This window comes from Hesperophylax consimilis, chromosome 2 (genome assembly GCF_061612785.1).
Source record: "Hesperophylax consimilis isolate HC1 chromosome 2, BYU_Hcon_1.0, whole genome shotgun sequence".
In the NCBI taxonomy this organism is placed as follows: Eukaryota; Metazoa; Arthropoda; class Insecta; order Trichoptera; family Limnephilidae; genus Hesperophylax; species Hesperophylax consimilis.
The window spans coordinates 46,782,121-47,358,836 of record NC_142837.1 but is presented as its reverse complement, the minus strand read 5'-3'; the positions used below and the strand labels follow the sequence as shown (position 1 = coordinate 47,358,836).

Here is a 576,716-nt window from a genome sequence, read left to right as displayed (position 1 = left end):
TTACACAGCAGAACTTGTTTAAAAATAAACTGTTTTTATAAACCCAATAATAATATTATTGTATATATAAAAAATAAAAAAATAAAATGGAGTTCTACAAATTAAACTTAATAACAATAAATCATTTTACTTGTTTTACCACGATTTAACACAAAAATCAGGTTTTTCTTCATTTTATCATGTTTTACCACAATTTTACACAAAAATAACCCTTTTCTACAAATTTTGAGGTTATTTAACGTTTTTACACATTTTTCATGGGTTTTCAATATTTTTCTGTGTTTTTCGACGATTAACGATGTTTTAGACCTTTTTCTTGCTTTACAACAATTTAACACAAAATAAGGTTCTTCTACATTTTAGCATGTTAAAACACAATTTTACACTAAAATAACGTTTTTCTAATAATTTGAGGTTATTTTACGTTTTTACACATTTTGCAAGTTTTTTAATATTTTTCAGTGTTTTTCGACGATTTACGATGTTTTTTACCATTTTTCTTGTTTTTCCACACTTAAACACAAAAATAACGTTTTCTACCATTTTTGAGGTTATTTTACGTTTTTACACATTTTGAATGGTTTTTCAATATTTTGCAGTGTTTTTCTCCGATTTACGATGTTTTAGACCATTTTTCTTGTTTTACCACAATTAAACACAAAATAAGGTTTTTTTACATTTTAGCATGTTTAACCACAATTTTACACTAAAATAACGTTTTTCTAATAATGTGAGGTTATTTTACGTTTTTACACATTTTGCAAGTTTTTAAATATTTTTCAGTGTTTTTCGACGATTTACGATGTTTTATACCATTTTTCTTGTTTTTCCACACTAAAACACAAAAATAACGTTTTCTACCATTTTTGAGGTTATTTTACGTTTTTACACATTTTTAATGGTTTTTCAATATTTTGCAGTGTTTTTCTCCGATTTACGATGTTTTAGACCATTTTTCTTGTTTTACCACAATTTAACACAAAAATAAGGTTTTTCTACATTTTATCATGTTTAACCACAATTTTACATAAAAATAACGTTTTTCCACAATTTTTTAGGTTTTTTTACGTGTTCGTACGTTTTGTATGGTTTTTCAATATTTCGGTGAGTTTTTCGACGAATTACGATGTTTCACACCATTTTTCTCGTTTTACCACAATTTAACAGAAAAATTAGGTTTTTCTACATTTTATCATGTTTAACCACAATTTTACACAAAAATAACGTTTTTCTAATAATTAGAGGTTATTTTACGTTTTTACACATTTTGCAAGTTTTTAAATATTTTTCAGTGTTTTTCGACGATTTACGATGTTTTGGACCATTTTTCTTGTTTTACCAAAATTTTTCTACAAAAATAAGGTTTTTCTACATATTATCATGTTTTACAACAATTTTACACAAAAATATCGTTTTTCTAATATTTTTTAGGATATTTTACGTTTTTACACATTTCGCAAGGTTTTTCAATATTTTTCAGTGTTTTTCGACGATTTACGATGTGATAGACCATTTTTCTACTTTTACCACAATCAAACCCAAAAATAACGTTTTTCTACAATTTTTGAGGTTTTTTTACGTTTTTATACATTTTGCATGGTTTTTCAATATTTTTCAGTGTTTTCCGACGATTTAGGATGTTTGAGACCATTTTTCTCTTTTATCAACAATTTAACACAAAAATTAGGTTTTTCTACATTTTATCATGTTTTACAACAATTTTACACAAAAATAACGTTTTTCAACAATTTTTTAGGTTTTTTTACGTGTTCGTACGTTTTGTATGGTTTTTCAATATTTCGGTGAGTTTTTCGACGAATTACGATGTTTTAGACCATATTTCTCGTTTTACCACAATTTAACACAGAAATAAGGTTTTTCTACAATTTTGAGGATTTTTTACGTTTTTACACATTTTGCATGGTTTTTCAATATATTTCTGTGTTTTTCGACGATTTACGATGTTTTAGACCATTTTTCTTGTTTTAACACAATTTAGAACAAAAATAAGGTTTTTCTACATTTAATCATGTTTTACCACAATTTTACACAAAAATAACGTTTTTCTAATAATTTGAGGTTATTTTACGTTTTTACACATTTTGCAAGTTTTTAAATATTTTTCAGTGTTTTTCGACGAATTACGATGTTTTAGACCATTTTTCTCGTTTTACCACAATTTAACACAGAAATAAGGTTTTTCTACAATTTTGAGGATTTTTTACGTTTTTACACATTTTGCATGGTTTTTCAATATATTTCTGTGTTTTTCGACGATTTACGATGTTTTAGACCATTTTTTTGTTTTACAACGATTAAACACAAAAAACGTTTTTCTACAATTTTTAAGGTTTTTTTAAGTTTTTACACATTTTGCATGGTTTTTCAATATATTTCATTGGTTTCCGACGATTTACGATGTTTGAGACCATTTTTCTTGTTTTACCACAATTTTATACAAAAATAACGTTTTTCCACAATTTTTTAGGTTTTTTTACGTGTTCACTCGTTTCGTATGGTCTTTCAATATTTCGGTGTGTTTTTCGACGAATTACGATGTTTTAGACCATTTTTTCTCGTTTTACCACAATTTTTTACAAAAATAACCTTTTTTTTTATTTTTGAGGTTTTTTTACGTTCTTACACAATTTGCATGGTTTTTCAATATTTTTCAGTGTTTTCCGACGATTAAGGATGTTTGACACCATTTTTCATGTTTTACAACAATTTACACAAAAATAACCTTTTTAAACAATTTCTTAAGTTTTTTAAGTTTTTACACATTTTGAATGGTTTTTCAATATTTTGCAGTGTTTTTCTCCGATTTACGATGTTTTAGACCATTTTTCTTGTTTTACCACAATTTAATACAAAAATAAGGTTTTTCTACATATAATCATGTTTTACCACAATTTTACACAAAAATATCGTTTTTCTAATAGTTTTTAGGATATTTTACGTTTTAACACATTTCGCAAGGTTTTTAAATATTTTTCAGTGTTTTTCTCCGATTTACGATGTTTTAGACCATTTTTCTTGTTTTACCACAATTAAACACAAAAATGAGGTTTTTCTACATTTTATCATGATTTACCACAATTTTACACAAAAATAACGTTTTTCCACAATTTTTTAGGTTTTTTTACGTGTTCGTACGTTTTGTATGGTTTTTCAATATTTCGGTGAGTTTTCGACGAATTACGATGTTTTAGACCATTTTTCTCGTTTTACCACAATTAAACACAGAAATAAGATTTTTCTACAATTTTGAGGATTTTTTACGGTTTTACACATTTTGCATGGTTTTTCAATATATTTCTGTGTTTTTCGACGATTTACGATGTTTTAGACCATTTTTCTTGTTTTAACACAATTTAAAACAAAAATAAGGTTTTTCTACATTTAATCATGTGTTACCACAATTTTACACAAAAATAACGTTTTTCTAATAATTTGAGGTTATTTTACGTTTTTACACATTTTGCAAGTTTTTAAATATTTTTCAGTGTTTTTCGACGAATTACGATGTTTTAGACCATTTTTCTCGTTTTACCACAATTTAACACAGAAATAAGGTTTTTCTACAATTTTGAAGATATTTTACGTTTTTACACATTTTGCATGGTTTTTCAATATATTTCTGTGTTTTTCGACGATTTACGATGTTTTAGACTATTTTTCTTGTTTTACCACAATTTAACACAAAAATAAGGTTTTTCTACAATTTATCATGTTTCACCACAATTTTAAACAAAAATTACGTTTTTCTAATAATTTTTAGGTTATTTTATGTTTTTAAACATTTCGCAAGGTTCTTAAATATTTTTCAGTGTATTCCGACGATTTAGGATGTTTAAGACCATTTTTCTTGTTTTACAACAATTGAAAACAAAAATTAGGTTTTTCTACATTTTTTCATGTTTCATCACTAATTTACACAAAAATAACCTTTTTCAACAATTTCTTAAGTTTTTTACGTTTTTACACATTTTGAATGGTTTTTCAATATTTTGCAGGGTTTTTCTCCGATTAATGATGATTTAGACCATTTTTCTTGTTTTAACACAATTTAAAACAAAAATAAGGTTTTTCTACATTTAATCATGTTTTACCACAATTTTACACAAAAATAACGTTTTTCTAATAATTTGAGGTTATTTTACGTTTTTACAAATTTTGCAAGTTTTTAAATATTTTTCAGTGTTTTTCGACGATTTACGATGTTTTATACCATTTTTCTTGTTTTTCCACACTAAAACACAAACATAACGTTTTCTACCATTTTTGAGGTTATTTTACGTTTTTACACATTTTGCATGGTTTTTCAATATATTTCTGTGTTTTTCGACGATTTACGATGTTTTAGACCATTTTTCTTGTTTTACCACAATTTAACACAAAAATAAGATTTTTCTACATTTTATCATGATTTACCACAATTTTACACAAAAATAACGTTTTTCCACAATTTTTTAGGTTTCTACGTGTTCGTACGTTTTGTATTGTTTTTCAATATTTCCGTGAGTTTTTCGACGAATTACGATGTTTTAGACCATTTTTCTCGTTTCACCACAATTTAACACAGAAATAAGTTTTTTCTACAATTTTGAGGATTTTTTACGTTTTTACACATTTTGCATGGTTTTACCACAATTTAACACAAAAATTAGGTTTTCCTAAATTTTGTCATGTTTTACCACAATTTTACACAAAAATAACGTTTTTCAAATATTTTTTAGGTTATTTTACGTTTTAAAACATTTCGCAAGGTTTTTAAATATTTTTCAGTTTTTTTCGACGATTTACGATGATTAAGTCTATTTTTCTTGTTTTACAACAATTTAACACAAAAATTAGGTTTTTCAACAGTTTTTCATTTTTTATCACTATTTTACACAAAAATAACCTTTTTCTACAATTTTTGAAGTTTTTTACGTTTTTAAACATTTTGAATGGTTTTTTTAATATTTTGCAGTGTTTTTCTCCGATTTACGATGTTTCAGACCATTTTTCTTGTTTGACCACAATTTTACACAAAAATAACGTTATTCTAATAATTTGAGGTTATTTTACGTTTTTACACATTTTGCAAGTTTTTATATATTTTTCAGTGTTTTTCGACTTTTTACGATGTTTTATACCATTTTTCTTGTTTTTCCACACTTAAACACAAAAATAACGTTTTCTACCATTTTTGAGGTTATTTTACGTTTTTACACATTTTGAATGGTTTTTCAATATTTTGCAGTGTTTTTCTCCGATTAATGATGATTTAGACCATTTTTCTTGTTTTACCACAATTTAACGCAAAAATAACGTTTTTCTACATTTAAGCATTTTTAACCACAATTTTACACACAAATAACGTTTTTCTAATTATTTGAGGTTATTTTACGTTTTCTCACATTTTGCAAGTTTTTAAATATTTTTCAGTGTTTTTCGACGATTTACGATGTTTTGGACCATTTTTCTTGTTTTACCACAATTTAATACAAAAAAAAGGTTTTTCTACCACAATTTTACACAAAAAAATCGTTTTTCTAATATTTTTTAGGATATTTTACGTTTTTACACATTTCGCAAGGTTTTTAAATATTTTTTAGTGTTTTTCTCCGATTTACGATGTTTTAGACCATTTTTCTTGTTTTACCACAATTTAACACAAAAATGAGGTTTTTCTAGTTTTTATCATGTTTAACCACAATTTTACACAAAAATAACGTTTTTCTAATAATTTGAGGTTATTTTACGTTTTTACACATTTTGCAAGTTTTTAAATATTTTTCAGTGTTTTTCGACGAATTACTATGTTTTAGACCATTTTTCTCGTTTTACCACAATTTAACACAGAAATAAGGTTTTTCAACAATTTTGAGGATATTTTACGTTTTTACACATTTTGCAAGTTTTTAAATATTTTTCAGTGTTTTTCGACGATTTACGATGTTTTGGACCATTTTTCTTGTTTTACCACAATTTAATACAAAAATACGGTTTTTCTACATATTATCATGTTTTACCACAATTTTACACAAAAAAATCGTTTTCCTTATATTTTTTAGGATATTTTACGTTTTTACACATTTCGCAAGGTTTTTAAATATTTTTCAGTGTTTTTCTCCGATTTATGATGTTTTATACCATTTTTCTTGTTTTTCCACACTTAAACACAAAAATAACGTTTTCTACCATTTTTGAGGTTATTTTACGTTTTTACACATTTTGAATGTTTTTTCAATATTTTGCAGTGTTTTTCTCCGATTAATGATGATTTAGACCATTTTTCTTGTTTTACCACAATTTAACGCAAAAATAACGTTTTTCTACCTTTATGCATTTTTAACCACAATTTTACACACAAATAACGTTTTTCTAATTATTTGAGGTTATTTTACGTTTTTACACATTTTGCAAGTTTTTAAATATTTTTCAGTGTTTTTCGACGATTTACGATGTTTTGGACCATTTTTCTTGTTTTGCCACAATTTTTCTACAAAAATAAGGTTTTTCTACATATTATCATGTTTTACCACAATTTTACACAAAAATATCGTTTTTACAAAAATTATCGCTTTACAAAATTGTGAATAATCGTGTTCATAGTAACTTAGTCAATCAAATCACTTTTTACGCCAGGCCCAAATATACTTGAAATATGAACATATTTTGGACCGAAATTTTTGCCAATAACACTGGATATTTTAATCCTATGTCTAGAATGTCTCGATCATACAATGATCTTGCTAAAATACACACTGTCATAGATATTTTTGCAAATAATATAACGTGTTTCAAGAAATATCTCCACGATTTCTGTACTTAAAAAAAAAAAAGAAAAATAAACAAATAAAAAACTTGTTTAGTGGTTTAGAATTTTTTTTTTAATATGTACTCTTTAAATTTTTCTACTTATCATGTGCTTCAATCTTTGTTATTAAGTTTTATGTTTTGTATAATAAATACTGTTATTGTTTTACATGTTTGCTTATGTGAATGTGCAAATGTGATGCTGCAGACACATTAGTCTAGGGATATTTATAATTGTACTTTTTTATTTTGTTAACTATAATTAATGCTTTTATAAATATCCTGTTTGTGTCTCGAATAAATAAATAAAAAAAAAAAAAAGCGCTTATCCGAAAAATTTCAAGTACCTTCATTTTAAGATTTTTACATTTAAACATTAAACAGTTAAAATCATAAAAGAAAAAGACAAATGACCAATTTTTAACTGAAGGTTTTCGAAAGTTTGGTTGAACTCGACATAAATATATTTTCCAAGCCCAAAATTAAAAACTTCATTTTCGTAAAATGTTTGTACTTACCAAGGAAGAGCTTTTCTCAGACGAATACCGAAAGAAACCCAAATATCCAAACACCGTGAAAAAATATATTAAAGAAAAATTGAAAAAAAAAACTTTTCCCACATTTCTGTATAAAGTATATTATTTATCTACTTTAACTACTTACACTTATACTACCAAACATAATGTGACTATTTTTTACTTTCTCACTTTTAATGTACTTCTATCACACGTAACACCTATCATATTATCAATCTCTTAATAGTATAAAATAAAGACGCTTTTCGTGTATGTCCGTTTGTGCGCTTAGTTCTCCTCAACTACGCAACAGATGTTAAGAGAAAGCTACAAGCCAAAAATGTGTATATTCTTGGTGTACCTTATATTGTAGGTAATAGGCATTAAAATCGCTTGACAAACAGAGTCTAAAAACGTTCGATTTCAAGAACAAAAGTAGTTTTTAGTTATTTTGTAAATAATTTTACGAGAAAGCAAAAAATTTAATCAAGGGAAACTGTCACAGATAATCTTAGCTGTAATAATGTTTTTTTAAAAGTCGTTACTTTGAGCGTTAATACATTTCTAATGAAAAAAAACAAATTTTGTAGTTTACATTTATATTTTTTATTAAGTATTTTTATTTATAAGTATTCTACTCAAGCGAAACGATAGGATGTCTGTTTGTGCGAGTAGTTCTCCTCAACTACGCAACAGATGTTCATAGGGTTTTTACTATCTCCAAATAGTATAAAATAAAGTAGATTTTCGTCTGTCTACGTAATACGGTTTCATGCATTATTTACACTTTACTATCGTTTACAAGACATAACAATGCAACCCCGTACTTAGATATAGAATTTTAACGAACCAACCTATATACTACCTATATAAATATGCAAAATATTGAATCGAAGCGATTATCCCTAAAAACGAAAATAAATTGAGAGTAGAAAATTATATTATCTTTAGGATGCTTTACGGTCAAATAAACTAAACTATTGGGCGATTGGTTATACTACCTTCATCGTTCACGGGTGGGACTCGATATTTGCAGAAAAATTCACAAGACGCAATGACTTATATCAGACATCACGGTAAACCTGATCTCTTTATAACTGCAACATGTAACACAAACTAGAGAGAAATCAAGGAAAATAAAATCATCAATTTACTTCCACAAGACAGATACAATAAATAGTGAATAGAGTATTCCATTTAAATATACAGAAACTCATATACCTCATAAACAAGGCTCATATATTGGTTCCACTACGATCCCACATGAACATTACAGAAAGGCAGAAAAGTCTATTACAACATTTCCATCTGCTGGTATGGTTAGTAAATTAAATTAGACCGAATCAAATTGACAGCGTTATTTCAGCGGACTTACAGAATAAAGAAGAAAACCCGACCCTCTACGAAATTGTTAAAAAACACATGTCCACGGCCCTCGCGGAACCTTAAATTCTTATTCTCCATGTACTTGGGAAGGAAAATGTACTAATAAATATGTGAAATCATTCCAGAGCCAAACATGTACCGGCAGCGACGAATATTTTAAATAATAATAATAATCTTCCCATTTGATCTCTGGTGAGTTGACGTGTTGTTCTTGTATTGTTTTGTATTTATTTTGCTTATATAATGCACTTTCATAATGTTGATTGACTAGATGATCATTTGTGGAAAAGTGAGTGGAAGGGTTAAGTTTTTCCTTTGGGGAAGATTTAACCCGGACAACTAAATCGGTAAATTTATTTCACATAAAAATCATACAATAAAACATACGGAAACTTTGACTAGCCAACTAGGAATAGATCCTGTTTTAGGCCAGTCAAATCAACAAGCTTAGTTCATATTATAATTTAGTACTTAATATAAAACAAAACCGGTAAAGTAAATAACAGCCAGATAGTAGTAATAAAAAGACAGATCACCACAGGAGTTGTAAGGTAGAAAAAATAGGAAGGGTAGTTTATAAGTTTATAATATAGTTGGATGATTAGAAAATAATCGATAGCATTGATAAATAAAGTACAGATTAATACAGAATTGACAATTGTGTTCAGAGGTGATAAATATGTGTTTTTGTATTGGATGTACTTTAAAAAATTATGTATCAGTGTTTTGACAATAATGTACATATATATTTTTTATAATTTTTATAATGAGATTATCTATTGATCAACATATCTTCACTTTTTACCCTCCCTAAATCAAGGAGCCAGTCGTTGACCAATTTGCGCAAAACATTTGTACTTTTCGTTTTCCAAGCATTAGGAATGATATTAAATAATTTAGGTCCTAAGTACGAGAATATCCGTTGCCCAAGGGACGTCGTGGTTTTTATTGGGACTATTGGATTATTCCTTTAAAGTCGGGTGTCGTGAAGGTGGTCGATGGAAGGGAAGTGCTGACGTTGTTTTTGTGCAAGTAATATAATCTTTCTAATATACAGTTGTCTAACATCGACATTTTTTATTTCCGTGAATAATGCATCACTGGGGTACCTGAATGGTTTTTTGAGGATGACTCTTAGTAGTAATTTCTGTGCTTTAACCAGGGAGTCTAATATTGTTTTGGCACAGCCACCCCAACCTAGGGATGCATATTCGAGTAAAGAATTACACATGGAATAGTATATTGATTTCATATCTTTTACAGAGAGAATATTTCTGATGGTCATAAAGAGGTGGGTAAGTTTTCTGACTTTTGAGGCAGTTGAGTTAATGTGTTCTTCCCATCTCAGATATTTGTCAATGGTGATTCCTAAATATTTTAAACTATCTACGGATTCTAGGTTTTTGCAAGTACAAGTATTCGGTTCATTACAAATGTGAATAGTAATATTCAGTATTTCCTTGGGTTGTCCCGCTTGAGTTGCACTAAAACGTATAAATTTTGTCTTTTCCGTGTTGAGATTAAGGAGATTATTATTTAGCCAATGTTTAACATTGTTTATCACAATTTTGGCTTTTCTATGCGTTTTGAACCAGTTTTTCGCCTCAAATATTAAGACCGTATCGTCAAAAAAAGTAATGATATGATCGGCAAGGTTATTGTTACAAAGATCACTGATATAAATACTAAACAATATCGGTCCTAAAGTACTTCCCTGTGGAACACCAAATTCGATATTGGCTGGATCGCTTAAAGTGCCACTAATATAAACTCTTTGGCTTCAATTTTCTAGATAGTTTCCTAACCATTTAAGTAACTGCCCCTGAATACCGATTCGTTGAAGTTTTTTCAAAAGGATTTTGTGCGAGATGGTATCGAAAGCTTTAGCCAGATCCAGAAAGAGCGCGATGCTTTTAATTCCTCGATCGATGTTATTAGAAATTACTTTAGTAAGATTGCCAATGTCATTTTCGGTACCTAAACCTGGTCGGAAGCCAAATTGTCTTTCAGAAAGAATGTTATTATCTTCAAGGTAAAAGCTAAGACGGTTTTTGACAATTTTCTCGATAATTTTTGAGACCGAATTTACCAGAAATATCGGCCGGTAATTTTGAATCGCAGATTTATCTCCATTTTTATGAAGTAATACAACAATTGAATGTTTTAGATGGTTAGGGAATATTCCTGATTTGAGACTTATATTTGAGATAAAAGCTATCGGAGTTGCTATGAATGACTTAATTACTTTTAGCAGATTTGTCGATACTTTGTCTGGTCCACAAGCGTTGGATGGCTTTAGGTCGTCAATTATTTCCAAGACTTCGTTCGTCGATGTTTGTATATTGTCTAATTTATGGTTGAGGTTAGAGGTGACCAACTTGGCAAGATCGGTTTCAGTTTTATTTCATTTATCGAGGGCATTTTTGGCAAGTGTGGTTCCCACCGACGTGAAGTAGTTATTAGCAAAATTCGCCATATTTTTAGGATTAGAGGAGTTTGTGTTACCGATATCTAATGATTTAATTTCGGAAGACCTGTTGATTTTTTTTTTTAAAATATTACGAAATGCTTCCCACATACGTTTTGGAGAATAAGAATTTTCGTAAACGAACGTTTTATAAAATTTTTCTTTAGTATTTTAAATAATCGTTTTGCATAAGTTCCTGTATTTCTTATAGTGAGTTTGAACTAAAATATTATCTGGAAACTTTTGCGCCCTTTTGTGGGATGATTTTTTTTGTGAATCGATTTTACAAGGCCGGGAGATATCCAGGGCGTAAGTTTTAACTGGCTGTTCGGTATGAGTTTGTTACTTGTATGTTTAGATATATATGTATGAAGGATGGAGATGAATTCGTTCATCGCAAAGTCAGTATCAGTTTGATCAAATATTTTTTGCCAGTATTCTAATTGCAAGTCCTCAATTAAATTCTTGTAGTTTGTTCGAGGGACGTACTTAATTTTTGCAGTTGTGGGCGGTTTATCTTTCTTATCAGAGGGCTGTTGTGTAGTGGTCGGAAATTGAAGTGTGGATAACAAAAGAGTCAGTGAAGTTAATATTTTTTACGTTGATGTGATCCAAACAGGATTTGTTCGTACCCTGTTCACGAGTAGGTGTATTGATTGTTGCTATGAATCCATTTTCTGTGAGCATGGATAGGTAGTTGTCGAATTGTGGGTGAAATGGAGATAAAATGTTAATATTAAGGTCGCCTATAATGATTTGACGTTCAAATTTATCGGAACTACTGATAACAGTTTGGAGTGAATTCAAAAAAGAATCTTTGTTCAGGAAAGAAGGTGATCTATTGATAGCAAAAATACATAAGTTATAATTAAGAACAATTCTCAAGCAGTTACCTTGCGATACTAAAATTTCTTCGACTTGTTCTTGAATACCATCTTTGATGTAAACAACGACCCCACTAGATTTATTTATATTATTAATTGAGTGATATTCCGTGTTAGTTTGTATTATTTTAGATATGTAAGTTTTGTTGATCCAACACTCTGATAAAATTAAAAAATTAAAAGTATGATTGAATTGATCTAGAAATAACAGAAAATCATCAATGTTTGACATACTTCTGATATTCTGGTGAATAATCTTAAAACTATAAGACTTCCAACTGTAATTATTTAATAAAATAAAATACTTTTTTGTTTTAAAACCACGATATTTATTAATTTAAGAACCGACCGGTTTCGCTTTACTTAAGCATCATCAGGGTACAAATTAATACTAATTTAATTTATTTAATGTATTAATTTGTACCCTGATGATGCAAGTAAAGTGAAACCGGTCGGTTCTTAAATTAATAAATATCGTGGTTTTAAAACAAAAAACTATTTTATTTTATCAAATATGTCAAACCACAAAGTGATTGCTTTCTACAATAATATGTAATTATTTAATTTGCTGAGATCGACAATCAAATTTGAGTTGCAAGTTATATCTGTGTCATTGTAGATATCAGGAGGTAATTGAATCATAATTATTCAGGTGAAATGCTAAGCACAGAAAATTTCACTACTATACGATTTTGATACATTTCCAGAAACAGTATAACATACATAATATAATAGTATTTATGAAAACAAGCATGTGATAATAATCGAAGTATTCCCAGGTAAGTGAACATGGAAGTATTAGTGAATAAGTACATAGTAGAATCTGAAACATAATAATAATATAATGAATAGCGGAAAGTAGCATACCTCGTGAGTATATTAGGTTCTTATGACTGGGTGAGGATAATCACTGGATATAAATATGGCAATAATAATAATTAAACCTTCATCTTATATTTGTTGTTGGTATTATGTGTATTGTGTTTGAGATAGTCATAGGAAAGAGAGCTTGTTTTTATCTGATATTTCACCTGCACCACTCTCTTTCCGCAAATATATCTGTCCTTCTTTGATCCATGCAAATTGATATCGTTTCTCTCTTGCAACTTGACGAGTTTTATACCAAATTTGCTTCGCCCAAAAAGGTAATTGCTCAGAAATATAGATTGGCAACCGGGGGCCGGCGAGACCGATGTTTAACGTGTTGAGTTTTTCTTCGGTATTTTGTTTGTTCTTGTTGAATGATTTCACATCAGCTAGTAGTTGGTTCCTTGCCAGGTTTGATTTTAATTTAAGAATAATTGTCCTTGGTTGCTTCTGGCTGTTTTTTTTTTGTAGACGTTATATAAAGCATCGATTTCCTTAGTTTCAATGGGAGATCCTGTTGTTTTGAAGATGTTGAATACCACGTCTTTTAGTGATTCGTCCTTAATGTCAGGGATGCCTCTTATTTCTACATTACTCGACTTTAACGCCCGTTCTTGAAACTCGATACTATTCTCCAGTAGAACGATTCTGGCTTCCAGTGCAGAATTCTTCGCTGTAAGCTCATCATTACGGTGTTCGACGTCACGGATTCTGGCCATAAAGTCTTCATATTGCGCGTTCATAAATTGAATGCTTTCCAGTATCTTGTTGTTTTGGTCCATGATGTCGTTCTGTTTTTTTCCAGGTTGTTTGTTTTGGTCATGACTAAGACCTGAATATCTTCGAGATTAGCGGGAGATGATGATGATGATGGAAATCCTTGATCCTTAGTGGCCGTTAATTTTTTGGGCGGATCCAAAGGTGCGTTATCGCTGGCGGCGGCCGTTCGTGTGTCCTTCTTACACTGCTTACACTTCTGTTGCTCTCGACGTTCTTGATTGAGTCGACGGTAGGTGCTTTCCGTTATTCCTCAGCAGGCTAGATGGTATGTGCCTTTACACACCGAACACACAAATATCGACTCGTCTGATAGAAAAACTTCAAGGCATACGCGGCAGTGCATTGTGATTGATTTTTAATAACTACCGATACGATGATGTTTTGATAAATTTAGTATATTTTCTGAATTAAACTAAGTGCGACAGTAAAACACCTTGATATTATTTGAATATGTTAAACTTTGATGCCACGACAGGAAGCAATATAGTTTCTTACTGAATTTTGCGATTTAACCTACAAAAAATAAACCTTTAAACGGAGTAAAATTAATATTAACTAGTCACACGGATATTGTCTATTGTCTGAAATATCGTCGACGATCACAAGACGAAGAAAGATAATCTCCAACTGTGCGAAACCATGAGATTGACAACCGGTGGGCCGTTCCCTATTATAAAAATTTTCAATGCTCACATCAACGTTGAGTTGTGCAGTTCAATAAAAGTAATCCAATATGTTACTAAAAAGGGTACCGATCAAGCTACATCTAGCATACAATCACCAAATGAAGTGGAAAATTATCAATTTGGTCGTTACATCTGCAGGCAATGGAAGAATTAGATTTAACAGTGAAAACCTTTGAGTTTTGGTAAATGACCTTCAAGAATTAATCGACAATGTTTATCCCGAAGTAAATGTCATAAATTCTAAGACGGTACCTTGGTTCAAGGAAAGAGCAATTCTGTCACCAACTAACGAAGAAGTAGAGAAGGTAAATAAATTGATTCTGTAAAATCTGTTTGTGCTGTCTCTTGAAAAAAAACACCTGTTAAGGCGTCTTAAAGATTGCAAGAGTAACATTTGGCTGTCATCAGTTGTTTTGTTTTGCTCTATCTAAAATAATTTTTTTACCATTTTTTTTTGTTTTCTGGCAAAAAAAATTGTAGTGTGTTTTGCCTTGAGGTTTCTTCTCCCTTTTGATCTTCCAGGAGTCACTTTTCGCTGCTGATTTCCAGATATTTATAAACCTTTTTACTTCTGTCATTTTTCATACTATTATTGTAGTTGTTTACTGTTGTGAATAATGGAGGAAGATTTCCCTCTTGGACCCCCTACAAAACCCCCAAATCCCTCTCCGGACCTCCCAGACGGGGAAAATGTAGAAATTTCTGACAGTGATTCTGTCATTTTGACTTCTACCAAAAAAAGGAAATTTACTCCTTCTTCCCCAATAAAACTTGACTCGCCTTCGACTTCACAGTCCCTACCAGCACTTTCTCAACTTCCTCCAACAAACTTTTATTCTCCTTATTCCCGTGGCCCATTCAAAGTATACGCCCAAAAAACTGAGCAAGGAAAAACCATCGACCCTCTTGAATTTGGAAAATTCCTATCAAATAGCAAGAATCTTTCAATCAAGCCTGGAGGTGTAAAAGCCGAGGGTCGCTTCCGAATCTCCGTCGAATTCCTCTCAGGGTCAGCTGCCAACAGTTCCATCAAAAATTTCTTCATTTCATCTAATTCAAAGTTCAAGGCATATATCCCTACTTTCAATGTCACTCGCATGGGCCTGGTCAGACGTATCTCGACCGATCTGTCAATCGAAGAAATTCTGTCTTCACTTTCAACCCCCCAACACATTGGCAATCCCATAAAAGCCAGGAGGCTAAATTACAAGGACTCCTCTGAGGGTATAATTTCCTGGAAGCCCTCCCAATCGGTCGTTATCACCTTTGAAGGTCAATCTCTTCCCTCCCATATATATTTATTCTTCAACTCATTAGCAGTTGAAATGTATACTTATCCCACCACTCAATGTTTCAATTGCTGCCGTTTTGGTCATACCAAACCTGCATGCAGATCTCAACCCAGATGTTTTAAATGTGGAGAAAACCACGCAGCTGACCAATGTCTTTCTTCCTCCTCACCTAAATGTTTTAACTGCTCAGGCTCACATACAGCTATCAACACATCTTTCCCAGAACAATCTCGCCAAAAAAATATTAAAATTTTTATGGCCTCTCAGAACTTGTCTTTTCTGCAGGCTTCTAAACTATTCCCGCCTGTCAAAAAATCATTTGCTGAGGCTTTACCCAGCAACTCATCATCCAATCCTCTTCCCTCCACTACAACAACTTCTTCTCGTTCAACTAAATTCACATACAAAAACGCTATCTTTAAACCGGCTCCTGGATACGATCAGCAACAACACAACTCTCTGCTCTTAAATCCCAATGGTTCACCTCTTTCAAATGCCACAAATGGGTGTGCAAATAATTATAATCCGTCCTCAATGAACTCTCTTTCTGACTTTCTGAAAAACTCTCCCAAGACAATTCTTCATTTATCCAAACTCTTATTATGCTTCTAATTAACCTTATTTCTTCTCAAACTAATTTACCGTCCAACGTTGCTACTATTATTTCCACATTAAAATCATTTTTTCAAAATGACTTTTCAGGATGTCAGAATACTTCCGTGGAATAGCCGAAGTGCTATTTCTAACAAATCTTGTAGCAGTGCTTATTCTGGGCGGCGAGTTCTTACCCGATTAGAATAATCATTGGTTAATTTTCTCCGGTTGGCACTACTGTTTCGAGTTCATGGTGCGGAGCGTACTTCGTTGGGGTCAGTTGCTGGCTGGACTCGGGAGACTGCGGTGTGTTTCGTGCGACACTGGAACATGAGGGACTATATTGCAAGTCACGAAAGGTCTTTTTCTCTTTTAACTTTTATTTTAAATATGTAACTTATCATTCCAATAAGGACAATTTAACTTCTTGCATAGTTAATTTATACTATGCTGGCGCCCACTCAGACATTCTTTACAAGATACTTAAAGTTTTAAATTGATAATGTTACCTGCTCTTTGGTCATATTTTTATCAAGATATCGTTTTTATTACTTGCATTCTTGACACGCCCGGAGATAAGATGTTTTTAGAGTCTCATGTTTATTTTTATTGATCAAATGTTTAATAATTTATATTTAAATAAATTAGCTTCTGTTGATAATTATAACCTTCTATTATTTAACTTCCTTCTCATTTCTCAATCGCTACCTACATACTTTGTTGTCAGTGCGCGTGGTTGAGATGACTAGATTATTGTATTTGGTAATTACCAATTAATGTCACAATCTTTAGATCCATCATTAATTTATAAAAATAATCTTTTCATCACCCATCCATTGGCAGAAATGTTACATAATAGCAGCCCTTGTGGAAAAACCTAATTTTGACTAAATAATAATGCAGTATTTTTTTCTTTCTTTGTTTTAATCTTGTATTGAGATGTTTGATTTTTTTTTAATGTATTTTCTTGTATAATCCCTTTGAAAAGACCTTTCGTGTTGCATGTTAGATGTTCGGGTGTTGTACGATTTTACATCGTTTCACCGAGTTTTTATTAATTATCATTTTACGCAGTTTTGTAATCCAGCCCAACTCATGACGTTTTCGTCTTATAATTATCGTGTTCGTTAGTACGCTGACGTCACACTTATTTTATGTTATTTTTTTGTGTTTTGCGGCGATTGTTGTTGTTGTATGCTTGCATGTTCTAATGATTTTTTCTACCTACCCTGTTAGTTAGGTATGACGGATTCGACCATTTTAACAAGAAGTCGTGCGTTAATCAAAATGTCTAAACCAGAGGATGGCACTACTTCGGCAAATTTGGCGCTCGCGTCTAACACGGTTCCGGTGTACAAATGGAACTTATCTTTCGACAGAACTGGGAACGTACATAATTTCATTGAACGGGTCAACGATTTGTCTCTATCTCGGAACGTAAGTACAGCTTCTCTTTTTTCGTCTGCGGTGGAACTTTTTACAGGTCATGCTCTAGACTGGTTTAGAGTCAACCGTTCTTCATTTAATTCATGGACGAATATTGTTAATGCTCTAAAGGAAGAATTTGAGTTACTGGACCATGAAAGACGTTTAGTTGCTCAGATCAGAGCCACGTACCAGCATCAAAAAGAGAACCTGGGTTCATTCATTACTCGTGTTTTGATTTTAAACAATCAATTGTCGTCAAAATTACCAGATGACGAAATTCTTGAAATATTGCAATGTAACATGTTACCGAGATACATTAAAAAATTATCGCTCTCTGACATCTCGGACATTAATTATCTTAAGAGATTGGGAAAAATGATTGAACTAGCAGACAGTCGGTCTGATTCCAGACCTTCCCCGCCAAATGCAAATACTGTTAATTATAATAATGTTTCTCATTCCTCCTCAAATAATGCATTTAGCAGAGGGAACAACAGTATGTCTCAGAATAATCCCAATTTCAGGAATCATCGTCAATTCAAACTCAATCTTTTGAGTTCAATAAACGTAGCCCGTCAAATATGAGTTCTAGGGAGGTGAGATGTTTCCGCTGTGGCCGTCCTGGTGTGAAGGCGCCTTCATGCAACTGCCGGCAGGCAAAACACTAGATGTCCTGGGGGTCCTGTCTGCGAGCGGCAAGTCGACACCGTTCGCTGACATCACCGCTAGGCATCGGGTTGCTGTGCTGTCGGAAACCAGAGCTTTCTTCGAGAACCTTTGGACTTCGAAGGTGTTGAGTGCGGCTAAAAGGGATGGCCGTCCACACATCATTTTCCAGGTTCTGGGTTCCAACTTGGCCTTCTTGACTCTGGTTCGCATATCTCAATTATTGGTAATAATTTTCATTGTCAATTTTTAAAACAAGGGTTAAATCTTTCTGATCTTAACAAAAAAATTTCACTCACTTCTGCTACGGGTCATACTGTGGAGTGCGTGCACAAAATTGCGGTTCCGGTAGTTCTTGGTAACGTTAAGAAAAAATTTTATTTTGTAGTTATGCCAGATATAAAATCTAACATCATCCTCGGTTGCGACTTTTGGAAAGTCTTTAACATTTGTCCCAAGTTAACTAAATTAATGACTATTGACTCTGACAAAATTTGCGTGTCTGAGGCCTGATTTAACTCTCATATGGACAATTTCCTATTAAATTCACCCGCCACCGATATATTTTCCGTCAAAGATGATTATAATAACTTCAAATCAATGCTCATAACTGCAATAAATAAATCAAATCCTCCCCCTAAAACGTAATCTCTCAAAAAACTCCCTTCAACTCCCTGGTGGGATGAGAAATGTTCCAAAGAAGTAAGAATTCGGAAAGCTAAATCTCTCTCCTATCGTTACAATATGACTATGAAGAACTATCTTATATACAAAAACGCTGAATCCAATGCCAAAAAGGTATTGAGGTCAAAAAAAAAATTCGGGTGGTACAACTTCTGCAGTTCAGTATCTCCGGACACTCCAATTTCGGAAGTTTGGTCTATGATCCGAAGATTTCGATCCTCCTTCAGTTCACCATCTCCTCGAGCGTCTCATTCTAAATAGATAGATGAATTCTTGGACAAAATTGCCCCCCCTTTTGTACCTAACTTAGATGAAATAACGCCCATCTATAATACTCCTATGTCTAATCATTGGTTAGACTCTCTGTTCACCTTAATTGAGCTAAAAAATTGTTTATCAACAGTCAAGGACTCATCTCCAGGCAGAGATGGTATACCTTACAGCATAATCAAAAATAGTAATGATAACGTTCTAAACCACTTCTTAAGCATCTTAAATAAAATCTTCCAGACTGGTATAATGCCTGATGACTGGAGTTGTCAAATAATCATACCTATTTTAAAAACAAACAAATCACCAAATTCTGGATCCAACTACAGGCCAATCGCTCTTTCATCTACCCTCAGTAAACTTTATGAAAAATTAATTAAGAACTGATTAGAAATTTTTGTTGAGAGTAAACAGCTTCTCTCTCCATCTCAATTTGGATTTAGGAAAAAAAATCCACTCAAGATAATCATCAGTATTGATATTAATTTATCAATTTCTAAAAAGGAAGTTTGTGTTGCCGTCTTTATAGATATAGAAGGCGCCTTTGACAATGTTTCCATCCCAATCCTGAAAAAAAAACTTCTAAGCCTTGGCCTTCCCCCCATGTTTGTCCAATCTATTATTAATCTATTTCTAGATAGAAAAATTTTCATTGAACTTTCAGATACTTCTCCTCAAAGTAGGTCTATTTGGAAGGGTTTACCACAAGGCGATGTATTGTCCCCCTTACTGTATAATATATACACAAATGATTTGCATGTAACTATTCCCCCACAAGTAAAAGTTATTGAGTTCGCAGATGACATAGCTTTCTTCTTATCATCCAAAATCATCCTTCTTGCCGTCAAATATCTTAACGAAGCCATGAATGCTCTTTGCACATGGCTCACGTTAAATAGTCTTGAACTTTCAATTAAAAAGAGTGTGTCATATTCTCAAACCGCCATAAAACCCCCCCCGTTCAAATTTTATTTAAAAATTCTCTATGTAGGCCAGACAGAGCGTACTATCTCCAAAAGGATTTCAGAACACTTCAGAGCTTGTAAACTCGGCTACCCTGACAAATCGGCAATTGCCGAACATTTGATTGACACCGGGCATTACTTTGAATTTGTCCCTGAAATCCTGGGGAGACCCAAAACTTAGAGCACGGCTGATTACAGAGGCCATTGAAATTCATAAAAATCCCGTAAACATTAATAGAGACGATGGAGCTAAGCTCAATAGTTCTTGGTATCCGGTAATTGACGGCTACGCCAGAGCTAAACGAAGAAAATCATTTTAACCCCTCCGACTTTTCGCGAACTTGAAGCTAAGATGTCTTTATCGAAATGTCAATTTCACGAAAACGTTGTGTTATTACCGCCTCACAATCAAAGCTCTATAAATGAAACATTACTGAACGGAGCCGAATAGTAAAAACTGTTTTAGAAAGGTTACAAAATAGGCTTTCAAATTGTTGTATGATAAATAAATATTAACATTTTTAAATATTTAAATTTAGAATGGAAACATGAAAAAATTGTAAAAATGACTCACCTGTAATGTTTTATGTAAAAACGATACAAAAATCACGGATAATGTAAAAAAAAAACACTTATTTCATCGTACAAATGTACAATAAACAATTCTGTCACTTCACTTTTTGACCATTTCATACAAAATATATTTTTAAAAAAACAATTAAACTTGCGAGGCGGGTCGGCACGTCAAACGGCTTTCTTGGCGTCGTTTTACGATTTGGCGGGTAAAATTTGCTTCCACTGAGTAGGTCTTTTAACGGGTTTCTATGGATAACTTTGAATAGAGATGTGAAGCTTCATTCAATACGAATATTTTACTTTTTGTTTTAGGGATGTCACTAGAAGAATAACGGAGTTATGACGATTTTTGTGGAAACACACGCGTTGACGTGTAAACACGCTTATTGTACTTGACTGCTATCGTTATTTTATCGTGTATATCTGCTTACGTTGCTGACCGGTTAAATAAAAAATGATACGTTAATGTTAGCTCAGAGGGTTGGAGCTGGCAACACGGTAGCACAACCTCATACATAAGCTCACATTTTAACACAACCTCAAATAACACATCTGCCCTGATGATGGACACTGCAATGCTGTCCGAAACGTTGGCTAAAGAAGGAGTTAGCGCAACACGGCATAACACCCCAAAAACAAATAACAAAAATACTTTTGGCCGTGAAAATCTTAAATCATATATAACTAAGCTTTGTTTTTTCTGAAAACATATCTCCCACGTACGTTTTTGATTTCGTAATTTGTGTTTTCTAATAAAAAAATTTTCCAAGGGTATTTTCCTCCCCATTTTAAATTAAGTAATTTCTTTAAAATGTTGTGAACTAGACCAGCGCGGACCAAACGGCCGTTCACCGCCCTGTCGCGGTGGAGACTGACAAAATTTTGGCTTGCGCCGAGTGAATTAAAATGCACCAACGCAAATCGAAATCAATTACTATTATATACTTTAAAATATATATTTTTGGTCATAAATTATTTCTAATGTTTCAGTAATGTCTTAGTAAATAATTTTTGTAAAAAAATCTGACTTTTACCAATTTGTAATACATAGTCAAATTTTGGGATTTTCGTCACAAAACGCGTGCTTGGATTTATTTATTAGTAATTTTATTTGAAGTAAAAACCAAATTCTTATACATACGATCCGTAGATAATGTTTCTATTGTTCATACTGTATAATTATATGATTTGAAATATTTGTTGTATAATACGAATTCACCTTTGAAAATGTAACAAATCTGCGTATTGAACAACGGTAACCCTTTATTATGATAAAAAATAACATTATTTTTCAAAATTTAACTTCTTGCTTTAGTAGATAAAATAACGATATTTCGAAATCAAGTGTTTTTTTGTAAAAAAGTGTCCATACGTCTAAAATTGGTATAAAAAATGACAAATTTCAGGTCGTGTTTTGCCTTAACATTGTATTTTTTTTATTTTTTTTTTTATATTAACTCCACACAGAAGGCCCTGAAGAAAATAACTTCCCTCAGGGCCTATGTTATCTTTGGGGATGCTGTGTGGAGGGTCTTTTTGTGGAGAGGAAGGAGTGAACATGGGTCTTGAAGATTCCCATGTTGTAGGAGGGAGGAAACACAGAGGCCGGCAGTTCGTTCCACAGCCGAGCTGTTGAACTCAAGAACGAATCGTAGAAGCGACCCGTTCTCATGTGACAAATGTCAACCGTGTACAAATGTTGGGCGCACGTTTGGCGTGTATCCCGACTACGCACCGGTGCGGAAGGGATCAATGACGCTAGCTCCTCAGAGCATCTTCCATTGTAATACCGATAGAATAAGAACAACATACCTACCCGACGCCTGTGCTCTAAAGATTGCAGTCCGTTTGTTAAGATTGGGGAATCTATCAAACGGACCGCCCGTTTTTGCACAGAGTCAAGGGTTTTTTTCAGGTATTTAGGGGCTCCGGACCAGAGATGGCTGCCAAATTCGACAGTAGGGCGCACTTGTGATTTGTACAGGGTCAGCAGTTGTGTACTATTAAAGTATCTGCGGGCCCTGTACAGTACGCCCAGCTTCTGAGAGGCCAGCTTTACTCTGGCTTCGATGGAACCCCCATACCTGAGCTGGTCACTTATAGTTATAGTTAAACCAAGCATATCAATGGAAGGCCTGTTCGGAAGATTGCTTCCGTTGAAGGAGACTAGATTATCATTAAGATCCCTTTTAGACGTAATCAGACAGGATTGGGTCTTTGAAACATTAAATTCGACGAGATTATTTTTACCCCAGGAGGAAATACTCTCGAGATAACCGTCCATTCTCTGTTTTAAAGCCCTCCGAGCCGTTGGAGTTTGTGGGCCCTTTGGGGGCTTGTCAAACAAAAAGCTATCATAAACTGTACTGTCATCCGCCTAACAATGAATCGGTGCACATGTCAAAAGGTCATTGATGTGCAACAAAAACAATGCCCCAAAGCAGTTCGACGAAAAAACGTGGCTTACCGAGCCTACAACACATCTCGAACGCCCGAAAGCAGATCAGCATACAACAAATCGGCAAAGGAATGCAAGAGAATCATTAATAGGTCAAAATTCAAACACGACCTGCAGATCAGCAAAAATCTGGCTGCCTGCCCACATGGCAGCCGAGTATTCGGGTCACTTGCGGGCTCAATAGGTTCTTAATTTTTGCAAACCCAGTTTGCCACCTTTTACCAGACCTGACGGCTCACTGGCAAACACCGCCACGAAAAGGCTAACGGCTCTTAAGGAAAATGTTTGCGGAAAACTCGACCCTCGATGACGGAGGTGCTGTTCCGCCGTCGGTTCCTCACTGCGGCTTCTATATGAAAAAACTGAGGATCCGGCATCGGGATGTACTCCACGTCATACGGGGGCTCGATGTTAACAAAGCTAGAGGATCTGATGGAATACCTGCCCTGGTATTGCAGAGGTGTGCTGCGGAAATAGTTCCAGTTTTGACAAAGCTCTTCAAAATGTCCCTGAAGTGTGGCACTGTGCCCTCTGGTTGGAAAAAAGCGGTCATTCACCCTATTCCCAAGAAAGGTGACCGTTTCAACCCGGCCAACTACCGCCCCATAGCGATCACATCAGTTCTGTCCAAAGTGATTGAACGTGTGATCAACGACAAACTGCTCACATACCTCGAGAAGAACAAAATTATCAACGACCGTCTGTAAGGATTCCGGCGGAACCACTCGTGCGGTGATCTTCTCGCGTATGTGACGCGTATTTGGGGGCGGTGCCTGGAACGTCACGGTGAGACCCAAACGATCGCACTAGACATATCCAAGGCCTTTGACCGGGTCTGGCACCGAGGACTTGTCAACAAATTGCCTTCTTACGGATTTCCCGCATCCTTGTGTACGTGGATTGCTGACTTTTTAAGGGATAGGTCGATTCAGGCGGTTACTGACAGTTTCACCTCTGCCTCGCACTTCATAAATGCTGGCGTCCCACAGGGATCGGTTCTGTCTTCGACTTTGTTTTTGTTGCACATCAATGACCTCTTGACATGTGCACCGATTTTTTGCCACGCGGATGACAGTAACGTTCATGATAGCTTTTTGTTTGATAAGCACCCAAAGGGCACACAAACTCCAACGGCTCTGACGGCTTTGAAGCAGAGAATGGACGGTTATCTCGAGAGTATTTCCTCCTGGGGTAAAAATAATCTCGTCGAATTTAATGTTTCAAAGACCCAATCCTGTCTGATTACGTCTAAAAGGAATCCAAATGATAATTTAGTCTCCATCAACGGAAGCAATCTTCCGAACAGGCCTTCCATTGATATGCTTGGTGTAACTATAAATGACCAGTTCAGGTACGGGGGCTCCATCGAAGCCAGAGTAAAGTTGGCCTCTCAGAAGCTGAGCGTACTGTACAGGGCCCGCAGATACTTTATTAGTACACAACTGCTGACCCTGTACAAATCGCAAGTGCGCCCTACTGTCGAATTTGGCAGTCATCTCTGGTCCGAAGCCCCTAAATACCTGAAAAAACCCTTGAATCTGTGCAAAAACGGGCGGTCCGTTTGATAGATTCCCCAATCTTAACAAACGGACTGCAATTTTTAGATCACAGGCGTCAGGTAGGTATGTTGTCCTTGTTCTATCGGTATTACAATGGAAGATGCTCTGAGGAACTAGCGTCATTGATTCCTTCGGCACCGGTGCGTAGTCGGGATACATGCCAAACGCGCGCCCAACATTTGTACACGGTTGACATTTGTCACATGAGAACGGGTCGCTTCTACGATTCGTTCTTAAGTTCAACAGCTCGGCTGTGGAACGAACTTCCGGTTTCTGTGTTTTCTCCCTCCTACAACATGGGACTCTTCAAGACCCATGTTCACTCCTTCATCTCCACAAATGACCCGCCACACAGCATCCCCAAAGATGACATAGGCTCTGAGGGAAATTATTTTCTTCAGGGCTTCCTGTGTGGAGTAAATATAAAAAAAAACAATTTCATAAAAAAGGACTCTAGACCTCCAATGTCTCCGCATACGTGGTTAGATGGCGGTATGCAAGCGCCAAACATAATGCAAGAGGGGAATAATAGTTGTTAAATGACGGAAATCTTTACAAAATATATAACGATGAGCTGGTGGAACAGGTTACTGAAAAATGATTATGTATATGTTCGGCCGGCACTGGGTCTCCTAAATAAACAAAAATTTGACAAATGAAAATATACGTATGTAAATGGTCTGAATCTGGGGAGACAGTAAATAGAGAAGCTGCATCCCTCAGTGCTAGGCGGTCCCCGGGGCACGGATCGTAAATCCAATCGAAGTTGACTGGTCTTTTTACCGCGTCCTTAATTTGGGTACTTGGTGGTGTTTTGAAGACAGTAAGCGGAAAAGGGGGACAACTCAAGACCCCAAGGAGAAAATTGTCGAGTTTCAGAGGCAGAATGGAAGTTCGTTGGGCTTCGTTCCCTCTTTCTTCAGTTCCGCCGGTGACATAGGGGATGGCGACGGTAAGGAGAGTCAGCCCCTCCTGTCTGTACGTCACCTGAACGTATGTGGGGACAGGTCTGGACCAACCCCTTTTTGGGATTAGGACGTTACATTACAGACACGGAGTTCAATTCTGGCCTAAAAAGGTTAAACAGAAAATTTATTGTGATGAAATAATTCAAGACCTATAATAAATAAAAAAAAATAAAATGTGCATGATCGTTAAAAAAGAAAAGAAATGTCTGTAGTCACAGGAGCCATCAATACGAGAGGTAGAGCTAGAGGAAAAAAAAAACAAAAAGGAAAGAAGAAACAAAAAAAGGAATAAGGAGCTGAAAAACATACTTTTTTATTGAATAAATAGTTAGTTCATATCAACAAACAAGTCCTGCTAAGCCAATTGAGTTAGTTTGTCAACAGGTGCTTAAAGTTTAGTTACATATACATTTTTATAAGTTATAATTTACATCTTATATAAAATTTTGGCACTCTGAAACAGCAACGGTGTATTTTGTCTCTGTTTAAAAATATTAGGGACGAGTAGTAATTTTACAATTGCGTTTTGTACAACTTGGACTTGTTTCAGATTGGTTATAGTAGTATTTCCCCATATGGTTAATCCATATCTTATAATAGATTCTGCCAGTGACATATAAATTATTTTAAGTGTTTCAATTGATAGGAAAAAATTTAATGTGTCACATTCTGCCAGCAATTGATCTGAGTCTTTTACAGGTTTTTTGATATGTTTGTTCCATTTGAAAAAGCAATCTACTGTTACACTAAGTTAGACATATTCCGTAACTAATTCTAAACTTTCACATTCACAATTAGTCGGGATATTTTTATGGATGCAAATAAAATTATGAGAAATAATATTAGGATTAAATTGAAATCTGGCATTAGGTGATCTTATATGCATAACTTTGGTTTTTTTAGCATTTATTAATAGTCCTGCATCATGTGACCATTAACAAAGTTGATTAAAGTCAATTTGCATGAGTTCAAATGCAATTTTTAGATCTTCATGTGATATGACCAATGCCGTATCATCTGCGAATACAAAATGTTTAACAAAAGAGAAAAGTTTTTTCATTATAGTTACATAAATTATATATAGTGTGGGTCCCAATATGGAACCTTGTGGAACTCTTGCAGATACATTCTTTGTCTTACTAAAATTATTATTTATTTTGGCATATATTTTTCTATTTCTAAGATAATCTTTAAATAAATTTTACACATTTCCTCTTATTCCAATTTTTTCTAAGGTTTTTAGCAGTTTTTTAGAGTTAATTGTGTCAAAAGCTTGAGAGTTATCGATAAATAACACAATAACATGTAATTTATTATTTAATTGAATATTTATTTAATTGGAAAAATCTTGCAGTAATTTTTCAGTACTTTTTTTTCTTTGAAAGCCATATTAATTTGGATCTATGATAGCGAATTTTTCAATGTAATTATTTAATTTATTTTTTAAAAATTTTTCAAGAATTTTTTCTAACGCAGGTAGTATACTAATAGGCCTATAATTTCCCAGTTCAATGTGTTTTCCACTTTTAAATATTAGTTAATTAATTCTACATTTAAATTCTTGTGTAATTTTCGCTTTTTTTATTATCGTATTGATTAAATGGATTATTGGCCCAAGAGTTTTTATATATATTTTTAAATTAAACATTCTTATATTGTCAATACCTGTTAGTTCATCACGTGCATCTTTCATGATCTCGCAGTGCCACAGAATATGCTCGGCTGTCTGGTTTAAGTTACCACAGGCGCAACTGGGATGGGGGGCTAGTGAGAGGGCGTGAAGTCTCCCCCTGAATTCCCCAGGTCCAGAAAGCAGCTGCGTAACGTAGTGACCCCGCGTGAGAAAAGCCCCTTCTATTTTGGCTTTAACTTACTGGAAGAAGGAGTGAGTCCCTCTCCCAGTTCTCGAACTATCCCACCTAATCTGCCACTTATTGACAGTTCTCTCATTCTCCTAAGCAGCCCGAGGAGAGTCCCCACGTCACCCAGAGTGACTCCTAGGTGTGTGGCTGGGCGTCCTCTGGTGAGTCTTTGCTTGGTGAGCACTTTCCTGATTTTCTGATCGATAGGCAAGATGCCGTCCAAATCTGGCAAAGCGTCCAAAGCAACTATTCTATACGCGCTGGAAAGAGCCAGCAAGGGGGTTCGCTGACCCCGTTTGAGAGATGAGAGTATAAGTGCGTTCTCCAGTTTGTGTTTCCACACAGAGGCCGCATATGAAACTTAAAACTTTTTGGAACTATAAACTGTCAGAGCTAAAGAATAATCGGATAGTACATGCGTTACTCGGACTCTCGTGATGCCAAATTAGTGCATTGAGCCCGGGGCGGGTTGCTAGTTAGTTATAAATAACTACAGTAAAATACTGTGCACTCTTCTTTCAAACATAAGCTAAGGCTTTTATGGAAGAGTAGTATTCAAATCTCTTAATATGTAAAAACCTAATGTAAATACGATTTTATATGTAATTACTTTATTTCTTTGATTAAAAAAGAAATTAAGAAAATAATTATTTATATCACAATAATTTAATACAATCATTGCCTTCATATCATTTCAATAAAATAAAAAACATGTATACCTTTTTAAAATTAACTTACTTTGTGTAGCTATAAATGGCTCGGTGATGGCGGGTTGTCCTCGAGCTATTCGGTGTCGGGTTGGTACTCCGTGAATGGAATAATCGAGCTCCCCGCTCTCAGATCACGCAGCCATATGGATGCCTTAATCTCAGATTGTCACAGCAAAGCTCTCAAGCGATGTATGGCTTTCTTTTAAATCGAATGCCGAATTCGGATTTAGTATAAAAGCAAGTTATTTGGAAAAAACAGTTTTCGGGAGATCAATGCGTCGCGCGTTGGATAAAACCAAATGCTTTTCACTCTAATTATGAATTTATTCCCAGTAGGTCTAAGTAGGTACCTTTAAAATAATTATATTTACTAGCTAATAATGATAGATGGGGTTTTAACCCGCAAACTGCCAAAGAACTTCGTCACCGAGATCATTACACAATATTACTAAAAAAAATAATTCCAAATAAGCATAATCTGAAAGTATTATTGTCCTAGCGTCTGGACGATGTAGGCCCTCTGATTGGTCAAATTGAAATTGTCTGTTTCGGGTAAATTCCGCTAACTTGAAAATTAAGACACGATTTTATACTAAAATAGGATCGCCTCATAATAATTCGAGATTTCTTCAAAAGCATCGTTTCTGTTCATATAATTTTTGAATAATATCGAAGAAAATATGTTTTACCATGATTTATTGGATTAATTATATTACAAAAAAAATTATCCACAGTTATGTGACTATGTTTGACGTTTATAAAAAATCACAAGTTCTTTTAATATGGCCGATACGCTCGGCTATAGATGGCCGACAGAGCGCACCTCTGGCGGTATAAAAACGAACCAAATGACTGGCGCGAATATTTAAATATGCAGCTCACAATACTTGACTACTTACCATTAACAAGCGTTTAATAAGAAGATTTCTTCTGAAAGCTTATCACTTTGTAATGGCATTTTTCATTATTATTTATATTTTTTTGCTTATTAATTATATCTGATTTTATATTGACATGTTTTCTAATTTTAAAAATTTAAAAATTATTTATTTGCGATGCTTTATATCCTGAGGGAAGTATTTTAAGATCTGAATTTTTATCGAAAGTGTGATCATTATTCAAAAGATGATTTGCAAACTCAGATTCACTATTTCTATTTAGAGCCCTGCGATATTCTTTAGTTCTGACTTCAAAGTTTCTATTGGTTCTACCTTTGTAAAAGAAATTACAATCATCCCAATTGAGTTTTTAAACTCCTGATTTTTTTGTTTGAATTTTGCTATCTTTATTATTAAGAATATATTTCTTCATTGTTATTAGTGTAAAACGCCGGTTGAATAGTACCAGAATTGTTTTTATATATAGTCTTAGAAGTATCGTTATCCACAAACAGAATTTTACGCCATTGTTTATTTCTATCTTTAGAAATACCGTTAAAGAGAATATTTTTAATTTTTTTATTCAGTATTTCAACTATCAATTTATTAGAATAACCGTTATTAAATGCTATTTGTCTTATGAATATATTTTTTATGGTTATATGCTATTTGTTTTTTTCAGGTCTTAAAATACTTCACTATAAATAATTTTCAAATCTTAGAAATTGGGAAACATGTTAATATAAAAGTAGATTTAACTAACAAGATTTTTTTATAAACTCTCTTTTAAATATTTTCCCACCTAACTGGTCTTTCTCGTCTAACGATATTGTAATTCCTAATTATTATAAACCCAGTCTACTCTTACCCCTCTCCCCTCCTTCCACTTCTTCTTTCTCAATTGCAATCTATATTTAATTTTTACTTCGGTGTATACACAATAAAATGTAAACATTATATTTATTTATTTATTAGACAATTTGCATAACGCCGCTTTTGTGAGACATCACCTCAGGGGCGCTATATTGTAATAATCTACCTTTATATATAGATTTTTACTCTCCTGATGAAGGTGTTTATATAATCTAACTTTAAACTTTGTTAGATACAGTTACAGTTTTAGGTAAGGAATTACCACCATTTGGAGTAAAATTAACACCTTTTTATTAAACCGACTGCTAATCTCATCGCACAATTACCCTCCTTTTATTCATAAACACGGGTACAATTAATCAATATGTAATAATCTATTATTTAAGTCAACTTTGTTATAACTATCTTTAATTTTGACAAAATAAACGATATTGATTCAACTTATAGACATTGACGGTTGTAACACATATTTAAGCACTGCAAGTCTCCTATGAGCTAATTGTAGTTATCTGCCATGCCGATCACTCAGATAATTTGTTAATAAAATACGTTTGGGTATTCCATACTATTTGGTTTGATTTAGGTTGCTTTAAGTATTTATACAATGGACAGTAGTAGAGGTGTTATTGAAAAGAGGACGAGTTACAACAGACACGCCTTTTCATACGTCTCGGTCATGTTGTATCACTCAGATATGCCTGTCTCTTTCATACCGACAGACATACGTTCACCACATCCCTCCACACTTAAATCAGCAGACAGTAACACAACATGATTATCTTAATAATAATTATAAAACATACATACACATATTTAATTATTATTTTACAAACATTTTCTTTTTTTATTTATAATCATGTTGATTCGGGAGTTGACTGCTGCTTATTATGATTTCTCTGTCCTTGGTCGAAGGCGCTCCTTCCAGTTCCCCGATGTTGAAGCCATGGATTCACTGGAGCTGGAAAGAAAAAGAGGGTCACCCGTTAGATTGTCATCCGAAACAAAGTCGGAGACATCGTACTCATCAAACGATAGCTTCCTCGTCTCAGACTCAAATTAAAATACTAGGGTTTTTTTCCCATGATACTCACAGTTTTGACAACTGATCAAAATGTCTTGTCCAATACATGAGTTTATCATTCAATTTAACCTCAATTAAATATAGTTTATTTCCCAAACGTTTATGTACTTTCCCTGGTACCCACTTATCATTGTTTTGGTTTCTAAAATCCCTGACCATAACTTTCTGATTAATCTTAAAATTCGTAGATACTTTGTTATTCCTTTTATAATAGAATTTCTGATTTTCCTGACATTTTGACATTCTCATTCTGGTATCTTTATCAATCACATTTTCCTTTACCTTCCCCCCTCTAGGTATAAAATTATTCAAATTTAACCTTTACCTTCTACCAAACATTAGAACTGCTGGCTCTAAACCTGTTGTACAGTGTGGTGCATTCCTATAATCTATGAGAAAACATTCTAACTTCTCATTATAACCTGACTGAAATTTTTTTTCTAACATATTTTCCTTAAAAAATTTTTACACGTTTTTACTGCATTCTCTGCCAACCCATTAGATTGAGGATGATTTATAGGTGTTGTTAAATGTTTTATGCCATTTAACTCGCGAAACTCTGCTGACATGAATGCTGCTCCATTATCAGAAACTAAGGTTTGTACACTACCGAAATAACTGAATAATCTCTTTAAGATTTTAATGGTATTTTCTGAGTTAGGTGAATTTACTTCCATGCAATCCAACCATTTTGAGGTTGAATCTATGATTACCAAAAAATATTTATTTCCGATAGGCCCTACGTAATCTATATGGACCCTACTCCAAATTTCTTCCGTTATCGGCCATGGAGTTAAATCACTCTTAGGTTGTGATGATTGAATTTCCGCACAACTTCCACACTCTCTAACTAAAAGTTCAATTTGACTGTCTATTACCGGCCACCAAAAATATCCTCTAGCTAGCCCTTTCATCTTGGCAATCCCTAGATGAGATCTATGCAATAAGATTAATATCTTATCACTTAAACTTATTGGAATTACTAACCTATGGTTCCAGAAAATACAATCATCAATTATTGATAAATCGTTCCTTTTTATCCAATTAATCCATTTGCAATCATCCTTATTGACTTTATTTGGCCACCCTGTTCTAAGATAATTTTTTATCTCTAATAATAATTTATCCGTATTAGATTCTGCTTTAACTTTCTCAACATCTATTGGCATCTCGCTATTATTTTTGAATAAACACAAAATTCTTGAATCGAAGTTGTTATTCTCCTCAACGGGATCTCCGTTGAGGAGACGTAGGCGTACCTGTAACGCGTGATAAGTAATCCGAACAATTTAATGTTGATTTTACGTATTGAACTTTATGATTGAAAGATGAGAGAATTACACCATAACGTTGTAATTTATTACAAGTTAAAACAGTAATTCCTTTTTTCACCAAAAAATCTACATAAAGGTTCATTATCTATTTCTAGAATAAATTCCCTTCCGTAAATGTACTCGAAAACTTCTTAAAAGCAAACACAATTGCACAAGCCTTGAGGTCTAAAAATGAATATTTCTTTTTCGCTTCTGTCAGTTTACAAGAAACAAAAGAAATAGGTCTTTGTAAATTATTTTCATACACATGTAACAATTTTGCACCCAAACCTTTCGTTGAGGCGTCCGTAACTACCTTCAAAGTAACATTTGGATCGTTATGTGCTAACTCTCGATTATCACATAAAATTTATTTTATTTTATTAAAAACTTTTACGCAATCTTGATTAAAATCAAAATTCTTTTTTTTTTCAATAATTTGTGCAAGGATCTAATAACATAGACATATTTGGCACAAAAGATCGGTAAAAATTTATCGTTCCTAAAAAACTGCGTAGCTCTGATGAATTTTTTCGTTGCGCGACTTTACTAATTGCGTTCGTTTTATCTTCCATAGGTTTAATCCCTTCCTTCGAGATTTCAAACCCTAAGAAACATACCGATGAAGCGTTAAAAATGCATTTTTGAATATTTACGCAAAAACCGCAACCTTTTAACCTATTAAGAACTGCATTTAAATTAGCATTATGTTCCTCTATAGTTTCTCCCGTAACCATAATATCATCCAGGAAAACCGCTGTTTTCTTTAAACCTTGTAGACATGAAGCTATAGTTCTACAGAATATTGCCGGTGCACTGTTTATCCCAAACACTAGTCTAGTGAATTTAAATAACCCCAAATGTGTAAAAATTGTAGTATATTCCATACTTTCTTCGTCTAGTTCCAACTGTAAATAAACTTGACGTAAATCAATTTTTGAAAATATTATTCCGCCCGAAATTTGTGATAGTAAAACTTCTATCTTCGGCATGGGATATTTGTCAACAATCAACTGTGGATTCACAGTACATTTATAATCCCCGCAAATTCTAATGCTTCCGTCGTTTTTAACTACGGGCACGATAGAAGATGCAAACTTGCTATAACTAATCGGAACTAAAATTCCCTCTTCAATTCCGTTTCAACTTTCGCTTTTAAAGCGAAAGGAATACTTCTCGGATTGCAAAATTTTGGTTCTGCATTTTATTTCAATTTTAAATGAACTTTAAATTTATTGAATCTCCCTAGTTTACTTGAAAATACCTCCGGATATTTACGCACTAACGTATCGACACTATTATTGTTTACGTCGTGAATATTATGCGTGAATATTTCACTTTTCAACTTTGAAGAAACCGTCTCGAAACCCGTAAAACCAATGTGAAATTCTTTTACGACGTCTCTACCCAGCACAGTGGTTGAACCATCCTTTACAACACAAAATTCCATTACTTTAGTTATACCATTGAAATTAATTGACAAAATTAAACATCCAAGTAACTGTAACTTACAATTATTGTAACCCTTCAGGGTTAAATCCTTCGGCTTTAATTGTACATCTTTAAAGTGTTCCCAATAATCTTTATCCTATAGGATCGATATTCCTGCACCCGTGTCAAATAATCCTTTTATGATTATACCGTTATTAACTTTTAACGACAAATAAATGGGATCGGTATTTCTTGTTAACCTTGAATTTATTTTACTTGAATTCACAAACACAGATGAAACTTCCTCACGTTTTTTTTCGCGAAAATTTTTACTAAAATGTCTCTTGTTTTTTGCAATTAAAACACGTCACGTTTTTTAATCTACAATTACTGGAATCATGATTATTTAAATTACAATATCTGCGCTTCAACTGTTGTATACGTTCTACTGATTTCTTTCTGGGAATCGTAACATTTTTGTCTTTCGCCCGCGCCGGTGAAGTCGAATAATTCCTACCTGCACTACTATTAAAATTTTGTTTACTTCTAGAAATAAGCCAGACACTCTCAGATTTAATACACGTAATATTTTTATGAAATAAATCCATTCCCGATGCGCACTCTAATGTACTTTTAAAAGTCAGCTTCTGTGCATCTAAAAACATTTTTTCTTTAATACGACCTTCTAATAAACCAGTCACAAAAATTTCTTTTAAGTTTTCTTCCAGTCTGCTTTCAAATTTGCAGAATCTTGTTAGACAACGTAACCTAGCTATATAATCATTTATAGATTCCCCAACTTTTTGTTTCGCCGCAAAAAAATTTCCACGTTCCTTAAACACATTCTTTGAAACACCAATGTGGTTTCCTAATAACAAAAATATATTTTCAACCGATAATTTTGTTATTTTTTTTGGAAAACATAAATCCATCAGTAGATTAATCTTGTCTGTGTGTAGGTGGGATATAAAAACTGCTCTCTTTTTTTCCTCGGATTTAAATTTCTCATCATTGACGAGGATGAACTGCTCGAACTGTAGCACGAACGTCTCCAGCCCGTCTCTAAGGTGACAAAATCTGGGTAAACCCACTCCCTCTATTTCCACACAGATTACAAATAATCAGAAAAAACAACAAACATCACTCAACTCACGAATCTGATGATTGATGCTGCCGCCGATCACCGCCCTTCTGCGTCCAACCGTTTTCTGGCTCCGTCCGGATTCCTGGTCGTCCTTCTTGTCCGGTCACCGCCTTCCCGTGTCGGCTCCCGGTACAAGCTGCCTGGATCCGTTTATCCTCCGGTTTCTCGGCTGCTGTTTCCTTGAGCTCAGCGCCTTGAATCTTTTTGCCAGTTCCTTGCCTTGATGCTCCTTCAATGTCCGCTACTGTCCCCAAAATTTTTTTCTTGCGACAATAATCCCTTCCACGGTGCTAGGTGGGATTATAACCAACTATGGTTCTTTCAGCTGCGCATGCTGTGGTTCTTCCTCCAGGAAGAATTTAACGGCTGTTCAGCTTCCTTTTTCGGCTGCTCCAACTGTAGTTCTTCCTCCAGGAAGAATTTAATGGCTGTTCAGCTTACTTTTTCGGCTGCCAACTGTAGTTTTTCCTCCAGGAAGAATTTAATGGCTGTTCAGCTTCCTTTTTTGGCTGCGCCAACTGTAGTGATCTGCCGTGCCGATCACTCAGATAATTTAATAATTTGTTAATAAAATACGTTTGGGTATTCCATACTATTTGGTTAAATTAAGGTTGCTTTAAGTATTTATACAATGGACAGTAGTAGAGATGTTATTGAAAAGAGGACGAGTTACAATCAGACACGCCTTTTTATACGTCTCGGTCATGCTGTCTCACTCAGATATGCCTGTCTCTTTCATACCAACAGACATACGTTCACCACACTAATTATATTTGGTACGATAACAGTTTATATCAGTTGTAGACATGTAGTCAATAATAGTGTTTCATTTGAAATAATCCATCACAAATACGTAAAATTTCATTTATTCAAACAACTGTCATTCTTATTATGCGTAAATTTAGCATGTTATTATTAATTAACTCCTTCCTGTTCCGTGTTTCAACAATATATATACTCACCCTCTCTCTGTGAATGTCCTAATATCTATCTATTAAATGTAACTGTTTTTAAATGGGCGAAGCCCAACGAAGAGCCGCCCGCGGGGCCTAGCAGAAAAAAACCCGCGGAGCGGGTTTTTAACTGCTAGTTTAAATATAAATGTGTCTTAATATTGATTCGGGCACAGAACTAATAAAATTTGCACCCGTGCTGCACAGCAAAGTAACTTGATGAGAGTGTACTTATTGGCTCACATATTCCAATCATAAATACAAAATCATAAGATTATTTTACTTTTCTCAGAAAATAATAGCATAGGTTACTCTTTACAAGCCATTTTGAAAGTCGTTTCTCATTTTATTTTTGAAATAGAACAGCATCAATATAAATCAATATAACATGCAAATCAAATAAAACAAACACAACAAAATGCCATCATACTTACCGCTCGAAAACATAAAAACCTAAAAACCTTCCATAACAAACTAATGTTTAAAAACTGTTATAGATCTGCTTTCATCAAATTTGTAGAAATCAACATTTGAAAGCATTTCCTGTTGTTGTTGTTGTTGGCTTAAATATTAGCTCACTAATTTTGTACAAAGATATTTATATGTTATTTAATTAAATAAACTGGAATAGAAATAAAATATGTTACATATATATTTTTACTCAAAATAAACTATAAAAATGTTTAGACATTTAACAACTTTTTTTATTTTATTATTTTTATTGCAGAAACAAACAGTAAATAATTACATAGAGGACAATAGTTACAAAGTTATACAAGTTAATACAATAATTAGTACCAATGACATGTCGCTGACATATGTGGTATATTGTACATTTTACTTTAAGTTAGCATGTTAGGGATGGAGATAGGTGTGTGTAAGTGTGCATGTGTGTGTGTGGATGTATGTGTTATGTGTGCAAATTCAGTGTGCAAATTTTTTTTTTCTTAAATAGAAGGAGAGAATCAAAAAATATATCGGTACTTGTGCTTGTTTGAATTGAGTTGAATGTTTGAAAAATGAGGGAATTGGCTGCATCGTTTGTTCGTTTTATTACTAATTGTGTGGAAAAGCTTGGCGTGGTGAGTTCTTTTAGATGGGATGTTAAATTTTATTTGGGAAAGATGTTCTGGGGAGTCTATTTCCTCGTGTATTATTTTATGTAGAAATGTCATGTCAGCTACCGTTTGCCTGGATTTCAGGGATTGGAGAGTGCAGATATAATTTTTGTTGTATTTATAACGGAGGTACTTAATAATTTTTTTTATGAGCTCTATATTATTAACATAATAAATGTATTTGGGATTCCAGACAGGCGATTCATGTTCCAGTGTACTTCTGACTAGTGAGGAATATAGCATAACTAGCGTACGTGGATTTTTAAATAATTTACCAGACGCGGTATGAAACCTAACATTTTGTAAGATCTAGCAGTTATTGAAGAAATGTGCATATTAATTATAAGTTTACTGTCTACGTAGACTCCAAGGTCCTTGCATTCGTTTTTTGAGATCACGAGTTCATCGCAGAGTGAATAGAGTAATTCAATTATAAGCTTGTTTCTAGTGAAGAACGTGGTGTTGCATTTAGAAGTATTGAGGTCCAAATAATTAGCTGTGCAATATTATATGGTATGTGATTTATCAAAACCAAATAAAAAAATATTGCAACAGCATGGTTTTGGCAGAGCGACAGCGGGAGATATGATCAAATTTTCACTTGTTTCTGAGATAAACTGATTTCATGCTACATCGTAGCAAGTTTTATAGCGAAAAACACAAGGCTTGTTAAGAGAATTTTGAAAAAACAAAAAAGTGGTTCCCGCAATAGAAAACCAACCGTCGATATGAAGGCGTTCTTATTTTATGCAAATCACAAATATCGAATATATCGTCTTTCACAAGACGTATACGTACATAAAACACTACAATGGTCAAAAATCCCTTTATTTTCATGGTGGTTTAAATAATTTTCTGACGATTCAAATGAAAAACCTAAACAATATTTTTTAATGTGTCATGCTTTTCCAATTTTTTTTTTGTTTCGCTGTAAGAACAATAAAAAACTTCTCAATTACAAAACATATTATAAAAGTGCACTTATGAAATTCCGGGTGTGATAAAAAAATAATTGCTTTTGCAATATGGAAAACCTTCTGCATATTTTAATATCATTCCATTGGAATATTGGAGAGTTTGCCCGTATCGGGGAGTGGCTGGCGGAGATGGCGGGGGATGGGATATCCGTTCCCGGTCCAGCACTCCTTGAATATTAATATTCGGAAGAACTCTGACGGGACGTGACGGAATAAAAAAGCGCATTGTAACAAATCGAGTAGGAATATACCTAAAGAAATCACACCGAGGTGCAAGGCCGCCGGCTGCTTGTTATGTTTTGTCGAATAGGTGTTCCTATAGATAAAGCAAGGTTTTTTTTATAATTCTTGTGAGCATGTTTAAATTTAAAAAAAGTAATGTTAATTTATTTTATCATTCATGACGCAATATTATTTTGATATTTTTTATTTTATTTTTTTATTTATTAACCAATATACATATAATACATAATATATACTATATAATATTAGTGGTAACAATACCTCCCTAATTGAGAAATTCTCCGTGTTTAGGGAGGGAGCACTATCAAATTGACAGTACTATACATACTTATCAGTTGTTACAATTTGGATGCATGAAGCACTTCTTTTTTTATACATAATGAAAATATAAGTGGCAATTTTTTTTTTTTTTTTTGTACATAATGAAATTTTTTTTTATACATAATGAAAAATATAAGATGGCATTTGTTTTGTACATAATGGAAATATAGGTTGGCACATCGTAACACATACTTAGAAATTATATAATAGTAAAATGTTTTTTGAGTTTTTGTTTAAAAATTTCATAATTCCTCTCGGATTGTATTTCTATAGGGAGTTCGTTAAAGCATTTTATTGCTGAGTAGGTGTAATGATGTTGGGCTGTTGTAGTATTAAGTTCAGGGATGATTATCTGTCCTAAGGTTCTCGGTCTGGTGCTGAATGACTTTATTGTTAGTTTGTCTTAATGGATTTGTAGTAATGCGTTTTTTTGATAAATTTTATTTATTGGTAATACTTTGAATTCATCGAATAATTTTTGAGTTGAATAGTCTAATTGTTTCTTTAGAATTATTTTGATGAGTCTTCTATGTACTATTTCAAGTGGGGTAAAGTTGGTTTTATACGCTCCTCCCCATCCTGTTATTCCGTATTGCAGAACTGATTGGGCTAATGCATAGTAAACCTTTAGTAGCAAAGATTTATGTAATATATTTCTTAGTTTGAGGAATACGTAATAAAGTTTACGTATTCTATTTACAGTTTGCGCAATTTGTTCTGTCTATTTAATATTTTGGTCTATAATTATGCCTCAATATTTAATATTACTTTTTTTTGAGATTTTTGAGCATTTAGGTGAATTACAGTTGTCAGTATAATTATTACAAGAGTTATGGATAGTTATATTGGAATTTATTGTTGGGTGCATTTTGTCTGATAATGTGAAAGTCATGAAATAAGTTTTGTCAGAGTTTAAGGAGAGGTAGTTGTCATCCAACCATTGTTTTAAGTTGTTTATTTCTATATTCGCAGTTTGATAGGCTTCTTCCCAAGTTTTTTTTTTCTATGATTAAAACTGTGTCGTCGGCGAAAGATACGATTTTTCCATTTTTTGGTACTGTAAGCATTTCATTCACATAAATGATAAACAATATTGGGCCTAGAACTGTCCCTTGAGGAATTCCAAATTCGGAATAGGTGGGTTCACTCAATATATTGGTTGGTGTTGGTGTCTTTTATGAAGATAACTTTTAAACCATTCTTTAACTGTTCCTTGAATTCCAATATTTTCTAATTTTTTTATTAGCTTCTTGTGGCTTATACTGTCAAAGGCTTTTCTTAGATCGATAAATATACTTAAACATTTATTTCCCGAGTCAAGAGCATTATATATTATAGAGGTTATTTTTGCGATTGCATCTTGCGTACCTAAATTTTCTCTGAAGCCGAATTGGTTATCATTAATAATTTTATTTGAAGTGATATGTTTAGTTAATTGTGACTTTACGACTTTTTCAAATATTTTTGCTACGTTAGATACAATAGATATGGGACGGTAGTTCGAGACGTCAGATGTAATTCCTGATTTGAAGATCGGGGTTATTATTGTATTTTTATATATTTTTGGGTAGATTCCTTGCTATATGCTGTTATTAATGATATGTGCAATTGGTTTTGATATTAATTGTCTCATTTGTTTTAATACATTTACTGTGATATTATCAAAACCAGGGCTCGCGGACACTCGTAGGTTCATTATAATTTTTTCTATTTCTATTTGGGTGCATTTTTCAAATTTTTCGAAAATATTTTGGCAAGTTTGTGTGGATGCATTGGTAGTATTTTTAGGTTGGAACGAGTCGATTTTTTTGGCTAGTTTCTCTCCGACTTTAGCGAAGTAGTTGTTGAAAATATTTGCAATTTTAGTTGGTTCTTTTATTGAGTCTATTGTTTCGTTGTCATAAGTTATTTTATTTATTTGTTTATTTTTATTACCGTTGCCGATAATGTTGTTAATTGTAGCCCAGACTTTTTTGTTATCTTTACCACTATCTTCAATTTTTACCTTGAAGTAATTTTCTTTTGTTTTTTTAATTAAATTTGTAAGATTGTTTCTGTATTTTTTATATAATTCTAATAAAGTTAAGTCATTAGGTTGTTTTCGGGTTTGATAAAATAGTTTTTCTTTTTTTCCTAATTGAGGTAACTATTCCATGGGTGATCCAGGGCTTAATTTTTCTATGTTTTGATTTAGGTTTAACGTTTTTATGTATAGTTTCATTTATTATGTGTTCGCGAAGTGTTTTTTCGAATATAATTGAAGATTTTTCGGCATCTTCGGTGTTTAATGTTTCTTCCCATTTTTCCAATTTCAATTTTTGTTCAAGAAGTTGTATGCTTAAGGTTTTTATGTTATACTGTTTTAATGCAGTTTTGGAAAAGGACATATTTTTTTTAAATGAAGAATTAAAAAACACGTGTAGTGATCGGTAATGTTTGTTTTCCAAATGACAGGTGTTAATTGTGTAGTTGTGTCAGCCTTAGTCCAGATATGATCAATTTATGATGGGTTTTGTCGGGGCACAACTTATTAACATTATATAGTCAAATGTGGTAAGGCTGTCGGTTTCGACAATATTGCTGCTGAATATTTTAAAGGAGATAGCAGTATAATTCTCACATGGTTATTCAATCTTGTAAACCAATGTTTAAAGGAGGCTTACACACCTTTATATTGGAGAAGGACTGTAATCATGCCGTTATTTTTATTTTATTTGGTACAATATTTTTTACATTTTAAGTTTTCCAGTAATGTAGGCCTCACTAGGTGGCTTGCCCGTGATGAGGCCTCAATTAGTTATACAAAGGTAAAGGGCTAACATCATAGGGCTTTTAGCCTGTTAAGCTCAGTTGAAAAGCTGTATGGTAGAATTTCTATTGAAAAGGTAAGAAATGAAACAAAGGATAAAATATGAGATGTGCAAGGTGCTTTAATGAGTAGAAGGGGGGTACATGGACCAGATCTTCTCATTGTTTATGCTTATTGAAATTTTTTTTGAAAAAAAACAGAAACTCAACTGTGCCTTTGTAGTTCTAAAAAAAGCATACGATCGAATCGACAGGAAAAGGCATGTGTCAGGGTGGACAGTGGTTTTACGGGATGGTTTGATATCACAAACGGTGTTAAACAAGGCTGCGTAATGTCACCATAGTTATTCAATGGATGATTGTATGCAAGAAATGAAAGGGGTGAGATTGGGCCCAAATTTTAGTAATTTATAAGTATATTGCCTGTTGTATGCTGATGATGCAAGGCTGATTGTTATCAGTTTGGAAGATCTACAATTTTTCGTGTCTCGACTGAAATACGTATAAAGAATGATGAGTTAATGATGAATGTAAGTCAGTCTAAAATCATGGTATTTGAAAGAGAACTCTTTTTCTTCAACACTGTTATGGAAACAGTGTGCAATGTAGTTGTGAATGAGGAATACTTGGAGCAGGTGGATGAGTTTGTGTTTTTATGAAGTATGTTTACAAGAGATGGGAAGGCTAACTGAGATATTGAAAGAAGGGTAAATGCAAGTAACTCCATTAATGGAGGACTGAACGCAGTTGGTGTCAGTCAACAATAGATTCCTGGTATGTGTGGTAAAACCATGTGTGATCTAGTGAGAAATGTGGAGATTCGCAAAGAATGCAATGCTCATTTAAGCGTAATTAGTAAGATTAAGAAAGGAATGCTCAGATGGTTTGGACATATAGAGTCAATAAACGAAAAAAGGAGTGTAAGGAGAATATTTGACGAAAATGTAAATGATATCAGTAGTCGGGGACACCCGAGGAAGATATGGAACCATCTAGTGAATCAGATACATAAGTCGGGATATTTCAAGAGAATACGTATTCATGCAGCTGCGCTTTTCCTGATATACATGATGCTACAATATAAGACTTTTTATGAACACGTGTTCTGACATCCCCATAACATATTCGTGTTTTACCAGATTTTTAACAAATTAGCAATATTTTATACCAGTAAGTTTTTTCCGCATATTAACCTGTTAACCCTAATTGTGACAAAAGTCCACCAACCTTAATATATAAAATATACAACACCTCTGAATAATATTAATAATAATAATATTAATCAATACCGCAGTTTATTCATTATTGAATCAACTACGCCGATACTATTGCGTTAGGTACTTAATTATTATGTCGATTCGACGAAGGTTATTGTTCAAGGGTTAAGGTAAACTACACCCATAGTTCGTTCAAACAGAAGCTGGAAGTAGATTAAATAATATATTATGTAACATACAGTATTTATGTACTGCATAGTGCAACGTATAAAACAAGGCATAATTGATCATGGCTGCATGTATTTCCCAGAAGATCTCTAACGGGGGAGTGTATAGTAGGCAATCAATTTACCTATTCATATTTATAGTCAATGCGCAAAATCGATTTTTTTTCTGCGATGATATATTGATCCACATCTCGCTAATAGCAGTTGTGCTATATAGATAGAGAGTAACAGTAGACTATTTCAATGTCTATGGTCGCAACGTTGAACACATTGAATATTAAGCCAAGCGCAAACGTCACGGCAACAGTCCGGAGACCATTTCAATAAATTTCTGGCTAATGCGAATAATAAGTAACGAATTAATCTTAAACAGCTAACAATATTATTCAAGAATGTTTGTTATAGCAGTAATCGATATATTTTATATTTACGCCGTAGATTCGTTTTGAATAAAGAATACTGTTTAATACGACCTACAAGAATCAGATTGCTGGTCACTGGTTACTGGTCTGAACTGACTGATGCTGCTGGCCTGGTATTATAATAGTAAGAGCACGAGTGAGACTGTACCATACCATACTAAGTCGTCGTCTCAATCTAAACTACGCAAATCTAACTAGTGATTGTACTCCTTACAGTGTTGAATGGCAATTTCAAATAAAACAGATAAGGTACCTGTAATTAACATGTACAATAAACGTGAACGTATGTCTCTGTTATGACTCGTTAATGTTCTGATGTGGAGGAAGTCATTAAAGGCCTGTAAGACCTGGTTTGAGAGCTTCCTTCCTTTCATAACTGTCAAGATATATTCAAATTTATATACATAATTATACTTTTATCATACTTTATATCCAGAGTCTTTATATTTTTACTCACAATTGAAGGACTTCTCCGGTTCCTCACTATCATGGACATCTGGGGGAAAACCACAAGTGCACAGCCATGTATAATACACGATTTATAGAAAATAAAGTTCTGAAAATCCCACTAATATGTAATAAGTACGGAGGCTGAACGCCGAAATACTGTGCACCGTAACATCTCTGTGTGTACTAGTGATTTTTAATAAAATAAAACTTTTTATTTAAGGAAAATGAGAAATCTTGAACTAAAATTGAAAAGATGTGGATAATACAAGATAAATCCATCCATCTATAAATATATATTATTATTATTATTTTATTTAAGTTTTAATCCAGCAGGACTGGGAGGATAGTGCAATCCCAGTCTGCCATATTACATGAAATAAAACAAGGAAACAATAAAATTAAGGTAAAAAAACAAATTATGAAAATGGAAATATGATAAAACAAAGAGAAATAAAAAAATAATATTAGGCAGGTACCTAAATATAAAATTAAAATATAAATCAAAAATAAAATAGGTAATACAATGAGATTAAATTTAATTAAACCGTCCATCAGGGAGGTCGCCGCATCATCTGCATCCATCGCTCATTGAGTGGGGAACTGAGCCATTCGGATGCAGCCACAACGATGATGTTGGTTGACTTCCGAGTCCTACCCCAGAAGCTGGCTAGTCGGTGGCGAAGTAAGGCGGCGAATGAGTGCACCCTCCCTTCAGTAAACATTGTGGAGGCACTGCAGAACCTCGGTAGTTGCATGAGTTGTCTGTATGCATTATTGTAGCACACCCTCAGTTTGTCCCATTGCGCTGCTGGGTATTGTGTCCACAGCTCAGATGTGTACAGTGCAGTGCAGAATGCCTTGAAAAGTAATTTTCTGACATCATCGCTACAGTGGTAGAACCGCCTTGAGAGCATTCCGGCCCGTATATTGATTGCTCTTATATATATATATTTATAAAAATTAATATTTATATATATATTAATTTTTTGGAATAACTTTATTGAGTAAAACTTCAAATTGTAATATTTAATTATTGAAGACAATATTAGCGATTTCCCCGGTCCCCGGCAAGGCAAGGGTCCTAGGTTTGAGTCCTAGATGTGACCGTATCCTTTTCTGGTTTTTCTGTTTCAGATTTTCGTTTAAAAATTGCTAATATTGTCTTCAATATTTAAATATATTTATTTAACCACATACGTCTAAAAGTCCATAACTTTTCACTCCGCAGACTATTGATTCCGCTAATGAGGTGTAGATACATTAAAAATAATGTTTTTCACTTTTCTATGAATGAAATATGTATTATGTATAAAAATGCTCCGTATCATTTATTAATTAAGAAAAAATGTGAAGGTAGAACCTGTTGAAAACAAACCACTTCGTAGCTTTGCTGGACCGCCTTTGAAAAAAACTATATTTTCTTATAATATATGTATTATTAATGTTTAATTTATAATCTTTCCCTTGTTTATTCCATTTTCCTAAACGTCTTACATTCGAAAAAAGCCCGAAAATATCGATCTAGTTTATTCCATGTGATTGATATTACTGTCGTCGTTGCATGTCGTTGCATTTTGGCGCCCCCCTTGTAGTAATTGTCTTAAAGCGATAATTAATAATAAACGGTAAGCGTGAAATTAATCGTCCCCAATCTTTATACTTTAGATTGACATTGTGTATTATCGAGAGTGATCGAAGAGCCGGTGAGTCGATTCATGCTCTGATACAAAAACCGTTCGTTTTGTGAACCATTACTAGATGTGCATCTATAGACTATAGTGCTCAGATAGACTGTGGACTGAAGCCACAACATTCACAAAGTAATAACCTCTTTTCCATTATTATATTTCCTTGTAATTAACACGATTATAGTGCCAGTCAATTCGGTGCTCTACAATAATTTAATTGAATTAATCAACTAAAAAATTAAAAATGTACATGTAACGAAGGAAACGCTGAACATTACAGTAGCTATATAAGTATTCACTCTGAAATGAAGTATTGACTGCTTCAAAACATTTCTTGTCCATTTTGTTTTGTTTGATAAAACCAAGTCTTGCCAAGCGTAGGAGTTGTCGCTTGATAAATGCGCCATCAAGAAGCTGGGGAGATGTCACTAGCGTCACAGAATCTGGCGCCACAATTGGGCGGTGTTCGATGTAAACATTCCCCGCTCAGTAGGCTTCAGGGCAGGAGGGCAATCAGGGGCGCAAACATTACACCAAGTTGAGTAAACTCAGCAGAAGGGTCAAAGGCCATGGATTGGATTACACAATAGGCGAGACACAGCCAGTGGGGGAATGCTTTGGGCTGCACAACGGTTGTCACTTTAAATGGGAAAACTCATTTATTCATGTTTCAACAAACTCACTATACACATCACAAGAGTGTCCGTAGCGTGGTTTATTTATGTTGGTTTTATTTTTTGTTTTTGTTTGTTTGCTTTTTTTTTAAATACTACTTAATTTGGTTGCACGCCGAGCCGGGCTCTTACATTTTTTTTATTTACATCTAGAGTATATTCTGAGATTAATTACATTCTTCACACTTGACTTCAAACAAGAGGAAAGCCACTGTTTACTTTAGATTACTAAAAACAATCGCATCCCCTTTCCACCCCTTAATTTTTTCGTCCCGGAAAGAAAAATAATCACATAAGATTCGAAGGAGGTCACTAGGGTCCCCCAATTTATTTGCCTTATTTTGCGTTATGTTAATGACATAATCTTAGGTAATTTGTTTTAGTAATAATTAGAGGGGAATATATTCTTCGTGTTTCAGTAGTCATTATCTAAATAATTTCATAAATAAAGTTAATATTCTAATAAATTTAGACAATTTTGCGCTTTTTCCAAAGAAAACAGGTAAAACGGGCATAACTCCACAAACTCCAACGGCTCGGAGGGCTTTGAAGCAGAGAATGGACGGTTATCTCGAGAGTATTTCCTCCTGGGGTAAAAATAATCTCGTCGAATTTAATGTTTCAAAGACCCAATCCTGTCTGATTACGTCTAAAAGGGATCCAAATGATAATCTAGTCTCCTTCAACGGAAGCAATCTTCCAAACAGGCCTTCCATTGATATGCTTGGTGTAACTATAAGTGACCAGCTCAGGTACGGGGGCTCCATCGAAGCCAGAGTAAAGTTGGCCTCTCAGAAGCTGGGCGTACTGTACAGGGCCCGCAGATACTTTAATAGTACACAACTGCTCACCCTGTACAAATCGCAAGTGCGCCCTACTGTCGAATTTGGCAGCTATCTCTGGTCTGGAGCCCCAAAATACCTGAAAAAAACCCTTGACTCTGTGCAGAAACGGGCGGTCCGTTTGATAGATTCCCCAATCTTAACAAACGGACTGCAATCTTTAGAGCACAGGCGTCAGGTAGGTATGCTGTCCTTGTTCTATCGGTATTACAATGGAAGATGCTCTGAGGAACTAGCGTCATTGATCCCTTCGGCACCGGTGCGTAGTCGGGATACACGCCAAACGCGCGCCCAACATTTGTACACAGTTGACACCTGTCACATGAGAACGGGTCGCTTCTACGATTCGTTCTTAAGTTCAACAGCTCGGCTGTGGAACGAACTGCCGGCCTCTGTGTTTCCTCCCTCCTACAACATGGGACTCTTCAAGACCCATGTTCACTCCTTCCTCTCCACAAAAAGACCCTCCACACAGCATCCCCAAAGATGACATAGGCCCTGAGGGAAATTATTTTCTTCAGGGCCTCCTGTGTGGAGTAAATATAAAAAAAAAATAAAAAAAATAACTCCTCTATACTGAATCTCGTCTGGCATTTGGCGATTACAGCGTAGCTTGTTTGTTGCACAGGGTGGTCTGTAAATGATGGATATATTTTTAAAGTTTTAAAAATATACTACTTCTAAACTAGGTATTATTCCGAATTTTATGGAATAATTAGATGTTAATGAAGGTTATCATTAATAATTTATGATTTTATATATCATATTTACATTTAGGGTCAAATCTTAGTGTTTGCCTTACCATAAATGATGGCTTAGTTTACTTGCGTTCGTATATTACGTATGTAAATTGAATAAACAAAATGAATATATACACTTCTTCAAATTTTGCAAATTCACTTTGTGGCACCATTTTATTAATAAAATAATTAAAACACTTTGTTTTTACCATGATAATCTTTATTTTTTTATAAAGTCAACATGTTTCGAGAACGATGTTCTCTTCATCAGGACAATTAACGTACTAAAAAATTTTTAGTGCATTAATTGTCCTGATGAAGAGAACATCGTTCTCGAAACATGTTGACTTTATATAAAAAATAAAGATTATCGTGGTAAAAACAAAGTGTTTTAATTATTTTATTAAAAATATACATATAAATAGTTAAAAGATTTTCATTTTCAGTACAAAACTTATATTTTTAACGGTGAACGGTTTTGTACTGCAGATGACATCAAACGCGTCCATCAGCGGAGGTCCGAAATATTAAACGGATTTTTGGAAAATAGTGAAAAAACAGGATAAATTTTAAAACTTAAACGTGGAATAAATTATTTTTTACTGTCACATAAATTCCTATTTTTTATTTTTATTTATGTGAATACACCACATCCCAACCCCAGAGTCCCAACTATTCCTAATCATCTGGAGCCAGTGAAACTAGGGCATTCCCAACTGGGGTATGTTGTGAGATGAAATTGCCTATCGACCTACTTAGAGCTGTCCTGCTACCTGCTACTCGATTCTCTCACTCTCCTTATCACGTACCCCAATTGAGATAGAATTGTTTTCTGATACCTATCTGCGCCTCTCGACCTATCTGTCTCCTGGTCACGGCCGCCAAATGAAATGGTTTTACACTCTAGCTACTGTGAAAATTAACGCTTGGTGGGTTTAAAGCTCCTAATTTTTTTTCGAAATGTAATGAGGTTCTAACTTCTATTGTCTAAACTTCCACGAGTCCTTATGATTTTTCACATAGTAAATAAGACCTTCGTGGCTTTATCGTACAATAATCTTTCATCTAACGTTGTGTAGTTTTTTGATTTAAGATATGGAAAGGTTAATGTAATTCGTTGGTGTGGTAATCCCTATCCTTTGAAAGTAGAGTGAATGAAGAATTCAGCTAATGAAAGACTCAAAACATTTAAACCAAATATGATTTAAGATTTTAACGGCCAAAAGTATTTTTTTTATTTGTTTTTGGGATGTTATGCCGTGTTGCGCTAACTCCTTCTTTAGCCAACGTTTCGGAAACCAAATCTAAATTCAACTAATCTTTCTATTCTGTTTTAATTCCGATCCTAGACATGAATTCTAACTATTTCCTCTGTCGTAGTGATGAATGGTGTGTACATACCTATTATAAACACAAAAATAGAGAAATATTAAATTTGACATACATTAAAGTATTAGTAATGGTAACAATTGTCAATCGAAGTCCTCTCTGTCCGCAACCGTGGTGACAGTGCGAAACAACTTTACATATTGCCCTGAACAATTACGCATAACGAATTCACTGTCATTGTAAACCACAACCACAGACAATTTATGTTTTTGAATTTTTGAATTTGTGAAGAGGTTTTTTTTTGTCATAGACAAATAAGTTAAATTGTTTTTAACTCAATAAGGGGTATTTCTGAACAACTGTAAGAAACCTACCTACAAACTAAGAAATAAATCAACCAAAATGTCTAAAACTCGCAAGGTTTGCAGTGCAAAGAAAGATACATCTTCACCTTTAGCAACCACGTCTAGCCCTATTGATTCACCGTCGGCGCATCAGTCAATGATTAACATTGACACTGACTCATTAATCAATTTTTTTGAGTCGAAACTTGAAATCATGCGCAATGAAAACAAGAAAGCAATTGACGCTGTTCAGTTAAAATTAGATGCGCTGTCTAACGAGTGGAAGGATCAATACACAAAAATTCTGGGATGTGTGAGCGTTCTCCAAGAAGAAAACTCAAACCTCCGGCAAGAAGTCCAGTCACTCCGAGATGCACAAGATGAGATGGAGCAGCGTAGCAGAATATGCAATGTAGACATCCATGGGATTCCCGAAGCAAAGGGCGAAAATTTGATGACATTAATAGAAAAAATAGGATCCAACATTAACGTCCCGCTTCCAAGTAGCTGTGTGGTTTCTGCGCATCGCGTCGCTCGCGGCCACTCCTCGCCCTCCAACCGTCCACGCAATATAGTCGTCCAGCTCTCCACAAAGCGACTTCGTGATGATGTCATCGCTGCAGCAAGGACTCGCCGCGGCCTTACCACGGAACAATTAGGATTTGGTGCTCCCACCACCAATTTTTATATAAATGAGCACCTTACATTGAAAAATAAAATCCTATTTGCCAAAACACGAGCCGCCGGAAAAGCTAACGGCTTTAAATACATATGGGTGCGGAACGGCAGTATTCTGGCGAAGAGGAACGATCTCTCTCGGGTTTTCACCATTCGCCGTGAAGGAGACCTTCAAAAGATAATCACACATGAAAACATGTGACTACAAACATGTTACTGCTGTCTTCGGTATTCGCTTTCTCACAGTATTCTGTATCCTGTAATTTGTTTCTTTCAAAGCTACTTTATATTTTTGTTTACCGCGCAATATCCCTATAACTTTAAACCAATACCATGTTTCTCACATATTCATTCACATTCTAAAATGTCAACATATTTCACATTCCTTGATCTAATAAGTAGTCTATGTTTTTTATGTAATTTCGAAGCCTCATATGCCCTGCATAATGTATCACTCGTGCGATTGTGGAATATGTCAAACGGCACTCCTACTCTGGTAAAATGATCTCATCATCATCTATATCCGTTTATTACCAGAACTGTGGTGGTATTAGGACCAAAACCCAGGAGCTACTAATTAATGTATTATCGAATAACTACGACGTTATAGTTCTAGTCGAAACATGGCTTGTAGCAAGTATAAATACGGCTGAATTCATAGATTCGCGTTACACGGTGTTCCGACGTGATAGGGACCGTACACTCACTGGTAAAATGGACGGAGGCGGTGTGTTGGTAGCAGTGCGCAAGGAGTTTGCATCTTCCCGGCTCGATGACTGGGAAAATGGTCAAATCGAACAAATCTTCATTTCTATTCCGGTAAGGTCTTTCAATCTCATCATATGTGCAGTATACATACCTCCTGCCTCACAACCTACGGTCTATGATACGTTCTCCGAAAACCTGGAATCTGTATATTCATCACAACCAAATAATACTTTTTGTGTACTAGGAGATATGAATCTACCAACTCTGACTTGGTCATTTTCCGAAGACAGCAGTCAAGGTCTCGCCTCCTCAAATACGGCTGCATCGAAAACTTTGCTTCAAGCAATGTCATTGATGGACTTACTCCAATATAACTGTATACCAAACCATAATGAAAAATACTTAGACCTCGTATTCTACAGTCGCGAAACAAATGTTAAACGTAGCAACAACCCTCTCCTCTCAGAGGATAGACACCACCCAGCCCTTGAATTTGATATATCCTTCGTAATTCAACCAAAAATCAAAAACAAAATACAGCGTAGGCGCAATTTCAGGAAAGCTAATTATGCTCAGATTAATGAGAACATTAATTGTATTGATTGGTTATCTGAAATCGCAAATTTACCAGCCGAAAAAGCAGTAGATCGATTCTATTTAAAAATAAACAGTGTAATTGATAAGCTTATTCCAGTATTGGCACGACGAAATGACAAATTCCCCATATGGTTTACTCCAGAACTTATTAGGTTATCAAGGAAAAAAGATAAAGTCTGGCTCAAATGGAAGACATATAAAGGTTTTTCTGACTATCGTGAATTTTCCTTCTTACGTGCTACATACAAAAAATTGACTTATGAAACCCGAAGGTTATTTTTTGACAGCATCGAAAGTTCATTGCAAAATAATATCAAAAGCTTTTGGTCATACATATCCTCATTAAAATCGTCTGATGGATACCCTGCTGCAATGTCCTTCGAAGGGCGCAAATCTAACGATGCCCAGGAAATTTGTGATATGTTCTCTGAATTCTTTAAGTCAACATTTGAACCTTCCTCTATCAATGACTCAATTATTAACATTGACCAACTTGAGGAAGTTCAGGACTCTGGACTTGCGCACATTCACACAGTTAAACTAACGGAAAAGGAAGTGCAATCGAGTTTAAAATCGATAGACATAAACAAGGGTGCGGGTCACGATGGAATACCGGCGTTTTTCCTTAGATCTGCTGCGTCGTCACTGTGTGTGCCGCTTACCATAAGATTAAATAAATGCCTGAGTGATGGGGTTTTCCCTGATAGGTGGAAGTTGGCCTATATTATACCGGTCCACAAGGGTGACTCGCGTCAAAGAGTGGAAAACTATAGGCCAATATCCATTCTCTCGGCGATCCCTAAACTATTGGAAAGACTTGTCCATGACAATATATATCCACAGCTTGCTGCCAAAATTACTGAACAACAACACGGGTTTGTAAAAGGCAAATCTACCACGAGTAATTTACTTATTTACTCAAATTTCTTATTTACTAGCATGGATCGAGGCCACCAGGTAGATGCAATATATTGCGATTTCAAAAAAGCTTTCGACAAGGTTGACCACCTTATTCTTATTAAAAAAATTATGTACAACGGAATTAGAGGAAATTTATTACGTTGGTTTATCTCATATTTAACAAAAAGACAACAAGCCGTATCATTACGAGGACAGACTTCTACATGGGAACCAGTTACTTCTGGCGTGCCACAGGGGTCAATCCTGGGTCCGCTGTTGTTTATTCTTTTTATTAACACTGTTTCTAAATGTTTCATGCATTGTTTATATCTTTTGTACGCTGACGACATAAAAATATTTGCCATTGTTCGAAATTTAAACGATTGTCTTCTCATACAAAGCGACTTAGTAAGGTTCGAAACGTTTTGCAATGAAAACAAAATTTACCTAAGTTACAATAAATGTAAACAAATAAGTTTTACTAAAAATCACAACGCTATCAAACACAATTATTGTATTGGTAATTATTTACTCGAGCGCGTTTACTGTATAAGAGATCTAGGCGTCCTTTTTGATTCCAAACTCCACTTCGATGCGCACATAGATAATATTGTGAATAAAGCTTACAGCATGCTAGGATTTGTCATCAGAAACAGCCGTGAATTTCGAAAACCTGAAACATATCTTCTTCTTTACCACACTCTGGTCCGTTCTCAACTTGAATACTGCACCTCCATATGGAATCCATTTTACGATATCTATAAAGAAAATATTGAAAATATTCAAAAGAAATTTCTGCGATGCCTCAATTACAGAATGAGCGCACCCAAACGTGGGTACATAAATATGCTCTCGAGTTATAACGTCTCCACTCTATCTAACCGGCGAACATACCTTGATCTCATGACTCTGTATAAAATCTGTAACAACGTTATTGACTGTCCCGACTTACTGAAATTGATAAACTTCAAAGTACCACCCAGAGTAACAAGGCTTAACGACTTATTCCACATTAGCAGGACGCGTACAAATGCTGGTGTCAGGGATCCAATCAGAAGAATGTGCGAATCACTTAATCAGAATCAAAACCTCAAGGACTCTGACTTATTTTTTGATACACGCACTACTTTTAGTAGAAAAATGAAGACTGTTTCCTACAAAGTTCAAAGTAAACAACTTAGACATACTTCGTTTAAATATATTTATATATTTTTTACTTTCTGTTTAACATTGTTTATCTATTTATATATATTTTTTTTTTTTTTGTTTTACCCTCTAAATTTTTTCAAAAATAATTTGTAAATTCTTAAAAGGATATTGCGCATTTCTTTCATATCTCTATTTGTAAAATAATATTCTTATGTATATATTTTTCCCCTATTTATAAGTGAAAATATTTGTAAATGTTTTCTGCTGTTTAAGTTAATTCGTGAGAAATAGTTTGGATGCAGGTGAATTCTCTAGTTGATGTTTCGTATATATTTTTGTCAATTGATATCTGTATCTGTTTTTTCTCCTTAATAAAAAAATAAAAAAAATAAAAAAAAACCTCCATCTAGCATAAAAATGTATAAAATTAGTATTAAACACTGAATTGTATTGATCGGTATACGAACTCGGAATAAACTTTTCTCTGCAAAATCTGGCTCTTCCGACACCAAACACAGCAAAATGATCAGGGATCGGACAATGCCTTCATACACTTATGTGGCGCGGAAAACGAGACCGGCTTCAACCTCTTCTTGTGTGACCCCGTGCTTCAAGTTATCCTCCTTTGTCGTCATGTATGTCAGTAAAACTTCCTCCTGAGTTCTGAGACCCCCAGATTCCTTCACCTCCGGTAATCACTTTTACTGAAGCGAACCGGTTTCGTCTTCAAGCAATCATATACTCACGGTTATTGTGACGTGTGGTTTCCTAGGCCAGACAACACCTCCAAGCAGACACTGTAAAATGGTTGCTATAATCGAGGGTTTTACATTGCCCATTTGAACAGTACATAAGAAGATATATATATATAAACATACGTGTTTTTTATAATCTGCAATTCATTACTTTAGATAAAACATCCCAGACCAGGGAGTGCCGAGATATGGAGCTGACGCCAGCCATAGTCGGTTTACACCGTTAAGATACATTCTTATATAAATATTAAGATATACAATACACATAATAGACATACGTTTGGTTTTTTTTGATAGTTTTACTATAGAAAGCTATCATCTCATGGTTGATTGATACTGGGAACATAAATATGCAGTTGTTGGGTACATACTTCATTGATTTTTGAAATTTGGTTTCACAAAATTGTGTTGAAAAACCTGCCCTAATTGGACCCGATGTTTTATTTACTATCGAGTTCATAACAGCTGGATTGCTATTTGTTTATTTAAAGGAACCTTGACCTAGTAAGGTTTTATGAATTCCTTGGGGATAATTTATCTGTTATCAGTGAGACGTAATATCTAGTATCAGTTAATAGTTTAAAAAGGTAAATCGTTCGCCATTGTTTTGATTTTCATAGTACATATAGGTAAATAAGGTTTATCTAATTTCGAAAAGGTTATTTAGAAGTAGGTATTTGCTTTTGACAGACTGTGTGGTAATAGGTATTTGGTCGCGGTAGACCACTGTTAGAGTAAGTATTAGAAGTATTGCTAGGTACTTGAAGGTTTCAACTGATTTTGGTATAGGTACTCGAAGTAGGAATTTGTGTTTGACACAGGTTGTGGTAATAGGTATTTGGTCGCGGTAGACCATTGTGAGAGTAGGTATTTGAAGTATTGCTAGGTATTTGAAGGTTTCATCTAATTTTGGTATTTGTATTTGAAGTGGGTATTTGTATTTGACACTGGTTGTGGTAATAGGTATTCGTGATAGATACATCTTTATATGTGAAAAGGTAGAAAGTTATATCATGTAATAGGTATCATATGTACCTAATTTGGGATAGATCTAGTTTGCTGAAATTTTCGCAACCAGAGACTGGACCGGTTTCATAACCTGTTATATAAAATATTATAAGATTTTCGTTTGTTAAACTCTCCCTCCTTGGCTTCCTGGAACGCTGTCTCTTATGATTTCTGAAATTTAATATTTTGATTATTAACTTACCGGCTTTTATTCTTGTGCAAATATTCCAATCGGGTTAAACAAACAAAATTTGCAATCAAAGCTCCAAATTCTACCTACATGCCGATTATAAGGTAGTCTAACTAAATTTATTCGTGACTACATTTTTTTCGATTTGACCGCGGCTATAAGGTATTGATTTAATCTTTTGCAATTATTCCAGCTTACGTTAGGACTGAAATTATTATTATTATTTTTCCGGAAAATATCGCAAACAAAGATAATGTATTTAATATATTTAGACAAAATAGATTTTATTGTCCGGGTTAAATCTTCCCCATAGGAAAAACTAAACCCTTCCACTCACTTTTTCAAAAATGATCATATAGTTCTAGTCAATCAACACTATTGTAAGTTCATTATATAAGCAAAATAAATACAAAACAATACAAAAACAACACGTCAACTCACCAGAGATCAAATGGGAAAATAATTCACATACTCCAGATATTTTCATATCAGAGGGTTCGGCTCGGTAGAACTTCTAACAGGGCCTATAAATCCTACTGATCTCTCAACATAAATATTTGAAAAATCTTTTGTTATTCTAAATGTATTCAAAATGAGCAACTTTTGCATCTTTATATATAAATTTTTTGATAGATCTAATATGCCTCAATTTTTAATGAGAGAGCTAGGTATAATGCCAGTAGCCGAAATAACGAATGGTAATATTTTTATAGTCTGAGAATGCCAAAATCTTTTTATTTCATTTTCTAAATCTGTGTATTTTCATATTTTTTCATTAACAGATTTTTGAATATTACAGGAACTTGGAATAGCGACATCAATGATAAAAGTTATTTTTTTAATTTTGTCATGTAAAACTATATCGGGTCTATTATGACTAATCGTTCGGTCTGTTAGTATAGTCTTATCATAATATATTTTATAAAATTCGTTTTCTAAAAATAAATTTGGTTCGTATTCATAATATGGTACTTTATTACGGCAGTCAATCAAGTTATGTTTAATTTCCAAATTTTGTTGAATTATTTTTAAAACTTGATTGTGCCTAAATGTGTACTCGGACGGTGCTAATATAGAACATCCCGATATAATATGTTGTGTAGTTTCCGAAAAAGCCAAACATTTTCTACATAAATCATCAATTTGATTTGTATCTTTGAATATATGCTTTCTATAATTTTTAGTTTAAATGAATCTATCCTGAATGGCAAGCATAAATCCTTCTATTTCTGCGCTCAACTCTCCAATACTCAACCATTGTTTTGACGAAAATTTGTCAAAATACGTTTGGTTGAGATAATTGAAGTGTTTTGCGTGTAAAATTTTATTTGACCAGGAATCTAATAATTCCTGGTTGGGATTTATCAAAATGTTGGCATTCTCGTCGTATAAATTTAAAAGTTGTAATATTTCTATCTGCATGGCAAATTATTTTGTGCATTTCTGAGCTATGAGCTTTCCTATGGAAAAAAAGTTCATAGCATTTCTACCTGATTATGTTTCAAAGAAGTTATTTTGACTATACCTCCTAAATTTCTCGGTAAATTAACTCGTTCTATAGCTGAATTTGGATGACGGCAATTAAAATTTGTTAGCGTAGTTCTAATTAATCTTTCTAAGTTATCGGAATCTGTAAGACCATTTAATTATGCCAAATGAGTACGTTAATAGAGGTATTGCCTAAGTATTTATTGCTGTTACTAAATTTTTAGCAGATAGATTGCATTTTAAAATTTTCCTGATCCTTGTTTGAAATTTAATCCTTATATCATTTTTAATACTAGTATGGTCTAATCTATTTGATTGTGGGTATCCTATGTGATGAACTTGCCCTGGGATAATTTTTTTTATTATTGATTTATTATGGTGAGAAAGAATTTTTCAGTTGATTTCACGAAATAGGGATTTACCAGATGTTGGATAGCTATTTTAAAAACAAGTGCTTAAACTTATGATGGTAGAGAAAAAAACTTGGAACATGCCCTGCGTTTAGCAGAGACCTCCGGGATGGTGTTTGGAATTTCAGATTTAGTTCAGTGCAGTAATAGCGAATTTGGCAGGTTGGGGCGGATAGAAAAAAAACCCTAACAAGATCAATAAGAAACAATTCAACTCCGTTAAGCAATGCTACTAAGTGACCTTCTAAGTAGGAAATTCGCCGTTAAATCTAGTTACGTAATTTTTCTAAGGATTTAAACGAATTATAATTGTGACTGGCGAGGTAAATCACATTTTGACAGGACGAGTTTGGAAGTTGCTTAATTAAATTGAAATCCTGCAAGAAGATTTAAAAATAAAACTATTACATCATAATTATTTACTACATCCTAGACCGTGTTGATAATTGTAAGCCGAGCTAAAATGCTGGTGGGCCGACACGCCACTGGACTGAGGGGAGTCGGGTTTCATTCATTTGCAAAGAATTTGACAGGTTATTTAAGAAGCAACAATTTATTGGTTTTGAAACGATGGAAATTAATGTGACGGATTCTAGTGCTTATAATCTATGTGCTCGTTTAAGAGCGATTCTGTCTTTAAAGTTTCAGATTTCGAAGAAAATAGATTGGATATCGCCATGTGGAGAAAGGCGGAGTTGATTTGGGGGTGGGGGAGCGCAAGGGTTGGAAGATAGTCTAGATTTGGTAGCGAGAGAGAAAGTTTGGGGGAGTCTAGATTTGAAAGCGCGGGGAGACGGTCAAGGGAGTGAGTTTTGTAAACGTTGGGAAGACGGTCAAATAGAGTCAAGCAGAATAGAGTCAAGGGGGTCGGAGATTCAAAGTTTTGAAGACGGTTAAGGATAATCAGGATCGGTCAGCGTTTTAAGATAGTCAAGGCGATTAATAGCTAGGAGACGCGTCAGCAAAGAATTTATGATTTTATGACACGAACGCGGCTAAAGTCATTTAGTGTAGAAAGTGTGGTTTTTTAACAGCATGGGTAATTTAACTGCATGTGACTGTGTTTGTTTCTTATAATTATTGGGATTGCACTAAGATGATAAATTGGTAAGTCTCATTATAAACTAATTAATAACCATTATTTCCCTTACGCAAACCGAATAATTCAATTGTATTTTGAAGTAAGAGTATTTAACTTGTATACTATAGGTAATTATGTTAAAATCTTCAACATAAGAATTTTAAAGTCCGGACCCTTTTACAAAAAGGGGTCATAAATCACATATTGTGAAGAAGCCGACCGGGTCTTAGCCATTACAAAAAGGACGAAGAGCGGTTACTCTAAAAACGCTTTAGATTATTCAATAATAGGCATAATTTATGAGTTAGACTATTTTTCGCTACTAAACATGATTTAAAATAACTCTCCAGTAGTTATATTTAGCGTCGAAATTTATAAAATATAAACCATTGTATTTATGCGATGTTTTTATAATCCAGCGAACGGTTATTAGTCGAAACAATCAGATACCTATAAGTGGAATAGTAACGGATAGAAAGGTTGATTATATGCTTCAATACCTGTTATTTAACAATAAGTTATCGTATTCTCCTTGGACATCCAATATATTCGGTATTATCAAAGTTATTCGCGGAATTAACACAGCGGATTGAAGGTAGGAACACATCTGTCTAGCTTCTCTTTTCTATCAAGTGAGATTTTCATTCACATAAGTTTGGTTTGGGACGAAGTGTACGAATTTTCCGTAGGCTTTCCTATCTTATCAAAGCGACAAAAGCAAAGGAATCGAAATTGGTAATTGGTTTGCCTAATAGGGACTTTTTTGTGTTAGCAAAGTCGATAACCCTGGATACCAGAAGAGCGTCTATTTCAGTAGGGCAGCGCCGGCTTTTCCCGTGCTCTTGGTGTGGTTGAGTTATTCCCGTAAAAGCATCGGTTTCTGTCGAAGGTGTTGGAGAACCAACCTAAGATGGTTACCCTGGATAGACCCCTGTTCTGAGTATTTTCAGCTGGTGAGAGGACGCTTTCACGGAGTTCCAATCGGAGGGAACGAAGATTGTCAATGGGCTTTCCTACTTGAGTTAGCTTGGTAGACGAAGGAACAAAGCGGATAATGGCTATGCTATCCTATTCTGACGTATAGGGGAGATTTTCTCGTTGACAAAACGAAGGGATCGTGACGAATATGAAATTTTTTCGACGATATTCCAACAGCCTTCCTGTCAAATTCAATAAATATTTTCCCCACTATAGGAGGAGAAATCATCCAGAATTAGGTTGATAATTGACTCTGACTGAAACCGTTTGAGATGACGGAGATCGGATGATTTCAGATTCACGCCCTGATGATTCTAGTATCCCTGATTCTTAGCGCCGGAAGTCGAGGATATCATTTTCTACCATTTTTTGATATTTGAAGCGGGCGGAAGGTAACAAACGATAGAGCGAGTGACCATGACTTGAAAGCGGAGTAAGATCTCCCGTCCCGGAAACATTCGTTGTGTCGGATGGATGCCTTCATCCAAACCAAATATTGATATGACTATGTTGAGTGTGGACAAAAGACTTGAAGTATGTTCTGTATTGCACATATGATAAACATGTGTCATTACCTCTACTGGAACGAGAAGCTGTATAGGCTGGAGCCAGGAGCTATTTGGAGTAACGTGACTGCAGAGGCAAAGGCAAACAAACTGAAGCTGGATCTAACTTATTTTTACAAGCGCAAACCAGAGGGGTGTTTACGGGACTACCGAACTCCTGACGTTGCTGATGCAAACCACTTCAGTATATGTTTATGTTTGAGGTTAGTAAAGTGGACTCCTAACTTTCGGCATGCTGGCGGAGCTTAACTCATCATCGATTTGGGGGAGGTTGACGCGGCCTAAACCTCGCGCCACCCACGTAACCCCAAATGGTTCCTGACATCAGGCTGTCATGCCACCGGACTGGAGCAGCTCCTTGTACCTAACGGTATAAGATGAATCTTCATCAATCATCATCATCATCAACATCATCATTTACCAACAAGGACCCACATATCAGAATTCAAAGGAATCCTACCCTCATCACCCTCCGGCAGGAGGCAAAACATGTCATTATTTCATCTGTCGCTGAGCGATATTCAATTAATTTCTGGAGGTGTTGGGATTGGATCATCAATTTGGCTGCTTTCGAGCTGGTCACGTTGATGGATGGGATTTGGAAGGAGACAAATCCGTTCCTAAAAATACCTACTCGTAGAAATAACTCACAAAACTAACAACCCATAGCCAAATCATTAACCTAGAATCTTGTGCATCTTGAATTGAATTGTCTCTAGAGAATTTCATGTACCTACTTGTATTTAATTGTCCCATTATATTAGCACATCAACGACTGCAGTAACCGGAAACGTTCTGGCGAGCAAACAAGGTAAGAAAAGGTAGTTAAACTCAGGGTAGTCGGTCATTGTCTTATTTTAAAACCATACAGAATGTAACACGCCTCATCTAAAAAGAACCAAAGTTACCACAACCAATTAAAAGGATCCTTCAATGAATTAATCACTGTCGAAACAAAAAATTGACACAACGTGACATATTAATTCGTTAAGATTAAAAGGTTGATGTACCGCGAGAAGTTGCAAATCAGACGGGAGAAATCATTACCTTTCACGAAGTGAAAAGGTTGAATCAGCGATTCGTTTTGCTCGGGAGAGGGGTAGTTACCGACATTTATACCTCTGTAGCAAAACTTTAAAAACATTACACCTAAATACTTATAAACCTCATCCCTTTTCACACTAGTAATTTGGAAATTTCTAAATATACTCTCGTCCCCATCTACAATTTTGCCTTTCTCTATATGGATCGTTCTACATTTATCTAAACCAAAAGTCATTTTGATATCATCTGAAAAGTTTTTAACTACCTCGATCATTTTCTCTAAATTTTGTTCATAATTCGAAAATAATTCTATATCATCCACAAATAATAAATGCGAAATTGTACTACTTTTCCTTGTATTACCCTTAACTTCTATTCCAAACTCGCTTTTAATTAACATTTTAGATAGAGGATTCAATGCTAAGCAAAACCAAAGAGGACTCAATGAGTCTCCTTAAAAAAATTCTCTTTTAATTGAAATGCCCGGAATTACTTTTTTCTTACCTTTTAAATTGATAAGTAAATTGGTATTCCAAAAGGACATAATAATTTCCAAAAAGCTAATAATAATGGGGTTAATTTTATATATATTTAATACTTTGATCAGCCACGAGTGCGGGACACTATCGAAAGCCTTTTGGTAGTCTATATAGCAAGTATGTAAATTACGTTTTCGAGTTTGAATTTGTTTTAGATTTACAGAATCAATACCTAATTGTTCTTTACATCCCATATGTTTTCTGCGACAACCTTTTTGCTGTTCAGATAAAATATTTTTTTCATCTAAATGAGTATATATTAAATCTGTCAAGCAAGAGGTTAAAATTTTGTATATTGTCGGTAAACATGTAATGGGTCTGTACTGAGAGGGATTATTAATATTTTCACTTTTGGGCAACATATAAGTAACGCCCTTAGTTAGATAATTTGGAAAATTTTGTGATTGACTGACAAATTTTGAAAGATTTTTTGCCAAAAGAGGATGTAAAGTAGTTAGACGTTTGTACCAAAAATTATGTATCCAATCGCAACCCGTGGCTTTCCAATTATGAGTATTTTTTATAATTTTGATTAACAATTCAACCGATATATTAGAATAACTCATTTGTTCAATGCCTGAAAAATTGAGTTCTTCATTTTCTATCCAGGGACTTCACTCGTTATGTTTTATATCTTTACTCCAAATTTTAGTCCAAAAATCGCGCATATCTGATTTAGGTGGCAACGGAATATTATTATTCGAAATAATATTTTGTTTATCGTCAAGTTTGGAATAAAATATTTTTTAATTTTTCTGGAATAATCTGTTATTATTTTTTTATTATACGTATAATTATATCTTTTTAATCTACTAGCTTTTACGCCTAATTTTTGTTTTAATAAATCCAATAAATCATAGATTATATTTTCATTACTATGATTATCTATGTTATAACCAAATTTTCTCCCAATTTCATTTATGTACATGTCTCAAAATTTTCCTACTTCTATTCCCATTTTTATATTCTATTACTCTAGCTATGTTACTTCTTAAAAATACTACATCATTTTCTAACCTGATCTGCCATTCTGGTTTACTATAACTATATGATCTATCATCAGAGGATGATAATTTGATTCCTAGCTTATTACAAACAGTAACAGCACTAGCTTATACTATTGTATGAAGATCTAAAAAACTAATTTCGTCAAATATGATTTTTGGTAAAATTATGTTATTTAATTCAAAAATTAATTAAGATAATTTCTTTGACGTATGCAATTTTGGTCTAACTGTTGGCTCTACATCTACATATCTGTTTATATTATTATGAAGTGAGTTAGCTAATTCTACTACATTATCATCAACAAAGTTTAAATTTGCAATGTTGATTTCCCTAAGATTATAAATAACGTCTAAGTTATTTGAATCTACTGTAATATCATTGGACATTTCGACTAGAATATTATCCAAACTATCTACATTCAATGCATCTGATATGACATTACTTGTGTTAATTTGTTCTAAATTATTTACCATTTGCAATGTATCTGCTACTTCTCTTTTAATCTGTTCTAATGTGACTACAGGAATTAAATTATTTTTGAAAATTGCTCGCTTTTGGTCTGCTAATCTTTGTTCGTTTACTTGGGCATTCGGATAATTTTGTGAGAAAAGTGAATGTAATTTTTTCCTATATAACAACATATCTGTTTCTAGTTTGGTTACATAAAAATATGAACGAACAATGAACATATTGACATCGTTCGTCCATTTCATACGCTGCCTAGGAATACCTGTTTTTGTTTTTTGGGGTCTTAGACTATCCATGTTCATCTGTACAGATGACAAAATAATCCCCTTTTCATCTATGTTAGTTGCAAATGACATTGTTGTCATTTTGAAAAACAACTAGGAGATGATTGTATCGTTACTGCTACATTCCAGTAACCAAATCAACAAATAATTGTCAATATGACCAAATTAAATATTCTAATCAAACTACCCTTCGACATAGCAAATCTATAATTTCCAATTCAACTACCTTTCAACATTACAAATCTATGATATATTATGTTCCAGAAAAAAACATTTACATAAAAATATACCTTTAAAATTTTTTTTTTCAAATGAATTTCAAATATTGTTGTTTACCTTGGTTACTGGGGTTCTAAAATATATATATTTTTTAAATCCTATTTATTTACCTAAATATCCTATGGCTTACTGGCAGTTTATTTATTGCGATATCTGATAAACTCTTCTTTACCTTATCAGGCACAAGAGCTCCTCTTTTCTGATAAGGTATACATGACCATATATGAACCTTAATATTATATTTTGCAAAATATGTATGTATTAATGTAACCCATATGATATATATTAAAATAATAAAAAAAAAATAAAAAAATTTATATGTTTTGGGATCAAAGCTTATTCTTGTCTATATGATATTACAAAAAATAATCAGAGTAATAATAAAGCAATGATTGTTTATTATTACTCTCTTGTCGTTTTATTATTACTGCCTTTTTATTTTGAAACAAAGGAGAATAATTATTGTTATGTTTCCGAATCATTATTTTAAGACAAAGAGGTAGTATTTATTTTCATTATTATTTTTAAACTTTAAGGTATCTGCTGAGTTATTTATTTTAACTATTGCCGATCGGGGGCCGAGTTGACATAGCGTTTGGATTCCACCCAGACATAGTGTGTTCAATTCTTCGGCTGGCTAAGTCCTCCATCACAACACAAGCAACATTTTCCGCTTACTGTGGTGGTAGTAGGAGATTTTTAAATATTTTCAGGTTATTCGTAGCCCGGGAATGTTTGTCTTTCTTTTAAAAAAATAAAATAAATAAACAATGAGACAATATTAATTTCATTATTTTCATTTGTTAAAATACCTATCTATTTTTCGAACTATTATTTTAAACAAAGATATGAGTATTTATTATTACTATTTTAAATAAAATTGATACTAAAATATAATCTATTCTGAAGTGCTTATTCACAATCACGTTCAGTTTAGATTTCCGATAAAACACTTAAATTGAATTTAAATCATTTTATTTTACAAGCAATAATTGTTCGCCTGAAACACTCATCCACATTGAAAAATTTCCTGATAAAAGATACATGACGAAAAAAATGTAGACAATTTGTCTCGACGCCATCTAGTGAGAGAGTTAGCACTAATATAATAATAATAATATTTGACAAGTTCAAGTATTTCACCTAAAAATGTAGACAATTTGTCTCGACGCCATCTAGTGAGAGAGTTAGCACTTACAATGCCTTTCTCATATAAAATAAAGTTGGTTGTTTTCAGGTGAAAAATGTAACAAGCAGTAATTGTTGAATGAAACACTAGTATATATTGAATAATTTCGCGGGTAAGAGATAAGCCGCCATAGCTCAGTGGTCAGAGCTGTCGACCGGAAATCGAAGGGACACGGGTTCGAGTCCCGTTGGCGTCATGTATCTTTTATCAGGAGATTTTTCAATGTGGATGAGTGTTTCAGGCGAACAATTATTGCTTGTAAAATAATTGTTACCCTTTGTGCTATGCATAAAAAATCTTGTCTTAAAAACATTAGTTTACCAAAAAATAATAATGAATTTAAATCCTTTTTTACTTTTGGATGAAACAATTATGTTAAAATTTAAATAATTCACCATTTACTAACACTTTTCACTTTGCTGTAACCATTGAAATTAAACTCTATTTTATTTACACTGACTAACTAAATTAAAACTGACTTATTAAAATTAGACTGATGAAATTTTCTAAGAGATTTAGACAACACTGAATTTAATACTTACAATTTAAAATTAAACAGTAACTTTGTAAACAAAATGTTTACAAAGTTACTGTTTAATTTTAAATTATAATGTCACATCACAAAGTAACCGCTTCATATGAAGAAAGAAAAAAAAAATTAATACTTACAGTTTCTTATTTATTTATGTGCTGTACTACTGTTGACGCCAGCAAGCAAACGTGTTGATGAGCTTGTAGTAACTTGCTATTTTGTTAGTTAGCAAAAATCACTCGTTCAGGCAAGATGTTGTTAGATTTACGCACTTCTAAAAAGAGTATATTTTTAATAGGAGTCGTAAAACACCAAATATCGGGTTCTAAACTGCTATCTAATGGACAAGTTCTTGATGTTTTGTTCTACAATATCCGGAAAGTGAATTTGACTGTCAATATATACCAAATATAGCCATAGTTGGTATTAAAAGCTGTGTTTGAAGTAAAAATCAGTAAAGTGACTAAAGCCCTGACATACAACTCTTCAAAAAGTTTCGAGATAACTGTAAAAATGTTGATCCCGATAAAATTCAGTGCTACAGAGAAAATCTCATATTGCACCTAACCGCTTCTGAAATCGATGATTTGCTTGATTTTTACCGTACTGCACTGACAACAAAAATACTTGAAGATTACTATTGATAGTTTTAAGAGCTCTGTGTGATAGTTTTAGGATGAGATACAGCGAGATAATTTAAGATTCAGCCTCCAGGTGCTCGATGGATGGCAAAGGCGCTTTATTCCTTGAAAATATCATTAATTTGTGCGCAATTTAAAATTACCGGTAAGGATAAGGCGGCACTTTTAGACGTTTGCCTGTTCATAGTAACATCCTATGTCAAGCCATGGTCACAATGTATTATAGTAGTTAAAGCACCTTACCAGGACTTGTGCTTTTCGACATCGATGAAGGTTTAAGAAAAAATTGATGAAAACATCTCAATGGCAGCTTTATTTCTGTTCAGTAAGCAGTTATGGTATTTGACCGATGAAGGATCTATTTTATCGCTGTTTGACGACGCTGTGGATCAAACAACTAAAATAAAAATGCTCGAAATATCAAAAAAAATAATTTATCAACCCATGACAAACGTTACATCCCATCAAAGGAAGATCTTGATGGTAAATTGTATGGTAAGTTTATTCAGTAGTTTAAATTATGTTTTGTATTGAGGTTTTTGTTCATATCATAATTTAATGACTTTTGTTTCAGAGAAAAATATTAACGACTTCATTTCAGTCAAGAGCAAGTATTTGTTTGATCGTCTGAAAACAGATGCCAGTTTTCTTAACGAATTCCCTACGATGTGGTCAAATAATGCTTTGTATCAAGAAGTCAGAAAGAAGGTGTCGCCGCTGAGGGTTGTAATGTTTTAGCCTTTTCACCATTTTCTTTTATTTTTATTTGTTTAAAACAATATAAAATTTTCTTCTCTCTTGGCTATGACCGATATTTAATTTTTTCTCTAAGGCTTTGCATATGTGTTCGCAGGGATGGAAAATTCCTCCCCTACAACACATAAGCCTCCATGAAAATTGGACCCTTTTCTTTGATATCTACAGAAAGCTACTTAAAGCTCTCTTGTACTCTATATCTTCATAGACATATGTACTCAACTAATTAATACGTTATTACGAACTTGAACGCAAATATTTCCGTATTTATATTGTAATTAAATTCCATCAAACGTTGTGTAATTTTTTTGATTTATGATATAGGATTTTAATTACCTTCATTTTTGTGGTAACCCTCTTGGTTCTGATCGAGGTGTTGAGTTAAACAATTTTATTGGTCTTTCCATTGCAAACCTAGACTTAAATGAATTCTCTGGATGAGCTAACTTTCCTATTGTAATTATTCTGATTCCCTGCACCCTAACAAAGTCGTAGTTAAACGCTGATAAAAGATATTATACATGTTTATTTGGACAAGTAATTAAATATAACTCAAATGGTTAATTGTTAGTAAATTTGATTTTGGTAAACTCTTGGGTCTGTGTGGCGCCACTCCTTTATGATTCTGCTGCTATAAGGTACATGTAAAGATTGATTAGTAGGTTAATGTAATTAGTTAATTGCATATTTGACGAACTCGGAATAGCCCATTTGCTGGCATAATTTGGCTCCAAATCCTCCTGCAAGTAAACGAGATGATCTTGAGTCAACGAGAAATTCGCACAATCCTTTGACACGGCTCTTTGATTGATACCTAAGTTATCGCGTCCCAAAAAGCCTTCCACGTCATCATGTACTGCATTCAAGTTTCCCCTCGAGTCCCGATACCCCCAAATTCCGACCCCTCCTTGGACTACAATTTACTTAGGGCGAACCGGTTTCGTCCTATATACAATCATATACTCACGGTTGGTGTGGACTTACGGGTCGTGAATCCTCATTCCACGTTTAAGAGAAAATGCGAGAGTAGTCTATAAGACCTAAAATGCAAGCTGTATGCAGGTCCGCATTCTCCAGTAAACAGTACATACGAATAAATATATGTATACATACAGTTTGGGAAAGGTTTATAACTCACAATACGAGGCTATCTACCTCGCATCCCGAGCTCGGATCTCGCGCCAAGAACTCTGCGAAGCTCTAGGTCTGGTAACCGAATATATACGTACTAATAAGGTGATACTAATAAATACTAGTAGAATAAGGTCATATTTGATAGTTTGTTTTGGAGAGCTATCGAACTCCAGGCTTTTGTTTGTTTGGTTTTGACGTTTTTATTTAAGAGAATCGCCATCTCTATTGGATTTGGTTAATGGTCTTGTTATAGGAGCGACCACTGCCTCCTATTGATGAACTGTATTTGTTTTAAATTTTACCTCCAGGGTTCAACATTAATTTTTGTTCATCCTATCCCGTGATTTTCCAATTGTTTCAAGTGGTTGATTGCCACATTAGAGAGTACTCGACCCTCAAATATCTCAGGCAACTGATGGGGTTTTGTATGAGCACCCAATCAATAAAATTCAAATGTTTCGTATAATTATTCGATATAAATCTGGCTAACCCGTGATTTTTCAATTGTCGATTGTGAATGATAAGTATTTGTAAGCACGCAGCTTCCAGCTGTTTCAGGTAACTAATAAAACTGTGCGATTATCTAATCAATGGTATTCAAATGTTTCATGTAATTTTTTGATATAAATCTGGCTAACCCGTGATTTTTCAATTGTCGTTTGTGATTGATAGGTATTTGGGAACACGCATCTTCCAGCTGTTTCAGGTAATTAATAAAATCCTATATGACTAACTAATTATGGCCAAGGTCGTTTCCAAACTATGCGGTTGACCCAATTCTCCAGTGATCCTTTGTTTTGTAAACAAATTATATAAACATCTCCTGACACACTAACCTAAATGTGAGATTTGTTTATTTTAAAATTCCTTAGAAGTCATTTGTGCCTCTTTACTTTTATTGTGTACTATTAATTAAAATATTTTTAAATCCTTTATTGAAGTTAAACTATTTTCCATTTTCCGAATTTAGTAAATTTACTAGAAGTTAGGTGAAAATAATATAAATATATAAATATGTACACATATCTCGATTGTCAAAATTCGTTAAATAAGATTACATATATTAATAAATAAATATAAGGTATATGATTCTACATGGTCTTGAATATTAATAAATACATATTTTCTTTTTCAATAATATAGATATGTCCTCGGGTAGGTATTAAAAATCGCTACCATTTCGATGTTTCGATTAATAAATAAAATACATATATATAATTACATTACTCATATATATATTCTTTATATACAATATTTTATTTTATATTTATAAATATATATACTAATATACAATATACATATATTAATATGTAATTCTTTGTTTTGTTGTTTTAATTTAATATTCAATTGATATACTTCCACTTCACAGCCCTTCTGTGTCTCCTGGGACCTGAAAATTATTTATAAAAGGAAAACTCACCCACGTCAAGGTATTTCCGGTCGGGTAGTACACAACAACCTTGATGAAGAAATCCTACCTAATTAATTGTATTTTTCAACTAATTTCAAAATAAATCTTCTCGACTATTTATTCCTATTTAATATTTTATTCTCGCTTGAATCGTATAAATTAGCTGATATTTAATTTTTCTTCCGAACGAAATCCTAATCCAGAAAACCCGTTGATTTAATAACACCTTTCTAGTTTAGGCTTTTGAATGATAGTTGTTTCAAATTCTTTTTCGAAATGATAGACTGATGATTAAAATTCCGGTTAAAACGACAAACACTTTTAACACTGTCGCTATACGCACGATGGATTTTAATTGAACAATTTATTAATTCTAAATTTCTTTTTATATAAATTGATAAGAAAATTTATTCCAAATTGTGCACACTTTTAATTTACTCGACTATTAATAAATTAAATTTTTTTCTAACTGTTAATTTTAGAACAAAGATTTAAACGTTTATTATTATCGAATCCTTTTTTTTGTTTTTGTGTTTCTTTTAACCTAAGATGAAGTATTTATTACTATTATTAATTTTTTTTAACCAAATTGACGTTAAATTATAATCTATTTTTAAATATCAATACGCGATCACGTTCACTTTAGATTAACGATAACAAACTCTTAAATTTAATTTGAATGTTTTCACTTTGAATGAAATAATTATTTTTAAATTTTTAATTAATTCACAATTCACTTTTTGCACTTCACTTAACACTTTTAAGCACTGAGTTTAAATTATATTTATTTTCACTGTTTAACCAAATTAAACTGATTTAACAAAACTTCACTGGTGGGGTTTTCAGAATTTAGAAACTGAATTTAAGACTTTTTACAAAACTTTCTAAGTCCATGGACTTGTTCAGAATTTAACACTTAGATTATTTCACTAGAATTTTACCAATAGACGTAGTACTGCCATGTAACAACTTTTCAAACCCTCGGCGCGACTGTCTCCTGACTGATGTGTTCCATCTTTTATACCCCTCTCAGGTTCCAAAAGACGTATCTGAATTTCTCTTGATGCTTAATTCTATCTCCTATCAACTCGTAAATCCAAACACCCCTTCCATCAATATCGATTGTGCTTCCATAAGATGTTCTGCTTTCCGGCTCAAGGCGGTGTTCAGTTTCCATCTCACAATTCTAAATCGATAGGGTCCGAATCAGGTAAGTCTGCGTTAATCGCCCAAGCTCCCTTTGTCCTCTGTTCAAACAAAAATGTAGTTAAAATCTCATGATTTTGCGTTCCTTTTTTTTCTCAATCCGCGATAGGTCCGTCCTCAATAACATATATACAGATCTCAATTTTATGCATCTCGTGCGAAAATTGTTTAAATCCATGTCGAAATCTTTACTACGCATTTTTGAATTTCGATTTGTTTAAATTCTACTTAATTTTATTGTCCCTTATATGGGCTTTTCCATTTTCACCAGTACTTTCTCTCTTAATGCCGCAGATTTGAATTTTTCCTTATCTTCTTGGATTTTCTTTTATCCGCGACGTTTTCTTGCACAATTTCTTCTTGATTCTTATGTCATTTCTCATAACTCTTATAATTACTCATTTTCCAAGTCGTATTTATTAATTTCACGGATAAATTCGAATTGTATCGCTTTTCTCCACTTGGATTATTCTTTATCTCCGTTCTTTACCCTTCCTTTTATCTTTTCTCCACTTTTCCCGATGTGTGTGGTCTCCAGGAAAATTTCATACTTCATCTATTATTAATTAATATATAGTTTTCCACACTTCCATGGGAGATATACCTAATTAGACTCTGGGATATCTGTCACTTTTATTGCCTGATCCAATCTCCGCCCCATCCTCCATCCCTCACTTACAAGATTTCACATAAATTATATGTCTGGACACCTGTTTACGTTTAAAATTTTGGTACTAGACTCGTAAATTTAATTTAATTTCAAACCTATTAATTTTAATCTCTTTTGTCTAATCTAAATACTTCCATAAGGTCCACGTTAAAGTTAATCGCTTTTCTAATCGTTTATTACCTTAACGTAAATAAAAATCATGTTCGGATTTTGATTGTTTATCCTTCAAAATATACATGAGACCGCCAACCTTTTATCTTGTTTCGATCCCTCCGTAATATTGGGTAACTCTAATATATATCTAACCTAATAATCATGAAAATGTCTACTTTTCCTGAATCTAATCTATCGATATATGTTTAGTTTTACTGTCTTCTTCTGATACTCGATTTTCACGTCCCTAGGACCTTCGTAGCAGTCCAAAATATCTGTATTAACCTTCCATTCGATCGCCGCACTTTTCTAAAATGTGTATTTTTTTTGCGAGATTTTCATTCAAGATTGATTTACCAATATGTCCGTTTCATCTTAAATTGATAACGATTAATTTCCATTGTTTCCAACACTCAATCCTCTCTTTAGTACGATTTTTATCGAACATGACACCCTCCTTCTATCATAAATAATTGCACTACAGTTGAAATTCCGCCAGTAACTTTCCTTCGCTTTTCCGTCCTTTTTTTATACTATCACGTTTATAATTTTTTTCATTGCATTTTTGTGTGTGCGCTTTACAACTCGTAAAACTTCCAAGCACCCGATTTCAATGGTTCGATACCCCATAAACGTCTCAGTTATTGTAAACATTCCCAGGAGTTTGTCACCTTGAAAGTCGATGTTGACCCTAAAGTGCGTTCACCTCTAATTTCTGTGGGAAAGAAGAAGCCATTAATTATCTTTTTTCATTGCCCGATCCAAAGTTTATTCCTTTGTCCGTCGTAGACACACCTCCCTCCGCTCACTGATTGGTTACTCAAAATTTTATAGCTCTCTGTTCAGATCTATTGGTTGACAAAATTCAATATTTATTTATAGGCCTAGGAAAAGGGGAAGTACCAGTCGTCCTAGACGATTTTACGACCTCTCTGCTTAAGTCCCGGAACCTTGATTTAATTTCAACTATTACAGGAGTCTACTGCAAGCAAGCTGGATCAATTCTTTCTCCGCCAGATGTCGTTAGCATGTCCGTTTTCATAAATAATTTGCATATTTTCTTGCAGCTATGGTTTATCTGTTTTTTCTTTCACTGTGATTTAAAGCCTTTCATCACAGGGTAGTGAATGATACAGCTGAAAGAACTGTCAAGTTAATGCAAGATTTACATGGCCTAATTTGACGGTCGAAGAGGAACACAAATAATTTTTGTTACGATGCGTTCAGGAACACCGGAAGATTTATCCTGACTGTAAAAAACAAACTATGAAGAAAAAATTTAATCAATGAACCATTTTTTAATATAAAATACTACATAATTGAACATTTGTGCATTTTTAAATTTTATTTATCCGACAAAAATGAAAGTTGAAAATCCTTCCATATTAACTCTGTACCATATGTTTGGCATCAAGTCGGCACGGGTTGCCGGTGTTTAATCAAAATAATATTTATCATATGAGGTATTGGGATCAAATCGAATAAAATAAGAGGTTATGCATATTTAAATTCATGAAAAAAATTCTCTTTATGTCGTGAGACACCCTAATATACACTGCAATGTATCTACTGCCGTAGGTATAACAAAAGTCGATGTACTTATATTTGCAGGCGTCTTGAGTGGAAATCCACTGTGAAAATATTTTTAACAATGATGCACTGCCTCCGAAGGAGCACGGAGTGAGAATATATGGCAGAATAATAAAATACTACCTTTTTCTTGTTAATCAACCGATAATTTTAATTTAATTGACCGATGGTCAACTGTTTGGTGGGGGGGAGGGGGGGTCGACTGGCCGGGAGATCAACTGTACGCGGGCCATCTGTTGCGGTATCAACTGTCATGGAACCATTTTTTGGTGCAGTTAAGTGGTTTCGGTTTCAGTCTGTATTTGATGTGAGTATATGTTCTATTTCTGATCTCCCATTTTATAATAGTGACGTGAGTTAGTTGAATGAAAGTAGATACCTACATTGGTATATACTTTCGGTAGCAACTAATTTCGAAGTTATATGGAAAGGGCTTAATGCTGGTCGCTTAAACTTTTTCGATACTAAAATGTTCTCTTGCCGGTCTTAGATGACGGCCTGCCTGAAATACTTCCGGTGTATGTCACAAATTTTATGAACAAAATTAAAATTATATCTTTCTCTGTTTCTCACATTAAAAACATATAGACCAGACAAAGATATTTATTTTATTTATATATTATTTAATTTGAAGCCGCATTCTCTGGAGTTGGAAAACATAACAAAATACCTACAAAAACCAAAATTATAAACTGTTATCATATAAATCCTATCGTAAATTTTTGTCTTTTAAGATATTTATGAATTACAACATGCTTGTATTTTTCACAATTTGATTTTATTTTTCTTATTGTTTTAAAAATGTTTGTTTTCCTATTATGAATTAAAATAATATTTTTGAGGTGTATTCATTATAGATTTGGGAACTCTCTAAAACTTAAAAAAAACAACATTTATTTAATGTAGCTTATTCAGATGTAATTATGACTATATTTAATGAAGAAGTATTATTGATAGGATAAATAAATATAAGAGAGGATATAAAATTAATTAAGTACAATACAAAATTGCGTAAAACAACAACAACTAAAACTCTATTATTCTCAATAGGATTAATTATTCTCTTTTTATTTTTTTATTCTTCTATTAATTGTGAGATTCCCATAAATCTACTTTATGTGGTATTTCCATAATATTCATTGTTTTGAATTTGACTATCTGCACAACTTAACTTTCAGATCTAACAAATATTTTTAATAGAAAATTCTTTATAAAAATAAAACAAAAATTATCTATGGTTTTAAACGTTAAACGTCCTTATACAAACACATTGTTTAGATAAAGTGGATTTAGGATGTTCTCGGCTTACTAGGTTTCGTAGGTAGGTTTCGAGTAGTAGAAAAGCTTTGATCGCGTTTTAGTCCCTCCCCCCCGATTCTTACCTCGCCCGGAGCCAACTCGAGATTGCTTTGGATCAAAAGCCTCAACCCATGCTTATATACGCCAATCCCTTAACTCCTAGAAAAACAACATAATTTTTTGTAGGCCTGGTTAAAATCGTAAGAGGAAAAAAAGCCTTAGGTTTACTAGTTTTTTCGTAAAAAATCAGTTAGAATAAAGTGTGTTTGCTCTGCTATATTACTTTACTTAGCGATACTTTGTTTAGTGCCTAACACTGAGTAACCTCTAATCAATTTTACTTTCGCGTATGAGAAGGGCGTTGGAAGGCTCCCACCACTTTTTCAGCGACGCGGATGGTATAAGGTAACTGATTGTTTACCTCCTTCGTCGTATACGTTAAGAATATATTTTTTTAACAAAAGAAGAAACAAAAAACAGTTTATTACAAATCACTATTACGCGTGATAGCTATTTCGCCCTCTGAAGGCATTATCAAACTGTTTGATAATGCCTTTAGAGGGCAGATCTGAGAATCGAAATATCATTGAAGAATGAAGTCTGATGGGTACAACCTTCAAAATAAGTTAAAATAAAATTTTGTTCCAGAATTGCAATATTTTAAACCAAAATTTCAAAAAACAAATACCCGCTTTCAAATACACTTCAGGATTTTATATTAGTTAAACGCATTGGTAATTTTTTTGTTATTTGTTTTTGGGGTGTTATGCCGTGTTGCGCTAACTCTTTCTTTAGCCAACGTTTTGGACAGCATTGCAGTATCCATCATCAGAGCAGATGTGTTATAATTATTAGGTGCGAATAATATTTCGGCCGGCGACTGGTTTTGTCGATATTTTCATTTCGTTTTAGAAAATAGGGTTATCGAACCGTTTCATGTTAGATTCAGTCTTTTTGCCGCCTGGTAACAGATTGATATATATTTTAACTGGTAAATGTTATGATTTGGAAAAAGATTAAATTAAAATTAAATGCCATAAAATAACTGTTCATGTTCGATACAAGAATTGTTAATCGAGAAAAGGGTTTACGATTTCTTTAAAATTCAAGTAGAAAGTTTAACAGAATTTTAAGTTAAAGTACCTACAGAAATTAGCGTAGTGAATATGGAGAAAAGAAATCCATTTCAATTTATTGGCCAGAGATAAAATAAATTTATGAATTTTTTCGTTAACGTTTTCAAGTGATATTTGACACATTAAAGCGAATTTATGTCTTTTTCGTGGATGAAAGAGACAAAATCCAAGATCAGCCCCAAATAAATGAAAATACATACACAAAAGAAGGAGCGTACTAGGAAAAAATTGTCAATAAAAATACATATAATCAGGAAAAATCGTAAGGAAACCGAAAGTTGGAGACATAAAATCGCAGAATAGTGGTTGGTTCACATAGAAAAAGGGGGGGGGGGAGTGAGTTGACAGAGGCGAATTGAAGATAATCAAATCTAGGCTCGCGAAAGCGTTAAAAACAAAACCTACCACATCATAAGCAACTGTAGATGGTAGAGAATACTACTGTCTAGGCCTAAACCAATCTACGGCTTTGTTTACTGTAGGGCAATATATGAAAGGGGGTGTTTTGGCGGAATCGGACGATTAGACGTAGGTTGCGACGAAATTGAAATAATAATCGACATTAGCGGTAATGCTTGCAGACCCCCAGGTCTACGTTAAATTGTGACCTCAGCCAAGGGTGATTGCAGAGAGCATTTCTTGGGTTGAATTGGCTATTACAAGGAGACATAAATCTATCAGGGTAGCTAACGACAGTCATTAAAGCAATTTTGCGGATACAATAACATTGCAAAGTAAAAAGTCCGAAATTCATACTTCAAAAAACAGCGTCGACTAAAACTTTAAAATTGAAAGCGCCCTACAGGGATCGGAACTTGCTTTTCCAGTCCGCGCCTAGATTATTTTTGAAGGAGTTAAACAAATATGGGGTGTGAATCTTTTGAAATAACCAGAATGGCCTAATCAGCATGATACTACTGTGATCTAAATATAAAAGGACATACGAGTTGATAAAGGTTAGAATGGAAAAATTTAAACATGATTAATGTAAAAATACAGCTATAAATAGTTCGAATTTAGAAAAAATCGGGACATTTTTTTGGCAGTTAAGTTAAATTAAGTTAAATTAAACAATTAAATTCAGACTTGGAAGATTTGGACCCAGTGTTCGATACTTGAAGATAAAATCACAATTCAAAGTAGTAAAAGTGTTCAATTTGATTTAAAGAGTTTTAAACCGTGTTTTGGAGTTTTCGCGGAGTTTTGATTAGAACGTGCAATCGCGGCGCATGCTGTTACTTTTGTTTATAGAGGACAGTTCTCGGAGTTTTGATTAGAATGGTGTAATTACGGCGCGTGTTGCTAAGCGGAAGTATTATTAAGAGTATTAATTCTCCTTCGGAATTTCAAACTCTCGGGTCATGTCAGCTCGGGTTTTAACAATATTCATTACCTTCACTCTGAATATCTTTTCATCAGTTTTAAAGAGAACAGATTTAATAAATAATAATCAAATAACTTCTTCCACACAAATTGGTCATGTAATGAGGTTAAAGTATTGTAAAATAAATTAACATCTGCAGACCCCGCTTTTCCAAACATCTGTATAGTAATAAACGCGTTAAAAATGGTGTTAATGATTTTTATTAAGTCACGGATTATAAATAATTTTATAATTAAAATATACCTAAAAGTCTTTCTCAAACAGAATAAAACGCAAGTGTTAAGAATTTTTTTCAGATTTTTGATGAAGTCACGGATTATAAATAAATTTATAGTTAAAAATAATATCCCTCAAGTCGTCTTGAAACATAATAAAAACACAACTGTTAGATTTCAATAATTGCTAGGTTAGAGAGAGATGTTGATTTTACAATTATGGAGTTAACTCCATAGGCAATTCTAATATAGATTAGTAGAAAGTGGAAAATATGAGGTACATACATCATGGAGGGTAGAGTAGGAAACACAACCACATTAGAAAAATCAGACTATAGATATCTCGGATTCAGATACAAATTTTTGGCGGGTAGGAGCTAAGTAAGTGTTTTCATTTCCGATTGCGATGTTCCAGTTTAACCAAGAACGAGCGATGCTGACATCTGTCAAATAACAGTTACCACTTATCCATTTTACTACATACAAAACCAACATGGACTTGTCAAATCAATTCACAGAAGGAACCAACTAAACAAAAAGGTGAAAAAGAGCCCAGAGAATATTATATTACAAACTCGCTACAAAAAAAAACAAGAATAACATCGTACATAAACACGCTGTTAAATTCGGTCCTGTTTTAAAATTAAATAAGTAAACAATCTAAACGCGTTTAACCTAAAACAGTGCTCTTATACACACGGAATTGCACTAGCAGTGCAGTTGAAAAGTTTTAAGCCGTTTTAAAACGTCAGTATTAACTTAAATCTGATTTTTATAAGCCCAAGTTGCTGTCATATTAATTGATTATCACTATCGCTCTGTCCGAACTCTGTCTGTGTGTGTCGTGTGTGTGTACGTGACAGCTGATTCCACGAACTCCGCCTACACAGCGCAGGGCCGCTAAACCTTTTTCAAACCACACATCTTGAAGAAGTAACATGGACACCTGTAATACATATTTCTTTATCACAGCGGCAAACAATATTATTAACTCTTTACATACCACTATTATGGATCCTACCAACAAGTTCACTAAAGAACAGATGGGAAAATTATCACATAAACTTTCGGAGCTTCTGGGCAATATAAGCCTTGTTGCTGCTAAAACGGGCTTTTTAGAAGGTGAACTGAAGACATACCAACGAATCACAGAGAATCAGCAGCTCAAGCCTCTGTCCCAATCCCTGCCAAACGGGGCACAAGTAGCCCAGATGTGCGAAGCAGCCGACGAGTTGGAAGAAAAAAAGGTGAGAGCCAAAAATTTAATAATCACAAGTGTACCCGAAAGTGTCACGGCGAATCAATTGGACCAAATTAAACAGGACAAAGTGGAAGTATTAAAAATTTTCAACAGAATCGATAACACGCTTGCTGAAAATTCTGTCAACGTTTTCCGCATTGGCGTAGTAAAACCCAATAAAATAAGACCAATGGAAGTCATCCTTAATGATTCGTCGACGGTTTTAAACATATTGCGTAAAAAAATATAACTCTGACACACACCGAGTGTAAAATTTACTCCGATCAAATTCCTCTACAAAAGCAATACCTAATGATCTTAGACAAACCCTGGCAAACCGTACCCTGGAAGGCGAAGTTGGACTTACTATAAAAATTATTCACAATAAGCCAGCAATTGTTAAAAATGTCTCAAAAAACCAAAATCCGCCAATGGATATGGCCTAAATATTTACTACCAAAATGTAAGAGGACTGAAAACTAAACTAAATGATTTAAGAATTAAACTACCAACCCTAGAATATGATGTTTACTGCTTCACTAAGACATGGTTGATCCCAGATATTAAAAATGGCGAGTTAGGAATTCACTCCCATAACAACTATCAAATGGACCGCGATACTAATACTAGAACACTTACACAACTATTTGTTTTAGTGACAAACAAAAGTGATAAAATTATAGTTGGTTGTGCGTACATTCCACCCTCATCTGATGACCAGCTTTATACTAGTTTCTGTCAAGAAGTAGAAATATTGCGAAGAAAATACCCAGACGCTAAATTTATTCTTACAGGTGACTTTAATCAACCCACTGTTCAATGGGATATTGACAACAATAATTCTTGCACAAATTCCACGTCCAATAATGGTTCTTGTGAACTTATAGAAATGTCGTGTTTCCTAAATCTTAGACCAGTGAACTTTATATATAACTGTAATAATAATCTATTAGACTTATTTTTTAGCAATTTCAACAATATAAGTGCACAACATGCAAATGATAATGTTTCAACAATTGATAAATACCACCCACCACTTTTTGTTAAGCATATATCTACACAAATTTGAAATTTAGAGTCTTATAAAGAGAAATTAAATTTTTATAAAGCTGATTATCCCAAGATAAACGAGTTTCTCGCCAAATCTGACTGGAATTTCATTAGTAAATGTAATTATATTAATAATATAATAGAATCCTTTTACTGCATAATTAAAAAATCAATTGAACTTTACGTCCCTATTACAAAATATAGGACATCTAATTACCCCAAATGGTTTAACAAAGAGCTAATTTGTACTATCCAGGCAAAAAAACTTGCACATAAAATATTCAAAATATCTCGAGCTCCAAATGACTATCTACTTTTTTCTAAATTACGCAACAGGGTGAAAAACATGTCGATCTCGTGCTACAGAGGATACCTGGAAAATATTGAGCAATCGTTACAAAATAAACCTCAAAATTTATTCAAATTCGCAAATAATCTTAGTAGGTAGTAATGAATGATTTTTCAACTGTTTCATGTAATTGATTGCCACATAAGAGAGTACACGACTCCAGGCTGTTTCAGGCAACTGATGGGGGTCTGTACGAGCACCCAATCAATAATATTCGAATGTTTCGTATAATACTTCGATATAATTCTTGCTAACCCGTGATTTTTCAATTGTTGTTTGTGAATGTTAGGTATTTGAGGGTACGCAACCCTCAGCTGTTTCAGGTAACTAAAAGAAACCTATGCGACCACTCAATCAATGATATTCAAATGTTTCATGTAATATTTCGATATAAATCTTACTAACCCGTGATATTTCAATTGTTGTTTGTGAATGATAGGTATATGAGAATAGCCAAATCGCTGCACATTGCGCAATATTATCCTGATAATTATCTAATTTATAACCCTGATAAATATCTAGTTACGGCCAAGGTCGTTTTCAAACTATGTAGTTGACCCATTTCTCCGGTGAACGATTTATTTATAAACAAATAATGTAAACACCTCCTTTGAAACACTAACCTAGATGTGAGATTGTTTATTCAAGAAATGACTCCCTCTTCTCATAATTCATTTATTTTACCTTTTATTGTGCATAGTTAATTAAAACCTCACAACTTTGGTATTTAAATCAATATTTTTAATTCCTTTTTAAAGTTAAACTATTTATTCCACTATCCGAATTTAGTAAAATTATTAGAGGTTAAGTGAAGAATAAATATAAATATATAAATACAAATATCTTGATTGCCCAAAATATGTTAAGTAATAGTACATACATTAATAAAACAATATATAAATATATGATTCTACATGGAATTTAACATTAATAAATATATATTTTCTTTTCCAATGATGTAGATATGTCCATGGGTAGGTATTTAAATCGTTACCTTTCCAATGTTTCGATTAATAGATAAATATATATATACATATACATGTAGGTATATATATTACTCATATATATATTCTTTATATACATTATATTACTTTATATTTATATAGATAAATACATAATACACATACATTAATGTGTAATTCCCTTTTGTTGTTTTTTTAATATACAATTGATATACCTCCACTTCACAGCACTTTTCTGCCTCCTGGGACCTGAAAATTATTTATAAAAGGAAAACTTACCCCACCAAGGTTTTTCCGGTTGGGATCTACACAACAACCTTGCCAAAGAATCCCTACCTAATTAACTGTATTTTTCAACTAATTTCAAAATAAATCTTTTCGACTATTTATTTCTATTTAATATTTTATTCTTGCTTGATCCATATAAATTAGCTGATATTTAATATTTTGTGAGAAGGATGTGCCGGAAAATTATAAATTACTTAGGTCGAACTATTTTTGTTATTTTCACTTTTTTTATTTTTTTATATAAATTTATAAGAAAATTTATTCCGAATTGCACAAACTTTTAATTATCTCGATTCTTAATAAATTAAATATCTGTTAAAACTTTCTCCCAAATTGCACAGTTTTCACCAATATTTTAAACTATCCACAATTAGTTTTTTCCGAACTATCTAAATTGTGTTTCTTTTTAAACTAAGATGTAAGTATTTATTATTAATATTTTTAAACAAAATCGAAACTTAATTATAATCTATTTTTAAATATTAATTCGCGATCACGTTCACTTTAGATTTCCGATAAAACTCTCAAATTGAATTTGAATGAAATAATTATTTTAAAATTTAGATAATCCACTATTCACTGTTTATCACTTTTCATTTAACTCTCTTAAGCACTGAGTTTAGACTCTATTATTTCACTGTTTAATTAAATTAAACTGACTAAATAAAACTTCACTGATGGGATTTTCAAAGGAATTTAGAAACTGAATTTAAGAATTTTAACTTTTCACAAAACTCTCTAAGTCCAGGGACTTGTTCAAAATTTAACACTTAGAGATATTCCACTGTTAATTTTACCGGTCGCGTAGTACTGCCACGTAAATCCAACTTTTCAAATCCACGGCTCGACTGTCCGAAAACTGATGTGCACCGTATTTTATACTCATCTCAGGTTCCAAAAGACGTATCTGAATTTCTTTTGATAATTAATTCTATCTTCTATCAACTCGTAACCATTTGACATTTCCTTATTATTTTCGTATGTACCGACATATGACCTTTTGTAACATTTCAGTCATCTGACTATAGGCGTCGACTATTTTTCGTTCCTTGTCCTCAACTCCATAGGGTCCAAATCGAGTAAGTCCGTGTTAAATGCCCAGTTCCCCTTTGTTCTACGGTTCATACAAAATGTACTTAAAATATCATTATTTTGTGTTCCTTTTTTTCTCAATTTGCGATAGGTTCGTCCTCAAATATATATATAAATATCTCAATTTTATACATCTTTGGGGATCAGGTGGTGAGGCACGAAATGAAAGAAAGTTGTGAAGGTCACATGTGTTTATTGGTGAGTCAGGTAGCCGTGACGAGAGTGGACGTAGGACAGATGTATTCTCCGGACGCTGCGGTGATGTGCTGGTCAAGCGCGGGTCAGTGAGTCGACGCCGGGCGCTGGTGACCGGGACTCTATGAAGGTCAGGCACTGGCGAAGAACGTAGGTCTTCAGGCACTCCAGTGCTGACGAGACGGCCGAAGGTGCGACGGACCTTGTAGGCGGTTGAACGGGAACGGTGTGACCAGTGAGGATGCTGCGTGTCCTCGTGGTGGTCATGGTGGCGTGGAAAAAGCGCTGGTCAGAGACGCTGGAACCAGGGCGCTTGTAATCCGAGCAGCGCTTGCCAGGAACGGCGATCTGGACAAAGCGCTAAGATGATGTCCCGATAGAGTCCATGATGGTTCGGGCGAAGCCGGGTATATGTCCTTTGCGCTAGTAATAGTAGCGCGGGATATCACTCGTTGATCCTTGTAGACTGACGGCGGAATGATGACTGACTGACTCGCTGCGTCGGGCATATTTATACTACACGGCCGACGGCGGCAGTAGGTAGGTGGATGGCAACTAAATCCTAGGCACTCGCACAGACTGTATGTTTCAGGAACCTTCAATAGCGCGGCAATTATGCATAGGCGGCAGACTCGTTCCTTCTGGCGAGTTCTCGTATGTGTAAGACGGCTCGTGACGTATTGTCACCTGGTAGACAAGTAGGTGTTTGAAGTACGTAGGTTGTTCTGTTTACGTTGCGGTTTGGACTGCAGGTACATAATTCGGGAGTAGGTACTAAGTAGGTCAAGCGGTTTATTATGAATTATTTAATTTAGATTTTTCTCGACGCTAAACATCTTGTGCCAAAAATGATTAAATCCATGTCGAAATTTTTACTATGCAGTTTTGAATTTCAATTTGTCTAAATTCTACTTAATTTTATTGTCACCTATATGAGCCTTTCCATTTTCACCCGTACCTTCTCTCTTTATGTTGCAGATTTGAGTTTTCCCTTTTTTTTAAATTTTCTTTTATTCGCGACGTTTTTCTCCAAAAATTTCTTCTTTATTCTTATGTTATTTCTCATAACTCTATAATTAATTATATTCCAAGCCGTATTTATTAATATCATAGATAATTTAGAATTGTATCGCTTTTCTCCACTTGGATCATCCCTTATCCCCGTTTTTTACCCTTTCCTTATCTTCTCCACACTTTTCCTGATGTGTGTTGTCTCTAGAAAAATTTCATCCTTCATCTTTTATTAATTAATAAATCATTTTCCACACTTCTATGGGAGATATACCTAATTTGACTCTGGGATACCCGTCACTTTTATTGTCTGGCCTAAACTCCTCCCCACTTTCCATCCCTTTCATACCAAAATTTACATAAACCATACGTCTGGACATTTGTTTAGATTCAAATTTTTGGTACTTCGCTTGTAAATTTCATTTTATTTTAGAGCAATTAATTTTTATGTCTTTTGCTTTAACTAAACATTTCATAAGCCCTATATTAAATTTAATCGCTTTCCTAATTGCTTATTACTCTAACGTAAACAAAACCCATGTTCGAATTTTGATTGTTTATATCCTAAAATACACATGAGAACGCCAAACTTTTATCTCGTCTCATTTCTTTTATAGTCTTGTGTAACTCTAAGATCTATCTACCCTGATAATAATTTAAAACGCCTACTTTTCTGAATTTAATCTATCGCTATATGTTTAGTATTATTGCCTTCTTTTGGTACTCTATTATCATGTTCTTAGGACCTTTTTAGTAGCTCAAAATCTCTGAATTGTTCCTTCGTTCAGTCGCTGCACTATTTCTAAAATGTCTATTTTTTTGCAAAATTTTCATTCCCAATCGTTTTCCTAATACTTCCGCTTCATCTAGAATTGATAACGATTAGCTCCCATTGTTTCCAACACTTTCACCTCTCTTTAGTACGATTTTCATCGAACTTGACACCCTCCCGCTCTCATAAGTAATTGCACGACGGTTGAAAATCCTGCCAGCAACTTTTCTTCGCTTTTCCGCCCTTTTTTATAGGTATCACGTTTATAATTTTTCCATTGCATTTTCGCGTGTGTTTTTAAACATGTAAAATTTTCCAAGGCGCTCGATTTCAATGGTTCACTATCCCACGAATGCGTCAGTTATTCTAAACATTTCCTAGGGTTTGTCACCTTGAACGTCGATGTTTACATTACAGTGCCTTCACCTCTAATTTCTGTGGGAATGAAGAAGTCAGTAATTTTCTCTTTAAATGTCGGGTCCAAAGTTAATTTCTTTGTCTTTCGTAGACACACGCCTTTCCGTTCACTGATTGGTTACTCAAAATTTTATAGCTTTTTGTTTAGATCTAATTGGTTGACAAAATTTACGGTTTGTTTTTAAGCCTAAACAAGGAAATCTCCCTGATTCGATTTTACGACCTCTCTGCTTTCGTCCTAGAACCTCGATATAAGTCCAACTCTTACAGATGTCTACCGCAAACATAACTGGATCAAATTTAATTCAACAGATGTCGCTATAATGTCCGTTTTTTAGACTTAATTTATCCGTAAGGTAGAAGCTACGGTTTATCTGTTTTCACTGTTGATTGAAGCCATTCATCACATGTTGATAGTGACGCTGTAAAATCGTATCTCACAAATACGGGAAAATTGGAAAGATTTTTTTCTCACGCTACCGTGTGATAGCGGACTAACGTACTAAGGACTAAGTATTGAAAACTATTCTCTCTGGCCGGGCAATGTAGAGTAAGGAGCGTGAGAGAGGAATGAAAAATTGAGACGCCGCGGCGCCGCCTTGTAATGAACGGGAGCATTATCCGCTGTTGGGGCGTCTAGGATGAAGGTACCTCGGGATGTCTGTGAAATCCATGCGGAGGGGGCGTTGACTCAGTAACACGCGAGAATAAATCTGCAGCGCTATTACATTATTCAATGATGTCGACCTGGAAGCTGGTGTAGGCCAACTGGTACGAACCCTTGGCGGAATTACAAGAGCTTCTTTGAGGTGACAGCGCGTGGTAGATGAGTTTCATTAGACGAAACCTAAATGACACATTTTCCGTGTTAGCATGATGATATAGGATGTAATTACTTTTCCAATCTATAGCCAGTAAAGTAGAATTTCCGGAGGTGAGGACGTTGGAACAATTTTGGGAATGGTATGAAGATTTAATTCATTTTTTCTCGGGCTTGCAGGATTCATGTAGGGCAGGGTGCTTTTACGAAATGGGCCGCCAGCTATAGGGAATAGCCTGGACACGTCGGGAACAGTGTTTGATTTCTGATAACCATTCACCGTTATTGTATTGGTTAGTGGAGGAGTCAGCATAGTTTGAAAAAGATTTCATACGTATAGTTTACCCCTTCTCCTTCCTCCTCCCCCCACCACTCATTCCTTCCCTATAATAAGACTTAGTGTTAAGTAACAAAACTAACATAAATCAAAATAGGTGGAGGCAACCCCGGAGCTGAGATGACAGGGAATTCCCCGAAACCCGACACCCCATGCATGTCGGTACAATACTATACTAATTTGTGCAATAACGAAAATATTTCATGTTCTTGGATTTATTTAAGTTCGGAAAGATTAAAACTTACAAGTGACGTCTACTGTATTAGAGTAAGACTTACTAGATAGGGGACGCGAGTAGGTTAGACGCACGGTTTTATGAGAAAAGTTTTAACAATTTCAATGGTAAAGAGATCACTCACTCTTATTAAACGGAACTGGATTACAACAAACATATGCATAAATGGCTCATTCATATAGAGGAAGTCCTCTTCATTAAAATTTTAAAACCAAAAAAATTATTACACAACGCTGAAAAAGGAGCATTATTGCGAAAATCAATCTTAAGATCTAATTACTGTATACTCAAAACAGGGATCGAGAGGCTTAGTTAGGGTTTCTTTTTTAAGGTATGACACCTAAACGGCGCCACTACTAGCTTAAGAAAATCAAGGGACAAGACCAAGAGGCTACTGTACTTTTAAATCACGAAGAATTTATTTAAGCAAAATCGGCGGATCATCACAGATGATGCCGCGTTACCACGATAATTAGGATTATAAGTGTCTTCTTAATTATTGAAAAAAACATTAAAACTTGCGAACATAGATAAAACGAAATAAAAAAAAACAAAATAGATATTCCTATACTAACGAGCATAATACGACAGTGGAATAAAGAGAAAAAAATTGAGGTTATTAACCCAAGTTCGAAAAAAAGGGAAACTGAAAGATAAAACATCCATTAGTATCGAGATCTATGACATAGTAGACTAGGTCGGAAATTTTGGATGAAATCTCATAACTAGGACATAGCAAAGCCGATGGATAGGTACCACTTGAAAAAAAACAGGTTTGTTATCCCAGTACCCGTTAGAAATAATAATAATAATACTGATAATAATATATCATTTGTATCGCGCAGTTTAGTGTCATTTCACTTCAAGTGCGCATAACTATTGTTATTTTTATAAATGCAAAACAACGAAAAAAATCGTGAAATACTTGAATAAATAGTTGAGTTATAAGTGAGTCTTAAAAATAGTTTCATTAAATAAATAAAAGGGAAATTTTATGGTGTAATCCAACCTCCGATATGACATAGTGATGTATGTACTTCTTAATTGACGATCGTGTCGACTAGGTGTGATTTAAACCAGTTATTTAAAGTAAACCGAAATAATTCCTTTTATTATGAGAGTTATTACTATAAAAATGGACAAAGAAGTAAATACACGGGAAAAGGCAGATCAACAAAAAAAGTTGGACAAATCTGATACGGTAGGGGACAGTGAGCTAGATTTAAGAAAAATCATTAAATAATCGCCCACATCCGGTCGGTTAGTCGCGCCAAAAAAAAAAATCAAATTTATGAATCTTAAGTGTACGGAATAAGGTCGCTCATCTAAAATAAAATAACCATAAAAAAATAGAAAGAGAAAAAATTATCCTACGAAATTAAAATAATTACAGATAATCTCAGACCGTGACTAACCTCTACGAAAAATTGGTGGGTTGGTATTATTTTATATTAAAAGGAAACTAGTCATGGTGATTTAATGTTAAGTTAAATTGTACGTTATTTAAATTGTAGGCGCCAGTTTAATACGATAGAATAATAAAAAATTATAATTACAGTAAACAAATTTTAAATGGCAAATATCAAAGAATCAGTGAAAATGTAAACCTCACATATTCGCGTCGATCGCCAACCGTAGAGCTCTTTCCTAAGTACGTCCCAATGCGAACACCTCCACCAGAATACTGATCGTACTGCCGTGTCATTCTGACCAGCCAACCTTGGAACAGCTGTTCATAAGGCATCTCGTCCTCTCCAAATATTAAAAATAACGGAGTACTTGATTTATATCCGTTACAAAGTATAACTTAATATTAATAAATTGATAAAGTCGTATCCTGGGCATTAATAAATAATAACATTTATCTTTTACCTCACTAATACGCCTCGTGCGAAACTGTCCGACTGAATTAAGGGAAACTTTCACTTTCGGGGAAAGTGTTGACGTGCGTGAATAATGACGTAATTTTATCATGACAAATATATATGGAATAGAAAACTAAATTATCTGAAAATGACGGTAAAGCTGCCATTTTTAAGAGTGGTAAATAAAGGAAAAATTGATTTATCAACAGCGATCAATGTGGAGGTTCAAAAATAAGGCCAAATTTTGCTTGACATCATGCGAAGAATTAGTATGGACCTCGCGTATTATATTTTTGACGTATTTCCTAATGTCGCTGCCGCGCGCCGTCAAGCTGAAACCTAATTATCTGCCCGAGCTAAAAGGGAAGCGACTTCTAGTCTTCCGTAAGTCAATAACATTGCGTTGGGGCTTGTAGGATGCATTAAGGTGTCCCATCAAGAGTGCCGGATTTAAATTTCTTGCTATCACAAAGTTGGCAGTTTGTGTCGCATGTCGCTCTGCGAAACTCAACATTAATATGGAGAAAAAAATTGTTAAGACGAAGCTTAATGGTAAATCACAATTTTGATTAATCTTTATAACGAATTGCTGTACATTATGAATTCCAAAAATATGCTTTATTGAAGGTTTTCCTATCGTTTATTCACTACACAAATAAAAAATAAACTACTCAATAAAAAGTATAAATGTCAACTACTAAAAGAAATATTTTTTCAATAGAAATGTATGAACGCTTTAAGGAAACAACTAAAAAAAGTATTATAGCTTAGATTATCTGTGACAGTTTCCATTAATCAACTTTTTTGTTTTATAATAAAATTATTTACAAAATAAATAAAAACCACTTTTGTGCTTGAAGTCGAACGTTTGTAGACTCCGTTTATCGAGTGATTTTAATGCCTATTACCTACATTCGTGACACTATATGGCATACCAAGATTATACACATTTTTGTCTTGTAGCTTCCTCTTAAACAATTCGTTATTTTCTTCTTTCGGAAAAAAATATTTATTTTTCGGAATTTTCTTTTTCTGGTCGTGTAGTTTCAAGAAATGCGGATCAGAATGGGTCAACAAGATCATTCTTTTTGACAACATTCGACTTCTCACTGTGGGGTTTGATGAAGTCACATTTGTATGCCAATAAGCCACACAAGTGACCTTGAGGCAGAGATCCACCGTGTTATTTTATTTTATTTCAATCTGCGCAAGAGTCCCAACTGCTCCCAAACGTCTGGAGCCAGGGAGACTATGGCATTCCCAATGGGAGTATGTTCTGAAGATATTGCGGAGACGAAAGAGATGAGGAGAGAAAGGTGGGGAGTACCTGTATATTCAGATTAGGTCACCAAACTCGGCTAAAGCCATTTCAAGCAACACTTCGATTCTGAATGGTGGTCTTACACCAGAGCGATACTGAGTATATCTTCCACTGTAAAACGTGCCGCAAGTATACTATATACTTTTTCGACTAAATATATTGTGGAATGGCACAATTTAATTGCGTACGTCGGAATTTGAATCCGCAACCTTGGGCTTGCTAGTCGAGGGCCTTTCCCGTCGACAAACGGAAGCCATCATCGGAGGCCATATTATCGCCACAATCGAACCACAACTATTACTAATAACCACAACTATGCCGCGATGTTGTCTTGAATTTTATCAAAACAGCAAGAATATGCAAGGATGGTTGTGGTCCGAATTTTATTTTATATGAAAATAATTAATAAATAATATGTTCAGTTCAACAACTTAATCCGGCGCTCTTATTGGGACACCTTATGTAGTATGCAGACATTACATACGTTTTGGCAACATCACACGCGTAGCGATACGAAGGATCCAAAATATTAATATCTTTTCAAAATTTTATTGGCTGATTGTCCTGGATGTTTTGTGAATGTACCTGCAGCTCGTTTGTCTCATTTCCACTCTTTGTTTTCTTTTTGTCTATTCCAATTAAAATAGCTTTAATGCAAATAGTAAGTGCACTGACCCATGGGACATTATTTGTTTATTTTTATTTTTTTTAATATTAAATGTTCTTTAAAGTTATATCTCGTAAAACTTCAATTAAGCGGTTTGTCAACCTGATGCATATATTCAATTACAATGTAAAAACTATTTTAAACGATAACAACGATAACATGAATACTATTTTTTTTTAACAAGTTTAGTGCCAAAATTATCAAAATTTATAAAATCAAATAACAATAATAATAAGAAATTAATATTACAACAAAGTAACATATGAATTTAACTATAAACATATATCATGAAGTATATATATATATATATATATATATATACTTCATGATTTTATGTATACTTCATAATTTGAATTACTTTAAGAATATATATATTAGTTGCGCGTTAGGTTTTAAAATTGAATAGCCTTAAATGTGTACCCTTCACCCCCCTTTGCCCCTTGTCCCCTTTCCGTGATCCGGGCCAGAGACAAGGAGTATTGTTATCAGTTGTTATCGTTGCATCTTACCCGCGAACATTTTTGTGTTATATTGAAACCCGCATATGTTGAACTCGGCCGTGACTATTTTGGAGCACACATCGTCCAGTGAAACGTTTTTACCCGCCGAAGTGAATTTCACTGTGTTTTTTGTTTTGTGTTAAGTGTTAATGTTAATTGTATGCAAACTGATAAGAGAACAGAACCAGCGGCTTAAGGAGAACGAGACCAGGGTAAGTCTTTGGCCTTTCCTACTCATTTTCCTCTTGCAAACACTAAGGCAATTCAATTCGTTTTTTTGTTTGTCTTAGTCTATACCGCATCCGCACCGCACCGCAACCCCCCGCACAATTGCGTACGAAAGATTTCCGCACAACCATATATATATTTTTTTTTTTAAGTAATTTTAAAATAAGTAAGATAGTGTTTTTTTGTGTAGTTCAGTTTAGTAGATTCGGTTTTAGTCTGTGTTTGATATCAGTATATTTTCTATTTTAGATCTCCCTTTATTAAGTATCCAGCTGTTTATTTGAGATTTAAATGTTATAATGTTGAAGCTTTTGAGTGATAGTGGAATTTTATTGTAGAGTTTAATACTATGATATAAGAAGCTTTTTTGCCCAAAAGTTGTATTAGTAGTTATTTGTTGGATAAGTTTTTGACCATGAGATCTAGTGTTTCTATTGTAAGTGTTTGTTGTTATATCTTGGGTTTTGTACTTATGAATGTAATTGAGTATAGTTTAAGAATATAGTTGTTTAATTGACATGATGTTAAGATTGGTGAAAATTTCGTCAGTGCTAGTTCTTACAGGAACTTTCAGTAGAATTTTCACTATGGCTTTTTGAGTTTTAATTAGTGCATTTAGTGTTTTTTTATTTGCACTGCCCCATCCGATAATACCATATTCTAACAGTGATTGGCAGAGAGCCATGTAGATTTTGATTAAGTCTTTTTTAATGAGCAAATTTCTGATAGTTTTAAAAAAATAACTTAGTTTTTGAATTTTATTATCTAAATAGCTAATGTGATTGGTCTGTTTTAAATTTTAAACAGATACGTTATATGGTCAACGTTTTCTAATGAAGGACAATTAAAATGCTCATTTAAGTGATGCGGGCTATGAATTTTCAAGTTAAGGTTTTCTTTAGAGTTTTTTGTATTTTTTATTTTGAAAATTTGAATTTGCTTTTCTTAGCATTTAATGTAAGTGAATGGTAGTCTAGCCATATTTTATACTGTTTAGTGTGTCTTCTGCTTTCTTAAATGTTTCTGTCAAATTATTCACATTTATAAAGAGAATAGTATCATCCGCAAAACTGATGATTTTTCCGTCACATTCTATGTGGCATAGGTCATTAATGTAAATTAGGAACAGAATCGGACCCAGAATACTTCCTTGAGGCACCCCGAATTTGACATCAATACACTCACTGGTTATTGATTTATTTTTTTACGCCCTAATGGGCTTTTACAAAAGTAGTTAACAAGTAATACAGTTGTGTTACATAGCTTAAACGAAGAAAAACCACTTTAAACAAAAATTAAAAAAAAATGATACGTTAATGTTAGCTCAGAGGGTTGGAGCTGGCAACACGGTATCACAACCTCATACTTAAGCTCACATTTTAACACAACCTCAAATAACACATCTGCCCTGATGATGGACACTGCAATGCCGTCTGAACGTTGGCTAAAGGAGTTAGCGCAACATGGCATAACATCCCAAAAACAAATAACAAAAATTATGATGTTTGATTAATTTATGGTAAATTCAAATTAATTGTGTGGATTACGGAAAGCTAAATATGTATTAAGTAACATATAAATATAAAAACAAAAGTGTATTCACTACGGAGTTGTAAATTCATACATCTCAGTAAAATGATTAAAAAGATTTCGTTTTATAACTAATACGGAATCCTTAAACATGTCTACAATATTCCCAAATTTATTGCCAAAATAATAATAATGTTTATTTCAGCTGGACAGAGCGGTGTGTGCAATGCTCTGCCTGCCATAAAAGTTTACATAATACATAAAAATAAAATGAATAAAGACATAAATGAAAATAAAAATAATAAATAAAAAATCAATAAATTGATGTGCACATTAGGACTTTATGGTGGCTTGAGTGAAATTTTCCATCTCCGGTGTAGAGGCGCTCCCTGCCACTGGGCAACGGCCTGGACAAGAGTGTTGTCTGATCTCTGGTAGCGCTGACTCGTCCCGGCTATTCTGTGGCGCATCAAAGCAGCGAACCCATGCACCCTTCCTTCGGTGAACATCTGTGAGGCGCTGCATCGCCAGGGGAGGCCAAATAGGGCTCTGTATGCGTGGTTGTACTGTACTCGGAGTGTGTTCATGACGCCTTGTGTGTATGTCGTCCATAGCTCGCTAGTGTAGAAGCTCATACAATATGTTTGGAAAAGTTGCTTCTTCACCGGAGGACTGCATTTGTTGAATCTCCTGGCAAGCATGTTAGCTCGCACACTCAGTACTCTTCTTTGACGTTCTATGTCTTTTTTATCATTTAGGTCATCGGTGATGACATGCCCCAAATATTTGATTGATGTAGTCTATTTATAGGTGTATGAGCTTCATAGTTGGTTTTAAAATTGTCGCAAAAAAATGTAGCACTTTGCCTCGTATTTCTAGTCGGTAGGTAAAATTTTATTTTGGCGAGAATTTCAGGGTTGTTAATGGAATTATTAATAATTTTATTTAAAAGTAAAAGATCGGAGATGATCCGCCTATATGATAGTGTTATTAAATTTAGTTGTTTCATCAAAAGAACAAATTTAATAGTTTGAATTGGAATATTCAGTTTAAAGTTAATAAATCTTACAAATTTGTGCTGTACCCTTTCAATATTGTCAGAATGCGTTTTATACAATGGGGACCAAATAGGCGAATTATACTTTACCTGGCTTCTTACTAAAGAAGTGTACAATGTTTTCAAACATTCAAATAACTTGAAATCACTCGCCGTTCTGCATATGAAACCAAGCATTTTTATAGCTCTCTTTGTTATATCATTTACATGCAGAGTGAATGTTAACTTTTCATCAAATATAACACCTAAGTCCCTGATCTGAGCGACTGATATCAATAGTAAATTATAAAGAGTATTCATAAGTAACATGACTTTGGATTTTACGAAAACGAATAACTTAGGCACTTTTGAATATTAAGATATAATGAGTTGATCACACACCAATGATACAATTTATCCAAATTAGATTGTAAAATATGGCAATCCTCTATACTACGTATGATTTTAAATATTTTAAAATCATCAGCGAAGAGCAGAACTTGTACATCTTTAAATACACTAACAATTCCATTTATAAATAATAAAAACAGAATTGGTCCGAGGGGAGATCCTTTAGTAACTCCACTTGTGGCTTCGAAGATGTAAGATTCTACAGAATTTATTTTAACACAAAGCTTTCTTTTACTAAGATAACTGTTGATCCAGATCAATAAGGTTCCTTAAATGCCCAAAAGACGTAGTTTGTGCACAAGAATATGTCTCCTAACCTTATCAAAAGCTTTGGAAAAATCAGTGTTTATCGAATCCACCTGATGTTTGAGAACAATTGAATCAGTTATTTAATTTTGATAAATGATTATGTTACTTAAAGTGTTTTTTACCTGTGATAAAGCCGTGCTGATTGGGTACGATAATATTTTTGATTTGTTTTATAATGACATCTAGGACTAACGATTCAAAGAGTTTGGGAATAGCGGACAATATACATATTGGTCTGTAGTTTGATACATCGCTTTTATCATCCTTTTTGTGAATAGGCATTAAAAAGCTTTTTTTCCACTGATCCGGAAAACACCCCGATGACAAATACTTATTAAATAATATGAATAAAGGTGAAGTCAAACTGTCAATACAAGATTTTAAATATATTGGAGGAAAACCATCCGGTCCAGCAGATTTATTGGAATCTAATGCTTTATACCCTTTTCTATTGCAGTTATTTCAATGAAGCAATGGCTTAGCTTATTCAAGTGATATATCGTTAGGGATCTCACTATCAGAAATATCCAAATCATAAACACTTTTAAATGAATCTGCAAAAAGATCGACTATGCCTTCGGTACTGTTAGCACATTTGTTATATAGATACATAGAACTTGGTAAACTACAATAATTCTTTCGCTGAACATTAGAAACATTCCACAATATTTTTGTGTTATGATGAACCTCTTTTTCCATAAGACTAATATATTCACTGTAGCATTTACTGGATAATTCTTTGCATTGCCTTCTTAAGTAAGTAAGACTAGTATAGTCGTAAACGTTTCTAGATTGCTTATACAATTTGTGCATTTGTTTTTTTACTGTGGATTATTACTTTTAATTCTTTCGAAAACCATATAGGATAAAGTGAAGCCTTAAAATTAATTTTAGGAACATAAAGTTCTTTTGAAGTGTTTAAAAATGAATAAAATTGTTCTACTTGCTCAGTTATATTGTTACCAGCCTCCAAAGATGACCAATCCACATGGTCTAGATAATCAACAATATTTGGGTAGTCAGCTTTAGTAAAATTGCATGTTGAAGTGTTTAAATTCTGCAAATTTCTAGACTCATTTGTAATAATAATATCTAACGCGGGTGATGTTGATCAAGAAGTAATAACAGTTCATCCGATTTTTCCACTATTGTCTTTGGGTCACTTGAAAATACAAGGTCAAGCATTCGATTATTAGAGTTATGCACTTTATTTAACTGTGTTAGTCCTAGGAAGAAAGAAATGTCCAGCATTCCCTTTGATTTGGCACACTGTACTTCTGTTTTCGCAACCATTTCGTTGTTAATATCGAAGAACCAGTCAATTTTCGGTATATTGTAATCGCCAGCAATTATAAATTTGGCTTTGGGATATTTATATTTCAGTATTTCTACATCCTCGTTGTGGTTCTTGTATATCTGTAGGTCTGACGTTGGTGGAATATAGGTACAAGCGATTATAATTTTACTGGTTGAAATGTTTAGCATTACAAACATCTGTTCAACGTTTTTGTACTTGAGTGCTAACTTACTGGATGATATTTTTTTGGATATGCACACCATTACATCACCTCCTTTTGATTTATTGCTTGTAGTGTAGTTACGATCAAGACGATAAATGTTGTATTGATTTAGGCCTAATTCCGATGAAATGATATCCTTACTTAGCCAAGTTTCAGTTATTAATAAAATATCGTGTGGAATGGTGGGAGAGATTGTTTTGAGATGATGTAGTTTGGTTCTCATCCCACAAACGTTTTGGTAGTACCCAAACAATTTTAGGTGATCTTTAAGTTTTTTGGTATATTTGTAACTATTTTTGGAACAGAGTTAATATATTTTATTGTAATATTAGTTTCCCCATCAGCTTTCCTTGTTTAAAACTCTTTCCATACATCGGATATTTATTTTTTTTGCAGCTCCATTAGATTTTGTTTCATTTTGGCACCATTTGTCAGCTTATATTTATTGAGATATAATTCCCTAGCTTGGTGTGAATCTTGGAGTTCCACTTTAATGAGCCTGATTTTATCCGTTTTTCTTACGCCATGTCTGTAAATTTTAGAGATATTTATGTGTAATGTACCGTCGATACTTTTCAATGTAGAACATACTTTGTTGTTGTCATCAGATATCCTGAATAAGAATTAAAGTGTAGTGATTAGTGATAGTGGATTGATGTATGATTGTGGAGTATTTTTGTTTTTGTTTTTGTCATTATGTGGTCAATGCAGGTTTGCGAGGGGATTGATTTATTCATTTTGTGATCCGCTCTTGTTGGTTCCCTTATTGCGACAGTCATTCTATGGGAGAGGAGGAGTAATTGGTATTCCTGTGTTTGTGGATGTTGCCTTCCAGTATCCAGTATGTTAATGTTGATGTCCCCTATGATGAACAAGTTCCTGATGTTTCATTCTTGAGGTAGTATGGAGTCTAGTGATTCAAGAAATGGTGACAAATTTGTAGATGAAGGCGATTTGTAGATAACGAAGATGCATGTATCTTGATCGAGTTTTACTTTCAAACAATTTGCGTCTTGTAGTTCGATTTCTTCTATTTTGCATTCCATCTTATTTTTACAATATACAATTACTCCTTCGTTTTGATGTTTGTGAAGTTAAGTATTGAAGACTTTATAGTTGTTGATGTTTTTATGGACATATGTTGAGGAATTTATCCAACATTCTGTAAGGATTAATAAATCAGGTTCTAAATATAATTCATTTATCAGCACAGTGAAATCTTCGAAGTTTTTGTTAATACTTCGAATGTTTTGATGAATAATCTTCAGGATCGGTAACTCGTACTGGAATATAGTGTTTAACCTGCAGGTATTTGTGGTGATTATTGGTTCATGTATCAGTTTTTCAAGTGTATCCATTGTGGAAGAGGCCATTATAAAGATATAGAGTAGATGAAGTATCTATATGTTTTTGTTTTTGTTTTGTTTAAATTTTTTATTTTTTAGTTTTTTTTTTATTTAAAGAAAGCAAGACAAAAATACATATTACAGTAAATAATAAAATAAAAATACAGAAAAAAATAGAAAAGTTCCAATAAACTACTTTTCAGTAGTTTGTCGATGGCAACTTTTCACATAAAAATATTTAAAAAAGATAAAAACTTATTTTACTTAATGACAACAGTGATAACAATAAAAATAACAATTTGTTTTAAAAATATAAAAACATATACACAACAGTGATAGTATCTACCTATAGTTTGTATTAGACTCTAATACAAACTATTTCTTTCAGCGAGCCAATTTTTCAACATAATATTTGTTTTTACATTTGTACATTTTTTTATTTCAGCAGGTAACATATTTAAGCACCTAGGTATCATGTAGTTCAGTGTTCTTTGTCCATATTTGTTTAAATGCTTAGGTACAATTAGTCCTTCATTTAACGTAAAACGAGTATTATAAGTGTGGTCCAGTCTATTTATGTATATAGGGCTATTCATATGCTGAAATATAATTTTATACCACAGAATTGATCTTACTGAGAAAATTTTAAGATTCTGATAAAGGTATGGAACATTATGCCTTTGTTCGTATAAACTTTTATATCATTTTACTAGGTATATCCTTAAGATGTTTAATTTCGACAACCTTTGAATCTTTAGTTTTTCTTATAAGTATTTTTCCCGATTTCACCAAGACATATTTATATTCTTTTATTAGGGCTCTTTGTTTGGTGTTCCAAAGTAAATTTTTGTTAAAATGTGTTAATGCCGGATTAAGATAGACGTATTGGTCTCCTTTCCCGTTGAATTTTTTTATCAGGTTAGTATGTTTCGCTGCTAACATGATGTGTACTTTTTTTTTGTCTGCAAAATTAATTGTTATTTATTTTGGTTATTTGGTTTGGTAGTTGTAATTTTAAATGAATCCTCAGGTGATATGGTAACTCTTGTGAGCTCAGCGATCTGCGTTACAGTATGGGCTGGGGTATGTTTTCTTGTAATTTAAGGCCACTTATTTCGATACTGTTTAACAGGGCTGATTGTTCAATATCTACCAGGTGAGTCTCCATCGTAGCCAATCTTTTCTCCTTTTCTGCTTTTTCTTCCTTACGTTTGTTTATTTGTATTGGTAAATCCATGATTTGTGACAGTTTAAGAATTATGTCATAATGTTTATCGTTAATAAAGATATTGAACGTTTTTATTTCTTGAAGCTCAGTTTCTATTTACAAACATTATTATTTTCATTTCTTCGAATTTTGAGTTGATGAATTCGAATATTGGGTCATCTTTGGTATTTTTGTTAGACCTTGTTTTCATGTTTTTATTTTTTTTTCATATAATCAATAATATTGTAATTGGGTTTATAAAAACAGTTTATTCTTAAACAAGTTCTGCTGTGTAATTATTATTACGCGTGAAAGCTGTTTCGCCCTCTGAAGGCATTATCAAACTGTGGGTAGCTCACTTACAGACGATACATTTATATTATTTGTAGTCAGGTATTTTAATTTAAATTACTGATTTTTTAATTGATTTCTGAGTAAAATTTTTGTTAGTATTTTTATGTTTATGTTGGACAAACTGGCCGGTCCTTTAACATTAGGTTCAAAAAATAGATCTTTTAAAAATAATAATAAAATACTTTCACAATTTGCCAAACGTCTCCTAGATGAAAATCACTCACTTAATGATAATAATAAACCAACTCCGTTACACGTAAAAAATAAAGGCCGTAAACTGAATCTTTTAGAGCAGTTAGAAATTAACAAAACCTCTAATAATACAAAAGCTATTCTAATTACTGAACAAACAAATATAATTCGTTCACCCCTACTAGATATCTTCAAACCTAGTGCAAATATGAGTGCACTATGGAGTACTTAATTATGCTATTAAAATGACCCTACGAGTCATCGTTTGGGAATAACTAACATAAAGACATTCAGTCAAATTTAAACATAATCATAATTGGAGAAACTTTACTGTGGTAATAACCATTAATAATTTCTAACATTTTACTCGGAAATCAATTAAGAAATCAGTAATTGAAATTAAAATACCTATCTACAAATAATATAAATGTATCGTCTGGAAGTGGGCTACCCACAGTTTGATAATGCCTTCAGAGGGCGAAACAGCTGTCACGCGTAATAATAATTACACAACAGAACTTGCTTAAAAATAAACTGTTTTTATAAACCCAATAACAATATTATTAATTGTATAAAAAATAAATAAATTAAAATGGAGTTCTACAAATTAAACTTAATAACAATAATTTAAAAAATAAAATAAAAAATTAATGTTTTTAGTTGGTTTGGACAAAGGGTTAATAAATGATCCAATGTGCACTAAAAATTTTTATTTCTCTTATTTATAAAAAAAATATATATTATTTTGATGTTTATAAACACTGTCACCATCTATTGGGCAATAGTTGAATTAAAAATATTTTCTTTCACAAGTTTGCAAGCATTGCCATCTATTGATTCGTAGGCGTAACTCAGTATATTTTATAATTTTAATGCATGTAGGTATTTACTGATATCTATTGACTAGTAGAGTAAATACGTCATATTATGTAGGTAGTGCATCCAAATAATTTGTTAAAATATCAGTTTTTAGATTTTTTAAGTGAGTTTCTCTTAAGAATGCGGTTCAGTACATACATAAAATTAGTTCCAGAATTTCCGCTGCACTATGATGCACAGATACACAAGTTATATAATGTTTAAATAAACTTTTTGTGCTTTATTCCACTATTTTATACGGAGTAAAAATTATATTTGACGTCTGTCATTGACTTTGTTGTAATTGTTGAAATAAATAGTGTTATTAGACCAGTTTTAGTGCCAATGTCAACATTCTTAAAACTTTTTATTTAAAGTTCTGTGTGCAGTGACTCTTACGTCTCGCAGTAACCAGAGTTTCTTTTTAACAAGTATAGTGCCAAATTTCACTGAATAACGCTTCCAAAATGAATACGAATGAAACAATTTCTTTTTTAAATAAAGCCAAGGAAGAGATAACTGATATCCATAGTGCCATTATAGATCCCTCTTTAAAAATCACTATGCAGTACCTAGGAGTAAAAGTAGGAGTTCTTGGGGGATAAATTGTGACATTTGAAACGATTATAGAAAAGAAGGTATTACCCCAAGAAACAACACCAATTTGTGAATTGCTCGCTGAGATAGAAGAACGCACGATCCGCACTAAGAACGTAATTTTACCTTATGTCCCCGAGTCTAGTTCTAACTCTTGAGATGCATTTATTTTAATTTTATTTTTTCTTCCAAGATATTGGAGGATATTTGAGGCTCCCTTCACTTTCCCACCCCGGTATAAGTAACAAATGGTTACTCCTTCAGGGTTCACAACAGGACTCTAATTTTTAATATTGATAAAAGACTCTAGGTATGTAAGGATTCTAGACCTCAAATGTCACTGCATGAGAGGTTAGTTAGAACTATGCAGGATGCTCAGGATAATATTAGTATTAATGAAGTATATGGGACATTGTTAGTTTTTACACATCAGATAAACGCAAAACAAGTATGTACAAGTGGAATCAGATTTTCCGAGTCAGCAGTTCTTCACAGGTGCAATTAGACTTCGGGTGGTCCACAGATGAGGTTTGACAACCGCTCACGCTCACGGCGACCGTCTGGTTTTGCACCAAAGAAAGAGATAAGCTGATATATAGGCTGTGAGCAGCCGAAGACCCTAAAGAAAAAATCCAGCGTCAGATGGGAGAGGAGCGCAAGAAAATTGATCTAGCTCTTGCAGACCTCACGACAACCAAGAACACCTGGTAAGGGGGAGGCGCGACTTGTGTTCCATACACCATGTCCAGAGGATAAAGAAGAAGCCAGTTTTTCTGCAGGGACGACGGTCTGTGATCCACGCCCTCGAAGGACTGGGACAAAACATTACATAAAAAGTTCAGTTTCAACAATCTAAAACTGCATCGACCGTAATTGCTTGTAATCTGTAAGAATCAACATGAAAAACTACGAAATGGTAAACAGATAAATGAAACAAAAAATTGAAAGGCAAAAAGGAAATAAAAACGAAAAGAAATAAATAGCAAGCCATTTCCCTGTTCCGGCCGCTTAGTCGCAGTCAGAGCATAGGAATGGCTTGGCTAACAAGTAAAAATGGTTATATAAAAACAGGTAAAAATATTAACAATATATACAAAGTTCATGGAAATAAGGTCAAATCGTTGTCCGAAGAGAACAGGATCAGTATACATGGTACATAACTTTTAAATGTGATTTTATTCTATTCTCCGACTCTCAAATCGGGCCATTGTTCAACCCAAGTCCTTACAAATTTTCTCAGACATTCGAAATTTTCTCTATTCGATACGAGATCTACATTAGAAATCGGTCTCGTTATAACATTCAAACCATTTAGCATTTCTTCTCTGGCATCCGTCATCCGCCCTCAGCTGACTGATCGGTATCCCCACACGTACAGTTTGGATAAGGGGACAGGGTGAGGCTGTGAAGTCTCTCCCTGAATTCACCGTGTCCAGACAGGAGTTGGGTGATGTAGTGATCTGATGATTATATGCGCCCCTTCCATTCTGAATTTAACCGACGGGAAGAGAGAGTAGGTCCATCTTCCCTCAATTCACTCAATGTTCTTTCTCGCATCTCTCTTAGAAGTCCTTGAATAGACACAGCTCCACCAGGAGTGAGTACCACTCCTTGGTGAGTAGCAGGTCTGCCTTTGGTAAGCTTATTTTTCGTGATCTCTCCCATAAATTCAAGATCGATTGGCAGAATGTCAGCCAATATTGTCAAAGCGTCCGAGGCTACAGTGCGGTAGGCTCCCGATAGTGCCAGTAGAGGGATTCGCTGGCCCTTTTTATCTGGATCAGTACGTTATCCAGGCGGTGCTCCCAAACAGATGCGGCATATGTTATTTGAGAAACATAAACCCCTCTGTACAGAATACGCAGTGCCGGAGATCGCAATGACCACTCCGCAGTTGAAAGTCTTCACAATTTCATAAAAAGAGCCTGGGCCCTACTGGATACATTTTTCACATGTGCCAGAAAAGAGAACGATCGATCTAATGTGACGCCAAGATATTTAGTATTTTCTGCAAATTTGATATTTGAGTTGCCCATTCTTATAGAAGGGTTCCTTCCTCTGTCGAAAAAACCCTTCATGAGCAAACCCACGTTTTTATGGGAAGCGAAGTTCAGTTTGTTATTCTTTCCCCATTCTAAAATCATTTACAAAGCTTTTTCAGCCTTAGATTCCACTTCTCTTCTACTGTTCCCCGAGACCAAGTACAATTTATCATCAGCATAGTCTACCGAGATACATTTCTCAGGCAAGGGTAGCCTTGAGAAATCGTAGAAAAGGATGTTCCAGAGTTCCGGTGCGAGGACCGAACCCTGCGGACAACCCTTGTCGACGTGCTCAATAATGATTCCGCCATACGTGATATTGATGAATCTGTTGGATAGGTACTCCACCAGAATGTTAAAGAGTCTCTTCTGACAATTTCGCGCTTTTAGTTAAGACAGTATAGTCGGCCACCACGCATGATCGAAGGCACCAGGCTTCATACATCATCACGTAAAGCAGAATATTTAAGGCGATGCCTTACATAGTAATGCAAAATCATGTGTTTTTGGTTTGAAAATTTGGTCGCCTAGAAATCTTTTGGGTGCCGGTTCCAAACCGTGTCTTCGACCAATGAAAATGCTCCTTTACGGCCGATGGTGATGATAGTGGTGCAAATTTGAACAATCTGCCTCCCGCACCCGGTGCTCGGTGATTGTTGGGCACTGGGTGTACTTTCGTCTCTGCTCGCTTCTGGTGTTGGCAGTTTTCCTGAGCAGGGTCGGCTGGTCTTGATATGGTCTTGAGGTAACACCAGAAGGTTTGGAGCCGAAGACTCGGCGAGGTGAGGCAGTTGGTGGGCAGGAGTCACTTGTTGATAGTAAAACGCTTGTTTTGGTCGTAAAGATGAACTGATATAATATTTTTTTGTGTTGCCGCTTATATGCAATAAGCTAGACTCGCAGCCGACATCGGACTGTCAGTCAAAAAGTGGTGGAGATTCTATCCGCACCAGAAATGCGTTTATATGCCCCCGCAAAATGTCGCATATTCATTTTGCCGGTGGTATAGCCGAAGGCAGACGTTTAAATTTGCGATTTTGTAAACGGAGACAAAATGAACAGTGGCGGGGAGTGAGAATTTCGTTTCGATTTTGTTTTTACAAAAAAATACATGCGAGCAAGTGAAGTTTTGTTAGTGTTAAATAAATAATTAGCACATCGTACAATCAATCGATCCAATTTACATAAATATTATCGGTTATGGTTCTGCGTACCATAACCAATAATATTTATATTACGATAATTAAAATTTGGTGAAGGTTATTATTGAACACACAACAATAATGCCACTTGAAAACACTCGCTCGAAATCAAAAAAAAATATCATTACATCACCGAGTCCCTTGCCAATGGAGATTAATTAGACTATTTGATTATATAGACAGCAAATTTTCTGATTTTAAAAAATAAATGTTCAAAAAAATTGAACAAGAGACGGCAAAATCTAAAAAAGCTACCGATTTCATTGCGCACAAATATTATGAAATACTAGCCAAATCAAACGACCTGGCGGGTATAAAAACAGAAGTGGAAAAAATTAAAAAAGACCTCAAAAATAAACCATATTGATATTTATATAACCCGATAGAAACGGTAAAGGATATTGCCGATAAGCTAGGCATTGAAATCATTAATGAAGTCTTTTCAGACATTTATCGCGTTTCTGACCGTCGCGACGCGTCGCACAGTGGTCCCTCGGTAGGTCATAGCCATAAAATATTGATGACCTTATTATAAGGTGTTTATTATACGTAAGTCTTGCCTAATTACCAAACTAACTGCAAGTATAAATACAATCCCGGTTTGCCAAAGATTTCATTAGTATTTCGGCTTCGAAAGTGATCTGATTGCTGGAAGTGCTAAATTACTATTATCAGAGTCCTTTTTAGTCATCGTGTTTACCGTTGCTAATTTGCTGTAATTTTTTATTTGTGAGTGTTGTTTTACAATGAAATTTTAAGTTGAAGATATGTTAAATTATTTTTATATTTTTTTAATTTTTAAATAGATAGGCTTTTGAATTGTACGCCTGTTACGCGCGTATAAATTTCTTGGTTATATTTAAATTTGTATTTGTGTTTCCATAAACTTTTAACTACTTTACCAAACGATTCCACTAGTGTTATTTAATAAAAAATGTTTTTTAGAATAAACAGTTTATGAGATACTTTTTTACCGCACATTCATGCTCTGTTCTTAATTATGGGTCATCTGCGACGTTTGTAAACCGTCTTAAAAGTTACAGTCTACGAAAAAACATACGTATGGTTGGTAATCGGTTTATGTACGCGTCATCCAAGCGCCGCGCGCCGCTTTACGACGTTCTACGTAAAAATCATATGTACATATAGTTTTGAACTGATGTGATCGCTATGGGGCGGTAGTTGGCCGGGTTGGAGCGGTCACCTTTCTTGAGAATAGGATGAATGACCGCTTTTTTCCAACCAAAGGGCACAGTGCCACACTTCAGGGACATTTTAAAGAGCTTTGTCAAAACTGGAACTATTTCCGCAGTACACCTCTGCAATACCAGGGCAGGTATTCTATCAAGTCCACTAGATTTGTTAACATCGAGCCTCCGTATAACGTGGAGTACATCTCGATGCCGGATCCTCAGTTTTTTCATATAGAAGCCGCAGTGAGGAACCGACGGCGGAACAGCACCTCCGTCATCGAGGGTCGAGTTTTCCGCAAACATTTTCCCTAATAAGTTAGCCTTTTCGGTGGCGGTGTTTGCTAGTAAGCTGTCAGGTCTGGTAAGAGGTGGCAAACTGGGATTGCGAAAATTCCGACTTATTGAGCCCGCAAGAGACCAGAATGCTCTGCTGCCATGCGGGCAGGCAGCCAGCTTTTTGCTGATCTGCAAATCAATGATTCTCTTGCATTCTTTTGCCGATTTGTTGTATGCTGATCTGCTTTCGGGCGTTCGAGATGCGTTGTAGGCTCGGTAAGCCGCGTTTTTTCGTCGAACTGCTTTGGAGCATTGTCAACTGAACCACGGCTTTGAGCTCACACCAGTTTCTTTAGTAGTCGATTGTATGAAGCCATCCATCGCCGATTTGATGACTTCACCAATCTTTTGGGCACATCTTGAAGGGTCCGAAGTCCAAAAACAAACAGCTGACCACGGAAAAGCGTTGAAATGGGCCAGCATACCGAACCAATCTGCTGACCTGTAGTGCCACACTTTTCTCCTCAGCCTCTCATTGGTTGGTCTGATGCTAACGGGGATTGATGTCGTCACTAGGCAGTGGTCAGATGATCCCAGAGGCGCTGTGACGTCAATCTTATAACCGCGTGGCACAGTAGTTAAGAATAGGTCTAACAGATTGGAACGGTGAGTCTGGACATCAGGAACCCTTGTAGGCTCCTGAACCAGTTGCTCTAATCCGTAGCAAATGGCAAAGGATTCCGCCTGTCGGCCAGCCAAGTTCGTTGGGCCTGAGAACTTCAACCATGGTTCGTTATGAACATTGAAGTCCCTCAGAAAAATAAACTCGGCCGAACGGTAGCGGGGCAAGAGATCATCAATAGTATCTCTCAAATGTTTGAAGAGCTCGGAAGTGTCTGATTCGCTATGGTTCGGTGAGCGGTATAGACATGCGTAGAATCTTGCCGTACTGGCAAGATTGATGCGCACCCACATTACGTCGAATCTGGAGTTTTCCAGACTCAATAGTCGCACACAGTTGACGTCAGCTCGACTATAGAGGCAGACTCCTCCTTTGAGTCGGAACTTGCTTGCAAGGGTAAAGCCCAGGCAGTCCAGATATGAGGAGTCTGGCGGCTCGGCTATCTGAGTTTCGGATAGGAAAAGAAGGTTGGGACGTTGGGACAAAAGATGGTGATGAACATTGTATTTATATTTCAGGTGTCTAATTATTGCTTATAATATTTGTTAGCAATATTAAGTATTTTAATATTTCTACAGCCATCTTAATGTGATTTTTTTGAAAATATCATACAAATATTATTATTATAAGATATCGTGCATATTATTGTCCAGTTTCTGTGTACGCATAACGAAAGACACGATACAAACAGCGCGGGCGAGTCTAAATACACATACATTATAAAATACTGTGAGACGCGTAAAACACACGTATAAAACGCAATAATACTGTGGTGTTGAGTGATATGTGATCTTATCCAATATGTTAGAACGTACGTTTTTTCTGCGATGCGCACTGAGACCCACAAGCCAATATCTTCGTCAACTTTATACGATATTAATGACAGCATTCAACGTACAAAAACCGTCTTTAATGCTCATATGTATAATGTACAGAATCGTATACTCTATTACTTATCAATTTGATTGTATGCGCGTGCTGCTTTGACAGTTTGCTGTGAGCTTGAATACTGAAGTCGAATTCTTATTGATTATTATTAATCTACGATTTACTTGTTAATCATAATTTGAATAAATATAAATTAATACTTAAAATTAGATGGATACTTTGCCAACGTAGTCTAAATGATAATCGTAAATTGTGTGATTTTATAATTGAAATCATTAATGCGAAAAAGTTTTGTGTCTCGGCCATTTGCAGAAAAAAAACCTATTCTGGATTTATGGAGCTTAAAAGATTTATGGAGATTTAGACGGTACCTAATTGTATCTTGTTTGTGGGCTAGCGTCTAGATGTGCATATTTAATATCAAGTACGCAGTAAATGCTAGTTTAAGCATTTGATGTCCAGCATCACTTCTACAAAAATTCACCGACCGCTCCTGGCGCATACTGACCGAAATTGGTGGCTCGCAGATTTTTTAAACCGCCCAACCCCCAGGGTGAAGGATAGTGTACTTTTGTATTAAGATAAAGATCGCGGACTTTGTTCAAAATCTGATTGATTTGATAAATATTGATCGGCCGCGTAGTGAAAATGAAAAAGGCAGCAATACACATTGGCAGCTCTGTCAGAGGAGTGTTTGAAATCGAAATATAATCAAATTGGCTAAATTATGAAACAATTTAAAGGTGACCGAGTCAATGACATCGCAAATTTCATCTGAAGAAACGTGAAGTTAGCAACTAAACGTAAATGTGAAAATGACCGTACTTTTGAGGAATGGAAAAAAGTGGTGACAGTCTTAAAAAATCTTGTTTTAGTTTCCACTTAGCGACTGTCCCAGTCCTTTACTCTAGTTCGCCTTAATATTGATCTACGATTACAGATTTTTTTTTTATACCCCAAGCTGCGCAAATGCCCGTATCGTGAGGGTAACACAATACAAATAAGAACATTCAACATTTACAATAATACAATCATATACACATGTTTAGTAAAACTAATGAAGATAATATAAAAACAAAAACAAAATTAATAATTCAATAACTGATTTTTTTGCATAACAATGAGGTTGTCTCATATTTTTTAATTTTGATAAAAAAATAATTGCATTTTAATAGTTAATAACGACAGAAAAATTGGTTTGTCGACATCTCCGAAAATGACGATGTTATAAGCTTTCTACGCACTTGGGCAAAACGTGTGCAATGGTGTCTCGTGACATCACACGAGACACGATTCAGTAGGTACATTTATTCATAGTTTGAATGACTGTGCTGCCGCAGTACTGCCGCGCACGTACTGTGATTTCACACGTTTTTCTGCAGGCCGCAAATATAAAAAATTTGACGACTTATATCTTGGCTACTATTCGTATTTAAAAAAAATACAGTTCTGTCCTGAGCGTGCTATAATAATATGATGTATTTTATTAAAAAAATGTGAAATTTCATTGGACGGACGATCGATAAAGCCCTATGTCAATACGATATTGACTAAATTCGTGATCTATGGTCAGTAACCAATATTCCATAGTACGGTCAACGATTGATAAGAAATCCCGAAAAAAAGCCCGCTAAATCTTATGCAAAATTACATTTTTATTAATGAACATTTAATTTTTTTTATTAATGATAGTGAAAATATTTAACTTCACAAAAATTACTGGCTTATTATTTGAAAAAAAAATGTTTACGAGTTCATTCGAGCCAATGACTTTTCGGGCGTATTATGACCGTTCGTGCTTAAAAACGAAATTTTTTCAACAAGTTGCGAATAAAGACCTAATTAACTCGCTTTGTAGTGACAAAAGGTAAATACGGACTGCCGATGCATATTTAGGTTGGTATTTAAATACAACATTCCAAATTTATTCATTAGATATAGACGGTTGATTTGATTTAGTGTCCCGGCCTTGTGATCTAGGAGGTTTTGGCTAGAGCCCCAGGAGATCACACTAAACACTGCCTCGATTAACGTAAGTATGACTGTTATCTAGTGCCAGCGCCAGCTCACCGTCCACTAATTGATTGATCGACATTATCCAAAACCTCATAGGTTTTGCATCAACCCGCCCATCTCCCTGCTTTATGCTTCCTGCTTCTTGCTTCCTACTCACTGCTTCCTGCTCCCTGCTCCTTACTTCCTGTTGCCTGCCGCTCGCTCCCTGAGTTATTAATGCCATCACTATTGACAGCGTTGGTCTACGAGGGAAATAAATGCGTGGAACTGACAGCCGAGATGGCGGCTGAACTTTTGATAAGGTCCTGGAGAAATCATATGAGTAACGAGTATCTCTTTCATCGCAATCAACGCTTCTAATGACTTGTCATAAACTTCCTACGGATTTTATCGTGACGAAAATGTACAAGTTCATCTCAAACACTCTACACGTATAATATTATAATATTTATTTCTATTTGTATGATACGACCAACCTGATTTCTCTTCCGAAAATCGCCAGTAGTCTAAACTGATTCAATATTAATTTTTGTCGAATACAGTTTAAGGTGAAGCTATAAGTGAAATCACTATTTAGATTAATCTTTACTACAAATCGGTATAGGTTATCAATACCAAAAATATACTATGGATACATTGAAGCTTGTTCTATTGTTTGGCTTAATCAGAATTAAAATTAAATTGTCAATTAAGTCATGAAAATATAAGAGTAAACTACTAAATCGATTTCTTTTTCAAGAGTTTACTTTAAACTCGAATGAGAAACAACTTTTAAAAAATACTGTTATATGGCTATGTTTTTTGCTACCACTTGACTTGATTAACTTTTTTCCGCTTTATGAAATTATTCACTAAAAATTAAAATCCACTTTGGCTCTTACGTAATAATTTTTTGAGTGAAAAATTGTACTGAATTCTAGCATTTCGTTAGAAGACCGCGGAGGGCGGCAACGAACAGACGTCAGATCTAAGCCGGTTTTTTTAACGATTTTTTCCGGGTTTAAATGACTTTCGCCAGCAGCATTTTTGGTTCTCAAACCGTGAGGGTGTATTTTTCGTGACCAAAATATTATGCCGTCTCAATACATCTTTTTAAAATTCACTTTCGTTTTCTTGAAAGAATGTATAGAATTTTTATGTTATTATTATTATTTTTTATTTTTATTTTTTTGTTGTATAAATAGTTAATACATATCAACAAACAAGTCCTGCTAAGCCAATTGAATTGGCTTGTCAATAGGTGCTTAAAGTTTGAAGTGGAAATTGACCCACAACCTGACATCCAATCGAGCTGAAACTCGGCAGATAGACTCGTTTTCAAAAATAATGCATTTTGGTGGCACATAAGTGGACATATACGTATTTATCTGAAATTGGATGACATTACAACAGTTAATATATGCAATAAATGTCGGTCTTACCAAATTGGAATTTGGCTCAGTTGTTAGCGTGGTTGACTCCGGTCAGTGTTTACTCCTTGGTAAAACAGTTATTTTGTAATTAGGAATCTTGGAAGTGGAAATTAACTCACTACCCGACACCCAATTGAGCTGAAACTCGGCAGATAGACTCGTTGTCGATGATAATACATTTAAGTGGCAATACACACACATGGATAAATACGCATTTTTTGAAGGTGTAATCCTCAGTAAAACCATTTTTATTAATAAAAACAGATGTATAATTTTTTTTTGTTTTCACAGTTTGATCTTTTAAATCTAAAAAGACTGCTTGGTAATCGATGGTTTTATTCCTTATTTACCTGAATTAATGATTTTTGTCTCATGAAAAAAATGCTTTCCATTTATATTTATACTTAAAATTCGTATTTATAGCTCTATAATTCCTCGATAATTTCTAATACTGAAATTTTTTGTTTAATTTTTTTTTAAATTGCATTTGTAAAATGGTTTTATAATGATTCTAGTGGGCTGATGCAGACGTTATTCTGCCACAGACCGCCTTTATGAAGGGAATTTAAATTTTGGGTTCTTATGTAGTTTTGGATAAGAAATCTGAAATATTAAGTTGTCGTTGAAAAATTATATTTAGATCTCGACAACAGCGGCACATATCGGGTCTAAAACAATTCTATATTTCAAGCTGAAACCAACCATACACTTTCATTGAAATCGGTTGGGCGGTTTCGGAGATTAGCGTGTACGAACACAGTAACACGTTATGTTTATATACTAAGATTATGTAAGGTCTTCTTCTGTAGCACATCTTTTTATAAAAAAATACAATGAAAATAGAATATAATAGAAAAATATATTTATCATAGGTATGACCGGTCAGTGGCTTATTTGGCATTGAGGCTGGGTCCCACTCCGGCGTCGTGAGTTCAATTTGTCGCCTGGGTAAGTCCCTCACCGTGACACAAGCAACATTTTCCGCTTACTGTGATGGTAGTAGGAGATTTTCAAATATTGTCAGGTTATTTGCAATTCGGGAATGTTTGTCTATTTTTAAAAGAATTATAGCTAAACTTTGGGCGGGAAGGGTAGTTTAACCTCTTACGCCGGTCCTATTTAAATGGAGAGATAATAATATACATTGCTGTCCGATGATTTTATACTTATATTTTATAACAATCTCTTTGTAAGGGTTCCAACTTTCAACTATATGTGTATGTATTTAATGAATTTGAACCAACTCTTCAACTTCTTGTCTTTAGTGTGTTGGAATATTATATCAAAAGGAAACTGTGTGTAAACCCGTAGAACGGGTACGACGTCATCCCACTTGTTGCACCGGAGATGCGGAAGTTTTTTTTTGTTTTGTAATAAATGAAAAAAAAAACTAAATACACACATTTGTTAAAAATAAAACATCACTAAATTACTAAAAATTGACTTGCACATATTACGTTTTAATAAGGCTCCTGTTATTATTAATATTATAAATGCATAAAAAATATCAAATAAAAATAATTAAATGCAGCTTTTAAATAAAAAAAAATATAGTGTGTGGCAAGCCTACGCACGACGGAAGTGAAACTTTTAGTATTCTTCTCTCTCTCTTTTCATTTCATATTATTATTATTCAGAATGCTGTACATTATAGTTTTAAAAAGCATAAATTTATTTAAAGGCGTGTTGTTTACAAATGAACGTTTAACTAGATTCCTAATATTGACATATTTAAAAGTAGCATGTGATAAACAAAAAATTAAAAATTATAAAAATATGGGATTCGAACCCGGGTCCTGCATAACGAGTGTCGAACGCTCTGCCTCTAGACCGCGAGGAGAGGTATCTTGCGCGACGAGAACCGCGTATACAACGTGTACTCCTCAATTGACTTGTCCTGCGCAAATTTTCGTTTTCAAACACGGCAAATGAATAATTTCACATAAAATTTCGTTAACGCTTTATATAGGGTCAAATCGAAGATATATCGGTAGTGTGAAGTCATATCTGTCGTTTTTCAAAATATTTTCGTATATTTGTCCGTTTTGGAAAAGATCTATCGTGTTTTAACAGTCTCATACCCGTATGGAGTCTGAATTTAAAAAAAATTCTGAACTTTGAAAAACTCACTAACGGCTGGGTTTTTACTTTAAAAATTTGTCACGCACGTCTGCGAGGGTAATTAGTCGCGTTATCAGCCTTGATTAGTAATTTTGATGATTCAAAATAAAAATAATTAATCAAAATACCGAGCGACTATACCGGCTCGATTTGTAAGCTATATTTCGACCAAAATATCATATAGGTACCGACCGTTACTTCTAGCCAATTACTCGAGTGAACACCTGCCGGTCTAGAGTCTCACTAAATGGATTTAGACATTTCGGGAGACTCTCGGTTAAAATTAACAAATTTATGTATTTTTTTTACTACAAGTCGCAGCACGAGAGCATTTTATCACTTATCCTCGTATTAGAAAAATCACAAAAAGAAAAAAAAATAGTTAAAGCGGGGATCGAACCTCGGTTCTTCACGAAGACAGTCGGGCGCTCTGCCTCTAGACCGCGAAGCTGAGTTTGGAGAGTGACCTAAACTAGGTATAGAATATTAGCTAGGCTCCTATAGCGAAATGATCACGGTTTTTCGTGACGGTCATGAGTCGGTTTTACTCCGGTCCTCGAAAATGCATAACGCGCGTAAAGGAGTTTCACTTCAAAAAAGAACTGTGTAATTATATTAATCAGTAATCTCTAAAGTTGGAAAATTGTTAATTATTATTTTTTTTGGTAAACTAATATTTAAAACAAGATTTTTTTATGCATAGCACAAAGGTAACAATTATTTTATAAGCAATAATTATTAGCCTGAAACACTCATTCACATTGAAAAATTTCCTGATAAAAGATACATACTTTCTCATATAAAATAAAATTGGTTGTTTTCAGGTGAAAAAATGTAATAAGCACTAATTGTTGAATGAAAAACTCGTATATATTGAATTATTTTACGGATAAGAGATAAGCCGCCATAGCTCAGTGGTCAGAGCTGTCGACCGGCAATCGAAAGGACACGGGTTCTTGTCCCGTTGGCGTCATGTATCTTTTATCGGGAAATTTTTCAATGTGGATGAGTGTTTCAGGCTAATAATTATTGCTTATAAAATAATGGAAAATTGTTAGCTGTTTACAAAAGTTGTTGAGTTGTCAAAAAAATTCCGGCAGTATGCGTCCACCAATAATCAATAATTAGTCGCCTGAAAAAAAGAAGTTTGGTTTTTACAGGTGAAAAAAAAAAAAGTAAGCAGTAATTGTTGATTGAGGTACTAGTACACATTGAATTATTTGGCGGGTTGGAAATAAGCCGACATAGCTCAGTGGTTCAGAGCACCTGACCGGACATCAGAAGGTACGGGTTCAATTCCCGTTGGCAGCATTTATTTTTACTCGTTAGATATTTTCAATTTGTATTGATATTTCAGGCGTCTAATTATTACTATCTATTATTTGTTCCATTTTCGTAGTTATATTTTCAACGTGTTTTTAATATGCACTCACTTTTATATTTCTAAGCTGTGCCCGGAAGAGCTAAAAATGTTCTTCAAATGTGCGATCTAAGGGTTGAAAGTTAACCAAGAACTCTTCTGTATTCAAAATATGTTTAAAGAACGTTTCGCCATCAGATTATTGAATATAACAAGGTGGATGAAGCAGCGCCGACTCATCTGTCGGTATAATTATGTTTTTTAGGTTATGGGGTAAAAAATATACAAAAATGATATCTCATGAAAACTTTTTAACCACGTTTTAAAAATTGATTGTTAATTCTTTAATAGAGTCTTAGTCATGCTAAAAAATATAAAATGCTTAAATATAGTATTGTACAAACAAATGTGTTTTATTTATATAACCCGAGGGCGCATATAATATTTTTATACATAAATGCATTGACTCTACTACCTGTAATTGCTATAAATTGGAATGCTTAGACAGTATAAAATACCTTGGTGTTATATTAGACAAATATCTAAGATGGGACGGACACATAGATCTAGTTGCCACAAAGGTTAGAAAGCTTACGTACATGTTTATGACAATCAGAAATATCTTACGTAAATAAGAATTGAAACTCATCTATGATGCTATGTGTGGGTCACTTCTAAACTATGCATCCTTAGGTTGGGGTGGATGTGCAAAAACTCTTTTGGACAAATTAGCAAAAGCTCAAAAATCACTACTAAGGGTAATTCCCATAAAACCATTAAGATATCATACCGATGCACTATTTGAAGAATTCCGAATTCTGGATGTTAGACAACTATACATGAGAAAATTAATCTTAAACACCCATCAAAAACGCCACCTCTACCCATCTATTAACCACTCTCACGACACCCGCCACTCAAGGAGAAATCTAATTGTACCACTCACAACTAAAACATCTCTCGCTCAAAGACACTTCTCATTCTTAGGTCCAAAACTATACAACTTCGTGCCTGATGCTTGGAAAAAGGAAAACACAGTTATTCTTTATAGATTAACCACTAATTGGTTTCATCAATTAGGTAGAAAGGAGAGTGAACTTTTACTACAGAAAAAATGAAATCAAACACAAACCAAAAACAACAACAAAAACTCCAATAAAACATTAAAAGATACCTTTGTGTTATAATCTTTATCATTATGTGTATATATGTACCTACCTATTACTTTTAAATTAGAATGCTACCAAAGCAGCAGTTAATCTAATGTTTAATGTAATATTTTATTTTATGGTATTTCTTCTCTTTGTTATACATATTTATACAAACATGTACATTAGTAGGCTTAGGCACCAGTTAAAAGTACAAATACCTATTATTTCATAATTATTTTAATACTAAACTTATCAAACAACTTATCAAAATGTTAATACTCATCCTAATTTGACTGTCCTAAAACGGGAATCCTCCTAGTTGGGCATTCAAAACATTTCTTAAATAATGTATATAAATGTATAATCTTTTACTAAATAAATAAATAATTAAATAAAAAATAAATAAAATTTAAATGGAATACGTTAAATATGATAGAGAAAAATATATTGTGGTTGGCCTCAAATATCAAGCCACTGAATAATAACCATGGAAACGGTCTGGCGTTGCCGCTATCTTGGCATCCATTTTTATGCTATTGTTTGGATAGAATTTTTTATTGGTATGCCAAGTATTTTATTTATTCATATTAAAACACCAAAGTGTGAAAAATTAAATTCTTACACAAAAACATTTCTAAATGTTACCAGATTTTTTCTTTTTTTGTGCTGATAAATAATAGTCAGGTGTGCAAGTTATTTAGTTAGGTAGGCACTGAAAAGTAATGTCCTAGGATCATTTGACGGCCGGCATAGTCCAGTGGTAACGCATTGGACTGCCATTCCGAAGGTCGCGGGTTCGAACCCGGCGTGCGCAAATAAATTTTATTTTATTGATTTGTGTTATTTCACAATTAATTAATTAAAATAATATATAGTATATTTGCGGCACGTTCCAGAGTGGAAGATACTACCAGTATCGCCCTGGTGTAAGACCACCATTCAGAATTGAAACGTTGCTCCAAATGGCTTTAGCCGTGTTTAGTGACTAAATCTGAATAGCCAGGTACTTCCCCACCTTCCTCTTTCCCTTCCCCACATACCTTCAGCCTCACAACATCCCCCTATTGGGGATGCCATAGTCTCACTGGCTCCAGACGGGAGCAGTTGGGACTCTTGTGAGGTATTCACTATAAAAAATTAAAAAATAAAAAAATTGGAAAATCTACAACCGTAAAATGGTTTTCATAAAAATAAACAAAATCATGTAATTGAAATGTAATAGTAGGTACGTTATGATATAGTGATTATTATTTATCAACAACAATAAACTTGCTCGACGACCAATATAATCCTTATTTAAAGAGCAGGGATTTAACTTAAATTAGTCGGTTTCCAATTTCCGAACAAATTACCAATTCTATTATAACTTACATATAAGTCGTATATTGCAAGTGCTATGCTCACTGTTATTGTGAAATAAAAATGGAAAAAATAAGGGGCCTTCAGAAATAATGGGTTTTAAAAATTAGAAAGTGAACTATTCGCTTGTGCATTAAGTGGATTGCTTTAATTTCGCAGTTCGCGTCTGTACGCCTATGAATCAGAATAAGCAGGATGTTGTCAATGAGTTTTTCCGCATTACTTTTGTCTCATAAATAATGTGCTTTTTTAACGAAGGGATGGTTTCCTGCCATATTAATTAAGGAAGGGGTCGTGATATTATTCAAATCGCCTGGAGGCGTTTCCAACCAAATATTAAACAATGTAAAAAATAGATAGGAGGTGGAAGTGAAGATCACTTGAGAATAATAAGTTTAGCATCAAAGTTATAAAATTTCATAGGCTAAAAGGTTATATATAGGCGGTAGAATATTAAAATATATTATTAATTATGTATAGAAGTAGAGTTATTTTTTTTTATTTATTTTTTTATTATTTAATAAATGTTTACAAGTTACATATGTTATAAATGATTTAAATAATTGGTGTACTTTTTTCATATCACTTTACAGTTTTGTGTTCACGGCATGTATGATCATGGCATCCAAAATGATTAACTTTATCATAAATTAAATTGCTTGCGGTTTTAGTGCAAAATACATCATTATCTGCAAATATATGTCTAGTTAAATTTTTTTTTTATCATTTATTCAAATTTGATCTAAAAAATTTCGGACTTGATGTACTCCAAAAAAAGTTCAAATCAATAAAAGTTATTCCACAAAGTCTACTCCAAATGTGCGCGAGTTTCCGGTCAACGTTATTGTTGAACCCTGAATACTAATATCCCTTGACTGCGATACGCGATTAATAGAGGAGTCGTAGTACTGATATTTCAATAACAGAGAGCTTTATAAAAGAGGAGTAGTTCAGTGGCTAGGAAGGTCCAAGGTTACACACGGGAAGGCAGGAAAGGATGGAAGCTATTTAGATTGTAGGCTGTAGGGTCGCAGGGCGAAGGAGATACTAGCGGCGCACCTGGACATGCCTTCCGGAGAGATATTACCCCCATTACTTATCCCCATTGTTTTTATCGGCCGAAGGACGAAACCTCCCCTACATTTTTATAACGCAGAACAAGGTCCTCCCTTCGAGCTATTTCTGCGCCCAACACTAGGCACCGGAATATTATATTATTATTATTATTTCACCGATATTTATCTCCCGGACACGTATTTATATGTTGAATCTAAAACAAGTTTCGAAATTAATACTTCAAGTCAACGAAAATAATTATTCATATTGTTATATTTTCGCAAAGGGTTGGTTCTGTATGGCATAATATTAATTGGTTTCACCTTTGTTAAATTAACAATAACAAAAAATAAGATACACAAGAATCAGTTTTTACTATTTAATGAAGGTATTTAGTATTGAAACAAGAATTATTACATAGTTACTAAAATACGTCGGCACAGTAAAATTGTCGGTAAAATACGTAAAGTACAGTTTTGAACATAAAGTAATACGTTGGCAGAGTCAGCGCGTGTTTATAATAACCACACCAATAAAATACTACAATGGAGCCCTCATCTTTCTTTATCTATAAGTAAATGTTCACACACATGTTTCCCTATTTATACGTATTTTTAGAAAATGACACTCGAAAAATAATTTTATTGCGAAATTTATTTTTACATGAAACATTTCAAATTATCTTATAAACGTGCGCCGACTCTAGTTATTATACGTTTTTATTTTAATTTTAATAAAATCTCCTTTTATAACTTATTTTTCTCACGTACAAAAACTTTATTAAAATATTGAGACATGAATCGCTATATAAATCAGATAATCAAAATGCACTATTCTTTTGAATTTATTTGGATCAACTAAGCGATAAATTGCGAGTGTTCTTGATAAGAGTTTCACGTTTGGTTCATCCGAGGGAATGATACTTCAGGTTCTACTGCTTTAAGAAACTTCACAATGTATTTTGAATGCACGTTATTACACCTGTCAATATGGCCGATGATAATATGAGGTGTTGCATGGCCGCCAGCCGCATCAAGTTATTCTGCGGTATAGCAATACTATTTGTAAGTGCACTGCTCATGAAATGTGCAACCATTTTATCAATACACCCGTTGTTCTAATATTTACAGATTATCACCGAATTAAACATTTTATAATTACTTAAATATTGATTTATTTTATCTATAAATATCCAGAATTGTTGGATATCGTTAATACGCACAAATTAGTTTTAAAACACTTCGTATCAGTTAGTTAAAATGAAGAGCATTTGTTTCAGTCGACGGAGAAAAACGTAATTCACTTGGCGACCATTTTTTGATTATGAATATTGTGAAATATAACATGAAATTTCAGTTTTTTTTAACTTTATGTAATGCAAACTAAGAACCAAATAACCTAAAATGTTTTTTTTTTATAATTTTTATTTTAATACCGCACGAGAGTCCCATCTGCTCTCGACCGTCTAGTGAGAATGTGGCTTCCCTAATTGGGCTATGTTGTGAGGTTGGAGGTAGTGAGGATGTAAATGAGGTGGGGAAGAGAAAAGTGAGAAAGTATCTGGCGAATTGGATTTGGTCACCAAATCTAGCCAAAGAAACCGATATTATAATATATCAAATTATGAACGGAAAAGCTGTTAATATGCTCCATTTTCCATTTCAGGAGACTGAAATCAGTTACTCGTTGTATTTAGCCTGCTACAAAGTGTTTTTTTTTTCAATATTTTGTGCGTATTTACGAAGTCCAGCGATTTGGATTTGGAAGTATTTACTGTTTTATCTAACTAGACACGCAATAATACCACACGTGTTGCACTTGTATAAAACTCCACAAACATCGTGTGAATATGTTCACTGTCATTCATATTCACTCGCGTATCCTATTTTATATATAATTTCGAACTGCAAACACTGAATACAAATTATTGTATGTTTTGATCATCTATAATTTCAATGTGGCCACTTGATGTCCGAATCAGAGCCTCTCGCCCAGGTTATGCAGTGAGGGCAGACAGAGATGCAGGAGACAGATAAGCAGCAGGAGAGGTCACCTGCCCCTGGCTAGGGCGGGCAACAGCAGAGCGAGGAGAGCAGTAGCGCGCGGGCCCGGCCCGGCTGCACCGTATTGCATAGCGTCCGCGTGCTCCCCTGCAATTATACACACCAACTAAATCATACAAAACATCAACATCGTTCTAGATAATGATAGCTCGAGCTAAAGGATGACTCTAGTGTAGATACCTTGTTAAAAAACGTAAACACTTAACTTCAGCACCGGTTCTATTCACTGAAGAATATATTCCTTACTAGGAAAGATGCTTGTTATGTCAATGTTGGTGTTATCAGTTGTTCTTGAAATAGGATGACTTATGAATTTCAACTGAATACATACACATTGTAGTCGTCAGAAGAGAGGTAGGAATTAGGAAGGTGGACAAAGATAATTTGGTAGGTTGGAATCAAAAATAGAAAAGGTATAAGGTATATAACAATGCTAGGTACCAACAACACCAAGCTCATATATTTTCATTGTCACAAACTGATTGCCATTATTTCAAAATAATTGCTACGGAGCTTAAAATGTTTAAGGAGCAAATCTTTTTTTTACATAAGTATCACACAAGAATCTCAGCATCTAGGAAATAGGATAGAGGAATCTTTGAAGTTTGTCCATCATCTTCCAAAGATGATGGACAAACTTCAATTTGGGTGGCGGGTTTGGGTTCCGCCCCGGGAACCATTTATTGGAAAACTAACACGCCATAGGTAAGTGATTCGCTACGTTTAGTAATTTATAAGGGATGCTCGGGGTCACTGGGTGAGGTGTGTTCAGGGTGCGCCTGCCCACCAGCTGCGTGACGTGCCAGATCGGAAGAGGCTGCTTTGGGGAGACCCTCTGACATCTCCGACTGGTGTTTGCGCCGCAGTGGGAGGGATATGTTCATATGTCCGTAACTCCTTCCTTAAAAATACCCTCCACACAGCATCCCGAAAGATGAAATAGGCCCTTAGAGAAATTATTTTCCTCAGGGCCTCCTGTGTGGGGTTGATGAATGGTGAACCATTGAATTACTTCTCATTACCTTTAATATTTAATTAATGTAATTGTTATTGTGTTATGTTTGATTTTGGTGTTATTAATTTGTGAAAAAATTCTGTACTTTTTATGTTATCAGGCCAGGACAATTAGCGCCAAAAAGGGGGTCGCGATCGTAATTATTCCGATAGTGGCTTGGCCTATTTTAGTGATCTTTCCATTGGGAATGTATGGCGACCGATATGCTGAAATAGGCCATCTACTATAGGTATTTATAGCTAGGTCTGATACAGGCATGACGATTGTTGTCAACGTAAATGTCCTTACAACAATAATTACTAAAGAAAAATAAAATCTAGGAATGCAGAGTTTAAAACACTTTACCTCTGTTTCAATTTCTTTTATGAAATTTTATTTTCTACAAAATAAGTATCAATAAATTTTTCACAAAATTTTACTGGAAACGAGGTATTTACAAAAAACCAAACCTAGTCGCGCAAAACACTTGTTTTTTTATTTAAATAGACGCACCTTTACGACTTTCTACCTAGGTACCAATAAGTATAGTCACGTGAATGTTTGTGGGTGTTATATTTTACTGTTGATTGTGCTTGTGAAGGAATATAGTGATTGGATTTGAAGATTGGGAATATAGTTTGATTCGGGTTTTTCACCCACATCGCTGGTAGTACTGGGCGAGAGATTACCGAGGACTTACCGTTCAGGACGTGTACTGAGACAGTGGTGATGGCTGCCTCGTCAAGGCTGCAGGAGTAGTTCCCGGAGTCGTGCTTATTGGCATTGGCGATGAACAGTTTGCTTGTGGCTCCTGTCGGCATCATGTCAGTTTTTACACTAAAAAAATAATTTATGTAAAATTACCAGCTCGTTATTAATTCCATGTATTTAGCATTAAGTTAATAATAATAGTTTTAAACTATGTAAACTACTTAATCCTATGTAAACTGCTTAAGTCTACTACAGTCAAGAAATTCGAAAAAGAGTCGCCGCAAGTTGCAAACTGGTCGGCAGGCATCGGACGTGCAAAACAAGCACAGCACCTCGTGTTGTGGGTCTCACAAAACCTTGTTTCGTCCATGCGCAGTCAACCGTGTTGATTCAGAAATCCTAAAAGATTAATTAAAGAAAGCCTAAATTGTTTAAATGCACATAAAATACCACAGAGATATATTCACAAGAAGAAGGTACTTGTTGCGCATATGTCCATTTTTATAATAATAATAATGATTTGTTCCTGAACGTGTGCAAGGGTAGTACGATGCAACATGCAATACATTGGATAAATCAGAGTAACAAAATATAATAACACATTATAAAAACAGAAAAGAAGTGCAAAAATATTATTAAGACATTGTGCATAGTAGTTTATGGAGATATTTGATGGTCTCCCGTCTTCAAGAGGCTACCGTCCAGGGAGCCATAGAAATTTTGACGGTATTATTTGATTGGCGTAGCCTGCGACATAAGCTTCCCACGCAGCGGCGGAGAAGTGCTCCGAAAGCATGCAATCGTCCCTCCCAGAACATTTTTGTAGCGCTGCAGTATCTCGGTTGGGGAAAATTTGGCAATATGCATTATTAGAGGTGACTTCAAGCTTACATAATACATATGCCATTGGGGTGCAGTATAATCTACCCACAGCTCTGACTTATATAGCGATGTGCATTATGCATTGAACAGTATTTATTTATTTATTTCTTGGATAATTTGTAAAGCGCCGCTTTTATGAGACATCACTTCAGGGGCGTTCTACAGTTGATGCAGGTATTACAAAAAATACAATAATATTACAAAAAGAAAGTGAAGTTAAGTTAAGTAAAATGAAGTACAGAAACAGATGAAAAGAAGATAGAAGATGGAGACTCTGCAGCAAGAATCCTAGGTGCTGAAGAAACTGGACCAGCTGCTGCAGCGAGAGGGTCCACCGCGTTCACCAACAGTCATCCGTCCAGGTATGTGTCTGCTGCTAATAAAGCGCTGACATAATATCCTTACATAGACACCCGACCTTGGCAGCACCGCAACGTCACAACGTTCGGCGAATCCATCATTCTTCTCCATATAATCGGGACGGTCGGGATAATAAATAACCTTGGGCGTAGCAAAACACTTGCTCTAGGGCCTAGCTGCGTAAAATTCCGTTGAAAACATCTGGTGCACAGTTGCCGACCCTCGTTCCAGGTTCGTTCATCGCGAGTAAATGACGAATATTTTTGAAAATATTCGATTATTCACTTTTATCCACACTGCACTCTAATCAAATTACTATAAAGTTCTAATAACTGGTTGTTAAGTTTATTTAAAATGTTGATTTATTGATTTTAAAAATAATATCAAAGGGATGTTGCCACATTTCCCTTGAAAATACAAAAAAAACACAGAACGGTTAGAGGACGCGTTGGAAGACGCGTCCGGTTGCCGTGAAGGCTACAGCAACACGTGTAGGCTTGTGGGCTAGTAGGTATTATATTGACGTATATGCTGAAAAACCCTTTGACAGCGTACCTGCTCAATATCACTCTTATTTGTGTCTCCATATTCTCGATGTCCTTCAGATTGTCTGCGATATCTAATAAATATCATATATTCAAATTATTTTATGCAACGACCAACATCCATTTAGAATTGTGATTTTCATAAAAGTTATTAAAACTCGACGACAAAAGAACTTCCACCAATGGTGTACCTGATCCCTCCTCTGGTGGTGTCATAGTTGAGTGTGCGGAGGCCGTGCCTCCACTGCACGTACCCGTTGGGCTGCGGCACGCGACTGATCTGGCAGACCAGCTCAATGGTGGAACCTCTCTTGTAGAACTTGTCCAGGATCAGCACGCCGCGGTTGTCCACTATCTCCACGCGGGGCACTGGGGAGGATGAAATATTGATTTGTTAAATTTTCTGATGAATTTTTACATATTCATTTGATAAATTACACATTATTATTGTTTAAACACATGCCAAAAATATCAAATAATTTTTTTTCGGGTACAAAAATGTTTAAAAAGTTATTTAGTTTCATAGTTGAAAATTGTTGAGTTACCCCAATTGACGGTACTAAATTAACAGTCAATATCAATCAAATTTACCAAAGTGGTCATTGTTTAAATGAATAATAAACTTAAAGGCAGAGTTCTTCCGTCATACTTAAATCGTTTTTGTGTGAACTATTTATTCTATTGCACGGCATATCATGTATCTTGCATATCTGCAAATATTTTATGATATTTTGGAAGTAGATTTTTACAGCAACATTTTTAAAATTTAACTGCTAATATTTATTATAATAATATATCAATATGTCTATTAAGGTTGTACGTGGCAACTGTGCGCACGTGTGTATTACGGTTGGACGGTGTTCGAAGGTTTCAGTAAGTGCTTTTTTTTTTTTTTTATAGTGAATACCTCACAAGAGTCCCAACTGCTCCCGTCTGGAGCCAGTGAGACTATGGCATCCCCAATTGGGGGGTGTTGTGAGGCTGAAGGTAAGTGGGGAAGAGAAAGAGGAAGGTGGGGAAGTACCTGGCTATTCAGATCTAGTCACTAAACACGGCTAAAGCCATTTGGAGCAACGTTTCAATTCTGAATGGTGGTCTTACACCAGGGCGATACTGGTAGTATCTTCCACTCTGGAACGTGCCGCAAATATACTATATATTATTTTAATTAATTAATTGTGAAATAACACAAATTAATCAAATAAAATTTATTTGCGCACGCCGGGTTCGAACCCGCGACCTTCGGAATGGCAGTCCAATGCGTTACCACTGTACTATGCCGGCCGTCAAAGTGCTAATATAACATAGCGAATACTTTTTGGGCTGTCCTGGTACTGCAGTGCCACTGATACGTTTGTAGAAGGGCGTACTCCCGGATTCCGAGCACTAATGAAAAAACGGATCACCAGCTTTCGAACGCGACTAGCCACGAGCGAAAACGGTCTTGTGATGGCAGCACCGCACTTCTGACAGGGACCTATTTACAAGCGATGGAGCTAATTCCGGATGTCATAGATTTAAAAAAATATGTATTTTTAATATATTTAAAAAAAAAACTTTATAATATTTCTATTTTTGAGACCGATAATTCGTGGTGGAATTCCATTATAATATATTAAAATGAAACAAATAAAAAAATTTATTCCACTTAATTTTTTTTTGACCGTAACCGGTTTCAGCTCGTCAAAGCCATCTTCAGACTGGTACACAAAATTCTTAGTCTACGGTTTATATACACAACATATGGGGGAGGGGGGAGAGGGGTAGTTTATAGGGTTTTTAATCAATTTTATTTGTTACTAAGTCGTTTTAGCTTGTGGAATTTCTAAATATTTGGTAATTCCCGTAAGCTAATTACTTTGGGTTTGTAGCTCATTTCAATATTTATTAGGGAAAAACCTCACAGGTAATATGCATTATTAATGACCTAATTTTATTGTCAAATCATTATTTATGATGGGATTATTTTTGCTTTTTGAAATGATACATGTTTAAATTTGGGAAATTATTATAAGAATTAAGAAAGTAGGGACTTAGCAACTGATACTAATAGCTTATTAATTACAAAGTTACTTAAATCAGCTTTTTATAATGTAAACTCTCGTAAACTCTCTAGGTAGAATTTTTATTAACAACAAAGATAAGAGAGAAAAACTCGAGAATTCGGGCGTTTACCAAGTGAACTGCGCTAACTGCCCAGCATATTACGTTGGTCAAACAGGGAGATCTTTCAAAACCCGAATTAAAGAACATTTTACAAATTGGGTAAATACTAAAGGCGAATTGTCAAATGTAGCATCACATTTATTAGAAAACAAACACTCGTTTGATGAAGACAGAGATGTTAAAGTCCTCCATACTTGCAATAAAGGCCACAAGCTTAGATTAGAATCTTTAGAAATTACTCGCTTAATTAACAAAATAGACCCTAACTTTGTAATGAATAAACAATTAGAATCATTTGCCAAGTCTCCGCTCTTGTATCTATTGTAATTTTCATAATAATTTCGACATTAAAATATGTAGTTAGGTTAGACCATCCCTACTTCAATGTAAACATGTACCCCTTCAATAAGTAACTTTGTAATTAATAAGATATTAGTATCAGTTGCTAAGTCCCTACTTTCTTAATTCTTATAATAATTTCTCAAATGTAAACATGTATCATTTCAAAAAGAAAATATAATCCCATCATAAATAATGATTTGACAATAAAATTAGGTCATTAATAATGCATATTACCTGTGAGGTTTTTCCCTAATAAATATTGAAATGAGCTACAAACCCAAGGTAATTAGCTTACTGGAATTACCAAATATTTAGAAATTCCACAATCTTAAAAGACTTAGTAACAAATAAAATTAATTAAAAACCCTATAAACTACCCTTCTCCCCCCTCCCCCATATGTTGTGTATATAAACCGTAGACTAAGAATTTTGTGTACCAGTCTGAAGATGGCTTTGACGAGCTGAAACCGGTTACGGTCAAAACAAAATTAAGTGGAATAAAGTTTTTTATTTGTTTTATTATAATTTAAAAAAACTTTAGTTTCATTATGTTTTTTGTATTATTATTTTTTTTCGTTTACTGTTTATGTATTATCTTACAATATTTTTTATATTTAATTTATACATTCTATGTATATATGGAGCTCGTGGGGTTGCACCACCCTCCACGAGATCTGGAATACACAAGAAAAAAAGTAATGCTATGGTAACAAATCCTTTAATTTAAGTAAAAATAATTACAAACGCGGTAATAAAATTAGTAACATAAAAACTTACAAATAATTATTATGTGCACTATGCCATTGTTTATGTCCCATTTCTGTGAAAATCTTGTCAACTCTCCGTGTTCTTCTGTGACTATTGCACATAAAAACAAAAATTATGCGACCACATTGTAACAACAAAAAAGCATCCGCCTCTCTTGCACCGGATTTTATTTGTATATATACAGGGTGCGGCAGAGAGGACGGACGGTTTTAAGAAAATCATAAAATAGTTAATTTTTACTCAAAAACAAATTAATTGATGGAATCAGGTTTGCGAGGAAATAGCATTTGAGAAAGTCAAGTGTGGAAAATCACATCAGGCATGCGGTGGCCGAAATCGTTGATGCAGTGCTGGAGGCGTTCTTGGAAGTTTGCGTAGACTCTCTCCAACATCGCTCTATATCATAGGGGCGAAAGCGGAGATCCATATGCAAAATTCGCCTTACCGAACGATCACTGAGGCGAAGTGCAGCAGCATGTTTCCGGGCAGATCGAGTCGGACTGCGAATAAAGGCTTGTCGAACGCGTTCAACATTTTCAGGAGTTTGAACTGTCAGCGGAGCTTCTTTTGGTCTTTTGTTGATCATTTCACCACGCCTGCGAAGTGATTCAACCCAACGAAGAATGGTGTTTCGAGAGGGAACAGTTTTATTTTGATAAATGTTGAAGTGGCGACGAAACTCACCCTGTACGACGGTGACTGACTCATTATTTCAGACGAAACAATCATAGGCAAAAACGCGGTGCTTCACCGTCCACGGCTCCATGACGACAACTGGTAAAACAATGCTAGGAACTAACGAGTCAAGCGGCACCCCCCCACCTCTCTCGTAGACGGGGGGGGGGAGATTACTACCCATCTCAAAAACGTCCGTCCTCTCTGCCACACCCTGTATAAATATGAAAAGGATATAAGGTTTTATCTGCCTTGACAAAAATACGTCTAGAGTGATTACAAATAAAGTAACATATAAGTGGAAGGTGTAGCAAAGTTTTAGATTGTTTATAAAAAAAAATTGGTCAGTAAGAAGATTTAAACTTACCAATGACCGTGAGGTAGACATAGTATACCAGCGGCGGATGACTCGACACCTGACACTCGTACACCCCCTCGTCCCGCTCGTTGGAGTAGCGCACTAGCAGGCGCCAATCGTTGGGCGGCAGGTAGTCCAGCGAGTACCTGAGTATCAACATAACATCATCATAAACTACACGTGGATATCGTATTGTGTAAGAAATAATGGTCAGTAGTTGCAGACGTTAGCCGTTGAACGGCAGGGAGACCAGCGAGTAACTGAAAACCATCAACACACATAACGTAAATGATATCCCTAGTTAACATAACATACAAGGTATAATATACCATCAATACTCTTGGAAATATTCGGCGAACCCGAAATAAATCACGTGTAATAAAATAATTTCTCGACAAAAGTTTAAAGCTAGTGTGCACCTGCAACAGCCACCGTTAACGTCCTGGACAGCTGGACCGGATTCATCCCTATCGAAACATTACAATAGTGTGGTGTCTCCGATTGCCGGACCGTGTAATAACAGGAACATTCCGCCGCTGACGTTCTGGGACTACCGACTGCTGGCCACCTAAGGTTGGACAATTATTGCTGGCTATGACTGCTGGCCACCACTGCTGGCCACCTAAGGCTGGCTAATTACTGCTGGCTACCGACTGCTAGCCATCGCTGCTGGACACCTACTTCTGACCATTTGCTGTAGACGTCGCCTATAGTATCTGCTGTATTGTATTGCGCGCTGATCCAATCAACAGATGCACAGTGTACTCTAATTTGAATCATTTCTGAAAGCATTTTTTTTGGGCAGATGACACTGCGCCTTGGACAGAAACTGTCCACAAACCGATTGCCTCTGGTTCCTATTTGTGTATTAAAACACAGTAGTATTGAAATATGTACATACTCTACTTCTTGTGAATTGGGTTAGCAATAAAAAGTAGGAAGTACCTATAAGCTATGTTTTTTTATAATTTTTGTATATTTGTACAATAAACTTAATAAGAATGTGAATAATTTAAATTGTCTTTAATTTAATGATGATTTGGATGTATTCTATTACGGGTGTTTTACATTTTTCTCGTACAGGGCCACATGTCTCGTACATTACAGAAATAGCATCGCGCGGTATCAAGGCGGTCAGATATAGCCGAAACGGTGACATAAGCGAAACACATTACGCTCTTAGCCTCAAATCACGTAGGTATTAGAGCAGTGCAGATATATAACTTACGCCGTGCATTACGTGCGTGCTTGACGGCCCTGATGATCAAAGTGAATTTTGTATCACTTTGATCATGTGTCATCCAATGCGTGGAGTGTATTTGTTTATGAATACTTATTTACAATGTTAGTGCTACGACATTCACACACTGGCACTGGTGCGCGGTGAATTTAAACGATTTCGCTATATTTTCAACGACGTATTGCTTGTTCTTTACTCTCGAGATGATTTCGGGAATGCTGACGTAGCAGTTTTATTTAATCAATTATTTTACAAATACGATTTGGTAGAGATATTTAATAAAAGTAGATACCCCCATTAATTAATTTTCACCACCTGTATTACACGTTAGGTATATTTTAAAGGTGAAATGCACTGCTAGAAATTTTAGTCCTGGGCAATCTCTGGTAATTAGTGGAAAATGATCACACGCTAACCTGCTTAATTAATCATAAAAATTCTGTGTCATGGAAAATAACGTATTCACGAATATAAAAAAAAAAATTTTTTGCGGCAGTTACATACACTTCATGTGATCTAAAATTTCATGACGGAGCTATTTTTGTGTTAATTTTTTCATAAATGGTCATGCAAAAATCTGTGTTTAAAAAGTAAATTGCTTAGGCTGTTGACTGACCGCCCCGAAGGAAATGGTAGGGCGGGGCATGGCAGGGAGGTGAACGGGAGGTAGGGCGGGAGATGGGTGCGAGAGATGCGAGCAGGAGGCGGTGCTCGCCTGTTTATTATTTAACAAATCAATCACCCACCACCTGAGCCCAGAAAATGACAACTTAAATCATCAAGTTAATCATTATTTCAGGTGCGTATTTGTAATTTTTTGTTATGAAATATTGATATGTATTACCCATTCTTTCTCATTCCTTATTTATTTTTTTTTTTATTTTTTTTATTTAGTTACTATATTACATTTTTTTAAACATTTTTATAAGAATTATATATATTTATATGATTAATTGATATAGATTTTTATAGTCCTCCTCACTAGGAGATCCTGTGCTGAGGGGGACTAGGTTTTGAATAATTTTTCAGCGACTTCTATGGTTCGACTTCATGTTTTGGGTAAGGGTTTCCAGAAACTTCTACGACGATGTTTTAAATATGCTAGTAAGTTCTTTTTCCGGTAATTCCTTAAGCCAAGATTTAATGTTCTTAATGCAGTTGTTTTTTGTTTTGATTTGTTTGATACTAAGTGGGAGTTTGTTATATACCTTTACTGCTAAAAATTCAGAGCTTCTTTGTCCAAAGGTAGAGTTACACTTTGGTATAGTTAGTATCTCTGTTTGTTTGGCTCTGGTATTATGAGTATGTGAGGTGTTTTCCTGAGAATTATTTTTGAGGTGTTGTACCAAAATGTTTTTGGCATAGATTTTCTGTATGCTTGGAACGTCAAATTGTTTAAAAATTTCTGTTGTTGATGTCCTTATGGGAACCTTTAGTATGGTCTTTATGATGCAATTCTGAGTTACCTTCAGCTGTTTTATATGTTTTGATACTGCTGAGCCCCATCCTATTATTCCATATTCCAATTTGGAGTGGCATAAAGCATAGTAAACTCTCTTTAAATCCGTAGCTGACAAAATGTTCCGTAATTTTTTGAAGAAGTAGATGAGTTTAGTTAACTTTTTTGAAGTACGATCAATGTGTGAATCCCAGTGTAGTTTATCGTCAATTTCAATACCAAGATATTTTATGCTTTTGGTTTGAGTTATAATCGAGCAGGAACATTGAGGAAATTTTTTTTGACATTCATGTAGTTTGAGTATATGCTCATTCATTGGTTGTCCTCTTTTGTTTTTGGAGAAAATTAAATATTTGGTTTTATTCACATTTAATGTAAGGGAGTTTGCTTTAAGCCAGTTTTGAAGAACAGTTAGGCCATGTTCAGCCTCCTTATATGTGCTTGTCCAATCTTGTTCATGGAATAAAATTACAGTGTCATCTGCAAAGCTCATTATGTTTCCTTTGATGGGAAGATTCATAAGGTCATTTATGTAAATTAGAAATAGTATAGGTCCTAATACGCTTCCCTGGGGGACACCGTACTTAATTGGTAGAGTTTTGCTCCTTCTTTTACCAATTTGTACAAATTGTTCTCTTCCCGTTAAGTAACTTCTAAGTAGGTTTAGGGTTGTTTCGGTTATTCCATTTTTTTTTAGTTTTAAATACAGTATTTCGTGGTCAATGGTATCGAAAGCTTTTTGAAGATCAATGAAAACTGCTAGGCATTTTTTGCCTTCATCCAATTTTCTAATAATTGTATTTGTTACATTAGCTATAGCGTCACCAGTACCCAGGTTTTCCCTAAAACCATACTGCGTAGATGATAATATTTTATTAGAATCCAAAAATGTAAGCATTTGTTTTTTTATAACTTTTTCTAATATTTTTGATAGTGTAGTTAAAATACTAATTGGTCGATAGTTTGATACATCATTTTTGGGACCGTTTTTATATATTGGAATGATCGTAGCAATTTTAAGACAAGCAGGAAAAATACCATTTGATATTGACAGATTTATAAGATACGTCAGTGGGTGGATTAACTCATTTTGTAGATATTTAATTGATTTGCTTGATATCAGTTCATTTCCCGATGAAGTATTTATATTTAGGGAGGCTATAATATTTCTTATTTCATCACTTGTTATCTTGACAATATTGAGGCTGTTTTCTTGATTTACATCGTCAATCCTCACTGTATTTTCGATAGTACTAATTGAATTTTGTTTAATTTTATTTGCTAAGTTTGAGCCTATATTGCAAAAATAGTTGTTTATAAAGTCAAGAAGTTTGTCCGGGTGTTCTGTAAAAGATGTGGGAATCTCATCAATGTTTAATTCCTTAATGCTATTGTCATTATGTGAGGCTTTAGCATTAGTTATTTCATTTATGATCTGCCAGAGTTTACGTGAATCATTATGACATTCATCAATCTTGTTTTTATAGAATGTTTCTTTAGCATAACGTATTACATTTTTACATGTATTACGATATCTTTTGTAGAATCGAAGTGTTAGGATATCATAAGGGTTGTTTTTGACTTTTTTGTGCAGTTCATCTCTTTTTCTGATTGAGTTTATAATATTCTGACTAATCCAAGGTTTAATGTGTAAATTTTTATGAGATAACTTTTTTTCTATGGTTTTGGTGTTTGATAGGATAATGTTCTGTAAAACTTCTATAAAATAACTCCAAGCAGTATCAGTATCATCTTTTTCCAGAAGGCTTGTCCAGTCATTCACTGTTAACTCGCATTTGACGTTTTCCCAATTTGTTTCAGATTTCGTTAGGAGTGATTTCTTTTTTTGGTTTACATATGTATTTTTTTTTGTAATTGATAGAATTATTGTATAATGGTCTGTCAGTGTGGTAGTACAAATAATGGCTTGAGTTTTTCTATTAGTTTTACAAAAGATATGATCAATGCAAGTTTTGCTTTCATTATATACACGTGTTGGTTCATCAATTAGGCTTTTAAATCCATGGTATGCTAGTGTTTGCATATAATCAAATTTTTTTGGATGGCCATTTTCAAGAATATCAATATTTATATCACCGATGATAAATACATCTTTAGTTCTTTTTAGTAGACTTAGTTGATTAGATAAGGAGTTGAGGAATGGTTCTAGATTTTGTGTAGAAGGAGATCTATAAATTGCGAGTATTGTTGTGTCATTACCGATTGATATACTTAGACAGTTTGCATTATTGATACAGATCTCTCTGACATCAGCTTCTATATCTTCTTTAATATATACGATGACACCATCATTTTTTGTGTTGTTCATTATTGTAGAGTAAGGGACATAATTCCCAATTTGTAGGGGGTAGTATTTATCAGTTAGCCAACATTCAGTAAGAATAATAATATCCCATTTTAAATTTAAGCTTTTCATCAATATTTGTAGTTCATCAAAGTTTTTATTGATACTTCTAATATTCTGGTGCATTATGTTAAAATTATTGTTTATGGATGATATGTTTGGTATGTTTGTTGTTAGTGCGTTATTCATTTTCTCAATTTAAATTATTAAGTGGATTAAGTAATGTTGTTCATATTATTCACTAAATTATTTTCACCATATCATCAAGGTGCTTAATGTAGATAATTTTATCATCTTGTTTTTTGCGTATCATAACTTTACCCTGTTTGTACCATACATATTGGTAATTTTTTTCTTTTGATAATTGTTTTGTTTTCCATAGGATTTCTTTATGATACGGGCTTAATTCTTCCCCGATGAAGATTCGAGATGTCGCCAGATCCTTGATTTCATTATAATTTATTTCCTTTTTCTTATCAAGGAGGGAATCTCTTTTTCTTTTATCGGAAAAGGTCACAAGAAGTTTAGGAGGGGCTTCATTTCGTCTGTCTGAGACTCTCGTGACGTCAGTTATATCAGTGTGTAAGAGGTGGATTCCTGCTGCGGCAGCAACTTTTTTAACAATTTCCACAGGTTGTTCGCGGTTTTGTTGTGGAATTCCTGCTATTTCCAAACTATTAGATTTTGATAACGTTTCCAAATCAGAAAGTCGGATTTCAAGTTTTTTAATAATCATATTTTTTTCCATTTGGTCTTTTTTTATATTTTCAAAATCTGTTTGAATCGCTCGATTTAAATTATTTGAGACCTCAATTTTTTTTAACATCTCATCGTATTGAGCACTGATAAAATCAATACTTTTTGTAGTTTCTGTAGTTTGTAAATCAATTTTTGTAAATATATCTTTTTTCAGGGTTTCAAATTTTTTATCAATGTATTCAATAATCTTATCCATGTTCAATTTATCTTCCGAAATTATTGGGGTTTTGCTACGTGTGCTAGACATCACTATTTTAGTAAGTTCACAAATGCCCCTCTTTAATTATGCTTGATGAAAAATTGATGGTGGCAATCACTATTTAATATTTGTTTTATTGCATAGACAAAGTCACTCAACTTGACATTTAATATTTTTTTACTTTAATTAGTTTTTGCGCAAAAATCACTCACACTTTGAAATCTTAACTAAAACTTTTGATCCCACAAAACGTAGAAGGTTTAAACTTTAATTTAAATCTATTTATTGTGGCTTTAAACAACTCCTATTAATTTTTCGGCTAGTTTATAAGGGACGCGGAAATTTCAGATCTTAGCACTACAGTTAACCATAGACAGGTTATTTATTACCTGAACCTTAAAATAAACAGTGTTATTAATATCACAAGCAAACCACCGCATCACCACTTACCGGTGGTTTATAGCTCACAAATTATTATGTTAAAAATTTTCTATTAAACAAAATACCACCAAATTGTTCAATTGGTCAAGGCTTGCCATTTTTACTTTATTTTTTTATGTCAAAAAAAGCGACACCACAATAATAACTTATAAGTTTTTTTAAATTTTTTTAAATACAATTTACGAAAAATTAAAAACTCATCGGAAAGCGATTTTAAAAACTTTAGCTGTGTTCGCTATTTTCGTTCAAAGGTTATTTTATTTATTATTTTATTTTCAATCCTTCTGGTGTTTTTTTCTTCAAAAGTCGTAAAAAATTTTGAATTTATTAATTTAAAAAAGGAATCAGTTTTTCCTGCTTTCAAAAACTCCTGAAACTCTTTATTTATGATTCATTCAAAAACAGCGAATATATATTTTTTAACATAAATATATATATTTTTAAAATGTCTTTATCGTAATGATACAATATATACATAAAAATTATTTTTATATGATAACATTGGAGTTCCAGATTGTTTAATAATTAAAAAGCGAAAAATAGTAGGTATTTAACGCTTTAATATAAAGTTTTCAGAAAGAGCGAGAAGGTAAAAAAAACAATAATTGATATTTATTTTATTTTACTCCCAGAGGGCCTTTACATATATAAATAAAGGCAGTACAACTTGACATGATAAAGAAATATACATACATACATACACGAATTAAAAATAAAAGCAACAAAAATTTAAAGTACGATGGAAAATAATAACAATAAAGTTACGGTAAAAATAAAACATACAAGATATAAAATTACACCAACAAAAATTTAAAAGTACCGTGATCAGAGAATTACAACATTATTGTTTCGGTATTGGTTTCGCATAGTACAAAACCGCTGTATCGGGGAATTAGCTAGTTGCAGGAGTTCGGAACTGTCCGATTTAGATTTTAATATTTTATAAAAGTTAATTTTTAATGATGATTTTTTTATAACTAAATAATACTACTGATTATAATGCTTTTTAATACTTCTACGAATCATACATTTAATTACTAAGATATAGGGAGAGATATGTTTAGTAAATTTGCACCGATGTAGTTTGAGAAATTTAAAAACTTAAAAGAACTTCCTTAGTGAAAACTTGTATTATGGATAAATCATTTGATTATTTCATGTATATATTATATCAGTGACATATTCCATACATCTATGTGCGAATAAATATTTCCCAAGTTTTGAATTCTGTGTAGTGGTATATTGAACTGCGCCCTGGACGTAGTAATACCACAATAAAATGGTAGTACTGGCCTTGTGTTTCTGGCTGGCACATTCAAATTTATGACCGCCAATAATTCAGGGCTTTCAATTGTATTATGCAAGATTTTAAATAGAAATACTAGATCGAAAACAGTTTTTCTGTCACTCAAAATTAAAAGATTAGATAACCGTAGTAGATAAGTGGAGTTTATTTGTTATTTCGTTATTTTTAGTTTAAAATTTAAGAAACCTTAGGATTTTTTTTGTACTCTTTCTATTGTTTTAAAATGCATGTTAGGTTAAGTTGGGAGTCCATACAGTTTTTTTTATTTTTTATTTTTAAATTTTATTTAAGTAATTTGTACATTAAAGTTTACAAATGACTAATTAATTTTTACATATTAATATTCTATGTTTTTTCTTGTTTTATGTGGCTTCTACACAACATCTTGAATTTTTCAATTGTGGCAGTCTTTAGGTTTTCCGGCAGCGCGTTATAGTATTTCATCCCTTTAAAGAATAAACTGTTCTGTGTATTTGCTTTGTCCTTTTTTGGTAGCCTGATTTCATTGCACGTCCTAGTTTTATGTTTGTGTATGTCATGTTGTATACAATTTTATTTGAAAAATATTTCGGTAGCAGGTTGTTTACTATTTTGTGTACAAATATCATCGTGTTCAGGGTCAACATCTGTTTCACCGTTAGCCAATTTAGTTCGTTTAACATTTTATTTACTTTTGAATATCTATTTCGTCTGAGTATTGTTCTCATTGTCCTATTTTGGAGAATTTGAAATTTATTTTGTTCTCGGTCGTTACACAGAAAAAGGATAGTTGAGCAGTAATTAAAATGTGGAGCAATAATGGAGTTATAAATGGTGATTTCAGTTTTTTCGGACAGTTTTTGGCGAATTCTTCCCAAAAAAGATATCTTTTTTCCAATTTTCTTTTGGGTATATTCAGCATGTTTGTTAAAGTTGAGTTTGGAATCTATTATAACTCCTAAGTATTTTATATCGGTAATATTTTAATAATAATTTCACCATCAATTTTGATTTTGCTTTCACTGGATGTCTTCCTATAACCAATTACCATACATTTTGTTTTATTTTGTATTTAATTTAAGCTTATTTATTTTTAGCCATCTTGATACATTATCTAGTTCATTATTTAAAATATTTATTAGTTCTTCATAGTTTTCTCCAATTATATATATAAGTGTATCATCGGAAAATAGTCGTACTTTGCATTTTGAAAATATTTTCACCATGTCATTAATATAGAGTATGAATAGCAGAGGTTCAAGGGCTGATCCCTGTGGTACTCCTAATTTATTTTCCATTGGTTTTGAAAATTGATTATTAATTTTTGTTACCTGTATTCGGTCTTTCAAATACTCTTTTATTAATTTAGTGGCTACAGTTGAGAAACCAATTTCTTTAAGCTTTCTTATCAATATTTCTCGATCTATAGTTTCGAATGCCCTTTAAAAATCCAAGAATATTGCTAAGATAAATTTATTATTGTTAACTCCTTCTTTCCACTCTTCAACAATTACATTTAACGCTGTTTCACAAGAATTATTACATCTGAATCCCGATTGTTCTTGGTATAAAATATTGTGTTCATCTAAGTATTGCGATATTTGTTCTTTTATTATCACTTCAAGTATCTGTTCATATTTCGGTAAGGTGTTTATTGGTCGAAATTCTTCACATTTTCTGGTATTTTTAACCGTTGGGACCGGTATAATGGTAGATAGTTTCCATGACTGTGGAAATTTTGCCTCTTCAAATGTCTGATTAATAATATTTAATAGAGTATATCCAATTACTGGAAAAACATCTTTTATTAAACTAATAGTTAATCCATCTGAACTATTTTTTGATTTAATTTTGTTTAAAATGATAAATAAATATTCTGCAGTTATTTTTCTGAACACCAATAATTCTTTGTTTGAGTTGTTATTATCATTTGTGGGGTTGAAAATAATGTTAGGTATTAAGTTGTTGATTTGAGTGATGCTTTCTATGAAATATTTATTAAAGCTATTCGCTATGTTTTCTTCGTTTATATCTTCTGGGAAGTTTACTATTTTTATGTCGCTTTTGTTATCTCCATGAACTAATTCTTAAATGCTTTTCCAAATGTTTTTGGGATCCCCTTCTTCCGAGTTTATTTTATTTTTTATGTACTCATTGTGCGTTCTTTTTATGTCTTTTGAGTATTTATTTCTCAATTTTTTGTAGTTTTTCCAATTCATAGTACTATTATTAAGGCGTGCTCTCTTGTAAAATGTATCTCTATCGTGCTGCATTGTGCGTAGTTCTTTTGTGAACCATTTATTATTGTTTCCTTTACGTATCTTCTGTTCTGGAACTACTTCTATAATGGATTTTTTAATGTTTAATATCATCTGGTCAGCTTTTTTGTTATACTCCATTTGATTTATTTCATTCCAATCAATAGTCTCTAAGGTCTGAATGAAGAGTTCCTTATTTTATCTTCTGTAATTTTTAAATGTTATTACTTGTGTTTCTTTATTGAAGTTGTAGTTTTCTCTGTCATTTATTAGAATTTGAATCATATTATGGTCAGTAATTTTAGGTTTATCTAATACATTAACACAAAGGTTAAATTTATTTGAGATTACCAGATCAATCAATGTTTTAGAGGTATTAGTAATTCGTGTGAAATCTTTAACTAATTGTTTCATACCTGCAGTTTGAATAATAGATTTCAGTTTTTTTGTGTATATCTCTGCATTTGCTTTAACATTTATAATGAAATCTCCGACTATAATATTAATATTTTCATCTTGCAAATTTTCCATGCTCCATCTTTGAAAATATGTTAAGAAGTCGCATTTACTTGTGTTTGGTGATCTATAAATAACAGTATATACACTTTTCTTGATTCCTGATTTAATGCTGATGGCTAAAATCCAACAATGTTTTTCATGTTGCTGAATTGATATCACTTCATATGGAACTTTATTACTTAAGAGAATCATCACTCCTCCTGTATGTCTGCTATGCGAGTCACAACGGATGGTATTATAATGATCAAATATAATTTCACTATCTTGGATATCTACAGTCACATGTGTTTCACTCATCATAAGCAGTTTCTTCTCTTCTAAAAGTTTTTTGACCTTTTCGTAATGTGCTATCACGCTTTGTATGTTGAAGTATATAATTTCAACTTTCTCGTAACTGTTTATAAAAAAGAAATTCTGCTCATTTTTGCTTCTAGTTTTCTTTTATAAATTGGGCATTCCTTACTCATGGCTGAGTGACTATAATTTAGTTTCAGTCCTAATCTTTGACTTGTCATTATACAATTGATGCACTGAATATCCTCATCCGTGCAATCTTTTACGTCATGATTTTTTGCGCATTTTGGACAAGATTTTAGGTTTCTGCAATCTATAGCCTTGTGGTTGAACCCATTACATTTAAAACATCTCATGATATTTAAATTGTCAAAGACCCTGCATCTGTTCCATCCAATATTTATTTTCTCTGCATTTAACATTCTGTCGTAAGTCTTTCCGTCGACGTCAGCATATATAGTAAAAGTTGTTTGATTTCTTCGGTTTTTTTATTTCTTTCGTATATGTCACCTTTAGTTTTGAGCTTTGTTCACAGATGGACTCATTTTGAGTTTTTATTTTTCTCTCTAGTTCTTCAAAACTGTATTTTTCAGATAAACCAATAATTTTGACGGATGGGTTTTTTGTTTGAGGAATCTTTACCTCATATTTATCTCCCAGTTTGGCTATCACCTCATCATGAACCTTGTTAATATCTGTGGCATTTTTAAATTCTACTATAACCCCTCCATCCCTAAAATTTCTCATGCCGGTAACTCCAAAATTTGCTGGGTCAATATTGACTTTTATTTCACTCTTTGTTTCATTATTTTCCTGATCCTTCTTTTTCGGTTTTATGATAACAACTGGTTCGTGTTTTTTTTACCTTTTCTGCATAGGTTTCAGGTAAGATTATTTTTCTAATATCATGTTAAATGTTTTCTAAATTACTGATATATTTTCTGTCACTGATGATTATATTTTCTTGAATCTGATAATTTAGTCTTGTAATGAAAGATTTTCTGTTTTAATTGCATCTTCTAACTTCGTTATTATGAGTTCTATAGTATTTTTTGTTTTTTGATCCTTGACTGTTTGAATTTTGGAAACTTCATTTTTAAGTTCATCTAGATAGTTCGCTACCGTCATCGTAGTGTTTTTGTTTGCACAGTTTTGTAGAATTAAATCGGACGTATTGTGCACATTTCTCACTAGATGGCGTTATACGTTGAAAGTTAGCGAGTCGATCGTCTTTAATAAAAAATAAAAATAATTGCTTTCACCGAGGAGCAAACCCCGCTACTTGAGAACTGGGACCGCTACCGGAACGGGAGACGCTATCGACGTTATTCCCCAGGCTACGGCCCACTTATCAGAGAGCGTGATAATGTTCGTATATTAAGTGCTACCAGCTTTTAAACTGACAGGTATGGTATTCTGTTAGTTATTTTGCGACAATAACTAGCATTGATCACTGCACAGATTTTAAAATCACTTAAAAAGAGTATTTCGAGGGCGTTTTAGATTGATTAAAGTAGTAGAAAGTACACTAGTCTTTTACATTTTTATATTAATCGATATCTTTGTGATTATTTCGATTTATAAACTATGAATTTAAAAAGATTTTAGTGGAGCAATTTTTTTGGCGTGCACACACTTGGCGGTTTTGTGTATAATGTGTTGGATTATATTCAACCTGACTCCTCACTAGTGGTGTGTAAAGAAGTTATAATGTTTTAATTTTAGTAAAATCTTTAGCCACTCTTAGTACAAAACCTAACATTTTTAAACCCTTCTTTGAAATATTTTTAATTTGTGGGATGAAGCTAAGTTTGGTGTGGAAAGTAACACCTAAGTCATTACTTTCGGAAACAGATTTGATAATGATGTTTTTGTTTGAGTAATTGAAATAAATCGGATTTTTATTTATTTTTTTAATCTTACAGTAATGAATTTATTAACATTAAGGTATTGCTTGAAATGAAATTGAAAAAAAATTATATCTATTTATATTCGCCTGGTTTTAAAGCTATCGTATTGCAAGACAACAGATTGTTAGAATAAAATCCTCCTTGTCGGAAAAATTAATGCAACGAGTCGAGTTCAACAGGGTTCACACCTTGGCCCAATCTTATTTATCTTGTTTATAAGTGATCTTAAATTTTTTTCATTATGTATCTATCTTACTGTTATATAGCTGATGACCTCAAAATTTATAGAACTATTCAAAATATTTACCATTGCAATATTCTTCAAGATAATATTAAATTATTAATTTGGTGTAATGACAATAAACTTTACTTAAATATCTCAAAATGTCAAATAGTTAGATTTTCTGGAATAAATAATCCAGTGATTTTTGATAACAACATTGATAACTTGAGATATTAACACAGATAAAGACTTGGGCATCACTTTTCAATCAAATCGTTTGTTTGCTAACCACATAACAGAAATCTCTAATAAGGGCTTAAAATATTGGCATTTACTTATAACTAGGCTAACCAGAAATTTTAACAATATAAGTGTATTGAATTGTTATATTTTGCCTATGTAAGAAGTCAACTTGAGTACAATTCTCCTGTCTGGAACCCAAATTATAATATACATGTACAAACTGTTGAAGGAATACAAAACAGATTCTTACGTTTTATAAATTTTAAAATGGGTATTCCAGCAATGATGTTGAACTACAACACTCTGTTAAATTTAACAATATGCTCAAATTGTCAGAAAGAAGAATTTTCACTGACTAATTTCTATATAAAATTCTAAATTATTTAGTTGATAGCCCGGTATTGCTAGAATTGACAAGCTTCCGGATTCAACAACGTAATAATAGAAGTCAGGATTTATTTTAGTGCAGAAATTCTGGGACTAACTACCATAAGTATTCCTCTTTGCCCAGAATACTTATGGAGGGAAACAATTAAACCAAGTCATTGGACATCTTCAATTTATCTTTAAACAAATATAAAAATATTGTTAATGACGTAATTCAGTTATGTACAATAAATAATGTATGTTTCTTAATATTCATATTTAAAAGCCCCGAAAAATGTGTTAATTAACAATAAATAATGTTCGGTAAATTGATAAATTACAAGCCACTTTGAAACACAAATCAATGCACACATACGGCAATCACCTCTTGCAATAATTGTTTTTAACTGCGGTTTCGGCTAATGTAATAATAAGTCTTTACTGATCTCGAAACGTTTCGATTTGTAAAGTCAAATATTATGTTCGTTGTTTTCTCACGTGTTGATAAATCAGAAGTCGATCGACGACTCAGCTGCATTAGCGGCGTTCACGTACAAATCAAACACGGATCTAATGATATATGTCTGAACTCTGCTCTGTAGTTGGCGGAAACTGAACGAGTTAATTAATTAGTTTTTTTGAAATTTTTTTCTAATCTTACATTAAACGAATAATTGGTTAAGCCATTTCACTCCAATATATTTGTAATTATACACTTCCAACATGTTGCTGGTGGTGTTGCAGCACGGGAAAGTTGTAGAGATGGTTATTTTTTTTAATTTAAAAATATATTTCTTTTATGTCAAAACATAAATATGTTTAACTAAAAAAAAACTAATTTCAATAAAAATGTTTTCTTTTTAACGTAACTACCCAATTCAATAGAGAAAAAACGTTTTTCGTGTTTGATTTGGGTAGTAGTGCCATTACAATATAATATATTTGGCAAAGAAAAGAAAGAAAGTTTTTATTTATAAAGTAAGAAATAAAAAAAAATTGTATAAAGCATGATAACAAAAGTATGGATAATGAAAATAGACTAAAATAGTTGTTACTAAATTAGATACACAGAAAATGTAAATAAATATAAGAATATATCTATTTATATTGAACATTAATTTAAGAAAAAAAACAATATTATTACATTTCGATTAATAAGTAGGCAGTAGGCGGTATAAGTACATGGAGTTATTTTATTCATTTGGAGTAAACAGAACTGATAATATTGCAAGCGAAGGTATATAATACATTGTAAAGTGTCAGCTACACTACTCGCTTTGACGCTTCGACGAAGTCCTCGACGAAGTTAGCCGAAGTTCGAAGTGCGTGCCCACACACTCGTGCAACTTCGCGAGTAACGCTTCGAGTCCTTTGACTCGGGCGCATTTACCGACAACAATCGGAAGTCGGGCGAAGCGAAGCGAAGTTGCCCGAAGCGAAGTAAAGTTTGTGCCCACACTATCGTATTCGGTCAACTTCGATCAACTTCGCGAGTAGTGTAGCTGGGCTTTAACAATAATCTGTTGGTGGCTCGAATACTGATATAATATTTTTAGAGGATATGGTAAAAGAAGAAACCTATTTTTTTTTTGTTAATTAATTTTATGAATTTTTATTTTTCGGAATAACTTTATTGAGTAAAACCTCAAAGTGTAATATTTAAATATTGAAGACAATATTAGTGATTTCTAAACGAAAATCTGAAACAGAAAAATCAGAAAAGGAAACGGTCACATCTGGGACACAGATGTGACCGTTTCCTTTTCTGATTTTTCTGTTTCAGATTTTCGTTTAGAAATCACTAATATTGTCTTCAATATTTAATTTTATGAAATTAAATAGTTAATTATATACTGAGTATGTATCATTAATATTTGAATTTGATCAATTACTACTTATATTTACCTGTAATCAGAAGATATGTAAAAAATCAAATTAAAACTTGTAATTATTATTTGGTTGATCGAAAAGTTGTATTATTTGTAATTTAAAGGCTTTATATTTATATTTTTCAGATTTATTTTATTTGGGAGTGCATTAAAAAAATTTATACCTTGATAAGTATAATGGTGTTGAGAAGCGCTGATTTTAAATTTAGGGATTTCTATGTTGCCACGTGATCTTGATCGGTTACTTATTTTTGGAAATGTTATTGTAGGGATGAAATGATCTTTATGAGTTTGTAACAATGAGTTCTTTTTTAATATATTATTTAGACTGAGAACCCTAAAAGAGTTAAATAACTGTGTTGTTGGAAATATAGATGATTTACGTAGGATGACTTTAAGAATCAACCTCTGTGCCTTTTCTACAGGTAAGAGGTTAGTTTTGAAAGTCCCCCCCCCACCCAATTATATTATATTGGAGAGTAGATTGGGCAAGAGAGAAATAAATAGTTTTAATCATATTATATGAAAGGATGTTTCTCAATCTAATGAATAAGTAAATAAGTTTTCTTACTCTGGTTGCCGTATTTTGGACTTGTTCGTTCCATTTTAAGTGTTTATCTACTATGATACGCAGATAATTTTTACTATTTTTGCATGCTATTGGTAAACAATTTACATTGCCGCATTTTTTTTTTTATTTTCACACTGTAATGAATGGATTTTAATGGTAATTTGTTTTCGAAATTTTTTTCCTGCAAAGAGAATGAGATGAAATATGCTTTCTCGGTATTTATTGAGAGACAATTTAGGTCGAACCATGTTTTGAGTATGTTTATATTGATATTGGCTATCCTTTCCTCAAATGATTTTCCTTTTGTGATAACTACAGTGTCGTCTGCGTAAGATATGATATCTCCAACAATGGGAAGAGTGAACATTTGATTTACATATATAATAAAAAGGATTGGACCGATGACAGTTCCTTGCGGTATGCCAAAAGATGAAATTTTGGGTTCACAAAGGTTATTATTGATTTTGACATACAAATCTCTCTTTTAGGTAACTTTGGAACCATGATAGCACTATTCCGTCCAATCCAATTTGTTTTAGTTTCTCAGCGAGTTTTGAGTCTGATATGCTATTAAATGCTTTGCGGAGATCAATGAAGATTCCGAGACACTTTTCTCCATTATCTAATTTTTGCATTATTGTTGATGTCAATTTAGCAATCGCATCCTGTAAGCTGAGATTGTCCCTAAATCCAAACTGGTTTGGGATCATTATCTTCTTATCTTTTAAGTAGTTGTTGAGTTGTTTTTTAACAATTTTTTCATTGATTTTTGCTATATTTGATGTGAGTGCTATGGGACGATAATTAAAAGTCACCAGATTTAAAAACAGGGGTCACAATAGTCTTCTTATAGTTGTTCAGGAATATGCCCTTCTTCAGACTTACATTTATTATATGAGCAATTGTTATGTTGTCGTAGCCAGGGCCTGCTGATCCTCGAAAACTTATTATAGCATTTTCAACTTCTTTATCAGTTACTGAAGCAAATGTGTGGAAACCTTCTTCAAAAGTTGGATTTAGCTCTGGTTGTTGAGTTAGTTTTTTGTCTAGGATAATATTACTAGCAAGATTAGCGCCTAAATTAACAAAATAATCGTTAAAGATATCACCACAAAGTTTCGGGTTTTTTTTCTGTGTCAGTGTTGATTCCTTGATGAGTAACTTCTATTGGTAATTTTTATTTTGTGCTTTTGTTGGTTATTGTTTTGATAATTTTCCAGAATTCTTTGCTCTCTTGACCAGCATTTTTAATGTATCACGAAAATCCTTTTTTTAGTCAGTCTAATTAAAAGGGTAAGTTTGTTTTGGTATTTCTTGTAGAAAGTAGCGATTTTTTCGTTGTTAGGGAATTTTTTAGACTGGTGATAATATTTTCCCTTATTTCTGATTGAAATCATTAATCCATGGGTTATCCATGGCTTTATTAATCTGTGTTTAGATTTTGTTTTAGAGACAAGTATTTGTGTAGAAAGGTTTATGTGATTTAGGAAAACAGTTTCGAAATTCTCCCCACAAGTATTTGGATTTTTCGATTCAATTATTGATGCCCAGGTTTCCATCTTAAGATTTTTTCTAAAGTTTTCATATTTAAATTTTTTTTTGTTTTTTTTGTCAGTTTTGTTGGGGTTGGTACTTGTTTTGTCTATGTTGTTAACGAATATACAGGTGTAGTGGTCAGATATGCTGGATTTCCATAATATCGACATGTTTTTTTTCAGTGTTATTTAAGTTGCACCGTAGTCCGTTGATATTTCATGTTGCATTTTATTTATTTATTTATGTATTTATTTATTTATTTATTTATTAATTAATTAATTAATTAATTAATTTATTTATTTATTTATTTATTTATTTATTTATTTATTTATTTATTTATTTATTTATTTATTTATTTATTTATTTATTTATTTATTTATTTATTTATTTATTTATTTATTTATTTATTTATTTATTTGTTTATTTATTTATTTATTTATCGTTTCTTTACATTGTATCTTTTATTTAAGTTAGAATTTTTAACCTCCCTAGGACAAGCCTGTGTTGAGGTTAATAATTTTTACAAAATATTAAAAAAATAGTTCAAAGATTATAAGAGATTTAAAATAGTACAAATATTAAAAAAAAAATTATAGCATTATTTATATATGATGTATAGTCTAGCGAAGTCATTACATTTATAAAATCATCTTTCGTTTTGCTTTGTGTCCTGTGTCCGATATTAATGTTAATGTCACCAACAATAATATTAAAGGTACTTTTTTGACTCAGTAACAATTTTTCGGTTTCTATAATGAAATTTGTGGGATTCGATCCGTGCGACCGGTAGATGGCAATAATATGATACATAATTTCGTCCACTTTTACACTCATTTTTAAACAGTTTGCTAATTGCATTTTAATTTCTGTGACAGTGACATTGTTATATTTATTTAGAATGAACACCGCGATACCACTGGTTTTGTTAATATAGGTAGTTGACGAAAAGTATATGGAATTCGGAATACTGTACAGTGTACAGTGTGTCAGCGTTATTTATATTTAAGTGCGCTTCTGTTAAAACAATGAGATCCGGTAATGTTTCAAAAAGGTTAAGTGTTACTACAAACTCATCTAGGTTTTTTTTAAACTTCGGATGTTTTGGTGTAGAACAATGAAAGCACTTGGGAGCAGATCTCTACAATGTTGTGAATCTTTGCAAATGTGCTGTGAAACATCTGTTAATTTGTCAATTTCCTCGCCTAAAAAATCATCCATCACTTATTCATAATCGATTCTTTGTTGTGCTATGAAAAACATTCGTTTTCGGTAAGTACATTTTTCGCTATTAGCACTGTGTTTAGTTTTGTTTTTTGTTCCGAATAAATTGTTGTTTTTGTCGCAGTTGTAGCATTTGACTATATCTTTGGTTTTTTCGCATTCACTAAACTTTTGGTTTTTTGCACATAGTACGCATCTTGGCTAATTAATTTTGTTCAGGCATTTTAGTGATGTATGTCCGAAACCAAGGCAGTGGTAACATTGCATAAAGTGATTGCAATCTTCTATGTGCGCTCGGACAAAACCAATATTGACCCTTTGTTTATCAAGTAATATCTTTCGGATTTGGCCTCTTGTTTCTATTGTTACATTGCGCAGTTGGTCACTTTTCTTATTTTTTAATATTTTAGTTACTTTAATTGAATCATTTGGGGCATCACTTAGTTCATTGTTTTGCAACAAAAGGTCGTTAAGAAAATTATCTTCACTATACTCCCCTCCCACACCTTTAATGACCATGCACGGTGTCTTCTTTTTTAATTCTGTAGCAGATATTTCGTTTTTATTTTTATTTATTTCCGTTTTTAGTTTGTATGCGTCTTTTTTTTCGAGCAAGTCATAATTATTTTATTGTCTGATGTTTTTTGATCCCATTTATACCGATTCCTAGGTTATGTGCTTTGATTGTTTTAGTAATAATTTTCTTTATGTCCTCAGATGTTTCTTTGCCTTCTGCAGTAATCATAACGGCATATTTGGGTTCTTCGATTTGTACCGTTCGTTCTTTTAGTACCATTGCGTACGATATTGGTTCATTATTTTTTTCGAGTTTGGTGATAACTTTTTTTTGAAGATCTATTATTTTTTCCTGGGAAATTGTTTCTCTCTTGTTTCCAGACTTCTTATAAGAGGTTTATGGTTAATTCGAGGTTATTTCGCATTTTCGAATCATTTACGGTAGTTTTATTTTTTAGGTCACTTTTTATGTTTTCGATTAATTTTAGCACGTCCATAATGTATTAGAACTTGAGCAGCCGTGCACAAAATGCTATGTATTCAATGTCAAGCTGTAATGTTTAATAACACGATATTATTTTGTTTGAACCCAAGGGGCTAACTGATAAATATCTTTGAGGTGGCCGAAATCGAGCGTTTTGTATTATTCACGGCGATATGATATCAACTGACTTGTTTCCAGTGTGTTTATTTGTGCTGAATAGGTCATGAATGAAGTTTTTAATTTGACAAGTTTCCAGTAAAATTCTGCTTCTTTTTTCTGTCAATAAATAATAGTACTTTCGTGGTAACTTACTCCGGCCGTCTGTTTACAAAAGATTTCTATGGAACTGTCAACGATGTTCACTTTTGTTTGAGCCATTGGGCTGGCCGTTATTGCGAGGTGCGAGATATAGTTTTAACTGCAGTATAATTAATTCATTACTTTTGTGGTTATTAACGTAGTATTTACTACATACAAATTATGATTTTACATGTTATTAGTGTCAATGTTTACATCAAGGTCTATAAAGTTCTATTTTATTAGAGTTTCTTATTCAATTGGTATTGTGCTGACTCTTATTTTTCTTCAACGTAAATACAGGGTGCCCCAGTAAATATTTACTATTCAAAATTTTCCCGATTGCGTAGCTTATATTGTTTTCGAGTATTTTTAGTATCAACTAATAATGTAACAAAATGGCGATCTCAAATACTAATATTGCCACAAAAAAACAAATGCCACAAAGTAAAAATGCCACAGAGAAAAACTAGAACGTAGTCCCTTACAGTCTGCATGCAAGAATGGGAGGAGACCACCGATGGTTTCTAGCGATAGTACTCGTTCCACCAAACATGACATGGATGCATGCATGTTGGTGACTAGTTTTTTTCAGGATGTAAGTTTTCCTTGTACTCCTATGTGAAGTAAGAGAGCGCCAAAGATGCTGTGAATGTTGACGGCTTGATGCGAGCGCGAATGGACTGCGTATTCGTAAAGCGCGGCGCGCGTCAGGAGCCGGCCGAAACGGCCGCCAATTCAGTAAGCGGTGAGCGCTCATACTTGGTACTCACTTGTAAGACGTAAAGGCGTTAATGCGTTTGAGAACAAACCAGCAATTCGCGAGCAGGTAGATACACCGTACATACTATGTTTCACGAGTAGGTTTTAAGGCAGTGCGGGTTGCATAAATGAACGTTCCCGAACCTTTTAGTAGCTGCAGCTACAAGGCGAAGGTCATTTTACATTACTATATCACCACCTTAAAAAATACTAATTTTGGTTGTCTTGTAATTCTGGCATCCTCCGTAACTCAGGTTCATTGAACTCAAATTTCCTTTCAAATTAATTTAATTTGCTTAAAAATATTCCCGACAAGCTTATAAATACCAATCAATATGGTATTATTATTAGTTGGATATTTGAAAGGGGCGCGAATTCTTTAAAGAATTTCTAAAGACTTCCTAAAAATTTTTCAAAAAATTAATTAAAACATATATATATTTTATCTTCACCTTTATATTATTAACACTTTTATTATTTTAAATTTTTTCACATTTTATATTTGGTATGACTACCATAACACGGGCATTAACCTAGTATGGTAGTTGAAAACTGTAATGTTTAAAAAATATAAAAAAAGAGAGAAAAAAATTATATTGTAGCTATCGCTTTTAACAGAGAATTATTTTATTAATTTCAAAATAGGAACTGATTTGTCAAGAATTCAGAAAACTCGAGATTTCCACGGGTCTGCGCTGGTGTACCTACCGTTATTTAAAATGACACAAATGTCAAAGAATAATTATAACTAATTATGGAATATTAATAATTATATGGAATTCTTCATTACAGGATTTTTCTAAAATCGACTGAAAGCCGAAAAATAAATCTCTTGGTTAGGATTAAAGACAATAGTTATTAAGAACGGATCTCACGCATGGTAAATGATTATTATTTATAATCTCCAAAAGTACTTAAAATTCCACTGCCTTGGAAAAATACCTCGGGCTTAAGATAATGGCAGCGCGTGACGGACATACTAATCTGCAGCAAAAGACCAAATTAAACGAAGCCAATTTCATGGCGCCTATCTTCTTATCGCTTCCACCACCCACACAACTCACACCACCCAGACTTAACCTAACTGACACTATCACACATTGTAATGTAGAAATGGTGAAATGTAATGTAGGTACATTCCAATGTTTACAAAAACGGTAGAGCAGAGATCTCATCTCAAGATTGTGGGATTAATTTCCTGTCAAGTAAGTTGGGAGATCGTGAATAATAAGAGTGAATTCTTAGTGGAAAATATATTGAAACCATCAAAAGTTACAACAAAGGAGTACAGATAATAACTATATAACCATAGGAATAAAAATAGGCACATACCAGATGGACTCCTGAATCAAACTAAACTAACTTTACGTGGTCGAGAAACGAAAGACTAACAACGGATGGCGAACGAAAACTTGTATTCGGTAGCGGGAACGGACCCGGGACGAAGGCCAGGACATCCTTCTCTTAGTGGAAGCGGGAGGACGCATCTCCTTCAATGGACGCCTGCAGGGTCATCAGGCCTGCAGCACGTGGTAGTCAACCAGACTCTTCTACGGAGCCAGGACAGCAATCCGTTCTCTTAGGGGAAGCGGGATGACGCAACTCCTTCAATGGACGCCTGCAGGGTCATCAGGCCTGCAGCACGTGGTAGTCAACCAGTCTCTTCTACGGAGCCAGGACAGCAATCCGTTCTCTTAGGGGAAGCGGGAAGACGCAACTCCTTCAATGGACGCCTGCAGGGTCATCAGGCCTGCAGCACGTGGTAGCCGACCAGGCTCGTCTTACAGACTTCGGGAACAGCAATCCGTTCCTTCGCGACGCGGGGAAACTCAGCCATCAACTACTAGCCATAGCTAGGACCGATCCATTTACGGTTTCAGTTCCGAAACACGAGTATACAAATATGACCAACGGCCAACACTGGATGAAAAGCGGGATTCCATAATCCCCACTCGAAATAATAATCAACACGAACTATTCGTGAAAGGATAAACACCCCGCGCCCTTTTTGAAAGAAAATAATAACTTCTATTCACATGATTAACTCAGATTAAAACCCCTTAAAAGGCGAGTGACTGGATCCACCGACCCACCGGCCAAGAAGGCCGGGGAGGAAGTGACCATAAACAAAACTGTACTTCCTTCCTTCAAAATATTGCAAAGTTCGAGAAAAAACACCATAGACAAAATAACCCCAATTAAGCAAGAACTAAACTTGTCACAAAATATTTATGTGACAATTCCCCCCTTCCCACAAAATGTTTGCCCTCAAACATGAACAACTAAGACCACTAATAAACTAAACTATGAGTCCATCAGGTATCTAGAAAAATGAAAACATAAACAATAATTAGTAGTTAAAATAACAACTTAGAATTAAGTTTCTTAAAAAATAAATTTCTTAAAAATAAATTTCTTAATAATAAAGAAAAAAACAAGATCACTTTTCCTTGCACAGGAAATAAAGTCCAATTAGGCTTCACTTTAGGGTGGTTAAACAGTCCTCACTTACACTGAATTTACGCTATAATTAAATAGCAAAATGAGAAACCTATCTAACTAAGTCCATCCGGTTTAACAGTCTTATGACAAAAATCTTATGACAACATTCTTATGACAAAACTTAAAATTAAACAATACTTAAAATTAAGCAATCATAGATGATGAAAATATCTTTATAGATATACATTTTTTTTACAATTCAGAACAATGGAGTTCAAAGTAGGCAAAATTGGTACACAAGAAAATACTTTTCTGTGTTATTAGTAGTATAGAATCAGTTTACAAACTGTCTATTAGACGTGACCAGAGTAGGAGTTTGTATTGGATTATTTATCCATCTTTTTTTTTTATCGTTCGTTATTGAACCAGGATTTACAATTCCGAAGAAATACCAATAAGTTACAGAGTCGTCAAACAAGAATAATATTCAAATTATCCATTTTGCGAAAGTCAAATCAGGTCAGGATTTATAAAACAATAAATACCTGCCAATCAAGGTGGACAGAATAGGGTTTACATAACACAATACCTATCTATTTATCAATCAGTTCATGACCAAAGTCAAATGGTACTAAAAAGCAAAACAGAAACTAGTAAGTTAAGCTCATACCTTAGTATATACAAAAATCCATATAACAATCTGCAGCAAACACTCAACAGAGTGACATTGTTTGTAAAAGAAAAGAGACCAAGGCAATAACCAAGCTGGCATTCCTTAAAAGAACACTCCAAGTGTAGACAAAACGTCAGCATTTCTTGTACAAACAAAAAAAAATTGTGTGATCAACTATGGCTTTCAGTGAGTTGACACTATTCGAGGGGTGATCAATCCAAAATTTAATGAATGACACTAGTAATACTTAATTTATTGTCTAATACTGGTATTAACAGTAAGACACTAATGTTTATCACATTAAGACTTAAAAACTAAACAGAAACACATTTTCCTGTATTAGAGGCAAAGTGATAATTCCAAAAGAATTAATTAATAGTTAAGCACGCCAAAGCAGTACTTACTTTGTTAGAGACAAAACAACTTTCTTATGAACTAAGACTTATTTAAAGAACTTTTAGGAAAGCTATACCATACTTAAAGTTTATGAAATACAAACTATCAATAATAGAACTAACAGAACTTTTGTGCATCAGAAAGTAGCTCAAGTCTCTGAAACACAAAATTCCAAGATATACATTCTCAAGTTCCCTGGAGGTTCAATGGGCCGATAAAAGGGCCTCCAGTGGACTAAAGAAAGAAAGGCATAAACTTAAACATAAAAGCATTACAACATAATCCGTTATACAGACGGAACCAAGTAATAAATCAATGTGTGTGCATGTATGTAACTAAGTGTATTATAACCAATATAATCAAATATTTGAAACTACCAAAATCCCGAAACTAGTGTATGTTATTAATAACAAGAAAAAATATAGTAACGAAGAAAGAAAGACTTAACTAACAAAATTTGGGCGCCAGTGACCACAAGGATCACGTTCCAGTTTACCGAGGGTAAATAAACGGTTTATCGTCGATAAACTAGATTTTAGTGTCCGTACTGAGCACAAGAAATGGAGGTACCAAACTCCAAATCATGAGAACAGAACAGTCACAAAAGAAACAAATGCTATAATGTGAAGGGTTGGTAGGCCTACACACTAAAACATTAGCTTCCTTAAAGGAAAAAAAAAACAAAAACTAATCTACCCGAACAATATCTTTTACGTGAAAATTGCCTACAATTTTACCTTGCATATCTGCCAAGGTGTATACTAAATCTGAAACTTTATTTTTTATAACATTACGCACGAATCTTGGTGCCAACTTATGAGAAAAGTAATCCGGACCACTGGATTGAACAAAATTCTTCCTCCAAACGACATCACCTATATCGTAAACCACGGATTTACGGCGTAAATTATAATGTGGGCATTCCTTTTAAATGCCTGTACTAATGCATTTGAAACTTGTTCATAAATAGGAACTAAGTCTTCCAACTTCTTTGCAAAATCGGCTCTAGACTGATCTAAAGGTATGTCCGTGAGACTAGAAGAAACATTAAATTTGTGAAAATTACCGTCAATAATTTGTTCCCTGCCGTGCATGAGGAAAAAAGGCGTGAAGCCTGTAGCAAAATTAACAAAATTATTCAAGGCTGACTGTATCTGAGGCAGAAATCTAGACCAATTACGATGGTCAGACTCGGTCAAGATAGACAAAGCAGTCCCGACAGTTTGGTTATACCGCTCGACTACATTGTTTTGCGGGGTGTAATACGCGTTATAAAAAGGCATAGGAACATTATAATCGGACAACAATTGTTTAAACTCTTTTGAAATAAATTGTTTACCATTATCACACACAAAGGTTTGAGGAACACCGTGAACCAGAAAAATGAATTGTTCAACATTTTTTACAATGCTTTTAGCAGTAGCATTTCTTAGCGGAAAAATCCAAGTGTATTTCGAAAAGACGTCAACAACCGATAAAATATACATAAATCCCGCGTAACTACGTGGAAGAGGACCAACAAGATCGATAGACAACATTTGCATCGGTCTGTTGACTATTTTAGGATTCGTAGAAATACCCGCCGGCGCTGATGTATTTATTTTATGTGCTTTGCACGTTTTACACTTATTAACAATTTTTTTGACATCATTGTACAAACCCGGCCAAAAATAACGTAGTTGTACTTTCTTATATGTTCTGAATACACCTGGGTGGCAAGAATTAATAGACTCGTGTTCTTTACTTAAAATTGCGTTACGGTCCTCAAAAGGCACAACCAGCTTCCAAGCTGTATCCTCCTGCAAATCGAAACGAGATTTAGAATGTCTAAATAAACAATTATCTTTAATTTGGAAATTATTGAATCGTTGTGGATTATTCATACAATTGGAAAACAAATTATTATACCAACTATCAGAAATTGTAGGCGTAGAATCTAAGGCAGCAACAGTAAAATCATCTTTACGAGAAAGAACATCTGGGACAGTATTCAATTTACCTTTTCTGTGCACCACATCAAAAGAATACTGAGAAAGACGCGTAGACCATCGAGCTAGTCTACCAGTTGGATTGGACAACGAAACCAACCACTGCAAACTGGAGTGATCCGTTACCACTGTGAAATGAACTCCTTCTACGTAAGGCCTGAAATGATTCACCGAATCTAACACCGCAAGGAGTTCGCGCTCCGTAACGCCATAGTTTCTCTCGTGAACATTTAAACACCTAGAGAAAAAAGAAACAGGATGTTCTTCACCGTCGAACACCTGGGTAAGCACGCCGCCGATACCAACGTTGCTCGCGTCGCAATGTATAGTAAAGGGCAAAGAAAAATCTGGGCAGCTAATAACGGGAGCAGAAGTAAGCTTTTTTTAATTCTTTAAACGCGTTTTCTGCTTCTGGAGACCATGAAAAATTACTTATTCCCATTCTAGAACCAGTGAGTTTAGTCAACGGGGCCGCAATAGTAGAAAAATCTTTAGTAAAACGCCTGTAATAACCGCACAGGCCTATAAAAGCTTTAATTTGTTTAGAATTTTTAGGGGTAGGGTAAGTTCGAATACATTCTAATTTAACGGGGTCTGTACGAAGACCTTTCGCGTCTACGATATAACCTAGATATTTCAACTCTTCTTTACAAAACTCATATTTTTTGAGGTTAACTGTTAGGCCCGCATCTCTTAAACGTTCATAAATTTTATTCAAAATATTCAAATGTGATTCAAAATCCTCTGAAATAATAATCAAATCATCGAGATAGCAAAATACGTTCTCGTCGAATTCAGGACCAAAAAGGGCATCCACAAGACGCTGCAATTCGCTGGGAGCATTCTTAAGACCAAATGGCATCCTCACAAATTCAAATAAACCGTGGCCTGGTACAACGAAAGCCGTTTTAGGACAGGATTCCTTATCCAAGGGAATCTGCCAAAACAATTTGGACAAATCTATTGATGAAATAAAACGAGCACCCCTAAGTTTATCTAAAATACGTGAAATATACGGAAGAGGATAGGAATCAGCCAGAGTAACGCTGTTCAAGCGCCTTGAATCCAAACAAAATCTGACAGAACCATCCTTCTTAGGAACAATCAAAACTGGGTTTGACCAAGCCGAACGAGAACGGCGGACAACACCTAAATCCAACATTTCTTTTAATTGAGCTTCTAGTTGCTTCTGACGAGTTTGAGACAATGGATAGTAACGCTGTTTAATAGGATCCCCTGTTGTCTTTATTTTATGACGTACCAAATGGGTTTTTCCTTAACCTCGTTCTTCGAAAGAAATCGACTTGAACTTAAATATAACCGAATTTAACTTTAGATTGTCTTGAGGGGACAGCAAGGTGATGTTAATTTACGAACCTCACTGACAACATTCCCAAAATCAACATTGCTGTCAACTTTTGGAAACAACTGAGGGGCCACGTCGAATTGCTTCCAAAAGTCAACTCCCAAAACAATTGAAGAGGACAGAGACGGAATTATAAAAAAAATAATATATTTTTTAATATTATTATAAAATACTAGTACTCGCATGGTACCAATTATATCCTGACGTTTGCCATCCGCGGTGGTAACGTAGGAATCTAATTTCTTTAACTTAAATCCTAGACTTATGAAAAAATTATAAACAGAACCCCCGAAACAACTGACAGATGCTCCACTGTCCAAAAGTCCTGAAAAAACCAAATTCTTAATTTTAATATTAACATGTGGTCTAACATCTTGTCCACAATCAGATAACGGCAAACATGCGTCCATGTTGCGCGTGGAAAACTTAAACTTAGATTTATTACTAGAAACTGCCGACGACCCTTTAACACCCCTGTACATAGAATGCAAAAGATCGTCGGCTAGTTTTTTGAATTATACTTATTTGCGTCATTATGCTTAAAAGAATCCCTTTCCCATTTTTGACAAAATTGTTTCGTATGTCCCTGTTTTTTACAATAGAAACAATTAAAAGTTTTCTTACTATTAGAAGAAGAACTTGATGAAGACGCGCGAGGAGAAAAGGAAGCCTGATTATACTTAACACGTGGAGAAAACGACCCTTGAGCTTGAGGCGGATACGACGGTTGAGAATACGGAACCCGATTAGAATACGACGATTTAGGAAACGAAACTCGCGGAGAAGGATTAAAGTGTGGAGCGGGTTTTTCTACCGAAAGTTTATCAAATTTACTGCACACACTTACTAGGGCTGAAAGACTCTTATCCGAGAAATAAGCAACGGCCAAGGCGTATTTAGGTAGGAGACTGTCACAGACTAAGTCTACCAATTGTTCTTCCGAGAGCGGAACATCCAACCTCAAGTTTGCTAATTGAACATCTTCAACATATTCCACCACAGCTTGATTAAACTTTTGCTTCATAGCGAACAAGGCTTTTAAAGCTTCCGTTTGGTTGGTACAAACGTCAAAACGGGAAATGAGGAGCTTTTTCAAAGTTGACCAAGACAGAGAGTCGTCAAAAGTAGTCCTAAACCAGGAAAGAGCTCTTCCCTCTAGGAGGTCAGAGAAAGCGGTAACAACCGAGGACAACTCCACCTTCCGGCTTCTAGATAGTTCTTCAATTCGTAAAATGTCTGACGTCCGAAGACCCAGAAAATTTTAAACCCCAAGAATGGACAGAAGAAGAAGTTGAAGGAATAGCCGACTGATAATAATTATTAATTATAGTTTTAGTATTTTCTGAAGAAACTGTATTATCATCCCCCACATCTATATTAGAACCACCCCCAACTTTCAGACTTTTATTAAAGGAGCGAGCCTGTTCGCGCATACTGGATAGAGTAGCTTCCGGAACGATGTTACGATCCGATAACAATTTAATCATTTCCTCCTTCGTCACCCCATTAATATCCGAAATCGCCATCTTTGTTAAACTGTAAAAAATGATAAGTATAAATTAAATAATTATTCTTTAATAAGAATAATAACTTAAATGTAATAATGAGATATAAATAATAATTTATTTATAACACATCAATTACCAAACCCCCTGTACAAGTCAACTCGACAAGTATAAATTGTATACATTAACACGAGACACAACAGTACCGTCAACGTATCCTCCTAATATTTCAGTGCTCACCAGGCGATGATATACGAGTACGATAATATACCAGTACGCCAAGTACAATTACGAATCAAGGACATTTACTTTAATGTACTTTAATCAAAACAATTATCCAAATTGTTATAATAATTGAAAAAGAAGAAGAAGATGCTCTTTAATAGAAATAACACGTCGTTAATTTCGATTAAATATTCTGCAAAACAGTTGTCAATGTTTGTAAACAATGTAGTAATTACTAGAACCGAATGTCAGATGACATTAACAACAACAACTTAATTAAGAATGACAGATGTACGTAGTACATAATATTATGTTTTTTTTTTATTTTATTTTTTATATTTACTCCACACAGGAGGCCCTGAAGAAAATAATTTCCCTCGGGGCCTATGTCATCTTTGGGGATGCTGTGTGGAGGGTCTTTTTTTGGAGAGGAAGGAGTGAACATGGGTCTTGAAGAGTCCCATGTTGTAGGAGGGAGGAAACACAGAGGCCGGCAGTTCGTTCCACAGCCGAGCTGTTGAACTTAAGAACGAATCGTAGAAGCGACCTGTTCTCATGTGACAAGTGTCAACTGTGTACAAATGTTGGGCGCGCGTTTGGCGTGTATCCCGACTACGCACCGGTGCCGAAGGGATCAATGACGCTAGTTCCTCAGAGCATCTTCCATTGTAATACCGATAGAACAAGGACAGCATACCTACCTGACGCCTGTGCTCTACATTGATATTACTTTCAATAATTATGATTTATTTACGAACGACTTGTAACAAAGTATTTCGAAAGTATCAAAAGGAGATTTAAATTGTGTTTACGTTGGAATTTGTTTTTTCCTAGGAACGTAAACAAAACTACATATTATGATAATACAGAATATACCGAACTATATTTTTTAGCAAATAATAATGAAAAGTTTCTACTAATCATTATTCGATTCCTTTTTTTAAAATATAAATATATTATTTGTATTGCGTATAAACAAAGATGTTTAATCAAGTTGTTATTAAACAGTATGAAACGTAAGAAACAAGGTTTGACGTTTAACCTTCAAAATTTTGACAACTAATCTTGTTCATAGATCAACAAAAAAAATCATAGACAATCGATATTATATTTTAAGAAAAAATAATAATTAATTTACTCAAACATTCGAAAACTTCTAACTTCAACAGTAATAGATTGTCTATGCTCAAACAATGAAAAGTTCTTTGCAATACAATGACATTCGAAAATGCAAACAACATAATTATTATAGGTTATGTATGAGAATACATGAACATAACATTGATTAACATTAATATTAAAGGTCAACAGTAGACATTATGATGTAAATGTATGTAGGATATAAATGTAAGTATCCAAATGTTAAGTGCACACACATTGATTCAACTCTAATATTATCAACTAGTATTAATGAAAACCCAACCTGACATGACAGAAAAAAGGATACTGCACCGAAAATGAAATATTTTAAACGTTGGGCGCCAAATGTAATGTAGAAATGGTGAAATGTAATGTAGGTACATTCCAATGTTTACAAAAACGGTAGAGCAGAGATCTCATCTCAAGATTGTGGGATTAATTTCCTGTCAAGTAAGTTGGGAGATCGTGAATAATAAGAGTGAATTCTTAGTGGAAAATATATTGAAACCATCAAAAGTTACAACAAAGGAGTACAGATAATAACTATATAACCATAGGAATAAAAATAGGCACATACCAGATGGACTCCTGAATCAAACTAAACTAACTTTACGTGGTCGAGAAACGAAAGACTAACAACGGATGGCGAACGAAAACTTGTATTCGGTAGCGGGGAACGGACCCGGGACGAAGGCCAGGACATCCTTCTCTTAGTGGAAGCGGGAGGACGCATCTCCTTCAATGGACGCCTGCAGGGTCATCAGGCCTGCAGCACGTGGTAGTCAACCAGACTCTTCTACGGAGCCAGGACAGCAATCCGTTCTCTTAGGGGAAGCGGGAGGACGCAACTCCTTCAATGGACGCCTGCAGGGTCATCAGGCCTGCAGCACGTGGTAGTCAACCAGTCTCTTCTACGGAGCCAGGACAGCAATCCGTTCTCTTAGGGGAAGCGGGAAGACGCAACTCCTTCAATGGACGCCTGCAGGGTCATCAGGCCTGCAGCACGTGGTAGCCGACCAGGCTCGTCTTACAGACTTCGGGAACAGCAATCCGTTCCTTCGCGACGCGGGGAAACTCAGCCATCAACTACTAGCCATAGCTAGGACCGATCCATTTACGGTTTCAGTTCCGAAACACGAGTATACAAATATGACCAACGGCCAACACTGGATGAAAAGCGGGATTCCATAATCCCCACTCGAAATAATAATCAACACGAACTATTCGTGAAAGGATAAACACCCCGCGCCCTTTTTGAAAGAAAATAATAACTTCTATTCACATGATTAACTCAGATTAAAACCCCTTAAAAGGCGAGTGACTGGATCCACCGACCCACCGGCCAAGAAGGCCGGGGAGGAAGTGACCATAAACAAAACTGTACTTCCTTCCTTCAAAATATTGCCAAAGTTCGAGAAAAAACACCATAGACAAAATAACCCCAATTAAGCAAGAACTAAACTTGTCACAAAATATTTATGTGACAACATCACACATAATATTCCCGAAACGCTCATTTTTCTGGAAAATTTTTAAGGCGCTGCTTTCAAAATATTGATAGGTTACTTATTGCTTTTTTAGTTTACATATTAGTGGAGACCTCGGTATGGTCGAATTAGCTCAGTGGTCAGAGGACTTCCCCGGCAAGAAAGATGTTCAATTCCTTATCTATGACTGAATCTTTTTTCTGTCTTTTCTGTTTCACATTTAAAAAAATGTAAATGGGGAAGCCACAATCAAAAATGTGTACAAATAATGTTATTCACCAACATCAGATTAATAACAAAAAAAAACTTTTACCAGGAATTTTTCATGTTTATTATAAAACTACTATATTTTTTATCATAACCGACAACATTTACAGAAATTAAATTATTTGTCTTTATGATGAAAGTTATTAGTTCAAATTAATTAATTATTATTATGCTTATTACACAGTGTTTAAGTAACAGAAAAAGATAAACATCGCCGTAATAGCACATCCGACTTTTTTCTTTGGAGTCTATCTGATGTCGGATGGTCGGATATGCACATCCAACATTGTTTTTCTTAGGTCTTACATCCGACAGATTTTGAATTCCAAATAATATAGTCGCATGATCATATACGACAACAATGTTATATAATAACAACCGACAACTTTGTTCGTAAAAAATGTGGGATGTTATTTTTCTCGAAAACTACAAGAATGTTGTAATAAGCTGTCATAATACATTTTTACAATTAAATAAATAGGAGTTAATACAAAATATCAAATCAACAATATATTTATTTCCTCAAAAACGGTAAAAATGTAGAATCAAAACAGCTCTACCGCAAAACTACAAAATTGTAAAATCTTCATTGTTCTTCGGGATCGTCGGTTTAATCTTAGCCATAATATTGTATTTTTTATATGTGTTTATTACAGATGAAAAAATAAATTCTTTAGTAGCTTACGCTTTTTTTTAATATTAATTTACGGAATTATTTTAATTCTACTCAAGGAATACGATGGGAAATCTTCAATTCATTTATAGTATATTTTTTGTTTTCATTCTGTAAACCGATTGGCAGTTTGTAAATATTAATCCAAAATAGTGGTTATTGCCTGTAATGATCAAATGTAAAAATTCAAGGATTTTTCATTCCATAAATACTAAAAAACAAAACAATGAATACATTTAAATAGTTAAAAATTGGGTATGATCCTTTTTGAATAAAAACTGGTTTTCTTGATACCACTTTACATTTATTTCAAACTATTGAAACAGGTACAATATTTTATAAAGAAACTGTGCGAATAACACTGCTACGATCGCTCTGACTTATGAGCTTGTTTATTATCGAGTTATTGTTGAGAAAAGAACGAAAAAACACATAATGCGAGCCTTTTTAAAGACTTCAAAAAACCACCACATGTAAATAAAACATTTGTCATTGTGATGTCTAGCAGTAAAAATGAAACCTGCTATACCGACCAAATTGACACTATTTTCTAAGCAAGGACTCACACCATTTTGGTTAAACGTAGTAACTTCAAATTTCTAGACTACAGATGTCGGTAGCCTGCAAAATTGAACATATTGCCAGGGGGCGGGATTCAAAAATTACACTAAATTTTTGAATGATAATCTATTTAAAAATAAACTATAAACCAAACAGAATAAACTAAAAATTCTTAATCTAAATATACCACAAAAATACTAACAAAATAATTCAAAATAGCAGAAATTAACAAAATAAAACCCCCTTTTTTTTATGCCCTGCTGGTAAACTTATAAATTTAACTGTATAAATGCTGTTGAATTACTCTATTAATAAACTAAAGATAACTAGAAAATTATTAATCCTATTAAATAACCAAAAAAAATTCAAAAATGACTAAATTACACACGTCTGCATACTAATTTTTACATATTTAAATAGTTCAATAACATAAATAATATAGTTTACACTGAACACAACACAATTATTGTTCCTTTTTTTTTCTTCTTTCTTCTCAGGTCTTCTGCTTGATCCATCCAAGGTGGAGTCGAGAAGATAAGCATCATAGTGTAATGTACATAATCAATCCTTGGTAAGGTCCGGGACGTCAATTACAGGTTTAGTGTCTGAATCCAGGGGCATCAGACATATCTTTGTGATGGGCCTCACAAAGACTCCTTGAGGTGTTTTTAGTGTAACAACTCGTACTACTCCATCCGCTCCAGGGTGTGTATGCAGAATTCGGGCCATTTTCCATAAAAGTGGAGGTAAATGATCTTCCTTTAAAATCACCAGATCGTCTTTTTGCAGTGCCCGTTGAGTGCTGGTCTGCCATTTAGTTCTCTTTTGTAGTTCCATCAGGTAATCTTGCTTCCATCTAGACCAAAAAGATTGAATTAGCGAACTGATCCTCTGATATTGAGTTAGTCTGTTGTCCGGTATCGCCCGGACGTCTCTCTCAGGAATGATACAGGATTCAGTGCCTATAAGGAAATGGTTTGGGGTAAGAGGTTGGTAATCATGGATGTCGTCGGATAAGGAAGTTAATGGACGGGAGTTCAAACAGGCCTCAATCTGACAAATTAAGGTATATAAGAGTTCAAATGTTAATGAAGAATTGTTAGTGATTCTATATAAATGGAATTTTGCTGATTTTACTGCTGCTTCCCACAAACCTCCCTGATTAGGGGCTCGAGGGGTTATGAACTTCCACTCAATACCTCTGTTCACTAAATAATTTTGAATATTGTCGTTGTTTTCCCTCAAGCTGGTGTACAGCTCTTTGAGTCTGCTGCTAGCTCCTTTAAAATTACTAGCATTGTCGGAAAAGATCTTTTCAGGTTGTCCCCTACGGGATATAAACCTTTTTAAGCTGTTCAAAAAAGCATTGCTAGATAAATCCGAAACTAATTCCAAGTGAACGGCCTTGGTTGAGAAGCAAATAAAGATACATAAATACGATTTTGCGAGGGAAGCCTTCCTCAGCGTCCCACTTTTAATTAGAATTGGTCCGGCGTAATCTATTCCGGTGATAGCGAAAGGACGACTCGGCGTAATTCTTTCGGGTGGCAAATTTCCCATGATTTGATGACCGGTTCGGGGACGACATCTAAAACATACAACACATTTATGTAATATCTTTTTAATAGTATTTTTACCAAAGATGGGCCAAAATTTTAATCGTATTTTAGCTAACAAAGCTTGAGGTCCTGCGTGTAGGTTTACATAATGGTAGTGACGTATTATCAATTCAGTTAGCTTATGTTTAGCCGGCAAGATAACTGGGTGTTTTTGTTGGTAAGATAAATGTGTAGCCAAATTCAACCTACCGCCTACATATATTAGACCATCATGTAAGAAGGGATTAAGAGATTTTAAATTACTTTTCTTGTTGACGATGCCATGGTTTTTTAATTCTTTCAATTCCTTTTGAAAGGCGTGTATTTGAGCTGATCTCAATAGACATTTCAAGCTTGATTCCAATTCAGCCACACTTAAATTGTCTGAAATTTTACCCTTAACACTTCTGCAGTTATTGACAAATCGCAATACATACGCAGTAACTCTTTTCAATTTAATAAATGATGAGAATTTTTCAAATATCTCCCATTCTTGAATATCTGTGGATAATAGAATATTTTTGCCTTTGAGTTCAGGAGGGTTTGAACACGAAATATTTGATATAGGCCAAGCGTTGACTCCCTCGGTCAACCAACTTGGTCCATTCCACCATATTGCAGAATTTATCAATTTATCTGTAGTGGTTCTTCTTGAAAGTATATCTGCTGCATTGTCGGCTGATGATACATGTCTCCATAGATCTGGATCACTAAGTTCTTGTATTTCGGCTACTCGGTTTGCAACGAAAGTAGCCCATCTCGTAGGTTGACCTTTCAGCCAGCACAACGTTATCATGGAGTCACACCAATAATGTGTGTCGATCTCCACTATATTTAACGCTTGTTTTACGTTTTTAATTAATTTAGCCAGTAGCACAGCACTACAAAGCTCCAACTTGGGCAGGGAAATACACTTCAATGGCGCCACTCTTGATTTGGACGTTATTAAATGTGAATGCCGCTTACCGACATGGTCCACCGACACCATGTAAACGCAGGCTCCGTACGCTTTCTCAGATGAGTCGCAAAAACCGTGTAGTTGTAGATATGTAGATTGCCTGCAAATAATTTTTCTTGGTATTTTCAACACATTTAGTTGAATTAATTCTTGAAGGTAGGACCTCCAGGGTGCTAATATTTCATTAGGCAATGGATCATCCCACGCTGCTTTAGACTGCCATAACTTCTGCATTATCAATTTGGCTACAACTATAATCGGTCCTAGAAGACCTAATGGATCGAAGGTTGATGCGATGCAAGATAATATCTGTCTTTTACTCTCGGTTCGACTTGATGGTTTCATTATTACATAAGAAAAATAATCAGATTCATTATTCCATATTAATCCTAATATTTTCTCAGTCTTTGGATTGTCAGTAATAATTTTTTCAGAATTGCCTGATTCGGCAATCTTAGCTTGGCCCGACTCGGCTGACAACTCCAAGACATTGGACCTCCATTTCCTCAAGGTCATCCCCGCAGACAAAAAGATGTTGATTAATTGCTCTTTTAACTCTCTACAGGATTCCATGTCATCTCCTCCGGTTAACAAGTCATCCATATAGAAGTCATTTTCTATGACCTGACTAGCTCTAGGAAAATTTATATTGTTATCCATACCAATTTGCCGTAGACTTCTAGTGGCTAAGAAAGAGGAAGGCCCCAGACCATATGTGACTGTCTTCAGACGGTAATGCTTGAGCACCTCCTGCGGCGACTCGCGCCACACTATCTTCTGCAGGTCACGGTCCGCTTCACACACATTAATCTGGCGGTACATCTTCTCGATGTCAGCCGTCAGTACTACTTGATGTTTCCTGAAATGCAATAGTTGGGTGCATAAGTCCTTTTGTATAACAGGTCCTGTCATCAAGGCGTCATTGAGAGAAATTCCATTTGAAGTTTTGGCGGAGCCGTCAAAAACGACCCTCACTTTAGTAGTAGTGCTTGATTCTTTTATTACAGCGTGATGAGGTAAAAAATAGGATTCACGATCCCCCTTTGACTGGTCACACACCTCCATATGACCTAATTCCTCATATTCACGCATGAATTGTATATATTGTGTCTTCAATTCGGGATTTGACACAAATTTTCTTTCTATATTTTTAAATCTTTTTTCAGCAGTGAGCAATGAGCTTCCCAGCTGATCAATGCATGCTCGACGCGGTAAACTTACTACGTATCTACCGTCGTCTTGTCTAGTATGAGTACTAGCAAAACTGGCTTCACAAGCCTTTTCTTCATGATTTAGAATCTTAGTGGGATTAATCTCCTCCAATTTCCAAAATTTTTCTATTTGGTGACTTATTTTATTTATAGATAAATTACAACAATCTGATACAGGCCTTTGCTTTGGGTACATGTGGATTGGTCCTGATATGATCCATCCCAGTTGCGTACGTTGAAGTGTTGGTCCCGATTCGAGTTTCAATCTATCGTTGGTTAGGATTTCCCAAAAGCTCTCCGCGCCCAACAGGATGTCGATGGGTGCAGCTATATTGAAGTTCGGGTCAGCTAGCTCCAATCCTCGTGGTAACTTGAAGTCTTTTTTCGCCATTGTCACTTGTGGTAAATTTGTTGTAATCTCCTGTAAAATCAGACATGATATTTCACTTTTATAATCAGTATGAAGCGAATTCATCTCCACTGAAATTCTCTTTTTTATGTGAGTGATGTTATTATGGATCCCAGAAACGGGTTTGTTTATCAATTCACATGGTAAATTTAATTTATTAGCAAATTCTGCTCTCATAAAATTTGACTGGGCCCCTGAATCAATCAGAATGCGGGCTTTAAAAATTTTATTGTTACTACCCACAACTCCTATGTTGGCAGTTGACAATAATATTATTTTTTCTGCTTTATCCGATGCAGAAAAATTCGATACTGAAACCTCGTTATCAGCATCCATATTGGAGGCCTCCCGCAGAGGTACCTCATTGTGTAGTAAGGTGTTGTGATTATCTTTGCCACAACGCCTGCAAGAAAAGGTTGCCTTGCAACTCTGTGCCTGGTGACCCACCTTTAAACATTTAAAACAAGCTTGGATTGATTTCGTAGCATCAATCCTCTCATGTAATTTTAATTTCAGAAATTTTTTACAATAATAAATATGGTGACCTTTCTCGTTACAATAAATGCAGTTGTTAGCCTTTACCGCTAAAAATACTGATGAATCTTTTTTGCAATTATTGTTGCCTAGTTGTGTTTTATGTAAGCTAGAAAATTTTTTCTCAGAAGCGTTCATCAGTTCCAATACTTGGGCTCTAGCAGATAAACATTTTAAGAATTCCTTTAACGTCGGTAATTCGTCTTGTAATATATATTGTTCCCAATTTTTTCGGGTAGCTGTGTCTAATTTATTTGATATTATATAAATAACCAATGGATCCCATTGATCTACCTTGACCCCGATATTTTGTAATGCCTTTAAACTAACGTTTGTTTCATCAATTAGATACCTCAATGCTACAGGCTCTTCTTGTTTCATGTCTTTTAATGAAAATAGAGCTTGGATGTGTTTATGAACGGTAGTTCTTAAATTTGCATAACGTTCATTTAATAATTCCCAAGCGGAAATGTAATTTAATTCAGAAATTTCTAGATTAGCAATTATCTTTAATGCGTTTCCCTTTAAAGTTGATTGCAAATAAAAGAATTTTTGTACGTTGCTTAAATTACTATTGCTATGGACTAAAGTCTTGAAGGTTTCGACGAAATTAACCCAATTTTTCTGATCGCCATGAAATTCCCGTAATTGGAGGTTGGGTAGTTTAATTTCCACCTTACTTTGATCGACGGATTCGATCGCGCCTTTGGCCGTTGCCAAAACTGAGAAATATTGGTTTTCGAAAGCTTCTCGTTGACTATAATTTTCAATTTCGTCTGAATCCGGTAACATTTCAATTTTCTGTTGAACTGCTTCGAATTCATCTAACAATGATTTCACCCGCTCATATCTTAATTTAATTTCATTTACCGACAATGCATTTAAGGAATCCGCGAATCGGGTTAGTTTTCCTTTGATTACGCCGCGTTTGTTTATTAATGACTTCATATTTTCCATTTTTAATTATATTTTGTTAATATCGGTTGACAATTATTTTATTTTAGCAAACACCCGTTTGAAAGAATACCACGACAATCTTGACAATACTATTTGAGAACACTATTCAATAATATTATATTCTTATTTTCAAGTGGGTAGTGATTTTATTTATAATATTGACTCTATTTAAGATTAATTTCGTTTAAATTACATGAGACCTGAATAAACATAAAATGGATGATAGGAAGGAAAGCACTGAATACTTATCTCAGATTTGCGATGTGGTCCACTTTCCTTAATGATTTCCAGTTTCAATCAATTTTGTATCCTTTTGGCTGCTGGTTCTTTGTTTTTTTTTACATACAATCTCCTGATCGTAATCCGGTTGAAGGATCAAATGTTAAAAATTGGGTATGATCCTTTTTGAATAAAAACTGGTTTTCTTGATACCACTTTACATTTATTTCAAACTATTGAAACAGGTACAATATTTTATAAAGAAACTGTGCGAATAACACTGCTACGATCGCTCTGACTTATGAGCTTGTTTATTATCGAGTTATTGTTGAGAAAAGAACGAAAAAACACATAATGCGAGCCTTTTTAAAGACTTCAAAAAACCACCACATGTAAATAAAACATTTGTCATTGTGATGTCTAGCAGTAAAAATGAAACCTGCTATACCGACCAAATTGACACTATTTTCTAAGCAAGGACTCACACCATTTTGGTTAAACGTAGTAACTTCAAATTTCTAGACTACAGATGTCGGTAGCCTGCAAAATTGAACAACAGTTTTATTTTTGGGGTACTACGCCGTGCTTAGCCTTATTGGCTAAATAAGGAGGTAGCGCAACACGGCATAACTACTATTATACTTTATAAATAATGAATTTTTGGTTGATTTACACATAGTTAAATCATGCTTTAAATTTTCTCAATTTTATTGCTAAAATCAGTCGTTGGTAAATAATCGCGTGTGAATTTAACATGTTAGTAAATAATCGAACAAATGTACACATTTGAACTTATTAGGGATGACATTGCACAGAGAGTGTGGTATTAAATTAAATGTGAAAATTAATTGGAATTAAGCGGTGTATTCTTGTTTCAGCAATAATAATGAGGTATTCTGCTCCCGAACAAAACACTTTAATACCAAATCAACACGATACAGTATGACGCAATAATGCAATATCCTAGTAATGGAAACAAGGGCATTATTATATTATTTCACAAAATGAATAATCAACTATGTATTGTTCGATATACTATTAAATATAATTTGAAATTTTCATGGTCAAAAGTATTATAGTGCTTTATTTTTGGGGTACTATGCCGTGTTGCGCCACCCTTTCTTTACAGTGTCCAGTGTCCATCATCAGGGCAGAAGTGTAAATATTTATTTTTCATCATCTAGATTTTTATTTGCCATCAAGTGGTAAATAATTTGAATGTAATGAATTTAAAGTTAATATTCTATATTCAAATAGAACGGCGAACCTAAAAACCGTACTTAAATTGCATACTTGCACTCCTCATAGAATAACGTGTTTATCCTCGGCATCACCAGCAGCCAACCGCGGCCATATACTACTCACGTGTCTGTTTTTTTCGTGTTTGTTTGTTTTCTGTATTTTTGGGAATTCCTTTGCATTTGCCTCTGGTATAATTAATTTCTTATTTTATACCCAAACATAGCTAAGGCCGAATCAAATCCACCACGTCTAATTCCCACCTACCCATTAAAATCTCATTACATAATTCACACCAGTCCAAAAATCATATTTCTCTTCGTCGCTTTCAGCTTTACAAAAAACAGAGGCATAGCAAATAATAATAAATACCTTTGTCAAACCGATTTTGAATCGGATCTACATGATTCTCGGACTTACACATTCGTACTGTAACATACGTAAACCTAACCTAACCTAACCATTCTGGAAGACAGTAGCGCTGCAACAAAATGACAATCCTTCTTCGTACCTGCTCTCCCAGACCAAATGACGAGCCTATCATTATGCTGCATTGTATGCCTTCCTTTTTTCATACTCTGTTATACAAAGTACGTCTGAACATTTGTTCGCCATTTTATCACATAATTTATTCATTTTTCTTTCAATGAAAAGAAAGATGAATAAAATAAAAGGAATGCCTCCTCTAATATTCCATGTAAAATTCCACATTGTTTACGTTCCGTCCTCCTCTTTGCGCCGGCGAAGGTCTGGCGATGTGATGGATAGCGAGCCTCATTGACACCTGTGTCGGCCATTCTTTTCTACAGACTACTTATCTAGTCTAACATACGGTTACACACATACAGAGTTACCTAATTAATGACATTTACGTATAAATATTCTAACATAGAAAACAATTCAATATCTAACATAATCCTAACGCCACCAAAAACTGTTCCAGAGGTCCAAACCAAGAAACTTAACTCAAAAATAAAAATAGTTTCTTATAACTAAAGTATATGATAATTATGAAAAAATAAGCTTATCACTATATAATTGTATAAAATCACGCCATATGGTCCCTTTTCCTTCCAAGGATGTAGGGGCGTTGTGCAGCGTGAGGCTGCGACAGGGATGTAAGAGTCGCCAAATGATTCTTTTCTTGTACAGATAAACTTGTAAGAGCGATAGTGTATTTCTGGGTGATTCAGTGGCCGAAGCACGGATAGGTTATATGGCCCATAGTCGTCTATAACGGCACCGGCGCACAGTGGGTTGAAAATCGCCTTTCATAGACATAGAGACTTGAATTTTCAAGGGTATTTTTTTGGCTAGAAATGGATTCTGCTGATCTACTATGCTATAAAATTTCGTACGAAGCGATTGCGTGTACAAATGAAGGAGTTATCATTTTATAAGAAAAATTTGTATGGCACTGACATTAAAAATGAGGTTATCTCTGGAATCATAAGGTTGGCCATTCTATCCTTACACACAGATATATTACTATTTATTTGTATTTTTTCGACATACATCGTATTGTTGCGCTCTTGCGATATATATTTTTTTAAATCGTTGAAAATAGTTGAAAAAAAAACTTTTTTATATTGATGATTCGTTTTAATGCTTTAATGCTTTACATTTGAGTATGCTTTGTCTAGTTTACAATATTTTATTAACACAGCAGAATCCATTTCTAGCCAAAAAAATACCCTTGAAAATTCAAGTCTCTATGTCTATGAAAGGCGATTTTCAGCCCACTGTGCGGCGAAGGCGTGCATGGTGACGGCAGCGGGCGTTGCAGTTATAGTTGCGGGGTGGGCGAGGGATACGGATTGGTAGCTGCGACGGCCGATGGGATGTCCACATCTGATAAATTGTCAACATGCCGGACTTGGGCTTTGGATATTGCATTTAAACTATCCCTTGGGATAAAAATATTAATAATTATTCTTAAAAATCGTCACACGTCCACACTTGCTACCGTAAAATTATTTTCAATGCACTCACGTAATTTACACACAATAAGGAATATTTAAGTGCACTTTTATGTTAACCTTATTATAAATAATTTTATCATAAGCACCTGCTGACAAACAAAAAAGGAGTTCAACAGGATTAAATGATAATATATTTAAAAAAAAACTTGAATCACCATTAAGTTAAAAATTATTGATCAATTGATAATAAATAATGTAATTACATTATTTATTTATTTATTGAACGCCCGTAGGCATTTCGTTTCCCAAACATTATTCAGAAGTAAAATATCAGTACATACCTACATATAATACATGTCAGCACAATAAATATTTATCATTTTATAAACTTAATACAGAAACTTCATAACTAATTAATTTTGTAATATATTTATCACCATGTTGAACTAGGCATCTTGAATTATGTCTTGTAGGTAGAAATTTACAAATAAGCACATTTTTTTACTGTCCCAAGTGTCAAAGTTTCTGCTAAATGACAAATTTTAGACATAGTTATATACATCTTTACTTTGTCTTCGAATGAAAGTAGCACCATGGTTACAAGTGTTTGCCAAATATTTATGACCTAGCTCCACCGGCACTGCCTGCTAACTGTCCGCTCTCTCCTGTGTTGCGGCAGCATTAGCAAGTGTCAGCTTGTCCTTGTTTGCGGTTATAAACATGCACTGTAAATAAGGCACGAAGTTAGCTTGTTCCTTGTTCAGATGTTTAGTATGGAAAACTATTTCGTTCACTTATATTTATGTCGCCTAGTGTGAACCGCTCCCAGTCCACGGTCCCCTTATGCTAATGTCTGGATACATTGTGACTTATCGCAACCCCCGCTTACTATCCCTGGGAAAGCGGGACTGCGAGAGTTGCTCACTATTCCTCATCAGGTAGCCTTAAACACAGAGTATTTAGTTTGTACTTCGTGAATAGTGAACATGAAGTTTTATGGCACAGCTGTGTTGGGAATTATTCATGAGAGATCTGAAGCGAACCCTGTCACCGTTTGTCGCGAACAAATAATTTTGAATTCCGTTTTATTTTTTCCCCTTATATTCTGTTCCTCCCTCCAGTGCATTTGAGGAGGTCGATAAACGAGTACCGAAGCATACGCCCTACGTGAGTCGCGTTACCGAATTCATCAAACTCAAGAAGTCAATGTCTACTAATACGTCGCTCCATAGAATTCACCGAATGACGATCATAACCTGGATGGTTAAAATTACAGAGTGCCGACACAGCGGCAAGTTTTATTTTAAATAGTTGACAGATAATAAATTAATACACTCCACGCCTCTGAAGAGTTGATGCCGGGCTAGTGATGTACCTCTACGACTTCATCAAATACAGAACCACGACCATAGTCTGATTCCTGCACATCTTTTGGGTTGTCAACGCGTTGCAAAATGTGTAAATGACAATATTGTTAAATCAATAATTAAAGCCCTTAAATTTTTTTTTAATAAAACCCATTATTAAAATTATACTGAAAGTCTCCCCAATTTTTCCATATGAAATTGTCAATAATCTTAAAATCATTAATTAAATAACTCTATTCTAAAATAATCCTATTTTATATTCATAAATACAAAATACTAATAAAAGTAAAAACTAACTAATATGAGAAACACTACATCTCAGGGTCAAAAGCAAATCAAACAAGCAACTACAAATACAAAATTTGGGCCAAACAGCTTCCTATACTATGGTACTAAAATCTCACTCTCATTCTACAACAATTCATTATTGGAATATTCAAATTTCATACAGACAGATGGGTACAAAACATATGGATATAGAAAACATACTGACGTTAAATACAGACTCAAATCGAAACCACTCAACTGCATTAAAATACACCATGTAAATATAATAATATTGTTTCCAGAAAAAAATAATACAAAGTATCTGATAGTATTATTACGCTAGCGTCTGGACGATCTAGGCCCTCTGATTGGTCGAATTCAAATCGTGTTTTTCGGGTAAATCCCGAATAGGGGGTCTGCAGGCAAAATTCGACCACTCTGCCCCTCTGGCGGTATAAGAACGAACCAAATGACTGAAACGAACCAAATATAGATCGACCGGTTTTGTTTGACTTCAACTTCTTTAGGACAGTGGAAATATTAACTTTTATATTTCCACTGTCCCGAAGAACGAAGAAAATGACTGGCGCAAATATTTAAATATGCAGCTAACAATACGCAAAATTACTTGACCATTTACAAGCGTTTAATAAGAAGATTTCTTCTGGAAGCTTATCACTTTGTGATGGCATTATTTATTTTATTAAAACATAAATAAGTTTGTTTACATCACTTAATTACATACAACCTCTACATGTTACATAAACGAAGTTCACCTTATCAGGAGTAAGTAAACATTGAAGTCAAAAATTAAATATAGATTTCAATTGGAAAGAAGAAGTGGAAGTAGGGGGGGGTAAGAGTGGGCGGAGTTTATCAGAATTAGGAATTACAATATCGTTAGACTGGAAAGACCAGTTGAGTGGGAAAATATTTAAAAGAGGGTTTATATATTTTTTTGCTTATTTATTATATCTGATTTTATACTGACATGTTTTCGTATTTCTAAAGTTTCAAAATTATTTATTTGCGATGCAATCTTGTATTTAATTATATAATTACTTCATAATTATTCATAAAATTTTAAAAATATATGTTAGACGAAATTCTCAGCACGGGAGACCCCAGTGAGGATATTATAATCTGGAACATTTTTTTTTTTTTTTTTTAAACTTCCGATTTAGTTGTCCGGGTTAAATCTTCCCCAAAGGAAAAACTTAACCCTTCCACTCACTTTTCCACAAATGATCATCTAGTCAATCAACATTATGTAAGTGCATTATATAAGCAAAATAAATACAAAACAATACAAGAACAACAACACGTCAACTCACCAGAGATCAAATGGGAAAAAAATTCACCGTCTCCAGATATTTTCATATCAGAGGGTTCGGCTCGGTAGTACTTCTAACAGGGCCTATAAATCCTACTGATCCCTCAACATAAATATTTAAAAAATCTTTCGTTATCCTACATGTATTCAAAATGACCGACTTTTGCATATTTATATATAATTTTTTTGATAGATCTAATACGCCTAAATTTTTAATGAGAGAGCTAGGTATAATGCCAGTAGCCGAAATAACGAATGGTAATATTTTTATAGTCTGAGAATGCCAAATTCTTTTTATTTCGTTTCCTAAATCTGTGTATTTTCTAATTTTTTCATTAACAGATTTTTGAATGTTACAGGAATTTGGAATAGCGACATCAATGATATAAGTTATTTTTTTAATTTTGTCATGTAAAACTATATCGGGTCTATTATGACTAATCGCTCGGTCTGTTAGTATAGTTTTATCATAATATATTTTATAAAATTCGTTTTCTAAAAATGAATTTGGTTCGTATTCATAGTATGGTACTATATTACGGCAGTCAATCAAGTTATGTTTAGTTACCAAATTTTGGTGAATTATTTTTAAAACTTGATTGTGCCTAAATGTATACTCGGACGGTGCTAATATAGAACATCCAGATATAATTGTTCTATAGTTTCCGGAAAAGCCAAAAATTTTCTACACAAATCATCAATTTGATTTGTATCTTTGATTATATGCTTTCTACAATTTTTAGTATCAATGACTCTATCCTGAATGGCAAGCATAAATCCTTCTATTTCTGCGCTTAACTCTCCAATACTCAACCATTTGTTTGACGAAAATTTGTCAACATATGTTTGGTTGAGATAATTGAAGTGTTTTGCGTGTAAAATTTTATTTGACCAGGAATCTAATAATTCCTGGTTGGGATTTATAAAAATGTTGGCATTCTCATCGTATAAATTTAAAGGTGTAATATTTCTATCTGCCTTGCAAATTATTTTTTGCATTTCTGAGCTATGAGCTTTCCTATGGAAAAAGGTTCTTAGCATTTCTACCTGATTATGTTTTAAAGAAGTTATTTTGACTATACCTCTACCTCCTAAATTTCTAGGTAAATTAACTCGTTCTATAGCTGAATTTGGATGATGGCAATTAAACTTTGTTAGCGTAGTTCTAATTAATCTTTCTAAGTTATCTAAATCTGTATTAGACCATTTAATTATGCCAAATGAGTACGTTAATAGAGGTATTGCCCAAGCATTTATTGCTTTTACTAAATTTTTAGCAGATAGATTGCATTTAAAAATTTTCCTGATCCTAGTTTGAAATTTAATCCTAATATCATTTTTAATACTAGTATGGTCTAATCTATTTGATTGTGGGTATCCTAAATATTTATAAACCTCATCCCTTTTCATACTAGAAATTTGAAAATTTCTAAATATACTCTCGTCCCCATCTACAATTTTGCCTTTCTCTATATGGATCGTTCTACATTTATCTAAACCAAAAGTCATTTTGATATCATCTGAAAATTTTTTAACTACCTCAATCATTTTCTCTAAATTTTGTTCAGAATTCGAAAATAATTTTATGTCATCCATAAATAACAAATGCGAAATTGTACTACTCTCCCCTGTATTACCCTTAACTTTTATTCCAAACTTGCTTTTAATTAACATTTTAGATAGAGGATTCAATGCTAAGCAAAACCAAAGAGGACTCAATGAGTCTCCTTGAAAAATTCCTCTTTTAATTGAAATGCCCAGTATTACTATTTTCTTACCTTTTAAATTGATAAGTAAATTGGTATTCCAAAAGGACATAATATTTTCCAAAAAGTTAATAATAATGGGGTTAATTTTATATATATTTAATATTTTGATCAGCCACGAGTGCGGGACACTATCGAAAGCCTTTTGGTAGTCTATATAGCAAGTATGTAAATTACGTTTTCGAGTTTGAATCTGTTTTAGAATTACAGAATCAATAACTAATTGTTCTTTACATCCCATATGTTTTCTGCGACAACCTTTTTGTTGTTCAGATAAAATATTTTTTTTATCTAAATGAGTATATATTAAATCTGTTAAACAAGAGGTCAAAATTTTGTATATTGTCGGTAAACATGTAATGGGTCTGTACTGAAAGGGATTATTAATATTTTCGCTTTTGGGTAACATATAAGTAATGCCCTTAGTTAGAAAATTTGGAAAATTTTGAGGTTGACTGACAAATTTTGAAAGATTTTTTGCCAAAAGAGGATGTAAAGTAGTCAGACGTTTGTACCAAAAATTATGTATCCAATTGCAACCCGTGGCTTTCCAATTATGAGTATTTTTAATAATTTTGGTTAACAATTCAACCGATATATTAGAAAAACTCATTTGTTCAATGCCTGAAAAATTGAGTTCTTCATTTTCTATCCAGGGAGTTGACTCGTTATGTTTTATATCTTTACTCCAAATTTTAGTCCAAAAATCGCGCATATCTGATTCAGATGGCAATGGAATATTATTATTCGAAATAATATTTTGTTTATCGTCAAGTTTGGAATAAAATATTTTTTCATTTTTCTGGAATAATCTATTGTTATTTTTTTTATTATACGTATAATTATATCTTTTTAATCTACTAGCTTTTACCCCTAATTTTTGTTTTAATAAATCCAATAAATCATTGATTATATTTTCATTATTATGACTATCAATGCTATAACCAAATTTTCTACCAATTTCATCTACATGTCTCAAAATTTTCCTACTTCTATTTCCATTTTTATATTCTATTACTCTAGCTATGTTACTTCTTAAAAATACTACATCATTTTCTAATCTGATCTGCCATTCTGGTTTACTATAACTATATGATCTATCGTCAGAGGATGATAATTTAATTCCTAACAAACAGTAATCGCACTAGCGTATACTATTGTATGAAGATCTAAAAAACTAATTTCGTCAAATATGATTTTTGGTAAAATTATGTTATTTAATTCAAAAATTAATTTAGATAACTTCTTTGACGTATGCAATTTCGGTAATTTTGGTCTAACTGTTGGCTCTACATCTATATATCTGTTTATATTATTATGAAGTAAGTTAGCTAATTCTACTATATTTTCATCAACAAAGTTTAAATTTGCAATGTTGATTTCCCTAAGACTATAAATAACGTCTAAGTTATTTGAATCTACTGTAATATCATTGGACATTTCGACTAGAATATTATCCAAACTATCTACATTCAATGCCTCTGATATGACATTACTTGTGTTAATTTGTTCTAAATTATTTCCTCTTTGCAATCTATCTGCTACTTCTCTTTTAATCTGTTCTAATGTGACTACAGAAATTAAATTATTTTTGAAAATAGCTCGCTTTTGGTCTGCTAATCTTTGTTCGCTTACTTGTCATTAATATTATTGTTACCATCATTATTATTTTTTCGACCGGGTTAAATCTTCCCCACAGGAAAATCTAAACCTTTTCACACACTTTTCCAAAAATGATCATCTAGTCGATCCACATTATGTTAGTGCATTATATAAGCACAATAAATACAAAAAAAAATACAAAAACAACACGTTACCTCACCAGAGATCGAATGGGAAAATAATTCACCGACTCCAGATATTTTCGTATCCGAGGTTTCTGCTCGGTAGAACTCCTAATTGGACCTAGGTATAGAGAACTAGGTATAATGCCAGTAGCCAAAATAACAAATCATCATTATTACTTTGATTGATATCATTATTTTTATAATAACATTACTATCAACAAGGAAGATTATTTTTCTTGCTTCACAGGAAACTTTAATGCTTAAAACTATCCTACTTTCAGACAGAATTTAGGAATATAGCACGCATTTCTCAACAGCTTTGTGTTTATTTAATTATTTTCAGTAATCTATAGGAGTTTTCTCAATCCTCTTTTTTTATTTTAGATACTTTCTTCAATATTCAAGATTTGTTAAAGCGCTCAACTTTGTATACCACTATGTTGTAATTTAATCACACAGATAGATATAACTCTTATTATTACGTACGCTGACCTGGTTCCGACTCATTATTATATCTTTGCATGGTATAGAAAATAGTATAAAACCGTTATTTATTATAATACGTGCAATACTTGCAGAAATTTGATTTTCATTAAAGAATGAATTAAATGGAATCTACGATTAAACACAACTATAAATAATAAAATGGATACGTTCACCGCACGCCATTGGTCAGATCAACTTGGAAATGACACGACTTTACATACATGGGTAAAACATATTTTACGAAATATTTTAGTGAGTCAATTTTGTATTAGTAATAAAATGTTTATTAGGGTCTCGTATAATATATTAATATCCAAAGTCTCCTCTGTCTGGTGTTCGTAATAATTCGAACATGATTTTACCTCCAAATTACAGATTATTTGGTATGACAATAGGTTCCTTTAAATCGACACGGTAATGTATCATGTTCGCTACAAGGGTCTGTTTGCTTTATTCGATATAATAGATCTGACTGTATGATAAAACTTAAGTAGTTATTTGAGTTCGGTTTTGTCACTTGACTGAATTACTAATGGAACTTAATTGCTCAATCACCGGGCCTAGACTATTACTGTACGCAGATAACATGCCGAAGTGATTGCAAATAATGAATAAGATCGTCAACCATTAGTTTTTATCACCCCCGCCTCCAAGGGCTAAACTAGCTATCACGTCAGAATACTTCCTTTGGTTTTTCGATGGGAAAAGTTAAAACATAGCATTCATTTGAATTTTTGATGGTTGAAAAATGGCATTACTTTTCCGTAGAAATAGCTTTTTAATTGATGGGTACACTTAACTTATTGGAACTTCACTCGTACCAATTATGTTAGGTTAGGAAGAGTTATACAATAACTTAATTTCAATTTTCCATATGGAGAATTTTGTTTTGTTAAGGTTTTTTTTCTATGAATACTGAAATACAAATTAGTTAATAATTGCAGTAATTTCACAAAAATATAATCGCCTGATCAACAACTATGGTCCAAACACCCACGCACACGAATATACCGATATTTAAAATGTGTTCGACATCTTGTGTAAGTTTACACTGCAAACGACAAGGCATAGATATGGTTTAGGAACAAACTTAGTACGCCATATTTGTGCGTTTGTCGGCGATTAGTGTGAGTGACGTATTGATTGCATTATAAAACGTTTTTTAAATAGATATCAACAGTACCTACGATATAACAGCACATACGCAAAGGATTTAAAAATAGATTTTAACTACAAAAGGCTCAACGGCACATACCCGAAGGGTTTTAATCACCGTTGCTGAGCACATTTGGTGTTAAAAACTTATATGTCATATGTCCGATGAAATATTTTTTCATTTAAAACCTAAAAAAGATATTTTTCAAACACACCTTCCCCTGGGGTAGTTGGGCATGAACCTAGCGGGTCAGGCAATACGCACTCCGTCTCATTTCAGCAGCAATGTAACAGACGAGACAAAGCGAGTAACACATCGTGACGCGAAGCAGTGTGATCAGTGTGATAGAAATACATGTTTTTTTTTTATTTGAAAAAATAAATCATTATACCGCAAAATGACATCTATATTTTTACCCTAAATATACCTGTGAATCGCTGGATACAATCCTTCGGGTACGTATAGTATCCTATCCTGTAAAATACAGAATATAACAAAAGTTTTTAATATCATTTTACAATCTACCTATATATACGATATCAGCAGAGTAAACACTTTTTAATGACATGTTTTCATTCGTGTGAAAACATGATACCTTTTTTTATTTTTCGGAATAACTTTATTGAGTAAAACCTCAAATTGTAATATTTAATAATTGAAGACAATATTCGCGATTTCTAAACGAAAATCTGAAACAGAAATATCAGAAAGGGATACGGTCACATCTAGGACTTGAACCCAGGACTCTTGTCTTGCCGGGACACCGCTCTACCACTGAGCTAATGGGACCCTATCCCTCTCGGTCACTTATAACTATACATATCATACTTCGAATAAGAACTACCAACATTGTCATCATTTTTTCACCGCACATTTTTATTGGCAACTTTCAACAGGATACAAGCAGTTTTCAATAGGACAATATTATTCAAAACGGTAATCATACATGGTAATCATGTATTTAGACACACCTAAAACTGAGCAACACAATATGTGCATTTTACTATCGTCGAAGAGCAAACGTTCTCATTCTCTTTCTATCCATGAACTACGAAAAATAAAACTTCAGTGTCGATCGCACTGTTTACAGATTGTTCAGCAGATTGGCAAAAAAACACAGAAGTTTATTACCCTAATCAATTGAACATATTATAAATAAACTTTCTCACTGCGCAAATCCCACAACACTATTCGTTGCTCTCCCGGGCCTCAGCAAACACGGTGACTTGTTGCTCTAAGGTTTTTTGTAAAAATAAATGTTCAAAGAATTTTTGTTTCTTTACAGAATATGTGGAAGCCGAAGATTTTTTTTTCAAACATATGAAATAATCCAAAAATGTTTCGATACAATTTTTCCAGATTAAAATACAGGTCAACTTCTATAGAAAAAAAATAAAGTTGGTGATAGACTAGCTGTAATTTTGTGAATGATTTTTATTTCAGGAAAGAATTATAAAAATCACTATATTTTAAACATATAACCTAAGAGCTAATGTTCTAAAAATAATAACACTTATTGCTGTTAGCTTTAGAGTAATCCAGTGATACCGCGGTATAAATAACAATCAAGAAAGAATTGTTGCGTCTTTCACATAATATACGAGTATATATCGTTAAAGCAAAATGGAATGCAGGTAACTTGCTTTTAGACAATAAACTAACTATCGCCAAGTTTTGACTGTTTGCTCTATATTTTTTGTTTAATGTTGGTTGAACTGACCTTGCCTCGTTGCTGTAGGTCAGATGGCCAAAGGTAATGAGGTGGAGACTTTCTCCCTTTCGCCTTACCCAGGACACCTAATGTAAGGAATAACATATTAGAATATCGTTAAACTGAATTCATTTAACAACGCACTACAAAAATCTGATGGAAATAAAAACCTGTGAAAACCCTTAGAAGCCGGGTAATGTATTGTAAATATCTCAAAGACAAATATGATATTGAAAATTATATATGAAATAATTGACAGACATCTACAATATCAACATTTTACTTTGGAATTTTCACGGAACATATTGAAATGCGTTCAAAACTTCTAAAACCTAGTTCTACACACTGCACATTGCAGTGTACCATTTTTTTTATGTGACACCTCATAAGAGTGTCCCTGCCTGTGCAGTGTACAGACAGGGGAACTATGCCACCACCCGGTTGGGCGGCGTTGTGAGGCGGAATAAGGTAAGGGCTGTAGGAAGGGATTTGTTAATGCGGGCCTTGAAGAGGCTCGGATTATAGGAGGGAGGAAAAACAGATGCCTGAAGGAAGTCACAATTTCACTGAACTGCTATTGTAGTTGGTCGGATCTTAAGGGTGTTTTTCAAAAATTTTTCCATCGAAAAAAAATTGTATTCCTATTTGTATCTCCAGAAGTTATTCCGAACTCATTATAAATTAAATATGATTTAAATGAATTTCATTAAAACTATTACAAAATTTGAAATAAGTAAAGAAAATATATTAAAGATAAAAATTGACATAAAATTCTAGAATCGCTGCAGGTAGAGACCATTTCCGAAAACAACACGGCAGTTTGTCCTTGCTCCTGCACCGATCATTAAATTATATTAGCGCAACACGGCAATAACACCCCAAAAACAAACAACAAAAATTAAATTATATTTACTAATAATTATTGAAATATCAGTGAAAACCTAATCGTTTCAATGATTCTCATATATTGCCATGTATTATAAAATATTGTAACTGTTGGTTTTCCACATAAATTAAAAAAATAAATAATAATAAAAACGCAGATAATTTCAACCTCCATCAGGTCTTCCAAAGGGCTTAAAAAAATTATGCTTTACCGTCTTATCCCTGAGATCGTTGACTCTGCAGTGCAGAAAGACATCCTGTCCCAGCTGCGTAGTGACGTTGGTCACATTGCTGGGGTCCTGGAAGAAAGGCAGCATCTCCTCCGTGGTGGAGGGGTAGTCCTCGTCCCGCTCTACCTTCGGCCGGGGGCTGCTTGTGGTGGGGCGCTCACCCCCGGACCCCCCCGAGGCCAGGTAGCCTGCGGGCACGTGCAGCTGAAGCTTGGACGCCAACCAGGGAGCCACGCTCGTACCGCGATCCGACTTCATGGCTATTAACGCAATAATTATTTATTTATTTTAATTAGCATTCACAACCACCTAAACTACATTTCTAGTTTGTCGGCAGGTATATATTGACAACAGTATTTATCTTCAACATTATATATAATATGGTGATGATAAGTTAACAGTTACATCAGTAGGTTAAATAAACAGTTTAATGGAAATAATATGAATACTATTGCGGAGGGCGCGGGTTCAAATCCGGGTGTGCGCAAGTAAATTTTACTTGATTAATTTGTGTGATTTTACATTTTTTTTTTCTTCAAATAATATTTGTTTATCATATTTAGAAGATACTGTTGGAATCTCCGTGATGAAAGACTATTATTTAGAATTAAACTTAACACAAACTTGTTAATTTAATTTTAGGATGAAAAAGCACCTAAGGATAAAAACAAATGTATACTTTAGGCGAGCAGATAAAAACCCGCTTCCGGCTGTATTTTGCTGCTAGGCCCTACATGCGGCTTTTTGACAGGCTTTGCTCATGTTAGTAAAGTTTCATGATAGTAGAGTTCTGCCCCTGTATTTGTACTGGAGTAATAATTATTAGAATGTGTGCAAATAGTATAGTTCTACCACTTTATACCTTTTATTACTATTCACCTATTATTTATTACCTATTCATTTTTCTACCAAAATAAAAACCATTTGTGAGTAGTCATTCAATAAATGTATGTCGCATAACCTCGCTGATTCGAAATTCAATGGGCGAATGAAAAATAATTTCTACCAAGTAATAAACTCCCACTAACTAATAAACTTTCTGCCAATGAGAAATTAACTAACGCCGTGGAAATCGTATTTTTTTACATGAAATTTCTCCCACCTAACCTCCCAATTAGCAATTTTTAACCTAATAGGTTTAAGAACTTTAAAAATTTTAAGTTAACATTTACATATACAATTTATATTTTTAGATACGTTTTTATTTTCATAGGCACAGCTCAAATTTTTGAATTTTATATAAACCAAAAAGAATGATTCCAAAAATAACAGGTTCCTTGGAAGAAAGTGATCTAGTAGCAGCGAAGTCACCGCGACAAAAACCATGACAGGAACGTAGTAGTACGTGAATTCGGGTTCATAAGTATATTTTTTTCAATTTTTTTATTAGACTTTTTTAAAACGTTATTTGGTTTTGGACATTTATCTTTTTGATTTTGTTATTCGAGGTATGAACATTTTTAATGTTTTAATGTTCATTAAAACATTAGTCTTTTTTTATTAAGTGAAGTTTGGATATTTTCCATGTTGGGAAATTTATATTTATCTATAAAAAAATTCTTCTGGGAAAATTGTAACATTGGGAAAACTTTGCTCGGAAAATTGGTCGGAATAGGGGTTGGGATATTTTTATAAATACATTCTTCTTTTTAATTTTTATTTTTCTCAAAAAAAATCTTTCGGCAGTTGAAAAAGTTTTGGTTGGAGAAAAATTAAAAAAAATATATATATTTTTTTTTTTATTTGGAATTTTTTTGTTTCCCAATCTTCCGGGAAATGGGAAAAATATTATTTGGTTGATTTTGAAAATGTGTCAGAAAAAATGTAGTTTTGCATTTTTTAAATTGACATTTTCTCATCGGCCGTTTGAAAATTTCAACAGTTCTTTTGAAAAATAACAGAGAAGGCCACTTCCGTTTACAACAATTCTAAGACAATAGTAAATCAAATAATTTTTAAAAATATTGACCGCATACAAGAGGCCCTGATAAAAATAGTTCTCCTAAGGGCCTATTTCATCTTTTGAGATGCTCTGTGGAGTCTTTATACGGAAAGGAATAAGAGGAAGTTTTGAGAAAGTAAAAGGTATGAGGATCGCGGTACCTTGACGTGGCTTGATGATTTACTTGAATTTATTGTCATATCCTCCGGTATTATTTTGTGTAGGTAGCTTTATATTAAAATATCAACGTTTTTTGCAAGTTTCATGGTAGTATCGTAATATCGTGTCAGCTTAACATATCTATCGAGATTCAAGTATATTAAAGTTTATCTGATTTTTAACATAAATATTATTTATAAATTCATATTAAAAAAACATACACTTATATCCATTATCTTCGTTAATAAAGTGCTCTTGAGAATAAATTCACCACCACTGCTCTCAGATCTACCGTAAGGACTTGCGCATTCTGGGAAATGTAAAAATATTGCCCTTACGGATGTACATAGGTACCATACATGGAGGATACCTTCGTATTTAATTTGTTTCACATAGTCTGAAGGGGGATTGAAGGGGGAACTGCTTATGGAGAAGGGGTATGGATGATACTAACCGACTAGAGAGCACGACGGGACCCTCAGCAGAAGCAGCACACCCACCCCCAGGAGGAGGTCAGCTCCTCTCCGGCTCATGTTGCTCCCGTCACACCGTCTCATCCCGCAATGTCATCGTCTGAAGGGGGATTAAAGGGGGAACTGCTTATGGGGAAGGGGTATGGATGATACTAACCGACTAGAGAGCACGACGGAACCCTCAGCAGAAGCAGCACGCCCACCCCCAGGAGGAGGTCAGCTCCTCTCCGGCTCATGTTGCTCCCGTCACACCGTCTCATCCCGCAATGTCATCGTCTGAAGGGGGATTAAAGGGGGAACTGCTTATGGGGAAGGGGTATGGATGATACTAACCGACTAGAGAGCACGACGGAACCCTCAGCAGAAGCAGCACACCCACCCCCAGGAGGAGGTCAGCTCCTCTCCGGCTCATGTTGCTCCCGTCACACCGTCTCATCCCACAATGCCATCGTCTGAAGGGGGATTGAAGGGGGAACTGCTTATGGGGAAGGGGTATGGATGATACTAACCGACTAGAGAGCACGACGGAACCCTCAGCAGAAGCAGCACACCCACCCCCAGGAGGAGGTCAGCTCCTCTCCGGCTCATGTTGCTCCCGTCACACCGTCTCATCCCGCAATGTCATCGTCTGAAGGGGGATTAAAGGGGGAACTGCTTATGGGGAAGGGGTATGGATGATACTAACCGACTAGAGAGCACGACGGAACCCTCAGCAGAAGCAGCACACCCACCCCCAGGAGGAGGTCAGCTCCTCTCCGGCTCATGTTGCTCCCGTCACACCGTCTCATCCCGCAATGCCATCGTCTGAAGGGGGATTGAAGGGGGAACTGCTTATGGGGAAGGGGTATGGATGATACTAACCGACTAGAGAGCACGACGGAACCCTCAGCAGAAGCAGCACACCCACCCCTAGGAGGAGGTCAGCTCCTCTCCGGCTCATGTTGCTCCCGTCACACCGTCTCATCCCGCAATGCCATCGTCTGAAGGGGGATTGAAGGGGGAACTGCTTATGGGGAAGGGGTATGGATGATACTAACCGACTAGAGAGCACGACGGAACCCTCAGCAGAAGCAGCACACCCACCCCCAGGAGGAGGTCAGCTCCTCTCCGGCTCATGTTGCTCCCGTCACACCGTCTCATCCCGCAATGCCATCGTCTGAAGGGGGATTGAAGGGGGAACTGCTTATGGGGAAGGGGTATGGATGATACTAACCGACTAGAGAGCACGACGGAACCCTCAGCAGAAGCAGCACACCCACCCCCAGGAGGAGGTCAGCTCCTCTCCGGCTCATGTTGCTCCCGTCACACCGTCTCATCCCACAATGCCATCGTCTGAAGGGGGATTGAAGGGGGAACTGCTTATGGGGAAGGGGTATGGATGATACTAACCGACTAGAGAGCACGACGGAACCCTCAGCAGAAGCAGCACACCCACCCCCAGGAGGAGGTCAGCTCCTCTCCGGCTCATGTTGCTCCCGTCACACCGTCTCATCCCGCAATGCCATCGTCTTCCTAGATGACTATCTGAAACAACAGAAATTTGTGATTAGCTTATTGCTTTGAACCATAATTCCTGAGATACTGTTTGTATTTATTTGTCTCCCTTTCTCTGTCTTTAAACAGAAATAGTGTATTTACGTAAATGAATGCAAAGCTTGGAAATGGAAATTAATATAAGATACTATCTGACTCGGCAAACTTTGTTCTCCCGTATAAATTATTTCTAGTTGACATTTTGATTGTTAAATAAAAAATAACAAATGTATTGTAAGTGTGTGGGATGAGATCTATGACAGAAAGAGGAATGAAACACTGTAAACCAGGGGTTCCCAACCCCGTGCCCGCGGGCACCATGGCACCCGCGGAACGATTCGTATGTGCCCGCCCAAATATATTAGAAGAACGAGATGTGCTATGCGCAGTTCGTACTGAGTGGAATTGTTTTGCCTAATTAGGTAGTACTCCGGCTACGGTCCGGCGGCCAACATAGCATATCTCGTTCTTCTGATATCTTTGTGCCCGCCACTTTTCGACAATGAAATAATTTATTCATAAACATTAATTAAAAATGTAAATTATTTGTATTTATTTGTTAGAGTTTTAATTTTTTGAGTGGCTAGATTCGTTAAATACGTTCTTATGTTTGCGATATTGTATGTATTAGTGGTTCCTTTGCTGACAGTACGTATCGCAACCTGTCTAGCGGCGAGCCAGACTGCACTATTCACGCTAGCCTGGAACGGAGAGTTCTATTTGCACATCACTCCTTGTACACGCAGAAAACCCGAAGTGAACGAACGCCACAAACTGAGCCGATGAACGCAGAAGGCGCCAAAACACATGGCATATGACTTTGCCCGCTCTGTCTGTCAGCGAAAGCAATAATCAAGGCCCCGACAGCCAAACTGACAGTAGTCACGTGCTCGTACCGTCCCGATTGGTTCGGTGATCATCGGCTCACTTCGGGTTTTCAGCGTGTATAAGAAATGATGTGCAAATAGCATTCCCCGCCTGGAACCGCGTTGTTGTCATTTTGATTGCGATTGCTGTCCCGAGTTTGTCGATTAAGAATAAGTGGTGCCCGCCACCCTACCAAGATTTTAGAATGTGCTCTAGAGTACAAAAAGGTTGGGAACCCCAGCTGAAGACGATGAACGCCAATAAAATAAATAAAAAAACACCAACCATTCATTTTCTCAATCCAATGTATTCCATTAAAGTAATGAATATAAAGCGTGTAAAGTGAAAAATTATGTATTTTTTTAACCTAAAGTAGGTAAATGAAATTAAAAAAATCAATATTGAAGGAAATTTTTGTTCGAAATCACGTGAAAGGAGTAACAGATTGCCGCTGAATAGTTTGTTTTTTTATATCTTTGAGTTTTCTGTTCAATGCCTTAGGAGAATGTTTGTGTGGAATAGTGCATTCATCCTAGATGATAATTTTGCATTGTTTCAGCACTACGATTGTTTTTTTTTATGTTGCACACTGCGTCTGGGTTATTGGGAATATTCAGAGGCAGCTTAAATGCTGAATGAGCTGTTCTGCCTCCATCCAATAAAGTTGGTGCAATTCCAGATGATGATGCCACGGCCAATGCCAATGCCATTATTTGATCGCATTTTGGTGAGAATTAGCGAAATAAGAATTTTTTTACCAGTTCCACCTGGTGCATCTAAAAAATAGAATCCACCTTGTCCCGCCGAAACTGCCAGCATAATGTGGTCGTAAATGATTTTTTGTTCATGAGTCAGTAGTGGGACATTGCAAGTAACAATCGCTGCCATTTTTGCAGTACTGTACTGCAGTTCACGATTCATTTCGGTGTCTATTAAATCAGAAGCACTTCGATTTGGTGAACTCATACCGAAATGACTGAGTGGTAAATTGGCAATGACAACGCAAAGATCCTAGATAGCAATCAATGCTTTATTGTACATAGCGTCGCTGAATGTAATCGTTAGATCTTTGCACCGAGTACGAATTCGATGCAATATATCGCCAGTCGTTGAATCGTTGTGTTTATCCTACAACGTGTCTGCTCTTTCCCGGAAACGTGTAGTCAAAACTATAGCGAATTGTAGACTAATTTGTGTTGCTGTGCACATTGGGCTGTAGCTAATGATGCTTCAGCAAACATATTGTCCCAGTGATTGTCGTTTTCGTGCAAGCCGAGTGCAAGGCATGCATCTTTATATATTGGATACTGTTGTCCGATTCGAACTAGGAAACCTTCCGCCCCGCCTCCGACAACCCGACGCTACTTCAACTCCCTAGGGTCTTCGGGTTCCTACCCAACTGTTCCCAGTTACACTTTCGTCAGGACTCCATCGGGAAATCGGCTTAAGGGCGCGGTACTCGAAACTCGCATGGGACAGCCTGATCACAGTCTCATCCAACTCTGGACTGCCGGGAGGGAAGTTCTTAGCTCTTCTCCCAGATGCACCTTAGTTCATACCATTTTAAATATAATGGGGCATTCGCGGGGACATTCGAGGTTTAGCTTCGTTCTTTAAATGTAGAGTCGTTCATGAAAAAAAAAATTAGAGTTCATGCTAGTGCCCTGAAGGGGTAACCATAAGTAACCTATACCGGGGCGGGTAAGTGGTGGGATCCTCGAATGTTGGATACTGTAGGAGTAACCATCTGTTACTTATACCAGAGCGGGTAAGCGGTGGATAACCTCCAGTGTTGGATACTGTTGTCCATTCACTTTGTGTATATCTTGAAATGATAGTGGGCCGATGACATAATCAACAACAGTCGCAGAAAGAAGCACTTAATCTGCCTTGGATTGACTGTATATACGTGGCCCCAAGTGTTTGATTTGAATAGGCCGGGACACGCAACGATTTGTGTGCCTTGTTTGCGGGAGATCCATTGTTTTATTTGATTCCATGTGAAAGAATAGAGTATACTTCAAATAGAGTAGTGTTCGTGCAAAGGCACCGAAAGTATCCGCAATATTACAATGAACAAGCCGTTTAATGGTTCTGGTGGTGTCTCAATTTCTGGTAGTTGCACTTTTCCTGATGCGCAACACATCCCGGTCAACTCATGTTTGAATTTAAGCGCATGAAAATGTGGACATTCTTTATCTATAGCACCAATCAGCACTTTCGGATGAGCGAAATATTCAATATCTGGCTCTTGATAGAATGCGAGACGAAGGAACGAAGCGGATGTAAATGATTGATGTACGTGTTGGCATTGTCGGTCATTTTCTCTGCGTTTGTCAACTACGAACCGACGTGCTTGTCTCCGTTCCAAGTATGGTTGTTGATTTCGTTTAGTTCGTGGCTCTTGTGATTGAGATGAACGCAATTGCGACATGCACACACGCATATTTTTGTTATCTTGTTGGATTTGTTTGTCTGTTCTTTTTGCTATACTATTTTGCATGTTTGTTGCTTTATACATAATAAACAAATACATAACATCAAAATGTCAAAATGACGCGACGTTTCTTGTGGATGATTTGCGCATGTGTGGAAGAAAGTTCGACGAGTCGGACGTAGCGCCATCTTTTATTCAACAATACAAATAATTTCGTTATGTTTGAAATACGAACGACGGTTAAATTTGTTCATACAAAAATACTAAAATTGCGATTAAAAAATGGGAGGGCAGGGGTAGTAGGGTGCAAATTTGGGATAGTAAGTATTTTTGATGCCAAATAAAAATAGATTCAAAAATTTTTTTCAAACACCTCATCACCAAGCGGTATGAAATATACTTTTCGACCTATTCTAATACGTAATACACATAAAAAATCATAAAAATCGGTCGAGCCGTTTCAGAGGAGTGCGACCACAAACACCGTGACACGATATTTTTATATGTGTAGATATAGGTAAGCCCAAAGATTTAGAGTTTGTGATCTGCTAAGCTAATGATGAACTTCATAGAGCGTATGATTAAGCCTAGACTACTTGGATTAGATATTGTAGCGTTATGAAGATGATCAGCAGTTAATCTAAAAAATATTTCAATTACTAGTAAGTTTAGTTATCGTTGGTGGTACAAAAACTCTAAAACTTGGCTCTGATTTTTCGCATAAGCGCAAATATTTTCTGGTTGACGGTAAAATAACAATGATGTATACATGTAGAAATATCAAATGATAAGTTCTGATAATTGATTTTAACATCTCTGTTCCTAAACTCATGTATTGCGTTCGTTGGTTTAAGAAGAAATTTAATTTTGAATGATTTTATCCGTACCTTCTCAAGACTGACGGCTAAAGGCTCTCATCGTACGGCAAAGAGAGAACGTGACATTACAAGGATTGTGAACGGGAAGTGATTTGAATTCTCCAAGAAAAGAAAGCGACGAATAAAGTCTCTCGATGCGTTACTTTTCTACATCTCTAGAGATCTATTATTTATCTTGGCCTTAATTCGACAGGTTGACTGTACGCAAATAAAGATTTATTCATTTCTTAGAAAAACAAACGTAAAAAGAAAATATTTTTCGAGGCAGCTTGCTGATCAAGTAACACTCAAATAAAATACATCAGAGTGGTCTTTCGGGTAGTAAATATGCCATCTCATCTCTTAGCGTGTTATATTAGGTATAATATTTATATAATATTCCCTGGTGTTCGACTTAAACTGATGGAATTGAAAAAATCTCCTTTTATAAACATTTAGTTTTAACCAATTACATTGTTTAAAAACAATACACGAGTTTCTTAATGTCCAGTGAGTCCTTTGTAAAATGTGCACCCATCAACTTAATTAAATTTGTTTCATACGAGGGCTAACCAATGTATTCTATTTTTTATATAAGACCTTTTATTGTTCAGTCAAACAATTTATAAGAATTTTCGTACATATTAATAATTTGATTTAAAAGATTTAATATCTAAGCTCAATGAATATTGTTGTACGACTAAATGTTTCTTTGAAGAAAGGTCACAGTTCTATTCAGCTAAACAAAGGAATGACGAATCAGTTCGCGATTTTGCTGTTCGTTTAAAATCTCTTTCTAGCAATTGCAAATTCGGGAATAGTTTATCAGAGAAATTAAGAGATTTCTTTGTATTAGGTTGTAAACCCGGTAAGATTAGAGAAAAATTATTTCTCGATAGTGAATCATATACTTTCGAAAAATGTGTGCAAGTAGCAGAGTGTATTGAACTTGTAGCATCAACCCAGTCTCAATCAGCTGATAACAGAGTTTTAGCTAATTTAACAGTCGGCGGAGGTCGTGTCTCACCTAATACGCATGTGAAAAAGAGAGATGAATATAGTTTCAAGCGAAGCAGTAGCTGTAATCGGGCTCGTTCGCCGATTCATCATGTTACAAAGCGTAATTGTACGGTTTGTGGTTATAATAATCACACGGCGGTAGAATGTAGATTCAAAAATTATGTATGTAAAATTTGTGGTACTAAAGGTCATTTAGCAAAACGGTGTAAACAGGTGACAACACGTAAAAACGTGAATATTTTGTTATCGGATGGAATGGTTGGTGATGTACTAAGTATTGAGCCATATTATATAGAAGTTTCACTCGACGGAATAAATAATAAATTCATGGTAGATTCTGGAGCATCTTGTAGCGTAATTCCGGAAGAATGTTATCTCAATAAATTCAGCAGTATTGAGTTATTACACGAAAACGTGAGCTTACGGAGTTTTGACAATACGCTCATTGGTGTGGTAGGTACTTTCACACCGATACTAGAGTATAATGGTCTACAACACCGACTAAAAATTATTGTCGTGCGTAGTTCGTCACTTTCGATTTTAGGACGTGATTTCATGAATCTCTTTAACGTGGGGATAACGGGGATCGTTAATTGTGTAAAACAAAATACATTAAAAGAGCGATTAGTGAAAAAATTTCCAGAAGTTTTTACGGATAAAATAGGAAAGTTTAACAAGTACGAAGTGAATTTAACCTTAAAAGATTGTGCTGTACCGATATTTCGTAATCACAGAATAATGCCGTTTGCTTTGAAGGATAAAGTTGAAAAAGAATTAAGTAATTTACTTTCTAACGGTATTATAGAACAAGTTCAGTATAGTGATTTCGCGAGTCCAATCGTACCTGTGATTAAGAAAGATGGTAGCATTAGATTATGTGGTGATTATAAATCTACAGTGAATAATCAGTTATTAATTGACAAGTATCCGTTACCTAGAATTGAGGAATTATTAACCAAAGTGAATGGAGGCAAGGTTTTTGCTAAAATTGATTTAAAATCCGCATATAATCAGTTTGTTTTGAAAAAGGAGTGTAGAAGTTTCACAACAATAAATACCCACTTGGGATTGTTTCAATATAAACGTTTAGTGTTTGGGTTAGCACCAGCGCCAGCAGTTTTTGCTAAAGCAATGGCAAATTGTTTATCAGGATTACGGAACATGACGTTCTACTTGGATGATATTATTGTTATAGGAAAAGATGAAGTCGACTTAGAAAAAAACGTGTGTCTCGTTTTAGATAGGTTAAAAAGTTGTAATTTAACGGTGAATAGTGAAAAGTGTGAATTCAATTTAAAAGTTATTGAATTTTTAGGTTATAAAATAAGTGAGCAAGGAATTCAACCGTGTCAGCGGAATAAAGAAGCCATTTTAAACGCGTCAGCGCCTAGTGATTTAAATAAATTGAGAAGTTTGTTAGGTATGGTTAGTTATTATCGTAATTTTATTAATTAATAAATTAATAAAAGCCGGAAGTCGGTACGTCTGACACTAGGGAACTGTCGATGGATGAAGTTAATCTCTCAGGTATGTTACGTAATAGAAGTGACTCTAATACTGTTTCTCCATGTTTCAGGTCTAACCCATGGCAGGGAAGACTTCGGCCAAGATGAGGACCTCGCAGTCCAGGAGGAGGAGTGGACGGGCGACGAGACAAGAGAAGGGAAGCAGAAAGAAACGCGGCATATGATAGTTAATTTTATAAAAAAAAATATGTTGTGTTAATTGTTTAGTAAATGAAATATATAAAATAAAATTGTAAATGAAATATGTAGTAATAGGGTATGATATATATAGATAGGGGCATTCAATTTTAGTAGGGGAGGATGTAAGAAAGGTTTTTGGTGGTACGCCTGCTTGTTGAATGCGTAAGAGCGAGATGACTGATAGGGGTATAAAAGATGACGGATGCATCTGCTCGCTCTCTTTACCCAAACCGACAGCTCAGAGATAAGACGTAGACAATCCGCACTTAATTGTTAATAAATCATTATATTGGAACACGCGTTCTATTATTGTGTTCCCACCAAGTCTGTAAATAACAGTCTAACAGTTATTTAACATTGAGTATGATAACAGATTCACGTAAGCACATTAGAGAACTCTCTGCAAGACGCATTTTAAAGGCTCGTCAAGTTAATAAAAAAAAAATTTCGCACATGTTTGAGGTGCCAAAAAGTGGACTTAAATGCACGTTCTTACATAGACATGATTGACTGGCAACAAAATATATACGAATCCCCAATACTGATGAATATTTGCGATGAGCCGTTACAAGATCTTATTGAAAATGGAGAAGATACAGTGTTGGAGTTTATGAGACTGCCTTGCCACACCCAGGCTGTGAAAAGATCTGTAAAAGTTGTGACAGAAACAGCTCTTAGTGTATTCGACAAGACAAGATGAGAAAGATTCATAAAACTAAATTATCATCTCGAAAACTCATGCCTAAGATTGAGTCGAAAAAGGATTTTTGTTATAAAAAATGATTTTATTCATACCAACATAACTTTCTGAACCTGTGTTTGCCTTTGAAAAAAAATTTTTTTTACTAATTACAATCTACTTTTATTTTATCATTCAATGCATAATATATTATATTCACGTATTATTTTGTTTATATGGTGTTTAATAAAAAACGTCTATAAAACCTTAAAAAATAAAATTTCAAGTCTATAGCGGGACCTCAAGCTGTCGAGCTAGAACTTTGAAGTGTTATTTACAATTACGTATTAATTAAAATAAGTGTAAATTGAGATGTGTTATTTACAATTACATAAAGCAACTTTTACCTGGTATTCCAATTCGAATTTCGAAAAAAAAAATTCATATAAAAGTGTTCCACCCTAATGCACATTCATTTAAAAAAAAGTACTGTTAAAAAACACAACATAAACATCATAATGGGTAATAATCCTTTAAGGCTGCTTTTATCAGCGCCATAGCTCGTGTAATGGTGTCACACTATTCATCGAACGATCATCAGAGCGTACAATTTATTATTTAGAGTTATACAACACATACGAGCAGAAGAACTTATGTTTCAGATAGCAATTTATTTTTATAGTGGTAATATATAATTTAATATATAATGGTATTTTTTTAGTGGTAGCTTAATAATACCACTTTATAATACATAAGCCTGTAATACATATTCGCAGTGTTAATCAATCTCATTGATTGTTGTAGATTTAATCAAACAATCATAAGACAAATGAATGCCTCCGAGTTAATGGACAGCGAGCAATTCTCCCGATTAATCTGTTTGTCCGAGTCCATCAGTCTTCCACAGAGTGACTGAAGCTCGGGAACACTATTTACCTACTAATGGACACACTTTGTAGACACCTGGATACCTCAACTCCCGAAGGCCACCATTAGACAATATAAAATACGTATTTGTACGCTGTTGGTAGCAATGTCAACAAAATTATGGTACCTACTGTAAAATGGGGCGAATTTTGAAAAGAGGGACGACTTTGAACACCACGAATATCTGCAAAAAAATTCTTATTCAGAAATGCATTTTTTCTGGCAACGTGAATATATATATATAAATAATTTGACATGATTTTCCTACAAAACGTTTTTATAAAAAAAAGTTTTCAGTTTCAACATTGAAAATTGATCAAAGTCACATCATTTTACGGTACCAATCCTTTTAGACAATATACTTGACTCATGTTTGTACACATTGGCCAATAGTATACAACATTCTGAACATTACGAAATCTATATTATATTTAATATAGATGCATGTAGTTTTAAGAATTTTTTAAAATGATCTCTTTTTATCCACCTATCATCCATTTTTTTATTGTACGAACTTTTTACAATAAATTATTTTTATTTGTATTTGCATATCCAATCAAATATGTATTTAATATACCTACAAACTTTGTTCTGTTTTGTTATGTTATTAGAGAAACCCATTTTCCGTATTTAGTGAATCAAATAAATTATAAAAACAAATTAAATACTTCTTAAATTATTACCTACTATTATTATTACCTTATTCTACCGCAAAAGAAAGCCATGTAAATCACTCGTGTCGTTCCAAGCGTATTTCCGTTAATCAAATATGAAAATAACACGTAAAATTAAGTTGAATCTGTTAATCGCATATTATTTTGTCGAAGAGATTTTAAACAGGCCTGTATAAGTGTATAATATATAATGAATATTAACGGAAATAATGTGTCTGTATCAATAATGAATGTATTTGGAGCTCACAAAAAATAAGCCTCTAACAATTCCATATGGATTTAATGAACCCATTTGGATGGTAAATGTCCGTTTACTTTGGAAGCTTTCAATAGAACCGTCATAATATTGTTTTGTTAATAAAGCGCCCGACTTCTGTGAGAACAAAATTAATTAATTATTTATAAAAGGATTCAAATAACCTACTGCCACGCTATTAGATCTAGCATTAACCGACGATAATACTAGTGAACAATCATGGATTAATATAATTGTAGGATTTGTGAAGCTGAAAGTATTTATAAAATATTTGTTTCAGGACCATTACCTTTCAATACAAATACTGTTCATTTCATTTGTAATAAAATTATTTTTTGTCGGTAAATTAGAGTCGATCAGAAATTTACCCGTTGCTCTATTGGCTAATTAACGACTACATCAATGGGTTGCACCGTTATTGTATGCCGTTAGCAAGCTTTCAAAGAGCAGTCAAAAAGTAAAAATATAAGTTATTTTTTAAAAATCTAAAACCACGCCACATAAATTAATTTGTGAAATGAAACAAATTAAATTTATTTACGCACGTCGGGATCTGAGAACCCGCGAGCTCCAGTTTACTAGTCGAGAACCTTACCTCTCGACCACGGAGGCCGTCAAACTAATACACTTTAATACGCATTTCAAATATTTAATTATTAATTGATCAATTGAAATAAATCATTTTTTTATTAAAGGTACTTCATCGCTTGTCTGAACAAGTCTTCATACAATCTTTGCCTATATTGAAAGTGATTCTTAATGCGAAAGTAAATATCAGGCGGGAATATTTAATTTTATATTTCACGCACAGACAAAGAAAATAGTAAATTTTATGATATGTTAAAGTTTGGGTACTTACCTTAAAACATGTCTCAGTTTAATAAATTATTTACAACAACACTCAAGTATTTTGTAAGCATCAATGTAATGTAGTGGCTGTGAGACATGGCACTCGCAGAGGAAGAACGCATAATGTATCAACTGTTATATGTGGGGGCACTTTAACCAAAAAACGACTGAAAAAATATTTACGATTGTAATTTACAAAAGTCAAGACGTGAAAAACAAGATCTGATGTATTACGTGGTGGATTTAATGCAGATATATTGGAAGCAGGAACGGCGAGGGTGGCTGCGAGTGTGGAATAGCTTTTTGCATCCCGCTGTGAAGTATTAATCTAACAGTGTTAATCTTACGTCACAATAAATCTCCTGCGGGATGGCGTTGTTGGGGTAAGGGTGGTCTTAGGGTGGGGGTAGTTTTAAGTGTAAGAATCTGCGACTGAAGACAACACGAACAATTCGACTGCACAATAGCAAATATATAAATAAATAACAACTGTAAGAAAATATATTTTATTCCTTGGAACCGTTCAGTTTCATTCAATGCAAAATTTTGATAGGCGGGTGTACAGTGTACAGGTCAACTCCTCTGCCATAGGTCATCCCAAGTAAGATATGTCCAGGTCTTGTGTTAATGGCAGACGTAGAGTCTTTTTAATATTTCGTAATTTTATTACGACCAAAGGGCCTATACGAAACAGTTGAAGGCAAAAAATAATAAATAAATTACCTTCATTAAATAAAATAAGACGGAGGTTAAGAATTATGTAGTCCAGAGTATGATTTATGTTTAGAGAACCTTAATAGTTATAAGCCTTCAGTGATTTATTTAAAGGCAGTTTTTAAATTTGCTTTCTTACTAATTAATCAACGCTGAAACAACTTTTTAAAGGACGTTACGGAAAAAACCTAGTGATCATTTTTATTCTTCCGCTCAACGGAACACATTTCAGGGTTATGAGTTTAATGATTTTTTTTGTGTGACGGAAACAATATTTCATGAGGAACATTTATTTCTGTTTGATCGTTGCTATATAGACAAACATGTGTTGGAATGTGCTCTGAGTTTCAAAACAATTATAATTAGTATATAGTAACTGATTAGAACGTGAAATGAAAAAAGGAGGAGTAGTAATAAAAACTTCGTGAATACAGGTGCACACATCCCAGAACAGAAGCACGCCATCATAATTACATCTAAAAACACCTTGAAGGCCGAAGATATAAAAATAAAAATTCAAAAAAACATTAATTTAACTAAAATAAAAGTTGGAGTAAATGAAGTAAAAAAAATCGGAGAGCAAAAATTACTGATCTCATGTCAAAAAAAAGAAGATGCAGAAAAGTTAACCGAAGAAATTAATAAGGTAATTGGAAAAGAAATATTGGCCGAAGAAATAAAAAAAAAGAAACCGTGTTTAATGTTGAAAAGGCTGCAATGCCAATTGACTGAAGAGGAAATTATAGATGGGATTGTACAACAAAATGAAGGATTAACCCTGGAAGACAAAAACAACATCAAGCTTATCAAGGAACTAAAAAACAAATACAATGAAGGAAAAGAAAACGACACCACTAACTACATTATTGAAACAACCGGTAAATTAAGAAAAATACTACTAGGAAAAAACAAAATAAACATCAAATTCCAAAGAGTATACATAGAAGACTGTAACCCGCTTACTCAATGTTACCACTGCCTTAAGTTCGGCCACACAGCGCAAAGATGTCTCGCCAGAACGCAGCCCCCCATTTGCCCTCATTGCACAAAGGAGCACATTCTGTCTAAATGTGAAAATAAAGAACAACCTCCAACATGCAACAATTGCTGTGTTCAAAACAAAAGATTTAATATGAATTATTCTACAGAACACAGAGTTGATAGCATGAAATGTCTCTATCGGCAAAAAATGCTTCAACTAGCTAGAGAGTGCATCGACTATGAATAATACGGTAAATTTCATTTCTTTAAACTCTTATCTAAAACTTAAAAATGAATGATTTTTTATGTAACGCATTAGATAAAAAAATGTATATTGAAGAAAATTTATGTCAATCTATGAAAGATTTTAACTTAATTTGCTCTGAAAAAGGATTTACTCTATTTCATGTAAATATTAGAAGTTTAGAACGAAACATGGATGAATTAGTTATAACATTAAAATAATTAAATTTTTTCCCGGGCCTGATTGTGTTAACAGAGACACACTCTGCAGGCGAAATCAATTACACTATTCCAGGCTACACATACCATGCGACAATAAACAAAATAAACAAAAACTCAGGTATCGGATTATTTATTTCTAACCAGTATAATGTTCTCAATATTAAAGAAATAATTAATGTTAGTAATGTTAACATATTAAATATAGAATTTAAAGACGTAAATAAATATTATAACATTATTGCTATTTATCGTACGCACACATCGATAATACCTCAATTTATAGATGAATTAAAAAATATTCTGTTAAATTTTAGAAATAAAAATACTATTATTGTTGGAGATATGAATTTAAATATTGCAAACGACTATTCTAGTAAAAATAAAGACACATATCTAAATATGTTAGCAGAACTCAATTATTTATCGTGCATAAATTCTTATACTAGAAATGTTAAAGGTCAACGCCCCTCATGCTTAGATCACATTTTTACAAATATTCCTGATATCCAAAATATAAAATCAGCTGTCATTCATACAAGTATCACTGATCATTATTCATGTATTTTTAACTATAAATTAAGCCATCCAACTTTGCCATTATTTAAACAAAATAATTACTCAAAAAAAGTACTTAATATGGATACATTAAAACACCAATTAGAATCAGAAAATTGGAATAAGTTATTAGAATGTAATGATGTCAATATATGTTGTAAAATGTTTGAAGAAAAAATATCTAAATGCATGAATGACTCGACAAATAATAATATAATAACCAAATCCAAAGTGTCGAACTTGAAACCTATAAAACCATGGATTACTCATGGTTTAGTAGTATCTGTACGACATAAGCAAGCTCTTTACAAATTAACTACTCAACAACCAAATAATAAAAATTTACTAAATCATTTTAAAGCATATAAAAACAAACTTTCATACATTATAAAAAATACAAAACAAAAGTACTATAAACAAAAGTTGAATCAGGCTGAAAATGATAGTAAAAGAGTGTGGACAGTTATAAATGAAATAATTGACAAGAAAAAAAACAAGAATAACGACATCACCACTATATTTCATGACAACATGAAAACATGTTGTAAAGAAAATCCCTCAAAAGCTGCAAACATATTTAACACCTTCTTTGCGAACGTAGGGGAAAATCTTGCCAATCTCATTCATACTGACCCAAATATAACATTTCCAGACTGTAGTATTGATACTGACAGTAATATAGCAACATTCCAAGTCACCACAGAGAACGAAATAATATCAATTATAAACGGTATGCAAGGAGGTTCTGCCCCGGGTTTTGATGGAATAACAGTTAATATTTTAAAAAATATTAAAAATCAAATTTCTACACCGTTAAAACACATAATAAATGTAAGTTTCCAAAGCGGAGTGTTTCCATCAATCTACAAACAAACTACCATTACTCCAATATTTAAATCTGGTAACCCAGAAGAAGTTAGCAATTACCGACCCATATCAGTAATCTCGAACATAGCAAAAATTTTTGAAAAGATAGTTAAAAAAAGGATAAACCAATTTGTAAAATGTAATAAATTAATTAATGAAAATCAGTTCGGTTTTATGGAAGGTAGAAGCACTCAGGATGCAATTGCAAAATTAACTAGTCTTGTTCATAATTCATTAGATAAATCATTAAAATGCATTGGAATTTTCATAGATCTAAAAAAAGCTTTTGATAGCATATCACACGACAAACTTATAAGTAAATTAAGAAACATTGGATTAAGTGGTACAGCTATAGAATGGATAAAAAGCTACCTTTTCAAACGCCCTCAAGTCGTAAAAATCAACGATGTACTTAGTCAACAAGAAACAAGTCACTTCGGCATACCTCAAGGTACAGTCCTGGGACCGTTACTGTTTATCATTTATGTAAATGACATATTCAATCAAAGATTAAATGGAAAAATAATATCTTATGCTGATGACACTGTCATAATAATTGAAGGTACTGATTGGAATAATGTTAATAACTTAGCAAATACTGATATTAATATACTGAAAAATTGGTTCGATAAAAACCTCCTCTCATTAAATACTGAAAAAACAAAATGTATCCCATTCTCTATCAACAAATTTAAATTAATACCACAATTAAAAATTATAATACATCAACTTAAATGTAACAGAACTAATTGCAATCAAGAATGTTCTATACTTAGTCTAACTTCTGAAATTAAATATCTTGGTATATATATAGATCAACATTTTAAATGGAAAAAACAAATTTGCGAACTTGTCAAAAGAATTAGAAAATGTATTTATATATTTATAAGACTTAGAAATATTCTTAGACTAGATAACCTAAAAAGAGTGTAATATGCAATTGTACAATCTATATTACAATATGGTATTATTGGCTGGGGAGGAACTTATAACAATATATTAAATCCACTTAAAGTAGTTCAAAGATTGATAATTAAAGTAATATTGAAAAAACCATCCAAATTTTCTACTGAGATTCTCTTTTCAATATTCAATGTACCCACAATAGACAATATTTATAAAAAATATTCAATTCTACAAATTTATAAAGAAATACAGTTAAATAACTTACAATTCAATTCATCAGCAAGATATCAAAAAACTATCAAAATCCCAAAACTCAATACAAAGCACACACAAAATACCTATCTCTATCTAGGTATAACATATTTTAACATCCTTCCATTATATCTAAAAAATATCGAAGATATTGATTAATTTAAAATAAAATTAAATAATTACCTAAAACTACTATAAAAGTCCATATCTTACTCTTATTATTATTTCCTTCAAATCTTGAAACTGTATTATTGATAAATCTTGCCTATTTCTTACTTATCCCTTTGGTTTTGCAAATTTTTTATTTACTTACTTACATGATTCCATATAATTGAGCTAGGATTCACTCACCAAACACAAGAGCCACGTCTCTTTATGGTGAGGAAAAGCTATTATTATTTACCTTTATAACACTGTATAATATGTATAAATTGTATATTTATTGTAAAAAACATACAAATATTAAATAAATAAAAAAATAAAAAAAATAGTTAAAAATTCATGAAAATGTGTAAAAAAACACTTCGTCTAAAACACAATCATTTTGAAGTGAACTTAATTAATTGAAAACTAAAAACTTTTCAAAATGAATTATTGAGCAGTATGAAGAAGAAGAATAACCTGGAATTTATTAACCTTTGTTGTGTAAGTTTTTAGATTCTCACGGCCAAAAGCATTTTTGTTGTTTGTTTTTGGGGTGTTATGCCGTGTTGCGCTAACTCCTTCTTTAGCCGACGTTTCGGACAGCGTTGCAGTGTCCATCATCAGGGCAGATCCGGATGGACACTGCAACGCTGTCCGAAACGTCGGCTAAAGAAGGAGTTAGCGCAACACGGCATAACACCCCAAAAACAAACAACAAAAAAAACCTTTGTTGTGTTCTCCATACTATATGTTTTTATAAATGATTATTGTAATGTGGTTTTTCCTTTTCTCTTTTTTTACATAAGAATTCTGTTGAGATTTAGTTGCTACTATTGAATTTTTGTAATATTTGAATTTTTTTGAACAGCAGTAATTTTCTAATTTATTATTGCATAAATGGTTTTGTATAATTTTTTGGTTGTTTTATTGGAAAATAGAATTCGATATTTTTTGTTTTGAAAAATATCTGCTATATTTGGCCCGTAGTATGTTGGAATTTGCTCTGAGTTTCAAACCAATTATAATTAATATAGAGTAACTGACTTAGAATATAGATGGCGCTAGTTTACACCTTCTTTAAGGGCAGCGAAACTAGTTTATTTAAGGTCCAAATTTAATTAGGGAACTCACTTCTCTTTGATATTTTCTAGCTAGAGGAACGCAAAGTGACAATTTTATTTCGCTCTCCGTTGGTGGAGTGATCTCCACAGAGTGCCGTTAGCAATATAAACTTTGAAAAAAAAGACAGCAATAAATCGGTGTAATTTCAACTTCTCCAAAGTGTTTTATTTTAAAAGATGAATCTATCCTTTTGTTCACAAGTCCTTACTTTTTTACAATATGATTGCAGTAATAAATATCTCAAAGTTGTACATGTTTTAACACAAATTTGAGAAGGTAAAAGTTTTTTCTGAGCAATCCTAAATCACATTCTATTATCACTTGTAAAGGAAAAACAATGAGCTTAAAGATGTGTGTATAGTTGTATTTTTGATCTGACTGAAAAGTCTGAATTAGTTACACTCCCCAGACGGTCGTTTTCTACTCCCGCCCCGTTTCGGAGCATTCCGTCCCGTCCGTCTCTGTTCCGTCCTATTCCGTCCCGTCCGTTGCTGTTCCGTTCTATTCCGTCCCGTCCTTGGCTGTTCCGTCCTATTCCGTTTCGTCTGAGCCTGGGCCGCACTGCCGCGCTTCACGGGAACTATCCTCAAACATCACATGGTATTTTGTGGACATAACGTAACAAGACAAGCGGAAGGATTTTGCGGTTACGCTTTTTGCTAGTATTTTAGCTACAATACTACGACAAAGCCAGATAAATGTAAAATAAAGACATGCGCAAACTAGGGACTTCATTTACGTTTATATAATATAGTGTTATACTTGCATAAAAAACAGTTTTATAGAACTATCACCTATTTATCATCCCCTGACAGCAAAGTAAAAACTACAATTGGTTTTCTGAACAAAGACCTTTCAACGTTATTGCTGAAAGTTGTGGCAAAACCACTATTACACGCTATAATAGTAAAACGACTACACTGAACCAAATGATGTTCTCATACCTCATGCGGAGGTTTAAGAAGATAGGTATACAAAAAATTGAAATTATTTAAAGATTAATTAAATACATGTTCAGGTACCGTTTTATAAGTTTCATTGAATAGCACCATTTCTATTGTCATGCTATACTGTGCCGTAAAGTACCTTGAACAGTACCATAAAACTAAGTATTGTTCTATTTGTATAGCGTTTGATTTCTCAATAGATTGGTTGCCTCAAATATGGTGCATGAACCTCGGATAATGTTGATGTGAATTTAATTTGGTGGGGAGTACATACACTATCAACATACTCCATTTAATCCCGCTGCGGAATAGTGTGTTCATCGTTTCTCATCCCGACCTCTTCTAATGAATGAAGCTTCACCGATGCCGATAGTGTTGGTTGGCAGAACATATTAAACAGCAGATATCAGTTTACTGAAATGCAGCATGTTCAATGCAAACAGGTCAAGTACCGTGAAACGTCACTGTTCATTATAATATCCCCACATGTTAGCCTTACATTTTAAATATATAATATCCCTACATGTTAGCCTTCATTAAATATATAATATCCCCACATGTTAGCCTTCATTAAATGTATAATATCCTCACATGTTAGCCTTCATTAAATATATAATATCCCCACATGTTAGCCTTTATCAAATATACAATATCCCCACATGTTAGCTTTCATTAAATATATAATATCTCCACATGTTAGTCTTACATTTTCACAAATTCACCCCCCTAAAGTTTAGCTGCAAATCAATACTACCGAGAGTATGAATTGCGGAGTAAAGAGATTGATTTACGTTCTGTGTTAAAAAGAAACCACAATATGTTCAGTGGTTAAGTAAATTTACCAAAAAAACGGTAAAAAAGTCTAAATTCATGCTTACTAATCCTGGAAACAAAAACGTCAGCCTAGGTTAGACCCAACTCATATATCAAGCTGACCGTGATTAATCACTCAGTTGAAGGGATCAATATGCTTCTTTTTTAACGACAGATCAGCAGATTTCTTCCCAAACTAGAATCCCTCAGCGAGTCGTTAATTTGGACCAAGTCGTAGTGTGTCGCGGATATAACATTATATATCATGTGTTGGTTCATATACGATTTATATTAAATAGACATCCGATGTTTATGTCACATATTAAATTCATTCTGATTTATAAAATCTTTAGTTAATATTAACAATAATAATAACTGGATAATCTGTTTAGCGCCGTTTATTTAAAAAAAAATCAATTGTGTACAAAGATGACTTCGTAGGCTTTATCTAATTATTTACGAACAGATACATAAAACATACTTACCCGCCAGGTCACTTCAGATGAACACACTTTTATTAGAATGTTTATGTTTGGAGAAGTCGTACTTAGTAGCGGACACATTATTAAAAGAACACATTGAGATGATATTTTTCCTCATTTACTTTTGATATAAGATTTATTAGAAAATGAGTGGCCAAATTAGAGTAGATATTTAATTTGTACATTTATGTTTTTATTGTACAATTTTAGGAATGAAGATTTTTCCCTAAAATGACATTAATTCTATTTAAAATGTTAAAATTTAATTACTGTACCACAATTCTTACATTTTGAGAAGATATATACGAAAATTAAATATAAAAGAGATGAATAATATATATTTTTAGCCCCCCTTACTAGAATACCTGAGGGCGGCAAAGTTTTCAGAAATGAAAACAACTTCATATTTTGTGTGGGTCTTTTAAATAACTTCTGTGTCGATGTTTTTAAAATAGTAGTAAGTTCTTATTAGGTACGATAACTCCTCAGATTTTTTGTACTCTTAATGTAGTTTTTTTTTATGATAAACTAATGTTTATAAGATAAGGTTAAAGGATAACAAATAATTATGAACAATAAATAATAATATTTGACATTTCAAAAATATTTCACCAATAAACGAAGATATTGTATGTCTCGACGCCATCTAGTGAGAAATTTAGCACTTACAGAGCCTTTTTACGAAAATAAAGTTGGTTGTTGATAAGTGGAAAAAATATAATAAGCAGTAATTGTTGATTGAGATACTAGTACACATTGAATCATTTGGCGGGTTGTAAATAAACCGACACAGCTCAATGGTATCACAGCACCTGACCTGACATCAGAAGGCGAGGGTTCAATTTCCGTTGGCGGCATTTATTTTTACTCAGGAGATATTTTCAATTTCTATTGATATTTCAGGCGACTAATTATTGCTTATAATTATTAGTAATTTTTTGTTTGATGTTGGGTTGTTTATTAACATTTTACACATTCAGTTATTTTCAATGTCGCGAACTGTGAATAGTTTCTGGTTTTTTGTATTGCAGTATCTCAACGTATTTGTGAACTAATTTTTAAAAGTGGCTGGGTAAGGATTAGTCTAGCTATAGTTCTAGCTTTACAAGGGAATATATAAGGATAAGGCTGTCTATAGTACTAGTTTTATAAGTGACTAGGTTAGGATTAGTCTAGCTTTAGTCATAGTTTTATGAGTGACTAAATAAGGATTAGTCTATCTATGGTCTTAGCTCTATAAGTGACTAGGTAAGGATTAGTCTAGCTATGGTTCTAGCTTTACAAGGGAATATATAAGGATTAGGCTGTCTATAGTACTAGCATTATAAGTGACTAGGTTAGGATTAGTCTAGCTTTAGTCATAGTTTTATAAGTGACTAAATAAGGATTAGTCTATCTATGGTCTTAGTTCTATAAATGACTAGGTAAGGATTAGTCTAGCTATGGTCTTAGCTCTATAGTGACTAGGTAAGGATTAGTCTAGCTATAGTCCTAGCTTAGCAATTTGGGTAAGAATTTCTACTATCTATCGATGCGATTTTCTGAAGAGATGAGTTTCAAGCTATGAATTCTTCCGGGTCTGTTAAATCATGTGGCACTTTATTTCTCAACTATTTTACCTTGATGAAAGAGATATTTAGTAAAGTTAAAATAAGACTTTTTTATTGAAAGGCGCTAAACCCAAGAAAAAGGGTTGGTTATGAGTTATGACATATGGATTATTGGTTGGGAAACAGTGAGGGTTAAATTATGGAGATTGCTTGGAAATGATGTGATAAAAACGTAATTTGAGGAGAAATAACACGGTAGATATAAAGTGGGCAATAGTAGCTACATTATTTAAGCCGTTAGATGTGTGCTAATAAGCAAAATATTGATTAAACTCACCAAAAAATTGACGGCAACAGTATTTTTTCAGGTGAATGTATAAAATAAATACTTAGTGGGTACCTAATAAATGATAAATACGATTAATGTCGAAAACAACCGTAATAAGGATTTATTTTTGTGAGGATTAAAATATCAAACTGTCATTTCATTAAAAATAAACAATACGCATGAAAAAAGTTCCAGTGAGAGATTTAACGTGACGTCATCGTTATATTATATTCTATCTTTTTCGTTTTTAAAGAAGACGTGTGAGAAGGAAGAGAACAATTGCCGATGACATTCGTATAAGCTCTGGTTGGGACTAGTATTAAATGCATTTACTAAGATTAAGTGAGCTCTTTGGTTTGAATCTAGAGAAAATGGGTCGAAACCCTAGCGATCGATATATGAATATTATATAATTTACACAATATTGTGTATATTTTTAATTAGTAATAATATTATGTATACATATTTGCATTGTAATTGAACATGTAAATCCTGTTGATAAACTGCATAATTGTATTTTAGCGGGATAATACTTAAGAACAACAAACAAAATTTAAGAAAAAAAAATAACGCGCAATTTTTAAAAATAATAGTTTTTTAATCACTTTCCTTTATTTTATATTTTTTGGGCAGATCTGAATTACCAGATATATTCAAACTTTCTTTTATTCCTTCACATCATCCTACGCTACTCCTCATCCTCTTGTGTTCCGTAATCTAGAGATGCCATAGTTCCATTGGCTCCGAGCAGTTGGGACTCTGGTGCAGAATCACAAACTTTCTTTTATTCCTTCACATCATCCTACGCTGCTCCTCGTCCTCTCGTGTTCCGTAATCTAGAGATACCATAGTTCCATTGGCTCCGAGCAGTTGGGACTCTGGTGCAGAATCACAAAAAGAGAGATTCATTTAAATAAAATAATTTTGTCAACGTGGTCAACCCTTTAAGAAATGTGACAGTTGAAACTAAGCCAAAAAAATAAAATTTGCCTTCACAAATGATTTCAGTTTGAAAAACACTACAAAAAATATACTTTTTTATTTATCTGTTTTTATTCAGTTTTAATATAAAAAGTTCAATCAATAAAACTTCATTGTAAAATTACCAGTGAAATTAAAAATGTTTAATTACTTAATATAGAATGTGTATATTTAGTGTTATTGACATATTACAGCGTATCGTTAACACCTTACTAGGAGAACTTGTACGAAGGTCGGAGGTGTGAATGAGTTTTTAATAAAGTCCTGATGTAAATTGATTGTAAGTATAATTGTGTCGAAGAATAATCTAGGAAAGATAAAAAATATGGATACTATTAATTTCTTCGTAGATGTTGTTGCGTAGTTTTTTTGTTTTAATCAAAACAGAAACATTATACTTCATTTTAACGTGTTGGCATAGACTTGTGATTATAGAGTTAAATCACGCAGTATTTTATATTTCTGTCCGTGAGTGATATATTTTAATGGTGTAGTTTTTTGAAGATCTGGATATTATTGATGACTGAGAATAAAGGGGAATATAAATATTCGAAGAGATGGATTGCAGATTTATCGAAAAGTTGTCTAATTATAGTAACATTTTAAAGTATCGTAAAAAGATGTAATTGAACATAGGTAGATACGCACCTACTAATAATTGAATATAATTAATAATGCATGATTTGATGCCATTTCGAATTGCGTTTGGATTTGTTACTCAAACACAACACGCAGCATGCTTCCGTAGCGCGCGTGCTTCTGTAGCGCACATGCTTCCGTAGCGTGCGTGCTGAATAAACCTCTGCTGCTATTTTACATTGAAAAGTGAACATCGGAAAGTTGGCGCACCGGAGTTTCAATAGCTGTGAATATATTCCCCTCCCGTTGAATGTTTTAGTCCGAATAGAGAAGCGGAGAGCCACTAGTAAATACAGCGTTAGAATTTAATTGTACTATTCTTGTCATTCCTCCATACTCCATTCTCTGCTGCCAATGTTACTGCCGTCTACTGGAGCCGTTCTCGAAATCTCATTTGTTTGAGTGATACAATGCAATGCTACGGGGTGAATGGGAAACAATGAAATTATTATTCAAAATTCCGCTCAAAAAGATTGCATTTATCTAAATAATAATTCGGAAAAAAATGAAAATGGATAAGCAAATATTTGTTTGCGATATCCATAACATAACATAACAGTTTAAAACATAATTATATCTGTCACACATACTAAAACGTAGAAATGATTAACAATATTATACTACTAGTGCAGACCCTGAATTTTTGAAACAGCAGTTCAAATTTTGAAAAATTGAAATTCGAATCATTTTTTTTTCAAATATTATATACTATATATAGATATATAGACCTTACCGTTTGTTTGAATCTTTCACCACCGAATTTATTGAACCAGAGTTACAATCAAAGACACACAACTTTAAAAATTGTTTTTTTCTGTACCCACTTAATCTGCGAAATTGAATACAGATTTGTAATGAATCAGAACGTAGAGGGTGACGTTTAAAGTGTGTAGAATGTATACAGATTACATCGTCGGATTTATAATTATTTACAGTGTGTAGAATGTATACAGATTACATCGTCGGATTTATAATTATTTAAAGTGTGTAGAATGTATACAGATTACATCGTCGGATTTATAATTATTTAAAGTGTGTAGAATGTATACAGATTACATCGTCGGATTTATAATTATTTAAAGTGTGTAGAATGTATACAGATTACATCGTCGGATTTATAATTATTTTAAAGTATTACGCAGATCACCGTGTCACGTCGTGTGTTGGCTTCATGCGCAGGAGAGATTTACCGGCCAGATTTGAATAAATCAGTTTCCGCGCTTTATTACTCCAACGTCCTGTCGCTTCGCTTCTGACACGTCACGCCCATATCACGTTTTTAATGGCAGATCGCACTATTAGTGGTACTTCAAGACACAAATACTATCCTTTCATTTGCATTATAATTTTATATCGGTTGTTATTTTTTAATGAAATGCTGAACTACTTATGACTTCAGAATTTCCCTCTGTATTTGAGTGTGTTCAATCTTTAATGCGTTCTTGGCAAAAACAACGGAGAAGGTATTTACAATGACTTATTATGTATATTTCAGGGAATAGAGTGAGGAAACGGAGAGTTTTGAAATTGCTTTTGAGGTTAAAGTAATGTGTTGTCGGAATGATGTAGCAATTGTTGTTTGCAGATGAAGTAGGGGTGAAAAGCAGTACGTGGAATAATTAAAATAACAGTAAGCTTACGTACTTACCAAAGTTCAAGGTAGGTACTACGAAATAATTTTTAAAGATTTGTTCAGCGTTTTAGTCTTATGTATAAACAGGAAGTACCTCTAAGAGCTAAGAGCAAAAGCTAAGGTACTACCTTTTGTGTGTTTTTTTTAACTTATCAGTTGCCTTCTAATTAATACTACAATCTAATACATAGCATTATTGAATTATTATATTTAATTATTGAAGATAATATTAGCGATTCTTAAACGAAAATTTGAAACCGAAAAAGTTAGATAAACTTAAGCCCAGGACCGCCCCCGATAATTAATAAATAATAATAATATTTTATTCCAGAATGTGGGGAGGTTAGTGCAATCCCACACGTCCCATATAGATATACATTTTTTTGTATAAAAGATAAAATAAATTAACAAATATAAGTCTTGAGTGCGCTTGGTCACAGTGCTCACAGATTAACAAAAATCACAAACATCACAGGTGTTGTTTGCTGGTGGATAGAAACTTAAATTGAATTTCTCATTGAAGATTTTACGGTAGATCCATTATTTTTCATGATTTTGAAGATAAAAATCGGTATATAGTTTAAACATTAGATTAGGCTAACATTCAAATGCATACCCAGATATTTTCTGCTACTCCTCTCACTGAATAATGGCAATCGTAACTGTGAAACGAATCTATATGACTGATTATTGTTTTAATCGCGTTATCATTTACTTTATTTGCAGGGGGGTGGCGACTTTTACTATCCGGAGGTAGAAATGAGCCTGTGCACTGTAACTTTTTAGCCAACGCGAGAGTGACTAATCTTTTTTACTCAAATTAAACGTATTTAGAAACATTGTCTTACAGACTCTCATTCTATTTTGATCTTTTCCTTCTGCCAGAAAATAATTTCACGTTTTTTTTCTGTTTAACAGCTTAGTGATATCACGTGGTCGTGGTCGTTCAATATCTTTTACATCTATTAGTGATACAATAAGTTGACGGCGTAAATCTCTACTCTCAGTTTTCCAAAATCTATTATGCATGTCTTGTCGCTGTTTGTGAGTTATAAGATTACAATGCTTAAGACAACGCTGGTCGCATCTAGTTTTCAATACTTTTGCTTGGATCCACTTATTACTAACGGCAGACCTGTATTGAACTCCTTTAAGGCGTTTGTCCTTGCTGTCTTCTCTATTCAGCTTGGTTACGAACTCTCTTTCTTTTTCGATTTTTTTAAGCTTGTGTTGGCGCCCTTTAGGAAGCATACTTTAACAAGGAAACCCTAGCTAAGCCTCTCGATCCCTGTATGAAGTATAATTACTTTGAGCAATTTTTGTTTAAAATATTGCGACAAACTTACTCTGTAACTTACTTCCCAAAAATTGTCAAAACCTGTCCCCATTTTTTCTAAATCCGAACTATTTATAACTATATTTTTCCATTAATCAAGTTAAAAATATGCTATTCTAACCTTTATCGACTCGTATGTTCTTTTCTATTTAGGTCGTAGTCGCATCATGCTAATTAGGCCATTCTGGTTATTTCAAAAGGTTCACACCTCCAAATTTTTTTCATTCTCTCTAATGATCCAGGCGCGGACTGGAAAAGCTAGTTCCGATTCCCATAGGGCGCTTTCAATATAATGTTTTAGTGAGCGCTGTTTTTTGGAGTATGAATTCCGGACTTTTTATTGTACAATGTTATTTTGTCCGCAAAATTGCTTTAATGACTGTCATCAGCTACCCTGATAGACGAATTTCTCTTTGTACTAATCAGTCTAACCCGAGAAATGCTCACTGCAACCATCCTTGGCTGAGGTTACAATAATTAACGTAGACCTGGGGGTCTGCAAGTATTATTGCTGATGTCGATTACTATTTCAATTTCGTCGCCACCTACGTCTTATCATCCGTTTCCACCAAAACACTCGCTTTCATATATTGTCTTACTATAACAAGAGGCGTAGATTGGTTTAGGCCTAGACAGCAGTCTTCCCTACCGTCTACAGTTATTTATGATGTGGTACGCTTTGTTTTTAACGCTTTCGCTAGCCTAGCTATGATCATCTTCAATTTGCCTCTGATGACTCACTTCCCCCTCCCTTTTCTACGTGATCCGACCACTCTTCCCTTCAATTCATACGCGTCTTTTCCGATAGAGGTCTCTATCATGCCGGTTTACGCCATCTTCCTTGGGAAAGACCTTGTTCCATCATAATATACTACCTGAAGTCTAACGAGGGACCGCTACAACAAACAAGACATAATAATTATATTAAAAAATATAAGATGTCAGAATAGAGAGTGTGTTAAAAGTTTAATATTACCCCGTCATTTTTACGTTTTTTGAGTGCAGTCGAACTAATATTGAAAAATTGAAGTGCCGAGATAAATCGCATTCCACGCGTTACGACCTTTCTTTCATAATCGACTGTTCGAGCATCTTGGCGATTACTGCCATACACCTGCGTGGAAATTCGTATGCACACAGAGAAAACTTACTGATATCTACATTCATTCTAACCTAAATAGGTTACCAACTAATACTTTCATTTTTGAAACCTTAGGTACATTAAACTGAAAATGTTCCGTACGAATATAACAAGTAACAAGTAACCTTTGCGTTTCCTCCCTCCTACATAACGTGGGTCTTTCTTCTTTCAAAAATAGCCTCATAGATGGTATAGGCCCCAACGGAAATAATTTTTCGTCCCTCTTTTAAGTCTTCCTGTATGGAGATAATAATATTTTATAATTATTGCAGTATCATTGCTAGAGCTGCTAGTTCATCGGGGAATCTTAAGTAAGGTTTAATAGTGTATACTGTATGCTATAGTATATCGTTTTCACCCTGCTGTAGTAATTCCTGTACCTTCCTAGTGCCTGAGGTAGCTTTGGCGCGGTTTCCCGACATGACGTGTGCCGTGTAGAGTAAATACTGACTGCGGGTTGATCGCCAAAGTTCGCCCAGCAATTTCCGACTCATGTAAAGCCGGAGTATTTGGGAGTTGTTCGGAGAGGTCTTCTCTCTTATTATCAGGATCCCCTCGCTGTCGTGTGTGTTTCGGTTTTATACAATATTAAGGGATTTATAAGAATAACCACAATCATCTTTGGAGGTGCTATGTCTATTTAAAGTAAGGATGAAATGGAAGTTCTGAGGTAGGAGGGGTGTGTAGGAATCTGGGAATAAGTAGGTCCAATAATGACGTTTGAATCCATCCGTCCTATTGCGTTGCAAGGCGTTTGGTCGAGAGGTTAAAGAGTCTTCCTCAATTGACCTGGAAGTGGGTGGACATATCTGCCACCAATATCTGTAAACACCTCGCTCCATCAATACAATTACGCTTGTTTAGTCACCAAACCCAGACTGCTTCTTGGGCTGACATACGGCAGATTTGTTGGTTATACAATGAATGCTTACCGGGGCGGTGATAATTATTCCAACTTCTCAGAGACTTGTTCATTTTGTAAAATAGAAGGCTCGCAGTGAAAGTAATTGTTCGCGATATTGCAATAGCGGTTATCATAATGCTAATAAAAGACGCCGAGCATTTCCAAAGTGAACGGGTCATCAGTATTGTACATCATGTTATTTCTGATCATATTTGCTTGTAATCTTTTATGGCGACCAGATTTGATCACAGGCTTTCCTAAAATATTTATTTTCAACCAAATCATCAGGACTATCTTATACAATGTAATATTACGAAAAGGCTGTGCCCCAACTCCGAGAAAGACACAGAATGACTTTTGAATTTCAATCTTTATCCATCACCCGTCTCATAAGTTATGCTGTGTAGAATCACATTTACTACAACAATCATTAAATATTTTATAATACTGGTAGGTAGTTTCATATGTGTTTTCTATCAGGAAAAGTACCATTTTAATAATCTATTCCAAAAAAACTGAAGTTGTAGCATTTTCTAATAAAGTCAAAATAACTCAATATACAAGTAGCAACCAATGTATATTGTCAATAATAGTAGGTACCTACACGTTTATATTGTTCATCTCTATAGAAACTCGATATTTCCAGTTAGTTGAACTTCAGTGATGACGTTCAGTTTGTTGAACTTTATATAATAATACTTGTGTCATGTACACAATGGACAATACAGCTTACTTAACCTTATTTATGTGTATCTACTGTTTACTAATATCACAGTTTTTAGGGTCATTCGAACTTCCATCTATCTCAATAATTCAAGGGACTATTGTGGCCGGACTTGATGGACAGCGCTCATAATTCATTCGTAGTACTACACAAAGAAATAGGAAACCCGTTTTTTAGATCCCAGAGAGAAAATTAAATATGAATATGGTATATTATGTTTTATGATAACGCACAAAGATCCCAGCTTCTTGGAGATAATCAAATTATGTCGAACCATATAAATAGGTATTTCGCAACGCTGAAGAAGGAGAACAAGGTATTATTGTCACTTACGAAATAGAGTAAAAGTATAATAGAAACCAGTAATTTTTAGTAAACTAAAAACAGTTTGCATTTTGGTTGTGGGCAATTGTAGTTTAGTTTACTCGACAGCTGTAAACCCTTCTTGCCCTTTAAGTTCAGGCGGCATGTTCGGCAAGGCGACCTTCACCTCCCGGTCCCTGTAACTTATATTGTTGAGAGTATACCCTACACAGCAAGAAACTCAATAGGAAATAATATCTAGTAATCACACTATTAAATAACATCTTTGAAACATAATCAGGTAGAAATGCTTAGAATTTTTTTCCATAGGAAAGCTCATAGCTCAGAAATGCACAAAATAATTTGCAAGGCAGATAGAAATATAACACCTTTAAACGACGAGAATGCCAACATTTTTATAAATCCCAACGAGCAATTATTAGTTATTTTATAAGCAATAATTATAAGCCTGAAACACTCATCCACATTGAAAAATCTCCTGATAAAAGATACATGACGCCAACGGGACTTGAACCCGTGTCCTTTCGATTTCCGATCGACAGCTCTGACCACTGAGCTATGGCGGCTTATCTCTTATCGGCAAAATAATTCAATATTTACTAGTGTTTGATTCAACAATTACTGCTTGTTACATTTTTCACCTGAAACAACCAACTTTATTTATATGAGAAAGAAAGGTTGTGCTTGGTTGAGTATTGGAAAGTTGAGCACGGAAATAGAAGGATTTATGCTTGCCATTCAGGATAGAGTCATTAATACTAAAAATTATAGGAAGCTTATTATCAAAGATACAAATCAAATTGATGATTTGTGTAGAAAATTTTTGGCTTTTCCGGAAACTATAGAACATATTATATCAGGGTGTTCTATATTAGCACCGTCCGAGTATACATTTAGGCATAATCAAGTTTTAAAAATAATTCATCAAAGTTTGGTACTTAAACATAACTTGATTGACTGCCGTAATATAATACCATATTATGAATACAAACCAAATTCATTTTAAGAAAACGAATTTTATAAAATATATTATGGTAAAACTATACTAACAGACCAAACGATTAGTCATAATAAACCCGATATAGTTTTACATGACAAAATTAAAAAAAAAAAACTTATATCATTGATGTCGCTATTCAAAATTCCTGTAATATTCAAAAATTTGTTAATGAAAAAATAAGAAAATACACAGATTTAGGAAATGAAATAAAAATAATTTGGCATTCTCAGACTATAAAAATATTACCATTCGTTATTTCGGCTCTCATTAAAAATTTAGGCGTATTAGATCTATCAAAAAATTTATATATAAAGATGCAAAAGTCGGTCATTTTGAATACATGTAGGATAAAGAAAGATTTTTTAAATATTTATGTTGAAGGATCGGTAGGATTTATAGGCCCTGTTAGGAGTTCTACCGAGCCGAACCCTCTGAAATTAAAATATCTGGAGTCGGCGAATTATTTTCCTATTTGATTTCTGGTGAGTTGACGTATTGTTCTTGTATTGTTTCGTATTTATTTTGCTTATATAATGCACTTGCATAATGTTGATTGACTAGATGATCATTTGTGAAAAAGTATGTGGAAGGGTTTAGTTTTTCCTATGGGGAAGATTTAACCCGGATATAAAATCGGAAGTTACAAAAAAATGAGTTAATTAATTTCACTAATTTCTACAGTGAAATCGTTATTTAGAGGCTTCGTATCCTTTTGGCGGGTTTATTTTCATTGCAAAAAAATACGATCCTTTTTTATAAATAATGAAGGAGTAGTTACTACCCGGTCTTGTTCTAATTGCGATAAACCTTTCTTACTGATGACTTATTGGAAAATATGCATTGATCAATTATACTTTTAAATGGATATATGGAATAAATAATTTGGCATCTTATATATTTTGCTGATTATGAATTTTCACAAGTGAATTTTTAAAAGTTCATGATCAAGATTTTTTCATCGGGGTGGGGAGATAGATATTATTAATTAGCTTAAACATAGTGATGGGTCTTTTCAAACGCAGCTCAAATACTGAAGAGATAATTATTCAAGGATTACCGAAATTACTGAGTATTTGATGCACTAAACAACAAAAGATCTCGCTCGAAAACTCTCGTTTAGGGGCAGTTTATTATGTCCCTACGGAGCAAGAGAAATAAAAGCTCTTCGCAGGTTCCTGTCTAATAGTTATTGTGTCTCACATGAACCACACCATGCTTCTCAGTCCATACACGTTGAAAACCATAGAGATCATCATAAAATAGATCCTTTTCCATTCACGTCAAATCATCGTAGCGTACAGGACGCGAATTAATTATAAAACTTTAATCCTCGAGGTTTCTTGCTCTCACAATAGCCACAATAAGGAACAATAGACAGAAAAAACAGCAGCGCTCTCAGGAACGAATGAAAACTGATTGTGCTAAGCTTGTAATTTAAATTAACTATTTTTATTAAGTAAAATAAGACTGCTTTCTCAGTGCTTTTCAATTTATGTTCCCAATTTGTACTCACCCGGAATATAAAAATGCATCATCATCAAAAATGCTAATTTCTGTTTTGGGTCTGTCTGTGATTGTAACTATGGTTCAATGAACTCGAATATATTTTTAATTTAAGTGTCAGTTTCAAAATTGTAAATGATTCTGTTTAGAATTCTGACAGACCTATTAACCTTTGCAATACTGTGCTAAAAAAATCCACGCGTTCCGGTGATGTATAGTCAATACACATCTCAAAACAAGCGATTTAATATCGAAAAAATGTGATTATTCATAGCTTATCGCTTATGTTTATTATGTTTTATATCAAATGAGATCAAAATTGTAATTTAATTGCTGAAAACATGAAAAATCCATCGGAAGATGCAAAAAAAACGTGCGAGAAGTCCACATCTAACGACTGTCCGCGACCGACTGGCTGGCGCACTGGACGCACACACAAGCTATTCGGTCGTAGATATCGATGGTCTAAATCAAAATACAACTGCGGACGTGTGGATTTCTCATGTTCCCGCATAGCGAACTAAAGCGGGACATCAATAGCGTGTCATTTCCTCGCACACTCTTCGCGTAGCAGTGTCACACATATTGGTGTATTTTTCCCGATTTTTTACAAAAATCTCTGATTTTTAATTGAATTTGAAAACTATGTAAAGTATTATTTTTTTAATTCATTTTATAAATGTATAACGGAGGAATAACTAAAATCTGAGCCCAGAATTTATTATATTTAGAGAGTTATTAAAGTTATTAGAAGCAATGTGTAGATTATACACATCACAGATAAGGGAAGGTTAAATATAATTTTGTCAAGAAAATATTTTTAATTGTAATTTTCGAAATTGAAACTAATATGCCAAAATTCAGACAAGCAGTAATACAACTACATATTATATTTTGTTTTTAAAAAAATAAATAAATATATTAAAAATAATAAATAAATAAAAAAATAAAATTAATTTTGCATTTTTTTCTCAGAAAATTATATTAATTTTGTATTTGAAATGCGTTCTTTATAAATTTATTTGGGTTAAACTCGACAAGTAAGGTCGGATTTCATGATATTTCGAGGGCCTGCGCATTTACAATTTCACTAAAAAAAATTTTAATAACTAATTATATTTACTAACATAATATCCCGTAATTTTTCGCTAGTAAAACAATAATAATCAGTTAAGGATGTCATCTACTATTGGTTATATTGATTACTTCAATAAATTATATAGGTGCTCCAACTATTAATAGCCACGTAAACTAGTGTTGTTCCTCGAGGACTTTATTTTTAATATTTATTTGGCTGACCTCGGCAGAGTGTCGAGTAAACGGCGGCGCGGCCTTTTTTATATGAAACTTAAATTTGAATTCGAGGCCATATCACCCATTTTTTTTAATTCAAAGGTTTAGCAAATTTTCAGTAGGGAAATGATTTGATTTTTTTATTTGTTTTTGTTCCAACATAAATCGTTCGTTTGTAATTTAAATTTACGCCCATCAAAATGTATTTTTAAATCATCTTTTTTATATTTGATATCGCATCAGTAGAGTAAACAGATATATATTTTTTAAATAAACCCTCAAACAATTGCCAAAGTTGCCGTTAAAATCACGAAAAATGTAATTCTTTAATGGCCTATACGTTATTCATTAAAACACAAATAAAGAAAGTAGCGCATACCTGTGGATTCTAAAATATTATTTTCAGTTTTTTTGAGTATTTTAGTCTCAAATCTAATTTTCAGTTTTGTAAAAAAAGGGCGGTTCCCCTTAAGGGAGTGTTACTTTGCCCTTACCCAGAGGCGGATTTGCAGTCTTGGCCGCCCTAGGCCCTAAGGCCCCAGACCATGTAGCCGCCCCTTTCTCAGTACCCATCATATTGACCAGGAGTATCCAAACTTTTCAGTAAGTTCCTAGGGTCAAAACCGTTTTAATTTTCCTGCCATTATCATTCATGGTTCATGGGGTGAGATTTGTCCAGGTCTTGGCGGCGGATACGTCTGCCCACCTGCTGCGTGGCGGGCCGGAACGAGAGAGACTGGGTGAGGGAGGCCTTTTGACCTTTCCAGCCGGACTATCTTGACCCATCGCCTTGCACCGCAGTTGGAGGGATGTATTCATACGTATGTCACTCCTGGACACACTAATCCCCAGATTCCTACCCACCCCTCATACATTTTCCTTTTCAGAACTTCCTATCCTTCCCTTCCTTAAAAAGACCCTCCACACAGCATCACCTAAGATGACATAGGTCGTGAGGGAAAATATTTTCCTCAAAGCCTCCTGTGTGGAATTAATGTAAAAAAATATGCTTGCTAAATTCGCTAGTTTAATTACTGTATAATTGTCGATTGTCGTGCGCTGTGTGCTGTGTGTGAACACGCTTTTGCATATCGCTATTTCGTACGTAGAATATTTAGGTACTTAGGAAGTAATTTCTTGTTATCATCTGTGACTTTTTTGTCACGATTGGCCGCCCCTAATATCTGGCCGCCCTAGGCCCGGGCCTACATAGGCCTAAGGGCAAATCCGCCTCTGCCCTTACCTTTTTTTTACGTTAGCGTTTAAATAACTCAGTAATTACTTTTTCATGTTAACTCTTAGACTCCGCTCGGTAAAGTAAAAAGTTCAAAGTTGACCCCTAAAAATACTTCTCCACCCTCCCCTTTCCGCCCTTCCCAAAAGCCTCAGGAGGGTAAGATGCGTGTATTATCGGGTGCGTGTACTCGAAGATACTGAGAATCTACCGCCAACAAATTCAATCTTCACCTCTTCAGGTGATCTCTGCGAATTGCTCCATTTACAATAACACCGGGAGGTTTTAAAGAAAAAAGGTAAGTAGGCAAGTCTCCAGAGCCTTGAGATATAATGGTACGACATTCCCTCGGGAAGAAAACTGACGATGAAAAAAGAATTGAATGAATTGGGAAGTCATCATCAGTCTACTTAACACAACAAGAAGCCCTCGTTCCTTGTCTCCCAAGAGCATCCAAGAAGGTCACTTTAAGACCCGTTGGATCTAGGAGATAATTTACGATGATTCATTAAGTAATCGATGTGATTTTCTTCTCAGTCCCGATTCAACCTAAAAGTAAGAAAATACAACTTTTTTGTTCTTGAAAATCCTATTAAAAGATAAGAGATACTGCACGACCCTGATTTGAATATTAATAAAACGTTTAAATTTATTTATTTTCATAGTTTTGTACATTTTATATTCATTACTCAGACGATTTCTCTCATTTTTATGTTGTTGTTATATTTAAACCGCAGAAGAGTCTCAACTGCTCCTAACCGTCAGGAGCCGGTTAGACTGTATTTTTGGGGTATGGTGTGAAGATGAAGGTAGGGGTAGGGGAGGGGAAGGAGATGGGGTAGAGAAAGATTATTAATGCCTGGCTATTCAGATTTGGACACCAAACATGGCCAAAGCAACATTTCAATTCTGAATGGTGGTCTTACACCAGGGCGATACTGAGATTATCCTCCACTCTGGAGCATGCTGCAAAGTAAATTATGAATTGACACAAATTAATCAAACAAAATTTGCTTTCAAGAAACTTACTCGCAACTCGAGAGCCACGGAGGTTGTCAAAATTTGAAAACCAAAATAGAAATTTTCAAACTATACCTATTTTAATTTTAAATATAAAATTGTATAAAATAATCTCAATAATAATTTATATTCAGATTTTCTTTACTGATTTCAGTACCTATATAGGTACCATAATATTGAAAAAATGAGAACCAGAAAGTCCAAATAAACACGACGTTTGCGCAATGCACATTTGAAAAAAGAATTTCTACTGAGTCATTAAAACAACTATCTTGAACCGGAAACGGAACTTACAAAGAAATTTACAATTTTTTATTTATTTTATTAATAAACAGTCATTTATATATTTAGCATAAACAGCAATTATTTACAATATTAGACCAATAATGTTCCATTAATTCTAGATAAACGACATGCAAAACGGTGGAGTTAAAACATTAATTATGCTAAGCTCAGTCTTTCATTTACTAATCATCGGGTTACTAGTAAAAGTTGATAACTACCAATTTGTTAAAATGATGTTTTTCTTGCATGTCATGTTTGATCCATATTTTTTTCTGGTGAAAACTTAATAAAAGAGTAATATTTTAAGTAGAAATACGCTTTTTTCGTAAATATTTTTGTATTTTAAATGGTATTTTAAGTGTAATTAGAATAACACTAGCTAAGATTATGAAGTTGTATCTATCGCATACTAAGTTCTGCATGTTTGGGTATTACCCACACTGCTTGGTAAAGTTACTAACTTATTTTTGCCATCTAACATCACGATTCAGTCTAGTGTCAAGTACAAATTGGTAAAAGATACCGTCGGCTTCCATTGCCCTGGTTTTATCAACAACTAAATACTGTGCTCCAGTGTAGGCCAGAAGCGCACATACTTCTAGTGTCGATGTTCAACTTAATGCCAGAATGCGAACCATCAGCGAAACTTTAAAATTCACTTTTCCCTGTGCTACCGCTATTAAATATTTTGATGCTCTTATCTTTCTATATATTTTTTTCGTATCTTTAAAACAATGCATATTATTTTGAAGTATGCGACGCGTGTTTTTCTTCTACATAATTGCAGCTGATATACGGAGTTCTTCAAACAATAAAATTCAATTATCTCAGAGACAGCAAAATGTAAGTAGCAACTTCTGCGAGTAACACCACTAAATATGCCATTTTGTGGCAGCGGGTGAGCGGGTAAAGTTATTCATAAAACTTTAATGTTTACAAGTTAATACTTATTGTTCAGAAACTTTGTCTGAAAACTGAGTGTTTTCAAATGTTTAACTACTGTGTTTGGTTCATACATTGGGTAAAAAGGAGGTTGAATTACTAAAAAATATTGAACACATAACATTTTTAAGCGATTCTCGTTTATCTGCGCGGTATTTCTAATTGCCTTATTCCATTTTATATTCTGTTTTGTTCAATAAACGAGATTTTGATTAATGTTCAAAACGAGAGTAGTCTCGTGTAGACGTGTATGAAGTAATTGTAGACTAGTTAAATACTATCTGGTTAGGTACTCAAGCTAGTGTTTATAGAAGTATATATAACACGGGTGACGAGGCACTGTTTTTTTACACAAATCTACAATTTTATTCCGGGATTAATAAAATTTTACATACCTTCAAAATAAGTGAAGGTCGATGTTTTTCCGAAAAACTACTCCCACTACATTTTCCCCCACCTTCATTTATAATTTTCATAATAAACTGACGTTCAAAATAAATGGGAAATTACTGTCCACATGCGATTTAAAAAAAAAATGCGTAAATCGCCGGCAACTACGGGCACTTTAGCTAATTGAATACTATGTAGCAAGTTTCAGTGAAAATTTGTGGTGGTGCATGATTACTATTTGGCAACTAGCTTATACAACTAATATATTTATATGTAGTGGTTTCAATCTAAATCTAAAGCCAACAAATCTATTGAAAAAGTTTTCTTGATTCATAACTGGATTCGTTCCTAGTAGTCTGTAGTAGGCTCTATTCTCATCCAAAAATCTTTATTTTTCTGGGAAATAAAATGATAAATACATGACCACTTCTCATATGTAGGATGGAATATGATATGTGGAGGTCGGCGCTCGTATATCTGCCTAAATTATCGTGCTGAATCTTAGATATAATAAATAAAACGTCTTCACATAAAATAAAACCAGATAAAACACGTATTCTGCATAGCTTCGCCAAATATTCTAGTGTTTTGCATTTTATTAAGGCAATAAAATATTAAGCAAGTGAATAAAATATTATAATAAAATTTATGCGTACAGATACATCCACATTAATCGTACATATACATACACAGTTTGCTTGTCTACTCAAACTCACTTATATGGTGAATCCACAAAAATCATGTCTCGGTTGATTTACAAATAAATTCTCGCGATGTAGATACATGATATTTTTTTACTATCATAGTCAACACGATAGCGTTCAGCGCAATATTTTTAGTATGATTTATACTAAAACCATAGAAATTTTCTAATATATAAAATAATACTCACGAACAGGCTTTGCCTTTGTGGGATTATTTACTACAACTGACTGATCCAATGCTGTATCAAAACTTTCAATAAAAAAATTAAGAAAAATATTTTTTTACTAGTTTATTAAATTATTTTTTATATGGAACCGCGTCCCAACTGCTCCCAACCCTCTGAAGCCAGCGAGATTATGGTATCCTCAGTTGCAGTATGTTGTGAGGCTGTAGGTAGTCGGGTGAGGAAGAGGGAGGTGGGTAAGTACCTGGCTATTCAGATCTGGTCACCAAACACGGCCAAAGCCATTTCAAGCAACGTTTCAATTTTGAATGGTGGTCTTACACCAGGGCGATACTGAGAGTATCTTTCACTCTGAACTAGTTGTCCATTTAAGTAAAAGATACGCAAAACCAGCAGTATCAGAAAAGTATCAATACACATTTAAAATATATATTTAAATAGAGAGAATATTAAAGTGAAAGACTGAATAAGATTTTGGTAGTCCCGACCAGTCCCAACGCTGTAGACATTATTCCGTAAAGATCGACATAAATCATTTAGACTGGCACCGAGAATTTCATGGCCCCGACTTGAGTTAACAAGTTTCGACATTCTGGTATGTGAATGGTAACTGTCGAACGGTTCCATGATATCTCAACACAGTGACAATTCAACACACCTTTAAAAAGTGATATAAAGTCATTATTAGAAACGATGAAAAAAAAATTAAAACTAATCTAACCTAACCTACATAACCCAGTTAATATTTTTTTGTTTCAACACTTTCAATGACTATATATAACTTTTTAAAGATGTGATGAATTATCATTTTGATGATTTATCCGGTCACCCTACCGTTCACAGATTAGTGACACTGTTACGAATTAGAACATATTGACGACCGAATAGAAATGGCAACTAAACAGAACAATCAAATAACATTCAATCCAATAACACTCCATTACATTATTGTTCCAATATAAGTATACTACATTTGACCGTGAAATTAAGACATTAAAATAATCTGTTTTAAAATTTTATGATTTGTGACTTTGAGCAATAATCCCCCCAGAAATATACATTTTCAGCCAGCTCTAAGTGGAAGACGATAAAACTTTCAAAAAGAACTACATTATTAATACGGTGGTACTCAGGATCTAGGGAATTTCTTCGGATATTTGAATTCATATTCTTGGGATATTTTTTGCGACAACATTTGCGATTATCATTTATTATCACTACGCATGTTCTTGATTTGATATTTGAATAACAAGATTCAACCTGTACTTTATTGGTAAACATTTTGTAAATGGCTGTATCAATATTAGCTAATCAGAAATCTTTCAATTTATAACTTTATATCTAAAACAGGGTTTTCCAATAAGAGGTGTTATTTTGATAGTCAAAGAAAAATGCCATTTTTTAATATAAATGATCGAATATTTATTTTATTATAAAGAAAAAGATAGGTTGTTAATAGTGAAAAATAACATCAGTCAAATGACCACCACGACTACGCCTACAGGGCCATATCCTTTTCATGAAATTTTCCATAACCAAATCGCAAAGTGGCTGCCTTATGTCCTCGATAGCCTCACGAATTCTATCTTTGAGGTCTTGAATCGATGCTGGGCTGTTGGCGTAGACCTTTTATTTCACGTGGCTCCAAAGGAAGAAGTAGCAAGGTGTTAAATCATAAGATCTCGGTGGCCAATTGTGATCACCTCCTCGAGAGATAACACGTTCTGGAAACTTTCCCCGTAAAAGATCAATAGTTTCGTTGCTTTTGTGGCACGTAGCGCCGTCTTGTTGAAAGTAAACGCTGTCCAGATCAATACCATCCAATTCCGGCCATACAAAATCATTATTTCTTTAATTAATATTCAAAATAACACCTCTTATTGGAAAACCCTTTATTTTTATGAGTTGACTGACTCGTTTGCATTTCAAATGGTTTATGAACAGTAAATTTTTTACTCACATTATAAATAATAATATATCTACTTATATATTCATACAAAAAAAATTTAGTAAGGTAAGTGAGTCCGAAAGTATCTGGTTTTAATCTAAATCAAATAAAGGTAGATGCGTTAAACGTTAAAGCTTTTATTGGTATTATTAACTGAGAACTTACTATGAAATATTCCTCACCTAGTTCAAAACTCAACAACAAAACTTCCAACAACAAAAAAAACACCTCCAGTAGATTGTGTATTACCGTAAGTATTAATTCCTTCGAGTCCAGGAATAGCCCCCAACCCGAGACTGATGTGAGATGTTTCTCGCTGCTATGATAAATCAGCAGTTAGTAGCTGCTGGAAATAATATCACGTACGGGATGTTTTCGTTCGTTATTTAATCTACACGTATTTTCTTTTTCTACAAAAGTTATCAGATGAACTGACAGTTTCTTCTTGGGCTGCTAATTACCGAGTCTGCAAATAAAATGAATTTTCACTAAAAATACGATCACCGAAAGATATAATCACTTAATTCTTACATAGTTCGCTCACACTTCGATTTTTTATGTTGAGGACACACTTGGTTAAAAAAAATTGTCTTTAACCGATTTTTATTGTGAAACGGGGTTAAAAAAATAAAATTACATTTAAGAAAAAGTTATATAATATTATAATTACTATGTGAAATGAACAAACTACGATGATCCAACACGTTACTTTAAATGAGTAGTATTGAGCAATTATTATAGGTAGATGGATATACATTGATAATAAACAAAATAAAAACATGAATTTTAAAATATTATGAACAGTGAATATGTAAAAACGAGTTGGTTCAATTTTCTCATTAAATTTTTATAATTTAAGACAATTTAAATTATTATGTTTTTAGGGGGGAAGGTCTAAATCTCGTAGGGTGATGAATTTTAATGCGGTGCACAGAATAAATCATTCAATCTGGTTTGGCATTCAGGGCAACGAAATGCAATCCTTTCTAACAGATATGAAGTGATACGACAGATTTTTTGTAATTTTTTTAATGTTTGCAATACGATCAATGTAGGTTTGATATTGTGGATTCCAAATGACTGAAGCCAAATCAAGTCGTCATCTTCCACTGTAATATGATGTGTTATGCAAGGATATAGAAAAATATGATTTCAGCTTTTTATATAAGAGCGCGTTATGTTTTATTCAGATTGTTATAAAAAAATAAATGAATTAATTTTTTAATTTAGAGAGAGAGAAATTAATTTTATTTCCCGTTCACATTCACTTAATACGTGAAATAAAAAGGGTACCAAGTACCAATTCTTTAAAAATGAACAAAATTTACAGAAATGTCTTTCGTGCAAATAAATGTTCAGCGCCACACACATTATTAAAGCACGCTGAAAGATGTCTCTGTGCGAAGGAGCTAGCAAGTTCTTCTAAAATAGGCATCAAATATCATTAATTTCAACTGTTATTTGTATGTAAATGGCTGAAAACGGAGGTGCGGCATCTTCTTCTATTGATAAACAATGTCGTAAAAATGGCGAAATACTGTCGGTTTCGTCACAAAATCTTCTAAAACATCTCAGCTTCAGTGTTTTGGCACTTAGTGCCTATTTTTGCATACCTTAATAAATGAGTAAAAAATACTTTCCAAAAACTAAGTAGTTTAAAAGCATTCGCTCCGGAGCTCGAATCCCGATTACCTTCAATAAAAATGAAATAAATGACGGTCGCAACTCCCAACTAGGGATCAAATACAGAAGCAGGTATGGTCTCAATAGCATAGTGCAGTAGGTACTGGGTTCAACTTTATTATTATTTCCATTGTCTTATTCTGTTTTATGTTTCATTTAGATTTATTTATTAACATAATCTTCTTTTTCAATTATTTAAAATAAATTACATGGATGGGTATAAATAATTCCAATAAATTGAATTCTTTTCTCGTGGGATTTTCCAATAAGTTTAATTGGATAAAACAAAATTGTTCAATACACGTGATTAGGAAAAGCAATATTTAGTTGAAACTCCGTCAAAAACATTATTTTCCCTTAAAGCGTAAATAATTAATGTTGTTTCGCGTTAGTGAAATATGGAAATAACTTTGCGCGCCCAACAAGATTCTAATGAAATTTCCACCTTTTAAAATCTGAAATGTAATTTATTCACAGAATTTTGTTTCTCTGGGGTAATTAAAAAATATTCTAAATCAATATTAAGACATATTCATAATTCAATTATCTGGGTTATAAGTTTTTTTTTATGTGAATACCAGACGAGAGTTCCAACTGCTCCCAACCATCTGGAGTGAGCCAGTGAGTCTATGGCATTGCCAATAGTATGTCACTACTCTCAGTCTCGCTATAATGATAGTAAAAGGGAGAAAAAATAAATTAGGAGATGGGGAAGAGAAAGGTGGGGATGTACTTGGCTAATCAGATCTGATAAAAATAAATAACATAATATATTTTGTACAACGTTTCATACCGAGTACTAAAGATTGAGCTAGGTACCGCAATGTGGTATTTATATAGAGTCACACGCACCTAGTAATGTCTAGAACCATTCAAGCCGTAAGCAGGTGGGTTGGCGGCATCGCTATTATTCTAGATAAGTAGATGCATCGAGCATTCGCTGCAGATTCCAATGTGATGCGCGTCGCATGTATTAAATTTCTTGAAACTAAACTGCCGCTACAGTTTTGTAGAAAAACATTTTTTTATTATAACTACACTGAGCGCAATACTCAAACTAGAATTACATGTATATTTGCTTTTTATCGTCATCGATATGAGATTCAACCACGCGCCTCAATATACCACGGATAACTCATGAAACCAATTAATGTGTCATCCAAGTGATGTATTAGGAACTAATTTCCTGAAACATATCAGTTCCGAGAAGAAACAAAAATAATATCTCCGTGGCCTGCGACAGACTTTCCATTCATCTCTAATGATTTGGAGGGGGGCGACGGAAAACCGTCCACAAATGACAAAATGATGAAAATGTATTGAATTGGCGAGATTGGGGTTAAAAGTGTTATTTTAAAGGCTACATTGTCCAGCTGAGGACTTGTTGATATATCTCTCGGCCGGGTATTGACGTCTTCAGAAGCCGAGCAATATCCTTCTCCGTGGAAACCTTTCATTTCCTTTTTCGTTCTTCGCAGAAGTCTTTTGTTGCGGCAACTTTACATTGAGCATTAAATATCAAAATACTATCTCTTTGGATAAGCTCTTGCTGCAGGAATCGGAGGAACGCTGAATATAACCTGAATAAAACCTGAAGCCAAATATGAACTTCCATAGAATAATATTTACACTTGAAAACCGAAAAACACTATTACAATTTATGTTATAAAAATCGCATTCTTGAAAATGGAAAAAAAACCCACCCTTGAAAAATCACAAAATCCGACATTACTCGGTAAGAATAACAATAATCAATATAAAGAAAAAAATACATACGAATTTCAGTTATAAAATAATTTATTATTAAAAAAAAAAAATCTGGAAAAAAATATTATTTAAGCCACGTATGTATTTTAAGTAGGTACCAAAGAAATTTATAATGTATGTGTGGTAAAACCATGTTTGATCGTGTGGAGAATGTGGAGATCCGCAAAGAGTGCAAGGCTGATGTAAGCTTAATGAGTAAGATTAAGAAAGGGACGCTTAGATGGTTTGGGCATGTAGAGCGAATGAGCGAAGATAGGAGTGTAAGGAGTATATATGATGCAAATGTGAATGGTAGCAGAAGTCGGGGACGCCCGAGGAAGACATGGCACGATCAAGTGAATCAGATACTCGAGTCGGGCCATGTCAAGAGTCAGAATAATAGAAGAGTATGTATGAGACGATGTATGAATGTGAATGAGGCAAGAAGTGTGTGTCAAGACCGAGTTGTTTGGCGGTCCGTCCTCTCTGCCTACTCTTGCGGGGAAGCGGCGTGATGGTTAGTTAGTTAGAAATTTATACAAAAGAAATCTTGTTTAAGAAAATAATATTACAGGTAGGTAATCTATCGATTTTTTTACAATCAGTATTCTCCTTTCAAACGAACGTAGCACAAAGCTGCCTCCATTTAGCCGCCATTCCAGAATAATATACAACAAACATGGAACAATGTACACGGACATGTGTGTTTTGTAAGTAAAGTAAAACAACCGCACACCCACACTATTGACATTATAATAAACTTTAAACACCACTTGTCAGGAATGGAATACTTCTGCAACTTTTGAAATTTTAAAAAGCACAACAAACTTGAACCACTCTTACTTTCCAATAACTTTTACAGAGAAATTCACATTATATCAACAGTCATGCCCGATATGCAAATAATATCATATAACATAATATATGTAGTGTAAAACTATCCGAAAACACATCATAAAGTTTTTTTTTCATATTGGGTTATTTTCATTATACTTTTACTAAAATCTTATCGGTATTTGCCTATACTAATGGACAAATTAATCCTAAACGACAAACCAAGTAATATTTATTGTAAGTGTAAAATTGTGCCAAGCGCGTAGTATAGTTTGATATTAACATAAATATTTTATTTCTATCTTGTTTTTCAGTGTATAGCTATCCTATGTTTGAATTGAGTATGGTTTTAAAATCATATTTTCGATCAGTATAGGCACCTTTTTTGGAGTTATTCACAATATGTCACAATATTGGTTAAGATTGATTACACTAAAAAATGTCTGTTTTCCTTGATCAGCCTAAGCCAGTGAGCAGTTCTAAATTCTATTTTTTAAAACACGGGTTACATAAACTCACATTAAATCAGGGGTGAAAAAGCTCTTATCTCTTAAACGGCTGTGTGTACGAGATAGAAATTCATGTCACTAATGAATATGATTTATGTCACTAATTATTATGATATTATCATTCTTAGCCCCTTATTGTCCGCAACTAAATATAGATCTGAATCCGCAACTGAAATTTTAACACATTATTCGGCACACTAAACTGTTTTCAACTTAATTTTGAATCTTTGTGCGAATCTGACCTTTGATTTAAACTACACCCAGCACATGAAAATGGTGTACTGGACATCTACGCCAGTGACATTGACTGTAAATGCCGGTTACCTCTGGGGGTACCTTGGGTAAGGATTTGAATAGAAACACAACTTGCGAAAGTCGTCAGACAACTGACTGCTTGAGCCAGTTGTTGGCGTATTTGTTGGGTTCAAATTTAATAATTTCTACACGTGTTAATGTGGAGCAATTATTCTTAAATCTAAACATATACTAAGGTCCCACGGTTTGTCGTGTGAGTAATTCATCCTTGAACTGGCGATATGACACGTGGTTCGAATACAATAATTTCTACACGTGTTAATATGAAGCAATTATTCTTAAATCTAAACATATACTAAGGTCCCACGGTTTGTAGTGCGAGTAATTCATCCTTGAACTGGCGATATGACACGTGTGCAGTGATTAAAAATCTTATCATCGTACGAGACAAGCCTTAAAGGAGTCGGCATCGTAAAATGTGTGACATGAGACAAACATTTATTTTCTTGGTTATTCAATAATTATTTAGGTATATCCATCTGCTGTCCGGTACAAATGGTTTCCTTAGATTTTTGCAGCATACATTCTGCAAATGAAAATGATAATATTTTTCTTCAGCACATGGATCCACAAATAGAATTTTATCGTTATGATTTGAACACAAAACTGGATTTAACTTAAGAGCTCCGACTTCCAATTTCCGAAACTCAATTTTATAACTGCACTTTAAACAGGAGAATGGTTTCAGGGGCGTCGCCAGCTTCCAATCTAGAAATATTTACGTACCTCTGTTCCCGGCGTTGCTTGGAGTTATGGACAAGGTCGTTTAATGTATTACTTTACGCATTTATTATTTTACGCATTCTGTACACGTCAGAACTGTGGGTAGATTACACTGCATCTCAAGTGCATACGCTAAAAGTCACTTACAATAATTCTTATCGCCAACTATTCCGCCTACCGAGATACTGCAGCGCTACGGAAATGTTCTTGGAGAGACAAGTGCACTCTTTCAGAGCGCTTAACATGGAAAGCTTATGGCGCAGACTACGCCAATCTAATAACACAATCTCACTGCCATGGTTTCCTGGATGGAGTCCCTCCTGATGGCCCTCTGGAGACGGGAGATGTTAAAATATCCTCAAGAAAAGAACTATTACATCCCCAACTGGAAAAGTGATGAGAGCGAAGGGAATGAAAAATTAGTTTCTACAAATATACGGGAAAGCACTGCATTAAAAATTTTCGCATGGTATCTCCACGGGATAGGTATGTTGTGTGGGTGAAAGGAATGGAGAATGAATTGTTATATTCACAAAGACACGGTAAAAACGCCGCAGGCGAAAATTTTTCAGGGTCTAAGCGCAAACCAATAAATGCTTTCGATTATTTTTCGAAGAGTCGGTATCCCAACAATATTTAGATGAAAATGTATTTTCTAAAACGAAAATATTTTAGCATTGTTTATAATTAAAACCTTTAAAACCTATTAGCTGAACCGGGTAGTAGCCGAGTGGACAAATCTGTCAGATTCCCATCCAGGCGTCGTGACTTCAAATCACTGCAGTCCTCCATCATTGCAACATTTTCAACTTACATTCACTATTCAGTAACATTGTTGATGTTACTAAAATAAACATTAAATATTTGTTATATAAAAAAATAAAAAGTAAATATGTGAATGTGAATGAAACAAGAAGTGTGCGCCAAAACCAAGTTGTTTGCCGTTCATCCTCTCTGCCTACCCCTGCGCGATCGTTCGATAATTAGGTAGCCTCAATCAATATTCTATATATGTGGACATTTGGGGTAATAAATTTAAATGCAAAATGGTTAACCAAATATTAAGAAAATACTCAAAACACACGAAACATCAAAAGAATACACATAAAAGCCCAAAACAATAAGTACATTTGGGTAAAGAAACTTATAAACCAACATATTTAGCGCCTAAACTGATTTTGCGAGAAAATACCCATGTACCCATAATATAAAATATTTTTAAAAAAAAATATGCATATATATTTTTTAAATAAACCAAACAAAACTAGCCCGATGAAGCAAGACAAATAAAATGTTTAAATTTATTAAAAATTGCCACTACACAGTGGATATTCAACAAAGGTCGTGCAATCACCAGGGAACTCACCCAGGTCTAGCGAATTACGTATAAAATTATTTTACGTTAGACGATGAGTATTGTCGTACTAGTAAATAAATGGTTTGAACCTATTTGTTATATTATGTGTTATTGGTAAGCCACAATGAGTCTATTAAATAATTAATTTTGCTCAAAATTCTGCGTCAATACAGGTTCGCATAGTGAGGCAGGTTTTGTCCAACATATCTACAATTATTATTTGTAAACGACTATTCTAGTAAAGATAAAGACACATATCTAAATATGTTAGCAGAACTCAATTATTTATCGTGCATAAATTCTTATACTAGAAATGTTAAAGGTCAACGCCCCTCATGCTTAGATCACATTTTTACAAATATTCCTGATATCAAAAATATAAAATCAGCTGTCATTCATACATCTATCACTGATCATTATTCATGTATTTTTAACTATAAATTAAGCAATCCAACTTTGCCATTATTTAAACAAAATAATTACTCAAAAAAAGTACTTAATGTGGATACATTAAAACACCAATTAGAATCAGAAAATTGGAATAAATTATTACAATGTAATGATGTCAATGTAATGATGTCAATGTTTATTACTGTGCCATTAAACATTTTTCCTGTTACTGTTCTTGTCTATCTAATGTTACCTTGAATATTATATGTTTTTGATGATAAATAAAAAAAGAACAATGGTCAACTATATAAATCGTCATCGAAACAGCACAATCCTCTTTTGAATGCTTTAAGTTTACTTCTTCTCTTAATTTAGCGACATCATTATACCTTTCAAGACAGATGTACCTACTCGTAAAAGCTAAGGAAGGAAGGAAGTCACCACTGAGAGAAAAGAAGAAGAAATGACTGGCAGAAAAGAAACTGAACTACGATATTATGATGGTCGTAGCTTCTTATTTTATGCTGCATTAACCTTCACGTTGCCACCATGGGTACCTAAAATTTCTGAAATTACTATCCCTCTGGTTTCCCTCATTGTATACCATTTCTGAAATTACTAGTGCCTGAAGTGTTAGATTTAAGTTGATTTTTTAAAAAGATTACGTAGGTATCAATCGTTGCCACAAATAATATAATAAATTGCACGGTGTAACCATACTACGGCTGTTTCCGCCATTCTTCTTGCACAGTAACTCCCTTGTGGGTGATGGGCAACATCTCACTCGCTAGCACTATATACAATGTTGGGTGAGGGGATAAGTAAATCTACGTACATCATTCACCGTCCGGTGCCGCTTGTTAGACCCGTAGGTGGTTATTCTGTACCAACCCAGCCGTTGATCGGAGGCCACGTTTGTTGATTAATGAAGATGTACTTTTAAATAAAATTAACAACAATGGTGATTATCACACAGAATAGTTTTCAATAAAATTTATGAAAAAATGGTATCGAAATGATAAAATTCACGGGGTAACCAAGTCACCCCTTATGGTAACCCCTAATAGCATCTTGGTATGCCGAAGGTTAATGAAAGTTTTTGCTCGGTGTGGTTTTCAGAGACTGACTTTGTCGGTCTATTATTGCAGTTATTCTTTGGAGCCGTGTAGGTTAATCCTTAAAATTTTGCTGCAATTACAATTAGAAAAAATAAGAATACTGGGAGCATTTTTAAAGAGCAATATTTATGAAACAACACAGTACTGTAACGTGTACTAAATAACATGTCAAAAAAGACGGTAATACGGTTACGATGTTCCACGGTAAAAAATGATCACCAAGATTGATTTTTTAAATGAAGAGGAAGGTCAACTTTAAAAAAAAGACATTCCCGGGTTACGGATAAGCTGTGATATTTGAAAATCTCCTACTACCACCACAGTAAGCGGAAAATGTTGCTTGTGTTGTGATGGAGGCTTAGCCAGTCGAGGAATTGAATACACTGCCATAGCCATTAGGTTTCGATAAACTACAACCGTTCCCTTTTCTAATCTCCTTAAGCAGAATAATTCACGGGCAACGCAACGGGCTTCAGCTAGTATGATATAACACTGTACATAACTAAAGTAGCTACTTTTCCAAGCAGTGCTGCTGTACAGGCGGGAAGAGTTTTAGCGAAACACCGCCAGGAATGCTTCAGAAGAGAGCCGAGGCCACTAAAAGCCTGGCTTCTTGTGTGGGATGTACTTCCGTCTCATCCTATACTCTTGCGACCACACGTTTATGTCTCCCAGGGACGTAGTTCCAGAATAAATTCACTACTAAGCATTTTAATTAAGGATGTTTGTTCATAATATTCTAAAAGTAAAAAAGACAATTCTTATATTTTCAGTACATAATAATATGCTGCCGTTCATAATAGTTGGTGGTATAATGGAAAGCATATTTTTCTTCCAAGCAGTTGATCGGGGATTAATTGAAAGAAAATTATTCTGATTAAAAATATATAAATTGCTTTAAAATTTTACAGCTCTTGATTTTTCAAGGACCTAGTTATTAATAAAAGCAAAAGCTGGCCACAAGGTAACTAAACAATAAAATTGAAAAAACTATAGGAATGTGCTGTTCTAACGGTATTGCCATCCTTCGGTTCAAATCGGTGCCAGACGGTAAGTCAGAGACACGTTCGACATTTGACACACGGACACCGGACGGGAAATTTATTGATTATTTATTTTATAACATCTTGCCTGTATATGAAATCGCTAGATTTTATGAGTCCTCTTTCGTACATGTTTGGTTTATCACCAAGATTCTCATAAACATAATCTTTCACATAATTCCAAAAAAAGTAGCCACGTAGGAAAACCAAAACTTAACTTTTAACTGCCAAATGACGGGGAAGAGGGGATATTATCTTAAATCTCTTTGAAACTCAAAATATCTAAATAGCAATCTCTTTATTATTTACTCAAAAACGATTAAATAGCTATTCAACCTATGATTGGAAGAAATTTCAATATTGAACTATTCATATAGTTTTGTTATCTTTTGTGGTGTAACGTTCTGTAAGGAAAAGCAATAGTTACTGTATGTCATATAGCCTATGAATGGCCTATCAATGGCCAAGCCTCCTCGACATCTCTTTCGGGGGATCAGATGTCACCCCTCCCTATCTCTGGGACCGGAAGGGTGTCAAGCGGCTATTGTACACCAACTGGAATCTCAATCGAGGTCAAGATGCCTACAGCCCCTACAATGACGGAGATATCGGCGATATCGATACAAAGGCTTATGAATATTACCTTCCTAAAACTTGAAACCTCTGAAGTATGAAGTATAAATTCATATTGGAACTATCAGTCACTATTTTAAAATGCTTCTACTAAATGTCGTGCGTTCTTTTATAGCAAATTTATTTATTTAAATGATAAAATTTCCACTTTTTCTTTCTGTAGTCTTTTCATACCCAAAACCATAATATAGGTATTGTGTATTTAATACGCAGCATGAAGAGTAATTACAATAATTATGAGTTTGACGAGCGATATATCTGGTATAGAAAGAGGGTGATTGTGATCGCGCTACTTTATACGAAGGCTCATTTGTCGTTATCTCACTCTAACACTATATTATTCAACGTATTATCTCTAATCCCAGACAATAGTTATTTTCAAATATCACCAGGAACATTAAATAAAAAATTCAATCAAATTGTCAATCACTTTGTGGTTTGACGTATTTATTAAAAAATAAAACATTTCTTTATGTGTATATTCACGAGTTTACTCGATATGTGCAAAGTTTTAAAACCACGAGTTTAAAAACTTTACACATATAAACTCGTGGTTTTATGCAAAAATAAGTGTCTTATTTTTATTAAAACTTTGTTTCTTTATCGTTGTGGTATTGCTATAATTTTTAAATAAACCTTATAAAGAATTTATTTGCTGTCGATAATATATTATTTTATCCAGTTTTGGCAAAGTCTCAACCGTTTGTTGGTTCTAGCAAGACAAAAATCAATATCAGATTATATTTCTTCAATAATGTTTCCTCCCGCATTCCCCGAACGAATATTTTGGGTACACAATTTGAATAATGTTTAAAAAAAATTAAATTCTTCAAAATCGTGTAACGTTAATCTATTTATAAGTTTTTAAAATTTATTTACTGTTTTTCATGATTTATTTTTTAAGTTTTACACCGTATTGCACTATTTCCTTCTTTAGTCAATGTTTCGGACAGCGTTACAGTATCCATCATTTGGACAGATTGTATGAATTACTCGTACAAACACAATCAATATCCACAAAAAACTTTATAATATAATGAAAACGACGCGACGGTGATATGCTTAATAGTTCTTCGTAAACGCACCCGGTACGAAGAACTATTCAGCGTGGCCCCGTAAACTAAAGTAATTTAACTAATAATTATACGAAGTACCGACCCTCATGGTATTAACGGGAGCAATGTGGTATCACTAAACTTTTACACAATCAACACATCTGCCCTGATGATGTACACTGTAACTGTTGGCTAAATAAGGAGGACGCGCGTAATATCCCACAAAATAACGATGATAATCTTTCGGTCGTAAAAATCTCAAACCACATCTGGAATCCACTTATTCGTGAGAATGAAAAATTGAGAAACGAGAAAACAGGAGCCGTCGTTTTGCCATAGAGTATTGTTTTCAAGCCAATTAACTAAGAAACGATAGAATAAGGTGTAGGTGTAGGTATAAATATGTATGTATTTATCAAAGGAAATTGGGTACAATTTGTTTCATGCAGGTACTTAATTTCTTCAAAGGTTTGATGCAAGATATTCTCTAAGGGAAGCGAGAAGGCAGGAAGGTAAGACAATTTCCATCTCCGATAGCCGATATTCCCGGAATTACTCTGGTCCGTGGGAATCGTGTGAATTAGTCTGCAGATCTCCGGAGATCCGAACCTTTTTCAATAAAATCACAAATTCGCCGCCCCGAGGGAACGCCCTCCGCATTTTAACGTCGAAAATGAAAATAGGAAATACAATCTTCAAGAAAAGCCAATAAAATTGAAAACGATACTAGTCGCCCATATAGCACGGTCTGCCCAAGGCCGACTAGAGTTCGGGCCTGAGCACGCGATCGCTAAATTACGAAGTAATAATAATAATAAAATAACATTAACATAGCGCAGTTTTGTGTTATTTCAATTCAATTGAGCTTAATTTTATGCTTGCGGTAAACCTCTGCAGTAACAACGAGTATCAACAATAATCGCTGCCATTTACACTCCATCGTTGCTCGATGGCACCGACTTGGTAACGTGACACCGTCAAAATCCGTCGCTCGCCGAGGCCTGTACTGTAGTCGGCCTTGAAGTTGCCCCGTGAGAGCGTTCCGAATGTAGGTAAAATGTTATTTCAATAGACTATTGATATTGATGACTTATAATGGATTTTTTCAAGTACAACTACTGTTTTCTATTTTAAATACAATTAGTTTGTAGTTTAGTCAATTTCAAACCCAATGAAAAATTAAGAAAAGAAAATAGTTTAGTTTTAGTTCAATTTGTGCAACTCGTGACGTCATCAAGTAAACTATCCGAAAAGAATCCTCGATACAGGTTTTTAGTTGTAGTGAGGTTAATAATGTTATAAACTATTATCATGCAGAAAATTAGGCTTTGTGTGTTTTGTGAGAAGCAATAAATAAATAAAGAGTGCAAAGTTCATATTACCTCTGTAGCAGAAAAGCTGTCAATTGCGGGATTGTCGATCGGTGGCGTGTTCGAATTCCTGTGAAGGACATGTTAGTTAGTGTTATTAGATATGTTTGATAAAAATAAACAAATATACAAAATCACTTGGATATATCATCGCTATACCCGGAAGCTCGTCAAGGGAAACAACTTTTATACACAAAATGTTTTTTACCGACAGCAATTTTTTAATAAACTAAGAAATAACGTTGAATTTTTTGAGGAAAATAAGAAATTTTTTACTAAAATTGTGAAGTTTGGATAAGAAAAGAAAATTACTGTTAAATAATAATGTTACGTTTAAAAAAAAAACTACACACAAAATTGTTTGTATAAAGGTAAAAATCATATTAAACAGGGTATTCCGGAATTCATTCTATTCACGAAATAATTGATGATCACAATATTACGACTCATTGATTAATGATTAATTTATGTATTGTGATGACAACATTTTGAATTTTTTGAATCACCTTCATATAAATTATTTTAGGAAATAGAATTTGTCAAATTTATTTGTATACGTTCTTTATGTTCATCGCTGATACTGTATTACTATATAAATAAATATTTATTCTTTGGTTTACTCCGTAGCCTATATATGTAATTCGATTCCGCTTTGATAATTGAACGATGAGTTTTAGATAAGTATAATATATTTTTGCTATCAATTTTTTAAGATGTTAAAATTTCCCACGTGAGTATCTTAGTCTATTGCGTATTATACTTGTACATTATTTTTATGTGATTTTAAGAGTTGAAGTCGAAATGTATTGTAAGAGCTATAATGAAGGTGTGTATATTGATACACTTTTCTAAGAAATACACAGATATGTGCAAATATTAATTAAGAGAAAAATTATAACTAAGGTAGAATCTGCAGACAAGAAACTGTGTTGTAGCTTTGCAAGATATGTCTTAAATATAACAAAAAAACATTTTTCATGCATACTTCGTGAATTTTGTAAATTATCTTGGAGCAACATCGCGCGGGGACCATTTTAGTAAATCTTCTTACCTCGTGAAAAACCACTCTACGCTAAATTATTCAAAACGCTGCACTTCCCCCTCCCTCTCCCTTCCACCCCTCTCCGACCGACCCACTAGCGCACTCAGCCTCCAGTCTAGCTCATTCAGTCTAGGACATTCAGTGTTAGGTTCACCTTTTAATTTATATTCATGCTTAAAGTATGAGTTTTATATTACGATAGGATCTTTTATGAGATAACGTTGGAAATGTTTACTTTGTGAATGCGATCATTTACCATACCGCGGAGAGGGCATTAATGAGGTTAAATGATGTCTGTAATAATTGTTGATGGTAATGATTATGTTGATCATAACAAAATTTCTATTTTTAACGAACAACAAAGTTCTTTTACTTTTATACATCTATTTTAAAATTTAAAAAACAAAAAACCTGTCTAAGTATTCAATCTCCCTACCCAGGAACTGGATTTGACATCTCTACCAGCCTCGCAAATTGCCGATCGGGTAGTAGGGTAATTAACTCATTATTTTATCTGATTGTTGTTTAAATGCTACTTCTGAAATTATGAAGACAAGTGTATAAATATACATAGGCGTATTCATACAAAAAATGAAAAAGTAAGTGAGAAAAAAAGAATTTTCCGATGCTCTGAAATGAAACCGCTCGCACAGCGCAGGTGAAAACTGGAACTATGTGCCCTAAAGTTTATGTTTTGACATACGGAAGTCAATAAATCGTATTTGTGACATTTGTGTGTAATTAAAATAATTTTGATCCCTACAATTTTGAAAAATAAAAGGTCATTATCATTGACGAATTACACCATCAATAGTCATTGTAAGTGAATACTTTTCCGTAAAACATGATTTTTTTTCACTACTAACCGGGTTTTCAACAAACTTAACCAAAAGGTTAAGAGAATGTGCAGTTTATATTGGAATAGGTGAAGATTCGACGCTTTAACCATCAAATAACGCAGGAATATTGAACATCATCACAGACAACCGAAATAAGTATGTTTGATAGCCACCGTACAAATTTGGTAAGAAAATAATTGAGATTACGATTTGATGGTGAGAAAATTCTCACTATAATCAGAAAAACTAGCGCAGCTTGTTCCAACGCAAGGGAGTTTCCGTATCGGACTAAGTACGAGTAATGCGAGGGCTGTACCACGTGGCACCTACCAGGGTACCGGCTATCAGTGGTGGTGTGTGCAGTGAATTTCCATAAAAAGTGTGAGGAAATAAAACAAACTTGTATTATAATTTTACTTAGCTGCACGCCAATCAAATTCGGAACTACAAAATCCACCCGTCCGAATGATACTCGCACTGCCCAAGAGCGAGTCTTAAATGAATCGCAAATCCCATAGGTGCGCTGTGATTATCAGCACCTATAAGACCTTCCATCAATTTTGGTTAATACAAAACATACTACTAGCTCCAAAGCGGTAGGCCTGCGAACCTTGGGTATCTACCTTTTCTAAAAATCTATTTTTTTTTAAATGTTATTAAAATAATTTATTAAGGTTCTGAAAATGTTACTTTTTATGTTCAAAATGAAAAATTTCTTGGGTAAATTATGATTTTTATGTTTAAAATGTTTAATGTTACTAACAAAATTATATTATTTTGCCACAAACGTTAATGAATTGCCGATTCGTATTATATTTTTGCTAGGTTGCTATTGTCTGGTGCAGTGATTTGATGAAAATCAATTAGATTGATGAAAAAAATATAATGTGTAAATCGTGATGAGGGATTTTTTGTCCTTTTTTAATCTATGATTGAACTCCCAGTGATGCAAAGAACCGCCACTCGCCGCACTGGGACTAATGGCAATGAAAACACCCCATCCCCGCGCGCCCGAAAGCTAATCCAGCACTTCCAACTCTAACTATCTCCCACTCCGCATGCGAATAACTAGGCCAGCCCAGTTAGTCGCAGAATTACCGAACATTCCTACCAAAACTCCCCTCAACTCTCAACCAAAGCTTAGCTTCTAACTTCCTCGCACGATGGCATTACATTTATAACATTGCTTACACTTCGGTAACTCGATTACATTTCTCTTGTATGAATGATTTTCAAAAGTAATTGAAGATATAATTTAATAAAGCGACGAGCACAGAGGAATATATTGGCTACGGATGGAGCGGTGCGTACTGCCGCTTTTCGTTTCACAATCATCATACTGGCAATCGTGCTTTCACTCTTAAAATACCTAGGGGTAAAATTGTTTATAATTAATTCTTTTTTTTTTAATATTTCTACGTTTTTAATTGTGACATGTTATCATTGTTTATGGTATATTTATACCGTTGATATTAAATAAATAAATAAATAATTTCCCACACGGAGAAAAATGAATCTTGCTAATATATTAAAAAAATCTTTTCAAATTAGTGATAACCCGGTTTAAAATGGAATTTCAAGCATTTAACACGTGAGTTCTAACGCGAGTTCCAACATCGAAGTTCCAAGATTTTATCAGGAAACCTGTTTATTTATAAAGGCGATTGCCCACATGTACATAGTGATTCCCTCATTAATAAGGGTGATTGCCCACATTGATAATTCAATAAAAAATGCTAATGAAACAACCTGCAGATGGTACACATTTACTTATTTCATATTATTATTAACAATTATAGGTGAAAAATTAGACAACATAAGAAATGCCTACAAAATTGTAAAACTTCGCCCGCTTCGCAATATCGGATTTAACTTTTAAACAATCTGGCTGTTTCTACTAAAATAACAGTTATGGCAGATACACATTGCACTAATAGGTATCCTTGGTTCAATGTGTATCTGAATTGCACTAAGTGTGTCAAACTATTTATAGGCACACTTAGTGCAATGTGTATCTGAAAATTTACATATGTAAGTCAGAAAAGTATCGTCTAAGTAGGAGTGGCATATAGTTGGACAGTCATAGTCTAGTTATTCTAAAACGTTTACACACGTTGCTATGGCTCAGTCTATCTGTGCAGATAGAGATGTTTCTCTATCTGCGTATGTTGCTTTTGCGTCCGACAGATGGCGTTGTTTTAAAACAAAAGCATGTTCGTACCTGTCACAAGCGACATCTATATATTATATAAAAACACACGCGTAATTAAATGCAAGGTTGTGTCAAAATTTCAAACCATTCGGTAAAGAACTTATATTATTATTATTGTATTAACTCTCACTGATCTAGTTCTGATCAAGTCAGCCAGCAATTTCATGTGCCCGTCAACACCTACATGGGTTAACGGAAGAAAGCATGTATTTCACTCCACCTGCTGCACAGTCCATTAATATAGTCCACTGCTCTCAAGAGAACCTGTGCATTCCGGGCAATAATACAACAACAAGGTACGCTGCTTCAAGCTCAATTACTTCATCCTCGCTAAGTACTTCGCCAGTCTAATGTTAATTATGTATATGCGTAAGTAGGCCTCGTCTCGCTATGTAATTATCTTGATAGTACAAGCACGGGTTCACAGAGCGCACGGGTAGCCGTGTCGGAATATGACAAAGGGAAAGGTTTTATGTAAGTAAAGGCTTCGTGCAAATAAGACATGTCCTCGGCGAAGGCTGCAGCTTTTGTCACCCGCTAGTAGAGCACGCTTGAGCTCGCCAACCAATGAAAGAAACGGAAGAGAGGCAAAATAGTTGAGGTACATGAGCTATTTAAGGTGGAACTGAAGTTTGTGAAGATTTGAACTTTCCAAAGTTTTCACACCCGGAAAAAAATCCCTACCCTGGGAAAAAAGGAAAATTATTAACACAATAAAAAATACAGAGAAAAACAGGATAGTGGCAACACGTAAAAAATATTATTGGACTAACTACAAGAAACTGTAATTAAAAAAAGGCGTAGTTTATGGAAGTGGTGATCACACATGGCAACCAATCAAAGATAGATGCACTAGGACAAAGGAATGATTTATTATCGAAATTGTCTCACGCGTTCAAGAGGTTCAGTGTACGCAAGTGTAAACAAATGAATCTTTTGTCTCGAGAAGCATCGAGAACATCTGGTTATGAACTCCATAAATCAAATGAAAGGTCTGAAAAATCAATTTAGGGAAACAAATGACAGATTAATCGAAACCGAAGAGATGTACGGATATCAATGCCAAAATACATAATCTTAACCACTGCAAAGGTCGGAAGAATGAGAAAACTATATGAATTTGGAATGAAACGATCATTCTGAAAAACCGGGAGACATGAATTGCGAATGAACTGAATTACTACTAAGGACTGGAAAAAGGAGAGGAAAATAAAATGATAATTTATGTAGCGTTTGGTCTACAAACTCACAGCTAGGTTACCAACCGCTGTTACCGTCAATGAACTTAAAAAAGGAAATAACGCTAGAAAACGATAAAATGTTATGATGTAGACCTAACACGGTCCAATATAATAAAGACAGCAATTAATATTTCATTGCTCAATTATTTAACATGGTGGAGGTACGACGGTTTAAATTATCGAAAAGACGTAAAAATTAATTACAGACACCAAAATACAATGAAATATTAGAGTACATGTGAGATCGATAAACAAATAATTAAAAAAAAAAAATTTTAATTGCTTGCTACGAAAGAAAGGGATGTAATGTGGGCATTATCAGAATAATACTGCCCACTTACAGGGTCAAATTAGGTCATAAAGCCGGAAAAAGTGCTTGAAAGATAGAGAAAAACATCAAAAACTTTGAATGAATGAAAAAAAAGAAAATAGCGTCATAAAAATACTGAGAGAAATAACATTGGAACACACAGGATTTTGAATTTTAACAATGAGTACATACATTTTGCATAAGGGAATAAAGAAAAACATTTGAACTCTGTTTCCCAAGTGAAATTTAAATCGAAAGCGGGGTTTTGGAAGAAAGAAAACATACAGACTGACAAATTGGCAAGAACTGAAATATACACGAGAGTAACAGTACCATGAAATTGATTTGAGATAGATAAAACAAAATACAGTACAGGGAAGGTTTTCACACATGATATGAGCATGGAAACGAATTTAAAGAAACATAATCACCGGAAAAAGATAGGAAAATGAAGATAAACACTAACAAACATGATTGTATAAAGAAAACCCAGTGCGAACATAGACTAACCTGCTAAAACGAGAACAATGATGATTAAATTATGAAACACAATCCCGAAAAGAACAGAAAATTGTGGGAAGATTCTTAAAGAACTAAAGAAATAAATAAGAAACGTTGAATATTGAATATGAAATGTGCATAGAAAATACAGTGATGGACTGGTAATATCCCCAGAAAACAAACGAAATAAAACATTTAGAAAAACACATTTAACCTAACGACGAACTCTATGAAAATAATTAAAGGATACTGACCCAGTACTGCAACTATAAAACAGAGAAAGGTTATTTTGAAGGTGTTGACGAATTATTTTATTTATTTTTTTTTTTTTTTTAAAAGAAAGACAAAAATTCCCGGGTTACGAATAACCTGAAAATATTTGAAAATCTCCTACTACCACAACAGTAAGCTGAAAATGTTGCTTGTGTTGTAATGGAGGACTTAGCCAGCCGAAGAATTGAGCACACGACGCCTGGGTGGGACCCAAACACGATGTCAACTCGGCCATGACTCAATTATGACTTTGTCATCTGAATAAGTGACAAGATTTAAATATCCGAAATTAATGGCAGATATGTTCAAATTTATGAGTTGGTTAGTGACCATATTGTGTGGAAAGTGAAATTGCCTTAAGTCATTTTGGTATTGAAGACAGTATAAATACAAGTGCAGAGCTCATTTTGGGACAGTTTGTCGAGATTTTTTCGGGAGTCCGAAAGGAATGTGTGGTCCTAAACGCGTGGATACGTCGGATCAGGTAATTAAACAAGTCTCTATACTTGAGAAATTTTGTGAATTTTAGAAAGTATTAAATTCATTGTTGTTTAAAATTTTCTTAGAAAAGCTTCCATCGGTACAATTTTAATAAGTCAGTTTTAATTTATTTAATCAGTGTAAATAAAATAGAGTTTAAACTCAGTGGTTTCTGTGAAAGTGAAAAGTGTTAAATAAGTGGTGAATTATTTAAATTTTAGTATAATTGTTTCATCCAAAAAGGAACGTGATTGCGAATTGGTACTTAAAAATACATTATAATTTAGTATCAATTTTGTTTTAAATGATAATAATAAATACTTACAACTTTGTTGAAAAAAAAAAATATTTCGAAAAAATAATAATCAATACTTATATCTTTGTTTAAAATAATAACGAAAGAGTTCAGCAAGTACTTTACAATTGAAAATAATAAAAATAAATATTTTATCTTTGTTTAAAAGCAATAGTTAAACATTAAAAAAAAACATTCATCCGATACTTTAAAGTAGATAAAAATAAATATTATCTCCTTGTCTTAAAATAATGATTCGGAAAAATAACAATAATCATTCTCCTTTATTTAAAAATAAAAGGGAGTAATAATAAAATGACTAGTTTATATTTTGTCTAAATAATAATATTAAATAATTTATCCTTGTTTGCGATATCTTCCGGAAAAAATAATAATAATAATTTTAGTCCTAACGTCAGCCGGAATAATTACGAAAATTAAATCAATACCTTAAACCCGCAGTCAAATTGAAAAAAAAGGTAGTCACGAATAAATTTAGTTAGACTACATTATAAACGGCAAGTAGGTAGAATTTGGAGCTTTGATTGCAAATTTCGTTGTTTTACCCGATTGGATTATTTGCACGAAAAATCAAGGACAGGTAAGTTTAAAATCAATATATTAAATTTCAGAAATCATAAAACACAGCGTTCCAGGAAGCCGAGGAGGGAGAGTTTAAAAAACGAAAATCCTATAATATTTTATATAACAGGTTATGAAACCGGTCCAGTTTCTGGTTGCGAAAATTTCAGCAAACTAGATTTTTTTATTTTTTATTTTTTTATTATTTTAATATACATCATATGGGTTACATTAATACATACATATTTTGCAAAATATAATATTAAGGTTCATATATGGTCATGTATACCTTATCAGAAAAGAGGAGCTCTTGTGCCTGATAAGGGAGCCACGATTCTTACTTAGATTCATAATTCATAATGAGATATAATAATAATAATATAATAATATATATTATAATAATAATTATTATATTTTTATTTTTGTTTAATATAAGTTTTTTTGGAAAAAAAGTTTGATTTTATTTATTTGTTCTTGTTGGTTCGTAATACAGCGCAATTCGGAAGGGAGATTATTGTACTTTTTTATGGCTTGGTAAATATAATGGTTTTGCATTTGAGTTGTTTTAAAGATTGGCGTAATAAATTGATTTCCATTTCTCATGAGTTTATAAAATTCTTGATATTCTGTGTTATTTTTTTCTTTACACATTTTTATAATGGAAGTTTGCTTAAATATATCATCAATATTTGGTACTGGAAACAATTTAAAAAGCAATTTTGTTGGGAAAGTAGAGTTTTTTTTAAGTATTACTTTTATAATAATTTTTTGCGAGACTTTTGCTGAGTTTAGGTTGTTTTTATAAGATCCTTCCCAACCTATGATTCCGTAAATAAACAGGGAGTGGACAAGAGCATAATATACATTTTTTAGTATTTTCACATTTAAAATATTTCTTAACCTAACAAATATATATATACATTTCCTTATTCTCTTTACTAACTCCCTAATATGGCTTTTCCATTTCAGATTTTCATCGATGATCACACCAAGATATTTGATTTCAGAAGAAGAGTTGATTACAGTACACATAGGATTAAGTAGTTGACAGTTGATATTGTCACAATTTTCATCATGGATTATGATATTTACTTCGTGTTTAGGTATTTTTTGTAGTGAAAATAATACATATGTTGTTTTTTTAGCATTAAGTGTGAGTAGGTTATTATCAAACCATGATTTTAAGATATTAATACATTCATTTGCAAGTTTGTTAACTAGTTCCCATGTTTGACCTTTTATTAATAAAACAGTATCATCAGCATAAGAGATTAATTCACCTTTGATTTTCTGTTGGAAAATGTCATTTACATACATTAAAAATAGTAATGGTCCGAGGACCGTGCCTTGAGGAATGCCAAATGTACTTGTTAGTGGTGTACTAAAAGTTTGGTTTAATTTTACAATTTGAGGTCTCTCTGTTAAGTAGCTTTCTATCCATTTAAGGGCTAAGTGGTCAATGCCATTTTGTTTTAATTTTAATATAAGTTTTTCATGGGAAATGCTGTCAAATGCTTTCTTTAAGTCAATAAAAATTCCTATACATTTATTTGATTTGTCCAGGGTACTCTGAATACTAGATGAAATTTTTGCAATGGCATCTTGGGTACTTTTTTCCTCTGTGAAACCGAATTGATTTTCATTTATAATTTTGTTTTTATTTAAGAATGCAGTTAGTCTTTTTTTAGCAATTTTTTCAAAAATTTTAGATATATTAGATAAAAGTGAAATGGGTCTATAATTAGAAATGTCCTCCGGGCTACCGGACTTAAATATTGGAGAGATTATGGTTTTCTTATACGTGCTCGGGAAAACTCCTGTCTTAAAGCTATTGTTTATAATATGAGAGATTGGTGTAGAAACATAATTTTTAATGATTTTTAGTGTTTTTACGGTGAGACCGTCAAATCCCGGAGCAGAACCACCTCGCATTTTTGAAATAATTTGTACAATTTCAGACGGATTGGTTGGTTCGAAGAGTTCAAGTTTAGTTTCTATATTCGGAATATTTTCAATATACATATTATTTATTTTTTTCACGGTATTTTTTTCTGCTAGACTCTTTCCTATATTTGCAAAGAAATCATTAAAAGCGTTTGCTCCTTTTTTAGGTTCTTCAATACAGTTAATTATGTTATTGTTTTGTATTACACTCTTAATAGTATTACTTTTGGTTTTTTGTTTATTTTCCATGATTTCATTGATTATATTCCAAACTTTCTTACTGTCATTTTCAGAATCATCAAGTTTGTTTTTATAATAAATTTCTTTCGTGTTTTTTATGAGCGTGGTTAATTTATTTTTGTATTCTCTAAAATGAACATTTAATTTAATGTCTAGTGGTTTTTTTTTGTTTCTTTATAAAGCCATTCTTTGTGTCTTATGGACACAACAAGCCCATGTGTTATCCACGGTTTGATTTTACGAAATTTTGCTGTATTTCCTTTTGGAATAATTTGTTTTGAATCATTTATAAAGTTTGTTAATCTATTTTCAAATATTTTACAGCACTCGTTGACGTTTTCACTTCGGAGAATATCTAACCATAATTCCGATGACAATTTATTTTTCAAAGATTCGATATTAACAATAGATATTTCTTTCTTATTATTAGCAGTGTGTCCGCAATGTTGGTTTATCGCCTGAGGTATTATTGAATTGTAATGTAGCAAAGTCATGTAATGGTCGGTAATTGAGGTTTTTATAATTCCCGAGTTTAAATTATTTATATCCTTGATATTTGTGAAAATGTGATCAATGCATGATGGACGTTGCCCATTGACGTTTCTGGTGTAAGAGTTAATACACGACACATAATTCAATTCCGCCATCATATTTAAGTAATTATCTTTATCGTTCGATGTATAATCGTGCGATATATTTAAATTAATTTCACCTAAAACTATTGTATTCGCGTTTCTGTAGTTTAATAACACATGTCTTAATTCTTCTATAAACAAACCTACAGTAGACGAGTGCGTTCTGTATAGAGAGATAATATCAATTTTTTTGTTATAACACTTCATTTGTACGTGTAAGCAGTTTGTTCCATTCACATTAATTTCTTCATCTATCTCAAGAATAAGTACATATTATACCTATTACATGGTATAACTTTCTACCTCTTCACATATAAATATTATTTATCACGAATACTTACTCTCACAGTGGTGTACCGCGACCAAATACCTATTACCACAACTCGTGTCAAACACAAAACCTACTTCAAATACCTACACCAAAATTTGGTGAAACTTCCATTTACCTAGCAATACTCCTAATACTTACTCTCAGAGTGGTCTACCGCGACCAAATACCTATTACCACATCCGTGTCAAACACAAATACTTACTTCTAAATATCCTTTTCGAAATTAGGTTAACCTTATTTACCTATATGTACTATGAAAATCAAAACAATAACCAACGATTAACCTTTCTAAACTATCAACTGATAGCAGATATTACGTCCCACTGATCGCAGATGAATTACCCACAAGGAATTCATAAAACCTTACAAGATCAAGGTCCCTTTAAATAAACAAACAGCATTCCAGCTGTTATGAACTCGATAGTAAACAAAAAACGTCGGGTCCAATTAGGGCAAGTTTTTCAACACAATTTTGTCAAACTTAATTTCAATAAACAATAAATTATGTACCTAACAAGTACATATTTAGGTTCCCAGTATCAATCAACCATGAGCTGATAGCTCTTTATAGTAAACTATCAATCAAAACCAAACGTTTGTCTATTATGTGTATTGTATATCTTAATATTTATATTAGAATGTATCTTAACGAGGTAACCCTACTATGGATGGTGTCAGCTCCATATTTTGGCACTCCCACTGCAATGTATTATCTAAAGTAATATATTGCAGATTATAAAAAAAACGTATGTTTACATATATATATTCTTATGTACTGTTCAAATGGACAATGTAGAACCTTTAGTTATAGCAACCATTTTACAGTGCCTGCTTGGAGGTGATGTCTGGCCTAGGAAACCATACGTCACAATAACCGTGAGTATATGATTGATCAGAAGACGAAACCGGTTTGCTTCAGTAAAAGTAATAACCGGAGGTGAAGGAATATGGGGGTTTCAGAAATCAGGAGGAAGCTTTACTGACATATATGACGGCAAAGGAGAATAACTTGAAGCCTGGTGTCCCGCAAGAAGAGGGCGAAACTGGTCTCGTTTTCCGCGCCACATGGGTGAATGAAGGCATTGTCCGATACCTGATCATTTTGGTGACTTTGGTGTCGGAGGAGCCAGATTTTACACAGACAAGTTTATTCCGAGTTCGTTTGCCGATCAATACAATTTAGTGTTTACTAACAAAACTATACAAAACTTTATGTTATATGGAGGTTGCACACAGAGAGGACTTCGATTGAAAATTGTTACCATTACTAATAATTGAATGTATGTCAAATTTAATATCTCTTTATTTTTGTGTTTATAATAGGTTATGTACACACTATTCATTACTACGGCAGAGTAAATAGTTAGAATTCATGTATAATTCAGGATCGGAATTAAAAGAAAATAGAAAGATTATTTAAATTTAGATTTGGTTTAAATGTTTTTGAGTCTTTCAATAGCTGAATTTTCATTCACTCTATTTTCTAAAAAAGCTAGGTTACCACACCAACGAATTAAATGAACCTTTCCATATCTTAAAACAAAAAATCACACAACGTTAGATGAAAGATTATTGTACGATAAGGCCACGAAGGTCTCGTTTACTATGTGAAAAATCATAGGAACTTGTGGAAGTTTAGGCAATAGAAGTTAGAACCTTCTTACACATTTCAAAAAAAAATGTTAGGTAGCAGATGGGTCGAGAGATTCCGATTGGTAGCTCCGAGGCGTTTCATCACTTTTGGTCCACGTGACCAAGACGTTAAGCTGAGTGAAAATCAGTTAGAAGTTATTTTCGTTACGTTTATAGTTTATTTTTCACCATCTCCTCTAGCGAGAGCCAATTCATTACAAGTTCAAGCAAATTTCTCTGAGAAATTAGCCGTCAGCATGTTAAACTATTGTATTCCTTACAAAGCAAACAAACAAAATCGTTGGCTATTTATTATTTACTCTCACAAAACAAAGGATCGAATAAAGTTATTTATAGGAACCTACAAGCCAAAAATGTGTATATTCTTGGTATACATTATATCGTAGGTAATAGGCATTAAAATCGCTTGACAAACTGAGTGTAGAAACGTTCGATTTCAAGCACGAAACACGTTTTTATTTATTTTGAATATATAATTTTATAAGAAACCAAAAAAGTTAATAAAGTGAAACTGTCACAGATGATCTTAGCTATAATACTGTATTTTTTAAAGTTGTTTACTTTATGCGTTCATACATTTCTATTGAAAAAAAAATCATTTAGTAGTTAACATTTATATTTTTTATTCAGTAATTTATTTTTTATTTGTATTCTACTCAAGCGAAACGATATGAAAACCTTCAATTTATCTAAAGCATATTTTTGTGTATTCATAATGTACACCAATTCGTTATAAAGATTAATCAAAATAGTGATTTGGCATTAAGCTTTGCCTTTAGGTTAGGTTACAATCATACTGATTATTAACAGATTAACAACAGATTACGATGGCCTCAGGTACACAAGTAAATTTTTTTAAACTAACAGGAGGCCATGAGGAAAATAATTTCCCTCTCGTCCTATGTCATCTTTGGGTATGGTGTGTGGAGGGTCTTTTAAAGGAAAGGAAGGAGAGGAGATTCTGTGGAGGAAAGAGGTTAAATGGGTGGGTAGGATAGTAAGATAGGAGAGATCAAAGGGTCTTCCCAAACCAGCCTCTCCTGATCTGGCACACCACGCAGCTGGTTGGCAAGCGCATCCTGTATACACCTCATCCGATAACCCAGGCACTCCTGCTAAATCGCCAACCGTTGCGAACCACTTGGGGTGACCTATAGTAGAATGGTATTATATAGTAGCGGTGATTCATTTGTGTCATTTCAGAATTTACATATAAAAGAATAATAACTAAGTATATTTGGGTTCGTTCCAGAGTGGAAGATACTATCAGCATAGCCCTGGTGCAGTTCAAAAGTTTCTTGAAATGGTTTTTTGTCGTGTTTGGTGACTAGACCTGAATAGTTAAGTACTTCTTCATCTTCCTTTTCCCCGTCTCCTTCTCCTCCCCAATAACTTCATCCTCACAATATACCCTGGTTAGGGATGCCATAGTCTCACTGTCTCTTGACGGTTAGGACTATAGTGCGGTTTCATAAAAAAACTGTTTATCGGCAAGTCGTTTTGTATTCAAAAAAAAAAAAATTACATCCAAGACAAAATAAAATGCTGATAAATTTTTAGTTGATTTGTAAAATCAATTCTGTGAATAAGTTGTAAAGGACACCTAACCAATTGCATTTTCCTTTTTGGGTTTAATTCTGGCCTTGAAACAGAACATTGCGATTATTTCCACCAACGATGTTACGGAGATTAGTTATCCGAGAAACGATTAAGTTTTCAAATGAATTTAAAACACCCAAATGTCAGAAATGGTCCCAGTCCCGCGACTTAAGTGAGATTTTATCGAGGACATTATAAACATTACAGCATTATTCCTCTGGTGGTTTGCCAAAATAATGGGAAGTTTGGTCAGTTCTAATCCGACTGGCATTTGGAGAAGAAAGTTTTAAAATTTTGATTAATTTACCGAGAGTATTGTATCACTCCTTTTATGCTCTTTAACTTATCTTAAATCAATGATTTCCCACTGAGAGTATTACAAATGTTTTTACGACGAACAAATCAAAAGTTTTCCTCAGAATGTTTAATCGCTATCTGATAACCAAGATTATACCAAATCAATATTAAACCTAAAAAATGCAAGGCAGACGCGTTTTTGATCCAAAATTTGATATCAGGTAGTGTAAGAGAGACAAAGCGCGTGTTAAATGGGCTAGAACCAAAATAAACTAATAATAATAATATTTGGCTAATTTATATAGCGCCGTTTTCGTGAGAAATCACCTCAAGGGCGCTGTACAAATATATTTCTTAAATATTTAATACTAGAACTACTGACTTATCTCTAAGACTTATATCTAGTGACTTACGACTAAGGCCTATAACTACTATCTTAACGACATATACACGAGTATTTACATATTTGGCAACTTACAACTAAAATTAAAATTAACAATTTAATCTTACTAACGCCAGAAGAAGAAGGAAGTTCTATTATATTAGGGTGGATTTATTGTTAGCTGGATATATTATATGTTAAATGAATTAAATTAATGAATAAAATCAATCAATCGCCAATCTTAAACGCATTTAGATGATTCATCTGCCAACAATTAAACCGATTAACTTGTTATGTTCCCGCTGATATTGTCCATTGTCCACTGGTAGGCAAGTCAATAGCAAAATTGAATGAACGGAATCGCTAGATAATGTAACAATTACGGTATAAAAAAATGAAAAAAAAGAAATATTTGGATAGAATGACGGATTTATGGAAATGAGTGTCTGAAAAAGTGAGTTTTTAGTTTGGATCTAAATTCTGTTGGGCTGGTTATACATCTCAATTCCATAGGAAGTTTATTCCAAGCCTTGGGGCCGGATACTCCGAATGCACGATCACCAAACTTAGTGTTCGGATTTCGCTTAGGCTCTTTCAACCTTCCAATTGCAGATGATGTCGCTGATCTAAGAGTTGACTGCCTTAGACCAGTATTTTCCGGAATGCATAGCTCAGTAATATACGGTGGCGCCATTTCGTTGATAGCTTTAAACACCATCCAGCATAGCTTGTACTGGATCCTTTCAGGACACTTCAGCCAGTGAAGATTTCGGAGGTGTTCCGAAATGTGCGAAAACTTGGGTACCCCGGTGATAAGCCTTGCTGCGGCGTTGAACACTGATTGTAGTTTATCAGTTTCGCATTTAGGAAGATTTGCATAAATGCCGTTGCAATAGTCAAGACGTGATACTATATATGAGTTCACAAGTAATTTAGTTGCCTCTGTTGAAAGGTTTCTACGAACTGACTTAAGTTGTCTAAGGTAGAAGAACCCCGTGCTAACGGTCTTATTTACCTGACTTTTTAAAGAAAGGTCTGAATCCAGATAAACTCCCAGAAGTTTGACGGTTGTTTTAGCAGTTACGTCGTTGCCGGAAATAGCGATTGGTGAGTTTTCTATTAAATGTTGGCGTCTATGTGTGGCTGCCCAGAGAAACTCCGTTTTTGAAGGATTTAGCTTAAGTTTATTTGAGGACATCCAGAGATTGATTGCTTCTAGACACTCAGCTGTGCGAATTTTTAGGCCGTCGATCTCATTTGGTGAGCAGTAAAAGTATATTTGCTGATCGTCAGCATAACAGTGAGATAAAAGGCCAAATGACTCGATAATTTTTGCGACGTCATTTGTAAAAAGAATGAAGAGAAGTGGACCCAAAACGGATCCCTGGGGTACCCCTGAAGAGAGTTTTGAGAAGTTGGACTGTTTATTTCCAACCTTTACTGCTTGCGAGCGATTGGATAGATAGGATTCTAGCCAATATTTGATGTTAGAATGTAAGCCAAACGTTACTTCTAGTCTCTTAATGAGAAAGTCGTGGTCAATGGTATCAAATGCAGCGCTCATATCCAAAAGTGAAATAAGTGCTAACTTACCTGACTCTATGGCAAGGGTTATATCTGACAGGACACGAAGTAATCCGGTTTCTGTTGAGTGGAACCTCCTATATGCAGATTGATGATTTGTGATTAATTTATTAAGATTTAAGTGGGAGATTATTTGAGAAGCCACAATTTTTTCTAGTAGTTTAGCTACGAAAGGCAGATTTGATACAGGTCGATAATTACCCAGGTTGTCGGCATCAAGCTGTGGTTTTTTAATAATTGGGGTAACTACAGCAGACTTAAGTGGCTCCGGGAAGTCACCTGTGCTTAGGGACTTATTAAACACGTGAACCAGGAAAGGGGATAACTAAGTAGGTGGCCACATCGATTTCCATTCAGATTTACACGCAAGGCATTTCTAGCGTATATATCGTATTATCTGTTCAGTGCCACACTTATCCGAATCCCGAATTAACGCTTTGAATGACCATAATGCTGAAAAATAGCAAACTGCATTAGATTATGACTACTATTGGATATCCTTAAAATCGAACAGACAAGATTACTTTAGATTTCTTTTTTCCATATTTGTTTTTAGGGTATTATTCCGTGTTGCGCTAACTCCTTCTTTATCCAACGTTTCGAACAGCATTGCAGTGTCCATTATCAGGGCAGATGTGTTATCTCAGTTAGCGCAACACGGTTTATACCCCAAAAACAAATAACAAAAATATTTTTGGCCGTGAAAATCGTAAATTATATTTTACTCAGATTGCGCTCGTCTTTTGATTCCACAAGTTAATTTAATATCGAAATAATTGGTCTAGAATAAACTTTAGTTGAATTCCTCATATTTTTGAGAAATATACAAAAAATATCCTTAATGTCCGCATTTGATATAATTTAACGGCTTTCGACAATTTTTAAGTAAAAAATTAAATCGGTGTTATAAGCATCCTAAAACGGCCTGCAGTTTTGAGAAATTTGTCCCAATTTTGAGAACTTTGTGATTTGTACCATTTTTTATTTTGTATCAAACTTACTATTAAAAACTGTAGTACAAAGAACACACAAAAGAAATGTAAAATAAAAATAAAAAAATAGTACGAGATCTATTTGATAAAAATGTTATCGGAAAATAACACTTGTAATGGATAAAATAAATTACTAAACGAAAACGCTCACTAAAATTTTTAACAAAATACAACAAACAAAAAAACTTGACTTTTTACCCAAGGCGTTTGTGTGAATAAAACGGTCTTAAACCAGGCTCAAGGTCGAGTTTTACCAAACTGATGTTGAATAGGCGTGCAAGAACCTAATTAGTTAGAAAGCTAGAATATAGCTTGGCGCAAATATTACCTATTCGAGCATTGTAGTCAACTTCTCACACTTTTCCATTGATTGTGTGTGGCAAGATAATTTAGGGAAACCGAACCTTTTTACATCTCCTTCATTACGTAATTTTAACAATCCGTCCATATTTATGATGTTCAGGAGTTGTTTTTAATGAAAATTTGTCTTCCAGTCAATGAATTCAATGTAGTTATTGCAATTGAAATTAATTTTTGAAATGTTAACATTCCTGAAGTTTGAAGGACCCTGTATTTAATGATCCTTCTGCAACCTAGCCTTTATACTTTTCCTCATCTGTCAGCATTAATAAAGTGATTTTCTCCGGGTATTCAAAATACGCAGTCTTCTGTTTCACGGAGTCGACAACAGTTTTCAATTTGCAAGATATTTGGAAGTGTTGACCACTTTTTTAGAGATTATGGACTCCATCTACCCAATAACTCTCGCATTGTTTGGTAAACCATGTTGGAGCATATACTCATACAATAAAAGTGGCCAATATCTGAAAAATTTGTGCTGGGTTGTAACGTACAATCGTAATATCCTATGTTATGAAACGAACTTTCTCAAAAATTTAAACATTCAAACTCCCAATATTTTTTTGAAATCAAGTACTTTCTACATTTAAATATTTTCATATGGTCAAACCGTGACTACGTTCAAAGTGAGTGTTAAAAATTACCCGGGGAGGCGGGGCTAGGCCGCCGGTACCCATGGGGAAGGAAGGCAGAGCTTTTTTGGTTCCCAGCTTTCAACCGAACCGGTCGTTGTTTTGCTTCTCAGCTTGGAATTCGAGATTTGCTTTGCAAAACAGTTTTGAAGGAGTTTGCCACCAAAAAAATTAAGGACTAGTATATTTCGAGTCAGTATTTGCCGCTATCGCCAGCCGAGTCCTACTGCTGCCACCCTGGAAGTTTACAATATTATCGTCCTATGGTATCATTCAAATTTTATTGTTGGTTTCTGTCTTTGCTTTCTTCATTCTCTTTTCATTTTAAATTGTTTTAAACGTCCACAGAGAGATTTAAGGTTTTTTTTTTACGCGTAGATTCAAGTGCTGTTATATAGGTCTACTTGAAGGCATTTTTGTAGCATCATCTCTAAATTGTTTTATTTCGATTAAATCCCTTGTTCTATTAACCTACAGGAAGCGGATGTTCCTTCTCTATTCAAACCAACTGAAGACATGAAACCTGAGATAGCCTGGTAGTCGCGAATACTGTATATTTATGGCACACGGTTCGACCTCGTAGAACCGCGTTATCTAACACTTATTTGCAATAATATTTAGCTACCTGACATGAGACATTTTTCATGGTTGTTTTATTGAAAAATCTGCAGTTTTGACTACAATTTATCCAGGCATATATCGTATAATTTATATTGGTATGTGCTTAATTCTCCGGTTGAATTTTATGCGAAAACGCATAACTTCCGTGTTATCACAATTTCCTCATATTTTTTCCGATTTCTCCCGAGAAAGCAATAAATCCGCTGGGCGGTCCATCTAAAGAAGACAGCTGATAACACTACGGCAGTTTAATGGCGTGTCGCTGGCAGATAAGTCAATGCAACGGCCTACCAAGTCTCATTTCCATTCTTGAAATGATTTCATCACTCATACCTTTTCTTTTCCCAGAACTTCCTCTCCTTCTTTTTCTTAAAAAGATCCTTCACACAGCATCTTTAAAGTTCACATAGGCAATTATCTTTCCCAAGGCCTTCTGTGAGGTTTTAGCGAATACAAATTTTAGTAATAAAATATTATGAATTCAAAGCAAATTTAAAACATCATTTTCCCACTCCCAAAGATTGCTTAAGTAATTTTTTAAAATCGCAATTTGATATCCAGGTAGGTACTCTCAGAATTCCAGAATATTTATTTTTTTATTACTGTTTCCCACAGGCGTGGGTTTGTATTACCATCTCAAACTCGCCCACCTGGCCCTTCTTGCGAATATATTTAAATCGTCGTTAGGACAATCTCGCTCAAACAGGTTTCAATAAACTTATCACTCACAACATTGAACAGAAACTATCATTTCGAGAGGTTAAACATTTATAGTTACATTTATAAAAACCAACAAAAATATATTCATAATCAAACATTGTTATTAACCCTTTGAGCCGTTGCTCCCAAACTTTAGGTAGGTCATTTATATGAAATGTAATTAGTTTATTTTTTTCCTTCCCGCAACCAACTAATATGTTAAATCGCTAGCTTATTTGCTTACACCGAACACCAAAATATGTCACTAATATTCCTCTCTTCGAATATTTCAGATAATATTATTTCGCATAGAGTAATCTGCCAGTAGACGCAATTTTTTCTGTAAATTGAGCATGTGCGTATGTTAAAATTGCTTTTTTTATGTCTGCGACCATTGATGTATTATACTAGATTGGCCCTGTCTATATTAAATCCATTTTAAAAATGACCCCACATAGCGCGTACGTCACAAATATGGAGATGAACTTAACAACCCAACTCTGTTTAAACTCTTTGTACAACCGTTCAAACTCGTAAGCGAAAGCACGGAGAATTTGTTGTCAGAGGTGTTGTAATATTGACATAAAACCAAAAAGAAACTAACACTTACAGCAAATTTTATGTGCTGAATAAGGGCTGAATCAGGAAAAGAATTGATAAAAAACACAAAATGATTTTAATTTATTTTATTTGTGTTTTTGAATTTTATACAGGTCCTATAGAACCAAAAACGTTTATATTTTTATTACTGTGCATAGGTTTTTTTTTTAATTTACATTAATTTTAATTTTATTTTATTTTTATTTTTGTTTTTATATAGAATGGTATATAAATATTGAAGAAAGCAATCACTTTGTGACTTGACATCATTTTATTTTCTTTGGTTTTATTCCCAGTCGGGCTTTTGCATGCATTTTAATACAGAATATATCTAGTAAGCTATCGAAAATTATACAAAATAATTAAAGCTGATGAATATAAAATAATATTAGTAAAACGTTTAACAGTAACATAAAAATTATAGAGACTAGAACAACACTATGTAGCATTAAATAATCATACTACTATCATTCAATTAAAAGTTATTTTGTCTTCAACCACTTTGTTAGAATTGAGACATTGTGTCAACTAGTTTATCAACCTTCTTCAAGATAGCATTATTGAAAACTAACCTAAGTACTAAACGACTTTTCATTAAACATAATGTAAGATTAACATAAAGAGAGAGTAATGTTGCGTGTTCACAAGCGAGCTGAACCACGACTTATTAAGAAATATAAGATTGCTTCGTTCCTTTCCCATAATTCGTAGTTCGGCTCGCGTTCCGGTTCGCAAATGAATAAGCAGCAATGATGAGGACAGAGCTTTAGGGATCGTATGGGAGAGTGGTAAGGGGGGAGGGGGTGGAGGTTACATGATTACAATACATACTTATTTATTTATTTACGCCCGTTAAATAGAATTTTACGTGTTATTTACGGCATTCACGCACATCGGTTGTTGCAATTCTGGTAGAGGAACAACCGGCTTGTCGATTACAGAAGAAGTTTCAGCAGGATCCAGAACCAGTCCTGTTCGAGAAGAAACAATGACGGTATCTCTTTTCGCAGGACCTGTGGCCATGGTGGACAGCAACTGTCCAATAAACAACGACATTATCAATTAAAACCTGTTTTAAAAAAAAACTTAAAAATTAAAACCAATCAATACATAATAAACTTGCTTAAGTTTTCACACGAAAATCAAACCAAATAATTACCGGAATAACAGGCAAAGCTTTTCAGTCTACACATCGGAAGCCGCTTGCAGTTGAATAAATATGTTTGGCGTGAAAATTATTAGAGCAAACGCGGTTTCCTGCTGATGGTACCCAGTTATTGTCACATAATTGAATGCGGATTGCTTCTAACCATTTCTCCATTTTTTTCCGGTTTATGTGGAAACCTAAGCGAAAATACACAAAAAATAAATGAAGTTATTAAATGACGCAATTTTATTTCTATCAATTCTTCTGCAAAAAATCGAAAAGGCGAAGCCCGAAAGGCAATGACGACTTAATACAACCCTGATTAGCAAAACGCACGGACCAAATAAATCACACATACACATGAGTTGTCGCGCCTCTCAATGCGTGTCAACGCTAGACGACTAATACATCCATAAGTATCACGCGTAGGTTGCGTGATTTTCGTATTCTCATCACGTGATAATAATTAACTTGATTCACCCTATTGGTCGAATCACTTGGAGGTGTGTTATGCATGTGACGTCACAAATTTGCCGGAAATAAATCTAATCTCGTTGAATTTTTCACATTTGTTAATACGCTGCCCTCAATCGATCTGTAAGGTACTGATATATTTTTGTATTCAGATAGCTGATTACATTTTCTAAAATAAAGTCCGTCATAGGTACAATCTAAAATATTTGGAACTGGGTTATTTTTGTGATTGAAAAAATGAACTTGCCCAGCATAGCTGACCAGCAAAATAGCTTAACTCTAGACCAACAAAAGGTAAAACGAAATGCACAGTGCCCATTTCGCATTGCGACACAATGCGTGCGCCTTTTCATAAATGTGCACGTGAACCAAAACAAAATTGAGTTGGTGTTATTTTTCACTGGTTACACCTAGTCTAGTTGTATTTAGTCTATGTCTGCGACCATAGATATTTCCAGTAGATCATAGAAAACATACATAAATAGTAATCATTGGAGAAGCAGTCGACTTAAAATTAGTTTGAATTAAAAAATTTTCAATATAAAAATTAAAAATAATGGACAAAAGATACATCTCTGGTCAGTTTTGTATAGATTTTGCTCTGCAGATGAGTCATAATGAACTACAGTCATCTTTTCATGAATTAGATGGATTCATCCGAATTATATCGTTTGTCAAAAGATGTCGCTTTGAGACTTAAATGATTAAAATATTTTTTGTCACAATAATGTGACAGTACTTTAGAATTACAATGTGTTGATTCTTTTATTATTCTAAATTTCACTCTCTTGAGAGCTGGTGGTGACAGATTATAATTTCGTACTGTGAATGCAAATATTATTGTGCCGATCACCAGTCCGCTGCCGAATATGAAGATTAATGAGCTAAACTCAATGTGAGTATTATTTCTGGTGAGTCTTCTGTTTTTATGTGTTTGGTGGCTGGATACTGGAGTTGTTACTTCTCCTGCAGAGTGAATTTAATAATCAACCATTTTTTTTCATAGAGAATTAATTTCCCTGATGGTCTGTGCTACTTACAAGCCAGATCATCACCAATCATTATTTTCCGATATAATTACAAGGTGGGTAAATCTGCTAACAAAATTATAACTGCAACGAATTTATAGGTAGATTTAAAAAAAAAATGATATATATAAGGTGAAATGTGGGTGGATTCATTGGCTTTGAACCACAGTAAGCAAATTATATTCGGAGGTAAGATTTTTGGATAGCGCAGCGAAATCAACACAAACGCCCGGAAATTAATGTGTACGCTGAAAGCGGTTGTTTATCGATCGAGTGATTAATATTGATGCATTAATTCAAAACGCGTATTAGAACAAAAATCTGAAATTGGAAAAATCCGGTACCTGTGTCTACTACACAACCATTAAACTGTCTTGTTATCTATCAGATCATGTTTATCCACTATGAAATATGGTGTTCATAATAACGGTAAAGGAATTATAACTGAAAAGTTATTTTACGATTGTTTTGCTAACTTGAACATTTACAAGCCATTCACTCGGACCATAACCCTTATGAACTCTATCTACTTTAGCACATACAACAAGCCAGTTTAGTGTCTGTAAACAAAAACATTAACATCTGTATCAGAAATACATGGAAACGTTACGAGTGAAGAAACGCTAACTTCTGATTGGTCCACGGAAAGGAAAACACAAAGAGAACTTTTACTGCCAAATTATTTCCGCTGAATGTTGAAATAATGGGGCCTTGAATAAACTTAGCCATTTACAGATACCTCGCTAAACTCTTTTGTGTGTAGGCTCCCGGTGCGCATCGAGAAGGAAGTTAGTTTAAATCGGCAGTTATTTTAGGCTCCAAAGTTTTATGTTATTTCATCCTCCTTATGGACCCCGACTAATCACAGCAAACAACATAGTGCGCTCGTGGCACCTTAAACCACCGTATTTTACAATACTGATATTCTCAACCAATTTAGCGTAAGAATATGACACTGAAAAAAATATTAGCACACAAGAAAGCTCGGTAAAGTTGGAGATCTTATTTAAACAGTTCCCTGAAACATTTAAAGAGCGATCATTTATGACGCTAATAAAAAACAATAATGCCATCCGTGGTTGAGTAATCACGATCCTTGGCCTTGAATCCGATGGTCACGGGTTCAAATCCCGGCATGCGCGAGTAAATTTTTACTATAACTTAAATAACAAATGTAGACAGACATGAACAAACAAACATGATATGCACAAATCAGGTAAGTAAAAAATGCATAAAATAAAAAATAAAAGTGTCAATATAAACATCTCAGTACTCAAAATGACAAACATTGCTCTGTTTTATGTAATTGAACGCAAGAAGTCTTAAGTGTAAACTTGAAGACTTCAAGATCGAATGCTTATCAAAATCTACGAATTCCAATTTGAATATCATTCTGATGAGTGAGAACTGGCTTTAAGCTCAAAGAAGGGGAAGTAAGGTATGTGAATCCAGAAGGCTACAGGCATGAAACATCCTGCCGCCCTCAATGCGCCGGTGGTGGAGTCTCCATATTCATCAGAGATACCATGAACTGTAATGTGATCAACAACATGCACGACTCCGAGAACAATTTCATGTGGATTCAAATAAATAAACTTAACTTAAACATAGGCGTAGTGTACAAAAAACCCAGTGCTAACTATCAAGACTAAACGGATAAGCTTAGACACGCATCACAAAAAATACTAATCATAGATCACGTACTCTCTGATAACACACTATTGTACTCATTAGTTATATGCGATAACGCAATATCCGATCACAAAATACTACTCAATGTCCTTAACACATATATTAATACGTCTTCATATGAATACAAACATATTACTTATAAAAATTAAAATATGATATCCTGCGAATCTCTTTTACATCAACGTCAATGACGATTCGATAACAAATTTCAAAAACTTTGTAAACACCACCAAAAACAAAATAAACTCTAAATGCGTTTTATCTTATTCTAGAAACAAAAATACATTATTCTATCCCTACATAATTAAGAAAAATCTTTCAAATAGGGTAAACGTAATAAGATATTTTGGAGTTCTATTAGACAATAAGCTTCTCTTTGAATCTCATGTCGAGCATATCACGTCGAAGGCTTTAAAAATACTAGGATTTATTCTTCGAGTTAGTTTTTAAAAATCTAAAATCGTATAAGATTCTCTAGATATCCTAAGTCAGAGGCCACCTAGAGTACGCTTCAACAGCATGGAACCCTCATTGTTCTACACATAAATTAAACATAGAAAAGGTCCAGAAAAGGATTCAGAAATCTGTTTCTTATCACATGCGAAATGATGAAAACTATGCATCCGTGAACCTTAAAACTATTGATCTACGCCGAGATATTAGAGACCTAGTAATGAATAAGATTATTCACAATTTTATAGATTGCCCGTACCCATTACAAAATATAAATTTCAGATAAATATATATTTTTTTTAATTAAGAAAGACAAACATTCCCGGGTTACGAATAACCTGACCATATTTGAAAATCTCCTACTTCCACCACAGTAAGCTGAAAATGTTGCTTGAATTGTGATGGAGGACTTAGCCAGCCGAAGAATTGAACAAACTACGCCTGAGTAGGACCCAAGCGCGATGTCAACTCGGCCACCGACAGGTCAAAAGATATATCCGTTAAGAGTTACTTCAGTTACCTTGAAAATGTACTTATAAGAAGAAGCTGTAGCAAGTTAAATAGATTATGCTCAGACATTGATTTGTTTAACATGAACCTTACTAAATTTAAAACTTTCTTAAAAAATAACATTCGATTGATTATGTCGGAAAACTTATAATATATATTTTTTTAGTAGGTACAATATTTTTTACAATTCAGGTTTTCCAGTAATGTAGGCATCACTGGGTGGCTTGCCCGTGCTGAGGCCTTCATTTTTTTAATATGAAATATAAACTACATAATACATTCAATGAGAAAAATTATACATTTAAAATTAAAAATACATAGTAATATATTTAAAATTTAAAAAAAAAATAGTACATTGAAAATAATCTTGTGTGTTTGTGAGTGATGTGTGTTTATATTGGTTTTGTGTGTTACGTGAAGGTTTTATTTGTATTTTATGCTATGAAATTTTGGTAATATTGTCTTTTTTGTTCTTTATCCATTTTGTAATTTTGTGTGTGAATTTATTTTTACTTTCCTCAATTTTAATTTCAAGTTTTAAACTGTTGAAAGCTTTTATTGCATGGTATTGGTAGTGTCTTTGTCCAAAGCTTGAATTTACTGTCGGAGTTTTTATGTTCTCTTTGTAAGCTTGTCTAACTGGTCTGTTAGTGTTATTTTGTGTATGTTGAAATTTATTTTTTTTGTCAAAAATGTAGTTTAGTAGTGTTTTAACGTATAATTGGCGTATATCTAGTAAGTCACAGCTGTTGAATATTTGGTCTGTATCAGTCAGTCTATGTTTTTTTAGTATTACCTTTAAGATCGTTTTCTGTGTGGTTTCTATGTAATTGATAGCCGAGTTTGTTGCTCCTCCCCAAGCAATAATTTCTATTGCAAAATATGTTGTTTTTAATTGTTTTATAAAAAAAAATTCTTCACAATTCCTTATTCTTTTCTTTGCCTTGATGTGGATTGTTTGGCAGTATATTGATATTTAAATTTCCTACAATTATCAAATTTTTAGTATGGGAAAGATTGGATAATATGCTATTAAGACTATTAAGAAATGGTGTAATATTACGATTCGAAGGAGAGCGGTATATTGCTAGAATGCATGTGTCATTATTGTATGTTATTTGCAAACAGTTCGCGTCAATAATATCTATTTCCTTTACAATGGAGTTACGATCATTTTTTGTGTATACCACGACTCCATCGTTCTGGCTATCATGTTTTGTCGAATTGAAGGAAGAGTAGTGATTCATTAATTTTGGAGTATAAATATTTGACAACCAACATTCCGTGAGAATAATTATATCAAAGTCTATATTTAGGTGGTAAAGCTGTATCTGGAGTTCATTAAAGTTTTTATTAATTGACCTTATATTTTGCTGAATAATTGTAGTGTTTTTTACCGCTGCTATAAGATATTTGGAAATTTTGGCATCTGAAGTAGTAAAAGGGTTGATTTGATCACCATGTTCTGCATATACGCGATTAAAGTTAATGGCCATTAAATAATTTATACTAAACAAAAAAAAGAATTGTTTAATTCCCTTGAATGAGAGCTCCACTAATCCGTGGCCATCACTGGGGGTTTCAACCTTTTATTGAAAGTTTATTGTTTATTGCGGTATTTTAAGTAGGTACATAGTTATCTATGTCCTTATACAATCCTTATATACATATACATATAATTATAGTAACACATTTAAAATTAATCAATCACATATATTCGTAATTTAATTTAAAATGTTATTTATGTTTTCTTCTGATTTTATATCTTCTGGTAGCTCTCCAAATATCTTCAACGCTCCGTACATCAATGACTTTTGACTCTGTGTTTTTTTCCTGAAGGGTAGTCTCAATTCATTTCTTTTCTTCGTCTCATTTGTGTGTTTGATCTGTAGTTTATCAATTTTTCTTAGGAATTCACTAGACGTATGGCCATTGATTATATTGTAGATTAAAAATATGGTATTTAAGTAAATAATTTGTTTAAATGACAAGATATTTAACTCCTTCTACATGTTCTTAATTTTTGTGTATCTATTTTTCTTCAATATGGTTCTCATAGCTCTATTTTGTAGAATTGTCATTTGTTTCATTAAACCGTCGTTGGATAAGAATAGAATGCTGCTACAGTAATTTATGTCTGGTACAATAATTGCGTTGTACACATTTATACTGGAAACTGTATTAAGGAATCTTCTTATTCTTCCTAACAGTGAAATTTTTTTGGCAATCTTTTTAATAATTTGTTTTGTATTTTGAGCAAAAGTTAATTTGGAGTCAATTATTACCCCCAAATATTTCATTTCAAATACTTCTTTCAATACTTCACCGTCTATAAATATGTCTTTTTTTGTTTGCGTTACTCGCTTTCCAATGTTCAAAATTTTTGTTTTGTTTACATTCAATTTAAGTTTTTTTTCTAATATCAAACTCCTTTCTGAACATTTTTTGAATATTGTCAGATAGATTTTTTTCATTTGCATCTTGCGTCACATTTGCCCTGGTAGAGCGCGTAGTGGCGGTATTCTAATTGGTTGTCATGGCGTAGTGGCGGTATTCTGATTGGTTGTCATGGGAGCAATAGCTATGGTCAGATCCAAAAGTTTTTTCTGTGGTTTTTTCTATGGTCAGATCTAAAAGTTTTTTCTGTGGTTTCGTCTGTCAGTGGGTAGTCAGGTAACAATAACAGAACGTCTGAAAATTGGAGATTTTAAGATATTAAAAGGACGAATGGCCTGTATTGGGGGCCCTAAATAACACTCTATGATGATGCTACACTTATGATTTACTATTTAAAGTTAAGATTAAGTCGAAAAACGAGTTATTTCTGTTAATTTTGGGATAGATTTCCAGAGCAACTAGGAACGATGTTTAGCTTAGATTAACTTTCACTTTTTTCTGTTAAAGTGTAGGAGTTTGTTATTGTTAAAGTGCTAAAATAAGCATATAAGATATGACTCACCAATATTGGGAGAATCGACCCAGTGAATGACCGGTAAGAGTGGGACTCTCAATCAAAGAAACTAATCAATTTTTTTAAGATCATCCGAATGTTTGATGTAGTTTATTTGCCTGTCACCTTCATTTTTCCTAATCATTATTTTACAATCTTTGTACCAGACATATTTGAAGCCCATTTTTTTGCCTTAGTTTTAGACCTCCACAGAAGATTTTTGAAATAGGGACCACGGATTTCACTAACAAAAATCTTCTGGAATCCGTTTCCTTGTGTTGTAATTGTATTAAGTTGCTTTTTGTTCAAAAGAATTTGTCGTCTTTTTTGGGGGGTTAGTAAATCTGTCGTGGAGTTTTGGGGGGACCCCAGGTCGTCGGTCCAGAATTTTCTTGATGTCGAGGATGTCATCGCTTTTTTATTCGATTCCTGAGACTGCGGCCACCCGTTTAATCACTTCTGCAGGCTGTTCACCCTCTTTTAATGCGATCCCTGCAAATTCCAGGCTCTTTATTATTCTGTCTTTTTTCGTCAGCTCTCTTCTAATTAATTCAACTTCCGAAACCAGTTTGATATTGGTCTCTATCTTAAGATGGATGTCATCGTACTGACGGATTTTTTTTTTTTTTACATTAAAAACTGTAAAAATAACAGAAATACTTGCAGAACTTAATAATTATTATAACATTATTAAATTTGATTTATTTTAAATTTATTTAAAAAAATTAAATGGACTTCTACGAATTAAACACCAAAACAATATATAAAAAAATTTAAAAAAATAAAAAATGTACTGACGGCTGATCCGTGTGTTTCCTGGTTTCTTGATTTTCGTCATCTATTTTCTTTATTATTGCTTGTTTAAATACTTCCAATTTTTTTTCCATTTTCATCTCCATTTTCTCCAGCAGATTTTCAATGTTTAAAACGTAGGGCTCAGATGTAAGGTTAGCAGCTATCGTTTGTCCTTTGCTTCTCAGGTTTTTTTCTGAATTTGCCATTTTGGTAGACTCTGTGGATCAAACACTGCCTCTATTACCCTTTTGGTTGACTTGCGATGTACTGTTGATTTTTCGATTTTAAAATACTGATAATTATTTATTCACTGGTCAATCACTGACAAATCAAACATTGACTTAGTAAAACTAACAATTCTCATCGGATCTGACGACATATCCACGGGGAAATTTTCTCGATGTACCAGATTGTTAACTATTTATTTCGGGAGCAGATCAAAACACAGCTGTCACTCGATTATAGGCATTGTTGTGATCCGATATCGATAAACAGTTGTCATTTAAGCAGTATACACAAAACTGAAAGATAAAATTATCCCACGTATTAATGTATTTAGTAGAACAGGTCATCTTCCGCCAACACAAGAGCGGATTGGGTTTAATATTGTCCCATCTAAATTATCTAATTGAAATATGGGAAAACACGTACCATACTATTACATCATAAAGTATTTATATGACCTACGAACCATACAAACAAACTTAGTGAAAATCAGAAAACTATATGAATATAACATATACGTATTAATCCACAAAATCCAAAATAGATTTATTCGCACGAATACAACATTTATAAAAAAATCACAAGTACATAAACACTACACAAGACAAAATAATAAACTGTAAACAATTTCAGTAAACACTGAAAGTGGGAAAGGAAACAGGTCATGCCTGTGTGCACACATACCTTCTAGAATATATAGAAAAAACTGTATGCTCTTGAGTAGTCAGCAAAAAATATACTTACGTAAGTTAGTTAGTAAAAAATAATATTTAGTTTTTTTTCTTTAGTGTGTATTTTAAAGTTAAGAAAGTGAAGTATGTATAAACTAAAATAAAATAAAGATTTGAATAATTTGTGTGATTTTAAATAACAAACTTTGTTTGTGGAGTGGAAGATACTTTTAGTATCTCCCTGGTGAATACCAGCATTTAGTTGCTTGAAATTTCTTGAGCCGTGTTTGTTGATCAGATCTGAATAGCCAGGTAATTCAAAACCTTCCTCCAACCCATATACTTCCTTCTCCACTACCTCCAGCCTCACAATAACTACAAAATTTAGGAATTCCAAAGAATCACTGGCTCCAGACGATTGGGAGCAGTTGGGACTCTTATGCGGTACTTAAATAAAATAAAATTCCACTCCCGGCTATAAACCTTTTTCGTGAGTTTATCTTACTCATAATAGGTAGATGGTTTAGGGGTTTTTGCAATTATTGCCATCGGTCTGGTCAGTACTAGTCTAGTGTGGGTATTGTATGAATTGGGCAGGAAGGCAGGAAGGCAGGTAGAGAGGAAGGCAGGAAGGCAGGTAGGGAGGAAGGCAGGTAGGGAGGAAGGCAGGTAGGGAGGAAGGCAGGAAGGTGGCCTCTCTTTAGCGGTCAGGGCGGAGGGTTAATTGGATCCCATCACGAATTGTCATTACCGAGACTCTATCGCTCACCACCCTATGTTAACTGAAAACAATAATAACTAGGTACATTTAATTTTCGCCTGTTTTGTTTATTTTTATGTTTCTTCGGAGCTGTGAAAGAGTATATTTTTTCAATCGACTTTATGAAAACAAAGATATCAAAGGACTGAAAAAATAATTAAACATGAATTTTTTTAAATTTTTCGATTTACAAGGCATAGGTGTAGTTTAGTCTAGATTTATTTGGGGGTTATAGACTGTTACAAAACACGGTCCAGCCTAATACACAATATACAATTCAAGCCATTCTAAATAGTAAGAGTTTCACAAATTTCCCGCTCGCCTATGCACTGGGAAACAGTTGGCCGCTTCTGCAGTTGAAATCAGACACCGGTCTAGCGACACGCGGCACGCGGCAGCGGCACGCGGCATTCGCCCCGAGATCACAAACAACGCGGTCAAAGCCGCGTCCTAGTATCTATTTTTTGGAAACTGTAATACTGCCGGTATCCTTAGACCATGGACCAGGACTGCTATAATCGGGTCCTGGGAGTTAACCTAGTATTAAAACCGACTGTGTACCGACTCAACTCCCCGCCTTGGACAGCAAATGCGACTTCCTGCATCATGACTTGACGTACTCGTAAGCTATCTTCAACCTAAATCCCCCCTTATTTTGTGTTCACTTAGTAAATTCATTAGTACCATTCACCCTGTTCAGAGAAAAGAGAGAGATTGATACTGTTTTTATGGTAAGGATGTACCCCCGTTGTAAACTATTGAAATAAACCCTTTTCACTACATCTTGGCTTGTGATATTTGAAACCTTATCTGTGTTGACCGTGGAGAACTCGAGGAGAACAAAGAAGTCCCCCACGCCTTGCAGACACAAGAACCTCACCGCCTCCGATTACTGAGCTACACAAGTGCCCCTGGTTTGATACCAGTAAGCACGTGCCTTCTCTTGAGGACCCCCCATGTCATAACCTAGCAACTGGCGCCCTATTATGAGGCCTATATCCCTAAAATTCATAACCTAGCAACTGGCGCCCTATTATGAGGTCTTTATCCCTAAAATTCATAACCTAGCAACTGGCACCCTATTATGAGGCCTATATCCCTAAAATTCATAACCTTGCAACTGGCGCCCTATTATGAGGCCTTTATCCCTAAAATGCATAACCTAGCAACTGGCGCCTATTACGAGGCCTATATCCCTAAAATTCATAACCTAGCAACTGGCGCCTATTACGAGGCCTATATCCCTAAAATTCATAACCTAGCAACTGGCGCCTATTACGAGGCCTATATCCCTAAAATTCATAACTTAGCAACTGGCGCCCTATTATGAGGCCTATATCCCTAAACTTCATAACCTAGCAAGACTTATTCGACAGATTTTGGTCGTATATAGGGTCTTCCCTCAGAAACAGAGAGATTTTGAAAGCATAATAGAGAGGACGTAAGCCTCCAGGCCATCCTAGACACTCATTCCTGATAATAAGAGTTGTTAGTGTAAATAAATGCAGTTTTTGATGAACAAGTAAGACAAAACATTAAAAAACAAAAAAGACAGAATGGAAGAAAAGAGGAAATTCAAAGGGTTTGGTAATTCAAGCATTTTCGGGAGAAATTAATATTATATTACATTGAGTTCTGAGCGAAATATAATAAGTTATCAAGTTCTTCACTTTTATTCACGCCGCTTCCTTTTTTTTCATTTATTCCAATTACCAAACCTCTTACCAATTCCTGTTTTAATGAACCGGTATACGACAAAAAAAATTCTTCAAAATAGTGTGGTACAGATCAATTGAATTTTTTTTGTAAAATAATGTCAAAAGACAAAGTGATTGATTTGCTAATAAAGGAAAAAGGAAATTTTTTTCAACTTATTGATTGAATTTTTATTTAATTGTTTCGTCTTGTCGATGTTGATGATAGCAACATTATATAACATAGATTCCTTGCCGTAAAACTATGGAACAGAAAGCAAATAAAATTTCATTAATATTTATTTTCAAAGTTATTAAATCGCTATTGCGATCAATTTATTTAGTTCCAGTTGCTCGTAATAGCTTAATTAAAAGCAAGCGGCATTAGTTAATCCACGCGAAAACAATTTTATGGAATAGCATTTTGCCGTAATCCTCTGAATTATTAGTTTTATATTTGACTGAACTTTTACAACTGAAAGCTCGTTAATTTAGGTGCTAAAAAATTTAATTTTATTAAATATCGTATTGATTTTAAAGTACGGCGCTATATGCCGCAGATAAGTACATTTTCAGGCACGCTCATTCGTCAACTTGAATGAATCAAATCAAGTGACGATGATGTGGGTACGTCTGCATTATTTCTATGACACAAGTCAATACTTCCCCACTTACTTACAGTGGCAGATAATATATTTTTTTAATACTACACAATCACGATTTGATTGTTTATTTTATTCTATGTGACAACCTCACAAGAGCGCCACTGACTGTACAATGTACAGAAAGGTAAGCTATGTCAGCACCCGGTTGGGCAGCGTTGTGAGGCGGGCTAAGATAGATACTGTAGGAAAGGACTTATTAATGCAGGTCATGAATAGGCCTGGATTCGATGAAAGAGGAAAAAAGATGCCGGTGACACGTCCCGCATACGAGCCGTCTTACACAAAAACCTGCCAAAGAAGTGGCCCGTTTTCATGAAGCCAACATCAACAAAAAGTTAAAGAGAATATCTACATTTGAATAAAATCATTAACGCTAATATTTTTAATTTTTACCTACTGCGTAAAACAATTTTGAAATGAATTACGTATTGATAAAATGTACATGATACATGGAAACCGATGTTTTTTGGTCTCATTATTTTTGTTTGTAGAACCTTATTATTATATCCAAATGAAGCATGGTTTAAGCGAAACCGGTCGATATGCAAAATAATAAATAAAGTTTGTGGTTATAAACAAAGTTTTTGTTTCATTTAAAAATATCTATGTAAAATTGGTCTGAAGAAGCTTTTACTTACATTTGTTTGTAAAGAACTACTTTCTTCTGTATTCAAAAGTACTTGTACCGTAAATAAGTTTCATAAATCCTAGTAATAAATATTTAAATAGAAAAATAATTTAAAATTGAACCTGATTTTTCAAGTATTCAGATAATCCCGCGATTTTTTTACTTTCCCATCAGAGCGTTTGACCAGACATCAGAAGGTGCGGGTTCAATTCCCGTCGGCGGCATTTATTTATACTCGGAAGATATTTTCAATTTGTATTGATATATAACAGGCCACTAATTATTGATTACAATAATTTATTATCCTTTGTGCTGAAAAATGCTTTAGTGACATTTAAAGATACACTGTGAATTTTTTTCAGAACAAAACGTGTTTTTAATAATTTTCGGAGCTCACTTTGCGATTTTTTTTCTATCTGAGGAATTTCATATAATTAACGTTTCGACATCCACCATTATTCTAATGACAGAATATTTCATTCAATTTCAAATCAATTTTCAATATTTTCAGCCGAGTGCATTGCAATAATAGAATCTCTCAAATATATAATTAAAAATAATTTTGAACATTCCCTCGTTCTCTCTAACTCTCTCAGTTCCCTCCAAAAACTTAAATCCAGTCCTCTTCTTCATCCTGATGATCACTTTGTATGCCTTATTCGAGAGATGATAGCCTCCATTCAAAGCTCTGGTAAAACTGTAACTCTGATTTGGATTCCTGGACATGTTGGTATCATGGGTAATAATATTGCGGATGCCTTGGCAAAACAAGAAGCGTCCAAACCTGTTGTTACCCTCGTAAACCACATTCCCCTATCTGACATTTTCATCATCAAAGATAGATCCCGCAGTGTTTGGTCGGAGTATTGGCACATTGCTAGTCAATCCAAGGGAGCCTGCTATGCCTCAATACAAAGGACTATTCTATCAAAACCGTGGTTTCAGCAATTCCCTCATTTTTCCAAAAAATAAATTTCTTCACTCATTCGAATGAGGATCGGACATTGTTCCGTTCCTTCCCATCTTTTTAAAATTCACATCCTTGACTCCCCAGATTGAACATTCTGTGGTCTAAAAGTGGGAACTTTAGATCACATATTTTTTGTTTGTCCCTCTCTAAACAAATATCCTCTCTTCTATCAGACCTTATATAAAATTGCCTCCCCTCCATTCAACATCTCATCTCTTCTAAGTCTAAACTCGACTCCAATTTTCATTATAATTTTGAAATTTACCTATTTAAATAAAATTAATATTTAAATTCACCTTTCATTTCTCAATAATTTTAAATGATGGCCAAGAACACTCTTGAAGGGTGAAAGCCAGAAATAATGGAAAAAAAACGTTTCGACATAACAAATGTTTACATATTATCTTCAAAAATTACATATATATTTTTGAAAACTTAAAAAGGTAAATATTTACCTACGACTACCGTTTTTAACACGAATTTAAAAATAAGCATTCATTTGATTCATCCTAACGACAATAAACAACAATTTTTTTCATTTAAGATTTTGAAAAATATTGACATTTAATATTATTTACGTAAATAATAATTTACGAGAAAATTTTCCAATTCGCGCACTATTTTGACACACCTAGTTTTTGCATAGTTGTTTCGCGTTTGTTTTTACGTAGTGTAGGGCACTGCCAACATAACAATTAAAAAACACAATCACAGTTTTTTTTATATCATAGACAGTGAAAAACATTTTTTTAAATGATGTGTTAATTTATTCAAACATAAAAAAATATTATAAAAAAATTAACGTAGTAAGGGAAGGTTTTTTTCTATATGTAAATAGCCTAACCTATAATAACCTAACCTATCCTGACCAATAATAACCCAACCTAACCTATACTAACCTAACGTATCCTTTAACAATCCAACCTAACCTAACCTATCCTAATCTAACATATAATAATCCAACCTAACCTAACCTAACCTATCCTATAATAATCCAACCTAACCTGTAGTGAGGCGGGTTACTTTCATGTTTGTAATTTTGATTATTCTATTGCAATAAACGCCCGGGTTGCCGGCAATTAAAAAAAAACCTAACCTAAACTATCCTATAATAATCCAACCTAACCTATCCTATAATAACCCAACCTAACCTAAACTAACATATCCTAATCTAACATATAATAATCCAACATATCCAAACCTAACCTATTCTATAATAATCCAACCTAACCTAACCTAACCTATCCTAATCTCACATATAATAATCCAACCTAACCTAATCTAACCTGTAATAACCTATAATAACCCCCTTACCTAAGATGAAAAAGTTTTATTTAAACAAAATCGTAGTCAACCTTTAAATATTAAGAAACTAAATTCATATGATGTTTGGTATCAAAGTTGATCGCCTAACAATTAACGGGTGCGTGTCTAGCGATCTCGAGAAATTGTCTATTATGCCGATTATGCCTTTCATGTTTCCTACACTGCCACTACACAAACAAAGGCGAATTATGCACGATGTTCATATCGATGTTCTGTCGAAATGGTGTGTCGTACGGAAAATTTTCTCGTAAATTATTATTTACCTAAATAATAATAAATATCAATATTTTTAAAAATCGTTAATTCAAAAAAAATTTGTTTATTGTCATTAAGATGAATCAAATGATTGTTTATTTTTAAATGCGTGTTAAAAACGGTAGTCGTAGGTAAATAATTACCCTTAAAAACTTACAGAGTTAACGAGAAACTTGTTATTTATCGGTAGAAATTAAGTATGCGGGGGCTTAAGCGGGAATTTCAACCTTATCACGATCTACTTAAGGAGTGTTATTGTTAGCGGCCCGATTCAGAATGTAACATGACATGGCGGGGGGAGGAGGATTATGTATGGTAATTGCAATGAGGAATGAATGCGCTTGTACGATTGATCCAATATCCCGCGGCGGGTTAGGGTTAATGGAAACGTTGCCACCCTATCACCATCCATTCCATCAATGTTCCGTTTATCAATGGCCCGTGCAACAATGTTAAATGGACAATGAACACTGAATACTGGCTATCCGGGAATTCAGACTGCTAACTAATAATGCCAATGGGCTCGCGGCGAGTGTGTTAATTGATTTAGAGACATTGCGTGCATGTGCAAATCTCTGAAAATCTAATAAAACTGTTCTGAATATTGTTTATTCAATTATTAAACACAGGTTAAATATCCTTTTCTGATACAAAGTTAGATATTTTTATATTCTTTACATTTTGGAAAAAAAGAAAATATAAGGAAAAGTTTTAAGGATATTTATGTATTAATTAAATAAATATCTATACTGTTTTAAAATTTTCATTCAATAGTTATATAATAGTACAATTCTTCTTGTTATGCTATGCTTTGCTAGAACATCTGTTTTGCCGTGTGGTATCTTTCACAAGTTATGGTGACGTTAACGGTATGAATATGTACTTAATTTCTGTCCAAAGTATGAAATTAAGCCGTGCGTTTGCAAAGTGTACGTAAAATATCAATCGTTGTCGTTTTAGAAATTTTTTTAGGAAAAAACAATAATTTAGCAATAAGTAAAGGTTGACGAAAAGATAAGAATATCATGTTATTATATAACTATTGCTTAGTTGTAATATCGTAATTATGTAAATCGCGAACTAGCACCATCGACCTTTTTGGAACCGTTGCACAGTCGGGAAACACATCAAACGAGCGTACAACTTTTGTATACGGTTGACATTCGTCACATGAGAACGAGAGGTTTCGACGACTCGCTCTTGAGTTCAAAAAGTCGGCTATGGAAATATTTTTGATGGCTTTTGTTTTTCCTCCCTACTAGAAATGGGCTTTTTTAGAGACGTTCCGCACAGCATCTCCAAAGACGACACAGGTACTGCAGGAAATGATTTTCTTCAGGGCCTCCTGTGTGGAGTAAATGCTAAGAAAGATTACATCTTCATCGATAGCGTTGAAATGTCCAAGTTTTATATGCGGGGATTAAGTGTCCGGTGCATCTGGCAGCAGGCAGCAGGCAGCAGGCAAGATCATTATTTAACCTCACTAAAGAAGGAATGATTCCGAAAAAGCTCCGTGCGCTCCACTAAATCCTTACTACAGTCCTCTTAAGCTCACTCTGTCATATTTCACAATGCCTTCGAAAGTGTTGAACTACTTACATTCATTCTACCAAATGCTGGTGAAAAACATCGACAATACTCAATGTTCAGAAAATTTCATGTCTGTTACAAATATCAATTTCACAAAGAAACCATAGACATATTTTTTTAACGCCAGTGAGGCTTTTATGCGTGTATATGTAGTACGATATCAAAATGATAAATACTTTATGTAGCACTAGAAAAAAAATAAAAAAAATAAAAAATAAAAACACTAAAAAAACACCGTGATAAATAGGTTTTTAAAAAGATAACAGAAGGTTTAAGAATAGGGTTGGAATAAGTGTTTGACATGGTCCACAAGATTTACTAAGTTTGCGTTGAACATGTCAATGCGTTGAACATAAAAATTGGTTTCTCACTGTTTGAAACCGCTGTAGCGGGGAGTGAGCACTGAGCAGTGAGCACTGTAGTTGCGCTTATAGAATAATGCATTGTGTCGTGTTGTTTTTGCGGATGTAAGGAAGGGATTCATAAGTTGACTAGTTGCGAAACAGTCGAATTGGTGTTTAGTATTAAATAAATAAAAAGTTTATGCGTTAATTAATGTCTAGCTATGGCATGTTTAGTCCGTCAAATTCTCGGACTACTAAAATTAAATTCATCTCAAAGGGAGTAAAATACGATACATGTTTTTTTTTAATAATTGTAATAATAAAAATACTATTTGGCTGGTTTTCGTGAAAAAGCACCTCTAGCGCGCTGTGCAAATGTATATTTCTTAATAAATATTAATGTCTTAAATAAGATTCTCCTATTCCTAAGATTCATAATAATAACTAGTGACTTACATCTTACATGACGCACGTATGAATCTATCCCTCCCACTGCAATGCAAGGCGATGGGTTCAGTGAGTCCGGCTGGAGAGGTCAAAAGGTCTCCCTCAAGCAGTCTCTCCCGATTCCGCCCTGCACGCAGTTGGAGAGCAAACTCTTCCGCCGCCAAGACCTAGACAAACCTCACCCCATAAACCCGAGCACCCCTTTTTTTTTTTTTTTTTTTTTATATTTACTCCACACAGGAGGCCCTGAAGAAAATAATTTCCCTCAGGGCCTATGTCATCTTTGGGGATGCTGTGTGGAGGGTCTTTTTGTGGAGAGGAAGGAGTGAACATGGGTCTTGAAGAGTCCCATGTTGTAGGAGGGAGGAAACACAGAGGCCGGCAGTTCGTTCCACAGCCGAGCTGTTGAACTTAAGAACGAATCATAGAAGCGACCCGTTCTCATGTGACAAGTGTCAACTGTGTACAAATGTTGGGCGCGCGTGACCCCTGCTAAGTCACCAATCGTAAACGTAAACCACTTGGGGTGGTCTATGCAGGAGTGTTGGTTATCCAATAAATGGTTTCCGGGGTGGCAGTACCCATAGCCGTCTCACAAATTGTAGCTTATAATAAATGTCTACTATTATGATAAGCTATATGTATCTATAAAAATACTTATTGATTATAGATTTATTATTTTGTATTGTAAGCACACACTTCTTTTAAAAATTGTTTATTTAAATAAAAGATATTTTTTGAACTTTCATTTTCGCTTAAAAACTTTTTTAAATCAAATAATGAGACAAACAATATTTTGTTCATGATTAGGACCCAATTAACTTTAGTAAGATCGATGTGATCGGTGCTTCTGATGGACAGGCACCTCTTATTATAATTTACAAAATGAAACATCTCTTTATCGTCTTCCTGGCGGTGACAACTGTCAAATTAGAATTTTTAAGAAAGAATTCGAAAAAGTAATTATAATGATGGTAGAAGCGACAGGTATTAATGATTGATACTAAGGAAAGTTTTTATTCATTTTTTTATTTTAGAAATAAATATAAGTAGGTGCCTACCACTATGATTTCTTAAATTAAATAATTCCGCAAGTTTTATTTTGCACATTGAAAGCATCATCACTTTGATGGCAGAAACTAAAAGACCTTCTTATTTAATGTTTTTATATATTTGATTTCATGTCAATAAAATACCATTTAAAATGTAGCACGAATCGTGAATTCTACAAATATTCTGTATTTTAGCTTCTATTTATAGGTACATTAAAACTAGTTGGGCCTTGGTGGGTTCCCATTATGTGCTTTGGTTTTTATTTGTATTACTATGTTAAAAAAGTATTTAATATATGCACTTCGATTTAGAAAAATTAACATGCAAGTGAAACATAAGTCTCGCATGTACAATATACATACAGAGCGTAATACGATTTCTTTGGAATATGTATATTGTATATCTACTAGAGGTGGGCGTTTTGGTTTCTTTTTTAAAAAACCGAAAGCGTTCCGGTTTCCTAAAGTAAACGGTTACTAGAAACAGTTAAAACATAACGTTATACTACAAAAATAATATTAAAATTGCAAATAAAAATATTTTTAAAAATTATGCATAAATGCATTTATCCATTTCCAACTAGATCCATCGCCTTGCACTGTATAGGGAGGGATGGATTCATAGGTCCGTCACTTCTGGAAACACTGACCCCCAGATTTCTACCCACCCCTCTTCTGAGAACCTCCTGCGTGGAGAAAAAAAATTGGGGATGATTATACCTTCATACCTTTTTCCTTCCCAGAACTTCTTCTAATTCCTTTCCCTAAAAATACCCCCACACAGCATCCCCAGAGATGAATTCAACCTCGCTGTTTATTTTTCGTGTATTTCGTGCGTCTCTGAATAAAACTCTCACAAACATCAGTCGAATTAGTTGATATTTCACAATATTGAATGAACCAGGTACAAAACAAAGAGGAGTGAAAATGACTTTAAACAATATTATTTCAACTCACTTCTGTTTTATGATTTTAGTTCAAAATTTTTGCGTTTTCGAGGAATTTTGCTAATATCCTGCCCACACTTATATATCTATACAAATATAAGTATAAAATAGCCATTTTATATTATTTATTTTTTTTCAATCTTCGGGACAATGTATTTACATGGGTATCAAAATAAAAAAAAGAATCAAAAACACCTTCCCAACATCTGAGAAAGTCGTTTGGCGATTCAAAGTCAGCTAATAATCTGTTAAGATTTCAGAGAAATATTTATCTACGTTAGTGAGAAAAGGACAATCAAAGAGATAGTGGGCATTCTCTAGTTGCGGACAACAAGACTATGAGTGTTCGCAACCAGAGAATGCCCACTGTCTCTTTGTCCCTTTCTCACTACAGTAGATAAATATTTATCTAAGTTAGTGAGAAAAGGACAATCAAAGAGACATTCTTTAATTGCGGACAATCATAATCTTGTTGACCTACATGTCTAATATCATTTCCATTCTTCTCGAGCTTCAGTAAAATCCGAGCTTGGATTTGTTTCATCGTTTCTGCCATGCTATTCGATTAAGATTTTGAAGTTTTTCGCCCTTAGTAATTTAATTTTCCGCTCGCAGAGCTGAAAGATTCAGTTTTCTTTTCTTTTAAAATGTCATGTAATTGAATAAATCGCCTTTGGAGCGACCTCGCGACTCGCCGCACCCACCCAGCTCTCTCGAAACGCCGCAGCCGCTTGGAGTGAGCTTTAGATAATGGAGGGAGAGATCAAAACCTCATAGATGTGACCTGAGAGACTCGCAAATAACTATTTCAAATTATTCATAAATAATTAAGAATTAAAGCCCACTTGAAGAAAATAGAAACCAAACAGTGGAAAAAAATACCTTGATAGGAACACCCAGTGTGCCTAAATTGAAATATTCATATTTGTAATAATGTTAGGTACCTAACTATAATGCTGAATGTATAAAAAGGTCATGGAATCATGGAATATTAAGTTATTAAATATTTGCACTTTCTTGAAAAACCATAAATCCTTTATTTATAATAATTAGACGATTTCGGTTCACTTTGAACCTTCATCAGCAGGTTGGTTTTATATACAGAAAATACATACAATAGAGTGGTGTTAAAAAACAAAGTTATTTTAATCTAATTATTATGATTATGTATACCCACAAAGTGTTTGCTACATGGGAAAAAAACTTTATTTGCGTTTTAATATCAATAATAAGAAATTCAAACGAAATGCATACACACTTTAAATACTTGATTAAAATAAGATTTGGGCGAAAAAATATTATTTCATAAATAGGTATTTTATGGCTTGTATGAATTCTTGACAGTAGAAATGAGCAATTCCGGGCAGCGTTAAAGTATTCATCATCAGCGCAGATGTGCAATGTGTGCAATTTGCCCAGATGATGGAGATGAAACGCTGGTTAAAGAAGGAAGTAGCGCGACACGGCATAATTTCAGTATTTTATTTTTTTTATTCTTTTTTATTATTATCTATAGTATTATAACGCTAGCGTCTGGACGGTCTAGGCCCTCTGATTGGTCGAATTCAAATCGTACGTTTCGGATAAATTCCGTTAACTTGAAAATTAATACCCGATACGAGATTTCTTCAAAAGCATCGTTTCTGCTCATATAATTTTTGGATAATATCGAAGAAAATATGTTTTAGAAAGTTGAATCCATTGAATTAATAACATTACAGTAAAAATTATCCACAATTACGTTTTATATATTTGACGTCTGTCAAGAATCAAACATTCTAAGGTTCCTTCAAAATGTCAATCCCTCCTTTACCCGCCGCTGGAGTAGTTTCCCTATTGGCCGACGATATACAAATAGGTACGTACAATTTTATTTATCCAAATAACGGTAATTATTTACGTACAACTACTGTTTTAATACGCATTCACAAATAAAACAAACATTTGATTCAACTTAATGAGAATAAACAACAACTCTTTGCATGTACAATTTTGAAAAGTATTGATATTTAATATTATTTACGTAAATAATAATTTCGCACTATTTAGACAGAACACCTATATGAATTTAACGCATAATACGCTTCGTTGATTGTAAAATTAGCCAACAAATCTCTAATCTGACATGTACTTATATCTTTAAATAAAACCTTCTGATTTACCTTAAATAATATAAAAGGAATCTGAATGCATTTGGGAAATTTTTAATTTTAGCATTTTAATTTTTAATTACGTAAAATGAAAATTCGCTTTTGTTGTATACGATGATAGCCGGAATAATTTCTATTGATGACATTTTCTTTTGATGGTATTCCTGATATGAGTGGCTAGAATTTTTACCATTTACTCTATGCAAATACTAGGTAGTTAGTATTTTAGCCGATCTCGAAAAATAAAATAAAAGTATTTAGGTTTGTTTTATTAATAAAGAAATATTTAATAAAGGTTATTATAGGTAAGGATAGGCTAGTTTAGGATAGGTTAGGTTGGGTTATGCCAGGTTAGGTTAGGTTGGGTTAGTATAGGTTAAGTTAGTATGTAGATTAGTTCAGGTTAGGATAGGTTCGGTTAGGTTAGGTTAGGTTAGGTTAGGATAGGTAAGGTTACGTTAGGTTGGGTTTACATAGGTTAAGTTAGGTTGAGTTATTAAAGGTCAGGTTATTATGGTTAGGTTAAATAAAATAATAATGATAATAACAGCCAAATAAATAATTTATTCTTTTTAAGGAGTCACCATTTTGCCGGAATATTGTAATACATTATATTTTTTTTAATTTACGTTGTTCAATAATCTCTAGCCACTCATATCAAGAATACCGCCAAAAGAAAATGTCATCAACAGAAATTATTTTGGCTGTCATCCCATACAACGAAAACGAATTTTCATTTTACGTAATTGAAAATTAAAATGCTAATTTTAAAAATTTCCCAAATGCTGTTCGATTCCTTTTATATTATTTAAGGTAAATCAGAAGGTTTTATTTGAAAATTTTTTCGTATTTTCCGTGTCCAGCGGTTCCAAATATTTACCTTTATTAATTTACCTTTACCCATTTAGGCAATTATTCGATAAAGGTAAAGTTTTACACGAACAACTGTCATTCTTACTATGCCTTAACTATGCCTGTTCCGCATTTTTATAATATATACCCACCTTCTCTCTGAGAATGACCTTATATCTACCTATTAAATGTAACTGTTGTTAGTATCACTTAAACTAGGCAAAGCGCAAAGAAGTGCCGCCCGCAGGGCCTAGCAGAAAAAAACCCGCGGAGTGGGTTTTTAACTGCTAGTTTGTATTAATAAGTTAATGCCCAACAAATAAAAAAAACCATAAAACCGAGTTAATTAAAAAGTCAAAAATAAAAATTATAAAATTATGCCTTGTTGCACGATTTTTAATGCTCTGCATTTTTTATCTTCATTTATTTTTCTGTTTTATTTATGGGGTTAATACCCCATAAATAAAACACGATAACTACGAGAATTAAATCAGAGTTAAAAAGTGTAAGAACTATTAATTTTCAACATTGGAAATTTCCAAGATTGCAACTTTGCTACATGCATGCTTCTCAGTGGGACGCATACGTGTAACAACGAACTAGCCAGTGTTACTCCCCAAACACGGAACTAATTGTTATGTATTGTGTTTGAATGTTTATAGATTCTAGTTCAAATATTCAAGTACTTACAGGCATATATCGTTAGACGATGGTGTACTTCAGAATATATTTATTACAACAGTTGATAAATTCAAAAAATATATTTATATATTTCTTTGTCTGAAAATTCCCAAAAAATCAGCTTCACAATTCAATAATCAATGCGTTTAATTAGAACATAGTTAGAAACAATTGAAGTTGAGATTTATTTTCGAAGCGACATTGTATTCAAATTCCTCGAAAAATAAAAATCATTAAAAATTAGTGAGTAATTTCTGAGTAGTGTTAGTAGTGAGATAGTGGTAGTAGTTTTGGTAGCAGTAAGAATTCAAATCAAAATCGCCTCATATTACGAAATTTATTTACTTTATGAAGTTGTAAGTTCTAATAAGTCATATTTTTGACAAACAGATGTTTGAAAATAATATTTTTTAAATTTTACCATAAAATATATTTTCAGATAATGAAAACCACCACATAATAACATGCTTTTGTACTTTACACAAGATGAATTGTTCTGCTATCTCCCCCAAGAATCCCCAAGCAGATCGAACTCTCCGTTTGAATATCTCAATGCGAAAAAATAGTCGTAGACCCAATTTATCTCTGCCAGCGCAAAATCAGATCTAGGCATTACGCCCACACACACAAATAGAGAAACACTCACACGAGAACAGGAAAACGTGTATGATTAGACACACAGCCACCCATACGCACACAACGTGTACATTGTACATAGAAACGAACCTCTCCTAAAAAGGCAACCGTACGTCACATACTAGGCACTAGTACACACAGTGCCTATACATTTACATAGCATGGATCTCGTGTTGGACTAGTTTTGTAACTTCGATAAACATAGAAGTGATTACACGTTAAATAAAACGGAGTTGCTTGTCTGTCTACATCAATCTAATTTACAGTAACCCGAAGATTTGCTTCGGCACTTAATGACCTAAGATTTTTGTATGTTTTAAGTATTGAAAATACGCAATACTTTTTTAACAGATCCGTTTGACCGAGTGATTGACAATATTAGAGAAACAGTTTGTATTCAGGATTTCTTCTTTATTTGTAATGTGTTTTGGCAATATGTTTAAGAACACTCTTTACACTGTGAATAATAATATATGATCAAATCATTCACAGAATAAAGACACATATTTACACAAATGGACAAAAATTCTATAAACAAAGACAAAACTTGAAGGAATATAAAGCAATAATTATTGAAGGATTGATTTATGAATAAATGTCTGTGAATTTAACGTCGGATTGATTGATTCACTGAATTTATATTGAAAATTTTCATCTTGAAAAGGTTATCTATTTCTTCAGATTCATTACTGGCCTCGAAATAATCAATGTTATGTTTTCATAGCAGCCAATCTGATAGTATTAATACGCTTCCGTCTGGACGATGTAGGCCCTCTGATTGGTCAAATTTAAATTGTTTGTTTCGGTTAAATTCCGCTAACTTGAAAATTAAGACACGATTTCATACTAAAATAGGATCGCCTCATAATAATACGAGATTTCTTCAAAATCATCGTTTCTGTTCATATAATTTTTGGATAATATCAAAGAAAATATGTTTTGGAAAGTTCATAATCCATTGGATTAATTACATTACAGTGAAAATTATCCACAGTTACGTGATTATGTTTGACGTTTATAAAAAAATCACGCGTTTCTTCAATGGCCGATACGCACGGTTATAGATTAGTTCGCCGACAGAGCGCACCTCTGGCGGTCTAAAAACGAACCAAATGAATGCCGCGAATATTTAAATATGCAGCTCACAATATTTGACCTCTTACGATTAACAAGCGTTTAATAAGAAGATTTTTTCTTGAAGCTTATCACTTTGTAATGGCATTTTTCATTATTATTTATATATTTTTTGTTTATTAATTATATCTGATTTTATATTGACATGTTTTCTAATTTCTAAAATTTCAAAATTATTTATTTGCGATGCTTTATATCCTGAGTGAAGTATTTTAAGACCTTTTTTATCGAAAGTGTGATCATTATTCAAAAGATGATTTGCAAACTCAGATTCACTATTTCCATTTAGAGCCCTGCGATATTCTTTAGTTCTGACTTCAAAATTTCTATTGGTTCAACTTTTGTAAAAAAAATTACAATCATCCCAGTTGAGTTTTTAAACTCCTGATTTTTTTGTTCGAATTTCGCTATCTTTATTATTAAGAATATATTTCTTCATTGTTATTAGTGTAAAACGCCAGTTGAATAGTACCAGGATTGTTTTTATATATAATTTTAGAAGTATCGTTATCCACAATCAGAATTCTACGCCATTGTTTATTTCTATCTTTAAAAAGACCGTTTGAAGAGAATATGTTTAATTTTTTTATTTAGTATTTCAACTATCAATTTATTAGAATAACCGTTATTAAATGCTATTTGTCTTATGGATATATTGTTTTATGGTTGTATGCTATTTGTTTTTTTCAGGTCTTAAAATACTTCACTATAAAAAATTTTGAAATTTTAGAAACGAGGAAACATTTTAATATAAAAGCAGATATAATTAACAAGAACTTTTTTATAAACTCTCTTTTAAATATTTTCCCACTCAACTGGTCTTTCCCGTCTAACGATATTGTAATTCCTAATTATTATAAACCCAGCCTACTCTTACCCCTCCCCCCTCCTTCCACTTCTTCTTTCCCAATTGCAATCTATATTTAATTTTTGACTTCGGTGTATACACAATAAAATGTAAACATTATATTTATTTATTTATTGGACAATTTGCATAGCGCCGCTTTTGTGAGATATGTAATAATCTATTTTTTAAGTCAACTTTGTTATAACTATCTTTAATTGTGACAAACTAAACGATATTGATTCAACTTATAGACATTGACGGTTGTAACACATATTTAAGCACTGCAAGTCTCCTATGAGCTAATTATATTAGGTACCTAAGATAACAGTTAATATCAGTTGTAGACATGTAGTCAATAATAGTGTTTCATTTGAAATAATCCATCACAAATACGTAAAATTTCATTTATTCAAACAACTGTCATTCTTATTATGCGTAAATTTAGCATGTTATTATTAATTAACTCCTTCCTGTACCGTGTTTTAACAATATATATATATACTCACCCTCTCTCTGTGAATGTCCTAATATCTATCTATTAAATGTAATTGTTGTTAATATCTCTTAAAATGGGCGAAGCCCAATGAAGAGCCGCCCGCAGGGCCTAGCAGAAAAAAACCCGCGGAGCGGGTTTTTAACTGCTAGCAATAAATAAATACTATTCATTTCATCCAATATCCCGCAAAATAACCGTGCAATATCTCTAATAAACTTTAAATTTTTAAATTTATCTTGACACGATCTTTTGACTACCACACTTGCCTTAATTGTGTATATTAATAAATTTAAAAGAGAGTACGGAAACAAAATATGGAACTAAAAATACATAATAAATATGGTGAACAGCGGAATATGATTTGAGATTTTACCATCAAAAGTATTATCGTGATTTAGTTTTGGGGTATTGTGCCCTATTGCGCCACCTTCTTATTTAGCCAACGTTTCGGACAGAATTTCACTGTCCATCATCAGGGTAGATGAGTGATAATTTTGGCTAAAAGAGATAGCGCAATACTGCATAATATTAAAAAAAATCACGATAGTGGTTAATAAATTAGATACATAAAATGAACAATACAAAACACTATATATTACAGCAGGTTATTATTATGTAAATAATAGAAGTCTCTCATAAACCGTCTCACTAGGCTAACGGCAAGTCTGTGTTGAGGCAGTCATTTTACCAACTATTTTATAAAACCTAGAAATATACACATAAAATAAAATACGTTTGCTGGGTGGTTTAGTTAAGTCGATAACTTTGAATTAGGGTGAGTTCAATGATAAAAGCTCTATCGTTAATTTTGATCTTAATTTTTACCTCAGGTTTGAATTTTTTTAATCACATTTTTATGCTACTAAAAGAATGTTGAAAATTCTCTTTGCCATTTACGTTTACTACAAGAAGAAGATTTACAAGAAAGCACTAGAAAGTACCACAGACGCTCCAGTACTATTTGAAATAATGCTACGAAACCGGTACACAGTTCACTCGGTCAAGGTTTGACACTTTTTCGGCAATTATTTTTGTACATTACAAAAAAGTTAAGTAACAATTAGGCTGAGAATTATTTTTTTCAACAAAATATATGTTTTAGTTTGGTAAATAAAGTTTATGCATAAAAAAACCGACGGTAAGCAATTTAAAAACACTCGTTTGCGTAAAAACACCAAACTGTTTACCAGTATATCCGTTAGTAATAATAAAATCTGAAAGAATCTTTCATCTGCTTTCAAAAGCTATGATTCGAGATACGTTCAAAACCAAAGAATGTATTTGAAATTAACTGTAGAGCGGGAGTAATTGATGTTTTTTGTATAGACTCGAGGGATTAATAATTCGTTACATTATTATTCGTTGAATAAAGAAAAGTTATTCCTTAAAATGCACCGGTGTTAATTTGATTGAACTAAATTATTCCACTCAGCAGTTCATTACACGAACTTATTACAAAAGGGAAGTATTATCTGAGAAATGGGCTATTATATTTCAAATTGAAACGCTCACCTGACTCTGTATCAATTAACTTATTACCTTCATCTTTATCCTCAACAATACTCGTACATATATTAATCTTCTACGCATTTTTCAATGCTCAAATATAAAGGAAAACCGAAGAAATAGTTGAATTGTAAACAACGTCTGAAGGTGGGTTGTTCATAAGATGTTAAGGTTCAATTTAACATTTTGTTAGCGTGGGAAGGAAAAGCATATTTTTATTTTACTCCAGAAATGGCGAGGCAATGTTATTTTTAGCTAAGCAATAACGAAGTAATCTTTTTTGCTCGCACTCAAATTTGATACGGGGGTATCACTTGTCCAGCGTTAGGTTATTGGGAAAAGTTTGAATATCGAGGTAGATATCCACAAAAATAGTCACCTTCATCTAATGCAACATTTTTTCGATGTAATCGTCTTTTACCTGATCTCTAAGACAAATATTTGATTTATTTCACAACGATCTAAAACGATATTATTTTAGAAGCCCATCCAACCTTAGATTCAATAATGAAAATCACGCAAGTAAATAAAAAATATTGTTGAAAGAAAAGAGGTCTTCTGAAGGGGTTTGTGCCCGAGGAATTCCAACGCTCACTTGAGTCGGATTCGAACCGTTTTCATTTTCAGTCGAGCGAATATCACCACCCACGCAGAAATGAATTGAGCATGGCCGGTAACCAGTGACCAGTGACCAGTGACCAGTGACCAAGTATGCCGTACGAGTGGTAGGAGAAGGAAACAGGCCAGTCGTAACGTTAAATGAAAATTAATTAATTCACTTCCTATTTATGTCATAGAATTCTCTATACCACCAAGCAAGACATTTTATTTTCCAAATGGCATGCATTACGAGTTATAATTGTTTCATTGGTTGATTTTTTTTAGATATCGCAGCACAGTAGGGAGATATAACATCTAACATATTTTAGAAAAAAAAAATTCTGCTGTTCGTTCTTATGCTGGATTACACCCTGGATTCTGGATTCACCCTTCATACTTTATGACGCAGGTTTACTTGTTCCTCTCACAAAATTGCCCTCCAGACAGCATCTTCTAAAGGCACAAATATACCTACAAATATGTATAATGATTCACAGTAAAAACAAAATTGACGTCATTGAAAATAGTCCTTTAGAATAAAGATTTTTAAATGGTTTTTAACAGGAAATCTTGCAATAAATTCGAGTCTGCACGCACCAAAAAAAGGTAAACAATGTGAAAATAAAAAAAAAAAATTTTTTTAGAAGAAAACTTTTTTGGAAAGGTTTTCACTTTGTGATGGCATTATTTATTTTAGTAAAAAGACAAATAACTTTGCCTACATCACTTTATTTATTAATAAAGTGATGTAAACAAAGTTTTTTGTCTTTTTATTAAAATGAAAATAAAAGTTCCAGGTAACTGATCTTGTGATGTGCGAGTTTTTTAATGCACATATATTCCTCAAATTCCTCCCCTTTCTAACATATCCTGATCGTGTTCAATACAAACATATATCAACGTCCAAAAATGTTGCACATCCATTGTTGCGTAGCTGGAGGCATCGCTCTTTCAGCTAGAATAATATAAACTATTATCCTGATAGATCTTCGTTCTTGGCTACCATGTGTTTCAAACGAATACAGTCACAAACAAATATGAAGATGCTTTATATCACGGTAAGGTTTCTACCTCTGAGATGAGGCCAGGGCTGGTGCAATTGGAGCAGTCTGCTCCGGGCGCCGACTTGCCAGGCGCCAAGGAGCTAAGAAACCATGTTGCTGCTGGTAAAACCTAATACAGCGCCTTTGAGGATTCTAGATGGAAGGAAAATGGATGTTAGTCGTAGCGTCAAATACCTGGGACATATTATCACAGACGACCTGAAAGACATCGAGGATATGGAAAGGCAAAGAAGAGCGATATCCGTTAGAGCAGGTATGCTGTCAAGGCGTTTTTATCTCTTCAGTACAAATGTGAAAAAGATACTTTTTAATGCCTTTTGCACTTCGCTGTATACGTCAGAGCTGTGGGTGGATTACACTTCATCCCAATGGCATAAGATAAAAGTTGCTTACAGTAATGCATATCGCCAACTATTCTGCCTACCGAGATACTGCAGCGCCACGGAAATGTTCCTCGAGGGACGAGTACACTCTTTCAGAGCGCTTCTCTGCCATCACATGGGAAGCTTATGGCGCAGACTACGCCAATCTAGTAACAAAATCATCGCTGCCATGGTTGCCTGGATGGAGTCTCCTCTGATGGCCCTCTGGAGACGGGAGATGTGCAAATATCCCCCATTAACGGCTGTTCACGCTCATTTTTGTGTTTATATTATGTCTTTTTTCACTTAAATTCCGCTTTTTTGTGCCTGTCGGAATCACCTATGTTATTACCGACCTTATTATTATTTTTATGACCTATTATGTATATTATTTCAAATATGGAATGTATTGCATTGCACTACCCCTGCATACATACTGGAATAAATTTTTATTATTATTATTATTATTATTAACAGCACAAGGCGCCTGTCGACTCTAGCCCAACCCTGTATGGGGCTCCCACGCCAGACAATAGACGTATCCCAGATTAAACGAAACCTCACATCTGATGTAATGCCTCAAGAGATCAACAACTTCCTGGTTATCCGAGATAAGGTGCTGAAAGGTGATTCGAGGAGCGGAGCAAGCCGCAGAGCGATCAGCCGTCATCTGAAAACCACAACTACATCCTCCCCCCTTTCCACTGAGTATAGTCAACTACGCTAAATTTCTAATATATTCTAACTTCGTGATAATTACTTTAACCTTTGCCGTTCATTTATTAACAGTCATAAATGTTATCCAATGCCGAAGCACCTTGACATGTAACATTTGCAGATGCGATAAGACTTAAATTCCTGCTTAATACTTAGGTACTTGAAATATAGTAATGGTTTTACATTACCCACACTCAGGCAGTGCCTTTTCATTTCTTGTGTATACAATTTGGTAATATATATTATGTTATTATTTACTGTCTATTAATATGTATATAATATATGTAAAGAAATGAAAATAAATAAAGTAAAAAAAATAAAAAAATACCGGCCACCCGTTTTGATCTATGCAATAAAAATGCATCTTAGTAACTTTCATAAATGCCTTTATTACTAAAGAACTTAATTTTCCACATTATAAAATAAAACTACATCCGGAAAGGGGTTGGTAAGTAGGAGATTTTGCATTTCAAAACCTTTTTTATAGGCTTAATATTTTCTTTTTCCAGGCTAATAAAAGCAGATATGTTCTACTTGCAGAATTTTCAAGCAGTCATATTATTTTTTAACGATCAAATTTTTAAATAAAAAAAAAGAACTTTTGTTTATCTGTGTATTTTTTTATTGCGCGTTTGTTAAAAATAATTATTTGTGTCGGCAAACCGTCGCCTAAGGGCTTAATTGTCCAAACGACCATTGGCAAATTGTTCAATCTCCATTTTCACATTTAAAATAAAAACCATAAATAGTCACTTTATTATAAATTACTTTAACTAATATGATATTTTATTTTACGAAAATATTTCACCTTAAACACCTGTTATAATGTTTCATTGAAATAAAGAAAGAAAATATCATATTGTATCAAATTTGGTAATTGGTCGTTTGGACAAATAAGCACCAAGTCGACGAAGCGTCGTCATTGCGATAATCAATTAATTGGTCAAATTCTTTATAGTGCTTTATTTTCCTAATTTCACTTTTTGTAGGAAATTAAAAAATTGTTATTTTATTATTCAACATATTTACACCGTTTTTTATCACTGCTAATATAATCGTTATATTTTTTAAACAAAGAACAACATATCTAACGATATTATAATAATCAATTCATGTTTTACTTAAAATCTATGTAATATTAGTGTACGGGACGTGTTTGCCAGCACAAGAAAAGACTGTAAATAATAAGCACCGGCACACATCAGTCCTCAACCTGGGTAATGATTTAAGTAAAACACTGTCAGGTGTTCTATCCAAACCACCATAAAATAAAGACGATGGAAATAAAAATTCACATTTTAATTACAAGTATTGTACTGGTATACAGAACGTACAAAGGGGTGTAGCTTATAGGTACTTCCTATTTTTTACAGCCAACCCAATTTACAAGAAATAGTTATATGTATTTCAATACAACTGGGTTTTAATACACAGATAAAGAACAGAGACAATCGGAAAATTTTCAGCGATAATTTCAGATTGGAGCACATTGTGCATCATCGCGCCATACGATACGGCAAATGGCGTAGGCAACTGCTGCAGCAGTGGCCAGTTCAATTGGTAGCCAACAGGAATCGGTCAGCCTCTAGGTTTTCAGCAACAATGGCTTATTTTTTTTATAGCCAGGAAAAATTGGCCGGCTTCTAGGTTTTCAGCATCAATGGCGAATTCAGTTGGTAGCCAGAAAGAATTGGCCGGCTTCTAGGTTTTCAGCATCAATAGCTAGTTCAGTCGGTAGCCAGGAAGAATTGGCCAGCCTCTAGGTTTTCAGCAACAATGGGCAGTTTAGTCGGTAGCCAGCAGGTATTCGTCAGCCTTAAAGTTTTCAGCATCAATGCAGGGGGATGGCCAGCCTCTAGGTGATCAGCGGCAGTGGGCAGTTCAGTCTGTAGCCAGCAGTTATTCGTCAGTCTTTAGGTTGTCAGCTCTGTGGCTGGTTCAGTCGGTAGCCAGGAGGAATTCATCAGCCTCTAGGTTGTCAGCATCAATGCAGCAGGGATTGGCCAGCCTCTAGGTGATCAGCGGCAGTGAGAAATTCAGTCGGTAGCCAGCAGGTATTCGTCAGTCTTTAGGTTGTCAGCATCTGTGGCAGGTTCAGTCGGTAGCCAGGAGGAATTCATCAGCCTCTAGGTTGTCACTATCAATGCAGCAGGGATTGGCCAGCCTCTAGGTGATCAGCGGCAGTGGGAAGTTCAGTCGGTAGCCAGCAGGTATTCTTTAGCCTTTAGGTTGTCAGCATCTGTGGCTGGTTCAGTAACAGGAATTCAGCGGCGGCATTGTCATTTGATTATAAGAGCGGGCACACGGAGACGCCCCATTATTGTAATGATGACAGATGCGTCTGGCTCAGCTGATAGAGTGCCGGCCGTAAACAGCTTGTTGCAAATGGTTTTAATCTTTAAAATGATTGTGCCGTGATGGAAGAACAGAAGCGACTACAGATTTCAGTTGACACTCAGGAATTTATAATTTTTTATTATAATTTACAGATTTAACTGGAGGTGTTCCGTCCACTCGTGGTAATATTTAAACTTGACTGACCCATTATATTGTGTTAACTGGGTATTTATAATTTCTCCAACAAGCGTTCTTGTGAAATCAATAACATGAAACAAAAAACTTGTTTACTGTTCTAAACGCATGTGTTTGTATGAGTCAGCGTCAGGTTTTCAATAGTTATTTTTTCCGGCTTGAATCGCCTAGTAACCGATTATTTTTATGAATTTTTCAACTTGCAAATTTTATAACATTAAATGCAATAAAATCGTGTTTTCATGTTCGATACAAGTAGTTTATCAAATTATTTCTTATTTATATGTGCATTTTTATACTCTTCGGAAAAATACATTTAAATCCTGTTGTCGACTGATTATTAAAATGTTCGGCAGTATAACGAAGTTGGTCAGTTTCCCTACCAAGTAGTATCGAGGGCACAATAGTGAACACCGAAAAAGGTAGCAGTACTAGAACTACTAAGGTGTGTTCAGTAATCCCTTACGACGGCCTGCATAGTCCAGTGGTAACGCATTGGACTGCCATTCCTAAGGTCGCGGGTTCGAACCCGGCGTGCAAAAATAAATTTTATTTGATAAATTTGTGTTATTTCACAATTAATTAATTAAAATAATATATAGTATATTTGCGGCACGTTCCAGAGTGGAAGATACTACCAGTATCGCCCTGGTGTAAGACCACCATTCAGAATTGAAACGTTGCTCCAAATGGCTTTAGCCGTGTTTAGTGACTAGATCTGAATAGCCAGGTACTTCCCCACCTTCCTCTTTCCCTTCCCCACTTACCTTCAGCCTCACAACATCCCCCAATTGGGGATGCCATAGTCTCACTGGCTCCAGACGGGAGCAGTTGGGACTCTTGTGAGGTATTCACTATAAATTTTTTTTTTTTAAATCCCACAGATGAGGTCCTCAAGGCGAGAGTTCCACTCACTAATGGAACCATGTTTAGCAAACAAACTATATCAACATAGAGTGCTTCCCATATCGGTACATTTGGTAGGTATAAGGTTAACACAAAGTCATTCGCTATCTTAAATCTTCAATGTTTTTTGGGTTTTTGCGTTTTCCCCTAATTAATTTAATTAATTATAATATATTATGTACTATTCGTGTAGAGGGCCCGCAGACACCTAATATTACACAACTGCTAACCCTATAAAGATGCAAAAGTTCCCCACTGTTGAATTTCGCAGCCACTTATGTTCTAGAGCCCCAAAATACCTGAAAAAACCCTTGACTGTCGAGGAACGAACGGGCGGTCCATTTGATAAATTTTCAAACACAATGATAACAAAACAAGTACAAAACGTGATATCAACAAAGTAATTTGTTCTCCAATTAAATTCACTATGCTATAAAAAGTCATAACCATTTACAATAACTTGTTTGTTTGTTAGTTTAACTTACGTTTGTACTAACCTTCTCAGGGACTAGAGTCAACCGCGCTGTCGAATTTCAACTCGATCGGATGGCGGGAAGTAGAATACTTAAAAATTATATTCATTCATTCCCGAAAACAAAAGTGAAATTCAAATACACGTAGATGTTTTTGTAAGTTTCCCATATCGTCCATTAATCAAGCATCCTTAAGACTACAAATTATAGAGGATACACTATCACATTGATAACGCAGCAATAAAGTGTAAAACATGCCTTGATCACGTGCAATCAGAAGTGCATCACCTTGTATGGTGATCGAAGTAAGAGGCATAAGCGCTAACGCAAAAATCATGCCCATAAAATGAATTATTAATTACATACGAGGGGGAAATAAGAGGAGGAGAGACGAAACAGGAGGGAAAACGGGAACACACAGCGGGACTGCACTTCAGTTCAGAGAACTCGGCACTTCGGGCCAGAGAGCCGTGGACTCCAGTTGTGGGAGTCGGGAGACGACCCATTGGTCACCCACACATAGCGGCAAGGCCGAAAGCTGTTTTAATCTAAACTCTGGAGGATTGAACCACACTATGGCACGGAGAAGCAACACAAACGTCCCACATCGGTGCACAGTAGAAAGCGCTTTTAAATATACGGTACCTCTTACAAACGTAGTGAAACAGAACCAGTAACTTCTAGCGTACAATTGTTCCATGCAATAGATTTTAGATAATTTAGTAATAATATGCATAACTTTGTTGCCAGTAAATGGTATTTTAGTATTATTTCTAAAATGTTTTCATTTTGATGGTTCCTTGAGAGATGGCCCGAACCCCTAATCTCTTTTTTTTGTTTTTTATATTAACTCCACACAGGAGGCCCTGAAGAAAATAATTTCCCTCAGGGCCTATTTCATCTCTGGGGATGCTGTGTGGATGGTCTTTTTGTGGAGAGGAAGGAGTGAACATGGGTATTGAAGAGTCCCATGTTGTAGGAGGGAGGAAACACAGAGGCCAGCAGCTCGTTCCACAGCCGAGCTGTTGAACTTAAGAACGAATCGTAGAAGCGACCCGTTCTCATGTGACAAATGTCAACCGTGTACAAATGTTGGGCGCGCGTTTGGCGTATATCCCGACTACGCACCGGATTACTACTTACCAGATTACCCTACTCTAAGATTGATCGTCCATAAAATGTCCGCCGGCCGAGGTTAAAGTGTTAAACATTATATGACAATATATTTGAAAAGCTTGATATTGAATAGAAATAAAAATTGAATTAGTGTGATGATTACAAGGTCATTTTCAACATTTACTAAAGAAATCAAGATTCAATTTTTAAATTCAAAATCGTGCACCCCTTTCTGAGTGGCGTCTAGCTCAGGATAACATCGCCACTGGATTAAGTGACTTTGTGAGGATATTTTATAATTTTGAGGGATCATTTGTGAGGGATTTGTTAGCGTGTACTATACTCCCATTTTTTTAAAGAAGGACATATATTCCCGGGTTGCGAATAAACTGAAAATATTTGAAAATCTCCTACTACGTACGCGAAAATTTTTGTTTTTTTTGTGATAAAGGACTTTGAGGAATTGAACACACTACGCCTGGGTGGGACCCAAACGCAATGCCATCTCACCCACTGATCGGTATTTATTCATAAACCTGACTAACTACGCACACAAGCGAGTACAATTTCATAATATTTCTCCTTTCAATAGTGGTGAGTGATGTTTTTTCCTCCGGTACCAAACGAATTCGGGAGGAATAACTGTGCGTGCCTATTTAGCGTTACTCTTATATTATTGTTTTAAAATGGTACCTCTTCCTCAAAGATGCGTTTAACGGTGGTAATTTTAGCGGACATGTTAAAAAGAGCTTTTAAAATTAATTTTGACAAAGTGAATGAAATTATAAAGGGTTTTGACACTGCGCGAGGAAATTTTAACCTGTTCTTCCACCAGCCTCTTTATGTTTTTTTAAGCTTTTTTATGCAAAATAAAAGTCTTGATTAGATGTTGCCAATTCAATACATTGACCTGTGAATCAACTTTATCTACGCACAACGGAATCTTGAAAGTGTTCAATACAACAAGGCTTATAGACAATTGTTTCGGTTACCGAGGTTTTGTGGTCGCAGCGATTTTTTTTTGCATCAAATAAATTGATTTTCTGCTACAATTTGGCTTACTCCCGATGCAAGTTATTGTTTCCAAAATGCTCTTTTAAAAGTCGCAATAGGTGGGTTAATCGCCTCGATACAAAAAAATTGCTTGCGTCAAAAACCTCTGCAAGAGGAACTTACTATGATTATAATTTAAAAGTCGCGATCGGTGGGTTAAACGTCTCGATACAAAAAACTGCTTGCGTCAAAAACCTCTGCAAGAAGAATTTATGATAATTATAATATAAAAGTTACGATTGGTGGGTTAAACGCCCCGATACAAAAAACTGCTTGCGTCAAAAACCTCTGCAAGAGGAACTTACTATGATTATAATTTAAAAGTCGCGATCGGTGGGTTAAACGTCTCGATACAATATTATATATTTTCTGATATCACTGTTTATAATCTACTGTATATGGTATATTTTATACCGTTGATATTAAAATAAATAAAAGTCGCGATCGGTGGGTTAAGCGTCTCGATACAAAAAACTGATTGCGTCAAAAACCTCTGCAAGAGGAACTTACTATGATTATAATTTAAAAGTCGCGATCGGTGGGTTAAACGTCTCGATACAAAAAACTGCTTGCGTCAAAAACCTCTGCAAGAGGAATTTATTATAATTGTAATATAAAAGTCACGTTCGGTGGGTTAAACGCCCCGATACAAAAAACTGCTTGCGTCAAAAACCTCTGCAAGAGGAACTTACTATGATTATAATTTAAAAGTCGCGATCGGTGGGTTAAACGTCTCGATACAAAAAACTGATTGCGTCAAAAACCTCTGCAAGAGGAACTTATGATAATTATAATATAAAAGTCACGATCGGTGGGTTAAATGCCCCGATACAAAAAACTGCTTGCGTCAAAAACCTCTGCAAGAGGAACTTACTATGTTTATAATTTAAAAGTCACGATCGGTGGGTTAAACGTCTCGATACAAAAAACTGCTTGCGTCAAAAACCTCTGCAAGAGGAATTTATGATAATTATAATATAAAAGTCACGATCGGTGGGTTAAACGCCCCGATACAAAAAACTGCTTGCGTCAAAAACCTCTGCAAGAGGAACTTACTATGATTATAATTTAAAAGTCGCGATCGGTGGGTTAAACGTCTCGATACAAAAAACTGCTTGCGTCAAAAACCTCTGCAAGAGGAACTTATGATAATTATAATATAAAAGTCACGATCGGTGGGTTAAACGCCCCGATACAAAAAACTGCTTGCGTCAAAAACCTCTGCAAGAGGAACTTACTATGATTATAATTTAAAAGTCGCGATCGGTGGGTTAAACGTCTCGATACAAAAAACTGATTGCGTCAAAAACCTCTGCAAGAGGAACTTATGATAATTATAATATAAAAGTCACGATCGGTGGGTTAAACGCCCCGATACAAAAAACTGCTTGCGTCAAAAACCTCTGCAAGAGGAACTTACTATGATTATAATTTAAAAGTCGCGATCGGTGGGTTAAACGTCTCGATACAAAAAACTGCTTGCGTCAAAAACCTCTGCAAGAGGAATTTATGATAATTATAATATAAAAGTCACGATCGGTGGGTTAAACGCCCCGATACAAAAAACTGCTTGCGTCAAAAACCTCTGCAAGAGGAACTTACTATGATTATAATTTAAAAGTCGCGATCGGTGGGTTAAACGTCTCGATACAAAAAACTGCTTGCGTCAAAAACCTCTGCAAGAGGAACTTACGATGATTATAATTTTTTGGAGCTATTTCTTGTTTATCTTCATCTTCTTTGCTATTGTACCTTAACTATATTTTAAATTTTTTATTTGTTGAATATTGTTTACCTTTCTTATTTTTTGGTGGCGCAATGGCGATTTTATTTGCAACAGGAGATTTGAATTGCGGATTGAATTATAATTTTCACTAACGAGATTTAGTAAATAATATTGAAAAGCCATACTAAAATTGAGTGTAAATAATTATTCAATGTTTAATCTGACAAATCCTACTTTATCCGGAAAGTTATTCGTTACGAAGGTAGGAACTGTTAAATATTACAGGAATATCGACGAGCATATAGTTGGTAGATACCAACTGACATTATACATTACTATAAGAACATCATAAAATAAGTATTGCAAAACGAGATTACAGGCTTTTATTTATTTCCTAATAAACTTTCAGCAAAACACAAATGTGTTTTCACGTTGTCCGAACCCGTGATCATAAAAATTCAAATATTTATGCATTTTGTCATTACATATTATCAAGAGAGATGCAGGTTTATTACTGCTCTGATTTATTAGACATGTACAAAAAATTCAGGAAACGGCCTGCAATACCGTTTTTAACTGAATTGCCAATAATTGGGTTCTTAATAAAGTAGCAGTACTTGTTTTTCTCCGTGCGTGTAGTGCCAGAAAAAGAAATAATTGATAAAGGTACATTAACGTGTAAACATCAGAATTATTCACTTCATCGAGGATAAATTAATAAACGATGTTCGATAAGAATGATCAAATAATACTAGCTGAAGTCAGAATTTATAAAGAGTGTTTTTGAAATCAGATTGTAGACCGTGATTTTTTTGATCATTTTTAAAGTAACTTGTGCGAAATTTCTTCAAGCATTATATAAGTTCTGCTTTAAAGGGTGGGAAACGGAGGTGAAAATGATTTTATGAAATATCACGTCGACTATGACCTTTTTCTTGTTTTAAAGATCAAATGTGCAAAATTTCTTGAAGAAGTATCAAAGATATGCTTTAAGGGATGGGAAAAGAGGTGAAAGTGGTTTTTGAAATCTCTTGTCAACAGTTACCTTCCTCTTGTTTTGAAGGTCAAGTGTGCAATTTTTTTTCAATTCCGGAATTCAACATACATTTTTATAAAAATAAAATCCTTTATTTTGAAATCTTAACAAAATAGGTATCCTACTTTGTACTTACGATTGTGTAAAAACTATGAATGCGGCTATTCTGTCTTTGTTTGCTTAGAAATGTAATAAAATACTAAATATACCTATAATATATAATGGAAAGATTTTTTTTCAAATTTCTTATTTTTAGATTTCACTATTGAGGTAATCAACAACATTTTATTTGCTAGGATTTAACGAATCGTATTATAATTCACCAACTAACCTCTCAGTGTTTTATGCCATCCTGAAAACGACTTTAAGTGTTTTTGTGGTTTGCTTCGGGGGTGTTTCTACACGATAGAACAATTAAAAAAGTTGTCGATATTGCCCATTTCACCGTGGTAAAATATTTAAGGTTAAAAATTATGTATGTTAGTATTCAAGTAGCTGTTTACAAAATTAAAGATTTCAGAGGCATTTATACACAAATGCATACATAAATGCCTTATTTTAAAAAAAACAATGTACAATAACCTTCAATTTTTTAAAAACTACATCAAATCTTGGTTAAAAAACACTGAACTAGATTTTTTTCTTATAAGTTCTAGCAAAGTTATCTGTAACATTTATATCTATAGACAGATTATTTTTTATTATATCACATACATACAAAACAGCGGATATCTTTTATTGTTTGTAATACTTTGTCTGCTAGTTCACTTTTTAAGATGTCTTCTTTAAAAACAAGTATTTACCTTATTTTTTGTATAATTTTAAAACTCTTACATATTTCATGCTTAAGTTTCTTGTATTGCTGTACTGTAACTTTTTTAAAAATAACTTCAATTTATATTTGATATTGTATCTCCACTTAAACCAGGGAAATAAGATAAAAATACTTACAATATCCACACTCAGGCTTCGCCTTCGTCGGATTTTTTTTTTTAATTACGTACATTTATAACAATATTTTTTATACAGTTTTCAATATTTTATGTAACTATCCACGTATGTATAAAAAAAAACATTAATAAAAATAAAATATTTTTATTTTCTTATATATAATAAATAATACCACTTAATCATAACAACGTAAACACCTCAGCACAGGTTCTCCTAGTGAGGTGTTCACGAAACTTATAACATTACCCACCACAGTATCACCTACTTAAACCTACCTTACACCCAGCATAAAACAAACACCATATTAACAACAACTTTAAATATTTAAATTGTATACAAATAAAAATAATTTGGTAGACACAGTAATGTATGAATAGAAATAAATAAATAAATTACATTAAAATATACAAAACCCAAGTAATAACAACTTACACACACATTAGGAACACTAGATCTCAGGGTCAAAAACATATCTAAGAAGCAACTACAAATGCGACATTTGGGCAAAAAATCTTACTACACTATGGTACTAAACTATACAATAAAATCGCACCCCCATTTAAAGCTCACAAAAATATTTTAAGATTTAAATCTCATATAAAAAGCTGGATTCAAAACAAAAAGAGATTGGAAATAGATAATACTGACACCAAATACAGACTAAAACCTCTCAGTGAACAAAAAACAACCATGTTATTTATTTACAACAAAAAAACACTCTTTTTTATATATTTATAATTACTTTATATTATGTACAGTAAAATTTTTTAATAATTTGTAAATTAAACCATCAGAAGGGAGACCTCCGTGAGGATATCATTGTATCTGGTCAATGAAGATATCATTATGACCGGTCAGTGGCTGAGTTAGCATTGCTTTTGGGTCTCACCCAGGACTTGTTTGTTCAAGTCCTCCGTCAAGACAAAAGCAACATTTTCCGCTAACTGTGGTGGTAATAAGAGATTTTCAAATATTGTCAGGTTATTCGTAATCCGGGAATGTTAGTTTTTCTTCTAAAAAACTTATTATTTTATACCAATGAACAAGAGCATTTTTAATGGAAGGCCATTAGTGTACGAATCTTTTCACATTGACTTCAGTGAACCATGCGTAATGCGAGTTCGAATAACTCCCCTATCAGAAAACACAATTAGAGTTCAGTTTGTCATGCGATAAGGAGCGGTGTAGTTTAGGCCGCGTGACGCCATTCATCAGGCGACCACCCGAGCGGAAAATCCCCGCCAGCTTCCACCTCTCACATCGCTCCCACCGCGTTTCCACTTCTTCAATGGCAACCACTCTTCGGAGATGGAGCGCCATTAATCACGTTATGATCATAATGGATGTCGCGGCAACGTGTCAAATATCTCATAATGTAACACACACACACTCACACACACATGCCATCGGCAACGAACCGATCATCGGCCTTTAACTATTTACACTCAGCTGGGATACTAAGAAGTTAATTAATAAACAATATGGGTAACAGCGTTTATGAGAAATATGCTGGTTTCGTTAAGTAAAGGGTCGCCAAAATTATTAAAACCAAACTCTTATTTACAGAGTTTGAAGAATGCTTTTTTGTTAATTGACTCCACACAGAAGACCCTGAATAAAAAAAATCCTCAGGATCTTTGGGGTTTGCCGTGTTGAGGGCCTTTTTAAGAAACGAAGGAGTGAACTTGAGTTTTGAAGAGACCCGTATTGTAAGAGGGAGGGAACACAGATTCCGCCAAATTCCTCCACAGCCGAGCTGTTGAACTCAAAAACGAGTCGTAGTAGCGATCCGTTCTCATATGACAAATCTCAACTCTGTACAAATTTTGAGCGTGAGTTTAGCGTGTTCTGTGACCATGCACCGGTACATAAAGGATCAATGACTTTAGTTCCTCGGAGCATCTTTCCTTGATATACCGTTAGAACAGGAACAACATTCTCATTTGTCACCTGTGCTATAAAGATTTCAATCCGTTTAAATATAGGATTATCTATAAAATGGACTGCCCGTTTTTATACAGAGTCAAGGGTTTTTTAAGGTATTTTGAGAAAGAAAAAAGAAAAAAAGTGTTTCCCAAATTCAGCCGTTGGGTCCACTGGCGATTTGAAAAGGTTGGGCAGTTATGTACTATTTAAGCACAAATTTTGTGCAAAGAGTAGCGTTATTTTGTAAACCTTCAGAAAAGAAGGAGATTGTCTCATACTTCAGACAGCAACAGGTGGCAAGAAAAATGTCCATTCGCACTTAACCCCACTGAAAGGCGGTCTGTATTTTCACTGCCTCTGTATAAAGTGCTCCCACAGTCGTTGCGCCCACACGATGCATGCATGCGGTGTATCGCAGACCATTGAACTCATTATCATAGTATGCTAAACGAGTCGAAGACGTCTGCAAGGTGACGCCTGTAGCCCTCGACCCTCTCGACTCCCTCGACTGGCTCACGATATGAATGTTTTGATCCCCACCATACGAAAGCAGCAGAAGACTTATATCCTACAGCTGGAAAATTATGTATCTGAAATATGGAAAAAATTAATCAAGGAAATGGACACTTCAAGGACTTATCTACAGATGTAAAAGACACTAAAAGCCTTGCTGCTTTTGGTGGGTTATGCACTATAAATAATAACTTTAAGATGTATTGTAAAGTGTCATTAATGTCGTAGAAATAATTTGTTAAAAGGTTTAATTAATTATTGGGTAATTTTATATGACTAAATAAAAACATACAAAAAAGTTATTTAATTTATACCGATGAGCGATAATAATTCGTACTAATAAGTTCAACTATCGGAGGCGGGTATGGGTAAAACCGCCCCGGGAACCATTTATTGGATAACCAACACCCCTGCCATAAGTCACACCAAGTGGTTCGCTACGAGGATTCATACGTTCGTCAATCATGGACACATTGACCCCCAGATTCCAACCCACCCCCCATACCTTTTTCGTTTCCAGAAATCCCTCTTCTTCATTTTCATAAAAATACCTTCCACACAGCATCCTTAAAGATGACATAGGTCCTGAAGGATTTAAATTCTCACGGCCTCCAGTGTGGAGTTAATGTAAAAAAATAGTACCTACTTGTACTTTGAATCTGGAAAATATTCCTATCATAGTCCCTTTGGTGGGCGGGCGGTAAAAAAGAATATGAAAATCAATTAGGGAAATCGTTTAAGATATTTAATGAGAAAAGACAGAAAATGAAAAAATTCATTTGTACAAATCGGAGAAATGCGGCAATATTAGGGAATATTGTGAAAATATTGCGTATTGGGAGCGGATCAAGGGTGAACTCTTGAGAAATACCAAAATTTTCTTGATTTAATTCAAACAAGACTTCTTTATTTTTATTCAGTATCACATTGAACGCAAGTGACTTTATTTAAACACTGATCAGGTGGACGTTATTAAGAAAATATAAAAAAACTAATGTTGTAATAAAAACAACACTAATTTGCCGAAACCAAAACAGTCAATATACGGAATCTAACGTTCTACTAGAAGTCTACTAGTAAAATAAAAAATAAACTTTATAGCAAGGAAAAAAGGCGAGGGTGAATGGGGTAAATTCTGTGCCGTCTAAACCCATTGTAACTTGTCGCAGTTCCAATAAAAAGGTGTTTGTTGTTTCATGGGCAATTTCCCGGAACCGTTCCGCGAATCCAGCCGTTCAAACTTTCAAATTGTATTTCCTACGAATCGGCAAATTGGCCGGGAAACTTCACCCCGTAAAGACGTCTCGTGGCAATACTGGTTCCCCCGGCACCGTTTTCCTGTCACCAGTTCCCTCATCACCGGTTGCTCGAAGCGATCCGCTTTATTTTACTGCTCCGATTCGGGATTAGGGCGGACCCTGACCGCTCAATGGTTGTGGCCAAAGTACGTGACCTACAGATCTCTTCACACGGAAGTCAGGCACGGATCGCCACGCCATTGTACTTTATATGTTGGTATTTAGTATTTGCTGAGGCGTATACCTACTAACTGAAACTATGTTGGCACGTTGAACGACAAAACTTCACGTTAGAACGATGATTGCTCCGACGTAGATACGGTTCCGACCGATGACTTATTCTTCCGGTTTTAATATAAACAAATCTTTTAAGTAAAATTAAGATCGAGTAAATCCTTGCATATATCAATAGTCACAAGCATTTGGAAAAACATTATGGAGAGAATATTATATCTCCGATAACAATATGTATTATTATATACTTATGGGTACCATTCCTATGTATTGAGGAAGTCCGGCAAGTCGATGAGCTGCTACGATAGGTATATGACACAAACAAAGAAAGGTGCAAAGATAAAATCCCGGTCGCAGAAATAATCTATTTTCTCTTGTGTTTTTCGAATGCTTTTCTATATTGTATTTCATTGAAAGCAAATTTATAAGTTTGATTTGTAGAGTAATACTGGAACACCGTTAAATGCTCTTGGGGTTTTTTGCCCACGTTTTTAGAGACAAACTGACATATCTAATTGTTTTTTTAACGCCTGTAACATCTGCAATTATATCAGTTTTAGTTTCCGTTTGTAGTGCCAGCAACCCGGGCGTTTATTTTTATATTTTATTATATTATCACAAGTTTTTCTTTTTCCGCCTCACAAGACTCTCTGTTCTGAGAATCACTTTATGTTAATTGAATTACCTTTAATTCCTAAGGTTAAATAAAAAATATATATTAGACGTATGGCTTTAAAGGGGTAAAATAACATTAAAAAAATTATTCTTATTAATTATTTAAAAATAGGCTAAACACTGTTTTAACACGGAACCGCGTAATTTTTATTGTACTCCTGGGGGAACTTATAAGTACCAATAAGTTATGTTAAATGTTTTATATGTTTTGTATTGCCATGTACCAGGAGAAATATTGAACAAAAAACAAAAATTCAACATAAATTCCTAAGACACATTAATTTTAAACTCGGTATTCCCATTGAAAATATAAATTATAATTACTTGATGAAAAATCTAAATTTATTAAACTCTCAGATCGAAGAATTATATCCGACTTAATATTTATGTTCAAAATTGTAAATGGTAGTATAGACAGTCCTGATTTAATTAACCTCATTGAATTTCATATACCCACGAGAGCTACTCGTTCTAAAATTTTGTTTAAATGCAACAATATCAGGACTGAGTATTCCAAACACTCGCTTGTACCTAGGTTGCATGAAGTTAGTAATAGATACGCAGATGTGGCAGATCTATTTAACTGCACGCAAGGTAGAGGTACAAGAGGGCTTTGCTATCAAATCTTTTCAATCAATATTAATTTAATCTAATTCTTCCTTATTTGCACTATAGAAACTTATGTACTTGTATCTCTTGTTTACTTACTCTCTAATGTCATTTCACAATCAAATGCCACATATATTTGTAATTCTTTTTTTTAAATATTTTAACTGTGACATGTTATCATTGTTTATGGTATATTTATACCGTTGATATTAAATAAATAAATATATAAAGCATTGTCGCTTTGATTTGACATACTTATTTGTACTTAAACTAAGGCCATCAAATTAATTTCAAGGAATTTCATTTTAACCGCTGTTTAATCCATGTAATTATATTGAAATTAACTTTAGGTACATGAATATTATGATTCGAAAAAAAAAATCAAAAAGATAAACTTCTGTTTACAAGACAAGGTTTTTATGCAAAGCACAAAGAATAACAAATTATTATAAGCAATAATTACTAGCCTGAAATAACTGTACACATTGAAAAAATCATCACAAATTGAATAAATGCCTAAATAAAGATTGCCGGTCAGGTCCACTAGCTATTATGCTACGTCTTATTTTTAAACCGCCAAATTATTAAAAAAATACTGGTATTTTATTCGACACTTATAATTTCTTAGATTTTTTTAAATCGGGAAGATTTTTTCAATTTATATGGGTGTTTCAGGCTGATAGTTATTGGTTATAATAATAAAATATATATTTGTCTATTTTAATACACTCATTTTAAGGATTTAAAACATTTTTTTACTACCTAGACAAGGCTATTGATCGCAATTCAAAATAAAACTAATAGTGCCCATTTCCCGTGTTTTTCATCCAACATGGCGTCAATCATATAAATTTTTTTAAATTTTATTTCAGCAACACAAACCATTATTACAATTGCAAATCACAGCTACTGCTTCGTGAGAGAAATTAACTAAAGCCAGTTAGCTCTGTCTGAAGCGGATATCCCGGGAAGGGTGGAAACGGAATTGATAGCAGATACGTTTTCAAGGGTATATTATTCTATCGGAATGAAGAAACAATTTCCAAGAACATCATAGCACTTTGAATATATTGAGCCCATTGATCTAGAAAACACTGGATGAAAACTTGACTAGTAAGGAAATTGGGCACAATTAACTATTCTGATTTTTACGTGAAATTGTCGGGAACATAAAACTCAAGTTTTTAAATGGTATCAGGAATACATATGACCGTATAGAAAATGTTTTAATTTTGACAAAAGAACACAAGTAGATGCAGTTTATACTGATTTCCGAAAGGCTTTCGATAAAGTCAATCATCCTCTTCTGATCCAAAAACTAAAAAGAACAGGTTTCCATGGCAACCTCCTGAGATGGATTATATCTTATATCTCTAACAGGAGTCAATATGTACAAGTTAATAGTTATGAGTCCTCTCCCAAACTTGTCACATCTGGTGTCCCCCAAGGATCCCATTTAGGACCACTACTCTTTATTATATTCATAAATGATCTAACGGCAAAACTTTTTTGTAAATGTTTACTATATGCGGATGACTTAAAAATTTTTCATCCCGTGAATTCACAAGAAGACTGCAAAACTTTAAAAAATACTTCCTCACATTGTCTCAATGGAGTATAGATAATAACATGGAATTAAATATTAGCAAATGTAATATCATCTCGTTCAGGAGAAATGTCCGTAAAATTGATTTTCCTTAAACGATCTGTGATGAAATCCTAAAACGTGTAGACTCCATTAGAGATCTGGGAATCGTACTTGACTCGAAGCTAACCTTCAGAAACCATTACCAAAACATTGTCAATCAGGCTAATAAAATGCTCGGTTTCATCACCAGAGTCACTAAATCATTTAAGAACACCAGTAGCTTCAGAATCTTGTACTATTCATATGTAAGAAGCATCTTAGAGTACGGCTCTGTGATTTGGTCACCACATTATGCAATTCATAGCAGGAAAGTGGAGTCCGTTCAAAAAAAATACTTAAGAATACTAGCTTACAAATCTGGAGTACATCGTAATCTCAGTAACTATGCTGAAAGACTTACTCACTTTAAAGAAGTCTCACTCGCCAAAAGAAGAAACATATCAGATATAATCTCTTTGTTTAAAATCATTAATAATGTATATGATTCATCTTTAATTATTAAAATTAACCTTAATATAAGACCGAAATCCACAAGAAACCTTGTAACCTTTTGGATAGATACTTGTCGTAGTAATACAAGTTTTTTCAAACCAACATCGAGAATGACTCGTTTGTATAATAGATACTGCAATCTTCTAGATTTAGATATATTTTCAAACTCAATTAATACCTTCAGAAAGAACTTACACATACTTATATCTGATGATCTCCTCACTTAGAGCCATTTTATTATTTCATTTTCTTATGCATTAGCTCCACTATATATGATTCATGCGTGCATATGTGTATATATGTTTGGATACAATATGCGTAACGTGTACACACTTATGAGTGTGTTTGTATTTAAATGTGTATGTACGCATCTATGTATGCGTGTATATATGTATGTATGTGTATTTATATGTGTATTTAGATGTATGCATGTATATATATATATGTATAATATATTAATGAGTATGTAAGTTTCTTCCTAATAATTGATTTCGATCCTCCTTGTTTTTATATACACTCTTGTAATTAAATTTATTATTGCTGTAACTAACCAATTACTATTACACAAATAATATTGAGATGAATGTTGTGCTCACCTATAATTAGAAACATCATTATAACCATGTATAAATGTAAATTACTGTTAAAATTATGTGATGTATTCTGTTGGCGAGCCAATAAATAAATAAAAAAAAATAAAAAGATAATGTGTTATCAGAAAATCAGTTTACCTTCTATCGGTGAGGCTAATTACATCCAAGGTACCGAACAACGAGGCTGATGGACATAACCAGTGATAATACCCGAATATTGGAGTTTGTCTTGTACCGAAAGAACCCTGTAAAACTGCCTAAAGTTCTAAAATTTCTACAATATGGATAACTCACTATCCAACCTTTTCTTCTTCAGAATTTTCTGTCCTATTGAAGATTGTCTTGTACAAAAAGAACCTTGTAGAACTGCCCGAGTTTCTATAATATATGTAACCCACTATCCAACCTTTTCTTTTTCTGATTGTCCTATTCTATTGGAGTTTGTCTTGTACCGAAAGAGCCCTGTAGAACTGACCAAGTTTTTTGTAATGTATGTAACTCACTATCCAAGCTTTTCTTCCTCTGATTGTCCCTTTCTATTGGAATTTGTCTTCCTCCGAAAGAACCCTGTAGAACTGCCTAAAGTTGTAAAGTTTCTACAATATGGATAACCCACTATCCAACCTTTTCTTCTTCTGAATTTCCTGTCCTATTGAAGTTTGTTTTGTACAAAAAGAACCCTGTATAACTGCCCGAGTTTCTATAATATATGTAACCCACTATCCAACCTTTTCTTTTTCTGATTGTTCTTTTCTATTGGAGTTTGTCTTGTACCGAAAGAATCATGTAGAACTGCCCAAGTTTCTATGATATATAAAACCATCTATTTTTCCATCCGTTTTTTCTTCTGATTGTCTTCTTCTATTGAAGTTTGTTTTCTACTGAAAAAAACCCTGTAGAACTGTCCAAGTTCCAAAGCCATTGAGGTGCAGTTTCTTCCGGTATAATGTGTGTCTGTGATTGTAGCTATGTTTTAATGAACTCGATTTTGTTAAGAATTTAGCTCTTAACCTGAATTGTCATTTCAACAAACGTATATGAAATATCGGGTCCAAATAGACCCAACAGCAAAATTCCTTGTAACTTCTTGATAAACCTTATTATTTTAGTGCTTTTTCGATGAGTGCACTAAAACAAGCCTGTACGGGACGTGTTTGCCTGCACAAGAAAAAACTGTAAAATATAAGCACCGGCACACATTTACCTTTGTCCTGTGTAATGATTCAAATAAAGCACTTGAGGTATTTCATTTGAACCATTACAGAGTTATTTAAAATATCATAAAAATGCAGGGAATATCGACTATTGTAATATGTTTGCCTCAATGAATGCGTCTTGAGAAAGACGATATATTCGAAATTTGTAATTTGCTTTTGAAAAGAACGCTTTTATAAAAGCGGTTGGTTTTTATTGCGGGTGCAACTTCTTGTATCCCTCCAGGCTCAGTCAGTAACGGCTCTGTGACATCGGGGCCAGTGAGCAGGACCGCACGCTGGAGGGAAGGCTCTCCGGGACTGGCTGGCAGGCGGGCTGGCAGGCGGGCTGGCAGGCGGGCTGGCAGGCGGGCTGGCTCAGTCGGCAACGTTCAGTCCCCTCGATCCAGGGAATATCGACTCTTGTATGTTTGCATAAATGAATGCGTCTTGAGAAAGACGATATATTCGACATTTGTAATTTGCATATTGAAAAGAACGCTTTTATAAAAGCGGTTGGTTTTTATTGCGGGTGCAACTTCTTGTATCCTTCCAGGCTCAGTCGGTAACGGCTCTGCGGGGCGCTGGCTGGTTCAGTAGGCAGTGGCAGATCCCCTCTCCGAGGCTGGCTGTTGGGAAGGCTCAGTGAAGCCCGAGGCAGAGGCGCCGCGACGTCGGGGCGTCGTTGGCTTGTCGGTGAGCAGCGAGCTCAGCAGCAGGCAGTTGCAGTAGACAGTGGAAGTGGAGCGGGGGGGGGGAACCGGGTTGAAATCAAACGCAGCGTGTTGGTCTCAGGTAGCGAAGCGGGTCAGGCAGAGCGGACAGCGGTAGGTGTTGCTCGGTCCAGGGCTTATGGCGGAATGGGCAGGGACCGGTTTTTGCGGCGCTTTTATAAGATTCTATAGGACCGCGCCTCCGACCCTTGATTGTATTATGAAATTCCCGTAACGAGCTTGCTTTTTTCTTGCTATGAAGCTCGCCACGTTTGTAGGATAAAATCTGTTTATCTCAGAAATATAGGAATATTTTATAATATTAGACCTTATCTGCCTCTGTCGCCCTGCCAAAACCACATCGTCGCAATATTGTTTATTTAGTTATGATAAGACATATTCTACAAGATAAGTGGTCAAATCTCTGTAACATTTTCAGAGTTTCGCTGATTACATAATTATCTTACGTGTAACATATTTTATTTCTATTCGAGCTTATTTAATTAACATATAAGTATCTTTGTATATAATTATTTAGTTAACATTGTTTCCTATTATTACAGGAAGGGCTTGCAAATTTGTATTTTTTTACAAATTTCTCGGATACACGTGGGCCGTTCAAGCAGGTTTTGTGCTTAGCCAATCAGCGGCTGCCTAGCCAGAGTAAGATGGTTGCTTGAGTTGAAGCGAGACAACTGCCTTTTAGGTCCGAGCGATAAAATTTACCGTTAAACGGCAGGGCAGGTTTTTAAACATGAGTTACCTATATGTAAGGCAGGTTTATCAACATTAGTTTTATGGAAGGTTTTACATAGTTTTCGACAGTGGTAAATATGATGGCATTTTGTTGTGTTTTTTATAATTGATGTACATTTTATATTGATGATGCTGATGACGTTCGATACAAAGCCTTCTCGTAAAAGATAAATAAAAAATGTTAATTATGCATTATCATGCTTTATCATAATTCAATGAATTTCTTAAATAAATTTGGAAATCATATTTCATGCCATATTATGGTTTACATATTTTTACACCGTACGCTCAGAAACTCTCTTGTGAGGAAGGTATAACAAAAGAAAATAATCGTAAGGGTAGCTTTTCGGAATAGTCTGTGAAAGGAAAAAAACCTCATTGTAAGTCATAGCTTTACCAACTGTTTTAATAAAAAGTTTAACCAAAAATCTCGCATGTTTCCTTTATGTTTAACGTGGCGAAATATCATCAATCTTCCTCCCTCATTCGGGAAATTGATGTTCAATATGGCAAGCCTTACAAAGCATACAAAGGCCTTCCAACCTCCCTCAGTGCTTTAGTCTGGGTTCCATTGCAAGCGGTACAAGTACTGTACTACCGTCTGCCACTATCAATTTATTAAAAACTCCATAAATCTGTCATTCGCATGTTCCTTGCCGAGCGTGACGGGATTGATGAAGTGTCGTACACTGAAAGGTACAACTACGAGCACTTGGCAATATTGCAACATTTCATATTTTCAACATCACGAATGATAATGTTTGGAGTATATTCTTTGCGCCAGTTTTCATGGAAAATCACGATTCACACTGAATGAGATAAAGAGTTATAAGTAAAAACTAGCGCAGAACTTAAAACATAACGGGATATTATAATAATTGTAGGATTTGTGGCTTTTGCTGTGTTTGGTGACAAGATCTAAATAGCTAGGCACTTCTCCACCTTCCTCTGCTCCATCTTCTTCTTCTCCCTACTACCTTTAGCCTCACAAAATAACTGGGGATTCCATAGCTTCACTGGCTCCAGACGGATTTTTGATTGAATTACTAGTACATATTGAATTATTTGGCGTGTTGGAAATAAGCCGACGTAGCTCAGCGGTCCAGAGCATCTGATCGGTTGTTGAATAATAATAAAATACTTGAAAAACACTGTCTTCCCAGGAATTATTTAGAACTCATTGTGAAATCTTGTTTTTTTTGTAAAATTTCCGTTACTAACTATATGATTATAATTTCATCCGTCCTCTGTCGGCTGCCCAGCCTGGCTTTTTCCCCGATAACATCATATTTTTGACCACCGCATTCAATCCTCCGTTCATTTGAAACATTTTGAATCTCGCTAAATAAATTGAGCACTTAGAATTGAATATGCAATATTTTCTGGTTTTAACCTGCTATCATTATAATAAAATATTCTCCTGTGTAATTTATTTTCCTGATTTATCCAGCAAATAAAGATCGTTTTCAGGTATTTGCGAGATTTTATAAGAGCGTAATAAATTTTGAATGTTTAAAAATTCGTTTGAAAATCTATGGGTTCACATCTTTAGACGTGTGGAATCGTTTCTCGTTATCTATGGTTTATTCATCCATTTCATGGAAAACCTTTCCCACGCGATAACTTCCCGGGGACAATGTTTAAGGTTTCCTACTTCACATAACCCGTTCTGCAATCATAACAATATATAACACAACGGTGGCATATGGGCACAAATAACCGAACCAATACGTGTTTCGTTGGAAGCACCGAACCGTAGGAATACAGAACAAAGTGGACGCCATAAGCCTTAAGCTTTAAGCTCTAAAAATATTTCAGATCGAATTGAAAAGATCGAGAAAACTTTTACTATTACATCGAATTGCTGACCTAAAGACCAATTCAATAAAATTGGACGTGTGTTTTTTTTTAATTTTCATACTTACGTGGTTATTAATCAAATTATTTACAGTAGATAAATTATTTAAAAATAAGAAAAATACTATTGTACATTAAATTTAATGCTGAACATATTTTTTAACTGACTGGAGCAAGAAAGACTAAGGCATACTAATGTGAGAATTAATTGGGGATGAATAATCATTTTAATTACAATTTTATTTTTCTTGATTCTGCGTAAAGTACATAATGTAATATCTACAATAATTTTATGTACAGCAATGTACACTATTCTTCCAACCACAAGCTAATGCTTATCTGGAAGAGTAGTATTAAATATTGTCATTGTAATTGTAAACCTTATTACTTATATGTACTTTTTCCTTTAATAATAAAAATATATATATTCTCTTAATAAAATGTGAAGGAGAAGACGTTAAGGAAGATAGTGGGAAAAACCTGGTTATTCAGATCTCGTTAATCTATTTCAAGGAACTTGCCGATTCATTAATTTTGAATATATAACAATTTGAATAGATTTGTGATGCAGGCATAATAAGAGTACTGGATTTAGATTTTTAATTAAATACTTCATTTATGTTGAAAGTGATAATATTTTAATTTTTTTGTAATATTTCGATTATGTTTGGAATAAAATATCAGACAAATGCGGACCACGAATGGATATCCTCTGCAAGATCTTGTTTTTTAGATGAAATTTAAGATAAAACCGTTGAATAATAATTGTGGGTTAATTGTGGCAATAACACGTTGGATATGCTAGGCGAATCTGTCCGCAGAGCAAATCCGCGCACGGCATCGAACACGCGGACATCAGACATTTGAAGCATCTCATATTACAGTGATGGAATGTCTAGGGGAATTTCCCTAGCTCTAGGAATATATATATAGAGCTTGTCCTTTTTCCATTTATTTATGTGTATGGAAAAAGGACACGAACGAAATATCGGGAAATTTTCAAATTATGGTTTTGTAATCAAAATTCCCTAGCCAATCTTTAATAATTTTGAAATATTTTGGGGCATTCTGGAAACTTTGTAATTCACCTCATACAAACTTATTCCGAAATCTAGAGAAATTTTGATTTGTAAACTAGGGTAAATAAAATTGGGAATTCCATCACTGAATGATCTCTTTAAATACGGTGCTCTTAATGGGTTAACCTTTACGAGTAAAGTGCGATGTTCATGATCATTTTTCCTTATATTTTTTAGTTTCTTACCACAGAATACAATGATTTGCTATAATTCCGTCATACTTGAAAATGCTTCAGGACCTTTGTAAATTACAATTTGCCGACATTGCGATTTACAAAGACACCAGCCGCGATGTTCTGAGCTCTCTAATTCGCTGGCAATTTACGATACCATCGAAATGGTATTTCAATACTGTTACATACATAATTCCGTGCGTGTTTTTGTTTTACATTATACGTTTACTTATCCCTGTTGTCGGGAGGGAGATAGGGAGGGTGGAGTCAGACGACTGTTAGCGCGCCCGATAGATACATTTCCGAACGGTAATTTATTTGTTTTTAAAATCTGCCAGAAGATTTTTCACGCAAAATAATACGAATCAAATAAAAAAAATTCGTGTCCTTGGGATAACAATTTTAACAGAATTATTTGGAATAAAGATTAAAATAATAGAAATTAAATTTTATGAAAAAGTGAATAGAAGGTATTGTAATTGTCTATATGAAAAACGTGACCTTTAGATTTTCTTTGAAAATCAGCTAATAACTTAGAGCAATAGGTTTCTATTAGATTATTATGCTATTTTTGGAAATTCAATTACAATATTTAAGAAACATCTTTTTTATCAGTTTTACTAAATTGAATTCATCAGAAACTTTTTATCTATGTAAGGATATTATGTCAGTGCTTTATTAGCAGATGAAGAACCTCGTGCTGGCACTGTTGGTGGACGCGGTGGACTCTTTCGCTGCAGCAGCTGGCCCAGTTTCTTCACCACCTTGGGTTCTTGCTGCAGAGTCTCCATCTTCTATCTTCGTGTTACCCGTGCCTGTACTTAATTTTACTTAACTTAACTTCACTTTATTTTTGAAATATTTATATTTTTTGTAATACCTGCATCAACTTTAAAGAGTCCCTGAGGTGACATCTCACAAAAACGGCGCCATACAAAATGTCTAATAAATAAATACAAACTTAGAATTCTATTACTTATTATATTATAATTTGGTTAATATGTGTCCCACAATCAGTTACTATATACTTAACATTTTTTGGCAGCGATTATAATATTCTTTTTTCCTTTTTTGGTGGCCTAATTACATTGCGCGTTCTTGTTTTGTGTCTGTCATTGTTCTATAGAATTTTATGTATACATAACATCATGAATAAAGGCTAGACAAACCAATAATTAATATCAAGTGAAAGAATTCGTTAATTAAATCAAATGATTAAATATGAGTGACCATTTCTTATCTTATTTACACTGAAATAATTATCTGTTTATTTAAGGTGGCGGATTATTTTCTCCCACCTCCTTCAGACGTCAGACTAAAGGTTTATTGGAAATACAAAGCAGGTTTTAACACCGTTACAATTATATTGTATTTCCCATCACCAGATCACCCCTAGCGTAGCGCGGGTGAAGAGATAAATAGAGAATATCACAGCTGTTTCTTGGCTTCAACAACTTGGGACTTATGGATGGGTTGCTTTTGACAATTATTTTCGTTATTTTAACATTAAGATCTCTACAAATTTCTTACGATGGAGTTTTGATACAGAAATTAATATCACGGTCATCAATAGATTTAAAAAATATATAGAATAACTTAATGAGTAAAACCTCAAATGATAATATTTAATTATTGGAGACAATATCAGCGTATCTTTTTCTGATTTTTCTGTTTCAATTTATAGCTTAAGAATCGCTTATCTTGTCTTCAATAATTATATTTTGTTATTTACTTTTTTCCTAAACTTTCTACAATAGCTTCACAGAGGAAACCCCAATGAATTTTTCTCACAATTTCTCTCAAGGCTCATGTCATCTTTGGGAATGTTATGTGGAGGGTATTTTATTTAAAGGAAGTAGAAGAAGGTCTGAGAAGGAAAAAAAGTATGAGAGGTCTGTAGTAATCTGGGAGTCGGAGTGTCCACGAGTGACGGGCATATGAATCTATCCTTTCCACTGTGGTTTAAGGAAATGGATCGAGAGAGTCCTTCTGGAGGAGAGTTTAAAAGGTCTCAGTCAACCTATCTCTCGCGATCCGGCTCGCAATGTCCCCCCATGAACACGGGCAACCCTGGTAAGTCTCTAAATCTAACGAACCTGGTTAATTAAAGAAATAATGAAATCCATTGCATCATGAGAAGCGACAAATACAAGTTAACCCAGTTAATGAATACCAGAAAAAAGGTAAAAGATGTAAAAAAATGTAGAATTGAAAAAATGCACAAGATATATATTTTAACCTGCCCCTTTATGGGCAGCAGTTTGCAGCATAAATTTTGTTCCAATATCAACTTCCTGGGTCTAACACAAATAAGAAGCAGAGTCAGATTGCTTTCATCCTTCCTTAAGATGAAAGCACTACCTGATGATGGTTATGAATAGTAGATCCTTTAGTGATAGTCCCACCAAGCCTATGATGGTGCCTGGCTACCATCCCAGAGCGCCTTTTTATGACTCACATTTATTTGACGCAACGTAATTTCTTTTCGTTAACCTCTTCTTCACCCCAAGGACGAAAAACAGTTTCCTCATAAGATATACGAGCGGGATTTTATATGCTCTAACAAGTCTCATGTATTACGGACAATGGGCCGTAATTTATGGTTTTCTGGCTGATGTTTATTTGTTTTCAAAAAAAAAAATTGCCTTCACTAAGTGTTGTTCATCTAAAACTTAAAAAGTGAGTATTTTTTCCGGTTTTGTGGAGTTATTGCTCCCTTAGAAAAACTGACACGAGTATAAAGATCTATTCCGATATAAACCATATTTGCTGCCGCTGTATGCGTATCTTTCGCTTGTTTTGTTGATAAACAGTTGCTATCGCTATCTATTTCAATGATAAGATACTTTTATTCACTGATCACGCACGGTTATAGTGTATATTTATTGTCGGCCGACATCTATTGTTCGCCTAGGTTTGAACAGTGAAAATACCCACTTGGTTTTCTCTACCCACAGGGGTAGCAAATATCACCTACATGTACATAAATAGATCTCAATGTTGAAAGGTTAAGATTTAAGGCGAAGCACCACATCGTCTAACATTTGGAATCAGATCGCTAACAATAATGCTCCTCATGTAGATAGATGGAGACAAGATTTAAATTCTCACTTGACACCAGCCGCCTGCTTTAATTTATGCAAGAAACAAACAAGTGTGTTTAATTTTATTTTACAAAAGTTTAGGTACAAATATTTTAACATTTTACGATCCTATTCTAAAGAACTTAATTTTCCCACAATATACAATCAAACTTAGTAAGTAGATTTTGAACTGTAAAGCAGTTTTATATGCCTCATATTTTATTTTTTTCTGGACTCATAGAAAAACTTATCAAACAAATGTTCGATCATTTCAAAGGCCGAAATATGTTTTACTCGTAGTATTTAATAAAAGCAACTAAAATATTTCTAAGCGATCAAATATTCAAATACAAAACATGATTTTGGATCACTTCACAGTGTTTCGCTTTAAACCAAAAGTCGGTACTGACACGTATCATACTACTATGTACTAGTGAGTAAATTTTTTCCGGACCTCTGGTGAAGGAATGATGGAAAACTGATATTTCTTTTACAGCTTTGAATATTTTGTTTCCCGGTTTCACCTGTAATTATATAATATCATAATATTCTCATGGGAAAATAAGAACAAAAATTATGACTTCTAGATTTACTTATTTGACTGAAAAATCCCTCATTGATGAATTCACTGTAAGTTTCGTCAAGGAAAGTAGTGAATGATTTGAATGAATAAATTTCATGCACCAAAATTCTGCCAGATTTTTCAGTTTGAAAGATTTCGTTGCTTCAGTTAATAACTTTTACTGTTTTTAGGATTATATATTTTTTTAATGTTACTATCGCAGTCAACGTTTAAATATTATTTGCTAATGAAAAAGTAATGTTTATAAAACAAAGTTTTTATGCATAGCACAAAAGATAATAAATTATTATAAGCAATAATTAGTCGCCTGTAATATCAATACAAATTGAAAATATCTCCCGAGCAAAAATAAATGCCGTTGCGGCAATGATAATTTATAATCATCGGAGCTGTGCATAAAAACCTTGTCTTATAATCATTAGTTTATCATTAAAAAATAATTATATTTTACAAGTCAAAATATTTCACCAGCAAATGACAAATGTACATATAATATGTCTCGACACCTTCTAGTGGGAAGTTTAGCACTAACAAAGCCTTTCCTACAAAAATAAAGTTGGTTTATTTACAGGTGGAAAAAATATAATAAGCAGAAATTGTTGATTGAAGTACTTGTAAATATAGAATTATTTGGTGGGTTGGAAATAAGCCGACGTGGCTCAGAGGTCCAGAGCGTCTGACTGGACATCAGAAGACGCGGATTCAATTCCCATCGGCGGGATTTATTTTTACTCGGGAGATATTTTCAATTTGTATTGATATTACAGGCGACTAATTAGTGCTTATAATAATTTAATAACGTTTAAAAAGTTTATTTAGTTTTCTTTTAAATGCGTTATTAAACTAAAAATGACGTCTGAGGGTTGGCGATCGGCTATCGGGCCAATTATTTAGGAAAACAATCAATACATTTATTTGTAGTCAGCAGATAAAATATCGGCCACATTCCTATGTTATGGGACAGATATTTCGTGGAGCGAACGCACAGTGTTTTACGCACCAACTCGTAATATATCTGGGGGTAGGGTCAGAGTGGCTGAGATAATGCGAACATATCCAACTATTTTTATAGATCTCTTAAAACCATTAATAATGAAACGTATGGTAAATATCCAAAATACAGATACGCTGGACATCCTTACACATTATTTTAAGCTTTTCTCCAGCATATTATATACTGCTTTGCCTTCGTCACACTGGAGTTTATAAATGAATGTTTTTACAGTAACTTGAAACGAAATGCCGTTGTGGTAATATGTGTCACTCGAGTAAAACTTCACCAGAACCCCTGAATCTTTTTCTTGTACTTTCACCAAAACAACCCAAGTAAAACATACACAAATTTGAAAAGGTTTTCCTAGTTTTGGAACCTAAATAGATGACAACTCTTTTTGTAAAAAAACATAATCCGATCCCGAACGGGGCCGGAACTTATTCAAATTTACTTAAAAAATATTTTTTAATCCTGAGGCCGACAATGCAAATATAAATTTTAATGTTTTTAAAAACCGCTGCGGAACTGGGAACAAAGGAAATATATCATTTTTACGGCTTATAATATTTCAAAGGTAACATCATTTATTTTTCATCCAAACCCAATGTTTTGTAAAGTGGAATATATTCTACTAAAAGGCGGTAATTTCACATACAAGACCGACCGATACCTTCTTTAAATCGACAAGTTCCAACTTCCACACACGAGACAGTGACAGAAGGTTGGTACTATCTCGGATGTTTATTTTGTATTCAATTGATTTTTCAGAATAAACTTTCAAAATTGGTATTGATGCTTCAGTAATCATCAATCACCGTCAAATATACTAATTTCGGCTATAAGTCTGTCTGTGGTTGTAACTCTGGTTCAATGAGCTGGAAATTGTTTTCAATTTGAGTGTGATTAATTAATTAATGATTGAGTCATGAATTCAGGCGAGCGATAAAGTACGTACTTTTAATATAATATTTTAAAAGGAAATCATTTTGCGCGTACGTTTTGGAAATTGCAACCTAATTTGATTACTTACATAACATATGTTTATTCGAGACACTATCTAGGTTGCAAATAAATTCTTCACAAGATCTCAGTAATCATTAAAAAAGATTGGAAAAATTAGTTGAAGAAAATATGACATTGAATATGATATTGAATTTGAAATATGAGATCGAGAATAATGACGTAAAATAATAAGTTCCCAATGGCCAAGTGGCTGTATCCCCTTAAGAGAGAGATCATGGGTTCGATTCCTAGTTGAGACTGTTACCTTTTTATTTTTATGTCTTGAATTTTTTTTAGATTTATTAGTATTATCCTCTCCTTCAATGCAACTCGTATGCTTAAATAACTGATTTTTTGATACTAAAGGGTTGCTGCTGAAAATATTCTTTCTCGGTTATTTTGCAAGCAATAACGTCATTGGTCTGATGTGTTCTTTACATAAACCTCCAGTTATACAAATTCTACAACAAGTTCAACAATAAAGTATATTGAAACCAAATTTTAAACATTATTCCACTTTTATTTCTTTCCGTCCGGACCAGTTTCAGACAATCACGTCCATCTTCAGACTTCATCTTAGTTTAAATACCACAGTTTTAAAAAACATGTACCAACCAGGACATAGACATAATTGTCTGAAACCTGTACAGCCAGAAAGAATTAAAAGTGGAATAAAGTTTCCAAATTGGTTTCATTAAACTTTAATAATACGATGAAGTTACAGCAAGAATCAACAGTTTAAAAATTAAAATATTCCGAGTATTCCTAATTTGGGAGAGATTTATCATCAAGGTTTAATTGGACATTTTTATTTCGATGTTTAAAGTTCTGATATTTGATTATTCGGTCTGACTGGCAAAAGCCTTCCAAATGTACAGCATAATATTGATTGTATTTATATTGATATATTGAAAAAGTTTTAAACATGTTTCCACTTTTTATTTATTGTTTTTGTGTTTAATTCGTAGAACTCCATTTAATTTTTTTAAATAAATTTAATTAAGATTAAATTTGATAATATTATTATTAAGTTCTGCAAGTGTTTTAGTTTTTTATTATTGTTACAGCTGTTTCGGCTTACAAGGCCATTTTCAAACTGTGGTTAGTCCACATTGAGACGACGTATTTATACTATTTCAAATGTAAATTTTGAAGGTGCATACATTGATTTATTACTGGTTAAACCGATGACATGATCTATTGTTGGTTAAACCAATGTTGGTTAAACCTATGTTTTCCCCTCAGTAAATGGTAATGAGTTCTTAATTCTTTACTAATGACTTTATTGCTATGAATTATTTGGGTGCATTATACTGCTTGGGTTTTGTGAAAATACTGAGAAGTGGTGAGTAAATTATTTTCCGTACTTTATTAATTAGTGTTAAATTTGGGTCATTTGTTCGTTTATTGATTTCTAATTGTTCAAGTAAATTTAATCTAATGCCCTTTTTTTCTATATGCAATGGTTTAGGACCCTTGTTGTTAAGTGGGGTATGATTATTCACCAAGAGATGTTCTGCAAATTTTGAGGATGTGTTTTTATTATTATAACATCGTATATGTTCTTTGAATCTAGTTGAGAATGCCCTCTCCGTTTGTCCGATGTAAGTGGCGTTACAATCGGCGTGGTCACATTTTAATTCATATATGCCACTGTTATTGAGTATAGGGATTTTACTTTTAGAGTTTTTAAGGCTTGTTCCTAAATTATGGTTTGTTCGAAAAGCTATATTTAAACCACATTTTTTAATTTCTTTTGCAAATTTTTCAGATATTGGGCCGAGGAATTCGAGACATGCAAATTTTTCTATATTTTTGTTATTTACCGGATATATTAAATTGATTTTATTTTTATATTTCTTATTTTTTATTATTTTTTCAATGTTATTTGCCTCATAGCCGTTATTAATTGCGATCGTTTTTATCGTTTCCTTTTCTTTTACATAAGCTTTATTGTCTAAGGGAATGTTAATGAGTCTATGTACCATTGAATGGTAAGCTGATAATTTATGGGACCAAGGATGATTTGAATTTGAATTTATTGTTGTATCTGTAAAAGTTGGTCTTCTAAATATTTCAAAGGTATGTTTATTATTACTTTTACCAATTGTCAGATCTAAAAAGTTTATTTTACCTTCAATCCCATGTTCAACTGTGAAGCAGATTTTATTATTAACGGTGTTGGCCCAATTAGTAAAGATATCTAACTGTCGGTTGGTACCATTCCAACATATAAGGATGTCATCTACGTATCGGACATAATATACTATATGTTTAGCTAAGGGAGATTTAAGAATTATATTTTCAATATAATCCATAAATATCTCCGCTAGAAGTGGACTTAATGGTGACCCCATGGGGAGACCATCATGTTATTGGTAATAGATGTCATTGAAAAGGAAATAATTTGTATCTACGCAGATTTTTATGAGCTGGAATAACTCTTTTCTTATTACCGGATTGATATTACATTTTTCCAAGATATTTTCAATTATTATTAGGCATTCTTTAATGGGGATGTTGGTAAAGAGGGATTTTACGTCTAGAGAAATGAATTTACAGTTATGCGGGAGATTAAATTTTTTTATTTTATTAACTAGTTCTATCGAGTTTTTGACACTGTAACGTGGTGAAAAATTTGTTAATTTTTTGAAGATGAAGTTAAGTCTTTTAGCCAGGTTTGATGTAGGGGTGTTAATAAAAGATACTACGGGCCTTATTGGATTATTCGCTTTATGGAGCTTAGGTTGGCCATACAGAGCTGGGGCTCTTGGGTTCATGACCCCATGGTGAAATTAAACAGATTCGCGTTGAGGAAATACAGGGTGTATCGGCACGTACCCGACAAACTTTAACCAGCTATTCCTTAGCACATTTGGAGTAAAAAATGTTATGGGCACTTTGCTGTCCGGTAACATTTTTTTACTTTTAAAAACAAAAAATAAATAAAATTTCCACACTCCGTTACTGCCACCAGTATAGGGGTAAAGTACTTGGCAACGCCGCGCTACTGTCATCGCTTTCACACGTATTCTGTCTCAAGACCCGTGTGGGCTTTTATAAGCAAGTGTGTCGAAAACCATCTTCGCTCTTTCCTACACACTAAATAATAATAGTTAAAAATGAGACGAATGATGCCATACCATTGTGATTGTAAAGCGCGCCAATACGTAAGTATACAACAAAACTCGAATAAGAATTGCCAGGTGGGTTTTTTAATCGCTTTAATCTGACTTCAAAAAATAATTAAACACGTAAAAATTATTTAATATAATATTACAGTACAGTACTTTGAACCTTCGCAATAAATTTATTTGATTTTAAGTTTAGTTTGTAGAACTCCATTTCAATTTAGAGATTTTTTTTTAATTTTTAACAGTCTTATTATTAAATTTTTAAAAACAGTGTGTTTATAAACAAGTTCTGCTAGTTGTAATTATTATTACGCGTGACAGCTGTTTCACCTTCTGACGGCATTATCAAACTGTGGTGAAGCCACTTACAGACGACGTAAGTGATAACTTTCTATTTTTATTATCCTGGCTTTATTGATTTCCGAGTAAATTGTCGTAAATTATTATTTGCTAATTCCTATTATTGCATTGTTTAAAATTTCACTTAATGTCGTTGGTATTTCCAACTGATGACTCAGGGGTTTATTTCCCTGAATAATTAAGTATTTCGGGGTCTAATTATCATGCATTTCATAACATCCGATATATCTACACAATTTTTATGTTGAATTGGGGAAAGTTTTATGGTTTTTAAAGGAAGGAGTGGAAGGTGGGGAAGTACCTGGATATTCAGATCTGGTCACCAAATACGGCTAATCATTTCAAGCAACGTTTAAATTCTGAACCTGGATATTCAGATCTAGTCACCAAATACGGCTAGTTATTTCAAGCATTGTTTAAATTCTGAACCTGGATATTCAGATCTGGTCACCAAATACGGCTAGTTATTTCAAGCATTGTTTAAATTCTGAACCTGGATATTCAGATCTGGTCACCAAATACGGCTAGTTATTTCAAGCATTGTTTATATTCTAAACCTGGATATTCAGATCTGGTCACCAAATACGGCTAGTTATTTCAAGCATTGTTTAAATTCTAAACCTGGATATTCAGATCTGGTCACCAAATACGGCTAGTTATTTCAAGCATTGTTTAAATTCTAAACCTGGATATTCAGATTTGGTCACCAAATACGGCTAGTTATTTCAAGCAACGTTTAAATTCTGAATTAATTAATCAATTACGAAAAAGCATGGGGTTAAGAATATTTTTTTAAATTATAGTTGTAATTTATTGTCGATTTTTTAAAAAAATTGCGATATTTTAAATAAAATTTAATAATTATTATGTAAATAAATTAGCAATCTGGCAGCATTCATTTGCAGGTGGGTCAATCCAATGCAGTCATGACGTTTGTGTGAGTGCTTTCCTTTGTGTGAGTGTGTTGCGCAGCTGTTTTATATGAACCGTTTTTTGATTCATCGGGATTGTTTTTAAAACTATACATTCTTTGTACCTTCAAATTAGTGGAAATAAACTTAAGTGTGTCAAGCTGTTCGTTATATTCCGGTAATTCTGGAAGGCTTTTAACATAAGCAATAATATTCATAAATCACATTCCGCGAAGTTGTAAATAACTAAATTTATTAAAAAATATACGTTGTAGGATAGCCTAGCAAGTAACATTTTGACAGAGCACTTACGGTGATTTAAAAAACAACGGCGCTGTTCAAATAATCCAATTATTATTATTGATAAGTATCTATGTGAGGAAAATTGTTTTTAAAAGTGCTCAGAATTATTGGACTTCGATTATAAATTCAGGAAATCTACTAATTAGTTTCTTAGTTTCAAAATTAGACTATTTAATAAACGCGTAAGAGGTGAAACCAGAGCATTCCAGAGGTGAAACAATTTAGATACAAAAATAAAACTGATGTGTACAATACAAGAAGACAATCAGTGATTCGCATACGAAAAATGTGAATAATCATTATTGTTAAATAAAATATTTATTTTCTGTTACTGGATTATGTAATACGGGCTTCGTTCGTAGCGACACGCGAGCAGTTGCGACGTTGCTTTCAAATTTTGACAAAGGATAAAACAGTGGTGACATGTGGTGAAAATATGTTTAGTTAATTTTTTATTAAAAAAAAACGTTACCGGACAGCAAAGTGCACATAACATTTTTTACTCCAAATGTGCTAAGGAATAGCTGGTTAAAGTTTGTCGGGTTAGTGCCGATACACCCTGTATAACATTAATTGAGAATATTTGAGGTGTGCACCTATAGACTGTAAGTTATCAATGCGATGAAATTTTCAATTGGACTCAAACATCAATATCATCACAAGGTAAGGCTTCCTTTTATCTTTCCTTGTATTCCCAGTGATTTTAATATGATCGAATAAATTTCTTTTTTTCATTCACAAACAGTCCATTTTCACCACCACGTGGGAATCAAACACCACTTATTTTATTTTATCACCGTTACTGTTGTCAGGTTATTGTAGCCATCTTTAGACTGTTACCAAATGATTCATAATATGGAGATGACTAAACTGGTATTCTTCGCAAATCTAAATTCACCATTCACCATCGTTAACAAAAGCAATAAGTGCGTATTCTAATATTCAGACCAAGAAACTGGTTTGCCAGTAAGTTAGTGTTTGCGTCTGGTATGTGCTTAATTTGTTGAAAGGGTACATTCCAAGTTTATGTCCTCGCCGACTCATAAGCTTTACAATAATTATTATTGTTTCATCCCAGCGCTAGTCGAGTTGCTCGGAATTAGGATTTAATGAAACCGCGAAGGCGAAATTAAGTTTCACCAAATACATTAAATTACACACCGGAGGGTGTTTGGTTGATATTACCAATGTTCGGTTGAAGCCGCAGCCTACATTTTATAGGCCATACCTATGGCCGTACAACTCCACGTTCTCCGAAGGTTAGATTTAGTTTCAAGAGTCGGGAATGGTTTTTGTCTCCGTTAAGTAATTTAGTGCACAGTGAATATCGGTTACGTAAGCTTACACTGCCCCGATACTTCACAAACACTGAAATAAAATACGCAGAAGATCCTGTTGCGGTGTGTAAATAACTTATAGCAAATATTGGACTTTCTTCCCTGCGCACATGACGTCTTACCTAACTACATTTTATAATTCAAAACACAATTTAATATTATTAACTAATTTAACATCCGTACTAACTGCGTTACATTATGATTAAAAACGTAACTATTCGGTTTGGTTGGGTATTTTGGCCTAAAAAAGACCGCGCAGCATTTCCTCTGCTATATTTAGTGCATTTCAATCATTGAAAAAATAACAGTATTTTTATTAATTGATCCCGGTAAAACCCCACTACGAGCGCCGCAGTCTATAGTATTTAGGTATTTTATATCACAATCTTTTGAGATATATTACAGCGAGATCAAATGGCAACAATTAATAAAATTGATAAGAAAAAATATTAATGCTCCGTAACGGATGCGGTTTTTTTGTAACAGAAATTAAGATTTATTCATTTAATTATGTTCAATAAAAAATTGCGTCTAAAGTTAAACTGTCTGCGATACCGATTGCAGCGTGGCAGATAGCCGATGGCAGGAACTCACCTCGACTTGAAATGCATCAAATAATCTTCTCGTCAGTTCTAAAATCTTGTGCCTTGTCAATGTGGTCCTAAAGATAAAAGTCCTTGATAGTGCAGGATCGGAAGATGCTTTTGATTACTCATCGTCTAAGGATGAAGGCTCAAGTCTTTAATTAATAATGACTGTCTGATGATTCTAGACTGTCGAACAAGAAATTTGTGTTCCAATCGCAGGTGTGGCAACAGATGTGTCCCAAAATTTCCAGAGTTGGCAATCTAACCAATGTTCTGTAAATGCTAGAGGTGCCACACACCGAAACCTTAGATATAAATTAAGAAAAAGGATCCACACACCTTGTTATAAGTGCAATTTTGAGTTAGTTCATATAAAATTTTACGTATTTTAACTAATATATGTATAAATAGCTGTTACATTTCATTATTTATAAAATTATACTTTTGCGGTAATTTTATTTAATATTTTTTTTTCGGGCATTTAATCATACTTTCATCATTTTTAATTCTTTATACGTTAAGGAATTCTGTGATTCTTTTTTTCATTTGCGGCAATCTAATTCTTTTAACATTTCTGGTTTAATAATTATGAATAATTTTACTAAATACTATTCAATACTTAAAGTTTATAGTATAAGCTCTTCATAATTTTATTTATGAAAATTAATACATTGTATAGCAGTCTCTCTTTTATTGGAATCCAATTCTGCCCCTCTCTTATTCGATTAACCTTTGCATATTTGCCTTTCCTTAGTAAACATCTCATTGCTCTATTTTGAATAACTTCTTCAGGTTTCCTTTGTTGACAAAATACAATATCGAGGAGCTTTAATATGGCACAACTATTATATAAGTATATAGCTCTGTAGTGTTTACTACGGAGCTAAGTTAAGGATAAAACTTACTTAATTTATTTATTTATTACACCTATATATTTGATTTCCTTTACTTTTTATATTTTTTCATCAACAATTGTGAAATTTAACTCAGCGTCTTTCGTTTTATTGCCCTTTTCCATGTGTTTTATTTTGTTTACATTAAGTTCCAACTAATTTATTTTCAGCAATTTTGCCATATTTTTTAGGTCTTAATTTATACTCTTCGTCCAAAACATAGAATCTTCAGTTTATTTTCCCTTTATCTTCAGTTTTCAGTAATCTTTTATTGTTTTTCACATTTTTTTTATCGTCTGCAAATACTCAATGAAAGATGATGTTGTGTGGTATCACGGCATTTATTGCGAGTCAGTATAATTGTGCAGTTGAAAGATGACTCTGAGCCAATGAGGATGACAACAGGTGTAGATGGCGATTACGGCGAAACGATGGTCGAGGTGCGGGTCAGTGGGTCGACACCACGTTGATGGAGACCGGACTCATGGGCGTGTTCAGCAGTGATGAAGACGTGGGGTCTTCCGGGAACTCCAGTGTGAACGAGGTAGCCGGCAATAGACCTGGTCGGCAGATGAGCGGGAGATGCAGGCCGGCGACGATGGTCGCGGGGCCGAGGCGCAGACCTTCGATGATGTGGTTGCAGGGTCTAGCCGCGTGAAGTCAGCGCTGGCCAGGAATGATAGCCTGGGCCAGGGCGTTGAGGTGAAATCTCAATGAGTCTATGGTTGTAGTCCGTGCAAAGTCGGTGTAGGCGTGTAGCGATGAGGTGAAGAAAGATCGAGGCGTGACGCGGGGGGAACCGGCCATGATGGCCGATTCCTCCGCTACGCCGAGTCGGACTTCTCGGGTGAGATGATGTCGGATCGAACTTGTTGAATAGAATAACGATGGACTTAGGTCTTCCACCGCTTATGTAGCTGCTGATTCCTTTGTTCTTGTCTGCCACGGGTTGGAGTAGCGTCTGGACGTCGCACCCGCAGGATCGCTGATTCGGTTCATTGTATGAACATTTGCATAACCGCTACAAATCTAATATGTTGGATAATACAAGGTCATTTAACATCCTGGATTTATCTGTATCAGATATTTATATTATATTATGCAATTTTGAAATCTAAAAATGAAAGGAATATTACAGTGCTTAACCAAATACAGTGATGGCGTATCGTCAGCTTAGCAAGGAAATAAACACAAAAAATTGCGAATCTTAAGTTGTTTATAAGTTTCATCACTATCCACTAAATGGAAACCAGTAAAACGAAATATTGACCTGACCAGATTTCATTCAAGGTGCTAATGTCGGGTGATTTCTTCAGAGATCTTTTGTATTTTGTTAGATCATTGTACACCTTAAATCGATTCTAGGAAAATATGAATATTAAACGACAGAGAAGTGTTTATTTTCTTGAAACTAATAACGTGTTTAAGAAGTGTAAAAAATAATGTTACCTTTCTCTTTTAGTAGGTAATATTTCAGTGATGTGTGAGTGCTCGCCTTTAGAAACGTATTTAATGACAAAAAGATGCTACTTTAAGTGTTTAACCGTTTGCTTCATAGGAGAAATACAACGTGATATCTGATCTGATCACCAAATAATGCATTATATTACTTTACCATTATGTTTTCGCAAATGTATAATCGTCTTCCATCCACAAGCAAAAGCTGGAAGAGTAGTATAAATATAAAACAGAAGCTATGTTAAATATGAATTGTAATAATTATTATGTTCAAAAGTTTAATTAATAAAAAAGTATAGTAAGTAGGATAAAAGTAGAATAAATTACCTAAACACTTCAAAATATTGTTGCATATGTAAAGATAACTATTCATGCATTAAAAATGGTGGTAGATCGTAGATTTCATTATCGCCGAAAAATCAGCATTCAGAATCGAAACGTCAGTTGGAATGGTTATAGACATGTTTGGTGACCAGAACTAAGTAGTATGACACTTCCCACCTACTTATTCATTAATCGCGTCCCCCCCTTCATCCTCACAAAATACTCCAATTGTGGATGTTATAATCTCATTGGCTCCGAACGGATGGGTTTAATTGGGACTCTTGTGCCGTACTCACATACAACAACAAAAAACAAAGCTAACCAGTTTGTCTTTTTTGTGAAAAGTCAACAGCGTAATATGGAAAAAAATGTTTAATACCGTTAATACACATAAATGACCCTCCACTCCCCTCCAGTGGTATTCGGGTACCTACCACAGCCTGATGGTAATGGGTTAAAAACTCCGGAAAAGGTAGAATGCTTTATTCGGGGACAATCTCCCGGTACTTTATTTAAATATATGCTCGTTAACACTTAGCCGTGATCTTCCTCCATTTCCGTCCCTTTCACTCGTGGGCTGTTCTCCTGCCCTCACAGGCCCGGGCTCGAGGGCTTTTAAACAATCCTCCCTTAACCCGCGTGTGAGCCCGAGGCTAATTATTCCTACTTGAGAACTGCTTTCGTGGTAAGTACATCATCACTAATCTACTGTACATGTATATACAAATGCCTACATAAATATACCAGTCCTTTCCGAAAACTGAGACAAATATTAAAAAAATGTAATAGAAAAAATTATTCTTTCAATAAATTTTGTGACAGATCAATTTATCATAAGAAACTTTAGTTACGATTCTCAGCAAGAAGTGAATATCTGAAAATTTCTTGAATTTTTTTGAGTTTAAAATCAAACATTTTCTTTAGTTATATTCATACATAGCATTGTCTGATATGTCATGAAATATGACTCTGACTCTTTAAATGGCCTGGCTCGGCTGTTTACATAATTTGATCGTGTCTTGTATTAGAGAATTAGCGACTTCTTCCATCTACTTGCGTCCATCCCAAGCTAGAGTGCAAATATCAAATTCGAATCAATCAGGATTGAAGATAGTCTTTCGATTTCCTGACGTAAAAAACGTTGAAACAATATTTTGAGGTATATTAGATAAGCCAAAATATCATCAATCTCAAACAGCTACCAAGGGTATTCATACCATTCAAATGAAGAACGTTTAAATAACTTTCTGCTACATAAATCGATCTAGTATGAACCCCAGATATTTTTTCTCCTACTTAAAAAAAAATACGCCAATAAATACGAAATTTCGATAAATTAAACCATTTTGATACTCTGACAAATTCTGTTTGTTAGCCTCCCGGCATTCTCCAGAGGTTAGCAAACCATAAAAACATAACCCAGTGCGGATGGGCTTCAAAACGAGAAAAAAAGCTACCTTTCTGCAGTATCATTGTTGTGTTGGTTGACCTATTAAAACTCAACTGTAGTATAAATATATTCGACTGCAGCGGCAATGCAGTAGCCCCCGGACTTTCCTACTAGCCTGTATTCGTAGCGGAGGCCCGTTAACACTAATACGCCAAGGGATGTTACCACATCATTAATTACATCAGTTCAAAACTTATGTTGTTTTAATGCAGATATTGCAAAAAATCTCTGGCGTTTTTTCCTGTAAATGGTAGCGAATGAATCCTTGCAATATGTCATCAACAATCCATGCATATCAGATTATTTATCCCGTGTATTATTCAACAAATCTTTTAACCTGCTACTATTATTTTAAACTATTAACAACCAATTTTTTAACCTTCTACTGTTATTTATAAATAATTATAACCTATCTTTTAACCTGCTACTATTATTTTAAACTATTTACAACCAATCTTTTAACCTTCTACTGTTATTTATTATTAATTATAACCTATCTTTTCACCTTCTACTATTATTTGAAACTATTTATAACCAATATTAATTACTAATTATAACCAATCTTTTAACCTGCAACTATTATTTAAAACATCTCTTTCAAATCACTACTATTTTTTTAACTTAAACGTATAACTACTGCAACCAGTGACTTAAAAGTATTGTTTTAATCAATTTTGCTAAATACAATGTAGTATTTAGTAAGCTGATGGTCTCTCTGGACGAGGGGTAAGACTCTCGATTAGCAATCTGGAGGACGCAGGTTCTCAGGCTTGAGATATTATAAGTTCCAGAATTATAAGTTTCAGTATCGCCCTGGTGTAAAAACACCATTCAGAGTAGAAAAGTGGCTTAAAATAGCTTTAGACAGATTTGTGACTAGATCTGAATAGCCAGGTACATCCCCACCTTCCTCTTTCCCTTCTCTTTCCCCTCCCACTACTTTCAGCCTCACAACATACCCCAATTGCCATAGTTTCAAACGGTTGGGAGCAGTTGGGACTCTTCTGCGGTTTCATATTAAAAAAATTGAAAAAAAAAACTATATTAGCCTTTTTGTGCCATGAAGAATATTTTTCACAAAATATAAATTTTCCTTAAAAAATACAAAATGATAATACTTATTACCATGCTTCGTAATATCATTATTTACCTTTCTTCTGAAATAACACACTTAAACTTTGAATAATTTCTTTATCGGGATGAACTTCTTTCGGATTACTTAGAAATGTTGGAAAAAATTGATAAATAAAATTTTGAATTAACTAAATACTTGTATCCGTTTTCCACCTTGTAATGGTGTACAGATTTATTAATTTCTAATTTGTAAGAAAACAATAAGTAAATAAAAGGATACTTCTCCACTCCAAAATAATAAATTATTGGAACTAAGCGTGGGTCATAAAACATTATATATCGCCATCTCAAGTTAACCTATGTAACCTATTATATTTATGATATTCACAAATTTTTTTTACACGCCAATTACCTAGCATATGCAGACGATAAAAAAAATCTACTTAGTTAATCAATCGAAGATTGCATTAAACTTCAAGAGGATCTCAATCGTCTTTTTGACTACTGTGAATCAAATAAACTTGTAGTAAATACCTCAAAGTGCAAAAATTATCATTTACACGTAACAAAAATAAAATTTCCTTTGATTATACATTAAACGGGACACATATCAAAGAAGTAGAATCTATCAGAGACCTTGGGGTAATACTGGATGTGAAATTAAACTTCATTTAACACACTGATGCAATCATCAACAAAGCCAACAAAATGCTAGGATTTATAATACGTTTAACGAAACCTTTCCGCAACCTTAAGACTCTATATTCCCTTTACACAGCGTTCATCCGTCCCCACCTAGAACACTGCACACCGATCTGGACTCCTTTTTACCAAGCTCACATTGAAAGAATTACACCGATTCTATTAATTACCACAACTTCAACTCCCTTCATACACGACGTTTGATTTTTGACCAAATCTTATTATTTAAAATTCTTAACAATGGCCTCAACTCACCAGAGCTAACCAATTTAATAAATATTCCTATTCCAACAAGATCAACACGGCAATCCCATTTGCTTCATTTACCTACATATAGAACTAACTTTAGAAAAAAATCACCAATTCCACGTATATGTGCCCAATATAATACTAAATTTCAAAACATAGACATTTTTAGCAATACACCTCACAAATATCGATTAGAAGTAACACGTACGATCGAAAATTAATACAATAGTTTGGAATGTATCCAGAGCATCTCCTATCCTCATCCTAAATTCCTATTCTTCCCCTCCTCACCTTAAATATATATTTATAATATATTATACTGTAGACAGATACCTACTCTATAGCTTTTCTGAATTATTCATCACACAATCAGTTGCAATATCGAAAATGACACTTCAATTCAATTTGAGTTCATTGAACCAGATTTCACGCAGGAATAATTAACGCACATCACGGATAGCCAACATTAGTATGTTTGATGATTTGGGATGGTGAGAGACAAATATGCAAATGTATAAAGAGGTATTAATGAAAATTCCTTCATGCCTTATTTCAAATGAACAGTGGTTTAAAACTGTCAAAAGACTGACTTAAAGCAAGGTTTCGTTTATTTAAATACCGCACAAGAGTTTCGACTGGCCCTAACCGTCTAGAACCAGTATATTGTGAGTCTGAAGCTAGTCGGGTGGGATATTCAGAAAGGGGACTGGTCACTTTGGGAGGCGGCTATGGGTACCGCTATCGAAAACCATTTAAAGGATAATCGGAATCTCTGCCGTACGTCACCCCAAGTGATTCACTACATTTGGTGATTTAGCAGGGGTGCCCGGGTTCATGGGGTGAGGAGACCCTTCGACCTCTCGAACAGGACTCTACCGATGCATTGACCTGCCCCGTGGTGGAAAAAATGGATTCATACGTCGGTCACTCCTGGACACACTAACCCCCAGATTCCTACCCACCCCTGGTAAGGAGACCCTTTGACCTCTGGAACAGGACTCTACCGACCCATTGCCCTGCACCACGGTGGGAGAAATGGATTCATACGTCGGTCACTCCTGGACACACTAACCCCCAGATTCCTACCCACCCCTGGTTAGGAGACCCTTTGACCACTGGAACAGGACTCTACCGACCCATTGCCCTGCACCAAGGTGAGAGAAATGGATTTATACGTTTCCTTCCCAGAATTTCCTCTCCTTTATTTCCTAAAAAGACCCCCACACCGCATCTCTGAATGGTGGTCTTTTACCAGGGTGAAACTTAAAATATTTACCGCTCTAAATACAAACCATAATTAATTCATTCTAAACCAACCTGGTATACTGCGCTTGTCGAAAGTAATAGACCTTTGGATGTAGTTTATTTTCAGGAATAGAAATTTTAGTTTATTTGGAGTAGATTCTTTTCGTACAATTAAAATTCATAGTAAATACGTATGTTTTTGTTCATTATTTCGTACCTAATAAGTAAATTTTTATTTAAATATCTTATTTTTTCTGAGTTTAATAACTATTAAATTATTTAAGTTATATTTTTTCGTTTGTAATTAAATTTCTTATTTTCTAAATTATATTGTGTTATCAAATTTATCATCTAGTTTTATAACTATTTGTTAATTTTTAGCTACATCAACTAGTGAAATTTTACAACCTTTAAACCATAATGACTCCCCAACTCAAACACGAGAAATAATTTCTCAATTGAGTTGGGCAGTTTTCGTTAAAAAATTTCAAATTTTTTCGCAATCAGCCTCGAAATATCTACATTTGTAAATTATTATAATGTGATTGTATATTCAATAATAAAAAAAAAGTTATTTCATTTATGACCGTATTTTTTTGATAGCAAATTATTTTTATACTTTTAGCAGTAAGTAGAAAATGATCCAATGGAACACAAAGGTTCTAAGTCATCTTAATTGAAAAGATTACTTTTTCATGGAAGTCGATGTTTTTTCTTCCATTAGGCACACTTATCTCTACTTCATTTTTCATACAAATTTTATAGTAATGAAAGAAAACTTTAAAATTGTTACTCTCCTTGGTGAATGAATGAGTTGAATTTATACTTTTCTGACATCATGCGGATTGAGTGAAACATAGTAATAGATTTGCACTCCAGGTCAAAAATAAAATTATTTCAATTTCCCTTCTTAGGAGGAAATAATACAATGCAAATCCTTTCATGACTCTTTAGTAATCCTCCTAGTTGGATCTCACCCCACAGCGTTCATAACTCAGGTTTATAGAGCTCATAGTTGAAGAGGTAATATAAACAGTCCACCAAAACTTTATTATTACTTTGAATTTACCAAATAAATCGTCAAATTCTATCGTACGTAGTAACAGTACAGGGACATCACAAAATGCTGTTTAGCATTCAAAGCTAGTTTTATGATTCGTTACAACTTTTATGTCAGGAACCGTAAAATGGAGAGAACTCTGCCATTTATCAAAGTTCCCCGATCTTCATTTGTGCAACCTGATCAAGCCATTTGACCATTTCAGCAAACCTTTGCAGTTACTTTTTTGTAAATACTATCACTGGAAGCCCGGAAGCTTTATTTTGGTCCTATATTATATCTAGGGATACTGTGTGGAGAAAATGTTTATATTTCAGAAAAAGTAACACACATACGACCTTACTGCTGTTTTTGGGAAACATAAAAATATTAAAGCCGCCGCACAATGGGGCCGATGACCCCGAAAGTTGGCATCAAATCAGTGGTTGCAATGACATCAAATCTTTTTCGATTTTTAGTTCCGTATAGACATGTTGATAAAAATAAGTGAAAAAAAATGTTCGAAAAGTCACGCATACTTAGTACAAAAATATAAAATTGAATAATATAAGATAAATTAAATCAGTCAAAATGCTCACTTTATTTCTCGTGCTATTTATTGACAGTTATACACATAATAAATCGTCTTCATCATATTGTGACAATATACTATCGTCATCACTACTTGATTCAACTATCGAATCATTCCTGGTAGTCGTATTAGGGTCTGGTGTCTTTAGCATTTTCAGTACTTCTTTTGAAATTGTCTTCATTGTCCGGCTGCTGAACTTGTATTAAACGCTCAGCAGTGTGATCCAGCAATTGTTGCAATTTCACTTCCGCTGAAGATTCCGTGACCGTTATGAATTCACTTAATGGGTAACATTTTTTCTTAGCTCCTTGTACAATTTTGTATGAAGGAAATACCTCTTTATCCTTTTCTTTTATTAAATTGTATTGGTAGCGACTAAGTTTGGCATCTACAATCAAAGCGAGTGCTTCATCACCACTCAATACCTTTTTGTTTTGGGTTTTATCGGTAAAAGCTTTTCTGTACTTATTTGCTCTGGTCGGCGTACTTAACGTGACGTCTTTGACTACAGTCGATGCTGCTGCTTTACCTGCCAACCGAAAACTCATGTGGGTAGCAAAGGCTAACTCAGTACTAGATGTTTTAGATCGCAATAGTATAGTTTTATGACGTTTCGTACGCTCAGACGACATATCAAATGACAGTGTGGGTCGACCTCTTTTCGTTTATACTATTTCTGGTAAAGGTTTATAATTCTTAAACATAAGGAGGCTTTCGAGCCATTCTTTTAATAAAAATTATTATTTAATAAAAATAAGTCATGGATTTTGTGACACTTCAACCATTTGGTTTTCAATTTAGAACAGAATACAGCTATTTCATTAAAAAGTTATTTTTGATTAAAGAGTTGACAATGAGTAAGTTCTAAGAGGTGTTTTTTCACGAATTTTACTTTTTCGTCAAATTTCTTAACGCCAGAATTCTCCATAATCATGTATAATTCGAATCTCGTTAGAACCACGTCAGAAATTGTATCTAAAACAAAACACATTGATTATTAGACTACAACTGTTTTTTATGAAAACTGATAGTCCTCACTTTCAAGTACTATAATTAAAAAAATTGTGCATACTTGCAACTACTTATAATAAAATCTTGTAGCTAAGATACTAAACTATATAAAAACAATTAAAATATGACGGGATCTCGTGGAACTCTAAACTATATACCTCTATGTTTAATATATTTACAAGAAAATATTTCATTCAAATAGGTGTTTGTTTTAATTTAAATTTATGACATATAGTATGAGGGTATCAATAACTACTATAATATAATTAAAGTACATACCATAAGACATCGTATCCATATTGAATTGGATCTGTACACTTGATAGATTTTGCTTTTTATAAACTTGAAAAGTATTGAAATTTTCGCGCTTTCGAAAACTGACACAGTGACCCGCACAAAGGTCAAGTTCAAACTGATCTCTTCCCGTCAGTATCGCGATTAGGGCGAAACGCTTCGGGGTAATTATGCAACACTTAATGAACTTCAAAACTAGCATACTTGCTTCATTTTAAAGAACATTTGATTTTCTGAATTTCAGCCAACGCGTTACATGAAGTCGCCCCAATGTGCGCCGTTAACTGTTTTTGACGTTTTAATGATCATAAATATCTGTTTCTTTTTTCATTTCGTCTTGTTTATTCTACTTAACTTCCCTTTTTCTATTTTTGTACTGTTTTGTATGTGAAAATCACGATAATTTTTCTATGTTTGTTATGTTTTATTTGTGAAACGTATAATGTTGATATCAAAAATCATTTCGATTCTCACAATTATAGACAAATAACGTTTTTCGGCATCCTTAAATATGACCTTTTTATAATAATAAAATGGAGTTGTTAGTATTATTAATATTATAGGCTATTTGGTAGTAGTTTTAATTTGGGAGGATGGAATAGGTACCGCTGCCCCGAGAACTATTAAATGGATAATCAACACCTCTGCAATAGGTTACCCTAAGTGTACTACCCTAGTTTAAGTAAATTAGCAGGGGTACGCGGGTCCATGGGATGAGGATTGTCTACGTCTTGGCGGCGGATGCATCTTTCCGCCTATTGTGTGGTGGACCAGATTTGGAGAGCCTGATTGAGGGAGATCTTTTTACCTCTCTACCTACGCTAACTGGACACTCTCGATCCATCGCCTTGCACCTCAGTGGGTGGAATGATTTTAAACGTCCGTCGCACCTCGCCACACTCATCCCCAGATTTCTACCCACCCATCATACCTTTTTTCTTCCTAAACATTCATCTACATCTTATTAATCTTTGCCTTAAAAAATCCCTTCACACAGCATCCCCAAACATGACATAGGTCCTGAGGGAAATTCTTTTCCTCAGGGTCTCCTGTGAGCAGGGAATGTAAAAAAAACCTACTTTCAAATCTTGATTTCAGAGGAAATTTTGGTTTTGATTTATAGAATAATAATCAATTAAAAACATATATTTTTGAAGGCAAAATTTCCTACAACTCACAGAACTACTTTTGAAGGTAAAATCTCCTACTATTCACATAACTACTTTTGAAGACAAAATTTCATACTATTCACAGAACTACTTTTGAAGGCGAAATCTCCTACTATTCACAGAAGTTAATGTGTGAAATGAGAACTTAACAAATATTCAAATGAACAACTTGTCTGTCCAGATGATAACCTTTTTGTATGCATGTGATATTATTTATCGAGTATCTTGAATTTTTTTTACCTTCTTTTAGTTTCTAGAAAAGTTATTTTTATTTGATTTAAGTATTTTATAGCCGCATGAGAGACACTTGGTTGGCTAGACACTCGGTTTGCTAGATTGCTTCGGATTGTTGCGATGGAAATCGGCGCCCAAATAAACCGTTCATTCAGTGACAAACTTAGTAGCGAGGCTTCGCGTCGGGGGGTTCGTAACGGGGAACTCAAGGGGTGGGTGGGAGACGCCTCCGCCAGTTGCTATCATCGCACTATAAATAATGGTGTTTCATTTTATATGTTTTGGTCTGCGCTGGCACTTTTTGTTTCCGAGAGGTTTCGTTGAGATTGTTAATTATAAAAGTTTCTTTGCAGTTTTTAAACTTGTGCTTGGTTTTATGTAGCTTTTAGTAGCTTGTCAAACAATGCTTAGAACAGATTAAAGAGGAGAACAATGATGAAAACTTATTAATCGTGTTTTCGTGTGCAACTTATTGGATCAGTAATACTTAATTATTTACTAGAAAAATTGCCATTTGCCACTGATTTGGAATACGACACCTTCATCTCTTTGTATTCAGAAGTTTATATCAACATTCCATTCAATCTCAAGCAATGTCAAAAATTAATTAAAGAAAATATATCTAAATAAATATTATTATCTGGGGTGGTCACAATCATTTCATTTCATTAATTTTCACAATCACATCATTTCCTTGGTTTCGAATGTAATTTATAAATCTGAAAAATAAGGTGCAAACGGTATAATATGTCAAATCTAGTTACATAGTAAATAACAATTTGAAAATGGAAAAATTGCAGACCCTTGAAAAAATCACAACACCTTACTCTATTTTAACCCAAAGTAATAAAAAAAATACATGTTTCAAATAATGTTACAGAATTTAAATAATTTTCTGATAAAAAATATAATATTGTAATTAGGTAGGTACTTTATTATATTTTGAAAATAACATTTAAATTCAAAACAAATCGAAGTTCGTTTATTAATAATAATAATAAAAATAGCATTTAAAAACTCGCTCCGCGGGTTTTTTGCTGCTAGGCCCTGCGGGCGGCACCTGGTTGGGCTTTGCCCAGTTTAAGTGATCCTAAAAACAGTTATATTTAATAGGTAGATATAAGGTCATTAACAGAGAGAGGGTGAGTATATATTGTTAAAACACGGAACCGGAAGGAGTTAATGGATAATAAAATGCCTAATTTAGGCATAATAAGAATAACAGTTGTTTGAATAAATGAAATTTTACGTATATGTGATGGATTATTTCAAATAAAACACTTTTATTCACTACATGTAGAAGTGGAACCGTTGTAGGTTCCATGATAACTCAACACAGTGACAATTCAACACACCTTTAAAAAGTGATATTAAGTCATTGGAAACGATGAAAAAAAAAACCTAACCTTACCTAACCTACCCTACATAACCCAGTTAATAAAGTTTTTGTTTCATCACTTTCCATGACTTTATATAACTTTTTAAAGATGTTATGAATTATCATTGTGACTATTTATCCGGTCACATTCTACAACTGATATTAACTGTTGCCGTATGTAATATAATTTGCTCATAGGAGACTTGCAGTGCTTAAATATGTGTTACAACCGTCAATGTCTATAAGGTAAATCAATATCGTATAGTTTGTCACAAAAATTAAAGATAGTTATAACAAAGTTGACTGAAATAATAGATTATTACATATTGATTAATTGTACCCGTGTTTATGCATAAAATGAGTAATTGTGCGATAAAATTAGCAGTCGTTTAGTTAAAAAATGTTTATTTTACTCCTACTGATGGTAATTCTTTACCTACAACTGTTACTGTATTTAATAATGTAAAGAATAATGAAATAATAGATTATTAAAATATTATTTTTACATTTTTTTGCCTACATATGCATTGATATACAACGGAAATAGATAAAATAATGTAATATTATTAAACTTTATTCTATTAAAACACAAGTGACTTTGTTTACTTCACTTTATTTTATACAACCACTACATGTTTCATGAACGAAGTTCACCTCATTAGGAATAAGTATAAACCGAAGTCAAAAATTAAATAAAGATTAAAATTGGAAAGAAAAAGTGGAAGGAGGGGGAGGGGTAAGAGTGGGGGGGGGGGGTTTATCAGAATTAATATAGAGTTTATATAAAAAAATCTTGTTAATTATAACTGGTTTTATATTTACATGTTTTATAATTTCAAAATTATTATTTTCTTTGCTTTATATCCTATTTGAAGTATTTTAAGACCTGAAAAAAACAAATAGCATATAACTATAAAACAATATAATCATAAAACAAATAGCATTTAATAACGGTTATTCTAATAAATTGATAGTTGAAATACTAAATTTTTAAAAAATACACATAATCTCTTCACACGGTATATTTACCCTATTTCTAAAGATAGAAATAAACAATGGCGTAGATTTCTATTTGTGAATAACGATACTTCCAAAATTATAAATAAAAACATTAATGGTACTATTCAACCGGCGTTTTACACTAATAACAAAATGAAGAAATATATTCTTAGTAATAAAGATAGCGATAAACAAAAAAAAAATCAGGATTTTATTAACTCAATAATTGTGATGATTGTAATTTTTTTTACAAAGGTAGAACCAATAGAAACTTTGAAGCCTGAACTAAAAAACATCTCAGAGCTTTAAATGGAAATAGTGAATCTGAGTTTGCAGATGATCTTTTGAATAATGATCACACTTTGATAAAAAATTCAGGTCTTAAAATACTTCACACAGGATATAAAGCATCGCAAATAAATAATTTTGAAATTTTAGAAATAAGAAAACATGTCAATATAAAATCAGATATAATTAATAAGCAAAAAAAATTATGAACCCTCTTTCAAATATTTTCCCACTCAACTGGTCTTTCCCGTCAAACGATATTGTAGTTCCTAAATCTGATTAACTACGCCCACTCTTACTCCTCCCCCCTGCTTCTACTTCTTCTTTCCAATTTTTTTTTTTTTAATTGCCGGCAACCCGGGCTTTTATTGTAATAATATAATATAATGTATATTTAATTTTTGACTTCAATGTATACTTACTCCTGATGAAGTGAACTTCGTTCATAAAACATGTAGAGGTTGTATGTAATAAAGTGATGTAAACAAAGTTATTTGTGTTTTAATATAATAAATAATGCCATTACAAAGTGATTAGCTTCCTGATGAAATCTTCTTATTAAAAGCTTGTTAATGCTCAAGTGATTTTGCATAACTATGCGTATTGTTAGCTGCATATTTAAATATTAGCGCCAGTCATTTGGTTCGTTCTTACACCGCCAGAGGTGCGCTCTGTCGGCCATCAGGGAAACTATAGCTGGCGTGCGTATCGGCCATTTTCAAGGACCTTGGAACGCGTGTTTTTTACAAACGTCAAACATTATCACGTAATTGTGTACAGTTTTCATTGTAATGTAATTAATCCAATGGATTATGAACTTTCTAAAACATATTTTTTTTGATATTATCTAAAAATTATATGAGCAGAAACGATGTTTTTGAAGAAATCTCGTATTACATGAAGCGATCCTATTGCAGTATGAAATCCGGTCTTAATTTTGAAGTCTTAATTTTTTAGATCCGGTCGCCTGCAAACCGAAATGAACCTTACGGTTGGTTAAAACTGAGGGGCAGAGTTGTTGAATTTCGCCTGCAGACCCCCTATTCGGGATTCACCCGAAACATACGATTTGAATTCGACCAATCAGAGGGCCTAGATCGTCCAGACGCTAGCGTAATAATACTGTTAGATAGATAGATATATGTTATTTTTTTAATGATAAATTAATGTTTATAAGACAAGGTTTTATGCATAGCATAAAGGATAACAGATAATTATAAGAATTAATTAGTCTTTTTTTTTTTTTTTTTTTTTTTTATAATGCCTTCAGAGGGCGTTTGATAGTTTGATAATGCCTTCAGAGGGCGAAACAGCTGTCACGCGTAATAATAATTACACAGCAGAACTTGTTTAAAAATAAACTGTTTTTATAAACCCAATAACAATATTATTGAATATATAAAAAATAAAAATTAAAATGGAGTTCTACAAATTAAACTTAATAACAATAAATAAATTAATTAGTCACCTGAAATATCAATACAAATTGAGAATATCTCCCGAGTAAAAATAATATTTGTATGACTGCAATTTCATTACACAGGGCACCTCAAGGATTCCTTGTGTAGCGAAATTGCAATCACAGACAGACCCATGGCCAAAATTAGTATTTTTGATGATACAGTGAAATATCACAAAAAAAATATATATAAACGATATTATGATCATTTGTTCATTTTACATGAGGAACATTTTCCAATTCTAGTCCCATTTCTTCAAGTTCTGCTTTTATTATTTTTTATATTAATTTTTTTAAATTTTTTTAAATTATACTTTTATTATATTATTTTTTTTAAATCGTAAGTTATTCATTTTTGTATTTCGCGAAAAAATTGCCTATAAATGTGACTAAATTTCAGTATGGAAAAGTACCCACAAAACGCTGAACTTTAAAAGAATTTTAACCAGTCTCAGAATCGATACGAAAGGGTGAATCATTATTCTTATTGGCAGAGGTTTCTGTAAAGCGGAACATCTGAAGTAGAGCTTAACATAATTTTAAAATCAATCGTAGTATATATTTAATGAAACGTTTTTTATTAAAAACCTGTATAGTTTCCCGATGTCCTTTCAACTTAGCCATCAAAAGTCTCCCTTCACAAGAACCTTTTTCGCCATTCCTTCCAGTTTCTACTTTACCGCTTTCTATTCACAATCTGCTTCAATAGATAATGAAATTCACCATTTTCTATCCATAGACGGCAAATATAATTTAATTCAAAATACTTATTGTATGAAGCCTTTTATGCTTTTTTTGTTCAATGTAAAATCATCGTTCTATACATAGAATATTATAATAGGGCGTAAATAAATACAAACATATAGATTCTTAAAGAAGAAAAATATTCTTTAGATAACACACGGTATAAACTGCCCACACACATTGCATTTTACGTATTAAAAACAAATTTAAATTATATCTTACCTCCAAATTCAAGAATAACATTCAACGAACATTTCAATTCTTGCAACGAAAGCGAACACTTAGTAGCCTACTTAACATTTTTACTTAAAATGTAAAATAAAACATAATAATAATTATTGGATAATTTGTATAGAGCCGTTTTCGTGAGAAAATCACTATTGATAATTTTTTATTTAAGTATAAGTTATTTTTTTAAGCTTTTTAAGTTAATTTTTGTAAATAATTAGGTAGAACCTAGGGAGTCATTTTGACCGGTGACTTAAAAAAAATAATTGTTAATACTGCTCAAGAGTCTTAACTCCTCCCAACCGTCGGGACCCAGTGAGACTATGTCATTCCCAATCGGGGTATTTAGTGAGGCTGAAGGTAGTGAGTAGAACAAATAGATGTGGAGGAGGACGGTGGAGGAGTACCTGGCTAGTCAGATCTGGTCACCAAATACGGCTAAAGCCATTTCAAGACACGTTTCAATTGTGAATAGTGGTCTTACACCAGGGTGATACTAAGAGTATCTTCTACTCTGTAACGTGCCCAAATATAAAACACAATGTTTTAAATTAAGAAATTGTGAAATAACACAAAATTAATCAACTCAAAATTTACTTGCCCATGCCGGGATTTGAACAAGAGTTTCAACCCTTGACTGCATTTTCCGATTTATTATTATATTTATGTATTTAAATTTTTACACTGCGATAAAGAAGACATCAAAAGAATAAAAATGGTTTTAATGCACATACTGCCGAAAGATTATTTTCAACATTGCCTTTACTGAAGATAGTATACAGTTGATGGAATTGAAATACGACAAGACAACTCTTGTCAAATCAGCGACTCGATTATATTCTCTCTTCTACGAAACCCAATTCTGTTCAGTATAAATGGATGAGAAAAATAAATTTCCTCGGAGGGTTTCTTATTCGATTGGCAGAATCACTCTTTACCTCACTCGAGTATATTTATAGGTAGAGATAGAAAAGAGATTTATTTTAGACCCGAGGAAGGTTTTTAAATAATGTTATCTGACCCGCGGCGATGACCGCACTTCGGCTAATATGGCCTTTAGTTCTCGATTATGTGGAAAATGTGGATCACCTCGCCTACAGCCCCACCTCATCCACAACTTCAAGAAACAAAGGAGAATATATCTAACGACGGAGAATACTGGACGAGAAACAAATTATTTTGGGTAACAAGTAATAAATTTAAAATACAGGAAAAATTTAACAATAAGAAAACGATATGGGTAACAAGTTTGTTAGTAGTTTCTACAAGCATACAACTTAAAAAGTGAGAAAAAAATTGACTTAATAATATTATATAAATTATCATTTTTGCGTTAATACCAAACAGGAGGCCATGCGGAAAATAATATCCTACAGGGGATACGTCATTTGGAGGTGCTGTGTGATGAGTCTTTTTACCTGGCTATTCGGATCTGGTCACCCAACATGACCAAACCAAATTCAGGTAACGTTTCAATTCTGAATGATGATCTTACACCAGGGCGATATTAAGAGTGTCTTATACTCTGGAATGTGCCGCAAATGTACTATATGTTTTTTTTTTGTAATTTGTTTTTGGGGTATTATGCCGTGTTGCGCTAACTCTTTCTTTAGCCAACGTTTCGGACAGCATTGCAGTGTCCATCATCAAGGCAGATGTGTTATTTACAATTAATACAATTAACTAAGTTAGCGCAACACGGCATAATACCCCAAAAACAAATTACAAAAATACTTTTGGCCGTGAAAATCTTAAATCATATCTGTACTATATGTTATTTTAAATGAGAAAATTGTAAAATAAAATTTAGCCGGTTTTCGAACCTGCGACCTCCAGCTTGCTAGTCGAGAGCCTAACCCTACGACCACGGAGGCCGTCATATGGGGAATGGGAAGGAATTTGGATGTTACGTATGAATTCATCCCTCCCATTGCGGTGCCATGAACGTCCAGCTGTCAAAGGGTTTCCCTCAACCAGTCTCTCGTGATCCGGCCCACTACGCAGCTGATGGGCAGATGCATCTTCTACCAAGACCGGTGAAAACGTCGCCCATGAACTTGGGCACCCCTTCTTGGTCACCAAACGGAGCGAACTACCTATTGAAAAGGTGTCCGGCCTCCCTAAGCTGTAACTGTAAATAAAATATTTCCCATGTATTTTTACCTCTATCAATACTTCAGAAGTAATCCAGGTATTAATCCTGGTCGGTGACATTAGATTTGCTTAAAAGTGGGGTAAAAGTCGTCAAATTTCTACTTCAAAGCCTTTGTTTTCTGTTAAGAAGTAAATCCACAATATTTGCATTATTTTTTTCCATCGCAGTCGTTTCTTCAGCCATATTTTAGAGAATAGAGCAAAATTGGATTGTGAAGAAAAAATATCCCGAGAAATTCCAATAACACTTCAATAAATACGTAAAACTCATATAATTTTATTATGGAAGCTCAGGTAGGTAAAGGATAAAGTTGTATATTTGTATTCATTACAGACAGAAGTTAAAGATTAGAATATCGCTGACATTGTATTCGGAAATAATTAACTTCGTAACACTATTCTCGTAGCCTTGGATTCCTGTTCCTAAGAACACTTGTCAGTTTCACTCGAACCATATGAGAGAAGGTGCTCTAAGTATTTAGATAAAATCAAGAGGAAAAACAACACGTCAAAGGCAGGCTAAAAAAACAGAATTCAATCATAAACCTAAAAAACATCAAGTTCAAACTTTTTATTTTTTTGTGAGGGAAACTTATTGATGAAATTTGAAAATGAACATTTTATTTTTTTATTGAAAAATAATATAAAATTTCAAAATGTGCAATAATATTTTTTCCTAGTTATTCTACTACTCGAGAAAAGAAGGCTTTAAATTAACATAATTCAAATTAACTACAACCGTAATTTAAAGTACTCAATTTAAGCCAATTCGTTTTAGAAAAAAATAACGATAGCCAAAGATTTTAAATACCAAATATAATAGAATAAGTAAAGGTATGTTATGGGTACAATATATATCACTCTCATCTAATTTCAGGGAGACAAATTGTTTTTTGAATTGTTCATACTTCAAAGTTTCGGTTACTAATTTTTGGATACTAATATTTTTTATCATCTAACACCTAAATACAAATAGTGGTGTGAGCTGTGGTCACTCTTATAATTGGGATGGCTAGTAAGATATTTATTTTAAATCTATTGCTAATTCTATCTAAGGGGTGAGTTTTTTTTTTCTGTTAGTAGTGTTAGTTAATAATTTAATGAAATTTACAAAATATCTGTACAGTTGGGAAGTCATATAGTTTTCTAAGGATAATTTAAATAATTACTCTAAATTGCTACCCAATAATGCTTTACCGCAAAAAGACTGGATGAATAAATAATATATAGACAATTTTTAACGTTTTCTTCTTTAACATGTCACGTATTTTATAGAAGACAAAGATAAGTTTTCTTATTATTTCAACTGTGAGATTGGTATGATCTTTCCATTTAACATTTTTACATATAACGATTCCGAGATATTTAACATTAAATTGATGACTTAATTTAGCGCAGTCCGTATTACATTTAATGTTATTTATACATTTAAAAAAGAATTATTGTGTTGTCGATTAATTTGTTTGGCATATCTTTTTGTAGAGAGAAGGGAATATAATAAGTTTTTTCTGTGTTAAGTGATAATAGATTGCCATCGAACCTTTTTTTTGGAAACCTTCGTGGCTTGATTGGCTGCATTGGTAATATTGATCCGTGTTTTTTTGATAATTGTTGCTGTTTCGTCAGCAAAAGATATGAGTTTACAATGAAGTGATAGTTTAAACATTTGATTAACGTAAATTGAAAATAAAATAGATCATATTACAGTCACTCGCGGGATTTCAATTTTTTAAAATTTACTCTTCACTTAGAGTTTTATTTAATTTTACCTTTTAAATAGCTTTTTTATCAACACTTAACCTTGCCAACAAAGCCAATATCATTTGATTTATAAATTAGTACTGAGATACTATCAGATGCTTTACGTAAATCTATGAAAATGCCAAGGCATTGTTTTATCCAATGCATGGTATATAGTTGAAGTAAGTTCTGCAATGGCATCATGAGTAACTAGTTTTTATCCAATGCATGGTATATAGTTTTTTTTTATTTTTATAGTGAATACCTCACAAGAGTCCCAACTGCTCCCGTCTGGAGCCAGTGAGACTATGGCATCCCCAATTGGGGGGAATGTTGTGAGGCTGAAGGTAAGTGGAGAAGGGAAAGAGGAAGGTGGGGAAGTACCTGGCTATTCATATCTAGTCACTCAACACGGCTAAAGCCATTTGGAGCAACGTTTCAATTCTGAGTTGAAGTAAGTTCTGCAATGGCATCATGAGTAACTAGTTTTTATCCAATGCATGGTATATAGTTGAAGTAAGTTCTGCAATGGCATCATGAGTAACTAGTTTTTATCCAATGCATGGTATATTGTTGAAGTAAGTTCTGCAATGGCATCATAAGTAACTAGTTTTTATCCAATGCATGGTATATAGTTGAAGTAAGTTCTGCAATGGCATCATGAGTAACTAGTTTTTATCCAATGCATGATATATAGTTGAAGTAAGTTCTGCAATGGCATCATGAGTTACTAGTTTTTATCCAATGCATGGTATATAGTTGAAGTAAGTTCTGCAATGGCATCATGAGTAACTAGTTTTTCTCAAATTCAAAATTGCTTAGGAAGAAGTTTTTTTTGGTTATTTTTAGTAAATAAATAAGTTATTTTTGACAATCTTTTGCAATTTTGCAATTTGAGACAAGAAAGGTCGATAATTTGACATTTCGTCAGGGTTGCTTGATTTAAAAAAAGGTGTTACAATAGATTTTTTATAAAATGGTGGGAATTTTCAAACTTATATGTGTAATTGGACTACTTAAAAAATTGTTTTAACGTTTCAATATTCTACTGTGACTCCATCAAATACTGATGCAGATTCACCATTTAAATCAGTTATAACATTTTAAATATCATGTATATATATACTTGTAACATATAATATCGTATATACAGTTGGAAAACTGACATATTATTTAGTTTCAGAGATTCGTTTCCGAAATTATCTATTTTATTATTTTCATCAATTCGAGTGGCTAAGTTTTGTCTGACTTTAGCGAAATATTTATTAAAGGCATCAGCATATTTTGTCGGTTCTCTTGTGGCGTGAATAAATTGATGAAAAATTATTTATAAATTTCAAATATGGCGTTTCTTTAATGCAATTCTGTTATGTTAAGTTCATAAAATTCTCAAAATATCTGTAAAGTTGGGAGTCATATGGTTTTCTGAGAATAATTTTAGTAATTATTCTTTGAATTGTTTTTACGGGTAGTAACGTAGCCTTAAATGCCACATCCCCACCCAATAATGCCACATCCCCACCCAATAATGCAATACTGCAATAGGGACTGGATTAATGCATATTATATTGGTTTTCGTTATTACGTTTTGTTGTTATTCTTCTATTTTTTATTTAATTTAATGTTTTAATTTTTTTTAGCCATGTCAATTTCATTTTTGTAAAAATTTAACTCAGTTGTATTAATTAAATAGGTTAATTTGTTCCTAAATTTTTTATGATATGTGATGATTTTTTTTTTATCTTCAGGTAATTTTTTGTCAGGCGATATAACTCTTCTTCTTTTTTAATAGACACAATTAAGCCATTTGAGATCTGTGGTTGTTTTTTTTTTAATATTTTTATAGTTATTTGATATTGAAATATAATTACAAAGAATAATATCAAAAATAAGTGCGTATGTTTCAGTACATGAAGATTCTAATACGGGACGCCAGGTTTTAGCACTTATTATTACATAATTTATTTATTTCACGCCTATTAAGGCTTTTACCAACATATATATATATATATATATATATATATATATAAAATATTTACAAAATTATACACAAAAATAGTGCAAGAAACGACAATGTAAAACAATTGCAGAAAAATAAATATTAAGTCAAAATATCACTGAACTTGAACTACACAGTATGTAGGCACAAAACATAAAAAATCCGAAATATTTTTTTCTGTTTCACTTTTAAAATTATTATGTGTTAGTCAAATCAAATTAAATACCTCTATTAAAATATTCCACTACTAACGAAACGAAAAAAACTTCAAAAGACTATGCTTATGTATTGAAATTGATGTATAATAATATAAATATCACGCATCGATGCGAGACAAGGCCATGGTCACTACTTATAACAATGAAAAAGTATTCTTTGCTGAAATATTATTTTATGTCACCTGGTGTTGGATAATTTATTTTGAGAAATTTGGAAATAAAGCTCTTGCAAAATTATAAAATAATTAAAATACTAATATTGGTTATCTGTGTGTCCTGTGTAACCCTACTTTTATGAACTTAACATTTATTTGAATTTAATTGGCATTTTCTAAAATTTGAACTGATTGGGCGAAAAATTCAGACAAGCGATAAAATACCTGCCAATCATATAATATTTTAACAGAAAATTATTTAAATTTGTCATTCTAAAATGTAAAACTGGCTTGCAAAGAATTCAAACTATTCCGCAATTTTCACGGCTATGCGTTTTTATAATATATCCTACTACTAACAATAGTAAGGCTGTAACAGCCGTAAAATATATCCGAATTTGAGGATGTTTATTTAAACTGGCAAATACTTTTGTGGTGCCACGAAAAGAAACGTAATATATAATATCTAATCGTCAATTCGACCTAATAAAAAGTTTTTAGATACCAAAGAATCTCTTTTTAGAAAATAAAGCCAAAACAAAATTATTAGACGACAAGTTTCGGTGCGTATTGTTTGCCGTGAAATTAGAGCGGAAAGACAAACTTTTATTCCCTCGACCTCAAATGATCAGGTTTTACCAATTTTCAGAGAAAAAAACCCAAAAATGTAGCTGACAGAATCGTTTCATTAATTTTAAGACTGTCACTGAGATAATTAAGTACATAAATCCTGTCTCCATATTAATTGCATCACTTTTATGAAAAAAAAAACGTTTATAGGTGATTACTTTTATCGCTTTATCGTTTTATATAACCTGTATTTCTTTCAAGTCTGGTGTTTTTTATTGGTAACCAGTCCCTGGCGTTGCCCGGGCTTAAAAGAGAGTTTTTCGAAATTAGATGCAGAGTAGTCTCATAGAAAAGTCGCACGTACCTACGTCACCGAGAAAAAATCTTACTTCTCGTATGTCTTGTATGAAAACGAGATAAGACAGAATGATGACAAAGTGTGTATAATTTCATCGAGGAATATCAAAATTCTGTTAAGAGGGATGGAATAAGGGGGTGGGATAGTGGGGTGACTTAAGAGAGTAGGGTAGTTTTCAAAATCTCAAGTAATCTTTCTATCTCATTTTTCTCCTGAGTTATAGGTCGGGTGTGCAATCTTTTTTTCAAATTCGGAATAAAACTGTAGATTTAAATAATAAAAAAAAAACAAAACTTCGCCAACACCGACACTCTTCTTAATAAGCCCAAGCTCTTAGGAAATATATTTGAGTTACTTTAAACAGTGATTCCTTACATTATTTGAGCTCTCACTTTAATGATGTTTTTTTTTTCAATTTCATTTTTCAAAAACAAACGTATTATTTTCCACTTAACTTGTTAACCTAACATTACCTAACCCCGACACTAGCTGTAAGATACCTTCTGTTTTTGAATGTTTTTAGATGAAATGAACCCGGACACCCCTATGGACTAGTGGTGACCTATACCAGGGGTGCTGGATATCCTGTGGATGGTTCCTGAGGAGGCGATATCCACACGGATAGATAAAAAAGACTGTTTTTGGACTTGGAAACAATTGGAAAATAAGTGCTTAGATATACCATTGCTTCTATTTGGATTCAAAGTACCTAATTTATTCAATTTTATTACTGACCACAAAATGTAATTCTCCTCGAGGTTATCTATATGAAATTGAAAAGCTAAAACTGAAACTAGAGGAAATTTCAAAGAAATTCCACAGATGGAGATGCATGAAGAAGCTGGCTGATAGGGACTACTTTTTCAATCTATCCCTTACAGAATGTTTTAAAATACAATAATAAATAAAAATCGCTATCTGTCATCAGCTAAAATCGACAAAGTTATTCTGAATTATATAAACAATGCATTTTGGCTTTTGCATAATATAACTGAAAGAATATGACATGAACTAGAATACGAAATTAAAAGTCCTTATGATCGTGTAAAATAGCTAAGGAAAGAAAACAGAAGTTAAGACTATAATGAAAAAATAACAATGTAAATACGATCCTCTCTAAGTAATTAGAAAGCCAAAAAATATTTAGGAAATACTTGTGTAGACAAAAGTATTTGTAACTAACTTAAGATAAAGATGAGGTTCACGGTAAATGCTTTTTGGTAGATACATATTAAGTAGTGTACGTATCAATTTGAAAATATGTGTAAATGAGAATTGTGTATGTAATAAATGCCCTTATGAGCGTGTAAAATACCAAATAATGGAAAACAGAATTTAAAAACATATGTAAATAACAAATCAAACAGATCCTTTAATTAATAATATTTTGCAATGATATAAACATATTTATATAATACTAGCTGTACCCCGCAAGGCGTTGATGTGGCTCAGTCTTTCTGTGCAGATAGAGAAATAGTAGCGCATTTTTCTTTTACATCCCATAGATGGCGCTGTTTTTCAAAAAAGAGCGTGATTTTACCTGTCACAGGTGACATCTATATAATATAGTATATAAAAACACACGTGTAATTAAATGCAAAGTTGTGTCAAAATTTAAAAGCAATCTGTGAAGAACTTTCCGAGATTTAAGATTTTGAACTTACTAACTTACTTAACATCAAGATGGGGTACATAGAAAGTGCTAAGAGGTAGGTAAAATATATTTCAAAAGATTTCTAACTAACAAGATATAAAAACTGATTTAAAATGAAACAACGATGAACATTTAAAATTCCAAAGTCCCTAAAAGGAAAGTAAAATACTGAAAAGATTTCTTCCCCCAGCCTTTCAGCCCCGTAAGTCCTTTAAAACATTATTTTATATCTTTTTGTTCTGCATTAAATTATAAATAAAAAATTTAAGAGTTTTATCAACAGAGCGCGTGTCAAAAATTAGCTTCACTAAATTATACAAAATCTAAAGCCTACAAAACCTAATATCCATTAAATTTATCTATAAACATGTCCCCGAAGATCAGTATAGACAATAATCGAAGTTCGGTAAGTTTTAAGATTCTCACGGCCAAAAGCATTTTTGTTGTTTGTTTTTGGGGTGTTATGCCGTGTTGCGCTAACTCCTTCTTTAGCCAACGTTTCAGACAGCGTTGCAGTGTCCATCATCAGGGCAGATCCGGTAGATCCGAAGATGTGTTTTCGCATCTTCGGAAAGACCAGACAAAAGACCAGCAGCTGAGAATTGCCAGAAACGTATCGGAATTTTTTAGTTCCGTATCTCAGCTGCTGTTGGAGCGCGAGACCATGCGTACTGATCTGGCTATAGTGACCGCCCAACTGAGAATGACAGAAATCAAAGTACGCCATGTGAAGAGCGAAAAAACACAACTTGAACAAAAAATCATTCAACTAGAGTCTGATCTTGGACCTGTAATGCGGAAAATGGCGGAGGCTAGCCTCTCATTTTCTGACATCAGATAATGATGTTCACCAACCCCCTCCACTTACCCAATATGGACATTGTGTCGGAGCACCAAGACCTGCCATATGCGTATTTTCAACAGATGCAGACGCCACCAAGGATAGTGATGGTACTAAAAAAATTATCGAAGAATTCTTAAGGATCGCCTTAACTGGGGTTCCCAACATTCAAGACATTGAGGGGACTGTTGCGTGCTGTAAATTAAGTCACTTAGCTGGTGCTCGTACAAGAAACACTTATCATGGAATTTATGAAATGCCAGCTATCGTGCGTAAATTACTTATTGAACAGGAGAAAATATTTGTGAACTGGACTGTTTGCCGCGTCAGAGATTTTATTGGCCTTACTGTCTGCACTATGTCATATGATTGGACACTAATACAAATATTGCAGAGATACTAAACCTACATGTGGACACTGTGCTCAAGAAAAACACATCCGTGACTCTTGCCCAAATGCAACCATCAAACCAGTTTGCGCGACATGCACCAGATTTAGTAAGCCTGCTGACCATTCAACCGGAGATAGGGACAACTGCCCAGCTTACATAGTTGCCCTAAAAAAGGACCTAGCTATAATAGACTATGGAGTGTAATATACAAGAATGCAAGTGCCTAACTATCGATGACTATACTCCCAAGAAGAACTGTCTGTATGAATGCTTGTTAGTAAGTATACGAAAAAGTTTGACGAAATTGAGGAAAAGGTCAGAAGATTATGCGATATTGTTCATGTCCTTATCATTACTGAAACGAGGCTTGATGTTGGAGAAGAAATTTTTTTTTTCTTAAATGGTTTTCACAACTGACAGGAAAAAAGAAGTGCAAAATTAATCCAAACATTAAATAAGGTCAATTAGTGTTAATAAAGGACCATCGTCTTCCACCGATGAAGTGGGTATTAGGACGAATTATCCTCGTTCATCCCGGTAAGGATGGAATAGTTAGGGTAGCTCCTGTTAAAACTAAAACTGGTTCGTTGGTTCGACCAGTGATAAAGCTCTGCCCGTTACCGGAAGAATAAAATTATTATTAGTGATAAATCTTAAGATATACATCTAAAATAGAAATACGTTTTCATTTTGTTTTGTGGTTTTTGTTTTTTTTTACCATTGGGATCTATATTTTCTGTTTTTTTGTTATTTAGATGCCTTTACTCTAATTCTCGTTTTGTTTCTTACTCAGATTCTAGACCAAAGGAGTTATTACCAATTTTAAATATTTTTCAAAACCAAAATTTTTGTTACGGTCCAGGAACCATTATTCGAAAAGTTATTCTTAATTTAATAAAAGGTTATTTTTTTAATTGTTTTCTGCGAAGCATGTAATGTTTTCGCCTTTTCGCCATTCTTTTATTTTGTTTCAAACAATATAGAATTTTCTTCTCTCTGGGCTATGACCGATGTTTAATTTTTTTTTTCTAAGGCTTTGCATATGTGTTCGCAGGGATGGAAAATTCCTCCCCTACAACACATAAGCCTCCATGAAAATTGGACCCTCTTCTTTGATATCTACAGAAAGCTACTTAAAGCTCTCTTGTACTATATATCTTTATAGACATATGTACTTAACTAATTAATACGTTATTTACGATCTTGAACGCAAATATACCCGTATTTATATTGTAATTAAATTCCATCAAACGTTGTGTAATTTTTTTGATTTATGATATAGGATTTTAATTACTTTCATTTTTGTGGTAACCCTCTTGGTTCTGATCGAGGTGTTGAGTTCAAAGTTGAATTAGTCTTTCTATTGCAAACCTAGACTTAAATGAATTTTCTGAATGAGCTAACTTTCCTATTGTAATTATTCTGATTCCCTGCACCCTAACAAAATCGTAGTTAAACGCTGATAAAAGATATTATACATGTTTATTTGGACAGGTAATTTAATATAACTCAAATGGTTAATTGTTAGTAAATTTGATTTTGGTGAACTTTTGTGTCTGTGTGGCACCACTCCTTTATGATTCTGCTGCTATAAGGTACATGTAAAGATTGATTTAGGAGGTTAATGTAATTAGTTAATTGCATATTTGACGAACTCGGAATAGCCCATTTGCTGGCATAATTTGGCTCCAATCCTCCATCAAGTAAACGAGATGATCGGGAGTGGACTAGAAATTTGCACAATCCTTTGACACGGCTCCTTGATTGATACCTAAGTTATCGTGTCCCAAGAAGCCTTCCACGTCATCATGTACTGCATTCAAGTTTCCCCCCGGGTCCCGATACCCCCAAATTCCGACCCCTCCTTGGACTACAATTTACTTAGGGCGAACCGGTTTCGTCCTATATACAATCATATACTCACGGTTGGTGTGGACTTACGGGTCGTGAATCCTCATTCCACGTTTAAGAGAAAATGCGAGGGTGGTCTATAAGACCTAAAATGCAAGCTGTATGCAGGTCCGCATTCTCCAGTAAACAGTACATACGAATAAATATATGTATACATACAGTTTGGGAAAGGTTTATAACTCGCAATACGAGGCTATCTACCTCGCATCCCGAGCTCGGATCTCGCGCCAAGAACTCTGCGAAGCTCTAGGTCTGGTAACCGAATATATACGTACTAATAAGGTGATACTAATAAATACTAGTAGAATAAGGTCATATTTGATAGTTTGTTTTGGAGAGCTATCGAACTCCAAGCTTTTGTTTGTTTGGTTTTGACGTTTTTATTTAAGAGAATCGTCATCTCTATTTGGTTTGGTTAATGGTCTTGTTGTAGGAGCGACCACTGCCTCCTATTGATGAACTGTATTTGTTTTAAATTTTACCTCCAGGGTTCAACATTAATTTTTGTTCATCCTATCCCGTGATTTTCCAATTGTTTCAAGTGGTTGATTGCCACATTAGAGAGTACTCGACCCTCAAATATCTCAGGCAACTGATGGGGTTTTGTATGAGCACCCAATCAATAAAATTCAAATGTTTCGTATAATTATTCGATATAAATCTGGCTAACCCGTGATTTTTCAATTGTCGATTGTGAATGATAAGTATTTGTAAGCACGCAGCTTCCAGCTGTTTCAGGTAACCAATAAAAACTGTGCGATTATCTAATCAATGGTATTCAAATGTTTCATGTAATTTTTTGATATAAATCTGGCTAACCCGTGATTTTTCAATTGTCGTTTGTGATTGATAAGTATTTGAGAACACGCATCTTCCAGCTGTTTCGGGTAATTAATAAAATCCTTTGTGACTAACTAATTATGGCCAAGGTCGTTTTCAAACTATGCGGTTGACCCAATTCTCCAGTGATCCTTTGTTTTGTAAACAAATAATATAAACATCTCCTGACACACTAACCTAAATGTGAGATTTGTTTATTTTAAAATTCCTTAGAAGTCATTTGTGCCTCTTTACTTTTATTGCGCACTATTTATTAAAATATTTTTAAATCTTTTATTGAAGTTAAACTATTTATTTCATTTTCCGAATTTAGTAAACTTACTAGGTTTAATTGAAGAATAAATATACATATATAAGTACACATATCTCGATTATCAAAATATGTTAACTAAGAGTACATATATTAATAAATAAATATAAAATATATGATTCTACATGGTCTTGAATATTAATAAATACATATTTTCTTTTTCAATAATATAGATATGTCCTCGGGTAGGTATTAAAAATCGCTACCATTTCGATGTTTCGATTAATAAATAAAATACATATATATAATTACATTACTCATATATATATACTTTATATACAATATTTTACTTTACTTCTATATAGATAAATATATATACAAATATACAATATACATATATTAAAGTGTAATTCTTTGTTTTGTTGTTTTAATTTAATATTCAATTGATATACTTCCACTTCACAGCCCTTCTGTGTCTCCTGGGACCTGAAAATTATTTATAAAAGGAAAACTCACCCAAGTCAAGGTATTTCCGGTCGGGTAGTACACAACAACCTTGATTAAGAAATCCTACCTAATTAATTGTATTTTTCAACTAATTTCAAAATAAATCCTTTCGACTATTTATTCCTATTTAATATTTTATTCTCGCTTGAATCGTATAAATTAGCTGATATTTAATTTTTCTTCCGAACGAAATCCTAATTCAGAAAACCCGTTGATTTAATAACACCTTTCTAGTTTAGGCTTTTGAATGATAGCTGTTTCAAATTCTTTTTCGAAATGATAGGCTGATGATTAAAATTCCGGTTAAAACGACAAACACTTTTAACACTGTCGCTATACGCACGATGGATTTTAATTGAACAATTTATTAATTCTAAATTTCTTTTTATATATTTTTATAAGAAAATTTATTCCAAATTGTGCAAACTTTTAATTTACTCGACTATTAATAAATTAAATTTTTTCTAACTGTTAATTTTAGAACAAAGATTTAAACGTTTATTATTATCGAATCCTTTTTTTTTTGTTTTTGTGTTTCTTTTAACCTAAGATGAAGTATTTATTACTATTATTATTATTTTTTAACCAAATTGACGTTAAATTATAATCTATTTTTAAATATCAATACGCGATCACGTTCACTTTAGATTAACGATAACAAACTCTTAAATTTAATTTGAATGTTTTCACTTTGAATGAAATAATTATTTTTAAATTTTTAATTAATTCACAATTCACTTTTTGCACTTCACTTAACACTTTTAAGCACTGAGTTTAAATTATATTTATTTTCACTGTTTAACCAAATTAAACTGATTTAACAAAACTTCACTGGTGGGGTTTTCAGAATTTAGAAACTGAATTTAAGACTTTTTACAAAACTTTTACAAAGTCCGGGGACTTGTTCAGAATTTTACACTTAGATTATTTCACTAGAATTTTACCAATAGACGTAGTACTGCCACGTAACAACTTTTCAAACCCTCGGCGCGACTGTCCCAAAACTGGTGTGTACCGTCACTTTATACCCCTCTCAGGTTCCAAAAGACGTATCTGAATTTCTCTTGATGCTTAATTCTATCTCCTATCAACTCGTAAATCCAAACACCCCTTCCATCAATATCGATCGTTCCTACATACGATCTTCTGTTTTCCGGCTCAAGGCGGTGTTCAGTTTCCATCTCACAATTCTAAATCGATAGGGTCCGAATCGGGTAAGTCTGTGTTAATCGCCCAAGCTCCCTTTGTCCTCTGTTCATACAAAAATGTAGTTAAAATCTCATGATTTTGCGTTCCTTTTTTTTCTCAATTCGCGATAGGTCCGTCCTCAATAACATATATATAGATCTCAATTTTATGCATCTCGTGCGAAATTGTTTAAATCCATGCTGAAATCTTTACTACGCATTTTTGAATTTCGATTCGTCTGAATTCTACTCAATTTTATTGTCCCTTATATGGGCTTTTCCATTTTCACCAGTACTTTCTCTCTTAATGCCGCAGATTTGATTTTTTCCTTATCTTCTTGGATTTTCTTTTATCCGCGACGTTTTCTTGCACAATTTCTTCTTGATTCTTATGTCATTTCTCATAACTCTTATAATTACTCATTTTCCAAGTCGTATTTATTAATTTCACGGATAAATTCGAATTGTATCGCTTTTCTCCACATGGATCATTTCCTATCTCCGTTCTTTACCCTTCCTTTTATCTTTTCTTCACTTTTCCCGATGTGTGTGGTCTCCTGGGAAATTTCATACTTCATTTATTATTAATTAATATATAGTTTTCCACACTTCTATGGGAGATATACCTAATTTGACTCTGGGATATCTGTCACTTTTATTGCCTGATCCAATCTCCGCCCCATCCTCCATCCCTCACTTACAAGATTTCACATAAATTATATGTCTGGACACCTGTTTACGTTTAAAATTTTGGTACCAGACTCGTAAATTTAGTTTAATTTCAAACCTATTAATTTTAATCTCTTTTGACTAATCTAAATACTTCCATAAGGTCCACGTTAAAGTTAATCGCTTTTCTAATCGTTTATTACCTTAACGTAAATAAAAATCATGTTCGGATTTCGATTGTTTACCCTTCAAAATATACATGAGACCGCCAACCTTTTATCTTGTTTCGATCCCTCCGTAATATTGGGTAACTCTAATATATATCTAACCTAATAATTATGTAAAATGTCTACTTTTCCTGAATCTAATCTATCGCTATTATGTTTAGTTTTACTGTCTTCTTCTAATACTCAATTTTCATTTTCCTAGAACCTTCGTAGCAGTCCAAAATCCCTGTACTATCCTTCCATTCGATCGCCGCACTTTTCTAAAAGTGTATTTTTTTTGCGAGATTTTTCATTCAAAATTGATTTACCAATATGTCCGTTTCATCTTAAATTGATAACGATTAATTTCCATTGTTTCCAAAACTCTCACCTCTCTTTAGTACGATTTTTATCGAACATGACACCCTCCTTCTATCATAAATAATTGTACTACAGTTGAAAATTCTGCCAGTGATTTTCCTTCGCTTTTCCCGTCCTTTTTTATACTATCACGTTTATAGTTTTTCCATTGCATTTTCGTGTGTGTGTTTTTCAACTTGTAAAATCTTCAAAGCACTCGATTTCAATGGTTCGCCATCACCTAAATGCCTCAGTTATTGTAAACATTTCCAGGAGTTTGTCACCTTGAAAGTCGACGTTGACCCTAAAGTGCGTTCACCTCTAATTTCTGTGGGAAAGAAGAAGCCATTAATTATCTTTTTTTATTGCCCGACCCAAAGTTTATTCCTTTGTCCGTCGTAGACACACCTCCCTCCGCTCACTGATTGGTTACTCAAAATTTTATAGCTTTTTGTTCAGATCTATTGGTTGACAAAATTCAATATTTATTTATAGGCCTAGGAAAAGGGGAAGTACCAGTCGTCCTAGACGATTTTACGACATCTCTGCTCTCGTCCCGGAACCTTGATTTAATTTCAACTATTACAGGAGTCTACTGCAAGCAAGCTGGATCAATTCTTTCTCCGCCAGATGTCGTTAGCATGTCCGTTTTCATAAATAATTTGCATATTTTCTTGCAGCTATGGTTTATCTGTTTTTTCTTTCACTGTGATTTAAAGCCTTTCATCACAAGCATTACGAATACAATTTGAATGAACAATTTACCTATGTATTTTTAAATTTACTAATTATTAAATTTTGTATCATAATTATTAATTCGTTCAAATTAGGTGGGCGGAAATGTTGGCACCTAGCATCGTGCTACCTACACCTTTCCTTTTGATCTCCTTTGTAAAATTATTGTTGCCCATCGACCCAACTCCTACCTCCTATGCCGACTTAGTTGGACTTTAGTTGAGTTGAAAAAATCGTCCTGTCAACAACGTTTGATTACGGAGCCCCCTTTATCGACCGTGTCGAAAAATTAAAGCCATCGTGAGCTCGCGCATTGTGGTGAAATATTGTGATTTGTTTATGAACCAGCGCAAAGGAAAGAAAACCGTGGAATAATAGAAAAGGTAAGTCGGCATATCCGAACTTTTCCACTCCTATCATTTCCGCGGTGCGACGGTGCTTTTCCGTCCCCAACAGTGCTTTTTCTTCTCGCCCAAATGAAGGAGGAGGAGGTGTGGCCAAATATTTTCTGGATTCTATGAAGTGCTCTATCATTGAAATTTTTTCCAACGAAAATTCATTTTTAGGTATTAGTGTTTGCAGCAGTGATAGGAAACCAGTCAACATTTATGCCATTTATCGAAAACCTAACTCAAACAACATGCACGATTTCTTAACACATTTTGAAAAAAATACTGAACAAAAGCAGACAAGATACATTAATACTTGGAGATTCCATCATTGACACTTCCATAAACACACCTACTTGTTTAAATTTTATCAACACCTTGTGAAATTAGGGAACCCCAGGAAATAGCGTTTGCATTTAATAAGTTTTTCCTGTCGGTTAAAGAAAAATTGACAGCTGCCATTCCATCATTTCCGGATGACTTAAATACAATATATGTAGAACAAAAGGCACGACAATCCCTATATATGACTGGACAAAAAAGGATGAGGTAATAAAGGTCATCCCGAAACTTAAGTTGAATTCAGCGGCGGGAATCGATGGAGTAACACCGTGCATCCTTAAAATTTATAAAGAAAAACTAACGGGGCACCTAACCAAATTTATCAATTTTTCCATAGGCTTGGGAATATTTCCAAACCAGTTAAAGCTAGCAAAAATTTTACCGATTTTTAAAGAAGACTGCAAGAAGTGTATTTCTAACTATCGTCCAATATCGATTTTAACGGTCTTTTTAAAGGTGTTCGAGACAATTATCAAAGATAGACTGATAATATACATCTCTAGTAATGATATCCTAACACCACAGCAATATTGTTTTCGGAAAAACTCCAGTACCCAATGTGCCACCTTCGATTTCATTTCTAACATTCAGCAATACATAAACCAGGGCAAATATGTGGCAGCTATATTTATAGATCTGAAAAAAGCCTTTGATACGGTAGATCATGAAATACTTCTACAGAAAATGGAACATTTGGGAATTGTCGAGAAATCTTTAAATCTGCTCCGAAGTTACCTAGCTGATAGATTTTGCCTTGTCGATAAATGAGGGAAAAATCACATGTGGAGTGCCACAGGGCTCGATTCTTGGACCTCTACTTTTCTTACGATACATCAATGATATAACTAAATGTGGCGTCTCGGGAAACTTCAACTTTATGCTGATGATACTATGATTTACTATCATTGTAAATATCTGAAGGAACTTGAAGCTCTAATGAATAAAAATCTCGCAAAACTGGCTAAATGGCTGCGATTAAACAAATTAAGCCTCAATATTCAAAAAACCCATTACCTTACTTTCGAAAAAAGATAACATGGGTATAAATATCATTATTGGAAATGAAAATCTACAATATGTTCAAATAACGAAATATTTGGGGTTACTCATAGACTCTAACCTCTCGCGGAACTCCCATGTTGAGAATGTAAAATCCAAAATTTCCCCGATAACCGGTGTACTCTATCGACTCCAAGGTGTGCTCCCCACATCTCTAATGCGTGTCACATATTATGCTATGATCCACTCCCACCTGAGTTATCTAGTTAGTATATGGGGCACCATTACCAAAAAAAAGTTCAGAATTACAAATCATTCAAAATAGAGCCATACGGAATGTATATAATCTGCCATGGGATACACATGTCAAAGATATTTACTCACAGTCACAAATACTTTCTTTTACGATCCTGCCAAAGTATAACATCACAACTGGCAAAATCTGACAGCCGGCATAGTCCAGTGGTAACGCATTGGACTGCCATTCCGAAGGTCGCGGGTTCGAACCCGGCGTGCGCAATTGATTTGTGTTATTTCAAAATTAATTAATTACAATAATATATAGTATATTTGCGGCACGTTCCAGAGTGGAAGATACTACCAGTATCGCCCTGGTGTAAGACCACCATTCAGAATTGAAACGTTGCTCCAAATGGCTTTAGCCGTGTTTAGTGACTAGATCTGAATAGCCAGGTACTTCCCCACCTTCCTCTTTCTCTTCCCCACTTACCTTCAGCCTCACAACATCCCCCAATTGGGGATGCCATAGTCTCACTGGCTCCAGACGGGAGCAGTTGGGACTCTTGTGAGGTATTCACTATAAAAAAAAAAAACAACTGCCATTCTACAAATAATTCAACACTCCTCACACACCAATACTAAACCAGTCTTTAATTCTGACATACACCGGCACAAAACACGATCACAAAATCAAATACACTTATCGTCATCTACTTACACGATTAAATTTAGAATTAACTTCTTACAATACATTGCACATAAGCAATATTACTTAGTAATCTAAAACTTCCAGCAACGAACAAAAAAACATTGGCAAAAGCTCTTAATAGCTATTTCCTCAGCAGTTTCATTAATGACTAACACAATCTTTCTTTGAAACTCTATAATAACATCTGCGTTTATTTATTTTAATGTTGACTTGTCCTTAATCTAATGTTGTCTTTCCCGAAATGAGTTTGGTAAACTCACTGGAAACAATACATTATAACTTTTTAATTATCTTGTAATGTATTATCTTGTAATAAATAAAGAAAAAAAAAAATTTATCATTTTTTTATCAACAAACTTACTAATTTTGGTTGTGTGGCTGTGTGTGATTGTCACTCTCTTTCAATGAACCAGGATTTGTTTTGGCTTTAAGCGTCATTTTAAATTTTTTAACACATCACGTCAAGAATTCAGACTAGCGATTAAGTACCTGCATGTTATATCATTTTTTTGCTAGAAATGTATTGTGATTTTATTCGAAATGTGCATTTATATCGTTTAAGTTTCTTCGGAATTATCTTGACAATTAAAGTCAGATTTTGTGATTTTTCAAAGCTGTACGTTTTTTTCCATTTTCAAGAAAATATTATGAATAACATTTGGCTGTCATCAGTTGTTTTGTTTTGCTCTATCTAAAAATAATTTTTTACCATTCTTTTTTGTTTTCTGGCAAAAAAAAAGTGTAGTGTGTTGTGCCTTGAGGTTTCTTCTCCCTCCTGATCTTCCAGGAGTCACTTTTCGCTGCTGATTTCCAGATATTTATAAACTTTTTTTACTTCTGTCATTTTCCATACTATTATTGTACTTGTTTACTGTTGTGAATAATGGAGGAAGATTTCCCTCCTGGACCCCCTACAAGGCCCCCAGATCCCTCTCCAGACCCCCCAGACGGGGAAAATGGAGAAATTTCTGACAGTGATTCTGTCATTTTGACTTCTACCAAAAAAAGGAAATTTACTCCTTTTTCCCCAATAAAACTTGACTCTCCTTCGACTTCACAATCCCCACCAGCACTTTCTCAACTTCCTCCAACAAACTTTTATTCTCCTCATTCCCGTGGCCCATTCATAGTATACGCACAAAAAACTGAGCAAGGAAAAACCATCCACCCTCTTGAATTTGGCGAATTCCTATCAAATAGCAAGAACCTTTCAATCAAGCCTGGAGGTGTAAAAGCCGAGGGTCGCTTCCGGATCTCCGTCGAATTTCTCTCAGGGTCAGCTGCCAACAGTTTCATCAAAAATATCTTCATTTCATCTAATTCAAAGTTCAAGGCATATATCCCTACTTTCAATGTCACTCGCATGGGTCTGGTCAGAGGTATCTCGACCGATCTGTCCATCGAAGAAATTCTGTCTTCACTTTCAACCCCCCAACACATTGGCAATCCCATAAAAGCCAGGAGGCTAAATTACAAAGACTACTCTGAGGGTATAATTTTCTGGAAGCCCTCCCAATCTGTAGTTATCACCTTTGAAGGTCAATCTCTTCCCTCCCATATATATTTATTCTTCAACTCATTACCAGTTGAAATGTATACTTATCCCACCACTCAATGTTTCAATTGCTGCCGTTTTGGTCATACCAAAGCTGCATGCAAATCTCAACCCAGATGTTTTAAATGTGGAGAAAACCACGCAGCTGACCAATGTCCTTCTTCCTCCTCACCCCAATGTTTTAACTGCTCAGGCTCACATACAGCTATCAACACTTCTTGCCCAGAAGAATCTCGCCAAAAAAATATTAAAATTTCTATGGCCTCTCAGAACTTGTCTTTTCTGCAGGCTTCTAAACTATTCCCGCCTGTCGTCAAAAAATCATTTGCTGAGGCTTTATCCAGCAACTCCTCATCCAGCCATTTTCCCTCTTCTACAACAACTTTTTCACGTTCAACTAAATTCACATACAAAAACGCTATCTCTAAACCGGCTCTTGGATACTATCAGCAACAACACAACTCACTGCTCTTAAATCCCAATGGTTCACTTCTTTCAAATGCCACAAATGGGTGTGCAAATAATTATAATCCGTCCTCAATGAACTCTCTAAAATTTTCTGAAAAACTCTCCCAAGACCATTCTTCATTTATCCAAACTCTCATAATGCTTCTAATTGACCTTATTTCTTCTCAAACTAATCTACCGTCCAACGCTGCTACTATTATTTCCACATTAAAATCATTTATTCAAAATGACTCTTCAAGATTTCAAAATACTTCAGTGGAATAGCCGAAGTGCTATTTCTAACAAATCTGATCTCCTTAACCTATTAAATTCCAACTTTATTTCTTTGGCTGCTATCTCGGAGACTTGGTTTACTCCATCCACCCACTTTAATGTGGGAGGGTATTCCTGTCTCCGCGACGACCGCCCGGAAGGTTCGGGCGGCGGTGCTGCCCTTTTTATTAAGAAATCCATATCATTTTCCTCAATAAATAATATCAAACCCCCCAATTCTGACTTCCAAATGGTTACAGCTAAAATAAAGGACACATCCTTTATTTCAGTCTATCTTCCCCCAACAGCCCACTTCAATAAACAAATTTGGTTGCAAATTGTAAGTCAACTAAGCCCTCCTTTCTTTATATAAGGCGATTTTAATGCCCATTCCCCCGTCTGGGGTTCTGCTTTCTCCGACCGAGATGGTCGAAGTGTGATGGCTTTCCTAGATCAATCCAATCTTTTCCTTTTGAATGACGGATCTCCTACTAGGATCTCACGCCCCAGCACAAACCCCAGTGCAGTGGATCTCTCGATATGTTCTACTAGTCTGGTTTCTCTCTCCTCGTGGGTGGTGTCCCCCGACCCTTGATCCAGTGATCATTTCCCGATCACCATTACTTATCAAACTTTATATAACTTTATATGACGGCCGGCATAGTCCAGTGGTAACGCATTGGACTGTTATTCCGAAGGTCGCGGGTTCGAACCCGGCGTGCGCAAATAAATTTTATTTGATTAATTTGTGTTATTTCACAATTAATTCATTAAAATAATATATAGTATATTTGCGGCACGTTCCAGAGTGGAAGATACTACCAGTATCGCCCTGGTGTAAGACCACCATTCAGAATTGAAACGTTGCTCCAAATGGCTTTAGCCGTGTTTAGTGACTAGATCTGAATAGCCAGGTACTTCCCCACCTTCCTCTTTCCCTTCCCCACTTACCTTCAGCCTCACAACATCCCCTAATTGGGGATGCCATAGTCTCACTGGCTCCAGACGGGAGCAGTTGGGACTCTTGTGAGGTATTCACTATAAAAAAAAAATATATAAAAAAAAAACTTCTTTCCAATCGGACAAGTCTCATATTTCGACAAAGATTAAAACGAAACACACCAAATGGGATGAATTTAACTCTCATATGGACAAGTTCCTACTAAATTTACCCGACACCAATATATTTTCCGTTAAAGATGACTATAATAACTTCAAATCAATGCTCATAACTGCAATAAATAAATCAAATCCTCCCCCTAAAACTAAATCTCTTTTAAAAAAACTCCCTCCAACTCTCTGGTGGGATGAGGAATGTTCCAAAGTAGTAAGAATTCGGAAAGCTAAACCCACTTTTTAGTACTGCCTCAAAAAATGTACTTGATAAATTAGACATAATTCAATCTCAATTTTTGCGAATTATAACTGGAGCAATGCAATCGTCACCCATCAATTCCCTTCAAGTAGAATGTTCTGATCCTCCTCTTTATTTAAGGCGTCAACTATTTGCTGACAAATTTGTTCTTAAATGTTTAAATTCTAAATGTCATCAGGTTATCCCCAGCGTCTCGTTGTTCATTGACTCAACCCATTCATCTACAATCAGAGCTTCAACTAAACCTCTTCCTGACATCTGTAAAAATTTTAAGTCTCTCTCAGAGCTTCACATCATCCAAAATGATCAACTTCCCTTATACAAATTAAAATATAGTCACGTCACCCTATCCCCAACAATATTTGAAGGGATCGGAATCCTTTAAAGTCATTCCAATCTCCCGGCCCGAACTGTCAATAATATTTTCAATGACATTATTTCATCTAAATGGCCCAACTTTTCTCTTTTATTTACTGATGGATCCAAATCTCCCGACTCTCCTAACTGTGGTGTAGGTATTAACGTTTACCACAATAATTCTAATGACAGAATATTTCATTCAATTTCAAATCAATTTTTAATATTTTCAGCCGAGTGCATTGCAATAATAGAATCTCTCAAATATATAATCAAAAATAATTTCGAACATTCCCTCGTTCTCTCTGACTCTCTCAGTTCCCTCCAAAAACTTAAATCCAGTCCTCTTCTTAATCCTGATGATCACTTTGTATGCTTTATTCGAGAGATGATAGCCTCCATTCAAAGCTCTGGTAAAACTGTAACTCTGATTTGGATTCCTGGACATGTTGGTATCATGGGTGATATTGCGGATGCCTTGGCAAAACAAGGAGCGTCTAACCCTGTTGTTACCCTCGTAAACCACATTCCCCTATCTGACATTTTTTCCATCATCAAAGATAGATCCCGCAATGTTTGGGTAGAGTATTGGCACATTGCTAGTCAATCCAAGGGAGCCTGCTTTGCCTCAATACAAAGGACTATTCCATCAAAACCGTGGTTTCAGCAATTCCCCCATTTTTCCAAAAAAGAAATTTCTTCACTCATTCGAATGAGGATCGGACACTGTTCCGTTCCTTCCCATCTTTTTAAAATTCACGTCGTTGACTCCTCAGATTGTACATTCTGTGGTCTAGAAGTGGGAACTTTAAATCACATATTTTTTGGTTGTCCCTCTCTAAACAAATATCCTCTCTTCTATCAAGCCTTATCTAAAATTGCCTCCCCTCCATTCAACATCTCATCTCTTCTAAGTCTGAACTCGACTCCAATTTTCATTATAATTTTGAAATTTGCCCATTTAAATAAAATTAATATTTAAATTCACCTTTCATTTCTCAATAATTTTAAATGATGGCCAAGAACACCCTTGAAGGGTGAAAGCCAGAAATAATGTTAAAAAAAAATAAAAGAAAATATTATTAACTAGCTAACTAGATATACAAAAATAATATCCCGTGATTATTCACCAACCTGGGCTAGTAATAAAATAATTTTTGACAACAAATTATCAACCTACGACTATTTATAAGCTGTTTCGCCTCCCCAATCCAACCACATATCATATCATAAAACTATTCCTAGCGCATCCATTAAATCTAAACTACTTTATATCCATGTAATACCGTTTTGCTGCCAAAGTTCCCTGAACATTCAATTTACATAGACGTGTAATACAAATAAACTTATGAATGAGAGAAACATGAATGAAGGTTTATAATTAAATTATTGTTATTCAATTTTTCGGAATAACCTTTTGAAGTGTATATTGATTAAAGGTTATATATGATAATCGAGGAAGAAGATAACATTAATAATCATATATATCATTTTTTTTAAATCTAAGCAAAATACGAAACAGAACTTATCTTACCCGGACAACGCTTTTCACAACTATGACAATGAAAGTTATTTTTAATACTACGAGAATTAATAGATATTAATATTGGAAATTCTTAAATTAAGATATAAGATCTATAAAATATACGGAAAAAAATCAGGTCTTAATAGTTAAGTGGTTCTCTAGGACAGAGATATTTAGGATTCGATCCCCAGTTTCCAACGTTACCTTTTTATTTTCTGTGTCTTGCTCTGTTTCACATTTCGTTAAGATGTATTATTAATCCATATAAGTAGTTGAGTAAATAGTAGACTTCGCGTAATGTTGTTTACTCACTCGTGCTCTCAAACGGAATAAAAAAGTACTATCAAACACGGCTACCATCTTGACAGGATTGACACAGAACACACAAACAAATGTGATCGAGTAAAAACAAGACATTTTTACGCTCAAGCAATTATATTCTTCTTCAATGATTCAAAATTTATTTTAGTCTGCAAAATATGTAAAAGCATTCTGAATCAAAGTTGAGCAAATCTAATCTGTCGTAGCATTAAGCTTGGCTAATCGTGTTGAGGAAGAGGAGGAAAATGAACATTAAGTGAGTGGATTGGAGAATATAAAGTGGACGTCCAGAGCGACAGAGATGTCCGGGTCGACAGGATAACAGAAGTAGAGGGGATAATTAAAAAGTTATTTTACCTTCATTAATCTGCATAATGAATGCTAAGCCTGGACATTTTTTCATTACACTGTCCTTCTGGCGGAGAAATTCCGCTTTATAATATGATCCGATGGATTTAAGCACCACTCCCCGTATTTGCGTCCCGCCTGACAAGGGCTATTCCTTCGTCCGTTATTAGATTGATACCTATTCTGATTTGCCGGCCAAGCTGACCTTCAATTAGAATCTTATGTATCTTTTTATGTAAAACTTGATTTTTTCTCGAATAAATTAAAATAATAGATTTGGAAGTAATAGAGCATGTCTTTCTGATTTCGATGAATATTAAAAGTTTCATATAATTATTTAAATTAAGGAAGACTTATAAATATTATGTGGCCGAATTGTTATGATCCTTGGATTCAAAATCGCAGTTCACGATTTTTTGGGTTTTTTAAAAATTTATTCATTTACAACCATATATACAATATTTATTTGCGGCACGTTCTTGAGTGGTCAGTGTCGCGCTAGTGAAAGGATTGTTGCCTAAAATGGCTTTGGCCATGTTTGGTAATCAGATCTGTATAGCCACTTACTTTCCAACCTTATTTTCCTTTTCTCCCTACCCCCTCTGCCTTTAGCCTCACAACATACCCCAATTAGGGATGCCATAGTCTTTACACGGAGAAAAATGATCCTGTTAAAACAGTGATATAAAAGCTTGTCAATTTCCTGATAAAATATTAGTCATTCAGAATATAAAGAGAACAATTTTTCTTTCCTAATAAATATCATATGTCAATATCAATATCAATATTTTTATGAACACGTTTTCCGCTGCCCTCATAAAATGTTCTTTTAAAACTGATATGTACTATGTTAGGAACTCTGTCAATTGATTTGTTAAAGGCCTTCAGTTCCGTTTTTACAGGATAACGAATAATTTGAGCAAATTTAAAAAAAAATTAACAACATTTTTTATCGGTAAGTTTTCTTTGTGTAGCTCCAGATGGTTTGGAGCAGTTGGGACTCTTGCGTGATACATAAATTTAAAAAAAAATAAAACACTATCACAACAATAAGAATATTAAAACAATAAAAAAATTGTGTTCATAGAATATAACTTAAGAAGCTAAATTATTGGGAAAATAAATATAGATATTGAGATATTTGATACGAAAGATAGATAACATTTGATTTCCTCATTCGGAAAATAAATACAACTTCATGTTACCGCTTGAGATTTTTTCAATATGGCAGTAGCAAAGTCCTGTTTTAACTAGACGCTCTCCATGAAGACGACAACAAACGAAATCTTCAAGTCTTTTGTAGTCCCAAACATTCAAACATCTGCTAAAAATGTTTTAATAAAACATTTGGTAAATAAATAAAAAAACACAACAGCTGGCCTAAATGACATTGTGAAATATTTCATATTTAAAATTGCTTTAGGTCTAAGGAACTGCAAATAACTCTCCACTAAGCTCTATAATTCACCTCCGACAACAATAAAGAAAGAGGATTATGCAAGTGATTTAAATAAAAATAAATTAAAATCTGGAAACAAAGAGTATTTCAATAAAAGCTAGTCCGCCTCACACATACAGGAATCCCGAGTGAGGAGGAAAGACAAAAACATTATCAATTATATTTTATAATTGTCATTAAAAAATACTCTCAGTATCGCCCTGGTGTAAGACCATTATTCAGAATTGAAACGTTGCTTGAAACGGCTCAAGCCGTATCTGGTGACATTATTTGAATAGCCAGAAACTTTCCCACGTCCCTCTTCTCCATCTGTTTCCCCTCCCTATTACTTTCAGCCTCACAATACACCCCAATTAGGATCCCATATACTCACTAGTTCCAGACGGTTTTGGAAGAGGTTGGGATTCTTGTACGGTATTCAAATAAAAAAGTTTCGGTTTTAAAATGGAGGTCGTTTGAAAGATTGTTTTTTCAAATGTGAAATCGTCGTGTTTTTTCGTACTATTTTTAACATCTTTTATTATTTACCTACTTGAATATATCCCTTATTTTAAATTAAAATATATATACACACTTAAGATAGGTAATTTATGATTAAGTAGATAGGCATTTTGATACCTACTTGTAAATCTTATAATTTTCGAAGATATTTTGGTTTTGATTTAAATAAGAGAAAATTATAAAAATAATTTCTTGGATGCGAGCTCTTCTGTTCACAAAACGGCTAGTTTTAATAAATTACTCTAGAAAAATAAAACATACAAATTCTGTACGCATTCGTGATTGAACGATGTCGCATGACATCACCAAAATCAAAGCTGCTCGGTGTATGTGGGCCGAAGGGTATTGGGTCATTTTTTCTACGACCTGGAATACCACAAGTTCTGGGAAGATCCTGTCGTTTGAAGGAAATAACTATTATCTCCCAAATTATTCAAAGCTCTCATTTTCAGTATCGGGGTAGATCAATAAATGTGGGTTTAAGGAATAATATTACCGTACTAACATTTGAGTTACCAAGCATAACATAATATACTATATAAGATTGTGGTTACAATGAAGGGAGTAGGTGTACGACATTGTGAATCGAGGCGGAAATACATATCGAATATTAGTAAGATAGGTTAAACAATTTTATCGAAGTAATTAAAAAAGACTTCGTATTATTTACGTAAGTCCTCACCAAATATGCTCTGTTCTATTGATTAGCTATTAAATTATGACGATAGTCGTACTTTTCAATGATCCCATTTGTTTAAATAATTATGATATATTTAATTGATAGCACTAACAGTGCTATGAATGTGCAGTGTGTTCTGAAGTGACTTCCCAAGTAAGTATGATTTTCTGTGATTGTTTGAAAATAATAAGTATGTTTTTATGAATCTGTTAATAATAAAATTAAATAGAGCCTAGAAACTCGTAATAAATTGTACAGAGCTATTGAGATGATATTCACAAAAACCGCGCTATATAAATTATCGAATTATTATTATTACAGTAATCTACTATATGTTAATTAGAATAAATCCATTCCAGTGAGGAAAATCTATCTATATATCGAACAGTTGATATATATGTGTTTTGGTGAAACCTTTTAAGCCACATATTTAAGAAATATTACTTTTCAGTGGTTTCGGTGTATTGGATATAATAAATTAGGGGTTATTTCGAGAAAACAGTAGGTAAAATTACTCAATCCTCAAATCACTAATAATTAGAAATGGAATAACAACATTTTGAAAAACAAATAAAAAGCTTCATAGAAAAAAAAAATCGTTCGAATTTGTAAACATTCGTTTTTGTCGTCTCTTGCAGAGTTTTGAACCTGTAGCTTGAAGGGTTTAAACAAACCACAATCGATATATTATATATAAATATATTTAAGTAAATATTTTACAGGGTGTTGAGGAACTACTTGATTAACTTTAAACCAGTGATTCCCGACATTATTTTAAAAATTTATGATTTTGATCTTCAATGACATTTTAGATGTTTTTTCAGTTGGTACTGGACATTGAGGGTCAATGTGAGGGTTGGGCTGTTACTGGTCTGAGTGACAAGTGGCAACATGTGGGAGTAGTTTTTTGAAGATGTTTTTTAATAATAATCATAAAGCCACCGTATTTTGAAAAAATGACCTCCAAATAATAAAAAAGTCCCTGTTCACATGAGTTTTCAAAAAACCACATTTATCCCACTTTCCCACCTTTCAAAGTAAAATAAAGCCTGAGTAACATCGGCGTCTTCAGCTTGTAATATAAAATTAATAATTTGTTACATGTACGTAAAGAAACGTGCATTATTTGTTTATTTAAAACAACATCGCAGAAAGATATTTACTCCGATGATCTTTGATCAATATCCAATGATCGAAGGTCATAATAGACCCGATATAGTTTTACATGACAAAATTAAAAAAATAACTTATATCATTGATGTCGCTATTCCAAATTCCTGTAATATTCAAAAATCTGTTAATGAAAAAATAAGAAAATACACAGATTTAGGAAATGAGATTAAAAGAATTTGGCATTTTCAAACTATAAAAATAATACCATTCGTTATTTTGGCTACTGGCATTATACCTAGCTCTCTCATTAAAAATTTAGGCGTATTAGATCTGTCAAAAAAAATACATTTAAAGATGCAAAAGTCGGTCATTTTGAATACATGTAGGATAACGAAAGATTTTTTAAATATTTATGTTGAGGGATCAGTAGAATTTAAAGGCCCTGTTAGGAGTTCTACCGCGCCAAACCCTCTGATATGAAAATATCTAGAGTCGGTGAATTATTTTCCCATTTGATCTCTGGTGAGTTGACGTTTTGTTCTTGTATTGTTTTGTATTTATTTTGCTTATATAATGCACTTGCATAATGTTGATTGACTAGTTGATCATTTGTGGAAAAGTTTGTGGAAGGGTTTAGTTTTGCCTATGGGGAAGATTTAACCCGGACATAAAATCGGAAATTAAAAAAAATAATATTTGGATATAAATATTATTGTAGCGTGTGGTATATATATCCTGTAAATAATATTTTAAATAGATATTATTGTAGCGTGTGGTATATATATCATGTAAAAAGAAATTATTATAGCGTGGGGTATAAATGTCCTATAAAAAGATATAATTGTAGCGTAGGGTATAAATATCTTATAAATAGATATAAAGAAGAAGATACAAACATAACAAATAATGTACTTGACACTTTTTCCTTTGGAATCAAAATACTTTTGTATTTAAAATTTAACCTATTAACTCCAATTTATATATCTACATATTCCTCCGTCATAAAATTAGTTGTATAACTCATCGATATTGTTAAGGAATAAATTATTATAATAATACTTTGTGAGTCTATAGCATATTTTAGTTCCAAAAAAACCTGCATAAAAAGTAGTCGATAAATTTTTACTGCGTTCGCAGGTAAGTGAACTTTTACAATCTGCTAAAATAATTTGATAAGCCGGTTTTAAACCACTAACTACCCCTGTAGACCAGTAAGTACGCATAACATATTCTATGTCAATGTACCCCTGGTTCGCAGCCATGTTTGCACTATGGGCAGGTGTTAGTCAAATATTGCCACATTATTGATGATTCGTCGAACGAACAGCTATGTAGATTTGTAGACTGAAATGGAAACTCACTCTACCATTCCTACAGAGTACTCGTGTTGAGCTATATAAACACATGCCACAGTTGAACAGAGAATGTTGTGACCAAAGATATTAGAAGAACGAGATATGCTATGTTGGCCGCCGGACCGTAGCCGGAGTACTACCTAATTAGGGTACTTTGAACGGTATCGGGACGTGTACGCACAGAAATCTGTTCTATGTATTAGTGCGGATACCTTAGCGCAAGCGAAGGTGTGCAGTAGTATTGGTGAACAAAACCGGCGACACTCGGCAAAACAATTCCACTCAGTACGAACTGCGCATAGCACATCTCGTTCTTCTAATATCTTTGGTTGTGACCTTTGAGAACCCGGAAAATAATTTATCTTCCATCGCATGACGCAATACCAAATAAGACATGGGTTTGCATGAAAAATGCTAATTTAAGGATGTTTTCTTGAAATCTTCTATATGTTTATAAATAAAGAAGAGGGTCTGTGGTGGGCGAGGGAGCGGTCGGCTGGGCCTTTTTTTAGAAATCTACATTTTTATTCCGAGGTTGATAAAATTATGCACACTTCTTTGAACTTTGGAGTTTGAAAACAAGAAAAGACCACTATCTGCAAGAAAATTCCGTTAAATCACCCCAATCCAATTTATGCCCCCTTTATAAAGCAGAATTTCAAATTGATGTTCAAAATAAGAGGACAATTGCTGACATCCGATTTTGAAAAACTGTGTGAAGAACCCGAGAAAAGCCAGGATTTCAGCAAGTTGTTTATATTTAAAGTAGGAATATTAGCCAGTAATGTTTAAAAACGTTTTTTGTTTTTTAACGTTTAAAACAAAATTAACAAATGCTAAAACGCCTAAAGAAATATCCGTACTAAACGCTGCGTGTTTCAAAAATTAAAGGAAGCAGATTGTTTCTCATTAAACCACCTCGCTGCAACAAATTCATCAAAATGCTTCATAATTAAACTAATTTCTATAATATCGCACTATCAATGTTTTTTCAATTTATTTTGAAATTGCCACAACTTGTAACTTTACAGAGAGCAATGTGTTTTGAAAATCTTTCCAACATAAAATAAACATATAAATCTTGGCTGACACAGACTATTCTGCTTGATAGAACAGCTTCATGCAATCTATTTCCAACCAATTGAACGCTGAAAAAACCGCTAAACTGAAAACGAAAATGACCAAGAAAATTGAATCGGGAACACGAATTTATCGGTTACCGCTATCGTAGCCTCACACTGACGCTGTACCATGTACTGGTGAATGAGTTAAGAGGAACGACTGCGCGGCCTTCTTCATACCCGTCATGTTCCCCTTAAGAGCATTGGCTACGCGTTTTTATCTAATCACTACAAAGCAATAATTGAACAATATCCGTTAGTAGTTAAATAATAATTTAACGGATATGTGCTCTTTTATTTATTTGTTTGTTAAATATATTATTCATGATTTTAGAGTCAACTTTGGAAATTTTTTTGCGAGTTCATAAGTAATTATTAAAAAGTTATTTCCTGCTAATAAAATGAACTATAAAATAAAAGCTAGTTAAAAAATGTTTTTTTATTCGAAATATTAATTTAAACGCAACATATACTTAATATACAGTATCAAAGTATAGTGACACGGAGAGCACACTCAATTTTACGCTTAACACAATTTAATATTTTACAGTATTTTTAAACAGTGAAACTAACAATTTAACGAGTCATTGAGAGACTGCAAGTTTAAGGAAGTCGGAGAGCAATCCTGCTGGTTCCTAAATTCATAACTGAGTCAGCATTATCAATATAAATAAAAGTCAAAACATTAGGTATTATTGTCACCCAAACTACTACCGCGTGGCTGGTTCCCTGGTATCTACTTCAAATCACTCCACCTTAAATACAGGCTGACCCATCCTCAATTTTTCCAAAAAAAAAAAAAAAAAATTTTTTAAGTTTATAAAATGGATTCCCAAGGATTCATCAAACTGGCGAGAAACGCGGTTGAGGCCCTCACTGAATTAATAATTAACCCAACAAGCAAATTAAACAAAGATCAAATCGCAAAAATGGTACCGAAAACAAATGCTATTCTCGGAACCATTGCTCAAATGGCTGCCAAAATGGCAGCACTCGAGGGTGAACTTTTAAAGCACTATTCAATCAACCTTACTCAGTAGTATCTACTTGTGAAGCAGCCGACAAACTCGAAGAAAGAAAAAAAAGAGCAAATAATCTAATAATCATAAATTTTCCTGAAAGCTCTAAGCTCAACCAAATAGAAAAAAATACAAGATGACAAAATACAAATTACAAATATCTTGAATAAGATTGATAGTAACATTGAAATTAACTTTATCAACACTTTACGCCTTGGAACAGTGAGGCCGGATAAACCAAGGCCCGTTAAGGTTATTCTAAAGAACTCCACTGAAGCAATAAATATCCTCAGGAGAAAGAACTTTTATCTGACCAACTCCACTGTTGAAATCTTTTCCGACCAAACACCGAACCAACGAAAATTCTTGTCGGACCTCCGCCAATAATTGGAAACTCGGATAAAGGGAGGAGAAGTTGGGTTAACAATAAAATATATGAATAACAAGCCCACAATAATAAGGTCAACTTCAAAAAACTCAAATACATCATCGGATACGGCCAAAATATCCGAGGCTGCCGTACCAAACTCATAAAGCTACAAACTACTCTTCCACAACTCCAACACATTAAAGTTTTTCTTCTTACCGAAACTTGGCTTGATCCTGATATTCACACCGAGGAACTTGGATTTTCATCTTACAACACCTACCGCCTTGACAGAAATCCAGCCACTAGTACTAAAACCAGAGGAGGAGGAGTTCTTATATTCGTTACAAAATTACTGCCATCCATTTGACTAATTTGTAAACATCTGGACGTGGAACAGGTATTCGTTTTACTAAAAACTAAATCAGGCAAAATTTTACTGGGATGTGTCTACATTCCTCCTGGATCCAATATCACAGTCTACAGAAACCACATAGATGACCTCAAAACCTTTAAAAATAAATACCCCGATGCCAGAACAATTTTATTTGGTGACTATAATACACCTTGCATTTATTGGATGAAAAAGGACTCTTATAACAACTTAAACCTACCAGAAAATGCCCGCAAAATAATAGATATGACGAATTTACTCTCTCTACATCAAGTCAATCAAGTCTACAATACCAATAATCGGCTGCTGGATTTAGTATTCTGCAGTAATACCTCAGTCCATATTGCTAAATCAGCTGACGAGCTTCTCCCCCTAGACTGCCACCACCCCGCCCTAAGCATAACCATCACTTCTAATAACTCACCAGATGACATAACTGTTCTTCTTAACCTAACTTATAATTTCTCCAAAGCTGACTATTCTAACATGAATCAATATCTTGCAAATGAAGACTGGTCATTTCTTCACCATAATAATACTATTAACTATAATCTAGAATTATTTTACAAAATTATTAATAAGGCCATTGAAAGTTTTGTACCACTTTTACACTTAAGGAAGCGAAGTTCCCAAAATGGTTCAGTGGCGAGCTAATTAACCTAGTTATCTGTAAAAAAATTGCACACAAAAACTTTAAAGAATCGAACTCTCTTAACGACTACAAGATATTTCACAACTATAGAACTCAATGTAAAAAACTATCAAGAAATTCATATTTCAATTATATAAATGGAATCGAAAACTCTATACCTTCTAATATACAAAACTTTTTCACTCACGTTAACTCTCTTAGAAAAAATAAACAAGGTTTACCCCTTTCAATGTACTTCAAAGAAAAGAGTAGTACTGACATGAATGTAAAAGTTAACTATTTTGCTGATTATTTTAAAAGCGTCTATGACGAAGATATCCCAGACAATTATATACCACTTTCGTCGCTTAACAAGAACATACATATCCCTGCCATACACATCAATATAAACGACGTTATAAGTAAAATCAAATCCCTAGACAAAAACAAAAAGGCTGGACCTGATAATGTACATCCCAATATCCTGATAAATTGCATTACTTCACTGGCTGAGGCGATTTTTCTATTGTTTAATCAATCCCTTGACACAGGGTGCTTCCCTGATATTTGGAAACGTTGTTATCTAACTCCTATATTTAAAAAGGGTAATAAAAGTGATGTTACTAACTATAGACCAATATATAAGCTATCCGTAATTCCTAAACTTTTTGAAAAACTATTACTTGATAAAATTTCACCATGTATTAACCATCTCATTGTTCCGAATCAACACGGATTTTTGTCGGGTAGATCAACTCTGACAAATCTCTCGTTATATGAAAACTATATATCAAACGCATTAGCTAACAGAACTCAAGTCGATTCCATATATACGGACTTTATCAAGGCCTTTGACAAAGTATGCCATAAAATTCTCCTGATCAAACTACGTAAGCTCGGTATTGACGGAAAACTTTTAGAATGGTTTTCTAGCTATCTAAATGATAGAGTTTTACTTGTAAAAATCAATTTATTCATTTCCAATCAATTTATAGCTACCAGTGGTGAACCACAGGGGTCTCATTTAGGCCTAATATTATTTTTACTGTTTATAAATGATATTGTATATTTGATGAAGATATTAATGCGTTACTTTTCGCAGATGATTTAAAAATATTTAAAATAATCAAAAGCGCTGAAGATTGTATCTGTCTACAAAATAATTTGAATAGGTTAATTAATTGGTGTTCTCTTAACAAACTTTATCTGAACAAAAATAATAGCCCGGAGTGAAAGAGGTCGAAATTTTTTTTTCTTAGAATTTCAAAAACCCAATATCATTTAATGTTGCTGTAGATAAATAGCTGTTGAAAAATATTTTTTATTTTTTTTTTGACATATGATCTTCAGGTGGCGCAGAGAACCTAAAATTTTGAAAAAATTATCGATTCTAGAAATTTTTTAAAAATTTAAAACAAAATTGTTATCATATTTTACTTTATTATTTGCATTAAAATATAAGGAACATTACTAATATATATATATTTTTTGATCATTTCAGCCTTCAGTCGTGTCATATGCGTATGGGGTAGCTCCCTGAATTCCAGAGGAAAAGTATAATTTTGTTTCGAATTTCGGCATTTCTTTTCTCGATTTTATTCTTGCTCGAATATATCCATCGCGTGCTGTACTTCCGCAAACAGCCAAGCTAGCTTCAGTGACCAGCTTCACACCTCTTTCCACAGCCTGTGTGTGACAGGAAAAATTTTCAATACGGATATTTATATGTTCGCTCATAATTTTGTCCCATAATTCACTGTCATCGTATTTTTTTTAATGGTGGCTAGAATATTTTTTCTGTCTTCCAGTTTATCAAATCATAATAATCGTTGGCTTCGAAGTTTAGTTTTGGAATCAAGAATGTCCTTACTTTTTTCTCCTTTACATTTTGTCGGGCTTTAAGAATTCTTCTTACTGCTAATTCTTTTATATGCTGTCTTTAGTCTTGTAGCATCGCTAATAAAATATTTTCAGAATGAGCAAAGAAAGAGTTCCGCTCGATTATTCGAAAAACAATTGTTTTCAACTCATATTTTAAATAGGAGCATCTTTTTATCATACTAAGGACAAGTTTCGGACAATCTTTACATGAAGGTTTTGTTTTTATGGTGAACCATATTGGCGCATACACTTTTATCACAAACGTAGCAATCTCAACCAGACTATGAGTTGGAAAATTTGTTGCTACATATAGTCTCAATATTCTATTTGAACAGGTTAGCCAACGAGAGTGTGCCAGCTTTCCTGGTTGCTTATTAGCCAAATCAGTTTTTACGCTACCTTGTGTTACAGCTTGACAAATTTCATACAGATATTTTTGATCATTGCTTAGAATTTTCGATATCGGGTAAGACTGTCGTAATTTTATGAATTTTCACCATAGGGAGGTCTTCACAGTGCTGTAACATCTTGCCAATGACTCCTGCGAACGTATTGGGACCTGGAGTACTGCCATCCAAAGTATTAAAAAGATGACGCAGTGGTAATTTAATGGCATGCAACAAACATATAAACCAGTGTAATGGTCTATTTAAATGTCTTTCAATCAATGCGATTGCTCCATTCTTGAAGCCCATGTTTACAGCCGTTCCATCGCATCCAATGGCTACAATGGTTGATAAATCTCCGAAGTGCAAATTTAAAAATTCTACAATTGAATCCTTAATAGAATTAGCGGTTCCAGAAGGAGGCGCGACGTAACCAATGTACTGAGAATCTGGCTCGGAGAGCAAAACAATGTGTTCTTCAGTAATGGTTCTCCTGTGGTACTTGTTATCACGTTTTTCCTGCACAATGGTTTTGTCTTTCCGACCATCAAAATATAACCCACTTATTTTACCGTCAGAACTCCCGAAGCTCGAAATCTGCCTTCTTTGCAACTCTTCTCGAACTTTTCGGCGCTCGCTTCGTAATTTACTTCTATCTATTACTTTTGAGAAATCTTGTTTACAAATAAAACCAATATCTTGAAGAACTGCACTGACAATGATTGATGCTGATCTGTCGGAGACACCAGTCCTGTCACAGGCAGTGGCAAGATTTTTTAATCGATGCCTCATCTGATTTGTTTGTGATTTCGATGTGGATGGCGTGGAGCATGTCGGAAAAGGTGTATAAAAGTCTGGATCTTGACTGCTGTCTGATAATCTTACACTACCATCCGAGGTCTCTGAAGTCTCTGGTGAGGGGCTCAGAGGTTTCTCAACAGTCTGATTTTGAAGTAATTTATTTTGCCTCATCAGTCGTAATTGCGTACGCTCCAAAGCTTTGGATGCCACTATATCTTTTGAGCCGATATACATTTTGCGGCTACTTCTCTGATCTTGCAGGAATTCTAAGCTCCTTTCTGGGTATTTTCACTAAACATTTACAAAAATCAACACAAATGCACTTGCAAACAGCAATATCAAAGAGTTTTTTTGTTGCATCTTCATAAAATTCAGTTTTCTTTTTAGGTACTCGACATTTCAAGTATTTGTACTTGTGATAATACCGGGTTAGTTTAGTTACAATTTGACGTTCAGTTACAATAGAAATAGACGCTTTATTCCACAACGTAATTAGATCAATTGCAATTATTTCACGTATATCTTTCACAGAAGGATCTTTTCCATTTGATAACCACTGCAAGTCATTTCTAATCCACAAATAATACTTTATTACATCCGAATAAGTTGGCAACACATTGTCTTTTAATTTTTCTGGGCCACCAAACATAGAACACATTGAATTTTTTCTTGTTTTAGGCATATTACAAAGAAATCACAATCAAGTTTTCGCAGCTGTTCCAACGAACGTGCTAATGTCTGTTAATTACTGATTGACTGCAGCTGTTGTTACGCAAAATAGTGTCAAAGGGTGGGGGGAAGAGAAGTAAGTTAGCTGGCTAAAACTAAAATACATTTTGTGACGTTTAAGCTGGATTAGATGATGTGCTTGTTTACTAACAAAATCTGAAAAAACACCATTTTTTGTAGAACTTTAGGGTCAGTGCGCCACCTGAAGATGAAGTTGGAATTTTATGATATTTTGTGTACTTTATAGGATACTACCAAGGCACCCATTGGTAATATAGGAAACACGAAATTTGAAAAAAAGTTTTTTCACTCCGCCCTAATAAATAAGTGTTATTCAATAATATTTTACAGCATAAATCAACCAATTATTCATTCATATAAACTCAATAACTCAATCCTTACCTTTGTCGAAGAAATTAATGACCTGGGGATAACTTTCGACTCTAAATTAAACTTTATTTTTATTTTAAGGAATGAAAATGCTAGGCTTCATTCTTCGAAATTCCAGAGGTTTCAAGAATATTTCAACATTAAAAATTTTGTATACATCCCTGGTTCGTAGTCAAGTCGAATATAACTCCTCGATCTGGTCCCCCCACTACAAATTACATTCAGATTCAATCGAAAAAAATCAACATAAATTCCTAAGACACATTAATTTTAAACTCGGTATTCCTATTGAAAATATAAACTATAATTACTTGATGAAAAATCTAAATTTATTAAAATTCTCAGATCGAAGAATTATATCCGACTTAATATTTATGTTCAAAATTGTAAATGGTGGTATAGACAGTCCTGATTTCATTAACCTCATTGAATTTCATATACCCACGAGAGCTACTCGTTCTAAAATTTTGTTTAAATGCAACAATATCAGGACTGAGCATTCCAAACACTCGCTTGTACCTAGGTTGCATGAAGTTAGTAATAGATACGCAGATGTGGCAGATCTATTTAACTGCACGCAAGGTAGAGGTACAAGAGGGCTATGCTATCAAATCTTTTCAATCAATATTAATTTAATCTAATTCTACCTTATTTGCACTATAGAAACTTATGTACTTGTATACAATTTGGTAGGCGGGAATGGGTACCGCCGCCCTGGGAACCATTTATTGGATTACCAACACCTCTGCCACAGGTCACCCCAAGTGGTTCGCTACGTTTGGTGACTTAGCAGGGGTGCCCGGGTTCATGGGTTAAGGTTTGCCCGGGTCTTGGTGGCGGGTGCGTCGGCCCACCTTCTGCGTGGCGGGCCGGTTGGGAGATGCTGGTTGAGGGAGACCCTTTACAACCGGTTACCGCTGTCCGGGCCGCTCAATAGTACAGGGGCCCGACCTTCAGGCACACGACTAAGGGTAAGCTGCCCCATCAGCGAGTGAAAAAACCCCGCCACTGCTGTTGTGCCGGTTCGTGACCGGAGGGGACCCAGCAGCAGCGTTTGGGGCGCATTGGATGCCCTCTCCAGCCGGACTCTCCCAGCCTATCGCCTAGCACCGCAGTGGATGGGCTGGAACCAAACGCTCATCACTCCTGGACAGCCTGAACCCCAGATTCCTACCCACTCCTCATACCTTTTCTTTCCAGACCTTTCCTTTCACCTCCTACCCTTATAAAAATAAAAAAAAATTCATGAACATACAACACAAAAATTTTAACATCGTTACAGCGGCGAGTAGCAGGCGTCCCCGGTGCGGGCCAAAACTGTTGGTAAATTTTGCCAACATTCGCGGCCTGCACACAAATTTAAATTCCGTCCATCACCATCTTTTGTCCCAACGTCCCAACCTTCTTTTTCTATCCGAAACTCAGATAGCCGAGCCGCCAGACTCCTCCTATCTGGACTGCCCGGGCTTTACCCTCGCAAGCAAATTCCGACTGAAAGGAGGAGTCTGCCTCTATAGTCGAGCTGACGTCAACTGTGTGCGACTATTGAGTCTGGAAAACTCCAGATTCGACGTAATGTGGGTGCGCGTCAATCTTGCCAGTACGGCAAGATTCTACGCATGTCTATACTGCTCACCGAACCATAGCGAATCAGACACTTCCGAGCTCTTCAAACATTTGAGCGATACTATTGATGATCTCTTGCCCCGCTACCCTTCGGCCGAGTTTGTTGTTCTGGGGGACTTCAACGTTTATAACGAACCATGGTTGAAGTTCTCAGGCCCAACGGACTCGGCTGGCCGACAGGCGGAATCCTTTGCCATTTGCTACGGATTAGAGCAATTGGTTCAGGAGCCTACAAGGGTTCCTGATGTCCAGACTCACCGCTCCAATCTGTTAGACCTATTCTTAACTACTGTGCCACACGGTTATAAGATTGACGTCACAGCGCCTTTGGGATCATCTGACCACTGCCTAATGACGACATCAATCCCCGTTAGCCTCAGACCAACCAATGAGAGGCTGAGGAGAAAAGTGTGGCAGTATAGGTCAGCAGATTGGTTCGGTATGCGGGCCCATTTCAACGCTTTTCCGTGGTCAGCTGTTTGTTTTCGGACTTCGGACCCTTCAAGATGTGCCCAGGAGATTGGTGAAGTCATCAAATCGGCGATGGATGGCTTCATACAATCGACTACTAAAGAAACTGGTGTGGGCTCAAAGCCGTGGTTCAGTCGACAATGCTCCGAAGCAGTTCGACGAAAAAACGCGGCTTACCGAGCCTACAACACATCTTGAACGCCCGAAAGCAGATCAGCATACAACAAATCGGCAAAGGAATGCAAAAGAATCATCAATAGGTCAAAATTCGAACACGACCTGCAGATCAGCAAAAAGCTGGCTGCCTGCCCGCATGGCAGCAGAGCATTCTGGTCGCTTGCGGGCTGATTAGGTCAAAATTTTTGCAAACCCAGTTTGCCACCTCTTACCAGACCTGACGGCTCACTAGCAAACACCGCCACCGAAAAGACTAACTTATTAGGGAAAATGTTTTCGGAAAACTCGACCCTCGACCACGGGGGTGCTGTTCCGCCGTCGGTTCCTCACTGCGGCTTCTATATGAAAAAGCTGAGGATCCGGCATCGGGATGTACTCCACGTCATACGGGGGCTCGATGTTAACAAGGCTAGTGGACCTGATGGAATACCTGCCCTGGTATTGCAGAGGTGTGCTGCGGAAATAGTTCCAGTTTTGACAAAGCTCTTCAAAATGTCCCTGAAGTGTGGCACTTTGCCCTCTGGTTGGAAAAAAGCGGTCATTCACCCTATTCCCAAGAAAGGTGACCGCTCCAACCCGGCCAACTACCGCCCGATAGCGATCACATCAGTTCTGTCCAAAGTGATGGAACGTGTGATCAACGAAAAACTGCTCACATACCTCGAGAAGAACAAAATTATCAACGACCGTCAATACGGATTCCGGCGGAACCGCTCGTGCGGTGATCTTCTCGCGTATGTGACGCATGTTTGGGGGCGGTGTCTGGAACGTCACGGTGAGACCCAAACGGTCGCACTAGACATATCCAAGCCCTTTGACCGGGTCTGGCACCGAGGACTTGTCAACAAATTGCGTTCTTACGGACTTCCCGCATCCCTGTGTACGTGGATTACTGACTTTTTAAGGGATAGGTCGATTCAGGTGGTTGCTGACGGTTTCACCTCTTCCTTGCACTCCGTAAATACTGGCGTCCCACAGGGATCGGTTTTGTCTCCGACTTTGTTTTTGTTGCACATCAATGACCTTTTGACATGTGCACCGATTCATTGTTACGCGGATGACAGTAGAGTTCATGATAGCTTTTTGTTTGACAAGCCCCCAAAGGGCACACAAACTCCAACGGCTCGGAGGGCTTTGAAGCAGAGAATGGACGGTTATCTCGAGAGTATTTCCTCCTGGGGTAAAATAATCTCGTCGAATTTAATGTTTCAAAGACCCAATCCTGTCTGATTACGTCTAAAAGGGATCCAAATGATAATCTAGTCTCCTTCAACGGAAGCAATCTTCCGAACAGGCCTTCCATTGATATGCTTGGTGTAACTATAAGTGACCAGCTCAGGTACGGGGGCTCCATCGAAGCCAGAGTAAAGTTGGCCTCTCAGAAGCTGGGCGTACTGTACAGGGCCCGCAGATACTTTAATAGTACACAACTGCTCACCCTGTACAAATCGCAAGTGCGCCCTACTGTCGAATTTGGCAGCCATCTCTGGTCTGGAGCCCCAAAATACCTGAAAAAAACCCTTGACTCTGTGCAGAAACGGGCGGTCCGTTTGATAGATTCCCCAATCTTAGCAAACGGACTGCAATCTTTAGAGCACAGGCGTCAGGTAGGTATGCTGTCCTTGTTCTATCAGTATTACAATGGAAGATGCTCTGAGGAACTAGCGTCATTGATCCCTTCGGCACCGGTGCGTAGTCGGGATACACGCCAAACGCGCGCCCAACATTTGTACACAGTTGACACTTGTCACATGAGAACGGGTCGCTTCTACGATTCGTTCTTAAGTTCAACAGCTCGGCTGTGGAACGAACTGCCGGCCTCTGTGTTTCCTCCCTCCTACAACATGGGACTCTTCAAGACCCATGTTCACTCCTTCCTCTCCAAAAAAAGACCCTCCACACAGCATCCCCAAAGATGATATAGGCCCCGAGGGAAATTATTTTCTTCAGGGCCTCCTGTGTGGAGTAAATATAAAAAAAAAATAAAAAAAAATCTCTTGTTTACTTACTTACTTACTCTCTAATATCATTTTTCAATCAAATGCCACATATATTTGTAATTCTTTTTTTTAAATATTTCTACGATTTTAACTGTGACATATTATCATTGTTTATGGTATATTTATACCGTCGATATTAAATAAATAAATAAATAAATTAAATAAATATGTGTTTCAAATTAAACCAGTCTATTTAATTTAAATTGAAACCCACCAACATTCATTTTTATCCCCTTTGTTATCATGTATATACAGTAGGCGTATCGAAAATTAACAATTATTTTATTGCATTTAATTTTAATTGCGGCCTAAGTTGAACACCTGCAAGTTTGATGACCCCTTTTCCCAAATCATAATATTTACCAGTTGAAAAATATATCAATCTGTTACCAGGCCGCAAAAAAACTGAATCTAACATGAATCAGTTCGAAAACCCTATTTTCTAAAACGAAATTAAAATATTAACAAAGCCAGTCGCTGGGCGAAATATTATTGGCACTAAAAATACCTGCCTTTTGAAAACGTTAACATATTTTTGCGAGCCGACGTCACACAAACGCTTGTAGAGGACATTATAAATAGGCCATTTAAACAAAATATTTGGTATTAAGTTTCAAAAATTACCACGAGTGGACGGAACACCTCCAGTTACAACGTGATCTGTAAATTATAATTTAAAATTATAAATTCCTGAGTCAACTAAAATCTGTAGTCGCTTCTGTTCCTACATCACGGCACAATCATTTTAAAGGTTAAAACTATGTGCAACGAGCTGTTTACGGCCGGCACTCGGCAATCAGCTGAGCCAGAGGCATCTGTCATCATTACAATAATGGGGCGTCTCCGTGTGCCGGACATTATAATCAAATGATCATGCCGCCGCTAAATTTCTGCGACTTAACTGCCTACTGCCTCTGATCATATAGAGGCTGGCCAATCCTTGCTGCATTGATGCTGAAAAAATAGAGACTGATGAATTTCTCCTGGCTACCGACTGAACCAGCCACAGATGCTGACAACCTAAAGGCTGACAATTCTTGCTGGCTACCAACTGAATAAGCCATTGATGCTGAAAACCTAGAAGCTGGCCAATTCTTCCTGGCTACCGACTGAATTAGCCATTGATGCTGACAATCTAGAGGCCGGCCAATTCTTCCTGGCTACCAACTGAATTAGCCATTAATGCTGAAAACCTAGAGGCTGGCCAACTCTTCCTGGCTACCGACTGAATTAGCCATTGATGCTGACAACCTAGAGGCTGGACGATTCCTGCTGGCTACCAATTGAACTGCTCCAGCAGTCGCCTACGGAATTTGCTGTATCGTATGGCGCAATGATGCACAATGTGCTCTAATCTGAAATTATCGCTGAAAAAATTCCGATTGTCTCAGTTTTCTATCTGTGTATAAAAACCCAGATGTATTGAAATACATATAACTATTTCTTTTGAATTGGGTTGGCTGTAAAAAATAGGGAGTACCTATAAGCTACACCTCTTTGTACTTTTTGTATACCAGTACAATACTTGTAATTAAAATGTGAATTTTGATTGGAATCGTCTTTCTTTTATGATGGTTTGGATAGAATACCTCACGGTGTTTTGCTTAAATCATTAATTTTAATTTTCATTAAATCACAAGTATTTGAATTTTTTTAGCATTTAATGATTATTTAAAAAATTAAAACACACATAAATAAATTGCTAATTTTCCTTTAAACATGAAACTAATTTTAACTACTGATTTTCAAAAAATATATTCATTTTGGTTGAAAATTTTGTCCTCAAATTCAAAAATTTTAACCTTTTATATAAGTCTATGTAGCAGTTCCTCTTAAGGTGAAAATAAGTCGAGCGTCCTCTTGGTAAAGAAGTCAGTGACGTGTGGACAGATCGGAGAAAGGAATAAATCTGAAACAACAAGGCTTGTCGTTTTGGCCTTCCTGTCTCCTGTAACCCCGGAACCGGCGTTCGTTCCGTCCGTCCTTCATCTGTCGGTTCGTTTGTCTCCGCACCCTTTCACAGATAAATAAATACTTCAGCCAAAGTTATATTGAAATCTGTTACGCGTTAAGCGCCGCATTCCAAATAGATGAATAAAGTTTTATTGGATAGTTTTGTAAATAAAATAACCTATCTACAAATATTTCATAAATTAATTTGTGAGAGTTGATTGATTGATGAATAGCCTGAGTTGGCTGCTGCGCCAACAAGTCATTATTTAAATTTAATCTTTTTTGTTCGCAAAACCAAAACTTCATTTCATATGACACTCGCACCAGCTAATAATTAATTTATTGAATAGCTGCCATTTAATACTCAAGTGTCTCGGTTGTCGGGTGGATTTGACAGACTGGCTTGCTTAAGCATTGATAAATAGTTGTTATCAATACAATAGAAAATAAACAATTGTTCATCAATACAACAAACCTCCATTTATAATTATCAAATTGAAAATTAATGTTTTCAAGTAGGTCCATATTGAAATTACGTAAAATGGGTACTTTTGACAAAAATCCAATTTCCAATTTAATATTTCCAATAATGAGAAACTAGTCATTTTTTTTAAAATCAGTACCTTCTAATTTAAATAGATGTATATATTTTTTAATTGTTATTAGTTAAAATAGTTTAAATAATTTTAAAAGTTTTAATTTTCCGAGTCTGCTAAAAAACACATCTAATCTGTGGAGGTGACTAGTGATGTCACCAGTAACCCGTCGCAAAAAGCCTACGTTTTTACTTTAAACCGCCGTTGTATTCTTTAAAATATTCTTATGATTACCCGCTTTTAACACCAAAGAACACTAAGTAAAATGTCAACATCTCATCACTAATTTTATCGTATTGAATCAAAGTGCAAAAATGCATCCATGACACGTAAAAAAATAATGAGCGTTTTTGTGCGTGGGTTTTCTAATTTACTTTGTGAATGTTTTCAATAAATATACCTTTTAAATATCCTATCTGTCTTTTAAACACTTCTCATAAACCAATATTTTTTTTGTCCATATTATTTTTAATACACTCAACCGGTTTCACCACCATTCCTTCATCAGGAGCATAATAAAACATAGTTGGGTGTAATTAAAATAATGTGGTCAAAAGAACTTAAGGTGTTTATATTGTAAATTATGGCGAGCCACAAAGTTAATGCTTTTAACTAATACTTCTTTAAAATATTTACGTTAAATCAGCGTTTAAAATTCCTTTGATCGTGCCATCTGTTGTCGAGGTATCCCCGTTGTATTCTTCCAACCACTTGCGTACCATATTTTATAAATATATTTTATCCTCCCGACTCATACTTCTCTTTCCATCTGCTCTGCATATCTAAACAATCTGTAAGTTTTAACTACCTTTTCAAAAAGGATTTTTAATCTTCTGAAAAATCTCTTAAAATGGAAAAGTTTTTTCACGTTTTTACTTATCTAGATAATTTTTGTGATTGTTTTCTAACCACAAAATAAATCCGTACTTTTTCATCCCGACAAGCAGGAGAACATTTATTTACCTCTTAACCGCGTTTATCTACGGGGTAGCCAGTAATGGGCGCCCCGAAACCACTCTCAAATTCAGAGTTCCTCCTTTAAAGTTTATTAACCGGATAAGAGTTAATCTCTTCGTACGACAGTACTAACGGCGCCAGAGAAGGGATGGAACTCTGCAGGCAGTGGATTAATTCACTATCCAACCAATGAGGTAACAAAGTTCTATAAAACTTTATTAAATCACCTCTTTGCATTCATCAAATAATTAATCAGATATTTTCTCGTTCACGGTTACAGCACAAGGTAAAGTTTAGCTAAAGCTCTGACTAAATCAATGTTCACAATGTTCATTTCTGATATTAAATCGCTGTAATCTGGTGCCGGGTCATCTGTTTATATTCCTTACAATATGGCAGTATTGTCTGATAAGGCAACTGCAACATGCGATAGTAACTGGTAGCGTGTGCACTAAAGATAATTCGTGCATTGTCTCCGTAACACCTGCTTTTCGAAAGTCGATTTCCACTTCATATTTCAGTTACTTGATTCAAGGGAGTCCTTATTTCTAGATCCATTATATTAGTTAAACCTGAGTACAATATTAAAACTTTAACTTTATATATTTTTTTAATTTGGTTTTACGCCCAGCAGTGCTTTAACGTGGGTTTTGAGAACAGAATTTACTAAGTGAGCTCTCGAAAATTTTACAAAAAAAATTAAAGCATGATATAACAGTAAAACGATAAACTGAATATGAAACAATATTATTAAAACATGTAACAGTAACATAAAATAAAAAAGAAACTATAAAAATATTACAAATAAAATAATACAAATCACTAAAACTACAATACCAACGCTACTATAATTTGTAGTGGCAACAAAGTGCTGGTATTAATTACAATTGTTTCTATAAATGTTATTTAAATATATCAATAGTACCCCCAAGCATGTTGCCCAAATCATGCATCCTATTTGTATCGAACATCATATCATACAACTAGATTAAGTTGTTGCCAACCACTGTATTAATATCTTGAAGTAAGAAACACCTGAAGGTTTGATAACCCCCTTTTTCCAAATTGTAATATTTACCAGTTGAAAAATCTATCAATCTGTTACCAGGCGGCAAAATATTAACAAAACCAGTCGCCGGGTGAAATATTATTCGCACCTACGTCGGCACCTACACATGCGTCTGGAATGATAAACAAGTTGTGGTGATGATATTGACTTCACAAAAACTTGTAAGTGAAATTATAAATAGCAACTAAAACACAATATTGGCTCAGTCAAGTTTCAGAAATTAACACGAGTGGACGGAACACCTTCAGTTAAAACGCGATCTGTTAATTATAAATTCCTGAGTGTCAACTGAAATCTGTAGTCGCTTCTGTTCCTCAATCACGGCACAATAATTTTGAAGATTAAAACTATTTGCAACGAGCTGTTTACGGCCGGCACTCTATCAGCTGAGCCAGACGCGTCTGTCATCATTACAATAATGGGGCGTCTCCGTGTGCCGGCTCTTATAATCAAATGACAATGCCGCCGCTGAATTCCTGCTGGCTACCGACTGAACTGCCCACTGCCACTGATTACCTAGAGGCTGGCCAATCCCTGCTGCATTGATGCTGACAAAATAGAGGCTGATGAATTCCTCCTGGCTACCGACTGAACCGGCTACAGATGCTGACAACCCAAAGGCTGACGAATACCTGCTGGCTACCGACTGAACTTCCCACTGCCGCTGATCACCTAGAGGCTGGTCCATGCCTGCTGCATTGATGCTGAAAACCTAGACGCTGAAGAATACCTGCTGGCTACCGACTAAACTGCCCACTGCCACTGAATACCTAGAGGCCGGCCAATTCTTGCTGGCTACCGACTGAATTAGCCATTGATGCTGAAAACCTAGAGGCTGGCCAATTTTTCCTGGCTACCGACTGAATAAGCCATTGACAGCCTAGAGGCTGGCCGATTCCTGCTGGCTACCAATTGAACTGGCCACTGCTCCAGCAAAAAACAAGAAACCACGAAAAAAAAATAAGAGTGATAAAAGAGACAAAGGCGACAAGCAAGTCGTGCTACTTGATGACCAACCAAACCCTACCATAGTTTCGATCGAAAACTCACCTAACCAGGAAAATAGGAAACGTGCCAGAATTAATGATTCACCTAATAGCGAACAAGAACGGATTATCCCCTCTATGGAAAAACTGATGAGGATTGTTAGAATTATTAATGATGGCAGCAATAGATTAAATAAAACCGACAAAACGGAAATTACCACCTTGGTAGATGCACTCATGACGGATTTGACCTCCATGACGATTGAACTTACAAAAGTAAAAACGAGAGGTGCAACCATTGAGGAACTTTTGGAAGCTCAACAAAAGATGTCAGATAAAATGGACAAAATCATAGTACAACCGCCTGTCACTGTACCACAAAGAAGGAGTTATGTCAGTGTAGCCTCGGGAGCCCCAGCATCACAGACCATTGTACTTAATGGGTTAGAGCGACCAACACCTCAAAAACAACCTACGGTGCTGTTTTACCCTTCGATCGCGGAGGGTAAAACTTCTGAACAACTACAGAAAGCGCTCACAGAAATTCTAGATCCTAAAAAGGACGGCTTTCAAGTGGTGCGCACTCGTAAGATAAAGGGAGCTGGCCTGGCCTTACAGACCACCTCTCTTGGAGGTCTAAATAACATCAAAAAGGCTGAAGAAAAACTAAGCGCCCAAGGAATTAAGATGATCTCCCCCCAAGGCAGATTACCCAAAATCGTTTTGTATGACGTCCCAAGAGGAGAAGCAAGCTCAGACGTGGCCCTTTTTGAGGAAATTTATACTAATAACATTTCAGATAAAGGTAGCCTCACCAAGGAAGATCACATAAGGACCATGCGACGAGTCTCGCTCTTCGGAAAGAGGGACGGGCCGTATATGAACATGATCTTAACCTGCCATCCCGAGGCCAGGAAAATTCTAATCGACAGTGGCCATTGTTTCCTTGGTTGGAATTCTTGTAGGGTTAGAGATTTCGTTGGAGCCACTAGATGCTTCAAATGCCATTTGTATGGTCATATTTCGAAGGTTTGTACACAGGAAGCTGCCATCTGCAGACATTGTGCAACAACTGGACATGATTTCGAAGTCTGCCCCAACAAAGGCAAAGCGGCTGTCTGTGCTACTTGTAGCCGTTTCAAGAAGCCGTCCAACCACACAACAGGTGACAGACAATGCCCGGCCCAGTTGGCTGCCATAAACGCTCAGGTCAGAATGACTGATTATGGCCGTTAACCCTCTCTTTACCATAGGTCAGATCAACCTCCAGAGATCTCGGGCAGCTACGCTCGAGGCGCTGAAGGTCATGTCCGACCTGAAAATCGACCTTATGCTCATCCAGGAGCAATACACCTGGCAAGGGAGAACACCAGTAAGTCATCCAGGGGCGGTGCTTGAAGTAGGCAGATCACCGGGGGCGGGTGTCCTGGTCAATACCACATTGATCAGCCCCCTCCTCCTGGTTGGCCTGTCGAACGAATACCAAACCTGTGTATCTATTAATTTTGGCCAGATAGAGATTATTTTAATCTCAGTCTACTTTAAATATAGCAACCCTGTCGGACCACACATTCTGAGCTTGACGCGCGCCCTTAACGCGCTTAAAGGCCGTAACATAGTTATTGGAGGTGACTTTAATGCTCGCTCCCCAATGTGGTTTGACGATAATAATCATAGAACGGAACGATCAGACGCCGTTGAGGATCTAATTGCTGCGCAAGGTCTATTACTATTAAATGAAAACTGTCACTTAACCACATTCGCAAACATACATGGGGAGAGCAACATAGATCTAACTCTTTGCTCTGGATCAGTTGCGACCAGGATGTCAAACTGGAAGGTCCATGATAGCGCAATTGTCTCCGATCATAGATTAATTACTTTTGCTGTGGGGGTCCAGAAGACCCATGCTCCGAAAACCTCCTGGAACTTCAAAACCACAGGGGCGAATTGGGATAACTTTGGGGAGGCTCTACGTGACACTCTAAGGGGATTTCACAACGTAGCAGCAAACGATCCGGATAATTTGGGGAATTACTTTAACGCAGCCGTTGTGTCAGCTGCTGAACGGTCTTTGGGAAGATCAAACCCAAAAACCGCTATTAGAACGCCGTGGTGGTCGAGTGAGTTGACTTTGCTGAAGGGGGACTATAAGAGGGCTTTTAGGGCACTTGGATCCCTAAAGAGGACTGGTGGCACGCAAGAGATGCTCACATCTCTTAAGACTCGTGTCAGTAGGGCCAGGAAAGCTTTCAAATTATCTATCCTCTCGGCAAAACGAACTGCATGGCACAATTGGGTAAAACAAGTGGGTAACGCCAACCCGTGGGAAATCCACAGCGCAATCGAAAAAACGGGAAAAGGTTCTGACCGGTATTTGACTAGCGTCATATCGGATAATCCCTCTGGGAACTCTGAGAGTACCGATGTGACCAGCACACTAAACACCTTGTTGGATAAATTAGTTCCATTAGACTCAGTAATCGGGGAAAACGACCACCACAAACAGATAAGAGCTCTGTCACGGCTTCAACCTAGGATCCTCGCCAGTGAGGATAGAACGCTAAAAGTAACTAAGGCTGAAATTGATGTTATAATTAAGGGTTTGGGTCCGAAGAAGGCACCAGGGCACGATCGTCTTAATGGTATAATAGCGAAGAACGTCTGGATCCATGCCAAGGAAGAGTTGTTCCAGGTTATGGAAACATGTCTGCGTAGAGGAGTTTTCCCTACGGAATGGAAGAGAGGTGTGCTCAAGATTATCCCAAAGGGAAACGACAAACTCAGGACGGACGTGAAGGCCTACCGTCCAATCACCCTTTTGCCTGTTTTCAGCAAAATTTTGGAAACACTAATAAATAACAGGTTGCAGCAATATCTTTCACCAGCATGTGAGCGACAATTTGGCTTCGTCCCTGGGAAATCTACCGAGCACGCCATTATGTATGCGCTTGAATGGGTGAAGGTCTGTCCAAAGAAGTATGTCATTGGAATCTTCTTAGATATAACTGGTGCCTTCGATCACGCGTGGTGGCCGATGTTGATCACCAAAATTAAAAATAGAGGCTGCCCACCAGACCTTTTTAAAATCAACTGCGATTACTTAAATGATCGCACAATAGAGATCGTTTATGGTGATCAGAAAATAGTGCGTAAGGTTGATAAGGGATGCCCACAAGGCTCCATATTGGCACCTAAATATTGGAATATAAATTTTGATGACTCCTCCAGGTTACCCTTTCCTGAAGGATGCACATCGGTCGACTACGCTGATGATAAGTTGTATCTGGTCTCGGGGGACAGCAGAAGGGAAGTGGAAAGAAAGGCTGAAGAAGGTTTGCGAGCAATCCTCAGTTGGGGTGAGAGGAACAAGTTGAACTTTGCCCCCCAAAAGACCGTGGGACTCTTGATGAAAGGCACCCTCAGTAGAGGAAGAAATCCTTTCATCAGAATGGGAGCCTCCACTATTCAATTTGCAGACTCTGTCAAATATCTTGGTGTAACACTAGATCGATCGTCTTCCTTTTTAACTCATGTTAAAGAGGTCTCCAGCAAGGCCCAGGCCCTCTTCTTGAAACTGAGAAGAATCTCTACAGCTGAGTGGGGGTTGCGATCCCCAGCGCTGCGACTACTTTATAGGGGTACATACGTGGCGCAAGTCTCGTATGCTGCCTCTGTGTGGGAGCACCGTTTGGGGAATTCGCTTATACTCTCGGCTCTCAAGAGGGGTCAGCGAACCCCCTTGCTGGCGCTCTCCGGTGCTTATAGAACCGTTGCTTCAGACGCTTTGCCCGTGTTGGCCGGTATTTTGCCAATCGATCTAGAAATTAGGGAGGTTTTAACGAAGAAAAAGTTGACCAGGGGACTCCCCGCTACCCATCTCGGCGTAACTCTTACGCCAGGCGGTGTCGGGACTCTTCCTGGACTGCTTAGACAAATGAGTGATTTGTCACTCAACGAGTGGCAATCTCGCTGGGATAGGTCGAATATGGGAAGATGGACTTTCTCCTTCTTCCCATCAGTTAAAATCAGAATGGAAGGAGCCCACATTAAATTGGATCATCACATGACCCAAATTTTGTCAGGACATGGTGAGTTCAGGGGGAGACTACATAGACTCTCCCTGTCCCCACATCCAAACTGCGCGTGTGGTAGTTCTGATCAAACCGCTGAGCACATTTTGTGGCACTGTGAGATTATGATGGATGCAAGAGATGAATTATTGGCCGGTTTGGAAGTAACAACGAGACCGGTTTGGAACTCCGATCTCGTCTCGAACAAAGTGAATTTCGAGTGTCTGAGGAAGTATACAAAGATCTGGGTTGAGAGATGGTCTGATCTTAGAGTCGAGTACTAGACTAAAATCGATAGCTTTAACGCCAGGTGTTGCTCCTGGACACAATGGACTACGAGACAATTGTTTTCATGTACATATTTATAACTGTTTTTTTTTTCTTTTTCTTTCTGTTTATTTACTGTATTAATTAGCATTCTACAAATTTTCTGTTCCTGATTATACTAATGTTTATTATTTGCATCTAATGTTTACTTTCTATCTCTTATTGCAGGTTATTTTGGATATTTTGTAACAGACTGATTCTGCTTATAATTTTTTTAAGATTTTCTTTTATTTTTATACACTGCTTTGTATCTTGTTCTTTCTTTTCTACTATAGAGTGACCTGCTTGCTGGTAGTAGCACTGAACTTATATTTTTCTTGTGTCAGTCCGGCGTACCCCAACTCTGGGGTGACAGAAGACCTCGTCCGTGCATATCAAACTTCAAGATCAAATCACGATGAGGGATCTGTGTCATCGTCTGCTCGCAGCGCCTCCCCTGAGGTCAGGAACTGGACTGAGGATGGGCCGAACGTGGATCGGCAACCTTCCGCCCTGCCTCCAGGTATTCCGACGCTTTCTCCTCATGGTCTTCGGGATATTCCCAACCCCAACTCACACTTCTCGTCGAGGCACAACCGGTTTCCTGGCTTAGGGGCGCGGAACCTGATTCTCGTGAAGCCAATCCAACGCCCAGCTTTCTCTCCCTAGGTCTGCCTGTTAGTGGGTATCGACACCCCCTTCACCACAGAAAGAGGCGCATACTTTACCATTTTTCTTTTTTGTTCTCTTTGTAGGTGGCTGTGTATTATTTTAATTCTTCTCTACCTATTGTTGACATTTTGTAAATGTGTTTTTATTATATTAACCAAGTAGAATAGAACTTACTAAAATTATTAAAACACAGCACTTGCATACTGCGAATAACATCGTATGCATGGACATTTTGGAGGTCTTGTTTTGAAATTTTAAATGTAGATTCGTTTTTTAAAAAATTAGCGTCCTTGCGAGAGCTCTGAAGGGGTACCATCAGTACCTAAAACAGGGCGGGGAAGTGGTGGGCCTCCTCCAAAAATGCTCCAGCAGTCGCCTACGCCATTAGCTGTATCGTATGGCACGATGATGCACAATATGCTCCAATCTGAAATTATTGCTGAAAGAATTCCGACTGTCTCAGTTTTCTATCTGCTTTCGATTCCCAGTTGAGACCGTTAAGTATTAATTTTTCTGTATCTTGTTCTGTTTCATGTTTTGTTTAGATTTATTAGTATTATTTTCTTCTTCAATAACATTTATTTTCAACCGTCAATCCCTTACCAACTAATAAACAGCTATTTACCATACAATGGTTGTTTATCAATTGTGTAAATTTTAAAATACGTTTATTAGTATGGCTCGGTGAGTCAGTGCGTAGTTATTTATCATGTAAGTAACAAAGTCTGTCAGATTGAAAAGTTAATTTGATTCTATTCAATTTAAAATGCTTGAATTTATATATTATGTCAAAGTTTTAAATGCAAAGACAATGCTTGATGTTCTCTCTTTCTAAAACTGTAAGTATCATAATATAACTGAACACAAGAAAAAAAAAGAAAGAACGAGTTGTTGTATATTGACGTGTCAGTTGGTGACAACTACAAACAATACTACAAAACCCGGTTGGATAATTTGGTTATAAGATTTTTTTATTTTCCAATAAATGTCCTTGAGGTACAATAAAGCGAGAATTCACATTATTAATTTATTTAACATTTGAATGGAAATTAAAATTACATCGTTCTGTGTTCACCGGGTTTGCGTGTGGGACATAATTTAACATTGGCGAAAATTGTTTTTAATTTGCGATGAAAATATACATAATTTATCAAAATTAAAACATAACGAAATTAAAAACATATCAATGAGTTTTCAATTTAATATTTCATTTTTACCGGAATCGAAATAAGCGTTAAAATTCGACGCTTTTTAGTATTTGTTTGACGGTGTACTTGAAAACTTTTGAATAGGCACTACCGGCTGTGGGCAAATAATAAAACGTACAAAAACGGTCTACAGTTATAAAAATACAACCCCGTAAATTTGTGCACTAAGCGTCCAAACCCTAATCATCGACGTATTTGGGCAGGGATTTGTGCGTTAAATCAAGGAATAAAACCACACACGTTCCGTCCAATAATTGGACCTTTCAATGGTCGAGCTTCGAAGAAAAGGACATAAGGTTTTTATTGTCCGCGTGAGCAAAGGTAGGGAAAGACGGAGAATAAGGGATGAACCTCTAGAAAAGGAGGGGGAGGAAAAGGAAAGAGCAGAAATAAGAGATAAACGAAGAGTTTAATGAGAGCGGGCAACTCTTCCATTTCAGGAGATATCTGATTGGAATACTCAATTGGATAACTTTAATCCACAATGGCAAGAATCCAATCCAATGCTACAATATCGATACGGAGACCGGCTCATTATCCATTATATACCAACCATTTAGTCAGCGAGGGGACCTGCAGATCGGAGATTCCGATAATATCATTTCCGCATTCTTTTACATCGACTGCTTAGAAATAATATTCATACAACGAAACAAATTCAAATGTAGCCTCCTTAGTAAATCTTTATTCGTAACATACAAATAAAGTAATTTTTAAATCATCCGATTATTACGAAATATATAATTACGTTTCGGGGACATATATTGTTATGAAAATTAAACTAATTATATAAAAACTTATAATATTCGTAATTAAATTCTTTTTACCTTAATTGAGAGCATTATTAAAATTGAATAAAATGATTGTGATACCTACCTCATTCGTACTGTATTATGTTTTTTTCCATAAATATTGTATGCAATTTATGTATAAATTAAATAAAATATATGAATATCCCATAGAAGTGCAGAAGTCCAGATATTATTAATTTAAATAAAAAAAAGCTTGTTTACACAAATTTATCAACATGTTGCAGAAAAAATAGTTTCTTCATCAGGATGTAAGGTATATTATCAAGAATATATTTTAATGCGCGTGAAACTCTATACTTCAATGGACTATATACTATTATGAACACACGAATGAATTATTAAATAAATTTTCCTAAGCAACACAATATCGGAAACAGAATTATAAAATGAGTTGAATTATTTATAAGCCACCGTTATGTCAATAAAAATGTACCTACAATATAAGATTTCATGATTATTATAATGCACGAACCTCACAAAGATGCGAGTTCCAGGTTTTGCAGCCCTCACAAAAACCATGTGGCAGGTTTAATAGAGATGAAAAAAACTTAAGAAATGTCGTTATCGTGTAATCTTTAGTGGACCAGTCAGTGAATGAGTTGGCATCACGTTGGCATCATTTGCGCATCAGCTGGCTAAGTCGTTCATCACAACACAAGTCACATTTTCCGCTTACTGTGGTTATAGTGGGAGGTTTTTAAATATTGTCAGATTATTCGTGACCCATTAAAAAAAAATACAATTTAAAAAATCCCGCTATAGTCGAGATTCCACCATCGTAACATACCAAACATAAACATTGTTCTGATCTCAATTAGCAGGCGGTTGAAATAATATGGACCCCAACTTTGAGGTTCCCCCATTATTTACTATCCCCTCAGTCTCTACAATACTCGACAGCTAACGTCGTTTGAGGGTAACCATTAACCAATAGACTAACCTAGGCCAATCTATGGGTGAGCTCATATACTAATATCATGTGTAGTACATAATGTGACCCCTTTCTCTTATTTTTACCATCGTCGGAGAAGACGATCAGAGGAAGTCGAATAACAAGTAAATAATCAACCCTTTAGTCACACGTTTGCTAGAATAGATACTAGATACATTTATATTAGACTGAAATTCTAAAAGATTCATGGAACTCTAGGATTCCTCAGTAGTTCGTAGAGTTCCTCGTAACTCGTACCGCGTAGCGTGTCAACAGCGTGATGTAGCATTCCCTCGAGACGAAATTCCGTCTTACAGTTCATTGTCTTCAAAAAACATTCTAGATTATTACTACAACTGTGTGTGTAATCTTAGACGCCAGTCTAACGAAGGAAAACACCTACTTTGTTCGCGGGATGTAAAAGGTTTTACTTTTCTTTCATTGGATAAACACAATTATCTCACGCGAACAGATAAAAGATAACATACAAATAATAATATGACTTTGCGCGCGTAATGTCTTTATGATTGTTTTCCGAACAATGGGCGATAACAGGAGGGCTGTGGGTGGGGGTGGGGGTGCGGGTGCGGAGGAGTGGAAGCCCGGGATAACACATCATGAATATTTCAACGTAAACTCTTCTTCAGAGTTAACTCTGTACTGAACAGCCTAAATAAGCCATTGAATAAATCAAAATATGTTTCTTACCTGGTCTGAGCTGGAGCGATGAAAATACGTCAATCGGGATCTGGAAAAAGAGTTTTTATTAAAGAAAGCCTTCAATGCGGATTTAATAATAACGTATGGGATGGATTTGTAAAGGGGAATGAGAACATAACAGCTTTGAGTTGAATCATTTATAAAAAGCTTAACACGAAAAGCAGTGGACTTTTAAATGCTTTTGTTTTATAAAATCACCAACGGCAAGTGCTTTATAATATGTTTTTATTTTATTCATTTTAAAATCCAGTCCATTAGACTGTTATCCAATTTATTTTTAACTGTCATTAGATTTATTTTATCTCATTGGTTGTCATTTATCACTAATACAATATTGTTTTATGTCAAAATATTATATTTTATATTAAAGGTAGACATAACGTAAGTTATAATCTCCGAGTCAATAGATGGCGAAAATACAAGTTGCAAGTTATGCTCTAAAATATTCAACGAATTATTTGTTTACGTCGTTACATACGCAATATGAATATGAAAAACATAATTTGGTCCGTGTAAAAACTCAATTCTTTCAAGAAAGGGACACAAATACAAAATTGTATCGGTTATACAATCCAATGTTGTATTTATGCCTTTCTTGAAATAATTGAGTTTTTATACAGATAAAACTATTCATTCATACTCATATTGCGTTTGTACGAGTGCAAACAAATAATTCGTCTTATTTTAAAACATAAAAAAGTCACTAACAGTAAATAACATAATTAATTAGTATTAATGTTTGATTAAATTATGTATTGGTGTAGTTTGTTTCAATGATGTAAGCGAGCGAGGTTGATCATTGCGCCTGTGGCGTGACATCCCAGTCAGTACCTACCCCGCCCTTCAGAAGACGTAAGCGTCATGGAGGTAAATCCCACAAATTCGGAAATTAAATAACCGTGCGAGTCAAAATGATGCATGATTATCTTTAAACTTTAAGATTTAAAGTTTTTTCAATTTTACAAAACACGTCCCTTACTCGCAAGAAGACATTCCAGAACAGCTTTCACCCAAAAACGTAATTACTGTTCATATTGCCTAATCAAAATAAGACGAAAGGCAAGTGCAAAGAGTCATACGAGAAAACAAAACATTGACTTTATGCGAAAGCTGTTGATGACTGATTTCTCTTTAGAGTTTCGTCAAAGGGTCAATTTTAAGCGTATCTTTTGTATACCTTTGAAAAATTATGTATTTTTTAACTTCATTATGTTTTTTTCTTTAAATTGGACCACGACAACGGCTTATCTTTTTTTAAATTCCATGAATCGATCAATTATGCAACTAATACAATTTTTTTCGTTATTATTTTTCAATTAATTTTGATTAATCGGAATTGAAAAAAGTGCAATTATTTCCAGAGGTGAAGTAAATGCTTTCTACGTTTGGATATGGGTTATTTTACCTTTGGATAGCACAATGTACCTTTAGACAGGGGTTATTTTAACTTTGGACAGCACTATGTTACCTTTGGACAGGGATTTTTTTGCCTTTGGAGAGCTCAATGTACCTTTGGGCAGGGGTTATTTTACCTTTGGACAGCACAATGTACCTTTGTACAGGGGTTATTTTACCTTTGGACAGCACAATGTACCTTTGAACAGGGGTGATTTCACTTTTAGACAGCACAATGTATCTTGAGACTGGGGTGGTTTTACCTTTGGACAGCACAATGTATATTATGACATGTTTTTTTAACGTTTGGATAGCACAATGTTCCTTTGGACAAACTTGATTTTTACCAAAGAATGAAAATTTTAATTTTATTTAGAAAACAACCTTTAAAATATCTACTACTTAGTAAACTACATGTATGAGTCTTCATAATCAATTAATGAGTCAAATGAGTCTCGGAATCATCACGGTAAGACTTTTGTGAAAATATTTTTACAGGGGTGTCCGGTCCTTATTTGAAATGCATTCAGAGAATTACTAACGCTTCATTTAAGATAATATTTTACCTTTTATAAGGCACTCCGTGCAAAATTCTCGTTTTTCCCTTCCGCCTTCCTTGACTGGTTAGTCATTTTCATTTCAGGTGCTTTAGAGAAGGGGAGGACCAATTCGAGATAGACATTGACATTTTTGCACAGCTTATGATGTTGATGGAGTTGGCTATGCTAGATTTGAAAGTATTTGTCAACAGTGTTTATGTATCTGAAATGTGAATGCATAGTTCCTCCTGCTTTCTTTCAGTGCGATTTTCCCTCTTGGCTTGAGAATTTCAAAGTATTCGAATGTGCATCAATAATATTAAAATTTTCAATTAAGTTAAACGCAATTTATGATGATTTGATACATCAGTATTGTAATTTCATCAAAATGCCATTTATACTATTTTTAAAGTTAATTTAGAACGATGTCTTGTCATAGAATTCAAAATCGTCCGTAGGTACAACACTTGACCCTACATATATATATGATTATATTTCTAGCGTTAAAATGTCTTTTCTTAACGGTGGTAAATTTAAAGGGATATTCAGGGTGTAGTTTATTAAATATCTGGTGATTATTTTTGTTTGGGACTGTAAGGGAAAATGGAGATTCCATAGATAAACGTTTGCAGATTTTCAGCGTAAAGCTGAAAATCTGCAAACAAAACTATTGCCATTCTTATTCGAAATTGAGCACTAGCACGAATAATAACAAAGAAAACAAGCATTTCAGTGCCACGTCTTTTCGTGTTGACCTGTTCAGGAGGAGATTTACACACTCCACAAGGAGATGGGGTCATAAAGGCCTGAGAGTTAGGAGGCAGTGCTACCTGCTACCCTATAACTATAACATTCAGTGTTTAGGTTTAATGTTAACGTCTTCGTTTCGAGCACTCTAGGTACTACTTAAGTATCGTGTACCCTGGAAACTACTGTACAGTGAGCCATGTTCATATTACTGTTAAACACCTCACATTATTTATTTATTTATTATTAACGCGTTAATTCTTTTTAAATTATTTTAAACACCTTATTGAGCTTGCTACGTTACAACGATTATTATCAATGTCCGCTAAAAACTAACAAACTAAGGAATTAACCATCACGCCGTTTCCTCAAAAGGGTAGACAAAGGATTAAATGCCATACAACTGGGTATTGGCACAAACCCATTGTTTCAGTCATATTCGTAAATTGGCTCATATTTACTCTTCCATTATTATGGCCCTTGACAAGAATTTGGTTCATTTGATCGTGTCATGTCTTCCTCCGGAGTCGTTGATTTTTTCTATTATTCTCATGTTTTCTCTTTTTACTTATTTCTTCGTTTATTCGCTCTAATGCCTACTAATACCATCTAAGCGTCCCTCTCTTAATCTTACTTATTACGCTTAAATACGATCATCCGTGGTTTTTCCAGATATATTTCTACAGCATTTGGTCTACTTTCATCTTTCGTCTGCCAGTTCCATGCCTCTTGTGGACGGCTACCTTAGCTTCTTTGGACTTTTTTTTATAAGTGCTAACCTCGTTTAGTCATTGAAGTTTCCTGCATTTAACTTTTTTGAATATCTCTACTCTAATGTCTCTAAAAACCTCCCCATCTCTCGGAAACGTACTTCCCAAACACAAATAAAAACTTTATAAATAAAGCTTATAACTAAAAAAGACATTATTTACACTTTCTGACCGGTCAACAGCTCTGTGAACAAATTATTGAATTGCCACCCAGGTGGCGTGAGTTGGTGCGTGAGCATCTCCTCTACTAGTTTAATCCTCCATCACTATATAATGAACAATTTTTAGCAATATAAAGATGGTAGTGGAAGTTTTTTCTAATAATGTCAGTTATTCGTAGCCGGGGTTGTTTGTCTTTCTTAAAAAATCAAAAATTCCTTTTAAAACTTATTGATATGAAAGTATTAATAAAAACATTTTTTAAGAATATTTTTTTGATAAATTAATTTAAAAAGAGCTTAAATAATAAATAAGTACCTGCTTTTCAGCATATGCGGGGATTTACTGGATGGATTAAAAAAAATAATTGAACTAATCATAATGTTTGTTTTGTTAGAAAGCTGAGGAATGCAACAAAAAAAAACATAAAAATAACATTTTCGAATTGAATCGCAAGTCCAAATATAAACGAAATTGATATGATTTGCTAAACATCTATTCCAAACTAGTACTATCTGTTTACAAAAAAATTTAAATGTGTCATTTGTGTAAAATATTAGGTATAGTATACATATTAGTAAATATATTAATTGACAAGAAACAGGATCACATTAGCCGGACTGAAAATTCCGTCAGAAACGAAAACCACGCGGCGGTCTATCTAATACCTAAATACATAGAAAGAGATAGAAATTAAAACAGCGAGGAACTGAAGACAAAATCCCCCTGAAGCAGAATTTTAACGGCTGGGCGGCTTTTTCACAAAAAGCTTAAATTTGGATTTGATGCTGAAATACCCCACCAATCTGAAAATGTATTCGTTTAATCAAAGGGCATTCCAAATATCTAGGACTTAGGTACTAAGTACTTTTTTAATAATCACAAATAAATTCTTTAACAACTCCCAAAATATTTACAGTTACTATTGCAACAAATTTTTTAAAACTGATGCTAATTATTTGTAAAAAAATGAATTAAAATGAATTTATTACAACTTCCTTCTAACCTTTGTGTTAGAATTTTATTTTTTTATATAAGTTATGACTGACAACTCGGGCAAACCCAAAACATGTATTTTTTTTTTTAATGTAAGTGCGTTTTCTGTAAGTCTCTAACTTTAAGCTACAGTTGTAAATATGTACGTAATTAAATCACTATTTTGAAATCAGAAGTTATAAACCTGAGGATCTAGTTAATGCTAGCGCTTCTGTCTATTCACCGAGCGCGCATCTGTCCTGTCCGCTTCCTTTATATTATTTTCAATGAGTTGTATACAAACTTGAGCGTATAATAAGGAATTTGAGTCAATTTTTAATAAAATATTACCATTTTCCACCTTCAAACTTAAATACCAGTATTTTTTTTAACATTCGTTTTCAAAGTTATATTAATTCTCCAAGTTAGAATTTTTTTATCTATATCTTACTGGATAGCCCGAGCGTAAGAGGTAGATGGGTGCGTGACGTCATCTGTGCTCTGCACGTCCTGCGTGGGTACTATTGGGTAGGCATTTTGTATGGAGATTTTCTTTATTGTATATGTAATTTTTGTATCAATGTTAAATTAATTGTAAGTTTGTTTTACCAAAATTTCATATTCAAATTAATTTTTAACGATACAATTTGTGATTCGCCCCAAAACATCGCGGAATATTGGGGTTTACACGGTATATCTTCATGTCTAACATAAAATTTACGTGTTCGTTGAAACAATAATGGCAGGGCGCTTTAATGTTGATTAAAACAATAATGATGTACGGCCAGTCTGCACTTGTACTTGTGTGTATGATGGCAATAAAAGACCCCGGCTTAATTCAATGGCTATTAGCTTGATTTACCTTCGGGTTTACCTCGTTACCGACTCTAAACCATATGAATAAAGAGCCGGCCCTGGATACATGCTTAATGTTCCCACCGCTTGATGTATTCCACCATTTACAAGTTAGTTCACATTATTTTAGTTCGTTGTTACTAACTAAGTTAGAATAGTTGTACCCACGAGAGCGATACTATAAATAAATCTACAGGGTGAGCTGCTACTGTCAACAAATGTTAATAAATTATCATAATATTACATTAGAAATGTAGGCCACATAGATATTACAGCTTTGAAAGCAGTCGAACCTCTCGGTAAGAAGGAACCAAATATACCTTAGGGACTCCTCTCGTGTAATGCATCTCAGTCAGCAGTAATCAAATCGGAAAGCGAATCTACATAAGGCTGGCCCTGAACTAAACGGCGCCTGACGCGAGTCAAATCATGACGCTCCTTGTCAAAACCAGTAGACGCCTAGTTAGGTGATCACTCTAATCAATAATATCTGGATAATTTGTATTATATGTAGCGCCGTTTACGTGAAAAATGGGAGATGTTACTTGTTAGGTATTATCAGTGCCTTGGCGCCTAGAAAATTTAGCGCCTGTAGCGGCTACTCCTATCACGCCCGCATAGGGCCAGCTCCGGCCGTACCCGCCTCCTAAATTGATATTTGAGGTAAAATAAGTACGCCAGTTAGTAAGAGGTCAGTAATTGTAGAAGGTCTTTTTATTACTTTTTTTGTTTAATTAATGCATTGTACCTAATCTATTTGTGACTGTAAACGTGGGTATCTAAAGTCTATCCCAATGAATATTTTAAAAATAAAACATATTTCGCAAATCAACACCCTATGTTATTTATTCCTGAGCCGGTAACCGAGGTAATGTTGTTTATTCCGAACGTTAAACTTTATTTATTTTTCCATTCAAATCTCCTAGAATAATGACTTTGTTAGGCAAACAAGTATCGCGGCATCCCTTTCGGTTAATTTTCCTTCCTTCTTACTGCACCCCTGTATTGTGTCCTCTATCACCACCCTCTGCCAGTCAGAGTACGCTAGTCATGAAAGGGTAAAACTTCTAGGTCCTGAAGGGTTAAAAATACATTACAAAACATTGCAGGCTGTACGTCCACTCCATCAGCTAAACTGGTTAAGATTTTGTTAAAAACTTCAATTCTCATTTAAAAAGATGAAATGAGAACTTCTACCGCAGAAATGGGATTGATTAAAATAAAGCATACAAATAAATATCCATTTCAAAATCAAATTATCAAATCACCTCTTAAATTACGCTTTTTGTGCCTGAATTACCCATGTATTATTTTTTTTTTCTTAAGCTAATTATTTATTTATTTATTTATTTATTTATTGTTTGTTTGTAAATATTACATAATACAATTAATGAACTTAAAATGTCCAACTAGGCGATTGCCCGTTTTAGGACATTCCAGTATGATAAAGTTTTTACATGTAATATATGGTACATTATAGTGTTGACTATTCTGTTGTTAAAAAAAAAAATACATATGTATATTCATATTCTAGAATACTTCCAGTTATATCACGACATATTTTACTATTATTTAGCTGACATAATAACTGAATTAACATAACATAAGCTGAATTAATAGATAAAAACAAGAAAATGAATTTGAAAATGAAACTGAATTGAAGAAATTCTGTTGGTAAGGTAATACAAATGTATATTCATTTTTTTTTTTTTTACTATTGTTTAGCTGATATATTAAACTAAAGAAATATTAATATATAAAACAAGGAAATGAAAAATAACAAAAAATAAAAAATGAAAGTAAAGAAGGAACTTTTCCTTTAAGGAAAAATATCACGAAGAATTGAACAATTTTCGAACTTTCTTTATGTAAAAATACAGTTCCTGTAATGCTAATATAATACCAATATAAGTTAAAATGTAAAGAAGAATGTAAAGAAAAACAAAATTTACAATTTAATTACTGTTTTTTAGCATATTCTCGCATTCAACTCTCCCCAAGACCAGAAGCCAATTGTTTACCTGCATACGCAGAATATTAGTACTCTTTGCCTTCCATGCATCAGGTATGAGATTGAGCAGTTTAGGGCCTAAGTATGAGAATTGTCTCTGTGCTAAAGATGAGGAAGTGGTGGGCGGAACTGTTGGTTTTTTTTTTGCATGTCTTGTATTATGACAGTGGTTTACGGAAGCTAAGTAGTGCCTCTGTTTTTGAGTATGTAAAATGATTTTCCTCATGTATAATTGTCTTACATCAAGAACACGAAACTCTGCGAACAATGAATCGCTGGGGTACCTGAAAGGTTTTTTCAGTATGACTCTTATAAGCGATTTCTGGGATTTAGCTAAGGGATCGAGTATGGTTTTGGCACAACCTCCCCAACCTAAGGAAGCATAGTCTAGTATGGAATTGCACATTGCAAAGTAAATTCGTTTCAAATCATTTAGACATAGAATATTTCTTATTGCTATAAACAGATGTGTAAGTTTCCTGACCTTTGTGGAAGTAAAGGCTATGTGTTTGTCCCATCTCAGAAATTTATCAATGATAATTCCTAGGTATCTTATATTGTCCACACATTCTAAGGTATTGCATTTACATGTAATAGTGTCGTAACAATGGTGTATTCTAATGTTAATAATTTCTTGTGGTTGACCCGCTTGAGTTGAACTGAAGCAGATGAATTTCGTTTTATCCGAGTTTAGAGTGAGGAGATTACTATCTAGCCACTGTTTAACTTTGTTTATGCCAAATTCAGCTTTAATGCAAGACTCATTCCAGGTTTTGCCTTCGAATAAAAGTACTGTATCGTCAGCAAATGTAATAATGTGGTCTGCAAATGAAGTATTACATAAGTCATTTATATAAACATTAAACAATATGGGACCTAGTGTACTTCCTTGCGGTACGCCATATTTAATATTGGCTGGATCACTTAGAGTACCGTTAATATCCACTCTTTGGCTCCTGTTTTCTAGGTAACTAACAAACCACTTGAAAATTTGACCCTGTATCCCAATTCGCTGTAGTTTATTCAGCAGAATTTTGTATATTATTTCAAATATGGAATGTATTGCATTGCATTACCCCTGCATACATTCTGGAATAAATTTTATCATCATTATTATTATTAAATCAGTGAAGAAGATGATAAACCAAATTCAAAAACAAAAGTAACAATCAAGCTTTTGAATTTGTTTGTCCGTCCAAGGGGACACTGCAATACTGTTAATTGTGCTTCAGCAAACACTAACAGCCTTACTAACGAAAAACGACACATTCCTTAAACGCTGTTTTTATTACACATTGTATAAAGACTGTGAAAGTTTAGATTCAAGTTGGTACTATTAAAAAAATATCTTTAACTGGGCTCCGAAAGAATTGGCAATACGTGAAATTCCGGTCATGAAAAAGTTAGATTATTTCGGACACATTACTTTTTAATTCACTCTTACCTCGTAAATTTAATGAGACTTCTATGAAAGTGATGTTTGTAATAGCATAATAATGTTTTATATTTGTGTATGTAAATATAAATCATAGAAATCAACGTGTATTGCGCTAATAATGGATTCAAAATCACATTTTTTTGTTGTCATTCTCTGGGAATCAGTTTAATATTTTTTATTGTATTAACAAGATTAAAAGTGAAGTGACAGTTTTCTTGCAGATTCTTTAAATAAAAAAATGTGTTTTTAAAAAATTACATTCTGTCAATTATACGACTTTTAGAATGTATTCCAATTTAAAAATATTAAAGTCTATTTCAAATAGAAAAATCTAAAATGTAATTGCTATCCGATTTCTTAACGGTATTTGTTTTTACATCTTCAAAAATAAGAAATATATATAGCACATACCTTGGAAATATTCCGAAATTCGATGAGAAAATTCAAGTTTATACAACAAATAAACAACCCCCTTTGGCTGTGTACACAATGTATATACCTTTCCACGAACTACTGTAAGTCAGTTTCTATATAAGTGATGTTTTCATTTACACGATCGTTTATCAATTGAATAAAATTTTCTCCAGGTTTTTTAGTAACACCGGAAAAATTTTAGCGATTCTTCAAATACAGCGTGAAACAATCCTTGAGTTAAGGCGATGCACTACGTCGTGTAATATTTTAAATTGCGCCGCTATCAACCCTTACGTTATGGCTATAAGGTTTAAATTCCCGCTTAACACCATCCGCCTGTTTTGATTTATGCAAGAAAAAAACATGGCCAAAAAGTGCCTTTTATTTTATTTTGTGGATGTTCAGGCATAAAAAATTTTTTTTTCGATCATTTTATAAATAATTTAATTTTCCACATTATACAATAAAATTCTAACCCGAAAATGGGTTTGTAAGTAGGAGATTTTGAACTTTAAAGCAGTTTTCTTAGGCCTTATACATTATTTTTTTGCTGGGCTTATAAAAATACTCGATTATTTCAAAGGCCAAGATGTGTTCCACTCGCAGTATTTAATTAAAGCATCTGAAACATTTCTAGGCGACCAAATTTTCAAACCAAAAACTCATGATTTTGCATTACTGCGTATGGCATCGCCTTAAGTTTTTAAAACAGTATTATTTGATTTATAATGAATAAATAAACCAAAACAAAAAATTAATCAATGTCACGGCGCTGTACCAATTATCTCCCAAATTTATTTATTACTTGCTCTACCCCGCCCTGCATTGCTGTTGCTCAGTATGTCTATGCAGGTGGCGCTATTTAAAAAGAAAACATGTTTGTCAAACAGTTTGCTCTGTTTTAAAAAAAAAACATGTTTTTACCTGCCACAGGTGACATCTATGCAATATAGGTACATAAAATCTTTCGGAGATTTAAGATTATGAACACACAAACATTTGCAATTTTATCGATATAGATTTTGTAATTTATTATTCGTAACATATTAATAATACAAATATATTTTATATTGTCCTCAACGCTAGGAGTTCATTTGTCTTGTGGAATACAGTTTCAATGGTAAATTACTTAGTAATAACAGTATATTTAATCAGAAACGGAACAAGACGCGAAAAATAAAATAACTTTCTAATTATTCAAATATAGCAGCTAAAATATGGGAATAAGATGAGAAATATATTGGTAATTCTTAAATTGAGATACGAAGTCATATATTACTGGTTATAGCTTTGTCCTGGTAAGACAGAAATTCTGGGTTCAATCCCCTGTTGCAAACCTTCACTTTTTATTTTCTGTGACTTGTTCGGTCTCATGTTTTTGAAATTTATTAGTGGGTATTATTTTCTTCTTCAATTATTACATATTACGTTGGTGGGCATAACCTTCAAAAGTTATTCAAATAAATTGTTAACGAAATTATTCATTTACCAGTATTCCACGAAACAAACGATACGTTGAATACCTACATTTTTACGTAATCCAAATTGTGAGAAACACAGCTATAACGTTTTCCAAGAATTGGTCTTTTGTTTAAGGCTCGCTAGAAACACGCTGCCGCAGTACGTACCGCTAAAGGCAAATTCAGTCCAGCCAACTGCGAAGTGATTCAATGTGCTTATTGGCAAATAACTTCACCGGGATGCTTTCAATGGAATAACGGCTTTATACCACTCCTACCCGCAGATCTAAACGGAACAATAATGACCAATATTTTATATGTATAATGGACAAGTATAATAAAGGGTTGTGGATTATCCCTTACATTCATTTCCACCGCCGCGTCCGCCTTTAACAATAGCTTATAATGTTCCTCGCTTTCCATATCAAGTAACTTGGGGCACGATTAGATGTTCCGTAATACGACTCCATTCTCTAAAGCGAGTTCTGCCGAGGACGAATCTAGCCACATCCAACATACACAAATATAATAAGATGTAATTAATTAATTGTTTCCATCATGAGCAATAATAATACTTCAATCTTCACACATTATAAATTAACCACACAAATTACGGAGATAGATATATATGGGTTGCGATAGCAACAGAATTCAGCAATTTAACCGATGCGATATTAAAGGCACCCGTCGCCACATTATGTGATTACGTGTTAATGTGCGGTGGCAGAAATTTAATATTAATTGAAAGCGTTTTAAAGTAGTCAGTTGCTCCCATTAGAAGCGAGCGGCCATTTGACTAAAGTAGTTTGACCACTGTGCTAGTAATCAATATCTGCCAGTGGTAATCGTGATTAATGACTGTTTCCAATTTGCCGAACGAAAAACAACCCAGAATAATTCAGGGAAATGATATAATATAACCGATCAGGAATTGGTATATTTTACCTTCCTCCGCTTCGCATCCACTCATCCCTGAGTCTCCGCCCACGGTCGCTCAGGTCGCTTCGTACACAAACACATTTCTCCCTAAACGAAACACAAATATACTTTATATGATAGGACTTTATGAGTCGTGAACGGATTTTATCGCATCTACCTGACATTCCGTTTCCAGCGATTCAAAAAATAGACCCCCCCTTCCACAAACTTCGTACAAACAGCGAAGCGAATATAACGAAACCAATTTAATATTCTGTTTTAATTTTGATCTGCGCAATCTCTTGGATTAAACTTTTCGTAATAAAACATACTTTATTTTATCAGTCGTGGAACTCCGAATAGATGTCAGAATTCCACTTAAGTTTAGCGCGTGATTTAATTAAAGAAATAATCTACCTGACTCTGGTTAATTTAATTGCCAAAAGTTTATGAAAGTAAACACGTTTAACCTTTACAGATACTTTACTAACCTTTTATTGGAAAAGCCGACTTTTTATATGGAAGATTGACTTCTATAGGTAATCAAAATATACATAATACACGACAGTGAGATAAACATTCATACGAGTAGGTCGTGCATACACATGAAACATACACTCACAAATTAGGTACCTTGGGTTATCATTTGATATTATTTTTGGTCAAACAGGTAACGTTAAAACAATAAATTTTCTCCCGAATTACACAAAATTGTTCATACACATTTTGTAACCTTACTTTTAACGCTAAACGTCCCTCATATAATCTTTCTCCATAATAAGGTCATATCTCTAAAGTGAAAAAACTGGTGAAAGCAAATAGGTACATAGGTAGGTTCCTATTTAATGATTATCAAAGGTAGCTAACATTACCTGCGCGCTCTCCCCACTTAAGTCATACACGCAATACTTTGAATATGAATGTTAGAAATCAACCCTTCGTGGTTGGGAAAAATAAATATTTGTCATATTAATGAAAACATGAGAAAAAGTCCGTTAAAAACACTCTAATAGAGTAGTGCTACATCTGTCACCAAATGAAACGTCCTCATTAAACTTGTTATTTATCCTTTAATATTGTTATCGCACTTCTTCTTCTAATTATATAATGAAAAGTCTCGGTGGGAGTTGCGCGGCGTGATTTTGATTTTAATATAAATCTAGACTATTTTTACGAGATTATTGACTTGATTTTGCACACTTCAAAATAAGAGAAAAGTTTTTGTCTACATTTAATTTTTTTTTTTAAATTCGTGTATGGCCGGACAACGCCGGGGTCTGCAACTCGTATAATATGACCTGTTTTTAAAAGAAAAAACACCAAAACCTCTATTTCCATTTGCAAGATGACCATAGACGCTTCGGTTTAAATTGAAACAGAAAATCACCTAAAGTTGACTGTTTGTTAGGTTTCAAAATAATTATTTTTATGTAAAACGAAAAAAAAAGTGTAGTGGAAAACACCTTCTGATCCTTTCGAGTAATTAAATGTATTGTTGATTTCGTATAGATTGGTACATACATTATTTATGGCTGCGATTTATGAATACGATAATGTGCGTTTGTGATATTTAAATTTGAAATTGCATGCAAATGAGTATTTCAATTGCTTTAAAAAACAGTGTTTCAACAACAGCGTATCTGTTTGAAATCAAGCGGAGAACATTTGTTGACATGACAAATCAACACAAAACAATGGAATAGTGATATAAAATCATAAGGTGATGAAAAAAACGAGCCTATAAAGTTAACCAAAAGTAACCGTTAATTCATCACTTTTCAAAAGTGTTTTTCTAATTGCCACTGTCCTGAGAACCGGTTACCGATGCATGTTGAAAACATGTTCAAACCATAGGTCGTTTAGCGGATTAATGGGGACTGGCCGGGACTGAAGCATCGAGAAAAATTATGTTTATCCCTGTTACACCTTTAACGGGTTCGATATTGAAATTATTATGAATGCCGGCCCTCCCTGTCTTATCCGATCTTCCCCTAACGTATTCATAATAATTAAATCTTTGAAGCAAATAAGTATCAATTTAAAAAACATATATTTCAAGCCTTATCTAATCCATTAATCTTTGTTTCTCTGCTGACAGTTAGAAGAAACTAAACAATATTGTTATATCTTAGACTTTACTAATAAACCTTATCTAGATAACTCACTCTTATAAGAACTTTCCAGACAGAGTCAATATTCTTAGCGGTGTAATAACGATAAAACGGTTTATTATACAGAACCTACAGGAGTTCAGGTGATTTAACACTAGCTGAAACTCTGTTCGGACTTCTAAAGGATGCTATCAAATCGTTATTTTCTTCTTCATTAATCTTACGGCGTTCATCTTTGATTGCCTCCAAAAGGTGGAAATTTACCAGGTAATCAGATCATCTCATTTTTAAGTGATCCATCTCATTTTCAGAACCATGGACGTCACCCAATGATATTTAAATATATTTTGTGATATGTGCAGAGAATGGTTTCACTAAAGTAAATTGTGGTGGAACCGGTCGGTGGCTGAGTTGACATCGCGTTTGGGCCCCACTCAGTCGTGTTCTGTTCAATTCCTCGGCTGGCTGAATCCTCCATACCAACACAATCAAAATTTTCCGTTACTGTGTTGGCAATAGGAAATTTTCAAATATTGTCAAGATATTGGTCACCCGGGAATGTTTTTCTTTATTTTTATTTAAAAAAATTATGACAATCTTTGACGTGCTACTAATCCACAATGTCGTCTTCTGATCTCGTAGTGACACATTCTACACAGATGCCGTGAGCGAAATAGTCATATAAAATTCATGGCTTTTGTCATCTTTGAGGATGCTTTGTGGAGGGTCTTTTTGAGGAGGGGGAGGAGTGAAGATGTGTCTTGAAAATACCTATTTTGTGGGAGGGAGGAAGCACAGAGCTGTTGAACTGAAAAACGAGTCGAAGAAACGACCCGTTCTCATGTAGGTGCTCTTAATTGCGCTAGGTCGGCTTATTCAAAACTCGCCAAATTATTCAATATGTACTGGTATTTTTCATTCAACAATTTTTGCATTTTAGATTTTTCACAAGAAAACAACCAACTTGCAACGCATTGCAACTTGCAACTTGAAATGCATTAATCTTTTTACTGTGATCTTTTTACTGTAACGTCGGGAATTTCGCAGGGCTCGCATTTTGGACCTTTGCTGTTTTTAATCTTTATCAACGACATAATTTTAAGAATAAAAACATCAAAATATTTCCTGTTTGCCGATGACCTTAAGTTGTACAAAAAAATTACATCATTAGAAGATTGCACCGATTTGCAAAAAGACTTATCATCACTTCATGAATGGTGCACACTAAATGATTTATATTTTAATGAAAACAAATGTGCCGTAATTTCGTTCACAAACAACATTAATAAATTCTCAAACACATATCACATTAACAATATCCCTTTACTAAACACAACTTCAATCAAAGACTTAGGCGTGACATTTGACTCGTCACTTAGCTTCAATAAATATGTAGATACAATTTTAAAAAGTGCATCACAAGTATAATGATTAACGCTAAGAATCACAAATTGTTTTAAAGGTACAGAATTAACTTTAACATTATATAAATCAATTGTACGAAGTATTCTCGAATACGCATCAGCAATTTTGTCTCCCAATTATGAGATTTATAATTATAGGATTGAATCCATACAAGGGAAACTAACCCGTGTAATTGCTTATCGTGAAAGTTTATCTGGTCAATTTGGAACATATAATGACCGAATTTTGCACTATAAACTACACTCACTGACGGTCAGACGTAAACTTTCTGACGTACTGCTCCTACACAAAATTATACATGCATCAGTTGATACACCAAACATTTTATCCCAAATTAACATCAATATACCATAAAGAAAATGAACAAGGAGGATGAAAGACATTTTCTATATTAAAGCCTACCACACAAATACAGGATATTTTTCCCCTGCACCGCGAACATTAAGAAATTATAACATTATACATGGCTCTAATAATGAAATAGACATTTTTAATGAACAATTTAAACACTTAAAATGTATTACCTTTAATCATATTAAGCTGATATTGTAATGAAGCCCTTTATTTAAAGAGAAGAAACATTGTACTTACCTAATCATTGTCTCACCAGTACAGGTGTGACATTAAAAAATCGTTTATGAACATATTTGTATTTACCTTTTAACTATTCTTATTTGTTATTTACTTCTGAATATTTAGCTTATTCATTTTGTTACTATTTTTGTTATTATCATTTTGTTATTATTATGTATTTAAACATCCATGTATGTAAATTTTTGGGCACCATGCCTGTTTTATGTACTTAAATAAAAATAAATAAATAAATAATGCGTCTAGATGGCGTCGAGACATATTATATCTCCATTTATTGGTGAAATATTGTTATTTAAATTTAATTTGATAAATTAATAATGCGGCATGTACTTGTTCTCCCAAAAATTATTCAATATGTATATATTTCAGGCTAATAATTATTGTTATACGTACAAAAACAAGTCTCTTAAACATAAGTTTAACATTAAAAATAATAGTAAAAAATTGAATTTAAAACCTGGTAAAATATATTGAAAGATTGTCAAAGATAGTTAAATGTCGTTAAGCACGTTAAGAAATGATAAAACAATACCACTCAATACTAATAAACGCAATTAAGCATCGTTTTAGGAATTAACCAAAAATTAAGCTTTATTGCCGGCATGTATATATTACGCACAGCACGAATTAGGTTTGTTATTCGCGTGTAATTATTTGAAGCTGAGCTTCTGCGAATTAGCAATATCAATTATTTAAGATGGAGTCTTGAATAATAATTATACAGAAAGTGCGGTCTCGGGGATATGGGTGAGTTGGGAGTGCAGTGCTAGATGCTTGTTCGCTGTTCACAGGAAGAAGGAACTCGATGTATAAAGCCAGCCGAAACCGGAAGCGAGCATAATGCATAACAAGAACATACTAAGCCGACCACGTGTTTCCGTCTGCCTTTGCCGGCGAGCCACCCCGCCAGTCTGCCAATAGAGCCACCCTGCCAGTCTGCCGATAGCACCAGCCTAGTGGAACACATTCTCATTTAGTATACGCATTTATAACTTGGATTATTATTATTATCGTACTATCTATTTGGTGTCACATATATATATACTTTTACCATAAAATTTAACTAATGCCATTCCTCAAAATATTAATATCAAATTGCTTACTGCGGTTTAAAGCCAATGAATCCACCAAAATATTAATATGAAATTGCTTACTGCGGTTTAAAGCCAATGAATCTACCTAAATTTTGATTTTTATCACATATTTTTAGGTTCTATAAATATGGCACATTACGACAAGCGAACTCTAAAAACATTTTTCACTGTGAAATATTTTTAAAAATCACTCCAGTGGTTCTAATACAACATGATATGATGGCTAATTGACTGTCCTAAAACGGGAACCCTTCCTAGTTGGACAGTCAAAAGCATAAAATGTAATCAATATTATAACAAAAAAATATATATATACAAAAAATAAAAAGTTCTCTGTTTAATTGCAAATGGTTAGTATATACATACGATTAGCACAGTACTTGGACTTTAAACATAATGCTCTTTGTAAAATCACCTCACAGGCAACACGGATAAAAATGATTTATTAAACTTTTAGTGCATTCATAACATATCGAAACACATGTTCATGCTTCTACATTTATCCTCATAATGTACAGTGATGAAATGCGAAAACATTTTAATTTTTATAAACACGAGTCTGACGACGCGATAACACTTTTGTGTTTTACGGAAAGCTTATTGAGAAACCTGTCAATTCATTCGTTAAAGTGCCCGCAATCCCGTTTATAAGCGTATTATAAATAATTTGATGAGATTTTTAATAAATTAGCAATATTTTATTTCAGTAAATTTTCTCCGTGAAACATTTATTGTAGAATTTAATTTTGTTTTAACAACAAATATCATTATGTTAATTGAAAGCGGCTTTTATGTGTACCTATTAATAGTTCTCATAACTTCAGGATGGCAGCTTGCACTAATAGTTCTAATAACTTCAATATTTTGATTAAATAAGTTTAATGAGAACAAAAACATTTTATCTATTGACCGGTTGACTGTTTTATTTATAAAAGAAGCTTCTTTTTATAAACTAGATCCCCAATTTCCAGCAATAGAGTGTTAGTAGGTAGAATGCAAGTGCATGTTGTTGGATATATAAGTCGATTACTTTAAATCCCCGCCAATTGGTGTTACCGCTAAAATTTTGTTAAAATAAAGAGAAATAAGTTACAAAAATTAGAAGAGAAATATTCGAGATGAGATTGTGACTCGACCAAAGCAGCTAAGTTGAAGTCGTCCGGCAGTCCTGCCGAGAATGAGCGGGGAGCGATTGGACCTGCAGCAAACGAGACTCGCCGTACGCGCCGAGTACTTAGCCATCTTCCCAAATAGGCCGTGGAAGAATCCATTGGGATCACGGGGAAAGAGCCCGAAGACTTAGAGATAAAAGTGAGCATCGAGTCACCAGAGGCCGGGCGGAAGGGCTCTGGTCCCACATTAGAGTCATCAGAATTAGCATTAGAGTCTTGACGTGTACGGTGAAGGAGTACACCATCTGTTTCCTTAGAACGCCGTGGGAGAGTGAATTATGTACTACATATATATGCACTGGTAATATGTAATTTTTATATATGTAGTGGTAATATGTACTATTCTACGTTATAATTTTTTGAAACGTCGTTTAGTCAAGTTTACCGAGGGAACGTAGAAATTACAGCCAACAGCACCAACTACAGTAACTCAACTTGTAATAAATATAGAAAGAAATCTACGTAAATTAAACATAAAACCAACATATAAAAATACTTTTGTAAAGTCTTGTTTCGTTATTTTGAGCAAATACACCGTCTCCCTTCCCGTCCTTCGTTTGCCGTCAACATCCTCAAGTTTTCAGAATACTTCCCAGTGATGGTTTCCTCGCCTCCTGATATTACGTATTCCACTGTTCAGTATAAAACAGTCGCGGATATAAAAGATATACAAGTATTGAGTAATTGTTTTATTTTCCAGTTTTGAAGGCTCAAGACAGACGAAACTTGCAAACATCCGGATAATATTCCAATAAACTTTATGGGAGTATGTTTATTTATGAGATTTTTTTATGAATCCGTTGGCTTATCTGAGCCTTGTGAATTGTTTGTGAAACGAACAGATATCTCGTCGGATACAAATGGAATACATAAAGGTAAAATAAGAACCACAGTAGTATTAACCTATTTCGGTTACAGATTTTTAAAACTATTACATGTTTAAAGCTTAGTCTAGGGTCATCCCGGCAATAACTAATTTAAAAAATATCAATTAAACACGTTCACCTAAGTAGCTTCGTTACTCAATATGGTAATTATGTTTCTATTCGTTAAATCCAAGCCTTAGCGTAGAATAATCACATATGCTTCTTGAGTAGTTAACGCATTATTTGAACTGGCCGATTTTTGGAATGTTTTAAAATTTATTTCCAAGAGATATTTATTTTATTTATTGATACATTACTCTACAGTACTTTACATTTCAATTCAGCAACGTTGGCCTCACTGGGTTTTTCACCCGTGCTGAGGCCCCCATTTTAAAATATGCGAATTTATACATTTAAACAAAAAACAACATTAAAATAAAGATAAATTTACATCAAAAATAAAGATTAGAAATCAAAATCCAATTCTCACACCAAAATAAAAACATTAGAAGAGAATGGAAATCGGCATTTACAATGATCTATGTGCTTGTGCGTGCCGCTTGCCTTATACATTTTTTTGTGTTGCGTGTATATGTTTTATTCTCTTATGTTATAGAATTTTGGAAATTTTGGAAAAATATACCAGAATCCATTTTTGTTCAATTAAAAACATTAAAAAAAATCAATGGGAATTGAACAGTTAGGGTCGGTGGTTATTTGCCTGACTCACTAATGACGACATGTGAATGTTTTTATTCAATGGCTTTTAAATAATAACTGGTAAACAAAAATAGAAAAATAAAAAGCGTCAACGGAGACTTAAATTACATATAATTATTTTGCCCCCCGTGATAATGTATATCAGATTCGTCCCTTAACACCCTTTGTAATACACATAAGTGCTTTCATTTTTCCGAATATTGATAAAATGAAATGATAAATTCACCCTAATTATATGAAACAGGAAACGAAGCTTATTTTAAGTCAAGGTATTTAAGACAAAAAAATAAGATACGTAGCCGCTTTCCCGTGCTGCAGGAATAGTCATTAATGCATTATCTTCTCCGTGGAGAGGGGGCCACGTATCTTATATTATTATTACATTAATGCATCTTCCTGCAGTATGGAGAAGAAACCACGAATCTCATATTATTATAGTTCATTGTTTGATAAAAATATGCATTAATTGATTATCTTCTCCAACAATGATAACTAGCTGGGATGTCCACAATTTTTTCCGCATTCTAAAAACCCAAAACTCTGTTACTGCAAAACTAATGGGATCGGTGATGTCTTTATCCGATTTCCAAAAATAAATAAAACGGTATTCAGTAAATCAGAATTTCTCAGAATAACCAATTTAGGCTTCAACTGATTTGAAATCCCCGCCCTAATGAAGAAAAACAAGTAATGTGGTCACGAACGTTTCAATCTTGCTGGCGATACAAAAGTAAATATTTCACCAATTGGCGATTACCGCTGAAAGCTTTCAATGTTTATATAATGTGGAATATTCGTTAATTGATTTATAATTAGAGTTTTGCGTGTGAGGTCCATTGGGAGGCAGCGGGCTACTCGAGCCTCCGTCGCTCGCACCAAACATGTTCAGGTGATAATTTATTTTAGGCCTTCCATCAAAAGCAGAAAACACGAATGACTGGAAAAGTTACTACTTTTACTATTCCATACTTAATCCCTTGTCCAGCGCGGAAATAACGCGAAGGAAAAATTCCGCGCTTGTCAAGATTCATATCCGACAAATTGATTTAGTGGCAAACAAAATGATTTCCATTCAAAATTTATTTGCATATTGCCACGTCTACAAAAAATCCAGAAGGTGTTAGAATTGGTCATTTTTGAATATATGATATCATTGGCATTCAAATTTAATGCCTTATTACTTTTTACCACTTGATTATTTTTGACCGGAACGATTTTCCCCTGAAATAGTCAGCACTAAAGTGAGATGTTTAAAGATAAGGACATTATATAATAGCTAGCGTAGACCCATTAAAAATCACGGGGTAGTCTGCATTTTTGATCAGTTCCATTTCAATTTTTATGTTTGTTCAATTAATAAATTATAGGTAGATACCTTAGAAAGGTATAAAGGACTCAAATCGAACTTGACGGAAAAGGAAACAGTAAATGGGATACTCACACAAAACGAAGGGATTCAAGACATTGTAACGAAAAATGAAGAAAATAAAATAAATTTGATTACTGAAATAAAATACAAATATTCCAAGAAATACCAATGTGGTTCTCGTGATCAAGAAGATGAAGAACAAAACAAATTATCGAACTATATCGTGGAAACCAGCGGTACAACACGAAAAATTTGCTATCATTAGAAAAGATAAATATCCAGTACCAAAGGGTTAACATAGTGGATTGTGATCCTTTAACCCAGTGCTACCACTGCTGCAAATTCATGCACACAGCCTCCAGATGCCTAAATCGAACAAATCCATCGGTGTGCCCACATTGCACGGGTGATCATACTTTTGCTAAATGCCCTGAAAGAGAAAAAACACCGGTTTGTGCAAATTGCACATCGCAAAATAAAAAATATGGCGAGAAAAATAAAACAGACCACACATCTTTCAGTAACTTATGTCCCTACAAAAATAAAATGCTTAAAGTAGCAAGAGACAGAATAGACTTTGAAGAAAAATGGCAGATTTTTTATATTACGCACTAGACGAAAAAAATAATATTGAAGAAAAAACATGACAGCTATCAAGAATACCGTACCCACCAAAACGACCTCAATCGCAGCCATTTAATTCTACACATGAACGTAAGTAGCATATAACGGAACATGGATGAATTTTTGACAACAGTAAATAATGATCTCAAGAAGCCGGCTTGCATTGTGTTAACAGAAACACACTCAAGTGGCGAAGTGGCGTACTATATACCGGGATATACATATGTATCTACTACAAACCGAATTAACAAAAACAGTGGAATCGTTTTGTTCGTACAAAATAATTGTGACATATTGTGCGAAGAAGAAATTAATATGAATGGAACAAACTGCCTACATGTACAAATGAAGTTTTATAACAAAAAATTGATATTATCTCTCTTTACAGAACGCACTCATCTACTGTCTGTTTGTTTATAGAAGAATTAAGACATGTGTTATTAAACTACAGAAACGCGAATACAATAGTTTTAGGTGACATTAATTTGAATATATCGCACGATTATACATCGAACGATAAAGATAATTACTTAAATATGATGGCGGAATTGAATTATGTGTCGTGTATAAACTCTTCTACCAGAAATGTCAATGGGCAACGTCCATCATGCATTGATCACATTTTCACAAATATCAAGGATATAAATAATTTAAACTCGGAAATTATAAAAACCTCAATTACCGACCATTACATGACTTTGCTACATTACAATTCAATAATACCTCAGGCGATAAATCAACATTGCGGACAAACTACTAATAATAAGAAAGAAATATCTGTTGTCAATATCGAATCTTTGAAAAATAAATTGTCATCTGAATTATGGTTAGATATTCTCCGAAGTGATAACGTCAACGAGTGCTGTAAAATATTTGAAAATAGATTAACGAACTTTATAAATGATTCAAAAAAAATTATTCCAAAAGGAAATTCAGCAAAATTTCGTAAAATCAAACCGTGGATAACACATGGGCTTGTTGTGTCCATAAGACAAAAATAATGGCTTTATAAAGAAACAAAAAAAACACTAGACATTTAATTAAATTTTCATTTTAGGGAATACAAAAATAAATTAACCACGGTCATAAAAAACACGAAAGAAAATTATTATAAAAATAAACTTGATGATTCTGAAAATGACAGTAAGAAAGTTTGGAATATAATCAATGAAATCATGGAAAATAAACAAAAAACCAAAAGTAATAATAGTAAGAGTATAATACAAAACAATCACATAATTAACTGTATTGAAGAACCTAAAAAAGGAGCAAACGCTTTTAATGATTTCTTTTCAAATATCGGAAAGAGTCTGGCAGAAAAAAATACCGTGAAAAAAATAAATAATATGTATATTGAAAATATTCCGAATATAGAAACTAAACTTGAATTTTCAAACCAACCAATCCGTCTGAAATTGTACAAATTATATCAAAAATGCGAGACGGTTCTGCTCCGGGACTTGACGGTCTCGCCGTAAAAACACTAAAAATCATTAAAACTTATGTTTCTATACCAATCTCTCATATTATAAACAATAGCTTTAAGACAGAAGTTTTCCCGAGCACGTATAAGAAAACCATAGTCTCTCCAATATTTAAGTCCGGTAGCCCGGAGGAAATTTCTAATTATAGACCCATTTCACTCTTATCTAATATATCGAAAATTTTTGAAAAAATTGCTTAAAAAAAGACTAACTGCATTCTTAAAAAACAACTCGATTATAAATGAAAATCAATTCGGTTTCACAGAGGGAAAAAGTACCCAAGATGCCATTGCAAAAATTTCATCTAGTATTCAGAGTATCCTGGACAAATCAAATAAATGTATAGGAATTTTTATTGACTTAAAGAAAGCATTTGAAAATATTTCCCGTGAAAGACTTATATTAAAATTAAAAGAAAATGGCATTGACCACTTAGCCCTTAAATGGATAAAAAGCTAATTAACAGAGAGACCTCAAATTGTAAAATTGAACCAAACTTTTAGTACACCACTAACAAGTAGATACATTTGGCATTCCTCAAGGCACGGTCCTCGGACCATTACTATTTCTAATGTATGTAAATGACATTTTCCAACAGAAAATCAAAGGTGAATTAATCTCTTATACTGATGATACTGTATTATTAATAAAAGGTCAAACATGGGAACTAGTTAACAAACTTGCAAATGAATGTATTAATACCTTAAAATCATGGTTTCATAATAACCTACTCACACTTAATGCCAAAAAAACAACATATGTATTATTCTCACTACAAAAAATACCTAAACACAAAGTAAATATCATAATCCATGATGAAAATTGTGACAATGTCAACTGTAAACTACTTAATCCTATTTGTACTGTAATCAACTCATCTTTTGAAATTAAATATCTTGGTGTGATCATCGATGAAAATTTGAAAGCCATATTAGGGAGTTAGTAAAGAGAATAAGGAAATGTGAATATATATATTTGTTAGGTTAAGAAATATTGTAAATGTGAAAATACTAAAATATGTGTATTTTGCTCTTGTCCACTCCCTGCTTATCTACGGAATCATAGGTGGGGAGGATCTTATAAAAACAACCTTAACTCAGTAAAAGTCTCGCAAAAAATATTATAAAGGTAATACTTAAAAAAACTGTACTTTTCCAACAAAATTGCTTTTTTAATTGTTTCCAGTACCAAATATTGATGATATATTTAAGCAAACTTCCATTATAAAAATAGCCACTCGGGCATTTACCAACTATGTTGCAATGATTGTCCATCGTTCTACATAGGTAAGACAACTAGAAATATAAATATTAGAATCACGGAACATTTAAGATGTTTAAATAACAATAATTTTTCAGAGTTTGCCAATCATCTCATTTCCACCGATCATACTTTTAGTAAAGATACAGGAGTTAAAATTCTTCACCGTAGTAACAAATTCAAAAAATTAAATAATTTAGAAGCATTTGAAATCAGAAAATCCCTCAATAATAACTCCAGTATAATAAATAACCAAATTAGCTGTCTTATAGTCCTATTCTAGACATATTTCCAGTTAACCGCTCTGTTCTTCCTGGAATTCCTGTAATTACCCCTTACACTTTGTCCACCCCTCCCTCAAACACTTAACATTTTTGTATTTATATGTCAATATTTTGTGTAGTAGATCAGTTTTTAATATTCTCCTGATGAAGGAAGGGTTCTTCCGAAACCGGTAGAGTGAAAATAAAACAATAGTGGTCAAAAACAAATTTATGTGTTTTTATTCTAAATATTATATTTTGCAAAATATGTATGTATTAATGTAACCCATATGATATATATTGAAATAATAAAAAAATAAAACAAAAAAAACCTTATCGATTGTCTGAACTCGTCACCCAAACAGACTTATTTTGAAGATGACCCTTAAAATCATTGACCATTGTTGGATATACACGAATCGAAATAATAAGTATTTTTGATTTCTAATTTCCGTTGTAGCTTCGATACTCGTTTAAATAAAATATATAATAGACTGATGTCTGTTGATTTTCACGGTAGATTGATAAGGTTTTTTTCAACATATTATCCTGGAGTTAGTGTACGTTATTCACGATCGAATAACAGTGCAAAGATATTTTACGGTTTAGCTTAAGTTTAAAATAACATTCTTAAGAAACAAATGTTTAAATCTGAAAACCGCACACTTGAAACCTGCAAAACCCGAGAGGCAAAAGCAGTAAAAGAGACTTCAGAAGTCACGCTCGAGCTGTTAAGTCCTTTACTGCAGAATATTTCATTAGAGCAGGATCTGTTCGCGATTTAATTGCGGAGGCCCCATCTGGCATCGGGATCTCAGCGCTAGGACTGGAGTAGGGGTGGAGAGTGGAGGGTGTTGTGGGAGTGAGAGGTGCGGAGAGGGGGCTCATTGACAACGGAGATGATTAATCGATTCTCCGTGATACTCTGTTAATATTATTCTACGAATTGTGATAATCGCACCACAATTATAATTCCGTCAGCACAAAGCAAATTACCCGCACGTTGATGAACTGCACAGAGTTCTGAATTATTATTCCGTCAGCACAAAGCAAATTACCCGCACGTTGATGAACTGCACAGAGTTCTGAATTATTATTCCGTCAGCACAAAGCAAATTACCCGCACGTTGATGAACTGCACAGAGTTCTGAATTATTATTCCGTCAGCACAAAGCAAATTACCCGCACGTTGATGAACTGCACAGGGTTTTGAATTATTAGTCCGTCAGCAAAAATCAAATTACCCGCACGTTGATGAACTGCACAGGGTTTTGAATTATTATTCCGTCAGCACAAAGCAAATTACCCGCACGTTGATGAATTGCACAGAGTTCTAAATTATTATTCCGTCAGTACAAAGCAAATTACCCGCACGTTGATGAACTGCACAGAGTTCTGAATTTCATGACAGTAGAACATTGAAAAGATGTAGCGTTTAAAAAAAAAATAGAAATATATAATATTTTCTTCAGGACCTATGTCATCTTGCTGGGTGAAGGGTATTTTAAGGAAATCATGAAGAGGCTCTGGGAAGAAAAGGTATGAGGAAGGGTAGAAATCCAAAAATCAGTGTGCCAGGATGACAAGCGTATGAACCCATCTCTCCCACTGCAATGTAAAGCGATTAGTCGAGAGAGTCCGGCTAAAGAGGTAAAAGGATCTTGATTCCAATCCGACCCGCCACGCAGCTACTGGGCACCCTATGAATCCGGGCACTCCTGCAAGGTCATTAAACGTAGAGAACCACAGGGGATGATCTGGTTCCCGGGCAGCGGTACCCATACCCGCCTTCCAAAATGAAATATCCAATAATGTTGATATTAAGTAACTTTATTTGAACTTGTATCTACGAAACGTAATATAAAACATTAACTTGAAAAAAACATTTCTCAGAATAACTAATTAATTTCTACCGGTTCGCGGGAGAAGTCGAGATAAATAAGGTAGGATGGAAAATACTTTAAACAGCTCAGCGGAAAGCAAATTGAAAAATACTGTACCGTTTGTGTAAAACATATTTTTTTACCCAAAAATAAGTGGACAAAGAACGATGTTACAAAATAAATTAATTAAACGAGTTTTTAAATTTCGGAGGACGACCAACCTAAATAACTTAATGAAGTTGAATGCTTTGTAAAGACAGAACATCATTACACAAAAAAACTATGTACATATTTAAAAAAAACCCTCACGAAGAACAACTATAATAGCTTACCTTGAAGTCTTAGTATTAGTTGGAAGTCACAAGTTATAAGTGAGGAGGACTGTGAAAAAAAATACAAAAAATATACTTATATTATACTTTAAACCTACATAATGTACAAATTTTGCTATTGATATTAATAATATTAAAAAAACCCTATTCATAAGTCACTAGAAGTAATAATAACTAACTAACCATCACGCCGTTTCCCCGCAGGGGTAGATCAAATAACTCGGTCTTAGCACACACTCCTGTTAATTCACACATCGACTCGTACATACTTTTCTATTATTCTGACTCTTGACATGGCCCGACTCAAGTATCTGATCTACTTGATCGTGCCATGTCTTCCTCGGGAGTCCCCGACTTCTGCTACCATTCACATATATGGCATATATTTTCCTTACACTCGTGTCTTCGCTCATTCGCTCTACATGCCCAAACAATGTAAGCGTCCCATTCTTATCTTACTCATTTAGTTTTTACCAGCTTTTCATTCTTTGCGAATCTCCACATTTCTCACACGATCATGCATGGGTTTACCACACATACGCCTCAGGGATCTCATTTATACTTGCATCCTTCCTCTGTCAGTTCCATGCCTTACTGCCATACATATCAGGGTAGCTACCAGCACTTCATTGTGGGCTGCTAGCTTCGCTTCTATGGAAATTTACTTGTTAGCGCCAACCGCGTTCAGTCCTCCATTAATGGAGTTACCTGCATCCTGCATTTATCCTTCTTTCAATATCTCTGTCTGCTTTCTCATCTCTCGTAAACTAGTAGGTATGTAGTAAACATAATGATAGCGACACGTAAATGAAACAATATCATTTCGTTTGAACCACTGTATTGTTTTCTATATTAACACCGGCCGATTTCGAATCAATCGTTCCTTCCTCAAGGCAAAATATATACTAACATTATAAATAAATAATTAGTAAATACATATTATCAAAATATTGATTAGTGGGGAGTAGAGGTTTGACCATGGATTAGTGAATCGTGTATTCTCAGACGTCGTGACGAAATAGGAGTTATTTCAATAAACATTTAAAATTCATATCGACTTTAAGAAAAAGTAAATGGGTGTCCCATATAAATAAGAATCACATATGTTTATTCATGACATCATTTAGGTCAGTGCTCCGCAACCGGTGTGCCTTGGCACACTGGTGTGCCGTAATCCGGATACAAGTGTGCCGCGGTCAAATTCAATGTAGGTATTTGACATTTTACAAAATTTCATTATGTATTAAGGCGATGCCATACGTAGTAAAGCAAAATCATGTGTTTTTGGTTTGAAAATTTGGTCGCCTAGAAATTTTTCAGATGTTTTTATCAAATACTGCGAGTAGAATACATCTTGGCCTTTGAAACGATAGAGTATTTTTTAGATAAGTCTTTTTATAAGCCCAGAAAAAATAATGTAAAAGCCTATGAAAACTGCTTTAAAGTTCAAAATCTCATACTTACTAACCCATTTTCGGTTACGATTTTATTGTTTAATGTGGCGAATTAAGTTATTTATAAAATGATCAAAAAAAAAATTGCCTGAACATCCACAAAATAAAATAAAATGCACTTTTTGGCCATGTTTTTTTCTTGCATAAATCAAAACAGGCGGATGGTGTTAAGCGGGAATTTAAACCTTATCGCCATCTACGTAAGGGTTGTTATTGAAAGCGGCTTAATTTAAAATACTACATGACGTAGTGCATCGCCTTAATACACAATGACAAATTATTTTTCATAATATAGTCTCTTTTTCAAAATGAAGTATAGAATCTTTCGAATATTCTGTGCTGAAATGGGAGCCGAATATGAATCTTTATTGTTTTATACTGAAAATCGTTGGCTATCCCGAGGCAAAGTTTTGGCTAGATTGTTTGAGTTTCGTCACGAGATGTGTGAGTTTCTTTTAAATCAAAATAAGCACGAACTTATATCACCGCCTCGATGATGATTACTGATTTATTAAACTCGCATACATGGCTGATATGTTCGAGCATTTGAATGAACTTAATAAAAAAATGCAATGTCCAAATGAGAATATTTATATTGACGAGCTCCGACAAATTACGAGGGTTGAAAAAAAACTCGAACTTTGGCAGAAAGAGTTGCAAAAAGGATGTTTGGAAATGTACCAAAGTACAATTGAAAACAAACAATTAATTGTGAATCTGGCCCAACAACATTTAAGTATGTTTCAGCCCAAATTTGATCTGTATTTTTGTTCCATTAATACGGAACAATAAGATTGAATTCGAAATCCTTTTGCAACCAATGCAATAAATTTTACGGAAGCACTGCCTCTATATAATTCGAGAGGAATTTACAGATTTATATAATGACATGACTTTAAAACTTCACTTCTCCGAAGTTCCATTAGATATTTTCTGGATTTAAATTATCCTTTACGTTTATCCTCGCATTTTCGACACAGCAATCTTAGCACGACTTCCATTTTCAACGACGTATTTAAGTGAGCAAAGTTTTTCAACGTTTGTATTAATTAAAAATGCTAAGCGGTCATGCTTAAAAGTCGCACTGTCGAAAATCGAGCCGAATATAAAACTTTTGTGTTCATTGAAACACGCGCAGTCATCACATTAATTTATTATTATTTTATAATAATTATTAAATAATTAATAAATATGTTATAGTTACATGTATGTATACTTTTCAAATAAAAAACAAAAAAAAAATGTATCAATTTAATACCTATATATTTTAGCTTTTGGAGTACCGCGGAATTTCAGGAAGAATTTTAGTGTGTCTTAGGTGAGAAAAGGTTGCGGAGCACTGATTTAGGTTACAAAGCAATTCCTTAGAATTTTTTTTTATTCTTCTAAAAGATAGCAGACAAAAATGTGGAAAAAAATAGTTAAGGCTAATATTGTTAATTCAGAATTATGAAATATGAGATCAACAAAAATTGGATAGTAAAATGATTAGGTCTCAGTGGAAAAGTGGTCATCCAAAATCCTTGGTGTGATTCACATTTGAGACCGTTAGCTTTTTTATTTTTCTTTCTCTTATTATGTTTAGATTTATTAGTAGTATCTTAATCTTTAAAGATATATTATATTGATTGGTTAAAAAGGTTATTAAAATAAAAACAAACAAATATATGTATGTTGTTGTTGTTGAATTGCTCGGTAACCGCATTATTAGCACTGGCGCTGGGGGATGTGGGACAAGCTATAAGCTATACGGTGATGGGGGCAGGGGCGGCTCGTCACATTCCGCTATGGTTATCTCTATCTTAACTACTCGCTTTCAACTGAGTCATTTTATTACTTTATTACAGTTAATAAATTTATTTTTTTCTTCTATAATTGCAAATTCACTTTGTGGCGTATTTTTTATTTAAATAAAATAAATAACTTTGTAAACACATAAATTTAATCAAACAGGATTGACATATTTCAAAACCAATGATTCATTTGTCATGATAAACGTATTCTATACGTTATACTTGTGTTTAATTATATTATATGATATATTTATACTGACGAAGAAACCATTGGTTTTGAAACGTGTATTGATTAAACAGTGGTGTTTACAAATTTATTTATTATTTTATTTAAATATGACTAAGGCCTATTACTACTATCTTAATGGCATATATATTTACATATGAAGAAACTTTACCAATTAACATAAAAATAAATAATAAAATAAAAATAACTTGAGCAATATAATTTTACTAGTACCAAAAGAAGAAGGAAGTTCTTTAGTGTTTAAGTGTGTTTATGTAATTAGTTTTAGAACACGGGTGCAAAATGCGCCCAATGGGTTAACAAAATAGAAGTATAAAGAATAAAACATCGCTGTAATCAATATATATCGCAATTGTGTTTTTTTTTATTTATTTTCATGAAAAAAATACTTATTTAAATAATTCAGGAACCTGAGGAGGTTTGTGCAATCCCACTCATCCCATAAAACATATACAATTAGTCGCGCTTATAAATATTTTTACTACGCCTGTCTCACTAAGGCTATTGTGTGTTGAAACAAGCTAGCTTACAAATATTTTATTTATAAACTAGGCACATATCAAAGAGAAATTCCGACAGTTACATTTTTTTCATAAGTTGGAAGCAAAAATATTTGTTAAAATTGTGTAATTAAGGTTAGAATTGGTATTTTGTTGACAAAAAGTGGAGTAGAGAACTTTTAATTTATATTTATAAGAGTTGATTAATTATTGCACGATTTTTCGTCGCCGTAGTGCTTAATTGTCCAAAAGACAAAGTAGCAAATTGTTTAATATCCATTTTAAAACAAAAAGTACCAAAAACGATAATTAGTCACCTTAATAACAATTGCACAAACTAATGTGACCTTAACCTTTACGAAAATAGCTTCATCGTAAGTACACGTCATACTGTGTTTCGTTGAAATAAAGAAAGAAAACCTTATCTCTTGTAAATTTTGCACAATGATGATCCAATATTTAGCCAAGATTTAAAAAATGTTTAAATTTTCTAATTGTCTTGTCGTTTCAGGTAGATTATTGTACATTTTAGTATCAGCGAACTTGAAATTTCTTTGTTCAAATTATGTATTTGTTTTAGATATTCGTAAGAGTTCGTTGTATTTCATGTATTTTTTCAGGTAAAATGGACTTGTTTTTTGATGTGAAGAAAACATTTACAGAATTTAAACATTTCGTGATGCGGTTCCAGGTAATTTCTTCTATGTGATGATGGTTTTGTGTAGTGTATAAGTCGTGTTTATATGTGCATGAATGTATTTTTAAGTGTGAGGAGGAGGTGATTTGTGAAGTGACATGTATGCGCATTATATTATTGACACGATGCTCCTTTTAAATATCGGAAGTGAATTTGAAAAAAACAATCGATATTATAGTTGTATAATTATAATATACGTTACTCTGTTTGGTCGCACCAACGAGATAATTATAAAATAACGTTTGAGACGGTTCCATATGTTAGCTCAAGTTGCAACAAAACGATTTTTCATATTTATGGGCGCTGTGCAATTATCGTGCGTACAACACATACTCAAACCCTGCATCTTGGGACTGTAGCATCCCGATTGGGGGATTGATGAGAGGCTGAAGCAAGCAGGGGAGTGAAGGTTGGTCCTCGCTAGGGCGATACTCAGAGTATAAGAGAGTGTTCTACACCGTAGTGAACAAAGAAAATTATGTAATATGCACTATTTAGTTAGTTATTCAGCATCAGGCAGTTATGAAATATCGAACGAAGTCGAAAGGATAAAAAAACAACTTTTCACAAGTCTGATATTTTTATCCTCTACTGGGAAAATTAATATTTCCCTTAAGGTTTGCTAGAAATTGTTTTTTTTTACACTTTGTTTTTCAGAACACGTTTTTCTAAATGGAATGGAGATGGTTCTCTTTGGTGTTCTTAAGAAAAGAATAACTGGAAAATAACGATGAGCTAATCGAATTGAAAATTTCAGAAAATGTTTTTATCGAAGTTATAGGAATAAAAACACAAGTACTTTATTTTTATGGCATCTTAGAGGATGAATTTAAGAAAGCTGTACATTAAAAACTATTATTTTTCCTCCGGGAATCAAATAACTTTGTTGTTTTTGTTAAGGTTCAGCACACTTGAGGTGATTTTTCACAAATCTATGCAAATCTGCAAAATTTTATTAAATATTAATTTTCTTAGTTACTGCAAAACTGCCCAAACATGACGATCTCAGTGGCTATTCACGGATACCAAACCAAAGATCGCGGGTTTAAATCCCAGCGAGCACTGGCAACAAAATATTTCATTTTGTGCTATTCCACAAGTTATTTATGTAAAATATTAGTATAATTATTAGTATATTTGCGGCGAGTTTCAAAGCAGTAAATCCTTTTACCCTTGCTGAAAGACCAGCATTCATTATATGACTGTATTATATACGCGGCGAGTTCCACAGTGGTAAATCTTTTCAGTATAGACAAACATTCCCGGGTTACGAATAACCTGACAATATTTGAAAATCTCCTACTACCACCACAGGAAGCTGAAAATGTTGCTTGTGGTGTGATGGAGGACTTAGCCAGCCGAGGAATTGAACACAATACGCCCGAGTGAGACCCAAGCGCGATGTCAACTCGGCCACCGACCGGACAATATTTATAACTGTAGTTTATTTGCGGCGAGTTCCACAGTGGTAAATCCTTTTAGTTTAGCCTTGCTGAAAGACCAGCATTCATTATCTAAAAGTTGCTTAAAATGTCTTTAGGTATGTTTGGTTTACCAGAACTGAATAGCCAAGTACTTCCCCATCTCTATCTACGACATCTAATTCCTCTCCTTACTACCTTCAGTTATAGGGAAAGTGATGGTAAACATAATGATCGTTTACAAAATGGTCGTAATCAAATGATTTTTTAGCAAATAATAAGCAAATTATTGTGAGCAAATAATGGTGTCTTGGTGTTATAAGGTAAAAGATTTGAAATAATTTATTTTATGAGATATTGTACAGTTTACGATCAAATGAAAATTAAGATCTTTTTACATTGATTTTTTTTTTTTTACTTCCCCACCTTCCTCTTTCCCTTCTCCACTTACCTTCAGCCTCACAACATCCCCCAATTGGGGATGCCATAGTCTCACTGGCTCCAGACGGGAGCAGTTGGGACTCTTGTGAGGTATTCACTATAAAAAAAAAATAAAAAAAAATTGAACTTTACTTTTAGCTTACGAAAAATCAGTTAACACTAAATTCAGCCTCACAACATGCTCCAAGTGGGGATCACACATCCTCACTGGCTTCAGATGGTTTGGAATAGTTGAGACACTTGTGCGATACCTGCTCAGATAGAAAACTTGCGACCTCTGAGCCTTTTTCTAAGAAACTCACCACTCTACCGCGAAGGTTGCTATGAAGCATGTTCCAAGGTACCCTCGTAAATTTACGAGCCTTGAGAGTGATGGGAAAAAAGCTGCGACGACAGAATATAACATTATTCTGTGTCATAGCAATATGTTTGCATGCTTGTCTTACAAAAGGGTTAACGTAAACACGTATCCCATCCATCACGTTTTTCGTACAAAGAAAAAACCCTTTTTACGGGACATCCTCTAGGGCCAAATATTTGTTGAGCGTTAAATCAGGCAGCGTCTGTTGATGTTTCCTAGTCCCTGGTAGCTGTTACTGTCAACAACTTAACCGACCGTTAAATGTCATCGCCGGGTTAAACCAGAACCTCATTTGTAAGTTACACTGTGTACAGACTATCATATTACATGTTTTTTTCCATATTAACATTGTATATTTCATTAAAATATGCCTCAGAATTACCTAATTGATTTCTTTTTTTCATATTTATCTATTTTTACAGGAAAAGTAATTTCTCTCAGGGCCAATATCACCTTTGGGAATGCTGTGCCAAGGATCTTTGGAGAGTCTTCAGTCTAAGGTTGTGCATGTTGTAGGAGGAATAAAACACAGAGTTCTGCAAATCGTTCCCCAGCCGAGCTATTGAATTTAAGAACGAATCGTAGAAGCGACCCGTTCTAACGTGACAAATGTAAACGGAATACATATTTTGAGCGCGCGTTGTCTATGCCCCGGTGTCGAAGAGACCAATGACGCTAGTTCCTCGGAGCACCATCCATTTAAATACCAAGAGAATAAGAATGACGTTCCTATCTGACGCCTTTGCTCTAAAAATTGCAATCTATCTGTTACTATAGTGGAATCTATCAAACGGACCGCCCGTTTTTGCACAAAGACAAGGGTTTTTTTTTCAAGTAATTTGTGGCTGCCAAATTCAGCAGTGGGACGCCTTTGCGAATTATACAAATTAAATTAAATTAGAAGAATTATAAGTTGTTTTAATAAAATAATGAGTTTTAAGCAATCCAACCTAAAAATTTAAAATAATTAAATACAAGTCATAAAATATTTCCATGCACTTATAGCCTCGTACTACATTATATTACACACGGTTTTTGCAATGTTTGGAAAATCAACCACATTTATAAGCGTAAAAGTTATTCCTACATGGCATAATATTGGTGGTAAATTTTTCAACACTCGATATTTCACTCTTTCCCGAGAGGTCGTTAAAAAATGATCATCAAGGCGGGAAAAGTTTCACCGAGTGCGGTGAAACTGTTTGGTTTAGAAAAACTTTACATTATCAGAACTCAAAAACTGTTCATTTTGGACTCGCGTGAGAAATTGGTCTACTCGTATATAACCGGAATAACCAGTTTCAATACATTGCATAACTCTATTGATAGCCCATTCCTCTTGATATATTATGTCATATATCAAGAGGAAAATTTCTGCCGTAGTTGTCACCACAACTTGTTCAAGGTGCCATACAGCAGATCAGATGTTCTAGCGCAGGATGAATACTGTTATAGAATACAAATTTTCAAACGATAATTTTATTTGAAATAACATTTTATTTCCAACATGTTAATAATCTCGCCATATTTTTATATCCAAAGAAGAATGGCCCGGTGTGGGTTTGTTTTTTGAACATATCAACAGTTTTATTACGAGATTGATTGAATTTGACACACTTGACTATTAAAACAGGAGAAAGTTCACAATCCACACAGAGATTTTGAAAACCACCACCACCTCTATTTCCCACACTTTAAAGCAGATTTTTATCCAATAAAAGATATAAATTTGTTTAAGACCACTTCAATTTTAATTGCACTCAAACGGTTTCGGAAGCACCCTTCCTTTGTCAGGAGAATATTAAAACTAACCTATGATACAAAATATTGACAGATATATACACAAAAAATATAATTTAGGTGTTTGAGTGGGAGGTTAACAAAGGAGGACAGGTAATTGCGGGAATTCCGGCAACAACAGAGCGGTTTACTGGAAATATATCTGGAATATGACTAAACGATAAATTTATTTGGTTATTCAATATAAAAGCGTTATTATTTAGGGATTTTTTTATTTCAAGGGCCTCTAAGTTATCTAATCTTTTGCTTTTATTATTACGGTGAAGAATTTTAACCCTTGTGTCCTTAAACCCACTACCTCCATGATTTATTTTTTTATTTTTATAAACTTGAATCATCATTATAACCCGATAGTAAAGACTTCAAGGAGAACCCAAAATCACCAGAGCGAGCGTCTAGAAAATTGATGTCTAAACGCAACACTTGGAGGAAACCCGCATAAGCAAAATTTATGTCAACTATGGAAAAAATACATTGAACTGTATGATTTATATTGATAATATAAAATAAATAATTGACTTTGTTTATAATTCAATGAAAAAAAATATATTGATGGAAAATACGCAAAATAACAAAGAATCAATATTAAAAACACATTGTAGAATGATGAAAACTAACAAAATCTAAGCAAATTATTCTTTAAGTGATACCGTTCAAAGCAGTCAGAATGAAGGGCGCGGTTGCAGGCCCGGCACCGATAGACCGTTGGATTTTTTTTACACAGAACACAACGAATACGAGATTCGACACTATATGGCAAATGAAATTCTTGCATTCGAGGCACACGATTCCCATCTTCTGTGTCATGATCTTCTTCCTTCACACGAGATTCTCCGAATTCGGCATTGACCTGATTTGGAAAAGAAAAAAAGAAAAAAAAATAAAAGAGTACGGGTAACCTCCACACGGAATGCCTTCTGGGAAGATTTTCTCTATTGCCTAATTATCTGGTTTCCCATATCATGTTCGTATTTCCTCCAGAAGCATTACAACTTCTATCCATTTATAAGAGCATTGCTGAGGCAAGATACAAATAAAGGCCGGTACCACTTCTTTGACCAAAAGTTGACCCGAAAATTTTGTATACTATTATCATGGAGGTCTACTCCACCCCTTCCGGCGTGGAGTAGACCTGCGCCGGGCAATCTTTTTTTTTGCATGCGTCCTTCAAAACTTTGCCTTTTTTGTCTTTCTTCGATTTCTGCCAACGCTGCACTTGCCTTACATGCTCCATTCGATCATAGTTCGTGGCCACTGCTACTTCACGTTGTTCTGCCAACGGCATACGAGGATTTGGTTTTCTACGTCTACCACTGCATCAAATTCACCTGTAATTATAAGAGCGATGAGAGTTACACTTTGGCTCGGTAAATGAAACGCACATTCTCTTATCCTTCAGGATACACATCAAACGGTGATATGTGAATAAATTGTCCATAAATAGCTCATAGCGTGCGGGGAACTCTATATATTCCATCATAGATAGTACGACGGATGATCCCTAAGCTGATTAGGGGTCATATGTATCAAATGCTCCGGAATACGGCATTGCTTGGAACAAGTAGCCTTTGGAGGAAGCAAGACACCAAATATTGTGGCCAAATTTGATTGGCTTATTCTTAATGTACATTTTACAAAAATGTCGACCGAAATATGACACCATTTGCTCGTCGATGGAAAGTTTGTGTGCAAAAACACCAAATTGACGATTTTTCACGTTCAGCATGTTGAACAATAGACGAACCTATAAAGAAAGATGGAACGACTAATGTTAGTCGAAGAATAATAATTATAAAAAAAAAATCTTATGGCTACTTTACCTTAGCCATTCTTTCCGTTTTATCTAGATTGCTATCGCATAAATGTATATAGCGCTTTATAAGCTCGAAACGTGGACATTTGATTCCTTTTTTGATGATGCTTACACCCAATGTCAGGTCAGACGAATAATAATCTTGTCTTTAAAACATTAGTTTACCAAAAAAATAATAACAAATAATAATCTGTGGTAGATGGCAATGTATTGAGCCGGTCAACATAAGGAAACCAATAAAACTCTTCAATTCGTATATATCTAACTGGAATTCGGTATTGCTTTTAAATCGAGCGAATTTGATCGTAAGAATGAATTGAAGCACTTCGTCATCAAAGAATAATGAAAACAATTGGAAAGCATTATAAGACTTAAACTTTTCGTACATATCTTTATGCATCACATTCAGCGGTTCAGGAACGCTACAGATATGGCTGGTGTTTCTTTTTAATGCCTTAGACCACTATTGTTTATAGTGAGACTTCTTTTTGTACTGTAGTTTTGATTTTTTGGCTGGTGGTGCATTTGAAATAGATATTTGCAAGTTATTACGACTCGCACCAGACGATGTCAAAGGCTTATTCCAGTCAAGGTCATTAGTGAATTCATCTGGTTCATGCTCGTCATGGCATGACTCATTTTCTTAAGGCGAAATAAGACGCCAAAAAAATATCAGTTATGGGCGTGAATGCGCTTTAAGTGGGCGTAGCCATATACCTAACCATTTCGTATCATGTTTCATTTGCTCGCCGCGCCGGACCAAATATTGCACAATGTGACATGGTTTGATTTCACATGGACAAGTTTTATAAATATAAATTTCTATACTATAATAATAATTATTATTATTGTTAGCATTAGTTAATGAATTTCATAATTTGCATGGTGTTTGGAAATACATGGTATCTACGTACAGTGAAAAAATTTGTAAGAGATCCCAAAAAATTATAAATCACAAAATCCTTTTTTGGTTAATAAATGTATATTTATTTGATAGACACTTTTGATAGGAGCCAATGAAAGCTAATATTTTTACAAATGAAACGCTTACTTTACTTTCCCCAGCAATTCCTTAGCTTACCTATTTGGTGTAAAAAAAGCATTTCGGTAAAAATCAAAACATGTCACCGGAAACCAAAATTAATCTACTTCTTATTCTCCAAATTCAATTTGCTTAATTCAAGTTTTTCGATAAGTAAGTATAAGTTCTGCGCATATATGTATATAACTACATATATATTATGTAGATATATAAAATTATTTAAACTGACATTTTACAATTATGTTCTGTAGGAAACTTATACCAAAAATCTTATTTTATGTGTGTATTTCAGTAGTACCTTCTCCAATCCGTTAAGCATTTTCCTTGGTGCCGTAATTTTGTTCGGGATAAAAATCCTTTTGTGTTCTGCTTTCCCATATTTACTTAAAAAACTTTCGAATATCTAAAATTTTATACCTATCACTTTGTGTAATATCTTATACTAGGGCAGAACCTGTGAATTCTTGAAAAATCAGCTTGCAATTTAAAGTAAAGAATTATTTTGTTAAAATATTATATTACCTATAGATAGGTATTTATGGCATCACTTCCAATTTTTCAGTACCCAAAAATTGGCATGACTGAAAGCGAAATAATATAATTTGAAAAGAAAATATGTACATTATTTATAATGATTATATTTGAAATACTTTTTATATGAAAAAAAAGTTCTAATTTATAATCATTTTTAGGCGTGACAGTTACAAATAACAATTACACATAACAGCGAAACTTTTTATTGAAAATAATATTTAAGGTAATATTTAACTTTTGAAATAAAGAAACTTAAGAATTTAAAAATTTCTACAAAATAAACTGTTATCATATTTTTTTATCAATGTCCAATTTTCTCTGGAACTTGACCACTGTGCACATTTAAAGTACATTTCATTTCTAAAAAATAATGAATTATTTTGTATTGGTGAAACATACAAAAAACCTTTAATTAATTGTGGAAGAAGTCAAATTATAAAAAACAGAAAATTTCCCTTATAGATTTTAAAGTAATCGTTTGATTAAATAAATAAATACGTTAAAGAAATCACCGTACATTCGGGCCGGGAGTGACACGACCTTTCCGGCTTTAGCTCTGGCCGATACTGAACTATAATGGTGTAAGTACTTCAGCACCTGCACATGAATACAGTTACGTGCGTTGCAGTATTAAAATACTTACGGCGGTGTTTTCTTCAGGGGTATAGAAATTGGAAATTTCCGAGTGGTATATTTTATTTAATTCTTATAAATACATTTATAAAATCTCTAATGTTTCTAGAGGGATTCGTTACTAATTCATCGTCTAGAAAAATAAAATCTGGTGCTTGTCGCTTATCTTACAACATTTTACATTTAATAAATTGTTCGTACCTTTTTACATAATATATTTAATGGTAAGGTCCTGTTTATATTAATATTAAATATAAATAACTTGCATCCCTAGGAATGCCTCTAGAAACGCTTAAGATTTTGGTAATAAGCTCATCAGAAATAATTAAAATGTGAGCGTTGGGGCAAATCCCCGTTATCAGGGTATCGTGTCACCTTAATCCTAAAAATCACTCATAAATACTCAAAAAAACTGTATTATTTGAAGGCAAGCTAGGCAAAAACGTGTGTAAACACAGTCACAGCTAACCTCCAAAGGTTTTGCGCAGGCATCACCTGATTTCAGTGACATCCAGCGGTCATCTTATGCGTATAATTCTATGTTGAAACAGTGTTGCCGACTATTTAATCTTTTGATAACAATACGTGATTCTTTTTTTAAATTTTTTTTCCGTTTAAATTTTTTTTTTCATTTTCAAAATGGGTCTATTTTTAGGGCTTTAGTAAAAAAATAATTAAAAATATAATTTTTAATAAAATTAATTAAATTATGTTAATTATTGAAAGCTAACATACCAATCTGTAAATGCTGAATAATAACTTAAATATAGCTTTATTCACAGTGAAAAAAAATCATACTTTTCATTTTTTTTTTGATGCCTATAGACATCGTCATGGAGGTAAAGGTAAAGGTGATTGGCAAACTCTGAAAAATTATTGTTATTTAAAAATCTTGTTCCGTGATTCTAATATTTATATTTCTGGTTATCTTACCTACGTAGAATGATGGACAATCATTGCAACATAGTTGGTAAACGAATGAATTTAAATAATATAACTTACTTATAATAAATAATAATTATTTTATTTATAATAAAAGCAAAAGATTAGATAACTTAGAAGCCCTTGAAATCAAAAAATCCCTAAATAATAACGCTAATATATTGAATAACCAAATTAATTAATCGTTTAGTCCCATTCTAGATATATTTCCAGTAAACCGCTCTGTTGTTGCCGGAATTCCCGCAATTACCCGTCCCCCTTTGTTAACCTCCCACTCAAACACCTAAATTATATTTTTTGTGTATATATCTGTCAATATTTTGTATCATAGGTTAGTTTTAATATTCTCCTGACGAAGGAAGGGTGCTTCCGAAACCGATAGAGTGCAATTAAAATTAAAGTGGTCTAAAACAAATTGATATCTTTTATTGTAAATTATGACGAGCCACAAAGTAAAGGCTTATTACAAATATGTAGATTTTTATACTTCATGATGAAATTTTGAACGTTCAAAATAATAGGAAAATTAATGTCTACGTCTGATTTTAATAAACTCTTTGTCTTTACAAATTTACTCTAGTCTGCTTAGCAAATATGTTTGCTAGCAACGTATAATAAATATGTCGTACAATAATGACGTATACCCGAAGGAGTATGCCAGCGCTTAACAAAATACCACTCACGGGAGGAAGTAAAACAGAAATAATCCTTTGGGGGATCAAGGGTCCGAGGGGTCAACTGGCAGAGAGATCAACAGAACTGTCTGGAGGATAAGTTTTGGGTATTAAACATCACGGAATCAGTAATAAAATGTATTTGAAAACTTAATACATTATATTATCTACGGCAGTGGTACACCTGGTGGAAAAATATGAGTTAGGAACCGTGACATTAGGGGTGGTTGCCTATATAGCCTATAGGCCACACGCTCCCTAGCTAACGAGTCCTTTACAGCGTGAAAAGTGTCTCCTGCAGGCGGTATGGGACGGCATTAGGCGTTAGGGATTTTTGATGGCACAACGATGCGTAAACGATCTGTGTGATGTTCCTCAATATGTTTGCATAATACCTTTGTCGAAAATGCGTAAAAATATACCCGAATGACGAAAAAACCATGTGAAGCTACAACATCTAATATTGACAGTAACAAGTAGGTGTTAGAAGTTTTAAGCCATATCAATGATAATAAAAGTATTTTTAGACTTTTAGACTTCACACTCTGAAATATTAAAACAACGTTTCTACGTTTTACACGAGCGAAGTTAATGCAAACGCAACGCAAGGGAGTGCGGCACGAAAATATCAAATGGTCTTTGCCACTTGGAAACGTGACAAATAACATGTGATTTGAACCCGCGACCTCCAGCTTGCGCATTACCCAACAATCACGGAGGCCGTCAAGTTATTACGAAAAAAGTATCAGCTAGCGCATGGCGGGCCATTTGGCATTTTAGCTCTCACACTTTTCAATTTGACAAAACAATTAACACTTAAATTCATTATTAATTTCATACACAAAAATCATCATTAATCTTTGTTCAACAGAAATAGGTCGCCGAAAATTTTGCACGCGGGACAGTGGACACGCGGGACAGCGGGCACGCGGGACAGCGGGCACGCAGGACAGCGTTGTCTCTTGGCAAAGCTAAGCTTTACTTACATCACTTCAAAACGCGTCGTAATTGCGCTGGCTCAGACGCAATGTTAGTTACGTGACGACCTTTTTGGAAGGGCGGTATGTGACGAAGTCGGAGGTCAGAGGTTATGTGCTAAGAACACGTGAAAGTCAAAATATCTAAGGATTCGTTTAAACACTGTTTTAAAAGATTTTGAATACATCTAAGATATTTATTGTTTTAACCACCTTTCAGCGCGGACATAATTTGAGGGTGGGATTATGGCACCCCCTAATGGAGAATTTTGTGAGGAAAAAAGTAGTGAAGATTGGAAGACAATATTAGAGAGTACCTTTCTGTTTAGATACGGTCACCAAACACGGCTAAAGCTATTTCAAGCAACGTTTCGATTCTTCGAAGAGTGGTTTTTCACCGAGGCGTTACTGAATATCTACCTCTGTTAATTTTGCCGCATAAAAACTGTGTATTATTTTGAATGAATGAACTGTTAAATAACACAAATGAATAAAAAAATATTAGTTTTTCAATAATAATATTAGAAATTCCCTTTATGGTGACGTTTTAAAATAATGTTGTATACACTACTATTAAATCATAATTATACTATACGATTTATCCTGACGAAGAAACCATTGGTTTTGAAACATGTTGAAGCTACTAGAAAGAGACACTTCCAAAGTACTTAAAAGTACCCCATGGTTTATCGAAATAGGTACGCACTCCGATAAATGACTCAACTTTGGTATCTATTTTGTTTATTTTACAAAAAAATGGTTTGTTTGAAAGTATTTTTAGACCGTTCGCTCTCCCCTGGATTCTTGCCTTGAACACATTGCCTACATTCATCGCGCCATCTCGCTGGAATGCTCTCCTTTCACGACAAGTTGGTGGGAGGAAGACGTTATGGCTGATGATGATGGTGATGGCGTGTCACATCTGCGTGATGGCAGTCCTTTGTACCTAATATCCACAGTTCGCCCCTTCCGCAGGAATTCCAAATAAAATAATGACATTTAGCGTCGAGTGGGGCCATCAGGCCGAATGGGGTAAAAATTTCAATAATTGTGAACGAATATTTAAATTTGTACCCTTTTTGTAAGTTGAACATATTCGCAAATACTGGGAACCTGTTTGGCGGGTGTGAAGTCGTTAGTAATATCGCTACATTTAAAGCGAAAGGATTTTATGTCCTATCCGTGGTTACAAAGTGTACCATAATTTTAGGAATGCTCCTTGTGGACTGTAAAGTATTCTGATATTATGTCATTTTACTGAAAATAATATGTACCAGTTTTTTATGTGAATTCCCAGTTCCATAGCAGCACCATTTTGGAAATACTGTGTATGAAAGGAATTGATGGGCGGGACCTTTTGGGTAAGAAATTATTTCAAAAGTACATAAATGATTAGGTACAGCTGATTTATTGAAATCCGGTTAAAAACATGATTGCAATCCATTTCCAAATAAAATATTAGTTTATTCAGAATATATCGGAAAACGTGTTCATGCGGGTGTCTTTTTCCCAATACATATTTTAACGAAATGTTACAATATTATGATATCAATGTTTTACCAACAGTTTTCTAGGAAACCTGTCAATTAATTTGTTGAAGGCCTGCAGTCCCATTTTTAACAGTAATACCAATAGTTTAACCAGATTTTCAATAAATTACCAATATTTTACGTCAATGAGATTTCTCCGTGTAAGCGACTATTTAGATCTAATCTATATCAATCTTTCTACATTTGTAGAAGGAAGAGTATCTTTGGCTGCGGCGTGACTCTTTTATTATACAAATCTACAGTTTTATTCAGAGATTATTGAAATTTTGCTGACTTGACTTTCGGAACAAGGAACGGTGACTGTTTATATAGAAAATTTAAAAAAAAACCTCTCCCCCCTAAAGCAGTAATAACATACATCTGAATAAAATTTTGCACACTTAATATTTACTGTCTACATCTTATTTCAAAAAATTCTGTGTAAAACTCGGACAACGCCGGGACTTCAGCTAATAAAAAAAGTATGTTGGTTCTATAGCCTTGCAGTTAAGGGCTAGTGAAAGCGGCAGGAAATAAATTTAATCTCGAAAAATAAGATCTCCTATTTTTGAAGTGAGTTGAAAATACGTAAATTAATTATCGGTTCCCACAATCTCACTTTAGTAGACAATTTAGATACTCTGGAGCAAAAAAATATACTGTACATTTGAGGAACTTATTTCTACAATCTGTATATTATTTTACGCTAGGCTGAGTTTGAAACCGCGATCTCTTGGCCAAGAGCCAAGGATCTTACCGTTCTGTCACATAAAGTTATTTTTGCTATGGTTCTGTTATTTTTCTAAACAACTTTATGTATTCGTAAACCTTTTTAAGGAAAGTTGTTTCTCCCTTGTCAGTATTAAAGGATAATGATTTATGTAACAACTAACGTATAGTCTGTGAGAAAAGAAGTGAAAAGATTTGTAAATTCCAAAAGTTGCCTTTGATTAATGTTTCGACGGCCGGCATAGTCCAGTGGTAACGCATTGGACTGCCATTCCGAAGGTCGCGGGTTCGAACCCGGCGTGCGCAAATAAATTTTATTTGATTAATTTGTGTTATTTCACAATTAATTAATTAAAATAATATATAGTATATTTGCGGCACGTTCCAGAGTGGAAGATACTACCAGTATCGCCCTGGTGTAAGACCACCATTCAGAATTGAAACGTTGCTCCAAATGGCTTTAGCCGTGTTTAGTGACTAGATCTGAATAGCCAGGTACTTCCCCACCTTCCTCTTTCCCTTCCCCACTTACCTTCAGCCTCACAACATCCCCCAATTGGGGATGCCATAGTCTCACTGGCTCCAGACGGGAGCAGCTGGGACTCTTGTGAGGTATTCACTATAAAAAAAAAAAAAAAAAAAAAAAAGATGCTCAAATGGACTTTAATATTCTCTTGGAAACAAACGCCTTTTAGGGCCTGTTTATTTTATTTTTAAATATTAAGAAATTAAAACAAGACTGGAAATATGATTAATGCCAGTTCTTGCCTTTCAATGTTATAAAATTTGGTATTAAGTGAGCTCCAAATGCGTGAAATACGAAATAAAAAATGAGCTCGATAAATCTCCGGACTGTCGACAAAATGTGCCTCCTCTCGGGCGAGATATCGCCCCCGGCGGTAGGGGGGCGCCCGAGCAGTCGGGGGATTGGGGGGGCGCGGACAACTGGTGGGAGACCCAGTGGGCGTTGCGCCCCATTCCAGAGCTAATGGGTCGGAGAATTATGTAACTAAACATCTTATGTGATTGTGAATGTAGCTCACTTATGAATTGTCACAACATTGTTCTGTTCAAGTTGTAGCCTCCTTCTCAAGTGGTCCGGAGATGATCAATGTGAATTGTCAATGTGCTAATGTCATTGACAATGTGCATAGAATCGCGATTGATGGATTTTCAAACGATTTGTTAATATATTCGACCCAGCTGCTTGGTTAACGTCAGCGAAAACTGTGCTTAAAGTGTGCGAATAAGTGTTAATCTTTAGATTCTATTTTCCGTCATTCTGAACGAAAGCAACATGATGCAACTTTAAGTAAAACAAATCCTGATGGGGGTTAAAACAGATTTTCAAAGAGCTCGATAGATGAAACAATTATTGAACGAACCATTGTCAATCACACAACGAAACGATCGTACCGCTGCGTCAATGACGCTTGTTCATGGTTTCTACCAGCACAATATAAAACATATTATTCTCCCGCCAATGGGAAGTTTCAATTATTAATTGCTTTAATTGTCCCAGAAACGATCAATTAGCAATTGTCAATCGCATCATTTGCGTAAATTGAAACCTTTAAAAGAGTCCCGGGAGTGAAAAAAAGTAACAAGTCCCAACTGCTCCCAATTTTACAATTTTTTATTATTTTTTTATTTTTTTATTTAACGCCCAGAGGGCTTTTACATGGTTGGTAGTATAATTTTAATTTGACAAATACTTTCAAACATAAAAAATAAGAATAAAATTACATTTGATAAAAGCTATGCAACAAGTCACACAAACACAAGAAACAAAAACAGAAAATTTGATTTGAACCCGCGACCTCTATCTTGCTAGTTGAGAACCTTACCCCTCGACCACGAACACCGTCGCTTCTGTCTGCCGGAGGAGCATCCTCAGGCCAAAGGACACTGAATACGGACTCTAACCCCTCCCCGTAGTTTAAAATAACTAAGCGCAAAAACAGACGGACACGGATAGCAACATTATTTTAGTATAATATAGATCATTGAGTATTAAAATAAATGGCACTGTCAACAAACGGTTTGAAGAAGATCATATTATTTATATCATACAAGCTGTTTGTGAGTCATTATTTGCTGGACTTTTTTTTAATCTTTTACGAGAAGTTAAACTATTACAGCGGAAAAGGTGTTTGAATACATTTTGCACACACAAAAACGTTAACAGTATAAATATAATATTTTTTTAACAATGTGTGTTAACCTTTAATCCAGCGCAGCGCTTGCTTTTGATACAATCCTTTCCCACGTTAAGTTTGGTTTTGTATCCTAATATTAGCTTCAATTTTATTCAAAAGAAAGACGGAATTCCGAGTATTCAGATAATAATTTATTTTTTGTTTTAAATATCTGAAAAAACTCTGTTTTAAGCCAGGGCAACAAAGCCCGTGACTTCAGTTAATGTAGAAATGTACGGTGAAGGTTTTAGAATTTGCTGTTTATCGAATACAGTATATTTGCCAGTTCCCAAGTCCCTACCGGTGGCTAACCCGATACTATGTTTCATTTAATTTAAGCCCGGGTTAAGGTAGCTCACTTTATACGCAACAATAATAATCTGGGCTGCGCCAATAACGAGAAACATTCACTTTAATTATTCAACTGGAAACTCGGGCAGGAATGGTCTGTGTAGAGGGAAAGGAGGAAGGATTGTGATTGCGAGGATCAAACAACACGTGGGACGGAATATTTTCTGTTGGATTGAAAGGTATACTGGATTAAATAATTTGTTGTAGTTGAACAGGTCGACAAAACCCAAAATCACTGTAACATGTAGACTTAGATCAGATGTATCGAATACATTACAAAATTTTGGTTATTAAGGCATTCTTTATGATATAGTAAGTATTCATCTGGGACGAAGGCTTGGAATAAACTACCTCCAGAACTAAAATCTATAACAAGTCCAACGGAATTCAGATCAAAACTAAAAACTTACTTTTTTAAGGTCATACCCTAAAATTAAATAGACCATTATTTTTTTTTTAATATTTTTTATAAGACAAGGTTTTTTATGCATACCACAAAGGATAAAAAACCTTGTCCTATAAATATTAGTTAGTCATTAAAAATAATAATAATATTTGACAGGTCAAAATATTTCACCAACAAATGTAGATATAATATGTCTCGACGCCATCTAGTGGAAAATTTAGCACCAACAAAGCCTTTCCTAGAAAATAAAGTTGGTTGTTAAAAGGTGAAAAAAAATACGCAGTATTTTTTTATTGAAGTAATAGTACATATTGAATTATTTGGCGTGTTGGAAATAAGCCGACGTAGTTCAGTGGTCCAGAGCACCTGACCTTACATCAGAAGGTGCGGGTTCAATTTCATTTGTTTTTAATCGGGAGATATTTTTAATTTGTATGGATATTTCAGGCGACTAATTATTGCTTATAATAATTTAAATATACCATTCCTGAGAGAAAGTCCAATTATATTCAATTTTCGAATTAGGTCCTAAATCCTCTATCTAAATTTTGCTAATAAACAATAAGTCCATTGCAATTAGCGATTCGCGATCGTAATTATTCCGGTAGCCCCAATTTTTTAATATGTTTTATAAACTGGTCCCCTGATGTAAAATCTGAGTTTCCCACGAGTTCCCTCGCGCCGCCATTAAAAAAAACCCGCCGAAATCGCGCCAAAATCCAGTTTTTACCAAATATCTCATTTCCAATGCAAATTTCGGCTAAAGTAGCTTAACGAATGCCCTGGAAAGAATCTCAGACTTGTGATGTCCCGAAAGAAACCATTCATCTGTTCTGAATGCAATTACTAATGTTATTTAAATTTACCATGGTAATAAATTACATCTTTGCAATTCTTTCAAGGATAAAGAAACCATTCTGTCACTTCGCCTATGCCTATCAACGTAATCACAATATAAATTTAAGATTATTGATATAATTAAGATGATAAGGTTAATAAAATAGAGAAAAAAATTGTATTTTTGTAAAATTAACATTTATTGACATTCTTTTCTTTTTTACTTAAGTTGTCAGCGTAACAAAAATTAAAATTAATGGTAAATCAGTTTAGAAAGAAGTACGAGCCCTTGACTATAGTTTCTTACTCCTGGCCCTGAACAGCTTCTTCATCTGTCTCATCACCCAAATTGATGGTCATCACATTCCTCGTCATCGTCATCAACTTCATCGGGCTTCTACAGCATTCTCGCAGGAGTTGCCATTACAATGAAAGCAGAGTAGGGAGCATTTCAAACCCGACTTTCTGCATGTGTACTTTTTAATGCAACCTTTTTCGCATTGACATGATACAAAGTTCAGCAAGGCCTGTGGTGCAGCTTCCTTCAACATTAATACTGGAGTTAGTAACCCAACAGCATCCTTTTTCCACCCCCATTCTGTTGGATCTTTATCGTGACCAAGCCAAGTCTGCACTTGCAAGTATGTGCTTGAAGCGTATTGCTGGACTGCATCTTTGGTGGGTGGTAGCCTGGATAAATTGAATTTGTTTTTTTTTTGTTTGACAAAAATGATGTATCATAATTTTCCAAATTTGATATCTCATTGCCCCCATACAAAAGTGCAAATAATTGTTCAGCAGCCAAAGTGATCGTTTCTGGCTTTGCTTTTGGATCTTGAAATACACGAACAAGTTCATTCACTGAGTGGTTCTTGAGAAAAATACTACAAAATTTGTGTTTGCTTTGACCGAAGTTGTATCGCAACCACTAATGGCATGCAAGAATAAAATGTTTTCAACTATTTCAATGTGTTTAAAACATTTGTTTGAGTACAACGCGTTAGGTGATTCACCTTTACCAACTTTTTTGGTAATATACGTTGGGAGGTGAGAAAGCTGTGAGGCATACCAGCAGGTCAATATCCCGACCAAAGATTATGCGATGCAAAGACCACTACAGCATTGGATCAATAATGATTTTGTACACACCTGACATTTTGCTGGAAAATCACTGAAAAAGGTTGAGCATGACCCCATACAATTTTGTGCATATCCTCCATCACTTGCGTGTATTTTACTGCTTCTCAGTTCTGTATTATTTGGTAGGAGTTATATCATGAGTAAAATATAGACTTCATTTCTTGGCGCCTGCTTTCCTCCGAAAAAAGAGACAATGGGACAGGAGAGATTTCATATTGGAAATATTCTTTAAGTTCACTTTCAGACCTTTTGGCAATATACATACGATGGAATAACATTCATGGATCTATTGCCATAGTCACACCTTGATTTTTGACACGGCTGGTCACCGTCGCAAGAGAAACTATCGAATCATTACGTTTTAAGTGTAAGTTTTCAAAGTTTTGGTTGATAACTTTAGACATACCAAATTTCCCCATCTTTTCAGCCATGTGACAAGCGACTTTGCTATTCCCGATCGTGCCACTGCTAATATACATAATCACGTTTGTTTTAGGAAATTTTTCATGGCAAGCAAACCAATCAATGAGAGTTTGAACGTCTTGATAATCCCTCTTAATTCTTGTAGGCCTCATCTCTACATGTTGCGCAGACGTTCCTAATTCAATCCCACAGAATGACTCGATACCCTCACAAATGCTATGCAGATAAACGAATCGGAGTAAAAAGGGGGGGGGGGGGGGTTATCTCCCACCATACCGATATGCCCTCTAGTAAATTTGTAGATGTATGTATTTGAAAATGCAAACAAAAATCTAATAACGTGATAATAAACCGTGATAGATTTTTGTGCGTACTTTATCTAGATTTGTTTATACTTTATATCGGTAAAAAAACTATATAACCACTCGAACGATCGCGCGTCAAAAAACTTTTTTCTCCGATTGCTCGCGGTTTTTTGGCGACGAATTTGAATATTTTCCGCCAACATTAAAAAAATCAAACCTCCGAATTTTAATACGGAGACATAAAACTGATTGTAGTGCTATACAGCCAATGAATTCACCTATATTTTTATAATTATTCTATATTTTTAGAATTGATAGATAAATTATTAAAAAATCTTAAACTTTATGAATGCGCGAAATTAGCGTTTTTGTGATTTGAAATTGCCGCCAGTGGCAGTTTTAAATATCTTTATAGAATATTTTCTACGTTTTTATGTTCTCTATGGCCTGTTTGATAACCACAGATGCAAGAATATAATGGGAAAATAATTTTTTGTACGTTATGCTCTCTTCAAAAGTTTGGTTAGAAAATAATTTTTTAAAATTTGAGTGCGTGACGTGTCAAAATTGAAATCACTGTATTATACTATATAATAAATTTACCACAAAAACTGGTATTACGTTAGGAAGATACATTAACTGTCTACAATTATTAATAAGCATAGTCGCCGTGTTGGCTTTATTTTATTCATTTGATGAATTATACAGAGAGCCTATTTCACGATGTCAAAATCATGGTGCTACTTTTTAAATAATTGTAAATTAGAACTGGAGATTTGTAACCATGTTTTTATATAACGTGCAAAACGAGGAAATAAGGCTTAAAATGAGATATACATCATAGATATAAACATTGCCAATATTTCAGGGGGATACTTTGAAAGTTGATGAAATTCACCAATATTTGACGAAAAATCACTACTGACAGCTACCTTAAGGTCAATCTACATAGGGTATATCGGAATATGTAAAATGATGATAAATTTGTATATATATATCAAACCTTTGTATGACCGTAGAATGGCAAATAAAATCATAGTGATAATTTTATATCTAAACGCAAAGGTATCGAAAAAAAATGGATGAGGGGAAAATAATTGATGGAACCAATAATTGATTTATTTATTAAGCCCTAATATCCTTTTAAATCAATATTACAGTTGTATGGTTACAATGAAAGAGCAGTATTTTGATTTAAACATTGTTTACACACTTTGTCATAATAAAAATGTATTCAGTTTATTGGTTTATTCATAATTTAAGAAAATCAATACATAATAATATCATTGTGCCTCGCTATAGAGTGAGATTCTGAGTATCGCTCTGGTGAGGGACCACCATTCAGAATTGAACATTGCTTGAATTGGCTTAGTTATGTTTAGTGACTAGATCTGGAAAAGACTAATACCTTGATACATTAAAATTGCCAAGAATACATACATTTCCTCTTTATTCGTGGGAGCCCATTTATTGGTACGCGCATGACGCTTAAATTGTTTTTTCGCAATCCATTGATCTGCATACCTGTTGGTCTCTCTCGCGATCAGTTCAACGAAATCTGCATCAAAGATTTTAAGAAAGGCATCCACAGGTTTGCCCATTTCGTCGGTATTGAAAGTTGGTCCCGGCGTGCCTGTGAAAGTCTCCCTTATCCCAGTAAAACGTAAGATATCATTAGACCAATCGAAAGAGTAACCTTCAGGCGGCAGAATCAAACGCATTGCCTCACTATCTACCTGGTCTTGTCTACTAAAGTCTATGGCCATAGCGGAGTTAGGTGAAACGTTGATAATATTATGATAAGGTATTGGCGGCATGCAGAAGGTATCCTCATCGCTCTCTTCGTGGTCGACGTCACTCGCTTCGTCATCCTCGTCGCTCGATCTGTCCATTTCTGAAACAACAGAAAACCCAAATTAATTTAATGTGTCTATATTACGATAACCCACTGCCTCTGGTACGGCTTATGACTCGCAATACGATGGTCGCGGGATCAAATCAAATAAATTATATTTGAATAATTAGTGTTATTTTCACACAAAATTCATTTAAAATAATATATATTATATTTGCGGCACGTTCCAGAGTGGAAGATACCCATAGTATCGCCCTGGTGTAAGACCCCATTCAGAATTGAAACGTTGCTTGAAATGGCTTTTGACGGCCGGCATAGTCCAGTGGTAACGCATTGGACTGCCATTCCGAAGGTCGCCGGTTCGAACCCGGCGTGCGCAAATAAATTTTATTTGATTGATTTGTGTTATTTCACAATTAATTAATTAAAATAATAATTAAAATAATATATAGTATATTTGCGGCACGTTCCAGAGTGGAAGATACTACCAGTATCGCCCTGGTGTAAGACCACCATTCAGAATTGAAACGTTGCTCCAAATGGCTTTAGCCGTGTTTAGTGACTAGATCTGAATAGCCAGGTACTTCCCCATCTTCCTCTTTCCCTTCCCCACTTACCTTCAGCCTCACAACATCCCCCAATTGGGGATGCCATAGTCTCACTGGCTCCAGCTGAGGCTCTTGTGAGGTATTCGTATAAAAAAAAATATAAAAAGTTAATCAAATACTTGAGGCGGGCAATGTCAGGAGTCAGAATAGCACAGTCAGGTAGGTATGGAATGAAGAAAAGAGTGTGTGTGCCAAGATCGAGTTGCATGGTGGTTCATCCTCTCTGCCTACCGAAATGGCGTGAAGGTAAGTTAGTTAGTTTTATAACTCACGGTTTCCAAGTACAGACTCTTCTAGTACAGCTGCCTCGTCCACGTTACTTTTTCTGCCCATGTCTGACTCTGAAATAAAAGAAAACACAAATTTACAGTAGAATTTGGATATAATGACTTTGCATTTAACGGTCTACTGTTTTAAGTGACGATAATGTAAACTCTAGTAAGGTTTCATAGCTTTTAGTAGGAAAACGTATCCGTTTAAAGTGACCAACTACGTAAAGCGACCTATTTTAATGATAATTTGTCCGGTTACAAAACCCACCTACCAATACAGCCTCGCAACACAATGAGTCCCGTGAAGCGAAAGTGTTTTTTCAATTTAAGAAAAAAATGCTGTATTACACCGTTTAGAAGCCGGTGAATCAAATGTAATCCTCGCAAAGAAGTTCGGCATGTCTTATTTCTCACTCTGCAATACCCGTTACAGAAAAAAGATGTGTAATGATGCATCCACGACATAACAACAATACATTTTGTATGTTTGTTATGTGGAATTTTTAAGTACTATGCTTATTTCCTGCCAATATACCAACAGTGAAACTGTGCTAGGGATATCAATATAAAATATAGATAATTGATTTTATATTGAGCCCCTGGTATGACATTTCAAAAAATAAACTCACCGTTCCCAAACGCCGACAATTCTTCGTAGAATGGTACGTCCACCCACAGCTCGCTGTGATAGCCGGCTTCCGGAGAGAAGAGTTCCCCACTCCGCGATGTCCCAGGTAACGGCTCGGGAGATGCTGCACGGATAGGCATAATTGGTGCATTGGGAGCCGTTGATTGGGTCTGTGCGGGAGTGGACATCCACGGTGGTGGTACGGGTCGTGGCAACGGTGAAGGCGTCCCTTGTGAAAAGGGACACGTTGTTCTCTCCGGAGATGGAATTCTGAAAACATTTACATAAATCATAGAAAATTGTTCTCATTCACGTGTGAAACAGTAAGTACAGTATGTAAATAAACAATAAAATAAGAACTCTGTAAAATATGCACTGAATGTGCCAAATGCACAGAGCGCTGAACTTACCAACTCTCACTGTAAGAGTGGAACGCTGTCAGGAAAAAACAATAATATTGTACCAAGCATCTAAATACGATTACTTACTTTTGTTTAGTTTTTCTTGGAGGTGCGGTAGGGAGCAAAATGCGCGCCGCCTGCTTCTTGAATTTTCGGCTTTCCAGCTCTAGCCGGAAGGAAGCAGGCAGGGCCCTAACAGCCTTTAGGGCCTTGACGCGATCCTCTCGCACCAGTAGCAAAGCAGGGTCGCTGTTTAAATAAATACAAATATATGATGAGTTCAACGGCCACAGCAAAGTACTTTCATAAAAAAACATTAAAAAATACTAACACTCCAGACGAGGCTGCAATTGCAGCTCTGCGTTGACGTCCACGTGCAGGTAGTCCGGCACCAGCTCGTACCCCACGTCTCCCTTTTCCTCTGCCTCCTCTTGCAGTCAGCACCGCTCTATAAATTTTAAATTGAAAACACTTAATGTAAGTACTTAAATGTTTAAATTTTGTTAAATATTGCACTAATATAAAATTTGAAAATAATTATTGGGTTGTGGAGTGATCCCTTTCCCTGGACGACAGCTGTTTCTGCACAAATTTGGTAAAAGTAAACAAATTAATTAATTATACAACTAAATTACTAAATTTTTATTGTGTGACGAAGGCTTTACACCATTTTACATGTGAAAAAGAGTCAACTTTTTGACATATGACTTAAAATAATTGGTTAGCAAATATCTGTATTAATAATGAACCAATTCAAATAAAACTTATATATATCTCTTTGTTTTGAATCACTGTGATGGAATATCTATATTTCAAATGCGCGAGTGCAGTATTTAAGACATTATTGTAAATCAAAAACAGATGACGTCTTCAGTTGACGTAATCTTACACAAAAACTTCAACCAAAACAATATAATACAAACAAACGAATTAAAAACGCATTTCAAAGATAGATAAGTCAATCATGATTACACAGATATATAATTATGCGTTAAAAACCCAATAAATTAATTACTTACGGCATTTTAGGAAGAGTCCAAAATTTCGTGAATGTTGAAAATTTATAATTTTGTTTTTGACAGGACGCCATAAAAAAACCGCGAAAACTCGTTAAATAACACTTCAAAGACAACGGATAAGTTCATAGACAAAGAGAATATATTATCAGCTATTCGATAAAACAAGTAGCTGGCCATGGAAACGTTTTAAATAATTACAATAAATATTTTACGAATGGTAGAAAAATCGGTCCATTTTTGGACCGATATCAATCGCAGAAAAATAAAAGTGGTCGATTTTTCGACCGAAATCGTTCCAGTGGTTAAACATAAAAATTGTAAACCTTTTTGAAAATTTTATGCTCTACATAATTGATATCAATAAAATTTTCATGAAATTCCCCTGGAAACGAGGTATTTACGAAAAAGCAAACCTAGTCCCGCAAAAAACTTGTTTTTTCAAAAATATACGCACCTTTACGACTTTCTACCTCGGTATCTATTAGAGATAGAAGAAAATTGCTCTCACAAAATTTGTAGGTAATTTTATCTTTTACTTTAGCCTAAATTTGCATTGGAAATGAGATATTTGGAAAAACTAGATTTCAGCGCGATTTCGGCCGTTTTTTTCAAAATGGCGGCGCGAGCACAGGTGCGCCAAGGTCGGAAACTCAGATTTTACATCAGGGGACTAGTTTATACAACATATAAATAAATTGGGACTACCCGAATAATTACGATCGCAAACCCGTTTTTGGCGCTAATTGAACTGGCCTAAATCAGTTAATGTTAATCTTAAGTGACCTACCAGGTTAGTATGGTACAGTATATTATCTCCATATATAGTTAGTAATAACATAGATCATTGTAGAAATAATGTATTATATATTTGTACAGCACCCTTGAGGTGATTTTACACAAAAACGGCGCTATACAAATCATAATCAATGATTTATTTTTCTATGGTCGAATCCATACTCAGATATGGCATACGAACTTGGGGGCACTCAAGCAATATTTATATTAAATATATACAAAACTTACAAATTGCTATAATAAAAAAAATTGTACCACCGAATATCTACAGACAAAGAAGTAATCTAAAACTACTGTATGGTTCTGAGGGCCTACTTCCAATAAAGGGTCTTCTTTGGTACATTATTATAATGGATAATGAGGGAGATAGCAAATATAAAAAGCAACCGGTGCATAATCACACAACAAGATTCACTGAAAATAAGGGCCTCATTATTCCAAGAGTAACAAATAAGTATGGAAGCCGAACGCTTAAATATTTAATACCAGAGATTTTCAATAAATTTAATAATTATTTTAAACCTCAGAATAATGAGAGACCCTGCCCCAAAAACACTAAGCGTTGGCTAATAAGCGATGAATCAATGTATCTCTGAACATTATTATTGATGTATTCCTGAACATCTCAACGTACCTGCCTAAATAATTTGTATATAGGTAGGTACTTTGATATATATTATTTTGTGATATTGTTTATTGTATAATTTTGTGTCATACATGTATTAAAAATTAAAAATGTTTTATATATATTATTTGTAGAACCTACAGACAAGCCGTCATGTGTGACAGCTTTGTGGGACTGCATATACCTGTATCTTTAAAAATTTATAATAAATAAAAAAAAAAAAAAAAAAAAAAAAAAAAAAAAATAAAATAAAAAAAAATAAAAAATAAAATTCAAATATTATTTTTACTATCGATTTATTTTTGGGTAACTATGCCATTCTGTGCTTCCTCCATTTAGTCGACGTTTAAAAGCCTTGCAGTGTTTATCATTTGGTCAGATGGCAATACGTTGCCAAAAATAATCACGATCAGTACTTTAAATAAAAATCTCAAACCATATCAGTATTTATTAAAGTTAATTAAAAAACACAAATTTGACTTTTTTAAGTGAGTACATAACTTTGTGGTGGAATATTAGAAAGCAAAAGGCGATTACTTTGAAAGTAATATAGTTCTGACTGAAGTCCCTGGCATTGCACGGATAGTAATTTTCCTTTTATTTTGAAAATCAAGTGTGCGAAATTTCATCAAGAAGCTTATGACGCAAGACTACGCAATTCAAATAACATAATAATCACTGCCATGGTTGCCTGGATGGAGTCCCCCCTGATGGTATCGTAAAGCGCCTGAGTCGCTCTGTTGATTGGCGCATTCTGATAGGTAGAAGTCCTCGCTTTCAAAAGTGCCTGGGATCTCTTACGATCAAACTGTTATTGTATAGTATTATAGTTAGGCATGTATAAGTAAACCTCTTTTAGCAAATGTGGATTAAGTATAGTTCTAGATATTAAATTCAAAATAATAAAATTTATTTATTTATTTTTTAATTTTCTCCACAAAATGGTAAACACCAATATACTATGGAAAATATCACAAATTTAAGGAGGTACACGTAAGTATAAAAGATCACGGGGGCAATATAACTATTTTGTCATATAGGTAGTAAGTCTAAACTGTGTGTAATTGACGTCAAAAATGTCGATTGTCAATGCAGAATCGTTAAGCAGTTGAGTCACTCTGCTCTTTGGCGAATTCTGATAGGCAGAAATAATCGATTTCGGAGTATAAAAAAGTAATATTCCTTTTCCCATATACCGAACAGACCATGACACGCCACATCTCTGATCTACCATCAGTCCCAACCAATTCGTATATTTCACGTAGCGAATTGTTTTTAGTGCGATGAACAATCTACTTCAATAAATACTAAAATAATAAGTAGACAAAAATCATTGGGATATAATAATAACACGATCTTCGCGTACGTTTCTGTAATACGTGAAGCCGAGTAATACGTTATATCAGCCCTTCAAATGAATATATCAGAAATGATGTGGACTTTTTATTGGAAACTCAAGCAACCAATTATTTAACATTTTCCATTTAATTCATCACTTTTCGCATTTCCTGAATAAAAAAAATATTTCAAAGCTTCAATAAGCACTTCCATTAAAAAGTCAATTTATGCCATATAAAAGCAATCAACTTTCGTAAAATACAAACAGAACAATTTTCGAAGGAAGTCTGAATAACTCAATTAATTATTATTATTAAAATTACTTCATTATGTACATACTCTTAGAAATTATGATATCGCTTAGTGTAATACATATATTTTTTAAGGAAAGACATACATTCTCGTATTACGATTAACCTGACAATCTTCTATTATCATTTATTGCTTTTGTTTTTAATTCGTAGAACTCCATTTATTTATTTTCTTTAATTTAATTAAAATCAATTTAAAAAATGTGATTATTAAGTTCTGCGAGTATTTTTTCTTTTTGCTATTGTAACAGCTGTTTCGGCTTTCAAAGCAGTTAGTAGACAGTTTGAAAATGGCCTTGAAAGCCGAAACAGCTGTTACAATAACAAAAACAAAAAAAACACTTGCAGAACTTAATAATATTATTAAATGTGATTTTAATCCTATTATCATCATCACGGTAAGCGAAAAAATGTTGCTTGTATCATCATAGTGGACTTATCCAGTCGAGGAATTGAACTCACGATGTCTGGGTGAGAAACCGGACGAGAGGGCTGAGCACTGACCCTATCTGTATACATTACTATTTTAAAAGCCTTGAAAATGTGATTTTAATGAAAAACTTACAAAATACAAAATAGAAAATAAATTTTTAATCAATGAAAAAGGTGATAAAAATACGATTTTCAGAAGAAATATGAAAGGCAATGGTTGCAACTCGGACTCGAACTCAGATTCTCTAGTCTTATCGAGACTGGCGTCTCTTCCATTTGAGCTTTAAGAAGCTTACATTTAATTGAGCTAACAGTTGCGATCATTAACATTTTTTTGTTTATGTCTGTTGCGTATTTTCACTGAGCGCTATTGATGTATCATCTTCTTTAATGATTAAATGATACAGTAAGTATTAAATGCTTCTTCAAAATATCCCTATTAAAATTAAAGATTAATGTTTCTTTTAACGTAAGAGGCGGGTTTTTTTTAACGCCGCTCCAGGAACCATTTATTGGATAACCTCTATAATAAAGACTCCATTAAAAAGCTTGGAGTAAGTATATCAGACCGGCTCAAGTACCGGGGATCTATAGAAGCCCGAGTAAATCTGGCTTCCAAGAAGCTAGGCGTCTTGTATATGGCTAGCAGATTATTTAATAGTAACCAACTGAAAACAGTTAACAACTCTCAAGTACATCAAACAATTGAGTTTGGGAGCCACCTCTGAGCTGGAGTCCCACAATAATGTTAAACCTGCTCGATTCTGTGCAAAGAAGGGCATTCTGTCTGATTGACAATCCATTCTTAAGAGTCCCATCCCAAGATTACCATCTTCCAGACGATTCCCAGGCGCAATGTGGGCATGCTTAGTCCGTTCTAGTGCTATTTGAATGGAGCCTGCTTTAAGAAGCTAGCATCATCAATCCCCGGTGCACGTGCGTGAAATTCGACGTACCTATGCGGAACACCCGTTCACGGTTGATGTTGGCTTCTTGAGAACGGGCCGCTTCTTCGACTCGTTTTGTGTAGGGCGGCTCGTATGTGGTGCGAGTAACTGGCATCTGTTTTTCCTCCTTCATATAATCCGGGTCTCTTCCAGACCCACATTAATAAATCCCTCCTCCTACAGTCCCTATAATTCGACTAATAACGGTGTCTAACCGGGTAGCGACTTAACTCATTGTACACTGAAGCGACAGGAGCGTTCTTGTGAAGTGTCACATAAAAACAAAAAAATACCTTTAAAAAAATCAGCATTGAATATTAAGTAAGTGTTTAAAGGAACGGTTGCGCATGAAAAAAGTAAAAAACTTAAATTTAACTTTGAGGCCAAAATATCCCACGAAAATGATTTTTTTATCAAAACGTTTAGAAAATGTCAAGAACGAATATGTGCTTCTTTTGTTATTTGTACCAATTTATTGAAAAAATCGTTTTGATCGGCGTAAATTTAAAGTACAACCGACCGATTTACGTTGGAACACAAATTTGTCATAGATAAATTAAAATTTCTCCCCAAAAAAGGCCCTGTTTACGATGTTTTTTATTTTTCATAATATTAACACAGCAGATCAAAGCAAAAAAATTTTTTACGAATTAACTGACAAAAAAACCAAAGTTTTTCCTAAAATTACGTAAAATTATTTACTTTAAGGGCCCACTATTCGAATTTCATCCAATTTCCGAGATATTTTCCTTAAAAGTTTGAAGTTTTTAAGCTCTTAAAAAAATATATGTTATTCTTTAAGATAGTATCTATTTGTTCCAAAAGCCGAAACGGTAATTATTTGAAATTCCCTCGATAGAAATAAATCGCAAAGTATGCTCCGAAAAATATTATTAACACTTTTATTTCTGTTATTTTACAAGTTATATGTATGAAAAAAATCACAATGCTTCTTTTAATGCTACTCAATAGACCCCAAAAGTGATTTTTGCTATTTTTGAAATACGCCGTGATTTATTAAACATTTTCACAACAGTCGCTTACGTCTTATGATTCTAAGCATGATTATTTCAGCCCCTCTCACTTCCTTACGCGCGTACGCTATCTGCCTTTCAGTCACTGCTTAGAGAGCTTCGCGGACGGTCGTTTTGTTCTCCGTTTGAAGATCTGCTCTAATGATTCACAATGCAACGATGTCCGAAATAAAATATAGTATGTAATAATAATATATGGGCCACCTGTTTCAAATAACAATACTCGAACGTGGAATCCAGAAAAAAGCGTGCGAGCGAAAAAAGCTATTGAAAGTTCTGAAACTGTGGGGAATATAATTTAATAAAATAAAATATTTTTTTGTTTTAAAACCACGATATTTATTAATTTAAGAACCGACCGGTTTCGCTTTACTTAAGCATCATCAGGGTACAAATTAATACTAAACAAGAAGTACATAATGTGTGCATATATATAAAAAAAATATAGAGGGAGACAACATGATACAAATATAAGCAACACAAAGACGGTCATAAAATACATTAACATAAGTGCACAAGTAATGGAAAAACCGCTAGATAATTATGTAGACTAATGGGTTATACGAATAAATCGGGAGAAACAAAACATCAACTGGCAAGGTGGTAAGGAGGTAAGGAGAACTGGGATTTTTTTATGGGTTTATTGGAAACAGACCTAATATTGGACTACTTGATATGTCTAATTGATTATTAAGTATCTGACTTTTGGTTTTTACAGCTTTTTTAATTTCTAGTGCCTCTAAATTGTTTAGTCTGTTACCATGCCCGTTTTTATGTAAGATGTTAGCACCGGTGCTATGACAGAATGTATGATCTTTATCGATCAAATGATTTGCGAATTCGGAAAAACCGTTATTATTGAGGTTTTATTGATGTTTTGTTTCTCCCGATTTATTCGTATAACCCATTAGTCTACATAATTATCTAGCGGTTTTTCCATTACTTGTGCACTTATGCTAATGTATTTTATGACCGTCTTTGTGTTGCTTATATTTGTATCATGTTGTCTCCCTCTATATTTTGTTATATATATGCACACATTATGTACTTCTTGTATAGTATTAATTTGTACCCAGATGATGCTTAAGTAAAGCGAAACCGGTCGGTTCTTAAATTAATAAATATCGTGGTTTTAAAACATAAAAGTATTTTATTTTATTAAATATGTCAAACCACAAAGTGATTGCTTTCTACAATAATACAAGAATATAATTTAGTTCAGTGATGTTATTTTTTGTCGGAAGGAGGCCCTGAAGAAAATAATTTCTCTCAGAGCCTGTGTCATCTTTGAGAATGCTGTATAGAGGGTCTTTTTTGAGGAGGAGGGAGTGAACCTGTGACGAATGTCAACTGTACAATTTCTTCCCAGAATTAACTTTATTGTACGTTTTTTGACTAACCGTACCTTGGTGTTCTATTTTCAATAAACTCTTTAATTATGTTTCAGATGTGAAATCTATACTCCGCTACAGAATGTTTTGCCCAAGTCTTGTAAAGATGCAAAGGCACGGACGTAATAATAAAATCATTTGAGCCCTTTACTGTTATTTAAAAGGTCACTTGAAGTGCAGTTATAATCAATGATTTTATTTTTTTCTAGCTTCCACAAATAATCTGAAAAGGCATTATCTAAGGATTATACTCTTAAGGAGAATATAGAAAATGTAGAAAGGTGAAACGGATTTAAGATTTTCGATGAAATTATTGTGTTGTGAAATATTTATTTTGTTATTTATTACTTTATTTTTTTTTACAGTTTTACCGTACGCGGTCTTGTTGTAGAGTGGTATATCTAACTGTCATGGAAAGTTTTTTTCTGAGCTTTAAGAGAAAGGTTTCTTAAAGATACTGGAGTTATTCTAGGGCTATGTTAGATTTTTAACATCGATCACCGTAATGCTTGCCTTCCTGAATAAATCTAATTTTATTTAATCATTTACGGCCAAGATGTTTTTGACAATGGTGTGTTTTTATCTTTCTGTATTCCAATCATTTAGCTTTGCTTCTAGGGTTGTGCCCCAGTATTGCTTTTTGGAGACTGTAAACGGATCTCTCGGCATTTAATGAAACTGCAGCAGAACAAAGGCTGTTGCTATATTGACGTTCATGGTATGTTTTGCTCAGATTGACGATAAGGTTTCCAGATCCGCATTTCGCTCGAAGCATGTTTAGGGTAATAAGTTTATAGTTTAGGGTTCTTTCACCGTATTTATGGGAACATTTCAGAACCACCAATCTTTCATTTTGAGTGAATCTTGTGTTTGTGATTAAATTATATTTGACAATTTAAACAAATAATATTTAGAGAAGTTAAAAATAAAATTGAAAGTTCACTGAAAGCTTAAACTATTAAAAGTAGTAATTTCATAAAAATGTAAATAAATAGAGCCCCTTTCACATTTTAGAATGTAATTTTATGTTGCTTACATGTTTTATTACTCTTTATAATTATTGAATTGTTTAAATGAATAAATAAATAATTACAAAAAAGTCTTCTGATTTGTAAGTCCTCAGGAAGCACTAAGGATCTTTCTATCTATCTTTATAATATAATAAATTTGATGAGCATAAAAATGTAAACGTGTATATAATTTATATAAATTTACAAAAGTAGATATTACACGTGTATAAATATTATATTGCGCATATTATACAAGATGTCGGGGGTAAAGTGCACAAACTTCGGGAGGTGATTCTAATTGATAGTACAAGTAAAAAAGAAAAAAAAACTTTTTTTGGAATTCCAACGTTTTAAGATAGTTTTCGAGTAAAAAAGTTTAATTTTTTGTATAGAAAAAAAACAATTTCTTCTACGGAAAATAAATTTTTGTGGAAAAAATTTGGAAATTCGAATAATTTCCATTTCATTTTTACTTCTTCTAGCATTTAGAATAACCTCCTGAAGTTTGAGCACTTTACCCCCGGACACCCTATAAAGATAACCATATAAGAAAAACCTTATTGATGTAAAAATATATTTATTGATTTTATAAAAGTTATAAATTACTTTTATAAAAGTGAGAATAGTATTTTAGTAAAGTAAAGTAATTTTTATACCTATACAAATAACTTTCGTAAATGTTTTTTGTAAAATTAAAAAAAAAAATTATTAATTAAATCCGTAATAAAACCCATATTTTGAGAACCATCTTCATTTCGATTTCGTTCTCATTTGCTCGGTGCTAACTAAAAATGGTTCTGTTTTTCTAAAATTGCAATAGATGTCGGTAATTTAATTTCATAATCCCCAAAATTATTCCTAATACGAATTCAGACACCTCTGTCGAATTCTTTTAACACTAAATATTGTTTATTTTGTGGGTATTGCCCAAATCTAAATTCTTTACGCGGAAAGCGGGCCCTTTGGCCTTTATATCATAATTTAAAACACAAATAAACAAAATAATACATATACGTATTAGATATTTGCTACACCTTTTGATTGAAAAATATTTGTTTTAGTTTTGTTGGCTATAATATGTACAGAATCTAGGCAACATTATTTATAAGAAATTGTCTGTACCCCGCCATGCATTCCTGTGGTTCAGTCTGTCAAAGCAAACAGATAAACAATAGCGAATGTTGATTTTACGTAGGTACAACAGGTGACGATGTTTTTATTAAAGATATTTGTCCAACAGAAGGCGCTGTTTTAAAACTTGTTTTTACCTGTCAAAGGTGACATCTATATAATATAATTTAGAAATATAAAAACACACGTATTTGAATGCAACATTGTGTTAAAATTACAAGGCAATCGATTAAAAATTTTCGGAGATTTAAGATTTTGAACAAACAAACACGTACATTTTTATTTACGAGTATATAGATAATAACTAGTGAAACCCGCAATACTTCGCTATTGCTAGAGTCTTTTTCAGATGTATCCGACTTCTTCCGCCATTCACTTATGAATACCACAGTGTGATTGTTTAAAAACTACATTACATCGATTTCATTTTATTCCGGTAAAGAGATAACATGTTAAGTATTCCTCAAGTATTCATCTACCATTTAAAGTACTCTGTAAATACTCCTGGCACTGATAAGTATATACTTTGAAGTTTATAGAGATAATGTTACACTTATTTTTGAGTTTTGCGAGTGAAAACTTACGCAAGCTAAAATAAAAAAAAACAGGAATATAAATCATAAACAAAAGTACCTTTCAGATATAAAGAAATCATTAAAAAAATAAAATTACAACAATTCGTATTAACATTAAAATAACACCATAATTTGCCATGTGATGTAATTTAAGTAGATTGCTAATTTTCTTTTAAAATAAACTTTAAACAGATGTCCGTATAGTCACATTCAATAGTGTTGTACAAACAACACATTTGAGACATTGGATTGAAGTGGGCAATATTATATTTAAATCATTTCAAATAGTAGGTATATACTCCTTAAATTACATCTATAAGAAACTTAAAATTGAATATTGCTCGAACATTTAATAGAATATTTTGATGTAGTCCTAACACTTATAAATTGTTTTCTTAAATTTTGTGCTTACATTCACTGGGAATAATGTGTTATGTATCTTTCCCACAACGTTGGTTTTACAGCTAGCATTATATTAACGTAAAGTTTCCCCTAGGGCGCAATACCTTAACAAAACCAAAACCGCTCATTTTTCATGTTTTAAATAAGCAAACAAAAGGCTCTTTAGAAAGCACCACATCTCTCAAATTGTTTTTGAAAACAAATAAACATCAACAAAAATATATAAATAATAGCATGCTTATAATACGATGGATTCGTAAGAGCATATAAAATAATCCCATGCGTGTATCTTCTGAGAGAACTGTTTTTCGTCCTTGGCGTGAAAAGACTCACTAAATATGCGAAAACGTATGACGGCACTGGAGGGGATCAGGGCCCGAGCATGGTAAATCGATAAAACTATTAGTATTGCTCGGCTGTGGATGCTGCAGGAGTTAACTAACCCGCAGTCAAGTGGGGGAGTAGGTAGTAGTTAAAATTACTGTACTCATTATATTAGCGTAAATACTTGACATATCATTTTAGTATGTAACGTATTACTGCGCAAGTACATAAGTTACTATTAATATTTGACTGACTAATTCGGATTTCCAAAGTTTAAAATCCCATAAGACAGAAAAATGCATGGGGTCTTCGGAAGACCCACTTGGTTACAGACGTTTTTTTGGCATCTTGGCCTGTCAAGATTTAAGGTGGTAGACAAATAAATAAACGTTATTAATGAAATCGATGTATTGCAGATTGCAGACGCACCGTTTATATATGCGCTCCCGTTGTGCAATGTTTGCAATTTGGATGACCATATAAGAAATCAATTAGTTAATCTAAGAAAACTTAATTTATCAAAATTATCTGAAAGACGAAAAATATTTCATGTGCATTCATCGAATAAAATTGTTAATTCAAGATTTGACTACCCTGACGATATAATTTGTCGTACTTACATGTACCTCCCAAGCATACTAGATGGAATATATTATTTAGAACAATAAATTCGTGTTCAATTCTGTTTGAAAAATCAAGAGAATATATAGACTATGTTATGAGCTAATTTAAGGCAATTATTTAAATTTTGATACATTCAAAGGCAAATTAGTTTAGTTAATGTAAATAACAATTAATTTTTTCAATTTAATTTATAATCATCATGTAAAAGTCCATTAGGACGTTAGCAAAAATCGGAGTGAAAGTAGAATAAACGATGCAAATGTGAATGATAGCAGGCGTCGGGGACGCTCGAGGAAGACATGGCACGACCAAGTTAAGAGTCGATGTCATATAGTATGAGACGATGTATGATTATGAATGAGGCAAGGAGTAGGTATGTGTTTTTGTTTTTTTTTTTTTTGCGGTGCGTCCTCTCTGCCTACCCCTGCGGGGAAATGGCGTTATAGTTAGTTAGTTAGTTAAATATTTTAAGGTTATTTTTATTATCAAAATACTTTACATATTGTATTCTATGGAGATTATTACTTGCACAAAATGTAACAAATCTTTGTTGGCCACACCTGAAGATCAGATAATACTCATTTATTAATTAGCTAATAAGTTAATTAGTTAATTTTTAAATAGAACACGCTTTTTATTTTATTTTGGAAAACCAACAGTTTATGGGAATTGGTAGTGAGACAATAAAAGATAAGGATGTTGTTGTTATGGTGTTTATTGAGAGTCAGTTGCCGTGACGAGGAGATGATGTAGGACAGATGTTGAATACTCCGGTTGCTGCGATGATGTGGTGGTCAAACGCGGGTCAGTGAGTCGACGCCGGGCGCTGGTGACCAGGACTCGATGAAGGTCAGGTACTGGCGAAAAACGTAGGTCTTCAGGCACTCCAGTGCTGACGAGACGGCCAAAGGTGCGGTGGACCTTGTAGGCGGTTGAACGGGCGCGGTGTGACCAGTGAGGATGCTGCGTGTCCTTTTGGTGGTCATGATGCGTGGAAGAAGCGCTGGTCAGAGACGCTGGGACCAGGGCGCTTGTAATCCGAGTAGCGCTTGCCAGGGACGACGATCCGGACAAGGCGCTAAGATGATGTCCCGATAGAGTCCATGATGGTACGGGCGAAGCCGGGTATATGTCCTTCGCGGAGGGGCGCGGGGCCCCCCAGTTGTCACTCGTGAGATTAGTAAATCGTTGGCGGCAGATTGATGACTTACTGACTACTGACTACTGACTGATGTACTTAGGTCCTCCACCGCTTATATAGCTGCTGATTCCTTTGTTCCGTCTGCCACGGGTTGGAGTAGCGTCTGGACTTCGAACCCGCAGGACCGCTGACTCGGTTTATTGTCTGGGCGTTTGCATCACCCTATATGCAGTCTACGTATGGTGGTACCGATATTATTATTGAAGTCTCGAAAGAATAATTGTTGTCTCGGCTGTTTAACACATGCCTTCTGGTTATGATTTTGATGACTCTAGGAGCGGTGACATAACCGCTACGCTAAGTATCGAAAATGCACAATTATTACATCAATAAGAAGTTTTCACTGATATATCATAGTTTTTTGTGATAAAAAAGAAAGAGTGACTACCACAACACTGGCATTAGCCTAGTGTGATAGTCAAAAGAAAATGTATTGCATCATCGCATAAGTATTTATTAAATAAAAGAGTTACATCAGCATGTGGGGTTGAGATGGTGAAAGTGACGAAAGGGAAAAATAAGAGAAAGGGGGTGTATCTAGTCTGTTTTGGATAATATAACATTTATTGTTTATATTTTATTAATTGATTTTAGGTGAAAAAGTGAGGTACTGTATTAAATAGGTATGTTTCGAATTCAGTTTATGAAGTTTAAAACGTGTAAAAAGCGCTGTGAATGATTTTATTTTGAGTTTGTGTTTGTGTTGCAGTAAGAACGTTTAGTGTGTGGTTCTGTCTGGTTTGTCTGATGGGTTCTTTATTGGATTCTTTGAAGAATTTCCGGGCATTCTACCATAATAAGAGGTAGCTATTTTTTGTAAAAATATTATGTCTGCTGAGTTTCAAGTGTCGAAAACCTAGAAATGGCAGCTGACTCATCGTGACTCACATGAGAATGATAGCCCCGAAAATCAAGCTTTTGTAGAAAACGATATGGTACATTCTCAATCATTTTAATGTACTTCTGAAATTCCACACTTGAGAGACGCAAACCAAATATCGAAGTATTTTTTATGTTTTTTTATTGCATCCTGATGAAGAAACCATTATTTAATTTAATTAGTTAATACCAAATTTGTGTAATTTTTTTGAGAAAAAATTTCAAATTGTTAAAATAGATATTTGCAAAATGTTAAAGAAGATTCTATAATTATAAATTTAAATGAATTACTTTATTTCATGAAATGAAAGCTGCGAAAGGAATTCAAAATTACCTCAATATTAAAGATAAAACAAAAAACGTAGAACCAAAAAAAAGGCGGATGCTATGAATTTTGCCTATAAACAAGGAGCCGCTCGAGAACAATAATTATTTAACAAAATATATGTATATATATACCTATACACATTCTAAAATATTAGAAATACTTCACAAGTGCTTAAAGGCATCGCAAATAAATAATTTATAAATATTAATTATAAGAAAAAATATCAGTATCAATGCTGACATAATTAAAATAAGCAAACAATTTTTATAAACACTCATTTAAATATTTTCCTTGACCGGTTTCTTGCTTCTAATTTTCCAGAACAATTTAAAATCTCCACTATAATAGCTATTCATAAATCTCTGGATACGCCAAAATTAGACAATTACAGACCAATATCTATTGTTTCAAACCTATCAAAAATATTCTAAAAATGCACAAAATTTAGAGTCATCGAAAAATAGAAAAGATAAAAAAAATAATATCTTGCCATATTCTTAAATTTAAGAAAAACTTTCGACACCGTAAATCATAATTTACTCTTAAAAAAAATAACTCGACTTGGCTTCAAAAAAGACACTAAAACTACTCTCAAACTATCTAAAAGACAGAACACAAAAAAAAATTGGGAATAGTTTAGAAACACAGATAAAAAATGGAGTTCCGCAGGGAACTGTTCTTGGCCCGATTTTATTCTTAATTTATATTAATGATTTATATAATTTTGGAATCCCAGGTAAAATTGTTTCCTACGCCGACGAAACGGAAATAAAAGTGGATGGTAATAATTGGGCAGACTTTTTCGAAAGAAACTGAATGTATTTTACTTATTTCATGATTGAAATACAACAAACTCGTTTTAAATTACAGCAAAACATTTTACTTACCTTTTTATAAAAACATTAAAAACAAACTAAAGACAGCCTTAAAATTAGAATCCATAATACAAGTTGCAATCGAAAAATGTGCTTCATGTGCAACGAACTCGCTAATGTCCAAAATATAAAGTATTTAAGAGTGTCAATAGAAATAAATCTTAATTTGAAATCACATATTAATCAAACCACTTCTAACTTAAGATAATTTACCTACATATTTTATAGACCTAAGGAAATTCTAAACATTGAAAAATTGAAAATAATCTACTTTTCTCTGATGCAATCTTCAATCACTTATGGCATAATAGGATGGGGAGTGCACCTGATACACTATGATATATGTATTTAAATACAAAAATAATTTCAAAATAAATGTACATTAAACCTTCTACCACTACAAACTCAAATGGTAAATAAAATGGTAAAATATGTAAAAGAGGTAAAATTATGGCTGAATGACGCAGATATTGAAACGCTTTTTCTATAAATTTATCTGTCCTTCTACAACTCACTTGCTGTAACTTTCTACACTGTAATACATTATGTTTTCTCTTTACTTTTTATGATCACTAAAAAAGATCATTTATTCTACCTACGTATTCTATACATTAGGTGCTTCAAAATATAGTTTTCGTTTTTATATTACCCATACTCAGGCAGTGCCTTATTTGGTTTTCATTTCTTGTTTACACTATTTGTTATTATTTACATTTTTTTATTATGTATTATATGTGTAAACAAATGAGAATAAATGAAGTAAAAAAAAAAACAAAACAAAAAAATGACATCATTATTCCTAATTCAAATAAACTTTTTCCTCTACCTCCTTACCTCTACTTACAACCTCTACTTACTCCAACGGTGATCGATATTTAATTTTTAACTTTAGTTTGCATTTACTTCTGATGAAGCGAAGAATGTTGTAAGAAAGTTATTTGTGTTTTTCATAAAACAACAAACTAACCAGATTTATACTTACCTTTGTAATATGCTGTACAATAGGATACAACTCGATAAACTTTATGTTTCACATTTCGTTAAGTGAAGTTAATTACGATCACGTGTGTGGGGTGTTGTGTGTTGTTTGTTGTGTGTTGTCACCTGTCAACTTCCTACGCACCGCGGAAACCTTTTGATTGTTGTAAAGTTCATGATTACTTCTAGCGCGCAATAAGTTACTCAGACTGTTGACTTTCCGTTTTTATTTATTACCTAAGTTGTTTTTGCTTTGTAGAACGCTGTTTTTGGTTCAGAACAGTTTTGCAGAAAAGAAAATAGAGAGGAATAATATTGTTTACCGACTGTAGTTAATTCTAGCACTGACCCGTAGAAAATCATTATGTATATAATACGTAATTTGTTTTACTGTATTATTATTTACTAGCAGCTAAAAACCCGCTCCGCGGGTTTTTTTCTGCTAGGCCCTGCGGGCGGCTCTTCGTTGGGCTTCGCCCATTTTAAGTGACATTAACAACAGTTACATTTAATAGATAGATATTAGAACATTCACAGAGAGAGGGTGAGTATATATATTGTTAAAACACGGAACAGGAAGGAGTTAATTAATAATAACATTCTAAATTTACGCATAATAAGAATGACAGTTGTTTGAATAAATGAAATTTTACGTATTTGTGATGGATTATTTCAAATGAAACACTATTATTGACTACATGTCTACAACTGATATTAACTGTTATCGTACCTAATATAATTAGCTCATAGGAGACTTGCAGTGCTTAAATATGTGTTACAACCGTCAATGTCTATAAGTTGAATCAATATCGTTTAGTTTGTCACAATTAAAGATAGTTTTAACAAAGTTGACTTAAATAATAGATTATTACATATTGATTAATTGTACCCGTGTTTATGAATAAAAGGAGGGTAATTGTGCGATGACATTAGCAGTCGGTTTAATTAAAAGGTGTTAATTTTACTCCAACTGGTGGTAATTCTTTACCTACAACTGTTACTGTATCTAATAAAGTTTAAAGCTAGATTATATATACACCTTCATCAGGAGAGTAAAAATCTATATATAAAGGTAGATTATTACAATATAGCGCCCCTGAGGTGATATCTCACAAAAGCGGCGCTATGCAAATTGTCCAATAAATAAATAAATATAATGTTTACATTTTATTGTGTATACACCGAAGTCAAAAATTAAATATAGATTGCAACTGGGAAAGAAGAAGTGGAAGGAGGGGGGAGGAGTAAGAGTAGGCTGGGTTTATAATAATTAGGAATTACAATATCGTTAGACGGGAAATACCAGTTGAGTGGGAAAATATTTAAAAGAGAGTTTATAAAAAAATTCTTGTTAATTATATCTGCTTTTATATTAATAAGTTTCCTCATTTCTAAAATTTCAAAATTATTTATAGTGAAGTATTTTAAGACCTGAAAAAAACAAATAGCATATAACCATAAAACAATATATTCATAAGACAAATAGCATTTAATAACGGTTATTCTAATAAATTGATAGTTGAAATACTAAATAAAAAAATTAAACACATTCTCTTCAAACGGTCTTTCTAAAGATAGAAATAAACAATGGCGTAGAATTCTGTTTGTGGATAACGATACTTCTAAAATTATATATATAAACAATCCTGGTACCATTCAACTGGCGTTTTACACTAATACCAATGAAGAAATATATTCTTAATAATAATGATAGCAAAATTCAAACAAAAAAAACAGGAGGTTTAAAAACTCAATTGAGATGATTGTAATTTCTTTTACAAAGGTAGAACCAATAGAAACTTTGAAGTCAGAACTAAAGAATATCGCAGGGCTATAAATGGAAATAGTGAATCTGAGTTTGCAAATAATCTTTTAAATAATGATCACACTTTCGATAAAAATTCAGGTCTTAAAATACTTCACTCAGGATATAAAGCATCGCAAATAAATAATTTTGAAATTTTAGAAATTAGAAAACATGCCAATATAAAATCAGATATAATTAATAAGAAAAAAAAATATAAAAAATAATGATAAATGCCATTACAAAGTGATAAGCTTCCAGAAGAAATCTTCTTATAAAACGCTTGTTAATGGTAAGTAGTCAAGCATTGTTAGCTGCATATTTAAATATTCGCGCCAGGCATTTGGTTCGTTTTTACACCGCCAGAGGTGCGCTCTGTCGGCCATCTTGAAGAAACGCGTGAATTTTTATAAACGTCAAACATAATCACGTAACTGTGGAGAATTTTCATTGTAATGTAATTAATCCAATGGATTATGAACTTTCTAAAACATATTTTCTTCGATATTATCCAAAAATTATATGAGCAGAAACGATGCTTATGAAGAAATCTCGTATTATTATGAGGCGATCCTATTTTAGTATGGAATCGTGTCTTAATATTCAAGTTACCCGAAACAGACAATTTAAATTTGACCAATCAGAGGGCCTACACCGTCCAGACGCTGGGACAATAATACTATCAGATTAATTTTAATAATTATTGACTTATGACTGGACAATAAGGGTGAAAATTTTATTTTTGTATTTATTGTTTTTGTGTTTTATTCGTAGAAACTCATTTAAAAAAAATTAAATGTAGATCAAATTTAATTATATTATTATTAATTTATGCAAGTATTTTTTTGATTTTTGTTATTGTTACAGCTTTTGTTATGGCTTTCAAGGCCATTTTCAAATTGTCTAAAAGCCGAAACAGCTTTAACAATAACAAAAACCAAAAAATACTTCCAGAACTTAATAATAATATTATTAAATTTGATTTACAATAAATTTAGAAAAAAGAAAATGTATTTGTATTTGTTAGTCTCTAACTTTAAGCCACAGTTATAAATATACATGTCATTAAAGTCTTAAGTCACTAGTTTTAAGTCAGTTGTTGTAAGCCTAAGTCACTAGTTATAATGATTCCTTGCTGTATGCCAGTTATATTTATTATCTAATACTTTGTCAAAAATATTACTATTTGTCAAATATTATTATTAGCAGTAAAATATTATATTATTGCTATCTACATACACATTTCATCGCTTGTATGATTTTTGGCACAGTCAGTTCTAATTTTTTTAAATTAAATTCTAAAAAACATCAAATTTACATGTTTCTATCAAAATTCTTATTTTGTTTATTATCAACTGGTCGACAACAGCCTGCATTTTTTTATTGAACAAAAGGAACAAAACTGTTTTTATCTTAGAAGTGGTCGCGAACAATAACTTTTTTACGTCACTTTCATATTTATGATGGAAATTAAAATTATTGTAGGTACCATTTACGTTGACGGAACGGAGTTTTTTTAATATATTTTTAATGTGATTATCGAACAAGAGTCCCAATTGCGAGTGTGAAAGGGAAGGAGATGAGGAATATGAAGGTAGGAAAAGCCATTTTTTATTTACGTTCACAACAATATTTATGTTAGATTGCAAATGCTGTTCTAAAAACAATTTATATAATAATTTTTAATTGTTGGCATAAATTAACGAGTAAAACCCCAACGTGTAATATTTAATTATTGAAGCATAATATTAGCGACTCTTAAACAAAAAATTGATACGAAAACGAGACAACAGATGTCACACATTAAAATAAAAATTGATAGATTTATCCCAGACGCTATCTAGATTGTATTTAGTTAGGTTAGTAGAGAGCAGCCAATAAAAAATTAAGATAATTATGGTAGCTCTAAGTTGAAGTAGGTATAAAACAGTTAAATATGACCGAATCAGCTCAGAGGTGGAGCAGAACTCCGGTAATGCTCTCGGTTCTGGGTTCTATTCCTAGATGTGACCGTAGCTTTTTCTGTTTCAAATTTTCGTTTGAGAGTCGCTAATATTGTCTTTATTGATTAAATATTACAATTTTTATACGTTCATATTTGACAAAATTATGAATTTTTATATCATTGATGAAGAAAATAACCACATTCAAAATTATTATTGAAGTTATGAAACGGCATCAATCAAATAGGCCATAAGATTGCTTCCAACGGTTCTGCTTTGACCTTTGAGTTTTCCAGAGCCGCAAATAATAGAAAGTCAATAGCCGCGAACTTCTTCATTAATAAAATCATAACCTCTGTATTTTCAATTCAATAAATGGGAGTACAATTAATTATTTGATGGGTGATATATTAATGCGCATTAAGACGTATCGAAATAAAATATCATAATTTGTAATCTCTTTATTTACCCGGTTTAATGATATTTCCGTCCAATAAAATAATAATACGATATTCTTAATTCATTTAATTGAAAACAGTAAGCCATAAACCTCAGTACAGAGATGTAGTCTTGTTAAACAAAAATCTCTCCAAGTTATTATTTGAAAAACAACCTTGAAAGATGTAAAAATCATTTAAAATAACTACATAATGTGCCGATCAGAATAGCGGTTCGTCTGATTGACTATCAGTTGTTTACAGACCGATTGCTACTGAACAGATGTAATGTGGAATGCTTAGTCCGTTCTACAGGTATTTTTATGAAGCCTGCTTAGAAACTAGCACCATTAATTGATGGTTCACCGGAGAATGTGCGTGAAGCTTGACGGGCACGATTGGAAATCCGTTCATAGTTGAAGATGGCTTCATTAGAACGGGTCGTTTTTTCGACTCGTTTTATGTAAGTCCGCTCGTATGTGGAACTAGCTGCCGGTGTTTGCTTTTCTTCCTTCATGTAATCCTGGTCTCCTCAAGACCCGCATTAATAAATCCCTATCTACAGACCCTTTCTTAACCCGCCTCACAACGCCCCCCCAACTGACAGGCGACATAGTTCCCCTACCTGCACACTATAGACATACCCAGACAAGGGCGTTCTTGTAAGGTATGAAATAAAAAAACTAAATGTTTTGTCAAAAAAAATCGCTCGGAAGTCCTTATTTTAATCTATGTAGGATAATAACTATGCATCTATCAAGGAGACAATCTTCAATAAAACGTGAATTCAGGTTTTATTTGTTGTGTGCTTAGCAAAGAAAAAAACCCTGATCATCATTACCAATAAACATGTTTTAAATTTTAAACTACTGATAAACAACCGTTAATGTATCGTCAAATTAACGACATTACTAATAAACGAGTTTAAAATTTTAGTTTACTAATAAACAACAGTAAAAGTATCGTAAAATTTACAGAACTTTAGCGGTTTCTTTATCAGATGTGTAAAATTTAAATCACGTTTATTAGTAAGATCCTGAGTGTAAACAGAAACTTGATACATTTTTCGAACAAAATTATTAATGGAATACCGATAAAAAAATATTCACCAGTATAATTTCATCTAATCTGTAACAACAGCATCAGACAGTGTAACAGCGTCATTGCAGTGCGGAATTCGTTTCAGCAACCAACAGTTTAGTTAACTGGGCTATTTGCATTGCAAATTATTGTTAGTTTCGCTAGGCTTAATCAACTCTGCAAACACAAACAACCGTCTGAACCGTTAGTTCTCCTCTAACCTTGTTTTACGTATTTGTTGGATTTAAACATGCTTTATTGTTATTATTTAACGAGCTGGAAACATTTGGCTGATTACACGTTAAATATGACAGAAATTGGTTTTGTTTTAAATTAAATAAGTTAATCCTTTCTTTTCTCTTAACCTATTGGAGTTTGAATGGAAATATTAGTAAAATCGATGATACAGTGTTGAATTTTTGTTGATGTATATTTTCCATTAGTCCAATTTTTGAAGTGAAACTTCTTTACGCGCGTCATGCAATTTCGAGGACCGTAGTAAAACCGACTCATGACCGTCACGAAAAACCGTGATCATTTCGCTATAGGAGCCTAGCTAATATTATATACCTAGTTTAGGTCACTCTCCAAACTCAGCTTCGCGGTCTTGAGGCAGAGCGCCCGAGTGTCGTCGTGAAGAACCGAGGTTCGATCCCCGCTTTAACTAAAAAAAAATTTCTTTTTCTGATTTTTTTAATACGAGAAAAAGTGATAAAATACTCTCGTGCTGCGACTTTTAGATATTTTGACTAAATGATATTTTGGTCGAAATATAGCTTACAAATCGAGCCGGTAGAGTCGCTCGGTATTTTGATTAATTATTTTTTATTTTGAATCATTAAAATTACTAATCAAGGCCGATAACGTGACTAATTACCCTCGCAGACGTGCGTGACAACTTTTTTAGTAAAAAACACAGCCGTAAGTGAGTATTTCAAAATTTAGAAATGTTTTTCAAATTCAGACTCCATACGGGTATGAGACTGTTAAAACACGATAGATCTTTTCCAAAACGGACAAATATAAGAAATATTTTGAAAAACGACAGATATGACTTCACACTGCCGATATATCTTTAATTCGACCCTTTATAAAGCGTTAACGAGACTTTATGTGATATTATTCATTTGCCGTGTTTGAAAACAAAAATTTGCGCTCGACAAGTCAATTGAGGAGTACACTTTGTATACGCGGTTCTGGTCGCGCGAGATACCTCTCCTCGCGGTCTAAAGGCAGAGCGTTCGACACTCGTTATGCAGGACCCGGGTTCGAATCCCATATTTTTTAAACTTTTAATTTTTTTTTATCACATGCTCCTTATAAATATGTCAATAGACAGAAAAAAGAGAGAATGAAATGAAAAGAGAGAGAAGAATACTAAAACTTTCACTTCCGTCGTGCGTAGGCTTGCCACACACTGTATTTTTTTATTTGCTTGTGTTTCTTAGAATTGGATGCAAAAGTTATTTTTTTCAGGAAGAAATAAATATATTCGAAAGCTTATTCCAGAAGAAGTCGCAAAGCAAATTTTATAACGCAGTTTTCGGAGAAAAATAAATAAAATATATAATTATGTTCACTTAAAAGGAATTATAAAAACTTGTATTCCCTTGATGCCACTTTTTTGAGAATATTACATTTCAGTGGTTTCATGTAGAATAGTATTCAAAGTACAAAGTGGTAAAGTAATTTTTGCTAATAAAAGCATATTTAATATTTTGAAAGAACCGTAGGTGGAGTTAAACAACCCTCAAATATCTCATAATTATTTTTTATTATTTAGCATCAAAATTTTGTAAAAAAATTAACCACTTTCATATAAAGTTTAAGATTTTTTATTAGGTTTACTAATTCGTAAATATTCGTTTTTATGTTCTTCTGGAAAGTTTTTATTTTTTGGCTTGGAAGGTTTTATCAGATCACAGTCGATATTCTGCCTTTTCTCATTAAGTCTCATGACGTGAAAATAAACTAAAGTCTATCAAACTTAGAAAGACATTATATTCCTTAATAATTAGTGTTCATCATTGCTTTAGTACTCTTATCTTATTTTGAAAGTTCATCGACTACGAATCTTTTCAAATAAAATAATCCATATGGTACTTGCGGCACGTTTCATAATGGATACTCATATATAATTTATAATTCAAAAATGGGCTATGTCGTGTTTTGTAAACAGATCAGAATAGCAAGGTAATTCCACACCTTCCTCTCCTCCCCGTCTCCTTTCTCTCCGCGGTTTGAAGAATAATTATAAAGGTAGGCTTTTACTATGGGATGTCATAATTAATGAATTTAAGTCAAATTACCCACATTACTTAAACCACTTTATTTGATACAAAATCTACATGTAACGAGAACAATGTTCTCTGCATCAGAATGAGTCGTATGCTACAGTTAAATGTTGATTAAAATTAGGAGAGGTACTTGGAGGGGAGGGGGAAACCTAAATCGGCAGAAGAATGGAAGAAGTAGTGGACTGGAATTTATTAGAGGATTACATGATCGTTACACGGAGAAAACTTACTGATTTAAAATATTTCTTATTTATTGAGAATCTCTTCAAATTATTCTTAATACGGTTAAAAACGAATTAAGTGACAGGACTCCTTTCAGTAAATTATCGCGACAACGGAACACGTGTTCATAAAAATTCTAATATCACGCATTTTGTCATTGTATACACTCATGATAAACGAAGGTGCAAAAAATCAATTGTTTCGATATATTATAAATGTACAAAAAGTTTATTAGGAAACGGCCTGCAATCCCGTTTTTAACAGGATTTCAATGAATCAGCATTACTCATTTTTCTCCGTGTAGAATGGAAATAAGTTTAAAATATCAAACCGAGTTAACAATTTTTTTCTATATATTATTGTTTTTGAGTTAAGTTGGTAGAACTCCATTTAATTTTCTTTTAAATTTAATTAAAATCAAATTTAATAATATAATTATTCAGTTCTGGAAGTATTTTTTGGTTTTCGTTATTGTTACAGCTGTTTCGGCTTTCAAGGCAGATAGAATAAAAAAAATCATGTTATTAATAATTACATTTGACTCAATATTAACAGTCTTCCTAATCTTTGATATATTTTATTTAGTTTCCAACCAGAAGAAACTTTATAATTTACACCTTGAACCTATAAATGTTTACTAAAAGTATGAATTCCGCAGGACTGAGGCAAGGTTTCTGTTAATGTTAGCCGGATATGGCGCGGAATTCAAGGAACAGCGGACGATACTTACTTTTGGTACTGGAGAGCTATGCAGAGTAATCAAATAAATTGTACGGAAAGCAATGTTTATGTTAATTAATAAATCAATTTTACAAGTTTGCGACTGTTGCAAACTCGTGAGTCTAGTTAATATAAGAGTACCTACTCGACACAGGCATAAGGACCTATTTGTTTGTCACTGTTCTCAAAGCATGCAGCTAACTTGCCAATTCTTCACCTACATAGTTTAGCAAACAAATGTACAAATTATGTCGACATTTTTAACATGAAAAATTTGACGTTTAAAACATAAATGAGCAAATTTTTTCATGTCAATGAAAATGTTGGATTATTATACATATATTTTGTATTAAATTTTATCTGATTGTAAACCTTATGAAATCATTGTTTAATACTAACCTTTGTGTAAAATTACTAACCATTTATTTATTAACGCCCTTTTTTGAGGCTTTATATAAATTTATATCCAATGTGAAAACCCCATGGAAGTTTTATATAAAAAATAATAAAAATTAATAATTAACAACAACTTATATATTTTATACTTATGCCAACCGGGTTTTGCCACAACCATATTCGGTTCTGTTTTCAGGTATGTATAATTATTTTGAAAACATGAGAAAAATTACTGTCTAAGCCGGAATTAAAAAAACACCCCATTTCGTTCTATCACCCATCCATAATATTGATCCTTTTTGAAGAAATTTGTAACACTTTGCATTTTAATCAAGAAGAAATTACCGTAAACGCTTCCATGATAACTCAACACAGTGACTATTCAACACACCTTTAAAATGTGATATAAAGTCATTAAAAACGATGAAAAATTTTTTCAAAAAAAATTTGAAAAATTTAAACCTAACCTAACCTAACCTAACCTACTTAACAAAGTTTATAAAGTTTTTGTTTCATCACTTTCCATGACTTTATGTAAATTTTTAAAGATGTGATAAATTATCATTTTTATGATTTATCCGGCCACCCATAAAAATATATCAAAAACAGTAATGATTTTACGTCACAGTAAATGCAAGTTACTAAAATAATAAAAAATAACATTGATTGAAAAGTTATGATAGTATAGCCTTCTTTTACTTTATTGTATTGTTCCTAGATCAATAATTAATTAGACTATTACTGCGTATTAATATATTGTTGAAACTTTTTATATTATAACACGATAAGCGGTACACGTACACCGGAATCGGTAGTTTTAGTTAGAGCTTTGAGAGAGTTGGAGGTCAAATAGCAGAACCTATTTTTTGCCTCATATCTCATCTAAATATGATACTTCAATGGTATTGTTACATTAAAACAGGATTTTGGGCATTGAATTTCATATACCCAGCTCTTGTGGGTATATGAAATTTAATGAAGTAAATCAGAGCTATCTATTGTATGCAAATTATTATTTCAACTATAATTGATACTTATTTCCATTCGCTTAATTAAATTAAGAGCATCTGCTTTTATAACAATAATTGTAACAATTAAGTGGCATTCTTAAACTCAATATCCTGATAATGCTTATAACCAGTACATAGGTAAGGTTAATAAGTTGTTTTGATAACGCTGAAAGCATAATGATGGTTCTAATAATGTAAATAATGAATGAAAGGAATCTGAAACTCCTCTTCAATCAATTGAGTCAGGCACCATCTGTTCCCACTCCGTTTCACCCTATTCTCTCTTTACCTACCCCTACCCATACCCCTACCCCTAATCCTACTCCTGTCTGTGAAGAACATTAATTATTATTGCTTTATACACTGCCTGATATTTCTATGTTCGCTTTATTCTAACAATTAATTTTCATCAAAATCTTAACATTAAACACCAAAAATCATAATATTCGCATCATAAAATTCTGGCCTAAAATTATTCAGCCAGCAAAAATACTATATTCAAGTTGTAACTCTGATTCAATGAAGTCTGATTTGTTTTGAATTTGAGTGTGATTCTAAATAATAAGAACTGATTGTGTGAATTCCAGATAAAGCCTTCCTTATGATATTATTTTTTAACAGAATATTATTTTATTTGTAATTTTAAAAATTGGAACTGATAATGAATCAATAATTCTGACAAACGATGAAGTAAAACTGTATTTATTTATTTTTATCGCTGGTAAAAATAATATTAAAACACCTTTTGCATCCAATCCTAAGAAACACTTGCTTCGAACAAACTTCTACAGTCATCTACTAATATAAACCAACTGGCAGATAAAATCTACAACGGATCTTTTGGAAAGAACAGAGGGCACCACTTCCGTTTACAATAATCTTATAATGTTCAGTCAATAAGATAATAATACAGATTGAAGCCCGATTGGGTTCATTTTTGAAGAGAAGAAATGATAAGGTTATTTTAAATATAAACAACTCAATTGCTGTTAAATTTGTTGTGTTAAACAGATATGAGCGCATCAGCAGAATGCTGCTTGCTGCATGCTCATTAAATAATAATAGTAAAGGTACCTACCTTTGATTTAATATTTGAACGTAAAATTATTTTGTCATTTTCATAATTGGAGCTGATGTTTCAAGAATGAAGTGATAAAGTACCTACCTTTATTTTAAAGAAAATTATTTTCTTGTGTTTCTGATTTTTTCTTTTTCGAAATATTTTGGGTATAATCTTGACAAGATATCGTGATTTTTGAAGCGTCAGCGCTTTCCCGCAAACATAATTAAATAATATCCCGTGTTTTTAATGGACCTGCGTTAGTTCTTAATTGCATCATGTTGTAAGTTACGTACAAATATTGACGTGTGCTGACATTTAATAAGCAAATGATATTTGTCATAATGTTTATCAAAGCAATCATTATGGTGTATATTTTTACTTGATGGTTATCAAGAATTTATTATGATGGTAACAAATTAAAAACGTATACATAGTAGTTATAGTAGGAAAAGATTGGTATCTTTGGTACTAAAACAGTTTTTACAACATTTTTAAAATGTGATGTATGTCAGTTATGCGCAAGCTTAGATTTACAGTGACCCCGTTAATAATATATGTTTTTAAAGATTTAGTTACTAACCATCACGACTTTTCCCTCCAGGGATGCGAAATAACTCGGTCATTGCACACACTTCTCGCCTTGTTTACATTCATACATACTCTTCTAATATTCTATTATTCCAACTTTTGACATGGCCCGACTCAAGTATCGGATTCGCTTGATGGTGCCATGTCTTCCTCGGGCGTCTCCAATTTCTTCATTCCTCTTTCATTTGCTCTACATCAACAAGCCAAGCGCTCTTTTCTTAATCTTACACATCACGCTTACTTCAGCCTTGCATTCATTGTGAATCTCCACATTTCTCACATGGTTTCACCGCACATACGTCACAGAAATCTCATTTCTACAGCATTCAGTCTACTTTCATCTATCATCTCCCAGTTCTATCCAGGGCCGTATTTGTACTTTTCACAAGTATAGGCCACTTCGTTTGCGCCGCCCCCTACCCCCTTCTTGGAAATTGCCACCGATAATATCTATCATAAAAAATAAAAAAATAAAAAAAAATAAAAAAATTAAATATTAAAAAAAATATATATAAATAAAAAAACATAATCACTCACTTTTAGGCTGCCATTAGGCGACACACAATTTTCAAAATAAATATTCAAATGTAGGAAGTTGGTATTCAAAAATAAAATAAACAAACGAATTAGTACAATTTAATTTAATTAGTAAAATTAAATAACAAGAATTAAAAAAATTTTCGGGTTTTTTTGTTGACACAATCATCTATAATATCTTCATAGCTTATACCTAGTATTCATTAAGTCTGCTTCAATGCTCAGAAGAGCCAAAGAGTTAAGTTTTTCTTGCGACAGTGAAGATCTTTGGTAATTTTTCACACGCTTTAAACAGGAAAAACTCCTTTCTCCAGAACAATTTGTGGCCGGGGTGCAAAGTGCGATGCGGAGAGCTATATCCAAGTTTGGATAAATATTACACAGAGATTGTTTCCTCAAAAACTTAAAAAGATTCAGTAATGATGTCGATTCAGGTTTCTCTGCCGTCTTATTAGAGGAAATGTGAATAAAAAGTGTACACATTCCTGAACTAAATCGTCTTCTAAATCATTACAGTAATATTCCACAAGATACTGAGCTTTTTCTGAGACTCTTTGTGTTGAAAGTTCACTCATTCTTGTTAAAAATGAAAAATTTTCTTTAAAGATTATATATGCACCATGTCTTCTCTCTAATTCAGCTCTCAGTCTGTCCAGAATTATCAAAAAGGTGTTGACTCTGAAAGAGTCTCTGGAGGTTATTTCAATTTCCTCATTTGATGCTTCGTGTATGAAGTTTTTTCTCTTAGGGTTCCTCTTACTCTTAATGTCGCTCTGATATTGCTTAAGTGCGCTCATTTCAATTGCCCTTTTTTCGAAAAAATCAAAGTTTTCTATTGTAAATTCGATTTCTCATTTCAATTGCAGATTTTTCGAAAACATCAAATTTTCTATTGTAAATTTGAGAAGAGATCCATAAAGATCAGATACCGTCAGTACATCAACAGATGAGTTCTGAATCTGAGCACTCACTTTATTTAATCTGTCCAAAATAGCATTCCAAAATACTATCATAAATGCCGTTTCCAGTTTTTCCAATTTAAGGCGAATTCCCTTTGCTTCGATTCGTGGGATGGGTTTCTGTGTAGCGTCATTTTAAATCATTTTTAAAACCGTAAGTACTTCATCCCAGGAATCTCTTACACTTTGACAGGCATCTGCTCTTGCTGACCAACGTGTAAGGTTTACTCTCTTCAGCGTCTTTCGTTTTCCTATTTCATTGGCCAATTTTTTCCAACGATCGGTTGACTTCACAAAGAAAGTATATACCTCTTCCAGCAACATGAAGAAGTGACAGGCTTCTGTACAAGACTTAGCGGCCGAGGTTCCCACCAAATTTAATGAATGAGCTGCACAAGGGACGAACGTGGCAAGTGGTGCTTGTTCTTTGATTTTGGCTAGTAAACCATTATAAATTCCTGACATGTTCGAGGCATTATCATATGACTGACCTATTTTACCTCTATTTTACCCCCTCCCAAGTTAAAATGATTTATTACTGGTTAAACCAATTTACTGATAAAAATAATTGTGACAGTAGATTTCATATTCTGTGGGGGTATTTCGAAGTCTGTTTTCCCCACAGAATATGAAATCTACTGTCACAATTATTTTTATCAGTAAATTGGTTTAACCGGTAATAAATCATTTTAACTTGGGAGGGGGTAAAATAGAATCATATTAATAAATCGTCAAAAACGTGGCTTAACCACAGATTGAAAATGGCCTTGAAAGCCGAAACAGCTGTAACAATAACAAAAACCAAAAAATACTTGCAGAACTTAATAATTATATTATTAAATTTGATTTTAATTAAATTAAAAAAAAAAATAAAATAAAAGGGACGTTTTTGTTTATAATCGCATACACGGCTGACGAAAGCGAGCGAGTGCCGCCCCCTGAACTCTGCCGCCCCTAGGCCGCGGCCTATAAGGCCTATTGACAAATCCAGGACTGGTTCTATCCCTCACTGACATACATATCGGTAGATGCCAACATTTACCATACATAAATGGTAGTTAATCAGTTGTGTAAAATTTGAAACTCGTTTATTAGTGAGGCCCTGAGTCTTTACGCCCGAGTAGCGTTTAAACGACAGATGCATTTTAACACTTGACCAATTTTTTTTTTTATATATTTACTCCACACAGGAGGCCATGAAGAAAATAATTTCCCTCAGGGCCTATTTCATCTTTGGGGATGCTGTGTGGAGGGTCTTTTTGTGGAGAGGAAGGATGAACATGGGTCTTGAAGAGTCCCATGTTGTAGGAGGGAGGAAACACAGAGGCCGGCAGTTCGTTCAACAGCCGAGCTGGTGAACTTAAAAACGAATCGTAGAAACGACCCGTTCTCACGTGACAAATGTCAACCGTGTACAAATGTTGGGCGCGTTTGGCGTGTATCCCGATTACGCACCGGTGTCGAAGGGATCAATGACGCTAGTTCCTCAGAGCTTCTTCCAATAATTTGATTGAACTACCATTAACAGCGATGATATTTTGAATGTAAAGGGTTTTCCAATAAGAAGTGTTATTTTGATATTCAATCCTAAAAGGTCAATAGTTTCGTTGCTTGTGTGGTACGTAGTGCCGTTTTGTTGAAATTAAACGTTGTCCAAATCAATACCATCCAATTTCGGCCATAAAAAATTATTAATCATCTCTCGATAGCTCAATCCATTCACCGTAACTGTTGCTCCAGCCTCATTTTCAAAAAAGTGAGGTCCAATGACTCCGCCGTACCATAAAACGCACCAAACAGTCACACGTTGAGAATATAGAGGCTTTTCAATAATAACTTTTGGGTTTTCCGAGCCCCAGATGTGACAATTTTGCTTTTTGATGAAGCCACCGAGGTGGAAATGGGCCTCATCCCTCAAGATGTTTTGCATTTGATTAATTCAAGTGAATTTTGATAATTTCAATGCGTTGTTGAAGCGTGTATCGTTCGATTTTTATTAATGACGTAGTTTTTACTTGTCAAATGTCAAAAAATGACAGCTTCAAAAGTAACATCTACCGAAATAGCGGGCTATTCAAAATAACACCTCTTATTAAAAAACCCTGTAGCATTATTGAATTGTCATCTTACTATGGAGTACGCAGCTTTTGAATTTGGAGTAGAAAAGAGAGAGAAAAGGGACAATATTTAATAAGAGTTTTTTCTCACATTTCGAATAGTTCAGCTTCCTGGAATAATTGCAGGGAGGGGCCAGTTATATATTCATCAAACATTATTTTTGTAGAAAAGAGCTTCAGAAACAGGTTAAAACAGTGCACAGATAACGATGGACACTAGTTTACAGATTTTTTCTTTAAAATTATCTCAGGGCCTATTTATCTTTGGGGATGCTGTGTGGAGGTTCTTTTTGAGGAGAGGTATGAGTGAACATGGGTCGTGAAGAAACTTATGTTGCAGGAGGGAGGAAACATAGAGGCCGGCAAATATATCCACAGCTCTGAGTTCCGGACAAATGTCAAATGTGTGTATACGTTGAACGCGGGTTTTGGCGTATTCCCTAAACATATTTCAAATTCTTAGTATCTTCTGATTGCAATCCGTTTGGTATGAGAAGGGAATGCGGAGACTCAAGGGCTTTTTCAGGTATTTTGGGGCTCCAGACCAGTGGTGGCTGCTAAATTTAACATTGAGGCGCACTTGCTATTTGAACGAGATATAATAGTAATTGCGGCAATACTTTTACATTACTTGCTTAAGAAAAGAGAATTTAATAGGCCCCTCCCTGTATAAGGTAAATGGTACGCTCTGTCAGTAAAGCTTGTTCTATTTAATTCCAGAATCTAATAATAAATAGCTCAATTGCGAGGCAAATAATAAAATCCACCGCTCTATCACATTTATATCAGAAAATCTGAATCTTTTCAGATTAAAGAAGGTTTTTTAGGGGATGAAAGGATATCCCGAGGCTAACCCGAGTCTTAAACAGACGCATTTTTTGTTACCGGCCTCCCTTGCTAAATAATTATTATCGTCTTAAAATAAACTTCTTAAGCGGTTGGCTGTCGTTCTGGTTCAATAAAATATAATTATAATATTAGAAATATGAAAAGTTTTAATTACGTTTTAACATTTTGTGGAAATTTGAGACGAAAAAAAAATATCGCAAAGACTGGAAATGGCAGGTTTTATTTAATCTAGTAATATATTTATATTTTAGAAACAAAACGGTACATTGGTAATATTGATGAAGCAATAATTACTCGCCTGAAATATCCATACAAATTGAAAATATCTCCCGAGTAAAAATAAATGCCGCCAACGGGAATTGAACCCGCACCTTCTGATGTTTGGTCAGGTGCTGCGAACCACTGAGCTACGTCGGCTTATTTCTAACGCGCCAAATAATTCAATATGTATTATAACTTCAATTAACAATAAAAACCAACTGTATTTTGTATGAAAGGTTTTGTTAGTTCTCTCTTCTGTCCCACTAGATGGCGTTGAGACATATTATATCTAAATTTTTTTGTGAAATATTTTGACTTGTCAAATATAATTAGTCTTACTCGGGAGATATTTTCAATTTGTATGGATATTTCAGGAAATTGGTTATAATAATTTATTATCCTTTGTGCTATGCATACAAAACTATGTCTTATAAACATTAGTTTATCATTAAAAAATATTAAGATTATTATGTTTTCTTATTATGTCTAATTTTGCTTAAGGCACATTTAGTAATTACCGTGTAGTGTGTGGTGTATAATTGTTTGTATGTTTGTGAGTGTGAGAAGGTGTGAGAAGGTGTGAGAAGTGGTGATCTGCCAAGTGAAATGTTTGCGCATTGAACAGTTTATATCATTGACATGATTCTCCTTTTAAACGTGTGAATCAGGAATTATGACGATATTATGAAAAGTGACAATGTATGGTTAATTGGCGATTTAGCTGCTACATTTGTTTTGTAATACCTAACTAGGGGCATGGAATAGTGGTGTATGTCTCGAGGGACAAAAGTTCGGTTCGAAAATTCCCGCTATTTAATAAGTTTTACCACTTGTTTATTAAAACCGTAGCATCATAAAAAGCATTAACTGCAGTCGTGAACATCAGAGGAAGATTTTTGCAACTTTACTATGACCTCAGAGATTATGAATTCAGACCCCAGTGTGATAAAATAATTTTTTTTAAATAAATTTGTAGTGACCGTATAGTTTCGGCAGTGGTTCATTTATGGTCATTTTTTTCCGAAACTTAGACTCTAAAACCTACGTTCGTGATGTGTCAGATCACGTTTGGCTTTACTCGGGCGCGTGTGTATACATCTAAAATAACTTATTATTTTTACCTATGTCGTAATGTTCAAAGTTAAAATAGTTGGTAGTTTTAAAATATTTTTTTTGCATACTTACTATTAGAAATAAAAAAATAATTATTGCAATGTTGTTGCCTAACATAAAACCACTAAAAATTTAGATTGATTAGTTTTCTATAGTTTGTAGTTGACGTTAGAGTACCTACAGCGTGCATCGGAGAAGTGTTATATAATATGCTGAAAAAACATTAAAAACGACATAGAAAATAATTTAATCTATAGGATCTTGGTAGTGAGATAATGAAAAATCATATTTTGTGTGTCACAGCGTTTATTGTGAGAGTCAGTTTAATTGCGCAGTTAGAAGTCTGGGACCGGTGATGATGATGACAGGCGTAAACAGCGATGACGGCAAAGCGGTGGTCGAGGTACGGGTCCGCGAGTCAACACCGCGGTGGTGGAGAACGGACTCGTGGGCGTGTTCAGCATTGATGGGGTGGGGTCTTCCGGGTACTCCATTGTGAACGAGGTAGTTGAAGGTGCGATGAACCTGGCCGGCAGATGAGCGGGAGATGCAGACCGGCGACGATGGTGCGGGGCCAAGGCGCAGACTGGCGATGATATGGTCGCAGGGTCTAGGCGCGTGAGGTCAGCGCTGACCATTAATGATAGCCTGGGCCAGGGCGTTGAGGTGAAATCCCAAGGAGTCCATGGTTGTAGTCCGGGGGGGTGGGAAGCGAGGAACCGGCCATAACGGCCGATTCCTCCGTTATGCAACGCTTATAATATAGGTGCTGATTCTTTTGTTCGTGTCTGCCACGGGTTGGAGTAGCGTCTGGACGTCGAACCCGCAGGATTGCTGACTCGGTTCATTGTATGAATATTTGCATCATCTTGTATGCAAACATTCTCTTATCAGCAGTTTGACGTATCGCGGTACCATTTATACCGCGTATATTTCAATTGAAGTTTCGTAAGTCTGATTGTGGATTCAGCTTTTTCACTCCTCCGGTCTGATTATGATATAATGACCCTAGCAGCGGTGACGTAACCACTACAAATCCATTAAATTGTTTGGGACTATTTCGATATTTAATGAAGATTGAAAAGATTTAAATATGAAAGATATTTACGTCTTTTTCCGCACTGCAAGATACTCGGTTGCAATCCAGTAAGAGTTTAACTTAGGAATTGAAATTTGAATTGAAAAGTTCTGACTCTGTTTAGCAACTCGATTCAAGTGACCGCCTAACTTTTTTTTATTCCTTGAAATTCCCCTTTCCTAATTATTCAGTCCAACAAAATTTCAAAAAAATGTTTTTAAAGACCCTTTCGTTGCGAACTGTCGGAGGTCAAAAAAGTTAAATTAGCCAATTTTTCAACATACACCGCAAATCAATGTTTACTTTTTCTTTCAAACAGACCAAAAATAAATCATATTTTTGCGGTTTTTTACTAACAGTGGTGGAGTCCCGGTAAAAGAGAGCCATATAAATTATCCAATTATTTTTATCACTACGGGACTCCATAAAGTTTCATATAAAATCTCATAAAATTATCATAATTTTAAGTATTTTGGGACTGATCTCGACAGCCAAACTTTAACTGGATCACTGTTTCAGACAGCGATGCAGAGATTCATTAAATTTGCTCATATAAAGGTTTCCGGACCGGTTCCAACTTGGGCCAAGCTTATTGTGAAATTACGATTTAACATTAATCATTACTACGTTTTGTTTTATATTATTAATACTTTATATTATTGGGATAAATTGTAGCTTTTTCTACGGTTTCGTTTAAGCAGAATCAAAATCAGTTTATTAATAACTTTATGAAAAATCGCAAACGACTATAAAGGTATTTTTTAACGAGAAATGTATGAACGCTCATACGAAATAAGTTTAAAAAATATATCACTTTATGACTTACATCATCTGTGACAGTTTCCTTCGATTGGCTTTTTCCTCTCTTATAAAAATACCTGGTCATTAAGTCCGCATTGGTGGCTCCAAGGAAAAAAATTTCCTTCCGTGTCTAGTTAATCTTCGAGGATGCTGTGTGAAGGGTCTTTTTGAAGAGAGGAAGGAGTAAACATGGGTTTTGAAGAGACACACATTGTAGGTGTAAGGAAACACAGAGGACGACAAATCGTTCCACAGGAGCATTATTTCATATTTTTCTACTCTTCGGGAGGAATGGATTAAAAGTTGGTCAGTTCAAAATATAAATATATCATCCCTATTTCTATCACAAGTACCTAGACTTAGAGTGAAATCGATGATTTACAAGAATTGATATTCTTATCTGTAGTTTTGTGCCTCCGGGGAGGTTATTTACTATTTAGCTCAGCATGATATTTATAGCCTCCCAGGACTCCTGGCAGGAAGCGAAGCGGGCTAACTTTTTAACTCGGGACAGACAGCCTTTTAGCGGGATATATTATTACGGGCTATAATACGGCCTGAGCCATAAGTATTTATGTCCCGTGCAATAATATTAGTACCCTCGTGTTACGACGTTATGGCAATATATATATATATAGAAGTTAAAAATAAATTTAATCAGCAAATACCAAAAATAAGAAAAGAGGACTTCATTAGATTGTTTGAACGTACATACTTTGAGCAGATATATGGAGGTAGACTCTTCTTTTAATATACTCGTGCATGACACGCAAGAGGAAAAATCGGAGAAAGTACAAGCATGAATATAAATAACTCATGAAAAGTTAAGCGTTCAAAAGACAGAAAACTATGTGATGATGGCTAATAGTTATTATATTTTCTTAAATAATATAATTTTTCTACTTCCGATTTTATTGTCCGGGTTAAATCTTCCCCATAGGAAAAACTACACTCTTCCACACACTTTTCCACAAATGATCATCTAGTCAATCAACATTATGCAAGTGCATTATATAAAATAAATACAAAACAAAACAAGAACAACACGTCAACTCACCAGAGATCAAATGGGAAAATAATTCACCAACTCCAGATATTTTCATATCAGAGGGTTCGGCTCGGTAGAACTTCTAACAGGGCCTATATATCCTACTGATCCCTCAACATAAATATTTAAAAAATCTTTCGTTATCCTACATGAATTCAAAATGACCGACTTTTGCATCTTTATATATAAATTTTTTGATAGATCTTATACGCCTAAATTTTTAATTAGAGAGCTAGGTATAATGCCAGTAGCCGAAATAACGAATGGTAATATTTTTATAGTCTGAGAACGCCAAATTCTTTTTATTTCATTTCCTAAATCTGTGTATTGTCTAATTTTTTCATTAAAAGATTTTTGAATATTACAGGAATTTGGAATAGCGACATCAATGATATAAGTTATTTTTTTTAATTTTGTCATGTAAAACTATATCGGGTCTATTATGACTAATCGTTCGGTCTGTTAGTATAGTTTTATCATAATATATTTTATAAAATTCGTTTTCTAAAAATGAATTTGGTTCGTATTCATAACATGGTACTATATTACGGCAGTCAATCAAGTTATGTTTAATTACCAAATTTTGGTGAATTATTTTTAAAACTTGATTGTGCCTAAATGTATACTCGGACGGTGCTAATATAGAACATCCTGATATAATTTGTTCTATAGTTTCCGGAAAAGCCAAACATTTTCTACACAAATTATCAATTTGATTTGTACCTTTGATTATATGCTTCCTTTAATTTTTAGTATTAATGACTCTATTCTGAATGGCAAGCATAAATCCATCGATTTCTGCGCTCAACTCTTCAATACTCAACCATTTGTTTGACGAAAATTTGTCAACATACGTTTGGTTGAGATAATTGAAGTGTTTTGCCTGTAAAATTTTATTTGACCAGGAATCACCTGGTTGGGATTTATAAAAATGTTGGCATTCTCATCGTATAAATTTAAAGGTATAATATTTCTATCTGCCTTGCAAATTATTTTGTGCATTTCTGAGCTATGAGCTTTCCTATGGAAAAAAAGTTCTTAGCATTTCTATCTGATTATGTTTCAAATAAGTTATTTTGACTATACCTCTTCCTCCTAAATTTCTAGGTAAATTAACTCGTTCTATAGCTGAATTTGGATGATGGCAATTAAACTTTGTTAGCGTAGTTCTAATTCATCTTTCTAAGTTATCTAAATCTGTATTAGACCATTTAAGTATGCCAAATGAGTACATTTATAAAGGTATTGCCCAAGTATTTATAGCTTTTACTAAATTTTTAGCAGATAGATTGCATTTTAAAATTTTCCTGATCCTAGTTTGAAATTTAATCCTAATATCATTTTTAATACTAGTATGGTCTAATCTATTTGATTGCGGGTATCCTAAATACTTATAAACCATATCCCTTTTCATACCTTCAGTATTGTTAATTTAATTAACATTGTTATTATTATTTTTACAAGCCATAATTATTAGCCTGAAACACTCATCCACATTGAAAAATCTCCTGATAAAAGATACATGACGCCAACGGGACTTGAACCCGTGTCCTTTCGATTTCCGGTCGACAGCTCTGACCACTGAGCTATGGCGGCTTACCTCTTATCCGTGGAATAATTCAATTTCGCGGATAAGAGATAAGCCGCCATAGCTCAGTGGTCAGAGCTGTCGACCGGAAATCGAAAGGACACGGGTTCAAGTCCCGTTGGCGTCATGTATCTTTTACCAGGAGATTTTTCAATGTGGATGAGTGTTTCAAGCTAATAATTATTGCTTATAAAAATAATTGTTACCCTTTGTGCTATGCATATAAAAAATCTTGTCTCAAACATTAGTTTACAAAAAAAAAATAATGACATTGTTATTGTTAACGATTTATTTATAAACAAGTTCTAACAATAGAAATTGTCATATAATGTTAATATATTGTCTGTAATTGGATTGTCCATAGTTTGATGATGCCTTCGAAAGGCGAAGATAAAGAAAAAAAGATAAAATGTTTCACCCATTTAAAAAAAATCACCTACTCTCTTTTCCCCACCCCTTAAAGGCGAAGCACTACGAACTAATAAAATCAAGTGTGTTTTTTTTTCGAATATTTGATCGCTCAAAAATATTTTAGATTTTTTTTTAAGATAATTTTTTCAGTATTTTTATAAGCCCAGAATAAAATAAAAAAGCAGGCCTTTACAAACTGTTTTAAAGTTCAAAATCTTCTAGTAACGAACCACATTCTGGTTATGGTGTTATTATATAATGTGGTAAATTAAGTTCCTTAAAAAAATTATCCTAAAAACTTTAATATTTGTGCCCAAATTTCAAATGTTACACGACACGGTGCATCGCCTTAAACCAGAAGGTTGTATCTTCATCTGTATGTAAAGTCCGGCCAACATCGGGGACTTCAGCTAATTAAATATAAAAATATGATTAAAACGGAGTTTTCAATGAAATTAAACTTGATAACAATAAATAAGTATTAGATATTTTATCCTCTCCTTTACGGAGAAATTATGTGATGGAAATGTCATATTTGAAGTTAGCGTCAAATAATAATCTTTTTAACTAATTTTGAAATAAAAATAATTTTTAGGTTACTGGAATCACGCATATTTATTTTTAGTCATAGAATAAAGAAGAAAATAAAAAAATGCCTTCCATGCATATTTAAATGGAAACAAATGTTTCATTTTGCCCACTAACCCAGCGCTCTGTCTCACTTACACTCGCTTGACATACTTAGATCTCCATCCCATTTGATTTACTAAACACAGTTTTTTTATTGGAAATGAAAACCCGATTGGATTAATATTTGGACTTAATATTACTTGTGTTTTTAGAAATTAGTTTTATTAATTATTTTTTTTATTTTATTTCTTGCTAGAGCAATCCCGACAACTTACAAAACTAAATATAGGACGGGAGGAACTTACAATACATAGGTGGAAGTTAATAGGAACATATTTACATTGGTATTTTGATATCAAAATTATAGGTTTCACATACGAAAAAGTACAAAAATTGAAAAAGAATCAAAAGGATAAGTTTCACATCCCAAAAAATACATGGAAAATAGTGATAAGTTGAGGGTCAGGTTAGAAAGTGAAACGATATTACGAGTAAAATAGCTTCACAGTCCCAACATTTACAAAACTGATCACATAAACATTAACCAATCGAGGATGGTATATTATTAAGTTACATATATATTTTTTAAATATATGTAACTTATTAATACTTTTATATTTTTTTATTGTGCATGCATTGATACTAATCATAGCTAATAGCGTTGCTTAAGTGGCGCTGTTTTTGTGAAAGAAGTCTCATTCTTTATAGATACAGAGAAGACATGTAGATGTATTTAAAAAAGGAAATAATATATTGGAAAAATAACCATAATCACAGTACGTAATAAATATATAAAGGAAACAGTAAAAGCACAGTACGTAATCAATATATAAATGTTATGGTAAAAGTAAGTAGACATTTATCATCTTTAGCCGAAAATAAAAAAAAAATATGTGAAAATTCATGTCATGAAAAATATATATTTTTGCTTGTTGGAAGAATATAAGTGTAATGTAATACTTGAGGTCGTGATTTAACTACCATATTATGTATTTCTCATTTTCCAGAAAGATTGTGAGTGGACATTTTCAATTTATCACTTTAAAGATTGTTGCTGAGGCGTTTATTTGTGCATAATAAATACTGTATATTTTTCACTATTAGTATTTAAAGGCACCTAAAAAGGCGTTAAAAAAAAATAATAGAATTGTTATTATTTTTTTAATGAGTTAAAAAAATAAACAATAAAAGCAAATTAACTTACCCATATTGATGGGTAATTTATTAATTTAATTAACTTATCCGTATCGACGGACAATAAATAGTAACGTGTTTTTATTCTTCACCAGGAAGCGGATTACGGAGGCAATACTGGAGGGCGCGGGGCTTATAATATGCCTCCAGGGACCAAGAAAATTACCCACTGCTGTCTGGAGATCATCGTGGGCGTGAGACGAGGGCAGTTGCTTGACGGCCATTTGTAGGCGTTAAAATGCAATGGAGAGCAATACGAGGTCATTAATGGGCAGGGGGCAGCGGCGGGCAATAGTTGGCAATGGCAACGTTCGACAACCGGAAAAAACTAAAAAAAGCAGGCGATGATGAACTACTGTATAGTTAGTGACAAGTCAATAACAGAGAGTTTGTTGACAATGGTGGCCAAACTATGGAAATGAGGAGCAATGCTGGAAAATGTAAGACAAAGGCGAGCTTTGATAGGTGATGGTTGATCTTGGCAGACAAATACAGTTTATTTGTACACTCGTTTAGTGACCGTACGCGGTGGATAAGTGTACGCGGCCATGTTAGGGACAAATTTGTGCACTACGTGCTTCACCTGCGCTCTTTCCTCAATTCTGAAACGATGTCGGTCGCCTTGTGGCAGATCGTAATATTCAGTGAGCCCTACATGAAAAATAAAAATCGAGCAATACAGAAATCAATAGTAAGTTGTGAATGATGCATACCTGGAGCTGGTTTCAGAAGGACTGACATAAGTGTTAGTTGAAATAAGGACACTTGCAGGAAACTCCATTGATGAAAGACTGGACGAGGTCGGGGCTAACAAAATATTGTTTAACACTCCCGTACCGGACGGGGGGAACACACTTACACTAACGAGAGTTTTATGCTATATCTAAGTTGTTTTTTACACCACATACTCTGTAATTTAGGTAATCCTAAAAAAACTATTTGGCTATCGATTTGCATTTAAAAACTATATGTTTTATTTCTAGTTTCTTAGATATTAAATAATTTGTACAAAATTCCGGCAAAATTCCTGTCCCCCGCCCCGCACCACAGCTTCGTAGCATCGGCTTAAATTCCCCCGTCCCCATCCCTACTACCCGCTCACCACCGAGAACGATCCAGCAAGCTGCGAACTGGACCGTAAAAGTTGCATTTTATGAAAAGGGCTAACTCCCGGTCGCGTACACTGTACTACTGGTGTTTCCTTTTGCGATGCTAAAATGTTCACTTGCCGGACTAAGATCGGCCTGTCTGGCGTGCATCCTGTAAATGTTTCATGTTTAGAGACAGCATTAAAATTATGTCTGTCTCTGTTTCTCACATGGAAAAGAAATCGGTCAGAAAGAGACACATGTTTTTTTTACATTTTTAAGTAATTCGAAGGAACTTGAATAAAAACAGAGTACTATATGGTTAAAAAGTCTATGTTCCTCGGGGTTTTAGTTGCTAATTCTCTAAATTTTCGTGGTTAATAATTCTCTGCAAGACCGGACTAGTTTCGCCCTGCTATGGGCATCTTTAGACTGGTGAGTAGTTCATTCATACTTTTGAAATGGTGTTTATAAATTAATATCTTTTTCATGGTTGTAAAATATTTATTCTGTACTTTTAATATTAGAATTTATGTAATCAGTCGGCATGTATTTATTGCAGTTTCTTACGGCATATTTACCAATGTTTTAAATAAGATCATAAAATTCTATGGTTTTAATTCATTTGTTTGAAAACCGCACAAGAGCCCCAACAGTCCTATCCAGTGGAACTATGGCAACCCCAATTGGGGTATTTTGTGAGGCTGAAGATAGTGGGGTTGGGGAGGGGGAGGATATGGGAAAGAAAAAGGTGAAAGTACATGCATATTCAAATTTAATTACCATATAGGCTTAAGTCATTTCAAGCAACGTTTGGATTCTACATGGTGGACTTTTACTAGGGCAATACTGAAAGCATCTACCGCCCTGCAACTTGATATTATATATATTTTTTCATAAATATTACAGCATCTGTTGTCGAAAGGGAAGACTCTAGACTAGTAAACCGGAGGTCGCGGGTTCCAATCCCGGTGTACGCAAGTAAATTTTAATAGATTACTTTGTGATATTTCACAATTTACCGACCAGAATTCATTTCGAATGTTGCTTGAAATTACTTTTACCTTGTTTAGTGACCAGATCTGAAGAGTCAGGTACTTCCCCACCTTCCTCTTCCCCATCTCCTTACCCTCCCCACTACCTTTAGCCTTACAACATACCAGTAGCGGCTCGTGACTTTTGGGTCTACTATAATTGAAATATTATCACTCTAGTACACCTAAAAGTTACGAGCCGCCACTCCAACATCCCCCATTTGGGAATGCCACAGTCGCACTGGTTCTAGATGATTAGGAGCAGTTGAGACTGTTGTGGTGTATTTACATAGAAAAATCAAAAACAGGAATACCTGAGGTTACTATTAAAAATCATTTACTCCACGTTAAAGTTTTAAAAATACCTTGTTTTTTTCACTATTTTCCAAAAATTCGTTTTATTTCGAACCCCTTGACATACAAACGAACCCATCATTTGTGGTAAGGCAAACACTACGATTTAACCCTAAATGTAAAGGTACTATATAAAATCATAAATTAGGAATTATAACCTTCACTTACATCTAAAAATTCCATAATATTCGAAATAACATCCGTACCTGGTTTAGTAGTGGTAGGTTTTTAAAACTAAAAATATATATATTTATAAATATATCCATCATTTACGGACCATCCTGTGCAACAAAATAGCTACGTTGTAATCGCCAATCGCCAGTCAAGATTCAGAATCGAGGAGTTATGCTCGTTATTGGCCCGCCTTCCATGTGTTGTATGGGAAAAGGCGTATTATTATCTAAATTCATTAGAATATTAACTACGACTTTATTAATGGAATTATTTAGATAATGACTTCTGAAACACGTTGAATATACTCCCCCCTAATTGTTACTCAAACAAATTACGCAATATTATGCCATTAACATCTTTTAATAAGCAAAACAAATTGGGGGACCCTAGTGACCCCCCTTCGGATCTTATGTGATTTTTTTCGCTCCGGGACGAAAAGGTTAAAGAGGCATAGCTAGCACCCTACAAAGGAGTGCTGATACCAACCTTGATGTAGGATGAAAGTAGACTGACTACAGTAGAGTGATATCCCTGAGACGAATATGAGTAAAACCATACATGATTGTGTGAAAAATGTGGGATTTGCAAAGAACGCACAGTTTCTGTAGCAATCGTAATGAGTAAGATTAAGAAAGATCCCTCAGATTGTTTGAATTGTATAGCGGATGTACAAAGAAAAAAGTGTAAGGAGAATATATGATAATATAATGTGAATGGTAGAAGATGTCGTGGACACCCGGAAGACATGGAAAGATCAAGAGAATCATTCTTTAATGGGATTATGTCAACAGAAGGGTATGTGACTGTAGGATAGAATGTGTGCCAAGGCAAAGTTGTTTGGCGGTCTGTCTTCTCTGCCTACCTCGGAGAGAAAGGGCATGATGGTTAGCTAAACGAAATGGGCACGATTTGGGCATTGTTGGGCAATGACAGGCATTTGTAGGCGATAAAGTAAAACGAGGGGCAAATATGTGGCACAATGGCAGGCGGTGGCGGATCATGATTGCCGGTAATTGCGGGGATTGAGGGGCTGGGAAGCCTAAGAGGCCATCGCCGGGGGACAAGAAAGATCTCACGGGAAACTACCCACGGAATAATTACTACGGAAATGGGGAAAAACAGGGTCATCAAGGGTTTAGGGACAAGAACCGTGAAAGAAATCAGGGCAAGTCGTTAGTTTTAATCCTTCTAGATTAATACGATTTTTTTTCGATAAAGGAGAAGTTTCCAAAAAAAATAACGTTGCGTTTAGTGTGCACTACCAAACATAAAATTATCACAAAAAATCAAGACGAGTTTTCAAGCTTATATTGTAAAATATGAATATCATTTTTTATTATTTAAAATACTATACAAATATACTTTTAACAAGTCTACCAATCTCAATAGACAAACCAATTCTCATGTTTGAGTTGCGGAATAGCACTATTTTATTTTTAATTATGTGGTGAGTATAGAAATGAGATACACGTTATAGATAAGTATTTTATCAATTTAAAACTTAAGCCGAATCCATAAATCAAAATTTAAATAGTAAAATATAAAATTATATTAATTTTATCTTTATATTGTTTTTTATATTTTCTGTAAAATATGCCTTATGGTACACCATTTCGTTTATGCCATTAAGGTTTGTTAATTTTACACGTGCTTCAGAACAAACTGTTCATGTTTATTTGTGTTAAAAAACTTTTATTTATTTGCTTTTTATAATTATGTTAACAAACTAACTTTAAATACGATTTTATATTATAATAAAACACTTTTCGATATATCTTTACATCTTTCATACATTTTTGTGTGCACCTTTAATGGATGTATTAATTTAATTATGTTCTTTAAAACACCCAATCTGGCGCAATAAAGGTTTGCTAAATACAAACATGCTTTACAACAAACTTTTCGTGTTTATTTTTATAAATGTCAACTAAAATACTACATATTGGTTTGTAACTACTTTCATAGTATCGTGAGAACTTATTTTGTATTCTTGTTATTATTAACAATTATTGAACACCTTTGTACAAAAGCACTCTCTATGATAACTAGTACTGTACCTGCTTAAATAGTGCATACTCAATTACTTATGTGACAATTTATACATGTAAAAGCCTTCAAGGCAACATTTTTTATTATTTTTAAAAGTTCAAATTAAAAATGCCTATTAGTGGAAGTGTGGTTTCTCACTACGCAAAAAGCTAACCACAAGAAAAATGTAATTCGATTCGGGATATACTGAAAGTATCATCCACTCAATTATTTTATTTTAACAACATGTTGCACTATTGTAATCCCGCAAGAAATGTGAATGCTCGCTCAATCCTGTATTCGATCTAGAGAAAATCTGACAAATCAAACATGACATTTTGAGTACATTCACCACCCTCGCATCACCTCTGTCGGATCTCATATAAATTCACGTGGTGAAGTGTCCTCGTGGGGAGCTGATAATAGAATAAATCAACTGTCAGCACGCCCCGTTTTCGCCGCATTTTCTTTGGCTTGGGAACCTTCGTTTTGGATTCCGACCCTCCAATCTAACAAATCCTACCCTATCCCAACCCATTTTTACTAGTTTTTGATTTGTGCAAACTGGCACCATAATGTACGGCATATTATGTAAGATCAAAGTATACGTTGATATAATTTTTCTTAATTAGGTATACACTTGAACATCGGGAGTTTTCAATGATTACTTCGGTACTTTTGAGATTATTATTTGAGTTTAATTACTATCGTGAGATATCTAGCAGATTCATTCTACTGGAGGCTCTAAGTAATTCTGTTGCAGAAGTGAGAGAGCTGCTCGCCTGAGATCGGCTAGTATCGGCAGTACCCGTAACCATTCGGGTATGGCCGACATATTGTCTCTGTCATTTGTCGACACTACTACCACCTGTGGATATATCTTAAAACTACAAAAACTAAACATTAATAACTTAAATCTATACACTTCAACGACACCTCTTAGGTTTCCTTAAAACTACGATTACCTGTAAACATTAACATTCTACCGTATAAATATGATCTTAGATAATTTTTTGATCATAATACTGAAAACGTTTTTAAAACGAATAGTAATAATGTGTCATTTAAACAAAAATACAATTACAATATTAAATTACAATAATAAACAAAATCCAACAAAAACCAATCGATCTATCAACATTCCACAACCAATCAAGTCATCTATGATCAAGCAGTTTATGAATAATTTTGTGTTTTATAACATATTTTACAAATCAGATATTACTAGTTTCAACTAGTCCCGGCGTTTCCTGGGCTTTGTACAAAGTTTTTCGAAATCAGGTGTAGATAGCAAATTTCCTGAAAACATTTAGGGAGTATTGTACAACAAGAAATAGTATCAAAATTCTGCTCTAAGGAGTGCAAAAGAGATAAAGGGTTTGTTTTTTTAATTATCGTGTAGACGGTGACCTTTCTACTATTTTGAATTTCAAATGTGCAAAATTTCTACTTTCATTAAATACAACTGTAGATTTTTCGACAAATAAACCCACACCGGTTTACGTCAGGTCGCAGTGTAACAATTATTATTTTATTATGTGGTTTCTTAACTTATAAACGCCCTTTGTACAAAATATGACTAGGCCTCTTGGAGATTACACAAAGATGAACAAATGTATATTACTACCTAATTTAATAGGGTGAAACTCCATCATCTGTGCTTGCGCTTTCAGTGCCAATTTCAGTAATTCCATTCCACCTGTAAGTGCTCAGTGTCCCTCCCACCTGGTCTGCCGGGCCACCCAGTCCCTTCCCCTCCCAGCCACCCAGCCACTCAGCTACCCAGTCACCCCTTTATACCGGGAGAGGCTGTGGGTGTTTGATGGCCGACCAGTTAACGTCATGGTTATCATGACGTTCGATATGATATACCAGGGACACAATCTATCCAGTTAAGCGGTCGTTGTATTTATGAGCTGGTGGTATAAACATGTAGTGTTTCGTCATTTTTGTGAGTTGTTATTACACCTAATTAAAAGAATATTGTTTTTTCGGATCAATGGCTCTTTCTTTGTGTGAATTTTATATTAACACTTCATAGACACGTCATTTACGTTGGATTCATACCGAGTGGCTAATCCATACAATCGAGTTTTGTTTCAAGTTATTGTTTTTCGCTTGTATCTTTATTTGTCCCCTATAAAATCACAAAGTACTCGACCGAATTGACAGAAAATTTCAAAGATTATTTTTATTAGTTGCGGGAGTGTTTAAAGAGTGGTTTTAATGATAGAAGAATTCGGCGACACCCGAGGGAAACTTTACGCATTATCTCTGTATTAGAATGAGATAAGGAATCGAATAAAAGTCGCTGTAATATAGTTTGTTTAAGAGTTACAATATGGTTAATAGTTGTAAATGGTGGAAGTCAGAGACGCCCGCGAAGACATGACAAGATGAAGTAAAATAAAAACTTATGAAAAGTAAACTTTTTCAATTCTTTGCAAAAATATTATTTCTACCTTAAAAATAGATATAATTTTCGGGTACACTAGATTTCACAACCTCAAAACTTTACCCCAAACCACTAATAGCCCCGAACAACGCCGGTTACACGTCAGCTGTTTTTTCATAAATGTGATGTATATCTTCTATAAAGATTTTCATATTTTTTTACCAGTGTGATAATATCTTCGATGGGTAAATTGTCCATCACTAATAATCAAAACCACGCAATCAATCAAAGATATTAGAAGAACGAGATGTGCTATGAGCAGTTCATACTGTGTGGAATTGTTTTGCCCAGTGTCGCCGGTTTTGTTCACCAATACTACTGCACACCTTCGCTAACGCTAAGGTATCCGCACTAATACATAGAACAGATTTCTGTGCGTACACGTTCCGATAGTATTCAAAGTACCCTAATTAGGTAGTACTCCGCCCACGGTCCGGCGGCCAACATAGCATATCTCGTTCTTCTAATACCTTTGCAATTAATAGATATCTTCATTTAAATAGGTAGGTACTATACGGTATTATACTGTACTTAAAAAAACTGAAGGATTTCTGAAAATTATATGAGTAAACAAACATAAAACCTCCAAAAATCCTTTCAAACGGTCAATGGTGTTTGAATGACCGTTTGAATGAGTGATTACGATTTTTGGCTACGAATCCAGTGGTCGCTGGTTTGAAACCTTGCCTGTTTACCTAAATTTTATTTGATTGATTTACCAGGCACTAATTGCCAATGTAAGTACTAAAAGAACTTGAAGTGAAATAGCTTAAAAATGAACTATATAAGTATTTTTTTATGTGAATACCGTAAAAAAGTCCTAACTGCTCCCAGCGATCTGGAGCCAATGAGGCAATGGCATCCCCAATTAGGGTTTGTTGTGAGGCTGAATGTAGTGGAGAGGGGAAGGAGATGGGTAAAAGGAAGGTGAGGAAGTATCCGATTATTCAGATTTAGTCACCGAACACAAAAGCCATTTCAAACCACGTTTCATTTCATTCTGAATTTTGCTCTTATACCATGGCGACACTGAGAGTAACTTCCACTCTGAAACGTGCCGCAAGTATACCATATGTACTTATAGTTAGCTCAGTAGTTTAAAACCCCGGCGTGCGCAAGTAAATTGTATTCGATGAATTTGTATTATTTAACAACTTTGGTACATAATTAAATGAATTAATTAAATATGATTAAATTAACTAAATTTACTAAGCTAAATACTAGTCAAGAGCTTAACTTCTCCACCACGGAGGTAGTCATTATTGCGTATTCCATTATATTAAGGCTTTTCATTTTTATTAGTATCATTACTAGAGTAAACGGTGTTAAAATCGCTCACAAAGAGTTTTCGAAATAAACCAGCGCGCCAAAAGCCAGAATTTCACCCATCTTCTTTACAAAATTTCACATGTGTATAGTGACTTTACCGTTCCAGCAACACTTTGGTCATTTGCTCCAATTACAAACAAACCGCACAGCAAGCACTAATAGAGAACAGAAAATAGGTAATAAGCATTAGCAACCATAAGCTCCACATCTCTGCAGTCACCAGCCAGGCGCAAGATACCTTGTGCCGTCACCCGGTGGCCAGCGGAACATTCAACTCCGGGCGATATTCCCTTTGACGCTACTTTACAGGTCCAGCTGAGGTTACATATACTTCACTGGATTTAATCAGTGGACAGTGATAAAGGTAAGTGCACTTTCCATACTGGAATACAATACGACCTACATACTATGGGAAAGCGGCAACATGACCAGGGGTAGCTATGTAACATACTACCTATCAAATAACACCTCCAGACTTTTATCGTACAGTATCGTTAGCTGTCGAGTATTGTGGAGATAGAGGGGATAGTAAATAACCTATACTTAGAGAACCTCAAGATTGGGGTTATTCCAAGCGCCTGCTAATTAATATATCAGAGCCCATTGTCAATCTCACATTAAAAGTCCAAGTGTTTTATTGAAGCCGGAGTTTTATCTAAATAAAGAATGAGAAAACTCGAAGACACAATACAAAAGTGGCGAAATGATAAATGACAGTGGAATATAGACACTTGGTTAACACTCGTTTATTATTTTATTTATTTCTTTTTTATTTTATTTAACCCTGTTTTAAGCTCTCAGAAAATATGCAATTATAATAGAGAGTAGGTACCAACGTGAAAAATATCAATGAGATTTCTGGTACATGCTGATATAAAGAAAATATATCATTGCTGCCATAACAATATGATAGCTGCAAAGTGCTCACACTTGAGATAAAATATCGCAGAAGGACAAGGATGGGGACAGGAGCGATATCATAAACTTTTATTAGACGAAAAATTTCCATAGCTCCATAAAATAGGCAATTGATTTTTTCACAAAGTGTCTTTTTCAAAAAACTGATTCGTAAATAATAATGAATACTTGAATTTGTTGTATCTTTTGGATACTTTTTCAAAAACAACACTAAATAGGACCAGTAATTTATATATTTTTTTTTACAGAAAGACAAACATTCCGGGGTTACGAATAACCTGACAATATTTGAAAATCTCCTACTACCACCACAGAAAGCGGAAAATGTAATATATAGTAGTATCAATACTCAAGTTGTATTTTCCTTTAAATGTGCCAAACCCAAACAATAACATACATTTAATGAGAAAACCATCTCGCTGTTCTTAGCAACAATTTCTCCCACAGTTTCATTTACATAAATATATAACCTACATAACTTGCTGCGATGTTATTCGTATGTAAACAACGTATTGTATCTAAGCTATAAATAGGGTAGACTCAAAGCAAACTGATTATATCTATTTTTAATGTATTGGAATAACTTTTGAAGGTTGTAAACATCAATGTAAGAGTTATATTAAATCATTGAGAATGAGGATCATATATACAAATTTCTGTCTTGTATTCTGTTTCATGTTTCATTTGGATTTATAAATATATATTTTTTTTTAATTCAATTTGTACAATATTTTTTTTATAACATTACAGATTGCAATGTTATAAAAAAAGTACCGTTTCTACAATGTATTCACACTGACAAAAACATTGTAAGAGCATTGTATGAAATTAAAAACATATCGATCTTTTGATGAACTGCATTTAGGAAGTACGTGACACTCACCACGGGTGAGTTCATGAACAAATTAGTGCGGCTCCCTCTACAGTAAAGAAGGTTATGGCGACGTCCTCCAGAGTGAGACTTTCATTGTTAGACATGTAACCGTTTATTAAGAGATACAAATATTTAATAAGGGCAATACCCAAACACAATATAATAAAATACAAATATTTAATAAGGGCAATTACCCAAACACAATATAATAAAATACAAATATTTAAGAAGGGCAATTCACAAACACAATACAATAAAATACATATATTTAATAAGGGAGTAGTAACTGTTCATGCCCAGGATATGAGTAGATGGGTATATTAGCCAACGGTAATATCCGCAGAGACGCAAAAATAAAAATGTAAAAAATTTATTTTTGAATAATTTTTTTAATTTCACAAAATGTATGTTAGTTCGTGTAGGGCCCAAATAATTGAATTTGACTCAAATACACTTATGACTGGTGTGTTATATAAAAGCCTCAGCCTTTGTGCGTTGTGAAACAAATACAAATTTCTAATAACGAAGCCAAAAAGCTTGAATGCTCTGCTAATTACGTCGTTGATTATTATATACTGCTTCATTGCTTATTTACGTAATAAATTCATTGATGCGTACAACTTATTGAAGGTTATTCCAATAAATAACGAATACCTTTTTTGCATTACCTGTAACACAAAACATACTTTCCATGACGCTAATACTTTGCATAATTTCTGAAAGAATACTCAAAAATAAATCTTATTTGTCGATGTATATCGCTGTATAAAATAAATCTTTCTAACAAACACAGCTTAGTGACGCGGTCGTTTTATTCCGGAAAATCTAATAAAAATGGTAATTTGCGAATCGATGTTCCGATCGAGTCACAAATTTAATCCTTATGCTTTATAAAAAGACTCAGAATCATACATATATAAACTAGATCAGATTGCCTATTTGAGCATTAAAAATAACAATTTGATCGACCTAGTCTGACACATCCCTGTAAAAATGAGCACATGAAAACGAATAGGCACTTAATGTCTTTCATGTAGTTTTTACGTCAATTCGATCCCCTCAAGAATATCACTCACCTTCTGTGTAGTGTGATAGGTTTCGCAAAAAATAGTACCAGCAAACTACGCATTTTCCTGTGTATGGTTTTCAAGAATATTACGTGTATTTGTAGAAAAGAAAAACTCTGTTACGAACAATTTCTAAAACGGTAATTTCGGTCTTGAACACATCAGGTAATATAAAACTACGACCATTTTTATTACGTATCATTTAGATAATGCCTGGTCTTCAATTTACAACAGTATCTCAAACCCTTTGAAAAAAGTGAGAAATGTTTTTTAATACATTTATTACGTAATCATTTTCAAAAACTAACTGTATCACGCCAGGCGTTGCTGTGGCTTAATCTTTCTGTGCCGATAGATAACCGATGGCGCGTGTTGTTTTTACCTCCAACAGATGGCGCTGTTTAAAAAAACACATTTTACCATTTATATATATACACACGCCTAATCAAATTCAACGTTGTGTCAAGATTTTAAAGCAATCGGTGAAGAAATTTCGAAGATTTAAGATTTTGAACGAACGAATATTTAAATTTTTATTTATATATATAGATAGGTTGAGACAACTACTAACTTACATGGCATGCCATAAAATCTTACCGTCTCTCCTATAATTACACTATTTTTGGGTTGATGATAAACGAAATCGTAATCATTACCTCCAAATATTGGTCTCAAGTGTAAAGCGCAATAAATAAATATTTTCATGTTTAATTGACATCAATCTGTTCCACTGTAAAAATCAGAGCACCGCTCATCACCACCAATTCACCAAAAGCAAGCATTCACCGAACTGCCTAAATTGAATCTAATCGATTTTTGATTTAAGTTGTTAAATCTCCAATTTTCAAATTCCTCTTTTGTGAGATACGCCAATCTTCACATTACAAAAATAATTTCTAAAATTCATCAACGTTTAACAATAATTATGCATGTAGTAGCCAATGTTGTCATAAATATACGTATTCACACAACTGTATGCATCTCCCTCTAATATATTAAGTTCCAGCATACAATATTGCGACCCCAATAAGTAAAACTGCTTATCGAAACTATTTTATAGTGAAATAAAACAACAGCTACTAAAATTATTTCATTAGAAAATTCATTTAGAATTAACAATAGAAATTAAGCTAATCAAAAAATATATCAGGTATGCTTATATTTACCTACGTATAGCGTGAAATAAAATTTAAAAAAAAAATTGAAGAGAGGAACAACGAAATAGCATAAAACTAAAAGATAACGAAGTAACAATAAGAAAGAGACAGGTAATTAGTACATAATGGGTTACCATATTTTATCGAACGAGACAACTTTCAACCGAAGAGATGAAAAAGGGATAGTGGAGTTAATGTGAAATATACCAAATATCGGGCTAATGGATACATTTAATTAATAAATAAGAACACGACTTTTGGTTTTATTTTTTGAATTCGCTAACTGGAGGGCCAATCTGCTATATTTTTTTACTGATAATCTGGCTTTGGTCCATATACTTATTCAATTTTCCGAATTGAATTTCCAGTAAATTACTGTCACTCCCAGAGAAATTAAAACATCTGCTTTTCCCCGGACTTTTTTCAATGAAAAAATGTTAAACTTTTATTATAATTGCAAATCATCACTGATCTTTTATAAACTCGGCCGGTTTTCGAAAACAGTCGAAATTAAATTGAGCAAGTGATTTATATTGAAGAGCAATTTAGGAGCCTTCTAAATTAAAATTGAAAATTTATCCCAAATACGCCGTTTGCACTCTCCACACGTAATTGTAGTCTAATCTCAGTAGTTTAATTGTAGTTTAAGTTAGACAGTTAAAGTGCTTTTGTGATAAGTTTAATAAAATAAGGTTTCTCTCGCTTCTAAATCTAGATAGTTTCCACATCGCTTTTCTTGACAGCTCGCGACGCGACAGTTGTTTTTCCTGTTAGGCGTAAATTAACGGACATTTTTGACATAAAGACAATACTTATTTTATGTGTTTCACGTGTTACATATTCTGTAAGATTCTTAAAAAATTAATCAAATTTGAAACGTTATTATGAAGTTCTGAATGTACTTAAGTTTTCATTATTGTGATATCTGTTTGTACGTTCAATACCATAAACAAAATATAGTTATGCCATTTACTAACACGATTTTAAGCCCTACCCTATTTTTTGCAACCATTTACATCCGACAAAAAAAAACGCGAACCTGAAGTTTTTATATTATTGTGAGTCGTTTAACCCTTCAGTACTTAAATCACTTTTGTTTCGTTTGCAATATTCCAATCTGTGTATTTCAAAAGCGCTATATCTATACATCTTATTGTTTATATACTATATCCACTGGAGCGACCACGCAAAATTAATAATTTTGCCTCGATTGCTCGAGGTATCCAGACAATCATTTTTTTAATTTTTCGCCAACATTAAAAAAAACACAACATAGAATTTTTACATGGAGTCATACAAACTTGTTATGGTGCTATATAGCCAATGAGTTAACCTGTATTTTACCGTTTGTTTCATTTTTGTATGATTTGAGATCACGAGATAATTTGCATTTTTTTTTCAATAAAGCAATCGGAGGCATTTAAATTGGCGCATTTATATTACCAAAAGCAATCCAGTGGATAAACCTTATTAATCAAATACTATATACATCTTATTTTTTCGTAAAAACAGGTATTATGATATACAGATCAGCAAAACTATCCACAAGTAAACTCTGATAATGTGAAATGTGCTTTTTTGTATATGTTTTCCAGAAAAACTGAAAATTTTTCAACTGGGAACGTTATTTCAACCACGACTAATATAGTTGTGATAATCACGTAACTGCCAAAATATAATAACAGGATCTGTGTTGCGAGATACGTTGAGATGATGTAATCAACCATTACTTAATTTTACCTGCACATTCAACATTGTATCATAATTTTAAACAGAACACTGTAATTGGCGTTTTACACTATGCCTATTTAAAAAAGATTCCCATATTATGGAAACTATATCAGGACATGCACAAATTCAATTAATATAGTTACGTAAAATAATGACAGGAGAATAATATCAAATAATATTCGCCATTTTAAACCGAACGAAAATCGGTAAGAAAATAAAACTTTCCTTTTTCATCCAAAATCTATATTGAAACATTACAAAAAACATCGTATAAAACACTCACTATGCAATCCGAAATTTTAAGATAACCTTATTACATAACTATAACTTTATTACCCGTTATTTCAGGTTGTAGATCGGTAGTGATGTAGCAATCGGCTGTTGACACAATTTTACAGGAAGGCAAAAAAAAAATATCTTCAAATCGGTTGGATATTTGGACATTATCAAAGATAATTTTCAATTTGAATATTGTATGCGTAATTAGCATCTTAACACAACTTATTTTTCTTAATCATATTGAGATTTAATTCTTACCTAGCATTTTGAGAAGATAATTTTTTTTCCGTATCTATCTATTTTCACAAGTTACTTTTTTTTTTGCCTAAAGTTACTTTTTTCCGCCATCTATATCTATTGGCCACACCAATAAAACACAAAAGTTGGCTCTTTAAAAAAGGGTTATTATTGTTTTTGGGTAGTTTTATTAAGGATAAACGTACTCGTTTTAATCAACGAGTGCATAATTTTTTTTTAAATTTTGTTTTTATTTTATTTTTCATGTGAAACCGCACAAAAGTCACAACTGCACCCAACCCAAAGCCGACGTTAGTTCAATTATTTTACAAAAATACACATCCCACAAGGTTATTCAATGAAATATTAGAACAAATTTTATATTTGCGCCAATAAATGTGATAAATGAATTCTAATAAATTGTTTTATCCGTATGGAAACTCGATTAAAAAAAAAGAGATAAATACAATATTTTATCGATGATTTAATCCAATATTGTGCGTTAATACTTTTCTTGAAAGAAGTGAGTTTTTATACGAACAGAAAAATTTATTCGTAAATAATTAAACGCCCTAAATTAACGCCATCTATCAAGGAGAAAGAAAACTATTGTTTACCCTTATAAAAATAACAAATCATTTTTTTAATGAAAAACGGTTTAGTTTCGTGTAAATTTAAATATCTATTGTGGTGAAAACAAACGTTTGTACTTGCATTCTTTTACCATATCACTTTCTGATGATTTTTCAGATGATATTAAGTGACAACTTTTCAAAACTTCGTAAATATTTAAATACACCTCAAAAACTGCATCATTAACCCTTTGCCATAACAGATGAGATGCTAAGTACTTAAGAAGCCCTTTAACATAAAACAAAGTTTTCATGAGAAAGACAATCAGCATTTAACTTCTCTGATGTGAAAAACTAAAATAACAAGAGAATTCAAAGACAAAACCTAAATTATGTAGATACGCTTCTCATTTGTCAGAAGTCATCCAGAATACAATCTTCTGCCTAGTCTCCATACTATAATATCCATTCGCAAGCAATTTGAATAAATTTATTCGCTTTACAAATGTTGTAAAGGGTACCCCGAAGAAATAAATATACTATGCTTTTGTACGAAACGTAAGAGAGAATATAAAATGAAAACGTATTTATAATTTCTGACCTGCTGTTGAAAAAAATCATGAAACTCATATTTAACGATACTGCGAAAATACCAATTGATAAATTTAAGGGCCTTCCTTACTAGCGATCTCAATCGTTGTATGAAGAATCATGAATTGTCAGATTCAAACGACAATCTAAGTTATTAATCGTCAAAATATCGATAATGTAGCCACGCTAGGCTATCATAAATACATTTTTCTGTCGAGATACCTATATGTTTTTACTAACAATTTATTTTCGTTAAATACTATATAATGAACATCGAAGAATTCTCCTACTCATTCGGCTCTATGAGGTGGCCGTGAATGCACGCTTTCTACGGTCCGTCGTGTCAATATTTTTTCAAAGTTCGAAATTCCGCGTAATTATTACACTTCCATGAGACGTTTCAACAATATTCCACTCTATGCGTTGCGCGTAGGGACTATAATAGTGTGTCGCCTTTTTTTATGTTTCATCTGTGCGTTTCCGTCGAAGCTGTGTAGTGTCAAATAGTATTATTAAGAATCAATTTATTCTTAACATTTTTTTGGGTTTCTAGGTAATAAACAATTTAATATTATTAAGAATTAATATATTGTTAACATTTTTTCGGGTTTCTAGGTAATAAACAATTTCATATTATTAAGAATTAATTTATTGTTAACTTTTTTTCGGGTTTCTAATAAATATAGTAATAAACAATTTGATGTTTTTAAAATATAAAAGTATATAAAATATTCCAGCACTTACAATAAAATAAAAGAAGCACATCGTATAAAAATGTTTCAGTCGAAAAGATCGAATGCCGAAATCACTTACTTCGAAATTATTGCAAAAAACTTAAATCACTGTTAGAAGTATCCCTTAGCATTGAGGAAGATTGTGTCAAGCCGTATTTTACGCCTGAGAACGGCTGTACGTTGTGCAATAACGTACCGGAAGACTTTGAATTAGGAAAAATAAAACAGTTTTATTTGGATATATTGAATGGTCCAAAACATGTATTTGGAGACCACTCACTATGCAAGGAACGGGTATACTTTTGCAAACGGGATACTGGCGACACTAATTACGTACCCAATATGACTTCGAGCTTGATAATGTCAAGAAACGCTTTTACAATTTTTGCATGCTACCCGAATTAATTGATCCTCGACACAATCGCTGCATGCCTATTAGAAATCCCGAGTATTTAGAAAAGTGCATAATAGCGAAAAGAAACAAAGTAAAATTGGTTTCAGCTAAAACCAAAACATCTAAAAAGGAATTGTTTCGAAGAAATCAATAACATTTTATTTCATTGAAGTGTCTTCAGAAGAAATTTCATTTATATTCCCAATGTATGTAGTCCACATTTTTAGAAATAGGGAAAAGGAGGGTTGGAAAGTTCCTGGCTATTCAGATCTAGTCACTAAACAACTAAAGAAACAAACTACCTTAAAAAATTGAAAATTAATAGTATTATTACTTCAATAGAAGAGAGTCCAAATATAATTACTAATCATATAAATTACTTCTTCAGTGACATTGGTCCAAGCTTCGCTAGTAATTTGTGCAGTGCTAATAAAACTATTGAGATGTGTCTGGTGAATGATTTTAAATCTGAACTTCACGTTACAGGGGACAATTTTTATTTTAAACCAACTAGCATTTCTGAAGTCACAAATGTGATAAATGATTTAAAAATATCTTTCTCGTGCGGTATTGATTCTTTAAGTGTTATGGTGTATAAAATGCATGTATCCGAATTAGCTTGTCTCATATCTCACCTTGTAAATACAGGAGTTTTCCAATAAGAGGTGTAATTTTGATATTTAATCGTAAAATATCAATGGTTTCGTTGCTTGTGTGGCACGTAGCGCCGTCTTGTTGAAAGTAAACGTTGTCCAGATTAATACCATCCGATTCCGGCCATAAAACATCATTATTTTTTTTCAGTAGCGCAGTCCATTCACTGTTGTCCATTCTGTTGCTCCAGCCTCATTTTCAAAAAAGTAAGGTCCAATGACTCCGCCGGACCATAAACCGCACCAAACAGTCACACGTTGAGTGTAAAGAGGCTTTTTAACAATAACTCTTGGGTTTTTCGAGCCTCAGATGCGACGATTTTGCGTGTTGACGAAGCCACCGAGGTGGAAATGGGCCTCATCACTCAAAATGATTTGCATTTGATTCACTCAAGTGAATTTTAATAAGTTCAATGCGTTGTTGAAGCGTGTATCGTTCCATTTTATTAATGGCGTTGTTTCTACTTGTCAAATGTCAAAAAATGACAGCTTCAAAAGTAACGTCTACCGAAATAGCGGGCTATTCAAAATAACACCTCTTATTGGAAAACACTGTATTAGCTTCGAGAGTGGGATGTTCCCTTCTCATTGTAAGAAAGCTAAAGTAATTCCCCTTTTTAAATATGGAGATCGTCTAGATGTTAATAATTACAGACCTATATTCTTACTCAATACTCTTTCAAAAGTAATAGAGAGATTAGCTATGTCGAGATTGGTATCATTCTTAGAAACATATAATATACTCTCTAGCAATCAGTTTGGTGTCAGAGAGAATACAGGAACAAGTGATGTAGTGTTGAGGGTATTGTCCAAAGTCAAAGTCAAACATGAATACAATGTCCTGAAGGAGCTTGCAGAACTAGAAAGCATTACCATAGAAAAGTGTGGTCTTTTCATACATGAAGAGTATCCGTATATGGGTGCGACACCAGATGGAATTTCTTCTGAATACACCATGATTGAAATTAAATGTCCTTTCGCAGCACGCAGCATGCTCATATAAGAAGCAGTAAAATCCAAAAAAATTATGTTAGCAAAAATGGAGAAATTCTGGTAAATACATCTCACGATTGGTTTTACCAGGTTCAGGGCCAATTACATGTAACAAAAAAAGCTATTTGTATGTTTGTTGTATGGACTGAACTCGGATAAAAATCGAAAAAATTTTACGGGATGACGAATTTCGGCAGACTAATATGGTTGAACAGCTGAATCGCTTTTACAATTTTTGCATGCTACCCGAATTAATTGATCCTGGACATAATCGCTGCATGCCTATTATAAATCCTGAGTAATTCAAAGTGCATAATACCGAAAAGAAGTAAAGTAAAATTGGTTTCAGTTAAAACCAAAACATGTAAGAATTTTTAAGAAGATCAATAACATTTTCATTGAAGTGTCCTGAAAAGAAATTTCATTTATATTCCTTATGTATGTGGTCTACATTTTTAGAGATAGGGAAGATGGGGGTTGGAAAGTTCCAGGCTATTCAGATCTAGTCACTAAACATATCTACGCCGTTCTCAAGCAACTTTCAATCCTGAATTATGGTCTCTCACCAGGGTGATACTGAACGTATCTTCCACTTTTGAACGAGGTACAGATTCATTATATGTAACTATATAAAATTTATTTTAATTCTATAATATGACATACTTATATAAATTAAATTAAATTTGTTTTGTCCTCGCCGGCTTTTGAACCCGTGACCTCAAATTAAACTATAAAATTTAGTATTAACAGTGCCCCGCCGCACTGCGAAACCAGGCTGGAACAAAGGGAAGCCTTTTGTAACTCTTTATAATTGTATTTATCAAAAAAAAAATCCAAATAAAAGTTATATTAAATGTTGTTACTGAGAACCTCCCCCATGAATCAAGCTATTGTAATATTGCATTACATTCTAAAATATATTTTAACATAATTTTCATAATCACAATATCTTTAATTAATAATAATTTGTTTTGCTCTGTGCGTGTCTTGTATTGAATGGAACGCACCGGCCAGCTGCCAGGTGCAGCGAGTTAGATATTCGAATTCGCGCTAGAAACATTTAGTAGCGAGGGCCGTTAAGGGGAAGCACCGCGACATTTTATATTCGGAATCGGGCAGCTAACAATAACACTCCTTATCGCCGTCTGTTTCGATTAATGCCAAATGTGTTACGATCATTTTCTTAATAAATTAATTTTCCACATTATGCAATTAAACCAAAATCTAAAAAGGTTCGTAAGTAGGAAATTTTGAACTTTATGGTTTACTTATATTCGTGATACTTTTTTTCTTGGCTTATAAAAGGCTCTCGATTATTTCAGAGGCTATGATGTGACTTACTTGCAGTATTTAATCAAAGCTCAATTAATAAAAATTAATCATAAAATACTTAATTATTTCGAAGGTCAAGATGTTTCCTACTCGAAGTATTTTGATAAAGCTCAATTAATAAAATTAATAAAAAAAATATTTTAATGGTCAAGGTATGTTCTACACGCAGTGTTTAATTAAAGTATCTTAATTAATGTATCTTTTCCCGTTTCAAATTTTCGATTAAGAATCGCTAATATTATCTCCAATAATAGAATAATACAATTTGAGGTTTTACTCATTAATTTTATCCAAAAATAAATAAAATTATCTTTTAAAATCAAAAGAAATACCAAATTTGAAAAAGGCAAAGATACGGTCGCATCTAGGACTTGAACCAAGGACCCTCTCGTTGCCGGGGCACAAGTTCGGGGCGCTGGGTAATTCATAGATGCGACCGTATCTTTTTCTGTTTTCAAATTTTTGTTTTAAATAGTAAATATTGTCTTAAATAAATAAATAATATTATTTTGCTGAGTATTGTGGCCTCAAAATTTAATTCACCATGAAAAATTTGCAATTTCCATACCGCTTAGTAAAAGAGTTTTATTGTCATAGTTGAAAAGTTGTCCGACATAGTGAATAAGTTTATTCAGACGAGCATTGTGGAGTCGGTCCCGGGGTGACAAAACCTGTTAATTTGCCTCATTCCTTCACCGCCATTATAGTAGGTAAGTCAGTTTCTGGCCGAGACACGAAACTAACACGCTGTGGGGGCTGCATTAAAGTGCCTGTGCCTGTGCTTGAACCTTAACGAACACTGAATGCAGATGAAGCGGTGACTACCTACAAACTAACACATTGTGGGGGCTGCATTAGAGTGCCTGTGCCTGTGTTTGAACCTTAACGAACACTGAATGCAGATGAAGCGGTGACTACCTACAAACTAACACGTTGTGGGGGTTGCATTAGATTGCCTGAGCTTGAACCTTAACGAACACTGAATGCAGATGAAGCGGTGACTACCTACAAACTAACACGTTGTGGGGGTTGCATTAGATTGCCTGTGCTTGAACCTTAACGAACACTGAATGCAGATGAAGCGGTGACTACCTACAAACTAACACGTTGTGGGGGTTGCATTAGATTGCCTGAGCTTGAACATTAACGAACACTGAACGCAGACGAAGCGGTGACTATTTACAATTATCTAAGTTTTTTTTCCATACGCTTCAAAATAATATTTACTTATTAATTGTTTTATTATTTTTATTAAGTCACTCTTGCTGTAAAACAATGGCTTAATGTACGGATACTATGGACATCCTTAATACACGCAAATTATTTTGAAAACATTTCGTATTGGTACAATTACAAGAGGACCATCAATTTCAGTCTCCGGAGAAGCAAAGTAATACATTTATTTATATTTTAATAGCCATTTCTTTCAAATTGACAAATTTTTTGTCTTCACTAGGCTTCATCTTCAATATTCATTACTATATTTATATCGATGACTTGAGATATAATATGAAAATATGTTAGTTTTTTTTTCTTTCATTTTACCCAAAACAGGCATCTAAGAAGAGGTTCTTGGTTTTGGGTTTAATTATAAAAGAAGAAAAAAATGCATGAAAACTTATTTTCATATAAATTTTCAAATAGAAGACATTAAGTTATAAATATTTTAATTTGAACGAAATGGCTATTAAAATATACATTCAATGCATTAATTTGCTTGTCCAGAGTTTTTCTTTCATATATTAGACAATAAGACGATAGTGTCAGTTAGTTTTGTCAGTTACAATTGTTTTTAAAAGTGCGTATTTAAAACCATTTATAATAAAGGCATAATTAATTCACATCTCTCAGTCGTAATGGACAAGACATATTTACACAAATAATATCTTACAACTTGCTACAAGTAACTAAAAACTTTAAATTGAGTTATCTGTAAGTTCGTTCTGTTCGTCATCTGTTCAATGAAACTTATTTAATTAAGTAGTTACAATTTTATGAACAGCTGAAGGCAATATTGAAAGTTTCAAGTGTGAGGAAGTAGGTTAAAGGAATAATGTATTTGGATTTACTTTGTTAGTTTTGATAACATTTGTAATATGGAAAAGCGCCTGGCGCTTTTTAGCTATTTTATCAGAAATCTACAATTTGGGAGGCGGGTTTAGATGCCGCCGCCCCGGGAACCATTTATTGCATAACCAACACCTTTGCCGTAGGTTATTCCAAGTGGTACGCTACGTTTGATGATTTAGCAGGGGTGCCCGGGTTTCATAGAATGAGGTGTGCCCAACAGCTGCGTGGCGTGCCAGATCGGGAGAGGCTGGTTTGGAGAGACCCTTTTGACCTCTCCAACTGCAACTGGTCTCTCGGGATAGATCACTTGTCCGTCACTCGTGGATACAGAGATCCCTAGATTCCTACTCACCCTCATGCTTTTCTACTTCCCAGAACTTCCTATCCTTCATTTCCTTAAAAATGCCCTCCACACAGCACCCCTAAAGTTGGCATGGGCCCTGAGGGAAATAATATTTCTCGGAGCCTCCTGTGAGGAGTTAATTAAAAAAATTAATAAAAATTAAGTTTGTATCAATTTGGTGTGATCTTATTTTTAGAAAAATCATAAGCTGTGCTAAAACCATATAACAAATAATGTTTTTCATTGTCATTGCGGAAATTTCGTATGACAATATTAATTATTAATTTTATAACGAGAGTTGAAATGATGCACTTAAATATTCTGTGTTGGGTATATATGGACTTTCAAACGGAATCTGAAAGGTCGCGCTCGCCGCGGTAATTTCATTAAAATTAAGGCAGAACAAAGTTCGCTAAAACAGACCCCTCCATAATACACACGTGTGGACGTGTTACATTTTCCTGGCTTTTTTATTAAAGCATAGATTTTATTCCAATTAACATAAGCCATTTAGGTTTATGGAAATCATTCAAAAAAACTTCGTCAATAAAAGCACTTTAAAAGTATTTAATTTCGTCACCCGTTCTTAACACGTAACATTAACTTAAAGATAACACTTTGTTTTAAATTATTTGCTTTAAAAAATATATTAAAATTACAGAAAATGTAAGATAATACATTTTGAATAGCAATTTTGTTCAAAATAATAACCTACGGTCCTATTTTGTATTAGATGTAAAGTAGGTTCTTAGGTTGGGTTTAATTTAACTAAAAATACATTGAAAAGTACTTGCTCAAAAAACCTTATTTGTTATTAAATAATATTTTTTTCGGCTATTCTAAACATTTTGTTCATGTTATGAGAATTTCGTTACACTAGTACCTATTAAATATGAATATTTTTGTATTATAGAACCATTTTACGTACAAATTTTTTTAATGCTGGCAATACCATAAAAATGGGAAATCGATATAAAATTTTCAAGCAGAAAATTAAGATATAATGAAGTATTGTTAATAGTTATTATGCGTAGTAAAAAGGTGCGCGAATTGTTAATAATCACATGAATATGCACCTTAAAATATTTTTTATGAGGATTAATTAAATCACAATAAGAAAAAAATATTAATTTAAAAACAATCTTACCTTTCGATTACAGCAGCAGATTTGTTTTCATTCCACAACTTTAGACGCCACAATGGAGTTATATCACAAACCACATCGAAAAAATAACCACTTAAGAAACAGTAATTTCACAAAAAAAAATAGATATTGTAATAATTTTGCGTAAAAAAATTAATAAAAGACTTGTAGAGTAATTCAAGTGGATGCCAATGTTAAACGGTTATTACTTTAGCCAAATTTAAATCGGCGATAGGAAACGTAAAACTTTGAACGCACGCAATATGCTTAGGTTTCCCCACAAGTCCTTGGCTTAAACGTCGACAGAACACTGTTGGATAAAATCCGTTCGGCTCCTACGCTCGGCGTTCGGCGGTTTCCGCCAAAGCTCGGCTGTTTCCGTAGCTTTGCAGAATTTTCAGGCGATGAAACTACAAGCGGGATTATTAACGATTTCAGTAAAGCCGGAAGATACTATAATATAGCCTTGCTACAGGGTACAGGCCACAAGCTTAGGTGATGGGGTCAGCGGCGTAGCTACCTAGGGGCTACGCGGGGCAGTGCCCCGGGGCCCTCAAGCGCAGGGGGCCCTCGAATCTTTACCAGAAATCTCGATCAAACTGAACTTTTGGAAATTTCTCCCATTTTCAAAATAAATATGATAGGTTGCAACTACTCAGTTGAGAGAAAATCAAAAGTTATGCCTGGGGAATTCCCCTAAATTCTTTCTGTAGGTTGGCAGTGTTGGGATAGTGATATGTGCGTCATTCCCCAACAACACTTGTAGCGTATTAAAATATGGATAAAAAGAAGAAACCCAGTGGTGCATTTAAACGCAAACAACGCAAAGAAAGGGAAGATAGTTAACAAAAATTGCCCAAAATTGACAAGTTTTTTAGTCAGCCTTCTGCAAGTACATCTGGCCAAAATATTTCTATTGATAGTGACTCAAATAATGTGGTAACTGCAGTGTTGGTTGAGAAACCTACTGAAGAAGATTCGAAAATTATTGCAGTTGGAGATACCTCCGCCGCCGATCATGTGAACGTGGATGATGTTTGCATGACACACATAAGAGCGGAGGGTTTGGAGGAACCACAGACCTCAAATCTTCTTATGACTTGGGAAACTTCACGAACAAAATATTAAGTGATAACGAAAAACGTCAAATTCTTGATATGGGGCCTTTACAGCCTTTGGGACCTTTTCCAACAGACATCAACCAGAACAATAGGTGTTTTTCAAAATCGTACTACTTTTCGTGTTCTAAATATGGGCCAGTTAATCGTTTTTGGTTGTGTTATTCCAAAATACTAGACGCTGCGTATTGTCAACCCTGCTGGTTATTTGCTTCACAAAGGAATAATGTTTGGTGTACGGGAATTCGAGATTGGAAGCATTTATCAGAAAGAATTAAACAGTTGTTCGAGTGGCCATTCGGAAGCATGTGCTGTGTATGAATTTTGAAAAAAAAACGATACTAATACTATCGACAAGGAACTTGAAAATGAAATATTTGTATAAAATGGTTTGTATATTTCATATTTTTATTTGATAAAACCTAATCAGTTTACATAGCAGTGGGGCCCCATTTTTTAATTTGCCCCAGGGCCCTTGGTTACCTAGCTACGCCACTGGATGGGGTGCTAACTGCTAACTGCTAACTGCAGCAAGTGGCGTAGTAACCCTGCAATATCAATACCTTGAGATTCTCGAGTATCATTGCAAATCCAGAGTTCAACGTATATATTGTTGAAAACTTTTGGGTGAATTTCCAGAATGGCTGAACGTCCAGTACTTATACCTTAGGTTAATTTGTTCGGTTTTGCGAACCGTAGAGTAAATTTGTCGCTTTAGGAATAGCTCACCTAGTCTTAAAATGAAAGAGAAATTACCACGCTGTATATTGAAATCTGGAATTTAACCACAGAAAAATTAAAATTAACACAAATTATTAAAAGCAATAATTATTCGCCTTAAATACCGATACAAATTAAACATATGTAGCAAGAAAAAATAAATCCGATAAAAATAAGATAATAAAAAGAACTTGCAGCCTTCGACTGTCGGTCAGCTGCTCTAAACTATTACGCTATGAAGGTTTATTCCAAACCCGCCAAATAATTCAATATTTACTAATATTTTATTCAACAGTTATTGATTATTACATTTTATCACCTTTTTTGTTGCTTGAAGTGTTTGAATAGTGGAGTTGCGCAGTTTTGGTTTAAGCGAGGTGGGATAGATTTAAGAAATATTGTTTGAACTATAACTAGTAGTTCCGTGAAAAGTAGACCCCGCCTCCACAAAAGTATGTCTACAATTTCCCATATTTAATAAATCAAACTAAAATTTCCTTTCAAATCATAAGACAAATCTTGGTACTTAAACACCCACCTAAACATGTAATATTTTTAAGAAGGAATTATATGTACGATTTGTTCAAAGAAACAATACTATCTCAAAGACAATTTTTCTTCAAACTTTTTCCAGGCCGGTAGGTATCATAATATTGAAAATCTCAGTCAAAGTAGCCACCTAGTCAAAGTTTGTCATCTTGTCAAAATAAGGCTGGCTAAATAAAGAAGAGGTGCAACAGTTTTTATTTAAACCCGGAACAGAACGTACACACAAATTTACAGAGATGAGATGCTAAACCGTCACGTTATGACAGAATTTTGCAACGCTCGTTAATGATGTGGTACTTTTAATAGTAACCATATATATTTACTAAACAGAATAATAGAAATTTGGGGATCTGTTAAGGAGACAATGAAAGATAAACGTTTATTCTGACCAGTAGAATTACGCAGTTGGGAGATGACTCTGGACCGATGACAATGACAGCAGGTGTAGGCGACAATGAGTGGTCGAGGCGGTGGTCAGTAAGTCAACACCCCGTTGGTGGAGACCGGACTCGTGGATGTGTTCAGCACTGGTGAAGACGTGGAGTCTTCCTGGTACTCTAGTGTGAATAAGGTAGCCGAAGGTGCGTTGGACCTGGTTGACAGATGTACGGGAGATGCAGGCCGGCGACGATGCCGCGGGGCCGAGGCGCAGACCGGCGAAGTTGTCGCAGGGTCTAGGAACGTGAGGAAGGCTGGCCAGGAATGATAGCTGGGGCCAGGGCGCTGATGTGATCCCGAGGAATCCATTCGTATTCCGTGCAGATCCGGGTGTAAATGAGTAGGTCCTATAGCGGTGCGGTGAAGTAACATTAGAGCGCGATGCGGGGAGAACCGGCAGTCGGTGGTCGGCCGTATGCAGCAAGCAATAGCAGCTTTCGCATGTTGGTCACTCGTAAAACTGCTAAATAATAACTGACTAAGTATATCTCGAAGCGCCTTATTATGTAGCCGCCCGAGTGCAACGAGAACATTTGACCTGTAGGTAGGAACGCTGAACGCTCGCATTTAGTCTAGAGTGTTCCCGCCTCAAATTCGTTTTGCACTGGCGATCGTTCCAGAATATTCTCGTAGCATCGCTACAGAAATAAAATTAGCTAAAAATAAATTTAATTCAAAGGTAAGTGACAGTTGGTTCTAAAATATCAAAAAATGTGACAGAAACATAAAAAGATTTTTGTATGCACCACCTCAGTAAGTCCATTTGGAAATGTCAAGAAAAATAAATTAAGGAATTTAAAAATTAAGTAAAAACGAAATTTTTACTAATAAATAAATAATAATTAATAAAAATAAAGCTGAAAATTTTTAACATTTTAATTGAACAGGACCAGGGTGATAGTTCGATCCCAGTCTGCCATTTAACATAATATACCTATTATATACCTTTAAATTTTACAATTCCAGTCTGTCATACAACATGATTTACATATTATATACCTACAACTATTACAATAGAATAATGAGAACAGTCACTAATAAAAGAAAATTTGTAAAAAACATAAAAAATAGGTAGCACATAATGATAACACAAAATAAAAACATTATATGAATAAGTTAAATAAAATGAAAGTATTATTAAACGGTCAGTGATTGAGTTGGCACCCACCCAGGCGTAGTGTGTTCAATTCCTCGGCTGTCCTACACCACGATAGAAGCAATATTTTCCTTTCACTGTGATGGTAGCAGGAGATTTTCATATATTGTCTGGTTATTTGTAATCTGGGAATGTTTGTCATTCTTTTAAAATAATAAAAAGATATGTATAAATTATCGTATCAATCCCACGTTGATTTATTTTTGTTTATATGGCAGAAAGCACGTTGCACATTGCATTTTTACTTCATTTCCTAGATCTGGGTATTTTCTTATTTTTTCATTAACAGCTTTTTGAATATTACAGGAATTTGGAATAGCGACATCAATGATAAAAGTTATCTTTTTAATTTTGTCATGTAAAACTATATCGGGTCTATAATGACTAATCGTTCGGTCTGTTAGTATAGTTTTATCATAATATATTTTATAAAATTTGTTTTCAAAAAATGAATTTGGTTCGTATTCATAATATGGTATTATATTACGGCAGTCAATCAAGTTATGTTTAATTACCAAACTTTGGTAAATTATTTTTAAAACTTGATTGTGCCTAAATGTATAGTCAGACGGTGCTAATATAGAACATCCCGATATAATAATCATGTTCTATAGTTTCCGGAAAAGCCAAACATTTTTTACATAAATCATCAATTTGATTTGTATCTTTGATTATATGCTTCCTATAATCTTGGGTATAAATGACTATATCCTGAATGGCAAGCATAAATCCATCTATTTCTGCGCTCAACTGTCCAATTCTCAACCATTTGTTTGACTAAAATTTGTCAACATACGTTTGGTTGAGATAATTGAAGTGTTTTGCGTGTAAAATTTTATTTGTCCAGGAATCCCTGGTTGGGATTTATAAAAATGTTGGCATTCTCATCGTATAAATTTAAAGGTATAATATTTCTATCTGCCTTTCCAAATTATTTTGTGCATTTCTGAGCTATGAGCTTTCCTATGGAAAAAGTTCGTAGCATTTATACCTGATTTTGTTTCAAAGAAGTTATTTTGACTATACCTCGACCTCCTTAATATCTAGGTAAATTAACTCGTCCTATAGCTGAATTTGGATGATGGCAATTAAAATGTATTAGCGTAGTTCTAATTTATCTTTTTAAGTTATCTAAATCTGTATTAGACCATTTAATTATGCCAAATGAGTACGTTAATAGAGGTATTGCCCAAGTATTTATTGCTTTTACAAAATTTTGAGCAGACAGATTGCATTTTAAAATTTTCCTTATCCTAGTTTGAAATTTAATCCTAATATCATTTTTAATACTAGTATGGTCTAATCTATTTGATTGTGGATATCATAAATACTAATTATAAACCTCTTTCTTTTTCATACTAGTAATTTGGAAATTTCTAAATATACTCTCGTCTCCATCTACAATTTTTCCTTTCTCTATATTGATCGTTCTACATTTATCTAAACCAATAGTCATTTTGATATCATCTGAAAAGTTTTTAACTACCTCGATTATTTTCTCTAAATTTTGTTCAGAATTCGAAAATAATTTTATATCATCCATAAATAATAAATGCGAAATTGAACTTGTCTCCCTTGTATTACCCTTAACTTTTATTACAAACTTGCTTCTAATTAACATTTTAGATAGAGGATTCAATACTCAGCAAAACTAAAGAGGACTCAATGAGTCTCCTTGAAAAATTCCTCTTTTAATTGAAATGCCCAGTATTACTATTTTCTCACCTTTTAAATTGATAAGTAAATTGGTATTCCAAAAGGACATAATATTTTCAAAAAGCTAATAATAATGGGGTTAATTTTATATATATATAATACTTTGATCAGCCACGAGTGCGGGACACTATCGAAAGCCTTTTGGTAGTCTATATAGCAAGTATGTAAATTACGTTTTCGAGTTTGAATCTGTTTTAGAATTACAGAATCAATAACTAATTGTTCTTTACATCCCATATGTTTTCTGCGACAACCTTTTTCTTGTTCAGATAAAATATTTTTTTCATCTAAATGAGTATATATTAAATCTGTCAAGCAAGAGGTTTAAATTTTGTATACTGTCGGTAAACATGTAATGAGTCTGTACTAAGAGGGATTATTTATATTTTCGCTTTCGGGCAACATATAAGTAATGCCCTTAGTTAGAAAATTTTGTGGTTGACTGACAAATTTTGAAAGATTTTTTGCCAAAAGAGGATGTAAAGTAGTTAGACGTTTGTACCAAAAATTATTTATCCAATCGCAACCCGCGGCTTTCCAATTATGAGTATTTTTCATAATTTTGGTTAACAATTCAACCGATATATTAGAAAAACTCATTTGTTCAATGTCTGAAAAATTGAATTCTTCATTTTCTATCCAGGGACTTGACTCGTTATGTTTTATATCTTTACTCCAAATTGTAGTCAGAAATCGCGCATATCTGATTCAGATGGCAACGGAATATTATTATTCGAAATAATATTTTGTTTATCGTCAAGTTTGGAATAAAATATTTTTTCATTTTTCTGGAATAATCTGTTATTATTTTTTTTATTATACGTATAATTATATAATTTTAATCTACTAGCTTTTACGCCTAATTTTTGTTTTAATAAATCCAATAAATCTTTGATTATATTTTCATTATTATGACTATCTATGTTTTAACCAAATTTTCTCCCAAATTCATCTACAAGTCTCAAAATTTTCCTACTTCTATTCCCATTTTTATATTCTTTTACTCTAGTTATGTAACTTCTTAAAAATACTACGTCATTTTCTAATCTGATCTGCCATTCTGGTTTACTATTACTATATGATCTATCATCAGAGGATGATAATTTGATTCCTAACTTATTACAAACAGTAACAGCACTAGCTTATACTATTGTATGAAGATCTAAAAAACTAATTTCGTCAAATATGATTTTTGGTAAAATTATGTTATTTAATTCAAAAATAATTTATATAATTTCTTTGACGTATGACGTATTCAATAATATTATTATTGGGTTTATAAAAACAGTTTATTTCTAAACAAGTTCTGCTGTGTAATTATTATTACAGTACAGTGTAATTATTATTATTATTTGTAATTATTATTATGACAGTTTGATAATGCCTTCAGAGGGCGAAACAGCTGTCACGCGTAATAATAATTACTCAACAGAACTTGTTTAAAAATAAACTGTTTTTATTAACCCAATAACAATATAATTGAATATATTAAAAATAAAAAATTAAAATGTAGTTCTACAAATTAAACTTGAAAACAATAAATAAAAAAAGCTTATGTTTATTATATTTTACATCAAAAGTGAAAAAAATGTTATTTAATTGCTGAAAACATGAAAAACCATCGGCAGATGCTAAACAAACGTGCGAGGAGTACTTATCTTACGACGGCCCGCGAACGACTGGCTGCAAGTGCTTGATGGATGGGCCATGGGCGCTGGACTCACACACACAGCTATGCGGTCGTAGGTATCGATGGTCTAAATACAACTGCGGACGTGTGGATTTCTCGTGTTCCCGCATAGCGAACAAAAGCGGGACATCAATAGCGTGTCATTTCCTCGCACACTCTTCGCGTGGCAGTATCAAATGGTTGATTGTATTGGTGTATTTGTTCCCGATTTTTAACAAAACACTATGTAAAATATTATTTTTTAATTCAGTTCAAAAATGTATAGCAGAAGAATACGTAAAATCTGACCCAGAATTAATTATATTTATAGAGTTATTAGAAGCAATGTGTATTAAATACACACCACAGATAAGGAAAGGTTCAACGTCCTTAAAAAAATATTGGTCATTGTTTTTTTAGTTTTAAAATAGTTAAAGTCTGCTTTTTGTGAAGGAATAATTGAAAAGTAAATAACGACGTGAAAAGTGGTTGCAGTAATAGCCGCTGGTGGGAGGGGTAGTTTATTAAGCGCCTTCAGACAGTCACTCTCGCCGCACTCGTGAATTCATTTTTTCTTTTTTAAATTAAAAATTTACAGTAAATCAAATTTCATGATGTAGTGTTATTAAGTTCTGCAAGTATTTTAGTTGCTATTATTATTTAAAGTAATTAATATTGCCGGCAACACGGGCGTTTATTGACACATTATAATATGCGGTTACAATTGCAAGTACGGTACCCGTCTCACTAAACGATGGCTGTTCTGAGACGTGTTATGAAACGAACTTTCTTAAAATTAAAACATTCAACCCCGTAATATTCTCTTAAAATCAAGTACTTTGTATTTTTAAATTCTTTCATATGGTAACCCCTTGGGGGCGTTGACCATTATCGGGAGAGGCGGGGAGAACGAGCGGTCCTCAGCTCGGTTGGAAGAGACACCGGCTCTTTGGATTCCAGCGCTGTTTGCGAGAGGTTGTTACGTGCTCCACTTTGAATTCGAGACTTGCTTTGCTAAAACAGTGTTTGTCAATTAATTACTAGTACATTTCGATTCATTCTTTCTACAGTGTTTGTCAATTCATTACTAGTATATTTCGATTCATTTTTTCTACTGCCTGCTCCCTGGACGTCTACAAAACTACAAAAACTGCGGTATCGTTCCTTTATTTTTTTATTAATTTCTGTCTCTGCTTTCTTCCCACTAATTTAACATCATTCTTTTAACCGTCCACAAAGAGATTTAAGCTTTTCCTACGCGTAGATTCCTGTGCTGTAATTATATAGTCTTTTTGAAGGCATTTAAAGGCACCACAATAATAGTGTTTTATTTCCAAGATACCCTTTGTTCTACCCACTTCTAGAAGGCGTATGTTCTCTCTTAATACCAACGAACTGAAAACACGGTACCTGCTCGAGCTAGCCAGGTATTCTTGAAGATATAATACATTTCTATACGCGGTTCGATTCCGTAGAAACTCTTTATCTAACACGCGGTTCGATTCCGTGGAAACGCATAATCTAACACTGGACCCAGAAACGTGGGGCTTTATTTGAGAGAATCGCTTTCCTGTTGTAACTTTTTATTGTTGTCGTGATGTTCATATATGTGTGTAAATAATTGTTTTTCCTACATCTAGGTACCCCTGTGTTTAAAGTCAACGCGTGTTTTGCATTCTTCGCCATTTTTTTTACTCATAGCGTCAGTGTGTTTAAAAGCCACGTGTTTTCCGTAATAACCGCCATTTAATATAAACGTTCGTGAACTGGTGTTTAAATTCAACGCGTGTTTTGCATTCTTCGCCATTTTTTTTACTCATAGCGTCAGTGTTTTTAAAGGCCACGTGTGTTCCGTAATAACCGCCATTTAATAAACGTTCGTGAACTGGTTTTTAAATTCGACACGTGTTTTGCATTCTTCGCCATTTTTTTTTAGTCATAGCGTCAGCGTGTTTAAAGCCCACATGTGGTTGGCAGTCACCATTTTGTAAACGCTTGCGCCGTTTTGTTTAGCCCACACGTGTTCGGCACGCATCGCCATAGAATCATAGTGTCCTTTAAAAAAAAAATAAGAAGAGTTTCGACAAATACTTAAATCTTGCGACTGTGTGCGTTCAAAAAAAAAAAAATAAAATAAAATAAATTTCGCGTGTTTTCCTAACAATTTATAATTTCCTTCCTACACTTCTGTGTATATTTTGTCGCGGATTCATTCGTGTAATATTTAAAGACAAAAGATTTTAAAGGTTTCTTTCTCATTTCAATATTGCTAAATTGGGTTTTGGAAGTATAATTACTTCCCAGAAATACGTCCAAGGTGGGCCGGTAGCCTTTTGTGATACCTGGGAAAAACCTAAAATACGTTAGTAACAGATTTTATAGGTCGTGTTCATTTTAATATTGCAAAATTGGGTTTTGGTAAAAATAATTACTTCCCAGAAATACGTCTTGAGCCGGTAGCCTTTTATGATAACTAGAAAAACCGCGGACAATAATAAAGGGAAAGGGCGTACCTGGAATCTATTCACTACTTAGTTTTGTCTCAATAGTACACAAGTAATTTTAAGAAATCAAGTCGGCTAATTTAAATAAAATTAATAAAATGGACGCCTTAATTCGCTTTAAGGAAGGCATTATCGTCCACGTTGATTCTTCAAGCGTTCCGCAACTAAAGAGGGCATTGAGAAAACGTGGTATTGTCGGGAGTAAAGATTTGCCAGCTTTACAAAAACAAGCCCGCCAGTTTAACAAGGCTTTCGTTCGGCGAATAAAACCCGCAAACGACAAGGTTGATCCTATGCCGTGCGCTGATACGGAAGTCCGGGAGCGGCCAGTAGAGATTAGATATATTCTGAAGGAAACAAAGGTGACGAATTTCGCTTCATGGAACCTTAAATTTAACGGAACGACCGATGTCAGAGAATTCGTAAGCCGTGTGGAGTTATTAACCATATCCCGGGGTGTTAATTCTGAGGAAGTTGCTAAATGTTTCAACGAACTTTTAACGGGAATGGCGCTGCTATGGTTTCTCTCCTTACCGAGAGAGAGTTTATCCTGGTCCGAACTTAAAAAGCTCCTTCTCAGCAAATTTGAACCGCCTAATTCTAAATGGGAACGTAAACTCGAAGTTTACGTATCCAAACAAGCGCACGGGAAGACGGCTAGAGATTTTTTTATCGAAACGCGTCATAAAAACCACATGTTAGAATCGCCCATGTCGGAAGAGGAGCTGGTGGAAACTCTCAAACGTGGCCTCCTCCCCCAATACGCTAGTATGTTGACCATGCATAGCAGTAGCTCTATCGAAGATTTAGAAACCGCGTGCACAATATTCGAGAGCTACCAGAAACAAGCATCGCGCCCGCCCCGTGAGGTGAGATCGGGAGGAAATAGTTACCTCAATAGCGTGGCTTCATCAAGCCCTGCAGCTTTACCGGCAGACCCCGGGAAAAATAGCTCAGACAGCGGTTTTCGCAATACTCGCGAACAATATAAACATATGAGGGCGGGCGGTGGCCGCCGTTACGAAAATAAGCGTAATAACATATCCTCCCATCCGTCACCTCAGTCAAGTTTTCTCCCCGCGGGAATAGATTTAACCCGACCACCGCCCAGAATACCGAATTCAAAAAACTAATTTCCAGCCACTCAAATAGCCCCCTTCCACGACAAGGTGACGCTGGCCGTGGACGTATTGAGTGGCTAGATGACCAAAAATTCTTAGAAGAAACGGCACATCTTATGGAAATTGAATGCATTGAAGCCGTAGACGGTCGCCCTTACGCGCAGTTTACTATAAATAATGTGCCCTTTACGGGATTATTAGACTCGGGGGCAAATTTTAGTTGCCTAGGAGGAAATTCGTACGCGTCATTCATTAGTATGGGAGTACCAATGAAACCGTATAGGTCTCCGGTGGTCACGGCTGATGCAAGTCACCAAACCGTGTTTGGTGTGTTATCTCTGCCCGTCACATGCAGTGGATACACCGCTACTATAGATTTTTTAGTCATACCGTCATTATCACCTAAATTTATCCTTGGTACCGATTTTTGGAGATCCTTCAACGTGGCCCCGAAGATCATCACTCCGACGGCGAGAAGAGATCTTTTATCGCCTCCGAAAATAGACGAGATCAGAACCCTTATCCCGGTTGAAAATCTTACTGCCTCGCAGGCCGATAGCTTACAAAATATCACGAATAAATTTCAAGATATCTCCTTTGAAAAATGCGGCCTCGGGCTGACTCACCTTGTCGAACATAGCATTGAAACCACGGGACCGCCAATCAAACAAAGGTACTATCCCCTTTCACCGATCAGGCAGCAGCAATTGGAGCGTGAATTAGATGAAATGTTAGCACTAGGCGTCGTGCGTCCGAGTCGTAGCCCCTGGACGAACCCTACTCTGATTGTGACCAAAAAGAACGGCTCGGCCCGCTTTTGCCTCGACAGCCGCAAGCTCAACTTGGTGACCAAGGCTGACGCTTATCCTCTGCCATTCATTCACCGCATTTTAGACCGATTGAGATCCGATCATCCTCCTTTCTGGCTCATGTCAAAGATGTATCCTGCAGGGCTCAGTCGCTGTTTCTGAAGCTTCGAAGAATCTCCACGGCAGAGTGGGGACTTCGCAGACCGGCTTTGCACGCTCTCTACAAAGGGGTATATGTTGCGCAAGTCGCATATGCCGCCTCTGTTTGGGAGCATCGCCTGGATAACTGTTTAATACTTCTTGCTCTCACTAGGGGTCAGCGCACTCCCCTGCTGGCACTATCTGGGGCATATCGAACCGTTGCTTCGGACGCTTTGCCAATTTTGGCTGGTATATTACCAATCGATCTAGAAATTAGGGAGGTGTTAACGAAGCAGCGATTAATCCGTGGATCCCCGGCCAACCACCTTGGTGTCGTCCTGACACCGGGTGGACCAGGAACTCTCCCAGGACTGCTCCGAACGATGAGGGACCTGTCGCTCAAAGAGTGGCAGGTCCGTTGGGATAGGTCGAGCAAGGGAAGATGGACCTTCTCCTTCTTCCCTTCAGTTAAACTCAGAATGGAAGGGGCCTTCCTCAAACTGGACCATCACGTTACGCAGCTCCTTTCAGGACATGGGGAATTCAGGGGAAGGCTTCACAGCCTTGCCCTGTCCACCCACCCCAATTGCGCTTGTGGCAATAATAACCAGTCGGCCGAGCACATTCTGTGGCACTGTGAGATTTTGAAGGATGCCAGAGACGAAATGATAGACGGTCTGAATGTCCCCATTAGACCGGTGTGGAACACCGATCTTGTTTCTAACAGTGTGAATTTCGAATGTTTGAGGAAGTTTACTAGGATCTGGGTTGAGAGATGGCCTGTGCTTAGAGTCGTTGACTAGTGTAATAATTGGGAACCCCCGGTGTACTGCTCCTGCTCCATGACTTATTATTTTACAACTCTTTCATTATTGTATATGCTATTCTGTTTTTCTTATTTTATTATTCTTATCTTATTTCTTTTTTTTACTGTACCAGCTGTTGAAGATGATTTCCATTCGTTTATATTTTGTTTTTTTTTTTTTTAATTAACTTGTCTTGTACTTTTTAATTCTTATTTTCTGTTTTCTTTTCATATGTTTCTTTTTCCCTGTCTAAGGTTAACACACTGTTTTTCTTTTTACAGACACTGTAAGCACTCTTATATATCTGTGTTTACTAATTATCTCTCTTACTTTATTTTGTTATCTTATTCAATACTTACTGTCCTCTTTACAGACCATGCAGATCTTATTTTTACACCTTTACTTTTGTTTTTACTTATTTACCGTTGCCCTTATGTGGCACTTTTTGGATTGATTATTGTTTTTCATTTTTCCTCTTATTTTCTCTTCTTTTTACATGTATTTTTTCCGGTTCTCTTTTCTTTTTTTTTTAGTAACAGCAACGAGTTTACAGGCGAGAACTGAACTCCGTTGTCTGTTTTGTTTTGTTTATTTTCCCCATTAGGGGTTGGATAACGGGCCTCGTCCCCGCATGCACGACTGGAGCTTCTTATTATTCTTTCTTACCGGGGGACTCCGCCAATCACCTGCGCCACCCCTGATGAGCGTTGGTGGTCAGAGGGGTGACTGTGCGGGCTGGGGTAACCTCCACCCTGCCTCCGACCTCCTGACGCTTCTTTCCCCTAGGTTCTTTAGGGTTTTATCCCTCTTTTTCCAATACTTATCTTCAGGGCACCATCGGGTGGTCGGCTAAGGGGTGTGGAAGTCCTGACCTGCACCAGTCGCCCCAACCACCACCAATTTCTCAACAGGACTGCCAGTCGTGGTTCGGCGAAACTCCCCCTTCACTCTATTGTTTATTTTACTTTTATGTGTTTACAGGTACTGGAGTGTGGGTCCCCTCCACCAACTATCTGCCTGACACTTAATCTTGATTTTTTTGTTGTTTATTTTTCTGTGTTGTCCTTAGTTTAGTACTTGTAAGCGCTTGCATACCGCTTCATAACACCGTATGCGGGGACTTTGAAGGCCTAGCTTCATTTATATAAATTGTAGAGCCTTTTATTCAAAAAAATTAGATTCATGCGAGAGCTCCGAAGGGGTGACCATAAGTCACCTATACCGGGGTGGGACAGGGTGGGTGTACCTTCAAAGACCGATTGAGAAATGCGCGGTACATCTCCTCAGTAGATTTAAGTAAGGCTTTTTGGCAGATACCGTTGGCTAAAGCCTCGTGCGAAAAGACAGCGTTCGTGATACCAAACCGCGGAATGTTTGAATTTACCCGCCTACCCTTCGGGTTGCGTAACGCGCCGGCCGAGCTTCAGAGATTAGCCGACAAACTTTTTGGACCCGAGTTAGACGAGCAACTTTTTTGCTACTTGGACGACCTTATAATAGTGAGCGATACCTTTGAAAAGCATATAGCCACTCTCCACTTGGTGCAGGAACGATTAAAGTCGGCCGGGTTAACGATAAATTACGAAAAATCTGAATTTTGTAAGTCTCGCCTCTGCTACTTAGGGTTTGTCATAGACAACGCAGGGCTCCGCACCGACCCAGCCAAAGTAGAAGCAATAGAGAATTTTCCCCGTCCTGTAAATTCCAAGCAAATCAAATCATTCATTGGGTTGGCTGGATATTACCGGCGCTTCATAAAAGGTTTCTCTGACATAGCCGAACCACTGACTAAACTCACCGGTTGTAGAAAAGGCATAAGCAACTTTAAGTGGTCCGATGAAGCCGAGCGGGCCTTTGTAACTCTCAAAGCCGCCTTAGTATCAGCACCGGTGCTAAACTGTCCGGATTTCAATCTCGATTTCTGTGTACACACAGACGCTTCAAATGTAGGCATTGGGGGAGTACTTACGCAAAATTTTTCCGATGGCGAACACCCCGTTGCATATTTTTCTCGTTGCTTAAATAAAAATGAACGAAACTATGGTGTCACGGAAAAAGAACTTTTGGCGGTACTGGAGTCGGTACGTTATTTCCGCGGATACATAGAAGGCGGAAAATTTACTATAATAACGGACCACTCGAGCTTAAAATGGTTAAACTCTCTAGATAACCCTTCTGGGAGACTGGCCCGCTGGGCCACACGTCTTTCGCAATACTCTTTCGATATTGTTCACCGACGAGGAGCACTTAACGTGGTACCGGACGTTCTTTCCCGCGTAGAACACGGCAAAATATCAGCTGTCAGCACGCCACCGGCTACCTCCGATACCTGGTACCTAAGCACTTATAACAACTGCCTAGAATCCCCGCAGAAATACGCGAACTACACTATCCGCGAAGGGCAGCTATTTCGACACTGCCCTGCCGCGCTCTCTGTACGGGAGGATTATTCGTGGAAACTCGTTGTACCATCCGAACAGCGGCAAGCTCTAATAGTAGAAAATCACAATTCTGATAAAGCTATTCACCCCGGCATATATCGCACTTATAAAAGGCTTAGCCTAAGACACTTTTGGCCGGGACTGTATCGCCAGGTGAGCGCATATATATCGAAGTGCGGGATATGCAAAGCATACAAGCATAGCACGTCCGCCCCTCTGGGACATATGAGCACCCAGAAACGTGTGGACAGACCTCTACAGGTGTTATCCGTGGATTTGATAGGCCCTTTTCCGAAAAGTTTCGCCGGGAATATGCATATTCTTAGTGTCGTAGATACGTTCACCAAATTTTGTTGGATATTTCCATTAAAAGTCGCCAAGGCCACAGTTATAATCAAACTTTTAGAAACACGTATTTTTTTACTGCATGGTGTGCCTCGTACCGTGATATTAGATAACGGGAAAGTATTTATTTCACGAATATTTAAGAACTTTTTGAGTAGTTACGGAGTGCCCGACATATTTTACAACAGCTATTATACCCCGATGAATAACGTTGTGGAACGGTATAACCAAACGATTGGCACGGCCCTGGCCATAGTGGTAGAGAAAAATCAACGGACATGGTGTAAACATCTGGATAAAATTCAGGCGGCTTTAAATAATTCCGTAAATCTAACCACTGGATACACGCCATTTTTCTTGGATCATGGCTATGAGCAGGTACCCCTCGGTGGCCTTCATAAAACTCCATTCCCCAGAACCACGCTAACAACGAACGAATACGCCGACCGGCTAGAAGAACTATCCGCCGTTTACGGCGATGTCGGTGACGCTTTGTTCCTGGCGTATCAAAAGAGCTCCGAAAGATACAATCTTAGAAAAAAACGCGTGACGTATTCCGTCGGTGATACGGTTTGGAGGAAAAATTTCGCTCAGTCAAATTCCGCTGCTTACTTTTCTACCAAACTCGCCCCGCGCTTTGTGAAGACTAAGGTGATTAAAAAGGTTTCCGACGTCATATATGTGTTGGCAGATGAGTCAGGAAAAATCTTGGGTAGATACCATGTAAAAGATATGGTTAAATTAGGTAGCTCCGCGGAAAACCAGACCGATTCTCCTATACCCTAACTGTGACCCCTTAGGAATTTAAAAACAACAATTGGCAACCTACCCCAATTGGATTCTTGGAAAAATCTGTTTGAAATCTGGTTAATGCGATGAATATTGGAAAGCCAGTTTTGTTGACTGCCCGGATGGGAAAATATTCTATTTTAAAGGGAAAATATTCTATTTTAAAATTCGCAAGGAAAGATAAATAAGGTACAAGTACTCATTGAACATGCACATCCACACAATACACGGCACTGTCTTCGAGGGGGCCCCTTCGAAGGCAGTGTATACAGACTCTAACATTACAGTCACTCCGGAGTAATTAACCGGAGGCGGCTAAATACACGACACTATCTTTGAACATTCCTACACGCAGTACGACATTCACATTGTGTCTGATTCGTACCCAGTTCCTACTTGCTATTAATTTGGTGCAAACTTCACCAACTTTATTAAAACACTGAAAAAATTATAAAATAATTATTTGTGACTTCGATCCTATGGTTGCTTGTTAGCCATAAACAAGATGGCGCCCATATCGGTATATATATTATTATGTAATAAATTCTAACCCATTATAATCCATCGTATACGAAAACTTCAAAGTGCAATGACTTGCGACAAAATATTTTTAATTTGTTTTCTTGTTCTTGTGTTGTTCATTTTGGGAGGTTTTTTGTATGGATGCAATGATTTTGCACACAAATAAATAAGGTCCACAGCACTAAGTATTTGAAAGATACGTCTTGTATTATACCTATGTCAGCAATTCTTACAAGATTTCTGGCGATATGTAGGTCACTAAAGGAGGACGATTTTGATTTTACTCGTATGTTGTGCTATCTTCAAAAAGCTATCTGGACCATTAAAAGGTAGATATGCTGATTACAAAAAAAAAAACTAAAACGTTGAAGCTGATTGCACCGAAACAAATCCGTACCATTAAAAGGTGGATATTGATTTTCGTGTGTGTTTTTCAACTTATATTGTTTGTTTTGTGTTATTTCTTTTCAGCCATTCTTCAAACAGCTATCTGGACCATTAAAAGGTAGATATGCTGATTAAAAAAAAAAAAAAAAAAAAACTAAAACGTTGAAGCCGATTGCACCGAAACAAATCCGTACCATTAAAAGGTGGATATTGATTTTCGTGTGTGTTTTTCAACTTATATTGTTTGTTTTGTGTTATTTCTTTTCAGCTTGTCTTCAAAAAGCTATCTGGACCATTAAAAGGTAGATATGCTGATTAAAAAAAAAAAAAAAAAAACCACTAAATGGTAGACGCCGATTGCACCGAAACAAATCCGTACCATTAAAAGGTGGATATTGATTCTCGTGTGTGTTTTTCAATGTATATTGTTCATTTTGTTTTTATTTCTTTTCAGCAATGACCATTCGGAAGCATATTCGAACCGTTAAAAGGTGGATACTGATTCTCGTGTGTGTTTTTCAGCATATATTGATTATTTAGTGCTAATTAATGATTTTAGTATGTTTTTTGCCTTATGTATAAAATATAAACATATGTGTGTGCGTCACGACATACAATGGGAAGTTCTGCCTGTATACTGCTCCCCTGTGCAACTATATTTACTATTCAATATTAGTTTCTCACTCCTTATGTGAACGCGATTTTTTATTTTTTATTTATTTTTTTGGTTCATTGCCCACTGCTTATTTGCATTTTTTTAATATTTTCTTATGTTTCGCTTTCATGTTAACGCCTCTCCTTGAATCGTTCCCGCCGGGGATCGAGACATCTACGCCATGACGAACGAGTTTACGCTACTGCTTGCGGCCCTTTGCAGAGAGAGCCGATGCCATCACTTGAGAGCCGATGCCATCACTTGCTGCTGTTGCTCTTACGATTGTCCCCATCACTTGCTGCTGTTGCTCTTACGATTATCACCATCACTTGCTGCTGTTGCTCTTACGATTATGTGCACCGTATTACCAAAAAAAAATGTATATATATATAAATAATAATTTGAAATAATAATATGTAAATTTTGGGCGTAGGTTTTTAATGCTGAATCTCTATGTGGATGACTCCTTTGTAGCTTTGGTCAAAGGGATTTTAAGCGATTTAGAGTCAAAAACTTTCATTCCCACGGCAGTTTTTTCGTTGTGTTTTCGGGGAAGTGTTATGAAACGAACTTTCTTAAAATTAAAACATTCAACCCCGTAATATTTTCTTAAAATCAAGTACTTTGTATTTTTAAATTCTTTCATATGGTAACCCCTTGGGGGCGTTGACCATTATCGGGAGAGGCGGGGAGAACGAGCGGTCCTCAGCTCGGTTGGAAGAGACACCGGCTCTTTGGATTCCAGCGCTGTTTGCGAGAGGTTGTTACGTGCTCCACTTTGAATTCGAGACTTGCTTTGCTAAAACAGTGTTTGTCAATTAATTACTAGTACATTTCGATTCATTCTTTCTACAGTGTTTGTCAATTCATTACTAGTATATTTCGATTCATTTTTTCTACTGCCTGCTCCCTGGACGTCTACAAAACTACAAAAACTGCGGTATCGTTCCTTTATTTTTTTATTAATTTCTGTCTCTGCTTTCTTCCCACTAATTTAACATCATTCTTTTAACCGTCCACAAAGAGATTTAAGCTTTTCCTACGCGTAGATTCCTGTGCTGTAATTATATAGTCTTTTTGAAGGCATTTAAAGGCACCACAATAATAGTGTTTTATTTCCAAGATACCCTTTGTTCTACCCACTTCTAGAAGGCGTATGTTCTCTCTTAATACCAACGAACTGAAAACACGGTACCTGCTCGAGCTAGCCAGGTATTCTTGAAGATATAATACATTTCTATACGCGGTTCGATTCCGTAGAAACTCTTTATCTAACACGCGGTTCGATTCCGTGGAAACGCATTATCTAACAGACGGTAATATTAAAAAAGGTGTTAATTAAAAATCGTATTTATAAATAGTAAAAAGTACATAAAAATTACAATAATTACAAAATAAACATAAAAATACATAATTACCTACATAAAATATGCACATTAATATACATATTTTATTTAAGAAAATAAATATGTTAAAAAGGTGGAATTAAAAAAAAAAATCCACCCCTTATAATCAGGAACAGCACACAAAATACTACGACTTAAAAAATATATTCATGTAAATCAACAAACGCTGATTCAGAATATATAAATTATATTTATATTATATTTGACGGCCGGCATAGTCCAGTGGTAACGCATTGGACTGCCATTCCGAAGGTCGCGGGTTCAAACCCGGCGTGCGCAAATAAATTTTATTTGATTAATTTGTGTTATTTCACAATTAATTAATTAAAATAATATATAGTATATTTGCGGCACGTTCCAGAGTGGAAGATACTACCAGTATCGCCCTGGTGTAAGACCACCATTCAGAATTGAAACGTTGCTCCAAATGGCTTTAGCCGTGTTTAGTGACTAGATCTGAATAGCCAGGTACTTCCCCACCTTCCTCTTTCCCTTCCCCACTTACCTTCAGCCTCACAAAATCCCCCAATTGGGGATGCCATAGTCTCACTGGCTCCAGACGGGAGCAGTTGGGACTCTTGTGAGGTATTAACTATAAAAAAAAAAATATATATATAAATTTTAATATTTATTATTATAATTAGAATTTATAAATCATCATTTCAAAACGAATTAAATGCCATCCCATTAAAACACACCGTTTGGTTCGTACGACCTGATCCGGAAATTGATTACAATCAGTCTACGTGAGTAATATAATTTATGGTCTACGTTTTCTATAACTCCTACATCTGGGTTGTCAATTCGTGGAGAATTCCCCGAATTGAGGGGAATTTATAAGATTTTAATAACTTCTGATAATTAATTTTTCTTTAATGACACATTATCTTTTTTAGAGATAGCTGAAAGTATAGAAATCGGAAGATATTTTGGACATATTTTCCGACGTTTACCTTGCTTTAATATATCAATTTATCAAATAGTCAGTTTCAGTAAAAAACCCAGAAATAAATTATCAGGCAGAAGAATTTTCATTGACTTTCTATATAAATTTTTAAATAATGCATTTGATTGTCAAGAAATGCTTTCAGATTCTACTATGCAATTCTAAAAGTCAGCATATATATTGTTACTAGGGCAGTTCAGTTATGTATAGTAAAACCTGCACAATTTTAACTATTCGTTGGTAAAAGCCCCTTAAAAGGGCATATATAAATAAATTAAAGTTAATCATAATAAAATATAATATAACACTCCTATATCATTTGTAATTACTCTTAAATATAGAAAAACGACAAACAGTTCACCAGATCAAGTTTGCCTAGAGGAGTTATGGAAGAATGTTCTTTATGTAATTTGAAGTGATGCAGTGAAATAAAGCATTTTATAGAGTTTGTCGAGTTAGTGCTTGGTAGTGGTACAATCACAAGTTTCAGGAACCTTATCTCAATGCGGGCCAAAGTTTAGTATTGATGAGGCAGTTAATTGTTCACAAAATTCCCTCTACTATAAAATCGTTCTCACCCATTCATCTGGAATGTTTTTAGGGCCAAAAGTTCTATAATAAAAAAACATCTGCAAAGATGTAATGATTCAACTTCACAGTTTTGGATAGTTCAAGATTCAACGACGTTTCCAAACGCGTTACGATGCCCATTATCAAGAACAAATTGCCAAAACGTGAGCAAACACCATCGCTCACACTCGCACCTTAATGTCCTTGATGTCAGAAACAAGGAGCTCAGAACACAAAGGAGATTCTTTCTGGTGATAAACACCGTCATATCAATATGCTGTAAGTGGATTAAACATCGTTCTCTTCAAATAAATAGATATTTTGGGATTAAGTTTATGATACAAAACGATATTGTTTTTATTAGTATGTATGACTATTAATTAACCAGTCTTTCTCCGAGATTCTACACAGATTTTTTTAAATAAATTTTCTTTTATCCACTCGGTTCATGTAGCTCTGTATTTGTCATGAAATATCAAAAACCGTTAAAACATGTTGTCTTCATTTTATATGGAACCACCCAAGAGACCCAACTGTCTGGAGTCAGTAAGACTATGGCATCCCCAATTGTGGTATGTTGTGAGGCTGGAGGTAGTGGGGAGGGGAAAAGGATAGAAAAAGGAAGGTGGGAAAGTACCTGACTATTAGAAATTGTAAAATAACATACCTCCGGCTTGCTAGTCGACAGCATTACCCCTGAACTACGGAGGCATTGATATATATGTCACCAAATTATACGTCCCCACTTATTCATTTAATGCGTTGTATCTTCTTGTGAATTGTGGTCAGATGCATATTTATGATATAAAGAGTTTTATACAGACAGATACCTAAACTTACCTTTTTCATTTAAAAGTCTACGGTATAAGCAATAAATTAGATATTGTCAAGTTGGATTATTTCCAAATAAATATCTAATATCACAGATTTTGTAACTAATGTGATTTTATATCGTCAAGATTCGAGGGGTTAAAATAAATTCTACCTAAATTGGATAGCGTTTAGTCATAATTCTGATGATGAACTTTTTAAGAAATTAATTTTAATTATTTAAGAAAAATTAAAGTGTACAGTTTAAACCAGTTCCATTTGCTAAAAACTGAACGGCACCCTAGCTGATTTATTATTTATTTTGTTTATTCTTGGAAATGTTGATTCATGATTAGTTATGGTTCAAATATTGTAAGTTAGTACTGCCAAATTACCCGTCTGTCTACGCATGTCATATATTTTTCTTTCTTTAGAATTTTTTTGTGTTTGTATTTGGTATTACTTTATGTTTGTGATTACTGATACATTTTGCTTGCTTTACTCAAATATTAATTGTCAACCCCGAGACAGGCATCGTTCTAGGAAGGTTGATTTTAGTGAAAAATAACATAATTTATGTGCAGTGAGATGCAATATATAAATAAATATATATAAATACAGAAAAAGGGTCATGGCGAAAGTGCTTAAAATTTTCGTAGCAGCCAAAACGGATCTTCTGCTTAAAGTAAAGATTGTTTGGTTTCTGATTTTTATGTACTTAATATAATTAACTAAATACATATTTATTATGTAGAGTTTGTTATAATTTGCTCCTGGAACATAACTTGTATGGCGGTTACTTAATTGATCCACAGCTTCCGGGTCCGTAAGATAAATATAAATGTAAATTTGTAATTATTTCTAGGGTAGAACTACTATTTAGATTAAAAACACTCCTCGGAATGGCTTTTCTTGTTTAGTAATTAAATCTAAATAAGCAGGTACTCGTCACCCTTTCTTAATCCACCTCCTTTCTTTCCTCCACGCTTACTCTATGGGAGTTCGTTCAGCATCTTGGCTCCGGGCCCAAAGGTCGCGGGTTATAAACTCAGCGTAGCGTGAATGCAATTGTGTTAAATTGAGTTCAGTTTTTTTCACGTGTTCAATTTAAATAAATAAGACGATTTTGTTAGAGGCCTCGAGAGAGAATATCAAAAATATAAGTAAAGGTAATGTTAAAAGTGCCTAAAGAAATATTACTAAGCCTCAAGAGTCAGGTTCTTCATTACCTACTCTTTTTGGTATTTTAATTTTTTAAAACATATTTAATCTTCTACCAATATCAACCTTTAAAAGATTACAATATTGTCTTATGTGAAGAAATCAATCACTGTTTTAATACACTAAAGCAAAAAAGGACAGGTTACACGTCATGATAGTGCATTTATTTTGTTGATACCACTTTGCCGATAGGATATCGTTACAGCTAAATTAGCATTTTAATGCTTTTCAATCTGGCGGGTTTTATGGTTTTTTCATAGTTTATTGTACCAAATCAATTATATATATATTATTGAACACTTAATCTAAATTATTAAACATTTTTATCAAGTTTATTGTTCACTTTGTATAGGTTATCATACACTTTATCAGGGTTATTGTGCACTTTTACCTTGGTTACTGTGCACATTATCTAGGTTATTATACAACTTTATATAGGTTGTTGTTCACTTTATTTAGGTTATTGTTCACTTTACCCTACTCATTACACACTTTCAAATAGGTTATTTACTGTACACAATAATTATCTATGTTATAATCGACTATTATACAATTTAATCTAGACCATTTAAGCTTTATCTAGATTATTCTTCACTTTGTCCAGGTTATTGTACGCTTTTATCGTATTTAGGGTGCTTGTTGTCTAGAGGATGTTTTTTATTTGTGTTTCTAACTACACCATTATTTTATCCATCTCATTTCTCTTTTATTCCATCGGTACTAGTGGCGCGGCTGGACGCAGGGGAACTGCAGTGAGGTATTAAGAATTCAAAAACCACAAGAAACTGTAAATAGCATAATGTTACTTATATTTATTATAATAATTTCGTCCACAACTCTATTTACAAAGTAAATCGTTTCATTCAAAACTTATGTGTGAAATGAACAAAATCAAAAATTTTGTATTCTACCTTTTCCTTGGTGAAAGTTTGGACAGGCAAACCTTTTTACTTTTTCAATCAACAGTTCCTGGAAGAGAGGTGGAAAGTTAGGAGCCGAAGTTTGGTGTTCCTTTCGTTAGTCCTCATTTTATGGAATTCCTCGCTCCTAGGGCAGGTAGCTCGTTAATCTCCAGAATATTGAACACAAATTTCTGCTTTGGAACAAAATATAAACAGAAACAACTGAACAGAAAACAATTTAATATCTGATATTTTTGTCAAACAATTTAAATATCAACGTACTCCTCTTTGTTGGGGAAAATTATTTGCTAAATAAAAAATGTGTTTAATTAATTTTAACATATTTCCTGGAATTGAAATCCTTAAGAAGAATGGAGGAAAACTAAGTAGGACCCCGCACTCCGAATTTTATTTATTTATTACATCCCTGTTAAATTTTATGTTTTCAAGTACTTTAAAAATTAATGTTTTTTTCTAAGATAATCTTAAATGTTTTGCCGAGTTGAAAAAGTAAAAATATGAAAATCTCTCAAAAGCAAAAAATCTCAAAGTACGCTTCGGAAATTATCACAAACATATTTGGTTCTGTTATTCTACATGTTATAGGTATGAACAAAATAACAGTGTTTTTTAAATGGTACTTAAGTATGTATTTGCTACTTTTTAATTGAGTTATGTTTCACAAAATAATTTCTCTTACGTCTGTTAACTGTAATCTTTATATTTATAGTAACGCGCTCTCTTTATTATTTGTATTTTTACATTATTTCATATTCAAATCATCTTTTTCATATTTTTGAACGTTTAATATCACAGTCTCTAGGTACAGGGAGTACAGGTAAAAAAAATACCGATTACAAAATACTCATAAGTATTTTAATTGCCCAGGTAGGTATAAGATACTATAAGTGTGTTGTAACCGGTATTTTTAACAGGTATTTTTTCTGTACCTGTTCTAACTTTACCCAGTAGTAAAAAGTACTCACAGTACCCATCTTTAGCGACTACTAGCCTAATGGAAAAATTCAATGGTGTAAATCCCGCATTATGAACAAAATTAAGAAATATACGCTAAGATGCTTTGTACAATGGTTAGGAGGATAAATGGATGGAAAAGAAGTTGGTGGTATTCAAGTAAGATACGGTTGGATTTTTGTGAAGAATATGGAAATTTAATAAATAAATTGAATAGTGTTCTCAATGATTAAATATTACAATACGAAGTTTTTTGTAATTAATTTAATCCACTTAAAAATATATATATTTACCCATTGAAAGTGAATACATGTCGCACATTAAAATAAAAATGGATATATTTATCCAAGACCCTATCTAGTTGAATTTAGTTCGGGTAAAATTTGGCAATCATACATAAAGATAGCAGACAAGTAATATGCATTACGAAAATAAAGATAATCTTGATAGCTATTAGTCACTGTATGAAACAGTTAAAAATTAGCTCAGTGCGACAGAATTTTTTCTGTTCGAGATATTTTGTTTCAAAGTCTTTAATATTGTCTTTTAAGATTAAATATTAAAATTTGAGGTTATATTCATAAAGTTTTTAGGTTGTTTTAAACAAAGCTATGAGGGTGTAGTTAAATATATGTCTGGAATCTTGTTAATAAAGTGGACATTATCTTATAGTTGACGCATTCCCACACGACTATCTATCTATACGAACGGGTTACAATTTATCAGTTTACTTAATTATTTTGTAGTGTCACCTAGTGGCAACTACAGGCAAAAGAAAACTTTGAATGATTTTCATTGCCATAGAAACCCGGTTAACATCAAAAAATCTTCTTGAAAACATTAAGAAAATGTTAATAAGTATTAATAGGAAGTAACTATATAAAGCGTCTGATAGATTTGGACTAGGGCCGGTTTCACAATTATTACCCGGTCAAGCGTGATAATGTGTTTCCTTGGGAGACTGTACCCCTGGTAAAACCTACCTGCTACACCCACCTCCACTCGCCCCCCACCAACCCTGGGTTAAGGGTTGATTGATATTGGTTTCACTGATATAACCATGATTCCATCTAGATCTAAAGCACAAGATAACAAACAATACCCGCAATATCAGTAACCAAATAGACAATTTGAATATTATTACATGTATCATGTGAAGTTATTTTCAAACATACCTGCTAATTTCGGTTTGGGTCTGTGTGTGAGTATTTGTAACTCTGGTTCGATGAACTTAGACTAATATTGAAATAAAATGTAATTTAAAAAATTGAAACTGGTTGTGTCAATAATTCAGAAAAGCGATAAAGTACCTCCCTATGATGTAACACATTAACGGAAAATTATTTAAATCTTATTAATGTTTATTTCAATTAAATTTAATAATGTTATTATTAGGTTCTGCAAGTATTTTTTGGTTTTTGTTATTGTTACAGCTGGTTCAGTTTTCAAGGCCATTTTAAAACTGTCGGTTTGAAAATGTACAGTTTGAAAATGACCTTGAAAGCCGAAACAGCTATTACAAAAACCAAAACCAATGTTTATTTCTTTTGTAATTTCAGGGTTAATTTTCGTGATTTTGATCTTGCTAACTAGATGTCGTTACTTTTACTAGACATGGTTTTAACTCCACTTTATTTCTATTTACTAATTTCTAAATTTGAGGTTGAATTTAGTGTTGAGTATTTTCCTTTAATGTATTCCAAGGGAAAATGTTTAAAAATGACGAATTACCATTAGAATACCATTACCTTTTATTGATTGATATTGATTTAGAATAAATCTAAATGTGCGTATAAAACCATATGCAACAATAATAATTAATTACCTAAGGTTGTAACTACATTATACACGTTCTAATTAAATATATTTTGCTTTAAAATATGTTAAAATAAAATACACTACCCAAGATTGAACCTCAAAACCAGAAAATGTTAAATAGATTATGAGAAATCGTCTTTTCAAACATTGACGACACCTCAAAACATGCTAAGGCGAAATTAAAACCCTTTCTTTATAAAGTGACAAACTACATAGAGCATCGTAAAAACGATTAACCGTCAGATACAAACTAAATGACAATTGCAAAATTAAAACAGCGGATCGCGCGGTTTGCGATTGCTTCTTTACTTTCCTATAATTCGTGGTTTGACTCGTTGCAAAATGTTTTTATGGCGTAGAATATGTGTCAGTAGTTAAGTGTTTTTAACTCAAATAATAATAATTACAAATAAAAATGGGCAGACCCGTGAAAAATCACAGAATATTATAATATAAGATTGATCAACGTATATACACAAATACAGTAAAGGCTGAAAGTGGTAAAGGAAGCAAAGGTGTGAGGGTATAAACATTAAAAAATCATTTTCAATATCCCAACAACAGAGAATCGAATAAACGAATTATTTAAAAAAAAATATATATATATTTAGGTCATTTTCTCAACTATCATGTCATTATTAATCTCAAGTGAATAGAATTCTATCGTACCTAGACAAGAATAATACGCTAATAATAATAAATAATACAAAAAAATATGTTGAAATATAAGTAACCAACTAGAAAACATTAATTTAATATCGTTGATAAATCACGGGATAGTCATAGAGGCGCTATTGCATAATTGCGTATTGATATATATTGCGTATTGATTGACCCAAAAGTGTTCCACTATTATCACTTGTGAAGAAGTATTGATATATATTGCGTATTGATTGACCCAAAAGTGTTCCACTATTATCACTTGTGTAGCAGTGGGCGGGGACCGGATTCAGTAGTGTTAGGGAATTGACAGTTAATTTGGAGGTAAACAAAATGGAACCAATTATCTCCCAATAACCTCATCTAAATATGGAGAAAGTTTGAATTTCCGGCAATTCAGTTCATTTCAATGCCTAGTAAGTAGTTAGGTAATTTATGAGTTTTCTGGATTCTCCAAGTTCTGGAATTTCAGACAGAGGCACAACCAAAATTAGTAATTTTTATTGATGATAGTGGCGAAATTACAATGCAATTTACCTAATAAGAATAATTATCTATAAGATAGGAAAAGAATATTTATAAGATAAAAAATTGTATTATGTATACTTCTTTAACTGTGAATACGAAATATATGAAAAATAACAAGAATACGGACAATAGATGAAAAGAATCGTAACATTATGAATTACGGATTTATTTATTTTCGATAGTTTTGGGACAGCTTAGGGCAATTTTCAACAAAAATTCTGAAGAAATGGTGAATTATTCAAAGGTTTCGATAATTCCATCCCTTCTTTAGGAACGATTTTCCATGTAATCTGTTTACTCGACGGTTTTAGAATAGTTCAACAAATGCTACAAGCAATGGAAACACATCAAGCGAGTTCAATTCAATTACCTTTTGAAGAAGTTATATATTTAGAAGAGATTGTTTTGGCGCGGAGTGAAACATTAGAATATGTGACTACTGTAAAACCTCTTTAAATTATATCTTGTGAGTATTACGATGGGCGTGGCTAATTTTTTTTCAAATAAGTTGATTCAACGAACTCTCCAATTTTCAGTGCTATTGTAATATAATTATCGTAATTAACTAGCTGAAGCCTCCGGAGTTGCCCTTATCTATAGGTATATCTTTACGCAGGATTTTTCTAAATCAGATGTAGACAGTAATTTTCCTCTTATTTTGAACGTCTTGTGTGAAAAATATCATGAGAAAGTGTCAAAGTTCTGCTATAAGAGGTGGAAAAGGAGACGGGGTGGGTTTTCGAATTCTCTTGTATTTTGTATACGCCTAAAAAGGCTTTTATTTGAAAACGATACATGATACAGTGTTTATAGGAGAATATCTGTATTGTATAGGAAATAATAACAGTATGGAGATGTAATCCATTATATTAGGCACAAAATAGATCTATAAATACACAAATATAAAACTGTGATTACACGTTTAATGTGAATATATTAAAAAAAATTTAAAAAACTATTTATGAAAGATTATCAGTAATACGTAACAGTAACATAAGATAAAATAGAAAAATACTAAATATAAGACAAATAACAAAAAAGTGGGTGTGTCAAGCCTACGCAAGACAGAAGTGAAACTTCTTTTGTTAAACCGTATGAACCACAATCAATTACGTATTTCACTCGTATTACACTCACGACGCAGTATACTAACCAAGCAGCTGATGCTTGGCGTGGCGCAGTTCGCTGGTGTCTGAGAGAGAGGAAAGAAGAGAAGAGAGAGAACGTTCGTGAGCGGCTCCCCCACCTCAACAAGCGCATATGGTGAGAGAGGGACAGTGAACGGTGAGCGGTGGTGGGGGTACCCGCATTTTCGTGTCGATCCTGACTCGGTTTTACTCCGTCCATCGAAAATCCATTACGCGCCTAAAGAAGTTTCACTTCAAAAACTTCATTACCATCTCCAGAAAAGTTCCCACAAAAAAACTCAACACATAACCACTCTACAAGGTTCACAAAAAACCTATTAATCTCAAAAGCAAACCAAACTATTTTTCAAAAAGGACCATACTACCCATGGCCATTAAAGTATATAACAACCTTCCACGTAGCATCAAACAAATAACCGACACACTTAAATTTAAATCAACACTAAAAACATTTCTTTTAAACAAATGTCACTACACCTTAAATGAATACCTTACATGAATTAAATACCTCTGTTTTTTATTTTTATTTACTGTTATTTATTTGTTAACATGTAATTGTTGGGTTATGTAATATTATGTGTATTTGTTAGGTTAGCTGGAAGAAATAGGATGTAACCTATAAGCTATACCCTTTGTACTCTTTTTGTGCAATAAATATTTTTTGAATTTTGAATCGCTACTTTAATTTGTAGGACTAAAAAAATAAAAATTAAACTCATTGATATTGCATGCAAAATTTCAGAAGCCCTTCATAATACGCGACATTACAAAAATAACTAAATGTGTAAAAAATATTTTTTTTTTTAAATTGTGCAACTTCGTATTAAAGCGCAAAGTACACTTTTAAAGGCTTTTTATTAAAAAAAAACATCTCAGCCCTAAAACTTATCTTCAAAATCAAAACTGTAATAATATTAATGGTTAAGAAGGATACAAGAGTAACTGTAAAATCATAAAATGTGTTGTGTTTATTATTATATTGGTTCTCTGTATACTCAACCGTGTTCTCTCCAAAGAAAAAAAAACTTGTTTTCTGAAGTGACCTGACGGTAATTATGTTTTCTGTATCTATTTGTGCATAGTTAGATAGAACCTAAGAATTAATATCTGTACCGCGCCCTTGGGTTATTGTTCGCAATGACGACGCTTTACAAATTATTATTATTATTAGTAAAGACGGGGTTTTGAAAAAAAAAAAATGACATTTGACTACAATACCGAAAATATAATAACCGAATTTCCAGCAATCACTCTTCTCGCAATCTGCTAAGATTTGGCATTTTTCGTAAGCGAACGCACTCAATAATATGCTAAAGATTATTCATCACGAGTTTATTAAATTTAGAACTGTTTTCGTATTTTCTCTTTCAAATGTCGTGACTTTTGAGTATATTTCATTCATCATTACAAATATAAGCTGTACATTATTCCGAATGACTACGTTTAATTCATATATACGGCGGTTCAAAGGTCGAGAAGGTACTTTGGGTTTACAACAAAACGCGCACGAATAGCCCAATTACAGTAATGGTACCAGTTTGTAATACAGCCCTTAAGCAAATGAAATATTACAAGAAATAGCTCGCCTGAGGGGGCAAATATTTGCTCGGCAGTTAGCTAAATTAATCATTTACAAAAATAAAACAACAAATTTCCCAAAAACTTATGAAGGAATGTTTATTTTGTGACGTTATATTAACAAAATTGAGAAATTGTAAAAGAAAATTACAGGATACGTTAATTTGGTTAATTTACAAAGGGCCATTTTGTGAAACATTTCCGCAAGTGCGCGTTTGATGATATACCTACGTACTGTACGGATACCACCACTGTACGGATAAGTTGACAGAGAGACGGGTTGATGAAATTCGCAATCCGCCCGTCTGTCACTATTATTTATTGTTTGGGTTCGTTTTGTAAGACTCTTCTCATTGCCAAACTGTTACACAATGACTTATAAACTGTGATGGAAATAATATTTCAACATATCCTATGATTATTTATGTTTTTTTTGTGTTTAATTCGTAGAACTCCATTTAATTTATTTTTTTAATTTAATTAAAATCAAATTTAATAATATAATTATGGTTTTTATAATTATTTGTATTTTTTTGGTTTTTGTTATTGTTAAAGCTGTTTCGGCTTTCAATGCTATTTTCAAACTGTGGTTTTAACCACGTTTAGACGATTTATTTATATGATTTAAGATTTTCACGGCCAAAAGTATTATATTTTGTTATTTGTTTTTGGGGTGTTATGCCGTGTTGCTCTTTTAGACAACGTTTCGGACAAAGGTACAGTGTCCATCATCAGGGCAGATGTGTAATTGATAGTGGTGAAATGTGTGCTGAAAAGTAAGTCTGTGCGATACCGTGTTACCAGGCTCCACTATTCTACGAGCGATGCTTATATATGGATGGTCCGATGCTCTGTAGGGAACCCGCTTGCACAACGCGGGTGTAAACTGTGCACCCTAAAGTTTAAGTTTAGACTTACGGAATTCATATATATATCCGATGATATTATTATAATAATTTATTATTCTCCGGCGTTGCCCGGGTTCATAAAGAGTTTTTTTCGAAATTTTAAGTAGAACTTCCTCTTGGTTTGAATATCAAAAATGCAATATTTCATCAACCTCGAAATAAAAATGTATATTTGTACACAAATTAAACCCACGCCGTTCGCCCGGTGTCAGCCCACACGCACACTTTATACAAATAGATGACTTATAATTTAGAAATTTATAAACTTCATGTAATATTTAAAGAAGATAACATCAACAACTCCCAATGAAAATTTGAAACGGACAAAGACGCAGAAAAAAAAGTAACTGCACAACTGGGACTCGAACTACTATTCTCTACTCGTATTAAAACTGGCATCTATTTCAATAATTAAGCTATTGCCACCTCTTAACATTGCATTTTAGCATTGCATAACTATGACTATCCCTTTCAGCTATTTTCCATATTTAATGTATATATTATTTTGAGTCCTAGTTACGGCCACAGTCTTTGTATCTTTCGAACTTTCATAATGAGATATTGATGTTAGTTTTTTCAACAAATAAAAATAAAAACATCTCAAATTTTTGAAGTACACAATATTAAATCCTTGTTTACGTTTCCCGCGTGGATTTTCTGTATCTGTTTTTTTTCTGGAAATCGAAGTATTATTATTATTCATGATAAGGAATTACTGTTCCATAACAATACGCAGAGACACATTATATTATACCCCTCCTTATATTCGGATAAACGAATTGGCGTATAAAGGGAGGTAGTCGCTTGTTAAGTCCCGAACACGTGAATAATCGGTGCCAAAAGCCGCACTGGTCGAAATGCGGCGGGCTGCGGGCTGGTTGGTCTCTACCCAACATCCCTCCGCGCGTGGCTGATCATTTCACGGCCCATTAAATATTAATAAAATTACAACCCCGAGACAAAGTATTTATCGAGGTTCCGGGTGAGAGCGCCCACACACTTCCTTACAAGTCGCGACGGAAATATCTCTTATCTCGCGAGACAAAAACATATTGTGAAGTTCAGCGGCGTGATTTCGTCTTTATTCTCCAGGCATCCCTTCCGTTTGCCAACAGCCTGTGATCAAACGGTGTACATATTTTACTGCTGGGGTGAGAACTTTGCCGTCTACGAGCAGCTAGCAGCTAACACCTACTGGTACTGGGTCGATCGTTAACTACCCTCACATAATAACCCGCTCACGATCTTTTACAAAACACGGGTTACTTCTACAAAAATGATTCGATCATAAGAACCTGTGTTACGAGATGTGGCGATTTTAGAGGCCAAAGAGCTCCAATCTGAAAATTAGAGATAGCGAATAACTGAAATAAAAATGATTTATTTATTAATTTTGCAACATATTCACAGATATGACAGAACTTTAACTCTCCTATTAGGAAGAATTTCCTTTTTAGAACAGTCAAATTTACAAGCCCAAAATACGCTTAATCCATTTACCTACTATATATGTCAACAAACGATAGTACCCGATCTTTGATTGGATGACGTTTCCTTGGGTCTCCGGTACGATGGATGCTTTCTACTTACGACGGCTAGCGATGCATTCCGGCGCGGCACATCGATCTAATTTCTCTACTCTTCATAATTTTTTCCATGCGTAAAAGTACCCGATCGAAGATCGCGTTTTCTCGACCCAATCAGTGGGTTATGTAAAATGATAGATCAACCTCGCTCTAGCACCTACAGTAACTGGGGGAGAACGTTTCCTGGATAGAGTGTTGGCCTTCAACAACTCTCGCAAAAGACATAATTTTTAACGTGTGGCGTTTTTTAGGGAGTTCCCGTTAGCACGTGAGTAGCACCTGCCCTTTCTGCGCAGCCCTCCTTTCCACTTTATTGCCAGTCTGTGTGCGGCTTGCGAACTTCCACAGATAAAATAAAGGAGAATTTCAAAGCAAAGTCTGGAACGGTGCGCGTTTATTTAAACAGTGGGATACAACGCCATCCAGACTTCCTGTTTTATACAATTGAAGCCGCTAGCACTCTTATACATTTGCACGGGAATTTCAAAGAATTATGTGTTTTTGCCAGTTATTGTACTGTAAAAGGGAAATTCTGTTCTTTGGCATAAATAAAAAATGATATGAACACAAACCGTTTCTATAGCTCATGATTTTGAGAGAAGGTTATGAGCCACCTATGGGCTGTTTAATACTGTGCAAAGGAGGGCAGTCCATCCGTTATTAGCGGACCGATTGCCATCTCCAATGCACAGACACAAACGCAATTTAGGCATGCTGAGTCTGTTCTAAAGTATTTTAATGCAGTCTACTCGAGTAAACCGACAGCATCGGCCTCTTCAAGACCTGCATTAATAAATTTCTTCTTACAGCCACGGCCTATAGTGCAAAAAGGGGCGCTTTTGTGAGGTGTAACATAAAACAATATAAAAATTAAAGCGATGTAACATTTGAAATTAGGCCGCTAACAGTAACAGTCTATGTAGATCGCGATCTTTTTTCATATGGTGGGGAGTCAGATGGGAACATCTAGTCGGTGAGCCAGTCTAGGGCCTCAGGCGTCGCCCTGTGGACCTCATCAATCCTACCGGGGAATGAATGCAGCGGGCGTTCTTCAACCATTTTTTCGGTAGTCTGCGTTGCACCACATATCGCTGACTTTTTAAGGCCCCACCTATGCATCATGTGTGCACAGCGGCTGAGAGGACCTTATCCAAATGATGGCGGACCAGAGTTTACGAGGCAGTGAGAATCCAGACTGTCTCTCAGTGCGGTGGTGCACGAGATGGGCATTTCTCAATTTGGCCGATTGCCAATCAAGTTTCAACCTATATTTTGGGGTGAAAGGTATGGGAGGATATCTTTCCATCTAGAAGGGTTTTCGGGACTTCATACAGTGTCATGCAGAGTGAGAGACAACATCATCGTGCAAAGGTTTTGCGCTTTTTTGCAGCGCCTTTTTTTATTCCCTTAGTGTTGTAATCTCTCGCCTGATATTTGGTAATAGTTCACATTGTAGCATTATGCTGAACATCGACCATGGAAGTGTGAGCGCTTCTAGCCCATACTGAAGCACAGTATTTAGCTGTTGAGAAAACGAGGACAAGTCGAGGCCATATTATGCCACATCATGTCTTTGGCCGCAGAGAGATTGATGAACGCTGCCGCAGCATTTTCTGGAGACCAAATTCAATGTGTGTAGTCAATGCTGACACTTGTTCACAGTAGTTACGGCCTGGTATGAAACCAGCTTGTTTTTGTCGATCACAATCTCCAGCCAACCAACCTGTGGACCACAATTTGCTCTAGGAGTTGGTACATGGTATTTACTTAAAAACGAAACGGGCCGATAATTTTTTCGATACTCTAGTTGCTTATTGGGTTAAAGGATCGCAATAACTTTAATCTTTTTCCAGATATTAAATTTTGCTACGGTTTTAATAATTTCAGTAAATAGTTTTGTGATCTATAATTTTTTCCGTTGCCCGCATGTTAATAAAAAGTCTTGGAGAACTCCATTACATGACGTCTACATCAGCAGCTGTGACGGTAACCATAGTACTAGGGTCCACATACCATTTTAGCCGCGCCGCCTACAGAGATTATTTGACCTGGTGGCTTATGTTAGACCTTGTTGTTGCTTTTGTTATTGGCTTATGTAAGACCTTGTTATTGTTTGTGAGCAATAGCAATTGGTGAATCTAGGTGGCTTGTCTGCAGCTCCCAGTCACCTGAGTTCATTCCACCGTTTCATGCACCGTAGAGGCAGGAGAATATTAAAAAGCAGTTTCTGGCTCATTCGTCCTCTTAAATTCAGCTAAAAGATAGTCACTTTCTGAGTCCATGTTGTAATAAATACTTTTTTGTAGCTTCTAGAAATGAATTTCTTTGCGGTTATGAACAAGGGATTCGAAAATTGATTATCTTAATTCGGTTTTTCGATTTTCAGATTGAAATATGATTTTGCATTCCGCTAAACATCAGCCGCCTATTTTGATTTATGCAAGAAAAAACGTGTTTTATTTTATCTTGCAATGTTCAGGCACAAATATTTAAATTTTTCCAATAATTTTCTGAACAACTTGATTTTTATATTATTCAATAAAACCATAACCGAAAAGACTTTCGTAAGTTCGATATTTTGAATTTCAAAGTCGTTTTAATAGTCCTGATATTTTATGTTTTTCTCTGCTTATAAAAAGACTTACAAAAACACTATTTTTTACAAAATCACTTATATCATGATGTGTTTTACTCACAGTATTTAATTAAAGCATCTAAAATATTTTTAAGAGATCAAATTTTCAAACCAAAAAAAACATGATTTTGCATTTCTTCGCAGTAATATAACTGTCGATATTTTTTTATGAAGGCCCAAATGTTTTATTAATTGGTGTTGCTCTTCCTTGACAACAGGGTCAGTATTAAAGTTATCACATCTTTCATGGCCTTTTCTTACGAATTCAGCAAAGTAAATATTATATTATTCTCATGGGTTTTTTCTCCCTTATTTCGAACGGAGGAAAAGGGTTTTAATTTTTCCTCTCCTGAAAAACAAGGTTTCTTACATGTAATTTTATTATTTTGTCAATGTATATTTAATTACGTCACAAAAATATATTAACATTGGTTCCACATACGTATATTGGTCGTGACAACTGACAGTGACATTACTAATAAAGTAAATAAATTTGTACAAATGAAGCAGATACTTTGTAATATGACATTATAATTTAAAATAAAACAATACCCCTTTTTAATACTTAATGCCGACTCGGTTTTGCTACAATCGTAGCTTCTTCAGAGAAGTTTTATACTGTGTGATATGTGTTATCAATATAATATTAAACTTTCACACACGATTGCAAAAAATTGAGCTAAGCCCCAGTAGAGGTGGTAGTAGAAGAAGGTAGGAAGTTAGGAAGAGAGTGCTCCTTGTAAATAGAGAACAACCTACGCGTTAGGCTTTTATTAAGGTTGATTTGATTGTTAATGACTTTGCTATTCATGTTTTTGCTTTCCGTAGCTATCCAGTCTGATCCCTATTGTAAACTGACCCCTTTGCCTGTTACCTGATATGTTACTTGTAGATTTAAGATTTTAAAATAATGTTACACTGCCCTGAAGAAGCTACTATTGTAGCAAAACCCGGTCGGCATTAAGTGTGCAAAATCAAAGTGGTGTTTACTAAGTTATTCTTTTATTTTAAAAGTCAAGATATTCATTTCGGACACATTCTGGGGTTGTAGCACGCCTAACAAAATCAGTTTTTTTTTAAATTATTCTTCGTTACAGCACCCGCTAAACTGCCAAAGAAGTTTATCAACAGTAAAAACTAAAATTGGGCCACTGAGGCTTCGTAGATAACAAAAAAATTCTTTAATAATTTGATGTTTTCGGTGATTAAAATTTTTGTTGGTTGGGCCACTCTTCCACTGAACGCCTTATTTAAGCCCAATTTTAATTGGAATGTTTTTTGCCTAAATTCTTTTATGAAAACGACGCAAAAAAAAACTTTATTGAAGATGTCTTGTGAAATAAAAAAAAAGCATTTTTACCTATCAAATGATTTATTACATTTTTTAGTTTAAATTCTGCAGAAAAATAAAACAAATAGTGTTTTAAAATAGACAATAATAATTTTTGTCCATTTATCAAATTTTATTTGAAAACTTGGACTGTTCAAAGTGTTTTCATTTCAATTGCCATACAGTTTTAAAGCACCAACTATCCCATAATGGCGGCGGTGTAAAATGGAACCCATCTGAAGTATTAGTAATGCGTTCCTTTATTGCAATTGCCGCTATGACAGTGGAATAGTTTGTTGCAATCATCAGCATTTTGCGGCCGCTCGTCGGAGTTAATGTTCCGTGCTGAATGTTTATTATGAATGGAACACATTATTCGGGAATTTTAAACGTATTTTGGGAATACTTCACTAACCGAATGACTCGAAAAGTATGAAGCTTTTGTATGACAAATTTAAAACACAATTCTTAAATTCAAAGCTAACTAGCTGTAAGTAACCGGCTTTACCCAGTCTGTATTCCGTTTGAAGAGGTCGAAAAAGGCTCTGTAGGTTGTTTTTCAGAATCTCAGACAGTTTTTCAGACCTTTTTCTCTTGTTTTGAAAGTCAAGTATGCATCATTTTACTAATTTTGGAATAACTCTAGATATGTATAAATAACACAAGTCACTTCGCACCGAACACTTTTCTTTATGTAGGTACTAGCTGAAGTTACAAAATTGGATGACGACAGTACTTTTTCCCATATTTCATTTTCACCAATTGTGCAATCATAAATTAACATTCTGTATAATATCACAAATCGTTTGAGTGGATAGGAGGCAAAATTTAAGAAAACTGCATTATAATTTACTAAACCCGAAAATTTTCACAAAAAGATAATATATGCAATCTCATGGCATTTCCTCTTTTCATAAATAAAGGTGTAAACCAAGTTCGCGTATAATTTTACGGTAAAACCATAAAGAAGAATTTATCTACCGCCTCAGGTCACTGTAAACATCCTGTAAAGAGATTCGTAATGTATGCAAACAATGTTTTTCGTGGGCTGAAAAGAATAAAATATCGAATATTCACTCCACCGAGAGTAGTAAGCAGTAACCGCTGTAGGTGGGAGGCACTCGCGGCAGTACTTATTTACCATCCCATAAAAAATATCCCAAAAATTACCATGAAAATGTGACGGTATGGTGTTTCGCGTTTAAATACGTAAAAAAATCGCACTTGTGGGGGAGGTTTATTTTATACCGCTTTTATAAAACCGCACCGCATCTCGGAAACGGGATATTTCTTATTATATTATAATTCTTTCGCCGACCTGTGAAAAACCACGGGAAAGTTTACATTCTTTAAAAATCAGTTCCAATACTGAAATTGACAATTCAAATAATGTTCTGTTAAAAATACTCTAAAATAACCTATTACATAAAATATTTTGTATTCTTAACCAATTCAGTTCTAATTTTGAAAACGACAATTTAAATTCAAAGCATATTTGAATTCTTTGAACCAGATTTCACGCATGTTCCAATTTTTAAAACGCAATTTAAAATAATTTTCTGTTAAAATATTACATTGACATGGTCTTGAAGAGACCCATATTCAATTCTTCTTCTTTTCAAAAAAACCGTCCACACAGCATCCCCAAAGATGATATAGGCCCCGAGGAAAATTATTTTCACCAAGTAATATTTGCACAGCGCGCTTGATGTGATTTTTCACTCGTTTTACAGATTATTCAATAACTATTAGTTACTAGCAGTTAAAAACCCGCTCCGCGGGTTTTTTGCTGCTAGGCCCTGCGGGCGGCACTTCTTTGGGCTTCGCCCAGTTTAAGTGATACTAACAACAATTACATTTAATAGGTAGATATTAGGCCATTCAGAGAGAGGGTGAGTATATATTGTCAAAACACGGAACAGGAAGGATTTAATGAATAATAACATGCTCAATTTAGGCATAATAAGAATTGACAGTTATTGATATTGATTAGAGGTTAATTGTGCGATGAGATTAGCATTCGGTTTAATTAAAAGGCATTCATTTTACCCCAACTGATGGTAATTCTTTACCTACAACTGTAACTGTATCTAATAAAATTTAAAGTTAGATTATATATACACCTTCATCGGGAGAGTAAAAATCTATATATAAAGGTAGTTATTATAATAATCTCCCAAAAGCGGAGCTATGCAAATTGTCCAATAAATAAATAAATATAATGTTTACATTTTATTTTGTACATATGCATGGATATACAACGGAAATATATAAAATAATGTTATCAGATTAAACTTTATTTTATTAAAAAACAAATAGGTAACTTTGTTAACGTCAGTTTATTATATACCAATACATGTTTATTTAAACAGCGAAGTCAAAAATTAAATACAGATTACAATTGGAAAGAAGAAGTGGAAGGAGAGGGGGGGAGGGGGGTAAGAGTGACTGGGTTTATAAGAATTAGGAATTACAATATCGTTACACGGGAAAGACCAGTTAAGTGGGAAAATATTTAAAAGAGAGTTTTTAAAAGAAATTCTTGTTAATTATATCTGCTTTTATATTTACATGTTTTCTAAGTTCTAAAACTTCTAAATTATTTATTATAAAAACAAATAGCTTATAACCATAAAACAATATATTCTCAAAACAAAGAGCATTTAATAACGGTTATTCTAATAAATTGATAGTTTAAATACTAAATAAAAAATTAAACATATTCTCTTCAATCGGTATATTTACCCTATTTCTAAAGATAGAAATAAATAATGGCGTAGAATTCTATTTGTGGATAACGATACTTCTAAAATTAAATATAAAAACATTCCTGGTACTATTCAACCGGCTTTTTACACTTATAACAAAATGAAGAAATATACAACTCATACATCGTCTCATAAATATGTTCTATTATTTATTTTCCTCTAGCGTCCCCCACTCTTTTAAAATTCATATCCTTGTCATACATTATCATTTTATGCCTTTCTTCGTTCATTCTTCGACATACCCAAGCCAGTTAAACATCTTTTTCTTAATCTAATTCATTATGTTCAAATCAGCCTTGCCTTTTTGCCAATCTCCACATTTCGTAAGTGATCAAGTATGGTTTTACAACACATACTGGAAAATTCTAAATTTTCTATTTATTACTTTATTACCAACATTTTTTACATAGTGTAATAAATGCAGGTGTAGGTATATAAATAAATAAAAAAGATCGCAGTTGATCAGTCATTAAAAATTGTGAATCCTAATATAGGAACAATTCGGGAAAATGTTTTAACTGGGTGACTAAAATAATGAAATATTTTATTTTCGTAAAAAAACACCTTTCACGATTTAATTTTTTTTTTTTTTTTTTACAGTATTACCGCACAAGAGTCCCAACTGCTCCCGTCTGGAGCCAGTGAGACTATGGCATCCCCAATTGGGGTATGTTGTGAGGCTGAGGGTATTGGGGAGGGAAGGGAGATGGGGAAGAGGAAGGTGGGGAAGTACCTGGCTATTCAGATCTGGTCACCAAACACGGCTAAAGCCATTTCAAGCAACGTTTCAATTCTGAATGGTGGTCTTACACCAGGGCGATACTGAGAGTATCTTCCACTCTGGAACGTGCCACAAATATACTATATATTATTTTAAATTAATTAATTGTGAAATAACACAAATTAATCAAATAAAATTTATTTGCGCACGCCGGGTTCGAACCCGCGACCTTCGGATCTGTAGTCAAAAGCGTATACCACTAGACCACGCCGGCCGCAATTATGTATACTTATAACGATATATAAACCAAACTAGTAAAAAGGTATATGTACCTAGAATAATCTTTAGTAATAAGTTGTGTATTTGTCTTAGAAGATTTTAGAATTTAACTGTTGCATTTCGAAGTTAGATTTTGACGACCTCTGTAACAAAGTGGTAAGTTTCCTTAAATAATGATTCTTGCAAGTGTTATAAATATGTATATTTGGGCATTCCAAATATCAAAATTATTCCAATAATAGCACGAATAACCAGCAAATTCAAATTAAAAATGGAAATGTTTTAAAGTTTGTAAATTTAGTTTTGAGAGAAACTGTTCGAGGGAGAGAGAATGAGGAAATAACGTTTGTAACTTGAAAAAACCGTGCAACCCTGAATACTTTCTCGCTCACACCTATTACAGGATTCCAATCTACGAACGCAAGACATCGTAAATCTCTTACTAGTTGCGCAAATTATTGACAAACTAATCAAAGGCCAGTTCCACGCTACCCACCAAATGATATACCACGGACGGCCTATATAAGCGGATGCATAGCCTTGAACGAGCAGAGATCATGAGCTGGTCGTAAGTTTAAGATTTGATCCTGGTAGCGAGATACACCGTCCCTTCCAGTGACGTCTTAGAAAAATCCTTGGCTGAATACCAGATAACTGTTTGCAGGATGTGTCATCCCTTTCAGTAAGGTTAAAAAGTGCGTAGAGGAAGTATTTATGTTTTTGTATCTAGTCCGGTGTTGGCAAGCTGTGTTGCCATTTCCCAGAAATTTATTGTATTCGTTATAACTGTTACATAAAAGCCCCAACGTGGGGCTGTGATAAAAAAACAATTCATTAAAATTCTTTACATTGGTACCTGATGTGGGGCAGTGATAAAAAACTATTTTAAATTGGCGCCCAACTAGTGGCCAGAGACTTTTGGAGTGTTTGTTCGTAAAAGTAATAAAGTATCGTGTTATGTAAAATCTGTTATACCTTAGCTTTCTTTAGTGAATAGATCTACAGAGCTAGATACATTTCTTACATTACTTCCAACGGAAGAAAATAATTACCTTCACGGCCTATGTCATATTTGGGATGCTGTGTGGGGGGTATTATTGAAAAGAAGGTAAAAAAGTTCTGGAAAGGAAAAAGTATTAGAGATAGGTAGGAATCTGTGGGTCAGTGAGTCCAAGAGTGACGAACGTTTGAATTCACCCCTCGAGGTCAAGAGTCCGGCAGGAGAAATCAAAGGGTCTCCCTCCCAATCCAGCTCGCCACTCGGTTGATGGGCAGACACATCCGACGCCAACACCTGACAAGCGTCACTTCAAGAACTGGGCATTTATGCTAAATCACCAAACGTAGAGAAATACATTGGGTAACCTACTTAATTTTATTTTTATTTTATTTGGAAAACCAACCGTTATAATTATTACAAGGTATGGTGAAGTAAGTGTTAATTATATAACCAATAATAGGTTTTCACTTAGGTATTTTATTTATTTAGTGAATATATATAATATTTATGTAAGAAAAAAAGTTACATTAGCCTATAGGGATGGGATGGCGGAAGGGAGGGGTATGGGATAGATCTAGTCTGTGTAATGTGTAGCATGTACGTATGTGTATTAATAAAAAATAATAATGACAATATAATTATTTATTGATTTTAGGTTTGAAATTGTAGGGTGCTGAGTTAAGTAAGTCTAATTCGATGTATGAAGTATTAAAATTGTATGAAGCACGGTGAATAAAAGCATTTTGTTTTGAGTTAGTGTTACATTAAGGGATGTTTAATGTGTGATTTTGTCTGGTTTGTCTGATGGTCACTCTTAATTGAATTCTTTCTAGTAATTCCGGGCAATCTATCACAGAGGTGGCAATTTTTTGTAAAATTAGAACGTCTGCGGAGTTTCTACGACTTTCCAGTGACGAAATCCTGAAAAACGCTGCTGACTCCTTGTGACTCAGATGAGGACGGTTGGTCCGAAAATCAAGGTATCGTAGAAAACGATATTGCACTTTCTCAATCCTTTCTATGTGTGACTTATGCGTGGGATTCGAGACTTGAGAGGCGTACTCCAGAGAACTGCGTACATACGCAAAGTAAAGCATTTTCATGGTATTTACTTTTTTTAATTTTTGCAGGTTCTGAGTACAAAGCCAAGTACCTTGGAAACTTTTGCAACCGTGGATTCGATATGGCGCTCAAAAAGTAATTTCAGATCTAACACTACTCCCAGATCCTTAGCTTCTGTCATTTTGCTCAGTATTGTGCCTTTAAGGGAGTAATTAAAAAAATGGGATTTTTATTTCGGGTGAAGCTGATGGTGCTACATTTATTTGCAGGTTGTGTTCTGCACACTAAATATTTAGGCGATTTAGATCTTCTTTCACGCGGGTACACTCATTGATACGCGTGACATGGGAGAATATTTTCATGTCAACTGCTTATAGTAAAGTTCTGGAGTGGTGAAAACATTTTCCAATGTCATTAATATATATATATATATATATATATACAGATTTATATTTATATATATTATATATATATATATATATATATATATTTATATTATATATATATATACATATATTTATCCCCTCTCGTACTATGTTGATCTCGCGCGACGGTACGCCAGGTATATGTTGATCCGTTTGCATTTGTTGATCCACCCCGGATATGTTGATCCATTACCCAAGCTGGCATACATATGTAAATCCCTACAGATCAACTTGTGTCATCGAGATTTAGCTGTAAGCCACGCCCATTTTTCGGTCGCATATACATTTTACACGATTTATTTTGTTGATCTATATATTTCAGACAAACTTGACCGCTTGTATGTGTTGTAACTTGTAACCGCCAATTTCGCGCGCGTTGTGGTACTTTTTAGATTCCGTTAGAACATCCATATTCTATGAAAATGACTCTGTACTTAAAGAGGATAGACTGCCTCACGCGTATTTATATTGAAATGGAACTTTCGCAAACGTCAAATCCATGCTTAAAAAACCTTTTGAACTTGATTAAACAAAAATGTAACTTTAATGCATCATTTACTACGTTTCGTGACTTAGCAGGGGTGCCCGGGTTCATGGGGTGAGATTTGTGTAAGTCATTTTATAAGAGAAGTTTTGAACATTGATTGAATCAAATTTTATCATAATGTATCTTTTACCATCTCTCCCGACGTAAGTTTCTTGTAATGATTAAGTTGAAACAAAGCGTAATATCCATAATATGTGCCTATTAAAATTGCGGCGATTAGATTGGTGAGAATTTAATCTTTCAAATTTTAAATTGAAATTGCTGAAAAATTAATTCCAATTTGTTTTTTACTAAACATGGCTAAAGTCATTTCAAGCACCGATTCCAACCAACGATGTTTTAGTATATGTTCGTCAATCAACAGGAGCCATAATGTCTGTACATCAGAGCCCTCGAGAACTATTACAATTATGTGTACCGCCGCCCCGGGAACCATTTATTAGATAACCAATACCCCTACCATTAGTCACCGCCAACGATTTAGCGAGAAAGTTGTTTATTTTTTGTATTTTTTTACATCGTCTCCACACAGGAGGCCCTAAGGAAAATCGTAACCCTCAAGGCCTATGTCATCTTTGTGAATGCTGTGTTGGGGGTATTTTGAAAGAAAGGAATGAGTGAGTTCTGGGAAGGAAATAGGTATGATGGGTGGGTAGTAATCTGGGGGTCAGTGTGTTCGAGTGATAAACATAAGAATCCAAGTCTCCTACTGCGTTGCAAGGCGATGCGTTGAAAGAGGATTAATCGATCCGGCCCACCACGCATTTGGTAGGCAAGCGCATCCGCCGCCAAGAACCGAACAAACCTCACCCCATAAACCCGGGCACTCCTGCTAAGTCACCAAACATATCAAACTACTTGAGGTGGCTCTCGACTAGCAATCCGAAGGTCGCGGGTTCAAATAAATTTTACTAAAATTAATTTGCACTATTTTACAATTAGTGTTTGGTTATATCTGAATAGCTAGGTACTCTCCCACCTTCCTCCTCGTCATCTCCTTTGAGGTCTCCTTTGAGGATGCCATAGTCTCACTGGCTCCAGACGGGAGCGGTTAGGACTGTATGACTCTGGTGCGGTATTCACACAAGTTTTTATTTGTAAAAAATGAAAAAAGAAATATTGACAATATTACAATCAGATATCATATTTCCTACAAAAAGCTACAGCTTGCTTCGAGAAGTTGAATAAAGTATTTTTAGCACAAACATGGCAGAAGATGAACTAACACGTGCAGTTTATAGTAATACCAACTAAAAGCACTTCAATATATTTTATTTAAATTTTGTAATTCCTTCATGCCTCATATTAGTGTTTCATAAAAAAATACAAATCATATCACACCACATCTTAACCAAAAAGCCGATATGTTTTTATACACAAAAAAGGGTTATTTGGGTATTCTCTGTATGAAAACTAATTTCATACAGAGAATTTCATATATTTAATTGTTTTGTCTTTGATAATCAACGGCTATGGAATTCTACGTCTTGCCACCGCGTTTCCCGATACTATTGATTACTAAACACGGCGAAATATTTCAAAATGACTTATTAACGATTCCAGAATGTACTTTATTCATAATTGTTTTAAAAATTTATCTGTTTCTTTAGACATTTTTTTTTATAAAGTGCCTATAAACTTCGTTTTATTACTTATCCACTGGAGCGATTTCTGCCATATTTTGCCAATATTGTGCAATATCTTAGTTTTACCTCTAGGTACACAATAGAGTGGGTACTTATGGAATCTAGAAATATGGGATTATTGATTAAATCTAGGTGGATTCGTTAGCTTTAAACCGCATTTAGTAGTTTATATGGTTTCTGTGTTAATGTTTTTGGGGGATGATTATACCGGTACAATTGACCCCGTATTACAACTAAACTCCAGTTTCTGTGAGTACAGCTCCCAAGTTTTATAAACTCAAGTGCATGTCCGTCCGTAACACTTAGTCAATGTACTTATTTGTTCGTTGTCCTCTCTTTTCTAATGTGAAGTTGCTATTTTAATTTAAAGGAATATATATATACACATTGTTTGGGAATTAAATGACAAAATTGATTTAATATAATAGTATTTGTAACCACCTTGTAGCTGTTTTTTTAGTTCAGCTGATTTCCGGTCATATTGTTTTATAATATTAAATATGGGATGATTTTAAAAGAATCATCTTTAGAGCTATTCGAAACATTCGCAAAAATCAAATCCATAAAAAAATCATAACTTAGCAGGGGTACACTGTTGCGTTTGCTCAGCTACTACGTGGCGGGCCGGATCGAAAGAGACTGGTTGAGGGATACCTTTTGGCCATAAAAATCTAAAATGGCGGCAAAAGGAAATTATTCCATATTCAAATTCGGCGGTATGATTTTTTTATGTGACACCTCTCGATAGAGCGCCCCTATCTTTACACGTTAAATACAGAGAAACTATGTCGCCAAGCGGTTGGGCAGCGTTATGAGGCGGGTTAAGGTAGGGGCTGTAGGAATGAATTTATTAATGCTGGTCTTAAATAGGCGCGAATTATATGGACGAGGAAAAACAGATGCTGATAGCTCGTTCCACATGCGAGCCGACTTACGGTAAAACGAGTCGGAGAAACGACCCGTTCATATATGTATAGATAACATCAACTTAACTGTGAACGTGTATTCCGCTCGGACCGTCGAGTATCAAGCACGTGCACAGTGCAACGGGGATCAATGCTGCTAGCTCCTTTTAACAGGCTCTAATAAAATATCTGTAGAATAGACACAGCATACGCACATTTCGTCATACATGATTTTACTGCACATATGCCTCAGGGATCTCATTTCTACAGTATTCAGTCTACTTTCAGCCTTCTTCTGCCAGTTCCATGCCTCACTTCCATATATTAGGGTAGGTACCAGCACTCCATTGTGGACTGCTAGCTTCGCTTCTTTGGACAGTTTTTTCTTAGCTCCAACCTCGTCCAATCATCCATTAATTACCCATTATAATCAAGAACCCGGCCTCCCCTACTAAGTCACGAAGCGTAATCAGGGGAGATGGTAAAAGATACAGGTTCAAAATTTCCTACATAACATTATTCCTTTTGCCGCCATTTCGGATTTTTATGGTCGAAAGGTATCCCTCAACCAGTTTCTTTCGATCCGGCCCGCCACGCAGTAGATGGGCAAACGCATCCGCCGCCAGGACTTAGACAAACCTCACCCTATGAACCCGTGTACCCCTGCTAAGTTATGATTTTTTTATGGATTTTGTTTTTGCGAAATTTTCGTTTCAATCTAAATACGCATACATTTCTTATAAACAATTGATCGAAGTTGACCTAATACGATAGTGTGGGCACGAACTTCGCTTCGCTTCGGGCATCTTCGCTTCGCGTCGCCCGACTTCCGATTGTTGTCGGTAAATGCGCCCGAGTCAAAGGACTCGAAGCGTCTGTCTCTAGCCGCCGGCCGGGATATAACGACACCCTGATTAGAATACATTTAATTGTTTTGTCTTTGATATCATAAATATTTTTAATAAATTAAAAACGGCTATGGAATTCCACGTTTTGCCACCGCGATACTATTGATTACTTAACACGGCTAAATATTTCATAACGACTTATTAACGATTCCAGAATGTATTTTATTTATTACTGTTTTAAAAAATTTTCTGTTTCTTTAGACGATTTTTTTTTATAAAGTGCCTATAAACTACATTTTATTATTTATCCACTGGAGGATTTCTGCCATATTTTAGACCGGTCGGTGGCCGAGTTGACATCGCGTTTGGGTCCCACCCAGGCATAGTGTGTTCAATTCCTGGGCTGGCTAAGTCCCCCATCACAACACAAGCAACATTTTCAGCTGACTGTGGTGGTAGTAGGAGATTTTCAAATATTGCCAGGTTATTCTTAACCCGGGAATGTTTGTCTTTCTTTTCAAAAATTAGTTTATATTGTTTATGTTTTTATGTTTTCGGGGGATACCAGAACAATTGACCCAGTACTACAACTAAACGTCAGTTATTTTTTTAAAGTTTCTGTGAATACAGCTCCCAAGTCTTGCTCAAGTGCATGTCCGTCCGTAACACTTAGTCAATGTACTTATTTGTTCGTTCCTAATGTGAAGTTGCTATTTTAATTTTAAGTCATAAGTGAGATCCCTGAGGCGTATGTGTGGTTAAGATTAAGAAAGGGACGCTTAGATGGTTTGGGCATGTAGAGCGAATGAGCGAAGATAGGAGTGTGTAAAGAGGATATATGATGCAAATGTGAATGGTAGCAGAAGTCGGGGAAGCCCGAGGAAGACATGGCACGATCAAGTGAATCAGATACTCGAGTCGGGTCATGTCAAGAGTCAGAATAATAGAAGAGTATTATGAGACGATGTATGAATGTGAATGAGGCAAGAAGTGTGTGCCAAGACCGAGTTGTTTGGCGGTCCGTCCTCTCTGTCTACCCCTGCGGGGAAACGGCGTGATCGTTAATTAGTTAGTTAGTTAAATATACACGTTGTTTGGGGGAAAGTTTTATCTCATTCATAAAAAAAAAACTTTTTTCCTTCTTTTTTATTGAGATTAAAGCAAACTATGATATAAACATAATTTTATTTTTTTATTTTATTACACTAAATAGTTACGGTTCGTGACTAGACTGATTTTTTTGATGCCAGATAGTGTATTACGTTAAACATAATTGAAATTTTGAAAAATTATTATTCAACTAATTAAAAAACTTCTTTTCCTCGTCGAAGTTATTAAAATTGGACAACTTTGGTTGAACTGGTTCAATTGGCCACATATAGAATTCATTTGGCCCACTGTAAAAAACACTTCATATAAAATATAATCGAACAAATTGATTAAATATAATTGCATTTGTAACCACCTTGTAGCTGTTTTTTAGTTTATGATTTATTTATTTCAAAGAAAGATGCCGACTTCCGGTCATATTGTTGTATAATATTAAATATGAGATGTTTCTTTTAAGAGCATTTCATTTTATTTAGAGAACTTTAAAATATAAACATTTCCGGTAAGGGTTCCATGATAACTCAACACAGTGACAATTCAACACACCTTTAAAAAGTGATGTAAAGTCATTAGAAACGATGAATAAAAAATTTAAACCTAACCGAACCTAACCTACTTAACCCAGTTAATAATGTTTTTGTTTCATCACTTTCCATGACTTTACATAACTTTTTAAAGATGTGATGAATTATCATTTTGATGATTTATCTGGTCATCTCCGGTAAGATGTAACAATCGTTTATACAGAATATTAATATTTGAAGTTGAGTTGAGTTCTGCGATTATTAAGCTTACGAGTTTTTTTAAATTCTAAAATAATGTGATAATCGATAAAAGATGGGTGGATTCATTGCTTATAATATAGATCATTTTGTATGTCTCTATATTCAAATTCGGAGGTATGACTTTTTTATGTGACACCTCTCACAAGAGTGCCCTTGTCTTTATACGTTAAATACATAGAAACTATGTCTCCACCCAGTTGGGCAGCGTTATGGGGCGGATTAAGATAGGGTCTGTAGGAATGAATTTATTAATGCGGGTCTTAAAGAGGCCCGGATTATATTGAGGAAGAAAAACAGATGCCGATAGCTCGTTCCACATACGAGCCGACTTACGATAAAACGAGTCGGAGAAACGACCCGTTCATATATGTATCGATAACATCAATCCGCTCGTGTCCGTCGAGTTGTCGAGTATCAAGCAGTTGTCGAGTATCAAGCACGTGCACGGTGCACTGGGGATCAATGCTGCTAGCTCCTTTTAACAGGCTCTAATAAAATATCTGTAGAATAGACACAGCATACGCACATTTCGTCATACATGATTTTACCGTACATATGCCTCAGGGATCTCATTTCTACAGTATTCAGTCTACTTTCAGCCTTCTTCTGCCAGTTCCATGCCTCACTTCCATATATTAGGGTAGGTACCAGCACTCCATTGTGGACTGCTAGCTTCGCTTCTTTGGACAGTTTTTTCTTAGCTCCAACCTCGTCCAATTATCCATTAATTACCCATTATAACCAAGAACCCGGCCACCCCTACTAAGTCACGAAGCGTAATCAGGAGAGATGGTAATAGATGCAAGTTCAATATTTCCCATATAACATTATGCCTTTTGCCGCCATTTTGGATTTTGATGGTCAAAAGGTATCCCTCAACCAGTCTCTTTCGATCCGGCCCGCCACGCAGTAGGTATTTTTTTAATGGATTTGATTTTTGCGAAAGTTTCGTTTCAATCTAAATACGCATACATTTCTTATAAACAATTCAAGCAACAAACAGTCGAATGAACACGTCATTTTGATTTGAAACGGTACCATCTCACAGTCATTTCATGCGATATTCGACTCTAGAGACTAATACTTTGAGTTCAATATCACAAAAGATTACGGAATCAGATAAAACCTTGTGATGAACAGTCCACCGATTGCTCTTGATTGGTTCATTTAGTAAAACCATATATAGGGACACAGATCAACTTTGTCCAATAACTTCTTACCTGGATCAACATACTACGGGAATAGATCAATATATATGAGATCAACATAAGTATGCCAATTTAGGTAGATCAACATAAATTATGCATCCGATTTCCATACAAATTTAGAAAATTTTATGAACAGTATATCAAATGGTTTTTCTGGCAAACTGGCAACATTGATAATTATTGTACCACTGTTGTCAATTCATTCAGATGTATTCCACAATAGCCAAGTTATATGGTGTTAAAGGTGGATCAACATAGTCTAACAACTTCTTACTGGATCAACATACTACGGGAAGAGGTCAATATATATATATATATATATTAAAGAGTAATGGTTCCAATAATGACCCTTGGGGTACTCCCGACGGCACGGTTTCCCAGTTCGATGTATAGCCACCGACGAGTACTGCTTGGCTACGGTTTGCTATATAGGACGAGAGCCATCTGAGGAGGTCTCCGTGTACACTGATTTGTAAAAGTTTTCTCAGCAAGATATCATGATTAACTAAATAAAAAGCTTTACTATAATCTGTATATATTGTATCTACTTGTATACGCTGATCCATGTTATCTTGTAAGAATTCGGTGAATGCCGTTAAGTTAGTGGTTGTAGATTTCCCCCTCATAAATCCATGTTGGTTATTATTGAGTGACGATCTCAAGACCGAAAACATCTGGTCATACATAATTTTTTCGAAAACCTTACTAAAGATGCAGAGCTTTGAAATTGGCCTATAATTTTCGACGTTAGATTTTTGGCCATTTTTGAAGATAAGGGTTTACTTGGGCCCAAAGCGCATTCATGCGCCGAAAGAGAGGATAAACAGCGCGTGGCCGTCTCCGACCGCAGAGCACATGATAGCACACGAGAGGGAAGAATGGTCCCCAGATAACACCAACTCGAGTTATTAGAAGCTGCTGAAGGGGTGGAGGGTGTATTATATGGCCTTGGAATAGACGACTTGATGTAAGTTGTAAAAATATTTTTTTTAATCTATGTAAAGTGCTTTTCAAACTTTAAACGCGTTTTTCTCAAAACTGTGTTTTGAAAGTCGGTGACCATGATTACTCAGAAACGGCTCAACCGATCAGTCTCAAATATTTTAACACAAGTTTTTAAAGTATGTTTTAGAGTTATTAATCAAAGACCTGTTCTCATTGATAAAAATATATTTCTTTATAAACAATATTAGGCCAAAAATTGGTAAGAAGTCGAAATTTTTTTTTTTGAAAAGCCGCTTTTTTGTCAAAAAAATTATTTTGCTCTGTCCTTTGATCAATTGGAGGAATATTTATTATTATAAAGATATCCGTTTGGTTTTTTCGTTTTAGATGATCCAGTCCCGAGATCTGATGGTCACCGCAAGATACCTTTTTTTAGAGGAGCTTCTGGAGATCAGCTATGGCAGCTTTCAAAATTATTATTTTTACAAATAAAAATTCTAAAATACTTTTTAAAGTTACCATTATATGTGTACGAATTTTATTTAAAAAAATTGAACATTCTTCTCAGAAAAAAATCTTGAAAAATCCCTTTTTTTGGGCCTCCTGACTGTATATAACCCCTTAAGTCTGGTTCGATTTTCAGCTATAATTGAGTATTTATCTTTTTCTTTTATAATTTGAATAATTTAATTATTCATAAATAAGTGTTTAAATGTGTTCAGTGGGGAAGTCTGGAATTTTTTTTTAAGTATTATTTTTATTATGACTTTTTCAACAATTTCTATGGGGGTCAGGCTAGTTTTGTAAGCTGCTCCACAACTTATAATAACATATTGCAGAACAGACTGTACTATTGCATAATATATTGAGTATCATAATATATAGTTATATTTTTATTTATTTTACTTCCAACCACTGACGTTCAATTTTTCTGTACCTTAACAATCCCTATTTTAGGATTCTTGAACGGAATCACATACAAAAGATAATATTAAACATAAAATATATAAAGGATCGAAGATAAATTTTACGTATAAGCTAACATATCATACAGATACCATATAAATATTAATATAAAATTGGTACCTGTGCAAAAACAACCTTAATCCAATACCGACTTCTTTACTTCTTCGTGTATTTGTATTTTGTACCAGTGTGCGTCTCCAGATTTATATGATCATCCGATGATTTATCCCATTATAACCCTCGCGCCTGAAAAGAGTAACAAGACGTGATATGGCTGGGAATTCGTACTACGGGAGGGCGACGGGGAGGTGTGTGGAATGATTTAGGGTAGTCCACCCCCCGAAACCTACACCTCCTCCTCTAGTCACTCTCATACCTCCCTTTAAACGAAACCCCCAGTAGATAATATGGAAACATTGAACACTGCTTTAGAGGTCATAAACTGTAGATTCGTAGTTTTATCTTAACTGACGATTTTAGAAAAAAAGCAGTACGCAGTCTGGTGAAAAATCAGGAAAAAAATATTATCTTTATATTAGCTTAAAAGTGCAGACTCAAACGATACATAGAAAGATATAATCATCCCTTTAACAGAGAGGTTGATGACACAAAAAATGGTTCTTCTTGTAAATTGTCAAAATCCTTACATTAAGTAATCGAATTATTAGGTTCTAGCAATATGTAAAGCAATATAACATTATTCTAATAATAAAATAAAACCAAATAAAAACATTCAAAAAAATTCAGGAAACATTATTTGTGTTAATGCTTCAAAATCACTTTTAAGTAGATAAACTTATCACCTCACTTACAAATAATATAAACTAAAAAAAAAAAACGGATTGGTAGTTATCCGTGTGAGAATTGTCTCTTTGCACTAGTGAAACTAACTTTATTTTCCCGTTGGATGCATAATAGCACCCATCGGTAATACGTGAAATAAATAAGAAAACCATGAAAAAAATTATTTACCTGCCAATTTTCTACAGGGCTCACTTTACACACGACCTGCTCCAACATTGACCAAAGCGCTACAAAATGTGGGAATGAGCGCTGGTGAAACACGCACGAATTGGTCGCATATAATGCCGCGTACACTTACCCACCGCGCACGGTTATCCCACTTGACGTTTTGCAATGGAGCCTGTACAGCGAAATAAGCATCAATACTCCCAAGCAGACTAAAACACCGTCGAGAATCTGACCAACCGTTCACAGTAGATGTCGGCTGCCTGAGAAATTGTTATTTTCCCGTTTCATTTTCGTGTAAAACGGACCGACGTGAAATGTCGGTTTTTATTTCACCTCTTTCAATTAATCAAAGCCTCTATAGGACTCATAGCTAAAGCACCAAGCGTTGCCCAGTATTTTTTCTGCTTCTAGGGGTGGGGAAGGGAAATGGCAGGTGGATTTTGGAAACTCGTGTAAAGAGTGACCTTTCTCTTGTATTGTAGTCAAGTGCGCAAAATATCATCAACCTCCAAATTAAACTGAAGATTTGTATAAAAACTGAAACTATAGACACTCTTCCTCATATACACTGGCTGAAGTCTCCGGCGTTTCTGGCCTTTAAACAGAGTTTAATTCTACTCTCAACGGTGGGGAAGTGAAATGGGAGCTGGTTTTTTGAAATCTCATGTAGACGGTAATCTTCTTCTTGTATTGAAGGTCAAGGGCGCAAATTGTCATCAATCTCGAAATAAAACTGTAGATTTCTATAAAATCCGAATCTACGAATACTCTTTCTTACATTCAGATATAAATGTAAGATAGCTAAAGTCCCTGGCGTTGCTCAGGCTTTAAGCAAAGGTCTATGAAATCATTTTCTAATTTCTAAAATTAAAAAAAATATTTATTTGGGAGGCTTTTCTTGCGATCACTTCTTCTTTCCAATTGTAATCTATATTTAATTTTTGACTACAGTGTATACTTACTCCTGATGAGGTGAACTTCGTTCATGAAACATGTAGAGGTTGTATATAATAAAGTAATGTAAACAAAGTTATTTGTAATTGTAAAAAGCATTCACTTTGTGGCTCATCATAATTTATAATAAAAACACATAAATTTGTTTTTATTATAAAGTTATTTGTGTTTTAATGAAATAAATAATGCCATCACAAAGTGATGAGCATTCAGAAGAAATTTTCCTATGTCAAAATATGCGTTAAAAAATATATGTTAAATTGTCAATACCAATTCAGTTGTAAACTCCCCTATTCCTCCCATACACAGATAAGGTAACTGATATGCAGAAGTAGGAGATATTTTTAATAGCAACGAAAGAACATACGAAAAATCATTGCAATTATTTTTTAAACTCAGTATTATATTTTATTTCCTGTAGCCCGATTGTAAATTTTATATAATGTTTATTTATTTATTAATGCCTTTTTTAGGGGATTTTACATATGAATAGTAATTATAGATAATACGTAGTTATTATTATACAAACCTGATTATGTATATTGACTCGGTATGATTATTTCCCTCATATAGTATAGCACGGGCGCCACCCAGTGAGGCCAACATTACTGAAAAACTTTGAAAGGTAAAAAATATTGTACCAAATAAAAAAAAAGTGTTCTGGGCAGATAGGGATATATTATGGTAGTTAGTCCTAGAATTACTGCACTGAAATAAATCCCGATTTCTGAGTCACTCTTTACTAAGTCAGCGAAAACAATTCTCTATGACAATTTAAGTAAAAAGTGTTGTACGTAGTTCAACCAAATTTCTGTAATTCAGTTTTAAAAGTTAGAAAACATTAGAATTTAATTTGTAGTATTGCAATAGCTTGTATGGGTATTTTATAGTGTGTGTTCTGGAGGGAAGAATTGTTTGCTTCTAACAAATATTTTTTAAATGTTCACTCTGTATAATAATTTGTTTTTAATCCTTTTTTGTAAAAAGTGTTTTATTCTGTATTTATAGGAACTTGTACCGCAATAAATAAATAAAATCAGTAAATACTTGATTTAAAATTTTTAAAGTTTAGAGGTTTACAGCTTCTTATATCGACTAGACTAGACTAGCTATAAACATTATTATAGGCTCTGAAGGACAGATCTGACCAAAATGTGATGTTCGTCGCTGGAAAGATAAATAATCATTCTTCCCATTTTGTCTCAAATATTTACACATGATTACCAAAACAAAATGTATTTATTATGTGAATAATCGCGGGATTTTTTCATACGGGACAGTTGAAAGTAAAAAAAATTGTTAACCGTTTTTAATTGTATTTACGTCATAAAAAGTGAAGTGACAGTTTTCTTGCTAATTTTATGTTAAAATTTTAAAGCTGGAAATTGTTTTATTTTTATTTTTAATATGTATAATGTTTATTTCAAATACAAACATTTCAAAGATAATTTTATCTTGTTTATAAGATGATGTTTCTTTTTACGAAAACTTCAAAAAGAGGAAATATGAACCACATTTTAGATAACTCGGGAACATACCGAAATTCCATGAAATTTCACCATGTCACATGTTATTGCGACTTGTAGGTAAAAATATTTTAAAACTTGAACAGTTCAATCAATAAGGCCAGCAATTTCGTTTATTATTTGCAGCAAATCATTGTTTGCTCGTTTTACGTCTGCTTCGGCACGTGTCTGCATGATTGGGTTTCTATTTCTTACGGTCTCTGTTGCCATACGTATAAGTTATCAGAAGCCAACCCAACATCAGGGAGAGGAGCATGATAGGTGATGGTTGATGGGAAGAAGATGCGATGGGGGAGGTACTACTCACTCCCTTGGGACAGAGCTGCGCCTTTTCTTCATTTATACTCGATGTTGCTTTTGACACGAAAAACATTTCGGTCCAATAACGTTATGTCATCCCTTTGACGTGGGAAATGTAGTGGAAGATGTTTTATTTTGGACTTGAATTTGGATACAATAGATTGGCCTACGCGTCAGAGACAATGAACTGAAAAAACTAATGAATTCGTCCTAATTTCAGATTTGTGAGTCTGTGATTGTAACTCTGGTTCATTCAACTCGAATTTGCTTTGAATTTAAAAATGATTTTCAAAATTGCAACTGATTCTTTAAAGCATGTGTTTAAAGTACCGTTCGATGAAAAAAATTATTATTTTTAATCTATATTTGAAATGTATATTTCTTTGGCTTTTAATTTATAGGGTTAATATTTACAGGTAAAGTCAGATTTCATGATTTTTCAGGTTCCTGCGCTTTTTAGCTAACGTGCAATTATTAATCCTATAATTATATATTGATTTTATAGTAATTCGTGATTTTTACAGGTGTGCGCTAGTTATTATCAAAATATTCTTCTTCTGAAAAATAGATACTAAATTTCATCAATGGTTTTAACTTTTTGGTTTAAGTTAAAATTTATCTTTTAACCGTTTAGTACAACATCTAAATAAAATTTTATTATTATTGTAGAAAGCAATCACTTTGTGGTTTGACATATTTAATAAAATAAAATACTTTTTTTGTTTTAAAACCACGATATTTATTAATTTAAGAACCTGGTTTAAGAAAGTGGTTCTTAAATTAATAAATATCGTGGTTTTAAAACAAAAAAAGTATTTTATTTTATTAAAAATTTTATTCGTTATCAGTAAACATTTTATGCTCTTTTTGGTACAATAGTATAATTATTTATATGCATGTAAAAACCTTACGAAACTAACCTATGACTGATTTTAACTGAGGATAGGTATATCTGTTACCGTTAACTCTCACTTAGTATTATTATGAGCCTAGCACTATTGAAGTATTTTGGTCGGAAGAACAGATATCAAATTTTAATAGACCAACGTATTTCTTAGAAAGCGAAACTAATAAGATGTTTAATTTTAAGCGGACTTAACTTAGAGTTAAATTTCGATAAATTCCTCCAAACCCCTCAGAATAGTGCCATTTGCGAGGAACTTAATTGTAAATAGTATTTGTTTTGTTGGTGTCTTGAGTTTTTGAGTAATTAACCGTTGAAAAAGAGTTGTTCTCACGTTCGAACTAATACTAACCAAACTGTTTTAGATTGCATATCTTCCTTTATCAATGAATATCATTCCTTATTGTTCGGTCAATCATCGAAGTCTATAATCATAAAAGTAGGCAATTTAAAACGAGATTACTCTCTAAAAAATGCAATTATTTACTTAAATGTCAAATTTGACATGTATTACTACTAGCAGCACCTAAATTCATGAATATTTATATTACTAACATTTTGTTCTGTACATATTGTAAGTACTCTGCATTATGTTTTTTTAACACTGGAAGTAGGGTCATTGGAGATCCGGTTTCGTAAAAAAACAAAATAAATAAAGCTTCGTTTATTAAAAAAGTTGAGTCGTTTAGAGCCCTGAAGGAGTACCTAACTATTTATTTCTTATACCAAGTCGGTAAAGAGGTGGATAACCTCCAGCACCTAAAAGGGAAACTAGCTATAATCCTAGAAAGGCTTAAGCGACCAAATTAGTCTGCTTAAATTTGAGCTATGATTTGCGTACGTAAGAGCAACTGACATATCGGCCCTAAAAATATTTCAGCAACCATCAGTACAAAATTTTATGGTTAAATTACTCGCCTCAACAAATATTTTTTCACAGAAATAACATTTCACTGTTGTATCAAAACTTAAATATCTTGCCTGTGCAGGCCTTACTATGGGATAAACTATTGATTCCGCATATATCTGAATAAATGTAAAAATAATTTGGAACATGGACACTACACTAGGTTCACAAAGAATGAAAGCATGTTTGTTCCAAAACATATCAATAAATACTGTAACGAACCCTAGAACATATCGCGCCCAAAATATTCAACATGTTGTCAAGTAACATACAAAATTGTAAATACCCAAATAGATTCAGATATATGCTGAAAACATGGCTCCTAAGTAGAAAACTATACACTGGTCATAACTATTAATCAATGGTTGTTATTAATTAGCTTATAGATTAAGTGTTATTTTAGACTTAGTGCCAATAATAATAATCTGTAAGTAGTAACAATATTTTTTATATTTATAATTAGTAATAATAGTATGTATACATATTTACATTGTTATTAAACATGTGCATCCTGTTGACCGACTTCTAAATTTTACTTCAACGGGATATCACTTTAAATAAAAATAAATAAATAAAAACTACCACCATCAAATATCTACTTGAAAACTAATTACAAAAGATCTTTGGACAATATTGATTTATGCACATATTATTTCTATAGCAGGGTTTCTAATCTATTGTATTCCAGGCCAATGTTCGAGTCTTATGAAAATGTAAGACAGAAGGGTTCATATCGGAGTCAGAAGGTCGGAGGTCTAGCGGGAAGAGGGGCATTACTGGGCTAAAGTTGGCCTGAAATTTAATAAGACTTCCATCCGCTAGGAGCAGCCAATATCCCAACTCGGCCCCCGGATGGCCTCGACTTACCATACATACACTCGGCTCATAGCTGCCTAACTTTGCCGGCGTGGATCCTTTGTCTATTAAAATATTATAATGGGTTAGAATTTTTAATATAAAATCGACTCCCTTACCGAGCAGTTGGACTAGCTAAAAAATATTAATTTTATTTTTTATTCCATGTTTCATGTAGGGGTTGTTCGACATAGCATACAATATTCAATCTGGGAGGCGGGTGTGGGTAGTTAAACATTTATTGGATAACCAACACCCCTGCCATAGGTCTCCCCAAGTGGTTTACTACGTTTGGTGACTTAGCAGTCTTAAGAGAGGCTGGTTGAGGGAGACTCATACGTCCGTTACTCCTGGACACATTGATCCCCTGATTCCTACTCATCCATCATATCTTTTTCCTTCCCAGAACTTTCTCTCCTTCCTTTCCCTAAAAAAACTCTCCACATAGACCATGATTGATTTTTTGCCTCAGGGCTTCCTGCGTGAAGCTAATGTAAAAAAAAATTTAAAAACATAATTTTTATTTAAATATGACACCTATATTTTTAATATGAAACATTTTATTTTAAAAAATAAAAAAAGAATTTGGTTTGACTAAGGATTGTACCTTTCTTCCCAGATACTGTGGGCAACCGCACTAACAACCTCACCAAATGCCGATCGGGTAGGACCGACATTTATTTCGTATATTAACTGCTGTAATGTCATCCGATTTCACAGAAATGTCCTCGTATGTACGTGATGGTTACTGAATACCGAAATTTGATAAAATGCATTGTCATCAGCTCGATAAGATATCGGGAAGTGGGTTGGTTTCCAAAATTTTCATTAATTAATTTCCGAAATAAAATGAAATTCAAATATGCAGATGTATAAAAAAATCAATAAGGGGGAAAATAAATCACTGTAAACAATAAAATGAAAAGGAAAATGTACATGTATGCAAAAAAGGAAAAATTAATTACATTATAATATATTAATAGGAGGTTCCTCTTATGGGTGATTTTGACGCATCCATTTAGTTTATATTGAGACATTAAACCATACGATTGCAGCTTTTGTATTTGGAAATTAAATTGCTTGCATGAAGAGTTGGCCACTTTATGCCTCATTGTACCATAAAATATTGTTTAGGGTAACTGATGTAAAATTACGCTGACACTGAAAGTCCTCGGTAACCGAAACAATAGTCTACAAGCGTAGTTGTATTTAATTCTTTCGTATTTAGTATTACGTTGTTTTGGGTAAAGTCTGAGTACTGTTTTATTAAGGTCACTTTTTTCGTACGGCTCAAAGAGTCGACTCAATTGAACGGCGGCTCGAATGAACAGGATACATGAACTCAGAGCGTATAAACAATGCGAATACTGTATTCGCATGACACGACTTGCCCGATACGGCTCCCCTAGTACGGCTCCCAGCTCTCAGCTCACAGCTCACAGCTCACAGTTACCAGCATATGAATGGTCGTACGACTCTTGGTACTAGTAAACCGGCTTGTAGCACGAGATAAATAAGATGCTAGTATAAGTGTAGGCACATATGTTCATTGTTCAAGTCCTGATGTCGGACTCTCAGACTCTGAGCACGTCTCTGAAGTATGTAATAACATTTAATACTTGGATAACTTTAATGCCGCTATTTTTCTGAAATATCTTTTGATAAAAATAGTAACCTTTCAATTGAGTCGTGGTACGATTTACCTGGAGTCGTACTAATGCGGCTCATCAAAAAGAGCAAGATCATTTGTGCGGCTCTTGTGAGTGTATCCACAGGTCTGCCATGTAGATGTTTGCATAGAATTAGTGTGTGCTAAAATTGAAACTAAACACTATACGAAATTAATCCGATATTTTGTCAGGTTGTAAACTAGATCCCTTTCACCACGCACTTCTAACCTATACTAATCTTTAACCCAATTCCGAGAAATCCACCTCGGTTTTATTGTATATTGTAACGTAATGGCACACTAAAAAACAAATGATTTGTCTGACAAGGAAATAACGTGTCATAATATTTCGCCTATTTTTATCGACTCCTGTTTCGTCAAGTGCAAATATATTCAATCTCACTTTGAAATTTGTCAAAGTGGAAATTTTTTCAGGGCCTACTCATGATCCGTAATGTATTTATTTACAGGAAAATCTCGTAAAAATGTTTTTTACTGTAAAGATCACTTACTGTTAAAAGAGACCAAAATAATATAGATTGTTGGAATAAATCATAAAAGGGAATAGAAAAGAGATTGATTTCGTAAACTTAAATGTCGTTTCTTTGCTTTAAGTGTGTAAGTTTAGTTTGTTTTAGGCTGTAAAACTTATAAAATCAATATTTGCGTTTTACAGCACATCACCACTATTTAATTAATTTTGTTTTTTTGCATTTTGTTAATGTTTACGAGGTTGCTGGAGGTCAGTATTTCAAGGGGGTTTTCCAGTTGGTATTTGAGAAGAGATAATGGAACTACGTTATTTAACAGATAAAATACATTTAACTGTTTTTTGTAGCCTAACGAGCATCAATTTCCCGTAAGTTTTGCCTAATGTTATTTATCTGGGTATTAAATTTCCCTACAGGCAGCGTACCAATTAGAAATTGCACAGACAGGAGTTTCACTAAGTAATAATTGAGCTGTTTATGATCTTAACGATTTTGCGAGATCCGGAATGCCGTAAAACACCCTACTATATTAATATTGGCTAATTAACTATATTTCACGCCACATGGGCGTTGTTCCGAATTCGTACAGAATATATTTTTTGAATAATTCATGTTTTGCAGGGATTTATCATTATTATTCATGAGAATTCTAACACTGATGTCCTTACTACATTAGCAACGACCAACTATAGCGATAGAAGTTTAAGGACGGGTTGTTTCGGAGAATCTGAACAATTCATCAAATTTCAACGGTCATTTTCAAGTTCTGTGAAAGATTTTTTCAAGTTCTGTTTTTATTTCAGTTTTGTCAAGCAACTAGTCTACAATGATATAAAAACAGAACTTGAATAAGTCTTTCACAGAACCCGAAAATGAACGTTGAAATTTGATGAATTGTTCAAATTCTCCGAAACAACTCGTCCTAAGGGCGATCTTTTTTGATTCGGACATTCCAAAAATCATAACTTCCTTCCGATATTAATACTGAAACACGTAAGCTGCTTAATGTGGTTTAAATCCAATATATCCATGAACTCGTATACTGTCATAGTTAGCAAAAACAGTCTCTCTTTTGAGAGTCGCAAGGAAAACACTGTGTTTTTACTTACCACGACAGTATATTTCACCGTTAATCCCATATTTTTGGACTCTTTAAAATGTAATAAACATAGCAAAAT

The 576,716-nt window shown here is 34.2% G+C and overlaps 1 protein-coding gene and 1 long non-coding RNA gene across 2 annotated transcripts; both read right to left on the bottom strand.

Annotated features, from left to right (window-relative positions):
* Nucleotides 1–116,867: 116,867 nt before the first annotated feature.
* LOC149426069 (obscurin-like) lies at nucleotides 116,868–182,545 on the bottom strand. The gene is made up of 7 exons (XM_089645652.1): nucleotides 182,425–182,545; nucleotides 179,852–180,129; nucleotides 178,764–178,840; nucleotides 126,284–126,420; nucleotides 122,157–122,334; nucleotides 120,168–120,304; nucleotides 116,868–118,560 (listed from the first exon to the last, which is right to left on the bottom strand). The coding sequence occupies exons 1-7, from the start codon at nucleotides 182,525–182,527 to the stop codon at nucleotides 118,460–118,462; spliced, it is 1,011 nt and encodes a 336-aa protein (XP_089501778.1). The 5' UTR covers nucleotides 182,528–182,545; the 3' UTR covers nucleotides 116,868–118,459.
* A 1,287-nt stretch (nucleotides 182,546–183,832) lies between these two features.
* LOC149426068 (uncharacterized) lies at nucleotides 183,833–515,116 on the bottom strand. The gene is made up of 4 exons (XR_016304342.1): nucleotides 514,842–515,116; nucleotides 397,022–397,061; nucleotides 235,349–235,406; nucleotides 183,833–183,967 (listed from the first exon to the last, which is right to left on the bottom strand). It is a non-coding gene; the product is annotated as an uncharacterized LOC149426068 (long non-coding RNA).
* Between the last annotated feature and the right edge of the window lie 61,600 nt (nucleotides 515,117–576,716).

Excerpts from the sequence above, each read along its gene's own strand:
- LOC149426069 (XM_089645652.1), bottom strand. The coding sequence starts at position 182,527 with ATGAGACGGTGTGACGGGAGCAACATGAGCCGGAGAGGAGCTGACCTC. Across the intron at positions 180,130-182,424 it reads CCCGTCGTGCTCTCTAGTCG|CCATGAAGTCGGATCGCGGT; the intron begins GTTAGTATCATC and ends TTGCGTTAATAG. Across the intron at positions 122,335-126,283 it reads TGTCTACCTCACGGTCATTG|TGCCCCGCGTGGAGATAGTG; the intron begins GTAAGTTTAAAT and ends CATCCTCCCCAG.